General features: G+C 42.9%; 5 protein-coding genes and 3 long non-coding RNA genes across 26 annotated transcripts; 5 read left to right on the plus strand and 3 right to left on the minus strand.

Annotated features, from left to right (window-relative positions):
* Positions 1-9,569: 9,569 nt before the first annotated feature.
* On the plus strand, positions 9,570-13,796 carry LOC135984006 (apoptosis-associated speck-like protein containing a CARD). Its single transcript, XM_065598191.1, has 3 exons — positions 9,570-9,696; positions 9,891-10,212; positions 12,711-13,796. The coding sequence occupies exons 2-3, from the start codon at positions 10,198-10,200 to the stop codon at positions 13,026-13,028; spliced, it is 333 nt and encodes a 110-aa protein (XP_065454263.1). The 5' UTR covers positions 9,570-9,696; positions 9,891-10,197; the 3' UTR covers positions 13,029-13,796.
* Positions 13,797-20,496: 6,700 nt separating this feature from the next.
* On the plus strand, positions 20,497-33,741 carry LOC135984007 (uncharacterized). The gene is made up of 5 exons (XR_010601918.1): positions 20,497-20,567; positions 23,204-23,277; positions 27,628-27,750; positions 30,867-31,052; positions 33,498-33,741. It is a non-coding gene; the product is annotated as an uncharacterized LOC135984007 (long non-coding RNA).
* Positions 33,742-109,663: 75,922 nt separating this feature from the next.
* On the minus strand, positions 109,664-112,218 carry LOC135984008 (uncharacterized). Its single transcript, XR_010601920.1, has 3 exons — positions 112,080-112,218; positions 111,502-111,603; positions 109,664-111,373 (listed from the first exon to the last, which is right to left on the minus strand). It is a non-coding gene; the product is annotated as an uncharacterized LOC135984008 (long non-coding RNA).
* Positions 112,219-162,606: 50,388 nt separating this feature from the next.
* On the plus strand, positions 162,607-415,853 carry LRCH1 (leucine rich repeats and calponin homology domain containing 1). Of its 16 annotated transcripts, none has more exons than XR_006172725.2 (22): positions 162,620-163,161; positions 287,801-287,945; positions 305,092-305,218; positions 315,251-315,356; positions 318,442-318,578; positions 323,196-323,323; positions 325,945-326,029; positions 332,885-332,990; positions 335,203-335,318; positions 344,037-344,104; positions 345,377-345,463; positions 348,265-348,354; positions 348,463-348,499; positions 350,270-350,386; positions 355,817-355,864; positions 356,842-356,914; positions 361,885-361,989; positions 379,058-379,167; positions 381,608-381,745; positions 385,869-385,946; positions 397,533-397,790; positions 413,223-413,361. XR_006172725.2 is itself a non-coding variant. In XM_042842717.2 (21 exons), the coding sequence occupies exons 1-21, from the start codon at positions 162,891-162,893 to the stop codon at positions 413,334-413,336; spliced, it is 2,286 nt and encodes a 761-aa protein (XP_042698651.1). In that variant the 5' UTR covers positions 162,645-162,890; the 3' UTR covers positions 413,337-415,853. The 16 variants fall into 16 exon arrangements, 8 of the variants coding, with proteins under 8 accessions (XP_042698654.1, XP_042698656.1, XP_042698651.1 ...); XR_006172726.2 differs by having other exon boundaries at positions 162,643-163,161; positions 335,206-335,318; XR_508800.4 differs by having other exon boundaries at positions 162,644-163,134.
* On the plus strand, positions 213,945-235,654 carry LOC135983203 (uncharacterized). The gene is made up of 2 exons (XM_065593651.1): positions 213,945-231,071; positions 231,772-235,654. The coding sequence occupies exon 2, from the start codon at positions 232,976-232,978 to the stop codon at positions 234,056-234,058; it is 1,083 nt and encodes a 360-aa protein (XP_065449723.1). The 5' UTR covers positions 213,945-231,071; positions 231,772-232,975; the 3' UTR covers positions 234,059-235,654.
* Positions 415,854-422,112: 6,259 nt separating the features above from the next.
* On the minus strand, positions 422,113-451,734 carry ESD (esterase D). Of its 4 annotated transcripts, XM_065593659.1 has the most exons (11): positions 451,557-451,734; positions 449,042-449,102; positions 445,563-445,602; positions 444,106-444,181; positions 441,794-441,882; positions 438,403-438,501; positions 429,628-429,752; positions 428,798-428,917; positions 424,796-424,894; positions 423,262-423,429; positions 422,113-422,352 (listed from the first exon to the last, which is right to left on the minus strand). In XM_065593659.1, the coding sequence occupies exons 4-11, from the start codon at positions 444,171-444,173 to the stop codon at positions 422,272-422,274; spliced, it is 849 nt and encodes a 282-aa protein (XP_065449731.1). In that variant the 5' UTR covers positions 444,174-444,181; positions 445,563-445,602; positions 449,042-449,102; positions 451,557-451,734; the 3' UTR covers positions 422,113-422,271. The 4 variants fall into 4 exon arrangements, with proteins under 4 accessions (XP_065449731.1, XP_065449727.1, XP_065449736.1 ...); XM_065593655.1 differs by lacking the exon at positions 449,042-449,102 and having other exon boundaries at positions 451,557-451,676; XM_065593664.1 differs by lacking the exons at positions 449,042-449,102; positions 451,557-451,734 and adding an exon at positions 451,032-451,136.
* A 2-nt stretch (positions 451,735-451,736) lies between these two features.
* Positions 451,737-480,623, plus strand: LOC135983209 (uncharacterized). Its single transcript, XR_010600772.1, has 4 exons — positions 451,737-453,823; positions 460,979-461,071; positions 470,315-470,524; positions 479,276-480,623. It is a non-coding gene; the product is annotated as an uncharacterized LOC135983209 (long non-coding RNA).
* Positions 480,624-483,958: 3,335 nt separating this feature from the next.
* Positions 483,959-531,092, minus strand: HTR2A (5-hydroxytryptamine receptor 2A). Its single transcript, XM_065593643.1, has 3 exons — positions 529,512-531,092; positions 524,983-525,183; positions 483,959-485,448 (listed from the first exon to the last, which is right to left on the minus strand). Exons 1-3 carry the CDS (start codon positions 529,981-529,983, stop codon positions 484,649-484,651), a joined length of 1,473 nt encoding a protein of 490 aa, XP_065449715.1. The 5' UTR covers positions 529,984-531,092; the 3' UTR covers positions 483,959-484,648.
* Between the last annotated feature and the right edge of the window lie 45,624 nt (positions 531,093-576,716).

Consider the following 576,716-nt stretch of genomic DNA (forward strand, 5'->3'; position numbering starts at 1 on the left):
AATTGTAATAGTGACATTTCCTAAGTTTTGGGTTTAACTTTTTACATTCTTCTAACATAGTTATTTTGTGATGTGATATACAGGTGCGCCCTCTCATAAATTAGCACTTTTTAGGGAACTGGATGTTTCACCACATTGCTAATGGGCTGCAGAGCCTTTCACTGCGAGGTGACGGGGTGAATACAGCCCAGCCTAGTAGGGACTGAACGTTGATCCCTGCTAATGGATGTTTAGTGGCATCCAGGAGTTTGGTGCATCTCAGTTCCAGCTCCCACATTCCAAACTCACCACCACGCTGTGCACTCATGGAAAGCTTGGCAGAGAGTCCAAGACCTGCCTGGGCCATGGCTACTGAACTGCCTCCTGTTGCCCCAGAGAGTGAGAAGCCAGATCACACGCTCAAAGAGCCTAGGTGCACACCTGCTTGTGCACACCAAGTGATGAGCACTGTATAAATAGCACAGATTAAGTGATGTGCTAAAGCTAGAACCTCAATGTACTTCAGTGGGAGCTTTGTGCATGGAGCAGCTGCAGAATTAGAGCCACAGAATTCGCTCCAGGACTAAGAGGGGTTGTTGTCTGCAGATCTGAAATGAAGATGTGCAGCAAACCTGTCGAGTAAGAAGGGTCATTTGTACACAGTCACTTCACTGAGGACTCTACCGCTTTTACCTTACCAGCTTTCAGAAGTTCCAGTTCACTTTTCTGGGATGAAGCAGCTACTGCAACTCTGCTTTGGTTCCTACGAAGGCAGTTGCTGAAGTGAAGAGAGAAGGATGCTGCATGAGCTGAACCCTGGCTAGAAGAGACTGGGGCAAGGCGTGAAACTAAAAGTTGTGAGAAATCACATGACTGGGGAAATGGAAAGGAAAATTCCACTGCAAGCAAGGCCCTCTCCTTCCTGAGTGGAACAGGAGCACTGACTCTCCCAACACCCCTCCAGGAAACTCGGGTGATGAGCTCCAACACATCTTGGAGGTGGTGAACCCAGCTTGGAAGGGGAGATACCACCAGGGGAAGAAACAAACATCCACACGCTAATGCAGGGGTGTCAAACTCAATTGCACAGGGGGCCAAAACTCAAAACTCGCGGGCCGAACAGTATAACCATTTATTTAACAGACTAAATATTTATGTTTTTTAACCATTAATATGAACCAAAATACAGGATATCATTCCAAAATAAATACATTTCAACTTAAAATATTTTGCTCTTCATAAAAAAATATCCTGTCAATACAATACATTCAAAATCTGTACATGCTGGAATATTAAAAAATCTGAAAATATAAATAAAAAATTGAATTTAAAGCAAAAGTATAATCATAACAAATCATAACATTCCATTTTCTTGTCCTATTTAGTCAGAGCCTGATACTTGGAGTCTTTTCTTTGCAACAAGTTCGTTTATGTTTGGGGTTAGGTTCTGTGTTGTGAAGATTCTCAGGATCGATTGCAGGTGTTCATCAGTGAGGCGACTCCTGTGTGACGTTTTGTTAATTTTCATCACAGAGAACAGCTGCTCGCACAGATATGTGCTGCCAAACATGGACAGGATTCGAGCCGCATGTTGGCGGAGCTGCGGCATCGCTTCAGGAATGAAGCGAGTGAACTGTGCTGGCCCCGCAGTGTCGTACTTTGCCTTCAGTGTCCCGTTACATTGCAGTTCTATCAGCTCCATCTGCATTTCTACAGGTGCGGTTTCCACATCGACTGCAAATGGGTTGCGAAGCAGCTCGAAGTTACTTTTCTGTGCCTCAAAGTCACTGAAGCGCCGTGCGAACTCAGTGCGCAGCGCGCTGAGTTTTTCAGCAAAGGTGGCATTTGGGAAAACTGTGGCACTTTCTTGGTTCCGTATTACTTGGCAACAGGGAAAGTGAGACAAGTTGCATTGGTGCATTTGTGTCTCCCATAAGCGCAGCTTCACTTGAAATGCCTTCACTGCATCATGCATATCGGTTATTATGTGCTCCCGTCCCTGGAGTTGAAGGTTTAAAGCGCTAAGATGCGACGTTATGTCAGCCAGGAACGCCAACTCACATTTCCACTTTTCATCCCGCAGAACTGTGCAGTCTTTCCCCTTACTGTCCATGAACTGGCAGATTTCCTCTCGCAGCTCAAAGTGTCTTTTGAGAACTTTTCCCCGACTTAGCCACCGGACCTCCGTATGATATGGCATATCGCCAAACTCGCTATCTATTTCCCGCAGAAAAGACTGGAATTGGCGGTGATTTAAACCGTGGGCTCTGATAAAGTTGACGGTTTGTGTTACAGTGTTCATCACATGATCCATTTTTAGGACTTTAGCACTCAGCGATTCCTGGTGTATGATGCAGTGATACACTGTCAACTCACCGGCACAGTTCTCCTCCCGCATCTTTGAGCGCATCCTTCCCACCAGTCCATTTTTTTCACCACACATAGCAGGTGCGCCATCTGTTGTAAGTCCAACGAGTTTTTCCCACGGCAGTTTCATGTCGGTTACACTTTGAAATACATTTCCAAAGATGTCTTCTCCTTTCGTTGTCCCGTGCATCGATTTAATGTCCAGTATTTCCTCTGTTACGCACAAATTGGAATCCACACCACGGATAAATATCGCCAGCTGTGCAGTGTCAGTCGCGTCAGTAGTTTCATCCACGGCAAGGGAGTATGCAACAAAATCTTTTGCTCTTTCAATCAACTGTGTTTTCAAATCAGTCGCCATCTCACAAACCCGATTAGCAACAGTGTTTCTGCTGAGGCTTACATTTGCAAACGCTCGCGTTTTATCTGGACAAAGGACGTCGCACACTTTCATCATACAATTCTTTACGAATTCCCCCTCGGTAAACGGCCGTCCTGATTTGGCGATCTCTTCGGCCACAATGAAACTTGCTTTCACAGCAGCTTCACTTTGTGATTTTGCTTTGGTGAAAAACGTCTGCTGGGATGTCAAATTCTTCTTCAACTCCTCTACCTTTTGTAGCTTCTGTCCTGCGCTCAGGTTTTTGAATTTGTTCTCATGTTTCGTCTCGTAGTGCCGTCTTAGGTTATACTCCTTCATTACAGCGATATTACTCCCGCAAAGGAGACACACTGGTTTACCTGCAATTTCAGTAAACATATACTCATTCTCCCACCGGCTTTGAAAGCCTCGGTTTTCAGAATCAATTTTTCTCTTGGCCATTGTTGGGGTCTAGCTTTGATTTGATATTAGCGTTGTATACATCAACAGACCGCGAACTTGAACCACGGCTTGCCGTTGGCGGCAATTGCACTGCATCATGGGATTTGTAGTGTGTGTTATTGGGGCGTCATATCACAGGGCCATTAAAAACAGATATATAAAACGATTTCGCGGGCCGGATATAATTGTATGGCGGGCCGGATGTGGCCCGCGGGCCTTGAGTTTGACACATGTGCGCTAATGCTACACCAACATCCCTTTACGTGGGAACCAATCCCAATGGCCCTTAGTTGGGACAGGGAGAGGAAAGCACCTGACATTGACCTTATCTACAGCTACCCCACAGTGCAGTACACTGCCACCAGTTCCCTCCAGGCTTAGCACCACCAGTCTGAGCAGCACCCATGCATGGAGCATGAGGCACCTTACCCCAAAAAGCCTGTGAGGCAGGCAGGAGCAAAACCTACCCCACAACGAGCTTCCCCAGAGCAGAGGCAATCCGGTTTGCCTGTGCCTGGGAGGTTCTGCAGGGAATTGGACAATCAAAACAGGTCAACACATGACAGGCCCAAAGGCAGTTGGGGAAGGGAATGTTCTTTGGGGGGGGCTGCTCCCAAGCCTATGGGTGGTGGATGGTGATCAAAGCTAGTGCCCCTCTGCCAGGCATGGCCAGAGTGGGTCCACAAAAGGAGGTGGCGAAGTGAGAGAAGTTAAACCTGCACCATTCAGCCTGGAGGCTCCGTCTTAGACTTCCCTCTCTTGGTGAAGTTGTGGGTGCTTCACACATCAGATCAAGAGCTGTAACTAAGCATTTTAGTGCCCAGGGTAAGGAAACATATTTGCATCCCCTAGATGTGACATGTTTCAAATCCTCCCTTTCTGGGATGTGGAGAAGGGATTTGAACTTGGGTCTTCCTACACCAATGCTCTAACCAGCAGGCTACAGAGTCATTCTGAAACTCTCTTCTGGCTCGACAATTAGCCCTTGTCATTCATATTGGCTCAGACAGGAAGAATGACTCCACAGAGCAGTGATTACTGCTCTCTCGGAGGAGGTCAGAGACCCAATTTGACGAAATTCATTCATCTCCCAGGCATAGCAGCTGACCGGAGTTGGGCATCTGAGTGTTAAAGGCAGAAACAATTCTTAAGCTCTCTTCATGTGTCATTATATAATGCCCGCATCTGTAATTTTCACTCCATGCATCTGAAGAAGTGGCTTTTTTTTACCCATGAAAGCTTATGCCCAAATAAATCTGTTAGTCTTTAAGGTGCTACCAGACTCCTTCTCGTTTTTGAGGATGGGGTTCTGTATCCTGGGAAGCAGTGTCTTTGAAAATGATTTGGTGGTCATGGTGGATAATCAGCTGAACTTGAGCTCCCAATGTGATGTTGTGGTCAAAAAGGGCTAAAGTGATCCTGGGATGCGTAAACAGGCGAATATTGAGTAGGAGTACAGAGATTATTTTACCTCTGTATTTGGCCCTGGTGCAACTGCTACTGAAATCCTGTGTCCAGTCTGGTGCCCACAATTCAAGAATGATGTTGATAAATTGGAGAGGTTTCAGAGAAGAATGAGAAGAATGATTAAAGGATTAGAAAACCTGCCTTATAGTGAGACATTCAAGGAGCTCAGTCTATTTAGCATAACAAAGAGAAGGTTAAGGGGTGGCTGGATTACAGTTTTAAGTACCTAAATGGGGAACAAATATTTAATAATGGGAACTTCACTTTATCAGAGAAAAGTATAAACATGATCCAATGGCTGGAAGTTGAAGCTAGACAAATTCTGACTGGAAATAAAGTGTAATTTTTTTAACAGTGAGAGTAATTAACCATTGGAACAATTTACCAAGTTTCATGGTGGATTCTCCATTGCTGACAGTTTTTAAATCAAGTTTGGATGCTTAATTCTGGGGACATTCTCTGGCATGTGTTACACAGAAGAACGGATTAGATGATCGCAATGGTCCCTTCAGGCCTTGGAATCTATGAATCTATGAGTTAAAACTCCTTGTGGCAAAGCTCTTGGGTTCAGTGGAACACACAATCCTTCACATCCTGACAAGGTGCAGTTCCAGGAAAGGCACATTTGTACTGGAGATTAATAAAAATGTTTATCTGACTGAGCAACTTAGTATGGTAGAGATAAAGAAAAATTATGTATTCATTCCCACTTTTTCAGGATAAAATTTCTGAGTGAAGCTTGAGTTTTCTTTGGATTTTTAAGTAAATCTATTAAGTAGTTTGCAAGATCTAATCAGATAAAAACTGGCTTAAAAAAAAAAAACAACCAAGGAGCTGATGAAAAAGATTATCTCTAAAAAGAGACTCATGGATTTGCATACTCCTATGTCTAAAAAATGCAGTGTGTTTAAAATCAGAAATGTATACATAGTGAGCATTTTGGGGGTCTCACTGGTGCTATGTAATTATTTTGTTAAAATATTGGCATTATTTATCCTAAATTAATCCACATAAACTGATGTAATCCAACAGGGAAAGTGGTTTACATGACTACTTCCATTGGGTCCAGTAGGCAGATGCCTTTCTGAACAGTTCAGGAGTGGAATACTATATTGCCTTTTGTCATATGCCCCCCCTAATGTTCTCCACATCTGAACCTTGTGGCTTATATGAGGCATGGGGCTAATATGATGCATGGGGAATGGGTTTTGCTAGTCATGGTGCTTTTGTATTGAATTGAAGAAAATCTTCAAACCTAAGCATGAGTGAATTCACAAAACTGTGCAGAAGAGATGGAGGTCAAGGACAGGGGAGGGAGTTTAGTCTGATATGGTAATGGTAGTGGCATCGAATAGGTAGAAGGAGGTGCTGAAAGGTTGGGATCCCTACTGGGGACAGAGTTAAATTTGCAGTTTTCTGAGGTGTATGGGGATTGTGGAAGGGTTAAGATGTGTGTCTCCGGTTGGAGGAAAAGCGGTTGTACAGTGTTCATCTTAACTTTTCAGTTCTTTGCTTTTCAAGTTTTGTGTTAGCTGTGTTTTCTGTAGATCATCCAGTGAGCATGCTCTGATCTCAGCCCCTGCCTCCTCAGGTCGCAGATCCACGCACTCCACATGTGCTGCCCTGAAAGGGCTAGATGCCATCAGGCCTTCCTCCCCAACTCCTGCTGCTGTCTTCATGGTGCTTCTGGAGAGAAGGGGGCAAGAAATTAATGTGAAACAAAAAGTATTTGTCTAAAAAAAATAAAGGAGCCGGATCTAATGGGTGGGTTTAGCCACATATGCCTTTCCTTGCCAGTTACCATTGTATTTTCTCCTGTAAGTTATTATTCAGAATTTACAACATGACCTCCAAAATAACAAAAGTTTTTGTTTGGGAATCCCTGTCTTCAGAAAGCTGCTCAGATCATATGTTCATTTTGTGTTCCAGGGAAGGGGAAAGCTTTTCACAAGCTCCTTTGTAAGCCAAAGCTGAGTGATGTCCAGGAAATCAGCCAAGAAAGTCTAAAGAATGGAACTCCTGAGACATTTGGAGATTTACTCTGGTATTTCCCAAGGAAACTGATGGCTCAGCTTCCCGGGACATACTGGAGACAGCAAAGCCTGTGGAGGTCACCACCGAGCTGATCAACTACTACAGGAAAGCCTATGATCAGAAGATAGTCATGGCGGTGCTGAGAGCCATCAACTTGAGGGATCTGTTGGAAAGACTCATCAGTGCAGCAAAGGCTAGTGAGAATCTGCCAATGGAGAGGACAGTGGGCAGTAGCTGGCTAAAAATAATGTATCCACGGTGGGTGTCCTGAGTGTTGGTCGAACTATTGTGTGTTTGAAGGAGGAAGGGAAGGGAAGGTTACTTCACTGAATGAGGTGTTGGCTCTTTCAGTCCTGGCCAAGCTGATCATGACTCTCTTTCATAAGCCAGGAAAATCATGGGTCAGATTCACAAGTCTGGAGTCAAGAATTCTTTCGGGTGCCCAGAACCTCTTGATGAGTGAATGTAGTGAACTCCTGGAATGCAGGCAGGGTGTTGATTGGTGGGTGCTGGTGGAGTGGCTATTTGAGAAAGTTTCCCAAGTGTGTATGGTCTTTTCAGCACAGTAGGATGACAGCATTTTGCAGTGCTTACTGCTGGATTCTGTTGCAGGTTGTAGGCCCCTTAGGCCTGATGAAGCAGTTTACCACCCTGGATAGCTTGTTGGGGCAGGATTTGGAAACCTGTCTTGTTACCCGGGGTTCTGTCAACCCAAAGCTCTTGGTAACTTTGACTCTGTGTAAGGTGGTGTCAGGAAATAAACCAGGGGAGACACGGCCGTCCGACCGATAGATGGCTGGCACAAACAGGACAACACAAGAGTGCTTTCACTTAAAGCTAAACTTAGTCTCAAGCACTTACACACGTCCACAACAGGTTTAGTAAAACATCCCCAACCCTTGATAATTACCAAAGCTGAGTGTGGCTCTCCAGTGACATAGCGGCAGGCGTCCGGTGGCCAAATCTTCCGTCTGCCAGTGGGGACTGCAAGAAGTATCCAGAGGGAGAGTCCAAAACGAGTTCAAAAGAGTCCCCAAACAAGTCCAACTACCTCAAACTTTCCCCCCTTTTATACATTAGTAATAGAATGACATGTCCCTTAAGGAAAATTTGCTAAGTAAGCAGTTTCAATGGTCAAGCAAGAGACTCCTTCGGATTATTGATTAACCAGGTGTGGGTTTTTCCAGAGTTTGCAGCCTTGAGACCCCAATAGACATTCCTGGGACACATCCTGCTCTTTTAAAATGCAGGTATCAGCAACTTCAACACAATTCTTATCAGGAAGGATGTGGGGTCAAGCTGCCCTTTCTGTGGCACCCCAAACCCTCTCCCCTCCTGCCATGGTCAAGCTGAGACTGCTGAATAGGCCGCTTTTAACAATAAGCCATAGTGGTTTCAGGCACTTTACTGAATTGGCAAAATCTCCCTGTACAGTCTGGAGACTGACAGGAAGTTTCTCTTGATCTGTAACTTGGAGGAATTCTTTAATTTCATCCTGTCTGATGAAGCCTTTTTTCTCCCACTGGTGCTGAATTTCTGTCCCTCTCTCTTCATCTGCAACAGGCGGTTAGAAAACCAAGGAAACCTGTGTGGGTGACGGGGAGGAAGGCGCTTTTACTGGTATAGCTTGTTTTCTTCAGGGACGGGCTATAGTAGTAACAGCCCAGCTTCATCAGTATAGCTGCATCTGCAATAGGAGCACTTTGTGAGTATACTGTAGCAGTATCGCTGCATACCGGTAAAGCACTCCTCGGGTAGACATGGCTTCAGAACTGCTAATGGAGACAACAGTCCCTACCATTGAGCTTGACCTCACTATAGATTAGTGCTGAACATGGCTTCTGAAATGGTTCCTCCCACGTCCAACAGAACAAATTCCCTCTTGTTATTCCCTCAACCCCTTATTGTGAAGGTCTGTTAATTGCTTTCTGTGTAATAACCACTCCCACCTCATCTAAACACTCGGAGCGTGGTTTGTATGCTGGCAGGCTGTTTCTGAGTGGCCCAGGTGGGAGCTACAGCAGCAAAGGATTGTGAGGCGCCCAAAGTTACAGGGCAGGAGTGACATGACCCCACACTCTGGATTGCATTCTGGAAGTCACATGGAATAGCTTTAAAAAGAGCTCCTTGTGCTGTGTGAATTAGATTCATGTTTGTTGTTACTTTATTTTCCTGTTGAGATTCTGATCCAGTTAACACCATTGTAGTTAAATTAAACAGCATGGTAGGCTGATTAGGAGACACAATGATCTGATTTCACAAATTGTAATGGAGGTTACATATGCAGTGATGTTCTTTCCCTCTTGATCTGGATGCATACAACCAGCAGAGTGATTCACTCCTTTAACAGGAGAAGAGAGGGCATGTTGAGATCCATCACTCAAAATGTACAGTAATACCCATTGGAAGGAATCATTTGAATTATTCCTACACTGGGTTCTAAATTAACAGGAGCTATTCAAGCAAATTTTATGATACAACAGGAGATTTCCAAGTAATGAAATCTTTATTATTGAATCCAGCTCTCTTTACAGCTCTCCAAGGCCAGACAAACAGCCAACTTCACCCCGATTGACCAGTTTCTTACAGGGATTGCAGGAGATGTGGGTTTTGGGGAGGGATCTGAATGAGAAAAGAGGGTAATGGCTTTGCAGACCAGCACAGGAGAAGCATGTCATAAGTAGGGGGTTGAGTGGGGAAAACAGACAATTATAGAGACAAGGCTGGCAATTAAGCTGCAGGTGATAAGCACAGCAGTTGAAACAGTTTCACTTTTCACTTCTCCCAGGCAGTCATTTCTCCTTCCAAAACAACTTGAAGATAAGCAAGATTAACCCGAGTGCACAGTTCAAAGTCTGGACTACAGCACAATGTGCAATGCAGCTTCTTTAACCAATTCCCAGTGGCATTCTCACTCCCCCCTCCCTTCTCTTCTGCTAGATTTTACTCTCATAGATCTGCATCAGTATCATCGCTGTGTTTTGCAATTTCCATTCTCTCTCTCCAGTCACACAAGCACAGGTCAGGTAAATTCCAGCAGAACAGAGATGGAATTGGATAAGTACTTGGTGTGGGGGGGTTGCTTTGAGATTTAAGCGATCTGCTCAGGTTTGTGGATATGATAGTGGAGGATGGAGGGAGAGAATTGCTTTGAGTTGTGAGCGCATTAGAGAGAGGTGCTAGTTCCGAAGAGAAAACATTTTGGGTTGTTTGTTTGCAGATGCAGATTCCTGATTTTTTCTGCTCCAGGAGTCAGCTCAGGTAATGTCTGAGGAGGAAGTGGACTATCCTCTGCTGGAAACCCTGGAAGATCTGAGGCAGAAGGGGTCTGGGAGTTCAAGTTCACACTGAATACAATCAAGGTAGAAGGTGATTATAACCAGCTTTCTGGGACATATTGGAAACAGCAAAGCCTATGGATGTCATCAATGGGATGATCAACTACTATAGGAAAGACTATGATCAGAAGATAGGCATGGAGGTGCTGAGAGCCATCAAGCTGTGGGATCTGTCGGAGAGACACATCGATGCAGCGAAGGCTGGTAAGAATCTACCAATGGAGAGGATAGTGGGTGTCTTCAGTGTTGGTTGAACTATTCTGTGTTTGAAGGAGGAAGGGAAGGTTAATTCTCTGAACGAGGTGTTGGCTATTTCAGACCTGACCAAGCTGATCATGACTCTCTTTCACAAGCCAGCAAGGGCATGGGTCAAATTCACAAGTCTTGAGTCAAGATTTCTTTATGGTGTCCAGAACGTCTTGATGAGTGAATGTAAGGAACTCCAGGAATGCAGTTAGGCTGTTGATTGGTGGGTGCCGGTGAAGTGGCTATTTGAGAAAGCTTCCCAAGTGTGCATGACCTTTTCAGTGCATTAGGATGATAACTTTTTGTGGTGCTTGGTGCTGGATTCTGTTGCAGGTTGTAGGTCATCAGGCCCGATAGCTCCTTGCGGCAGGATTTGGCAACTTCAGTGGAGGCTAAGAAGTTTCACTTGGCCTGTAATACAGCCTCAGCAAAGGCTTGGAGGAATTCGTTGTGTTTCATCCTTTCTGACTCAACCTTTGTTTTCTGCCATCGCTGCTTGAATTTCTGCCCCTCTCCCTTCATCTGACACAGCCTGTCAGAAAACCAAGCAGATCTGTGTGTGCGATGAGGAGGAAGGCATTTTTACTGGTATAGCTTTTTTTTTTTCGGGGATGGTGGTGGAATAAGCTATAGTAACAGCCCACATTTGTCAATATGGTGGTATCTCTAATAGGAGCACTTTGTGGGCATATTATACTAGTAAAGCATTTCTAGTGTGCACGTGGCTTCAGAACGGCTAACGGAGACAACAATCCCTAGATCTTGACCTCACTATAGATTAGTGCTGAGCATGAGAGGCAGAAATGGTTCCTCCCACTTCTAACAGAAAAAATGTCCCCTTGTTATTCCCCCAGCACCTTACTGTGAAGATCTGTTAATTCTTTCAGTGTAATAACCACTCCCACCTGATCTGCAATAAATCACTTTCCTGCCTCTAGACTTTCGTGTATGTTCAACTCAACAATTGAACCATAAACCACCCGTTCTTTCCTGTATCATGGCTCAACCCCCTCTCCCAGCACATACATTTTGTGGCTTTGGATTTAAACACTAACTTCCTCGTCCTGTAGCCTGACCCGAAGTTGGGTATATATAAATGTAACTTGACGATAAACAAGTTCTTGTCCCAAGATCAGGCCCAGTAATTATCATATAATTTGGGAACCCCAAGGTGCACAGGTGCAACACTCACACTATAGGAACTCTTTATATATATATTTACAAATATATACTTTATTCATAATTTTGCAAAGTTATACACATACAAACTCAACAAAGCAGATAGAGATAATACAGAAAGTACATTTGGAAAGCCATACTTACCCCCTGGAATGTTAACCATTATCTTTCTCATCAAAGTCATCATCCTCATCTTGCCCTCCCAAGGTCTACATCTCTCCAGCCTCTCTGCTGCCCGTGCTATGTTACTTTTATAGTAGGTTACGCTGACACTGCCATTTCCATTGCATATTCAATAGAGGTCCTTATTTGTATTTCCTCCCCTTAAGGGGTTCGTTTTCTATAGGTTAGTATATGTATGATGTTACCCTATTAGCATACACGTCAATTTACTGTCATAGCAGCTTTGCGGTCAGAGGTTCTGTCTGAAACTTTCTGGATGCTGATGTCAGCTATGTTCTGTGCTGGGGTCAGCTGTGTTCTGTGGGTGGCTAATGTCAGTATTCTGGACAAAATTCCCCCTCTTGCATGCTACTTTCAGCTCCCTATAACTTATGAGTTACTTAAGTTTATCTGTACCAAAGGTATAGGCCTCAAGCGTCACACTATCTACGAAAGCCAAATCTTACAGGATAAAAGTCTATAGGTTCCTTGCAATACTACTAAATATAATAAAGCAGAATAACAATGAACATAATACAGGTAAGCTGGCCCCTCTGGGCTACAGGCCCACGCTCTGCCCCAGCACACACACTGCAGTGATGGTTAATGCTCCTTTGCCCCTTCTGTGAGACCACATACAAAATGTTGGGGGAGTTAAACATGGTGTGGTGCTCTTCCCACTCTGGATGCTATTTATACACCCAGCAGAGTGATGTGCCATTAATGGAAGGGGCAAACTAGGGGAAATTGGAGAGCAGGATGTACAAATTTTACTATCACAATCATTCCCTTTTCTATTAGAAAGAAAAGCTGGATGGCGCCACTATTGTTCCTGTTCTTTTCTTCTGTGTTCTTCTCACCTGATAGATTTTGTTCCAATGGCCTGACCTAGTTTTGTCTTGGTTTCAGGAAGTGACCAGTGTAGTGTTTTGTGGGCGGCTTTCCATTTGGGATTGAAAGCGAATGTGCAGCAACTCTTGTTTGCATGACTGGAGGGAGCGCTAGGCAAGAAGGGAGGGGGTTGATGTGAGGTGAGTGCTTTAGTTTCAGTTTTGCTCTGACTATTCCTCTTTTTTTCTGTGAACCATTTCCTGGTTTTGTCTCTCCTCTCGCAGGCTGCTCAGAGAGCTGAGGAAGGAGCCGCCATGGAGAAAGCAGTGAGCGATTGCTTACATGACATTCTTGAAGAGCTGACAAAGGATGAGCTCAAAAAATTCAAGTTCAAACTGAACAAATTTAAGCTGAAGAGGGACTATGACAATATCCCCATGGGTAAATTAGAGGACGCATCACCTGTGGACATGACTCAATCCCTACTGAGCTACTATGGAGAGGACTATGGGACGGAAGTGACAGTGAATGTGCTGAAATCTATAAACAGGAGAGATCTGGCTGAGAAACTCTCTGAGACACTGAGACCTGCTAAGAAATAACCTAGGGAGAGCTCTGCCCTGCACAGTGTGTGCATGTGGAGGGAGGGAGGGGGAATTGTATCTCCTTCTCTGTAACTTTGATTTTCAACATTTGCTCTTTTTTTCTAATATTTATGTACATAAATAACTATTTGCTTTGTGCTGAGGTGATGGCCGCCATCTTGGCTAACATACTGGGGACCAACCCGTGGACCTCTAGTGCTAAAAGCACAAACTGCCAAAGCTTCATAAAATGGAGCTGTAACAGTCTGAGAGAGCAGGCAGAGAGGTGAGACGTGTAACACACATTCACTAGTGAGTTACACTGACACTGTGCTCCACCCTCTACATTGCACAGAGAGGCAGGGATGGTCCTACCCGAAAAAGTGTGAGAGAGAACATTTCCCAGCCAAAGCAGGAGCATTATTAGAAATGACAGAAGAGAACAGAAATTGCCCAGATTTTAACCTGTCAATCTTTAATTCAGAGCCAGGTTTCACTTACCATTTTCTGAGTCCATTTCCTGGCTCCAGTTATGCCCCTAAAGATTTGCAGGTGCTTAACTTTACACACAATGATCCCTGCTCAGAACTGAACTAGTGCTGCAAACTCTTGCAATTGTACCATTAGTCGTACAATATTTTGTGTTTTTTGGTAAAGCCTCTGCTTCTTGAGTCATGTGATTATATGAGAATCTCAGCTTTTGTTTAAAATAAAAAGTACAGTTCTTGGTCTCATGACTGCAAAGAAAAAGTATAAAGTATAAACAATAAATGTTCAAAAAAGGCCAATGAAAACAACTCAAAATGCTTTTTTTAATCTCATGTTTTTAAGACAATCATGATTTTTGAGGGGACTGACTCGATTTGTGAATGCGTTGGCAACATTGCAGTGCTTAAGCACATGCTTAACTTTAAGGACATATTAACATCCCATTTACTTCAGCACCATTACTTACATGTATAAAGTTAAATGAATGCATTGTCGCATTTGAGCCCTTTAAACCTTGGGAAAGGGCTCATTTTCTCAAATCAGTCTTTTAAGTTTATTTTATTATTAAGTGTTTAAAGTATCAATCATGTGGATATGCTGCTTCTTGCTAAGAGAAACAGACATTGACACGAATGCCTTATTTTCCAGGCTACGGTACCTGTGATAGTTAGTGACTTATTTGCTTTCAAGTTCAGTAAATAATTGCTAATAGATAAGCCCGCAAAGGAAAATTATACCATCCTCTTTAAGGGTTGAAGTACACTTTTTAAAAGAATGAATTTAATTGCATGACATAACTTCATTACTCTGAATTCTTGATTATGAGAGAGGCACACCCTCTGTGTTGTAACTGACTGTTTAAGTAGATGCAAACACCCTTCATTTTAGTTTCCCCCATTTTCCAGCTTTAAGTGTGTGCATTTATGAAGAGCCTTTACTGTAATGTAAGGTTGTGTTTTGTAAACAATTTCCTGTTTTTTATGGTGTGCCATCACACTGGACCTCCCCGTTGAGAAAGGAGAAGCTGCTGTGCCCATAATTCTGATTTTCGTTGCATTGGGGCTCCTGGAGCAAGATTTACCCTTGATCCTGGGGAATTCCATTGTGGGGACAGTGTTGAGGGTTGTATTGTAGGGGCAGTACCTGGGACAATAATAATTAAATTTCTTTATTTGGATTGGGCCCCGTGAGATTAGGAGTTGAGAATTCTGCTCCCAGCAACCCCATAGCACTTGTTAGAGGAGTATTTTAAAGGAGAACCAGGCTGACCTTTCCTCATTCCCGCCTTGTTCCTATTCACTTGCATTGGAAGGTAAATCAATAGGTCTCTATCAACTAAGAAAGTAAATAGAATTAACTGCATTGCAATAATCTCTTTCATTTGCTTCTCTGGTTTATGATTGGAAAATTATGGGAAATTATGGACAAATTATTGAAAATTTTTAGGAGCCTGTGGTGGCTGAAGTCGTCCATAATGGCTTGGCCTTGGGGTACCGGGTTGCATAATCTACTACTACAAGGCTATATCGGCACCCAACCCACTTTTCTTTACCAGGTCCTTGCCAATCCTCTCAAAGGGCAGCCCGCTATGGGAAGAAGTATCAAGGGTGCCCGAGGCACCCCCTTTGAGCCAGCTCACTGGCACTTGGGGCAGGAGGTGCAGAAATCTCAAACTTTGTGGTCGATATCTGGCCAGAAAAACCTCCGTGCCACTCGTTATAGGGCCTTCTCCCTCTCCAGTGCCCCACCTGGGGCACTAAGTGTGCTAGGTTTAGTAACCTGCATGAGAATCTTCACGAGACTAGCAATTGTTGGAATTTTTCCTGGGTTTAGGGCACAGGCGCCAACTTTTCTCAGCACTGGTGGGTGCTTGCACCCCTCCCACCCCCGCCCCTACTCCACCCCTGCCCCAGAGTCCCCACCCAAACTCTGCCCCTCCCTGCCCCTATTGGACCCCTCCCCAAATCCCCACCCCGGCCCTGCCTCCTCCCCGGAGCATGCTGTGTTCCCCCTCTTCCCCCCTCCCTCCCAGTGTGAAACAACTGTTTCATGGCGCAAGTGCTGGGAGGGAGGGGGGAGAAGCAGGATGCGGCGGCACGCTCAGGGGAGGAGGCAGAGCAGAGGTGAGCTGGGCAGGGAACTGCTGGTGGGTGCAGAGAACCCACCAATTTTACCCAATGGGTTCTCCAGCCCTGGAGCACCCACAAAGTCAGCGCCTATGGTTTAGGGTTCTTTAGCTGGCTGGTAGAGGCGGTCATCATGCTTCTTGAATCAGGGCCCATGGGCGGGGGGAGGAGGGGTCGTTGGCTGGCACCTTCCTCCTGCTTGGGATCTGCCACCTTCCCCAGCTCGGCTCAGTGTCAGGTCCTCCCTTTGCTCACTCAGGAAGTCTACATCTATGTCCAGCTAGTCTTAGCTGGTCTCCTCTGGTGCCTCAGCTTCGTAAGGGGTGAGGGGGTACCGGCATCTCTGGCCAGGCAGAAGGCTTTCTCCCTAGTTATCTGGGACCTCGTAGCCCAATAGTTCCATATTCACTAGCTTTGCTCTGTCTTCCGCAAGTGAGCGATTTTGCAGAACCACCAGCAGTCGTGCCCCAAGATCACTGGGTAGACCAGTGGTGGGACCAGGCTGACTCGGCACATCTCCTCCCAGCAGCCGGCCACCAGCCTCACCCAGGCGACTGAGTACAGTCTTACATCCTCATGGATTCATTGTGTAATGTATGTGTATGGGGGCTAACACCAGGTTGGGAGACTCTACCAGAATGGCCCGGACAAGCATTTGGTTATACCTCCAAGTTGACTATGGCCATCACCGGAGTGCCATTCACCTTCAGGGATACCAGGAGCTTGGCTGGGCCCTTCTTGCTTGCCTGGAGGCTGGACACCCACACTTTGCCCTAGCTACAATCCATGCATGAGCAGTTGCAGTGGAAATGCCCCTCCTTCACACTTGTAACATTGTAACACCGACTCCAGGTTCCCCTTGGAAGACCCTCTTCCCTCTGAGGGAGGGTGGGCGTTACTATAGTCATGAATGGCCTGGGTTGGTGCCAGGGACTCCCTATCTCAGGCCTGTGCCCCCCCAATCTGTTGACTGACCCAGCTCCCTGGGCTCCCCAGTTTACAGGACTGAGGCTCAGATCCTTCGGCAGACAGTTAGTCTTCTATTGAGGAGATGGCCTCCATGAGGGTGGCTGGGCACTGTCACTGTACCAACTCCTTCCCCACAACAAGGAGGATCTGGGTGAACTGCTCCAGCTGCACCATCTCAGTCACTTGAGCCCTGGTCAGCTTCTTTGGTTCCAGCCAGCACCAACAGTAGTCCTGGATCCTCTGGGCTACTACTTTAGGCCTGGTTCTGGGTGGATACTGTTACCAGTGCAATCACTGATGATAAGTCTCAGGGCCAGGCTGGTCAAAATCACACCCAATCCTGAACACTGAACTCTTTATTAAGGTTCCAAACTGCTTGTCCACCACGTCAGCGTCAGCCCTTGATGATCTTGAACAATTTCCAATTCAAGACCAACTCTCAATTCTGCTGACCATAACTGAAGTATGGAAAGCAGTCAAGCAAATGGCAAATGGAAAATCAGTGAATCCAGATGGCATTCCTGCAGAGATTTTCAAATTTGGGGACTATGAGCTGATCAGGGCATTCATTGGCCTCTATTTAAGATTTTGGGAACAGAGGATGTGCCACAAGAACTTAAAGATGACAATTTTTTTCACCTTTACAAAAAGAAAGACTATCACACTTCTTGCTATAACCATTGTGCACCTCCCTCCTTGACACTGCTTGTCATGCTAACTTGAAGAGACGTTACTGCCTGAAAGCCAATGTGGCTTCCATCCTGGGAGTGGTACTTCCAACAAGATCTTTGCACTCCAGCAAATACAGGAGAGCAGAGTCAAGACCTGTATATCGTTTTTATCAATTTTACTAAGGCCTTTAACTCTGTAAATCGAGATGGTCTGTAGACGATCCTCCACAAGTTTGGTTGCCCAGATAAGTTTGTCAACAACATTAAATCTTATCATGCAGGAAAGTTGGTTCATGTCCTTGACCAAGGCTGCTTCTCAGTTCCCTTTGTTGTCATCAATGGAGTAAAACGAAACTGTGTTCTTGCTCCAACACTATTTAGTATAATGTTTCTGAGTTCATTTATTAGAACAGCTACAAACATTGATTGTGGCATTTATATGCAGTAATGTATAGACAGAGGTGTTTTGAATCTGCATCGCCTGCATGCGAAGACAAAAGTTATGATGATTTTTAGTGAATTACTGTTTGCTGATGACTGTGTTCTATTGGTCTATAACCTCAGGGACATTCTGTTGCTCACTGATGGCTTTTCATGTGCACCAAAATGTTTTGGCTTAACGATCAGCCGAAAGAAGAGAGAAGTCACAGTCCAGCCTTGATCAGGAAGTACAGCAACTACCTCAGTTATGTCCATCAATGATTCAAGGACATTGACGAATTTTGCTACCCAGGCAGTGTCATTTCACAGAATGCAGTGACTGATGAAAACATTACAAAGCACATTGGGGCCTTTGGAAAACTTCAGACAGGCCTCTAGAATGAACGTGGTGTCAGACTGCAAATTAAATTGATGTTTAGTTCACTCTCATCGTCATCACACTCCTCTACGGCTGTGATACGTGGACTACTTTTCAATGCTACATTAAACTCTTGAACCTATTTCACCTATGATATCTGGAGTGGATAATGGGAATTAAATGGCAAGATTTGGTTCCAAACACTGAGGTCCTTGAGTACTGCAACATCACAGACATTCAAGGTTTATATTGGGTGTGTAGTTGGTTGAGATGGTGTGTGGTCACATGGCCCGTATGTCTGACAGAATACCAAAAGCCACCTTCTATGGAGAGTTTCAGGCTGGAACTTGTTTTAGGGATAGACCAAGAAAACATTACAAAGACACTCTCAAGGCCAACCTCCAGTCTTGCAATGTTTGACTTCAACATCTGGAAGCTCTTAGCCCATGAAAAGACCCACTAGTGGTAGCTCTGTCACCTCGGACTGAAAGGCTTTGAGAGCTCAGAGAATGCTGCAGTGAAGGAGAGACATGCGAGGCGTAAAGCTAAAAGTAGCTCCCATTCATTTACAATTGTTTTTCCTCTTGTAGACAGGGCCACAGGTCCAAAATGGCCTTTGGTCTCATCTCAGGACCCACAATATGTGACTGTAGCTCATCTGTCAAACTCAATGAGAGACTCCACCAACATCATCATCAGTTCAACAAAGGTGGCATATGAGGTCTCTTCTGAGAGCTAGTGACCCCCGGTCATCATAATCATTGTGAAATATATATATATATATATATATATATATATACAGACACACATGGGTAACACTTAAGGAGTTATGGTTCTGTACTGAAAATTATATTCTTAAAGTCTGTGAATTAGGACTGGTCACCAGGAGGTGATAAACTGGTTTCTTTCGAGCAGAGAGTAGCAGACACTTCTCTCTCTATCTCATACTGCTTTGCAATAGTGGCCTATTTACAGACTGAACCAAGTGTTAATCAAGAGTAGTGAAATTGACAAGAAAGAATCACACAAGCTAAAGCATCCAGCATCTTGTTTGTCAGTGGAGACAGTGGGTTTATGGGATATAACTGTGGAGGTATAGGCGTACCCTGTGTCTTTCACTTAGGGGACAAGCTGCCACCATGCATCTTATGAACTGAGGATCACAGCCAACCAGGGCTGTTAAGCACTGTGACAAAGACTTTGGGTGAGCTAAACGTTATTGACAGGAGAGTATCTTGTTAAGTAGGCCTAAGTTCTAGAATGTGCGTTATGATTTTGTTTTATATGTAACTATCTGTTTCCAATATTTCTACTTGCTATCCCTGGAATCTCTGCTTTGTTAAATAAACTTTTTCTAGTTTTCACTATAAACATATCTAAGTGCAGTGTGTTGAGCGGAGCCGTGATCAGAGGTGAAGCTGGTAAACTGGGCTGTACTGTTGCTTTGGAAGCAGTTGATCTGTGAATTCTGAGAATGTCCAGTGGACCAGGGACTGGATACTCCAAGGAGAGGCTCGAGGGGCTGCAGATTTGGAGTGTGTCTATCACTTACCTGCAGATGGACAGCTGGGCCGGTGAGGCCCCAATGGGAATGCATGTGTCGTCCATGGTCAGTGGATCTGGGGAGCTTATCCATCTGGCAGGCACAGACATGGCTTCCTGATGCTAAGGGCAGTTGGTAGCGAGGTTCTTCACAATGCTGGGTACTCCCAGGAAGCATCACGAAGCCTTTGTTTCCTGTCCCCAGTAGGGTCCCTCTTGGTTACATTGTTATTTTTGGGTGGGGCATTTCATTTGCTTGGGTTTGTCTTACTGCATTTTATATCTTGTGTACAGGGTTATTTTCCTGGTTAAGAGAAGTCATAGTTATTTTCCCAAGGGGCAGCACCCCTTGTGTCCCAGGCACTGAGAGGAGACACCTCGGGTGGAGGCACCCGGCCTTGCAATAAGAACCCATGCAAGGAAGGAGGAGAATCCACTCCGATTAGCAAGCACCATAGCTCAGGGGAAGGGCTACATGTGGTTAAGCTGCGCCTCGTGCTCGGGTTCCGGGATGTTCTTTTCTGCAAAGAATTCAGAACATCCAGGATGTTTACATCATCATCATTTATGTAAACAATTTAATTTGTGAAATATGTACCCATTTCAGTTTTCCATCTTTTTCACACCACGGTTGAGATCTGCTAGCATATATCCTAGTTTATCTTAAATAGAGGTTTAATGTAGACAAGCCCTGGGCTTCCATGTTAGAGGCTGTACGATTCAGATTATTCCCTAAAAAATAAAGAACTAATCCTCCCTAGTACTTAGATTCTTGCTATGCATCCCAAAGGAGAAGATGAAATTAAATACACTTGAGTCAACTCAGAAGGTAAATGGAGAAGATTATCAGTTAGGTAACCATGATGTATTTTTCCTCTTGTTTTCTTGCAGTATTTCAGTTGGAAAAGGACAGCCAACATGCAGTGAACCCCAAAGCTGGAGAACTCAGAGCTTCTCAAAGGTATCACATGTTTTAAAACACTGATCAATTTGCCAAGATAAATCAACTATTGACAAAATGAAATTAAAAAATGGTACTTGCATTCAGTGGTGTAGCCAGGTTCTAAGAGCAGGGGGAGCAAACACATAAAAAAAGGCATCACCCGCTGCGAAGCAGCGAAGAATTTTTTTTTTTAAAATGCACTTCCATCCTTTAAAAAAAAGTAATATATGGAGACATACCTATCTCATAGAGCTAGAAGGGACCTGTTAGGTCATCAAGTCCAGCCCCCTGCCTTCACTAGCAGGACCAAGTACTGATTTTGTCCCAGATCTCTAAGAGGCCCCCTCAAGAATTGAACTCACAACGCTGGGTTTAGTAGGCCAATGCTCAAACCACTGAGCTATCCCTCCACTTAAAACAGACTTCCAATTCCACTGCTAAGTGATACTGGCAGTACCCAAATGTCATTCCAGCTCCTCAAAAAGGTGCTAGAATGGTGTTTCGGAGTGTTCCGGCACAATTCAAGCCCTGGTGCTGAGTGACCTCTCTTGCTGGAGACCCGTTACCTAGCTTCTGTAACCTTGCTCTTTCTTGCCCAGTGCTTTCTCTTCCTGTATGATTCCTATTTGTTCTCGTCCTGGTACAGTTTTCCAATGCTCCTACCTTCCCTCCCTCCTAGAAGCAGCTAAACTGGTTTTCTAAGGATGCAGCTCACTCATTATCCCAGATGTTTACACCTGAATATGGTCGTTAAGTCCTAATCACCGTCTTAATGCATCTGTTGGGTGCATATGTGCTCCAGGGCCTGTCAGCAGTACTGGCTCCACTTGTAGAGAGACATTCATAACACAGCAGGTTTGTATAATCAGCTTCACAATATCAAGCAGAATTCATAAATTGTACAGATCTAGCCCTGATCCATCACAGGAGGATACTATGGGACCTAGTTGATGCACAAAGGATAGCTCGCCTATGGCCACAGAGGAATAAGAAGCAAGCACAGCCATATAAAAAGGTACACTAAGTACTAAAGAGCACCCAGGGAGTCGGCGCCTAAGTCATCACTTTTGACAATGTGCTCAGTGGGGGAGCGGCCACTCCCCCTGCTCCCCCACTAGCTACCCTACTGCTTGCACTCTTCTAGTGCCTTCCCTCTGAGGTTTTCGGATGCTTCCTAAACATTAACTGATTAAACCTAACCAACCACCAGTGAAATAAGAATGTACTGGTGTCACCATTTTAATGATGGGGAAACTGAAGCACTGAGGTTAAATCCCAAATTTTGAAAAAGAAACTCTAATGTTGAGTGCCTTGATATTGAAGTGCCCAATATTAAGGTCTGATTTTCAGAGATGCCAAGAATCCACAACTCCAGATTAGGTATGTCTTCCTTGAAGTTATGTTATTTATTAAGTATATTATGGTAGTGCCTGGTAGCCCTAGTCATGGCCAAGGTTCCCACTAGCCAAGGCATTGTACAGTATTTATTAGGTGTATTACAGATGTGCCTAGGAGCCTCAGAGATGGACCAGGACCCCATTGTGCTAGGCGCGGTATATTATTCATTAGGTGTATTAGGGTAGTGCCCTGGAGCCAAGTCATGCACCATGACCCCCCATTGTGCCAGGTGCTGTACAAACAGAAGAAAAAGATCAGCACCTGGGTCTGAGCCACCCAAGTTAGCTTAGCCCGGGGATGAGTGGTCACACTATGAAGCCCTCCTTGAATTCCTGTGGCCTTATTGGTGCCGTGCCCTTCTGTGTACATCACAATGACTTCTGGGGGCATATCCCATGGTGTATTGCACAGCAGTAAACTGAGCTGCTCTGTGTCTATTTCCCAATGTTTTGTAGGACAATTTGCCTGTCCTTCAGGGCACAGCAGGATGTGGGGTTGAATTGTGGGAAGGCGTTGGAGGACTATCAGTAGACAGCACTTGAGTGATTTAGCCTGTGACCTCACTGCAATACCAACCCAAGTGAAAGTGCAGCCGGTGCACTATCCCACACCCCCAGCCATGTCGGTAGAAAGGACCAATAAACTCTAGTGAGTGGGACTTGTGTGTGCATGGGAGTGGGGCTGGGACACCACCCGAGTAAAACTCCAGGCTAGATCTGCAGTGAAGACATACCTTGAAAGTCAGTGGGAGCTGCAAGTGCTTGGGCGCTTCTGAAAATCAGATCTAAGGTCTAATGTTAGACACCCAAACAATTAGAACCCATTTTTGAAAGTTTTGCCCTACCCGACTTACTGCCAAGATTATATGGGAAATATGCAATAGCAACAGGAATAGTTCAGGACCATGTCTAGCCATAATCCCAGTAGGTGTAGTTCCAAGTCAAAAAGCAGAATGTTAGTCCAGTTATTTCAATGATATACATCTAGTCGATTCTCTAAAAATACAGTCTTTGTTGATTGATTAGTCTACTGTTAATTTTGTTACCCTGTCTTTCCATCCCTGACCCACTAGTTTGTCTCATCTACCTCCTATATCTTGTCTGTTTAAATTGCAATGTCTTTGGGGGAGGGATTGTCATTTACTGACTATCTGCAGCCCCCAGCACAATGGGGTCCCTGAGCTGGTTGGCCTCTAAGTGCTACTGCAACATAATTCTAAACAACAATAATAATACCAAGCATGTCCTCTTTTTTAGCAGCCTTTTGAATGGGATATCCAGTTTTCTATTAAATGGAGTTTGGCTAGTAGCGACAACATGGAGTTTATCCGGTGGGTTCATATTGAATTCTTTCTTGCATCTATTCCACTTGATACCGATGGCTTTCTGGTGTCTTCACCCTTTGCACCATAACACACACGTGCACACAATTCTATTTTCTAAGACTTTGCACAGCATGTTCCAATGTTTAGTTTTGTTAAGTGTCTCCATCAGTTTTGACTACAATTTAGACAGAAAACCTTTTAATACTTGTGAATTATATAAAATTAATGGATTATGATACTAGGACAAAGGGGATATTAGAAATATACTTATCTTATGTGTGCCACAAACATACTGTCTTTTCTGCCTTTACTCTTTTCTCCTACTTTCTCTGCCATCCAATCATTTCCTGACCCTGAATCTCAGCCACTTTTACAAAGTGAAAATGTATGCAATCTGGAAGAAACCCTTTCTTCTTCTTCCCTTTCATTCACCATTCTTTCCTCCTTCAACCGTGTCACTGCCTGATTTGTCTTTTCTACTGTCTTCCTCTAAACCATCGGTGTGTCCCAATGACCCTAACCCTATTTGTACAACTTCACATTTCTGTTCATCCATTTATTATACCCTGCCTCTTTCTGGCTCATTTTCCTTTGCCTTCAGGAATATTACTGTATCCCCTATCGTAAAACAAAGTAAACAATGTCCCCTCCGCTTTACATCCATGCTCCTTGTACTGTCTGCTTCAGCGGTTAAAAATAGGGAGCTAGTCACAGATACCATTTTCCCTTATAGATTTGTCACTAAAGGACTCCCACCCACTAACCGTCTGCAAAGCATCCCTCAGTTTTTGAGAGTCCTATCACTCATGGTGAGCATGGGGATAGTGCAGTCCATAGCTTTGTCTCATGACACCTTTTCTATGGCCAGCTATTTGATCAAATCACCAGTCCAGTAAAAAGCTGTGTTATCCGGCATGTTGGTGGAATGGGGGGTGGGTGCTGGTTAGTCAAAAAATCCTGTTAACTAAGAGTTATACTTAGCAATGGAGGGAGGGAGTTTGGGTGCAGGAGGGGGCTCAGGGCTGGGGGTTGGAGTGTGGGAGGGGATGCGGGGCATGGGGTCTGGGAGGGAGTTTGAGTGCAGGAGGTTTGGGGCTCAGGAGGTGTTTCAGGGTCCTGGATACGGCTGGTGCAGCTCCCCGCAAGCGATGACATGTCTCTGCTGCTCCTAGGTGGAGGCATGGCCAGGCAGCTCTGCACGCTGGCTCCGCCCACAGGCGCCACTTCCACAGCTCCCATTGGCATCAGTTCCCAGCCAATAGGAGCTGTGGATCCAGTGCTCTGGGCAGGGCAGGGACAGCACACAGAGCCCCTTTGGCTGTTCCTCTGCCTAGGAGCAGCAGGGACATGTCGCCACCTCCAGGGAGCCACGCGGTAGTGAGCCAACCCGACTTTTAATGGATATCAGAAATGCCGGTTTCTCGAGCTTTCCGGTTAGTAAAGTGCCGGATAGCACAGCTTTTATTGTCATTTGAACCTTCTTTTTCCTTGTCTGTTGTATTTGTGGGTCCTATTTTACAGGGGTTCTTTGCACCAGAAGAAAAGCTGAAACCGTTTTTAAAAAAGTCCTGAATAAAAAGGGTCTTGATCTAATTTCTGTGTACCAGTAAATTTCTGGGGATATCTGAACTTTTTCTCCATTGCTTCACACCACAAGAAATTACACAGTCACCACTCTTTAAAGCACATCAGTCCCAATAGACACTCTAGCTTGATTTGCTCTATCAGCCTCTTCTTTGTTGCCCCTTACCCCTATATTCCTTTATTTATTTACTTACTTACTTGTTTAGGCATTTTGTTAAATTTTAAAATGGCTTTCTAGTGCTCAGGTACACTTTATAAAACGTAACCGACATCACTATAGGACAATATTCTCAATATAAAGGCATGCTCAGAATGTCATCCTACTTTGTAATATTTTAAAATATCACAAATTGTTTGCATAGTTACTGAGCTGCCCCTTTTCCTAACAGTATACCACAAATCCATTATATGAGCACCAAAATCAAGTCCATATATCCATGTCCCATGAGCTGTCCTACACATGCTTAAGAAAAAAGTGGGCTCAAAAACCTCACTCTGGAACTCCCTCCCTCTATTTTTATATAAGGCGCTTAACACTTTGATATACAAGGACCAAACAAAATTCCCCCTGGAAGGAGATTGAGAACACACGGCAATTCTCCCATTACTAAATGCACTTTGTAACTAAATACTTTTCAGTCCCTATTACTAGTCATGGCTCCATAGATAAGATTGATTTGAATTTTTATTTGAATTTTGCACTTTGAATTTTCCACTTAGATCTGCATGGAGAATACAGCAAATCCTCCACAACATTACAACACTACCTTTCTGGACAGGAATGATTTTTTTGAGAGTAGAAAAGTTATTCCATTAATTACTTTGAGTTAAACAAGGAAAAAACAAACAAACAGGTCTATTAAGAAATTTAGGACCCCGTATCAGATCATTTTTTTGGTCCCAATTGAGCCCAGTAATAGAACGACAGATTCTTCAAACTTCCTGTATACTGAAATCTCATGTATTGGTTGCATTTGAAGAATGTTTGAAGGTTAATGGTGGGTTTTTTTCCATTGTTTGTCATAAGTGAAAGGTGTTTTTCAGCATGTGCTGACAAGATTGTGTTCTACAGAGAATGCCTCATAGAATTGCCCTCTTTCAAAATGTCTGCCATTTCCTATTGTTCTCAGTATGGGTGAAGATTCTGGCTACTTTTAGATGTCCAGGTGCACATAAGAAATGTCTATCAGGGATGGTCTAGACAGTATTTGGTCCTGCCATGCGGGCAGGGGACTGGACTCGATGACCTCTCGAGGTCCCTTCCAGTCCTATAATCTATGAAAAAAAAGAACATAGGGGGAGACCATCTTCCCTGATGGCACCTTAGTTTCACACTCATTGCTTCCATTGACCATGATGGAAAAGAGACAGCTAAGGGGAGATATGATTCAGGTCTATAACATTATGACTGGTGTAGAGAAAGTAAATAAGGAAGTGTTATTTACTCCTTCTCATAACACAAGAACTAGGGGACCACCAAGTGAAATTAATAGGCAGCAGGTTTAAAACAAATAAAAGGAAGTACTTTATCACACAATACACAGTCAACCTGCGGAACTCCTTGCCAGAGGATGTTGTGAAGGCCAAGACCATAAAAAGGTTCAAAAAAGAACTAGATAAATTCATGGAGGATAGGTCCATCAATGTCTATTAACCAGGATGAGCAGGGATGTTGTCCTTAGCCTTCTGTTGTTTTGCCAGAAGCTGGGAATGAGCAACAGGGGATGGATCACTTGATGATTCCCTGTTCTGTTCATTCCCTCTGGGGCACCTGGCACTGGCTCCTGTCGGAAGACAGGATACTGGGCTAGGTGGACCTTTGGTCTGACCCAGTATGGCCATTCTTATGTTCTTATGATGCATCTTAACTGAGGTCACCTGTTGCCTCATTCTCATTGAAAATAATGGGAGATGGCAGCCATTTTGGAAGATGGTACTGCTGCATGGAATTCTGTGCAGAATAACATTCTTCAGCCTCTGCTAAAAAACAATCTTTCAGTTTTAATGAACAATAGACCAATAGAAAAAAAAGGATAATTAATCCTAAAAAACACCCCAACACCCTGATCTACTCAGCAAAGAAGACAACAGAGGGCAACTCAGTGGTTGATGTGCAGGGAAATGTAGGACAGAAAGAGGTAAACTGGCCAGGATCCTCTGGCTGTTTTGTACTTCTCCGGAGTGGGGTAAAGCAGCTGTCATGTACTGGTGACTCTGACCCTAAAAACAAATACAAAATCAGGTTAATATTACATATCTTCAAATGATTAGAAATATCACATGGTAACAGTCCATTTGGGTTTCTTGTTTATGTTTCATGAATTAAATCTTTAATTTAAATAAACCCACAGAACTCAAGGAAATTCCTAGGTAAAAAAGTATGTTAAGATGATTCTTAGGTTAGTTGACAAAACATTATAGAAAGTGTGTGATTATCCCTCCTATCCCCACTAAGCATGACAAATCCAGGACATTCAGAGTTAAAGGTTAAACTTAAAAGAAATCCAAACATGTTAATTTCTAGAAATGCAGTTGGGCACTTGAATCATCTTAACTCTACTCTGTAGTGACATGATGAGGAAAATAATGAAACAATCTAATGTGTCTTTAAAAATCAGTGTAATCTAGTGTGGGACCACAGATACTTATACACTTAATCATAATTGTAAAGCATAGCATCACTACAGGGCAGAGTTTAGGTTGTTTGTTGGGAAATTAATAAACTTGAAGTGTAAGTGTGCTAATAAATGCTTCATATCTGTTTATATATAGATTCTGCTCTGGGTGTTACTGGGATACACACAGCTGGAACTACAAGAATATTGCACAAAAGGAAGAAACTCTTTGCTGTTCCCTGTTATGATGGAGAAAAGACATTAGCTTCTGCAAATGAAGGTATATTTTAGAGAACCGAATGTCAGATCTGAGTTCAAATTTGGGTAATTCCTCTAGTTGATGGCTCTTCTAGGATCTTTTCAGTGTTTCAATAATAAAGTCTGGTTGATCTCATAGGAATTTTTTTTTTTTTTTTTTTTTTTTTTTTTACTCTTTTGACTTCTTGAAGTCTGAGCTTTCTAGCAAATAAAAAAAGGAGTTTGGTTACTGTCTAGGCGATGCAGCTTGGCCCACAGGATTCTATATTGGTACTTGATTGGCCTTAACTTCTCTCTAGCAGTTCTCTGAAAATGTTTTATTCCCAAAGAATCCTCTCATTTTGAGGTGGCTCTCTATTGAGAAGGTTAACATTGTGCTTCAGTTCACTAGCTGAACTGCAAAAAACATATTTATTTTAATTTAATTGTATATTGAAACAAGATCAAGCAGAATGTCCTTTTCCTGAGATGGACCGAACCACGGGAGAAGTCAGTTCTGCATACAATTTGTCAAATTCTGCAGTCAGCTACACCAATCTAAGGGCTTGGCTACACTTGCGAGTTAGAGCGCATTAAAGCAGCCCCGGGCGCCCTAGCTCACTACCCATCCACGCTGGCAAGGCACGTAGAGCGCTCTGACTCCAGGGCTAGAGCGCGTCTGGTACTCCACCTCAGTGAGAAGATTAACGCTTGGTGCATGTCGGCTGGAACGCCGGGGCGTCAGTGTGAACGAGGTGTTGCATTACTGCACTCTAATCAGCCTCTGGAAACGTCCCATAATCCCCTTAAGTCGAGTGGCCACTCTTGTCATTGTTTTGGAATCACTGCAGGCATGCCGATATGCCCTTTGAAAGCTCCGTTTCTGACAGCCGGCTGCTTATCTGCTCCGAGACAAAGCAACCATTACTGTGGAATGCTGTGTGAGAGAGAGAGGCGCAAGGGGGAGAGGGGTCTGTTGCTGTCTGAACTTACAAGACAGCATGCTGACATGCTCTCGGCCCCCCAAAAACCCCACTCTCTCTCCCACAGATATACACAATACACTCCCTGTCACACTCCACCCCACCCCCCTCATTTGAAAAGCACATTGCAGCCATTTGCAGGCTGGGATAGCTACCACAATGCACTGCTCTCTGTGGCCATTGCAAGATCTGCCAATGTGGCCACGCCAGTGCGCTTGCAGCTGTCAGTGTGGACAGACTACAGCGCTTTCCCTATTGCGCTCTACGAAGGCTGGTTTAACTCACAGCGCTCTACATCTGCAAGTGTAGCCATGCCCTTACTCTAGAATAACTCCATAGACTTCAATGAGTGCCTGCAGGATCGGTTCCTAAAGCCAGAAATGTGGTCGATTCTATTATGATTTAAACTTTGAATAAGTAAATGATTAAACTCAGCAAAAGTATAGGCTGGACTGAGCAGGCAAAATTCTCATGGACTCTCTGGAGATGTAAATGATGTTGGAAGTTCAACTTCAAGTCTACATTGGTCACAAAATGGGTATAAGTGGCTTTGTGTTAGTCTCTGTGGGCCAAGCTCACTGCTCCCCCACAGGCTCCTCTCAGCCCTCTGTTCTCTCAACAAGCTCCCTGGGTGCCCCCACCCATCCCCCTCTAGTTCAAGGACTCCTTGCAACCCCTCACCACTGTGTCCCCCTGTCAGGGTGTGTGTGCACCCCATTACCCCTTTCCCACATGCTTGAGGTGTCCCATTCCTCCAACCCCTGTATACCAGGTGCTCTGTGTGCCTCCCCCATTCTCGCCCATCCATTCTTATTTGTCTTCTTGCTATCTGGGAGCGAACTCATTCAGGGTGTGAACATGTTAAACTCGATTGGGAGGATGGAGAGAGATGAACAGGGGTGTTCTGATGCTGGAAGGTGTTAATAGAATCAACCAGTTCTTTATCTATAGACAATTACAGAAGGGCTTGAAGCTGTGGCTCTGCTAGACGGATGACAGGGACTCCATGAGTATGTCTACACACCAAAAATGGCCTGTGCTAGCTGACTCAGGCTTGTGGGGCTGAGGCTGTGGGGCTATTTAACTGTAGTGTAGACTTCTGGGCTGGAGGTGGGAGGGTCCCAGAGCTCAAGACTGAGCCCAGAAGTCTACACAGCAGTGAAATAGCTCCACAGCCTGAACACGGTGAGACTGAGTCAGCTGGCATGGGCCAGCCACGGGTGCCTAGTTGTGCAGACATACCTCATGTATCGTTTTCTCATTGCCCTCAAAATCAATAGCTTTCTGTCCAACTGATGCCTAGAACATCCCTGAAATTTCAGACTTGATCAGCCGCAGTGTTCAAAAGTTATCCCATTAAAGACAGACAAACGGAGGTCATCAAGTTGAATGTAGGGCCTGGCAAGCCCAGCCACATACTGAATATAGAATATAGATATCTTGACAATACAGAGAGGCCCTAAACCAGACTTAGGGTATGTCTACACTTGAAATGCTACAGTGGCACAGTTGTGCTGCTGCAGTGTTTCAGAGTAGACACTCACTGCAGCAAAAGAACGGGTTCTCCCATCACTGTAGTTCATCCACCCCCACCCCCCAAGAGGTGATAGCTAGATTGATGGCAGAATTCTTGCCTTGACCTAGCACTGTCTACACCAGGGGTTAGGTCGGCATAGCTGTGTCTCTCAGATGATATGAATTTTTCACACCACTGAGAGATGTATCTGTACTGATGCAAGTTTTCATTGTAGAACAGCTCTTAACTCCCATGATACTCTGTCTTCCTCATCAAGATAGGAGGCATGGTGCATCCTGGGAGATGTAGTTAGCCCAGCCTATAGATGAGGATGGAAGTTAGAGACATTGAATCTACAATGAGGCACTACAGCAATATTTCCAAATTTTGGTTTCTGGGTTTTTTTCCCAAAAACTTGTCCTGGGACATATCTTGTCTGCACCTACTGGCTCCCACCAACATTTTTATACAATATTACCTATTACCGTGGTTATAAATCAAGAAGCCTTCTGTCTCCTCAATGCTGTGGGACTGTTGTATTGAAGCTCAAATATTTGACTGAGAAAATAAATAAATTAATGTCCAGCGAGAAAGAGAAGGAGGAGAATCGTATGTTAAGTACTTATATACATATAATTTATTTATTTATTTATTTGCTAGATATCTTAAATCTGCATCAGGAATCAGAGACTCCTCCAGATCCAGGGGAGGAAGATGGTTTAAATCAGAGGCTGGAATCAGAGATGCAGCAAGACCCAGAGCCCAGGCAGAAAGATGATTTAAACTGGAAGCAGGAATCAGCAACTCAGCGAGACCCTGAACTGGAGGAGACAGACCTTCCCAAAGGTATTACCTCTTATTTAGAGTCAGAGAGGTTAAGGCCAGAAGGGACGACCAGACGCAACACCAACACTATCAAGTCACCAACACCACCCAACACCTGCACACTCTTATTTCCCTCCCATCTGTACTTGATTTAACATTTATTCTGTTACAGTTCTGTTAAATTTAATCTTTTAAGATCAGCTGAAGAGGATGCAATACAAAATGTTCCTTTGTCTTTGCAGATTAAAAAAAATAAGTACAAAGGCAAAATCAATTACAAATTGTTCTGTGCAAAGTCAGAACATTCTGAAATTATGGCTCACACTGCAGTGTTAATTTGCTGATTTTGTAAAACTGAATAAATTGAAAATTATGAATGTTTAACATTTAGACTGTTTAAAAAGTTACACCATGTTCGATGTGGTTGAGATAAAATTACTAAGTGAATCTTATCATTGAATTTTCCTGTTTTGTTTGTTTTAAATTGTCAAAGGGTCTACTTACCACAGTTAGTTCCTCCTTCTGGCCACTCTGGGGATTAGGGGCAGGTCTTCACTACCTGCCAGATCGGCACGTAGGGATCAATCTATTGGGGATCAATTTATCACGTCTCATCTAGACGCTCCCCGTTGACTCCGGAACTCCAGCTCGTGAGAGGTGGAAGCGGAGTCGACGGGGGAGCGGCAGTGGTCGACTCGCTGCCGTCTAGGGTGACCAGATCACCCAAGTCAAATATCGGGACGCAGGGGCGGGGGGGGGGGGGGGGCGGGCGGAGGGTGACGCGCGGGGGGCGGGGCCAAAAAAAAAAAAAACCCTTCCTCCGCAAGTGCTGGAGGGAGGCCCGGGAGACTCAGGGGAAGCGCGGGGCCGGGGTGAGTAAGAGTCCGGCCTGGTCCCAAGCAGGCAGGACTCAGTTGGGTGGTAGGGCGAGGAGGGGGGGCAGCCCGCGGGGCCAGGCGGCGGCTGTTCTCACCCCCGGGCAGCGGGACTTGGGAGCAGCCGCTGCTGCAGCTCTCACTGCCGCGGGGGCAGGAAGCGGGCATGGCGCTTGGCGGCTGCGGCTCTGGCGCCCCCGAACCTCCCGAGCCGGGGCCTGCTGCGGGAACCCAGCAGCGCGCACGCTGCCCCCAGCCCCTGGCCAGTCGCGTCTGGGCTGCTGCCCAGCTGGTGCTATCCCGCGGCGGCCCCAGAGTGGGGGCAGCAGGCCCCAGCCCCCCCGTCCCGCTCGGGTCCCGCAGGGGAACGAACGGGGCTGGGCTGCTGATGCCTCCGCCCCGGGGCCGCCGCGGGATAGCACCAGCTGGGCAGCAGCCCAGACGCGACTGGCCAGGGGCTGGGCCCAGCGTACGCGCTACTGGGTCCCCGCAGCAGGCCCCGGCTCGGGGGGTTTGGGGGCGCCAGAACCACAGCCGCGGAGCGCCATGGCCGCTTCCTCTCCCCACGGCAGTGGGAGCTGCAGCAGCGGCTGCTCCCAAGTCCCGCTGCCCGGGGGTGAGAACAGCCGCCGCCTGGCCCCGCGGGCTCCCCCCCTCCTCGCCCTACCACCCAACTGAGTCCTGCCTGCTTGGGACCAGGCCGGACTGTTACTCACCCCGGCCCCGCGCTTCCCCTGAGTCTCCCGGGCCTCCCTCCAGCGCTTGCGGAGGGGGGAGGAATGGTGAGCCCGGGGAAGAGGCGGGGATTCGGGGAGGGAGCCAATTGGGGGAGGAGGGGGCGGAGTCGGGGCGGGGGGGGGCGCGAGCACTTCCGGGCTCCAGGCTCCGGCACATTTCCTTGTTTGTCCAGTGTCCCGACCGCACGTCGGTCGGGACGTGGGACAAACAAGGAAATATCAGGACAGTCCCGATAAAATCGGGACGTCTGGTCACCCTACTGCCGTCCTCACGGCGAGGTAAGTCGATCTAAGATATGCCGACTTCAGGCATAACCAGTCAATAGCATAGCTGAAGTCGATCCCCCCCGTAGTATAGACCAGGGCTAGCTCTCTCTCTCTCTTTTTCACTCTCTGCGAGTCGGTGTGCTTCCTCTTCATGACGTGGCCCTCCGGCCAGATCACTAGGCATATTTCCACCTTCCTCCTTCAAAGTCTTCCAGGGCAAACTGTCCCAGGCAGGCCACACTCCACTGCCTGATCTGTACCACTCCTCCAGTAGCTGGTAGGGGAACCCTGCCCTCTACTCTGGGTTCCAGTTCGTGGCCCTTTCATCAGCAGCCAAAGTACACACTATCCAATACCTTGCTGTCTTCCCCTCCTCTGGGTTACCCAAGCACGGACCCCTTTTTTCCCCAAGGAGTGATTGCAGACTACTTCCCTGTAGCCCCCAGGTGCTCCTGGCCTTTATACAGGCCTCCCCTGTTCCCATCCAGCTGAGCCTCCTGCAATTAACAGTCTCACACAGCAGGAGGAAGATAAATATGCCTGCATTGACTAAGAATGGATTATTTCCTCTCTGTTTTCCTTGCTAGATGGTGTAAATCAGGGGCAGGAATCACAGACTCCACAAGCCCCAAAGTTGGGGGTGAAAGTTGGTGTAAATCAGGAGCAGAAACGAGAGACTCAACAAGCCCCAGCACCAGGGGAGAAGGATGGTTTAACTCTGGAGCAGGAATCTGCAACTCAGCAAGATTCAGAGCCAAGGGAGAGAGAATTTCCTACAGGTAGTGCCTCTTATAATGTGCCATTAACTGTCTATAACTTAACTTTGATACTATTAACCAATAAAACATCCTATTATTTGATTTACAAGAACCTTCTCTCTGTTTCTCTCCTCATACCACTCAGTGCCAATCCATAATGAAGCAGCATTTGATTTTTCTCTTCATTTTTCTCTATTCCTCACTTACAAAATGGATTCCATGAAAGTAATGTAGTTGAGAGCACTGTGACATCGTGCTCCTTCCCATAGTGAAATTCCATAGCAATCCAGTTAAACCTTAGGGAACATATTCTTCAAACCTTATTCAAACTAAATATCACTTACAATGGCTCATGTAAGTGCTACACCAGAGCCATAATTAAGCATTGTAGCACCCGGGGCAAGCAAGCATATTTATCCCCCCCGGAGGCAGTGCATTGTGGGGGGGGGGCTCACTGGCTCATGTGCCCCCCAGAATTCTGCCCTCTATTTAGCACAGAGGTTTTCAAATTTTGGGGTGCACCTCCCTACGGGGACACACCCCACAGTTTAAAAATTGTCGCCTCCTTCCAGGAGCCAGCATGTAATGCAGCCATCCATCACAATTTGCTACCCCTAGACTAGAGAATGACAAAGGTGAGAAGTAGCAAATTGTGATGGATGGTTGTTACACACGCATGGTGCACCACACTCTGAACCAATACAAGTGCTCCTGGGGAGTACACTCACCACCGACAAAAGGCACCAAGCAGGCAGGCATAGAAGTGACATACTAACTACAGCACCTGTATGCTCATGTAACTTGAGTTAACATATGTTTGTCGTGTAGGAATGGCCTTAGGTATATGAATTCTTTGTGAGAGGTAACAGCAAAAGAATGAGACTGCTAGGGCCAGATTCACTCAGGGATTTAGGCTCCTACTTTTGTGGATCTGGGCCTACTGCACCATAAAGGCTCAGGAACAAAAAGGCACATAAAAAGAACCCCCAGATCATTTATTTCTTCTGGCAGCACCTCCCCCCTGGGTTGAACCCCAGCTCCTACCCTCCATCCCAGATTTTGCTCCTCAGCCCCTCTCCTGCCCCTGCCTCCAGCTGTTTGACCCCCCACACACACATACCACAGCGGGTGGGGTGGTTAGTTGTAGAAAGCATTTATCCACAGCTTTGAATACAATTCTTGTCAAGTCCAAAAGTTGTTGAGAATTAGAGCAGACTTTTTAGAAAAACATCCAAACTTGATGTAAAAATTGCCAGTAATGGAGAATCCATCACAGTCCATCACAACCCTTGGGAAGTTAAACATGTGTACCTTACCTCTAGTCTGAATTTATCTAGCTTTAACTTCCAGCCTTTGGATCATGTTATACCTTTGTCTGCTAGACCAAAAAACCCCTCTATCAAATTTCTGTAGGTTGTTCTTTTCTTGTTCCATATCAAGCCATGAAGTCCCATATCAGGTCACCTTTGATAATCATATTAAGCCAGGAAGTTCAAGAATGTATTCTGTGACTCTTACAGGGTCTTTTGTAAGGGCTTGATCCAAGAAGCCAATCCTGAGGATCATAGCTTTCCTTACAATGTTACATTCAAAAGTGTGGGCAGGTTTGAAAGCCTGGTCCTGGCACATCTTGCAGACTAGATATATCTTGGTCCCATCTATAGATTTGCCTTCCTGCAGGATGCCCTGTCTGCACTCTCGTGATTGTGGGGATGTTACTTTCTGAGATGCTTTGATATCAGAGAATCATTTATCTTTTGGATAAAAGGATCATTTATTTCAACTAATATTTACTTTGATAGGGTGTCAATATCCTCAACCATTGTCCTTGGCATCTGAATTTCCGATCTTCCAGTTTTTGCCAGTTATCAGCTATCTCACTCCCATATATGCCAACATGTGATGGAATACATTGCAAAGTCAATTTATTGCCTCTCAATCTGATCCTCCAAAACTCTTTATAAATTGCATTGATGATAGCATTCTGGTTTCTTCTAAAGGAACCGACAATTGACACCTGTCAACAAACATCACAACACTGGCTTCTACTTCTGCTGTGTTTATTTCTTGCAGTGCCATGAGTACTTTCTCAATAGGGTTACCATTCGTCCGGATTCCCCCGGACATGTCCGGCTTTTTCGGGTTAAAAATAGCGTCCAGGGGAAATTTGTCAATGTCCGGACTTCCCCTCCTTCCCCCTCCCATGCAGAGCGTGCGCGCGGCTTACAGAGCAGCCGGGGCTCCAAAAGCCAGAGCCAGAGCCAGAGCCAGAGCCCTGCTTGCACTTCCCCCTCCTCCCTCCTGAAACTTGACACCACTCCCCTCCTCTCCCTCCCTCCCTCCCTGCACTCACAGATCGCCGGCTGTTCGTCTGGAGCTCCGAGCCTGCTCCCCTCCCCCACTGCCGAGCGCGCTGCTCTGCAGCACAGTAAGGGGGCCGGGGGTCAGAGAAGCGGCAGGGAGGTTTGGGGGGGGGTAGTCAAGAGACAGGGAGCAGGGGGGAGGGTTGGATGGGTCAGGGAGTTCGGGGGGGGGCTGTCTGGGGGTTGGGGGTGTAAGGTTTTGGGTAGTCAGGGTACAGGTGGGGGGGTCTCAGGAGGGGGCAGTTAGGGGACAAGGAGCTGGGGGGGTGTTTGGGAGTTCTGGGGGGGCTGTCTGGGGGTTGGGGGTGTAAGGTTTTGAGCAGTCAGGGTACAGGTGGGGGGGGTCTCAGGAGGGGGCAGTTAGGGGACAAGGCACAGGGAGGCTTAGGTAGGGGGTGGGGTTCTGGAGGGCAGTTAGGAGCAGGGGTCCCAGGAGGAGGCAGTTAGGGGACAAAGAGCGGGGGGGGGTGGGGAGTTCGGGGCGGACTTTCTGGGAGAGGGTGGATAAGGTTTTGGGCAGTCAGGGTACAGGTAGGGGGTAGGGTCCTGGGGGGCAGTTAGGGAGAGGGGTCTTAGGAAGGGGCAGTTAGGGGATAAGGAACAGGGAGGCTTAGGTAGGGGGTGGGGTTCTGGAGGGCAGTTAGGAGCAGGGGTCCCAGGAGGGGGCAGTCAGGGGACAGGGAGCAGAGGGGTTTAGATGGGTCAGGAGTTCTGGGGGGGGCTGTCAGGGGGTGGGGGTGTGGATAAGGGTTGGGGCAGTCAGGGGACAGGTAGGGGGTAGGGTCCTAGGGGGCCAGTTAGGATGTGGGGAAGGTCTCAGGAGGAGGCAGTCAGGGGACAAGAGGCAGGGAGGCTTAGGGAGGGGATGGAGTCCTGGGGGGCAGTCAGGGGACAAGGAGTGGGGGGGAGGGTTGGGGGTTCTGAGGGGGCAGGAAGTGGGAGGGAGTGGAAGGGGCAGGGGCGGGGCTAGGACAGGACGGGGGCGGGGTTGGGGCGGGGCTAGGGCGGGGCTCCTCCCGTCCTCTTTTTTGATTGTTGAAATATGGTAACCCTAAATTAGGGCCCTGGATGAAGACCTTCTTTGTCCACAGCCACCATTCATAAAGGGTTTATCTGACGAACCACCAGTGTACGCATGAATGTGTTTGTCTTGTGACTGATACTGGAGGTAGAGGCATACCCTGTGTCTTTCACTAAGCGGACAAGCTGCCACCATGCATCACAGCCAACCAGGGCTGTTAAGCACTGTGACAAAGACTTTGGGTGAGCTAAACGTTATTGACAGGAGAGTATCTTGTTAAGTAAGCCTAAGTTCTAGAATGTGCGTTATGATTTTGTTTTATATGTAACTATCTGTTTCCAATATTTCTACTTGCTATCCCTGGAATCTCTGCTTTGTTAAATAAACTTTTTCTAGTTTTCACTATAAACATATCTAAGTGCAGTGTGTTGAGCGGAGCCGTGATCAGAGGTGAAGCTGGTAAACTGGGCTGTACTGTTGCTTTGGAAGCAGTTGATCTGTGAATTCTGAGAGTGTCCAGTGGACCAGGGACTGGGTACTCCAAGGAGAGGCTCGAGGGGCTGCAGATTTGGAGTGTGTCTATCACTTACCTGCAGATGGACAGCTGGGCCGGCGAGGCCCAAATGGGAATGCATGTGTCGTCCATGGTCAGTGGATCTGGGGAGCCTATCCCTCTGGCAGGCACAGACATGGCTTCCTGAGGCTAAGGGCAGTTGGTAGCGAGGTTCTTCACAATGCTGGGTACCCAAGGAAGCATTACAAAGCCTTTGTTTCCTGTCCCCAGTGGGGTCCCTCTTGGTTACATTGTTATTTTTGGGTGGGGCATTTCATTTGCTTGGGTTTGTCTTACTGCATTTTATATCTTGTGTACAGGGTTATACTCCTGGCTAAGAGTGGTCATAGTTATTTTCCCAAGGGACAGCACCCCTTGTGTCCCAGGCACTGAGAGGAGTCACCTCGGGTGGAGGTACCCGGCCTTGCAATAAGAACCCATGCAAGGAAGGAGGAGAATCCACTCTGATTAGCAAGCACCATAGCTCAGGGGAAGGGCTACATGTAGTTTTCAACCATCTCTTGTGGTTAGCAAATTTCCCAAAAAGGGGTAGCGAGTTGTGAAACCTCATTTTCCTCCACACTGACTGGCCGAAAAAGGGCCCATGTAGTGGTGGAGCAAGCTGTACCATGCTGATGAAAGGTGAAGAGTGCACACTAGACAGGTCCTGGAAGGATCGTGCCATCTGAGACACATTACCTCCTGGAGCTGCTCACAGGGCCAATGATTCAGCATTTGGGATTTTTAATTTTGATCAGTGAGGGGAACCAGGCTGGCAAAAAGGAAGGGGCAGAGGTGGAAGCAGCTGTGAGACAAGCACAGGAACTAATTGCTTATTTCATCTCTTTCTGTAAGAACAAATAATCTCCCTGAGATCTGTCTGCAGGCACAGAAGCTGTTTCTAACACCAACTGGATGGCCTAGCAATTTGCTCAGATGTCTGAGGGGGCAGCATGATGAAGCCAGTGAAAGATCATCTGAGAAATGCTTTGGAAGACATGATAGACAAAGATCTGAAGAGGTTCAAGATTAAGCTGAATGACCTCTTGGTGGAGGGACAAACAACATGCCCTGGGGCCGGCTGCAGGACACAGATCCCACAGACATAGCTAGCCTGCTGATCAACTACTATGGGAAGGATGATGCTGTAAAGTTAATTGTGACGGTGTTGAGAGCCATCGATCAGAGACACCTGGCAGAGACACTCAGCAAGACGACGGGAGCTAGTAATGATCATACTAATGAAAGGAGATCAGGCCCTGCCTACAATGGGCCCAACAGTATCTCCTTCTCTGTAACCTTACTGCTCAGTGTTTGTGTTTTTTTCTGATTTAGGATCATAGTTTCAAAGGGGACTTTTCCCCTAAACAGAACCATTACCAATGTTTCCAGTTTGCCGCAAGGTTCCAGGATGCTGCAGAAGCGCGACCTGCAGACCACAGATCTTAGCTGCAGTTTATCTGCTTTTAAAATGTTTTTTTTTTCTCTAGAGCAGCTGGAAAAACAGCATTTTACATGTCTCCTGCTGGCTGAACGGCCCCAGTGCATCATGGAGGTTCCATGACTGTGGTACATCACAGGAGATGTAGTCCAGCTACAGAACCCTACACATTGAAGAAATGTAGCTCCCATGCGGCACTGTGGCAGAAGCCGAGATTAATGTTGACCTGACCCAACACATTTTGTTTAGATTTTTTTTTCTATTTTCCCAGGTCAAATTTGGTTTTGTGGAAACCACTTTTTCTGTCAAATATTTTGATGGAAAATTCCCAAACAGCTCTAATGTTCCTTTTTATTGTCTGAAATGTCTTCTAAGTGAGGATAAACATTTCCTCTGATTTACATCATTGCCACTGTCTTGGCCTCTATCTGTTCCCTGCCCACATTTCTTTGCCTGCAATCACCTGAACAGTGCAGCATTGTTCACACCTTGAGATTGTTATGATAAATGTAGCACACTCAGTTCTCTTTCCCTCTTCTTGTGTCATGGCTCCCAGATGGACATGAAGAGCTGGATTGTGAAAGGCCTTGTGTGATGACCATTATCATGTTTCATCAATGGAGATCAAATCAAAGACCATCAGAACTTAAAGCATCAGCTTCTAAGAGCTATAGGAATAACTCTCTTGCTGGTAGCTGTAGTAGACTCATATCATCTGTGCATCAGACTGTGGGAGGAGAAACACAGCACACCCATTGGGTTACATGTTTCATGTGGCGTGGATGCTAAATGATCCACCTTCACTTCTTGTACAGATGCACAAAAGCCTGCCATAATAGCAGGCCCTGGGCTGTAAGGATTAAACTTGCTTCTCATTCCCTGCCCCTAGCCCCCAAAGCAGCAAATTACAAGAAAGGATGCAAGGAAGAAGTGAAGCCAAGCCCTTCCACCACCCCAAACCCTGGCCCTTGGAATGTGGCCAGCATATCAGGAGGAACAAGCTATACCTCTACCATGTATTCCTAGGTGCACCAAACAAGACTGTGTGACACAATCCGTCCTGGAGCTTGCCTTGGGGTTGGTCTGCTCCGCACTGGCCCCTGCAAATGGCCAGTGCTCAAGGCCTGGTGTACACTATAGACCAGGGGTTGCCAATATATGGACTGTGGGCCAAATCTGGACTGCCAGATGCTTTTGAACAAAATGAAGAATCTTTTTATTTACTTATTATTGTCATTATTGTTATTTTTGTATTTTCTCTGGAATCTGACTATACTTTGACCAAGAAATTTGGACCTTGACAAAAAATAATTGATTACCCCGATTTAGACATTTTGTGCTCACACCACGGTTGGGATCTGCTAGCATATATCCTAGTTTCTCTTAAATATAGGCTTAATGTAGACAAGCCCTGGGCTTCCATGTTAGAGGCTGTACAATTCAGATTATTCCCTAAAAAATAAAGAACTAATCCTCCCTAGTACTCAGATTCTTGCTATGCATCCCAAAGGAGAGGATGAAATTAAATACACTTGAGTCAACTCAGAAGGTAAATGGAGAAGATTGTCAGTTAGGTAACCATGTTGTATTTTTCCTCTTGTTTTCTTGCAGTATTTCAGTTGGAAAAGGACAGCCAACATGCAGTGGACCCCAAAACTGGAGAACTCAGAGCTTCTCAAAGGTATCAAATGTTTTAAAACACTGACCAATTTGCCAAGATAAATCAACTATTGACAAAATGAAATTAAAAAATACTTGCGCTCTTCTAATTCCCTCTGAGGTTTTCAGATGCTTCATAAACATTAATTGATTAAACCTAACCAACCACCAGTGCAATAAAATGTATTGTTGTCACAATTTTAATGATGGGGAAACTGAAGCACTGAGGTTAAAGCCCAAATTATGAAAAGGAAACTCTAATGTTGAGTGCCTTGATGTTTAAGTGCCCAACATTAAGGTCTGATTTTCAGAGGTGCCAAGAATCCACAACTCCAGATTAGGTATGTCTTCCTTGCAGTTATGCATGACCTGGTAGCCGCGGTCATGGCCCAGGTCCCCACTATCCAAGGCACAGTACAGTATTTATTAGGTGTGTTACAGACGTGCCTAGGAGCCTCAGAGATGGACCAGGACCCCACTGTGCTAGGCGCGGTATATTATTCATTAGGTGTATTAGGGTAGTGCCCAGGAGCCGAGTCATGCACCATGACCCCCCATTGTGCTTGGTTCTGTACAAACAGAAGAAAAAGATCAGCACCTCTGTCTGAGCCACCCAAGTTAGCTCAGCCCAGGGATGAGTGGTCACACTATGAAACCCTCCTTGAATTCCTGTGGCCTTATTGGTGCCGTGCCCTTCTGTGGAGGACTTCTGGGGGCATATCCCATGGTGCATTATGCAGCAGTAAACTGAGCTGCTCTGTGTCTATTTCCCAATGTTTTGTAGGACAATTTGCCTGTCCTTCAGGGCACAGCAGGATGTGGGGTTGAATTGTGGGAAGGCGTTGGAGGACTATCAGTAGACAGCACTTGAGTGATTTAGCCTGTGACCTCACTGCAATACCAACCCAAGTGAAAGTGCAGCCGGTGCACTATCCCACACCCCCAGCCATGTCGGTAGAAAGGACCAATAAACTCTAGTGAGTGGGACTTGTGTGTGCATGGGAGTGGGGTTGGGACACCACCCGAGTAAAACTCCAGGCTAGATCTGCAGTGAAGACATACCTTGAAAGTCAGTGGGAGGTGCAAGTGCTTGGGCGCTTCTGAAAATCAGACCTAAGGTCTAATGTTAGACACCCAAACAATTAGAACCCATTTTTGAAAAATTTGCCCTATCCGACTTACCGCCAAGATTATATGGGAAATATGCAATAGTGACAAGAATAGTTCAGGACCATGTCTAGCCATAATCCCAGTAGGTGTAGTTCCAAGTCAAAAGTCGGAATGTTAGTCCAGTTATTTCAATGATATACATCTAATCGATTCTCTAAAAGTGCAGTGTTTGTTGATTAATTAGTCTATTGTTGATTTTGTTACCCTGTCTCCCTATCCCCAACCAACTAGTTCAGGGGTGGCCAACTTGTGGCTCCGGAGCCACATGTGGCTCTTCAGAAGTTAATATGCGGCTCCTTGTACAGGCACCGACTCCGGGGCTGGAGCTACAGGGGCCAACTTTCCAATGTGCCCGGGGGGTGCTCACTGCTCAATCCCTGGCTCTGCCACAGGCCCTGCCCCCACCCCATTCCAGAGCCTGCAGTCACCTCACTCCTCCCCCTCTCCCCCCCCCCCCCCCCCCCGAGCCTCCTGCATGCCACAAAAGAGCTGATTGGGAGGGAGGGGGAGGCACTAATTGGCAGGACTGCCAGTGGGTGGGAGCCGCTGGGAGTGGGGGTGGGAGCTGATGGGAGGCTGCTGACATATTACTGTAGCTCTTTGGCAATGTACATTGGTAAATTCTGGCTCCTTCTCAGGCTCAGGTTGGCCACCCCTGCACTAGTTTATCTCATCTACCTGTTATATCTTGCCTATTTAAATTGTAATGTCTTTGGGGGAGGGATTGTCATTTACTGACTATGTGCAGCACCTAGCACAATGGAGTCCCTGACCTGGTTGGCCTCTATGTGCTACTGAAACATAAATACTAAACAACAACAACAATACCAAGTATGTCCTCTTTTTTAGCAGCCCTTCAAATGGGATATCTAGTCATCTATCAAATGCAGTTTGGCTAATAGTGACCACATGTAGTTCATACGGTGGGTTCATGTTGAATTCTTTGTTGCATGTATTGCACTTGATACAGATGGCTTTATGGCGTCTTCACCTTTTGCACCATAACACTCGTGTGCACACAATTCTTTTTTAATAAGTCTTTGCACAAGTATGTCATGTTCCCATGTTTAGATTTGTTAAGTGTGTCCATCAGTTTTGAATAGAATTTAGACAAAAAACCTTTTAATTCTTGTGAATTATATAAAATAAATGAATTATGATACTAGGACAAAGGTGATTTTAGAAATATACTTATCTTCTAAGTGCCAGAAATATACTGTCTTTTCTGCCTTTACTCTTTTTTCATACTTTTTCTGTCATCCAACACTTCCTGACCCTGAATCTCAGCCACTTTTACAAAGGGAAAATGTATGCAATCTGGACAGAAACCCTCTCTTCCCTTTCACCCACCAGTCTTCCCTCCTTCAACCCTGGCACTGACTGAGTTGTCTTTCCTACTGTCTCCATCTAAAACCACATTTCTTTGCACCGCAACCCCCTACTGACAACAAAATTTACTGCACCACCCTAGGAGGCAGGACTGAATCCTTAGCCCGCCTGAGCCCTGCCACCTTTGGCGGGGGGCCCAAAGCCTAAGGGCTTCAGCCCCAGGCGTGGGGCCTGTAACCTGAGCCTTGCCACCCAGGGCTGAAGACCTTGAGCTTCATCTTCGGCCCTTGGCGATGAGATTCGGGCTTCAGCCTCAGCCCCAGGTCCTAGCAAGTCCAATGCCAGCCCTGGCAACCCCATTAAAACAGGGTTGCAACCCACTTTGTGGTCCTGACCCAGTTTGAGAACAGCTGATCTATACCATGTGTGTCCTAATGACCCTAACCCTACTTGCACAATTCCAGATTTCTGTTCCTCCGTTTATTATCCCCTCCATCTCCATTATCCCTGGTTCATTTTCCTTTGCCTTCAAGAACATTACTGTATCCCTGTGGCAGGGCAGGAGTAAAACCCCCTTTAAAGCCCTGCCAAAATGCTGGCTGCAGTCTGCTCTCTGGCCAGGAGGCCAGGTGTAGAGATGCAGGTACTCAGCAGGGAGCCCAGCGGCAAGCCCTAACGAGGGCTGGCTCAGAGGAATATGCTGAGCTAAGTAGTGACCGCTGGGCTGGGGCAGGAGAGGGATATAAAAGCCCTAGACAAACCTCAGTGGGGAGGCTAGCCTGGGAGGAGACAGGAGGGTAGTATCTCTGTCTCCTCGCCAACAAGGAAGCCTCAAGGGCCAGGAGACCCTGGGGAGGGTCTGTGGGGCACTAACTGTTGGGGGATCTGGGAACTGCACAAGCACTGCAAATAAAGACACTGGGGTGATCCAACAAAAGGAGTGAACACTCTTTATTATACCAGCCTAAACACAGGGTGCAGGCACAAAAGTGGGAGCGCCTGCGCCGACCCTGTGACCATCCCCTATCATAAAACAAACTAAACAATGCCTCCTCCACTTCACATCCATGCTCCTTGAACCAGAAATGTTAAAAAGAGGGAGCTAGTTACATATCATATTTCCTTATAAACTTGTTGCTAAAGGACTCTGTCCCGCTAAGACTCTGCCAGGCAAACCTCAGTTTTGGACAGTCCTATCACTCCTGGTGAGCATGGGAATATTCCAGTCATAGCCTTGTCTCATGTCATCTTTCCTATGGCAACTTCTTTGATCAAATCATCTAGAATTTGATCCTCCTTTTTCTTTGTCTGTTGTATTCATGGGTCCTATTTTGCAGGGTTTATTTGCACTGGAACCAGGGCCGGCTCCAGGTTTTCTGGTGCCCCAAGCGGCCCCCCAAAAAAAAATAGCCGCGGGAGTGCGATCGCACCGCTCCACTCTTTGGCAATTTGGCGGCAGGTCGTTCACTCTGAGAGGGACTGAGGGACCTGCCGCCGAATTGCCGCTGAAGACGCGGATGTGACGCCCCAATAGCGGCCGGAGTGCCGCCCCTTGATATTGACCGCCCCAAGCATCTGCTTCTTTAGCTGGTGCCTGGAGCCGGCCCTGACTGGAACAAAAGCTATACCAGTTAAAAAAAAACAAAAAAAACCTCCTGCATAAAAAGGGTCATGACCTCATCTACTGTATACAAGTAAATTTCTGATTATATCTGAACTTTTTCCACTGCTTCAAACCACAGGAAATTACACTGTCACCACTCTGTAAAGCACGTCAGTCCCAATAGATACTTTAGCTTGATTGGTTCTATAAGCCTCTTCTTTGTTGCCCCTTACCCCTATTTCCCTTTATTTACTTACTTGTTTAGGCATTTTGTTAAATTTAAAAATGCCTTTCTAGTGCTCAAGTACTCGTCATAAAACTTAACATAGACATCACTATAGAACGATAAAAAGACATGCTCAGAATATCACCCTACTTTGTAATATTGTAAAGTATAAAATAAATTGCATACTTAAGGAGCTGCCTCTTTTCCCAACAGTATACCACTAATCAATCATATTAGCACCAAAATCAAGCCCTTATATCCATATCCCATCAGCTGTCCTACACATGCTTAAGAAAAAAAGTGGTCTCAAAGACTCACTCTGGGTCTCACTCCCTCTATTTTTATATAAGCTGCTTAACTCTTTGATATAGGAGCACCGAACAAAATTCCCACTGGGAGGAGATTTATAGCACACAGGAACTCTTCCATTACTAATACACTTTGTAAATAAATACTTTTCAGCCTCTATTACTAAATTGCTAGTTATGGATCCATATGGCTTCCTGTGTACTGAAATCTCATGTATTGGCTGCATTTGAAGAATTTTTGAAGATTAATGGTATTTTTGCCGTTCTTCATAAGTGAACTTTTTTTTTTTATTTTTTTTTCAGCAGGTGCTGATGAAGTTGTCTTCTACAGAGAATTCTTCATCAAATTGCCCTTTTTAAAAATGCCTGCCATTTCTTATTGTTCTGAGTATGAGTGAGGCTTCTGGCTGCTTTTAGATGCCCTCTTTCAAGATGCTTCCTTCCTTTTGGAAACAGTAGCAATGAAGCCAGGTGCTCATGAGAACATGGCACCTTAGTTTCACTCCCATTGCTTCCATTGACCATGATGCAAAAGAGCATCTTAAATGAGATCACGTGTTGCCTCATTCTTATTGAGAACAATGGGAGATGGCAGCCATTTTGGAAGATGGCAGTCCTGCATAGATTTCTGTGCAGAAGAACATTATTCTTTAGCCTCTGCTGAAGAACAAACTTTCAGTTTTAAAGAAGAATAGCATTATATATATGTGTGTGCATGTCTGTCTGTGTGTGTGTGTGTATGTATGTACAGGGCCACCAATGGGGAGTGGGAATGGGGGCAGCTGCCCTGGGGCCCATTGATTTAAAAGGGCCCAGAGCTCCAGGCCACCACTACCGCTGCTACCACGGCAGCAGCCCGAGTCCCAGGCACTTTAAATTGCTGGCGGTGCTGAAGGGCTGCCTGGGGGAGGCCAGCCCCCAGCCCCGCCCCTTCCACCCGAGGCCCTGCTCCTTCCGAGGGCCCAGAGCCGCCCCCACTCCTTGCTCAGGGACCTGGCAAGTCTGTTGGAAGCCCTGTATATGTAATGGACAATCATTAGTCCTAAAAAAATATTTTCAAAAACTATCCATTGTACCTGATCCACTCAACAGAGAGGACAATGGAGGGAAGGTAGATGGTTGATGTGCAGGGAAATGTAGGACAGAAATGGATAGATTGGCCAGGTTCCTCTGGCTGTTTTGCACTTCTCCAGAGTGGGGTAAAGCATCTGTCATGTACTAGCAACTCAAGTCCTAAAAACTTTAAAAAAAAATAACAAAAAAAAGGTTGATATCTTCAAATTATTAGAAATATCACATGGTAACACTCCATTTAGGTTTCTTGTTTCATGAATTAAATCTTTAATTTAACCCCCCCCCCCCAAAAAAAAAAACCTCAAGGAAATTCCCAGGTAAAAAGTACATTATGATGATTTTTAAGTTGGTTGAAAAAACATTAGCGATCATGCAATTATCCTCATACTAAGCATGACAAATCCAGGAAATTCAGAGTTAAAGGTTAAACTTAAAAGAAATCCAAACATGTTAAGGTCTGCAAATGCACAGTTAGGGTATTTGAACCATCTTAATTCAACCCTGTAGTGATACAGTGAGGCAAGAAATGAAACAATCTAATGTGTCTTTAAAAATCAGTAGTATGGGACCACAAATACTTATGCACTAATCATAATTGTGATGTCTAGCATCACTACAGGGCAGAGTTAAGGTTGTTTGTTGGGAAATTAATAAATTTGTGCTAAGAAATGCTTCCTATCCATTTATGTTTAGATTCTGCTCTAGGTGCTACTGGGGTACACACAGCTGGAACATTGAAGAAATCCTTTGCTGTTTCCTGTTCTGATAAAGAAAAGACATTCACTTCTTCAAATGAAAGGTATATTTTAGAGAGAACCAAATGTCAGATCTGAGTTCAAATTTGGGAAATTCCTCTGGTTGATGGCTCTTCTAGCATCTTTTCAGTGTTTCAATAATAAAGTCTGATTGATCTCATAGGAATTTTTTTTTTTACTCTTCTGACTTCTTGAAGTTTGAGTTTTCTAGCAAGTAAGAGAAGAGGGTTACTGTCTAGGTGATGCAGGTGGGCCCACAGGATTCTATATCAGTACTTAACTTCCTTCTAGCGGTTCTCTGAAAATGTTTTATTCCCAAAAAATCCTCTCATTTTGAGGTGACTCTCTATTGAGAAGGTTAACATTGTGCTTCAGTTCTCTAGCTGTCCTGCAAAAACCATCTCCTCTATGGATTTAATTTAATTATACATTGAAAAAAGATCAAGCAGAATGTCCTTTTCCTGAGATGAACTGCATGATGGGAGAAGTCAGTTCTGCATACAATTCATCAAATTATGCAGTCAGCTACACCAGTCTAAATCCAGAATAACTCCATAGACTTCTTCAATGAGTGCCTGCAGGATCAGGTCCTGAAGCCAGAAATGTGGTTGATTTTAGTATGATTTAAACTTTTAAAGAGTAAATGACTAAATCAGCCAAGTGTAGCTTGGATTAAGCAGGTAAAATTCCCAAAGAGTCTCTGGAGACAGATTATGTTGGAAGTTAAACTTCAGGTCTGCACTGGTCTGAAAATATGGGAATAAGTGGGTTACCAGTACTGGGGTGGCGGGTGGGGGTCGCACACTTCATAGCCTCTATTGATAAGCTCATTGCACCCTCACAGGCTCCTCTCCCCCCTCCAATATCCCCACCAGCTCCCCCTCCTATCCCCCTCTGGTTCCTCTGGTTCAAGGACTCCCTGTAATACTTCCCCACCATATCCTCCTGTTAGGGGGCTATGTGCATCCCATTACCCCCTTCCCACATGCCAGAGGCCTCTCCTCCCATACCAGCATCCACATCCTCCCTCCCCCACTCCAATGGCTCTGTGTGCACCCCTCTTGCCTCATATCAGGGTCCCCCAGTCTCCTACTCTACCAGGGCCTCTTTGTGCCCCCCATTCTCCCACCCCATGGCAGAGGTTCTATGTGTTCCCTATTCCCCCTTTTCCTCCCATGATTGCCATATTCCCTCCCTCTCCTCCCACCAGGCATTGTGTGTGGCCTCCCCTTTTTCCTCCCCCCACCAATGCCAGGAGCTGTATTCACACCCCCATTCTCGCCTCACCCCATCCATTTTTATTTGTCTTCTTTCTGTCTGGGAGAGGAATCATTCAGAGTGTGAACATGTTAAACTCGATTGGGAGGATGGGGAGAGATGAACAGGGGTGTTCTGATGCTGGAAGGTGCTAATGGAATCATCAGCCAGTTCTTTGATCTATAGACCATTACAGAAGTGCTTGAAGCTGTGGCTCTGCTAGATGGATGAGAGGGACTCTGTGGGCATGTCTACATAGCAAAGAAAAACCCATGGCTGGCCTGTGCCAGCTGACTCAGGGTAGTGGGGGTCGGGCTGTGGGGCTATTTAACTGTAGTGTAGACTTCTGGGCTGGAGCTGGAGCCCAGGCTCTAGGACACTGCGAGGTGGAAGGGACCCAGCGCTCAGGTTCCAGCCAGAGCCTGGAAGTCTACACAACAGTGAAATTTGCCCCGCAGCCCGAGCCCCACTAGCCTGAGTTGGCTGGCACAGGCCAGCTGCAGATATCTAGCTGTGTAGACATACCCCATGTGGTGTTTTCCAATTGCCCTCAAAATCAATAGCTTTCTGTCCAACTGATGCCTGGAACATCCCTGAAATTTTAGACCTGATCAGCTGCAGTGTTCAAAAGTTATCCCATTAGGGACAGACAAACAGATGTCATCAAGTTGAATGTAGGGCCTGACAAGCTCAGCCACATACTGAACATAGATATCAATGTCATGGCAATACAGAGAGGCCCTAAACCAGACTTAGGGTATGTCTACACCTGAAATGCTACAGTGGCACAGTTGCGCTGCTGCAGTGTTTCAGAGTAGACACTCACTGCAGCAAAAGAACGGGTTCTCCCATCGCTGTAGTTCATTCACCTCCCCAAGAGGTGGTAGCTAGATCAATGGAAGAATTCTTGCCTTGACCTAGCACTGTCTACACCAGGGGTTAGGGCGGCATAACTGTCTCAGGGGATATGAATTTTTCACACCGCTGAGAGATGTATCTGTACTGAGATATGTTTTCATTATTTAACAGCTCTTAACTGCCATGATGCACTGTTTTCCTCATCAAGATAGGAAGCATGGTGCATCCTGGAAGATGTAGTTAGCCCAGACTATAGAGGAGATGAAAGTTAGAGATACTGAATCTATAATGAGGCACTACAGCAATATTTCCAATTTTTGGTTTCTGGGTAGTTTGTTTTTTCAAAAACCTGTCCTGTGACACATCTTGTCTGCACCTACTGGCTCCCACCAATATTATTTAATACCATGGTTATAAATCAAGAAGACTTCTGTCTCCTCACTGCTGTGGGGCTGTTGTATTGAAGCTCAAATATTTGACTGAGAAAATAAATAAATTATATCCAATGAGAAAGGGAATGAAGAGAATTGTGTGTTAAGTATTTATATACATATAAGATATATATATATATATATATATTGCTAGAAGTCTTAAATCTGCAGCAGGAATCAGAGACTCCTCCAGATCCAGGGGAGGAAGATGGTTTAAATCAGAGGCTGGAATCAGGGATGCAGCAAGACCCAGAGTTCAGGCAGAAAGATGATTTAAACTGGGAGCAGGAATCAGCAACTCAGCAAGACCCAGAACTGGAGGAGACAGACCTTCCCAAAGGTATTACCTCTTATTTAGAATCAGAGATGTTAAGGCCAGAAGTACCACCAGATCATCTAGTCTGACCTCCTGTATATCAAGTCACCAACACCACCCAACACCTGCACACTCTTATTTCCCTCCCATCTGTACCCTATGTGTTGTTTTCCAATTGCCCTCAAAATCAATAGCTTTCTATTCAACTGATGTCTAGAACCATCAAATTTGGGACTTGATTGGCCGCAGTGTTCAAAAGTTATCACATTAAGGACAGACAGAGGTCATCAAGTTGAATGTAGGGCCTGGCAAGCCCAGCCACGTACTGAATATAGAATATAGATATCTTGACAATACAGAGAGGTCCTAAACAAGACTTAACTTTGTAGTGCAGACATAGCCTAAGTCAACTTAAGTTATGTCGAGGTACAGCCACCGCTGTAATTAAACAGCTGTTACAGCCCACACTCTGCTCCTTGTATCGGCAGAGCGCATCCACAATAGCAGCTCTTACATGGACACAGAGAGCAGTGCACCATGGGTAGCTACCCACTGTGCAAATGGCCAAAGTGTTTGTAATGTCTCATGGGGCAGGTGGAGCATCATATGATGCAGGGTTTCTCAATCCCATTGTTTTATGGACATCCTACTAGATTACCAGCTGCTTTTCAACTGCCCTGGTACGCCACAACCCAGCCATCTGTGTCAGAAAGCATGAGTATTGTGCTGTGCATTATGAACACGAGGCTATAAGAGGAACCCAACAGAGGGCTATTTGGCTAGGGGATTCCTTGAAGAAGCATTTTAACACTGAGCCACAGTAATGTGTGTTGCTGGAGTGTGCTGAGCCTGGCATTGTTTGCACTGTGCTCTGCACCTTGTAATGATTGCCGTGTGTGCCTGAAAACCCATTTTAAATCACTTTTGAAATAGTATTCGGTAATATGACCAAACTGACATTTCTGAACACTAACACAACAAGCCCACAGAAGTGTGTGTGTGAGGGGGGGAGCGTGTTCGGCATGCTGTTTCATTAAGCAGTGCGTTCACCAGCCCGAACACTTGTTCAGCCAGCAGCAACCAATACTGAGGCAGAAACTGGTGCACAGACAGGAGCCTCGCCCCGCTGTCCTCCCACTCCTGCTCAGCAGAGACTGGTACACCGACGGTGGGTGGGGGGCACCCCAAGATCAGCGCCCCGCCTCTCACCTCAGCTCTGCACAGAACAGCGGATCAGGAGTCTCTTCCCCTCCCCTGCAGTTTGAGTCGCTCAGTCATGCAGCCCGCCCTGCCTGCCACTGTGGTCCTAGTGCCAGGGAGAGCAGGATTCCATCTTAATGTTTTGATTCCGTGATTCCATCCAAGTTCTCTTTAATGCGGATTTCATAGGGCCCTATCTATGTGCAGCTGTCATTGTGTTTTATCTCCCACGGGGTGGAGTGCCTTGGGTACTGCTACAGCCCCAGAAGATACATGGGGGGAGAGTAGGGAGGTCCTTGTGATTCTCTCACCCTGCCTCCCTACAGTGATTCCTCTCACAACCCCACAGCCTCCTCTCCCCACAGACCCAGGAGATCCACCCCATCCCGTGTAGTCCAGGCAGGAGCACATTTGCTGCAGGGAACCAGCATGCTCATCTGGGCAATAGCTTAGGGTTGCCAACTGACTAATCACACAAACCCAAACACTCTTGCCCCACCCCCTGCCCTGCCCATTCCCCCAAGTCCCTGCCCTTGCCCTGCCCCTTCTCTGAGACCCCGCCCCACTCCCTCCATCCCCCTCCCTCCATTGCTCACTTTTCCCAACCCTCACTTACTTTCACTGGGCTGGGGCAGGGGGTTGGGGAGCAGAAGGAGGTGAGGGGTGTGGGCTTTGGCTGGGTGGCTCCAGGTCGGCAGTGCAGCGGGGCTAAGACAGGCTCCGTGCCTGCCCTGGCCCTGCACTGCTCCCAGAAGCGACCAGCAAGTCCCTGTGGGCAGAAATCTGTGTGCACTGCCTGTGCCTTGAGCACTGACTATGTAGCTCTCATTGGCCAGCAACTGTGGCCAATGGGAGCTGCAGGGGCAGAGCCTGCCTTATCCCCGCTGCACTGCCAACTGGGAGCCACCCAAGGTAAGCGGGGCCAGGGGGCTCTGCCTCCTCTGCGTGCCGCTCCCGGAAGCTGCCAGCACGTCCCTGCGGCCCCTTGGGTGGGCCAGGGGGCTCTGCACATTGCCCATGCATGCAGGCACCACCCCCACAGCTCCTACTGAATCATAGACTCATAGAATATCAGGGTTGGAAGGGACCTCAGCAGGTATCTAGTCCAACCCCCTGCTCAAAGCAGGACCAACACCCACTAAATCATCCCAGCCAAGGTTTTGTCAGGCTGGGTCTTGAAAACCTCTAAGGATGGAGATTCCACCACCTCCCTAGGTAACCAATTCCAATGCTTCACCACCCTTCTAATGAAACAGTTTTTCCTAATATCCAACCTAGACCTCCCCTATAGGTCGCAGTTCCAGCCAATGGAAGCTGTGGAGTCGGGGCGCATGAAGTGCGTGGAGACCTCTGCCCCCCTGCAGGGGCCTCAGGGACATGCCGGCCACTTCTGGGAGCGGCCCAGAGCCAAGGCTAGCAGGGAGCCTGCCTTAGCCCTCCTGTGCTGTCGGACTTTTAGCGGCCTAAAATCCCCTGGTAGCCTCCAGGAGATAGAGCCTGATTCCAAAAGTCTCCCGGTGAAACTGGGAGGGTAGGAAACCCTACAGTAGCTATTTGAGCTCTCCACACTGAGCAAACCAGAAGAGCAATTTCAAAACTTACTGGGGCTTTGAAAGGGGAGCATACCTGTGTGCTTTGCTGCAGAGCAGCAGAGTTCAAAACAGTGACCAGAGCGGTCATGGTGGGCATTGTGGGACACCTCCTGGAGGCCACTTACATCGATGTAAAGAATGCAGTGTTTACACTGATGCTGCATCTCTCTAACTACATCACAAAAAGCTCTATGCCTCTCGTTGAGATGGTTTTATTTTGTAGGAAGAGAGTTAAATTGACAGGAAGAGCATTGTAGTGTGTACACCTCCACTGTTTTGTCAACAAAAGCTTCCTTTTGCTGACCAAACTGTGTAGTGTAGACAAGACCTTATGGTATGTCTATACTTAAAATGCTATTGCAGCACAGTTGTGCTGCTGTAGTGCTTCATAGTCAACACTCACTACAGTGAGAGAACGGGTTTTCCCATCACTGTAGCTAATCCACCTCCCCAGGAGATGATAGCTAGATCGACGGAAGAATTTTTGTGCTGTCTACACCAGGGGGTAGGCTGGCATAGCAATGTTTCACAGTGGATGTGGATTTTTCTTACCCCTGAGAAGCATAGCTATATTGACTTAAGTTTTCATTGTAGACCAGCCCTTAATTCCCATGAAGCACTGTCTTCCTCATCAAGATAGGAGGTATTGTGCATCCTGAGAGAGAGAGATAGCCCAGCCTATAGAGGGGAATAGAAGTCTGAGGCACTGAAGTTACAGCTATAATGAGGCACCATAGTCATATTTCCAAATTGAGAAATTTTGGATTTCAATCAACATATTGCACACGAAGTTCAATGCGGATGAGATAACATTACTAAGTGAATCTTAACATTCAATTTTCTTAATTTGTTTGTTTTAAATTGTCACGGGGTCTACTCACCACAACTGGTGCCTCCTTGTGGCCACTCTGGGGATTAGCTCGCTCTGTCACCCTGCATTTCGGTGTGCTCCCTCTTCATGACTTTGCCCTCTGGCCAGGTCACTAGGCATGTTTCCCCCTTTCAGGGCATCAAAGTCTTTTAGGGCAAACTGCCCAGGCAGGCCACACTCCACTGCCTGACCTGTGCCACTTCCCCAGTAGCTGGTAGGGGACCCAGGCCTGCACTCTTCTCTGGGTTCCAGTTTGGGACCCTCTCATCAGAAGCCAAAGTACATGCTATCCAATACCATAGAACAGGGATCTCAAACTCCAATCACCAGGAGGGCCACATGAGGACTTGTACATTGGCCTGAGGGCCACATCACTGACAACTCCCCCCTGGCTGCACCCCCCTGGCTGCACCCCCCACTCCAACCCTTCCATGAGGGAGTGCGGGTGCAGCAGGGGGCTCAGGGCAGGGAGTTGGGGTGCAGGAGGGGTGCAGGGTGTGGCAGGGGACTCAGGGCAGGGGGTTGGGGTGCAGGAGGGGTGCAGGGTGTGGCGGGGGCTCAGGGCAGGGGGTTGGGGTGTAGGAGGGAGTGCGGTGTGTGGCAGGAGGTTGGGGTGCAGGCAGGGGGCTCAGGGCAGGGACTTGGGGTTCAGGGTGCAGGAGGGGTTCGGGTTCCGGCCCAGCGCCGCATACCTGGAGTGGTTCCGGGGTGGCAGGGGCATGCACCAGGGCCAGGGGAGACTTCCTGCCCGCCTGCCCTGGCCCCGACCCTGCGCTGCTCCCAGAAGCGGCCGGCACCACGTCCCTGTGGCCCCGGGGGGAGAGGGAGCAGAGAGCTCCGTGCGCTGTTCTTGCCTATGCGTACCTCCCCCAAACCTCCCATTGGCCGCGGTTCCCCATTCCTGGCCAATGGAAGCTTCAGGGGAGGTACCCACAGGCAACAACGGCTCATGGAGCTCTCTGTCCCCCATCCCCCCGGGGCCCCAGGGACGCTGTGCCAGCCGCTTCCTGGAGCGGTGCAGGGCCCACGGTGTCATGGGGTTGGCAATCCCATGGGCTGGATCCAAAGCACTGAGGGGCCGGATCCAGCCCGCGGGCTGTAGTTTGCCCACTCCTGGCCTGGAGGTAGGCAGAGGAGTGGGGACACAGCACACTGGGGGGGAAGAGGGAGGGGAAGCAGGGGGAGGGGAAGCATAACGGGTTGCAGGAAATAATCCCACAGGCTATGTGTTTGAGACCCCTGCCTTATAATCATAGGACTTTGAGAGGTCATCAAGTTCAGTCCCCTGCACTCATGGCAGGACGAAGCACCATGGTCTAGAAATACCATCCATGACAGGTGTTTGTCTAACCTGCTCTTAAAAATCTCCATTGATGGAGATTCCACAACCTCCCTAGGCAATTTATTCCAGTCGTTGACTACCCTGACAGTTAGAAAGTTTTTCCTAATGTCCAACCTAAACCTCCCTTGCTGCAATTTAAGCCCATTGCTTCTTGTCCTATCATCAGAGGTTAAGGAGACTAATTTTCTTCCCTCCTTCTTGTAACTGCCTTCTAGCTACTTGAAAACTGGTATAATGTCCCCTCTCAGTCTTCTCTTTTCCAGACTAAACAAATCCAATTATTTCAATCTTCCCTCATAAGTCATGTTTTCTAGAACTTTAATCATTTTTGTTGCTCTTCTCTGGACTTTCTCCAATTTGTCCACATCTTTCCTGAAATGTGGTGCCCAGAACTAGACACAATACTCCAATTGAGGTCTAATCAGCACAAAGTAGAGCTGAAGAATTACTTCTCGTGTCTTGTTTACAACACTCCTGCTAATACATCCCAGAATGATGTTTGCTTTTTTTGCAACAGTGTTACACTGTTGACTCATATTTAGCTTGTGGTCCACTATGACCCCTAGATCCCTTTTCGCAGTCTCCTTCCTAGGCAGTCATTTCCCATTTTTTAAGTGTGCAACTGATTGTTTCTTCCTAAGAGGAGTACTTTGCATTGTCCTTATTGAATTTCATTCTATTTATTTTAGATCATTTCTCCAGTTTGTCCAGATCATTTTGAATTTTCATCCTATCCTCCAAAGCACTTGTAAGCTCTCCCAGCTTGGTATCATCCACAAACTTTATAAGTGTACTCTCTGTGCCTCTATCTAAATACTGATGAAGATATTGAACAGAGCCAGACCCAGAACTGATCCCTGTGGAACCTCACTCATTATGCCCTTCCAGCATGACTTGAACTGTTAACAACTCTCTGGGAATGGTTATCCAACCAGTTATGCACCCACCTTATAGTAGCTCCATCTAAGTTGTATTGCCCTAGTTTGTTAATCAGAAGGTCATGTGAGACAGTATCAAAAGCCTTACTAAAGTCTAGAAACACCACATCTACCACTTTCCCCCCATCCACAAGGCTTGTTATCCTGTCAAAGAAAGCTATCAGGTTGGTTTGACATGATCTTTTCTTGACAAATCCATCCCACTATTACTTATCACTTTATCTTCTAGATGTTTGAAAATTGATTCCTTAATTATTTGCTCCATTATCTTTCCTGGTACAGAAGTTAAGCTGACTGGTCTGTAATTCCCTGGGTTGCCTTTATTTCCCTTTTTATAGATAGGCACTATATGTGCCCTTTTCCCGTCTTCCATGCTGCCTTCCCCACCTTTCTGGCTCTCCCTCGCCTCTGGGTTTGCCAGCCACAGAACTTCTTTCTCCTCAGGAGTGACAACAGACTACTTTCATGCAGCCCCCAGCTGATCTCAGCTCCTGGCCTTTACACAGACCTTTCTGTTCCAGTCCAGCTGAACCTACTCTAATTAATCCCTGCTCCCCAGCTCCTCCTCCAGGTGCAGCTGGGAAGTTAATTGGCCCACTTTAACATCTTCAAGCCTTTTGTGGGCTGGACACCCAACCACATAAATTCTAACTATTTACTTCACATAGATACTGCATTTAATTTCCAATATGGATCCTGCATTTGTAGGAAAAGGGATCAAAAAATAAAAAAGATGTGAAGGGAGTCCTTTCATTGTGGTGTGTGGATGGATTCAACAGCAACCAGAAACTTTTGCCTAACTATGGAGTTCACAAATGGGGTGCTGCCAGAGACCTTCCTTTTTCCTCCTACCCCACAGTAGGAGTGCTTTGATGTATGCATTCTACAGAATGCACCTTTCATTCAGACTCTGGTGAGGTTCTTGGAGTAATCGTAGTGGTGGCTCATGTAGGTGCATACACAACAATGATTCTTGTAAAAGTAGGTTTGGATGAAAAGGGCACTTAACTGTACAGCTCATACAAATAATATAGTTTCACTTGAAATTTTTCAATAAAAACAAAAAAGTTTCATTTTTTATCTAAATGTTTCACAGAAATTTTCAGTTTTTCATGCACACTTCAGTCTCTTTAGTCTGGCAGTTCATTCTGCTCTGATCTAGAGTTCTAAACTCTAAGGTTGTCATGGTTCCCTCTCCACTCTGAACTCTGGGGTACAGATGTGGGGACCTGCATGAAAGACCCCCTAATGTTATATTCCACCAACTTAGGTTAAAAACTTCCCCGAGGCACAGATTCCTTTCCTTGTCCTTGGACAGTATTGCTGCCACCACCAAGTGATTTAAACAAACATTCAGGGAGGGCCACTTGGAGCCCTATCTCCCCCCAAAATGTCCCCCCCAGCCCTTACACCTCCTGTCCTGGGGAGGCTTGAGAATAATATCCTAACCAATTGGTTACAAAGTGAGCACAGACTCAAACCCCTGGGTCTTTAGGACACTGAAAATCAATCAGGTTCTTAAAAGAAGAATTTAATTTGAAGAAAAGGTAAAAGAATCACCTCTGTAAAATCAGGATGGAAGATAACTTTACAGGGTAACCAAAAGATTCAAAAACACAGAGGAACTCCCTCTAGGCTTAGTTTCAAGGTTACAAAAAACAGGAATAAAACTCTCTAGAGCAAAGGGAAAATTCACAAGCTAAAACAAAAGATTACCTGTTATAACTGCACTCTGTTATAACTGAACCTCAGCCAGATTGCCCTCATCCATGTGCCAGTCTCATCAGGCTATGTCTTCAATGCAAAACATTTTACATATTGTTACACTGACAGAACTATCTTGCAGTAAAATCGCAGCAGAAACAAAGACCAGATAGTGTTTACTTCAGAATAGCTAATTGAGGTGAATCCTATGTAAGCACCTCACACAAGGCATGAAAGTGCTAAGGTAGCTAGGTGGGCCAATTAACTTCCCAGGCTGCACCTGGAGGAAGAGCAGGGAGCTGGGAGTTGTGATGGATCACAAACTCAACATGAGTCAGCAATGCAATGCTGTTGGAAAAAAGAAAATGCAATTTTAGGTTTCATTAACAGAGACATGGTCTGCAAGTCATGGGAGGTGATAGTATCGCTCTACTCAGCACTGGTTAGGCCTCAGCTGGAGTACTGTCTCTGGGACTGGAAATTTGCTGGTGTTACCTTATAGTGTAATTCATGATTGGGTGGCCAGAACACTCACACAGTTGAACTGGGAGTGATTTACATGCTAGGGGCTGTTTGTGAAGACACCAGGAGTAATAGCTTTCATGGGAAAGTAGTGTAAAAGGCACCCCCAGTTAGAGAATTGAAGGGACACAGCTGTTTATCAGTCCAGATTGTACCCTGGGAAATGTCACACTAGGTACATGTTGCTTCAGAATGGGATGCTGAAATAAAGTTTTTAGATATCATAAATGACAGTTTCTTGGAGCAGCTAGTCCTGGAACCCACAAGGAAAGAAGCAATACTTGATTTAGACCTAAGTGAAACATGAAGTCTGGTCCAAGAGGTGAATAAAACTGAACAGTTTGGTAATAGCAACCATAATATAATTACATTGGATATAGTGTAGTTGGACTTTCAGAAAGCCTTTGACAAGGTTGCCCACCAACAGCTCTAAAGCAAAGTAAGCAGTCATGGTATGAGAGGGAGGGTCCTCTCATGGTTCAGTAGCTGGTTAAAAGATAGGAAACAAAGTGTAGGAATCAATGGTCACTTTTCAGAATGGAGACAGGTAAATGGTGGTATCCCACAGGGATCTCTACTGGGACCAGTACTGTTCAACTCATTCATAACCTATCTGGAAAAAATGTAAACAGTGAGGTGGAAAAATTTGTAGACAGTACAATATTACTCAAGATAGTTAAGTCCAAAGAAGAATGTGACAATTACAAAGGGATCTCACAAAACTGGGTGACTAGGCAACAAACTAGCGGATGAAATTCAAATCTGATAAATGCAAAGTAATGAACATTGAAAAACATATTCCCAACTATACATCTAAAATGATGGGTCTAAAGTAGCTGTTACCACTCGAGAAAGAGATCTTGAAGTCACTGTGGATAGTTCTCTGAAATCATCTGTTCAATGGGCAATGGCAGTCAAAAAAGCTAGCAGCCAGATTTCACCACCTTGATCATGTTGAGTAGTTTCTCCCCCAATTTGATTAAAATCAGTGGCATCATGTGAGGAGAAAGGTACTACCTCTTGTGAGGAAAAGAATCAGAATCTGCCCCTAACTCTTCGATCATCCTAAATCACATCTTTTATCACCCACTTCTTTCATCCCGTCCCTGTGAAGTGTCAGATCCGTGGGTAGCCAGGACCATTGCACCTCCCCTCCCTTCTCAGAGACCAGGTCCAACTCTACCTACCTTGGTCAAGCCTCGTCTTTCCATTTAGGGTGGCGGTAATCTGAACATTGCTCAAGAGCCAGGTTCTTCAACAGCTCAGTACAGGGCCCTGCTACCTCAGAGCCTTGTAATAGAGGGTTGATGAAGTGACTCTGGATTTTCGTAGAATCACAGGATTAGAAGGGACTGAAAGGGTCATCTAGGCTAACCCCTGGCCAAGATGCAGGATTTGTTGTGTCTGAACCATCCAGGACAGATGGCTGTCCAACCTCCTTTGGAAAACCTCCAGTGAAAGAGCTTCCACAACCTTCCTAGGGAGTCTGTTCATCAGCATGGACACATGTCCTCTGGAGTGGTGGCTGAAGCATGAAGGGACATCTGAATCTTTAGTGCATCTGGCACGTAAATATCTTGTGAAGCCGACTGCAACCATGCCATGCGAACACCTGTTCTCACTTTCAGGTGATATTGTAAACAAGAAGTGGGCAGCATTATCTCCTAGAAATTTTAACCAAACTTGTTTGTCTGAGCAACTGGCTGAACAAGAAGTAAATGAGTGGAATTTAGGCTCAAAAGTTTTACATCGTTTTATTTTTGAATGCAGTTATTTTTGTACATAATTCTACATTTGTAAGTTCAACTTTCATCATAAAGAGTTTGCACTACAGTACTTGTATGAGGTGAATTGAAAAATACAATTTCTTTGTTTTTTTACAGTGCACATACTTGTAATCAAAAATAAATATAAAGTGAGTACTGTACATTTTGTATTCTGTGTTTTAATTGAAATAAATATATTTGAAAATGTAGAAAACATCTAAAAATATTTAAATAAATTACATTCTATTATTGTTTAACAACACGATTAATCTCACGAATAATCACGATTAATTGTTTTAATCACACAATTATAAATCGGGATTAATTTTTTAATCGCTTGCTAGCCCTAAAGAATATATAGGAATATTGACAAGTCTGTAGGTTCACTAAAGCTGTTACATTGTAAAAGTCTCTTGTCTGCTACTCTTAACAGGAAGAGAGAATGAGAACCCAGAAAGGGCAACAGCTCTGGCCTCAGAGACTCCTGAAAGGGAAGTGGAAGATGAAGCCACATGTCCAATTTGTCTGGATTATTTTAGCGACCCAGTGACTGTAGACTGTGGGCACAGCAGCTGCAAAACCTGCATAACTACATACTGTGACAAATGGGAAGAAGGAAATCATGGCCCTTTGTGCTGTCCCATCTGCAGAGAAAAGATTGAGAAAGTGAATTTCAGGCCTAACTGGGATCTGGCCGGTTTAGTGGAACACGTTAAACAATTGGGATTAAAACCAGGAAAAGAGGAAAAGGAGAATCTGTGTGAGAGACACAAGGAAAAACTCAGTCAGTTCTGTGAAGAGGATGGGGAATTCATATGTGTGGAATGTGACAAATCCCCAGTACACAAAACGCACACAGTGGTTCTCATTAAGGAGGCTGCCCAGAAATATAAGGTAAGAAACACTGATTAAAGGTCGAATTTTCGGCCTTCGCATTCAGTGCCTGGGGTCTTGGAGTACAGATCACACAAGCAGGGCAGGACAGCGGAATTCGGCTAGCAGGTGGACATGGTAAACTGACTTTTGGCTGCTGAAAGCTTAATTTATAGCAGTGCCCTCCTTTCACGTTCAAAGCAGTGCCCCTAGCGTTGGCCAGTTCCTGCTGCCGGCAATCCGGCCAGCATGAACTCTGCCCCTGTCCCACCCCCCTCGCGGCTGTCCCCGGGAAAGATCCCTGTATGCTGCCCCTGTCCTGCCTCCACCGAGTGGCTGTAAACCGCCGGTTACAGTTATGGAAAGGAAGAGGCAATCAGTCCCAATACTAACATTCCCCTAATTTAAAGCAGGTCACCATGAGTGATATCACTCTGATGAGGATCTCGGACACAGAGAAAGACCGCATGCTGCGTGAATGCCAGCAAAAACCGGGGCCATATGTGGCCATGCTGTGCGAGGCACTGATCCCGGAGTACTTGCTGCTAGCCTGGCGTGGAAAAGTTTCCTACCATGGAGGACGCAATAAGGCCGCTCTCCCCAGGAACCTAATGCAAAGGCTTTCAAATTACCTCCAGGAGAGCTTCGTGGAGAGGTCCCAGGAGGATTTCTGCTCTATCCCCGGACATATTGACACAATTTTCCAGTAGCTGCACTGGCAAGGACTAAAAAGTAGAGTGACTAGGGCAAAGTAATCATACAAAACCGGACATTTTGAGATACTTTTGCAGTAGTTGCACTGGCAAGGACTAAAAAGTAAAGTGCCTAGGGCAAAGTAATCATGAAAAACCCATTGTTAATATTCCATTCCTGTTCTGATCAAAATAAATGTTTACATGTTTAAAACACTTACCAACTGATCCTTCCCCTGATTCAGGGTGAGGGTTAACACCTTGGGAGGGTTGGTAAGGGATCTCCGTGAGGGTGATGAAGAGATCCTGGCTGTCGGGGAAATCAGCGTTGTATGCGCTGTCGACTGCCTCGTCCTCCTCATCTCCTTCCTCATCTTCCCCGTCCGCGAACATCTCCGAGGAAGCGGCCGTCGACAATACCCCATTGTCAGAGTCCATGGTCACTGGCAGGGTAGTGGTGGCGGCTGCACCTAGAATGGAATGCAGTGCCTCGTAGAAACGGCATGTCTGGGGCTGGAATCCAGAGCGTCCATTTGCCACTTTGGTCTTCTGGTGCGCTTGTCTCAGCTCCTTGATTTTCACGCGGCACTGCGTTGCATCCCGGCTGTATCCTCTCTCCATCATGGCTTTGGAGATCTTCTCGTAGATCTTCACATTCCGTTTTTTCGATCGCAGCTCCGAAAGCATGGACTCATCGCCCCACACAGCGATCAGATCCAAGACTTCCTGATCAGTCCATGCTAGGGCCCTCTTTCTATTCTGCGATTGCATGGCAATCTCTGCTGGAGAACTCTGCATCGTTGCCAGTGTTGCTGAGCTCACCACGATGTCCAAACAGGAAATGAGATTCAAACTGCCCAGGCAGGAAAAGGAATTCAAATTTTCCCGGGATTTTTCCTGTGTGGCTAGTCAGAGCATCCGAGCTCGGACTGCTGTCCAGAGCATCAACAGAGTGGTGCACTGTGGGATAGCTCCCGGAGCTATTAGCGTCAAATTCCATCCACACCTACCCTAATTCGACATGGCCATGTCGAATTTAGCACTACTCCCCTCGTCGGGGAGGAGTACAGAAATCGATTTAAAGAGACCTTTATGTCGAACTAAATAGCTTCGTTGGGTGGACGGGTGCAGGGTTAATTCGATTTAACGCTGCTAAATTCGACATAACCTCCTAGTGTAGACCAGGCCTAAGTGGGGTCTCCAGGAGTACTAAAGTGCTGAGGGCTTAGTGCAGGGGGTCTTGGTACATGCACACAGGTCACAAGAGTCAACGTAGTCTTGTACTTTGGCTTGCATAAAAGGCTAGCAGAAGAAATGGGAAGCCATGCAGAAAATCTTAAGATGGCCAAAATGGCCCACCAACAGTGTCATGGCAAAAATGAAGCACTTCTAGCCGGCAGCACCCTGGTGGAATATATATGCACCAACTGAGGTATGTAATTTCATCCTGTGTGCAGCATTACAGTTTAGTTCTGGCTCTCATTTGTTCAGGCTCTTCCACTACCTCCTGGGCTAATGGATTGCCGGCTGAAGCTGATTGGATTAGAGCAATCAGGTCTTAATGTATTGCGGAACTAAGGATGTTGAAAGGTTTTCGGAGACAATGGTCCTTGGTTAGGCTCCTCACCATCTTGGTAGTATTTCACCTTTCAGGTTAGGGCATTGGCTTTCCGATTCCTGGTTCCTGGGCAATAGGTAAGGAAATTGAACTGAAAGAAGAATAATGCCCACATGAGCTGTCTTTGGTTCAAGGCTTGAGTCTCATACAGATATTTGAGATTCTTATGGTCCGAAAAGACTTGCACAGGGTGTCGGAGTCCATCAACATGATGGCATCATTCCTCGAAGGCTGATCTAATAGTGAGCAGTCCTTTATCTAATATTTTATAACTCTGTTCAGCGGGGGTGAGTTTTCAGAGTAGTACATTCAGGAGTGCAACACTTTCTTTGGGCCATGCATCTGAGACAGTATAATCCCAATGACATCAGCTTCCACTGTGAATGCCTGGGCTGGGTTCAGATGTGCTAGAATGGGAGCAGTGCTGAGAGTGGCCTTCAGCTGTTTGAAGGCATGGTGAGCATCAGGCATCCAAACAAATTTGACCACCTTGTGGAGGAGGTTTGTCATGGGGGGCTTGAGAAGGTACAAGGGATACCATTTGACTGAGGTCAGAGGCCACCAGCTGGCTGGCTGACTGATTAGCCCCGCTCACTTGTACCTGGGGAAAAAACCTGCAGTTTAACTGGCTCATCCTCATAAAAGGAGGAGCAGGACATGGAGAGAGAATGCTGCAATACCTGCCAGAGGCTGAAATTATTGTGGGGAGAAACTGCTTCCAGAAACAAAAATGGACAGAAGGGACACTGTGGGAAGTCCTGTTATCAAAAGGTTCTGAGGTAAGAGCCAGGAACTTTGGGTTGAGGAACTTAAGGGCGGGTGAGGCACAGACTTGGGGAAGTGCTGACCTTGTTTGTTGAGGAAACTTGAAAAGAAACCACAACAACGAACCCTGCTGGAAACTACCATCCCAGGACTTGGTGAGAAGGTTCCAGGCAGAATTCCCTCAGGGAGGGCACTGGATCAGCAAAGGCAAGCCAGGGTCCAGCTGGAAGAGGGTGCTATAAGACAGACCCCAATCTCTTACAGGGCTATTTGTGCTGAGAAGCCTGGAAAGAACCATCAGTAAAAATTCACAAAGCCCAGGATATGAAGTACTCCTGGGGGGACCTGGGCACTGCCCAGCTGCAGATGGCCTTCACCTTCTGGGGGTCCATCTTAATGCCCTCTAGGGAAAGGATATTACTCAAAAATTCTGTGGAGGATTGGTCACAGGTACATTTTTCCAATTTCATGTATAGGCTGTGCTTCCATCGTCTTTCCAAATTAATGCAGTAACAATGCTGCTCAGGGTTATCTGAAAACACATGTCATTGTGATAGATGACTACATACTGCTCCAGGATGTCTCCAAATACATTGTTCATGAAGTGTTGAAAGGTCACGGAAATGTTGGTCAGACCAAATGGTATTACTAACTATTCAAAGTGCCCATAGTGGGTTTGAAAGGCAGTCTTCCATTCGTTTCCTGCCTTAACACCTCCTTAGAGGTTTTTAAGGTCTTAGAGGTTTTTAAGGTCAGGCTTGACAAAGCCCTGGCTGGGATGATTTAGTTGGGGATTGGTCCTGCTTTGAGCAGGGGGTTGGACTGGATGACCTCCTGAGGTCTCTTCCAACCCTGATATTCTATGATTCTCCTGATGACCCTGGAGTATGGCCTCTAGGGATACTGTTTCTTGTGTCACTGGCCCAGAGTACAGGAGTGACCATAGGCGACGCGTTGGGGGCGGGGGCATGATGGCTCAAGTGCCCCCCCCCACATTTCTGCTTGGCCTGCTGGGGAGGAGGGAGAGGGGCTCTGTCCTTCTCCCACCACGCCTGCCCCCCAGAATGCTTGGCCCCTGTCCCCGGCAGCTGAGACCAGGTGGGCAGCAGAAGAGGCAGGACCAGCCGCTTCTCACACCAGCTGCTCTGGGTCGCTCTGTGAAGTGCAGCAGCTGCCTGAGAGAGCCTGGCTAGAGAGGCGATGGTGGCAGCCCTCCCCCTGCCCAGGCCCACCTGCCAGGGACAGGAGCCAAGAGAACTGGAGTCCCCTCTTCTCCCAGCGCATTTCTGGCTCACTCGGCCTCTGTCCCCAGCAGCCGGGCTCAGGTGTGGAGCAGGCTGCTGCTGCCACCTCCCCAGCCAGGCTCTCTCAGGCAGCTGCTGTGCTGCGCAGAGCAGCGGCCAGGAGCAGCCAGCTTCAGCCATGTGAGAAGCGACTCCATCCTGCTCCCCGCCTGGGCACAGCTGCCAGGGAGAGCAGCTGAATGTGCTGGGGCAGAGGTGCAATGGGAGAAGGACAGAGCCCCACACCCCATAGGTGGGCGCAGGATGGGGAGGTTGCTGGTCAGAGGAGACATGTGGGGCAGTCGCATGTCCTCCCCTTTCGATTGTGCCCTCCAGTATGGTGAGGCACGAGGCACAGGTTGTCTATGGGAGTGACCATCTATCATCTTTACTAGAACTGATGCTCGAGTGGCTACAGTGTCTGTGAAATTATTGGCAGCCTTGGAATCGATCAGGACCCACTTAGGGGGAAATTGTCTTGGCCCCACCTGTGGTACTTAACTGTATCTGTACTTGGAAGTATGGGGAGGACCCTTAAGGTCTAGCGGGTAGTTCTGAAGCATGATGCTCTGATGGTGCCCAGGCAGGCCCCACAGGCTTGCTTATTTCCCAATTCCTTGTTGCTCGAGGTCCGCGATGGGCAAGAGGTGAGGGCATGTCCTGGTGCTCCGTATTAAAAGCATAAGTTATTTGCCCATCACCATTCCTTTTCTTCCAGGATAAAGCATCACTGGACCATATCAACTTGAACTGGTTCATGGTTGGGTCCTTGGGTTTTTCAACATGGGGAGTGGGCAAGCAGGCCGCATGGTTCCGCTTCTCTCCTCTTTCACTCATGCAGCTGGCTGTCGATATGGAGAGAGAGGTCAATAAAAGCATCCAAGTGGGTCAGGGTCTCAACGTGGGCTAGCTCATCCTTCACCTCCTCACTAAGTCCATACCAAAATTGGTTAAACTAGGCCGCCTCATTCCATACAGCAATAGCCGCAAGTCACTGGAGCTGGGCTGCGTGCAAAACTGCTGTCCCTCGTCCTTACTGGACCTTCTGTAGTGCGGCTTCCGCTGAGTAAGCATGATAAGGGTAATCAGAAATGGTGGAAAATGCTCGCAGGAAGGCATCCCAGTCCGTTAACATCAGGCTGTCCTGCTCCAACAGCGGGGAGGCCCAATCCAGCGCTTCTCTGATTAGCAAACTGATCACTAGTCCCACCCTGGTCTGGTCACTGGGGTACATTCAAGGGGAGAGCAGGAAAAGGAGGCAGCATTGGTTCATAAACAGTCTTTTTCGGAGAGCATCCTCTGTGTAGCTGTAGTGGCCATCAATACCCACTACACCCACTTTTTTTGTTCAGATTAAACATAAAAAATAATAGCATGTAACCCCAACAGTTTGATTGAAAATTTGTACTCACCAGAGGTGCCTTCCCCGGCATAACACTCCACTGCTAGCTGGTCCTGTGAGGGGATGGGCTCCAGGGTTAAAAACAGTTCTTGGCTGCTGGGGAGAATGGATCCTCCGCTTGCCTGCCGCGCATTCTCCTCCTCCTCTTCCTCATCAACAATGTCCTCCTCGTTGTTGCCCGAGGTCTTCTCGGGCTCCTGGGAGGTATCCATGGAACGTTTTTGGATAGTGGTGGGGGTCGCTGCCGAGAATCACATGCAGCTCCTCATAGAAGCAGCACGTCTGTGGGGCAGAACCAGAATGACTGTTCGCCTCCCTTGTCTTCTCGTACGCTTGCTGAAGCTCCTTTATTTTCACACAGCACTGCTGTGTGTCCTTGGTGTAGCCCTTCTCCCCCATGCCCCACACGATAGATGTCAGCGTTTCTTCTGCTGGTTCGGAGCTCTGCCTGCACTGACTCTTCTCCCCACCCAGCAATAAGATCCACCACCTCTTGTGTACACCATGCTGACGCGCGTTTGCGGCCTTGAGTCTCCATGATCAGCTGTGCTAACGAGCTCTCCATGCCAATCAAACAGGAAATGAACATTCAAAAGTTCCTGGGACTTTAACAGGGGAGCGGCTGTTTCCTGTGTACCTGGATGACATCCAGTGGAGTTGAAAGTGCTCTCCAGAGCAGTCACAGCGGAGCACTGTGGGACACCTCCTGGAGGCCAATTCACTCGAATTACGCAACACAGTGTCTACACTATCCCCATGTTGGCCCGTGGATGTTGAATCAAGCGCTATGCCTCTCGCAGAGGTGGAGTACAGAAGTCGACTTTACAGGCCACATACGTCGGTGGAAGGGACTCGATAGTGTAGACACATACATTATTAGATCGACTTAATGCAGCTTATGTCGACCTAAGTTTGTAGTGTAGACCAGGCCTAAGTGGTATAGGAGAAGGTGATAATTCTCTGGAATGCAGAAATAACACCTGAGAGTTGTCTAATTGCTGCATTCCATAGTCTGTGCATTATAGTGGGATGAAGCTTCATCTCCAGAGAACAAAAGCCCACAGACAGCACACTAAAATAATTGATTTTCACTTAGGACCTTCTCCTGTGTAGCAATGGAACAATGGAAGATAGAGATTCTCCAGACTTCATTGGATTGGGCCCCTTATTATTGCATGGATTTCTAAAGCACCCATCACCATAGCATCTGGTAGCACTTCAGAGAGTCACACACAATAATGCAATATGCCTCTCCCCCCATTTCTTTTACCCTCATGACTCCTTGAAAGGTTTTATTCCAAGATGAGTCATGGTGTTCCTTATGGTTTGTTATGAAAACACCTTTACAAAGCAATTATTCTTGAACCACGTTGTGAGCATCTCCAGCAGAAACATGAATAATCAAAGTTCCTGATGTGCAATAGCTGCCAATTGCTTCATTTTCAGTTGAATCAAGCCACTTGATTCTTGTCATTTCTCAATCAAACCTACTTTGCCTTTGACAGCATAAAACACTTGCACTAGTTTAACTAAACTTGTTTTTTGGGAGCCCCTTGTTTTCACTGCAAACTGTTATATGACTATGGTTGGGCTATTGTGCAGGTTGCAGTTGAGCAAAATGCAGATAGTCAGAGTTCAGCAGCTTTGAAACACACGTTTCACTCATTTGATTACTTCTGTATTTCATTATTAAACAGGAGTTCCTCTATTTAAATACCTACTGTTCCTTCAATAGCAATATGAACATTTGTTAAAGATATTTTATTAATCTTGTTTTAAAATATTTCCATCAGTAAATTAGTTAAGCTAAACCAATTTAACTGAGGACTAAAGTGATATAAGTGCACCTACATTAGGGGGTTGCACCTGTTTAGATTTTTTTTAAACTGGTGCAACTTGTTTATTACAGACAAGGCCAAAGGATCTATTACTGAAATAGGAGCCACAACATTTATTGACTGCTCAGGCACACAGGTCCATCTGTGCAGTTCCAGTTGCAGGATTGGAGCGTAAGGTTCCTGCTCCTGAAAAGCTATCTTTCCTTACTATGTGTACTATAAAAATAATGAGTTTGTCTTTAGTAAATTTAATAGATATAAACATACTCAGATATTACTGTGTTGATGGAGTCCATATAAATACTTAGAAAGACATGGTATCAGTCAGACAAACTTTTTAACTGTCAAGTGCTTTAGAAAGCGGTTCCGAGGACTATGAGATTGTTATATTTGTGTTGGGGTTGTATGTCTTACATGGTACATTGAGAAAGGGTTTCCTCTTTTTCTTTTTAATGTAAAGTGAAACTTTGTAATACGTCACACTTGGAAATTACCTATCTGCAAAAATGGACTGAAATAACCTGAAGCTAATTGGAAATTGAAGAACAACCTGTGACCTTACATGAAATTAAGGGGAAAGTCAATGGTTAGAAATGAAACAAAAGAGATGTTTGTTTCATGGAATTCAGGCTAGAAAGAGGCATTTGTGAACATGGGGAAATTTACTGGCATAATTATACTGCGGGAGTTTTACCAGTATAACTCCACATGTGGAAACTCTTAAACCTGCACTCAAGCTTTTGTTACTTGAGTTCCAATCTTGCTCCCACTGCCTGCAGTCAGTGGGAGCTCTGACAATAACTTTAGTGGAAAGAGGACTGAACTCTTGTGTCCATTTTAACCATTACTTTCTTTTCAGGTGTTTTCTTGTGTGTTAGGCTCCACTATTACCTGTCAGCATTGTGTTCTTGGAGAACCAGGGCACAGTATCCAGCCTGTCTGACTCATGAAAGACCCCTCTGCCCCCAGCCTCTGCTTGAACGAAATCTGCATCAGAAGAAAGACTTACAAAAAGCCATGAAAAGGCAGGGGGAGACACACCTAAACCTCTGGGATAAGGATGACAGGATTAAGGAAACTCCCCATGCCTCATTTGCATCGAAGATGGGACAAGGAGGCATCTCCATTAGCATACAGAATGGAGAACAGAGATTCCAAGGCAAGAACCGCACAGAACTCTGGGACCAGAAAAGCAGGGAAGCACTGCATGATGGGGGATCACTGCATGATGGGTTAATTAACCCACGCCTGAACACACCCAGCTCAGTAGTTATCAGACCAATTCTAGTAATAAATACTTTATTGGTATCCAAAATAGTGAAGCTTCCTAATTGCATTGTGAGCTCCCTCCAAGGAACACCGCCCAAAGCCAGGAATCATCAGCTCTCATGTCTGGTCTGAACAAAACAACTTTGGTATTCTCCCTTGTTTACACATAAACAAATCTAGTGTTCTCCCTTGAACCATTGTTGTTTCTCTGTTAAAAAAAAATAAAAAACCTACCTATGGTCAAGTAAATGTTCTGATGCCTGGATCCAAAATCTGAATCAGTTCCATTGGACTTCATCTTCTCCTGATAGAGCATGCTGGGGGCTCTGCCTGTCTCAGCATGCCGGACCCTCAGCTACCACCACCTCCTGGGACCCCTGATAGAGTCAAGCTTCACGGAGTGGTGAGAACCCAGCTCTCTCTCTCTCAGTATAGCCTTTTGACCCTGACTTGTGTGACCAGTTATAGTTTTCTAAACCTGACTTTTATAATCAAATTTAAGTTAGATTTAATATTATAACTGTTTTGTTTGTTTGGCTCCCTTATGGTTATTACCTGGCAATAAATAACTTTCATGATTAAGCTGGTTGCTTCTGTCTCTCTCTCCCCCTCGTGGGTGCTTTTTTTTTTTGGTTTCCTCATTTGCTCTGCAGCAACGCTCCTCATACCTAAGCTAAAAGATCCCTGCAGTGCCCACAAATCCTGTAGGGTTTGCTCATCAAGTGGGTTACTACCAGAACAATTGTAACATGAAAGTGGGGATAAAGACGTGCTGACCCAGGGGTATATGAGGTTGGCAGCTTGGAAGTGCTGCTCGACCCAGTCTGCTGAGTCCAGGGGCATATGAGGGTGGCAGATTGAAAGTGCTGCTCAACCCAGCTTGCTCAGGTGTGCTCTATTCTGGTGCGGTGCCCATGGCATATGAGGGTGACAGCTTGGAGGTGCTGTTTGACCCAGCCTGTTGAATCCAGGGACATAGAAGGGGTCAGCTTGGGAGTGCTGATTAATCCAGTCCTCTCAGACATGCTCTGTTAATGTATGTGTGTGTTCATCTGATTCTGGGGCTAAGAACCCAGCCCTGGGGAACCTAGGTCCTGCAGGATAGCTCCATTGGGAGGGAACTTGCAGCAGGGAGAAATAGAGCTCCATATGAGAACACAAGTGACACAAGCAGTACATTGATAGAAGTACAGAACTCCCCCTCCCCAAAGTAACCCTAATAAATGAGCATACCCCAAAGTAACGGGCAAAGCTGGTAACACTGCCCAAGAAAAGCAAAGCGATTGTCCTAACCCCATGTACCATATAGGGCTCTGATGCTGATCGGGGGTCTTTGAGTGCTACTGCAATACAAATAAGTGTGGTTCATAGACAGACAAGGGAGGGAGTGAAGAGGACAAGGGTGACAACAGAACATGCAGTTACTCATTAAGGCATGTACACACTTTGAAGGTTTTACTTCCCTCCCCCTCAATTCTCACAGGTTTTGTGGTCACAGTACGAAAGTCCAAATATTTTATTTGCCACCTTCATATGACAAGAATTTGCCACTGGGGGCAGAGCCCTGCTGATTCATGGATAATACACTTATGTGCAATTTATACATTTTCCTTTAACTGCTTTGATACTAATGGCTAGAGTTAAACACACTGCAGCCAACTGAGCCTAAGGAGCCACCATCCTTAAGTGATGTGTAAAAAGGCAACAACTGCCCCTTTCCTCACACACTACACATCCTAGTGAGCACGCCTATTTATAGTTATTGATGAATAATCTCAGAACAACTGCACTAGGTCTTTTTTCATTGATGTGAGATGCAGTATCTGCTAGTACACATACACATTTCAACAAACATGACTGCCTCCCAGCCTTCAGGGTGTGGATAATAATAATTAACACCTAGCCCTTCTATAATGGTTTTCATCAGTAGAGATCAAAGGATTATCCCTGTTTTACAGATGGGGAAACTCAGGCAAAGGGAGGTGCAGTGACTTGCCCAAAGTCATCCAGCAGGCCAGTGGCACAGCTGGGACTAGAAAACCAAGGCCTTGGCTACTTGCAGCTGTACAGCGCTGTGAGGTAAACCTGTCTTCGTGCAGCTGAGTAGGAAAAGCGCTGTAGTCTGTCCACACTGCCAGCTGCCAGCGCAGTGGTGTGGCCACACTTGCAACATTTGCAGCTGTGTTGGGAGCGGTGAATTATGGGCAGCTATCCCAGCATTCATGTGGCTGCAACGTGCTTTTCAAAACGGGGGGGGGGGGGGAAGGGGAGTGGGATGGATTGTGACAGGGAGTCTGGGGGGAGAGAGAGTGCTTTTTGGAGCATGTCAGCTCTCTATTTTGCAAGTTCCGAACTCCCGGCCCCCTGCTCATTCATTTACTCACTCAAAGCAAGCTGCAAACTGTTTGCTTTTCTCTGTGGTACGAGCTTTGAAACCGGCACTTCCACATTCCTGCAGCAGGTCACAACAATGGAGAGGATTGGCCACTTGACAAGGTGATTAGTACAGCGCTGCAAGTGTTTACACTCACACCCGTGAGTCGTAGCCACTCCTCTGCAGCTGTTATTCCTCTCGGAGATGTGGAGTACCTGCAGCGGTGTACCCAGGGAGATATAGCGCTGTAAGTGCCCTGCCAGTTGGACGGGGAATGAGTTACAGCACTGCGGGAGGCTTTACAGCACTGTAACTTGCAAGTGTAGCCAAGGCCCAAGTCTCCTGAGTGGGTCCCAGGGACCTCTTAGTGCTAGCTGGCAGAGAACACACGAGGTGCATAGTGTTTTACAGGAATCCCCTGGGTCAGATATATGCTTAGTAGTTCACCAAAGGGTGATATGTGAGGTCTCTACTGAGAGCCAGTAGCCTGCTGGTCATCATAATCATTGTGAAATGTATGTATGGATAATATTTAAGAAGATATGTATCTATACAGAAAGTTATGTTCTTAAGGTCTTGGACGTAAGATGGGTCACCATGAAATGACCAGCAGGTGTGAGGACTGTTGAACGCTGTTTGTCCAGAGAGACTTGGAAAGTATCATACCCTGGAAGGGGAAATCACTTAGTGACCTGGCCGGAGGGGCGAGTCATGGAGAGGAAGCAGCAGCTCCTAGAGTGAGAGAGGGGCTGCAGACTGAGAGAGAGACAGAGAGTGACAGAGTGCAACTACTGGAAATGAGAGTTTGCCAACACAGAGCTAATCCCCAGAACAGCCAGGAGGAGGTGCCGTCGAGTGGTGAATAGAGCACCCCGTGACAGGCTCCCATAGGCACAGGTCCTCTTGAAGCACAAAGACTTACTATAATGTTTTTTGCTGAAAGACATGAGGGCAAGTAGAAATCTGGCCAAACAGGCTGGGAGAAACATGAGTACTTCTAGCTATGGGGAGGTTGGGGCTGCAGGCATCATGCGACCCTTACAAAGATATGTTATCAGAACTTGTCTTCCAGGAGGGTTATAGATAGGAGACTATGTAGCTTCACCAAATGTATTTGTGTCTCCAATTTACTGCCTCCTTCTCTTGCAGGCTTAAGCTGTTCTAGAGCAAAGATATAGAGATGGTTTTGGGCTTGGCCATAAATACAGTTTCCTGCACTCAGCTGAATTTTTGCCAGTGAGTTGTACAAAAAGGCTTGGCCTCTTCCCACACCAGTGTGGTGTCCTCGTTTTGCCTGTAATACAGTCAGTGTCAGAACACAAAAGTCAACCTTAAACAAATGAAAGACAGGAAATATTAGTAGGGAAACTCCTGATTATATTTACCCTGCTTCTAAGCTCCAGTTATGCCTTGGAACTCACCCTGAGGTGCTTGCATGGAGTGGAATGGCCTTTCCGAACTTCCAAGCAGTTAGGGAAGACTGAAGTCCAGAAGTGGAAGCCTGACCCTGTAAGGTGCTGAGCGCCCTCAGGTCACACTGACATCAGTAAAGAAGAACTGCAATGGGAACTGAGGGTACATTGCATTTTGCAGTAGGCATATCCAAAAGTTTTGAAGCCACTGCTGGTCATCCGAGTTTTGCAGCACAGTATGGTCTCACCACTTGGTGCCCATTGTATGAGCCCAAAACCACTGCTCTGCCATGTACAAGTTTCTCAGTGAAATACAGAAATACAAAAGAATGTTCTAGAAAAGGTCAAGATAGTTGTGGTGATCTGTGCAGCCTCCAGGGGTTTGAAGGTGAGAATGAAAACTGGTGTGGAAAAAGAGTACATTATGGGATGGAACAGAGGGATTTGTGGGAATTTGACCCCAGACTCCTTCACTTTTCGGAGAGGAGTGATGGTATTCCACAATACAAGCCGGCAGCCCCACAATACATTGCAAAAAATTCTCACAAGTTAGTGTTAGTCAGCAGTTCAGGGGTCACTGGGATGCCTACCCACTGTGCCACATTTTTTGCTGATACCAGTTTGGAATTGGAAATCCCCAGTAGGTGCTGTTGTGATGGAAGCTTGTAGGATAGTGTGTTGGAGGGATGCGTGGGAGTTCTGACCACTATGCCAGGGGTGAGTTTAGTTCTATGAATAGGGTCTATAAAGCACACGTAAATTAGAATGGACGAGGAACAGTTGAGAACTGCTTGGAGAGAAATGGGAGCCTCAGGGCCTGATTCCCCACTTGATTACATCAGTTTTACACTGTTATAGCCTTATTGAAATCATTGGAGTTATACTCACGTAGAACTGCTGTAAGCGAGTGGAGGACTCAGTATCTGGCAGTGAGAGTGAGGCTTTATCACTGTTAGAGTATCTTTATTTATTTCAGATTTTGTTTGAATTATCTGTAATCGTTCTGCCCCTCTGAGTTGGCAGCAACAAGGGCCAGGTTCAGTATCTAGGGGTTCCGTTTCAATAACGCAATGCAAAACCGGCTCGAGCCCCCACCCAGTGACCTGGGACAATTACATACCACGCCCCCCCGGGCGCCTCTAGGAGGCAATACTTACCCTCTCGCAAACACGGAGTCTGAGTGTAGCAAAAGCCTTTTAATAAAGGAGGGAAACAATGTGGCATTATGTTGGGGAAACACCACAAACAGGATTCATAACACAAACCATGAGCAAAAGACCCACCTCCAAGTAAGTTTGGCAGTGACCTTTTCCCCTCAGGGTCTTAAGTCCAATCACCCCAAAGTCCAACAACCCCAAAGTCTCTGTCCCTGGTCAGTGCCACCCCAGAGTTCAAAAGTTTATCTGCAGAGGTTTACCCCCCCAACCTGGGCGGAAATGGGGGGGGCACACGGGATGTTAAGGGGCACCTTACGTGGTCCAAGGCCAACTGCCCCAACTCTCCGTGGAGTTCTGCTGCAGCCTTTACCACGAATGGCTCCACTCTACCAGCCGCGCCGCTCCGCTCCGCTCCTCCAGCCGTCCCCACAAACTGCTCCGCTCCGCTCTGCTCCCCGTTCCGTGGGCCACTCCAACTGTCCCACAAACTGCTCAGCTCTGCCAGCCGCTCCACTCCACCAGCCATCCCATGAACCGCTCCAACTGCCCCCACAAATGGCTCAACTCCGCACCGCTCGCCGTTCCATGGGTCGCTCCAACCATCCCACAAACTACTCAGCTCTGCCAGCTGCTTAGCAATATATCTTCAGGCTCCCCCACTGGTTAACACAGCACTTAGTGATCTTAGCTCAGCAATTTTAGCTCTTTTAGTGATTTCAGCTTGTAGTAGGGGAGCCCCAGTGCTGGTACACTATTAGCCCAAAGTGAATTCAGTTCAGCAACTTCTAGCTAGACTCCTAATAAAAGCAAACTTAGCTCTGCTATTCAACAGTGGAGAGAGGGGATAATGCAATTCATGTTCTGGCCCCCCAAAGGGAGTCCATGCTATCAGATACACATACCTATCCCCACCCTCTCTCAATTCACTGGGTTTTGTAACCCATGCCCCTTGTCTAGCAAGTGCTACTTAGTTACTGGTGAGTCCCTCTGTCATACAACAGTTCCACTGGCCTTGATTCACAGAATCAGGGTAACAACACTTTATTCTTCCTGCCCCAATAACAGAGAAACTAGGGATCCCACACCAGCCAAAGTAAACACTTTCAGTTGTTGTTGTCCCAGGCTAGGTGGGTGGGTGTGCCTATGCAAACAAGATCAGCCCCTGAAATTCTTTTCAACTCTCACCATAATTCACCGCCAGATGTCAGGGTAGAGCTTATCCTGACTCTGCTTATATATGGTTAAGTCTCTTGAACTATTAGTGGCATTTGTTTGCCAAAGAAAGGAAATACTGAGTAGCTCACACAGAATTTCACAAATCACTTCACATTTGAAGTAAATTATTGCACTAAATTAAAAAGGTTATTTATTGAGAGCCAATGCCGAGCTCATGGCTGCACAAAAAGAACAAGCCCTGCCACAAGGACCACAAGGATGTGACTATATTTTAAATCTAGTATTGTGCTCTTTAAAATGAGCTGCTCACAGCTACTAAAAAGTTGTGCCTCCTGGAACACCCTGCAATGTTAATTTAGTCAATTTATGCATTGCATAAGAAATAGTTTCCCATCTGTCAACAGCTGACACCTCAGAAGTAAAACATTTTTACAGCTTATTTACACAATCAAAGTGCTGTGCTGAGACTTTTCTCAAATATTTTAAATTGTCTTTATTTAAAGAATAGAATGTGTTACTTAAATATGCAAATTAAGCTGTTCTACTATCCCCCTAGAAAATGCATGAAGTACAAAAGCATGCACCAAATACTTAAAGATGCTTACCACAATATACGTATTGGGTTACATTTTTGCTATTTTACAATGGAATAAATGTAGAGTAACTTCATCTATATCTTTGGATTTATACAGAGAAGAATTTTGTTCAACAAGTTATTATACTCATGGAAAAAGAGGAATAAAAGCACCCTCACACTTTCCTTATTATTTAGTATTTGTATTGGCTAGCTTCTATCAGGGACTGGGGTCCCATTGTACTAGCTCAGGGGTGGGCAAACTATAGCCCGTGGGCCACATCCGGCCCGCGGGACCGTCCTGCCCGGCCCCCAAGCTCCTGGCCTGGGAGGCTACCCCCGGCCCCTCCCCACCGGTGCTCCAGGCAGCGCGGTAAGGGGGCAGGGAGCAGGGGGGGTTGGATAGAGGCCAGGGGAGTTCGAGGTGGTGGGCAGGGGGCAGGAATGTGGATGGTGGTCGGGGGGAAAACGGGGGGTTGAATGGGGGCAGAGGTACAGGGGGGCAGTCAGGAAGGGGGGGTTGGATGGGGCGGCCCTCCATACAATTTACAAAACCTGATGTGGCCCTTAGGCCACCCCTGTGCTAGGTACTGTACACATGTATAATGAAAAGCCAGTCCCTGCCCAAGAGCTTACAAGCTAAGTATACGATGAGGCAACAGCAGGGCGGGTGCAAGGATGTTTCACGCCCTAGGTGAAACTTCCACCTTGCGCCGCCCCCTCCCCGAGCCCTGTGGCAGCTCTCCGCCCCCCTCTGCCCTAAGGAACTCCCCCTCCACCCTGAGGTGCCCCCCCCCCACAGCAGCTGCTCCCCCCAGCCCGGGGAGCCGTGCGGCAGCTTCCCACCCCAGCTCACCTCTGCTCCGCCTCCTCCCCGAGCATGCCAAGCATGCTCCACTTCTCCCACCTCCCAGGCTTGCAGCGCCAAACAGCTGATTGGCATCGCAAGCCTGGGAGGGAGAGAAGCAGAGCGGGGGGCGTGCTCAGGGGAGGAGGCGGAGCAGAGGTGAGCTGGGGCGGGGAGTTCCCCTGCGTGCTGCCCCCCCTTACTTGCTGCAGGCGGTCCTCCCCGCGCCCCCCCGCCCCAGCTCCCTCCGCTTAAATGCCGACGACGACCGGGGCAGCCGAAGATCCGGCCGCCATGGTCGCCACTGAAGGACCTGAAATGCCACCCCCCAAATGCTAGCGCCCTGGGCGACTGCCTAGGTCACCTAATGGGTTGCACCGGCCCTGGGCAACAGGCAGATACAAGAGATGGGAAGCACAAGGTGATAGTGAGACAGTTCTGATCAATGGCTATACCTTCAGCAAAGATAACAGTGCACCTAACATTTGACTGCCAGTGAAGTGTTATGCTTAAGGCTGCATAAGAATTTAGTTTGTCCACCATTTATGGACTTTTCCCCGAATGCCACTTCCAAATCAGGCACTGGTCTATATGAGTAGGAGGATCGGAATCTGGCCCTTGATCTTGTTTTTTTATGTGAAGGGGAGAGGTTTACCCTATCTTTACCTTTATGTAAGGTATGTATGTATGGCCGCCTCAGGTGCCAGACTGTGGAGGGGAGGGAGGGGGGTGCCACTAGGACCCAGAGTGTAGAAAATTGTGTCTGCTGCTGGTGCACAGATTAATAGATTCATAGATTCATAGATTCTAGGACTGGAAGGGACCTCGAGAGGTCATCGAGTCCAGTCCCCTGCCCGCATGGCAGGACCAAATACTGACTAGACCATCCCTGATAGATATTTATCTAACCTACTCTTAAATATCTCCAGAGATGGAGATTCCACAACCTCCCTACGCAATTTATTCCAGTGTTTAACCACCCTGACAGTTAGGAACTTTTTCCTAATGTCCAACCTAGACCTCCCTTGCTGCAGTTTAAACCCATTGCTTCTGGTTCTATCCTTAGAGGCTAAGGTGAACAAGTTTTCTCCCTCCTCCTTATGACACCCTTTTAAATACCTGAAAACTGCTATCATGTCCCCTCTCAGTCTTCTCTTTTCCAAACTAAACAAACCCAATTCTTTCAGCCTTCCTTCATAGGTCATGTTCTCAAGACCTTTAATCATTCTTGTTGCTCTTCTCTGGACCCGCTCCAATTTCTCCACATCTTTTTTAAAATGCGGTGCCCAGAACTGGACACAATACTCCAGCTGAGGCCTAACCAGAGCAGAGTAGAGCGGAAGAATGACTTCTCGTGTCTTGCTCACAACACACCTGTTAATACATCCCAGAATCATGTTTGCTTTTTTTGCAACAGCATCACACTGTTGACTCATATTTAGCTTGTGGTCCACTATAACCCCTAGATCCCTTTCTGCCGTACTCCTTCCGAGACAGTCTCTTCCCATTCTGTATGTGTGAAACTGATTTTTTCTTCCTAGGTGGAGCACTTTGCATTTGTCTTTGTTAAACTTCATCCTGTTTACCTCAGCCCATTTCTCCAATTTGTCCAGATCATTTTGAATTATGACCCTGTCCTCCAAAGCAGTTGCAATCCCTCCCAGTTTGGTATCATCCGCAAACTTAATAAGCGTACTTTCTATGCCAATATCTAAGTCATTGATGAAGATATTGAACAGCGCCGGTCCCAAAACAAACCCTTGCGGTACCCCACTCGTTATGCCTTTCCAGCAGGATTGGGAACCATTAATAACAACTCTCTGAGTACGGTTATCCAGCCAGTTATGCACCCACCTTATAGTAGCCCCATCTAAATTGTATTTGCCTAGTTTATCGATAAGAATGTCATGCGAGACTGTATCAAATGCCTTAGTAAAGTCTAGGTATACCACATCCACAGCTTCACCCTTATCCACAAGGCTCGTTATCCTATCAAAGAAAGCTATCAGATTGGTTTGACATGATTTGTTCTTCACAAATCCATGCTGGCTGTTCCCTATCACCTTACCACCTTCCAAGTGTTTGCAGATGATTTCCTTAATTACTTGCTCCATTATCTTCCCTGGCACAGAAGTTAAACTAACTGGTCTGTAGTTTCCTGGGTTGTTTTTATTTCCCTTTTTATAGATGGGCACTATATTTGCCCTTTTCCAGTCTTCTGGAATCTCTCCCGTCTCCCATGATTTTCCAAAGATAATAGCTAGAGGCTCAGATACCTCCTCTATTAGCTCCTTGAGTATTCTAGGATGCATTTCATCAGGCCCTGGTGACTTGCAGGCATCTAACTTTTCTAAGTGATTTTTAACTTGTTCTTTTTTTATTTTATCTGCTAAACCTACCCCCTTCCCATTAGCATTCACTATGTTAGGCATTCCTTCAGACTTCTCGGTGAAGACCGAAACAAAGGAGTCATTAAGCATCTCTGCCATTTTCAAGTTTCCTGTTACTGTTTCTCCCTCTTCAATAAGCAGTGGGCCTACCCTGTCTTTGGTCTTCCTCTTGCTTCTAATGTATTGATAAAAAGTCTTCTTGTTTCCCTTTATTCCTGTAGCTAGTTTGAGCTTATTTTGTGCCTTTGCCTTTCTAATCTTGCCCCTGCATTCCTGTGTTGTTTGCCTATATTCATCCTTTGTAATCTGTCTTAGATGCACAGAGATGGTGGAGTGCTGTGCTGGAGGAAGGAAGGCACAAGAGACACAACAGGCAGGCAGGAGAAAAGGTGAGAGGGAATAACTGAAAGCAGCAGGAGCTGCAGGGAGAGAGAGGAGGAGGAGCCTGGACTGATTAACACCAGCTTCTCAGGGAGCTTCCTGTTTCCAGCTGCTTCCGTGAACCCACTTGAGGAGAACAGGCAGTCAACTGAAGTAGTAGGAACCAGTTAGGCCTTAAGATGCTGATAGCTTCTCTCACTCAGGCCCTGCTACTAGTCTGCTTATTTGTCCCCTTCAATTGAGTGTTGAGAGCCATTATAGCTGGCACAGAACAGCAGTCATGAGTGAAAGAAGAAAATGTCCCTCTGGGACAGCATTCAAAAAAAAGAAAGAAAGCAAAGGAAGCTTTTCTATCTAAGCAGGAAGGAGCTCTCCTGAGATACATAGACACAAATGTTCATGGTGAGCCTTCCAGCCCCAGTGAGGATGTGAGTGGTGAGGAGATGCCTGATCTTCCAGTTAGTCAGAGTGCAGGTAACCTGGCAGCTACTGCAGTATCCATATCTCCATCTCAAATGGATGTAATCTGCACATTCCTGAAGAAAAGTGTAGATCAGAAAAGAGTGTGGTGGAGGTGCAAGAAACAGCTGCTGCTGAGTTTAGTTCCTTAAGTCTAGATGATCCAGGACTGTGGACCCACTTGAGCAGTAGACTGAGGGACTTCCTTGTACTGCATGGGCCACAGCAAGTGAAAAACTTCATGTTCCCCAAAGACAATGAAAATAGAGGTTTCCATCCAACACATTACTGGCGTGAAATCCCCAATGGTGACAAAGTGGAGAGGCCATGGCTTATGTACTCAAAAACCCAGAATGCTGCATACTGTTTTTGTTACAAACTCTTCCAGTCTAATGTTCCAGCCACATTGGGTTCTACAGGAACAAAGGACTGGAAAAATCTGGCTAGAAAGCTGGCATGCCATAAGAAGGCAGCAAATCACCAGAGAGCATTCCAGAGGTGGAAAGAGCTTGAGATGAGACTAAGGTTAAAGGCTATCATAGATGATCAGCATCAAGAGAAGACTGCATCAGAGTCTCTTTACTGGCAAAATGTTTTGAAAAGGCTCATTGCCATCGTGAGACTGCTTGCTACCCAAAACCTAGCACTGCGTGGCACTTCAGATCAGCTGTATGTGCCAAACAATGGAAACTTCCTTAAAATTGTGGAGCTGATGGCTGAGTTTGATGCTGTATTCCAGGAACATCTAAGAAGAGTCACCACCCAAGAAATGTACAAACACCACTACCTTGGAAAAACAATTCAAAATGAGATCATACAGTTACTGGCAACAAAAGTCAAACAGAAGATTGTGGCAGATCTGAAGTCAGCAAGATATTACTCTGTTATTCTGGACTGCACACCTTACATCAGCCATACGGAACAAATGACTTTAATGGTGCGTTTTGTAACAACAGAACCTAGTGAAATTGTCCCTGCAACGGTGACTGTCAGAGAGCATTTTCTGGAATTTATTGACATTGATGATAGTACAGGAGCTGGTATGACAAATGTTCTTCTTCAAAAGCCGGAAGATACAGGAATTGCGATAGCTGACATGAGGGGTCAGGGCTATAATAATGGTGCCAACATGAGAGGAAAGAACAGAGGAGTGCACACACAGATCCGAGTTAAACCTTCGAGCTTTTTTGTCCCATGCAGTTCTCATTCATTGAACTTGGTGGTCAGTGATGCAGCATCAGCTTCTAGCGAGGCTGCTGAAATTTTTAATGTAATTCAAAACATCTATGTATTTTTCTCTGCATCAACTCATCGATGGCAAATTTTTAAGCAACATCTGGCAACATCCTCTTTGACACTGAACCCACTGAGTGCCACATGATGGGAAAATTGAGTGGAGCAATAAAACCTATCAAACACCAAATTGGGAAAATAGATGAAACCATAGTTGCCATTATGGAGGATAATGCTATGACAGGAACTGTTCGTGGGAGAACAGTGGCAGAGGGAAATGGAATCACCAGAAACATACATAACTTCAAATTTCTGTGTGGCTTAGTGTAGTGGCATGACATACTGTTTGAAATAAATGTTGTAAGCAAGAGACTCCAAGGTGTTGACCTGATATATCTGGAGCAATGGAGGAACTGGACAAAGCAAAGTCATACCTACAGTCTTATCGGTCAGATGAGGGATTTCAAAACGTTCTGAAGAGTGCACAGAAGTTGGCAGAGGAACTTCACACTGAAGCTATTTTCCCACCCATTCAAGAATACAAGAGTCACCGAAGAAGACATTTTGATTACGAGGCATGGAATAATCCCATAAGAGACCCCAAACAACAATTCAAAGTTGAATTCTTTAACCAGGTGCTAGATTATGCAATACAGTCAGTTGAAGAACGTTTCATGGAGGTCGAGGAACACAGCAGTATATTTGGGATACTGTATGATATTCCAAAACTCCTCACTATACCTGAAGAAGACCTACACCAACAATACAGGGCACTAGAGTCAGTGTTGATACATGATGACATGCGCGATGTTGATGCGAGTGATTTAGGTGATGAACTGCAGGGCCGCCCAGAAGGGGAGGCAAGTGGGGCAATTTGCCCCAGGCCCTGGGCCCCGCAGGGGCCCTGCGAGCCCTGTCCGAGAATCCCTTTCCTGGCTAGAGGAGCCTTTTTAATTTTTACTCACCCGGCGGCGGTCCGGGACTTCGGCAGCACTTCGGAGTCAGGTCCTTCTCCTGCTCTGGGACTTCAGCGGCACTTCGGCGGTGGGTCCTTCACTCCCTCCGGGACTTCGGCGGCACTTCGGCGGCGGGTCCTTCAGTGCTGACGATGACTCAGAGCGAGTGAAGGACCCGCCGCCGAAGACTTGGAGCGCCGCCCGGTGAGTACAAGCGCCGCAGCGGGTGGCGCCTTTTTTTATGTCCGCTCCCCCAAAATTGCTTTGCCCCAGGCCCCCTGAATCCTCTGGGTAGCCCTGGAACAGAGCAAGTAATCATCAAGTGATCCCCTGTCGCCCATTCCCAGCTTCTGCCAAACAGAAGCTCAGGACACCATCCCTGCCCATCCCGGCTAATAGCCATTGATGGACCTATCCTCCATGAATTTATCTAGTTCTTTTTTGAAACCTGTTATAGTCTTCGCCTTCACAACATCCTCTGGCAAAGAGTTCCACAGACTGACTGTGCTTTGTGTGAACAAATACTTCCTTTTGTTTGTTTTAAACCTGCTGCCTATTAATTTCATTTGGTGGCCCCTATTTCTTGTATTAGGAGAAGGAGTAAATAACATTTCCTTATTTACTTTCTCCACACCAGTCATGATTTTATAGACCTCTATCAAATCCCCCCTTAGTCATCTCTTTTCCAAGCTGAAAAGTCCCAGACTTATTAATCTCTCCTCATACGGAAGCCGTTCCATACCCCTAAGCATTTTTGTCGCCCTTTTCTGAACCTTTTCCAATTCCACTATATCTCTTTTGAGATGGGTCGACCACATCTTGATACAGTATTCAAGATATGGGTGTACCATGGATTTATATAGAGGGAATATGATATTTTCTGTCTTATTATCTATCCCTTTCTTAATGATTCCCAACATTCTGTTTGCTTTTCTGACTGCCACTGCACATTGAGTGGATGTTTTCAGAGAACTATCCACAATGACTCCCAGATCTCTTTCTTGAATGGTAACAGCTAATTTAGACCCCATCATTTTATATGTATAGTTGGGATTACATTTTCCAATGTGCATTACTTTGCCCCGCCCCTGGGGCTACAGGCTATTTGCATGCTCTGCCATGCCCTGAGGGTCTGAGACCCAACTGCTATTGTCTGCCCCAGCCAGGAGGTTCAGGAGCCAGAGACTGAATATTTGTTCTGCCCCATTTCCAGGGCTATGGACTGCTTGGTTGCTCAGCCCTGCCCAGGGTCCTGAGTTCCCCAATCGCAATCATTTGACTCAACAAGGAATCCAGACGGCCGTGTGATGGGGTATATCAACCCCATAGTGGGCCAACAGGGGTGGCCCTGCTTGACACACTGAGCCCTGTGACAGAGGATACACAGCACCTATCAGTACTGACATCATAGTGTTTGGTTACTGTGATACTGCACCCCATATTCTTCATGGTGATAGTATTATGATATGATTATGACATATTTATTATGTATTTTATGCAAGATAAGTCATGTGAGCTGTCATTGAAAAGGTTATGATTTGCTGAATATGTGTATCCTATTTGTATGCATGTATCATTTTTGTATCTGAAGTTATGAATACTGACTATGCATCTGTAGTTCAAAACTAGTTACACCTGGGTAACACCCACTAGACAAGATGTTTTGAGTATAGATAGTGGGTGGGGAAGGGCCTATTCAGTGCAATGGACCATTAGGAAAAAACAATAGGCCTTAGGAGAAGCTGATCTCCCACCTGGGGAGCCTTCCTGTGAACGCTCCAAACAGCCTGTGAGTGATGGCTGCTATGACTCTACAAGGATATGTGATGAAACCACATGTCTCTAGACTCCAGCTTGGGATGTCAGTATTTTTCCACCAACCGGTCTGGGAACCAAGCTTTGAAACAAAGGGTTCCCGCCATATGCAAAAGCTATATAAGGCAGGGAGTGACATCATCTGGGGTTCTTTGCTTCCCACCCAAGATGATTCCTGGAAACACCTGAGGAACAAAGACTGAACTGGGGGAAGTGCTGGACCCAGGCTAAAGGGATTTTTCGCCTGTGAATGGAACACCTGGGGATTCCAAGCTGTAAAGCAAGTGCAGCTTGCCCCTTAAGAATCTGCAGCCTACTTGTATCATCTCTTAAGGTGAGAATCTGCTTATTCATATCCAATATATTTAGTATATTAAGTTTAGTTTGCATTTTTTGTTTATTTGCTAGATAATCTGCTTTGATCTGTTTGCTATCCCTTATAATCACTTAAAATCTATCTTATGTAGTTAATAAATTTGTTTTTGCTTTATCTAAACCAGTGTGTGGGAATCTTAGCTCAGGGCTAAAAGGCTGTTGCATATTCCTCTCCACATTGAGAAAGTGGGCAAATTTTACGAGCTTATGCTGTACAGTTACCCATGCAGCACAAGACAGTATAATTTTGGGTTCATACTCCAGAGGAGATACGTGCCTGAGGAGCTGGCAGTAGCTTTCCCATGCAGGGGCTGGTCAGAGAGCCTGTTTGCAGCTGTGTGTGTCCCTACCTGTATGTATGCTGGTGAAAGTGCAGGATGGAGGGCTTTGTAGCTTGTCACTGCAGTACAGTGTGAGAGGGAGCCCAGGCTGGTGGGTCAGGGGGCTCAGTGGTAACCCAGTTCCACGTCACACCCCGGGGGGGAACCTGTTGCAGTTACCTGAAAAGGTAATATTATGACAGTTAAGGACACAATATGAAAAGAAATTTGCTTTAATCTAATGGCAGGGTCATGCTGCCTGCCCATTTTGCATCTATTTTTGACTTATTTTTAAGCATCACACTAAATGTTCCTTGTTACCAGTAACCCCCACTTTTCTTATCTCTCTCTCCATCACTTTCCTTATGTGACTTCCTCTGTATTTATTATTTCTGCAACATTGGTGCCACCCCCTAATTTGAACACAGCTAAGTTGACATGAAAAGAATGCACCCAGCAAATAAAGACATGAAGTAGCTGTGCAGGGTGAAGAGTGATGCTATTGGGGATGGGGACTGTTTGTTTTGATTTTAATTTGTCGAAGAATTCTCTGAAAATCCTGAGAGGCCTGGACATGGCTACAGCCTGCAAGAAGTAGCCCTGCTTGAAGACAGACAGATGTGTCACCATGGTAACAGAAGCAGCTCCATGGAAGTGTTCTGTGCATCACTCAACCATCCACGAACAGTCGTTCAAAAACCACTGAGCTTCCTGAAATGCAACAGAGAGGGGATGGAAACAGTCAATAGGTGTAAGGTAAAGATATTTACCCAACTTCCATATTTTTCACCTGGGAGCTCATGGTTTTTTTCAGACTCAAAATAGGCTTTCTTTTTGTAATCTCACAAACCCAGAGTGCAATCCTGCTCTCAGTGAAGCCCGTGGGAGAGTTCTTTATATGAACAGCAAGAGCAAAGGCCAAATTTGTTCTTTTGCTTCAGAAGTTTGCTCTGTATTGCATCCTCTTTTGCCCTTTCGTCTTCGCACTTTCTGTTCTATGTGCAGATTGTTGATATTTGTTTTCTTCCCTTGAAGACATTTTGTTTCTCTTTTGAAAACTAATAAAATAGGTGAACATATAAAATGTCTGCTCTGACTTTATGGAATCAGAGCCATGGGTTATGAATCAAAAATTATTAAAGGAAATAGACCTGTTGATTGGGAAGCCAATGCTGAAAAACGATCTGGCAGTGCCAGATGTGGCCACAATATTGAGCTGCTCAAATACATCTGTATTGGTGAACTGGTCACAGAAGTCCCGATTTCAGGGATAAAACTGAGATACTTTGTCTATAAACTAGTCTAAAATAGAATATTCAATATAAATATCCAATCTGTGGGATCTTGTTAAGCATATGGGATATGGGGTGTATATATAGGATAGTAAAACCTGACCTAATGATTCCACTGTATTTTTCACAGAAGTTGGGGTGTTAAGCTTTTAGGGATAAATTCTAGTTTGAGTAATTAGTCTATATGCCCTTCTAAATTCCTTCCCCCCTTCCCCTGCTCATTATTGTAGTGTGGATATGATAGTCTTTATTTCCTGCCCTGCCCTGTTGTATAGTAGTGCTGTGTGCTGTTAAATGGCTAGCTCATTCCACCACAGAGATGGAAGTATGTCACTGGATGGGGAAGTGATCCACTTGTATAAAATATATCTTATAAAGATATAAAAGCATTATGTATACTGTGATAGACCCAGGCCAGTTGGGTATAGCAGAAGGCAGATATACTGGCCACTGGATTAACAGTTTTCTGTTCCCTGACTGACCAGAGCAGGGGCTGCTCCAGGCTAATGAGAACACTTGACTCCAATTAACCTGCAAAGGGTCAGTTGAGGCCATTAAGCTAATGTAACCACCTGACTCTAATTAAGGCCCCGCTGATACTATAAAAAGGGCTCACTCCAGTCAGGCAGAGGAGAGGAACTGCAGCTGAAGGGCTGGTTAATGAAGACACCCTCAAGTTATTGATAAGGGAGCCCTAAGGTAAGGGAGAAGCAGGAGAGCTGTGGGGAAGTGGCCCAGGGAAATGTAGCAACTCTGTCAGTGAAAGGTTGGCTGCCAACAGCTGCTACCATTAAGGTCCCTGGGCCGGAACCCGGAGTAGAGGGCAGGCCCGGGTTCCCCCCAACCCACCACTACCAGAACACCTCCTGGGAGGGTAAATCAGGCCCCTGTCAGGACAGGAGGCTAAACTGTTCTAAAACAAGCCCTAGGGACAACAGAGACTGTGGGAGTTCTCTCACCAACCTCCTTGCTGGCCTATGATGAAAAGGGCTCAGTAGACTGTAACCCTGGCCCTAGAGAGAGAAGGGCTACATGGAGGGTCACAGTGAGCCACTGAGGCTAGCATATACCGCCTAGAAGCACAGGACCCACGGGGGCAAGGTCAGAGCTCTGCCACAATACCCATAAATCACTTTCATTATAAAGGCTGAACACCAGAGAAAGATAGTCACTGGGAATAAATATTCATGGAGCTGCTCCTTCTAAGAGGAGACGTAACAGTTTTCAAGTACATAAAAGGTTATTACAAGGAGGAGGGAGGAAAAATTGTTCTTCTTAACCTCTGAGGATAGGACAAGAAGCAATGGGTTTAAATTACAACAAGAGAGATTTATGTTGGACATTAGGAAAATCTTAACTGTCAGAGTGGTTAAGCACTGGAATACATTGCCTAGACAGGTTGTGGAATCTCTATCGTTGGAGATTTTAAGAGCAGGTTAGACAAACACTTGGTCAGGGATGGTCTAGCTAGATAATACTTAGTCCTGCCATGAGTGCAGGGGGACTGGACTAGATGAGCTCTCGAGGTCCCTTCCAGTTCTATGACTCTATGGTTAAGGAGGTATATGGGGGTAGGAAAAAACCTTTATTTCACATTGGTAGTAGCAGTGAGATGCTTGATGATAACAGACTGGAGGGTTTAGTGAGCTGATAACTAAAGGTTACAGAAGGTCATAGGAATGGAGAAGTTGACTTTTGAACAAACAGACAGACAATTTTTTTAAGGCATGACTTCCTTTTATTGTATCTAAACACAAATAAAGACTAGGCCTCCAAGGACTCAGTCAGTTAGTATGGCTTCCTTTTCTGTTTTTGACAAGACCCCAATTATACTGGGCAGCTGACTCCATGTGATCTATTGAACCCATGAAACAAAACATGTGGATGTCCTGAGATTAGAAAGGGAATTGGGTTCATAGTTTTACTTAAGAGATTTACTGGCTTAACTAGAAGGCGGGTAGAGGAAAGAAGAGGGTCCGATAGTATATATCACCTGGTATTAGGAGATACCAGACAAAACTGTCTGACCCACATGTGACTAGCTGACAATGTTGTGTACATAAAATCCTAAAAATAAAATTCACAAAACTAATTTGAAAAACACCCTGGAGCTTTTCCTTCAGATGTGGATGAAATATTGAGTCTTTCTTTGGAAGGCCAATCTAAAGGGTTATGGTCAGCAATAGCTCTGGTTGCAATCTAGCCTGTCTCAACATTAGAAGGGGGGGGAAAATCTCATAGTGGTACTGAGAAATCAGAGGTAATTTACCTGATTATTCAGAACAACTCTCTGTGGTATAAGGAGAAGCTGCCTCCTTATGCTGCATTTCTCTAGCACCTTCTGAATAGGTTTTCTGAGGTAACCATGACCAGTCAGTGGTACATGAGTGGTAAAATACCCACTGTACCCTCTCTGAGGGACCAATTGTGATAGCTCTACTCATTCCACAAGCAATCCCCTTGATTTATTCAATGTGAGTTGGAAGAGGAATCTGGTCCCGGGCTGGTTTTGGCTATTGTCCCTTCTACACATTTCCTGAAGTTTGAAGGAAGTATGTCAAATTTAAACTAGGGAAGCTGCAGCATCCTTATTTGAAAATCTTTATATGTTAGTTAGCTTCTGTGTCTAGTAAAAATGTTCATGATTTCACTAGATTACTTTGTAATCTGTACAGAATAGAATTTTGTTTTATTTACTCCACCATATTTCATACCAAGGTCTATCGGGTTGCTTTAAAAAGAACCAGTTTTACTGAGAGTGGGAAGTTTCCCCCACCCTCCCCCCACACACACTTTGAAAAACTGCCATTGGACATTACTTTCCACTTGAACAGGTATCAACCTCGGGTATCCTCCTACATTCTCTAAGGTAGGACACTGTTAATGGCTATTGTGGCAAATTGCCGGCACTACTATGATGGGTCTCATGCTTTCTCTTCTTGGTAGGGGGGGTTCAGGGCACCATTTCTTGCACTTGAACTGGGATATTAACTGCCCCACTAGTGTCCTAGAGGAGGGGAGTAAAGAGGGAGGGACCCGGGCCCGCCCTCTCCTCCAGGTCCCAGCCCAGGGGCCCTAGGGATAGCAGTAAACCACTTGAACTAGAGGTTCCTTCCCCTGAGCTACTTCCCTCTCCTGCCCTTTAGCTTGTGGGGGCTTCCTACCCTCCCTCTGCACAAGCCAGGTGTCCCTTTACCTAGGGTCTTGGTGGTCTTAGCCCACCACAGCACTTCTCCAAACTTTCTTCTGCTTCCCTCAACTGCTCTCTGCTCCAACACCAATCCACTCTGCTTCAACTCCTTCCCCAGTCTGATTAAAGCAGGGGTTTTTTATCAGGTGACTGGCTTCAGATGCTTTAATAGGCTTCAGGTGCTTTAATTAATCTATAGCAAACTTTCTTCTCTCTACAGGGAATAAGGCTCCCTTCTAACCCTCTCCTGCTGCCCTCTGGCCATGCTGTATCACACTATATAGTAATATAGTATATAGTAATGTGTAACTTGGGTGTAAGCACAAGTATTTGTGGAAGGCTGCTAGAACCCAGAGTTTGGCATAAATTTTATAGTAATTCAATGATTTCATGATCTATACAATTCTTCACTATTTATGGTAGCACCTGTGATGTTCTAGGAAGAATAGGGTAGTGCATCTTTAAAAGACATGTTAGTGATCGCTAAAATATGCATACCCAGAAAATGAACACTCTCTCCCTCAAATCTGATGTAGTGGAGAAGAAAAACTCAAAGCTCCAGAAGGCTGCTGAGGATATTATACTACTGGTGGATAAGGATGTACTAATATTAAGGAATATGTCATGGTTGTTTGTCACAGAGTGAGAGTTAACAAAGAGAATGTAATCATTTCAGCCCCAGCATCTTCTATCACAACGCTACGTTGATGTAACCTGTATGCTGAAAGGTTAAAATGTTAAGAGGACTCCCCCTACAGTGACGTTTTCAGTACATTAGAAGTCAACATACAACTTCCTGAGTTGTCTCTTTTTATTCCAGTTGTCCACCAGAGGGAGCCAAACTCCACTGATACTGCATGGTAACAATGTAAACTGTAATAGAGTTAAAACCCACTTCATCAGATGCATGCAGTGGAAAATACAGAGGCAGGTATAAATACACAGCACATGAAAAGATACCTGCCTCTGTATATTCCACTCCATACATTTGATGAAGTGTGTTTTAGCCAATGAAAGCTTATGCCCAAATAAATTTGTCAGTCTCTAAGGTGCCACAAGGACTCCTCCTTGTTTTTGCTGATACAGACTAACATGGCTACCACTCTGAAACCTATAATAGAATTGTGTCACTGGACTATCTGAGCTGGTTGAACATAGATCAAATTCATCCCCTCAAAAAGGAAGTGACCAAAGAATCAATGTCTCTAGCACACTTTAAAAGTATGATTCCTGTTTTTCTCCTGACACTTTGAAAATAACTAGTATAAAGTAAGTATGTGGAAATGAACAAAGTGTTCTGTGATGGGAAGAAAGCGTTGTGATACTCTATAAGGCACTGAAAACTTATCCCAAGCCAGGACTGAAAGATGTTTGCTTGCTGCTGCAAATCCAGTTGACCCTGTTCACACCAGCAGGGCTGCCATTTCAACCCTGGCTTGGAAAAGAGAGGGAGGCTAATGTGTTTCTCACATTGACATATTTCCCCCCCCCCCCCCCCCCCGCGCGCACACACACCAAACAATCCTGGTATCACACTTTCTGATGTCCCACATTAATTTTGCTGATTTCATTATGCACAAATGTTCATCTCAAGTCATCTGTCCTCAAAACTGGACAGAGTTCAAATCATGCCCTATGCACCATAACACAGGGCAAGGCTAAGGCCTCGCACATGACTAAAATACGAATAACAACACTTCTCCTACCTCAGAGGGGTATTGTGAGGAGCAAATCATTAATGTTTGTGAAGTGCTCAGACACTACAGTGGTGAGTGCTATAGAAAAGCCTGTAGGTAAATAGAAGGATAATGAACCATTGTGCAACAATTAATGGCAGGTATGAAAGCAATGAGTAAGCTATTTCTTTTATCTCCACCTGCCCTGGAGAAGCTGGTGGCATCGTGCCATGATCTCTGTTAAAGTTGCAGTGTACATTTAGTATTGGTTTGTTTAAAGAAATGCCACTCCACACAGATCAAATCCATGCATCTTATCCATCATCAGAGATTTGGATAAGGAGTGTTGATTCAATCCCTCTACTTCAAACTGCCTACCGATGTCAGGGTTAGCTACTGAATGTCTGAAAATCAAACTTCATTCAGATGGTGCTCAAACAGTTACCTACTCAAAGGTAAACTGTAACTAGATACTTAGCCACAAGCAGAGGTTTTTGTCTGTCGATATTCTGTAAGACAGGGATAATACTTCCCTACCTCACAGGGGAGTTAGGAGGATAAACTCCTCCTTATATGTGGGAGGCACTCTGCTGGGGTTTACAGACCCCACATTAAACCAGAGCAAGGCATGGGGCAGTACTGGGCCAGAAAGGCTCCACCCCTCAGCAGCTGCAGGGCATGTGCCAGGTGGAGGGACAGTTTAAATGGGCACAGGTAGCCCAGGGGTAAGGGGGAAGAAGTTACAGGCTGTGCTAGGAAATGAAGCTGATGCCCAGAGCTGTGGGAAGAGTGATTATAGCATTGGTAAGGCCACTCTGGAAGCAGTGATCCATTTTAACTCCACCCCCCATCCACACACACCCTTTTTTTTTTTTTTAATTTTTGCAATTGGAAACCCAAGAGAGGCCCTGAAGGAGGGGATGTTGTCCCCCTGGCAGTCTATACTGATACTGCTAAGTCTGTGACTGTGACCCAGATGGAGGAGCCACAGCCTGTGAGGAAGTGATTTGGGGTGGGGGTGTAACTTGGGGTGGACCAATGAGTGGTCTGGACATGGCAACACCCCTTTAGGGCCTGGGGCTGGGAACTGGTGAAGTGGGAGGGCCTGAGTCCCCCTCCCCTCTGTTGTGAGAGAACCCTGCAGGGGCGGGAACTGAGGCTCACTGTATATGACTTGACTATCAAAAATGTGACTTTCACCCACCCCACCTAACACTGCTGAAGATTCAACATCCCTTTTAACAAGTACTGTACAGTCAGTCCCCGTTAGAATGAAGGGTGGATGCCAATTTATTAAAATGAGTATTGAATTTAATTGATCCCGGCCAGGAGAGGAAGGCAGCAGAGTTCAACTGGCCAAAGGGAGGCAGAGGAAGTTTTGTTTGCCCTTATCAAGTGTATCTGAAAATGCTGGGGCTGCTGAATAGTTTTTGAACAGCTTTGTCAGTATAGAAACCACTGTGGTTAAGGAGGTAAAATCTCCTAATGTTAGAGATGCCAATCCTCCAGGATTGTCCTGGAATCTCCAGGAATTAAAGATTAATCTGTAATTAAAGACTGTCATGTGATGAAACCTCCAGGAATACATCCAACCAAAATTGGCAACTCTACCTAGTGTAGAATCAGTTATACTGGTATACCAACTTTTATAAGCGCCTGTAAGAGTCCCTCGCTCTCCCGCTCGGAGGGAGGCCACTCCGGCTGGCCCGGTCCAGACCAGAGTCTGCAGGGTAGCCGGGAGCCCACAATAGGGCTGGGCGATCAACTGTCGCTACCAGGCTTCGGCCTGGGCTGGGGTAGCTCAAGCGGTCAGCCCTTCCACACAGTCTATCGGGGTGGCTCCAGCCTGGGCAGGGCCCAAGCAGCCCACAAACAACCAGTCTTTAAGGGCGGGCCCTGGCCTGGGTGGAACCCAGGCAGCCAGCGAGCAAGCAGTCTTTACAGGGCTGGCTTTAGCCTGAGTAGGGCTCAGGCAGCCAGCAAACAAACAGTCTCTCCCAGGTGAGTGATAAAGGAGCTCCTGTCCTGGGCTAGAGACTCCTTGCACTGTGTAGGGGGTCAGTCACCCGGGGGAGGGTGGCATGGGGATGTGGGCCCACCCTACTCCACTGCATCCCAGCCTAGGGCCCTGGCAGGGGCAGGATTGGCTGTCCCTGCATCGGCGGGGATCCAGCTGCAACACGCCAACCGAGCCACGCCAGGCTCTGCAGCTGGCTGCTCCGTGGCTGCCCCTGGGCTACTTCCTGCCACCCCTGGGTTTGGTACCTGAAGCCTCCAGGCCTCTTCCGGCTCTTCGGGGTAAACCGCAGCAGGTACTCCGGACCAGTCGTCATCCACGTCTGGGGATCGGGAACAGCCAGGCGCTGGTTCCTCTCAGGGCCTTGGGAGAACAAACAGAGTGTCCTCCTCCTTTGCTGGCTCCCCCCCAACTGTGCTGCAGGGCTGGCTTTTTATACTTCCAGCCATGCCCTGGTACTTCCGGAGAGGGGGGCAGGGCGATCTAGACTCCACCCTCCAAGGTGCCTTTAAGAGTGCCTCGCTCTCCCACTCGGAGAGAGGCCACTCAGCCTTACTACAGTGCCTTTATACTACTTTGGGGTTGCACTGCTTTAGTTACATTGGTTTGACTATAAATTTGACTAAGCTTGGAATTGAGCTTGTAAACTATGTCTACACCAACATTATCAAATGTTTGATGGTAGGCATCAGCCAGGGCTTCTCTTGCCTTCCATCAGGCAGAGTTGGACTCGGTTGCCTGGCTCATTTGGACAGGTTCTACATGCATTTTAACAAACTCAGCTATGTTCTGACTGGCAAAAAGGACATAGTTCTACAAGTTCTGCAAAATCTAAAACCATTATGTGCTCCAGGGAATCATGTAAACTAGAGACTGCAAGAACCTAGTAGATCATCTAATTCATCCATCTGATAGTGACAGCTTATTCCATACAATGTATTTTCTAATATTTTGTTCAGTCTACTTTAAAATACTTCAAACAATGGGGATTCCACCATTATCCCTGGGAGATAATGCCACAATCCAATAAATTTTACCATTGATGTTCTTCCCTCTAAACTTGTTTCAGAGTGGTAGCCGTATTAGTCTGTATCAGCAAAAAGGACGAGGAGTACTTGTGGCACCTTAGAGACTAACAAATTTATTTGGGCATAAGCTTTCGTGGGCTAAAACCCACTTGCATCCAATGAATTGGGTTTTAGCCTACAAAAGCTTATGCCCAATTAAATTTGTTAATCTAAACTTGCCATTTCTTAATTTCATTTCATTACTTCTAGTTATATATTCTTCCACCAGTTCCTGGGGGAAGAACTGCAGTTCTACAGGACACTGGATAAATGTATCTTCATGTCTCCCTCTAGAGACTAGCCCTCAAAGCTCAGGCCAAAATTTTCATCAATGTCCTTTAATTTGGGGTGACTCACTTTTTGGGTGCCTAGCTTGAAACAGTAGGGGTTATTTTTCAGAGGTGTTGGGCTCCTGTAGCTCCCAATCACTTCAGGGGGCTGAACGCCCACAACTCCAACTGAACATCAGGCCCTAGCTGTCAAGCTGTGCACCCAGTTAGGTGACACTTTTGAACATGTGGGCAGTGGAACCTATATTGACTATGCCAGTCCCCATGATACTAACAGCCAGATCTCTCCTTTAGCTCAAGGGATAAGAACTAGTGCAGGGGTTCTCAAACTGGGGGTCGGAACCCATCAGGGAGTCACAAGGTTATTATATGGGGGGGTCACAAGCTTTCAGCCTCCACCCCAAACCCCACTTTGCCTCCTGCATTTATAATGGTGTTAAATATATTTAAAAGTGTTTTTAATTTATAAGTGGGGGGTCACACTCAAAGGCCTGCTATGTGAAAGGGGTCACCAGTACAAAAGTTTGAGAACCCCTGAACTAGTGCTTGTGGTGCCAAAGGTCCTGGCTTCTATCTCCTCTAGTGATTAGTCTGTTTCTGTAAATGTCCATCGATTTATTAAATCTAGACCTTCAAATAGCTGGACCAGGCGTTGTCAAACTTCATTGCCCTGCAACCCCCCTTCTGACAACAAAAATTATTACAGGACCCCAGGGGGGAACGAAGCCTGAGCCCACCCAAGTCCTGCTGCCCTGGGTGGGAGGGCCAAAGCCCAAGCCCCACTGGCCTGGGTGTGTGTGTGGGGGGTCAAAGCTGAAGCCCAATGGCTTCAGCCTATGGCAGGGGTTCTGTAACCTGAGCCTCGTTGCCCAAGGCTGAAGCCCTTGGACTTCGGCCCCAGGTGGTGAGGCTTGGGCTTTGGCCCCGGGCCCCAGCAGGTCTAAGCCAATCCTGGCAACCCCATTAAAACAGGATCACAACCCACTTTGAGGTCCCAACCCACAGTTTGAGAACTGCTGCTTTAGACACTTACAGTATATCTGCCTTTAGCTGTCACCTGATCATACTATTTAGTGCTTGTAATGCTTTCTTCTAAATCATTCCTTCCTCTCCTTTCACTGTATTTTCCAAAACTAGATAAATACTAGTGTAACTCTGACCCTAGGAGTACCCTAATGCCAGAAGGCAAAGGGCTCCCCGGTATGTAGCAGTGAGCTTCAATGACCAGTTCAGTGAACCCCAGCTCATTGACCTCACTTTCATGACAACTTTTAGATATAGCTTCCTCTTCTTCGGCTACCCCTCGATGCGAGGATGATGTCTGCCAAGCGATCATTGTGAGTTTTTTAAGTGGCTGAGGAGCCCAATTCATGCCCTGCAGATTTTCCCACAGAAGGGAGAGGTGTAATCTTGGAGGAGACATAGTTGTTGGCTGGACTGTTGTGCCTTTTCTTTCCTCCTTTGTCACTTCTTTGTCTCATGAGCACGTCTGTTCTCCTCAAAGTGAGTCGTGGCTTGATGTATGGAATGGTGCCACTGTGTTCTGTTCCACACTGAGTCCTCCCAGTTTGTTGGATTGACGCCTCCCTTTTTAAGTGTACTTCCAGCATGTCTTTGAAGCATTCCCACTCCCCTCCACAAGCCCTTCTTCCCTCGCTTAACTGGGAGACGAGTACTTGCTTCAGAAGGCAAGTGTCAGGCCTACATACACAGTGGCCAGCCCAGCAGAGCTGATGTTCCATGACCTGTGCTTCTATACTGTTGATGTTGGCTGCAGAGAGAACACTGATGCTAGTGCGTCAGTCTTTCCAGCTGATGCTGAGAACCGTCAGATACAGCTTGTCATATGTAAACTGGCAACATGGTGATCATTAATATTATTGCAAGGTATATGTATAGGTGATGTATTAAAAATTATGAATATGTGCTGGAAATATGTTCTTAAAAGGTGGTTGGCAGGCAGGGCTTAAGTCGCCCCATCCTAGGCAAAGGAATGTGGTTCTGCCTGCTTGCCTTGTTTCAATGAAATTACATCTGTGAGAAAGCCATCAGGCAAACCAGGGTGGGAGATGGCCACTTAACACTCTCAATGGGGGTGGAAGCTGCAGCCTCCGGAAACCTTCCTACCACCTGAAGCAAAATCACTTAACTTTGGAAGATATTAGAGGAGAGAGCCAGCCAGCCACTGTGGCATCCTTCACCTGAAGAAACAAAGAAACCCAGCCCTTTGGGCTCTGTATATTGGATCCTGGCCAAGGACTGGCCAGCCATGCTGGAAGAAGGACTGTGGGGGGAAAAAAAACTACTTTGAACAAAGGACTAGATTGATAAATTAGGTTTTAGTCTTAGAAGCATATTTTTGTTTTTGTTTGTTTGTAACCATTTCTATCCCAATTACTTCCACTTGGTGTCACTTAAATATTTGTTCTGTGTTAATAAACTCACTCTTGTTTTGTTACACATCTATCTCAGTGCAGTGTTTCATACTGATGAGTCAAGCTAACAGGCTGGGGTGCTGTATTGTCTCTTTAAAGGAGCATCAAACCTGATAAGTTTTCGGGAGTGTTCCAGAGAGAAGGACTGGACACTAGAGGGGAGACAGTTTTGGGGAATCTTGGGGCTGGAAGGGCTGTTGGTGTCACCCTGCACAGAGGAAACAGGCTGGTGGAAACCAGAGTGAAGCTATTTGTGCTGTGGTCACACTGCGGGTATCAGGTCTCTGAGTCAAAGCTGCACAGCACAGAGGCACCCAGGGTTATCCAGCATAGGCGCCGACTCCATGGGTGCTCCGGGGCTGGAGCACCCACGGGGAAAAATTGGTGGGTGCTCTGCACCCACCAGCAGCCAAGCTCCCCGCTCCACCCCAGCTCACCTCCACCTCCTCCCCTGAGCGCACTGCGTCTCCACTTCTCCTCCCAACGCTTGCCGCCGCAAAACAGCTGTTTCGCAGCGTAACAAGTTCCGGGAGGGAGGGGGAGGAGCGGGAATGCGGCGCACTCAGGGGACGAGGCGGGGCTGGGGCGGGGATTTGGGGAAAGAGTCCAATAGGGGCAGGGAGGGGGCAGAGTTGGAATGGGGGCAGGGGCAGGCGGGGGTCGAGCACCCACCGGCGCCAGGAGAAGTTGGCACTTATGTTACCCAGGGGAGGTAGTGACACAATTTCTTTCTGATCTGGGTTGAACCTCAAAGCGTGACAAACACTTATCAGCATGGTAATGCATTAAGGAGAACGATTGGTTTAGAGTAACTTCTCCTGCTGCCTCTTTCTGCTGCTGCGCCATCTCGATATGCTTGATCTAGGGCAGTCTGAAACTCTCATTAATGTCAGTGAGATGGATGGGCATAAATCTAGCACAGTAGGGCCTAAAGCCAACATGTGTCCTAAATCCATGTTGATGCACTTGACTAACAGCAGTCTGCTCTGAGCATCCACAAATTCTTTGAAAGTCAATGGGAGCTGCAGGTGCTTAGCACCTTTTGAAAGTCAGGCCACGTATTTAGGTGCTTAAGTATGGTTTGGGGCCTAACTTGACCCACTAGGTTTGAAAAATTGTGTTCAGCTTGAACATGAGCTGAAGCAGGGCCTCCTGTCAGGAAGGGAGAGAAGCTTCCTCCCAAGCTCTGCCACAGAACAGGCAGTTCTAGGTGTCTGGGGACAAATCTGAACCTGAACTTTCAGACAAATGGAGATGCGATGTCTGGAGTAACACTGTACTGTTAGCAGCACAGGAACACTCTTAGCAGTAAAGAGCACAGAGATGAGTTAGAAAAACAACTGCCTTTTGTTACGGGCAAAATTAAAACTACACAGACAAGAATTTATTCCTGCTCAGGCTGATTTGGGTGGAATTTTGTGACACAAAGCAATCACAAGATATTGACAGCCCCCTCAGCTAGTAAAACACAAATGCCAGCTCTACACCAAAATAAAATACTATTAATAGGTAGCAACTGAGAAATGATTGATCTCTTGTGGGCTTACACTACTGAGGGAATCAAGGTATTCAAACTTTCCACGTTACAGCAGGCTTGGATATTTTAACAAATGTTCGGGCCTTATCCTGGTTGGGGGGAGGGATAGCTCAGTGGTTTGAGCGTTAGCCTGCTAAACCCAGGGTTGTGAGTTCAATCCTTGAAGGGGCTACTTAGGGAGCTGGGGCAAAATCAGTACTTGGTCCTGCTAGTGAAGGCAGGAGGCTGGACTCAATGACCTTTCAAGGTCCCTTCCAGCTCTAGGAGATAGAATATCTCCATTTAAAAAAAAAAAAAAAAGTCTGCTATATGTACCTCTATTCTCCTCCTGTCTCATCTGTCATGAGTAATGACTGCTGAAAGACAGTGCCTAGTTCTCCCCTCACACTAGATTTACACTTCAGTGAATGAAGCAATGTCCTCTAAATCCTCAGTACTGACCCTAGACAACAATATATGTTGCCTCCGGGCACAGGCCTGTAGGTTAAATTAAAATATTCAGCGAAGTGCAGGATGTTACAGTAAATTTCTCAATGTTGGTCAGAGCAATGCTGTTAAAGATGCCCTGAAAAGTCACCCTTTAGAAATCAAGCCACATGCTTAGCCTTTAATTGAGAGAGAGGTTAAGCCATTAAGGTGTTCCCTTATTTTTACTAATAATTTGCATGTACACAGCAGATTACATCCTAAAGCACTACAAAATCTGTGGGTTCAAACTGACTTTCATTACAATGTGTCTAAACTCCCATTGGATAGCTCTGCACTGCAATAAAAGACCCCTGGCATGCCTGCGGGCTGACTTGGGCTCGCAGGGCTCTGGCTGCAGGGCTATAAAACTGGTGTGTAGATGGTCAGGCTCAGGCTGGAGCATGGGCTGTGGGACCCCATGAGGTGGGGGTGGAGTCTCAGTGCCTGGGCTCCAGTCCAAACTCTAATGTCCGCACTGCTTTTCTTAGTTCCACACCCTCAGACCAGCGAGCCCAAGTCAATCGACCTGGACTCAGACTCGGTGCTGTGGGTTTTTTATTGCGCTGTCGATGTACCCATTGACTTCAAAGGAAGCAGAAGCAGCCCGTGTCTGCGTTAACACTACTGAGACATTAAACTGCATAACAATGCGGAGGAGGGAAATTTTGGCCAACTACACCAAAGCTCACCTTTTCTATTCTAGAAAAATAATCTCCACATAGATTGAAACCATAACAGTTGTATTCTTTGTAAAGAGCTCCATGCAGTAAGGGCCTGATCCTAATCAAAGCGATAGCCTAGTCTACACTACAAAAGGTTTGCAGGGATAGATAAACTCACAGAACCTAATAGCATAGATACAGCTTTTGCCAGTATAGCTTATACCAGTTACCCAAACAAAATAAGCTCTACTGGGAAAAGTACTCTTTTTGCCAGTGTAACTGCATCTATCCTGAAGTTTTTGCCACTATAGAAATGTCATTGTAAATCACACCGCTAACCAACATTACTATTCTATTCCGGCATTTTTTGATGTTCTCCTGGCCTAAGTAATAGGAGTCTTTCCACTGACTTCAATGGCCACTGGATCAGTACCTAAATATACAGCACTCCATGTTTCTACTTGACTAGGATAAAGAACTGAGTTGATTGTCCTCAGATTTGAAGCTGTAGCTCCAAAGGATCTACTGAAGTTAATGGGAATTGTTAATGGATGGGTAGAGGCAAGCACTAAGAAGTCTAGATATTCCAAACCTTGGCTCTAACTCAGCAATTAAGCCTGTGCTTAAGTACTTCGCTTGTTAGTGACTGACTTAAGCACAGGCTTAATGTGTCTGTTGTATATCTATCTATCTATACACAGAGAGAGAAATAAGTACTAAAGATTCCAACGAGAGACTGCTGAGCTGGAATTGATATGCAAACTAGACACAATCAACTCAGGATTGAATAAGGACTGGGAATGGCTGAGCCATTACGAACATTGAATCTATCTCCCCTTGTAAGTATTCTCACACTTCTTATCAAACTGTCTGTAATGGGCTATCTTGATTATCACTTCAAAAGTTTTTTTTTCTCTTACTTAATTGGCCTCTCAGAGTTGGTAAGACAACTCCCACCTGTTTATGCTCTCTGTATGTGTGTATATATATCTCCTCAATATTTATTCCACTCTATATGCATCTGAAGAAGTGGGCTGTAGTCCACGAAAGCTTATGCTCTAATAAATTTGTTAGTCTCTAAAGTGCCACAAGTACTCCTGTTGTTTTTAAGTACTAAATAAGTACACCATGCGTACCAGAGTAGCAGCTCCTGTTCTGTGGGGCTGGCTGGGCTCCACTGCCCAGTCTGGGAGTTGTTACCTCTGGGACACAGTAGTGTTCACTTTTGGACCATCAGGAGGGATAGCTGGACCAAATTTGTGAGTGGCATTGCAACTGGTGCATGAAGTCTCAGAACCATTCACTTAAATTTGACCTAGCTAGACCCCCATTTTCATGACAGGGGAACAGCTGGGCCAAACCTGAGTGGTACTGCAGTGCCAGAAGTCATGATGCCTGGAGCAGGAAGCTGAGCTCAGCCAGCTCTGTGGGACTGGAGCCACAAGAGCAACTGCTGCAGGATGAGTGTGGGGTAACCTCTGCAGCCTGTGCCCCCAGGGGCAGGGCCCCCCATGGTGTCCCACCCTCCCCAGGGACAGGACTTGTCCCCCAGCCTCTCACCTGACTCTGACATATTTTGGTGACCATCATGACTCATGGGTTGGGAATCTCTGCTCTACTGAGCCCTCTAGTGTTTCCCAAGTTTTTATCTAGGGTCACATTGTCCTAGCCATTTTCGAACAGAATGGAATTCATGGGGAATAAGATGTTACCGCCTCTAATTAAGAGGGTGATATACTGTGGAAAAGAACCCAATAATTTATTAGGGCTCAAACAGTCTATAATTTGAAATCCAATTTATAATTCAAACTGAAAGGCTTCAATTCACCAGTTTTCTGTAGTTCATTTAATTCAAAAGACTTTGATAGGTCAGTGACATTAGTCTAGTGACACGACCCTAGTCATGACCAGACATATTATGAATGGAATTTAATAATGCAGAAGAAATAGGGTACTCTATTCTAATACTGAATTACTATTACTTATCCTTTGATGACAGTTTTATTAATTAGGAATCATGAAAAAGGGGATAGAGAATAAGATGGAGAATATATTATTGCCCTTATATAAATCGATGGTACGCCCACATCTTGAATACTGTGTACAGATGTGGTCTCCTCATCGCAAAAAAGATATACCGGCACTAGAAAAGGTTCAGAGAAGGGCAACTAAAATGATTAGGGGTTTGGAACGGGTCCCATATGAGGAGAGATTAAAGAGGCTAGGACTTTTCAGCTTGGAAAAGAGGAGACTAAGGGGGGATATGATAGAGGTATATAAAATCATGAGTGATGTGGAGAAAGTAGATAAGGAAAAGTTATTTACTTATTCCCATAATACAAGAACTAGGGGTCACCAAATGAAATTAATAGGCAGCAGGTTTAAAACAAATAAAAGGAAGTTCTTCTTCACACAGCGCACAGTCAACATGTGGAACTCCTTGCCTGAGGAGGTTGTGAAGGCTAGGACTATAACAGGGTTTAAAAGAGAACTAGATAAATTCATGGAGGTTAAGTCCATTAACGGCTATTAGCCAGGATGGGTAAGGAATGGTGTCCCTAGCCTCTGTTTGTCAGAGGATGGAGATGGATGGCAGGAGAGAGATCACTTGATCATTAGGTGTTAGGTTCACCCCCTCTGGGGCACCTCGCATTGGCCACTGTCGGTAGACACGATACTGGGCTAGATGGACCTTTGGTCTGACCCAGTACGGCCGTTCTTATGTTCTTAATTAACATTATCAACCAAAGATTTTTAAAGTCTTGCCAGGCACATGCGCCTATGCAGACATTGTAGCCTGCTCTGTCATTTTACTGAATTGCCATTCCTGTATCCTAGTCTTAAAATGTGGTTTGTCGACAGTTCTATTAATTTTTTTTAATTATGTCAAGATTACTTTGTTTTTCATAGCAAAACCACCACTGCTACATGTACAGTATGTGACATTTCCAAATTTAACCTCCATTTTAAGGCCAGATTTTGCCACCCTTACTTACGTTGAGTAGTACTTTATGCCACAAATAAACACATTCAATTCAGTAGAGCTGGGTTTTTTGTGTAAGGTGATGTTCAAGGTGATTAAGTGTGGCACAATCTGTCCTATAGATTACCTGTCTATTTCCAGAGTGTCTCCTACTACATGTTTGAACAGCACCTATCACAGTGGGTCTCCAGTCTCATTTGGACACCAATGTGATAGCTAATAATTTGTTTAATGTCCTTATTGTATTTTAATTGTGTTAATATAACCAAATTAAAGATCATGCATCTAGGATAAAGAATCAGGCCATTCCTACAGAATGGGACTGTATCCTGGAAAGCGGTGACTCTACAAAGGATTTAGGGGTCATAGAATACACACAACTAAATAGAACCTCTCAGTGCAGTGATGTAGCAAAAAGGACTAATGAGATCCTTGTATGTATGAAGAGGGAGTAAGGAGGAGATTTTTACCTCTATATACGGCATTGGTGAGACTGATGCTGCAATACTGTGTCCAGTTCTGGTGTACCTCTATATACGGCATTGGTGAGACTGATGCTGCAATACTGTGTCCAGTTCTGGTGTCACATTTTAAAAGGATATTGGAAAAGGTACAGAGAAGAGCCACAAAAATTATTCAAGCACTGGAAAAATACCTTCCAGTGACAGACTTAAGGAGCTCAATCTGTTTAGTTGATCAAAAAGAAGATCAAAAGGTGACTTGATTACAATGCATACGTATCTTTACTGGGAGAAAATATTGGGTACTAAAGGGCCCTTTAGCCTAGTGGAGAAATGCATACCAAGAACCAATGGCTGGAAGTTAAATCCAGAGAAACTCAAATTAGAAATAAAGGCACACATTTTTTTAATAGTGAGGGTGATTAATCATTGTAACAAACTGCCAAGGGAAGTGGTGGATTCTCTATCTCTTGACATCTTCATATCAAGACTGGATGCCTTTCTGGAAGATATGCTTCAGCCAAATACAAGTTATTGGGCTCAGTAAAGCAGTAATTGGATAAAATTCTATGGCCTATGTACAGGAGTTTAACATGTGTTGCAAGAAACCATTCACAATGAAGTGGGCAATTAACACCTCTGGAGCCATAGGACAAAGGAGAGTTAGACTATGTCTACACTGCACTTTCATCAGAAAACTTTTGTTGGTGAGACTGCAGGACTGGGTAGACTTCTGAAGTCGGTGGGCAAGGCTGTTATGGTACATATCAGCACTAACAAGATGGCTTCATTTGATACCTCACAGCTTATAGGTGACTCTAGAGAAAAATCTGAGGGGTATTGAAGGAAAGGAATGTCCAAGTGAACTTCTCAGAGATCCTTCCTGTGCCATGAGTGAAGGAAGACAGAAGGCAGAAAATTCTCAAGGTGAAGTGTTGGCTGGGTAAGTGGTGTGAGGGGGAAGAAGGTGTTTATGTGAAATATTGGGCCACATTCTGTGGGGGGAGAAAGTTGTACAATTTGGGTGGCCTCCACCTCAGCAGAAGGAAGATCAATATCCTAGGAGAAAAGGGGACTAGACTAGTCAGGAGGGTGTTCAACTAACAACAAAATGGGAGGGTGAAAAGGAGAATGAATGAGTAATCATTTAGCACAAAAATCACAATGTGAAGAACAAAATTAATCAAGAACCAAAAGGCATGAAGAGAAGATTCTTTAATTGTCTATACAAGAATGCTAGGAGCCTGGGTAACAAACAAGGAATTGGAATTGCTCACTTATAAGCATAAATTCAACCTAGTTGGTATTAGTAGGATCTGATTCACATGACTGGAATGTTAAAATCACTCATTACAATAATCTATTTAGGAAGGGCCAAGTGGGCAAAAGAGGACAAGGAGTGGCACTCTGTCAAAAATGCAATTAGCTGTTTCTGACTCACTGATAACTCAGAAGCAAATGATCTTGAGTGTCTAATGGATAAATGTTCTAATAGCTAATGCCAAAGATGGGGTATTAGCGGTTGTCTGCTGCACAATAATCACACTAGAGAACTGGATGACTCCTTAAGAATGTGTTACATGTCAGTACTAAAATGTACTTGGAATTTCTAAATATTACAGATGACAATTTCTTAACTCAAAAACTGTTGCATCCAACATGGAAAAATTCTATATTAGACCTCACCTTGAGAGATAAAGAGGAATTGGGCATAGAACTAAGTTAATGGTTGCTTATTTGAAAATTATCAAGACTTGATTACATTCATTATGTGCAACCAGGATAAAGTTCAAATCAGTTATAGATATATTTGGTGCTTTAAAAGAGCCAATTTTAATCACTTGGTAGAGAGAATATAAATAGAAAAATGTGAATGATAATTAGAAGCTGTTTAAGAAAATTTTACTAGATGCCCAAGAAATCACAATAGAGAAAGAAGGCTACACTGTTTTTTTAAGGGGGTGCGGGAAGTTAATAGCAATGAATATAAATTAGAAACTAGAAATAGTAGAAAATTGATAAGGGATGCCAAAGGACACAAGGCGAAATCTTTAGCCAGCAGAGTCAAGGACAATGAGAGAAAGTTTAAGAATGTTAGGAACTAAAGGAAGTCTAGCAATGGTTTGAGCCATTAATACATGGAAAGGGTAGAATTGTCAATAAAAATGCTGAAAAGGCAGAAGTGTTCAATGCATATTTCTGTTCTGCAGTTGAAGAAAAGTCAGAGGAGGTATTCATATCGTATGAAGATATATTTCTCATTTCAGCTGTAATTAAGGAGAATGTTAAACAGCAGCCACTAAAGTTAGACACTTTAAAACCAATAGCTCTAGACAACTTATATTCAAGAGTTTTTTTAAAAAGCTGCCTGAAGAGCTCTTTGGACAGTGACTGATTTTCAATAAGTTTTGGAGCACTGGGAAAATTCCAGAGGACATGAAGAAAGCTAATGTTGTGTTACTAGTTTAAAAAAGGTAAACAGAATGACCTAAGTAATTATAGGCCTGTCAGACTAATTTAAATCGTGGGCAAAATAATAAAATTGCTGATATGGAACTCAATTGAATAAAGAATTAAGAGGGTAATATAGTTAATCCTAGTCAACATGGGTTCACAGAAAAATAAATCTTGTCAAACTAACTTGATATCGTGTGTGTGTGTGTGTGTGTGTGTGTGTGTGTGTGTTTTGATGAGATTACAATTTTGGTTGATACAATACCTACTTAAATTTCTGTAAAGCATTGGATTGATACCGCACAACCTTTTTAACTAAAACTAGAATGATTCAAGATGGCACACATTAAATGGATTCAGAACTGGCTATCTGATAAATCTTATAATGTAATCAAGCCAGTGTATTTCTCATGGACTCTCGCATGGATCAGTTCTTGGCCTACAATCATTACTGATATAAATTACTGATATAAATTTCAGATGAAACAAAGACTCACTAATAAAGAACGATCTGGATCAGTTGGTAAACGGAGCATGAGCAAATGATGTGCATTTTAATACAGCCAAATGTAAGGCCATATACCTAGGATCAAAGAATGTAGGCCATATTTACACAATAGGGGACTCTATCCTAGGAAGTAGTGACTCTGAAAAAGTGGGTATTCACCCATGAAAACTTATGCTCCAATATGTCTGTTAGTCTATAAGGTGCCACAGGACTCTTTGAAAAAGTATTGGGGATCATGATGGATAATCAGCTGAACATAAGCTCCCAGTGCAACACTGTGGCCAAAAGGGCTAATGTGATCCTTGGGTACATAATCAGGGGAATACCAAGTAGGAGTAGGAAGTTTATATTACCTCTGTATCTGGCCCATGTGTAACCAATATTGTGTCAAGTTCTGATGTCCACAATTCAAGAAGAATATTGAAAAAATTGGAGAGGGTTCAGAAGACCCACGAGAATGATTAAAGGACTGGAAAGCATGCTTCGTAGTAGTGATAGACTCAAGGAGCTCAATCTAGTTAGCTTAACAGAGAGAAGTGTCAAAGAATGACAGTAGCTCTTTAGGAGGGAATAGGGCCTGTTTACCTGTGACTCTTCAGCTGCCTCCCAATTTGGTTTAAAAGCAAACAACTGGTCAATGAGGGTTGTGTTAGAGTACAGATTGAGTCAGTCAGGAAAAGGGTGGGTGAGAGCTTCCAAAGATCAGGGCAACTGTGGAAGCTCCCAGAAGGAAACTAGGTGGTTCCTGGGAGAAGGCTAAAGAGCAGCCAGAGGGATTTTGCTGGCTGGTGTCCCCCAGCCAGAGAGCCAGGCCTGGAGAGAGCTCAAGGCCAGAGCACAGCAGAGGGAGTTGCCTGCTGATGTCTAAGCTGGAGAGCTGAGTCTGAGGGCAAGAGAGGACTAGCAGTAGGGGGGACAGCAGAGAGGTTTACACAATGATGTCTCCAAGCTGGACCCATGGGAACGGTGAGAGGGCCAGGGGGAAGGAGGGATGGTCCCCTAGTGAGGATGATCTCCCAGCAGAGAAGTGGGAGGCTCCTGCTGGGAAGAGCAGGTCTGCACTCCAGCTGGAAGGGCTGGGATGGCTGTCCCAGCAGAAGGACAGAAGAGGAGGATGAGGAGTTTAGGTGTGGTGGAAATGTGGCTGGAGTGTGGCATGTGCTATGTCAATATACAAGAGGTTGTATGATTTTTAGGGACTGTTTGCAGCGCATGTGTTAAATGGACTATGTATGGGCCTTTTTGTTATGCACATATTTGCACTATGTTCTAGTAATGAAGCATCCTGAAGGAGGGGTATTGTTAGGCAAGAGAGCTATTGCAGAGTTACTGGGGACTCTGAAGAAGGGGAAGCTGAAGCAGACCCACCAGTTCTCCCCTATCAGCTGCAGGAGGGGCTGCTCTATGACAAGAAGGCTAAAGGGTGATTTGATCAATCTACAAGTGCCTACATGGGGAACAGAAGTTTGATAATAGAGGGCATTTCAGTCTGGCAGACAAAGCATCACAAGATCTAATGTCAGGAAGTTGAAGCTAGAGAAATTCATACTAGAAATAAGGTGCAGGTTTTTTTAACAATGTGGGTAACTAACCCTTGGAGCAACTTACCAAAGCTGTTGTGGATTCTCCATCACTGGAAAATTTCAAATTAAGAACAGATGTTTTTATAAAAGATAGGCTCTAGTTCAACCTGTAGTGAGGAGGCGTGGCCTCCCTCAGAGTGACAGGAGGGACCACAACATGCCCCCTGGTGGGCCAAACCAGGAGAGCCACATCCGCCTCGCCGGAAGGGCAGGACAGGAAGCAGACGTACAAAAGGTGGGCCCTGCAGCTCAGTTGGGCTGGAGCCGCCACAGGAGACAGATGCATCCCGCCTGCTGCTGGAGCCTGCAGAGGAGCTGCTGGGGCTGCCTCCTGAGGACTGGCCAGAGCTCCCAGGGCCACTGGCTGACCAAGTTACCAAGGAGTTGCTTGAATTCCCCCCAAGATGACAGATGACCCCAATGGTATAGAGGTACCAAACCCCAGGGATATAGGAAGTAGCCCAGGGGAACTAGAAGACCATCTGGTTGAGTGTTGGACTGCTACAAGGTCATCATGTTGCGGGCAGATTCCCCGCTGACCCAGTGGCAGACCACTCCACCACTGTTAGGGCCCCAGGCTGGGTCACAGAGAAGTCAGGCAGGCCCACATTCCTCCCCCCTGCCTAAGCACCCACATCTTTGGCCAGGAGGCCTGTGGTACCCTACTGCGCACCCTAGACTGTGCTGGTGCTCACCCCAGGGCCAGCTCCAGCTTTTTGCCGCCCCAAGTGAAGAAGAAACAAACAACAACAAAAAGCCGCGATTGGTGGCACTTCGGCGGCAGCTCTATTACGCCGCTTCATTCTTCGGCAGCAATTCGGCAGCCGGTCCTTCCCTCCGAGAGGGACTGAGGGACCCGCCGCCGAATTTCCACCGAAGACCCGGACATGCTGCCTCTTCCCATTGGCTGCCCTAAGCACCTGCTTCCTGCGCTGGTGCCGGCCCTGGCTCACCCTTACCTGGAGCTGATAGACTGCTTAGCCACTCTGCCCTGATTGCAGGACAGAGCCTACTAACTGTCTGCTGCCCCACCCTGACGGAGGGCCCAGGGCTCATAGACTGCCATACTGTTCTGCCCAGCTGGAGGACCGGAGCACTAGGTGCAGCTAATTCCCCTCCTTTGAGCTCACCTTTACAGGTATGTGACAGTGAGGAGGCATGGCCTACCTCAGAGTGACAGAGCAGGATGGCCATGCAGCCTACAAACCCAAGATATTGGATTTGAAACAGGAATTAATCCAGGGAAGTCCTATGGCCTGTGTTATGCTTAAAAGGTATACTAGAAGTAACTAGACGATCTCAGTAGTTCCTTCTGGCTTTAAAAATCTATGAACTTATCATTGTTGCATTCATAAGTCTGTAGGGATGACATGTACCATAACTTTGTATTTCTGGATTTTCTAGGTTTAAATGGGTGTTACCATAACTCCTGATTTTTTGGTTTTCAGAGGTTAAAGTTTAGCCACTCTTCACATTCTGGAAGGGTAGGAGGCAGCGCTGGGCATCCTTAATTCTACTTTCACAAAGCATTTGGGCAATTCATTACCGTCAGGCATAGTGACACAATGCCTAAAAGTCACTATGTAAATTTGGTTCTTTTATAGGTTTAATCCATCCCTCAGAGCCGGAAATTTGACTAGCAGCATTGTCTTGCCAGCCTACTTCTCTGAAGGGTGAAGGAACAAAACAGCCAAGGCTTTTGTACTCCTGTGCGTATAACAATACAACTAACAACAAATGTGGCAACTCTAAGGCCACAGAAAACAAAGGGGACTCATAATTTGTCTCTTAAATTGTTAAGTGTGAAAGTTCCCATGCAAACCACTTCAAGTCTAGAAAACAAGAATACAACAAAGTCCAAAGCACATCATGTCCTCCATTGCCTAAGGTTAGACAACATACAGCTAATAGTGGCCCGATGGATGTGACAGAAGCAATAAATCATTCTCTTTCTCTCTGCCCTGGTCTCCCATGTCATGCTTACTGCACAGCTGCCACTGAGATTGATGGTGTTTGCCTTCAAAGCAAAAATAACTTTTCACCCACCTCTCTCTCATTCTGTTAACAAAAGGATACCAAAAAAACCCATCCTGTTTACAAATATCTACATTAGGCATTTAGAAGATGACCATCACCTGGGTGTCAGATTGGATAAATGCCCATTATATCTATACGTACTTTGGTTCTTTCATTTATATTGAGCACATAACTTTGAAATTGCTGGGATTATAAGCATTGCTATTTATGTTAGAACTAATGTACATCCATCAGCAGGTGATAACGTGAGTGTAACAGTTCTGTATCTGTGACATAGCAGAGACCACTGAAAAGTAGCAGAAACATACTGGTAAGTTTAGGTCACTCACAGGAACAGTGAATTTCCCATGCATTTTTAATGGCTGTCACACTCTGGTCATCCTGTGGTGCATTTTTTAGCTGTTTGTTATGGTTGACATCATATTATCTCTTGTGATATGTTATATTTGCCTGGAAAAGCATTATCCACACCTAGCGGACGATGTAAATCAAAGTAATATGCAATTATAATACAGATACTCACACTTTAATATGACACGCTACAGTAAAAGGCATAACAATTATGGAATTATGAAAAATTATGGAAAGATATTGTCATCACCAGGATTATAAACAGAATGGGATGCAGATGAGTTTCTTTCATGAGTCAGTGTGATTTCAGCTTGTAATAAGTTTGGACTCTGGCCATCCAATCGGCATAAGGCAGACCTCATTCAAATAAAGAGCAAGTCATTGATCACAACTTGGAGGAATATTTTTCTGGTACAGCACCAGTATAAACCACTGGATGACAGATATATTTAGTGTTGTGATCACAAGGAAAAATAGTTCTTCAACTCTGCCTCTTCTTTGATGGGCTGATTTCAGCCCTCATTCACACATTTGAACTCTGGTGAGGGTAATAGGTTTGTATTCAAAGGCAGCATTTTGGCTCAGTGTCTTTAAACAAAAGATTGACAAAATCATCAGGCGTGTAGTGGTTCTGGGTCGTTTAAAATTGACATTAATTCCTCCTGAATTCATAAAGAAAGGACCAACAACTTCTAAAACACAGAACTCTAGGGCAAAGTAGATCTTCTGTGCTCCTGCCACCATCATCTCCCAACCTCCAGTATCACTTTTTTTGTGGCTTGTCTGTTATTGTGAGGTTAAACCTAATCTATCATTTGATCCATTGCTGCTGCCGCAATGAGAGGAGCATGAACCTAAACCAAAGCCCAAATGAAATCAAGTGAGAGGCTGCCATTTGACTTAAATAGACTTTGGATCAGGCCCTATATGAATAAGATCTCTGGGCCTGCGTTTTCTCTTGTTTATCCTCAGGCCTACCAAGTGTCATGCCTCTGGACACTCACACATTATACAGCCCTACCATGTTTCCCCATCTCCGCTGAGACATTGCACGTCTGGCTGAATTGTGGGAAGGTTGGAGGCATCTCCCTACACTTGCACCTGTGGCTGCTAGAGGTCACCATGATGTCTACTGAGCAGGCAGCCAGGCATATCCTCTTTTGCTGCTTCCTTTGCTGGATCTGGTCTTGAAGAAAGAAATAAAAACGTTGCCATCTCTGAGACACAGACAAACTGGCCACTGTCTCCCCACCCACCCACCAACAAAAAAATAGAATCATAGAAATGTGGGGCTGTGTAATGGGGTGCACTCACCTCTCACGAGTGCCCCGTTTGCCAAGTGTGTGGGCTTGCACTTTCTCTCTGCTTTGTGGTGAGTCTTCAGTGAGCCAACCCTCTGGCCGAGTAACACACAGTCTGTACGTGAGATAAATCAAACCCCTTCAGGAATATAAGTCCAACAGGGGACATATCTCAGTGCTCTCTGTAGGGTCCTTTATCTACAGCCCTATCCCTGGGCTCACTCCTCAATCAGTCTAGCAAGGCCTATTGCAGTACCATGGTCCAAACTGCCTCTCTGCCCCTTCTGGGCTCCCTTGAATTGTCCCTGCTCTTCAAGCAATCCTGGCCCTGGAGACTCTTTGCCTCTCTGGGCCTGACTGACCCCACATCCTCAGCTGGGCCACTAAAAGAGTTCAGTTCCCCTTCTAGGGTGTATCAAACACTGGGCCACTTTCCCAGGGGCTGGTGGAGGGGACCCAGGCCCACCCTCTATTCTGGGTCCCAGCCCAGGAACCAGCAGCCATCTACCACATCCCTTTAAAAAAAACTGTGTCGCTGCTACAATTCCCTGGACCACTTCCCTGTGGCCTCAGGACATTCTTCACCCTTACCTCAGGGCCTTCTCCTGGTTGAGTCCCAGCAGTCAGCCCAGAATGCCTTCACATTCCCTGTTCCCCTCCCCTGCCCTGCCAGCACTGCTCTGTCTGAGATGCTATAGTTCGCTCAGCCAGCCAGGCATATCATCCAGTCTAGCACAGAACTGATCTCACACTCGCCCTGCAACTCTACTAATACTAGCTTGTGGGCCCTGATTGGCTGCTCCCTGCAGCCCCTTTCTGATTGGCTGTGTCCAATATAGCCACTCTAGGCTGCTTGGAGGGCCTTCTCCACTGCCCTTTTCTGGGGCAGGGTGTATCAGGGCCATGAGGCCTCCAGCAGGGAGCCTCGGGGCCTAGTCCACGCAGCAAAGGCTAGAAGGGACTTTGAGAGATCAAGTCCAGCCCCCTGTACTGATGCAGGATCCTGTAAAACTAGGGAATCCCTGACAAGTGTTTATCCAACCTGTTCTTAAAACCCCCAATGATGGGGATTCCATGCCTCCCTGGGAAGCCTATTCCAGAGCTTAAATACCTTTAAAGTTAGAAAGGTTTTTCTAATATCTAGCCTAAATTTACGTTGCTGCCCATTGCTATTTGTACTGCCTTCAGTGGACATAGAGAACAATTGATCACTAACATATTGGAAGACTGTTCATAGATTCCAGGGCCAGAAGGGACCATTATGATCATCTAGTCTGACTTCCTGTGTAACACAGGCCATAGCACTTCCCCAAAATAATTCCTAGAGCATATTTTATAGAAAAACATCCCATCTTGATTTTAAAAATTGCCAGTGATGGAGAATCCACCACGAGCCTTTGTGAATAGTTCCAAAGGTTTATTACTCTCACTTAAAAATGTACACCTTCTTTCCAGTTTGAATTTGTCTATCTTCAACTTCCAGCCATTGGATTGTGCTATACCTTTCCGTGCTAATTAAAGTTGCTATTTTTAGGTCAGTCTTCTCTTCTCAAGATTAAACATGTCCAGTTTTTTTAATTTTTCCTCATAGGTCAGGTTTTCTAAACCTTTTATCATTTTTGTTGCTCTCCTTTGAATTCTCTCCAGTTTATCCACATCTTTACTGAAGTGTGGCACCAAGGACTGGACATAGTACTACAGCTGAGGCCTCACCGATGCTGACAAGAGTGTGACATTACAAAAAAATTACACTATTTTTTTTGTTATTTTACCATTTTTCTGACTTTAGCCTAACATGGTGCTGCAATTTGGACTATGGAGGGGGGAGGGGGATTGTAGACCATTCTCTTGTGTCCCAAGAGAACCCCCCTCCAGCATATTACATCTTTTAACCACAAGGCAATACAAAAATGGCCAGATGGGTTAAAAACTAGCCATGTGGTAACCCTACCCCAGAATGATTTTTTTATTTGATGGGCAAACTGAAAAATCAGAAAAAATACTTGATTTTGAACCAAAACTTTTTTTCTCACTGAAAAAAACCCCGAGCATTGTTTCAAATCGACATTTCATAATGAACATTTCTACTTAAAAAAAAATCCTCGTTTTTTGTTCACTCCAAACTATTAGCCAAATTTTACCCAAATTCATGAATAGGTGATCATGTTGAAACAGCATTCTTCAGCAAATTTAATATTCTAGTGAAAAATGTCACCAAGCTCTAGCCTAGAATAGACAAAGTAGAATCTGGAGGCTGTGTTGGATGAGATGGTGACATGTCAGGAATATTGTACTGTGTGCAAAAATGGGACCTCTTCATTTAGGATGGTCTACAGCAGTGGTTCTCAACCATTCCAGACTACTTTATCCCTTTCAAAAGTCTGATTTGTCTTGCGTGCCCCAAGTTTCACCTCACTTAAAAACTGCTTGCTTACAAAATCGGACATAAAAATACATAAGTGTCACAGCACACTATTACTGAAACATTGCTTACTTTCTCATTTTTACCAAATAAATATAAAATAAATCGATTGGAGTATAAATATTGTACTTACATTTCAGTGTGATACCTGAGACTGTTATTCACTTGTCAGCCTTGTCTGAATCCAGAGCCCCTGCCGCTTGGGGCTGAAGCATGTAACTTAGCTTCGTGGGGTCCTGGGCAATTGTCCTGCTTGCCACCCCCTAATGCCAGCCCTGCACTTGCAACCCCCCTGAAGCTGTCTTGTGACCCACTGGGTTCACAACTCTCAGGTTGAGAAACACTGATCTAGATGAGTTGAATACACCCTGGAAGATCTCTGCATACCCACAGGTAGGTGTTCCCCTGCTTGAGAACCACTGGTCTACAGGATGATCAAGTTTCCAATAGCTTACTTAACCTGATCTTAAAGAATTGCCCGGGAGCTTATTGCCCAGTGATGGAATTTAACTGGTTCATTTTAAAAAGGCTTGAACAAAATAGACAGAGGATAAATAAACTAAAGATATTGGGTTACCATTTATTCAATACTTGAAGTTCATTCATTTGGGGAAAAAAAGCACACCTCTCCAATTTTTTAATACTAACATTCGATAGATATCCGTGGTCTATTAAACAAGTGTAATCAGAGACTTCACTGAATAAACTCCCTAGAAAAGACATGTTATAGGTGTTGTACTGCTGCTCATTCTGTAATATGGTAATACCCTGTTAAACAGAGTATCAAAGGGGTAGCCATGTTAGTCTGGATCTGTAAAAGCAGCAAAGAGTCCTGTGGCACCTTATAGACTAATAGACGTATTGGAGCATGAGCTTTCATGGGTGAATACCCACTTCTTCGGATGCAATTCACCCACGAAAGCTCATGCTGTTAAACAGAGAGATCTGATGACTATATTCCTGTATGTCTCTTTTAAACAAAAGCTCACTGTTGTGATAATTATTGTTTTGCTTCTCATAGTTACATGGCAAGGATTCGTAAACCTGTTAATACTTCCTAAATACATAACTTGAGTGTATGCATAAGGTTTGTACATCCTACTTAAAGGGCGACTTAAAAAAAGAAAAAAGTCTGCCTGAACATTTACTCTTGTTACAGGCAACACTGACAATTACTGTAACTGAAAGATATTAGAGATACAGTGGCCTTGTTTATCAGTTAGTTCATTTGTGCATTTGACATCACTTTGTGTATAGTCAATGTCTTCACTGTGTAATCGGCTACTCCTGTTAATTGTGTCAGTCTTTTGCACAGAAACAGAGGCAAGAAAAACATTTTAAAAGACAGAAAAATGTTATTTTAAAACAAAAAATAACAGCAGGGGACTCAGGGGCAGGTGTGGTGCTACCCTCAACTTTGTTTGGGGGTTTTTCTTTGGTTGGTTGGGCATTTTGGGACAGGGGCATTTTTGTTTTGAATTAACTTGATTTTAAGTCAGTGATGCCCCTTAACCATGTTTATAACCCCCCACATCTGCAGCCAACCCACCTCAGAGATCCCTGTTTTTTATTTTTTGGCATGATTAAAGTTCAGATCCACAAAGGTACTTAGGCATAAGTCCCAGTTTTAGGCACTGCTGTGATCCACAAAAATGTGGCTCAGCTGCCACTTAACCCTGAAGGTGCCTAAACTCACTCAGTGCCTACATTTTCAGGGTAGAAGTTCCCTACATGCCTAAGTTTCCACCTCTGGACATATTCGCTGCTGCCGCACTCTAGGTGTCCGTATGCCTACCTCCCACCTGAGCCCCAGTACAATCCACAAACCAGGAGAAGATAGACAGAGGAGCATTAGACAGAGGGGGGCATTATTATGCCAGTAGGAGAGCTCTCTCCTCCCAGCAAAGCGTGGCTACCCGGGAGACCTGACAGTGGCACAGCTGTAGCAGTACAGCTGTGCTGCTGTAAGGTCCATAATGTAGACATAGCCTAAGAAAAGGAAAAAAGAGTTATTTACAAGGTTAAAGCAGGTAAACATGCACACCAATGAGTGACAGTCTTAGGTTCCAAAAAGTAATAGAAGCTGCTGTAATAGGCAAGCTCTATATGTCCTTTAGGGCTAGCCCAAGCTTAGCAGCTTGGGGATCCCTTGCTTAGTGTTAGAAATATTCCCCTCTCCAAATTCCAAGCAGCATAGTGATGATTTCTCCTTAAAAGGGATTTTTATTCCCTTCCCACAGCATTCAAGCCGTGATGGGACGAGGGCTTGTGCACATACCCTCTTCATGAGTGAGGGGGAAGCAGGGCCGGCTACAGGGTTTTGGCCGCCTCAAGCAGCCAAAACAAAAACAACAACAACAAAAAAGCCGCGATCTCGTTCTGCGTTGGCAATTCGGCGGGAGGTCCTTCACTCCCAGGCGGAGTGAGGGACCGTCCGCCGAATTGCCGCTGAATACCTGGACGTGCCGCCCCTCTCCGGAGGAGCCGCCCCAAGCATCTGCTTAAGAAGCTGGTGCCTGGAGCCGGCCCTGGGGGGAAGCAATCAATAAAGTTTTTTGTCAACTGATGTTCCGCAATGGTTTGTCTGGTACCTATAAGCCTTCTTTTGTTGGGGAAAAGAATACACCTCTTGTGGTAAACTAGTATATCACACTTGGTAATGCTTCCATCCTGACTGGGGGGAGGGGATCCAGTCTTAGCAAACATTTTATAGTTACAAAGCGAACACTTAAACATTACCGTATACCGTGGGATACAGATATAAGTGAGATTAATACATGCAGCATCCTACAAGTATTTCATAAGGTCTAAACACGAACCACATCCTTATAACGCTAATACAGATTTTAACAATACTAACACACAGGTGAGCCAGACTGGTTTCCAGCTATGCAGTGTTCAGTGAAGCCCAGGGGCCTTGGCATGAGCTGCCACCTGATCTGCCAATGTCACAAGTGGGGCGTAGGACACCACCCTCTCATTGGCATCTCCCATTGTCTAGCTTAGGCAACTCCCCACTTCGTGTGCTGCTTTTATAGATTGAGTTTTTGGTGCCTTTCTCTTCCCATTCATTGTATTGGGAGCCTAGGTGCCTGACTCAGGCTTTGTGGATCACTGCGTTGTTCCAGTGATTTTTCTAGGTGCTTACAAGTTAGGCATTGTGATGGTGAGTGTCACAACCTAAGTTCCCTGTAAATTCCATGGCTACGCGGTCATGCAGCAGCCTATTTAGTGCTGTGCAGGTGCTCAGGGAACCCGCTCGGATACCTGCCACGGCTGGGGGAAGGGTGCCCCTTCCCCAGCCCCCACCTAGCCCAGCCCCCAACCTGCCGCAGCCGAGGTCCCCCTCCCCCATCCTCAAGTCAGCCAGCGGCTTGGACCTGCCAGTGCCATGGCTAGGGTTCCCGGATCTGTCGGGGTGGCATGGCCAGTGAGGCAGCCCAGCCCGACCCCGGAGTGGCCTGGCCCCAGGCGCAGCCAGGGCGGTGTGGTGCAGCCCAGCCTGGCCCCAAGCACAGCCAGGCCTCAGACACGTGGCCCAGACCAGCGGGGGGAGAGATGCCTATCCTGCAGCCCCAGAGCTTCTGCGGCAGGGAGAGGTCCCTCTCCCCGCCCCAACCCAGGTGCTGCTGCAGGGATCCCCATCCCCACCCCAGAGCCTGCACCTCCAGCCGGAGCCCTCACCCCCCCATACTCCAACCCTCTGCCCCAGCCCTGAGCTGCCCATACTCCAAACCCCTCATCCCCAGCCCCACCCCAGAACCCGCACCTCCAGCCGGAGCCCTCACCCCCCCATACTCCAACCCTCTGCCCCAGCCCTGAGCTGCCCATACTCCAAACCCCTCATCCTCAGCCCCACCCCAGAGCCCGCACCCCCAGCCAGAGCCCTCACCCCCCCCCCTCCAACCCTCTGCCCTACCCCAGAGCCCACACCCCAAGCTGGAGCCCTCATCCCCCCCCACCCCAACCCTCTGCCCCACCCCAGAGCCCACACCCCAAGCTGGAGCCCTCATTCCCCCCCCACCCCAACTCTCTGCCCCAGCCCTGAGCCCCCGCCCACACTCCGAACCCCTCGGCCCCACCACATTAATTTTGTTATGTGTACGAATATAAAGGTGATGTGTCACACATCACCTCCATATTGGTGCACATAACAAAATTCATTCCGCACATGAGTGGGAAAAATTAGAGGCAACATTAGTCACAGCGCCTAAGTCCCTTTGTGGATCCACACATGGGTCTATACAGCCCAGCTTAACTCTTGGCTCCTGAAGGAGAATTATATGAGGCACTGAAAACCTTGATTAATAAAGATATTGGCAGGGCTTTGTTGACTGACATGTCTACTTAGGGCCTGAGAGGCAATGTGGCATTGCAACAACTCAAACTCCAGCAGAAGGTGTGGCCGCTGAGCTTTGTTTCAGGCGCTGGCGCTCTGAGTGAGGGCTGTGTTGTTTTGAATTTCCCTTTGCCCTAGTGCTGACACGTGAGGACCGACTGAGCCAAATGTGATAAGACTTACACCATGATCTGGCAGTTCAGGAAAAGAGAAAACAATGCTTGTTTCTAAAAGTGGCAAGAGAAAAAAAAACAAATGTGGAACTTTTAATTTTTTTTAAGCCCACATTACTCTGAAAAAGAGCTTGTTGGGTTAGTGGTTCCCTCCCCCATCCATTGTTTGGAGCTATTGGATTTCTGCCAAACTGTTCAGCACATCTCACTACCTCGGAGTGGAAGAAATGTGGCAGATAGGCGGGACTTACATAGCCTGTCTCATCAGCTGAAGTCAGACTGAGCCAGCTTTTAAACCATTTCTGGGATAATTTTTACTGTTCTACATTTGCTGGGATATATCTAAAAGCTTGGCCTCCAGTCTTAGCTTTTGACAGGGTGATTTTTTATTTGAAGCTATGAATGTTGAAGGATAGTTACTTACAGAACCCAACAAGCAATCAGAATAAAACATTGAGTTCTTTACATACTGATACATACTGTCATACCGTGACCTTGAAATCATTTTCTGGAATATTAGGAGAAAAGCTGATGTCACAAATAATAGTAAGAAACTATAATATATTCCACTGCAGATCAGTGACACACGGTTAGCATTTCTCTAGCCATGGGTATATCTAGACTTCGAGCTGGGGGGTGTTCTTCCCAGATAAGAGACTGTGACTAGAGTCATGCATGGATACAAAATGCCTAGGGTCTCAGATGGGTACGTATTTAGGACGGCTAGACCGTTCCACGGCTCACACTGCAGTGGCTACATTCTATTTTTAGTGCACTAGCTGGATGAGAGCTAGCACGAGTATGTCTTCTTAAGCTGCGAATCACACCCCCTGCTTAAAGTGCAGACATACTCCTTGAGAAACAGTTTGTCACAGAGTGGCTGGCCCTATAAGGGGAGTTGCCAACCCTTCCTGTGACTTATCAGGTGCCTGAGGCTGTGAGGCTAGCCTGAAGAGAGTACCCAGTCCTTATAAAGGCCAGCAAGAGCTCAGGGGGGAGAGCGAGGCTGCACCCAGAGAGCAGGAAGGCATCTCTGGGTTAGGGGAAAGAACTCTGTTTACATGTGACTCCCAGGCAGATGGCCTGAGACTAATCCGGCTAGGAGGAAGAAGGAAGCAGAAGAGCTCACTTTGACTCCCAGGCAGTCAGACGGGCCTGAATTCACAAAGGAACTTTTAAGTGCCTTGAAAATCATTGCAGAAACAAACCTTGTGTTAGGTACCTATGCGCCCTATACAACACATGGGGAGAAACCTAAGAATGGGATCTCCAAAAGCCAGCCTGCAGTGACCTTAGGTGACTACAGGGCTAGGAAGCAGCTGTGCAGTGGTTTTGTGGATCACAATGGCATCTAGAGCAGTGGTTCTCAACTTATTGCACATTGTGGGCCGTATATGTTACCTGAGCTGCAGGGGCTGGGTGGCAGGGCAGCGGCAGCCCGGACCCTGACCCTGGACCCCACACCGCACGGGGCCAGCCAGCTGCCCACCCCAGACCCCTGCCATGCGGCTGCCCTGGACCCGCGGGGCCAGCTGGCAGCCACAGACCCCGGACCCCCGCTACATGGGGTGGTCCAAGAGTGTTCGGTTTTGTGCGAGTAGAAAGTTTGCAACCCTGGGGGGTGGGGGGGGGGGCAGAGCCTGGCTAAGTTGTCTCTTAGTGCATACATAAATTCCAGTCTGAAAAATCTCCATTTTCCACCCCATCCCCCAAGAACTATCTGAATTGGCAGCAATACCTAAATGCAGTTGTGGAGCTGGGTGACGGCCTGTGGAGTGTAATCCTGCAGGGAGTAGATAGGCCTCCACAGAAGACCTAGGGTCTGGGAGAAAGGACATGATTGACAGGTTGAACTTGTGTTTAAATATTTTAATTTTTAAGAAATAAAACTAAAACTGAGTCCTTGAAGAAAAAGGGACTGAAATCACGGGGCTGGAGAGTGTTCTTTGGTGTATGGGCTAGTGAGAAAGCCCACTGGCTTCTGCTGTTAAATAACTATCCATCAAACAGATGTTTTTGCATAAAATATCTCATCCCCCTTTTCCCCTCCTCTCCCTTCCCCTCCCCACCCCACCCCACCCCACCCCACATAACTGGCTGCAGTAACACGCACACTTTATCCCTCTCTCCACTTCAGAGCTGAGGCTCCTCAAATGAGCTGCAATAGGATACTTTAGTATAATGTGGCTAGAATTTAATACAAATACATGGATCATGTGTGTTTGCATCCTATGCAGGCACAAAATAAACATCTTAATTACCATAAAGGCTTACAATAGTGTTCTATGTACATTACTTCATAATGCCACGTCAAAGCAAACATAATTCTAAATCTGAATTTGCCTAAAGCTTAGTGGATGAGCATAGATCCAGCGATACTAGTAGGGATCATCTCTGCTAAATGCAGGGTATTTATAATGACCCACATTTTCAAATTTGGATTTCTGTAGCAAGGTTTCTAAATCCAGGGCTTGGTTCCTAAATGACAATAGCTTGATCTTCAGAGGTACCAAACACACATAGCTCCCTCTGAAATCCATAGAAGCTGTGGGTGCTCAACATTTCTGAAAATCAGGCCATTTTAATTTCGGTACATAACTTTATGTAAATATGTTTAAAATATTTGGATAATGCAGAGGTCCCCAAACTGTAGGACCTACGGGGGCACAGAGGAATGGCGGGTGGGGGGGCAGCCCTTCCCTGCCCCCAGCTCTGCTCTGGTCTTGCCCCCAGGCATGTCCCCGGCTCCCAGCCCTGTGCCTGGCCCTGTCCCCAGCCTCAGCGCAGCTCCGCTCCCAGTCCCACCCCGCCCAGCCTCAGCTGCTGGCCACGGCTCCATTCCTGGTGCAAGGCTGGAAGCAGAGCTGCACCTGGCCACAAGCCTGGCTACCAGCCCCCACCGCAGCCCGGCTGTCGCTCCACTCCCACCTCCACTTCCAGCCGCAGCTCCTGGCCACAGCCCCACTCCCAGCTAGGGTTGCCAAGCCTCCAGGATTGGCCTGGAGTCTCCAGGAATTAAAGATTAATCTTTAATTAAAGATTATGTCATGTGATTAAATCTCTATGAATACATCCAAGCATAATTGGCAACCCTACTCCCAGCTCCAGACCCAATCCCCCAGCTGCAGCCCCAGTCTCGGCCCCCTTACCCTGTCTGTGTCCCTCCACCACGCCCCAAGCTGCGGCTCCACTCCCAGCCATGGCTCCAGGGAGTGTGTGCGGACGGGTAAGAGGGGATGTGACCTTCAAAAGTTTGCGGACTGCTGGTTTATATAATAAATTAGTCATTACATGGACTGGATTATATTACAAATTAGTCATTTTGAGCCCAGCAGTTAGCCAATTCAGGGTCTTGCAAATTACTTCGTTTAGGGGGAGAAACTAGGGTGACCTGACAGCAAGTGTGAAAAATCGGGATGGGGTGGGGGGTAATAGGAGTCTATATAAGAAAAAGCCCCAAATATCGGGATTGTCCCTATAAAATAGGGACATCTGGTCACCCTAGGAAAAACTGATGATGCAGTTTGGTATTTCTTTGGTGCAATCTTATTTATTTACAAAGAATGTAAAAAGTCCTGTTTCCCTGTACACAAACAGGAATCGAAGTGTGGGAGACAGTTTCCTTGCTTAATAGTCAAAGCCTCTTTTTCCAGCCCGCACTCTACCCCAAAATTCCTCCCTCTTAGCTTTCTCTCAGGTTACACTACAGGTGCTTCTCTGCCTATCCTTGGCTTTCTGTTGCCTTCTCTGTCTGCTTCTGTGGTTCCCCTCCCTCCCTTCCTTCCTCCATGCTCACACATAGTTCCACCAAAACAATACCCAGACCCCTACATTTGCAGTCAGCCCCCAGTGAAAGCCCTCTGCCCACACAGCTCAGCTCCTGACTATCCTTGTATGTGGCCTGCGTTTTGGGTGGCAGCTCCTACTGTTTCAGCTATTTTATTCCAAAAAGGAGCTTAACTGATTTTTACGTTTATCCTGAATGATGGGCACTTGTTACACCCACCAGCCTCAGCGGGTTCACCCAATACACACAGCATAAGAGTACTTATCAAATGACCGGTCTCATCAACCACCGCTACAGTAAAAAATATATTGAACACTCGAAGTCCCAGATTTTGATTTTCTGCTGCCATAAGAACAAATAAAAATGCGTGGTCCGTGCCTGGTCCATTGGAATCCTAGCCATGCATACGTAAGTGAGTGTGGCCACCAGATATGCCAACAAGTTAATGGGCCCCATGAAGAATCACATATAAGCCAGATCCAGTGAATCCTGTGGTTCTCAACATACAGCATGATAGAGATAGCAAACTCCTAAAGAAAAGGAATAACAGGCCTGTAAAGGACCATGTGTATGAGTCACAGTGCTCCAATACAGACAGGAACTTATTCCAGTACAGTACATTGTACAAATCTGTGTTGTTAACATTAACATACTATCACCAAATCTGACAGATAACCAGTTTCCTGTGCATAGTACACTGCATCCAATACTCTGCTCAGCTACACACCGCTGAGCTGTGTTTTAGATGCAACCATCTGTGGCATGTTGTCAGACCCCTGTAAGGTTTACATTACTTTATTAACTTGCCTCAAAATGTTATGATTGTGCTATGGATGGGAGGTTTTTGCCGCATTGCTCAGATATGGACACTATTCCTGCTAGGTTTGGAAGTAATTTATTTGGCTTTTTCACGGGTGTACTATGTGACTTTCTGACAGACTTATGTGCTTAAGATTGCCTCTCCACATTTGGCCTATACCTATATGTGTGTATTTATTCACTCCTATGAATAACCATGTGACAGAGTTCTGGGAACCAACAGCTGAGTCAGCACTGAGGTCACCTAAACACCAATTAATTGCTACCAGGTTGGAGACGATGAGGGTAATTAGTGGATTAGAATGGGCTGGCAGAGGAGTAATGAGCAAATTGACCCAATAACACAGAAGATATGACAAGGCACAGGAAGGAAGTCTAGAAGATATAGGGCATTCTGCTGATGCTAGGAAGGATTGCTGGGTTAAGAAATTCCTGCCTTCTTGTCTCTGGAATTCTGAGGAGAAACTGAAACTGGTAAAAATATGGTGTTTGGATCAGTAAAGTGGTGGGAAGAGCAGATGTAAATAAACTCCGTGGGGATGCTCAATACTTGAAGGTCCCTCTGACTCTGTGCAGACAGAGCAGAAGACAGGAGCAGGTTGTTGCCCTGTCACAAGTTGCTAAATTGCCTGAGTTATGTCAGCCTACAGAGCCCTGTTCCATGATTGATTTAATGCTAGATCTAGACATTTTAGTATCTGAGCAGAGTGTTATAAAAGACAGTGTGTCTAATTCATTTGGATAAATAATCTGCTGGTAGGTGGCTTTTATCTAATCTTTGTATCAGTTAGCTCTTTGTGAGGATATGTATTTTAAGATGTTATATCCTAGTAACACCAGAATTAAATGTCTACTGGAGCAAGACAGGCAAGCTCAGAGAATTCATAATAAGGTACTGAGCTGCTCTCATCTAAGTAATGGGTTCCAAGTCAGAGTAATCAAAAATTACTTTCTAATAGCTGCATAGCAGCACATATCAAATGAGGTGTTAGGCTAGTTCAGGGCCGGCTCTGGCTTTTTTGCTGCCCCAGGCAAAAAAGCCTCCCGCCGCCCCCCGCCCCCAGGCGGGGAGTGCGGCAGGGGAGGGCGCCGAGCCCGGCCACAGCCCCGCTCTCCCTGGCCGGCCAGAGCACCGGGAGGAGGGTGGCAAGCCCAGCCGCGGCTCCGCTCTCCCCGGCCGGCCGGAGCGCTGCGGGAGGGCGGCGAGCCCACCGCGGCTCCGCTCTCCCCAGCAGCCAGAGCGCTGGGGGAGGGCGGCGAGCCGGCCGGGGCCCCGCTCTCCCTGACCGGCCGGAGCGCCGGGAGGAGGGTGGTGAGCCCGGCCGCGGCCCCGCTCTCCCTGGGTGAATGCCGCCCCCCTCCAGGTGCCGCCCCAAGCACATGCTTGGAGGGCTGGTGCCTGGAGCCAGCCCTGGGCTAGATCTTGGCAGCAGGTGTCCATATCATTAAAAACACTCTCCTGACTGGCATTGGTTGGTAGAGAGACCAGGGATTTTATAGCTATAGAGAATAATCCATCTATTTACTAATGCAAGTAGCTCTTGAAGTCAGAGTGAAGATCTATAAATAGGGCAATATGGGGAAGATTGGAAAAACTTCTGTTTACCCGTGGACACTTAAGATGGGTAAATAACTCTGTATTCCATGCTCATGAGAGGATATAGCGTTCACTAGGTCTAGAAACTTCCAAGCAGGTAAGACAAACAGTGGTGCAAGTAGGGTGGTATGATCCGGTACGCCAGTAAGCTATTTATAGCTGGTACAGTGTACCAAAGACACAAGAGGAGCAGAACGTGGGCCACCCGACCTGGTGGCCCCACACCAGCAGTTCCTCCAGCGCAGCTGTACCGTCCCCAGCCCTTCCACACAGCTGCATGCCTGCATCTCCTATCTGAGGTCTGTACAGCAGCCCTGCCGGAGGACAGGTCTGGGGGGGGCGAGACTGGGGGCGGTACAGCCATGCCACAGGAGTTGCCAGCATGGGGCCGCCCAACGTTCTGCTCCTTTCGCCGCTGCAGTTCCCAGGAGAGACCTGCGGTTCTTCTGAGGCCATGAGAGGTGAGGTGAGTGATATGCTCTTGAATAGTGGGATGTAGCCCATGAAAGCTTATGCTCAAATAAATTTGTTAGTCTCTAAGGTGCCACAAGTACGCCTGTTCATTTTATGAGGACTTCTGCATCACACATACTATTCAGCTGGGTGGGATGGTCTAGCTTCAGGTGTGGAAGGAAAATATGAAACTTCTTGTGAGCAAGTGAATCATGAGCCCTACTAGAAATTATGTAGGAGGGGGACGAAATCTACTGACCCATCAGTCAGTGAATGCATTTTGAATCTCTAAACTGAATACAAGGAAAGCCTTTTATCACTTATGGATTAATGGAGGCAGCTTCTGGCTCGGAAACTGCTGGCTGTGGAATGCCTCCAGCTATGTCAAAGCAAACTCTTTTCGATGAGTGAGATTCAGACAGACTCCATGTTGATTTCATCAAAATGTAATGAAGAAAAGCATTCTAGTAGGCATGCAGAAGGGAGCAAGGGCTTAATTAAATAAAGATGGTGGCCTTCTGTATTGCCTGAATTGTAAAGAGCAGGGGGACACTGCTAATGCCCCCATGGGGTAGTGGGGAAAGGTGGGAAAGGAGGAATGATTCATATAACACAACTCCCCAGTTTGCTACTCTTAAACCCTGACCTTAGGCTACCGGTGAGGATGTCATGGGGGGGTGAGGGAAAAGCACAGCATGTGAGTACATTGCTCCCATGTTCTGAGGACTGGCTTTAGTTATCCCTCTTTGGAATCTCAGATGGGTATAAATGCCCACTTCAAGAACAGGAATAGTCTGGACTTCCCCCAAATAGAACAGTTGGGTTCAATCCAGATTAGGTAAAAGACTAAAATGTTTGTTCTGAAATTCAGCAGTCCTTATACAGGGAAAATCCCCATCAACTTCAGCAGGGGTTCTGCTTAGATAAATCTTGCAGGGTTTTGTCCAAAGAAAATACAGGAGGTGTGTGAATGCAGTGCATAGCTGCTATAGAAATGCAATGCCTGTCAGCTGAACTTACAGATGTTGTTGTGACAGGGCAGTCAGCCCAGGGGTCAGCCTGCCCTTGTCGCATGGGCTGGCCCACCTAAGATTTTAAAGATGTGATCATATAAAATTAAGGACCTAGGAGCTATTGGTAGAGAGGATGCATCCCAGGAATAAGTGGTGTTGGGAGGAAATTCCATCACTATTTCTTTAAGGACACAGGACTAGGAGCCTGGCAGAGTTGGTAGGGCAAGGCTCACCTCTCACCCAGCCAACTGGGATGAACTTTGGGAGTGGGGACAAATGTATATGCTGCCTTCTCCCACATAGTAGGAAAGACACCAGTGGAAGGTCTGTCTGCTGAACTCTCCTAGCTGGAGGGTGAAAGGACTAATTGAGGAAAAGGGCCAGCTGTCTCTATTTTGGATCCTGGGACAGAATTAAAGACCCACTCCCTCAATCAAGGGGGAGGAACCATTGAACCCTGGCCATAATGGAAGTATTGGGACAAGAAACAAAAAAATAGGGACAGGAGTTGAAAATCAGGGAAACAGACGTCGACACAACAAAGAACACTGGACAGGGCCCACTGCTCCGCAAAGGTGTATAAGGAGTCAGTGGACACTGCCCAGAGGAACTCTGCCTGGAGGCGTGATCAGACAAGGGACTGGCAATAGGCCCCACAGTGACAGTACCCCCTTGTCTTCGCGGAGAAAAGCCCTAAGAGTGTATGCATGTACATGTGCAAAATTTTAGATATTTTAATTTGATAGTAACAAGTACTGAAACTTGGGGGGCGGGGGGAAGCCCCCCTGAAAGCATTGTCATTAAAAGAGTTATTGACAATATTTACAGTTTCAAGGGTTATGAGTAAACTATTATGTATTCATAGTGAGAGAAAAAATGTTCTTATTTAGATATGTTGTCACTCTCCTATCAGAGATTTAATTGTGTGTGTGTGTGTGTGTGTGTGTATACACACGCGTGCACATCTGAAAAGACTATGGTAAATTTTGGTCTAATCTCTGGTTGCACACCTAAACGATAAGCTGAGGTACAGGAAGGGGAAAGAAATTCTATACCTGTGTTAGCATATTGCCTTCCCTAAGCCCATTATATTTGCATATCCCTAAGGGTGCCTGTTCTGGGACAAATGTGGCCCCCAGTGTAAGTTGGAGCAGCTGAGGTTAGTGCTGTATATTACAGCAGGCTCACACACCTGTGTATGGGCTGCTCTATGACCAGGAACTGCTAGAGTGCTCTGTATTGTGCCTAGGGTTACCATATCTCATAAATAAAAAAAGAGGACCCTCCACGGGCCATGGCCCCGCCCATTTCCCCACCCCCCAGCCCCGCCCCAACTCCGCCCCTTCCCCCACCCTAACTCCGCCCCCTCCTCCCTCCCACTCCCAGCCAGGGAGAAAGGGCTGCCCCAGTGCTACCAGCTTCACGGTTTGCCGGGCAGCCCCCAGACCCTGCGCCCCCAGCCGGCGCTTCCCCAGCGCAGCTGGAGCCTGGGAGGGGAAGCGCCCAGCCGGGGGCGCAGGGTCTGGAGGCTGCCCAGCAAACCGTGAAGCCGGTAGCGCTCGGGCTTTGGGCAGCCCCTATGCCTCCGGACCCTGCGCCCCCAGCCGGGCACTTCCCCTCCGGGGCTCCGGCGGCTCTGCGTAACTTACACTGTATAAGTTACACAGAGCCGAAGAGGAGCAGAGCCCCCGCAGCTGGAGGCTCTGCTCCTCTTAGGCTCTAAGAGCCGAGCTGCCCCAGCGCTACCAGCTTCGGGCAGCCCCCGTGCCTCCGGACCCTGCGCCGCCGGAGCCCGGGAGGCGAAGTGCCCGGCTGGGGGCGCAGGGTCTGGAGGCAGGGGGGCTGCCCGAAGCCGGTAGCTCTCGGGCAGCCCGGCTCTTAAACAGAGCCTCCAGCGGCTGCGGCTCTGTGTAACTGACACTGTGTCAGTTACACACAGCCCCGGGGGCTGGAGGCTTTGCTCCTCTTTGGCTCTGTGTAACTGACACTGGGTCAGTTATACAGAGCCCCGAGGGCTGGAGGCTCCAGCTGCCCCCGCTCTGTTTAAGAGCCGGGCTGCCCAAGCGCTACCGGCTTCGGGCAGCCCCCGTGCCTCCAGATCCTGCGCCCCCAGCCGGGCACTTCCCGTCCCGGGCTCCGGCGGCGCAGGGTCTCCAGGCACGGGGCTGCCCGAAGCCGGTAGCTCTGGGGCAGCCCGGCTCTTAAACAGAGCCTCCAGCGGCTGGGGCTCTGTGTAACTGACACTGTGTCAGTTACACACAGCCCCGGCGGCTGGAGGCTCCAGCCGCCCCCGCTCTATTTAAGAGCCGGGCTGCCCGAGCGCTACCAGCTTCGGGCAGCCCCGTGCCTCCAGACCCTGCGCCGCCGGAGCCCGGGAGGGGAAGTGCCCGGCTGGGGGCGCAGGATCTGGAGGCACGGGGCTGCCCGAAGCTGGTAGCGCTCGGGCAGCCCGGCTCTTAAACAGAGCGGGGGCGGCTGGAGCCTCCAGCCGCCGGGGCTGTGTGTAACTGACACAGTGTCAGTTACACAGAGCCGCAGCCGCTGGAGGCTCTGTTGAAGAACCAGGCTGCCCGAGCGCTACCGGCTTCGGGCAGCCCCCCTGCCTCCAGACCCTGCGCCCCCAGCCGGGCACTTCCCCTCCCGGGCTCCGGCGGCGCAGGGTCTGGAGGCACGGGGCTGCCCGAAGCCGGTAGCGTTCAGGCAGCCCGGCTCTTAAACAGAGCCGCCATTTTCCCGGACATGTTCGGCTTTTTGGCAATTCCCCCCGGACGAGGGTTTGACTGCCGAAAAGCCGGACATGTCCGGGAAAAAGAGGACGTATGGTAACCCTAATTGTGCCACTTCCCCTCCCAGTCCTGAATTCAACACATACTACAGCAGGTGATGTGAAGAGTGGCAGCGTAAGGCTGTGTACACTGGCTATACACTGCCATCATCCTAAGGGAACCTCTGGAGGGTGGTCCATGCATTTTTAGTCATCCAGAGTTACATAAAGGTGCTATAGTGTATAATCATTTCCATAGTAATCAGGGCCGCCCAGAGGCAGGGGCAAGTGGGGCAATTTGCCCCAGGCCCTACGGGGCCCCGCGAGCCCTGGCCCAGGGGCGGTCCGGGTCTTCGGCCGGCATTTCAGCAGCGGGGGGGGTCCTTCAGTGCTGCCGAAGACGCGGAGTGACTGAAGGGCCCCCCGCCGCTGAAATGCCGCCGAAGACTCAGACAGCTGCTGGGTGAGTACAAGCGCCGCAGCTCCCCCGCTTTGCCCCAGGCCCCCTGAATCCTCTGGGTGGCCCTGATAGTAGTTGTTTCTACCCACCCTAGAAAAGGCCAAAACTACTGGGTACCACCACCATACTTCTGTTCTCTAGTCCCTGCAGCCCAATTATAGCTACCCACTCCATGCATGTGTTTGGGATTATGCTGGGAAGGAACTTTGCACCTTCTTGTGTGCCTGTGGAAAAGCTGGCCTTGATTTGGCCCTAAATGTATTTTTATGACAGGGGTCACCGGGTGGCTCTGTTACATATAGCTGTACTTTATTTTTATTTTTTTTTCTTTTGTCATGAGTCCAAGTTTTTAGTCTTGGAAGAAAAACAGTGGTGGTGTTGGTTTCTGATGGAGGTCTTTGAAGATGCTGTGGGAAGTAACAAGTGTCTTTTCTCTCTCCCTTAATCTTTCAAACTAGAGTAAATTCTTGGGGCCAAGTAGCTCCTATAACTGGACATGAAATCTCTGAAAGAGGGGTTGCCTGCGTGATGTTTGATCTCCTCTGCTCAGAAGATGACAAATACCAGAGCTACTGATAAAGAGGAACAAACAGGAGAAAAACATCAGAGAGAAATAAGAAATTATTCATTTTAAATAAGAAGCAGTGGCAGCAATTTTAAATGGCATGTCTGCTTTCCGAGCAGATTTCAAGCTGCTGGAAGACTGTGATGTTGCTGAACAAGCCATGTGGTAGAAGTAGCTCCATGATGTTTCAGTGCTTCTAGAAGACTTCCATATAGAGTATCAAACACTGGTAACCTACCTCAGTAGGTACAGAAAGTAGCATAATTGTTCCATCTCGGGACTCTGATGTCAAAAATCCCCACAACCCACTCAGGCTTCATCCTCATAGTTTGAGATTACCAAAATCTCTTAGTACAACTATTGTTGAGTGGTTATTCAGAACCTTCAGTGTACATAGTGCTTTACATGTAAAGACATGGTCCTTGTTTGTCATTTAAATCCTGATAAATTAAGATGATCAATTCAAATATGAGGTGTGGAGGCATGATCAGTGAGGGGAGCAATGTAGGAAGCCTTCAAAAAAAATGGATGGGACGTGATACTGTTCAAAGCATAAGCAGATTGCATGAGGCCCAAGGGCATAGCAGAGACAAATCATAAAAGAAGATGCATCTTCTCACTCTTCACACTCCTCTGTAAGAGGGAAATAAGCAGAGATGTAGGACAGAGAGTTGAAGGATTTTGAATAAGTACTTACAGCTTTATTGTGTACCACTGAGGGTAGGTTACATTATTTCTTGTTTTTACAAGACCAGTGGAGGAAGTCTGACGGCTCACGCTATCCTGTTCCAGGAGTCCTCCTGCAGACGAGACCAAGAAAGGGGAACAGACAGCCACTGAGAGCGGAAGTGGTGCTGCAGTAACTGTTGTCATCTGGAAAACCCCCAGGCTACTGTTTAGTTTAGGACCTGGGACAGGAGTCTGTAGTGCAGTTTAGGGCAGGCCAGGGCTCTTCTCTCAACCAACTAGGACAAATCCTGGAAAAGAAGGCAATATATAGTCAGCCTCTTTCCTCAAAGTTTGGAAGATGCTGCTAGGAAAAAGGACTGGCTGTTCTTTTGAACCAGGAGAGTGAGACTGGGTAACTATCTCTAGACTACACAGGAAAGTTGTAAAATTCCTACCCCATGAGGGACTCCTGCTGGAGGAAGGAATCCAGCAAAGGGGCACTTCTGGTGTTTGCAGTTCATTTCAAAATTTGTTTAGCTTAGACTTTGCTGTCAGCCCAGCTCTTGTCTTCGGCTGGCAATAACCATACAAGTATGGTTAATACATTTAGTGAATTTTTGGGTCCAAGATTAGATCAAACTGATCTTTGAGATGCTGGATTACATTAGACTGTTCCATACTTTGAAAGAGTACAGCTAGTTCACTGCCAGGGCCTGACTTTTAGCAGACTTACATTAGTTGAATATTTATTTTTAAAATTGCTTGATTTCTGATGTTCATTGGGGCTGCTCCTTAACCACTAGTTGTCAACTCTTCTTTCATATACATTGTGAATATAGAAATAGCTGCCAGCTAATTGTAAACATCTATTGACACTAAAAATCAAAAGGATTCTTATTGCCCTTTCTTCCAACACCAGTGTCCCCGCTCTGGGGAGTGGTAGCGGATATTGGGGCCTTGCAGATCATCTTCCTAGTGGAGACATCAGTGATGCAGAGTCTGGCTATATTCTAAGTTTAACTTGCTTTATTTACAAGCATACACCAGTCCTGAAACACAGGTGGTATAGCAGCATGCAGGCAATCCTTGATTTCAGGCATTTCAACCCAATACCCATCCCCATGGAGCAACAATGCCTCAAGAACTGACTAATCCGAGATCAAGGCAGAGAGCAACCGCACTGCTGCTTGCACAGTTTCTTCTACTAAGAATCTTATATAATCAAAAAATTATAAGCATTTCTTCAGAGACTAAAAACTTGCTCATACACCAAGAAAGAACTCTGAAGACTGACTATATGTAACAGAGCCACCTGATGATGACTGCTATATGGCTGATGATGGCTGGATCTTTGTATGCCTTGGATTGCTATGTAGAAGCATCTGTTACAAAATCTTCAGCTAGTACTATTTGGTATGGGTCCAGGTTTAGATGATTAATGCTGAAGCTCTTTCCCATATCTGAGTCTCACAAGCTGAATGAATCCATACCTTCTATTCTATCTCAGGTAGATAGGGCCAGGGCCGACCCTAGGGGGGGCGCAAGGTCAGGGACATAGGCACTGAGTTTCTAATCTGCCAGCTTCCTGTTGAACCTGTGCCACTGATGCTGAATTAATGAAAGAATGGCTGAGCAGGGCAGCTGGCTCAGGTGGGTGGCCAAACTACTCAACTATAGTCTGTCTCTCTTCTCCTCCCCACCCAATGACTGTTCCACAGTGGATAAATAGTCAAACTCTTTCCGCCCCTCTGCCAAAGAGGGGAGAATTGAACCTGTGTCTCCCACAGCCCAGGTGAGTGCTCTAACCACTGGGCTAAAAGTTATAAGGTAGAGAATGGCACCACAGCCATCAGATTTTTTTAACAGAACCCTATCTAGTAGGTGGTCTAGATTGGGCCCCATATTTGACTTAAGTGGCCAAATGCCTGTCTTCCCTTGATTTGTGAATGGCTAGAGGAAACCAGCAGTGTGCATGCCCAGAGGCATAAACACAGGCACACAGGGAACTTTTACCCTGAAAAATTTAGATGTCTAGTGGGTTTAGGCCCCTAAAGGGTTTGCTGTGATTTTTGTGGATCACAGTGGAGCTAAAACTGGGACTTAGGTACCTGAGCCACATTTTAGGCCCCTAAGTACTTTTGTGAATCCCACCCAAACTGCCTTAGGTGTGACAGCAATTGCGACTGTAGCCCTAAAAACAAAAGTAATTTAAATGCATTTGGTCTCTTGGGGTATGTCTACACCACAATTGAACAACCACAGCTGGCCCGGGTCAGCTAACTCGGGCTGCAGGGCTGTAGAACTGCAGTGTAGGCATTCAGGGTCAGGCTAGAGCTTGAGTCCTGGGAACCCGCAAGGGGGAAGAGTCCTGCAGCTCAGAACCTATCCCAAGCTTGAATGTCTACACCGCAGTTTTACAGTCCACGCCCTGTGAGACTGAGCCAGATGACCCAGGCCATCCGGGAGTGTTTAATTGCTGTGTAGACATACCCTGGTGATTCTTCCTGTAACTAACACATTGGACCAAATTCTGCCATCCATTACTTATGCAATCTTGCTGTATTCAGGGGAGTTGCACAGGTCTACCTGAGGGCAAAACATATAGCACCTTATAGCTTCTCCTTTTATTGAATCATTGAAATGTAATATCAGGGTAGCTGAAGGAATGAGGCAAGACAGCATTATCTAAAACTCCAACCTTTACTGCTGTTGGAGCCCTTACACAGCAATACTAGCTGTTCCTAGGGCTGGCTACAGGCAGCACCACCTACCAGAAAAACACTTTATTTCAATTCCCACTTTTCCAGCCTCAAACTGTACCCACCTGCAACTATCACTGGGGTAGAGGATATCAATTTACAATATAAATTAAGATGTTTTTCAGACAAACTGTTGAAAACAGTATTGCATCTGATGTCCATCAGAAGTATTAAAGCAGGGACTGGCAACCTTTGGCAGGCAGCCCGTCAGGGAAATCCGCTAGCAGGCCAGGACTATTTGTTTACCTGCAGCATCCACAGTATCGGCCGATTGCAGCTCCCACTGGCCATGGTTTGCCGTTCCAGGCCAATGGCTGCGGGAAGCAGTGCATGCCAAGGGATGTGCTGGCCGCCGCTTCCCGCAGCCCTCATTGGCCTGGATCGGCAAACTGCAGCCAGTGGGAGCTGCAATCGGCCGAACCTGCGGACGCTGCAGGTAAACAAACCGTCCCAGCCTGCCAGCGGATTTCCCTGATAGGCTGCATGCCAAAAGTTGCCAACCCCTGTATTAAAGCAACAATCTTTCTAACAATACTGGGGAAATACTTAAATAGTATTTAAGATAAGTAAAGATATTATTTGTAAGGTAAAAAAATGAAGAACTCTGCACATACTTAAGTGATTTAACAGAGCGGAAGAATCAAAACTTCCCCACTCCTTTCTAGCAGTACTTGAGTCACATAGCATGTGGCAAGTTTTTCCATAGATTCATTTTATGCAATGGAATTTTACTAGAATTTCTACTCCACGGCTAAGTCCTTCAGTTCTTTAAAATTAATCACTTCCCTTACCGCTAGAGCTCCTCACTCCTTGCATCTGATCATAGTAGGGAAGAAAGTTAAACATTTTTATATAGTTTAATTATTTGCTACACTTACAATAGCTACAATACAATAGCTTTGAGAGTCCACTAATTGCTGAAAATGTTCTTCCTTGGGCTACTTTGTTGTTAAACTAGCATTTCCATAGGATATGGATCCTCACTTAACGTGACAACTTTGTGGAGGAAAGACTTCTGTGGGACAGAGTGACAACCCATTCAAGGTCATTGGTAGCATTCACAGAGCAGCTGGAGATAGGGTGACAATTCTTTTGGGCCTGAAAAATGAGCACTGACTCGTGGGATCTCATTGTAATACAGGTTTGCAATGACAAGCAGTGACTGCAGAATTTTCAGATACACCAAGGCCACATTCCTGGATCTATAGTACCAAGCTCATTCCAGCTCTCCAACAGAGGGGCACCAGAATGATAGCTGCATTGACAGTGGAGAAGGGAGTGGTGATTGCACTGTGGAAACTTGGGAAATCATTTTGGAGTTGGCCCCCACCATGGATTTTCCCATTTTCATGCAAGTGTGCAGGGTCATTAATCATCTCCTGCTACGCAGGACTGTGACTCTGGGCAATGTGCAAGACATAGTGCAGCAATGGGGTTCCCAAACTGTGGCACGCATATCCCTATTTTGGCACCAGCCCACCTTGCCACTTTTCTATGGTTATGTAACGGTCGGTGGATCACTGAGGACACTTCACTGACATCACTATTGGCTGGTCAAGGAAGGAACATGACACTCGTGTCTTTAGAGCACAGGACTGTTCAGAAAGCTACAAGCAGGGACTTTCTTTCCCAACTGGCATATTATGATTGGTGATGTTGAAATGACAATAGTTATCCTGGGGGACTCAGCCTTCCCCTGGCTCCTGGAGCTGCACACCGATCACCTCCACAGCACAAAGGAAAGATTGAGCTACTGGCTCCACAGGTGAATGACAGTTCACTGTGCTTTTGGTAGACTGAAGGGACGCTGGCGTTGTTGATTCACATAATTGGATCTCTGTGGAAAAAAAAATCCCAATGGTTCTAGCTGCCTGCTGTGTCCTGCATAATATCTGTGAAGCAGAAGGGGAAAAGTTGCCACTGGGCTAGAGGGTGGAGGTGGAGCTGCTGGCTGCTGAGTGTCAAAAGCCAGACAAGAGTTCACTGTGGAGCTATAGAGCTTAGGGAAGCTTTGAAGGAGCATTTTAATAGTGAGCCACAGTAATCTGGTCTGGTGGACTGTGCTCCACCTGGCCCTGCTGTTTTGGGGCCTGTTAGGAATTGTGTGGTGTTTGGTGTACATGTATGAATATAACACTGTTTGTCACTGATCCTGAGTTGTCACACTGTATCATAACAAGTGGGTGCTTTCAGTACCGCTAGGCTCTCTGCAGCATATGGTATGAACTAATAAAGAAATTATTTTCCAAATAGAATTTTATTGATTTTTTTAAGTGCAAAGAAAAATCATTTCAATTAAAAACAAATACAAAAAACTTAATAAATTAATAAAACAGAACTTAAGATGGGAAGAGAACATTCATATCCATTTTAGCTACACATACATCAACTGTGGTCTTCCTTACAGTCCCCTGGAGTGCAGTGGGAGGGATAGAGAGCCAGCCACTGATGCCACACTGAAAATAGAGAGCAGTTGCAGGGAGGTGCTGCAATGGAGTTCTCCATAGACTGCAAAGGGAGGTGAGCCCATGTTTGCTGAACCTGTAGGTCCACAAGAGTCTGCAGCATCTGTGTTTGCTGCCACAGAAGCTCCATGTCCTCTTGCATCTCCCTGTCCTTTTCCTGCTGGGCCTGTCTGCTCTTTCCTTCTCCAGACTATCTGCAATATTCACCCTCCAGGCATTCTGCTCTCAGTCTGATGTAGCACTGGCTTGCAGGATCTCAGGAGTCCTCTTCTTTCTTCCCCTTATCTGGCTCTGGCATTCTACAGGTGTGCTTCCATCAGACAGCAGCAGCTACAGATAAAACACAAAGAGGTACCATTGTCAGTATACTCACAGTGGAAAGTGAAAATGAAGATTCAGAACTCCCTTCTCTTGTTCCCGTCAAGTTTTAAACAAGACATGCTTATTGACACTTCTGCTTCAGAGTGCTTGTGCACAGCACCACTCACAGAACCAGCCATCATGAGTGTGGTCTGCCAGAAGTGAGAGAAATGAGGCAGGAATTGCTTGGGTGCATAAAACTATGAGTATAGGGCAATGGCACTGAACCCTAGCACCATTTTCCATAGGCGGTGGTGAACTCCTGAGGGTAATAAAGGCACGGAGAGCACAGCTGCTGCTTGGTTCCTGACGCTGCCGGTACCTGCATGCAGCTAGCCTGTTTACTGCAATGGTACCTGTTGAAGTTATCCCAAAGTGGTGTGGGAAAGTGTCCTACTGTGGAGGAAGAAATAAGGCTGCCATCTCTAGAAACCTTTGGGAGAGGATCACAGAATAGCTCCATGAAAGTTTCATTTAGATCTCTCAGGAAAATTCAGTGGACATCCCTGTGAAGTACATAAACAAACTACTCGGTGTGTCCCCCCCTTCCCTCTCCAGCCTAAATGTACAGAGGAATGAAAAGTAGACAACTCTGCCTCTTGTACTAGAAGTAGCAGTACAACAACAAGTAAATTAATGAAAAATTGATAGCTGGGTCCTGTTAAGTTGGAGATGCCATCAGTACATTATTGTAATGGGAAGTACATTTACATGCATACCTCAAGTTCCTTCCCCTGTATCAGTCTCACCCGTGCTTGACTTCAAGGACTGACTGACTACAGTGGAGTCTCAAACAGGAACTGGTTCATGGCATAGCTGGACCCCCTTCCCCAGTTGCAAGTCCCTCATCTTCTTCCTCTCCTCCTCGCTGTTCACAGCAGGAGTCTATGACTTGGGTGCTGCAGAGGTGTCCATGGTGGTCTGAGGGGTGGTGGTGGTGTCTCTCCCAAGTATTGCATGTGGCTCTTTATAAAAGCAGCGGGTCTGTGACTTGGCTTTGGGTCAACCGTTGGCCTTCCTGGCCTTGTGGTATGCCTGCCTAAGCACTGCTGCTGATCTCTGTTGCACCCTTTCTTCTGCATCCCATGAGCAATTTTCTCATAGATGTCAACATTTGTCGCTGATCCACAGCTGTGCTTGCACAGCCGCTTATCCCCACAGGCCCAGGTGATCTAGGATCTGCTGTTTACTCAAAGCCAGAATGCGTCTGGAGCATGCAGCCAGCACGGTCAGTTGCACACAACAAGGGAGAGCTACTAAGTGTGCTTACCAAGCTGGACAATCTGGAAAAGGCACTTCAGAAATTTGCAGGGCTTTAAACTGGTGGAGAGCTTTCTGGTCTCTGGGATACCTGGGCAGTGGAACTGACAATTCTGGCATAGCGGTCAGTGTCCGGCATTATGGGACAGCTGCTGGAGGACTATTAGGATAGACATAAGTAACACAGTGTCTACACTCATACTGAGTCGACCTTGGCACATCGATCATTGCTCAGTGCTGACCTGGGAGGTGGTGGTACTGTGTCGCTGTAACAGGGCGCTTACATTGGTGGGTCACCCATTTAAATGTAGACACACACACACACACAACTAGGTTGATGTAAGGCGGCTTATGTCGACCTAACTTGGTAGTGTAGACCAAGCCTCTGTGTTTCTGGGGTGTGCTTGCACCACCCCAACATGGTTTCAAAACTAGCTGGAGGCCACTTCCACAGAGGTTGACCAAAAACTTAACATCTTGTGTTTTGAGAAAATGCTACAAACATTTGAAAGTAGTAATTAACAATTGTAATGTTTAGTGTTTAGGCTGTCTTGTAGGCATCCTACAGCTGGACAATAACTAAGGGCTTATTTAGTCAGAAATCTATTAAGAAGTGATCAATAACTGATGGGAGATGATTGACAATTATAAAACAATCTTCTGCCATCATCCCCAGATTCTACAGCAGGGGTGGCCAACCTGTGGCTCCGGAGCCACATGTGGCTCTTCAAAAGTTAATATGCAGCTCCTTGTAATAGGCACCGACTCCAGGGCTGGAGCTATAGGTGCCAACTTTCCAATGTGGCAGGGGATGCTCACTGCTCAATCCCTGGCTCTGCTGCAGGCCCTGCCCGCTCTCCTGAGCTTACCATGCCCTTGCTTCTTCCCCTCCTGCACGCCACAAAACAGCTGATCAGGAGGTGTGGGGAGGTAGGGGGAGGTGCTGATCGGCGGGACTGCCAGTGGGCAGGAGGTGCTGAGAGTGATGGTGGGGCAGGGAGCTGATGGGGGTGTGGGGAGGCTGCTGAAGTATTATTGTGGCTCTTTGGCAATGTACATTGGTAAATTCTGGCTCCTTCTCAGGCTCAGGTTGGCCACCCCTGTTCTACAGCATTCATCTAGAACTAAACATGCCCATAACCAAGCTATTCCTAGATGTCCCAAGATGGAACTGTGTTTGCTATATCTTTAAGAATGCATCACTGGAAACAAATGGGTTCTGTGTCTCTCATTGAGGAGTTAAAACTATTTTGCTGTCTCTGTTAAAAATTAGCAAGAGATTAGCAATGACCAGACCTACATTTCCTGTTCTACCAGTAGTGTAGATTCTGAATTTGCATAAATGCAGATGTCCCAGACAAAAGAATTAGTATTATGAAAGTGCAAATATTAAACATGGTTTCCATGTGTTCTGACAAAAGACAATCAAAACTTGAGTAGTATGCCTAGATACCCTGTATGTGTGCTTTAAATTATAACTTTCAGGTCAGCTTTGCGAAGTGCTTTAATACCAAAGCTTTGACACTGAACTTTGCAAAACCTATGCAGATACAGCGTGTAAATAATATTCATAATATGATGGACATGGCAAATCTCTGGTGCTCTTGGGGGTGGAGGAGGAATTGTAATGGGAAGCAGTCCACGTTATACATAGTAGCAGTAATACAGAGATGTCACTGTAGCTATTGGAGCATTACGTTTGTGGAGAAGTGGAATGGAAGTAGGACACAGTCAGACCACCAAATCTCAGTCACAATGGCATTTATTGGAATTCTGGCAGGCAGTAATCCAGCAGAGAGGCTGTTCTTTTAGATACATTCTGCAGCATTAGACATGGCAGACTTGTGTCAGAAAATGTAAAGGATGATTTAAAAAAAATGTAATTAGCCCATAATGAAATACACTTATTAACACTTGCTTATGTATTACATGCAGATTGAATGGCTTCTTAATGTTGTTTTAAATAAAAATAATCACTCTAGTACTATATAATGCATTAATCCTTTTGAATTAGTACTTCATATGCTAGACACACAAGTTGGATGAGGTAATATCTTTCATTGGACCAACTTCTGTTGGTGAGAGAGAAGCTTTCGAGCTTAGAGAGGGCCCTGAAAGAGAGCTCTGTCTAAGTTCAAAAGCTTGTTTCTCTCACCAACAGAAGTTGATCCAATAAAAGATATTACCTCACTCACCTTATCTCTCTAATATCCTGGGAACAACATGGCTACTACAACACCGCACACTTCATACATTGCTATTTTACTTGTATTTAAATATATCTTTTCACTAATGCTTGATTAGTCTCATGTTAATGTGTGTTTTAATCTAAGTGCTTTGAGATTCCAAGTTTTAACAAATTAAATCACAAATATAACTATCCGATAGTTGCTATAGATACTACAAGGGCTAAATCCTATCTGGCCTGATTTTTCAGAGGTGCTAAGCACACTCAAATGCAACCAAAGTCAGTGGGGAAAACAAACACAGAAGTATACTGTAGGAACTACATATGCTTGAGGGAGGAAGGTTAGGGCATTAGCCTGGGATTTGAGAGTTGGGGTTAATTTCCCAATTCTGCCACAGACTTCCTGTGTGACCTTGGTCAAGTCCCTTATTCGTAGTCCCCCATCTGTAAAATGGGGAACATTACCCACTCTCACTGGGCTGTAGAATTGTTCAGATACTCTGATAAAGGAGAACCATGTAAATACCTAAGGGTATGTCTACATTACCCACCAAATCGGCAGGCAGCGATCGATCCAGCGGGGGTCAATTTATCATGTCTGGTCTAGATGCGATAAATCGACCGCCAAGCACTCTCCTGTCGACTCCTGTACTCCACCCCCACGAGAGGCACAGGCGGAGTCGACAGGGCAGTGGCAGCAGTTGACTCACCGTGGTGAAGATACCATGATAAGTCAATCTAAGTATGTCGACTTCAGCTACGTTATTCTAATTAAAGTCTAATTAAAAATCAAGCCAATAATCTTTAGTCAACACTCTGGCTGCTGTCTGGGCAAAGGCTATAGGATTAACCCTGAATTTTATGATATAATTTTACAGCAAATTAGCAAATTTTACAACAAAGTAGCAACATCCTGCACATTTGAATAGTCTGTATATGTATTCAGTGAAGGCTGTGAGAGGATGGATGTGAATACACCCTGTACAGAGCCACATTCTGATTGGCTAATGGGCTTTTTTTATGTCCAACTTGAATGCCAGCTCCCAACACTGCAGAGTTGGGACTTCAGAGTGTACACACACACACACACACACACACACATCCCTATGTCTGTTAGAATAAGTGTCTTGGGAGAGACAGCTAACTTGGGGGAACAAAGAAGAGCCATTTTGGGGGAAGGTACATATTTATGTCTGAGTAAAAATATCAAGGAAAGAGCTGGGGAACAAAACTAAGTAACACTACAAAATTAGGTTGATGTAAGTCACCTTGAGTCCACCTATGTCAAGTTTGTCTCTGGCCGACCTAAGAGCCCTGTTATAGGGACACAGTAAAATCACTTCCTCAATGGTGCAGAGCCATGGTTGACCTACTGATGTTGATGCAGAGCCAATGTAGACATTGCATGACCTGTGTGGACTATAAGAGTCCTCTAGCAGCTGTCCCGCAATGTCCTGTTTTCTGCGACAGTTACCGCTCTAGTCACAGTTGTGATCCCTGGGCAGTGGAGTTCAGAGATCGGAAGCCAACCCTCCCCCATGTTTTTGAAATGCCTTTTCCTGATTGCACACCTAGCAGCTCTCCCTCATTGTGTGCAACTGCCTAGCCAGCCATGCTGGCTGCACACACTGGATCCTGTGTGGAATGGACAGGAAGTATCAGATCTCCTGGGCCTGCAGGGAGAAGAGGCTGTGCAAGCACAGCTACAGACCAGTCATAGAAATGTGGATATCTGTGAGCAGATTGCACAGGGGATGCAGGTAAAGGGATATGGCAGGGATCAGCGGCAGCTTTAAACTGTTCTCCGCATATTTGCCGTTTCTGCAGCAGTTTCTAGTCTTCTCTCTCCTTTAAGCCATTTTTAATGTATACATTCAGTATTTCATATTCATGCTTCTATAATAAATTAGATGAAAATGGCAATTGGGCCACAAACGGCTGCTGCTGGAAGAGCAGCTGGGCTTCTGGAAGAGAGGAGAAAGAGTCCAAAACCTGACTGCACAAAACCTTGATAAATAAGATGGGGGTGGAAGACATTGCATGTACTTTTTTTAACTGCAACTTAAAGCCAGGCCGGGGGTGCTTTTGCCAGCTACTGGTGCACATCTTAGCATGCTGAAGGCATTCAGCAAAATGTACCCAAGCACATAAGAGAACTGGTAGTGCACATCCTGTTTTGGCTCATTGCTCTATTATTTGGTGATTATTAGAACACTGGAAATGAATTTCACATCTTTTTCCATGTCACTGGGTTTCTATCCAGCTATGTAATTACTATACTATAACTCAGTATGTAATGCTATCTTCCAAACTGGTCATTCCGACTTCCCTTCCCCCCCTCCCGATTCACTCTTTGGTTCATATTGTCACAATGTTCTCATTGTGATTCACTTCCCTATTGCCATTTTTAAAAATAGATGCTCAGGTGCCATGGTGATGGCATAAGAATCTGATTAGAACAGAAATACTGGTGTCTTCCCCCTCTTTTCTTCTAGCCTCAAATCTATGAAATACTCTACCCCTCTTCATTTTTGATTCTTTAGCCTTAAATGCCATCTCAACTTCTTTTTTAAAAGCTGCTTTTAATTATTTGATGTTTCTCGCTCTTCTTGTAAGTTCTCACTTGATTTGGGAGCCATGTGGGTGGAGGAAGATGGTGAGGGAGAGGGAAGGCAGATCTGACCAGGAGCCAGGATGCTGGTGGAGAACTGGGACTGGCTGGGCAAAAAGACTGGGACAAGGAGCCAAGTGATGTGACACTGAGATTGGATGAGGAGCCTGTGGAGGGACACTAGGACTGGAAACCGGTGGAGATGAGGAACATGGGTGAAATGGAAAAGGGGAGATTAGGACTGGCTGAGCAAGGAAACTCAGAATGGGAGCGGGAGGGAAAGTCAGTGTGTCTGAAGGTGTGAGAAGAGGACTTACTAGGACTGGGATGAGAAGCCAGAGGATTTGGGATGAGGATTAAAAATTTAGGAAATTACACACACACAAACATTCAAAGCACATTATGTAGGGTGCAAAACCAAGCACTCAGAAGTTAGGAAGTGCTAGAATTAAGGTTGCTCATACAACCTTAATTCAGTTCCCTTGTGTGTATGTGTTATGAGTGTGTTTGAATCAAGCACAGGAATAAGTTAGTGGTTGTCTAGGGACCAGTGATCACAACCTGATTACATTCAAAATACAGGTAAACAGAGGACAGTCCTGTATAGTGTGACAAAGTTCCTTCTCTATCTTGCTGGGTCCTGCGCTTATTGGCAGATTTTCTTGCCTTAGAGATTCACCATGTGGGTTGGGGAACAGCCCAGAGATCTTCCCCTCCAGAAGAACCCACAGTCCAGGTCAATTGGGAGGTTTGGGGGGGAACCCAGGCCCACCCTCTACTCCTGCTTCCAGCCCAGGGCCCTGTGGACTACAGCTGTCTCTAGTGCCTCCTGTAACAGTTGCATGACAGCTACAACTCCCTGGGCTACTTCCCCATAGCCTCCTCCAAACACCTTCCTTATTCTCACCACAGTACCTTCCTCCTGGTGTCTGATAACACTTGTGCTCCTCAGTCCTCCAGCAACACACCCTCTCAGCTCCTTGCACCTCTTGCTCCCAGCTCCTCACATTCACACCACAAACTGAAGTGAGCTCCTTTTTAAAACCCAGGTGCCCTGATTAGCCTGCCTTAATTGATTCTAGCAGCTGCTTCTTAATTGGCCCCAGGTGTTCTAATTAGCCTGCCTGCCTTAACTGGTTCTAGCAGGTTCCTGATTACTCTAGTGCAGCCCCTTCTCTGGTCACTTAGGGAACAGAAAACTACTCATCCAGTGACCAGTATATTTGCCCTCTACCAGACTCCTGTACCCCACTGGTCTGGGTCTGTCACAACAGTTATATAAATTGGGTCTTTTGAAGCACCAAATATATGTGTGTGTGTGTGTGTGTGTGTGTGTATATCTATATCTATATATATAGTTGGTGCTTCAAAAGACCTAATTTCCCCAAGCTGAGTAAAATTGATTGGGAGGAAAAAATTAGATAAAAAAACATGAAGAAAATGTAGGAGCTCGTTAAGAAGAATTTATTAGATTGTAGAATTGTGGCTTTTTGGCAAACAAGAAACAGAAAAACTTTGGCTAAAAGCTTATCCCTGGTTCAATGGAGAAGTAAAGGCAGCAATTAGAAATAAAGAAGCAATATATAACAAATGGGAAAAAAGGGAAGAAATCAATATAAATTAGAAGTTACAAAGTGTAGAAAATTGATAATGAAAACTAAAGACACCAAGGAAAAATTCATAGCTGGCAGGGCTAAGGACAATATGTTTTTAGAGGTATATATTAAGAACAAAAGAAAACCTATGGCATAGGCCCATTGCTAGCTGGAGATGTTAAAATTGTTGTGCAGGCAACCCTAATTATGGCATTTCCTAACTTTTGAGTGCTTGACTCTGTAGCCTTAATGTTACTCTAGTGTGTGTGTGTGTGTGTGTGTGTGTGTAAGCAAAACCAAATTCTTGGATTGTGTAAACTGGCATAGATATAACTGACTTAATCAGAGCTATGCTGAAGTACATTAGCCGAGAATTTGGCCCATGTAATTTTTCACTTATTAAACAGGGTGCTTGATGCTGTACTTTGTGCACCAGTGTGCTCAGTGCTACTGGGTCACTCATATGCATTTTAAAAACACAAGGCCCTGATTTTCAGGGTCCTGTTGAAGTGAATGGAAGTTGCGTGTGCTCAGCACTCCTGGAAATTGGACCCTAAATGTGCACGTGCCTTGGAACAAATCTGATCTATCGGTTAGAAATCCTGGGCCAAATCCTGGGCAAGTGTGTGCCTTTGCGGCTCTGGATGATTTGGAAATGTCACGCAGGAGATGTAGTTTCAATCTTCTGGTGAATAAATATTTCAAATGTTTAAATAGATAACACACACAACCTAAAATAAGAATCATGCATTTCATTACTCTTTATTAATAATTTTGTCTGTATTTTTTAAGTAAACTAAGCTCTTGGGGAAACTGATGGACTAACTGCACTGGCTAAAATCAGGCAGACTCTGTAGAAGAGCAGTACGTACTTCTCTCACATAGAGCTCTGTCTAGCCAAACATATTCAGCAAGCCCTGGAAGGCTATAGAAGGCCAACTTATTCAGTAGGCAGGAACAAAAGTGCAAAAAAAGCCATCCCGGCACAAAATTGTATTGCTCGCTGATAGTTGTACTGTGGCTGAAAGGAAGAGAGTTCATGTAAAATAAGATATTTTCATCACATGAACCATGACTGCTTGTTCTTGCTCTGTTCTTGCCTCCCTTTCCTCACTGGAACTATGCAACACAGGTACAGGAACATCCCTCCATATATGGCCCTGGTTGGTAACAAGACAGAATCATGGGTTTAAAAGAGAAAATTCCAACAACCTGGTGTTGGGTTGAGAAGGGGTGGAGAGGACCATACCCACCATATCTCTAACGAATCAGAGAGCCCTTGCTTCCCTCCTTATTGTTGGGGCAGAGGCTGAAACAAAACCCAGGGGCTTCCAGTCACCTGCTCTAAACAGTAGACACACTGCTATTCTGTGAAGTGCTGAATGCTTTCTGCAACGTGCTGAGCATCCTCCACTCCCATGGAAGGCAAAGAGTTAAGGATGCTCTGCAACTGGCCGGACTAAGCTCGTCCTCTGTCCATATTCGAGAATTCACTGCTTAAAATAATGTGTGTTTAAGAGCGAGAATAAAAAGAAGCTATTCAACCTGCTACAGAAGTGGGCAGCACTCATAACTCATTCAAATGCCACTCTTTGGTTAAAAAGAACAGGAGTACTTGTGGCACCTTAGAGACTAACAAATGTATTTGAGCATTTGAGCTACAGCCCACTTTGTCGGATGCATAGAATGGTAAGGTGAACATGAATATGGCTTGTGCTAGAGCTAACGGGCTGTAGGTCAAACACCTGAATGATAAAGACCAATTGGAATGTTGTGACTCTGCGTTTGTTTGGCCTGTATTTGATGTAAACCAAGAAAACTTAGTAAGATATTTAACACAGGACGAAAGGTGACTTCAGAACAGAAAGTCTGAAATATCATGTAACACAGTTGTTGTAGTGGAAATCCAAATTCTCATTGATTAGTATGGCTGCTAAATCAATATGGTGGGAGAGAGGGAATCTTTTAAGAATAAAAATCGGTCTGCATTTCAGTTGCAAGCCAGACTTAGGCTACATCTACACTACAGGGGGGGTCGATTTAAGATACGCAAATTCAGCTACGCGAATAGCGTAGCTGAATTCGACGTATCGCAGCCGACTTACCCCGCTGTAGGGACGGCGGCAAAATCGACCTCTGCGGCTTCCTGTCGACGGTGCTTACTCCCACCTCCGCTGGTGGAGTAAGAGCGTCGATTCGGGGATCGATTGTCGCGTCCCGACGGGACGCGATAAATCGATCCCCGAGAGGTCGATTTCTACCCGCCGATTCAGGCGTGTAGTGTAGACCTAGCCTGACACAATTTGTTAATTAAATAAGATAAGAAAATCAATGATTGTTTTGCATGCCTGGTGTGAGTTGGAAAGGGTTTTCGGTAACTGTTGAGGAGGCACACGTAGAGCACCAGTTTGCATACTGACTCAACTCCTCTTATCTCTAAATTTTTCTATTTAAGTCATCTCTAGCTCCAGCCTGCTTGTGATGCACAATATTTAATACCTTGTCTGCATGGGTGAATAGTGAGTTTGATATTATGCTGCTTCAGTGTATTAGGAGCATTTGTTTCATTTGTTTTGCTAGCTGTTCCTCACCTCTTCTAGACCTCTTTATATGAGGGCCCACTGAAACAGGGAAGGCGTATAACCTCCTTCATCCCATGAACATGTGGGAATGTGCACAAATATGTTTAGGGGAACTTGAGAAACTTAACATCTGTTTATCTAACTCAGTTGCATGAAAATGTTCATGAATGACAAGTGAGAGAACCCCTTCATTGAAAGCCTTATGCCAGTATAGCCAACCAAACCCTTACCCTGCTGCTATTTCCTTTACTAGGAATCCCTGAATAGGAGTAGTCTGGATTACTTCTTGTGTGTCCTAACAATAGCAATGTTTTCAAGGCTGTACACAACACACTGGAAAGCAGTCCCTGCCCCAGCTGCTAAATATAGTACAGACAATACAGACTGCTCAATGTTTTATATACAAGTATTGAACACAGATTAGGCATAGGTGGAATAACAAGTTTTTGTGCTCTTTTCCCCCCACTTAGTTTAGCTATACCTTTTAAATGCTCCATTATTGTCATTAAAAGATCTTGTGGAAAAACTGGTTTTAAGGAAAGTATGGAAATGTAGCAGGAGATATCGCTTGATGAGCAGGGAGAGAGAAGAAATTCCAGACACAGGCAGTAGCATGAAAAAAGGCACAGATGAAATTAGAAGACAAAAGGGGAAGTCAGGTGGAGGCTTTGGAGGAGGGTCGTGGAGAGTAGTCCTAAGATGTCAGTAAGGCCCGGATCCAGAAAGAGACTTAGGTGTTGTGACACTTAACATTGCAGAACCTAACTTTTAGGTGCCTAGAAAATCACAGTAACAACGCTGCCATCCACAAAGCCTCCGTTAGACACCTAGCTCCCTATACGATGAGTGGAGAGAGAAAAGTTCCTTAGATTGTGTTCCACGAAGCCAGCATGCTAGGCGGGGGCTGCCCAAGCTAGCAATGGGAGAGGCCAGTGAGGATTGTGCATGCTAAGCCCTGCCCTTCTCCCAGAGTACCATACCCAAGTCTGTGCTGCAGGGAGGTGCCTGTCTCTCCCACTAACCCCCAATGTAGGCAGATGAGCATCTATCTTCCCCTAACCTGTGTGCAGGGCTCGATCTGGTAGATGTGCTCAGAGGCTGCCTAACTCCTTGCAAATCAGCCAGGGGATAACCTTTAGCCTGGTGGTTCTGGCACTCCTCTGGGATGTGGGAGAGCCCCCTATTCATTCCCCCCCCCCCTCGCCTGATGAGGAGAAGCGCTTTTAAGAGGGATCTGCCACTTCTAACCACTAAGCGATAGAGTGATTCTCACTTGTTCTCTGGCCCAATTCATATTTAATTATTCGATTATTTATTAAAATAGAACAACTTCAATAGGAGAGATGGAGGGGTACCACATGAGAATATCCCATGTCCCAGCAGCTACAGCACTCACATGAAAGGTTGCAGATCCCTGTTCAGATCTCTTCTCCTCATCAGGCCAAGGGGGGACTTGAAAGAAGGTCCCCCACCTCCCACATGACTTCTCTAACTAAAGGTTATAAGAACGGCCATACTGGGTCAGACCAATGGTCCATCTAGACCATTATTCTGTCTTCCGACAGTGGCCAATGCCAGATGCTGCAGAGGGAACGAACAGAACAGGTAATCATCAAGTGATCCCTCTCCTGTCACCCATTCCCAGCTTCTGGCAAACAGAGGCTCAGCAACTCGTAGGGTCAGACCCTCAGGGTATGTCTACACTTCAATAAAAAATGGCACCAAGTCTCAGAGTCCAGGTCAATTGACATGGGATTGCGGGGCTCATGCTACAGGGCTAAAAATAACAGTGTAGAGGTTTGGGCTTGGGCAGGAGCCTGAGCTCTGACCCACATGAAGGGGGAGGGTCTCAGGGTATGTTTGAGCATTGGCCTGCTAAACCAAGGGTTGTGAGTTCAATCCTTGAGGGGGCCACTTAGGGATCTGGGGCAAAAATTAGTACTTGGTCCTGCTAGTGAAGGCAGGGGGCTGGACTTGGTGACCTTTAAAGGTCCCTTCCAGTTCTAGGAGATAGGATATCTCCATTTATAAAAAAAATTGTAATTGTAATTATAAATACTGATCCTCCCCATTTTTTCCTGAGCGGCCTGCCTAAAACTGCTCCTCAGCATAGCTAATAATCCCTATCTAGTCATCAGTGTTGGCCAATTTCTTGCGGGTGTTGACATCAATGGGAGGAATGTGCTTAAAGTTAAATAGGTATATAAGTGTGTGCAGGATCAGGGCCTTTGCACATATTGGTGTTAGATACAAAACACTGTTTAAAATGTCTATCATATTGCCCCTTAGTTATTTCTTTTCCAAGCTGAACAGTCCCTGACATTGTCTATATGCTTCATTGGTGCAAGACTATTATAGTTACTTTAGATATTAACGGCTTATGTTGAAACAAGCTGAGTCTTTGTCTTTCTCTAACTTAAAACAGGCAGGGCTGTGTTTCTTGGTAGTTATGCCATGTTAAGGTCACTGGAACATTTCATGTGACTATTCCATTTCTGGATGTTTGGGTTATATAGACTGCAGCTGTACTAGAGTGTTTGGGCTTCATTCTGTGCTGATTTTCTCAGGAGGAGCAGTACAGAAGATGCAGTCCAGGAGAGTGATAAAGGGAGGGGTTGTATGCAACTTTGTGCTTGCCAGAATAGTGGATTAATTTAAAACAAGGCGATTTAAATCATGGTTTAATTCACCAAGTGGAAAGCCCTGATTTTAAATCATCAATTTTAATAAACCTCTCCATTTATATTTGTTAGTCTAAATTCTATATTCTTATTGGTTGATATAAACTTTAAAATATGTTGATTTACAACTAAATAGAGCCTTTACACTAGATTTGGTACATCTTTTTGCTATCTAGGAGGGTATACTATAACTATATACATTTAGGTAAGAGATTATAGAGATTAATATTTTCAGATTATTAATAATTAACAGTACATTTTTAGTGTGCTAGAAAATGGTGAATTAATATTGCTTATTTACTAGATAATTAACTTTTTGCTTATGATTTGTGTCAAGCAGCATTAGAATGGAAATGGGAATTTTAAACAAACACACAACAGCATATAAAATTTATTTTTACTATACAAAACAAGCCCCAAATACGGTACATATAATTATAGAAATGAAGGACCGGAAGGGAACTCAATAGTCCTGCCTCAGTGCAGAGGACTGGACTAGATGACCTATTATCTAAACAGTGTCTGACAGGTGTTTGTCTAACCTGCCCTTAAAAACCTCCAATGACTGAAATTCCACAATTACCCTAGGTATTTGTTCCAGTGTTTAATTACCCTTATAGTTAAAAAGTTTTTCCTAATGTCTAACCTAAATCTCCCTTGCTGTAATTTAAGTCCATTACTTCTTGACAAGACCTCATTGGATAAAGAGAACAATTGATCACCCTCTTTATAACAACAACTTTTTACTTACTTGAAGACTATTATCATGTCCCCCCTCAGTCTACTCATCTCCAGACTAAACAAACTCAGTTGTTTCAAGTGACAAAGAGTCCCGTGGCACCTTATAGACTAACAGACGTATTGGAGCATAAGCTTTCGCGGGTGAATACCCACTTTGTCAGACGCAGTTTATGCTCCAATACATCTGTTAGTCTATAAAATGCCACAGGACTCTTTGTCGCTTTTTACAGATCCAGACTAACCCGGCTACCCCACTGATACTTGACACCATTTGTTTCAGTCTTTCATAATATATCATATTTTCTAGACTTTAATCACTTTTGTTGTTCCCCTGTAGATTCTCCAATTTGTCCATGTCTTTTCTGAAGTCTGGTGCCCAGATTTGGACAACGTACTCCAGTTGAGGCCTGAGTAGAGTGGAAGAATTACTTCTCGTGTCTTGCTTACAACACTCCTGCTAATACATCTCAGAATGATGTTTGCTTTTTTTGCAACAGTATTACATTGTTGACTCGTATTCAGTTTGTGATCCACACTGTAACCCCCAGATCCTCTTCTGCCGTACTTCATAGGAAGTCATTTCCCATTTTGTATTTGTGCAATTGTAATACCCATCTATAAAAAGGGGAATAAGGACAAACCAGGAAATTATAGACCAGTCAGCTTAATGTCGGTACCCAGAAAGATAATGGAGTAAATAATCCAACAATCAATTTGTAAGCACCTAGAAGATAATAAGGTGATAAGTAACAGTCAACATGGATTTGTCAAGAACAAATCATGACACACCTACCTAATATGCTTCTGTGATAGGGTGACAAGCCTTGTGAACAGGGAGAAGCAGCAGATATGATATATTCCTTTGTATGTGTATTGCTTTGCATTTGTCCTTATTGAATTTCATCCTATTTATTTTAGACCATTTCTTCAGTTTGCCTCTACCATTTTGTATTCTAATCCTTTTCTCCAAAAGTGCTTGCTTGATATCATCTGCAAACTTTATAAATGTACTCAGTATGCCCTTATCCATATCCTATATGAAGATATTGTATAGAACTGGACACATCCCAGAGGGATCTCACTTGATATGCCTTTCCAGTTTTTGACTGTGAACCATTGATAACTACTCTGTGAGTACACTTTTCCAACCAGTTGTGCATCCACCTTATAGGTAGGTTTGTCTAGGCCATAATTCCCTAGTTTGCTGATGAGAAAGTCATAGAATATCAAGGTTGGATGGGACCTCAGGAGGTCATCTAGTCTAACCCCCTGCTCAAAGCAGGGCCAATCCCCAACAATTTTTTTTTTGCCCCAGATCCCTAAATGGCCCCCTCAAGGATTGAACTCACAACCCTAGGTTTAGCAGGCTCATGCTTAAACCACTGAGCTATCCCTCCCCCCTTTTATGTGAGGCAGTATCAAAAGCCTTGCTAAAGTCAAAATATATCAATTAATATACAGTGAAATCCCACTATAACACTTTTTCTTTTTCTTTTCTTTTTTTTGGTGTGCCTCGGCAGCGCTCCGGCTGCTTTTTCTTTTTCTTTTTCTTTTTCTTTTTCTTTTTCTTTTCTTTTCTTTTCTGTGTGTGTGTGTGTGTGTGTGTGTGTGTGTGTGTGTGTGTGTGTGTGGGGCGCACTTCGGCGGTGCTCCGGCCGCTTTTTCTTTTTTTGTGTGTGTGTGTGCTTCAGCGGCACTCCAGCTGGTTTTTTTTTTTTTTTTTTTGGTGCTTGGGGTGGCGGGAGCCACCTTATGATCACGTTATAGCCGTATTCGCGTTATCGCGGGGCGCATTATAGCGGGGTTTCCCTGTATTGATTAAACTGCATTAAACCCATGTAGACACTCTCAGTCAGAATTAAAGTGGCTGCAATTTGTTTTATCTTAATTATTAAGGTCACTTTAATTCTAAATGAGAGCGTCCACACAGGGGATTCACCTGCGGCCCAAGAGGTGAATCTGGGTCTCTTCAATATCTTCATCAATGATTTAGATAATGGCATACAGAGTACACTTATAAAGTTTGCGGATGATACCAATCTGGGAGGGGTTGCAAGTGCTTTGGAGGATAGGATTATAATTCAAAATGATCTGGACAAACTGAGGATTTGGCCTGAAGTAAACAGGATGAAATTCAATAAAGACAAATGCAAAGTACTCCACTTGGGGAGGGACAATCAGTTGCACACATACAAAATGGGAAATGACTGCCTAGGAAGGAGTAATGCAGAAAGGGATCTAGGGGTTATAGTGGATCACAGGCTAAATATAAGTCAACAGTGTAACACTGTTGCAAAAACAGCAAGCAACATTCTGGGATGTATTAGTAGGAGTGTTGCAAGCAAAACACAAGCCGTAATCCTTCCATTCTACTCCACACTGATAAGGCCTCATCTGGAGTATTGTGTCCAGTTCTGGGTGCCACATTTCAGAAAAGATGTAGACAAATTGGAGAAAATCCAGAGAAAACATGACCTATGAGGAAAGATTGAAAAAATTGGGTTTGTTTAGTCTGGAGAAGGGAAGACTGAGGGAGGACATGATAACAGTTGTTACAAGGAGGAGGGAGAAAAAATGTTCTTGTTAACCTCTGTGGATAGGACAAGAAGCAGTGGGCTTAAACTGCAGCAAGGGAGGTTTAGGCTAGATGTTAGGAAAAACTTTCTGTCAGGGTAATTAAGCATTCAAACAAATTGCCTATGGAAGTTGTGGAATCTCTGTCATTAGAGGTTTTTTAAAAACAGGTTAGACAAACATCTGTTGGGGTGGTCTAGATAATACTTAGTCCTGCCTTGAGTGAAGGGGATTAGATTAGAAGACGTCTTGAGATTCCTTCAGGTCCTATGATTCTATGAACAGAGCTGAACCGCTTGGTAATAGTGACCATAATATAATTAAATTTAACATCCTTGTGGGAGGGAAAATACCAAAAAAGCCCACCACAGTAGCATTTAACTTCAGAAAGGGGAACTACACAAAAATGAGGCGGCTAGTTAAGTGGAAATTAAGAGATACAGTCAGAAGACTGAAATGTCTGCAAGCTGCATGGCAACTTTTAAAAAACACCATAATAGAGTCTGAATTTAAATGTATATCCCAAATTAAAAAACAGAGTAAAAGGTTCAATAAAGTGCCACCACAACTAAACAGAGTAAAAGAAATGGTTAGTGGCAAAAAGGCATCCTTTAAAAATTGGAAGTCAAATCCAAATGAGAAAAATAGAAAGGCTCATAAACTCTGGCAAGTGAAGCGTAAAAGTAGAATTAAGCAAGCGAAAAAAGAATTTGAAGAGGATCCTGCAAAAGACTCAAAAGTGAACAGCAAAAAATTTAAGTATATCAGAGGCAAGAAGCCTGCCAAATACTCAGTAGGGCCACTGGTGCTATAAAGGAGCCTTCAAGGAAGACAAGGCCATTACAGAGAAGCTAAATTAATTCTTTGCATTGGTCTTCACTGCACAGGATGTGAAGGAGATTGCCACACCTGAGCCGGTCTTTTTAGGTGACAGATCTGAGGAACTATTCCAAACTGAGGTAGCAATAGAGGAGATTTTGGAACAAATTGATAAACAGTAATAAGTCACTCGGACCAGATGGTATTCACCCAAGAGTTCTGAAGGGATTGAAATATGAAATTGAAGAACTACTAATAGTGCTATGTAACCCATCACTTAAATCAACTTCTGTACCAGATGACTTGAGGATAGCTAATGTGACAACACTTTTTTAAAAAAGGCTCCAGAGGCCATCCTAGCAATTACAGACCCGTAAGCCTAACTTCAGTGCCAGACAAATTGGCTGAAACAGTAGTAAAGAACAGAATTATTAGACACATAGATAAACACGATATGTTGGGGAAGAGTCAGCAGGTCTTTTGTAAAGGGAAGTCATGCTTCACCAATCTATTAGAATTCTTCAAGAGGATCAATAACCATGTGGACAAGGTGATCCAGTGGATACAGTATACTTTGAGAGAGACTTTGAGAACATCCTTCACCAAAGGCTCTTAAAGCAAAGTAAGCACCCATGCAGATAAGAGGGAAGATCCTCTCATGAATCAGTAACTGCTTAAAAGACAGGAAATTAAAGGAAGGAATAAATGGTCAGTTTTCACAGTGGAGAGAGGTAAATAGTGTCTCCCAGGGATCTGTATTGGGACTAGTGCTGTTCAACATATTCATAAATGGTCTGGACAAAGCCGTAAATAGTGAGGTGGCAAAATTTACAGACAATACAAAATGACTCAAAAGAGGTAAGTCCAAAGCAGACCGAGAAGAGTTACAAAGGGATCTCACAAAACTGGGTGACTGGGCAACAAAATGATTGATAAAATTCAATGTTGATAAATGAAAAACGTAATCTCAGTTATGGATAGAAAATGACAGGATATAAATTAGCTGCTAACACTTGAGAAAGAGATCTTGGAGTCACTGTGGATTGTTCTTTGAAAACATCTGCTCAATGTACAGAGGCAGTCATAAAACCTAACAATGTTAGGAACCATTAGAAAAGGGATAGATAATTGGATAGAAACTGTGATAATACCACTATATAAATCCACCCACACATTGAATACTGCATGCAGTTCTGGTCACCCATCTCAAAAAAGAGATATTGGAATTGGAAACGGTATAGAGAAGGTCAACAAAAATTATTAGGGGAATGAAACAGTTTCCATATGAGGAGAGATTAAAAAGTCTGGGACTGTTCAGCTTGGAAAAAAAATAACTAAGGGGCAATATGATAGAGGGCTACAAAATCATGAATGATGTGGAGACAGTTAATAAGGAAGTTGTGATGCTGTATGGTATATGGATGACCATTTATAATATTATTGATACCAATATTACAAAATTGCAATGAATCTTATACAAGATATGCCATGTAAGGTTTCAGTGGAGAAGTTATAATTTGCTAAACACAATAAGCTTCTTTATATGTATGTATCATCTTTGTATCATGGGTTATAAATATGTGTGGTATATTGATATCTCAAACTTGTGCTGTGCATCTGGGTGACACTCCCCAGACAGATTGGCATCAGCATTGTCCAACCTGCTTGATGGCCCATCAAGAGCAATCATCTGTACCATGAACTTATTGAGAGAAGCCAGGGGCTACATCTGAATCAGCAGGACATGTAGGGACAGGGGACTCCAAGTACCTTTCTATGCCCATGTGCTGTGAGTTTGTTTTTGGGACAGAGGATGTACAAGCCACATGGCAAAGGATATAAAAAGGCAGCTGCATCGTCTCCATTTTGTCTTTAATCCTGCTTTTTACCTCTGAGTAACTTTTCTCTATAAACTGAAGCTTTGAACAAAGGACTTATAGACACCCCCCTCCAAGCTTTGGATGTGTTCCAGAGGGACTTTAGAAGCCAGCAAAGTCACCAATGATCCTAAAAACCTGATATATGGACTCTGAAGTCATATGTATGTATCTGATTGCTTTGACCATTTAACAACTCTCTTCCTGTTCTTTTTCTTTTATAATAAAACTTTAGTTTTAGATACTAAAGGACTGGCTGGCAGCATGGTGTTTTGGGTAAGATCCAAACTAGTATTAATTTGGGGATCAGAAGAACATTTTGTATAGTGAATAGAGTTTTAAATAACTTCTCACTTTACTGGACCTATTTACTGATTGGCAGCCAGAGACTGGAATGCAATAGAGGGGACTGTGTGATTTCTTTTCACCCCCAGCTTCTTGATATTCAGTGTGGGGGATCAGGAGCACAGCTTGTGACTGGTTGGTGAATCCAACTACAGTGTTAACCATCAGTTTTGGGTTTTGGAAGAATCTGCTCTCCTTTTTGCAATCTGCCCTGACCTTGGCATTTTCAGTGTGGGCTATCCTAGGCACCTTGGGTCACACTGGCATAGTTGGCAGGATCCACACAACCAGATCATTTGGGTTTTGGATCAGAACCCCACACTATTCCAAATTTAAAATGTGATACTGAGTGTTAAAGGTTAAAGTTAGTCACAATGAGTGATCCATGATCATATGAGGCAAGGAACACAAAAATGCTGAAACAACTATGCAAAGATAGAGAAACAACACTTAAAGGGGACACCTTAGATCAGAAAATGAGAGATTTGCTCATGGAAAGTGACCAGAGTTCAGGGTCTCGATCTGCCCCTCTCACAGAAGCAATCAAACCTCAAGCCCTGAGAGAGAGCCAGCATCTTCAGCATGAGAGAGAAATGGCAGAACTTTGAATGCAAGAGAAGGAAGCCTTGGTCCAGCTGGAAAAAGAAGCTGAAGAGAGAGAGAGAGAATCTCACAGGAGACTAATGGAACTGCTGCAAGCTAAGATGGAAACTGTTAGACTCTAACTCTGAGTCCTGGAAGGAAAAATGGTCTGTCACTGCCTGGAAGTTCTTCTCCTCTCAACGTCAAGGATTTGTCCAACTTATAAAGATAATGACGATGTTTCTGTATTTGAAAGACTGTGATATTCATCAAATTCCAGATGAGAAAAAAATGCCTGTTCTCCTCACCAGATTGACTGAAAAGGCAAGAAATGTATTTAATGAAATGGAGTTAAATGATGCTTTGAATTATGTAAAAGTTAAAGAAACTGTATTGCAAAGATTTAAAGCTACTTCTGAGTCTGATAGCTTAACATTTCTAAATCTCAGCCTATCTGAACATGTTATCTATGTTGAGACTGTTCATAAATGGCTTGGGTATATAAAAAGGTGGATTAAGGGGGCAAAGGCTTATGATAGTTTTGTTAAAGTGATAGATTTATTTGCTATGAAACAGCTTCTTGAAATAGCACCTGATCGTATCAGAGCTGAAGTTTGTGATTAAAAATCCGATACCATTTTGAAAGCTGCAGAAATTTTAGGTGCTTTTCGCAGAGAATAGAAAGCATGGAAGGCATAAGCCTCAAGGAAAAACAATTCCTATTCATCAGTTTAAGAGGGAGGATGCGTTCAAGAATGAGATTAGCCCCAATTTTGTTAGAAAATCTTATACAAACACAGAATTTAAAACTACTCACCCCAGAGGAAAACCACTTACATGCCATCTGTGTGGAATTGTTGACCATATAAAGCCAAATTGTCCAAACCGTAGGGAAAAAACATCCCCAAACCAGCAACGCCCCAACCAAAATCAATTTGAATATGGAAATACAGATTAGCCATATAAATGCTAACACTTCTAGCTTGAGTCCAAACACGAACACTGCAGGTGTTAATGCTACCACGTTAGTAATCCCCGATGGGAGGGAGGAGTGTAGCTTCACTAATTATGTTAGGTTGAGACATGGAGGGGTAATGAGGAGTTGTTAAAGAGTGCTTGGGTCAATGGGATTGTGGTTACTGGATGGAGAGATTCTGCCTCAGACATTACCTTGATTAAAAAGGAATTAGTCTGGGAAGAGAATCATTTGCCAGATCAAAGTGTGAGCCTGGTGGCACTTTCTGAGCGTATGGCAAAGGTGCCATTAACAAAAATCCACTTAGAGTGGGAAGATTTTAGGGGTGATATGATAGTTGGAGTTAGGGAAGTGTTTTGATTGGAAGTGATATTGTAGTTGTGACTAGCAATGTCAATGTTATAACCAGGTCACAAAGGAAATATGGCTATGATATGGATACTATAACTTGTCCAATAATGAGGGAATCTGCGAGCAAAGAAAGGATATCTCTCAGCTTGTGCCAGTTGAGACTGTGCCTGAAGTGGCTCTGAATTTAGGTGAAGAAGTTTATTAGGGCCCAACAATAGGGTGTTTCATTAGAAAGGGCCAGAATTGATGCCCAGAACTTCACCTCAGTGGGGGAAGGAATAGGCAGATTTGTCATGCAAGATGGCTTGCTGTACAGAGAACCTCCTACAGGAGGTTCATGGTAAGCAGCCTCATGGTAAGATCTGCAAGTAGCTTGTGGTGCCTGAGGAATATAGAAGTGTTTTGTTAAAGTTGGCTCACGACGGTCCCTTTGCAGGACATCTGAGCATAGAACAAACTTGTGAAAGGTTGAAACAAATTTTCTATTGGCCTTACCCTGTTTGAAACAGTGAGGGAGTGTCAGGACTGAGAAAAAAAATCTCACTGGCTTTTGGGTTTAAAATGATCCCACCGCTGCCACCATGTCAGGACTGAGATCCCCACTTTGAACTTTAGGGTACAAATGTAGGGGCCTGCATAAAAACTTCTAAGCTTAATTACCAGCTTAGCTCTGGTTCGGCTGCCACCATTTTCAATGGATTCCCTCCCTGGGAAGCCTTGAAAAACCCTCACCAAATCCCTGGTGAAAACAAATCCAAAACCCCTTGGATCTTAAAACAAGGAGAAATTAACCATTCCCCTCCTTCCTCCCACCAACTCCTGGTGAATCAAGATCCAAAACCCCTTTGGATCTAAAACAAGGAAAAATCAATCAGGTTCTTAAAAAGAAGGTTTTTAATTAAAGAAAAAGGTAAAAATCATCTCTGTAAAATCAGTATGGAAATTAACCTTACAGGGTAATCAAACTTAAAGAGCTCAGAGGACTCCCCTCTAGTCTCAGGTTCAAAGTACAGCAAACAAAGATAAACACTCTAGTAAAAGGTACATTCACAAGTTGAGAAAAACAAAGGAAAACTAACACGCCTTGCCTGGCTATTTACTTACAAGTTTGAAATAGGAGAGACTTGTTTAGAAAGATGTGGAGAACCTGGATTGATGTCTGGTCCCTCTCATTCCCGGAGAACGAACACACTCCCAAACAAAGAACACAAACAAAAGCCTTCCCCCCCCAAGATTTGAAAGTATCTTGTCCCCTTATTGGTCCTTTAGGTCAGATGCCAGCCAGGTTACCTGAGCTTCTTAACCCTTTACAGGGAAAAGGATTTTGGAGTCTCTGGCCAGGAGGGATTTATAGTACTGTACACAGGACAGCTATTACCCTTCCCTTTATAGTTATGACAGGGAGTATTGCAGAATCTGTGATTTGTGTCAGAAGCACAAGGGCTTTAAGGGTCCTAAGAAGGTACCTCTATAGCCATTACTCATTACTGGGAGGCATTTGCCAGAATGTCTGTGGCTATTGTGGGACCATTCCCTAAGTCTTCCAGGAATGGAAAGAAGTATATTCTGGTGTTGATGAATTTTTGCCATCAGATACCTTGAAGCTGTAGCTTTGCCTAAGGTTGAGCCAGAGACAGTGGCTACAGTACTTACTATTTTTAGCAGAGTGGGTTTTCCCAAGGAAATTTGTCAGACTGTGGTGCCAATTTTATGTCGATTGTATTTAAGCAGCTGTGGGAAATGTGTGGAGTGAAGTGCCTAAAAGCTGTCCCTTACCATCCAGAGACCCATGGTTTGATAAAAAGGTTTAATGGAACATTGAAAGCTATGCTAAAAATGTATGTGGACAGGTGCCAGAATGACTGAGATGTCTTGTATACGTATAGAAGTGTACCCCCAAAATCTATAGGATTTGCTCCCTTAGAGCTACTTTATGAGATGCATGTCAGCAGACCCCTAGATCTGATTCATGATTGAGGTGACAGAAGAGCCAGTGATTTGTATCACAATTTAAAGAAAGCTTGCAAGACATGATGGATCTGGTTCAGCAGAATCTTGAGAGAAGTCAGGAAGCTCAGAAAGCTTGGTATGTTAGGCATACTGAGGAAAGAGCATTTGAATTTGGAGATGTGGTGCTGACACTAGGTCCTGTGAGGAAACCATAAGATTCAAGATATTTGGAATGGACCTTATGAGGTAGTGGAGAGAATTAATGAAGTTACCTGTAATGTGAAGAGGATATGCAAATAGTGCATATTAATAGGTTGAAGGCTTACCGGAAGAGGGAGGTAGCTGTAAACATGATTTGCAGTGCTGAGGAAGAGACTTAGTCTATGCCTTTGGTCGATATGGTTACAGAGAGCAGAGAGGAATCGCAGCTGGAAATCATTGAAATGGGAGAGGGTTTAACTTCAGCCCAAAAGAATGAGATATCAGCTTCATGGAGGCACCACAGGCAGACATTCTCAAACCATTCAAACCACAGGTCCCCGCCCAGCTCCTAGAAGGGCATACAGAGCCAAGGGAGAAATGCAAAAGCAGATTCAAGAGGAGGAGGAGGAAGAAAGCACGTTATCCATGGGAACAGTTACTGGATCTAAAAGCCCATGGACGTCCCCTATTGTTATGGTACTCAAAAAGGACAAAAGCTTGAGGTTTTGCATGGATTATAGGAAGCTGAATGCTATCACACAACCTGACCCTTACCCCATGCCCAGAATAGAAGATTTGCTAGATACACTGGGGGGTGGGGGGTAGCAAAGTTCATAAGCACACTGGATTTAACTTGAGGGTACTGGGAAATTCCCTTAGATACTGACTGCCAAAAAAAATCTGTTTTCATAGTGGAGTCCTGTATGAATTCAAAGTCTTACTGTTTGGATAGCAAAATTCAGGAGCCACATTCATGAGGCTTATAAATGAAGTCCTATGGGGTTTGAATCTTTTCCCAGGGTGTACATAGATGATTTAGGCATCTTCAGCGGACAGCGGTTCTTGGCAAGACCACATAAACCATGTGGGAAATATGTTGCAAAGGCTTTGAGAGACTAACTTAACTGTTAAGGTTTCTAAATGTAAGATGGAAGCCTCAGAGGTGTCATACTTGGGTCACAGGGTGGGCAACGTGTTGGTTAGCCCTGAACCCTCAAAAGTAGAAACCATAAAAAGCTGGCCTGTCTCTAAAACAAAAAAAACAGGTCCAATCCTTTATTGGCCTAGCCAACTACTATAGATTTGTAAAGAGGTTTAGCGACATTGTTGCTCCAATAACAGACTTTACCAAGAAGGGAAAGTTGGAAAAGGTGATAGGGACAGAGGCCTGTGAAAATGGCTTCCAGAGCATTAAAGAGGCCTTATCTAAACAACTTGTCCTAACCAGTCCTGATTTTGAGGAACCATTTCTGCTGTACACAGATGCCAGTTCAACTTTTAGGCTTTATTCCTTCCTCCACATACACAATCCTCTCTCATCAAGCACTTCCTAAAAGTAGTGTTTTCAAAGTTCCTTAATGCTCCCTTTTCAGAAACTATCTAGCATACATAACATCTCTCTCCATGCTGCTGCTGCTGCCTTTTTAAACAACTGCTGCTGTTGCCCCAGTCATAAAAATGGATACATTTTTAAAAGATTAAGTGTAGTCACTTTAATGAAAAGTGTTATCAACGAGAACCAAATTGATTATCACTGCCATGCTTTTGCATACTTAGGTTTTATTAACTAACAAACTTGGTATTTATGTTTTTGTAACTATTACTTACTAAAGCAAACCTCTCTCTAAATGAACGAAGTTGGATGTCTTGGTTATTTTAGTGTTGTAAGTCTTCCTTATTTTGGAGGAGTGGACAGCTATTCCTTCCTTGTGGAGTCATTCTCTACCTATGGTACATAACAGTGTAGTCTCCTGTGGGCTGTAATATTTTGGTCTAATTTCGGTTGTTGGGATTAGTGTGCAGATCCTGGGTGGTGCTGGTCTGACCTGTCTGGTCTTAAACTGCCAGGAGGCCAGACTAGATGATCTGGTGGTCTCAGCTTCTGGCCTTAAACTGTTTTGATTCTGGGCATGTCCACACTACAGCACCTACAATGGTGTACCTACAGTGCTGCAGTGGTGCCGCTGTAGCGTAGATATTTCTTACATTTCCAGAAGCGTTTCCCCCCCCCAATTGAAGTAGGTAATCTGCCTCTGTGAGAGGTGATGGACAATTCTGCCAGCCATCTAGATGCATTTGCAGGGGTTAATTTAGCTATGTTGCATAGAGCGTGAAATTTTTCACACCCTTGAGTGATGTAGCTAGGTTGATCTAATTTTTAGGTACACACCGGGCCTCTATTACTCCACTTCCATGACAGGTGTAGCACTTAGGGCAATGTAGTTGCTTACATTGACTTGCTACCTTTCCCACAATGTCCTACATTGACAGTTAAATCATTGCAAGTGCTGGCACAAGGAGCATTGTGTGGACATGCAAAAGCGATTCAATTACTGTACATTGACATAACTTAGATAAACGTACTTGTGTAGTGTGGATTTGCCCTTAGGGATGTTCAAGTTTCTTCCCCAGCTGCAAGAGCGGCGCCAGGGTTTTTGCCGCCCTAGGCGGCTGCGCTCCTCCTCTGAGCATTTGGCGGTGTGGGTCCTTACGCTCCACGTCTTCGGGACACTTCGGCGGCGGGTCCCAGAGTGAGTGCTGCCACCGAATTTCCACTGAGGGCAGCAAAAGGCCGCCCCCCAAATCCTGCCGCCCTAGGCGCCTGCCCAGGGTCGCCTAGTGGAAGTGCTGGCCCTGCTCAGCTGAGCAGGACTTTTGCTGCGCTTCAGTGAAATACACCAAATCTGGGGCTGTCAATAGGCAGCTCGTAGACCAAATCTGGACCATCAGATGCTTTCTAATGGAGGGTGAACTCTTTTTATTTACTTATAATTATTATTATTTTTGTATTATTTTCTCTGGAGTCCAGACCTTGACAATATCTTGATCAAGAAATTTGGACCTTGACAAACAAATAATTGATTATCCCTGCCCACAACTCTCCTTTGTTCAGAGTGACCCTCCCAGTGCTACACCTCCTGTACTGCCCCCAAGGCACAGGTCAGAGGGGTGGCAGTTGGCCTGACGTTTTCAGCGGGTGTGGGGTTGGCCATAGGGCTGAACACTTGCACGGGGTGCAGAGAAGCCGCTTTGGAGGCAGCGCCTTGCCTGGGCTGCGCGGAACTCCGGCGCTCACATTAGTCACACAGGGGTTAAGGAGGGGGGTGCCCTGGGGCGGGCAGGACGGCAGGGGGAGGTAGGCCGCGCTGCGGGCTCTCGGGGCAGGCTCGCCGGGCTGCTGCCGGCAGGTGGCGCTGGGCCGCCGCGGCGCTGCCAGAGCCGGGCCCCGAGGCGGGGGCAGCCGGCGGGACATGCGCGCTGGGCCCGGCGTCGCCTGGCAGGCGGAGAAGGAGCGCTCGTCCCGGCCGCCGCCTCTGCGCCGTGCTGCGCCCTGCCCGCCCCCTGCCTCCCCGGCAGCACCGCGGGCCGGCCCCGGTTCCTAGCGGCCCCCGCGCACCCAGCGAGCCGCAGCCCGGCCGGGAAGATGGCGACGCTGGGAGGCGAGTCCCAGCCTTTCCCCGCTGGCCTGGCGGCGGCCGGGGCGCTGCACCCCCAGCACCTCGGCGGGGGCGCCGGCTCGCTCGGCTACAACCTGCCGCTCAGCCGCGCGCTGGAGCGGGCGCTGGAGGAGGCGGCGCACTCCGGGGGGCTCAGCCTGAGCGCCAGGAAGCTGAAGGAGTTTCCGCGGGGCGCGCCCGGGCACGACCTCTCCGACACCGTGCGGGCAGGTGAGCCGGGGGCGGGCATCTCCCCAGGTACCGCCACGTGCGCCCCCCCTCCGCCCGGGGACGGGCACCCCCCGCCCCCCACGTGCGCCCCCCCTCCGCCCGGGGACGGGCACCCCCCGCCCCCCCTCCGCCCGGGAACGGGCACCCCCGCCCCCTCACGTGCGCCCCCCTTCCTCCCGGGAACAGGCACCCCACGACCCCCACGTGCGCCCCTCCTGCGCCCGGGGACAAGCCTCCCCCGACCCCTCTCCGCCCGGGGACAGGCACCCCTCTTGTGTATCCTTTCCCCCGGGGACAGGTACCCCTCAGCCCCACCTGTACCCACCACATTGGGGACAGGCATCCCCCTTCTCCACATGTAACCACTCCCCACATGTACCTCCACCCCAGAGAAAGCCATATCCTGGGCAGCTGCCCCCCACATGTGTCCCCTTTGGGTTGGGTTCAGCCACCTCTTTCATACCCACGATCCCCCAGGGAGCAACCCCTCCCCAATGTGCCACCTGCACTCCCCATACCTACTGAGGCCCCCCCACGTGCACCTTTCCAGGACAAGTACCTTCTGCAGACACCCCCTTGGGACAGCTGCAACCCACTTTCTGCATGTACCCACCCCCACAGCCATCCACCCAGGGGGCAGCCTCTCCCTCCCCCCCCCCCACATGCACTATCCCAGAGGGTAGTAATACACCCACACAGGGGCTTATACTGACCCCCTCCACGTAGCCTCTATGTGGACCAGTATGTCCCATGAACCCTTGATATTCTCCCCCTCCCCTGCATACATTTGGGGCTACCTATGCACTCTCTTGCATATGCCCAATGAAGTTGGTGTAGTGGTGCTGTAGCTGGTGGGGAGTGGTGACTACCCACCCACATGGACTCCTGCTGCTGGGGGACGTAAGTACAGGTTGAACCTTTCTAGTCCGGCCCCCTTGGGACCTGACTGTGCCGAACTAGAGAATTTTCCGAACCATGGGAGGTCAATGCAGGGGGCCAGCGGGTCTCCATAGGCGCAGGAAGTAGATTGCCAGCGGTTCTCCATAGGCGCGGGTCTCCATAGGCAGCACCCCCAGGCTTTGCTCCCAGCATGGCCCCCCACCTGGGGGTTTCGATGCTGGCCCCAGGTCCCAGCCACTGGGCCCTAGCCCTGGGTCCCAGCCACAAGCCCCAGGTCTTTCCCCTCCATCCCGGAGCTTGAATGCTGCAAATCAGCTGTTCACAGTGCTCCAGAAGCGCTGGGAGGGAAGAGGAGAAGTTGGTAACCACAGGGCTGCCGGCATGCAAGAGGTATGGGGGTGGGGGGAGCTTGGCACCAGTGGATGCTCTGCACCCAGTAATTTTTCCCCGTGGATGCTCCAGCCCCGGAGCACCCACGGAGTCGGTACCTATGCCAGACCACGAATGTTGCCAGACCAGGGAGTGCCGGATTACAGAGGTTTAACCTGTACCTACACACGCTTGGGGTTACATACATCACCTGCATACTCACCCGCACATACACCTGTACCTATTGAGTCCCACATAACCACCCAGTATTGCATCCACACATTGGGATCACATACACTCCTACCTCTCCTGCAGAGAATATAATCTTTTTCTTGGAGGAATATGTACCTGTTTTATACCCAGAGCAGGTTTCACCTTTAATAGTTCCTTAGCTTTGTCTGTGTTGGCTGCTGCTGGTGACTGGTTCTTACTTAGAATGGTTAGTTTCAGTGCTTCAAGCGAGTTGTACCTATGGAATAGGTGAAATACATAAAAGGAAATATATACATATATTAATTATCATGCTTGGTCAGACCAATGGTCTAGCCACTCTAGTATTTTGTCACTGACAGTAGAAGATGCAAGAAACCCTGTAGCGTATAACCTGTTTGTAGAGGAGTTAGTGTTTGGGCTGTCCTTTGAAGCATTGGGGTTTACCTCCTTCCTGTTCACAACACAAAACCAAACCCAACCCTCATTTTTTTCAAATATGTCTATCTTTGTAAATTTCTAATCTTTATTTAAATCCTATTAAGCTATTGATCTTTGTATAGCAATGAGTTAATTAGGTATTGTGAAATCACTTGTGTATTGACCACAAATACCTGTAATATTCATATATGTATAATGTGTGTACATGAATGCACAAATGTTTACATGCAACGTATACAGCATTTAATGTACACTGTTATGGGTATTACATGCATATGTACACATTTGCCAAAGGCTCACTCTTCCTAAAAAAATTGTTTAGTTGAAGTTTATAAAGAAAAAAACCTTCATTTGAACATACTGGTTTGAAGCATTTATGTGCCGCAGTGTGGGTACCTACTCTTTTAACATTTTAACTAGGTAATGTGTTTGCAGAAAACAAAACATAGAAGGGGATTTTCGTACTGGTTTTGCTTGATCCACATGGAGTTTGCAGAAGCAGTGTGTATCTTGATTTTAAAAGAGCAGAGTTTGCCCTTTATGATAAGTCTCTGTAACCTGATCCTTTTTAGGGGAGTTACTTTAATTTTTTTAAATATATATCCGCATATCAACTTAACAGCATGTTGTAACCTGTTAAAGTGAACAGCCTGTTTCGTGAGTTATGTCATGGGTTGATATTTCTGGAGGACGCAGTCAGTCGTTTCACTAGTTGCTTTACAAAAACGGAACATATGAACATTTGGAGGTTATGTATGGCCAGGTCCTCTAACTCTTACAGGACATTTTTGTGACAGTAATATTTGTTTCACCCCTCCTTAAATTTACATTATGTAAATACGATGCTATCTTGTGGCAGTTAGGTCGTACTTATTACGTTTTACTTTTACTTTTTGGCAGATAATCTCTTTGACTTTCTTTTTGGAGTACTTCAACTTTGGTGCTTGTAAACTTCATAGCCTAGAGAGACAGGAGCTTTTAGCTCAGAGATGTAAGTAATAGGGGACTTGCAAAGAAGTAAAACCTTGTCTGCACCTTATCAGCATCTTCCTGGGATCACAGATTTCTCAGTTGCTCATTTCTTAACATAAGTTGTTTTCAGCAAAATCTGAAACTATAGGTGCTTTAAAAGATTCTCAAGGGTGCTTCCTGAACATGCTCCCAGTGTTTTAGCCAGGTATAATGAAAAATAATCTGCAAAGTGTGGCTAATGTAAATAGCCTAAGCAAAATATTTCTTAAGTTCAAATTTGGTCATGTATGTTTGTTTTTCTTAAGCAAAATGTGGGACTGTATAAGGAACTCAAATTGCTTACTATATTTTTGGAAGCTTATGACCAAGATAGAAAGTACAAAATACAGAACATTTTTCATAATATCCTTTAGATGCAATTTGGGCACACAGAATATAGTAATATTTATTCAAATGTTTTGCCTGAAAATGGTGATGAAAAATGTCTTTGCAGAATGGAAGTATGTAAACCATCTGTGTCACGTGTGTGTATCTTTACAAAGTTTTTTTTAATAAAGAACTTATGCAAAGATTGAGGTTGCTTGTGGTCAACTTTATAGTACCAGGTGTCCTTAAGTAAATAAGGTTACTAGATGAAATATCATACGTAAAGAGTAAAATACGTTCACGTTTTCTTAAAGGTGCATATTTTGGTTAAAAATCATATTTAAAGAAACATATCCTTATTTATGTAGTTAAACAACCCAGACTACTAGAACTGGAAAATTTGGGGTTTTTTTCCTTTTGTGTTTTGCTTTTGTTTACTACTTGCTTGTCACTCAAATTGGATAATGAAAATAGACTTTTCACTCATTTCACTTTCCAGTCATTTTCACTTCCTAACTATCCGGAACCAGCACAATCTTTGGGTTATAAGCGTTTGGGGTAATGCTCAAATCAAAAACCCATTTCTCATTTTAAATCAAACATGAAAATGTAACTGTAAAGAAGTCTTGCTTAAAAAAAAAAGTCCACTAGATAAAATGAACTTCTGAGGGCTAACTAGTGGGCAGTATTCCTTTAACACTCCTTTTTTTAAAATGCTTGTAAATGCATGGATTTAATTTACAGGGTTTCTGACACCTGAGGCATCTAACAAAAAATCATAACCAGTATGAAATATTCTAATTAAGTAACATTTTTATATGAAGATTGGTCCTGATGTTTATATATCTTTAAAAATGACTCAAAGTTGTTTTTTTACCACTGTAAACTTGTTTTAGTAGATAAAGTTCTATTGCAGAGAGCTCTTTAAAGCAATATTTCAAAGCTACCTTTACTCACTATGGGCCTTACCTGCTCCTACGAAAGTCAATGTCAAAACTCCCATTAAAGTCAACTCTCACTGAAGTAGGACTAGACTCCAGGTATGAATGAGAATCTGGTATAAATGTGCAATATGAATATGAAGGACAATAGAACTAAGCAGACTAATAGGATGTATTTTTGAAATATCTGAAAGTGTTTTTCATTTGAAAACTATTAAAAAGGTCTAACCTATTTAAAATTATTTAATACACCATGTTATTCATTTGGGAGTTTTTCCTGATTAAGAACAGAATGAGGCAGTAAACTGAATTTTCAGGTTCTTTATTGCATGTGAAGTATTAAGGGATGTATATTACCAAAAGCCTTTTTGGGCATAGCAGAGCCTCTTTATATAAAGTTTCTGGTCAGATTTTCTAAACCACATCAGTGTGGCTGCATTGCACAAGCAGTTTCAAAAATAATAAATGCTATTCTTATCACTTGTATTACAGACTGGATTATGCAAAAGACAGTGACACACTAATTATATACTTCTAGAGTGAGTATGTAATTATATTCCACACAACCACTGGGAAAGCTAGAGGCATATTAGTTTATAAAAAGAAAAGTTACTTTAGATGTGCAACCATGGCTGTGTCTGTCAGTTACTATAACCTCTTTTTGTGAGTCTTGGCTATATTTCTGGAGACAGATCCTGCAAACCTTTTCCCGTGTAACTGATACCGATATGATCCCATTGATTTCAGTGTAAGGATTGTGCACCTGAATAGGATTACTTGTGTGAGTAAAGAATGCATGAAGTAGGACTTGCATTTTTAAATTGGTTAACAAAACCATTTAAAAAAGGCACAAAACTATTTAAACATAGTTACTTGGCTAGTTTGGAACAGGTGGAAACATGATTTTTTTTTTTAAGTGGCTTAAAATTCTCTGTAAATCAGCGGGATTCTATACCATGTTTTTAAAATGGTTATTCCTGTGCCGTGCTGCCCAGGCAAAACCATCTTCAAATAACTAAGTTACAAGTGGGAATGTGACTTTGCTTTCCATATTCTCTTATATGATGATGACTGGGGCTGCTCACACTCACCCTCCGCTTCCTAGGAGATAGATTTCAAGTGTTTTTTTATTTAGCTTTTAATGGGCACTTTTGATTGAAATCTGACATACAAGAGTTTGGCTCTGAGGATTCTTTTCTACAGAATCTCAAAAATGTATTTTGGATGTTTTTTATTATAAATTTTAAATAGGTTAAGCCGTAACAAGTTCTACACTGCTTTTCATTTCAGTTTAGTCCAAGATGGTGCTTGTTAAGCCACAATAATTTGTAGTACTTTTTGTAACTCTTCTGAGAAGTTAGCTCCACTCCTTAGATGAACTGACCATTTAATTTTTTTATTATGTTGAAACTGGTTTCAGTTTTTATCCATTATTTCAAGTCTTCATCATTATTAAAAATGTTTCCCCACAAAATCAGATTTCTCACAGCTTCTTTTTATAAAAACTATACACATTTAATTACTTTAATTTATTCTCATTAATTTCCTCAAGCCCTATTGCTATCCTAGTTGTTCTTCACAATGCTCTGTTTCTGGTAATTTTGCTAATTAGATCAGTAGATGTTCAGTCAACACCATTTAAGTTGGATGTAAGTTGTTCGGAGAAGGAGTAAACAATCAGACAATCCAAATAAAAACCCATTTTCCCAAACCAGCTTTCTCTAAGATTTTTGTTGAATAAGTTATAGGGGGAAAAAAAAAGTGTGGATATTTGAAAGGTCCTATTCACTTCCTCTCTGGCTTCCTTCCCTTTCCCAATGCCCACTCTTCTCCAGTCTTCCAGGGAGAACATAATTATTGCCTTAAATGGACACCGAATAAAATTAATAAATTGGGCTTTGCACAAAAAACTTAATTCAACAAAATTACTGTAATTTAACCAAATTATAAGAGTATATGACAAATTACAATCTACCACAAGATAATATAAAAACAATCAAACTCTGTATAAAACCAAAATAAGAATGATTTGAGCCCACAAAAGCAAGAACATTCACATTTCAGGAATTAATCATAAGACTGATAGCGCATCTTTGATTTTCTCTTGTGCCTAGATGTTTGACATTTAATCCTTTACTGCAGGTTTCTTATGTTTATTTAAGGCCTTTTAACCTTGCTCAGTGTAGCTTTTATATAAATATTACTCTAAACTTATTGGAACAATGAGGGGAGGGAAGTTAATTTGAGAGAAATAAATTGATTAGTACAGAGCCATCAAAACCAAAGCTTAAGGGAAATACAGAAATGTATAAAAAATTGGAAAAAATCACATCAAGCAAATAAATGGAACTTCAGCATTGTTTACCCAACTGTCAAAACAATATTGCTCTTTTAGACTGAAACGTCTTTAAAATTATTTTTAGTCTAGACGGCCCTGTATCAATATATATCTCTATCCTGATATAACGCAGTCCTCTGGAGCCAAAAAATCTCACCGCGTTATAGGTGAAACCGCATTACATCCAGAGGTTAAAGTAAGCTGGTATGGTCAGGCTTCCCCAGCGGTGATTTTAAAGGGCCTGGTGCTCCAGCCACTGCGGGGAGCCCCAGGCCCTTTAAATCACCACCAGAGCTCTGGCAGTGGGGCTCAGGCGGCGCTTTATAGGGTCCGGGACTCCCTGCTGCTTTACCGCATTATATCCGAATTTGTGTTATATCGGGTCACATTATATCGGGGTAGAGGTGTATTAAAGTGTCTTTTTTCTGAAGGGCTATCCTTCATAGAAGATCTTTCAGTATAGAGGAGCCATTTGGAAGTACAAAGGCTACTAGTGATTTGTAATCACAGCCTAGTCCTTTTGAAGTCATTTTCCTTTTCGTTTGGGGCTCATGAAGCTTTGGAGCCCAGGGTAGATGTCCCCCCTTCAGGGTTGGGACCCCATAAATGTCAAGGCTAAACAAATCCTTTTTAAAAAGTAGCTATTAGACCTGTTTGTTACTGAGCCTTGAATATTTTGTGGTACAAGCTGATGGCTAACGTTGAAAGCTTGTCACTGATGTGTTTTTTTTTTTGCTGTAACACCTGTGCAAGTCCTTTTTAAATTCTCCTACAGTTAGCCTTTGTGACCATGTTACTTCCTCTTTTGGGAAAGACTCCAGATCAGTTTGTGGTTGTGGAATGGCAACTGAAGGTAGAAGACTTGCCACAAATTATCTTCCAGCTGCTAAAAGCTGAGTTGCTCCTCTGCTGAGCATTCAGTGTGACCTCTGACTATGTGAAAAACAGTGTGTGGAAATGGGAGCCAGGTACTCCTGTATTCTAATCCCAGCTTTGTCACTAATTCCCTTCGTGGTGGCGTTGGTCAATTTTTTCCGCATTCTGTAAAATGAGGACGATAATAGTTAATATCCTCACAGTGATGATGTGACTATTAATCAATGCTTATAGAGTGCTGTTAAGTGCTAAATATTAGAATTAGAGGAAGATGAGACAGTAGTGTACAGGAAGGGCCAACTGTGAGGAAGTGAAATGAAAATTTGTGGAAGTGCAAGGTATAGAATAAGAGGAAGAAAGGCAACGAGGCAACATAATGTGGGCCTAAACGGAGAGAATGGATACGAGTATGAATGAAAACCAGCTTTTCAAAGAAAACAGCGTTATAGAGTCATGACAGAAAATTCATGAAGATGGATAGACTGGAAGAAGAGAGGGAGAATAAAGAATTGCAAGAAGTAAATAAGCAAGAGGAGACCTACACAAGTTTGACTAGTTGAATTTTATATTCTGAGAGAAATCTTACATCTCTAAATTTGAAGGATTTTGAACAGTTAAGTTATGTTAATATTGTTGGTTATTTAGGATTAGGTAGTCCAACAACTGGAGAAAATTTTATTTTCTCTAACAAGTGAATAATACATTTATGTGCAGGCGTGTCCACTTAATTCTAATTTTAAAATGTTGACAAGTATACATTAAAGCCAGCACAAGAAGCTGGATTTCTCTTTCCACGCAGGAAAAAGCTAATGGTATTACTGATATTTGTAAAAATGCAAAGTATCTTCTTCCTAAAACTCTAAGGCTGGTCTTGTATGTAGTAGCATGAGCACGTGGAAGGATGCAATGGCACAAAATGCGGATGCCACCCCTGTTCCTAACTATTCTCTCACTGACCACAGCCTAGTGACATTTACAAGTGCCTAAATAAATTAGGCACCTAACTCCCATTGAAAGTCAATAGGATTTAAGCTCCTAAGTATCTATGGTACTTTTGAAAATCCCACTAGCTGCCTATCTGCATCATTAGGCACCTAAATACCCTTCTGAATCTGGCCCCATGTATCTTTGTGTGCTTCCCCATATGCTGAAAGGAGATAGAGAGAAAGGAGAAGTGACTTGCCCAAATTCACAGAATAGGTCAGTGGCAGAGACAGAAATAAATCCAAGTCTCTTGGTTCCAGCTGCAGTCCACTGGATCACAGTGCCTCCCAATTAGACTTTGGGGTGTAACAAACATAGCAAAGTTTATTCACTCATATCAAAGAGTTGAATATGTTTTAAGGAATTCCTCATAGTCTTACACAGTATCATCTCAAAGAATAGTTCCTCCCTGCTATGGTTGTGAGTAAACATACCCTTTTGGGAAGTCTTGTGCATTGACTGTGTTTCTACCCTCTGTGGTGGTCTTGTTTTTTCTCAGGCTGACTTGCTGGCCAGCCTGCCTTTTTCTTTCTTTCCTTGTATGGTTCTGATCACCATAGTGTCTGAACACCTCAACATATTTAAAAATAGAATAACAATAACAATCTTTGTTTCTTCCATCCCAGGCTGTAGGAGAAATAGTAAGATTATTTTTATACTTATGTGTTTGAAGACTTTACTGAGAGAGAGCCAAATAAGATGAGATTTGCATATAGTTGTGAATGCGATGAGGTTTATAGTCATTCCTGGATCTGGAGAAAGTGAGTTTCCTACTTAGCAATGCCTGTGAAAATTCTGACTTTCATGATCACAAGTCTGCTGACAGTTTCAGTGGAACACAGCTGTTGTGGGAGGTCCTGAGCCTGAGGGAACAGTGATCTGAGGTAGCTACCACAATCCCATGCTGGGCTACGAATGTCAGGACAGAGAACTTGAACTCCTCGCAGTGGGGAGGTAGAGCAGACAGCAGAATACCAGGATGATATGCTCACAGTAATTTGTCTTACTAAGTGGACAAGCTGCTGTCTTTTGTATCAGTTGTAGTTTTCTCAGGGCATATGTTTTCATTTCTAGATATAAGTTGCAGTAATCAAGCCTGGAGGTTACTGACTTATTGATCTCTTGGTCTGAAAGTATGTTCTTTACAATGCTGAGCTTGTTGTCAGTGTTGAAAAAATAAGAGTAATACTTGAAGTAATATTATGTTAACTAATTGCAAATTAACTTTGCTTTTTTTCACTTTTCAGTAGATGAAGGCATTGAAATATATGAATCCACTTGCTTGTGGCAGAGTTTGTGTAACTTATGTTGTGGAGGTATCTTTGAGATAAATGACATTTATCAGATAGCACCTGCATTCTGTTCACTAATCCATCCCTCTCAAAATACCTAATAATATTTCAGACTTTTAAGCAATTTTTATACAGTTGGCTTTAAAACTCTCCAAGCCTCAGAATTACATGGTTTGAAGTGCAGGGCTGGTGATATTCATTCTGGACTGGTAACAAGTTTAATTTCTAGTTGTTTCTTTTGTTAACCATAAAGACTAGAATCAGAGGCATTGTACTAATGCAGTGCTGGGACTACAACACTTTTGAGATGGCTGATGTTAGAATAGTGACCTTATTTTAGGTAGTAAAGCTATTTCAGACAATTTTTTTTGCAGTGTTGTAGCCATGTTGGTCTTATGCTTAACAGTCTGCTTCACCGTGAATTTAACTGACACTCTAAGTACCTTTCCCAGACTTAAAGAGCAGCTCTGGTGTAGCTCAAAAGCTTGTCCTTTTCACCAACAGAAGTTGGTCCAATAAAAGATAATTTTTGGAAATGTCTAAAACTTGGCTAGTTTTTTTTTTCTCCTTCTAATGCAAGTACAATTTAACTTGTGGTATCACACTACTGACTTCATGTTACAAAATTATACATTATAAAGCATTTACTAATACATTATAAAGTACCATTTAAACACCAACTTGTTAAAATGGAACTGATGTGTTTTGACAAGGTAAGATATTGTAAGGATGGGTAACTGAAAAATCAACCAAAATTACAAGATGTAGAAATCATGGAAATAGTTGCTAGGTAGAAAAATAGAAAGAGAATAAGTATAAGGAAAATAAAGTGCCTCATGTTGTCAATGATTATTAGTAGTGCTTTGTGGTGCCTTTGTTTTAAATTCAGCATGTATTTCTGAGAATGCAGTTAGGTCCAATTGAACTTCTGTAAATCTGGTTCCCTTACACCAAAACAATACAGTAAGTAAAAAAGCTGACCTTCATATTTAAAGTAAAAGAAAAGAGCAACAGCATAATAAAAATTCATAGATTTAAAGGCCGGAAGACACCAATTGTGATCTAGTATAACTTCCTGCTTACCACAAACTGTAGGACTTTCCTGATTTAATTCCTGCTTCAAGTCCAATAACTGTGGTTTAACTAGAGTGTATCTCTTACTAAAATATCCAGTCTTGATTAAAAAAATTTCCAGTGATGGAAAATCCACAACCACGCTGGGTAAATTCTTCCAATGGTTAGTTACCCACACTATTCAAAATGTATGCCTTATTTCTAGTCTGAATTTGTCTAGCTTCATTTTACAGCAATTGGATATTGTTATGCCTTTGTCTGTTTGACTGAGGAGCCCTCCATTATCAAATTTCCACTTCCCATATAGGAACTTGTAGACTGATCGAATACCCTTAACCGCAACCTTCTCTTTGATAAACTAAATAATCAAGTTTCTTGAATCTCACTACTATACGGTATTTTTTCCAATCCTTTAATCATTCTCACGGTGCTTTTCTGAACCCTCTCCTAATTTTTCAACATCGTTCTTTAATTGTGGACACCAGAACTGGATATATTATTCCTGTAGAAGTTGCACTTTTGCCAAATATAGAGGTCATAACCACCTCTCCTCCTGCTAATATTCCCCTGGCTATACGTCCAAGAATTGTATTATCACTTTTAGCTTCAGTGTCACACTGGGAGCTCATCTTCAACTGATTATCCACCACGACCCCCTCTGAGGTTTTTTTAGAGTTCTGCTTCTGAGGATAGTCCCCCATCCTTTAAGTATTGCTTATATTCTTCGTTCATAGATGTATAACTTTTCATTTGGTCATATTGAAATGCATATTGTTTGCTTGTTCCCAGCATAACCAGCTGATCCAGATGACTCTGAATTGGTGACCAAAGCTCTTCATTATTTACCACTCACTCAGTCTTTGTGTCATCTGCACATTTTGTCAGTAATGATTTTGTTTTCTAAAAATATTAACTAGCATAGGGCCAGGAACTGTTACATATAGGAGTGTTGGAAATAATTTTCCTAATAAGCTCATTAAGGATTACCCTGACTCAGTTTTCAGACAAGCATTCCTTTATTACTCTGAAGGTCACTTGGTGTTGGTTACATCTAGAATATCAATATAAGCATATATACCCTTATATTCTGTATTTTAGCAACAATACAATTCTAAGCATTGGCTGAATACTTACAACCAGTTTAGGCCTGGAAGACATCCTATTATGGTGAGAAGGGTAAGGAAAAGCTCCAGAGGGATAAGGAAAAGTTCTGACAGAGAACTCCCAGAAAACCTTGCCTTTTATACACTATAACAAACAAGTGATATCAGTGCTGGTTATTGGACCTTAGCTAAAATCATCTGAAGCAGTTTAGGGCTGCAATTTGCTCTCATCACGGTTTTCCTCCTTATCTTATATTTTTCCCCCAACTACTGAACTAAGCATTTTCTAACCATATATTTAATGCACCTAGTGCCCAATTAACCTGTTTTCTTAATAGATATGCAACAATTCTGAAAATTCTGAAAAAGGGACATATTTTAAGAATTTACTGTACCCACCCTACACACACCCAGATCATCTATCATTTGAAAGATTATTTTATGTATGTTTAGATGAGGTATGATGTGGACGTGTCAAGAGGTGCTGTATGCCTGTAGTTGTGAAACAATAGTACCCAAAATGAATGTCACTTTTTGCATAGTTCCAGAAACACTGCAATATGACTGACTTCAGTTTTTATTGTTTAGTTAATTTCAGCACTTTAATGTTGTGTTTATTGGTCAGGGCTACCAAATGACAATGTATGAAGATTTTTATTGGTTTTGCATGGGCAAGCTTTTTTAGAAATGAAACTGTTTAGCATATAATCTAAATGGCAAATATCAATATTTTGCAGTATACTAACAATAAATGTTTTCAAATAATATATTCTTAATTGTCAAAGACTCTCACAAGTGACTATTATAGTTTTCTATATTTTTTCAGTTGAAACTTGCTGACCAGACCCATCTCTCACTGAAGGTTGTGGACTAGTAGAGGTAGATTGTGTGCCCATAGTTTGTACTGCATAGTGGGTAGACATAAATGTGTATATATAAATTCTTAATGTAATGCTTCTCTATTTGTAAGCTTTTGTACATATGATGTTGCATTGCAATTGCCTATTCATGCAGTACAAGCCTTTGAAATATTCTAGAAATTAGTTTTTTAATTTAGTGATACAGTACTTATACATAGGTCAGTACAAAAATGTCAGTTTTGATGCTAACATAGATCTAATTTAGATCTTATGTAGTACAAATTTGTGTACTTGTACAAAATGAAAAAAGGTGAATGGTGGTAATGCTAACAATATACCTTGGGAATTTTACCTCTACAGAGAAGTTACAGTGTATGAAGACTTTGAGGATACAAGCCCCCTTAAAGCTTACTTGAAAGAACAGGACTCGCCACAAACTTTGAAAAATGTGTTATTTGTCAAGAAAATCAAAAGAATGCCAAACTACCAAAAGCCACCAGTGCTGAACAGAATTCAGTGATTCTGGCAGCAGAAGCCAGGAGAGCTTAATTGTATGGATGACTACTGGCTGAGTTTTTTAGGTTAGATGATGTGTCACCAGTTATCACAGGAGCTGCTTTCAGAAAATTCACAAGCTGGCTGAATTTGGCACGTCAGAGTTTAATTGAACCCAGGAAAGAAAACAGACTAAATCTGATCAGACAGTGTCATGTTCACCTGCTTCTATAACCACCAGAGCAAGTATATCCTTTGGCGATTGGATCTGTTGCATTGTTTGCTTGAGAATAACACACAAGAAACATCATAAAAGAGAAACTTTTGAGAGAGCAACCTATCTAAGGGAGGCAGCACTTCAAAAAGGAGATGACATTTTGTGCAGAATATCTGTCGAATACTTGATTGATAAAGATGCAGTTTATCACTCAACATGCCTTTCTTTGTACTTGAATAAAACTAATCTTAAAGCAAAACCATCTGGTTACGCTGCAGCAATAGTCACCTCATGACATTGCATTTTATCAGCTGATTGAAGAGATAGACAATGATTTTAACTATAACAAGAAGGCTCTTCTCCAGTCCAAACTGCTGAGAGAAGATGGGCTTTATATCTTTTTAGATATAGAAACTGCAAGCTGCTTCAGTAGCAAATTACAGGCAAGATTAGAAAAATACTATGGTTCTGCAATTCCATTCCATCCAAAGTCAGGTGATAGTAATTTGCAGAGGTCATCTATTTTTGTGCCCCCGTTTGTGCAGGAATTTGTCCTTTGTTGATAGAGGCATATAATTCAGCCAGCAATGAATATCATACTTCAGAAGACAGTCCTATAAGGTGCTTGAGAATTGTGGAGTGCATACTGTTGAACAGTTCCAAAATTCTGACACCACTGCACATAAGCCTGGCTGCACAGTTACACCTTGAGTTTGGGTCTCACAATTTAATCGACATACTACACCTTCATGGATTCTGCATCAATTGCGATGAGCAGAGGTGGTTCATCACTAGTGCTGCAAAAACTGAAGTAGAAAGACTCCAGGGACGTATGTTCATTCCAAATGGAATTGTACCACTTCATGCTGGTGGAAATCTCATCCAAGAAGGAGATAACATAGACATCACCATAGAGACCTTCCATTCAGTGGCTAGAGAAGTATTTTAGGAACAGTCTGCAGATAGTCCAGCATCACAAGAAATATCACTGAAGTGCAGGAAAGAAAAGTCACTTATTTTCAAGGGGCAATCAGAATCTTTTATGCAGTGTGCAGCATTTGAAAAACCTAGAACACATCCAGAACAGAGTTTCTGTGAAAAAGAACTTGAAAATATAAACTCTTGTTGCTTACAAATGGACCCTGTCTGAGATCTCTCCAGGTGTCTCTTAAGACTACTGCCTCATGATGTCTTACGAATACCAAATTACATTGATGATGTTCAGACTAAAGTGATTCCATTTTGGACTGGTTTCAACTGCAAGCTTGCAAAAGAGAAGAGCACCTAGACAGCAGTTACATATGCACCTATTGTGGATGCCAAACAGCTGACATGGCCACAGTTTATACTACAATGCTGAAATAAGGAAATGGGAATAGCTCTAGGACAGCAGCATGCAGTTCAGACCTTGGGTCAGCAGCTGTATGCTGTTGCTCAGCAGGTGAAATGGATTCTCCTAAACGAAATTTATACCAATGTGATTTGCCTGGGTGGTTTTCACAGCCTGTGCTGTTTTATTACATGTTTTGGGAAATTTGGGGGAGATGCAGGATTGCTTGACCTTTTTGTTGATTCTGATGTATATGCAGCTTGTATTGCAGATCAAGTTGGGAGAGTGTGCTGAGCAAGCTGCAATTTCTGCAGCCAGGAAGTTGGTAGCAGTACTGTATGACAAGAGTGAGGGAAGAAAAAGGAGACCCACAGAGACCTGAATTGCTTGCACCTCAATCTGTCCGTCAAAAAAGACAAGTCACTGGCCAAACTCCCACCACGTGAGGACAGTTTTGAAGAACATGTCAAAAGAGTATCTTGGCAAACAAAGATTTGGATGTCTTCACATATAGGTAAACCAGATATTGGGTCACCATTGCCACACGGATGGAAAAATGTGGATGATGAACTACTTTCTTATTGTTCAAGGGCCTAATGGCATCTGAGCTTCCACAACACCTCATTTGTGACTGTGCCAGTCGGAGTCACTGCACAATCAACTGTCTGTAGTCAGAATAATCTTCCCTGCACAGAACTTTGTACATGCCAAGGCAATGAAGACTGTGGTAACCCACATGTTCTTGACAGAGATCATAATGATGAACAAGATGACTGTTTACTAGAAATGTTACCAGCGCTATTACATTTCAGTTATACCTGTACACCTGTATTAATAGATTTTTGTTTTCCTTTTATATTATTATGCTTTGAGGTCAACAAGAAATCCAATTTTGCTTTGAAATAATTGTAGTCATTAAACTAACAGAAACGAATGCAAATGTTTCAAAGTGGTCATTTTAATATATTGAAGGTTCCATTGTTTCCCTCTGTTAAGAACATAAGAATGGCAATACTGGATTAGCCCAGTATCCTGTCTTCCTACAGTGGCCAATGTCAGGTGTCCCAGAGGGAATGAACAGAACAGGTAATCAAGTGTGTTCTTTCTCCTAAGTTTATTCTTTTTTGTTCTGTGCATTGGACCTATTGCTCATGCTAATATCCAAACTCAATTAAAAACTATAGTTCACTTAGGCCTAATATGGGCTATATTCCTAGAAGAAGCCCACTAGAAACACATCTGCCTGATATTGATTCCCTGTTTACAATTAAATTTTGAGACCCAGTGGCCAGTTTTGAGTCCATTTAGAGTTTTCCATGTTGATGTTACGTTGTATTCTAGTTTCTTGGGGTGTGTCTACACTGCAAAAAAAAAGGTGTGCTAGCTAACTCAGGTTAAAATATCAGTGATGATATGGCAATTTTTTAAAAATTTGGTTAGTAGGTGGAGTTAAGGCCTATTCAGGATTCTGGGATTGAACTCCAGCTATAATCCTGAGAACAAGCTGCGTTGTTGCCATGTGTTTGCTGCCTTTAAGGCCAACCGGCTTATAATTATTTCGGTCATCCCATTTACCTTTTTTCAGTATTGGCACAACATCAGCTTGCTTCCAGTCCTTTATAATTTCACCACTTTCACCAGACTTATTAAAAATGAACATGAGCAGTCCAGACAGCTCCTTAGCCACCTCTTTTAAAACTCTTGGTTATAAGTTATTCCGACGTTGATTTGAGAAGGAAATTGAGTTAATATTGTGTTAGATTAATAAGGTTCTGACTTAAACTGATGTTAAAATAAGTGAATATGGAGGTAAGGCAGCCACTCTATTCTTAATGTACTGTTTTATGTCTTGATATTGCAAATTTTACTGGTATGTAACAGCACATACACATGAGACTCTCAAAAATTCCTAGTCTCGGTTGTATGACTTAAATGCAGAGAGAAGACTTACCTTTGAATTTCTTGGCTTTTGCTCCAAGTCAAAACCTTCACATAACTATTTTATATTAACATAACTATCTATTTTAAGAAGCTAATCCTTAGCTTTAGTAGGTAAGACAGATCTTGTTCTGTACATATGAATAATACTAATATCTTGCAAATATAGCATCTTTCAGGTGAAGATTTCTGTTTTACAAAAGTACAAAGTATTACTATACCTGTTTTTACAGATAAGAAATGGAGGCACAAAGAGGTTGAGTAACTTGATCTAGATCCCAGAGCGAATAAATGGCAAAAGTTGAGAACAGCACCACCTCTGACTCCCAGTTTTCTATTTTAACAATTAGATCAAGACATCGTGTTCAAAGCGTCATATGTGCATGCATGTGTGCATGTGGTACTTATAAAGATATAATCTCTGAAGGTTTCATTGCTGTTTTAGGGCATGGGTGCCACTCTATGTAAATATTTTTGCACTAATGCTGCACAGAGACAAAAACCTGAAACACTGGAAACAGCTGGAACATTTCATTAAAATGCAGAGAGAACTCATGAAGGTAGGATTCAGAAATGTGTAGTTTGTGAAAGGGTCTAGATTGGTGACTGATTAAAAAGCAGATATTCTCTAAATGAGAATGTGAACTTTAAAGAAGCAGTGTTTTGGCAAAAAGTGCTCTACCCCTTCTCTCCCTTTCCAGCTCTTTTGTATATTTAGCTTCCTAGTGAACTGAAAAGGTTATTTTTGGCTTGGTGCCCAAGAACTAAAACTAGCTTCTGGAATCCTTTAGCTCTGTCTGATGTTGAGCAGCTCTGGGTGGTAGTAAAATAACTGCCATAATTGGCATTTTACTGAAGCATTTTAGTTGTGTATTCTAATATTAAGTTGTGAGAGAGAGAGCCATATGACATGGCCTGCATCCAGCTTATCAGAAATATGTAACCCACATTTATCTAGGAAGCACTGGAAACCTGAATAATATGAAGTGGTTCCTACAAATAACTGACAATGCCCTTTCTTTGGGAAGGGGAGGAGGAACTAATTTAAACTTGTCTTCTGTATGGATGTTAAAAATGAGAAGTGATGCACGGATTTACTGTGAGAATTTTAAAAACGTTCCCCATGTCTTTGAGACCATGCACACTGAATATCAAACAAACTTGTGAAGTTTCTAGTGCTGTTGTTGAGAACAGGGCTTTTTTTCTCTTGTGACAGTGGATTAAAAAAATCAGGAACTGATACTGTAGAACCTCAGTGTCATGAACCCTAGAGTTACAAACTGACCAGTCAACCACACACTTCATTTGGAACCGGAAGTACACAATCAGGCAGCAGAGACTTAAAAAAAAAAGCAAACACTGTACAGCACAGTACTGTTTTAAACATAAATAAAAAAATAAAGGGCAAGTTTTTATAAAAAAAAAAGATTTGACAAGTTAAGGAAACTGTTTCTGTGCTTGTTTCATTTACATTAAGAGTTTAAAAGCAGCATTTTTCTTCTGCGTAGTAAAGTTTCAAAGTTGTATTAAGTCAATGTTCATTTGTGAACTTTTCAAAGAACAACTATAACATTTTGTTCAGAGTTAAACATTTCAGAATTATGAACAACCTCCATTCCTAAGGTGTTCGTAACTCTGAGGTTCTACTGTATATCATGGATTCCAAGACCAGAAGTAGTGATCTAGTCTGACTGATCATCTCATCGAACCTCCTTTATAATATAGGCCACAGAATTTCCCCAAAATAATTTCTAAGAGCAGATCTTTTAGAAAAACATCCAATCTTGATTTAAAAATTGCTAGTGATGGAGAATCTACCATGACCCTTGATAAATTGTTCCTGCACCAGTATTTATTTTGTATACAGTATTACAATTGTGTACGTTTGTGATTATGGAATTGGAGAAATCAGTTATGATTTATTTCACAATGTTTTTACGGAGGATTGCTTTAAATCATGGTTATTACATTCAGGGATTTATGAGAGAGGTTAATTATTTTAACATGAAAAATCATTATTCATTAATGAAAAGTCCTAAGGGCTTCTCTATACAGCACAGTAATGTCTACTAGAAAAGTGTGAATTTTAAAGTGCCCCAATGTGCTGTGCACTGACTGGCCTATGTAGACCCTGCTGGCACACCCCAAGAGTTAATGCTCATGAGAGAACCTTTAGTTCATGCCAGCAGTCTCTACATGGGCCATTTAGTGCACAGTATGTTGATGCACTTTAGAATTCATGCTTTTCTAGTGTGCATTGCTGTGCTATGTAGACAAGCCCTAAAAATAAGGAAGACTTTACTTACTGAAGCTCTGAAGTATGAATTACTACGTGGAATACTAAAACCAGGGGTAAAGGGCTTTTTAAAAAATTCCATTTGTGACTTTCAAAATATCTAATTTGGAACATGTGGAAAGAATAATGTTAAGTTGGTTCTTGGGATTAAAACATTTAAGAATACTCTGGCTAGGAGATGTGATCATTTGTAGGTTTTAGTAAATGAAATGGGCATGGAGTAGCCTGATTACATGATGATAGTTATTACGCTAACAGCAAACAGTAAGAGCCCCAAAGACCCTTAAAATACACACACAATTTCATGTGTCCTAAAAGCCTTCTAGAAATCAGTGATTTAGCGATCTTTGTTCCTGATGTAAGACTTTGTTAACTCGGTACTCTGGAAATACAGCTGAAAGGTATTGTTTACCAACTGGAAATCTGAAATGGTCAAAAAACAGTGGACTCTAAGAACACAGCTGATATAATGTCAATCTTGATATTGGAAAAGTAGCTGCACTTTTATAAGCTACTTCTCTCATTTCTCAAAATTGTCTTTGGGAAAGTGATTGAATCTAGAACAAGTTTCCATGAGATGAGTAAATAAAGCTTTTGGAGAGGTTTGGCATTAATTTTATCCCCTGTATTTCTAACTGAACTCCTCTTACTAAGGCTCATCAAAAAATTTGACAGTTACCCTAAATTTGGCTTTCTATCTTAAAACACAATCCTTGTTTGTTTTTTGGTAGCTCAAACTTTTGGCCAGAGCTTTTGGATAGTATGTACTGAAGAATTAGCGGACGAAGTTGCTTACATTTTTTTGTTTTTAACCACTAGCCGAAACAATTTTCTGATGTAAGGTTGCTGAATGCATTTTAAAATTACCTGCATAATTGTTTAATAGTCTCAGTTGTGTAGCCAGGACTTGACTGTCTTGCTAACAAGATCATTTGTATGGATAAAAATTCATATTTGGAAGAGCTGTAGGTCTGTGTTTTTGCCATGCAGAAGATTTTTCAGTAATCTGTTGCTGAATCACAGCAAATAAAATGGCTTTGCTACATGTTTTCATTGTAGAGAAACAGTTGCAATTCATTGATATTCCTCTGGCTGTAATTGAACCAGGGTGGAAAAGATTAAGTATCTTGGCACGCAGCCTTAATTGGAGTTTCTGGAGTGCAATGACGTGTGCGTGCCTGAGGGGGTGGTGAGAGAGAATGAGAAGGCCTGTTTTATTACCATCTAAAAGTTCTCTTCTTATCTGCTATATTGTATACATGACCTAGGTCCTGCTCTTTCCATTAACGGTAAATTGTTCATTTTTTGTTACATGAAATGTAAATGGTTCCATTGAGGCTAGGCCAGTTTGTGCATATAAACAGTTCTTAAAACAAACATAACATTGTATTATAGAAATCAGCAACTAAGTAATGTGATTCCTTACGTTTACACCGAGGATATGGGAACACAGCTATACTCTGCCTTGCTCCTTGTTTGGTATTAGGACTCATGGGGAAACTATCAGTGTTACAAAAAAAAAAAATCTGATAAGGAATAAGCCATTATGATTCATTTTATTTACAGAAACTGATTTCTCTTGGCGAGATTGATTTACTGAGTTTCCTTCAGATGTTATCCCTTTTTGTCATTCTGTGTAAAATGTTACCATTGCTCATTTATGCAGTTTTTGTTCCTATCATACTGGAATAGATTATCTGAATCATGGGACCTGATAATTATAAAGCCAGAAAAGATGGTTAAGATGATTTAGTCTGACCTCCTGCATAACATAAATTTCACCTGGTAAATTCTTGTATCTAGCCCAACAATTTATAGTGCATCTTTATCCATTCTTGATTTCAAGTCTTTAAGTGCCGGTAATCTTTTCCACTGGTTAAATCTTGAAAATTTGCATGCTATTTCCATTTTGAAGTTTAGCTTTCAACTTCCCGCCATTGGATCTTGTTCTGCCTTTATGCAGTATTTAGTGGACTCTTTAATGTATCAGATGTCGTCTCCCTGAGCAATTCATTATAAACTGCCTCTTAACCTTCCCTTTCATAAACTAAATAGATTGAGTTCCTTTAGTCTCTCATTTTCCAGGTTTCATATTCATTCTGGTAGTTCCTCTGTAAACCCCGTTCAATTTTTTAACAGCTTAACATTTTAACAACATCTTTTACTTAAAAATGTGGACACAAGAGCTGGACACAGCATTCCAGTAATGGTCTCACAAATGCCATATATGGAGGTAATATCACTTCCCCACTCTTCAATATTCCTCTCTTTATACGTCCAAGTATCGTGTTAGTCGTTTTTGTCACAACATCACATTGGAACTCATGGTCAGTTTGCCATGATGACAGTCCTTTTCAGAATTACTGCTTTCCAGAAAATGGTCCCTCATCCTGTATGTCCTATATTCTTTTATGACCTTGCATTGCCTGTATTAAAATGCATGTTGTCTGATTGTTACTATGTACCGAGTGATCCACATCCCTCTGTATCAGTGACTGATTCTTTTCATTATTTATCTCACCTCCAATCTTTGTGTTGTCTGCATATTTTATCCACAATAGCTTTATAGTCTATTACAGAAAAAAAATTGAATAAGTTGATCTGAGAACCAGGCCCTGTGAGGCCCATCATAATGTATGCTTGAGGGATTAATGTCTTGCTATGTTGAGAGCAGACTGCTCACTTTCTCTGGGAGTAGACGTTGGCTTAATGCTTGCTGCAACCAAGCCAAAATTAATAAGATTTCTAATGTTTGCAGTGTTGTAGCTGTGTTGGTCCCAGGATATTAGAGAGACCAGGTGGCTGAGATAATATCTTTTATTGGACCAACTTCTGTTGGCAAAGGTGACAAGCTTTTGAGCTTACACAGAGCTCTTCTTCAGGTTTGGGCTGAAGAAGAGCTCTGTGTAAGCTTGAAAGGTCTCTCTCACCAACAGAAGTTGGTCCAACAAAAGATAATACCCCACCCACCTGGTCTCTCTAAGGTTTCTATGATGAACAAAACAAAATACTTCATGATCTGCTAGTAATTTTTTACTACTAATAAAATATTTGATTTCATTGCAGGATTACTGAAGTGAAACCATTCATCGTTTTTTGTTTAAAGATTTCCATTGCAATTTTTTCTAATGTTTATTGTTAGACAATATTTTAAGTATATATTCCTTAATACTTTAGTGTGTTGTAGAATTCTTTAGAGGGCTAGGATGCAGTCAGATTTTAATTAAATTAATTAGATCTAAAACAGATGAGTTCTTGAATTCCATTTCTGCTTCATTCTTTTTGACTCTTTTGGTAAGTAAAGGAACTGTCAGTGCTCATAAAAAGTTATTTAAATTATTTAAAGGTAAAAAATTGATAGGTCAACTGATTCGGCAAAACATTTGTATTACAATAGGGAAATATATTACATTGCTTTAAAAGCAGTTGATTATAAGTGCTGTAGGCTCCAATTTAGCAAAGTACTTAAGCATATGCTTTGCCAGATGAAATGAGGACATAATGGTAAAGGTTATTTCTAACTGGGAGAAAGGTTTATAAAGCAAATAACTTAAATACAGGAAAGCCAGCTCTTTTAATAAAATTAAAAATCTTTTCTGGAGTATCTATTGCACAAAACTGTTTGATAGTTCTGTTTATAGAAACAGGATGTTTTGGTTCTATGAAATGTGGATTTCTTGGGAGTGAGTTTTTGAGAAACCGTGTTTGTTCTGGTGGAATGCAAATGACATAAAATTGTTTAAAACATGCTGTGACCAATGCATAAACAACAGCTTTGAAAGTATCAGTAACAGTGGGATACTGAGAGGGATTCCATGCTAAGCCTTCTCACAGTTTGCACTGAATTGGTGGTATTGGAGTTCAGATGATCCCCTCTTGGACACTTAAAAACTAGAATTTGGAGTTAATTCAGGAAAATTTGGGGACAGGTGGAAGAGGACAAAAGCATCTATGGCATGAAACGCTGCAAAGGGCAAGTTGGGGTGAATAACTGAGGAAAGGAAAATGGAATTGGAGGAACAGAGGAACGAGGACCCATGCTTCCTTCTTTTGAATTGTTTCCCTTTCCTTTTAACTACTTCAATCTCACTTCTTCACTTCCAGTATTAAGTATATTTGTATTGAGGTAACACACAAAGACCCCAGTCAGAATAAGGGCACCATTGTGCTGGACATTGCAGAAATTAAAAATGATGCTCCCATCTAGAGGAGTTTACAATCTCATCTCTCCTTGTTCTTCCCTTCTGTCCTCCTTCCTGCCCACCCATATGTTGCATCCTCTCCCATTCTTCTATAATCTTTAGTTGTCCCATATCTTTCTTGCTTCTCCCTGCTACATTCTCTCTCTGTTTTGCTACAGATACCTTGTGCAGTTGGCACTCTTTCTTCTACTCTGAATTTTCTATCTAGCCGATGTGTCTAATAGCCAGTTTTTCTAACAGCACAGTAGACCTTTCAGCAGATAGCATTTCCTGTCAGTTTATTTTATTTGGGATTCTGCTTCAGTCATTGCTGATTTAGCAGTGGATTAATGACAACTGCACTAAGAAAATGTTAGAGGACTGATGAAGATGGAGGGGAAAAAAGGGAAGTAACAGCCATATAAATGGCACTAAGGGGGTGGGGTTGTGGTCCTGGGTGATTTTTTGGTATCAAGTCTTAAGAATGGTTCTGGAAAATGTATTTAAATTTGCTTAAAAAGGGGGGTCGGGGTGCTAAAGCCTTCATAATTGCATATTAACTTTTAATACTAGGACATGATTAGGTGAGATTTTTTGTTTTTGGTTTTAGGCTTTCCAACTTGCTAGAGAAGGACTTTAACCTTCCCATGCACTAATGAAGAACAACCACTGAATAAATCAGAGCAATTTGTATTGTACTGATTTAGTTTTTCAGATATACACGGATTGTTTCCCTGCTGTAACGATTACAGAGTGAGCTGTGCTTTAGATCCTTTTGCAGTCCCTGTTGAGTACTTCCCTTCAAGTGATAAGCATGCACCTTTCTTTTTAGTGGAATTCTGCACTTCACCTTACTCTTCGACGGGATCTCTGGCTGTAGCCCCCTTGTTTATGGCTGTGTTAATTTGGTATCCACAGTAATCTTTGCTTTGGAACTTTGTGACCAATGTCTGGTTAAAGTATCAGAGGGGTAGCCGTGTTAGTCTGAATCTGTAAAAAGCAACAGAGGTCCTGTGGCACCTTTAAGACTAACAGAAGTATTGGGAGCATAAGCTTTCGTGGGTAAGAACCTCACTTCTTCAGATGCAAGTAATGGAAATCTCCAGAGGCAGGTATAAATCAGTATGGAGATAACTAGGTTAGTTCAGTCAGGGAGGGTGAGGTGCTCTGCTAGCAGTTGAGGTGTGAACACCAAGGGAGGAGAAACTGCTTCTGTAGTTGGCTGGCCATTCACCGTCTTTGTTTAATCCTGATCTGATGGTGTCAAATTTGCAAATGAACTGGAGCTCAGCAGTTTCTCTTTGGAGTCTGGTCCTGAAGTTTTTTTGCTGTAAGATGGCTACCTTTACATCTGCTATTGTGTGGCCAGGGAGGTTGAAGTGTTCTCCTACAGGTTTTTGTATATTGCCATTCCTGATATCTGACTTGTGTCCATTTATCCTCTTGCGTAGTAACTGTCCAGTTTGGCCAATGTACATAGCAGAGGGGCATTGCTGGCATATGATGGCATATATAACATTGGTGGACGTGCAGGTGAATGAGCCGGTGACGTTGTAGCTGATTTGGTTAGGTCCTGTGGTGGTGTTGCTGGTGTAGATATGTGGGCAGAGTTAGCATCGAGGTTTGTTGCATGGGTTGGTTCCTGAGTTAGAGTTGTTATGGTGCGGTGCGTGGTTGCTGGTCAGAATATGCTTAAGGTTGGCAGGTTGTCTGTGGGCAAGGACTGGCCTGCCTCCCAAGGTCTGTGAAAGTGAGGGATCATTGTCCAGGATGGGTTGTAGATCACTGATGATGCGTTGGAGAGGTTTAAGCTGAGGACTGTAGGTGATGGCCAGTGGAGTTCTGTTGGTTTCTTTTTGGGGCCTGTCTTGTAGCAGGAGGCTTCTGGGTACACGTCTGGCTCTGTTGATTTGTTTCTTTATTTCCTTGTGTGGGTATCGTAGTTTTGAGAATGCTTGGTGAAGATCTTGTAGGTGTTGGTCTCTGTCTGAGGGGTTGAAGCAGATGCAATTGTACCTCAGTGCTTGGCTGTAGACGATGGATCGTGTGGTGTGACCGGGGTGGAAGCTGGAGGCATGAAGGTAGGCTTAGCGGTCGGTGGGTTTTCGGTATAGGGTGGTGTTAATGTGGCCATCGCTTATTTGTACGGTGGTGTCTAGGAAGTGGACCTCCCGTATAGATTGGTCCAGGCTGAGGTTGATGGTGGGGTGGAAGCTGTTGAAATCATGGTGGAATTCTTCCAGGGTCTCCTTCCCATGGGTCCAGATGATGAAGATGTCATCAATATAGCGTAGGTAGAGAAGGGGCATGAGTGGACGAGAGCTGAGGAAGTGTTGTTCCAGGTCAGCCATAAAAATGTTGGCATATTGTGGGGCCATGCGGGTGCCCATAGCGGTGCCACTGGTCTGGAAGTATATATTGTCACCAAATTTGAAATAGTTGTGTGTGAGGATAAAGTCACAGAGCTCAGCAATAAGTTGTGCTGTGTCATCATCAGGGATACTGTTTCTGACAGCTTGTATTCCATCTGTGTGTGGGATGTTTGTGTAGAGAGCCTCTACATCCATGGTGGCTAGGATGGTGTTTTCTGGGAGGTCACCAATGCATTATAGTTTTCTCAGGAAATCTGTGGTGTCACGGAGATAGCTGGGAGTGCTGGTGGCGTAGGGTCTGAGTAGGGAGTCCACATATCCAGACAGTCCTTCAGTGAGAGTGCCAATGCCTGAGATGATGGGGCGTCCAGGATTTCCAGGTTTGTGGATCTTAGGTAGTAGATAGAATAACCCTGGTCGGGGCTCTAAGGGTATGTTGATTTGTTCCTGTGTTAGTGTAGAGAGTGTCCTGAGTAGATGGTGCAGTTTCTTAGTGTATTCCTCAGTGGGATCTGAGGAAAGTGGCCTGTAGAATTTGGTATTGGAGAGTTGTCTGGCAGCCTCCTTCTGGTAGTCAGACCTGTTCATGATGAAAAAAAAAGCCTAAGTGCATATTGTCTTACATATAAGTGTATATAATCTTTCCTTGCCATCTTAAGCGGACTTCACTTAACCCAGGTACACCAAAACATTATGTTGGGGTGAGATAGATTGCTACCTCCAACTACTTCTTTGTGACACCCAAGCTTTATCTGTCCTCCTTTAGGTCATTGGTTTTTTTTTATCCATTCCGACACTCCTTTGTTCAGAGTTCCCAATCAAAGATTTCTTGAGACATTGAGGAGGTCATCTGAACCTGACCACACTGGTTTCTCTGTTTCTCATGAGGGTGCTGGAGGTACTCTTTCCCTCAGTGGATTCTTGCCCCTTTGAGCACCAGGCAATTGAATTCTGTCTACAGACACTGTTTGTGTGTCCCTTTAGGATTTAACTCTTAGACAGCTTTTACCAGCAATACAGTAATTAATAAAACCCCTATCTATATCTGGATGTTTAACATTCATAGAACTATGCAGATAATTCCCACATTCTTCACACCTAGCAACTATTATGCTTTCATTATTAGAATATCTGGGAAATTATGGATAATCAAATGGTTTAGTCCAAATTAGTGATTTAACGTCTGTCTGTCGAGAGGGGAAAGAAATTATTTTAAAATATAACTTGTGGAGGTTGGTTGCACAAAATTTTGAAAAATGTGTTCCAAGTTCTTGAACAAGTCTGAACTGATGAGACACTGAATAATTGCAAAGAGCTTTTTTTTTTTAAAGGTGTAACTTCAGTTCGAATACATTATGTTTAGTATTTGTTCTTGCATGCGGGAGGGCAGCAGAAGAAAGCATGTTATTAGAATGACTTATCAAAGTTGTCACTTGTAAGACTAAATTTCACACTGTAGAAACTTCTAATCTAAAAATAGAAATTCCCAAAAGACAGTTAAATTTTCCTTATTCATTCTGTGCCAGTAGCAAATAATTCCTCAATGTGTAACTTTTTCTAACAACATAAAAATTGTTATTAGTAATCTACTGATTTAATGGGCATCTTGGGGCTTACTGTTCTGCTAAAATAGAATGAGGTCAATACTAGCCATGTTAAACTGTAAAACAAATATGAACTTACCTCCAATAAAAATGGGAGCTTATAAGGGTAGATACAGTGATTAATCCTTTTATTATGAATTTTTTTCATTTTGTTTATATTTGTGTACATGGTGTAATATTGTGCACCTTTTGAAGTACATGTTTTAAAAGATCAAGGTATACCCTCTTCCTTATATTGCTGCTATATGAACTTGGGAAGTTTTAGATTGAGTGTTAGGATATGATACTGAAAGAGACTCTTGGATGTTCTTTGGGTGTACTGCATTTCAGTTTGTGTCTTGTGCAATATCAGATTGTCTAGAGGCATATAAACAGCACGGGAACAGTGATTTGGATTGCGTCCTACAGATACAAAAGGCATGTGTTTTCTTGTAAAAGAAAACGTGTCTGTGAAAGAAACTGTTACAGCATTTTTGTTCATGTAAGCATAACAAATACATTAAGAATCATTCTCTTTTTGGTTTTTGTGCTCTGATTCTGCTGTATGGCTTTAGCAAGGTCTCCTTCACCACCCATATCAGGCCTCTGGAACTATAGTATGACTTAACCTGCTTTGCTGAGTCATCTTGCGTAATTTTAAATAAATCTGGTTTTAAAATATAAACTTAATTTTATCATTAGCTTTCGCAATCCTTGTTTATTTGTAGAAGTCATATTTTTAACAAAAGAATTGGAGTTCTTCAATTGTGTTTCCAGAGTGTAAAATATTGCCTTTTAAACCCATCGTTCTGTGACATTAGGAATTTTCATGACTACCTTACTATATTTTCATTCTAAGGCTCTTCACACCAAGTAAAGAGATTTATCACTTAAACTTAGTTTAGACTTAATCTTCATCAAACAAATATTTTAAATAACACAATTATCCAGTTAATTGAAATGCTGCAAAACAATTATTACTGCTGATCTTGTATCAGAGTTGTTTCCATTAAGTAAGTAATTTGGTTTTACTGCTTTTGAGGATTGACACAAAAAAACCTTCATCAGTAGTTGCTGGTATCTGGTTGTGAGCTTTCCCAGGCTGTGCTGATTTAAAAAGATATAATAGAGAGCACAGGATTTCTAAATTAGCTTAACTACTATGTGTACCTCAATGAAAAATACATATTTCCAGAAGCCTGAAAGTGTAAATGTTCCTAGCTGGTAACAATATGTAAGTCTTAAGGAAACATTGTGTCAATATGAAAATGCTATCATATTTCCCCCTTCCTGTTTTAAATTAAAGGAGTGGCATGCCTTCTCTAGGGTGATTTTTAAATCTTAGATTTTTTTGTGGTGTAAAACATGTTGACAGCTAGTACTTTCAAAAAATATTTTAACAACTTTACAAATTGGTGATGCTTTCATAGAGATGCAGTACATTAGCTGACATTCCTAATATTGCGAAGGTTTGGGATTAATATAAAATGTACAGTCATATTAATTCAGTTTTTTGTTTCTGTGGGACACGCTGTCATTAAGCAGGTAGTAGTGTAAAAAATGATGTAATATCTTCCTGTTGTGTAGCTAAAGGTTTGAGTTTTAGTTCACCTTCTCTAAGAATAAAAGGTGATTTAATAGTACTTGGCATTTATAGCCCTTTGCACTTTAAAAATGCTATACAAATGTAAGCCAAAAGCAGTGCCACAATTAGAACTCAATAAATCCTCACTACCAGTCCAGTGCTCATCTCCAGTTTAACGTTTATGTTGATTAGTGATATATAAGGTTATGTTTTAGTCATGGGTATTTTTAGTAAAAGTCATGAACAGGTCATGGGCTGTAAACATTCACAGCCCGTGAACTGTCCATGACTTGTACTATATAACCCTAACTAAAACTTGGGCCAGGGATGCTCTGGGGTGGCGGTCCAGGGGCACTGTGAGTGCTGGGAGTGGTGGCCCGGGACCCCCGCTAGTGCTGGGAGAGGGGGCTGGGCGGCTGCTGCGGCCCAGCACCCGTGTTGAGGTGGAGGGTTGGCGGGGCTGGCAGGCTCCCTACCCGGTTCGGCGTGTCCCTGCAGCTCCTAGAGGGAGGGAAGGCTGGGGGGCTCCCTGCACTGCCCCCGCCACGAGCTCTGGTTCCACAGTTCCCATTGGCCGGGAACTGCAGCCCGTGGGACCTGCTGGGATGGTGCCTGTGAGTGCGGGCAGCATGCAGAGCCCCCTGGCCCCTCCACCTAGGAGCTGCAGGGACATGCTGGCCGCTTCTGGGGAGCCCCCCCCCCCGGTAAGGGCTGCCCTGCACCCCAACTCCCTGACCCAGTCCTGAGCCCCCTCCCACAACCAAACTGCCCCAGCAGCAGCCGGTGCTGCTGGCCCAGGGGCTGCCTGATCTGAAGAAGGCAAGGAGAAGGTAGAGTAGCAGTCACACCACCTCACCCGCTCTCATAAAAGTCAGGACTTAGGGGAGTGGGTAGAGTGAGATGACCTTCACCTGCTTCACATTAATCAGGAGGCAGAGTGTGGATGTAGTATTGGAGACAATACTGGTAAAATTTTCATAAGTGCCCAAATGCCTTGGGCTCTTAAGTCACATCTTCAAAATGGAAAGTCAGTGAGACTTAGAAGCCATTTTCAAGTGAGTTAGGCTCTTACAAATTTGTAGGCTCTTACAAATTTTTTGAAAATTTTATCCAATACCTTCAACACTTACCTCTGATGTGAGAGAGACAGAGATTATAGCTACCAAGGCAGTACTGAACGTTGTATTACAATATTAGAGGAAGCAATAAAATTGTGGATTATTTACTTAATATTTACTTATAAAGCAAGTAAATTATTTATGATTTGCTATTCTATTTCAGTAAATATGTTGTACTATGTTAAATGCTGGAATTCTTACTGATCTTGGTTTTCTTCAAAGAAATACTTCCCTTAATGATGTATCTGTAATTCCAACACTAGACCAGTGTAGTTTGGCCTGTGTCCTCCCCTTGGATCCAGGGGATTGGTATGCCACCTTCGACTTGAAGGTTGCATACTTTCATATAGCGATTATGCTACCCCACAGAAGGACCTCAGGTTTGTGGTGAGCATCAACCACTACCAGTTCACAGTCCTCCTGTTCGGCCTGTCAGCGTCGCCTCATGTATTTACCAAGTGCCTGGCAGTCGTGGCTATTTCCTTCGCAGGCGGCAGGTACAGGTGTTCCCATACCTCGACGACTGGCTGATCAAGAGCCGCTCCAGGGCTCAAGTGGAGACACAAGTTGACTTCATTAAGCATGACATTTGACAAACCAGGCCTTCTCCTGAATGTGGGGAAATCGACTCTGACCCTTGTTCAGTGGATAGAGTTCATAGGGGTAGTACTGGACTCGACCCAGGCCAGGGCATACCTCCCGGAAGTGAGGTTTCGGGCCCTGGGTGACGACATTCAGAGTCTTAGGCAGTTCCCCACCACCGCAGCAAGGAATTGCCTGAAACTGCTAGGACACGTGGCCGCTTGTTCCCGTGTGGTGCAACAAGCCAGGCTCAGACTCCAGCCTCTCCAATCGTGGTTAGCCTCGGTGTATCAGCCAGCTTGGGACAGTTTGGACAGGGTCATGACTCTGCGTCGCCTGGTCCTTGACTTCCTCCAGCGGTGGCTTGACCTGCAGGTAGTGTGTGCAGGGCTCGCCTTCACTGGTCCTCAGCCATCCATCTTGCTGGTGACTGACACGTCAGGCTTGGGCTGGGGAGCACATCTGGGAGACCTCAGGACTCAAGGACTCTGGTCTCAGGCGGAACTTGCTCTCCACATCAATGTCAGAGAACTGAGAGCAGTGCGCCTTGCATGTCAGACTATCCAAGCCAACTTGACAGGGAAATGTGTATCAGTTATGACAGATAACACCCCGGTGATGTTCTTTATCAGGGAAGGCAACCTATGGCATGCGTGCCAAAAGCGGCACACGAGCTGATTTTCAGTGGCACTCACACTGCCCGGGTCCTGGCCACTGGTCCGGGGGCTCTGCATTTTAATTTAATTTTAAATGAAGCTTCTTAAACGTTTTAAAAACCTTATTTACTTTACATACAGCACTAGTTTAGTTATATATTATAGACTTATAGAAAGAGACCTTCTAAAAACGTTAAAATGTATTACTGGCACGTGAAACCTTAAATCAGAGTGAATAAATGAAGACTCGGCACACCACTTCTGAAAGGTTGCCGACCCCTGTTCTATATCAACAAACGGGAGGGCGGGAGTGCATGCTCCTCTCCCCTGTGCCAGGAAGCCCTCAGGCTGTGGGACTTTTGTGTAGAACACTTGATACCTATGCCTGGATGTCGTGAACTACATCTTCCAACGATGGAGCTTTCCCCAAATAGATGTTTGCCACAGGACGCAACAGGAAGTGCCAGTAGTTTTGCTCCTTCTTGAATCACAGCCCGGGCTCCATCACAGATGTGTTCCTCCTCCCGTGGGAGGGCCATCTCCTGTATGTGTTTCCGCCTATGCCTCTCGTTCACAAGGTGCTCCTCAAGATATGGAGGGAACAAGCTTCGGTGTTATTGGTAGCTCCAGCCTGGCCCCACCAATTCTGGTGCACATCGATCCTGGAAATGTCTGTGGAAGCTCCAGTCCTCTTGCCACTCCTCCTGGACTTAATAACTCAGGATCACGGTCGTCTCCAGCACCTGAACTTTGAGTTGTTGCACCTCATCGCGTGGAAGCTCCATGGCTAACCTGATGGAGCTCTCCTGCTGTCACCCATTTAGACAAGTCCTCCTTGGCTCCAAGGAAACCTTCCACCAGGGCTTGCCACCTACCTTGCCAAGTGGAAGAGGTTTTCAGTTTGGTCAGCACAGCATCGCTCGTCGCCGATGCTCACCTTATAGCACTTATACTGGACTATCTTCTCCATCTCAAGCAGCAGGGACTGTCTGTGTCATCAATAAGGGTTCACTTGGCAGCCATTTCTGCCTTCCACCGGGCGTAGAGGGCCGGTCGGTCTTTGCCAACCCTTTGGTCACCCATTTCCTGAAAGATCTTGACAGGCTATATCCACACGTCCAGCAACTGACCCTCATCTGGGACCTCAATCTGGTCCTTTCCAAATTGATGAGTCCTCCCTTCGAACCGCTGGCGACTTGTTCCCTGATCTCCCTGTCATACAAGGTGGCATTTCTGATAGCGATAACCTCAGCCAGGAGGGTGTCCGAGCTCAAGGCCCTAACATCAGAACCTCCTTACACTGTGTTCTATAAGGACAAGGTTCAGCTCAGGCCTCCTCCAGCTTTCCTGCCGAAGGTTGTCTCCCAGTTTCGTATCAACCAGGACATCTTCCTCCCGGCATTCTATCCTAAGTCGCACTACAGTGGAAGGGAGCAGAGGCTTCGCTCATTGGATGGCCGCAGAGCGCTAGCCTTTTACATTGAAAGAACGAAACTGTTCTGGAAGTCCATTCAACTGTTTGTGGCTGTGACAGACAGGATTGAAGGGTCTTCCAGTCTCCTCCCAATGAATTTCATCATGGGTCACATCCTGCATCCGAGAGTGCTACAACCTGGCAGAGGTGTCTGCCCCTCCATTCACAGCGTGCACCACCAGGGCGCAGGCTTCTTCAGCAGCGTTCCTGGCGCCAGTTCTGACCCAGGAAATATGCAGAGCAGGGACATGGTCCTCCATACATACTTTCACCGTGTATTATGCGATTACCAAGCAGGCCAGAGACGGTGTCCGTTGGTAGAGCAGTGCTCCAGTTAGTGGATATCTGAACTCCGACACCACCTCCAAAACTTAGGCTTGGGAGCCACCTGATTTGGAATTGACATGAACAATCACTCGAAGGAGAAAAAACAGTTACTCACCTTCTCGTAACTGTTCTTCGAGATGTGTTCATGTCCACTCCAAAACCCACCCACCTACCACTCTTGGAATAGCCGGCAAGAAGGAACTGAAGGGGTGGCGTTCAGGCCGACCCGACGGATGCTGCTAGTGGAAAAAATCTTCCGGCTGCCATGCACATGCACACACCTGATTGGAATGGACGTGAACAACACATCTCGAGGAACAGTTACGAGAGGGTAACCGTTTTTTCTGTTATACCTAATCATGTACCACAGGAGAGTACAGATCATACAAACCAATAACCATTACATGCATGGGAATCTTTAGGGACCATTGGTGTCCAGGAAGTCAGGCAGGCAAGGTGTCACATAATAGGTGGTCTCTGCCTCATGGAGCCCCTTATCCAGCTTCTGTGACGTTTCTCTCTCCTCTCCCGTGCTTCCTCTTACTATCTGACTCCCTCTGTTCTTTTGTCTTACTCTTTAACCCCCCCGCTCCACTCTCACACTACTTTTGGTTCTGTCTTTTAGATAGTTTTCCACCCATCCTTCCTTTCCCCTCCTTTCTGAAGAGTCAGCTAAACTGGTTTTCCAAGGATTTAGTTTACCCCTAGTTTAGTTTGCGTGTTTGCACTTGAACAGCTAAGTTGGGTCCTAATGGGGTGGTATGCTTGTATTTTTGTCTGGTGTGTAACTGCTTCAGGACTTGTCATCATTGAGGGATTCACATACATATAGGCACTCATAATACAGCAGTTTTTCATAACACAACTTTAATAGCAACCAGAATTCATAAGTTGTACAGACATAGCCCCAATTCATCACAACATCATGGAGGAGCGGCCACTATTTGAGTAAATGCAGAGGGTCTATGTTCCAGGCTGCATGGATTATGAATTCTCTCTCTCCAGTCTCCTATGAATATTTTTTGCATGGGTACAGCTGAATTTCGCTAGCTGTTGACCTTTTCAAAAAAATATAGTGACATATAACAATAAATGAAGAGGAATAAATAGAGGACACTAATTTCAATATTTACATATAATACATTTACAGTAAAAGCTGTTTTTTCTGGCATATTGTGAGACTGGGGGGTGCCAGTAAGTGAAAAATGCCAGTTAACTAAGAGGGAGGAGCTTGGGGTCAGAAAGGGGTGCAGGGTGTGGGCTGCGGGAGGGGGCTTGGGGCAGTGGGTTGGGGCCTGGGAGGAGGTGCGGGGTGCTGGATCCGGAGGGTGCTCACCTCAGGCGGCTCCCTGCAAGTGGTGACCTGTCTCAGCTACTCCTAGGCGGAGGAACCTTTGCAGGCACTGTCCCCACAGTTCCCAGCCAATGGGAGTTGCAGAGCTAGCGCTCGGGGTGGGGCAGGAGCAGTGTGCGGAGCTGCCTGCTGTCCTTACGCCTAGGAGCAGCCGAGACAAGTCGCCACGTGTGGGGAGCTGCCCGAGGTGAGCGCCTCCTGGATCCGGCACCTGCATCGCCTCCCGCGCCCCAACCTGCTGTCCCGAGCCCCCTTGTGCACCCAAACTCCCTCCCAGAGCCCATGCCCCGCACCCTTTCCTGAGTTTCAACCCCCTGCAGGCTCCGCGCCAACCGGACTATAAACCAGAATTTCAATGAAGATCAGAAATGCCAGTTTATAGAGCTTTCTGTTTGTTGAAGTGCTGGATAAAACAGCTTTTACTGTACAATGCCGTGCTGAACTTCTTCCCTTCAGAAGTACATCATTACTATTTATTGATTTGGAGAACTTTCTCTAGTGTGTCTCAATATCTCATTTAAAATGCTTATCATAAACCAGTTTCTGTCTGTCAGTGAACTAACAGGTGGGACAAATAAAAAGATCTGCATTTTAATTAAATTTGAGATGATGTGGCAAAATCTTTCTTGGGAAATCCAGTGGAAAGTCCCTTTGTGTGAATCTGTAGCTTTTTGGTTGTTGTATCAACCATTACTCTATATTAAAAACCTATCGTGCAAACCTCATAGCACAGGTACACCAGTAATTACCCTCACAGATATGCAACAGTAATAGCTCTACTCAATGTAGAGAACAACTTTTTTACAGCATAAATCTGTTGCTTTGCACTGTGCGCTTATATTTAATTGGAATGGCACAGTGGCTGAATTGATCTGCTTTGAAAGAGTCAGGGAAAGAAAATGAAGATATACATAATAAGGCCATGTCTACGCTTACAAGCTTACAGTGGCACAGCTGTGCCACTGTAAGAACGCTTGTGTGGTTGCGTTATGCTGACAGGGGAGATCTCTCCTGTCAACATATAAACCAGTTCAAACAGCCGCGGTTGCTACGTTGGCGGGAGAGCATCTCCCATTGACATAGCGCTGTGCATGCCAATGCGTATGCCGGCAAAAGTTTTGCCAACATAAGTGCTAGTGTAGACATGGCCTTAATAACAAGGCTCTTGATGGAGATTTATTATTTTTTGCTCCCTTTTCTGAGGTCTCCACTTTCCCCTGGATACTAATATGTGACACTTGAAGGATTTGAGTCCTGATTTTGGCTCTTACTAGTGTCCTGATACTGGTGAAAATGGGAGAGGAGAAGGTAGCAACTCCTTAGCTGTCCTTTTAGTTGAAGACTTTGAGGATGTGTGTAATACATTGAAAGGTGAATCCTTTCAGCAAATTGAGATACAGTTCATAAAAGAGCTACTGGAGAAGCACACAGCCATTCAATCCATTTCTCCTAGTGCTTCCAATTTTTGTTCCTAGTGAAGTGTCATAGGTACTATACAAAGAAAGTTAATCTGTAATCCAGAATGTTTTACTAAATGAAACAGTTTTTTAAGAAAATCAGTGCAAGACTAATTAGTTTTTTCCATCTCTGGTTTTTAAATTGTTTACGTAACTTGCAAAATGGAACCTGAAAAGCCAACTTAATACTAAGTTGTAGCTTCCAGCTCCTAATAGAAAATGTTTTGCACATTGGCTATAAGGGGGCCTCACAAAACTGGGTGACTGGGCAACAAAATGTCAGATGAAATTCAGTGTTGATAAGTGCAAAGTAATGCACATTGGAAAACATAATCCCAATTATACATACAAAATGGTGGGGGTCTAAATTAGCTGTTACCACTCAAGAAAGAGATCTTGCAATCATTGTGGATAGTTCTCTGAAAACATCTTATTATGCAGCGGCAGTCAAAAAGGTAATAAAGTTTGGAATCATTAGGAAAGTTTTAGATAATAAGATGGAAAATATCATAATTCTGCATCTGGATTTCTGTCTGCAGTTCTGGTTGCCCCATCTCAAAAAAGAGATATTAGAATTGGGAAAAGTACAGAGAAGGGCAACCAAAACGATTAAGGGTATGGAATAGCTTCCATGTGAAGAGAGATTAAAAAGACAGAGTGTTCAGCCTAGAAAAGCGACAACTGAGGGGCGATATGATAGAGTTCTATAAAATCATGAATGGTGTGGCGAAAGTGAATCAGGAAGTGTTATTTACCCCTTCTCATAATGCAAGAACCAGGCACCACTCAATGAAATGAAGAGGTGGCAGGTTTAAAACAAAAACATGAGGAAGTGCTTCTTCAGACAGCGCACTGTCATCCCGTGGAACTCATTGCCAGGGGATGTTGTCAAAGCCAAAAGTATAACTGGGTTCAAAAAAACAATTAGACAAATTCATGGACCCATAAGAGGATAGGTCCATCAGTGGCTATTAGCCAAGATTGTCAGGGATGCAACCTTATGCTCTGGGTGACCCTAAACCTTTTGCTGCCAGAAGCTGATTGTGGATGACAGTGGATGATGGATCACTTGATGAATTGCCACATTCTGTTCCTTCCCTTTGAAGAATCTGGCACCGATCACTGTTAGAAGACAGGATGCTGTGCTAGATGGACCATTGTTCTGACCCAGTATAGGCATTCTTCTGATCTTATGTAACTTTCTTTGTTAGAGCACTGTTCCCTGTGGGCAACTAGCTACATCATAATAAAACATTTTTCTTAGGTATCTGATTTGCTAATCATGTGTCGATAAAATATTTTGAAACCACATTGGCTATTGGAATTACTGTTTATCAGAGATGCTTTGAAAATGTCTTTCAGCTAGTAAAGAGGATTTAAAGGGCGGGGTTCTAATTCATGAAGTTAATACTTTATATTACTGACCCTCTGAGCTGCATACAGCAATCTTCAGAAGTTTGAGAGCTGGGGTGGGCATGCTGGGGCTTGGGGTTTCAGCCCCATAGGAGGCACCTGATGGGGCTCTAGGCTTCAACCCTGCGGGGAGAGGGGTCTCGGGACTTCAGCTTTGGAGGAAGCGCCTACTGAGACTTGGGGCTTCAGCCTGCGGGGATGGGGTCTTGGGAGTTCAGCCTTGTAGGAGGCACCTGATGGCTCTTGGGGTTTCAGCCCTGTGGGAAGTGCCTGCTCGGGCTCGGGGCTTCAGCCCCGCTCCTGCTGAAGCATAGAGCAACAGAAGGCATGCCCTGTAGCCCTGCTGGGCAGGCAGAGGGAATGCATTGGGGGGGGGGTCACGTGCCCCCCCGAGAGTTTTGGCAGGGTTTGATGGCCCTGCTTTGTCACATGGTGCCGTTGGGCCCCCTTCCTGCACGGTCGCTACTGGAGCCAACAAGCCGGGAGCTGCAGCTGTGAGGAGAGGCAGCCGCAAACAGCTGGGAGCTGCAGGGAGAGCCGCTGCTTTTGCTCCTGTCTCTCCCTATGGAGCTAAAGCAGTGGCTCCTCCCTGCAGCTCCCAGCTGTTTGCCACTGCCTCTCCACGTGGAGCTGCAAGGAGGGGTCACTGAGGGTAAGTTGGGGGCATGTGCCTGTGAGGACATGATTCAAGTTGTTGAGGGTGGTGGTGAACCTTTACATTGTGTCTCCCCCACTCTCAATAGGTACCAATTGTCTCTGGCAGAAGCCCCTAGCGCCACCACCCCACCGCAGGGCAGAAACCCTGAGCTCCCTGTCCCCCCAGTCTGGTAGGCAGAGAATGAGGGGCTTTGAAGGGGGTTCCGCGAGCCGCACTTTAAAAGTAAAAGAGCTGCATGTGGCTCACAAGTCACAGTTTGGCCACCCCTGCTTTATATGTGTAACCCTTCTGCCCATCTAAGTTGGCAGCAACAAGGGCCGGGTTCTGTATCTAGGGGTTCCGTTTCAATAACGCAATGCAAAACCGTCTCGAGCCCCCACCCAGTGACCTGGGACAATTATATACCACCCCCTGGGTGCCTCTAAGAGGCAATACTTCCCCTCTTGCAAGCACGGAGTCTGAGTGTAGCAGAAAATGTTTAATAACATGAGGTAAATGGCATCAGCATTAAATTGGAAAAACACCACAAACAGGATTCATAACACAAACCAGGAGCAAAAGACCCACCCCAGAAAATTAGGCTGTGTCCTTTTCCTTTGGTTCTTGAATCCAGCAACCCAAAAATCACCCAGAGTCCCCAAAGTCCAACACCCCCAAAGTCTCTTGGGTCCAGTAACCACCCAAAGTCCCAAAAGTTCAACAACCCCCAAAGTCTCTGTCCCTGGTCAGTGCAGCCCCAGAGTAAAGGGGGGCCACGCAGGGTGTTAAGGGGCACCTTACATGATCCGAGGCCGGCTGGCCGTCTCTCCGTGGGGTTCCGCCGCAGCCTTCACCACGAGCTAGTCCACTTCCTGCCGTCCCACGAACTGCTCTGCTCTACGAGCTGCTCCGCTCCGCTCACCGACCTGTGAGCCACTCCAGCCGTCTCCGTAAGTGGCTCCGCTCACTGTCCTGTGAGCTGCTACAGCCGTCCCGCAAACAGCTCTGCTCGCTGTTCCTTCCGTCCCCGCAAGGCTCCGTACCGCTTGCTGCTCCCGCAAACTTGCTCCGCCAGCCGCTTAGCAATATAGCTTCAGGCTCCCCCACTATTTAACACAGCACTCAGTGATCTCAGCTCTTAATAACTTTAGTTCTTTTGTGATTTCAGCTCTTAGTGATTCCAGCTTGTAGTAGGGGAGCCCCAGTGCTGGTGCACCATTGGCCCAAAGTGAATTCAGCTCAGCAGCCTGTAACTAGACTCCTGATGGAATCAAAGTTAGCTCTGACATTCAACAGTGGAGAGAGGAGATGGTGCAATTGGTGTTTCAAGCCCTCAAAGGGGGCCCATACCATCAGGTACAAATACCTGTCCCCATCCTCTCTCCATTCACTGGGTTTTGTAACCCATGTTCCTTGTCTAGCAAGTGCTACTTAATTACTGGTGAGTCTCTCTGTCATACAACAGTTCCACTGGCCTTGATTCACCGAATCAGGGTAACAACACTTTATTCTTCCTGCCCCAATAACAGAGAAACTGGGGATCCCACACCAGCCAAAGTAACCACTTTCAGTTGTTGTTGTCCCAGGCTAGGCGGGTAGGTGTGCCTATGCAAACAAGGTCAGCCCCTGAAATTCTTTTCAACCCTCACCATAATTCACCACCAGATGTCAGGGTAGAGCTTATCCTGACTCTGCTTACATCTGTATGTACATAAATTCGTTTGTTTGTGGAATTCACATTTTTTTTAATGTAGACCGAAAAAAAGGGAAAAGGAACGTTTCATGTACAAAACTTGAAAATTGGAGACCTTATTACTTTTAATATGAGAGCTTATAGCAGGGGTTCTCAAACTGGGGGTCGGGACCCCTCAGGGGGTTGCGAGGTTATTACATGGGGTGTCGTGAGCTGTCAGCCTCCACCCCAAACCCCGCTTTACATCCAGCATTTATAATGGTGTTAAATATATAAAAAAGTGTTTTTAATTTATAAGAGGGGGAAGCACTTAGAGGCTTGCTATGTGAAAGGGGTCACCAGAACAAAAGTTTGAGAACCACTGGCTTATTGGATCTAAGGGCAGGATTGTTCCTTTTATAGAGAGGAGCAGTTTGTAGATTTCCTTCTGGAGCTCTTAATTAATGACACTTTATATGGCCCTCACTATAGTAACTGGGCCTCAAAGTGCTAACGTAATGTATTTATTATTGTTCTTCTTGTGTTTTACTATAAATACTGGGTTATTTAAAATATGTAACTAAATATAGTTTTGCATTTTAGTTAATTAAATGTTTGTTTTCTGTTACATGATGGGATTGTGACTTTAAGATTTCAATAGGTATTTCTTCATGCCTTCAAGAATAATTTATACACACAACAATACAAGATTGATGGGAAGGAAACCAGGGCTTTGGAGCGGAGCCCGGAGCTGGAGCGCGGAGCAGCTCCGGAGCAGTGGAGCTGCAGGTTTTTGCCTGGAGCTGGAGCAGAGCCGGAGCACAGCTCCAAAGCCCTGAAACTAATATCTTTTGTAGTTAGCCATGCCTCAAACGTATGTCAACATATTTGACTGGTGATTTGTCTTAGCAGTTTTCTGAAGAATTTATTGGGGATGCTTTGTTTTGCTTACTTTCTAAATTAAAAACATCTTTCCAACTCATGTACTTGGAGACAATGAACAGAGTGTTAACCTGTGATGTAAAGGGCAGATATTCTGATCAGGTTTAATACAAACACACACGTTTCTATATACAGAATAGTTGGTGAAAATTTCTGTTTCCCTTTTTGTGGTCTGTTTTCATACCATAATTGCATTCCAGAAAAATTATCCTGTCCAACCTCTAAATCTTCACTTCCATACAAGCCAAATGCTTTACTGTTGAATGCCAGAAGACTTTGTCACTTCATTAATACAAGATTTATTCCACTACTCAAGACTTAAGTCTACATGTTCTTGTGCTACAGAATGGGTTAGAATCTCTCAAAAGCTGAGGTGACTTCAGAAGGCTGTTTTTCTAAATTGACAGTTCTGTTCCACCTTGTATTTAGCTGTGACGTTCTGAGTTAGTTTCCCAGATTAGGTGAAGTGCTGGGTACAAGCACGAAAGCTTTTTTCTCTCACCAGAAGTTTTCCAATAAAATATATTAACTCACCCACCTTGTTTCCTAACACTTGTAAAATCAGTTTTGTTCACTCTTTATTCAAGCCTCTAATGCTGTGAGATAAGTGTAATGACAGAAGAAAGTTGTAGCTTAGTTATATAGTTTCATTGGTTACTGTCATAAATATAGAGGAAAGAGTAGCATAAAATCCCTCCTGCAAGGGGTTAAACAGTTTACTAACCTAGTTGGCACCTGACTAGAAGGACCAATGAGGAAAGAAGATACTTTCAAATGGGGGGGGGGGGGGTGGAGGAGAAGGATTTGTTTGTTGTTCTCTTTGTCTCCTGAAAATATACATGGAATAATCACAGAAATTGTAAGTAAGGCAAGGAAATGCGTTAGGTTATCTTTTGTTTTAGCCTGTGAATTTTCCTATGCTACAGAGGTAGTTTTATTCCTGTTTTTGTGACTGTGAAGTTGAGCCTAGAGGGGAATCCTCTGTGTTTTTAATCTTTTTATTACCCTGTAAAGTTACCTTCCATCCTGATTTTGCAGGTGTGATTCTTTTACTTTTTCTTTTAGTAAAGTTCTTTTAAGAACCTGATTGATTTTCAGTGTCTTGAAGACAAAGGGTCTGGTCTGTGCTCACATTGCTAACCAATTGGTTGGTATATTATTCTCAAGCCTCCCCAGGAAAGGAGGTAAAGGGGTTTGGAGGGGGGATATTTTCGGGGGATAGGGATTCCAGGTGACCCTTCCCTGAGTTTTTGTGTAAATCACTTGGTGGTGGCAGCAATACCATCCAAGGACAAGGAAAGGAATTTGTGCCTTGGGGAGGTTTTTAACCTAAGCTGATAGAATATAAGATTAGGGGGTCTTTCATGTGGGTCCCCACATCTGTACCCCAGAGTTCAGAGTGGGGGGGAACCCTGACAGTTACTCATCTGAGTGGACCTCACCAGTTAAAGAAACAGGTGATATCTGCATAAAAGAGAGAGGCAGTATATTTGCAGTTGACTTGAGGTTTGACTACAGTTAGTAAAATAAGAGGAGAGTGTGTATATGAATCATACAGTTTTCAAAGTATCGTGTGAATTATAAAAGAAAAATAACATGACTTCCTGTTGGGACAGGAAATTAATATTATTGTCGCTGGTAAGAGGAAAATGTCTAGAGCTACTTTAATTATTGTCCATTGCATTTTGCATAACTACCATTGAATGTAGTTTTTCTGGACTTTCAATTAAAGGGCTTATATTTGGAAATGATCCAAGTATTGTTTTACTAATTCATTAATATTTAAGCCATTCTTGCCATGTGGTATTGTTCTGAATTTTAAAGCGTGTATTAAAAACTGACTTGTCAGGGTTACAAGAGTTTAATAAGACTTTGTGCATTATGTTTTTTTAAATTGCTGGGAGTAGATTAATTAACATACACTTAATTTATGAAGACACCAGAAATACTGAAGAAAGTACCTAAAGTCAGGTATGTGTTCCTTGATTCCACAGCTGCAGAATTTGTCAAGGAATTAATGCTTTGCCACAGAATTGTGCTTCAGAATCTGAGCTTTGTGGAGGAGGAGAAGCTGGTTGCCATAAATGTCCTAAGGGTCTGCAGGAGAAGAGTTCTGATAATGTGCTTTATAGGAAGTGTGCAGGAGGGGAGGTAGAAGTACACCTCTACCCCAATATAACGCGACCCGATATAACATGAATTCGGATATAACGTGGTAAAGCAGCGCTACCGGGGGGCGGGGCTGCGCACTCCGGTGGATCAAAGCAAGTTCGATATAACGCAGTTTCACCTATAACGCGGTAAGATTTTTTTGCTCCCGAGGACAGCGTTATATCAAGGTAGAGGTGTATTGATGATCCTCTCTATTTTAGAGGGTGGGCAGGAAGGCGAAAAGTCTTGCAGTATAGACAATTATGCACTGCTAGCAAAAAGTTTATCATGAGAACATTTAAGAGTGTTGTGCTCTAGGAAACTATATTGTAGCTAGCCCAACTAGCTTCCTGTACCAATCTAGTTTAAATTTTTGGGATCCTTACTTTTTCTTTAATAAAAGTAAAACATTCCCGGACAAAAATTGTTAATTTAGAGTTATGCACGCTTAAACTGTTAATATAACCATAATGCAAAATAAAAAACTACAGCATTACCACTTTTGGGGGGGGGGGGGGGGGGAAGAGCGCAAAATCTGAAACATAGAAGTTGCCTTGCCTTGCAGACCGGTTGTCTGTCCCATAAGAATTAAGGTTTGAACACAGGTCAGTACCAGAAAAGCTTCAAGGAGCCCTTATAGTGAATGATTAAGAAGTTTTTTATTCCTAGCCAGACTCTCAATATAACGGTTATGCCTTGAAGTGCGACAGTTTAGATCCCTTAAACACACACACACACACACACACACACACACACACACACACACACACACACACACACACACACACACACACAAGCTTGTTTATGCTTTTATCCTATGTTCACACTCGTATATCTAATTATTTTGCGACATCAGGTAAACTCTTGGTCTCATACTTTGTGGCAGTGAGTTCCATAGGTTTCATCACACATTGTGGTTAAAAAACAAATAATTGTTTCCTTTCAATTTAACTGTCTTCTTTTTCTTATATAACGAGGGGGTAAATAGGAACACGCTATTTACCTTTTTGACCTCTCTTTTCATCTCTATCAAGTCTCCTCTTATTCATCTCATTAAACTGTCCCAGGCTTTTCGATCTTTCTTCATATGGAAGTCTCGATGTAATTGTATTAGCTGTACAGTAATACACTGAAATATATAAGGTGAAGCTTGTTAATATTGTGGTAAACCAAATGTATGAACTTTAAAGGATACAAAAGATTTATATAAAATTACTGTAAATTGTGTTCTGCGCCTAATGCTTAGGTGTTAATCGTCATATATTTTGCATAAAAGAAGTGTTGTAATAATTACCGTAGTGATCCTGGCACCAGTTCTTTTGTGCACTAGGGCTGGTTTGTGCCACTCTGGCAATGCAAAACAGCTCTAAAGCAGACTGATCTAGCCCTGGGAATTCCTCCTGTGCAGCTCATATAACACTCTGCTTCACAGCTGCTAGAGTAGGGGACATGGCTGGACATGGACAATGGTGCCCTTGCATTTGGCTGGTAAACTGGTCCCTCAGAGCTAGTATAGATTAAAACAATCCTCAGGCTGATATACATTTATCCTGGGGACCTGCTCAGTATGCAGGATGGTGAAGGTGGCCCACATCTGACCTAAAGAATCTTGCCCCTTAGCTCTTAAGTTCTTTGTGTATGGTTGTTATATTATATTATTGTTATGACTAGTATGCTAGTGTCTAGAGGCCCCAATCAGGGCCCCCAGTTGTGATAGGCATTGTACAAGTGTGTAGCTAGTCCGTGTCCTAAAGAACTTACACAGCAAAAGGATGGGAGGAGAAACAAGTGAAGTGACTTGACCGAGGTTACACAGCAGGTCAGTAGCAATGATATAGCTTTTGAAGTTATAAGTAATAGACAGTTGGTTTTTTCTATTGTAATACACTGATTTTTTTTTTTTTTTTTTTTTTGGAGGTTCACTATATTTGCTGTTTTAAGGCACATTAAGTTGAAACTTGGTGTGACATTGTCAACACAGATATAAATTGTTTATAAATTGATAATTTTCCTGTGTAAGTACTTAAACTTTTTTAAAAGGTAATTATTTTTAAGCTTTTTCCCTTAAAACTTGCCAGAAGCATCTTAAAACAATATTTTGGGTAGATTTAGAAGAGGCCAAATCCATTTGCTGTATATTTTTAAAAGTTGGAATTACTAAAGTACTTAAGTTTAGAAATTAGCCAGTGAGCATGTACAGTTGCTAATTTTGGTCATTTGCTTTTGTAAGACCGTTACATACCCTGAAGTGAATGGTTAACTTTCTCACAAATTTCTTATGAAAATGTCACTATGACTCTACTACAATGCTCTCTTTTTAGTAAGCAAGAAGTGTCATTGTGAATTTACAGTTATGATATGAGGAAGGGCAAAACAGTGCCAGTGCAAATCTGTGACACCATCATCACTTTCACTTGAATGATTTAAAATTGGACTGTACAAATACTGAAGAGTATACTGGAGGAAAAATGTGCATGGGCAAGGAAATAGCCTACTTCATTTCTGACAACTTTTCTTCATCTAGTTTTCACCTGTTTTTCTGTTATATTTTATGATTTTTAGATCACTTTAACAATGATGCAAAACCAGAGTAACCTGATGATGATACTGTGAGGGTTTGGGGAAAAAATACATCATGCAGAACTCGGCAGCTTGATTTGCTTCAGATCTTTCCCTAGCCAGTTTTGATGCTTTGTAGGCAGAGCCATGGGGACCTGGCAATAGGCAGGAAAGCTTCATAGGATTAAGGCATATATGCTAGCTGCATAATTTATGGCATATTTCAAATATTTGAGTAGAAAACAATTAATAGATTTTGACACCAGAAGGGACCTCTTATGATTATCTCATCAGACCTCCAGTATAACACAAGCCATAGAATTTCACTTAGTAATTCCTGGAGCAAGTCCATAACTTCTGGTTGAAATATTGCAAAAATTCCATCTAATCTTTGAAATTTTATTAGGGTGATTGATTGAAATCACCAATTTTAATAATAATTTAAATACAAAAGCAGGTAACATGAATTTAAATAATTGATTTTAATAATGTTTAGCATTTATACTTTTTAGTTATTTTCTTAAAGAGAAGTTGATTTTCATTTGTTGGTAACCATTAATGCAAGTTGATTTGCAACTAAATATAGCCTTTACACAAAATTTGGGGCTTCTTTTTTCTAATCAGAAGGGTACACAATATGTTTTTTTTAAGCAATTATTTAGCTCAACATACCTTTATTCAGATTCTTAATTTTTATATTTTTATGGTAAAAATGGTGAATGATGCATTTCTTATTTATTAAGCGATTAATTTTTTACTTGTGACTTGTCAAGCTGTTTGTATAGAAATTCAAAAGCAATTGAAAATGAACAAAAACGTTGTTTAATAAATCTGATTTAAATAAAATATTTTTTTCATTAAAATCATTTTTTAATTTACCCTAATTTTCATTCTAGGACCTTTTATGTTAGTCTTCACAATGGGGATTCCATTTTTTCCATGGCAACTAGAGGCAAATCAGATCTTTGCTCTGAGCCCCAGGCTTAGGACTGTCCTATTACACCCTTAATCTTTTGATGCTACAAAGGGTCTTGTTGATAGTGTTTGGTTTATTTTAATTTACTTTGGTGGCAAGGATAAACTTGTCCCTGGGACAATGAGTGAGTTCTATTTTATATCCTTCTCTGACTATCTCAAGCACCCATTTTCTGAGATAGTTTAATCCAAGATGACCGATGAAAATGCACCCTGAAGTGCCTGTCATTGAAGGAGATTCTGCCAAGACTTGGGAAGCCCAAAAAAAGAGAAGCTTTTGGGGTTGGATGGTTTTCCAGCCCTCAAGAAAGATAGCAATGGCTGCCTCCTAATGCAGAGGTGCCCACACTTCTGTCACACCCCACCTTTACCTTTATCAGTACTGGAATCTGTCTGCACCCCCCTCTATTACTACACAGTTGGCTCAGCAAAGGAGCTTGGGCTGAAGGCAGAGCTGGGGGCTGAACTGGGAATGGGGGAGGAGCAGGGGCTAGAGGCGGAGCTGGCCTGGTGGCAGAGAGGGAATGAGGACAGAGTTGGGCTGGGGATGGAGTTCGGTTGGGGGCAGAGTGGAGTTGTGGCTGGTGCCGGAGCTGGGTTGGAGGCAGAGCAGGGCTGGGTAGTGCTCCTTCCCTACCCTCCGTGGGGGCTGGCCCCCTCTTTACCTTCCTCCCCCCGAATGTTCCTCCATGTCCACCTAGGGGGGCTTGCCCCACAGTTTGGGAACCACTGTCCTAGTGTGTAGTCACTACACAAATACTTGAGGAAGCAGTGGCTTCAAAGGGAAAACTTGCTGAGCTAAGGTAGTTGGAAGAGTTACTCACTGGATGGAGGTAGCGATGTATCCCCTTAGCTAAAGTCTCAGAGTCTGCTTTATCTCTATGCTCCCCAAAGATCTTACCATAAAAATATTTGGAAGGCTATTGGGGGTTTAGCATACAATTTGCAATTTCTTCAAGTGGAGCCATAGTTGTCTCCAAGATGCATCTTTTTAATTTTTGAACGTATAGTAAATTGGAGTTGGGTAGTTGAAAGTAGATGTTACATATTGGTGTTGTTTTATGCATTGCCTTCCAGTTGAGCCCAAGTGAATGCAGCCAGTATTCTTAGGGCTATAGCTGCTATATGGTCTCTTTCTCCCGTCTATAGCTTGACAGAAGTACTCTGTTAGCTGGTATAACTTTGACCTTTCCTAAAGAGGCCACAGAAGGCTTAGTCTTAGGCAGAGAAATGAAGACCTTTTAGTGCTTAGGTAGAAATAGGTCTCTGTTTTACCCGCTTTCTACCATATATTTCATATTATAGCAGTCTCGGATGATGACCCAGCATATGTTCGCTTTAAGAACACTTTCACAGCAGATTTGACAAAACGCAAAGAAGGTACCAATGTGAGATTGCTAAAAAAAATAGCTACAGCGCTCGACCCCAGGTTTAAGAATCGGAAGTGCCTTTCCAGAGACATACAATTCTACCCTGAGAAGTTCAGTTACAAATTTTAATTCACGCATTATTTTAACGAGCATCATCAAAGCACGTCCTCTGGAATGGTGGCCGAAGCATGAAGGGGGATATAAATGTTTAGCATATCTGGCACATAAATACCTTGCAACGCTGGTTAAAAAAGTGCCATTCAAACACCCGTTCACACTTTCAGGTGACATTGTAAATAATAAGCAGGCAGCATTATGTTCCGTAAATGTAAACAAACTTGTTTGTCTTAGCGATTGGCTGAACAAGAAGTAGGACTGAGTGGACTTGTATTTGAGTGCAGTTATGTAACAACAAAAAAATCTACATTTATAAATTACACTTTCACGACAAAGATTGCACTACAGTACTTGTATGAGGTGAACTGAAAAATACGATTTCTTTGGTTTGTCAGTTTTACGGTGCAAATATTTGTAATAAAAATAATATAAAGTGAGCACAGTACAATTTGTATTCTGCGTTGTAATAGAAATTAATATATTTGAAAATGTAGAAAAACATCCAAAAATATTTAATAAATTTCAATTGGTATTCTATTGTTTAACAGAGCAATAAACTTTTAAAATTGCCATTGTTTGAGTTAATCATGTGAGCTTAGTTTGATTAATCGACAGCTCTATTAAAAATCTTTTTAAAATCCCGTGGAAGCTTTACTACAAAGGGAGACCTGGAGTCTGCTGAGTGTACAGTGTGCAGGTGGAGAATTCTGGAAAGCTTTTCCTGAGGGCTGGTCCTGAGTCCAGGCTATAGACCAAGTTGCTTCGTCAGTTGCTATGGAGATGAGGAACACCCATTATGAAGACTGTCTGATGGGGAGAGTACTTAGAACATACCTTTTTAAATCAAAGTTAGATACCTTTTTAAGACTTCAAGAGTTGGAGAATACAGCATATCCCTAGGTAAATTGTTCCAATGGTTAATTACCTTCACTGGTAAAAATTTGCACCTTACTCCTAGTCTGAATTTATCTAGCTTCAGTTTGTAGCCATTAGATCTGGTAATGCCTATGTCTGCTAGATTAAAGAGCACTGTGCAAGCAGAAATCTTTACAGAGCCACTGGACAAACCAGTGTTCAAAGTTGAGGAAAAAAAGAAAATTGCATCATTATGAAATTTGAGCATGGTGCATAAACCTGGCTGCAGAAGCAGGACACTATTTGCGGGAGTATCTCCACCTGATGTATCAGAAGAGTGACAACTCTTAAGTGGGGACAACGGAATACATTCAGAGGAGATGGAGGTAGGAGAAATTAAGCCAGTGGATCCTTCTTTAAAGCCTAATGCACAATTTGCCTAGTCTTTTTGTCCAGGGACTTGGATCCCATAGGAAGAAGATTAATTTGCAACAACCGTAGATTATTTTGTGCCAGAGCTAATATGGAATGGCTACTCAGTATATCTAACTAGCTTTCAAAAGGATTGAGTCACCCACTCTCCTCATTCCAAGACCCAACAGACTAGGGCAGGGGTTCTCAAACTTCATTGCACCGCGACCTCCTTTTGACAACAAAAATTACTACAGAACCCCAGGAGGTGGGAATGAAGCCTGAGCCCACCCAAGCCTTGCCACCCCAGTGGGGTGGGGGCCAAAGCCCAAGGACTTCAGCCCCAGGAAGGCGGCCTGTAACCTTAGCCCCACTGCCCAGGGCTGAAGCTCTCGGGCTTGGGCTTTGGCCCTGGGCCCCAGCAAGTCTAAGCCAGCCTTGGTGACTGTAGATTGGATCTGTAGAGAAGAAGCTATTGAGAATCTAGGAAATTTAACATACTGATCTGTTAGAATAAGTTATGGTGACAGCTCTTCATACAATAAGGGAAATTCTAAACTATGCTCCTGTAAAGGAGGGAGCAGGAGTTCCAGGGGTGCTTTGTGACTGTAATTTGATATAGGTAGGGCAACATGTTACCACAAAGTCAGATGGACCAGTTGAAGGAGTGGTTCCTCAACTTTTTAGTAAGGTGAGCCACCAACTTTATTTTGTCTTTCTTGGGGCCCCCACCGTTATCACTGTTCCTCCCTCCCTTTCCAAGGTTCCTGTTTGGCTCTTTCCAGCACCCTTGCTCTCGCTTTCATGGCCTTGCCTCTGCCTGCAGCCCCAACCAGCCCTTCTCTCCTTGTAGCTGTGATCCCTACCAGGCTGTTGACTGCTTGTTGGCTTTGGCTGCTTCCGCCATCCTGCTGCTCGCATCCTGCTCCCCATTCCACTGCCTGTTGCCCTGGGGACGTGAGAGCAGGATCCATGCAGCAGCGTTGAGGAAGCAGCTAGAGAGCGGACAGTCACCAGCCTGTCCCTCCTTGCATTTGCCCAGGTGGCGCTCCCTGATATCTGGATCCCGCTCCCCATGTTGCTGCCTGCTACAGAGGTTAAGTGAGAGTGGGGAGGTAAAAGGGGGAGTGCCTCTGCAGTATGTGTGACCCACTGTTGGGTCTGGACCCACCATTTGGGAAACACTGAGGTAAACTATAAGCCTGCCCAATGTATTCACAGAAATCTGATTTCCCTTATTTTAATTTTCTCTGTTCTAAGTTCCCACATCTCAGACAGAGTCATGAGTGTCATCAATATAATTCAATATGCGGAACAGAAAACTGTCACAGTTCAGGACAATTGCAACTGTATTTCTCCTCAGTGATCCAGCAAGGGCACTCGTTCTCAGGCTTCCAGCTCCCCAGATGTTGCCTTTCTTGGATGGAGACCTGCATCTCACTTCCTTCTTACTGGGGTATTTCCAGGATGCAGTTTCCTGCCTTACCTATGTAATTCCCAGCAGAGACAGGCTGTCCAAACACACCTGCCTGCTTTCTTTTCTGAAATGGTTAACAGTGTGACTGCCCACAGTTAGTTATCACACAGCTCTTTTATGCAAACCTATTTTATTCTTAAGATAAAAGCACTTCAGAGAAAACATTTAAACCAATAAGAACCTACACACATGCTCATAAGCTTGCCAGAGATCACCATAACCCTAACATGGACTCTAACAGGAGTAGTCCTTCAGTATACAACCCAAGGGGATTCCTTGTGATCACAAGTTTATAACAGCCTCAGATCAGAACAATCACCTAGTCTTACAGGGCTTCAGTAGGCCCAATCCTTGCAACTCTTCCCTAAGGATTGGGACCTTCCATGGACCTTGGGGTCCTGTCTGTTGGATTAGGAAGAAGGCCCTGAGCCTGTTTAAAACCAGGCTATTTATTTGTCTGTTGGTCCCTGAAGAATCCAATTTGACCTAGCATATGTGTCCCTCTTGGGTGGCGGGTGTGTGTGTGTGTGGGGGGGGGGGGGGGCTGGGGGGGGGGCTTCAGAGGTCTGATAACAGAGCAATTACATTAGCATCCCCCACCTCCTAGAGGAGTTACTGTATATACAATTGCACAATAATACATACACCATTTAAGTTTAATACAATGGAGTTCCAGAGGTATTAAACCTAATTCAGTAAGGTTTAATTTAACTCAATAAACTTTAATCTTAATTCCATAAGGTTTGTCCAGTATATGGTGGGATGTTGTCAGTCTGTCACACAAACTATTTTGTACTTCAATTTTGAAGAAGTAAACTAAATTATGTGGAAAAACAAGATAATGAGTTCATTATCTGGGCTACAAATAAAGCACTTTTGGTTTAGGGTGGCTAACTTTTTACTCAGTAGCATGGGTAGGTTGTTAGCAATGCAAGTGAGCTAATTTCACTGGACAGAGAAGCAATGAAAGTAATATTTTGGTGTCAGAGTATTAGTTTGCCTTCTCGTCTATGGATCTTTAATGTTTTTTAATTAAAAAACAAACAGTTTTCCTTATATAAACCCAGAGAATATCTAGTTAAAGTGACCCCTCAAATGTTTGGATGTGATTTTAGATATTTCTTCAGTATTTCCTTTTATTCAAATAAAGTAGGAATACTAGTTCAAAAATTACTTTCACTTTTATACAGTTTTTCTGCATTTTGGTGCATGAGACATAAAATTCAGTTTCCAGGGTAGTTGGATTTGAAGGGAGAAAAGAAAGAGGAGTCTGATATCTCTGGCTGGCAATAGGCAGAGCTTTGATTCAGCGATATGTGCAGTGTCCAGACAGTGGCACTATTTGTTGTTTCCTTCCAGAATTATCAGTGATATGGAAGTGAATGAAGATGGAGAAATGTGGAGAAGAGAATTATAAAATTGGTTATAACACCCCACTGTTCCCGCCCGCCACAAGAAAACCACAGCAAAACCTTAAAACAATATAACAAGCCTGTGTTTTGTGGCTTGCCATAGTGAATAACTACAGTGTAGAGAAAATTTCTGGATGATGATTGATAGTTAAGCTTAAAACAACTAACAGTTTTTAACACATAATTCAGTGTCATATCTAAATTGTCCGCAGTGCATACATTTTATTTAGGGAGAATGAATCTTACTTAAGATCAGTCCAGAAAAGCAGAGGAAAAAGATAGAAATTGGCCAGATAAACAATTGCTAAAGTGTTTGTTATAAATAAAGCAATGAGAAGTACTATTTTTCTTTAAGTGCTGACACAAATTGCTAACAAAAAAAGTAACTTGCCCCTTAGCTTAAATTTTCTCACCTTGTCTACATTAAGAAAAATTGGCTGCATAATTTTCTATCAACAGTAACAGTCAGCGCTGTAGTGTGAGTATTTCTACCACCATATCTTACCCAGCCTTGAGTATGACCGGCGCTGTTCAATATCTTCATCAACGACTTAGATATTGGCATAGAAAGTACGCTTATTAAGTTTGTGGATGATACCAAACTGAGAGGGATTGCAACTGCTTTGGAGGACAGGGTCACAATGCAAAATGATCTGGACAAATTGGAGAAATGGGCTGAGGTAAACAGGATGAAGTTTAACAAAGACAAATGCAAAGTGCTCCACCTAGGAAGGAGAAATCAGTTTCACACATACAGAATGGGAAGAGACTGTCTAGGAAGGAGTACGGCAGAAAGGGATCTAGGAGTTATAGTGGACCACAAGCTAAATATGAGTCAACAGTGTGATGCTGTTGCAAAAAAAGCAAACATGATTCTGGGATGTATTAACAGGTGTGTTGTGAGCAAGACACAAGAAGTCATTCTTCCGCTCTACTCTGCTCTGGTTAGGCCTCAGCTGGAGTATTGTGTCCAGTTCTGGGCACCGCATTTTAAAAAAGATGTGGAGAAATTGGAGCGGGTCCAGAGAAGAGCAACAAGAATGATTAAAGGTCTTGAGAACATGACCTATGAAGGAAGGCTGAAAAAATTGGGTTTGTTTAGTTTGGAAAAGAGAAGACTGAGAGGGGACATGATAGCAGTTTTCAGGTATTTAAAAGGGTAGAAAACTTGTTCACCTTAGCCTCTAAGGATAGAACCAGAAGCAATGGGTTTAAACTGCAGCAAGGGAGGTCTAGGTTGGACATTAGGAAAAAGTTCCTAACTGTCAGGGTGGTTAAACACTGGAATAAATTGCCTAGGGAGGTTGTGGAATCTCCATCTCTGGAGATATTTAAGAGTAGGTTAGATAAATGTCTATCAGGGATGGTCTAGACAGTATTTGGTCCTGCCATGCAGGCAGGGGACTGGACTCGATGACCTCTCGAGGTCCCTTCCAGTCCTAGAATCTATGAATCTATGATTAGATAACATGGTAAAAACATCTGCACTGGGACCACAGTACAGCTGTTTGTAGTGTTGGAGGAGCTGCACCAATGAAAAAATCAGGAGTCTGAGTTTTGCCAATATAGAGACACCCTCTGAATCTTTTAATCTTTTATATGAAAAACAAGTAACTACTTAGCATGGTCAATGTAACTCTCTAATCAGCAGCAAAATAAAAATGAAGAACTCTGTTTAAATTGGGTGTGGATCAGATTGTCCAGACAAAAACTGGTTTCCCGATCTGTCCTGTAGTACAGTTTTATACTCTCGCTAAAGACATGGGGATTCTCTCCCCACATCTCCTCAGTGCTGTTTGTATGCTTTTCCTCTGACTCCTTTCACAGCCATTCTCCCTGACAGTTCTCCTTTAGGAAAATAAGATGTCATCTTAGATTTACAGACACCTGGTATGACAGTCAAATTAGGCTTTGCCCAATTAGGGTTTGTCTACATTACCCGCTGGATCGACAGGCAGCGATTGATCCAGCGGGGGTTGATTAGACGCGATAAATTGACTGCCGAGTGCTTTCCTGTCCACTCCGGTACTCCACCAAGCGGAATTGACGGGGGAGCATCAGCCGTCGACTTACCTTAGTGAAGACACCGTAGTAAGTAGATCTAAGTACGTCAACTTCAGCTACGTTATTCACGTAGCTGAAGTTGCGTAACTTAGATCGATTCCCTTCTCCCCCTCCGCCCCCCCAGTGTAGACCAGGCCTTAATCTGGCTTTGCTGGCTTGAACTATGTTTTAAAGTTGTGTAACAGCTCTGCCTGTGCAGAAAGGAACAAAATGTTTGCATCTCTGAAAGAATAATTCCAAGTGCTTTGTGGAATGAAAACTAAAAATTCCACTTTAAAGTCAGTGGTTTTGTTTTGTTTTGTTATTTTACCAATAGGTGCTAAGGAAAGTATATTTGACCTGGACTCCACAAATATTAGAGGATTTTTTATAAAGGATAAACAGTGCCAGTTGAACCTTGGCCTGACAAAACTCTTAACTTACTCCTTTGCAAAGCTGCTTTTTCATTAACTAGAGAATAGTAACACCAACTAGATATGTGGAAAATCCATAAAAAATGAGGGAAGACTACAGTTCTTCTTAAAGTCTTTAATAGAGAATTTTACTTCATTTTAGATAGCATAATTCAAGTACTAATATAACTGAGGCTTAATTTGATATAAAAATCAATATCACTTGTCTTTACTACTATGTAAGAGCACATGGTGAGATGTGAGGTGAAATTTCAGAAGTATTATTTTCCATTTGGGAAAGGGTGCGTGTAAAAAATCAGGCTTATCCTGGAAAGCTAGCTTCTGCCTTAACTATTGAGCAACTATGGTCACTCCATAATATGCAGGGCATTCATTGATAGTAAAGACTAATATCTTATTTCATCCTAAGACAATTCTTTTTTAAAAAGTTTATAAGGGAGTAAAATAAGAATTGAGAATAGAATGACTGTCTCGTTCGCATTGTAACTGGAGCTATAATAAATTCTACTGTAGATTTACACCCCAACTCATCATACACTAACTCTTCATATAGACAAGCCCTAAATGACTTGCTCAAGGTTACAAAGAAATCTGTGGCAGAACCTGCATTTCCTGAGACCCAGGCTAGTGCCACAACCACAGCATCGTCCTGCCTCACTTGACAAAGAGACACAACTACTGAACCCCTCTTGAATATGTGGGGAAGACTTAGAATACCTCTTGTGTGTAAAGTAGCTGCATTTTTTCATAAATTAAATTTTCTGTGAAGAATCCAAATTAGCCACAGTGGCTTCAGAGTTTAACAGACATGCACTTCAGTAGAAGTAAATGTTGAGCACTTTTTAAAATTTCACCTGTTGTGCATGTGGGGCTTTCTTTTGCCCATACAAATGTGACTTTCATTTTGTGATTGATCCTACTCTCATTGCCGTTATTTGGTATCAGGATCCTTCTGTTAGGACATAGACGTTCACACCAGAATTTAACGTCAGTGAGAGTTGAGGGTGCTCAGTTCCTCTGAAAACCAGGCCTCTTAATTGTCCAGCTATAGGCATCCATTTCTGGATTTTGGTGCTTAACTTTAGACACCTACGTTTTGAAAATTTTGGCCTCATTACATAGAACAGTCTTGCTGAGCTAGCCCTTTATACACTACAGGTGTACAGGTAAAAACAGATACAGTGTTTTAGTATCTGCCCTCGTTTAGAACTGCTGCTTATATACTCTGCAACAGAGGTTCTCAAACTGGGGGTCGGGACCCCTCGGGGTTGCGAGGTTATTACATGGGGGGTCATGAGCTGTCAGCCTCCAACCCAAACCCCGCTTTGCCTCCAGCATTTATAATGGTGTTAAATATATTAAAAAATATTTTTCATTTGTATAGGGATCGCACTCAAAGGCTTGCTTTGTGAAAGGGGTCACCAGTACAAAAGTTTGAGAACCACTGCTCTACAAAAACTAATATAGAGAACAATTAGAAATTGATTTGGACCCATTGCTAAGAGTTCTAACACAGAACTAGGTAAAATTACAAATGAGTGCAGATAAGAAATGCATTGGGTGTGCCAAAAGAAGAGGTAAATGAAGATTCTTTGCTATTCCATATCCACAGCCATTTTCAGAAATACCATGATATGAAAACATGTTCTCTGTTCAAAGCACTAGGAGACAAGTTTCCTGTTACTTGTGTATATCCTTCTTGTGACCCAGCTGTTCACTATAAAAATGGCAAATTCAGGAACTCAGCTGTCCAGAGGGACCAAGCTACCGTATAGCTGATTTATGAAGCAGTGTGCACCTGAGTGGAAGGAAAGGTCACAAGATAAAAATCGTAATTGGATGTTTTTGTGCTTAATTAGAAATATGTTTATTCTTTAAAGGTGGACTTGAAAAAAATGATTTTTTCTGTGAGGAGGTACTGGAGATTGTCATGGTTTCACATTTCTTCAGTTAATTTTTTTTGCACAAATTAAAATTCTATCTTAAAGAAGCCAGTATTGCCTTTTTTATAATTAAGTAGCTGTCCCAAAACAACAGAATGTGATTAAAGGAAATGTATGTAGATATCCAAGGGAGGAAAAAGCCCCCTTAAGCTATAGCTCTTTAAAAGCTTGCATTGTGGATTGAGGAAATTATTGTTTTGTTTGGAAAGATAATGAACTAAGGAGAGAGAACTTCTGTAAAATGAATTGTTATAGAAAGTCCTGAAGGTTTGCTTTACAACAGTTTCATAAAACACAATATTCTTCTTTGAGCATCATAGATATTTAGGGACAGAAGGGACCTCAGGAGGTCATCTAGTTTTTTCTTTTTGTCCGTCCACCCGTGCTGAGGAAGAATTAAGTATATCTAGACCATCCGTGACATGTTTGTCTAACCTGTTCTTTAAAAACCTTCAATGATGGGTGCCCCTATTCAAGGTATCTGCACCTGTATTCTCCCTCGTGGTTCAGCAAGGGCACCTACTTATAGACTTCCAGCTCTCCAGCTGTTGCCTCTCTTGGGTGGACACAAGAGGGTCTGTCCCTCCTGACCAGGGTATTTCCAGACTCCACCATCCCCTGCCTACACTGTGAATTCTCCAGCAGGTCAGACTGCCTAAGCAGGCCTCCTTTGTTTTTTCTTCAGAAGTAGGCCAGTTGATTAACTGCAGTTAACTCATGCGATTAACTAAAAAAAATTAATCATGATTAAAAAAATTAACCACCGTTTTAATCGCACTGTTAAGCAATAGAATACCAAGTATAACATAATAAATATAATAAATATTTTTGGATGTTTTTCTATATTTTCAACACAGAATACAAAGTGTACAGTGCTCACTTTATATTATTTTTGTTTACAAATATTTGCACTCTAAAAATGATAAAAGAAATACTATTTTTCAGTTCACCTCATACAAGTACTGTAGTAAGCAACAGAGAGTCCTGTGGCATTAGTCTTAAAGGTGCCACAGGATTCTCTGTTGCTTTTTACAGATCCAGACTAACATGGCTACCCCTCAAGTACTGTAGTGACATCTTTATTGCGAAAGTGCAACTTACAGATGTAGATTTTTTGTTACATAACTGCACTCAAAAACAAAACTGTCTAAACCTTTAGAGACTACAAGTCCACTCAATCAGGAAGGCAAACGCATCTCTTTACATTTACGGGACATAATGCTGCCTGCTTATTATTTACAGTGTCATCTGAAAGTGAGAACGGGCATTCGAATGGCACTTTTGTAGACCGCATTACAAGGCATTTATATGCCAGATATGCTAAACATTCATATGCCCCTTCATGCTTCGGCCACCATTCCAGAGGACATGCTTCCATGCGGATGACACTCGTTAAAAAAATAATGCGCTAATTAAATTTGTGACTGAACTCCCTGGGGGAGAATTGTATGTCCCCTGCTCTGTTTTACCCGCATTCGGCCATATATTTCATGTTATAGCAGTCTCGAATGATGACCCTGCACATGTTCATTTTAAGAACACTTTCACAGCTGATTTCACAAAATGCAAAGAAGGTACCAATGTGAGATTTCTAAAAATAGCCACTTTAGAACTCAGATTCTTGTTTCTTCCTCCCAAGATAGCTGCATGTAGCAGTCTTCCTTCAGATTTTAGGTAATGTTGTTTTTCAATATTGTTGCATGAAAAGCAGCCCAAACAAACAAAACCACAAAATAATATAGGTACATCAGAAACTGCATGCGCTGTATCATTTCAAAGGAAGATATTGTTTGTTTTATGAATTTTGCTCTTGTATTGCTTGTGTACTAAGGGATGGATATTTTCCAAAATCAATTTTTCCCCAGCAACTCCCCTGAGAGAAAATGGGCACAGAAATATTTGCATTTGAAATGAATAATTTATTAATAAGATTTAATTGTAAATGGCAGGGGTCAGTGAGGGCAGACTTTTGAATTTTTGAGAAGTGGGTGTAACTTTATTGATTCTATATTGGAAGCAGGGCAAAGGAGGAAGGCGACAGATGCTCCATCTGTCACCTGCCTCCCCATTTTGAATTCTGAAATACAGGGCATCACAGTCCCAGGATTTACAACTGCTTAAAGGCCCTATCGGAGCCTGCATTGCTCCCAAGACCTAGTCTGGCCTGCAAACCAGAAAAATCTACTGCCTGGGAAACCACATGAATCATAGAATCATAGATTATAGGACTGGAAGGGACCTCGAGAGGTCATCGAGTCCAGTCCCCTGCCCGCATGGCAGGACCAAATACTGTCTAGACCATCCCTGATAGACATTTATCTAACCTACTCTTAAATATCTCCAGAGACGGAGATTCCACAACCTCCCTAGGCAATTTATTCCAGTGTTTAACCACCCTGACAGTTAGGAACTTTTTCCTAATGTCCAACCTTAGGCTTTGTTTTAGGGTGGATCAGGCTTGCTTGTGGATCCAACTCCCTTTTCTAAGTCAGGTATGCTGATTCCTAATTTGCAGAAAGAGCTGTTGTTTTTTGGCCCCAGACCCTACTGACTTTTTTGGTTTGGGAGAACAAAACAGTAACCATAGACTCATAGACTCTAAGGTCAGAAGGGACCATTATGATCATCTAGTCTGACCTCCCGCATGATTATTTCAGCTCAGTACTAATGTGGACATGAGAACCTCCCACAAAAGCTGACCCACCCACTCCCGGAAGAATTCTCTCCCTTGACTCAGCTGTTGAAGTGCCCAAATCATGATTTAAAGACTTCAAATCGCTGAGAATCCTCCAGCAATCGATCCCTGCCCCATGCTGCGGAGGAAGGCGAAAAACCTCCAGGGCCTCTGCCAATCTACCCTGGAGGAAAATTCCTTCCCGACCCCAAATATGGTGATCAGCTGAACCCCGAGCATGCAGGCAAGATTCTCTAGCCAGACCCTCTGGAAAAAGTTCTCTGTAGTAACTTTTAATATCCCATCATTGACCATTGTTACTAATTACCAGCGATGGCACGTTATTCACCTATTGACTAAAATCACTTTATCCCATCAAACCATCCCCTCCATAAACTTATCAAGCTTAATCTTAAAGCCAGAGAGGTCTTTCACCCCCACTGTTTCCCTCGGAAGGCTGTTCCAAAACTTCACCCCTCTGATGGTTAGAAACCTTCGTCTAATTTCAAGCCTAAACTTCCCGACGGCCAGTTTATATCCATTCGTTCTCATGTCCACATTAGTACTGAGCTGAAATAATTCCTCTCCCTCCCTGGTATTTATTCCTCTGATATATTTAAATAGAGCAATCATATCCGCCCTCAGCCTTCTTTTGGTTAAGGTAAATAAACCAAGCTCCTCGAGTCTCCTTTCATACGATAGATTTTCCATTCCTCGGATCATCCTAGTGGCCCTTCTCTGTACCTGTTCCAGTTTGATTTCATCCTTTTTAAACACGGGAGACCAGAACTGCACACAGTACTCCAAATGAGGTCTCACCAGTGCCTTGTATAACGGAACCAGCACCTCCTTATCCCTACTAGAAATACCTCACCTAATGCATCCCAAGACTGCATTAGCTTTTTTCACGGCCACGTCACATTGCCGACTCATAGTCATCCTGCGATCAACCAGGACTCTGAGGTCCTTCTCCTCGTCCGTTACTTCCAACCGATGCGTCCCCAGTTTATAACTAAAATTCCCCATAACTACCTTGCTGAAAAGGAGGATCTGACACCCTTGCTGCTAGAATCTATAACCCAAAGCTACAATCCTGTAAAATTTATTGGTAATCTACTCCATGCCTATTCAACAAACAGTACAACACAAACCAGTTGCTCAAGTACTCAAAGTACCTGCCCCAGCGCATTGTATACATCTGCAAAGTCCAAAGGCGCATGTGCAATTCCATGGTGGAATGCAAAGCAGGAAGAGGGAAGCTCTCCTCTTCCAGGCTTGATCATTTTATCAATTGGTCTGTATCCCAGACAGCCAATCCAAGAGCCTAATGCAGGGAGCCTAATGCAGGGAACAAAATTACCAGTGAACCCCATAGCTAGAGGAGCTCCCCACTGACTGATGTCACAAGGAAGCCAGAGGTGTGCCTGTCTGAAAAGGCTAACGTGCATTCTTGGAATACAGCTTTCTTACTGGCAATATTTTAACTATCTCAATCACTTCGTGGAGATGTTTAGGAAACCTCAGCATTTTGTCAAATAGATAAAATGTCTTGCTAAATTTTGTCCTCTATTTTCTGACCAGCTCTTTGATAGTTATCCATGGTGGTATAGGAACCTACAGAAAGGCCGCGAAAACAAAAAAGTGTTTCTCTTCGGCTTGAATTTGTTGCTTTTATTAAGTATTGTGACATCAACGCATAGCTGTGGGAAATGGAGTTCTAGTAAAAACTTGCAGCTTAATTTAATTATAAATGTGGTAATTATGAGCTAATATAAAGAGGCAGGTTTATTTAGTAACTATAGGGAATGTGATTGCATAATGTTTTAAATTGGTACATATATAGATATTACTACATCTGCACTAATTCAGTGTTAAGATTGTGGTTAATTGCAACATATCAGGAAATGCAAAACTTAAGGTTTCCATAGGAACACTAAGTCTATTGCATATGTTGTATCTTTCTGTGTTACACATATAGTAGCATAAAATGTAACCGTACTGAACAACTTTACTAAGAAAAATAATAGAAAGTGCTACAAGTGAGCAGCATAGCTCAGTCCATATCCATGTGAGAACTGTAACTAGTATTTCATGATTTCTTCGTGACTTTTCAATGTGACATTCCCTTAACTGTTTCTGGAATTTCATTTCCCACAATTTGATTTTAAGATTCTTTTTTTCCAATTTAGCAAAGTATGTACAGTTCACAAAGGGCTATTGATATGCTACATTTGAATTATCAGCATTCAGCTTTTAAAAAATTATTTGTCCAGGTACACCTCTACCCCGATATGATGTGATCCGATATAACACGAATTTGGATATAACACGGTAAAGCAGTGCTCCCGGGGGGCGGGGCTGCGCACTCCGGCGGATCAAAGCAAGTTCAAAATAATGTGGTTTCACCTATAAGACAGTAAGATTTTTTGGCTTCTGAGGACAGCGTTATATCAGGGTAGAGGTGTATAAAGAAGATTGTTAGTATGAGAATCTATCCTCTTTTTATGCTATCAAAACTCAAACAATTTACTCAGACTTAAAAAAAAAATCACTTTTAGGTTTGACACATGAAAAATGACATTCCAGTAACAAAGCTATAAGTGTAATCTAAAGAAGTCTGTATTGGCAACCACTGTATTCTAGTTATGATATGATGCAAATATGTATATAGGACACTTTAAAGGTGTGTTTAGATTCATTTCTCAAGTCTCTAATGTTGAGTTAAAAAAAATCTGAGAAGTTACTGAGTGTTCTAGAGATGGTTAATATTTCCTGAAGGTTTATAAATCATCTCAAGTTTAAAAGGTTTTTGTGTTAAAGAAGCTTGATTAGTTCAGAACTGTAAATGAGGCATTTATCTTCCAGATAGGAAGCTGATACCAGTGTTCCTCTATGCATTGGCCCTCAAGAGGTGCTCATGCTCTTTTCTGTGATTCCAAATGTATCACCTTTGTGACTTGCTTATAGCCAAGTGCATGCCTGGCTTCAGCTCTCTAGCTTCTTTCTCCAGGGGAGCTGGAGACCTGAAACTACTCATGAGCTGATTCTTCCAAGTCACTGGGTGGTCCACTCTGTAATTTAAATAATGTAGAAGTATGAAAGGTCAAAATAATTCACAAAACTATTTTTAAATGTCTGCAGAAATGGCTGTTCATGAATCACTTGGTACAATACTACAAAGAGTTTTTAACTTTGTTTCTGCAGTTTTGTTTATACTTTGTCAACTCAGAGTCATTGTGTTATGGTGCAAGAATTCCATGATTGTTAATTGCATTCCCCAACAAAAGACAATTTTACATTTGTCCTCATTGTCCTCATTGCGACAACTTTCTTCAGTCTCTCTTATTTTTTCTCGCCCTAAATCCTAAAACACAAAGTCCTTAAATATGTCTGTGGGAAGATCGTTAGTGGATAAAGAAGTTAGTTTAAAGTAGTCAGTGAAGCTGAATGTTAAGCTTATTCATTCACAAAAAATCCAAAACATTGAAATGTTATATGGCATGCATATATTTTATATATAATACACACCAAAATACGGATTTGATATCCATGTGCCTAACGTTCTCCAGGTGAAGAAGTGACTACTTGACCCTTGGAGTGAGTTATTGTCTGCTAGTTTGTTTTTGTTATTGTGTGCTTGCTGTGTGCCTGCTTTACTGAAGTTTATAGTGTGGTCTGCATGAGTGTGTGTGGGCTGAGCCTGCTGGCCTGCTAGACAAGGCTGAGAACTTCCTAATGAGACTCTAGCCTGTCAGCCTTTCATCCCTACTCCATTTAGAATCCCTGGAGTAGGAGGCAGGGCTAACTCAGGGAGAACGGGGTTTAAAAAGCCAGCGTGTAACGGACTAGAGCAGCTAGCAAGCGGGAGTTTTGTGAGGGAATTTAGAGCGGGAGCCTGACAGTGAGACATACTTAATAAACCTTCTCTAAAATTAGGTCTATAACTTCCCCCTCCCCAAAACATACACACAAAGAGCAAACAAACAAAACAGCCCTGCAAGAGTAAAATAATAATACAGGCAGAAGTCCAGCAGCAGAGTGGGGGCTATTCAGTTTATTGCAGTGAATGCAGCCTGTATGATTACCTGCCTTGAGAGCAGATAACATATATGTACATTTGGTGCAAGCAATTCATGGCCCTCAGAGATGGGGTATGGGCTCTTGAGATACAGCTGGCTGAACTGGAGGAACTAAAGGGGCGGGTACATAGCTGAGACTTTCTGGGACACAGTAGAGCAGCCCACTCCGTCTGACAACCTTTGCTGTTGATGATGATGAAAGTCTTGGAGAAGGAGCACATCAAGCTGGAGTGGAAGAAAATGATCCCATAGTTGGGACTCTCCTGCCAGATGATGTCATGGTATCCTCTCGCATTGAGGATATGCCTCTCAGAGAGGAACCCCAGTTATTAGGAAGACATAGGTAGTAACGGGGGATTCGATTGTTGGAAAGATAGATAGTTGGTTTTGTGACGACTGGGAGAATTGCATGGTGAATTTGCCTGCCAGGTGTGAAGGTTGCAGACCTCTTGAGACATCTAGACAGACTTATGTACAGTCCTGGGGAGGAGCCAATTGTTGTGGTACATGTAGGTACCAGTGATGTAGGGAAAGGTAGGAGAGAGGTCCAGAAGGCCACATTTAGGCTGTTCATTAAGAGACTAAAGGCCAGGTAGCATGGTAGCATTCCCTGAAATGCTTCCAGTTCCACACACAGGGCCAGTTAGACAAGTAGAACTACGGGGTGTCAATGTGTGGATAAGATGCTGGTGTTGGGAGGGAGGATTTGGGTTTATTAGGGCTGGGCAACCTTTTGGGAAACGAGGGGCCTATAAAGGGAGGATGGGCTCCACCTAAACCAAAACGGAATCAGATTGCTGGCATGTAAAATTAAAAAGGTAATAGAGGAACTTTTAAACTAAGGGGTGGGGGAAAGCCAAAAGGTGTGGCTATGCACATAGTTCAGACAGACACAACCCTTGGGGAGGATTTATTAAAGGGGATACTCTCTATCCTAATAAAAAGGAAACGATAGAAGTTGATAAAGTACTGGTAGGAACTGAAGAAAAACAGTCAAACGAAAGAGTCCCATTCATTGCATCGCATGAAGGCAGACAACTAAATATTGACAAATTTTATAAGTGCTTTTATATAAATGAAAGAAGTCTAATACTAAGATAGGTGAACTTGAGTGCCTGATATTTAACGAGGATATTGATATAATAGGCCTCACAAGACACTTGGTGGAATGATGCTAATCAATGGGACACAATAATACCAGATACCTATAAATTATATAGGACTCACAGGATGTGCTAGTGGAGGAGCAAGCACTATATGTGAAAGAAAGCATAGAATGAAATCTAGTAAAAATCTTAACTGAATCAAACAGTACCATAGACTCTCCCTGGCTAGAAATTCCATGCTTGAATAAAAAGAGTATAGCAGTAGGAATATATTTCCGACCCCCTGACCCAAGATGGTGATGTGAAATGCTCAGTGGGATTAGAGAGGCTACAAAAACAGAAAATCAGATAATGGGATTTTAGCTATCCCCATATTGACTGGGAACATGTTACCTCAGGACAGGATTCAGAGATGAAGTGTCTAGACACCACGCGTGATTATTCTTGGAGCAGCTAATCCTTGAAGCCCACAAGGGAGAAGCAATTCTTGATTTAGTCCTAAGGGGCACACAGGATCTAGTCCAAGAGGTGAATATAGGTGAACCACTTGGTAATAGCGACCACAATGAAATTAAATTTAACACCTGTGTATGGGGAAAAATACCAAAGAAATACAGCACAGTAGCGTTTAACTTCATAAAGGGAAATGAAACAAAAATGAGGCGTCTAGTTAAATGGAAGTTAAAAGAAACAGTCACAGAAGTGAAATGCCTGCAAGCTGCATAGAAGCTTAAAAAAAAAAACCCATAACACAGGCTCAAATTATATGCATACTCTACTCTAAACAGGAAGAGGACCAAAAATGCCAGTATGGCTAAACAGAGTAAAAGAGACAGAAGACATTCCTTAAAAATTAGAAGTGAAATGCTACTGAGGAGAATAGAAAGGAGCATAAACTCTGGAAAGTCAGCTGTAAAAGCATAATTACGCAGGCCAAAAATGAATTTGAAGAGCAACTAGCAAAAGACGCAAAAACTAACAGCAATTTTTTTTTCAGTACATCAGAACTAGGAAGTCTGCTAAACAATAAGTGAGGCCACTGGATGATCGAGGTGCTAAAGGAGCACCCAAGGAAGACAAAGCCCTTACAGAGAACGTAAATGAATTATTTTTATGGGTCTACACTCCAGAGTGTGTGAGGGAGATTCCCATACCCTATGCCGTTCTTTTTAGGTGACAAATCTGAGGAATAGTCCTAGATTGAGGTTCCAGTAGAGGAGGTTTTGGAACAAATTGATAAATTAAACAGTAATGAGTCTCCAAGACCAGATAGTATTCACCCAAGACTTCTGAAGGAAATCAAATATGAAATAGTGGGATTACTAACTGTGGCATGTATCCTGTTGCTTAAATCGGCCTCTATAGCAGATGGCTGGTAGGTATCTAATGTAACACCGTTTTTTTAAAAAGGGCTCCAGAGGTGCTCCTGGCAATTACAGACTGGTAAGCCTAACTTCAGTACTAGGCAAATTGATTGAGATTGTAATAAAGAACAGAAATATCAGACACAGTGTTGAACAAAATATGTTAGGGAAGAGTCCACTTGGCTTTTGTAAAGGGAAATCATGCTTAATATACGAGATAGATTGGATATAAATTAGCAGATTCTCACCCTAAGAGATGATACGAGCAGGCTGCAGATTCTTAAGAGGCAAGCTGCACTTGCTTTACAGTTGGAATCCCCAGGTGTTTCATACATAGGCTAGAAATCCCTTTAGCCTGGGTCCAGTCTTTGTTCCTCAAGTGTTTCCAAGAGTCCTCTTGTGTGAGGAGTGAAGAACCAGAGATGATGTCACTTCCTCCCTTATATAGCTTGCGCATATGGTGGGAACTCTTTGTTCCAAAGCTTGGTTCCTAGACCAGTCTGTGGAAAAATACTGACACCCCAAGATGGAGTCCAGCATCATGTGGCCTGGTCACATGACTTTGTAGAGTCATAGCAGCCATTACTTACAGGCTGTTCAGCGTGTTCTCAGGAAGGCTCCCCAGGTGGGAGATCAGCTTCTCCTAAGGCCTATTGTTCTTTCTAATGGCTCATTGCCCTGAATAGACCCTTACGAACCAGCTATCTAGACTGAAAGCATCTTGTCTAGTGGGCGTTACCCAGGAGTAACTACATTTGAAATACAGATACATAGTCAATATTCATAACTTCAGATAAAAAAAGATACATGCATACAAATAGGATAATTATATTCAGCAAATCCTAACTCTCCAATGACCCCTCACATGACTTATCTTGCATTAAATACATCATAATTCTGCTATAATCATGTAATATCACTATGAAGAATATGGGGTGCAGTGTCATAGATCTGTTTCTTTATCTGGTGGTGGCGGGTACCACTGGGACGGGATCATTTTCTTAACAGCCTGACATTACATTGTTTTAATATAATTTAGATGGAATGAGCGGCTGTGACTTTCTGCTTCTTGGCTCATGGCTGCTGCTCTCCTAATATGGCTACAGAAAAAGGCGTCAGACCTTACAGTTAAAAGATAGGAAAGAAAGAGTAGTGATACATGGCCACTATGGGGAGAGAGATAAATAGTGGAGTCCCCCAAGGATCTGTACTGGGTCCAGCACTATTCAACATATTCATAAATGATCTGGAAAAAGGGGTAAACAGTGAAGTGGCAAAATTTGCAGATGATGCAAAATGACTCAAGATAGTTAAGGCCAAAGCAGATTGCGAAGGGACCTTACAAAACTGGGTGACAAAATGTCAGATGAAATTCAATGTTGATAAATGCAAAGTAATGCACAATGGAAAACATAAGCCCAACTATACAATCAAAATGATGGGGTCTAAATTAGCTGGTACCACGCAAGAAAGAGATCTTGGAATTATTGTGAATAGTGTTCTGAAAACATCCACTCAATGTGCAGCATCAGTCAAAAAAAACCTAACAATGTTTGGAATCATTAGGAAAGGGATAGACCGAAACTATCACAATTGTGTACTGCGTGCAGTTCTGGTCCACATCTCAAAAAAGAAATATTAGAATTGGAGAAACTACAGATAAGGGCAACAAAAATTATTAAGGGTACAGAACAGTACCCATATGATGAGAGATTTAAAAGACTGGGACTGTTCAGCTTTGAAAGGAGACAGCTGAGGAGGGATATGATAGAGGTCTATACAATTTTGAATGTTGTGGAGAAATTGATAGAGAAGTGTTATTTGCCCTTTCACATGAACGGGACCTCAGAGTTATGGACACCTTGGGAATGGAGGTTGTTCGTAACTCTGAACAAGAGATGGGAAGCTCCTCAGGGCGGACAGCTTGGAGCGGGAGCTCACAGCTGTGCCTGCAAACTTCAGTGTCTTCACCTCCTACCTGTAAGAGGCTGCCCGGTGACGGGGGGTGGGGACAGGCAGCTGATTCTAGTTCCCTAGCTGCAAGGGTGATGAGTGAGACACCCTGGGGCACTACAGCAGGAGCTTGGAAAATTTCTTTCCCAGGCTTGGACTGAGCATAATTGTCTCCCTCCCAGCCAGGGGGTGGGGTGGAGTGGAACTGCGCCTGCCGCTTCCGGGAAAGCAGCGCAGACTCCACTGCTATTCCTGCTCTGCCTGCTCAGAGTCTAAGAGCTGTACCTGTGAAAACCAGCGTCTTCACCTCCTACCTGTAAGTGACTGCCCCCTGTGTGGGGAGTACGGGATGGGGTGGGGACAGGGAGCCCAGATGTGCCTATCTTTAAGATGCAATACAGGCACAATACAATATTTGCTGGGGTTTTTTGGTCTCCACTGTTGCCTGATTTCTTACTTCCGGTTCCATATGGTGTCCGGTTGACCGATCAGTCTGTAACTCTGATGTTTGTCTCTTAGAGGTTCTACTGTAATAGGCAGCAAGTTTAAAATAAACATAAGGAAGAGCTTCTCCACACAACACTCAGTCAACCTGTGGAACTTGTTGCCAGGGCATGTTGTGAAGGTCAAAAGTATAACTAGGTTCAAAGAAGAATTAGGTAGGGTTACCATACGTCCGGATTTTCCCGGACATGTCCGGCTTTTGGGGGTTCAAATCCCCGTCCGGGGGGAAATCCCCAAAAGCCGGGCATGTCTGGGAAAATCGGGAGGGAGGGATGGAGGGCTCGGCCGGGGCCTCTTTGGCCGGGGTCGCGGGGACGGGGGCATGGTGCCGGGCGGGGAGCCGGGGGCGCGGTGCCGGGCCGGGAGCCGGGCGGTGCGCCGGGCCGCGGGCCGGGGTAGCGGGGGGGGTGCGCCGGGCGGGGAGCCGGTCCGGGGTAGCGGGGAGGGGGGGGGGGCCGGGCGGGGAGCCGGTCCGGGGTAGCAGGGCCGGGCCGCCGGGGGGTGCGCTGGGCCGCGGGGCCGGGAGCCGGTCCGGGATAGCGGGGGGGGGGGGTGCGCTGGGCCGCCGGGGGCCGGCAGTGCTGGGCGGGCCGGGGGTGGTCGGCCGGGGCCGGCACCCCAGGGCCCGAGCCGACCCAGGCTGGAGCCGCCGGGGGGCCAGCCTGGGCCGCGCCTCCTCCCCCCACACGCCCCCTTACCTGGTTCAGGCTTCCCGTGAACTAAATGTTCGCGGGAAGCAGGGGAGGGGGCGGAGACTTTGGGGAGGGGGCGGAGTTGGGGCGGGACTGGGGCGGGGCCGGGGCCCCGTGGAGTGTCCTCCATTTGGAGGCACAAAATATGGTAACCCTAAATTAGGTAAGTTCATGGAGGATAGGTCCATTTGAGACTAATAGCCAAAAAGGCCAGGGGTGGAACCCCATGTTCTGGGTGTCCCTAAACCTCTGACTGCTATAAGATGTAATTAGATGACAGGGAATGGATCACTCCATAGTTCCCCTGTTCTGATCATTCTCTCTGAAATTTGTTGCTGACCACTTTTGGAAGATAGGATATTGGGCTAGTTGGACCATTGGTCTGACCCAGAATGGCCATTCTGATGTTCTTATGTTGTGATAAATTGACCACTTTAACCTGCTTTTTGCCCACTAATCTCTTGCCCCAGGAATTATTCTAATGTCTCAACCTATGTCGGCAGGAGAGCTTCTTCCACTGACATGGCTTCTGCCACTTGCAGAGATGGTTTTATTATGCCGAGTGGAGAGCTCTCTCCTGTCCGCATAGAGTGTCTTCACCAGACACGCTGAAGTGCTGTACATGTAGACATGCCCTTAGTCGGAAGATGTTAAAATGAAGAGCAGTTGGGACAGCTCAGGGATATACTTGTATATCACTGAAACGGAATAGAAACATGGAGTCAGTTGGATAAACATACAGTCAGCAAGAATGGCAATTCTCAGTATCGTCCGTAATAGATTGGGAACTTCATTTACAGTTGTGAAGTGGTTTAGCTGTTCCTTAGTAATATTAGTTTTGTTGTTGTAAACACTTCTGTTCTTCTGGGATGGCAGTGATGCTGGTTCTGATGGAAAACATGATACGGTTAAATCTACATTCATTTCTTAAAGTACAATGCTCTGATTTATGAATAAGTTAATATTAAATGCAAATGAATAGTATTCTGTTGTCTTTTCCTCTTTCTTAGGCCTTGGCTACACTTGCAGATGTACAGTGCTGTGAGTTAACCCTGACTTCGTGCAGTTGAGTAGGGAAAGCGCTGCAGTCTGTCCACACTGACAGGTGCCCAGTGCACTGTTGTGGCCACATTTGCGGCAATTGCAGCGCTATTGGGAGCGGTGCATTATGGGCAGCTATCGCACAGAGCACCTCTTCCCATTCTGGCGCCGTGGGTTGTGGGAAGGGGGCATGGGTGCGGGGCATTCTGGGTCCTGTCCCAACGCCCCGTGATGCATCGCTTCGCATCCCAGAAATCCCTTTGTTTCCGTCCACCTTTGGCGCCATCTTTCAACGGTTTCTGTGCAGCGCGATCTGTCTGCGGGAAATGGAGCCCGAACTGCTGAGGCGTATGCTGACTTATCTCGCCAGCACGTCACGTTTGGCTGTCGAACTATTCCTTAAGATCCAAAGTGACAGTGAGAGTGAGGAGTCCGACGATGCAATCGAGCCGTATAACGCGTACGACACAAAATTGCTTGTGGCATTCACGGACATGCTCAGCACCGTGGAACGCCGCTTTTGGGCTCGGGAAACAAGCACCGAGTGGTGGGATCATATCGTCATGGAAGTCTGGGATGACGAGCAGTGGCTGCAGAACTTTCGGATGAGAAAAGCCACTTTCATGGGACTGTGTGAGGAGCTTGCCCCCACCCTGCGGCGCAAGGACACGAGATTGAGAGCTGCCCTGCCAGTGGAGAAGCGGGTGACTATTGCAATCTGGAAGCTGGCAACTCCCGACAGCTACCGATCGGTCGCAAACCAGTTTGAAGTGGGAAGGTCGACCGTTGGAATCGTGTTGATGCAAGTTTGCAAGGCCATTAATCGCATCCTACTCAGAAGAACCATGACTCTGGGTAACGTGCAGGAAATAGTGGATGGCTTTGCACAAATGGGGTTCCCTAACTGTGGAGGGGCGATAGATGGGACACACATTCCTATTCTGGCACCACCCCACCTAGGATCCGAGTACATTAATCGGAAGGGGTATTTCTTTATGGTTCTCCAGGCGCTTGTGGATCACCATGGGCATTTCATTGACATTAACACAGGGTGGCCCGGAAAGGTGCATGACGCACGCATCTTTCGGAACACTTGGCTGTTCAGGAAGATGCAGGCTGGGACTTTTTTCCCAGAGCAGAAGATCATGATAGGGGAAGTCGAAATGCCCGTTGTGATCCTTGGAGATCCTGCTTACCCGTTAATGCTGTGGCTCATGAAACCCTACACAGGGAGCCTTGACAGCAGCAAGGAACGGTGCAACTACAGGCTGAGCCGGTGCCGAATGACTGGAGTGTGCCTTTGGCCGTTTAAAGGGCCGCTGGCGATCTCTGTATGGGAAGCTGGACTTGGCCGAAAACCGCATCCCCGCGGTTATATCCGCGTGCTGTGCCCTCCTTTATATTTGTGAAGGGAAGGGTGAAAACTTCACTCAGGCATGGACCTCCGAGGTTCAACACCTGGAGGCTGAATTTGCACACCCAGAGAGCAGGGCTATTACAGGGGCCCAGCGTGGGGCTGCAAGGATTAGGGATGCCTTGAGGGAGCAATTTGAGGGTGAAAACCAGCAGTGATATCTGGTGCCCTCCACGGGAGTGAAGTGCAGTAGTTCCAATCTTTAGGAATTGGTGTTTGTTAAGCAGACAAGCAGACTTGCAGTGCCTGTTTATTTCCTGGGCTAAGGAGTCTTTTACTTCATGCAATAATAAAGAATGTTTTCAAAGCCAAAATATCCATTTATAGAAAAGAAAAAAAAATTATTTATTGAAAAGAAACAAGGGTGTGGAGTGGGGAACAGTACAATCACAGATTCGCGTATGTCCTGTCTGGTGTGCTGTGCAGTGAGTGCTGCACTTCAGGATAGCTATACTGCATGGTGATGGGGGTTGAGTGCAGAGGGTAAGGGTCGTGGTTTTCAGGGCTGGGTGGTGAAGATACTGGTGTTGGAGGCAGCGGGTGGCGTGAAGAACATGGAAGGTGGGGAAAGTGGGTTGGAGGTGACAGTGGGGCACAACGGAAAGAGTTTTGGGACAAGCACGGGGGGGGGGGGCATTTGCGGTACTGCTCCTCTTTCTGCATGGGTACGAGCTCCTGGATAGCGTCTGCTTGGCACTCCAGGATGCTTATGAGCCGATCCGTGCTTTGCTGCCGGTGCGCCGTGCTTTGCTGCCGGTGCGCTGCGTATTCCTGGCGGATCCTGCTTTCTCTCTCCCTCCAGTTCTGTGCTTTCTCATTCTCTTTAATAGATTGCCGCATCACTTCTTGCAGCATGTCTTCTTTGCTTTTTCGTAGTCTCTTCCTGAGTCTTTGCAGTCTCTGAGCAGGCGATAAGAGGGACGGCTGAGGTCTCAAGGTTGATGCTGCTGTATAGGCAAGATGCAACATTTAACCAGAGGCAGCATTCTTTATACCAGACAGAGTAATGATTTCCCCCGCACTTAAGGAGTAGAAAACACACAGGGTCTACACAATTGCCTAATTTTCCCATCCAAAACAGAGCACACATATCCCACGGGAGCCTCAAAATGGTGATTAAGGGGGACTGATTGTTTCACTGCTGCACTGTCCTCTGGGTTTCTGTGCCTTGGGGAGAGCCAACAGCTTCCGGGGGCAGCTACACTGAACACTGTCACAACATTTTCCACAGGAGTTCGTCCTGGACGATATCTCGCTGCTGAGGGTGACCTGGGAAGCAAGGGAGGGTCTTCTACTGCAATGCGGCTTCCGTCCTGGCCCATGTGCAGCTTGCCTGTGTGCAGCAATGGTCCCCCCCGCCCCTCGTGGCACAGTGGCATGGACACGTTAGCCTGGCTGGGACAAGGACCACGGTGGCTCTCCCGATAAACTTGCGCAAGCGCATTGCACACATTCTGGATGAGACATTCGAGAAGATTACCGAGGCCGATTACCGCGATGTGATAAACCACATCAGTGCACTATTGCACATCTAGGCATGCATGCCTAACCCTCCTCTCCCAAAGAGCACGCACCGAAAAAATTCCTTCCCCCCCCCAAAAAAACCGCTTACCGGGAACCTGCTCTTCTCTTTGTTCTCCACCAAGTACCAGCCGCTGTGACTGGCTACCTTCCTCCTGGCTCGAGAAGAGCTCCTGGCTGCATGGCTCCAGGGATTCTGGGGTGTCTCCATCTGGCCCACCACCCTCACTCCCATTTTCCTCTTCCTCCTCCTCCCTCCCCGCCCCCCCCCCCCCCCCCCACCGGCTCTGAAGTGTCCATGGTGGTGCTCGGAGTGGAAGTGGGGTTAACCCCAAGTATCGCATCCAGCTCTTTGTAGAATCGGCAGGTCGCGGGGGGAGCATCCGAGCGGCCATTTGCATCACGGGCTTTGCGGTAGGCACTCCGCAGCTCCTTCACTTTAATCCTGCACTGCAGGGCGTCCCGGTCATGGCCCCTTTCCATCATGTCCTTTGATATCTTCCCGAAGGCTGGAGCGCAGCTGGGACTGTACAGCTTCCTCCCCCCAAACACTGATGAGGTCCAGCAACTCGCCATTGCTCCATGCTGGGGCTCGCTTGGCGTGCAGAGGCATGGTCAGCTGGAAAGATTCACTGATAGCATTCCATACCACGCCGGGCTGAGCAAACAGGAAGGGGATTTTTTAAATTCCCAGGGAATGTAAAGGGTGGGTCACATGGTCGGTTACCTGAGGCCAGGGCAGTAGAGTTGGAACTGATGACCAGAGTGGCTAGAACAGGCATTGTGGGATACTGCCGAATAATTCTGGAGGCCATTCACAGCGCATTGGGCGGCCACACTCACTATTCCTCTCGGAGACGTGGAGTACATGCAGCGCTGCAACCATGGAGATACAGCGCAGCAAATGCCTTGCCAGAGTGGACGCGGAGTGAGTTACAGCGCTGGGGGCGGCTTTACAGCACTGTAACTCGCAAGTGTAGCCAAGGCCTTAGAGACAAGTTGTTGGAGTGTCCTCAAATGTCACTGCTTATGAAGCCTTTACTTGAAAGGCTAGATCTATTGTTTGTTTTAGTTGTTGTCAGTTAGGATCAACTGCTTAAATGGTTGAGCTGTCAGACTGTATCTTAAAGGTGATCTGCAATGAGAAAAATATTAGATTTGCACCTTTCCTACTTATGATAAATAAAGAGGTAGAAAAACGTGTTTTTATTAAAACCGCTCTCAATTTTTCATCCTCTCGTGTTTAACATTAGAAATTCAGGTTTTGTCTATTTTGTTTTTTCCCGAAAGACTCTGGGGACAGGAGAGCTAGAAGGATTATAACATCATAAGTACCAAGAAAGTGAATCCTGAGCAATTGAAAGGGGAAAGAAACTTAAGTCAGAGCTTTTAATAAAATGTTATGCCTATTTAATTCAGACATCTGACAAGCAGTTGGGAAAATAAAATCTTTTTTTGAAAGGGTCAGTATCTACATACTGAGATATATCTACATTCTGAGATCCTAGGATGAGAGTTGAGAAAACTACCCCTCTAGCTGTTTGGTTTTCCAAGGAGAACTCCAGCAAAACAGAGTTTATAACCTGATATTGCCAAAGTGTAAAAGAAGAGCGAAAAAAAGTAAAATCTCAGTTCTTTGGGTTGCTTTTATACATCATAAAGAAGTCAAAAGGAACACGCCCCATTTTCTCCCTTTGCAAGACATCTGTAAGTAATGTTGAATACTTGGAAAGTGTAGAGAGCAGCGGGAGCCTGAATAGGTGCTGTAGTAATAGCAATATATCATCTGCCAGCACTCCCAGGCTATGACAGTTTGTTCCCGTTTGTGTAGGTCGCGTGTGATGATTGTTGTGTTCAGATTTATACTTTTGTTATACTTCTGTGCTTTTATGTCTCTCTCGGCGAAACAGCTCCCAAAGAGGTAAGTGTGAGAAACAAGGCTGTGTTTGAGTTGGTAAACGTGGATTGTGTATAATCTTATTGTTCCTTAGAGGTTCGGGAGAGAGTTGAGTCATTCATGAAAAAGGTTTGATTAAGACTGAGAATGGCCTCAAATGCTAACTGTAAAGTGAACATCTTCTGTCTCCTCCTTTCTTCCTCCTCCTCTTCCTCCTTTGTTTTATGTTATGATAGTGTCAAGAGGCTGCAGTCAGATTTGGAACTCTTCTGGCCTAAGTATTTTATAATATAGAGGTAGACTTGGTACCTGCCCTAAAACAGCTTTCTGTCTTAACAATATGAAAAGCTTAGATAGGTTGGAGGAAAGGAGAGAGAGAGAGAGAGAGTGTGTGTGTATAGAGAGAGATATGGGGTAAGGGAGAAGAGAGAGGGGGGCAGTGTGGAAGAGGTTGGGGGTAGCTATTTTAGTTCTGTAATTACATCAATAAGTATTTGACTACCCCCATCTTGGCCACAAAACTCCACATGGCCAGAATGACAAAGAACCTATATGGATCACTGAAAAGACATGCAGCTTTTTCCAAGTTAAGGGGCAAAGATAGATCTCTGCTGCCATGCCATAGGTAGTGTTTCGTACTTGTAATTTAAAGTTTATAGCCTATTGAATAACATATTTACTAAAAATACATAGATCTTTCTTACCTTTTAATTTGATAGTCTTTCCCCCCCCTGAAATAAACCTTTTAATCAAGAAAAACTGAATTGGGTTGTGATGATGAGTTGGGATTTAACTACTGTTTGGTATCTCTGAGCCTTGTTACAAAGTCAAGGGAAAGCAGGGATCCCCACCCCAAAAGATACTGCAGTGGAAGTAGCATAGGCTGCTGTGACAATGTAAGGGGCAGCAGCCTGGAAAAGGTTAAAGGATCCCTGCATATGACATGGCTGGACCGGGTACATGAGAAAGAAGCTGGGTCACAGGGGGAAGGAGTCCTCTTTGGCATGGCTGATGAGACATAGAAAAGTCTCTGGAAATTGTGACCAGCATTTTGCAGTTATTTTATTTACTGTTATTCGTATCCTTTATAATAAAACAATAAACAGTTCCCAGAGGAACGGGCCTTAAAAAGGACTTTTTTTGGGTGGAGTTTGTTTCCCTTCCCTGGTTAGGGAAAGAGCAAGCTGTCAGCATAGTTCCAGGTATACCATAAAGATAAGTTACAACCTGTACGCGAGAAGAACTCTTATTTTGTTGTCACAAGAGATTTTTGTTCTGAACTTAAAAGCTAAACTCTTTACTGAGCATCAGAATAACTTTTGGAATGAACTAGCAAACTTCGATGGGCTCACTTAGTCCACCAAATGAAAAGGAAGTTGTAAATGCTAATTATATAAGGGTATTATAATTAGAAAATGACATGCTGCTCACATGCAAATGATGGATTTTCACACCTAAACACAGTACCCTAGTGTGACTATAAGAAAGAGATTCTGCAGTTACAAGAGAGGGTTTGACAGAGGAAGCCATGAATTATGGGCCTTGAACTCTGTGATGTTGACTGAAGCTTTGTTGTCACTACTAAAGAGTGTATTTTTTTATCATAAGCAACTAATGTATGTAAGCTATCTTGAGGTAAAAGCACAGTCAAGACTAGGCACTTTAGTTTTACCATAAGGTAAACCAGGCACGGATATAGTGCTAACTTTGGTGAATTTACCTTGTGGTAAAACTGAAGTGCCTTGTATATCGGGATAGCTCACATGCATTAGTTACCTTGACGTAAAAAATGCACCTTTTTTTTTTTTAGCAATGAAGACAAGACCAGACTGAGACTGAAAGTTTACTGCCATGTGGTCAGAAGCAAACTAATTCTCTAGGATGCAAGATTTTCTAATGTTGTTAATTTACTAGGTTGTATCTAATAAGTAGGGCTGTCAAGGGATTAAAAAAATTAATTGTGATTAATCGCACTGTTAATAATAGAATACCATTTATTTAAATATTTATGGATGTTTTCTACATTTTCAAATATGTTGATTTCAATTACAACACAGAATACAAAGTGTACAGTGCTCACTTTATATTTATTTTTGATTACAAATATTTGCACTGTAAAAAACAAAATAAATAGTATTTTTCAATACACCTAATACAAGTACTGTAGTGCAATCTCTGAATCATGAAAGTTGAACTTATAAATGTAGAATTATGTACAAAGAAAAATGCATTCAAAAATAAAACAAAGTAAAATTTTAGAGACAGCAACTCCACTCAGTCCTACTTCTTGTTCAGCCAATCGCTCAGACAAACAAGTTTGTTTACATTCACAGGAGATAATCCTGCCTGCTTCTTGTTTACAATGTCACCTGAAAGTAAGAACAGGCATTGTCATGGCATTGTTGTAGCCGGCATCTCAAGATATTTACGTGCCAGATGCGCTAAATATTCATATGTCCCTTCATGTTTCAGCCACCATTCCAGGGGACATGCATCCATGCTAATGACAAGTTCTGCTCGATAACAGTTCAAAGCAGTGGGGACCGACACGTGTTCATTTTCATCATCGGAGTCAGATGCCACCAGTAAAAAGTTGATTTTCTTTTTTGGTGGTTCGGGTTCTGTAGTTTCTGCATCAGAGTGTTGCTCTTTTAAGACTTTTGAAAGCATGCTTCTCACCTCGACCCTCTCGGATTTTGGAAGGCACTTCAGATTCTTAAACCTTGGATCGAGTGCTGTGGCTATTTTTAGAAATCTCACATTGCTACTGTGACAGTGTACCTCATAAGGCTTCATGGGAATATGCTTATGAATGTATATATGATATAACTGAAATATGTTTTATGCTACATATGCCATGTAGCATATCTATGTAAAGGTTATGCTCTACTGAATACATTCCTCCTATTGGTATGCATGTATCATTTTTGTACTTGAAGTTAGGAATATTGGCTGTATACTTGCTTGGTAGCCTTAGTAAAGCATTTGGTCAGCTTCTTGAGAAAGTGCAAATTAAGTGCCCAATCAAGAACCACTTAAGCCAACAATGAACTTGAAGACATCAATCCACATCGGAGCTTTCCCAGGAATGTGGGTTGGCTGGTAAGAAACTCAGTCATGCATGGACATGTGACTTGCCCATGTGACTCCAAAACTCCATCTTGGAGCTGGCTTTGCATAGGAGAGAGGAGGGGGTCTCCACTCACAAGAGAGAGTCTACTTAAACCCCTGGGAGACCCCTCCATTTTGTCTTCAGCTGGCTAAAGGGATAGCCTCTTCACCCCCACTTTTTACTTATTAATTAGCCCAGAGTATGTATTAATACCTGGGAAGAGGCGGGGGGCAAACAGCTGTGCATATCTCTCTATCAGTGTTATAGACGGCGAACAATTTGAGTTTACCCTGTATAAGCTTTATACAGGGTAAAATGGATTTATTTGGGGTTTGGACCCCATTGGAAGTTGGGCATCTGAGTGTTATAGATAGGAACACTTCTATAAGCTGTTTCAGTTAAGTCTGCAGCTTTGGGGCCCGTGGTTCAGACCCTGGGTCTGTGTTGGAGCAGACCGGTGTGTCTGGCTCAACAAAATAGGGTGCTGGAGTCCTAAGCTGCCAGGGCATGAAAGCAGGAGCAGAAGTAGTCTTGGCATATCAGTTGGCAGTTCCCAAGGGGTTTCTGTGATCCAACCCATGACAGTGGCGTAGTCAAGCAGGATCTGTGCACAGCTGATTGAGATACTGGTAGTGATTTTAAGTGAGTTTTAAGTGTGGTGGCTGGAGAACAGACAAAGTGGTTACTGGTTTGTTATTTTCTGTTTGCTTATTTTGGGTAAGGGAAGCAAAATAAGTAAGAGTGAAGATCAGAAGAAGCTAGTACTGCACAGGTTGCAAATTACCCAGAAAGTCTGAACACTGGGCGCTGGGAAAGTTTCTGCTAACTAAGAAGCCCCTGAGCTGAGTGCATCCCAGTTTCAGTGAACTGCAGAGGGAGTGTGGCCAAGCACAAGAAAGCAGGAAAATGACTACCAGTGAAGCAGCAACTAAACTAGAGCTGGCTAGACTGGAAGGAAAAGAGAAGGAAAACGAACATAAAAGACTGATGGAGAGGGAGGAGGCTGCCCACAAGACAGCTATGGAGGCCCAGAAGCATGAACTGGCTGTTAAGAAGTTGAAGAGACAAAACCCTTCAGCTGCTGGCTCCACTTCCCCAAAAATCCACAAATGGGAGCGACTATGTCCAGAGTATGATGAATCCAGCGATATTGACGAATATTTCATCACCTTTGAGAGACTGCACTCTCCATGCGATCCCTGAAGATCAAAAGATGACCACATTGATAGCAAAATTGACTGGCAGAGCTCTGGATTTAGTATTCAATAAAATGCCTATTGATGATGCTTCAAACTATGGCAAATTTAAGGAAATGGGTTTTAAACAGTTTCAGGTTACACCTGAAACCTACAGGGTTAAATTCAGGAGTCTTAAGAGGGAATCTGGATTGAGTAATGTGGTTTATGTAAATTAAATGAGAAATTTGATAGATATGTAGGTGAGGGGGAAAGGCATTACAAGCTTTGAAGGGATGTGTGATTTGGTTACTCAGGAACAATTCCTGAATATGTGCAGTGATGATGTAAAACAGTATTTGTGGGACAAAAAGGTGAATGCAGTGGGTGAATTAGCTGGGTTTGCAGACTCTTATGAGCAAGCACAAGCTGCAGTTAAACATAAACCACTGTCAGAGGGGTACAGGTAGAGGGAAAGCAGAATCACCGTTTTACCCCTGGGGAAAAAAGAGGCTGGGCGTTCACCTCCCCATTCCCCTTTTACTCCTCCCAAATTTCCTGTACAAGCAGAGGAGCCCAAGAGGTGCTATCATTGTAAGTCCACTGAGCACCTTAGGAATAAGTGTCCCTTGCTGAGTGGAAACAGGCAGCAAATAACACATGAAACTGCTGCTTCTCAGCCCCCGGCGGCTGCCTCTTTCCACACAGGATTTGTAAAGCTCGCTTCTACACAACCAAGCAGGGATCATATGCATGGTATTAAATTGAATGGGAAAGTGCTTCTTGATTTGAGGGACACAGGTGCCGAGATTTCTGTGGTCAGGAGGGACCTGATCCAGGAGAAGGATTTATTACCAGGGAAACTGGCAGAATTGGAGTTGGTAGGGGGTTACAAAGTCCTTGCACCTTTAGCTAAAGTACACATGCAGAAGCAGCAGTAGTCTTGGCACATCAGTTGGCAGTTCCCAAGGGGATTCTGTGATCTACCCCGTCACAGGTACCTTCTTTGCGTCTTGTGAAATCAGCTGTAAAAGTGTTCTTAAAATGAACATGTGCTGGGTCATGCTTCGAGACTGCTATAACATGAAATATATGGCAGAATATGGTTAAAACAGAGCTGGGGACAGAATTCTCCCCCAAGTAGTTCAGTCACAAATTTAATTAATGCATTATTTTTTTAACGAGCGTCATCCGCATGGAAGCATGTCCTCTAGAATGGTGGCCAAAGCATGAAAGGGCATACAAATGTTTAGGATATCTGGCACATAAATACCTTGCAATGCCGGTTACAAAAGTGCCATGCGAACCCCTGTTCTCACTTTCTCGTGACATTGTAAATAAGAAGAGGGCAGCATTATGTCCTGTAAATGTAAACAAACTTGTTTGTGGTAGCAATTGGCTGAACAGGAAGTAGGACTGAGTGGACTTCTAGGTGCTGAAGTTTTGTTTTTGAATGCAGTTATGTAACAAAAATCTACAGTTGTAAGTTGGACTTTCACAACAAAGAGATTGCACTACAGTACTTGTATGAGGTAATTTGAAAAATACTATTTCTTTTATCATTTTTACGGGGCAAATATTTGTAATAAAAATAATATACACTTTGATTTCAATTACAACACAGAATACAATATATATGAAAATGTAGAAAAACATCCAAAATATTTAATATATTTCAATTGGTATTCTATTGTTTAACAGTCCAATTAAAACTGCAATTAATATTTTTAATCGTGATTAATTTTTTTGAGTTAATCGCATGAGTTAACCTGTGATTAATCGACAGCCCTACTAACAAGTTATACCTCCATAGTATTGGACAAGTTACGTGGATATAATCTACTTAATTTTAATGTTATGATTTTTTCTTTTTGTTAAACCTGCATTTAATTAAGAACTGCAGATTATTTTGAGCAGGGGTTCTTAAACTGGGGGTCTGGAACCCTCAGGGGGTTGTGAGGTTATTACATGGGGGGTCGCGAGCTGTCCGCCTCCACCCCAAAACCTGCTTTGCATCCAGCGTTTATAATGGCGTTAAACATATAAAAAAGTGTTTTTAATTTATAAGGGGGGGGGTTGCACTCAGAGGCTTGCTATGTGAAAGAGGTCATCGGTACAAAAGTTTCAGAATCACTGATTTTGAGGAATCTGTATGCTCCTTATGGAAGCAGACTAACATAAGATATTAAAAAAGGCCAGCAAAAGTGAGGGGACCTAGCTTGAACACTTAATTCAAAGGCAAGGAAGTTTGGGAGGCTTCAAAAGGTGCTGTATGCACTTTGAGTGGTCAGTGTGAGTACAGTTCAAAGACCTTGAGTGTGTACGTTTGGGTTAGCTAGATGCATCTGTGCACTGAGACTTCTCCAAATTACAGGAAGTTTTTTAAAAACACAAAGTGGAAGCAGCATAATAAAATCTTAATACACATCTTTAGTCTACAGTGCCTTTGTATGTCACTATTGCAGTTTAGCAATTCATTTAACCACACATAGATGTGATGTGGCCAGGGACTTATTTTCCATTACTGGTGTTAGTCTTGAAAAATTCCGATATAGTGCAATGTGAAAGACTTACTATGTTATCAACTTTCCTGTTACACTATTGATGTTATCATTTTATTTTCATTAAACTGCATTAACATTTTTTTCTTACAAGTATGCCAAAGCGGTAGATTTGCATCTTAGTATTTCAGTGCCAAATACTATGTTGGACAATGGAAATCTGGAGATTTCCATTACTTGCATCTGAAGAAGTGAGGTTCTTACCCACGAAAGCTTATGCTCCCAATACTTCTGTTAGTCTTAAAGGTGCCACAGTTAGTCTGAATCTGTAAAAATCTGTTGCTTTTTACAGATTCAGACTAACACGGCTACCCCTCTGATATGTTGGACAGTGTATTTTAGTCACGACTATTGTATTGTTATTGTATACATTATTTCTTGGAGTCAGAAGATAGATATTGCAAAATTTATCACAGATTGAACTTTTCCACAGTTTTCCCAACTGTAAAATGAAGATGTTTCCTAACTTCATAGATGTGTTGTGAGGATTTAGTCATTAAAGTTTGTAAAGCATTTTTATATCTAAAGTATTATGCTATTCAAAATGTCAGCAAATCTTACAGGTCTATCATACTGTAGCTATTCCTGTATTACAGTTTTGCAATGATTTTGACATGTGAGAACTTCTTGTGGGTTCAGGCTAAATTGAAGAAGTGGTTCAGTCTAATCAGATTGCCACTTCTTTCAGGCACGCTTGTGTGTTTAACTGTTGTGAGGAATCTTGATTGAGTAGAAAATTATTGTTTTGATCCCCGTCCCTAACCTGAGAGTATTAGTTTACCTTAATATTTTGATCCCAGTCTTCCCCTGTACCTAATATATACAGAGTAGGTATAGTTTGAGTTTGCCACATTCTGTTTTCACTGCACACTGAGTCCCTTTCTGATTACAGTGCAAAGTATAGTTGATCATGCATTCTGGCACTTAGGGTCCTAAATCTCATTAACTTTCTATGACACTTAGGCTCCTAAGTGCCTAAGTTACTTTGCCAGAAACTTGAGTGTTAAACAAAAAAGAACAATATTAATGTTAAGACAATCATAGAATAATAGGACTGGAAGGGACTGTGACAATGCGGTTCTGGCGGAACCCAACTGAGAGTGCCAACTCAGGACAAATTGCTCAAATAGGGCAGTTACAGCCCAAGGCTGGGGTTTTTTCCACCTCTAAGGCAAACCAAACCAGCCAGACTAGGAGAACTTCGGTCTCATCCCCTGGCTAACCGCAAGTCTCACAAGCAATCTCCTTAGACACTCCAGTTTCCCAATATTACCACCAGTGCCACTCGTTATGGGGACAAATGGTTATGAAAACCAATACCCCAGTAAAAGAAAAAGGTTCTCCTGATCCCAAAGGACCAAGCCCCAGACCCAGGTCAATATACAAATCGGATCTTCCCCACAAATCACGCTGTTGCCAATCCTTCAGAATCTAAAATCTAAAGGTTTATTCATAAAAGGAAAAAGATAGAGATGAGAGTTAGAATTGGTTAAATGGAATCAATTACATACAGTAATGGCACAGTTTTTGGTTCAGGCTTGCAGCAGCGATGGAATAAACTGCAGGTTCAAATCAAGTCTCTGGAATACATCCCCCGCTGGGATGGGTCCTCAGTCCTTTGTTCAAAGCTTCAGCTTGTAGCAAAGTTCCTCCAGAGGTAAGAAGCAGGATTGAAGACCAGATGGAGATCAGGCATCAGCCTTATATAGTCTTTTCCAGGTGTAAGAACACCTCTTTGTTCTTAAATTACAGCAACATGGAGTCTGGAGTCACATGGGCCAGTCCCTGCATACTTTGCTGAGGTACAAGGCGTATCTGCCTTCTCTCAATGGGTCCATTGTATAGCTGATGGTCCTTAATGGGCCATCAAGCAGGCTAGGCAGAGCTAATCTCAGCTTGTCTGGGATGTCACCCAGAAGCATAGCATAAGTTTGCCATACAGACAGTATAGAGCCAATATTCATAACTTCGACTACAAAACTGATACATACATATAGACAGCATAATCATAACCAGTAAACCATAACCTTGTCCTAGACACCCCATTTGACCCCCTTTACACAAGATTTGGGTGCCACTACAGGACTTTGGTTGCAACAATGATCTATATGGTCCCAGTTTATGTCAATAACGTCACACCCCCAACGCAAAATTGATGCAGGAAGGGATGACACAAACATCACTGACTGCATCCCAAGAGCTCCCCATCCTGGGTTCTGTCTTACTACAGCTAGTATTGGGTTAGAAGCCATACCAGTGTATAACAGAAATGGTTTATCAAAATCATGTTTAACCACATGATTGAACCTCTTTACAACCTCAAGGTAAAACTTAGTTAGAACAATAGTGGATTGGATCTGCTCTGGCAGCATGGTTCCTGTATGTGTTATGTGATCTTGCCAAGAGCTAAAGAAAACAGCTACTTTATCCATACCAGCTCGGGCAAATGTTTGGAACCCCATTAACATCGAATAAATGCAGATATTAATGTTCTTCATAGTACAGGAATCTTGGCATTTAGCCATGAAAGCAATATGGTAGTGTGCCTCAGTCTTCCTTTTCATACAGCACATTAGGTTTGGAATGTCTTTTCCCCTGTGAAAAGTTCCCATATTGTTTATAGGCATTACCTGTGAAACCCCAGTGTAACAAGGCCTTTCAACATAACGTGTGTTTTCATGTATTCCTTTTAACATGTCCAAGGGATTCTCCAAAAGATTAGACACATTGTACATTTTTACAGTTTGTGGCAATAGCAACACATTCATTACAAAATTAAGCAATAACAACAAGTTCATTGCAAGTGTCCATTTACAATCATGGTTGTCATGCCACCCCTTTGGTTCAATACCATTGGAGTTTGGGCATTTTAGGGTTAACCTGTGGCTTCCCTTTGCCAAATTCAGTTTTCTCTTTCCTCCTTGTTCTGCAGAATCAAACCCTGATTTCTCTTGCTTAACAGACTTTACTGGCTGATGGGGTGGGCCCTCTGTGCTAACAGCTATTAGCAAGTCCTCCCTTTCCCAGCCAGGCAAGTAATTTGCACTACCCCAGACCAGAGCCAGTCCACCAGTTTTCCTATCCTTAACTGCTATAATTTCCAAGGCTGGACTCTGCCTTAAAGAGATACCACACAAATCCAAAGAGTCTGCGGGTGAGAGTTTGCTTGCTCTCCCCCGCATCCTCAAGCATTCAGCCATAAAACTGCTCTGCTCTGACACATCAGTAACCAAATCTGTCCTCAAACCCTGAAGCGCAAACTGCTCGTTTAAAGAATTAGAAAGGAGACATTTCTGTTCCAACACCATTGTCTCCCCAACAAGTTGGCCCCACACAGCCACTTGGTTATAGGGCTGCCTCAATTCCTTAACAACTTTTACTTCCTCTGAGACCTTCTCAAAGCTACCCACACTGGATCTTTTAAAAGGAAAGTCAGTGGATCCATTCACAACAGACAATTTCTGGCTGCTAGGAACTGAAATTTCCTTGATTAAATCACTCTCACACCCTTCAGTTGCAGGGAACTGCTTGCACCGAGTACCATGAGGATTCCTTTCTCCAGGAGCTTTTCTAAGCAGCAAATCACCCCTCACAGAAATTCTGCCCTTACCCTCTTCACCTAGGGCCTGCTCTAAAGGAACACTTTCCTGAGCAACAACAGACTCTGTCTGGGTTTTACTTGCATTCAGGATCACCTTTGGCCCATCAGGCAGATCTCTACACAATCCCCTTTCAGGCACACCCATAGACTTTTTAGATAAAAGGTTAGAAATACTTCCCTTCTCTTTGCCACACACAAGCTTAGGAATTTTTTCCTTTTTGCTACAAGTTGTTAAACTGTCCGTAGGTAACACAACCAAATTACCTTTCTGCTCTCCTTGTGCCCTGGCTAGGGTATCACCCTGATCAGACAGAGTTGTTACACCCTTCTCCAACCACACATGAGCAACAGGCAAAATACAAGCACCAGAATTTTCTGGTCTCTGGGACTTTGCTAAGACACTAACTGGATGCAACCTAGTTATGGTGCCATTCTCCCCAGCAGATGCAAACTTAGGACCATTCCCTTCCTGGGCTTTAGTTGAATCCAGAACCAACTTTGAGACAGCTACATTACTCTCAACCATCACAGGCCGAAAGGCCCCTTCTGTCTGCTCCACAGACAAAAAAGAGTTGGAGACGCATTTTTCTTTACCAGACATACCGTTTGGGATTTCATTTCCCTTGTCCCAGCAAACCGGGCTGTTCACAGACAACTGCTTGGAGACTGGGGTAGCTTCCTCCATAGGCAAGTCAATACCCCTGACAGACACTCATAGACTCATAGACTCATAGACTTTAAGGTCAGAAGGGACCATTATGATCATCTGGTCTGACCCCCTGCACGCTGCAGGCCATAAAACCATCCCCGCCCCTTCCCTGGACTCTGCTGCTGAAGTCCCCAATCCTGTTATTAGTGACCTCAATCGGCAGAGACCCTCCTGCTAGAGATCCCTGCCCCATGCTGCGGAGGAAGGCGAAAAACCTCCAGAGGCTCAGCCAATCTGCCCTGGAGGAAAATTCCTTCCCGACCCCAAATATGGCGATCAGTAAGACCCCGAGCATATAGGCAAGAGTCTCCATCCTGACCCCTTTTAGCCATTATGCTATTTACCTACCATTGCTTGGTTTTCCTTGACAACTATGTTTTACCATTAAACCATTCCCTCCATAAACTTATCTAACTTAATCTTAAAGCCAGACAAGTCCCTCGCCCCCACCGTTTCCCTCGGAAGGCCGTTCCAATATTTCACCCCTCTAACGGTCAGAAACCTTCGTCTAATTTCAAGCCTGAACTTCCCCACGGCCAGTTTATATCCATTCGTTCTCGTATCCACGTTAGTACTAAGCTGGAATAATTCATCTCCCTCCCTTGTATTAATCCCTCTAATATATTTAAAGATAGCAATCATATCCCCCCTCAGCCTTCGCTTGGTCAGACTAAACAACCCAAGCTCCTCTAGTCTCCTTTCATACGACAGGTTTTCCATTCCTCTGATCATCCTAGTGGCCCTTCTCTGCACCCGTTCCAGTTTGAGTTCATCTTTTTTAAACATGGGAGACCAGAACTGCACACAGTACTCCAAATGAGGTCTCACCAGCGCCTTGTACAACGGAAGCAGGACCTCCTTATCCCTACTAGATATACCTCGCCTAATGCATCCCAAGACAGCATTGGCTTTTTTCACCGCCACGTCACACTGTCGACTCATAGTCATCCTGCGGTCTACAAGGACCCCTAGGTCCTTCTCCTCTTCCGTTACTTCTAACCAATGCGTCCCCATCTTGTAACTAAAATTGTTATTGGTCATCCCCAAATGCATCACCTTACACTTTTCACTATTAAATTTCATCCTATTTCTGACACTCCAATTCACAAGCTCATTCAAGTCTCCCTGCAGGATATCCCTATCCTCTTCCGAATTTACAACGCCTCCCACCTTCGTATCATCCGCAAACTTTACCAGCCTACTCCTGCAATCGGTTCCGAGGTCAGTTATAAATAGATTAAATAAAATGGGTCCCAAAACCGAACCTTGGGGAACTCCACTGGTAACCTCCCTCCAACCCGACAGTTCACCCTTCAATACGACCCGCTGCATTCTCCCCATTAACCAATTCCTTATCCATCTCTGGATTTTCAAATCGATCCCCATGTTTTTCAGTTTAACCAATAATTCCTCATGGGGTACAGTATCAAACGCTTTACTGAAATCCAGGTATATTAGGTCCACCGCATTTCCCTTATCTAATAAATCCGTTACCTTCTCAAAGAAGGAGATCAGATTCGTTTGGCACGATCTGCCCTTCGTAAAACCATGTTGTAAATTATCGCAATTGCCACTACCCTCCAGGTCCTCAACTAATTTCTCCTTCAAAATTTTCTCTAACACCTTGCACACTACAGATGTTAAACTAACAGGCCTGTAGTTACCCGGATCACTTTTTTTCCCTTTTTTGAAAATAGGAACCACATTAGCTATTCTCCAGTCTAACGGGACCACCCCCGAGTTTACAGATTCATTAAATATTATCGCTAACGGGCCCGCTATTTCCCGCGCCAATTCCTTCAATATTCTCGGATGAAGATCGTCCGGTCCTCCCGACTTAGCCCCATTAAGGCGTTCAAGTTTTGTTTCTACCTCGGATACGGTAATCCCCCATCCCGAACGCCCCTCTGTAATGGTGCTAGTATCCCTAATCCCTTCATTGGCCTCATTAAACACCGACGCAAAATATTCATTGAGATATTGCGCCATGCCTAGATTGTCTTTGATCTCCTCTCCGGCAATAGTCTTCAGCGGTCCCACTTCTTCTTTCTTTGCTTTCTTCCTGTTTATGTGGCTGTAAAACCTCTTACTATTGCTTTTAATTCCCCTCGCTAGGTCCAATTCTACACGGCCTTTGGCCTTTCTCACTCTATCTCTACATTCTCTGACTTCGCTTTGGTACATTTCCTTACTGATCCCTCCCCTCTTCCACTCTTTGTACGCTTTCTGTTTTTTCCTAATCGCCCCTTTGAGTCGGTCGCTCATCCAGGCACATTTCCTTCACTGTCGCTATTCTTCGCACAGGAAACAGATAAGGTATAGGGACACTCATCTTCCACTCTCCTTGCCTTCCCAAACTGCTGACTAGATAAAGCCATCAGCTCACAAGAACGCCTAGACTCATCCAAAATCTCCTTGTTCTCCTCTCCCTTCGCTTGATCTAATTCCAGATTTACTTCTGAGACATTAGATAGACATTCAGAAACTTCATTTACAGCCAAACAGCTACTTTCCAAGGACAAACTTTTGGAGAAACCCTCCATAGGCACAACCTTAGGATCAATCCTCTCTTGTGCCTGGTTTGTATTAACTTGACTGACCATAGCTTTAATATCATTTCCAATCATAATATCCTTAGGGATTATGTCTTTTACTCCCACAACCATGGTGCCCTCCAATCCCTTCCATTTCAGGTGGACTTTAGCCAAAGGCACCCTGACAAAATACTTAGATAAGGCTACAACAGTTACATCTTCACCTGGCAAATAATCTTCCTTCCTGACAAGACTTGCTTTAACCAGAGTAATATCTGCTGCGGTGTCCCTCCATGCCATACACCTTTCTCCATTCACTTCTGCACTGCTAATAAACTCTGCGTTATTTCCCCCATATTTAGCTTTAATGTGAGTTTTAAGGTCAAATTCTTCAGAGACCACAGAAACAGCATTTGCACACAGGGCACCAATGCTGGGCTCTGTGTGGCTTGCCTGTGAGTTTACAACAACAGGGTTAGCATTTGCCGTGGCATTTGGGGTTGCTGGTTTTGGGCTGCCCTTCAGTGTCGGGCAGTCTGATCTCATGTGGCCCAGGATACCACAGTGATAGCATGTAACCTGTTCCGTCCTGGGATGTGAGTTCCTACCCTCCAGGCCCCCTTGAACTCCTTTAGAAGAGTCAGGTTTATTTTTAAATCCTTCCCTCCTCTTGAACTGGGGGGAATGGTGATTACTTTTCCCCGGGGTTTTACACCCTTCTCGAGCCCTGTTTTGGGTATGGGCATCCGCAATCTCTGCTGCCCGTAGGACTGACTCAGGGTCCCTGTCACACACAGCTGCTCTCACATTGTCAGGCACAATGTCTAAGAACTGTTCCAAAGTTATCAAATCCAGCAGTTTTTCAAAACTCCCATGCGCCTTAGCTCCCACAACCCACTTTTTAACAAAACCCATCAGCTTATGAGCACATTCTACAAAAGTACAATCCTTAGACATTTTAAACTCTCTAAACTTAACTCTGTAAGATTCAGGAGTAACCTTGAACCGCCTTAACACAGAATCCTTAAACAGCTCATAATCTAAGGCTTCTTGTTCCCCCAAGTCATTGAATACCTCCCTGGCCTTTCCAGTCAGTCTGGTCAGCAGGACAGGCATTCGCTGACCCTCGGGGATCTGGTACAGATTGCAGAGGCGTTCAAAGGTAGACAAAAACTCCTCTATATCCTCAGTATCGTTGTAAATGGGACACATCCTTTCCCAGTTTTTCTCATGGCGGGGGGGAAGTGGAGCACCAGGTGGGGATGACTTTCTCCGCTCTTCCAGTACTTGGAGCTGAAGTCTGGCCGTCTCCTGTTCCATCCTGTGAGTCTCCTGTTCCATCCTGTGAGTCTCCTGCTCAGCAGCGAGCAGCTCTAGACGTCCCTTACGAGCTCTCTCATCAGCCTCCTTCTCTAATTCTGCTATTTTTTGCTTCTCCAGCAACCGAAGATCCGCTAGCTTCTGTTCATGCTCAAATTGCAGTTTACTTGTCACCCTTTGCATCCTAATTTTTTCTGCATCTTCTGCAGCCTCAGGTAAGGGCTGTGCTCTTGCCCCCTGATCACTGGCTATTAACAGATTTCTCAGTTCTTCCTTTGTAGCTTTCTTTCTAAAGCTTATCCTCTTTTCTGAACACAAATTTTCCAGGGCTTTTTTGCCAAGTCCCTCATATGCTCTTTGCTCAGCCATTGCAGCAGCTCTTTAACCAACAAAACTCTCAATCCCAAAATTCAAATTTGGATAGCGTGGGGTTCTGACCCAAAGCTTAATTGACCTGGTTCTGTGGATCCTGCCGACTACGCCACTGTGACAATGCGGTTCTGGCGGAACCCAACTGAGAGTGCCAACTCAGGACAAATTGCTCAAATAGGGCAGTTACAGCCCAAGGCTGGGGTTTTTTCCACCTCTAAGGCAAACCAAACCAGCCAGACTAGGAGAACTTCGGTCTCATCCCCTGGCTAACCGCAAGTCTCACAAGCAATCTCCTTAGACACTCCAGTTTCCCAATATTACCACCAGTGCCACTCGTTATGGGGACAAATGGTTATGAAAACCAATACCCCAGTAAAAGAAAAAGGTTCTCCTGATCCCAAAGGACCAAGCCCCAGACCCAGGTCAATATACAAATCGGATCTTCCCCACAAATCACGCTGTTGCCAATCCTTCAGAATCTAAAATCTAAAGGTTTATTCATAAAAGGAAAAAGATAGAGATGAGAGTTAGAATTGGTTAAATGGAATCAATTACATACAGTAATGGCACAGTTCTTGGTTCAGGCTTGCAGCAGCGATGGAATAAACTGCAGGTTCAAATCAAGTCTCTGGAATACATCCCCCGCTGGGATGGGTCCTCAGTCCTTTGTTCAAAGCTTCAGCTTGTAGCAAAGTTCCTCCAGAGGTAAGAAGCAGGATTGAAGACCAGATGGAGATCAGGCATCAGCCTTATATAGTCTTTTCCAGGTGTAAGAACACCTCTTTGTTCTTAAATTACAGCAACATGGAGTCTGGAGTCACATGGGCCAGTCCCTGCATACTTTGCTGAGGTACAAGGCGTATCTGCCTTCTCTCAATGGGTCCATTGTATAGCTGATGGTCCTTAATGGGCCATCAAGCAGGCTAGGCAGAGCTAATCTCAGCTTGTCTGGGATGTCACCCAGAAGCATAGCATAAGTTTGCCATACAGACAGTATAGAGCCAATATTCATAACTTCGACTACAAAACTGATACATACATATAGACAGCATAATCATAACCAGTAAACCATAACCTTGTCCTAGACACCCCATTTGACCCCCTTTACACAAGATTTGGGTGCCACTACAGGACTTTGGTTGCAACAATGATCTATATGGTCCCAGTTTATGTCAATAACGTCACAGGGACTTCGAGAGGTGATCTAGTTCAGTCCCCTGTACTCATGGCAGGACTAAATATTAGCTAGACCATCCCTGACAGGTGTTTGTCTAATCTGCTCTTTAAAACCTCCAATGATGGAGATTCCACAACCTCCCGAGGCAATTTATTGTAGTGCTTAACCACCCTGACAGGAAGTTTTTCCTAATGTCCAACCTAAACCTCCCTTGCTGCAATTTAAGCCCATTGCTTCTTGTCCTATCCGCAGAGGTTAGGAAAAAAAAATTTCTCCCTCCTCCTTGTAACAGCCTTTTACGTACTTGAAAACTGTTAGGTCACTCCTCAGTCTTCTCTTTTCCAGACTAAACAAATCCAGTTTTTTTCAATCTTCCCTCATAGGTCATGTTTTCTAGACCTTTAATCATTTTTGTCACTCTTCTCTGGATTCGCTCCAATTTGTCCACATTCTTCCTGAAATGTGGTGCCCAGAACCGGACACGATACTCCAGTTGAGGCCTAGTCAGCGCGGAGTAGCTGAATTCATTTTGAATTTTAATCCTATCCTCCAGCGCATTTGCAACCCCTCTCAGCTTCGTATCGTCCACAAACTTTATAAGTGTAATCTCTATGCCATTATCTACATCACTGAGGAAGATATTGAACAGAACTGGACCCAGAACTGATCCCACTCGTTATGTCCTTCCAGCATGACTGTGAACTACTGATAACTACTCTCTGGGAACGGTTTTCCAACCAGTTTTGCACCCACCTTATAGTAGCTCCATCTAGGTTGCATTTCTTTTGTTCATGAGACAGTCATGCGAGACCGTATCAAAAGCTTTACTAAAGTCAAGATATACCACATCTACCGCTTTCCCCTGGTCCACAAGGTTTGTTACCCTGTCAAAGAAACATATCAGTTTGTTTTGAGATTATTTGTTTTTGACAAATCCATGCTGACTGTCACTTATCACCTTATTATCTTCTAGATGTTTGCAAATTGATTGCTTAATGATTTGCTCCATTATCTTTCCGGGTACAGAAGTTAAGCTGACTGGTCTGTAATTCCCTGGATTGTCCTTATTTCCCTTTTTATAGATTGGCACCATATTTTCCCTTTTCCAGTCTTCTGGAATCTCTCCAGTCTTTTATGGCTTTTCAAAGATAATCGCTAATGGCTCAGATATGTCCTCACTCAGCTCCGTGAGTATTCTAGGATGCATTTCATCAGGCCCTGGTGACTTGAAGACATCTAATTTGTCTAAGTAATTTTAAACTTTTTCTTTTCCTATTTTAGCCTCTTTTGATCCTACCTCATTTTCACTCGTATTCACTATGTTAGACGTCCAATCACCACCAACTTCAAAACAAAGTAGTCATTAAGCACTTCTTCCATTTCCACATTTTCTGTTGTTATTCCACCCCCCTGGAGTAATGGGCCTACCCTGTCCTTGGTCTTCCTCTTGCTTCTAATGTATTTGTAGAATGTTTTCTTGTTACCCGCTATGTCTCTTGTTAGTTTGATCTTGTTTTGTGCCTGGGCCTTTATAATTTTGTCCTTACATACTTGTGTTAGTTGTTCATATTCATCCTTTGTAATTTGTTTCCACTTTTTGTAGGATCCATGTTGACCTGCCAGTTGGTGTTCTGGGCTCCCCATCTTTTAATAGGGCTGCCAACCCTCCTGGATTGGCTTGGAGTCTCCCGGAATTGGGTGCAATCTCCTGGAGGCTACTGAAGCCAATCCGGGAGATTTTAGGCTGCTAAAAGTCTGGTGGCGCAGCGGGGGTAAGGCTAGCTTCCTACCTGCCCTCGCTCCACTCAGCTCCCGAAAGCGGTTGGCATGTCCGGCTCCTAGGCGCAGGGCTGGACAGGGGGTCTCTGCGCGCTACCCACCCCCGAGTTCCAGGGGCAGTGTTTGCAGGCAGGGGCAGTGCGTGGAGCTGCCTGGCCGCCCCTGAGCTTAGGAGCTGGACATGCTGGTCGCTTCGAGGAACCTCCAGAGGTAAGCGTCGCCCGGCTGGAGCCTACACCCCTCATCCCCTCCTGCATCCCAACCCCCTACCCCAGCTCTGAGCCTCCTCCCGCACCTTCTCTTGCACCGCAACCCCCTGCCCCAGCCATGAGCCTCTTCCCGCACCCGAACTTGCTCCCAGAACCTGCACCCCTGCCCCAGGCTCAGCCCAGAGCCCCCTCCCACACTGCGAATCCTTGGCCCCACCCCCCAGCCCAGAGCCTGCACCCCCTCCTGCACCCCAACCCCTTGCCCAGTCTAGTGAAAGTGAGTGAGGGTGGGGGAGAATGAGCGATGGAGAGAGGGGGGATGGACTGAGTGGGGCCTTGGGGAAGGGGCAGTGCGGGGGGTGGGGCAAGGGTGTTCGGGTTTGTGCAATTAGACAGTTGACAACCCTACTTCTGAAGCACCTTAGGACCCAATCACTATGTTTTGTAACTGTTTGAAATTATCAAAGTTTTAGCACAATTTGCACTCAGACTGACTTCTGTAACTAAGTTCTAACTAAGGCTCCACCTACTCTTCAGTGAGCTAGACCTAAATTCTGTGGGAAGAACTTTGCAATCTGTAGCACTTCGGTGTGGAAAATTGGAAAGTCTGTGACAGCTTCGCTGTACATGTATAAGTCATTGACAAAAGCCTCATGTTGCACGTGTGACTTATTTGTTACATTTCTGTACACATTTTTTATGCATGGTGGTTTTGGAGCTATTGAAATCCTGATTAGTGGGGAGTGCAGTGCATTTCTGTTTGCCTCTAATACAATACCATTCCTTATCTGTGAATGAAAAGTCATTGGACAGAGTTTTGAATTACCGTACTCCCCCAGAGTAATTCAACTCTAGGTCTGTCGTCTTATTTTAGAATGTTGAGGTAAAATATAATTAACTTTCAAATGACGACTGGTAACTTAAATCATGCTATATTAAAAGCATTATTTATACCAATTACCATTACAGTGAAGAAACTAATCCAGTGCCCCATTGGCAACATTAAACCCAATACTGAATTCAGCAGCAACATAATTTAAAATTAAATCACTGTTTATCTGCCTGCCACATTACCATAAATACTGCCTCTTATAATATAATACTTTACACTTCTACACAGCCTTTCATCTAAAGATCTCAAAATGTTTTACAAACATTCATAAATCCTTACAGTAGCCGTGTGAGTAAAGTATTTTCTCCATTTATTGATGAGGAAACTAGCACAGAGAAGTGACTTACCTAAGGTTATGCAGAAAGTCAATGGCAGATTTGGGAATAGAACCTGTATCTTCCAAGTCCTAGTCCTTTGTTGTAACTAGTAGGTCATGATTCCTTTTAGACAGTAGAATGTCACATGTCTAAATTAACATGGTATTCTAACCAAAGGTTCTGATTGGGGTGGAAATAAGTAGTAATACTGTACTCCAGCTCTGCTCACAATCCCAGAGTATCTGAATATTCCTACTAAAATAACAGTGGAACAGTTAGCAGTGTTGACCAGTGAAGTCAATTGGAGTTTTGCCTTTGACTTAAATGGGGCTAAAATTGCACCTGTTGACTTTACATTGTCAGCATTATGCTTCAAAGTTAACACTCCATTCAGATGCAAGAGGCCAGTTCAGTCTTATTAGGACCAAATACTGAACTTGCCAGTCATATATGAAGTAAGTTGATTTTACACCGAAAACTTATGAGGAATTGTGGAGAAAGGAATCTCAGCCCCAGCCAGGTGGTTTGATGTGTAGCCGTTACTACAACCTGTAGGTTTTAATAGAAGCTGGGACCCTGGTGAACCTTGTACGTAGAGAAAGAAATTCTAGACATAGAAGTCACATAATGTCAGATCTACTGACTGCTCAAAACTTCCTCATGTAGAGTTCCCTTCTGTGTCTGCCTTACTTTTTCTAGTAGAACAGCAGCAGTTCTGCTTGAGAACCTGCCACACCAGTGGAGGGGTTGGGTGGCATTTGGCCATTAGTCATTGTTCCATTTTGTCTGTGTGTAGATTCAGTCCTACATCAGTTCATGTAGAGAATGAAGGGCTAGAAACTTTTTTAAAATTGAAAGCTTAAATTTTTGTGGACTCTGATGGGGCTACCAAAGCAACGCACTAGTGGATTTCTCAATATGACTCTTTCATGTCTCTCTTTAGATTATAAACTCTTCAGGGCAGACTTTTGCTTTTGTGGATTATACAACATGAGCAGGTTGTCAGCACCATATAAATAAATAAATTTATTGTTATGCACAAAACTCTAATTTATCTGAAACCCTATTATCCAAACCTCCGCGTTATCGGAATCCCCTCTTTGTACCCCAGCAGGAGATACATCAGGGACCAAGAAGGGATTTGGATAATGAGGTTTGGATAATAGAGCAGAGATCCCCTGCCAGGAGAGGGAGGAGGACAAGCCCCCGCCTGCAGGGTAGGCCTTTCGGCTGCTGAATGACTCCTGCAGCAGTGTAGGGAGCCCTCTGCAGCTTGGCTCTCAGGGCTGCCAATGAGTGGGGTTGTGACTGCGGAGCTGAAGAGGGCTCCCTGAGCTGCTGCAGGGCTGGTTCTGGGGGAGGCTGTAGTCCTGGCAAGGCAGAGCAGAGTCTTGCTGAAGGTATCTGCTCTGCGCCGCCTGGACTGCAGCTTCCCCCACACACCTTGTGCCTGCAGGGATTGGCTGTTACTGTCCCTGCGGCAGCGCAAGGAACCCTCGGCAGCCCTGCTGTCATGGGAGTGAGTGAGCAGGGCAGAACAGAGACCCCTGACCAGGACTTCAAGGAGGTCCAGGAGGACGACAAGCCCCCAGCCGCAGGAGAGGACACCCGGCTGCTGAATGGCTCCTGCCCTCTTGATTATCCGAACTCCTGATTATCCAAATAAAATCCATGCTGCCTCCTGCTATTTGGATAATCGGGAATATACTGTATATGTGAACATAATATATTTTGTAGTAATACAAAAAGAATGTCATTTAGAACCTAATTGGGTGGGAGTGGTTGTACTTGGAAATGCGGGGGGGAAGCTTTGCTTTCATATCTTGTAGAGGACTGCATATTCCAATAAAGCTGCAGCCAGCCGTTTTCCATTAGAAATCACATTTCTGTTCAGCTTTCTGTCATTTTGAACTATTAGGCTGCCACACACAAAAAGGTCATTGTGTTAACAAAAAAAATCTTACATCTAGTAAGTTTTACATCATGATATTTTAACATTTGTTTTGTCTCTAAAACCATTTTCATTGAAATTCAATAAAAATAATGCCAGGTGCAAAACCTTCTTAATGAGTACAATACTTACAGTAAGGGCTTGTGCACATTACCACTTAAAAGCCACCCCTCTGAGCAACGTAAGTTACATCGAGCTAAGTGCCGGTGTGGACAGCGCTATGATGGTGGTAGACCTTCTCCCGCTGACAAAGCTACTGCCTCTCACGGAGGTGGTTTATTATGCCAACAGGAGAGCTCTCTCCCGTTGGCATAGAACATCTTCACCAGATGCATTACAGCCACTGTAGCACTTCTAGTGTAGACTAGCCCTAAATTAGTAAAAATGCTACTTTGTACAGTGAAATTTCAAAAAGACTTCTCTCCACCTATGCGGCAGTGAGGTTGAGGTTAATACATGGACGCTAGCATCTGTAATCACAGTATATTCTATATACTTCTGTATCAGTGAAAACATAGCTCTTATATATAAGACTAATGTTTTGGGAGATAAAGCATGCAGAAATACAAGGGGTTTCTGGGAGTCCTGGAAGGTATGTTGTTGTATTTCTTAATCAACCAGGCTCTGATCCAGCAGAGCACTTAAGCATGTGCTTAACTTTAAGCACATGCATAATACCATGGGTGCTTAAGTTCTCTGGTGGACTGGGCCCCCAATATCTAAAGATCTCAAGATAAACACTGAAGCAGAGCCGGTTTTGGCAAGAGAGAATCTCTAAAGACTTCCAAGGAGAGCTTCAGTAGGCCATAGATGAAATTATCATATTCAGTATCGGTCTTTCCTGAAGAATTTGCTGAAAAAAAGAAATGAGAAGAAAATATATATCTTGACTTTAGCAAAGCTTTTGATACTGTTTCTCACAGTATTCTTGCCAGCAGATTAAAAAAGTATGGATTGGATGAATGGACTATAAGGTGGATAGAAAGCTGGCTAGATCATCAGGCTCAGCGGGTAGTGATCAACAGCTCAGTGGCTAAGTGGCAGTTCTGCAGAAAAAGACCTGGGGATTACAGTGGACAAGAAGTTGGATATGAGTCAACAGTGTGCCCTTGTTGCCAAGAAGGCTAATGTCATATTGGGCTGCATTTTTAGGAGCATTGCCAGCAGATCGAGGGAAGTGATTATTCCCCTCTATTTGGCACTGGTGAGGCCACATCTGGAGGATTGCGTCCAGTTTTGGGCCCCCCACTACAGGAAGGATGTAGACAAATTGGAGAGAGTCCAGCGGAGGGCAACGAAAATTATTAGGGGGCTGGGGCACATGGCTTACAAGGGAAGGTTGAGGGAACTGGGCTTATTTAGTCTGCAGAAGAGAAGAGTGAGGGGGAATTTGATAGCAGCTTTCGATTACCTGAAGGGAGTTTCCAAAAAGGATGGAGCTCAGCTGTTCTCAGTGGTGGCAGATGACAGAACAAGAAGCAGCGGTCTCAAGTTGCAGTGGGGGAGTTCTAGGTTGGATATTAGGAAAAACTATTTCACTAGGAGGGTGGTGAAGCACTGGAATGGGTTACCTAGGGAGGTGGTAGAATCTCCATCCTTAGAGGTTTTTAAGGCCTGGCTTGACAAAGCCCTGGCTGGGATGATTTAGTTGGGGTTGGTCCTGCTTTGAGCGGGGGGTTGCATTAGATGACCTCCTGAGGTCTCTTCCAACCCTAATCTTCTATGATTCTAAGTATAGAAAGGTTCAGATCTGTTTCTTTCTAGATTTAGGACCAATTATCTAGGAAAAAAGCAGGGGCCTCTTACCAGTTTGAAAAAACTTGTCATGAGCTGAATGTTGAGACAATCATATTACACTTGGGTTGGCTAAATTATAAATCAAAATACAAAGACGAAATCTATTCAACTGTGTCCCTGATATAGTATGTTGAAGTGGGAAAGCACAAAAGAAGGCTGAATAATCTGTGTATACCGTTTTTTAGTTTTGTCTGTTGATAAATTACTTTTAGTTGTTTTGTGGTTTAAATTCTTAATACTGTAATGTAACAGAAAAAGTAAGTGGCTGAAATAAGTTAAATATAAAAGCTATGAGTGAAAGATTGTAGCATCCTGTATTGTTTGATATCGGGTTGTAGGATCATTTTGAATTTTACTAATGCATATATAAACCTCATTCCTCCATGCAGATATGCTAGCGCAGGCCCTCATAGCTACTGTGGAGTCCCGTTTAGATGGGGGCTCTATATATACCTAGATAAATATATTTCATTGAAGCAATGTTGATAACATTGCTAGAATAATATAAAGTTTTAAAAAGGTCTTATCTGATTTGTGGTGTATGAGATGCTGCTAAATTCCTTTTTTCCTTTTTTGTTCATGACTATTTCTTAAATCCAGGGGAGGCTGTAAAGCACAATGAGTGATGGATGATTTTCTCTTTTCCTGTTACTGGTAGTTTCATTTAAATGTTTGTTGTAATTGTATGCTCAGACATTCCAAGCAACAGCTGAGATATTTCATGCTAGTCTTTTTATATACACGCTTAACAGTATTACTAATAATAGCATGGTTGATGTTTTTCCCTAATAAATTCGTTACTCTTATTATAGTTGGAGAATCCTGTCTTCAGAAGTTTTATAGTTTATAACTATATATTTTAATATCTTTTATTGGACCAATCTCTGTTGGTGGAAAGGACACTCTTTCCAACTTCACAGAGCTCTTCCTCAGGTGTGGGGAAGGTAACCAAGTATTCCCTCTTGAGACCTGAGGAAGAACTCTGTGAAGCTCAAAAGCATATCATGACAACATGACAAGCAACTATATATTTTCCTTCTTGCACACTAACTACTGGGCAGTAGCCTCTCAAGTAGACACATTCAGACTTTCATTTATGATTTTTTTTTTAAACTGAAGACAGGGCAAAAGAGAAACATAATTTTACAATCCTCATGTTCGTCTTCAGACATGGAAAGAAGTCTCTGGTTAGTTCATGTTTGTAAAGTTCTTGGAATATGAATGGACTATGTACTAATGCTGTAAGTGTTTAATTTATTGATGAATTAGAATACAAAAAAAATCACCTTGCAAAAATACTCATCACGAGAGGGTACCAGAGCTGAAGACCACACTGTAAAACAAAATTATGAAATAAAAAAAAAAAAATTCTACCAACTGGTGCTTAAGGATGATGCATTTGCATATTTTCTTTATAAGATAGGGTTTTCCAAATATCTCTGGCCACTTCCGCTTTTTGTTCTGGTTATTGCACATGCTTAAAACTTCCTTTGGAAACTTTTAAAATACGTGAGTTTCAGGTGCAATAAAGCAAAATTAATTCATTAATTAAAATAGTTATTTTCCCAGAGCTAATAAGAGGGGAAATTACTTCTTATTTGAGGCTGGAGTGGGGACTGAGTTGTCTATTGTCTTTTTAATTTTTTTTTTTTTTGCCATACTCATTATATTAAGGCTGAATTTATTGGGCTGAGTATAATCTCTTTAGGAAAAAATCTTAAGGAACAATAGTGTCACCTTGGCCCTCTGAGGGAGGGGGTTGATATCTTAGGAAGGTGTGTTGGGCTTGTAGTATTTTGAAACCTACCATGCAGTGGTGACCCAGGAGCACTTCAACTACGTGCAGGGTCCACAGATCAAATCTAGCCAAGGCAAACTTGTTAGAAATCCGTCCATGGATTTGACCAGTGCATCAGAAGAAGAGAGGTTTGCATTGGTTTATTTTTTATTTATCCCCTAGGAGAAATAAAGGTACAACCTGTTGATCCATATTCGTAACTTATTTCTCCTATGTTTAGGATTTTTAGGGACTAGGTATGCATATATCTTTAAGGAGTGTTGCACTGTCAATATAAACTTCAGTAGGCAAGGGTTAACAGTAAAAATAATAAGTTAAATTTCCAAATCTAATTATTTTAACTTGGGATGTAATCGTTGAGCAACATTGTAAAGGATTGATAGTTTGTCTTCAATTTATTTTGAGTTTGTTTATAACCCAAATTTCTCTGTTTAATTTCTTTAAAGTGTCAAAAGGACTCGTAGCATTTTTTTTTAAAGCCACATTCACAATATTACTAAAGTAGTACAGGTTGTCTTAAAAAGGAGCACTGTTGCACACAGACTAAAAACTGGTGGAAGGACCATGAACAAGAGCTAATGAGGAATGGCAACAGACTCTCTGGTTATCAAACCTTTCCAGATGTAAAAGATTTGTGGCCTGTTTCTATTTTCACACAATTATGTAACTATATTAGTATAATTGAGGACAATACTGCAGCTCTTGGGATAGTATATATCTGTTTCAGCAGAGCTAGAATGGGAAATTCAGGTGCTTCTTTCCCTGCCGTGTTGATCCTACAGAAATATAAGTAGTTTTAAAAATTGCTTGATGTTTGAGAGATTTATTTTGTATAATAGAGGTCTAGATTTGGAAGATATTATCCCCAGATTATAGCAATTTCATTGAACTGTACTGATGGTATTTCTGAGTTGCTGCAAAAAGTGAAGACTAAAGAACAGCTGGAAATGAAATGAGTACACCACGAACAAATACCTCAGTCATTCACATATGAGAATGTAGAAAAGATTTTAAAAATGTAGACTGCTCCTGCTGGCAATAAATTCTCCTGTCTTCTGACTGGAAGTTGCGTGAGGTGACTCATTGATATGCACTGTGTTAACTTTAATTCATCCCCCACCCCCAAAGGAAGAGAAAAGTGATTGTTGCCTTATTTTCTGGCTTGCCAGAGACAAGCAGCCACTTCAAATGTCCATTCCTCTTTATTCATGTTTATCACACAGTGACAGCTTTGTCATATACATTTAATCTTCCATGTATAATTGATGTTCCCTTGGAGCTATACCAAGAAGTGTTAGTGAAGCTGATACAACCTTGTGAGATATTCTTTCAAACTTGCCTACTAGTAGCACTGAATTTGTAAGGAAAGTACAAATGGCTTTTGGCTCTCTTCCAAAGCTATAACAAGAACAACTGTTACAACACTTATCTATGTAGCAAAGGAATTACAGTATTTAATATTTTATACAGCTGCAGCACCAAACAGTCAGTAGGCTGAAACTTGGCATACTAGAGAAATTATTGTCTTTTAAAGAAAATGAAAAACATTTCAGGTGCTATAAAAATGGCCAAAAAATGTTTAGTGATTTCAGACTTTTGTGAATTCTTAGATCAGTCTCCTGTGACTGGTTTCCTGCTGATAAGCTGTTAGTTAGCTGCTGAACTATATGTGAGGCTCATCACAAAATATAGATGACTTAAATTGTTTAAAGCTATACACTATATACCATCTATGTGGAGAAGGGAGATTACCTCAACTACTTTAGCTAAAATCTATTGAAACTTCTACTGATAAAACTAATTTTGTCAAGTCCTCCTGATATACAGATTCGCCTTACATTGTGCCTCAAAAGCCACCAAAGTAGCAAACCATCAGAGAAAAATACTCTGCTTCCAGCTGTAGAGAATTGTTTCCCGGCAACCAAACACAGAATGAGAGGGAAAGGTGATTTTCTGTAATAACTAGTTCCAGATTATTCACACAGCTTTAGAGATCATAGCCAGTACCGTGAAATACTCCTGGAACCAAAGTGGTCAGTGTGCATTCTACAGCCAGAATGGCATGGGGATAGGGTCTGATGGAAGAACTTGCATTTCAGGAGCAATTGTGAAACCATGCTCTCCCCTCCACCCCCTATCCTCAGAATATCTTATTACTTTTACAAAATCCACTCCAAAATGTGTACTAGTCTGTGTCCTAGATCTATCTGAATACCTTCTCTTGGCCAATCACCAGATTGCTCTTAGAGGGCCCACCATACTAGGCCCTGTGTGCTTAAGCCTCTGGAGTCTGAAGCAGGTGCATACGCTGGCCCTAGTTAGGGGTCTCTAGGCATATTCTGTCTAACACCCGTCCTGAGAACTGAAACCTCAGAGTTGAACTGCCTAGCCCCTGTTACCAGTGTTGACCCCCTAAGGGCTAGTCTACACTATTGTGCTACACTGGTGCAGCTGTACCACCGTAGCGCATCTGGTGAAGATGTGCTATGCCGACGGGAGAGTGCTCTCTCAGCGGCATAACTTCTCCACCTCAACGAGAGGTGGAAGCTATGTTTGGCGGGAGAGCATCTCCCGCTGATATAGTGTGGTGTGGACGCCGCTTTAAGTTCCTTAGGGGGTTGGCTTTTTCACACCCCTGAGCAACGTAAGTTACATCGACTTAAGCGGTAGTGTAGACAAGCCCTAGGAGTCCCTTGTAGCGTAACATACTATTTCCCAGAACTCCAGCCATGTGGGTGTTCTGGGTCCATAGGTTAACTCTTTAAGAACATATGATAGATATAACCTGTACATGCAGACAGATTTTGCACAGGATTCTAAGGGATTCTAGTCTAGACGCGATAAATCGACTGCCGAGCGCTCTTCCGTCGACTGCGGTACTCCACCAGAACGAGAGGCGCAGGCGGAGTCGACGGGGGAGCATCAGTCGTCGACATACCACAGTGAAGACACGTGGTAAGTAGATCTAAGTATGCTGACTTCAGCTACGTTAGTCACGTAGCTGAAGTTGTGCAACTTAGATCGATTGCTCCCCTCTTCCCCAGTGTAGACCAGGCCTGGAATCATCATTGCTCTTTACTTAATCACACAAGAAGTACACAGATCTATACAAAAATAATAACCCTATGCACATTTCCCTGCCTCAGTTTTCTCAGCACTCTGATTCCTTGGGATGGAGTCAGAGTACTCTGCGCCACCTAGGGTCTTTCTGCTGCAGCGCATAGCTGGTCTTAATCATGAAGTCTCTCCAGGTCAGCTTTCTTTGACCTTTGCTTGGTCCCCCAGTTATACCAGAACTCCCTGCTACATATTATGTCCCTCTATTCCCCAATCCTCCTGTCTTTCTCTGAGAGTGCCTTAAGTTTATATGTCCCATTACCACCATGTTCCTTTTTCCAGTTGCTGGTAATTTTCCACTCTCCAAACCCAAGCTTCCTATAGACAAGCTGGAAGAAAGTGGCTTCTCCCAGCGCCAGCCAATCTCCTTGGCATACCCGTTGACTGTGTAGAGTATAGTGATTAAGATTAACTACTTTCAAATATATCTAGTCTGGAAGAGAGGTGCTTAATGTCTTGTCAGCAGTGGCGGATACACATAGATATAGAGCATGCGATGATACAGCAGTTTCCATAAGAAACAATTTCACACTATCAATTAGAATTCCTAAGTTGTACAGACAGATTCCTGAAATCATAACACAGTCAACCCTCCCCTTTTCTCTCAATTTCTCAACAAAAATTCAACAGCAGAGTGCTGAAGTGAGCTCACATCTTATGTAGATTTTATTACTCTTGCAAAATGTATAATATGAGCTACTTGCCATAAATTCATAAATAAAACTGAAGAAATGTTACATAATGTATAGTTACCTCATCATCTCTTCTTTAATTACATTTCTTTGCTTGCTTTCATCTTATATATATTGTGTGTGTGTGTGTGTGTGTGTGTATATATGCATGTACGAATATCCAGTATTCGTAAAGTAACACAATTTTACTTCCTCTGTTATACTTAATTGTTTTCTTGGTTATACTTATACTTCATACTTCATGCACTTTCTAGGTAATATAAAAGACCATTGGATTTGTAGTTTGAGAACACGATACTCGCACAATGTTTCCCAAAACATATCTGGAGTTGCCGAAGTTACATGGAGAGTTTGTTATGGCCCTTTAGTATACAGCATAAAATAGAAATATCTAGCACTTGCCAGTGTAAACCACTGACATTCCAGGCACTTGAGTATACGGTTTGTGTTGGCAGACTGCCATATAACTACACTACCCACATACTTGTTTAAAGTAAATTTAGTGTGCCTTTAACTATAGTTTAACATAGTAGTTTTGCTGTGTAGGAGACTGGCAATGGGCTAAGTCAAAAGCAATAATAAAATAAATAAAAATAAAATAATTGCGCTGTCCTTCCTTCTAGTAGGCTAAGAGAAGAGTTGACCGTGTTTTTCTGGTTGTTATACCTGACTTGTTAATTATTGGGAAAGAGTGGAAGAGGCTAGTTGCCCTTCTAACACTTTTGACAGAAACAGATCTAGGAAAATTCAGTAACAAAGGAAGATAAGCATACCTTTCCAAATAAACTTAAGACCACGATGGACTTGCAAACTATTTTGTTTATTTTATTACCAACTGAAACCCCTTACCTTTAGAGTTTTATAGGCGGAGCCAGTAGCTCGGTTAAGGTCGCCTAATGTTTTACATTATAAGCTACGCTTTTCAGTTGCTTATGATTTTGCCAGACATTAACTATTTGGGGTGATATTTTCCATGCTTGCTGTCTGCCTCAGGCTGAATTTTTTTTGGAAATTTCAGCAAAAACAGTTAATCTGTTCCCCAAAATCTGAGGTTAGGGACAATAGTATTTGCCAATATTAATTTCCTTCCCCCAAAGCCATTTATTTGAAGAGTTCTAATGCCTTCATGATGTGGACGTTACATAACCTTGTGGAGAACTGAAATTTGTCAGGGGGGAGTCCAAGGGTCAGAGAGGTGCCTTTTCCTTCCCCTGTGAGAATACACCCAGATTTGTCTGACTTACAAGCCTCTGAAAATTGCCATTTGCACATGCTCAGTATAAATTTTTAGAGACTTGCTGCTAACATCTCTGAACCTTTCATCTGCACTGTGCATGTTCCTCGTACTCACAGAGCTTGAGCTTCAGACAGGCTACAAAAGCAACCCCATAAATGGGCTGGATTGTTAGACCATAAATTCTGGTGTCAGTTTTCCACTTGCTGATACTAATAAATTTGTGCACTCTCAATAATTACTGAGTAAGGCCTCATCGCTTTATTACCATTCCACCCCCCACACTTTTGAAGAAGAGGTAACTCGGGTATTGAACAAGGTCGCTTCTGGCAGAGCCAGGAGTAGAATCCAGATCTCTAAAATGATGGAGCCAAGCCTCATCGACAGCAATGCTGCCTTTCAGAGTGAATCTAGCAAATGTGTGTGCTTGACTTTGCTGCCTGTAACAACTAGCCCCTGTGCTAAAACAATATTAGTGGATGACTTTGCCTGCCCATATGCTAACTGGTCAAATGTCACATTAGGATACAGTTTGAAAAAGCAATTTTTTGATACATGTCCAACTGAGTTTTGAATCAGCTTGTCTGCAGCATGTAAGAATGATTACTGCTGATTTAGGGTCAAAATACTTAGTGATCTCAACTACCATTGCAATAGTGACCATAATATAACTGGGTTCAATACCCTCATTTGTAACTTTTGGCAAGAATACTTAATATAAATATGTATTGAGGCACATTTTATATTGATTAAAATATTGAAGGGAAGGATAATCCTATGTTAAAATAGTTGGAGCTAGATAGCATTTCTGGCTCTGTTAATTGGCTTGAATTGTGGCACTGGGCAGTTTCTTAGGGTTGCCAACTTTCTAATCATACAAAACCAAACACCCTTGCCCCGCCCCTGCCCCGCCCCTTCTGAGACCCCACCCCCACTCACGCCATCCTCCCCTCTCTCCATGGTTCGTGCTGCCCCACCCTCATTCGCTTTTACCAGGCTGGGGCAGGGGGTTGGGTGAGGAATCCAGCTAGGAGTGTGGGCTCTGGAGTGGGGCTGGGGATGAGGAGTTTGGGTGCAGGAGAGGGTTCTGACCTGGGGCAGAGGGTTGGGGTGCGGGAGGAGGTTTGGGGTGCAGGCTCTGGCCAGGCGGCGCTTACCTCAGGCGGCTCCCGGAAGTGGCCGGCATGTCTGGCTCCTAGGCAGAGGGGCCACGGGGCTCTGTGCACTGCCCTCACCTGCAAGCATTGCCCCTGCAGCTCCCATTGGCTGCGGTTCCCGGAGCCAGCACTCGGGGCTGGGGCAGTGCATGAAGCTCCTGTGGCCACCCCTGCGCCTAGCGGCTGGCATGTCCAGCTCCGACGACTGGACCTTCAGTGGCAGGGTCAGCAGTGCTGACCGGAGCCACCAGGGTCCTTTTTTCATTGGGCATTCTGGTTGAAAACCAGATACTTGGCAACCCTACAGTTTCTCCATCCATAAAAAATGCTCTTATCTTATGAGAGTATTGGGATGATCACTTGTTAAAGTTGAAATGTCCCTGGTTGATTATCCATCCATTTCCATTTGTCTCCTTCTCATATTAATCCCAGCAGTCAGCGGTGTAGGAAATATAGCATAAAAAGCTTGTTCATTTATGGATAACTGATGCTTTAGTAGTGGTGTAGTTACCTCACTATTGTGCTAGAAATACCCAGGTTTTCACATGCCTTACAGGTATTGTAGTTAAGGGCAATTGCTTTATATTTCTTGTTTAATGCTTGGACACATCTTTCAGTACTGTAATCTAATTTGTGACATGAGATTAGAAACTGAGAAATTCCTTGTGAATCTTAATTTATAAATAAAAAATAAACACTGCATTTAAAAAATGAAGCAAATATAAGTTAACATAGGGTTCTTGAATCTTGAATCCTGACATTGTTTTTCACCTTTAAAGCTCTCAGTGGGTTGGGACTTGCTGTTTTTGAATATGCTACAGTCAGTCCTGGCATGCAAACAGATCATCAGGGATATTGAAGTTGACAGTTCCCTAGGAGAAGCTTTTTGGGGCTGGAGCAAGGTATTCCGAATGCAAGTCTTTGGAATTCCCTATCACTGGAGATTAGAATAAACCTAGGTGTTGCTAGCTTTAGTGAGGAATGTAACACATTTCTTGCCTATGATTTTCTTACCGCAGCAGTGACCACAAGATGATCTAGTGAGGTTTTTCTTGAGGAAAACAAACCACAAAAATAATCCCATTTGTGAAATAATTTTAAAATGAGGATTAAGTGGAAGATCATGTCTCTTTTTGTCAGACAGCTGCTTATATAGTATATGGCGCATGTATGTGTATGTGTGTATGTAATATATATATATATATATATATATGTTGCACCGATTGGTGCAATAGAAATGAGAAGAGAAATGTTGTTTATCCATAGGATAAGCTTCTATCAAATCAGTTGTAATTGTAAATTTGTTCTGGTGAGAGGTGGTTTTCTTTATTAGCCTTCTTTCCCCTCTCTTCCAGTTTCCGACTAGAACATCCCTTTTCTGCATTGGAGGCTAAAATCTGCTCCTGAGTTCTGGAAACTTCCTTGCCTGACAGTCTCAGACAACTCCTATTTTGACTGTTATTCCAGCAGCAATAGCCACTTCAGGGATGGCAATCACAGTAGTCAGCAAATTTCAGACTGATTTTTCTCATACACAAGGCTCAATGCTAATATTAGTTGCATGTCTTTTTCTTGGTAAAATCCAGTAATGTGGTTGAGCACCCAAACATTCTAGCAGATTTTGTAAGTAGTGTATGTGGTAAATGTGTAAGATAGTGTTGTAGCTGTGCTGTTCCTAGGATAATAGAGAGAGAAGGTAGATGAGGTAATATCTTTTATTGGACAACTTTTATTGGACCAAAAAGTTGGTCCAATAAAATATTTTATCTTACCCACCTTGTCTCTTGTGAATATGTAAGACAGTGAAGCAAATTCATTGTTCCAGACAACCCGAGTGAAAATTAAGATTCCATAAAGTCTGATTCTGAAAAAGGATATAAAATACTTTTTACGTGTTAATACAAAAATAAGCCTTTTCAACAATTTACACTATAAATCAATTCTGTGTTAATAGGCTTCTTGAATGTGGTAAAATTGTTTGATTTAGTTGTATACCTGTGTACAGCTTGGTCCTATTTAGACCGTGGAAAACAATCCACTACATCTCTAAACTGTATGCATTGATATGACTTTCTGTGACAGGGTCCATCTCACACAAGGCCTAAAGAGGTAAATTAGGCCAATTAACCTATAGGTGCACCTGGAAGAAAGCCAGGGAGTACTAAGGTAGGGTTGCCACCCGTCTGAGTTTTACCCGGACATCCTGTTTTTTGGCTTCAGTGTCTGGGTGCCATTTATGATTGCTAGGTACCTGGTTTTCAGGCACCTGAACCAAAAGCCCGGTTACTGGGGGTGGGGGAAATTGCCATTTCATTAACCTGTGGCAGACCCTGCTTATCTGGGGCTGCCTCCTACTACAGGCAGGCTCCTTGAGACGATCCAGCGAGTGACGGGGAGGGAGAGCTACGGGATGGGGCGTTGGAGAAAGAGGTGGCCCCGGGACCTTGAGGAAGAGGAAGAGGTAGAGAAGGGAGTGGGGCCTCGAGCGAAGAGGTGGAGAAGGGGCAGGGCTTTGGGGGAACAGGCAGGGAAGGGGGTGGGGCCTCAAGGGGTCCAGCTACCAGCAATTAGAAAGGTGACAATCCTATGCTAAGGCCTAATTGCTGATGAAGTCCAGCTGAGGGGGAGCTGGGCTGGATTTATAAAGACAGGAAATTGGCCCCAGAAACAGGGAAATAGTCGGCGGTCACTCCCTGGGAGAAGGGAGGTATGTTTGGGGTCTCCAATGCCAAGTAGCCTGCGGTTACTCCCTGGAGGAAGGAGTTTGGGCTGGTAAACCTAGAAAGGGGAGGAGCCAGAAGGTAGAACTGAGAAATAGGAAGGAGTTCAAGAGAAGTGCAACCTGGTCTGGGGAAAGCCGGCCACCATTGCTAGAGAGAGGTCCCCGGACTAGAACCTGGAGTAGAGAGCGGGCCTGGGTTCTCTTACCAATCACAGGAGTAGTGGCATAGCCTGGGTTGTGAAGGGAAGACTGCTGTTTTTCTATGGAGGGACTTTGATACCCTGGAAGGGGAGTACTATTGTGACCTGACTGGAGGGCTGAGTCACAAGAAGGAGCACCCTGAGTCCCAGCGAAAGAGAGAGACCACAGGACGAGGAACTGACAGATGGGGGCATCAAACCTGGAGTCAACTAATCTCCAGAGCAACCCGGAGAAGGCACTCCAGCAGCGAGTGGACCCTGTGACACCTTTTTAGGATTTTTTTTTTTTTTACTGACCCCTGAATGCTACCATTTCATAATATAAAGCATTTATGGTAGAATTTAAATAGAGCTGTCTGTCTTAAGGTTTTATTCTGGTACCCATCACTGTAATATCTGAGCATTCTTATGTTGAAATAAATAGCAGTAACATAGTCCATCAAGGTTTTGGATCTACTCCCTTTCCAAGGTAAAAATGCCATTTGGGCTATTGATTTATTTATTAGTTGATTTTTTTGTTACAGGCTTTTATTTTTAATTTTTGGGAGGGTGAGGAGTATACCTTTCTCCTTTTCAGAGCTTTCATCTATTATGTATGCATGATGGCTAAAACATCAGGAATAATTTGAAAAAATATATGGCCTGTAACAAAAGAAACACAGTGCTTGTTAAAAACTTGCACCACAGATAATATAGTTTTCATCTGAGTAATTTGACATTCCACAGATTTGCTTTCTTTATTGTAAAATAGCTCATTTTATATCAATTTTTAACTTTTTTCCCTCTGGCTAATATAAGATGGAGGAAAATTCCCAGGACTTCTGATAATCAATTTTCTATGATTTAAGGCCTTTGTAAACTCTTAATGTACCTTGTAAATAAATTCAAAACTCATTTGTGTTTTAAAAAAAACTGTTTGCAATGTACAAGTCACTGTTCCCACAATGTGACTTACTATATATATCGCTATCACCAGAATGTCTTTATCAGTCCCATCTTGGCTGAATGCAAATTTTGAGACTCCAAACATAAGTAGATTCATAGACAATTTGCTCTTTGTTCCTACTATGTTGAACAGAAAGAGGAAAATTGAGCAAGGTTTTCTTTTTTTTTCCGGAAAATTTGTCTGCAGAATTATATATGGTTTCATACACTGTATTGCAAAGTGCCAATCTCTGCCTGTTTGAGTATTTTGTTATGTTGTCACTTGTAACTGTAGCAGCTGAACAACTTGTGAAAATTAATTTTAAAAAATTTCCTTTGCTTCAGGTGGGAGCAAATTCTTGACTAGAACCATTTCATAGTCCTTGACAGCTCCTATGAAAATCCTATCTTGTGCTAAGTAGTCTCAGCAGTCTCCCCTTTAGTCAACAGTTTAATTGCTCCCATGGATGTAATTTGTGGGATATCAGTGTCATGGAGGAAGTGTGTCTCTCATGTATCTAAAGCCAGTCCTATTGAGGACTTTGAATATCAGGACGAGAGACCTGGAATTGGACCATGTATTCACTAAGGAGCTAGTGCAGGTCTTAGTCTTTCTTGTGGTCAGCTTCAGCCAGCTCTCCTTCCGGGGCTGGTTTCAGTGTGCATTCAAAGCTTGGAGATGGAGCTCTGGTCAAGTGAAAAATTCTCTAAGAGATGTAAAGCTGAGTATTGTTTACATATATTGTGGGCACTTCAGCCTGTGTTCTCATTACCTGCCTCAACATCTTAATAATGACCCACTAGGTTCAGTCTGAGAGGATGCTCTCAGTGCTTTAACTTGCTACAACAGCTAACTAACCCAACACTGGAGCAGTACATCTGTTTCTCCTGGGGGAATTCTGCACTAAAAAATTCTGCAACAAAAAATTAAAAATTCTGCACACAATATTTTCAAATTCTGCAAAATTCTATATATTTTATTTGTCAATAACACACTATAATCACACCAGTTTTAATTATTTTTGGTCATTATTTTAAAATACCTATCAGTAAGTATGTCTGTAAAAAAACAGACAACAAAAAATATTTAGGAAATGTTTTTTGACAAATAGATTCCTTACTAGGCATATTAATACAGAACGCAGAAGCAGTGCAAAGGCTTGGGGGAATCAGGGGTAACGGAGGATCTGAGGGAGAGGGAAGTAAATTGCTGGGAAGGAGCCTGGGTGTAAACTTGGAGGGTTGTTGGGTATGGGTGGGAAAAGTAAGGAACAGGTTTTTTGGGAGGGCAGGGAGTTATTGTTAGGGAACTTCCCCCATGCAAACCCTGGCTGACCCCATGCCTCTCCCATTCAGTCAGGCACATCTGTCCCCATCCCCATGTGTCCTTGCACCCCCTCTCCACATGTGTCTCTACACCCCCACTCAGCCACCCCCTGTCACTATGTGGCCCTGCAGCCCCTCTCCCTGTCCCCATGTGTCTCTATGCCCCCACTCAGCCACCCCCTGTCACTATGTGGCCCTGCAGCCCCTCTCCTTGTCCCCATTTGTCTCTCTGCCCCCACTCAGCCACCTCCCTGTCCCCATGTGACCCTGTACCTCCCTCCCCCCCCCGTGGCCTGTCCTCCCCCACTAGCCCTTATGAGCCCCTGTCTGACCCCCAGCAGCTCCACGCTGTCTGTCTCCCCATATCCCTATCTCCTTACTTGACCCGACAGGCACTGTGAAGAAGGCAGGTTCTTTCTCTTCCTTAGCTGGCTGGGAGCTGCTGCTCTGTTCTATCGCCATAGCACCCTCTGATAGGCAAAGGCAGAACTTCAGCAACTTTCCAGCCAAAGTTATTTCCTGCTGAGGCTGCCCTGTTCTAACGCCATAGCGCTCTCAGGTGGGCAAAAGGAAGAACTGCAGTAACTTTCCGGCAGAACCTTTTTTCTGCACAAAAATTAAAAATATGCATGGGTCATTAATTATGCACATGCACAGTGGTGCAGCATTCCCCCAGGAGTAATCTGTTAATCCCCTTATCAAAATTAATTGCTTACTAAGGAATATGAAAGTTAAGAGGTCCTCTCATGCTTTCCTTGTGGGAAAAACGTCTGACAGTCAGTAAACTCGGTGAGTTTCATATGACAAATTTCTAAAGATCATCAAATGGCAGGGTGCATGGATCTACTAGTCTACTGATTCCTGGATATCTAAAGGAGGAAATCACATGGTTCTAAAGGGCATTTCTATGAAGGCCCTGTGCTTCCACAACAGTTCCTACCCACATTCTTTATGTCAACACAGTTCCCTCAGGAACCATGCTTCCATCGGTTCTCTACCACCACTTGCTCCAAACCATCTTACACTCATTCCTCTTGAGGGGGGAAGATAATGTGTAACATGCTAATATCTATGCTGCAGATTTCTTGCAGGCGTATTTCTTTCCACCCAGCCAACCCAGACTTGTGTAGTAGTTCTTTTGGGCAGTGGGGCTTCCATGGGCTACCAGGGAATGGGAGCATGCCATATACCCATTCCCTCAGTACCGTCAGTGGCATCAGGGGCTTTTATGGACCCCCCCACCCCAAATCTTTTTTTTGTTACCCTTCACTTCACAGAAGAAGGGAGCAATAAGACCTTAGTGATTTATGTTCAAACCAAATGCTTCCACTTGCTTAAATATTTGGCCTTTATCCAGGTGTTATAGGCCACCATGTTATCCGTAATATTACTATTGCTGCATGCTTTGATTTTTGGGTATAGTGTACTGCCTGAGAGGACGTGTAGAATATACATCTGTTGTACTTGCTTTGGCAGTTCTTGGTGGGGGTTACAGGGCAGTATGCAGTAGAAAAGCAGCATATTTAACAGTTTTTAAAGTTTGATGAAATGAGTATGGCACATGAGGTGGGTTTTAAGGTCATGAAATGGGAGTGTGTAAAACAGTATATCAGGGTGTTGGTAAAACACAAAGCTTTAGAATGTGCCAGTTGTCTTAAATAGCTAGATTTTGATGGCTCAGTATTTGCAAATACGTAGGGAATACCTCAATAGTGAATTAAAGTTCTCTAGTTATATTATCAAAGGCAATATTGGAAAACTTTTCAGCATGGCCACTGTACAGGAAAACTTTCTATAAGATTGTTATCTTAACAAAATTCAGTATATTAATTTGCTGCTATAATAGTTATAAATGGAGGTGATTTGCATCAGATTTTGAAAATCATTGTATGAAATAATAGATTCACAGTTCTGTGTAGTTGAGTTTGACTTTGCATATGTTTTCCCTTCTTCTGCCCTATCCCTCACTTCTTTAAAAACAAGTTGCATTGTTATATATTAGTGAATGCTGGTGTAACATACTAGTCTAGTGTGTGAGATCAGGACTCCCTCTAGCGGCTGGCTCCAGGGACTGATTATGCAGTCTGCACTTTTCAGGGCTCACTTTTCTTTTTTCTGAAGTGGAAGAGAGGCCTGTGGTTTTGGTGTTGAGGGTTCTGAGTTAGATCCCTGCTCGTTACTGTTGTGGTTTGTTATATTGGTGAGTGGTAAATTAGGTTCATCAATATAAAGCTGAGCTTCACTGGGAAATTAGAATTAAGCTGTCCGAATATCACTGGTTAACTTAATCACTCACCCTGGCCATCCACATGACAGGATGTTGGATGGCGGCAGATGGAACAAGGAGGAGTGAAAGAGCTCATTTTCTGTTTCCAGGGCCAGGGAGAGGGAGTACTGAGTTGTTAACATGCTAGTTCACAACATTATTGAGGGAGGGATGCAAAAATAAGGGCTGTCAAATGATTAAAAAACAAATCGTGATTAATTGTGAATTTAAGTCACGATTTATTGCAGTTTTAATTGCACTGTTAATAATAGAATACAATTTATTTAAATATTTTGGGATGTTTTCTTCATTTTCAAATATTGATTTCAATTAAAACACAGGATGCAAAGAGTACAGTGATCACTTTATATTATTATTTTTTATTACAAATATTTGCATTTGTGTGTGTGTCGGGGAGAAGTGTGTGTGTTGGGGGGGTGGGTATGTGTATTCATTGCGGGATCACTGTCTCTTTAAGCAGAGCACTCGGGAACGGAACATTTTTCAGCCAGCGGCAGCTGCTGTCTGCAGCACTCATTCCTGAGCCAGCAGCAGACAGGGTCTCACTGTTCCCTAACCCCAGCTCAGTAGCGACCGGGTACACAAGATGGGGACACCCCAACAGCAGTCCCTCTGCCCCGCTATGCGCAGCAGACAGGAGGCAGGCTTCTGGTCCGGAGCAGCTTGCCCAGGGGTAGCTCCATGGGGGAGGAGGCGGGAGCAGCAGTGGAGCAGCTCGGCGGGAGGAGGCACATCCCTGCCCTGGAGGCACCTCTAAGACTGGCCCTGTCCAGTGGGGAGGGGAGGGTGCAGGCAGTGGGGGGTTCCTCTCTCCCCCCAGAAGGTGTTTAACCAGCTCTCCCAAATCTCCTGCAGTCTCTTGTCCTTGGCTGTCTCCTGCTCATTGCCACAGCCAATGCCTCCTTCCTCACCCGGCCGCCGCCCCGTCCCATCTCCAGAGGTGTGTGATTAATGCTTGTTTTAAAAAAAAAAAAAAAAAGCATTAATTTGTTTTGAGTTAATCACATACGTTAACTGTGATTAATTGACAGCCCCCGCAAAAATACTATATTCTTTCTTCTGAAATTTGCTCCATCAATGGTATGGTTTACATTAACTGTGACAGTGAGGCTAATATTTTCAAAGTTAATTCTTATATTAACTGTAATATAGGGAGTGACCACAATACAAAACAGTAATCTTCAAGAACTGTGCATGAACTAGCAGAGTTACTACATAGTCTTATTTATGTGACCCTGTCCAAACTCGTTATGACATGTCTAAAATTTACATAGCTAGCTCTCTGGGATGTTCACCCTGTCTAATTATTCTGCAAGCCACCTTCATGTATTTGAGCACAGTACAAACAATACATTACAGTGGTATCAGTCGGTATCTGTACCTTGGTTGGCATACGGGATTACACCAGTGATGGTCACCTGCCAGAAATTAATCCTGGGGCATATAATCATATAGCAGCACTTTGATAATCATAAAGCAGAAATTTAATGTTAGAATTCTTAATGCAAGATTAGCTCTTTTGACATACAGTTTTGTTTTGGCTCACTGTAATGGGAATAAACTTTACATTGGATATAAGTTCTTTAGCAGCTATCTTGAATGAGGTTTTATCTAGTGATGATTTATTTGTATTGCAGTCACACCCAAAAACTCGAAGCAGCATTAGTATTCCATTGCAAAATTGTGCAAACAAAAGTAGAAACAGTCCCTGTCCATAAGACCATTATTAATAATAATACATCATAATAAATTATGATGTATTATTATTCATTTATTAATTCGTGTTACAGTAATAATACATGGGCCAAGAACACATTGTGCTAGACACTAAACAATTATATCATAAAAAGGCCTCCAAGAATTTACCTTATTTTCTAATCTACACTAGCTATTTTCTTTTTATTGTTGCTTACACATAGCCAAGGAAGTATGTTTTCGGTACTATATTAGATTCTTGTCCAGTTTCCAGCTTAGTATGATACTGTTTCTCATTCAAGAACAGTATAATTGCTACAAAATTATGCTGACTGTTTCAAAATAAAGATTCCACCTAGTGTTTTTCTAGTGTGACTTGCTTATTTTTTTGCATTTTGTTACTTCATTTTGGAGATTTAGCAAACTGGCTTTTGGCAGGCGAAAGACTTTTTGAAGCCAGAAGCCATTTGAAAATCTCTTGGTATCAGCTATAGTGAATTAATCATGTACATCAATTAAAAAGCTTAAAAAGCTACTTCATGATTATTATTTTTCTATTTTAAACCATTTTATATTTATGGACATATAGAAGTGGTCCACTCAGGTGAAGACTACATGCATGGATACTAGGGGTGCTGTCGTGCCCCCTGGCTTGACGTGGTTTCCATTATATATAAGGTTTACAGCAGGGATAGGCAACCTATGGCACGCATGCCGAAGGCGGCACGTGAGCTGATTTTCAGTGGCACTCAGACTGCCCGGGTCCTGGCCACCGGTCCAGGGGGCCCTGCATTTTAATTTAATTTTGAATTAAGTTTCTTAAACTTTTAAAAACCTTATTTACTTTACATACAACAATAGTTTAGTTATATATTATAGACTTATAGAAAGAGACCTTCTAAAAATGTTAAAATGTATTACTGGCACGCAAAACCTTAAATTAGAGTGAATAAATGAAGACTTGGCACACCACTTCTGAAAGGTTGCTGACCCCTGTTTTATAGTTTGGTTCAATGGCTCTCAGCACCCCCCACTATAAAAATTGTTCCAGCAACCCTGACTACATGTATGGTCTTGGTAATTATTAAATACACTTCTTTACTTTGGCAGCTATTGAATGAACCACAAATCATGGAACAATTTGTGTTTATTTTTCACCTTTTGACATCCTGTGCCCTGTAATCCTTGTAATATTCCAGTTTATTGCACACAGCTGCCTCTCGCTCCCCCTCCCTTTAGTGAAAGCTTGGATCCAGTAACTTTCTTTTTATTTTCATCCACCTGGAGACTCATTTGTCTAGCTGCTTTCTGGACTTCCACCAGCTAAGGAGTGGGTCTTCAGATCACTGAGTGAGGGTGTTCTGTAGATAGTGATATTTAGAAGCAAGTGGGGTTGGGGAGTTGTTAGAGAAGTGGTTTGTGAACTGGTTCCTTATTTCATTTCTTATACAGAAAAGCTATTTTTGGAAATGGAGTGTTTAAAATTTTAAGGTGTACATTTAAAATCCTTTTTTGCAAAAGTTTTCTGAAAAGTTTGTCAACTGTGGCATGAACAAAAAGACAACTGTGCTATAACATTTTTATTGACATTTATTTGAGGTGCCATGTAAATTCACTTGAGGCTGAGCCACTCATGGGTACTGGAATCCTCTGTTTAAGCCAGAATATTTTATTCCTCTCCAAGAAAAACTCTATTAACAGACCACATCATCATGGAATCTACATTTATAGATTACCCAAAGGATATAATACTTAATAAAAACTGGTAGCACAGTACCACTAAATATAAAAGTAATTAAGCACTTTGCAAGAGTTTCTACACAGCCACAGATATTAAAACCTGTGTATTTGTTTACTGAGATAGTGTTTAACTTGTGCCTATTATTCCTGTGTTCTTCCCACCATCAGTTTTTAAGAGACGGGATTTTTTAATTTTCACATGGAAAATTTCCAAGGACAGGGAATGGAGGACTTGGTTTATTATTGTATCAGACTGATACATATATAACAGAGCAGCACTCCTTAAATATTGCATTGCGGTGTCACAGCGACCAGACACAACTCTAAATTAGTGGACCCCTTCATCTAGTGACAAGACTCTGCATCCTATACACAATTGGGGACTTGTATTCAGTAGGTAGGAGCTGTGCCTGATGAATCAATGGACGTCTTTTTTGTCCACATACATAAATTTGCTAAACTACTTTCATGTGACAGTTGCTTTTGCTTGTCTGTCTTGGGACTTGAACCTGGGTTCCAAGTCAAGAGTGCTGGTAGCTGGGCCTGCTGACAGCAGTAACATTTCCATCGTTATTTCCTGTCAGTGTATGCACCTTAACAATTAAGCAAATGTACAATTACATGATGATGACCACTCAGCAGCATGATGTGTGGATATGAAACTTATTAGCTAATAAGTTCAAGTAATTAAAAAGTTCCTTTCACCCTTGTAGAAACACATCGTCAACCTTCCCCAAAACCCTGCCTAGTTTGTTCGTAGGCATGCAACCCAAGAAGACAGAATTTAGTAATTAAATACAACTGTCAGCTGAGCAGCACACTTCATCTCAAGAGAAGGACTTTCAGAATTTGTGCTGACAAGTTGAATTGCAATTGCAACTGTCAACAGATATTTCCTGAAGAAGGCCTGTAGGTTTAATACACTTATTCTGTGCTTTCTCCTTTTTACTGTGTGCGTGTATACACTCGCATATGTGATTTAGTCCTTTCTTTTGTTTTGTGTTGTGGCCATGGTTCAATAAAAGACATAAAAACACCAAAATGTTGAATGACCTTATACTTCAGTTGTGATAACAGAAGGGTATAACGAATGATTTCACTTCCTCTGTTATATACATAATTCACCATATACCTAATTATCCCAAGTACAACAGGAAGGCTTTTGTTTAATTCTGTTGTCATCTGTGTTAGTATGAAGAGCGTTTCTTAGATTAATCCTTGTTCTCGGGAACTTTAACATAGTTAAATCCATATAGAAAATAACATTAATCAAGAGACAAGTCTGAAATGTGTGGTAAGAATTTATTAGCATTTACTAGAGTTACGTTTAGCTTATGGACTAATGAAAATATATTAAAAGAAGACAGTTAACCGCTCCATACTAGCAAGTTAGTTTCATAACCACCTTAGTGAAATCTAGGTTAATTTTCTTTATTGACTGTCATGATTTCCCCCCCCCCCCCCCCCAAAAAAAAAATTAGTTACAATTGAGCAGCATACATGATTAAATAGCCTCAAATCATCTGTTATCTTGTCAACATCCAGGTCTTATACGGCTAAAACTGATATAAATTGTGTATAAATTAGAATGAATTCTTAATGCGTTGATGCTCAGAGCTCAGTGGTTCAGAAGCCAAATTAGGGATCAACATTACCCAAAAGAGCCACAGTAGTGTGAATTAATTGTTTCATTTATGATAGTACTATTCATATTTAAACAGTATGACAGGGGAAATATTTAGTTCATATATCTATATCAGGGGTCAGCAACCTCTGGCACGCGGCTTGCCAGGGTAAGCACCCTGGCAGACCGGGCCAGTTTGTTTACCTGTCATATCGGCAGGTTCGGCCAATCATGGCTCCCACTGGCCGCGGTTCGCCCTTCCAGGCCAATGGGGGCGGTGGGAAGCCGTGACCAGCACATCCTGCGCCGCTTCCCGCAGCCCCCATTGGCCTGGGATGGCGAACTGTGGTCAGCGGGAGCCACGATCGGCCGAACCTGCCGACGCGGCAGGTAAACAAACTGGCCCGGCTCACCAGGGTGCTTACCCTGGCAAGCTGCGTGCCAGAGGTTGTTGACCACTGATCTATATAATTCTCACAGCAGATAAATTAAAAACTTGGTAACTTAATTGGTTAATAACACAGTAAAAGCATCCTGTTTGGTTAATAATTAAATCACACAGTGTTTTAATATTGTGTGTTGCAAAGAGCTGCAAGAGACACGTTAAAGAGCCACTTGCAGCTCATGAGCGACAGTCTGATTATCACTGTCTTAACGTATAATTAAACAGACAGGGCACAATGGTTGAGTTTAAAATGTTGATCTACTTAGGTTGTTATAACTTCCTGTGGACTATCCTCCAAATTTGAAATGTTTGGTTTTCCTACCTGTTGTCATGAAAGATGCTGATGAACAGATAAGGAAACAAGCAAAAGAGGGCTCTTTTGTTACATCTGTTTCACATGCAAATCTGTGATAAAGAGAATAGCAGATGGAGGGGGAGAATTTTTATTCGTACTTCTCTAATGGTTCTTTGCCACTCTTAAAGTAGTTGTATTTTGTTGTCTTATAATGCACAAAAGTCTTTTAAAAATAAAAACCAGTATTTCTTGCCTGTCAGATGGTTTTTTTCTTTTATTGGTACAAGGTATGGATAATCACATTTCTAAATAGTGACAGAGCCTCAGATGACTTACACAGGCCATCCCAAGCCAGTACAAGTTGCCGTTTTATATCACATCACCACTTACTTTGTGTTTGCTACATTTTCTTTAGAAAGATTATTGTACAAATTTTGTTTTTCTTATTTTATACTTCCTTCGTTCCACTTTATCACTGTAAATTTGGTTTGCTCTAATAACCATGAGTTACATGCTCTGGTTCTGCTACATGATATTTGAAGAGTAGCTTATTATGCAAGTAATCCCTTTGATTTTCATGGTTGCAGAAATAAAGAAGTTATGTAATGGTTGTCATGACTACATAATGTAGGTAATCTAAATACATTTTAACCAAAGCATTATTTGGTGGGTCTAAATTGTGGCAGGAAATTTCATTTTAAAATATACTTTCTTGGATAGTTTCCTCATCAATAAGAGAGGTTCTTCTGGCTAAATTATGTCCTCAATGATGCTTGTTGTGCTGATACATTCCATGTATTAAAATGTTAATCGTCTAATGTTATGCATATCAATGATTTAAGGCCTGAATTTAAGCCGGGTCAAGCTGCAAATTGTGTGAGCCTTTCACAAAGGAGTTTTAGGTCTTGTACCAGCTAGGTAGACAAGCTGACCATGAACGGCTGCTGAGTTTTGACAACTAACTTTTCTATTACATGATATGCTCAGTAATTCATATTTTTTATATATTTTTTTTCTTGTTCTCCGGCATTCCATGATTCTGCGGTCACATAATTAGCCATGAGGGGGGAGGGATAGCTCAGTGGTTTGAGCATTGGCCTGCTACACGCAGGGTTGTGAGTTCAATCCTTGAGGTGGCCACTTGGGGATCTGGGGCAAAATCAGTACTTGGTCCTGCTAGTGAAGGCAGGGGGCTGGACTCGATGACCTTTCAAGGTCCCTTCCAGTTCTAGGAGATGGGATATCTCCATTAATTTATTTATAATTTATTTAAATTTACTCCTTACTGCAGAATTGTTCATTAGAATGTCAGCTTTAATTAAAATAAAATTTCTAGCCCTTATGGTTATGCAGATCACCTTGAACATGTGGAGAGAGTGTAAACTGATGCTGTTACATCTCTTTGAAAGTGCAGTGGCTGAACTGCTACATTCATCTTACACAGAGGCTTGAAGACTCCACAATTCTGTGGCTGCAGGACTTGTCTATTTTCTAAGATCCACAATTCTGTTATTTGGAGCTGGAGTTAGTACTTGGTTTCAGCCAGTCACCTAGCATTCTGCTTGCTGTCTCCCTGCCTGGCTAGTACATGCTTTCAGCTGCCTCTCACTCTCCAGCTTTTCTTACAAGAGTTAATTAGATTGCAATGCATGTTCCCTACACTGTTCACTGAGCTGGAGAGCACAGGGTCAGGGAGTCAGACCTAGAGTCCATATTGGAGGCAAGAAGCCTAGGCTGACCCGGTAGGCTGGCTGGAGAAGAATGGAGCAATTGAGGCCTAGGGACAAGCTGATACAGGATGCAAGCTCCACTGTCCCTGGCACGTGGAGGGAAGATTTTGTGCTGGGCCACTTGGACAACATTGTTCATGCAATTGTTTAGCACTTAGACCTATAAGTGGTGAAAAAATTAAAAACAGAAAATGAAGTGTTACTCCTGGGGGAATTCTGCGCTTTGCAGAAATTAACATTGTGCGCACAGAATTTCCTTTCACCACACAGAAATGGGCTGCAGTGCTGCTACACGCCACCTTCTGGACCTGGAAGAGCCCAGATCGCACATAGAAGACACTGTTGGGGGAAGGGGGTGGGAGCTAGAAGGTTCCTGGCAGCTGCAGTTCCCAGCATACCCTGAGGGAAGGGGAGAGTGGTGCAGAGGAAACTCTGTGCAAGCCTGGGACTGAACATCAGGCTGTTTCTCCCTCTGGATCCCTGGACCCTGAGGGAGAGGGGGATGGGTGTCTGGGCTGGGGGGGCCTGCAGCTGGGCTCTGGGGGAGAGGGGGTGCAGGTATCTGGGCAAAGGGGGGGGGCCCCATGGCTGGGCTTTGGGAGGGGGGAGGAGGAAGGGGGCAAAAAAACAAGAACTGGGTTGTCGTAGGTTGTTGTTGTTTTTTTTTTTAACTCCGGGAATCATTAAGAAAGGGATGGATAATAAAACAGAAAATATCATATTGCCTCTATATGAATCCATGGTACGCCCACATCTGGAATACTGCGTGCAGATGTAGTCACCCCATCTCAAAAAAAGATATATTGGAATTGGAAAAGATTCAGAAACGGGCAAAAAAATGATTAGGGGTATGAAATGGCTTCTGTATGAGGAGAGATTAATAAGACTGGGACTTTTCAGCCTGGAAAACAGACTAAGGGGGATATGATTGAAGTCTATGAAATCATGACTGGTGTGGAGAAAGTAAATAAGGAAGTGTTATTTACTCCTTCTCATAACACAAGAACTAGGGGTCAGCAAATTAATAGGCAGCAGGTTTAAAACAAATGAAAGGAAGTATTTTTCACACAATGCACAGTTAGACTGTGGAACTCTTTGCCAGAGAATATTGTGAGGCCAAGACTATAACAGGGTTTAAAAAAAAAACTAGATAAGTTCATGGAGGATAGGCCCATCAATGGCTATTAGCTAGGATGGGCAGGGATAGTGTCCCAAGCCTCTGTTTGGCAGAAGCTGGGAATGGGCGACAGGTGATGGATCACTTGATGATTACCTGTTCTGTTCATTCACTCTGGGGCACCTGGCATTGGCCACTGTCGGAAGACAGGATACTGGGCTAGATGGACCTTTGTTTGGCCGCTCTTATGTTCTACTCCTGGGGGGAATTTTTGTGTGTGTCTGTATTGTTACAGACTTACTTGCTGACGGGTGTTTTGAAATAAATTAGCAAAATAATTGAAACTGGTGTGATTATGTAGTGTTATTTTGACAAAATTTGTAGAATTTTGCAGAATTTTTACTTTTTTGCCTCAGAATGCACCCAGGAATAAAGTGTGCTGAAATTAAACCTAGGAACTGAACTTTCAGGAACCAGAAGACTGGGTTAATGGGTTGGATAATCAAATTTTCATCTTCTTTAATTGTGAAGAAATAGGCTTACACAAAAGAGGATCAGTATGTACCCTAAAAACGTGTTAACAAAATAATAAACTCAGAGTCAGAAGTAAAATCTGGTACTTGGAAGACCTTTGTGGCAACTCGCTTCAGAAATAAGAACTACTTTTCTTGAGGGGTTAAGCACAGTAGGTATTCAGCTGTGTCGGAGGGAGCATATTTGTCATACTATTAGTAGTGAAGCATGAATGCTCTGAAATATGAGCAGCTGCAGTCTTGCTGCTGTTACATTTGTGTATCTCATTTTCTGTGAGGTACCAGAATTTGAAACATATGCTGTTAGTAACATGTAGGGGAAAAAGTCTATTTGTTCTAGAGTAGGATGGTGAAGGTTGTTAGTTTTATTGCACTGTTCAGTGAAGAGGGATGATATATGAAGTGCTGCTCCTTTTTGTTTAACTAATGTTGCTGCACACATGCATGCATGACTCAGTACTTTATGAACTGGGCACATATCAAACTTTGACATCATTTTGTGTATTTTAAAGAGACTGTCAGGTTTGATAGGAATTAAGCTACCTTTATTATAAATGTCACCTGTGTGTTCTTTGTGTGTTCTTAAAACAAGAAACAAACAAAAAAACTGCTAACCTAATCTATTTTGTTCAAGTTAACAACAAAGGAGTTATATAGATAATTGGCAATCCAGTTGGACTTCAAATAAATTAACTATAACATTATTTTTATTAATAATTAGAATTGCAGTAATACTATACGTTTCAGAGTGGTAGCCATGTTAGTCTGTATCAGCAAAAACAACGAGGAGTACTTGTGGCACCTTAGAGACTAACAAATGTATTTGGGCATAAGCTTTCGTGGGCTAAAACTCATCCGCTTCATCAGGTGCATGGAGTGGAAAATACAGTAGGAAGATATATATACACAGAACATGAAAAGATAGGAGTTGCCTTACCAAGTGGGGGAAGTCAGTTCTAACAAGACAATTCAAATGCGCGCGCGCACACACTCTCTCTCTCTCTCTTCCCAGAAGAGTTGTAACATCTTTCCCTGTTGTACTATGCTACAGTCATTGCCTAAAAGTTAGGAAACAAGATTTCGTTTGGAAGGTTATGTAAGAGAATGAACTCAAATAGATGACCTGCTTTGTAATGGACATATTTTCGCATCCAAAATTTGCAAGAAAAATAGAACATTCCTAGTTATTAGCTTCTCAGAAAACTACAATTCTGAGAAAATATCTAGTGTAAGATCAGTATTCTTAATATTGCCCTAGACTCATCTCATCTATTTCAACTTCACATTTGACATGTAATGATTGGCACACTCGTAGTCTGTCATTTACAAACATAGGGCCTAATCTTGCAATCAGATCCATACGGGCAGACCTCTGCAGCTGGGCCCTGGCTCCAGTGGAGCCATCCGGGGCACAAAGTTCCACCCCTGGGCATGTGCTTGCAGGTTTGGGGCTATATAAGGTAGTGAACAACTTGGGGAAATGCTTAGTTTTTCCAGAAAGTGAAAAATGGGATGTAAATCTTTGATCTGTATCTTCACAATATGCCTGTCATTTAGCCATCTTAGTACTTCATAAAACTATGTGGTTAAAGTGAAATTGGTTAAAGTAAGTCTGTCAGATATGGACTTTTGCTTGATGGATTAGACAGTCCTTCTGTATACTTACTGTATTGCCTCTTCATTTGTTGTTCTTGAAAAAGTTATACATCAGCCCCAGAAAACAAACATTAATTGTGCCTTTAAGTAATATTCATATTGGTTACTATTAAGTAACACATTTATATAGGTATTAGAAAGTGGCTAGATTGGTTGATAGCTGCTAATCAGAATCTACACAGCTGGTATTAATCTTTGGCTATATTCTGTTGCTATGCAAATTTCAGAAGTTATGTTTTCAAACCTAATAGATGTTTTTTCTTAACATCTTGAGTCCAGTGAATAATTATTTTAATTAAATTGAATAATAGGCAATTTAATATTTCACATTCAGTATGTAACAGACTTCAATTTCAAGCTTCCAGGGGTTATTAATAATTTTGTTCTGAATAATCAAAAATATTGATAGTTACCTCTTTTATGCCCATGATGGCAATATTTATTTTAATAATGAAAAATAGCTGTCTAAAGTATATATTCTTGATGTTTCAGAAATGTGCTTTTTCTTTTTCTCTCCTCAGATCTGTCCAAGAATAGATTAACTGAAGTTCCTATGGAGCTGTGCCATTTTGTGTCACTGGAAACACTAAATCTATACCACAATTGTATTAAAATTATTCCAGATGCCATAGTGAATTTACAAATGCTGACTTACTTAAATTTGAGGTAAGTTAACATTATTGCTTTTTCTGTATGTTGTCAATTATGATGTCTCTTTTTCTCTCTACATTTTCCATGCATCTCTTCGGAAACATCACCGGCTGTGTTGCTCATTTTATTGGCTTCTATAAGGCAGAAGCCAATTGCCAGTAGGATTTTTCTGTCCTCTGTTAATTTTGTATATGACTACATCATAGGCTAAAATAAAAATAAGCTCTTACAGAAGACATGAAGAAGCATTGATTCTTCTTTGGATGATGGTCCCTACACATATTCCACATGTGGGTGTGCAGGTATGCCGTGTGACTGAGTCCGTAAGCGTTTCTTAGCAGTGTCTGTTGACCCGCACATATGTAGTGCATCTACTCGTGCTCCCAGCCAAGGATAGAATAAGTAGTGCAGGTTGATGCCTCTCCAATTCCCTCTTATCGCCACATGGCCTGAGTCAGAACCCCTGTTCCTTCATGCTCTTAGTTTTCTATGGGAGGGTGTACCTTTCATTCAGTGCATATAATTGTAAATAGGGGTATCTGCATCAACGAGGAGAAGTCAGTGTTGATGCCTACACAGGAGATCAACTTTATTGGAGTGTGGCTTGACTCTGTCATGCGAAAGCCTCTCTCCTTGGAAGACCATCTTCACAATGCTGACAACCCTCATCGAAGACGTGCGTCACAGACCACGCACCACGGTCCGCCGCTGTCTCTCCCTCCTTGGACGTATGGCAGCGTGCACCTACGTGACACTGCACGCACATCTCCATATGCATTGTTTTCAAACTTGGCTCCTTTCCAACCAAGACCCTATGGATGCCAGGGTCATCATTCCTCGGACTATGCTGGCCTTCCTCAGACGGTGGTCCAATCTTTCCCAGATTATGATTGATATTCCCTTCGTCCTTCTCACACTACAGGCCACCATCACAGTGGATTCCTCCCTCATGGGGTGGGGAGCCCACTTACACCAGCACACACCTCAGGGCGTGCGGTCACCACAGAAGCCAGGATGTACATAAATGTGCTGGAACTGTGGGCAGACTGGCTAGCGTGCCAGGCGTTCCTCCCACTCATTCAGGCCCTCCATGTCCAAATGTTCTCAGACAACATTGTGGCAGTGGTATACATCAACAAGCAGGGCGGTGCCAGATCCCCTTCCTTCTGCTACGAGTTGGTCCAGCTTTGGAACTGGGGCATCAAGAATGATGTGATGCTTCAAGCCATACATCTACCGGGCACCTAGAATTTCCTAGCCAACATGTTCAGCAGGACACTCTCTGTCACAAGTGGGAGCTACATGACGCCATGTTCAGTACTTCTTCGCAAAGTGGGGCATTCCCCGATGGGACCTCTTTGCCAATCACAAGAATTGAAAGCTGCCCCATTATTGTTCCAGGGGAGCAACAGAAAACAGCTCTCGGAGCGACACTCTCCCCCTCCATGCCTTTCCCTTCCTATGACAGGTGCTACGCAAGGTGCTACAGAGCCATCCTCAGACTTGTAGCCCCATTCTGGCCCCATCAGTTCTGGTTCACAGACCTCCTCACTCTCCACCTGCACACCACTTTGCCTCCACACACTCCCTGATTTACTCATACAAGATTGTGGGAATATTCGTCATCCCAGTCCGGGCTCTCCATCTCACAACCTGATTTTTGGATGGGCATCAAAGATAGACTGCCCATGCGACAAATCCTTACCCAAAGCAGGAGACTCCACCAGAGCCTGCTACTGACCTAAATGGAAACGCTTCACAACATGGGCCCGCTACCCCCATCATTCACTAAACATTGTGTCTAGTCCAGTCGTCCTCGACTACAGCCTAGCCCTCAGTTCTATATGAGTGCACCTGGCAGCACTTAGTGCCTTTCTCGCTCCTGTGGATAGCACCTTGGTCTTTACGCACCCCACCACTATTTGCTTCATGAAGGGTTTACTTAATACCTTTCCACCAGTACTCAAGCCCCCACCCCCGCTGGACCTTAATCTCGTACTCTCCATCCTCACGAAGCCACGCTTTGAATCGCTGGCAATATGCTCCCTCTCCCACCTCTCAATGAAAGTGACCTTCTTGGTAGATATTACCTCAGCCAGATAGGTCCGTAAACTAGCGGCCATGATGGCGGATCCCACCTACCTGATATTCCACAGGGACAAAGTGTCCTTACGGTTCCAACCTAAATTCCTCCCAAAAGTGGTGTCAGAATTTCACTTAAATCAGAACATCCACCTGCTGGTTTTCCGCTTCAAACCACATGCTTTCCCCGCTAACAGAGCCTTTCACTCTTTTGACATCTGCCATACATTGGCATTCTACCTACTCAGGAATCAACCCTTTTGTGCATCACCAAAACTATTTGTGGCCATTGCTGAGCAGTCCAAGGGTCAAGCCCTTTCACACCAACGCATCTCCAAATGAGTGTCGGGGTGCATCTGCGAAAGCTACAACCAGTCCAACCCCCCCTCCCCCCATCTGATAGCATACTCTACACGAGCACAAGCTGCCATGTCTGCCTCATGAGTGGAGGTGTCCTGGCTAGATATCTGCTATGCTGCAATGTGGTGCACTGTCCACACTTTCACTTTCATGCAAGCAGAAGCTACAGATGCCACCACAGGTGAAGCCGTACTGCAGACCCCACTTCCACTGGCATCCTTGCACCTACGTCCATGCTCATCACTGCTTGTGAGCCACCCATATGTGGAATACACCTAGGGACCATCACTCAAAGAAGAGGAGGAGGTTGCTTACCTGGAACTGGAGGTTCTTCGAGATGTGTGGTCCTTATCTTTATTCCACTACCTGCCTTCCATCACCTCTGCTACGGACTGGATTCCACTACAGTAAGAATGAGACTGGAGAGATGTCGACCCACACTACCTATTAGCCCCTCGGCTAGGAGCATGAGGGAATGCACTATGTACATGTGGGTCAACGGACACTGCTAAGAAACATACTTTTCTCTAATACCTTATTTGGCCCTATTTTACCACTCAGGAGTATTGTGAGGATTTATATCTCTAACTCACTCTGAATACATAAAGTGATAAGTATTAATACATTATTTATTTAGCATTATTTCAGAATGCTTTCTGTTTTTAATATTGTAGAACTAGAATAAATTTGGTATCAATTATTCTGATTAAAGACTTTTCAAAAGCTAAATATTTTGGTATATCCACAAAGCATTTGCATAAATGCAGGATAATTACACAAGTATTATAGGTACTTTTTCCAAACTGTAGTGTTTTAGACATGAATGTATAGAACTTATTGTTATTTAATGACCCAACAAGCAGAGTGGCAGTGAATTATGTAACTATAAACAAAAATAAAATGCATCAAAGTTCTTATTAGGCCACGTAAAATTCCCCTCAGTTTAATTGCCCTTTGAAGCCAGTTCCTCTACCATTTGGGTATAGTCTGCCTCCTTAGTAGCCAGACTCAGTAAAATTCTGTAGGAGAGAGAGAAAATTTTTTTTTTGACTGTCACAAACATATCGATCCTGGCAAGAAAAGCAATATGATTTTCAGACCCATATTTCTCTTTCTAGCTTTAATAGTTATAAGTGTCTTCTGGTGCCAATGGAGAAGAGGACTGTACTCTGCATAGAATGTCCAGGAGGCTAGACTTAGATTTTGGATATTAGTTGTCAAATTTTGTTTCATTTCAAGATTTTCACATTGCACAAATACTCCACATTTTTATTCATATACTGTTCTTGGGATGCAACATCCCACATCTCTCTGCATGGGTGACCTCTGAATTTTGTAGGCGTTAAAAAATATCCACTGCTATAGGTTTACTTCCTGATTTCATTTTTTTCTGTAGCAGATCCACTGAACAGTGTGATTTTACTGTAAAAGCTAGATTTTCTTTACTCTCAAGTGTTAAAATTCGTATCTTAAAATGTTGGATCCATCTATTAAGAATGAAAGTAAGTTAGTATGCTGTTTTTTTTTTTTTTGCTCCAACAGCTCTATTTGCTCTATTTTACTGGTTGAAAAAACTATTGGGCTGAAAGAAAGCATATTATTGTGTTCTCTGAGAAACTGATCAAAAGGCATATCTGTAGGGTTTTACATATAATACATATATCGGACAATGTCTGCTTCCTTATTCATTGTGGTCATGTGTTGTAAGCACTCGGGGCCAAAAAAAAACTGAGATGAAGATGAGTGTTTGTGTCACATAAATAGTTAGTGCAACACTGTGGCAGAAGGAAGGGAAGTTCTTGTTAGGTTACCAGCATTGCCAACCTCAAGAGATCAAAAATAAGGAGTTAGAGCCTCCAAAATCATGAGATTTGCCCCCCACCCCCAAGAGATTTTTTTAAAAAGAAAGATTATACTGTTTTTGGGTCTCTTGATTTTTAACTTTCCCTAAAGTTAGAGAGAGATGATGCACTGCCCACTCTCGCAAATTTATTGAATATGGTGACTTTGGCTTCTGCTGCAGGAGCTCTCAACCCCATAACTGTCTGTCCTTTGCCCTCCAATTAATTCTGCCCCCCCAGCCTCCAAATCAATCCTTTCCCCTCAATTTCCACATCTGCCTGTCACACCAATTCTGTCTGTCCCCCAACCTACATATCAGTTTTTCCCCTCTGCTGCTATAGCTCTTGGGGTGTGCTTCAGTCCCCTTTCAGGCAGGGGGTGGGTGTTGCAGCCAGGGAAAAAAAGGAAAGGGGTGAGGAGCTGTCTGCATTGTGAAGGGAGAAGGAGTGAGGGGCACTCTGCTCCCTCCTCACCTGTGAGAACAGCGAGCATGGATGGAAGAGACACTTCTGATTCCTTCAGGGCTGAAATTTGCAAGGGGGCCGGAGAATTTTGTGTCATCATGAGACAAGCTCAGCTCCCTCTGAAATTCTGTCACTCGGAAAACAATCGTGAGAGTTGGCAATACTGAGTTACAGTATCAGAATCGAAACTTTAAAAGGAATGTTTTAAAAATTATATCTTGATTTTTATTTTGGATTCAGAAGAAATTCCTGAAAATGTTACCTTTCAGGTTGGAAAGTCAGGAGTAGACTGACTCAATCTCAGACCAGGGTACTATTCTATAAACATAAGATCTCAGCTGCTGGTTCCACATATTCAGGCCTGATGGCTGGAGCAGAGGTTGAAGCTAGGTGTAGGGTTGAGATTGGGACAAGGGAAGCGCTGAAACTGGTGTCGAGGTGCAGGCTGTGAGTCAGAACCGAGGTCAGAGTCCATAGGCAAGCCAACCCAGTATTGTATCCGGAATCCAGATGTAGGCCAAAGCCGGTTGGGAGTGAGTCCAAGTGTCGGGAACAGGAGGTGGGTGCAGGACTGGAGCGGCTCAATAATTGGGCTGCAGCAAGGTCAGAATAGGCCATGACCAAGGCTGGAACAGTTAACTTGCAGTTCTTTGTTGGTGAAATACCAGAGCCTGGGGGGGGGGGTGTCACCTGACCCGGGTTCTGCTTATGGATAGGCTGCTTTCACATGCCTGAGGGCTGAATCCCTGCAGGCTCTGTTGGAGGAATAAGTCAGTGCAGCTGAGTTGCTGCTGCATGCCTGAGTGATGACTCAGTGAGTCTCTGTTGAAGGAGTGAGTCATGGCAGCTGAGTGGGCAGCCCTGGTCTGGCTGCGGGTTTGCCTCATATAAGATACCACAGATATGCGTATATAATTTAAATAATGTGGGTTACAAGATCATATTATTTTGGGAATCACTAACGCTAGAAAAAATGACTATAAATCATTGGAAGTCTTGAATTCTCAATTTTTCAGTAGAGTAGAGCCCTTGTTAGTTTACAAAGTATCATACTTTGAATTGCTACTGGTTTCTCAAATGTGGTCTGTAATGGCTTGTATTTTTGCCTAATACCCTGAGCCAATTTGCTGTTGTAACTCATTGATTCGGGTAGTTAATCTTGGGGAATTCTGTGCTACTAATCTGTAGGACACTTTCCAGCACATCCCAGTATGGCCCATAAACAAGATGTACCTGACATTCTTTCTTGTCTACAAGGTCCATAGATCCATCAATGGCCTCTCATTCTGCATATAGCTACATAGGCAGAACTAGATCTTTAGCCAGTGATTGGGGAAGTCATGACATGACTGAAGAGCCCACCAGGTTTCTGTTCTGCCTCCATAGCTGCAGGAAGATTTATTGGAATTCCTGATGGAGAGCAAAAGTGTTATTAAAAAAAGATTTTGGCCATACATTTGTTTCTGTAGCTGTGTTTCTGGTCCTCCCCGCGTAGGGATTTAAGGGTCCAGTTCCTCTTTACGGTTGAAACACCATTACAAGGGCCCCTTCCAGTGTGCCGGGAACAAGTCAGAAAGAAGGGTGAAGCATGAATATATGCTGTTGGCGGCATCCCACTTGTGGAATGCCTGCATTGGAGATCTCTGTGTGTTCTGCAACCAAGAGTCCTGTGTACCTCAGCAGATCCAGGTCAGGCAGGGACCTTCATGGAGTTGGACTCCTGAGCTAGGATCAGCAAATCCAGAGCATCAGGAAATTGGGTCAATAGAACCACTCCTACTTCCTAAAAGGTGGGTGGGGAGGAAGGGGAAAGGTTTATACTCCATTTTCCCCTCTGATTAAGAAGAAATCATGAGGTGGCAGTATTGTGCTGGACCTGAAGCATCTCCAGTTCCTGAGAGAGCCCAGATTCAACATGGAAACACTGAAGTTCAGCCTGGTGGCAATCAGCAAGGGGAAATTAAGTTATTAATTACTTGAAAGATGTGTACCTTCACATCCCTAGAATTTCATTGCAAATTTCTCTATTTTACCTTTTAGATCCCAGCACTTCGGGTGCATTTTGTTGTCATTTAGCCTTGCCACCTCCCCTTCCCCAAGATATTTACAAAGTTACCCGTTGTCCTAGTAGCTGCCCTCAGACAGGAAGCGGGGATGGGGGAGGAGAGGGTTTAACTCTGTCCATTCCTTGATGTCTTGAAAAGGGCTCTGTCCAAAGACAAATTGGTACAAAGCACTTCAAGGCTAAATCGGGAACCTAGAGGACCATGGTTTCATTCTAAATTGGGAAAAGAGCAAACTAGACCCCACACTCAGATAGCTCACCTAGGGTTGGAAATTGGCATGCTCCCACAGATTGTGTGTTTCTCGAGAGACAGAAAAAATGGCAGATGGTCAGCAGCTTCTGGGATATTTCAGTCCACTCCCTGATGTAATTAGTGGGGATGGTCTTGCCATATGTAGACACAACAATGAGCCCGAGTGCACATGAGACCTCTCCAGTCATTTCTGCTGTCCCTATCTCCTCACACCAGTTCATCCTACCAGGAGAGTCCAATTTCCTCAGAGTCTAATAACCTCTTTGAGGTGATGGTTCAACACTCATAATTTCAAGAAGGGATTTCCCTTACCTGAGTTGGACAAGAATAGTGCTTACCACTGATACCCACCTCAGAGGATGGGGGGAGCTCGTGTGAAGATGAATTTAGTACCAGGCACTTGACAGAGCAAGAGGAGAAGCAGTCTATTATTGTTTTATTGTAGTGCTTAGAAGCCCCAGCCATAGACCAGAAGAACCCCACTGTGCTAGGCACTGTACAAACTAAACTATGGTTAGATCTCAGAGCAATTCACTATAGACTCAGGATCCTCTCTTCATGGATAAACAATGCCCACGTCCTAATCATGATTGACAACACCAATGCAGTGTTCTAAATCATCAAAAAGGGTGGAATAAGGTCACCGACCCTACAAAAGGTAGCCCACCTTCTGATTTTCTGGGCAGGGGGAAACTCTAATCTCTTTTTGCGCTACATATTCAAGGCAGAAAAAAACATTATGGTAAACTGGCTGGGCAGGGAACAGCTAGATCACGTGGAGTGGAGTCTTCATCTAGAAGTCCTGCCATGCGGGCAGGGGCCTGGACTCGATGACCTCTCGAGGTCCCTTCCAGTCCTAGAATCTATGAATCTATGAATAAGTGTTTTAGTTCATAATGACGAAAGTTGGGGTCCTGCTGGTAGACCTGTCTGCATCACATTTGAAGTGTAACATCCCTCCTCCTTTTTCTCCTGAAAGGGTGAGCCAAGAGTAGTAGGCACATGCTTTCTTCCATTTGACCCAAGAAAGAAGCTCTGGCATATATTGGATGTTTGGAGAGCCCACTTGATCTTTGTCTGTTTGTAAGCGCGTGAGACTCACCCCTACGGCACCTCCTGCTTGTCTCTTCCGGGAATTAGCTCATCCAGCCTCCGGAGCGCCCTCTGCAGGCTGGTGTCTCGCTGCCGCTTGGCCCCCGTGTCCCTCCCGGACCCAGTGCCCTGTTATCTGGGGTGCTACCCCCTGGCTGTACACCCCTCAGTCTCAGGGTCTCCCCTCCCCAAGGAACTCCCACCCACTATCTTCACCTCACCTCTGCATAAGGCTACTGCTAGTCATTGTCTAGCCCCCACACCCTGGGGCAGACTGCAGTATCAGCCTACTCATCACCGGCAAGGTTGGGTTTGGACGTGCCGCCTTTGCCTACCCCTGGGCTGCCCTCTGCAACCCCCAGTACCCATTGGCCTGCTAGGCCGCAGCCTGGGGCTTTCCAAGCTGGAGCTCCCCAGCTCCTCTGCCTTTCCCCAGCCCTGCTCCACTCAGGTACTCTGCTCAGGTCCCTGCAGCCAGGTCTCTCCCTCTCAGAAGCTCGAGGGAGTCTGCTTGAGCCTCAGCCTAGCAGCCCCTTTATAGAGCGAGCTGTGGCCTGATTGGGGCGTGGCCCAGCTGCGGCTGCTTTCCCAATCAGCCTAGGGTTTTCTATCTCAGCCCCCGCCCTCTCCAAGGGCTGGCTTTTAACCCCTTCTTAGCTGGAGCGCGGTGACCGCCCCGTTACACTGTCACATACAGGTTTTTCAAAAGTCTAATGCTCTATTCTTTTTCTAACATCAAGCATTTAAAGGAAAGAACCTCAAAATCTTCCATTTCAGGGTGGTTGAGATGGTGCACCCATGAAGCATGCAAGTCAAAGAGCTTCTCCGTCAACCGGCCTCAAAGCCCACTTACTAAGAGCAGCAGGAGCCTCCGGATCTGCAGGGCAGACACCTGGTTATTCATATCTTCTCAACATTTTACTAGGAGGAAGCTGCCTTTGATAGCAGGTTGCTTGCAGAATTAGAGAAGGAACTTAAAACATTGTATATAGTTCTGTTAGGTGAATCTTCCTTGAGACAAACTGCTATAAAAATCCCATTGATTAATGGGTTTGTGGACCTTGTATATGAAAGAAAATAGGAACATTTATTTATTCCTTTCTCTGAGTTAAAGTCCACAGATCTGACCCTCCCTTTATATGAAGCATTTATTTGACCAGTAGGATAAAAAATCCTGCTAGGTTCGTTCAAATTTTGGTCAATAAAGTTATGCCGTGCAATAGGAATTCATTGTTTATTGCTATTGAGTGTATAAACTTATTAACAAGTTTTAATCCACATGGGGGATTATCCTTTTCTAAGGAAGCTGTGTTAGCCCTCCCTTATCAGTGAGTGACAGGTCTGATTCTGCCTATGTAGATGCAAGCAGGCTGAAGGCAGTTGGACCTTATAACTCAGAGAAAGGAAATATTTGTTTAATCAAAATAAATTTTCCTGTTCCATATACTGGCGCCACTGATGAAACAGAGACTCTTCTGTTTGGTGTGTCTATGCGCCCTTCTCTGTTTCTGCACTTTCAGCAATAATGAGAGTATATTTTACCATCCATAATTTAATGGCGCTGTGATGAAAGTAAACTCTGCTTCCCATTCGGACTTTCCTATTATATATCCTATTCTACCAATCTCTTGCTCTACTCACTGTTATTAAAATAATTGAGGGCAAATTCTCTATGGTCATTTTGTAGTCACAGTAACCTGGCAAATTAAGTTTTAAATTTAATTACAAAATGTGACCCTTATACTTCCCCCACCCGTTGCTGAGTAGTTTTCTTTTCCTTGAGCTGTACGAATACTGGAACTGAAATTTGGCTCTGTCGTCCCAATTCCAGATATATTTTCTCATATATATTTTCTATTTGTTTTTTGATTTATTTTAATTAATCACTCTCACCATTAATTATTGCTCTGAAATATTAAATTTTAGACAGCCCTTACTGGACATGAATGTCATATCTTTAACTCCAGTTTGAAGAGGGAACTAAGGATATTTTATATCAAGAAATTAATTATGGTTCTCAAGTATCATTTCAAAGTGCTGATAAAAAGAGTGAGGAGATGGAGAACTGACAGAAATAAGATTGTTGTTGCCATTGTTGCCATGGTGATGTTCTACGTGTACTCTAAATTTATTATTAGGTATTTGTGCTTGCAGCCTCTCAATGAATTTGTTTATTTGTATTCTGGATAGCTGCATAGTATTTGTTTGTATTCCCATTTGGATTATGGGAAAATAGTTGTTGGTTGGAACAGCCCAAATATAGTACAGATGTACGTAGTCAAAACTGCATTATACTCTCCTCCCAATAAACTTAAATCTGACTTTCTTCAGGGCAGTGGTATGCCTTTGCTATTTTCTTCTTGTCTTTATTCTTAGCCTTTCCAAAACAGAGAAATGGTCAGCTTTTTATTGTATGTTGCTGGTGTTTGGTAATTTTGTTGGATCTGTGTTCAGTTGAAATCAAGTTTAGAAATCTCAGCCAAAGTTGCTTTCTGTATAACTTTCAGTTTAAGATGTGGATCTGAGCTCTGGTCAAGTGAAAAAATTCTTTCAGAACACTGACACTCTGGAAACAGTTGGATTTAGGCATCATAATTTCATGAGAATGATTGTCTTCTGCTTTAAAGCATAGGATTAGATTCTGATTATGGCTACTACAGACTTTCTGTGTGATCTTGGGCATCCCACTTAACATTTATGTCTGTTTCCTGACCTGTACAAAGGGGATAAAAGTATTTACCTACCTTCACAGGGTTTTTTGAAGCTAAAATATTTGTAAAGCATCTTGAAATTTTTGGATAGAAGACTATGTAGATATATAAATAATGATTTTAATATATAGCTTTTGGAGCAGATGTCAAGATTCAGAACTGGATAAAAGAAGCTGTGGAGATGAATGTGAGAGATCCATGTGGGAATTTGGGACATTTAATGCAATTATAAATGAAATCTGTCTTGGGTTCCAAAATACAGTCATGCATAAATTGTTCATTCTTTAGAGGCTTGAACAGTGACATATATTTTAAAATAGCTTTTAAGAGGGTGTGAATGTAAATTAAAGTTAATGGTAGTTGGTACAGGATTTTAACCTGTAAGGAAAAGAAAGCCAGGTGTTTTGAGTCAGAAAAATCTTCAGCTTGTTGGGAAAACCAAGAGTTGAGAAGCAAACCGCTCTGTTGATTTTTGTGACATATCTTGTAGGAACTTTACCCAAGAAAAAAACTGCAAACCACAATGTAAATTAACATTTTTACTTAGTGCCAACTGAGAGTCATGTCTCCTCCTCTTGTCATTCCCAACTTCCAAACCTCCCCCAATATCTCTAAAATAGCTGAGGAGGGACAGGGAATTGAATCTGCCCAGGTGTCCCTTTCTAAATATGATTCCTTTTATTCTGTGTGCCAATCCCCTCCCCCCTCACACTCTATCCACCAGGAGGACAATCATTTTACTACGAAGAAGGAAATATGTTTCCTCTAAGGGCTTTATTATTTCCTAAATTAATTTTTTGTAAATGTATTTCTAATGATCTTTCTCAGTGAATTTCTCAAGTTTCCGTGTGATATAGAAATCAGTGAAATGGGGAACAGTGAGCAGCCTTACTCCAGTCTAGTCTCAACTTGTTTTCCAGCACTGGATTCATTATATTGTGTCCCCTTCCCTAGCCTCTTTTCATAAGCCATTTGTTAGCTGAACACCTGCAGACCTGTTGGGCAGATGTGGTTAGAACAGATGGGGTATGGCTCCTGAATGCTAGATGATTTGTGCCAATGTTCAGACATAACATATCCCTTTTAAGAAAAAGTGAATGATGATTGACCACAGGTTGAAATAAAATCATTGTGTTCACCACAAAAGAGTGCTTGCTGCTTTTACTCTGGGAAAGCATGTTTTGTCATCTTTTTTCCAACAGCAGCCTTCGTTGACTCTTGATTTATCCTTTTATAGTATTTAAAAATCTATAAAGTCATATCTAAATTTAAACAATACCCCACTGCAGGTGCACATGTGCATTCTGGGTGAATAAATTTATGTAAGAGAATTAATGAGCATTTGTGGGAGAGAATTTAACTCGTGACATACAGGACCAGACCCAGGGCTTTAATTCCATATGCCATCAGTCACTAGATAGATCAGTAGCCAGAGCTTGGAAATCATGTGGTAGAAATAATGGGCACAATTATTAAGGGCTTCATAACAAAATCTCTCCCCCCTCCCCCCCTTCCTCTGCGCTCTTTTTAAAATGGATGGTGGGTCAAGTTGAGAGCAAGCAACTACTTAACATGAAAACTGAACATGCATTGGTGAATGTGCTGGCCCACCACAAAATTTGTTAAAAAACGTATTTTTTGAAATGGTGTTGATTCACTGGGTTAATGCACTAACCTTGTTCTTAAGCGTTACTGGGTTTAAATCCTTGTTTATAATTTTAATTGAAATGATTTCAGTGGTTTCTCTTGATCAATAATGCAAAATTGTTCAATTTGAAGTACTACACAATATAGACTCATAGACTTTAAGGTCAGAAGGGACCATTATGATCATCTGGTCTGACCCCCTGCATGCTGCAGGCCATAAAACCGTCCCTACCCCTTCCCTGGACTCTGCTGTTGAAGCATACAATACAGTATGATGCCAATCCTTACTCCTTATGCTGGAAGGACACTGGATACTAATTTGAAAATGAGATGTACCAAGGGATGCTGTAAAGTTGGGGGGGGGGGGGGGGAGTCCCTTAACCATTTTGTAGTTGTTGTTAGTAAGATATTTTGAGTGTACAAGCCTCTTAACAATTTATTATTTTCCAGTTTAACAAACTTAAAATTTATGTCTATGGCTTGGGCTGGCTCAGCACAGACCAAAGAGTATTTTCCCTCTGACTGGCAAAATTACAAGCAGTATGGGAACAAAACAAGAATAGCTTTTCTCTCTCTCTGGCTCTTCCTTCACTATAACCCAGCTCTCTGTTGGAATACCCCCTGCTGCTGCAGAGATGCAGGAGAATGACCATGTGGCCCATTTGCACGTCATCTTCTTTGCAGCACTTGAGCATGCAATAAATAAATAAATAAAACGTTCCAGAGAACCCTAACATTAAAAAGAGAGCTTCCAAAAATGTGTTTCCTGTAGCAACTTTCCCCCCCTGCTGCTATGGTACATTGTATTCATATTGTGAGAGCTCCTGCTATTGGGACAGCCCTGGCTTCCTCCAGAGCATTGGTTCTCAACCTATTTACCATTGCGGGCCGCATCCAGTACTACCTGTATGGCCTTGAGGATGTCACATGGGCTGCAGCTCTGTGCCGATTGGGCCGCAGGTTGAGAACCCCTGCTCCAGAGGTAGCACCTGACAGGCCCTCTTCAGAACTCAGTCAGAAGAAGGGGAAAAAGCAGCTTACCTGATAGAACAGTCCCTCCAGCTAAAGCAGTAGTGGGAGGATGAACCTTAGTTGGAAGCAGAGGTCAGATTGTATGTGGGGAAAAATGTAGTGAGCTCCATCCACAACAGGAGTTCTCCCCGGATGAGATGCTGCTCACAGTAGACTGCAGAGGTTCAAAATATGATCATGCATTCTCTGGTCTCCTTGAACTCAGCTCTTTTTCAGTGGATTCTGAATATACCATGGGCTCTGCTAGACCCCTTATGCTTGGCTTACCTGCAGTGAGACTTCTATGTCTGTGAGGATTTGGCTCTTTCTTGATTATGGGAGGAAGTGGCAGTACTCTCCCCATTTGTGGTGACAAAATGGGCTGTCGTAATATGATCCTCCCTCACCACCTTATGTGTTTTGAAGATCAGTGAAATGTTAAAAATATTGACATTTAAAATATTATCATTGGGCACCTTAGTTAGCATCCTTGGAAATGAATAAGGTAGGTCACACTTTGAGAGCTATTGTTCCAAATTTTGCATACATTTGCAAAAGTGACTGTTTCAGTTCATGTCTTTGAGGCTGTCCCAGCAAGGTAGCAGCTAGAGTCGTAGTTTTATTTATTCAAAATGAAAGCCTAGATTCTGGAGAACAAAAAAGCATAAAAGAGGTGCTGATGCACTTCACCGCTGATCAGCTCAATCTGAGCCCCAGGTGGAAGGGAGTGAAGGTTCCCAACCCTCTGCCTTTTTCTCTGCTCTGCTTACCTGAGTATATGAATATTGTTTAGTATTCCAATCTAAACAAGGTTCCTTTTGTTCTCCATCAAGAAAAAGTCCCAAAGAAGCCAGTCTTGTTACCCCAACTGTTTTTCTTTTTATGCTTTTTCCAGAGTCTTAAATTTATTCCTTTGATAAACCATTCAGCTACAGACAACTATATAATGCTGCAGCCCCTACTCATCTCTCCTTATCTAGATTGCTAAGTTGCTCCTTCGCAGGAATAAAAAGCCTCCATTGGGTCTGAAACTGATATTTAAACCTCAAACTCAGAATTCATGAGAACTGGGTTTACCTGCTGAGAAATGTTTGTTCTGCAGTGTGGTTTGGAAGCTTAGTGGAGAAGATAGATTCAAAAGGTCTTCCAGAATTTCTGGTTAAAGGACAAGAAAAAGGGTTCTCATTATTCACTCTTTAGCTCCCAGTGCTATGGAAACAGCCTGTCCCACCTTGGATCCTAAATCGGCATTCTAGTTCTACAGACCCCCAGAATAATTTTCTGATAAATGGCTTTCTTCCATAAGGTGAACTTAACTCTTTTCTGTTTGACCTCCCTAAAAAACCTAATGCTTCTTTGAGGGGCCCTCGGTAGACATAAGTTTGCAAGGAACTATCAAGAAAAGATTTAATTTGTAGCCTTCTGCTGTTAGGTTTTCAGATCAGCTGTATCAGCTCAAATAGTCTGAAATTCATTAGGATCCAGAATTCTCTGCTTTTTCACGTTAAGAAAGTTTGAAGGAATTTCTGAAACGTGGTCAGAACTAACAGTTGTAATGATATGATTTGGGTGTTTTCTGTGTGTTGCTGCTAATTTAGCACTTTTCTGGTAGCTTGCATAGCATTGTGGATCAGGCTGTTAGGTGGGAACCTTCCCTCCTCGCTTGGTGTGTTACTCCGGTTGTGCCTATGTTTTTTTTGGAGAATTTTTAGGCATTACTTTTAACAGTTCAGATATCCAGGTAACTCTGCTTCTTCCATCATCTCATGCCAAGAACCCTGAACTTTTCACTTCAGGATTGCATTGTGATTGCTCACTCCTTAACTGAAGGAGTTGGCCTGTTGAATTCTTAACGAAGATGTCCAATTATTTTTAAAGCAAAAAAAGAAAGAAAAAAACCACAAACCCTTTCAGCTCATATTTATATGCAGAAAGAAACTAAGATGAGCACAAGACCTTTTAAAAAAAAATTGGGGGGTTAGTTTTAAAATTTCTCTGCGGGAACAGAGCCTTTACAAAGGTTGATTTACTGTTTATCCATTTTGAAGGATTCAGATGGCCTTGAGGCTTCCTGATATGCCATTGTGCTTAAAGAATTGTGTATAAGAATCACAGCAGCAGTGTCCTTCCTGATCAGGATCAGAGCATGCACCAACTGGGCTGTAGTTTCTTCCTTGACAGCTAGAGGTGAAGCCTTGTTAGATAAACTGTGCTGGGCACCTTGATCAGGCATTGGTGACTGCTGCATTTGGCTGAGAGAGGTTTGGAGACAGCCCTCCTTTGAGGTTTCTCTTTTAATGGAAGAAATGATTGGGATCATACTTGGTGTCTTCCCATTCAGATTAGCCTCTGCATTCTGAGAGTCCTGTCAGATACTGTTGTTTAGAACACTGTTGTCTATTCTGATCAAAGTCACAGAAAAACAAACTAACAGTTAACTCTTTGTGTAACTGAGTTGATTAATACACCAACCCAGCCTGATGGACATTATCCTATGAGGTTTAGAAAAAGGAAGTTCCTGTTAGGGATGAGAAGTGAAGGCTAACCTTCATTCTTTCACATAAAGATTGTCTCAAACTGGGAAGCAAAGAATGCACAAAGGAGGAACAATGAAGGAGAAACTTTTCAAGAATGGGAGAATGATAGATTTGTGGTTTAATCACAGTATTAGGAATCAGAAGCCTTGAAGTATACTCTCCAGCTGTGCCACAGACTTCCTATGTGGCCTTGGGCAAGTAATTTAATTTCCTGTCCCTTAGTTTTCCCATCTGCAAAATAAGCATGATAACACATCCCTAACTCAAAGGGAACTTTAATATACGTGAGGTGTTCATATAATGTGGTGATGTGTTATAGTAAAGTTCATTAATAAATGTTGGATTTGGTTGGTTGCCATCTTTTCTATTGTTGCTACCAAAGAGGGAGAAAACACTATAGTCTATTTTGCAAGATCAAGTCACAGAAAACGAATGATCAGGTAAGAGAAAAAACAATTTGGCTTTTCCAATCTGAAATATGTGAAGAGTTTCAGGCTGTAAAGAATTTTTGGTGCTTCAGATACCTGGGGGGAAAACGGGTTGCAACAGACACAGAGAGAAGTCTTCGCATGTAGCTGTGTTTTTGAGAACCGGAGGCATGCCAGTGTTTTTCCTATGATCAGTTGTTGGCCTGTCTTTCAGTTAGCTGGGAAAAAAAAGTGTCATATTTATGCTTACTTCAGTAAAATCATAGATTTTTTAAAATGCTTGCAGCTACTGCCCTCATTAAGTTTCCTGCATTTGTTGTGAAGGAAAACAGCTGTTGTAAGTTGATGTCACTTTGTTCATGCAGTATATTCATGAATAAACTGATAAAATTAATTCTTTTGTTTCAGGACAGTGATATTCCATAAAGCAGTTTTGTTCACTAAATGGAGATTTTTTTTCTAATTTTGCTTATGTTTGATGTTTTAATGCAGTTTTTTATTCCAAAACTTTCATTTACTTTTTTTTAATGTGCATGCAACTTGATATATCAAGATATCTCAATAACTGGACTTTTTAAATAGCACATTGTAATCTCAGATTTTCTATGTGAGGATACAATAGAATGTAACTTATATTTTTAATGTTTGTTTTTGTTTCTTTTGTTGCAGTCGAAATCAGCTTTCTTCTTTGCCAGCTTGCCTGTGTGGTCTTCCTCTAAAAGTCTTAATTGCAAGTAACAATAAGCTAGGTTCCCTTCCAGAAGAGATAGGTCAGCTAAAACAGTTAATGGAACTGGTATGTTACTGATTTGAATGTTTGTTTTTTGTTTGTTTTATTATTAGTTACAGTATAATCAACTTTGTAAAGAACGTCCTGCAAAAGCCTAATGATACAGTAATCACTGTTACACAGTCAGTGCCCCTTAATATGTGGTGAACTTCTTAATTGCATCAAATAGGAAAAATGTTACACTGTAACTGTCTCCTTTCCAGGCTCCCTGTCATCCACATCACACTCCTTGGTTTCATATAAAACACATCAGTGAAGATCATCTTGCCTACCTGTTGTTCTCACTGCATGACCAAATCATTCCTCTGTTCAAATCCCTCTATTGGCTCCCTGTTTTGCTGCAATAAGTTCAAGTTTCTTGTTCTGGCCTCCAAGTCCCTTCCTAGCTCTGCCCCTCTCAACTCGTCTTTTTTTCCTTTCCTTACCTCATTGTGTTTTACAAATTATGCTTGTCTTTTCAGTCCCTTTTAGTTTCTCTCACAAATGTTTCCATGCTGTCCATTATGCATGGAATGTCTTCTCTGAAGTGATCCATACGACCACTGTCCTCTTTCTGCAAAACCTCCCCCTTCTGTAATGGCTATAAGAAATCAGCCAGTTATTGAGGGCAGGAACTAAATGGCACTTGAGATTTTTTTTTTAAATTGCAAATGTATATGAAAAGGTTATCTGTAAAAGACTGTATATATTTTAATGTTTTCTCCTCCCTCACTTTCTTCCCTTTATATGACGTCTGGTTTTCTTAAAGTGTAAACTGTTTTGGACTGTCTTCTGTTTATTTCTGATCACCTAACCCTTTTGAGAATAGCCATTAGTAAATGAACCAGTTACTCTGGCATTGCTCCTGAATTCCCAGTAGAAATTATATTGCAACATTTTTCTGATTGGTATAGTCTCTACCTACTGCTTCTATCTTGGGTATTTCTAAAGTGTTGTCACCGTGGTGTCAGAAAGTGTCTGCTCACCCATCGTATTTTTTAAATAATATTTCCTATCCTTAAAGCCTGAACCTGCTACATGGTGTTGAGTTAACTTCGGCCCCAGTCCTGCTGGCTGTCCCTCCGTGGAGCTAGTTGCAAGATTGGGGTGTTTAAGTAGTAGCTGAGAGTATTCAGCAGGTCTCAGGATTCAGCCCTTACAACTATAGTTGGGCTAACTGTAGTTGGATACTTTTTTTTACCTTTCTCTCCCTTGGGATGTATGGGGTCTTTATAATGGCTTATAGGATGTTTAATGTTTTTCTTTTTTGTGAAATATGTACTTTATTGGTTTATCTTTTTTCATACTTTGTCATGTTTATAATGACTTCTTAATGAAAATTAAAAAGTTATCAAATTAAAACACAAACAAAAACAATGTCACTACTTTAAAATGAAACTGCTAGTTATAGTGATGGTTTACTTTATGCTTAATCTATTAGTGAATTTATTTTATTAAGTTTTTATTTGCAAGGACAATTCAGGAATATTAAACATCTCCCTTTTTAGGGGACAGAATGACTAGGTGAATTATTAATGGGATTTGAATCCTGTCAACTCTTGGTCACTGCTGGTTTGAATGTGACATTACTTAGCAATGAATAAACAGCCTTGTCATCTGATGGCTGTTTGGGGGTCTCTCTGAAACAAGTTAGTGGTGCCAGTCTATTTCTCGTTGGACTGCATTTCATATTTTAGTTGACACTAAGTGGCATCCATGATAGCAGTTTCAGTGAAGAACTACTGAAATACCTTCCCATCCTACTAGTCCATCAAGAACAGGTTGAAACACACTGACAAGGTAGTTTAGCACTATCCATGCAGTTACTGTTTCATGGAGGGTTACCAGGTGTCTGGTTTTTGACTGGAATGCCCAGTCGAAAAGGGACCCTGGAGGCTCCGGTCAGCATTGCTGACCAGGCTGTTAAAAGTCCAGTGCTCCGTGCGGCTCCTGGGAAGCAGCCGGCATGTCCCTCCGGCTCGGAACCGCGGCCAATGGGAGCTGTGGGGGTGGCGCCTGGGGGCAGGGACAGCACGCAGAGCTGCCTGACCATTCCTCCACGTAGAGCCGGAGGGACGTGATGTCAGTTCCTGGGAGCACCTGAGGTAAGCGCCTCCCAGAGCCCGCCCCCCTCACTCCCTCTTGCAGAAAAATTGCCCAGAGCCCATTCCTGCACCCCAAACCCCTCATCCCTGGTCACACCGCAGAGCCTACACCCCCAGCTGAAGCCCTCACCCCCTCCTGCACCCCAATCTCCTGCCCCAGCCTGAAGCCCCCTCTCGCACCCTGAATTCCTCGGCCTCAGCCTGGAGCCCCCTCCTGCACCCCAAACCCCTCATCCCCGGCCCCACACCGGAGCCCGCACCCCCAGCCAGAGCCCTCTCCCTCTCCCTCTCCCTCACCCCCTCCCACTCCCACTCCTGCACCCGAACCCCTAGCCTGGAGCCCCCGCCCACACTCCAAACCCCTTGGCTCCACTCCACAGCCCAGAGCCCCCTCCTGCACCCCATACACCTCTTTCCCAGCCCCACCCCAGAGCCTGCCCTCTCCCCCCCCCCCCAGCTTGAGCCCTCACCCCCTCCTACTACCCAACCCCCAGCCCAGTGAAAATAAGCGAGCGAGCGATGGAGGGAGGGAGGATGGAGTGAGTGGGGGCAGGATCTTGGAGAAGGGGTGGGGCGGGGTGTTCAGTTTTCTGCCATTAGAAAGTTGGCAACCCTAGTTCCATGAGTAAACAGAGAATTTGCATTAAGTAAAAATAAAAGCCCTGCTTCTGATTTAGCTTTTAAAAATTAAAAGCAAAATTATTTAAGAGGTTCAAAAGAAGTACAAATTGTGCTCAGGAGGAGGCAGGACTCTTTGGATTTTTGTTTTGTTTTGGGTTCCTACTGTCTTTTGTACTACCACTGTTTCAAAAGACAACAGACTTGACTGATTCTGCTACTTCCCAGTCCCAGCATCAGTGTCACTCTTTGGAGGCAGCAAGAAAATGTAAAAATTACTTTTCTAAAAATAATTGCAAAACAACATTGTAGCACATATCACTTTGGTTAGAATCTGACTGGAACAAGAGGGTAGAAAAACTTGTGTTAACGCTGAAAGTATGACTAATCTTTTTTCCTGTGTTCTGTCTGGTTACAAAATAGCATGTTAACATAACAAGGTTTGTTAAATATGTGAATAATTCAGTTCTGATGACATAATCTCCTTACGTTGATGACCACTGTGATTATTTATGTCACTATTCAAATTGGATTGTTTGCTTGGAAATTGCTAACCTATGACGTATTGGATGGGGTAAAGTGGAATATAAATTAAAGCATATTGATAAATAGTGCTACAGTATATGATGCAGACACGTTTATATGGATAGGTTGTCACAGATTAAGCTAGGTCTCATAACCCAAATAAAAGCATTTACCAGTAAAATGTTTCTGTTGATATTGTACAATACTGTTTTATAGAAATTTAACATTTTCACCATTTAACTGCACCCAGATTTTAGTAAATGCATTCCATAGAGCAAATTGTATTTGTTGTGTAAATCTGTTTTTAGTCTCTGAAATGAAACATTGAAATGTCTTTTAATGTCTATTTAGATGCTACCACTTTAGTAAACATTCAGATTATTTTCAAGTATTGGTTAGGAAAATAACTTTCCTCTGGTTGTTGCAATTAATTACAATTCAGTAGTTCAGTTATTTTCCTTGCATTCAGTATGGTCTCAGATGGCATAAGCTCTAAGAGAACTGGCTTGGTTATTAAAATGTTAACTTATGACTGAATCATGATTTTTTAGATGGATGTGCAGGATGAAATTCACATAATGTTGGGGGCTTGCATAAACTCATATGTGCCTATTACACCAGTTCAGACCTAGTTTAAGGATTTATTTGGTCTTTGGCAGTATGGTGAATTTCACCCTTTGAAAACACACAGCAATCAATATTTTAAGCAAATTTAAAATGTTTTAATAGGTAGTGAACAAAAGATTTAATCAGATGAAAGGCCTATTAATATTTAGTGGCATACTACTGACTGTTTGAATAATCTGGAAGACACCTGAAATCTTATTCAATGGATGTCAGTTTCTGTGTAAACCTTCCAATAATAAGTATTAAAGTAAAACTGGATATCTTTACCACCACCATTTGTTTAATTATGCTTAACCTACTAACTGATTGTTATCCTTGCTTGCTTGGACCATCTATTGGAATAGACTTGTATTAACATTTATAAGAATAATTTCAGAAAGAAATCCAAAATGGATGGAACCACATTGTAGTTGTCTTTTCTACTAATTTGTAACCATTAAAATTTAAAGATATTGAGTGAAATTAATCTTGTTCCTGTATACCAACAGGATTTCATAATTCTTTGAGTTCTTTTAAAATAAAGTTGAATCTGTTTCAATCAGCTGACTGTGGTTCTACTCTGAAAAGTGACTTAGTAAAACAACATTGTGGAGTTCCATGATATTTTGTTTGTCTCAGTTATTTCATATTCAATGTCCTGTTTATAAGCAAATATGTTTTCCTGTTGGCAATGTTGCATACTCAACTGTGAGATCTAAAAGTCAGTCTGGGTTCTTTTCTTTTTATATATAATCACCAGTAATAAATTCTGCAGACTAAATTCTGTCCTCATTTATAATTGGAGAAACTAATTGTCTTCAGAAGGGATAATGAAGGTGTAACTGCAACTGTTGTGTGCTGCAACTGAAATATAGTTGAATAAGGCTGATTGAGCCAGAATTGAATCCAGCTCCCCCTTCCTTGTCTGAGTTGGTTCTAATAATGAGTAAAAAGCAAAAGCAAATGTTTTTAATGGCAAGGTAACTAGGTATGCACCAGACTGTAAATTCTGTAAGTGCCTTAGGTACATTAAATACAAAGTTTTAAAATTTAAATATGAAAATGAATAATAAAATCAACACTGTGTTTTTCTTTCATTTCAATAAAATAATTGACTTTGTAGATGATGGGAAAATATGTAACTCTTGACAAATCATCCAGTGGGTCAACTGCCAGATGATTTTTACTTGCTATCAGTGCTCAAAGTGCACACAGAATTTTTTGCGGAAGATGGGACTGAGATGGTGGAAACCCTTCAGCAGGTCCAAATGTATGTAGTAGTTTTGAAAAGTGAGATGGACACAGAGTGAAACAGAAGCTTTAGAGTTAACACTGGATTGAAATTATTATAGATACACCTCTAACCCGATATAACGTGGTCCTCGGGAGCCAAAAAATCTTACCGCGTTATAGGTGAAACCATGTTATATGGAACTTGCTTTGGCCTCGAGCAGCTACGTTAATAGTCAGCAAATAGCCCTGCCCCCATCCAATCCCCAGCTACTTCCTGCCCCCCTGACTGACCCCTCAGAATCCCCGACCCGTCCAACCCCCCACATCTCTAATCACCACCAGGACTCCACACTGAGCCATGCGCCGCACTGGGATGGGCACTAGGACCCGGGGAGCCGGCGCACGGAAGCGTTCAGACCTGCTTGACCACATCAGCTGGGGCGAGCCCCGCGGGGGCGGGGCAGGGGGAACTGACCCGGCAGCCGCTGCCTTGTCCGCGGAGCATGCCCAGCCGAGCGCAACAGCTGAGCCCACGACGGGGAGCAGGGCAGGCAGCCTCACCCGAGGTGCCCATGTGTGCCTGGTCCCCGCCTCGTGCCCACGCAGTGCCGGGGGAGGGTGAGCTATCAGCGGGTGGCTCCTGCCGTGCGTGCCCGCGCTCAGTCCGTCTCTCCTCCTCCGCAGAGCCCCACACAGCCCGTCTCTGGTGAGGACGCTGTGGCCAGCTGCCCGCCAGGGCACATGGAGCCCCTGACTGTGGGCAGGTAGTGCGGTGCACTGTGGACCAGGAGAACCCGCCTGGCGCTGCTGCAAGCGGGGCGCAGCCTGCCAGCCAGGCCCGCTGTGTGCCAAGCCCTCCAGTATCGGGACGGGGCACCTGCACGGCACCGTCTAGGATAGGCACCTCTCCCTGCCCTGGATCTGCAACTTCCCCGCATGGACCAGTCTTCCCCAATTTCTCGGCCCCGGATGGAGCCCGTGTGACGTTCCCCTGCACTGCAGCTCCCCTCCTCGGGTTGTGGCTCTCCCATGCTCCCTGTCCCCTGACCACCCCCCCAAGACCCTCTGCCCCTTATCCAACCCCTCGGCCCCGGCCCGGCACCCTTAACATGCTACTCAGAGCAGCGTGTCGGAGCTAGACCCGCTGACGCGCTGCTCTGCCAGAGTGCGCAGCCCCGCCCCCCAGAGCGCTGCTTTACTGCGTTATATCCGAATTCGTGTTATGTCGGGTCGCATTATATCGGGGTAGAGGTGTAGTTTACACCTGTCCTAAGGGGTGAATCCTCTCCATGACCATGAAGAGATGCCTGTTAACGGCATTACTGTGGTTCTGCTGCTGAGGAGTTGTGCCCCATGTATGGAAATGTGCATCCTTTCAGTCAGGGCCGGCTCCAGGCACCAGCCGACCAAGCAGGTGCTTGGGGTGGTACCTGGAGGGGGGCGGTGCTCCGGCCGGTCAGGGAGAGCGGGGCTGCGGCCGGGCTCACCGCCCTCTCGCCGGCGCTCCGGCCGGTCGGGGAGAGCGGGGCCCCAGCCGGGCTCGCCGCTCCCCCCGGCGCTCCAGCCGGTCGGAGAGAACGGGGCTGCCCTCCCCCTAGCGCTCCAGCCGGCCGGGGAGAGCGGGGCCACGGCCAGGCTCGCTGCCCTTCCCCAGCGCTCTGGACGGTTGGGGAGAGCGGAGCCGCAGCGGGCTCGCTGCCCTCCCCTGGCTCCAGCCGGTCGGGGAGAGCGGGGCCGCCCTCCCCCTAGCGCTCCAGCCGGGCTTGCCGCCCTCCCCCCGGCGCTGCGGCCGGGCTTGCCGCCCTTCCCCGGCGCTCCAGCCAGCCGGGGAGAGTGGGGCCGCGGCCGGGCTTGGCGCCCTCCCCTGCCGCGCTCCCCGGGGGCGGCGGGAGGCTTTTTTGCCTGGGGCGGCAAAAAAGCCAGAGCCGGCCCTGCTTTCAGTGCCAAGGAGCTTAGTTGCATGAAGGCAACCTGCATGCTGCTGTAGAACAGGACTTTGGAGGTAGCTCTAGTGTACAACTATACGCTACTGTAAAAAACTGAGTATTTAGAACCCTTAACTTCAAACTTTTGATAGTGCTAACAGTACTAACTTGTTTGCCCACTATTTGACCTCCAAATTCCCCTGGCCATAGAAATTTACTTAAATTGACTATTGTTCTCCAGTCTTATTTGAGAGAGCTTGTCCATGTTATCAAACAGGGAGACAACTGATATGAATAAAATGGAATTATTAGAAGTCTGACCTTCACCAAATATTAACCTTTGGAATTTGAAAAGGCATTTGGAGTACATTATTTTAATTGTCTGCAGATGTCCTTGAAGCCAAGATGCAAAACAAAAGCAGGGTAATGTATTACATACTGGAATTAGGAGGAGTACATTGCTCTTGATTTGTCATACGTACCCAACCAGAAAGTAAAAAATGTTGTATGCAGTGTTGAGTCGGATAAAATATACTATTATCTCTGGATACCTTGTGACTATGAACTAAAGAGATGAGTTTTATTCTTGGATTTCTTAAAAGGTCACCAGCAGACTTTGTCCTTGCAGTTAGTAACAACCATAAAATTATTATACTTCCTTGAAAAATTCTCTTACACCCTGAAACCAAGGTCAGTTTTATTGAAGATTCATACATACACACAGAAATATGCTTCTAGACACATCCTTACCATACAATTTTTCTGCAAGAGGGGTACTTTACCTTTTAAACTGTATGTTCTAAAAAGTAAATGCTTGATTATGAACTTGTTTCAAGTCTTTAGATAAAAATTAGGGCAGTAAATCCCTAAAAATATTTGGACTAAGAACTGTGCAATTAACCATACTTTACAGTAATTTAGACAAGAGACAGTTTCCAGTGCACTCATTAACAAGGATTTTTTAATTTCCTTGTCTAAAACCTAAAACAATTCCCTGGCTCTGTTTTGAGAAGGGAAGGAAGTTTTGGCTGCAGTGGGATCCTGATAAGGAGACTTTTATCTCTCTGATACCCAATCCAATATTGTCAAATAGAGCTCCCTCCCCCTTCAGTTTTCTCACTAATTATTCTTTGAAGAAATTCTTGATTTGGAAATGGCATTGACAGAATATGTTTGAATAGTATTAGAGAAACTCCTTCAAAGGACTAAATTTGAAACCTGATTTGGGGAACTGCAGAATCTTTGAGCTTATGGGTATTGTTCAACTCTGCCAGTTGAAACAATAACCGTAAAAGTAGGCGTTAATGTCCTTAAGAAATTCCCTTGTCTCTTTAGGGGAAAATATTATCACTATGTAAAATCATACTCTTGGAGATACAGTGTCTCCTTCCTTTTGTTGATCTCCATATTATACAGCACATGAAATCTTGCAAGACCATTCTAGTCAAATGACAATGCATCACAGGTTTAGGCAAAAGGTTCAGTGTTCTTTTCAGAGTCATGTTGACTACATACTGGTGTGTTTGGTAGTATAAGCTAAAGCCTGTAAGTTAATTTGATCTTGTTTTTAAATGCCCTGATTACAGGAGTTGATCTTGATTACTGATTTTAGGCTTTTCAGAATCTTGATTAATGCATCAGTAGTATTAATGCATTTATTTTATATATGTATTACTAGTATTAATGCATTTCCTACTTTCCATTACACCTTGTGTTGGATCAACTCCATCTTATACTGCATCTTAACTTTACAAATCTAACTTTCTAGCAGTTGTTCTTTTAGAGATTGTGAGATGAACAGAAGCTTCATCTTGGTCCAGGTTGTTAAAACCTGAGATGAGGGGCCTAATTCAGCCCTCTATAAATTATCCATTGGGGCGTTGAAATGTACAGGAATTGTTCTTTCTGTACCTTTTGTAAATTTCAATAATCTCCCAGATCACAGGAATAAAGCACACAGCACTCAGTATAGTGGGGCCCGCACACCTGTCATTGCGAATTAACCAGGGGAGTGCTCTCTGTTCTAAGTCTTTGAAGCCTGTGCTTTGGAGAACTTACAGACATTCTGAGTTCACAGAGTAATCTGATTAAAACTATATATTATAATTTTTAGGTGTGGTAAACTTGGGACCACTTAACCAGGAAAATAGGGTAAAGCACCTATATGATTTAGGAGTCTAAATTCCTTTACCTTTCAATGAGACTTATGCTTTTAAGTCACTTACGTGCTTTTGAAACTTTTTACCTAATGCTCTTTTAACAACCTCTGTATTTCCCATCAAATAAATGATGTTTTTTATAAAAGAGGAGAGTTATTTCCCACCATTTTAAATTGATACTGTCGCATTGAATTGCCAGTTCTCTTTCTATCTCTTTCAAATAGGTGACTTTTGTAAGAGGAGACTGTTTCTCCTTCTGTAGAGTTTAAAGTATGAATTTCATACCTACCGGTAATTGTGAGCCCCTTCCTATATCCAGTTCTTAAACTAGTGTGTAAAAATAACTGCAATTGTGTTATGTTTTTGTGTTGCTAGCATTTTGGTTTTAAAAAAGGAAAAATCCCTAAATCTAATTTTTTTTTTAAATTGAAACCCAACTTCTAATTTATCTCCACCAAATCTCCCCGCAAGTAATCTAATTTAGAGTCCCATCAAAAGAGAGTCGCTTGATTTTAGACAATTGTTAATTTCCTATCAGTGTTCTGCCTCCCCCACCCCCTGCCGACAGATTGCAAAGTCCTTCAGCAATTTACTGGAAAATCAAAAACAAATGTAGAAAAATGAACAAGGAGCCCAAATGGCCCTCTGCGTAACTTCATTAAGCAAACCTAAGTAAATGCTGTATTTTGGTTTTATGTAATGTGACACTTATCACATGGCTAGTTTTTCAGTGCAAAGATAAGACATGGCAGGTTATATGAATTTACGTTTCATTAACATGGAAAACATGTTTTAATGGATCAACAAAGTACTTCGAATTTCACACCCATAATAGTCAACTGTCTTGAGGGAAGACAGTTCATCATCTCCTTATTGCTTTTAATATAGGATGTCAGCTGCAATGAAATCACAGCTTTGCCACAGCAGATAGGCCAGTTGAAATCTCTAAGAGAACTGAATATCAGAAGAAATTACCTCAAGGTTTTACCACAAGGTAAAAAGAAAAAGAAAAAAAAGACCTTTAAAATTACTTTTTAATTACAACTTAGAAAATATGCATGTTTAATTATGTAAATAAGTAAGATTAAAAACCTTGCATTTCCTTGTGCTAAAATTTGTTGAATTTGGTGAATTTACCGTGCATCAGCAACATACTGCAATACTTACTGCCAAACAGAAGCAATATGTGGGTCTTTTAAAAATGAATTATCTTTGTGATTCATGGTGGCGTGATACTTGTCTTCAAATCATTGGTTTGAAGAGTATTTATTTGTGAATGACCTATGCAGGCAGACCCTCCGCTGATATAAAATGTTTTAGCCCTGTTGTGGAGTTATGACAACTTACACCAGCTGAGGATCAGCCCTGTGGAGTCCTAGAATATTTTAGGAATCTTGGAGAAAAGTATATGATGTACTTAAAAGTACTGTGGATTTTTTCCTGAGGTCATTGTACTTGCATTAGAAGCCTAATCAAATCGGTACTGCTTCAGTGTGAGTAGAAGTTGCATATTATTAGGGCTGTCAAATGATTAATAAAATTAATTGCAATTAATTGCGCTGTTAATCTATAATAGAATACAGTACCATTTAAATCTTTCTGGATGTTTTCTACATTTTCAAATATATTGATTTCAGTTACAACACAGAATACAAAGTGTACAGTGATCACTTCATATTTATTTTTGATTACAAATATTTATACTGCTATAACATGTAATATACGGCAGAATGTGGGTAAAACAGAGCAGGAGACATAAAATTCTCCCCCAAGGAGTTCAGTCAGAAATTTAATTAATGTCATCAGCATGGACGCATGTCCTCTGGAACAATGGCCGAAACATGAAGAGGCATATGAATCTTTAGCCCACCTGGCACGTAAATATCTTGCAACGACAGCTTCAATAGTGCCATGCAAACACCTGTTCTCACTTTCAGGTGATGTAATTAAGAAGTGGGCAGCATTATCTCCCATAAATGTAAACAAGCTTGTTTCTCTTAGCAATTGGCTGAACAAGAAGTAGGACTGAGTGGACTTGTAGGCTCTAACATTTTACATTGTTTTGTTTTTGAGTTATGTAACAAAAAAAATAACATTTGTAAGTTGCATTTTCACGATAAAGACTGGTGGCATTTGACTCAGATGATGAAAATGAACATGCATTGGTCTGCACTGTTTTGGATCATTATTGAGCAGAACCCATAATCTGCATGGACGCATGTCGTCTGGTATGGTTGTTGAAGCATGAAGGAACATATGAATCTTTAGCGCATCTGGTACATAAATATCTTGCAGCGCTACAACAGTGCCATGCAAACGCGTGTTTTTACTTTACTGTAGCATTGTGTCCTGCACATGTAAACAAACTTGTTTGTCTGAGCGATTGGCTGAACAAGAAGTAAGTCTGAGTGGACCTGTATGCTCTAAAATTTGACATTTTTAAATTTTTGAATGCAGTTATTTTTGTGTGCATAATTCTACATTTGTAAGTTCAGCTTTCATAATAAAGAGATTGCACTACAGTACTTGTATGAGGTGAATTGAAAAATACTATTTTTTGTTTCATTTTTACAGTGCAAATATATGTAATAAATAATATAAAGTGAGCACTATACACTTTATATTCTGTGTTGTAATCAAAATTGATATATTTGAAAACGTAGAAAAACATCCAAAATATTTAATAAATTTCAATTGGTATTCTATTGTTTAACAGTGCTATTAATCACGATTATTTTTTTTTGAGTTAATCGCATGAGCTAACTGTGATTAATCAACAGCCCTAAATATTATGTTATTGTCCAAGTGATGATACCTTAGGAAATGCACCAGAAGAAATTCTATATCGTCCTCTTGGTCTCTGGTATTTGATTACCCACACCATTAAAATGTTGTGGTCAGTTTTTACACACTGATACACAGTATTGGCATAAAACTGTGTATATATTTGGTGGATATTAAAGCAATAAGAAATTAAACGGGGAAGTGGTGCTTATTAACATACACCTTAGGTATGTACATATCATAAAAAATGAGGTGAGTCTAGATATGGTGTTTATAAATTTACAGGACTTGTGGGGATAAGATGCAGTTATGAAAGCCAGCTATTTTTCAGGGCTAAATCTTGAAGTTCTTACTCAAACAATTTTTTCTTTGAAGACAAGAAAGGACTAAATGTTTGATTCAATATTAGTAATGAAAAGCATCAGAAAAAGTTGAGTACACTAGTAATGTTGTCCTGCCCACAAAAGGGAACAGTTACTATATTTGGCTTTGCTTTGATTCTTTATAGTCACCTAAATTAATATCCACATTGATAATGTCGTGGGGGGAAAGTGACTATATTTAGCTATTTTTCTTACTTAATCCCATTTCCATCCCTTATTGTGGCAACATTGTTTATTCTGACAATGCCTTTGGAGAGATCCCATCAGGATTTCCAGAGTTTATGCCATCAATACTGACCATCCTTTAGTAATCTGAGATGCTGTGACCTATGTTAGAGACCCAGCTTTCTTGCCTGGTTCTGCCCGATCAGCAATCCCAAAGAAGGTATCTTTGACAGAGCGACTTTAGGAAACTGTCTATACTCATTTGAAAGAATAGTACAATACATTGTACCCAAACTGAGAAACAATAGTTTATATTACTAGAAACAGAAGTTAGAGATTATTCTTTCTACTTAATATGGTTTTATTTTCAAAACCACTTGTTTTTTTGGAATTTATAGATTTAAATAGCTATGCCTCCCTTTGCAGCATGAAAGGTATTTGATTTGATTTTAAGCAGCTGCCAGCAGCCAACTTGGCCTAGATACTTGAGAATGCCAAGTGCTGTGATTATAGCACTGGGTGGACATTATAAACAGAATGTAATTTATCAAGTCTTCAGAGTACATAAGTAAAGTAACAGGATCGTCCATAACTTGTTTTTAGAAGAAAAATAAATTTAATTTATTATACTGTGGAATCCTTATTTTCTCCAATTACAAATAGAATCTTATTCAAAAATACTTAATTCATATATTTTGTGACAAAAATAAATATCATAATAACTATGATCCTTTCTGTTACTTTTAGAACTAATAGAGCTTCCCTTGGTAAAGTTTGACTTTTCCTGCAATAAAGTGCTCGTGATTCCAATTTGTTTTAGAAAGATGGTGCAGTTACAAGTATTATTGCTTGAGAACAATCCTCTGCAGTCACCACCAGCACAAGTAAGTAATGTGTGTCACTTAAATTGTGATTTTAGAATAAGAGTAGGCTAGATGATATCAAGAACAGCCTGTGTTTAATTATTATTATTATAATATTATTAATTATTATAGTATAAAACTTCATTATCTTGTTTTTTTCTAAGACTGCAAACCCAGCAATGCTATCCGTTGGGTCTTAATGATCATAGTCAATTGATTTTAGCTAGAATTTTTTCTGATATATAAATAAATGGGAGATGGTAGGTCTCCTCAAGCTCTTAACTTATGCTCTTGAGCATACATAGCACCTAAACAGAGTCATTCTAGAATATTCCCCCCACTAAATTGCAGCTACTTTATAAATACGTTGGTAATCTTTATTTCATTCACCTGTTTGGTTACTGCTAATAAACAGGTTACTGCTAATAAACAGGATATTTTTATGATGATGATGGGAAAAATTGTAAGAGAAATGTTGTGGATAAACCCATGTTCCATAACTACTATGAATGAACAGACATTTCAGGAAGCTTTGGTGTGATTTTACCAATTAACAAGCCACTAATATGTTCAGGACAGGGAATAATCTAGTTAAAACGTCTTTCTGTAAGCCTACTGTATGTGATGCACATAGAAACTAATAAGTTCCATATTTGGATATAGCCTGCCTTGAAGTGTAATGTATTGTGATGATGAATGTAGACAACACTTCCACCAGTAGACAGTGCTATATTTTACTGTTAAGTTGTTGCCTTGTATGTTACATTGTTGATATGACCTGAGGGATTAGCAGGAAGATCTGTCCTGCCTGTGTGTACTAAGTTGGTTCTTGCTGTGTCCCAGTAAATCTCTGATTCTGTAAGCAAATATTACAACTGGTGGCTTCAAGATGGCAGAAGAACTTTTGCCTGAGAAGAAATTTACTGGTCATGCAGATGAGACTGGAATCTTTGAGTCTTCACAGACTTTGAGTGGACTGATGAGGAAGTAGCACAGTACCAAGCTGTATTTTTGAATAGTGATGCCAAAGTATGTTACCAGCAGCTTCCCAATGCGGATCATGGTTCTTATAGACAGTCACACAAACACTTATATAACCTCTGTGAAAGGCCATTGGTCTTTTTGAAATACTGGAAGGAGTGGCAAGCCAGAAGGCATCTGGAAGAGGAACCCCTGCAGAGTTATAGCATGCATTAAGGAGATTGTTCAGTAGGCCTTTACGTCATACCCCTGTCTAGGAGATGACTCTAGTGAAGCAGAATCTGCTGTTCCACATCTGGAACTGGCAAGCCATGAGAGTATTCTGTGTGAAAAGTCAGTCTGTAAACAGTTTAAGAGGAGAACTTCATAACCTGCTGGTGAAGGATAACATACTGGACATATCTATGGACCTGATTATATGCAGAGTTCAAAAATGTGGAGGAAGAAATTCATGTTTCTCTTAAAGGTATTAGCTGCTAATTCGCAGCATTAGGATATTCCCTTATGTTGCACTTCAAGAAATTATTGCTAGTGAAGTGGCTAAATAAGTGGTAGAGGCCCATGTGCAACCTATTCACAGGCATCCCATAGACTGTTTCCCAAGTGCGTCCCATGACAGATGACATTTGCAGGTGATATAGAAGCAAAGGCCACTGGAGACCGAATTGCCCAAACAGATGTAAGCCACACCAAGGGAAACGAGAAGTTGCTGATGCAGTAGGGCCACCATCAGCAACTCTTAGAATGGGCCATTCAGGAGCTACACAGACACCTGTTACTATGTGTCTGGAGACATTGATGCCTGGAAAACTACAATGCTGTTGAACTCAGGATCTGAAATAAGTCTGATCTATGGTGAACACCTAGTGCTGAAAGAGAAGAGAATTTGTACTGCAGGAGTTTGCACTGGGGGAGAGAGAGCTCAGTGGTTTGAGCATCGGCCTGCTAAACCCAGGATTGTGAGTTCAGTCCTTGAGGGGGCCACTTAGGGATCTGGGGCAAAATCAGTACTTGGTCTTGCTAGTGAAGGCAGGGGGCTGGACTCGATGACCTATATATATATATAATATATAAATAATCATAATTAAACTGGTGAGTGTTAATCAACAGTGCTGCCCCTGAACTTGGGGTCTTTGCATACTAGGTGGACTTTTGTTGTGGTGACCAGTATTTCTAGTGCTGTTATGTCAGGAGAGGATTTCATCCGAGGGCATCACAAGAACTCTTGGGGTATTAATAGAAGAGTTTTGTCCCTGGATAACATTCAGATACCCATGCTGGATGTTGGCAGGAGGAAGTGTGGACCTGGGGTTTTTAGAGGTGCCTCTACCTTGCCTACAGGATGACAGAGAGGAACCTCGTCCTTCCTGTAAAGGCTCAGGTAAAGTTGTGGTGAAGCCAGCTAATCATGCAATAATACCCCTGATGATAAAGGACATCTGCAGTGAATTTGTAGGAGTATTTGAAGCCACCAATATCTGGTCAGGATTGCTGTTTAGCAAAACTCTTTTTTTCGAGCTGGACCAAAGGGTGTGATATGGATAAGTGCAATTAACGTGACTGACCAGGAAATGTAGCTAGAGAAAAATCAGGCCATGGGGACAGTGTCCAAGATAACTAGTGTCTCAAAGCCTCCCAAAGGGGCAGAGATCAAGAGCTGTGTTGCAGTCCAGTCAGTAAAAGAGCTAGGGGTTGACTTAACAAAAGCAGCTGTAGAAAGCAACAAAGGGAAGTGATTAGAACAGTTGCTCGTACAACATGCCACTGTATTCTCCAGGAATAATGAAGAGCTTGGGAAATATGATTGGATGCAACATTGGGTTGTGCTTAAGCCAGGTAATATTCCTGTGAGGCAGCCCCCACATCAGATTTCCCTGGTGTAACAGTCACAGGTTATTTTTGGGTTCCGCAAACCCATGCTTCCCTGTGACTTGATGTTCAAGAATTGGTAAGGCACTCTGCACCTACGCAGTGGGGTCACATGGTGGAATCTACCATCAGTGACCTGATGAAAGCATTCCAGAAAGTGGAGGAACAGATGAGCTGGAAATGATGGATACAAGATGCCAGGAAAAAAGGAAAATGATGTGCCCATCCAGGAAGGAGAGAGCTGTAGGTATGCAACTGGAAAAATCCCCAAATTACTCCTTTTTGGAGGGGACATTACACAATAATTAAGAAACTAAACAACTTATCATTCCTGATTTTTTTTTTTTAAAGTGAGAGCCCACCCTTTTGTATTGCATTGAGAATTGGTGCCCAGATTCACTGAAAGAAAGGGGAGGGCAAACATTGAGGATGCTCAACAACTATTCCAGAGGGCTTCAGTAGAGGATTTGGAAGTACTCAGCAGGTTCCTATGGCTCATAAAAGGAGACTGATTGTGGACAAAGAATTGCTGGGGTGTTCTAGGAACCTCAACACTGTGCCATCTTCATCAGGCAGTCTGACCACAACAGATAGGCCTGATCTAGAGGACATGAATCCTTCACTCGCTGATCATCTAGATCCAACTATGAGTGATGCGTACATGACTGAATACAGGACTTGAGGGGGCAGATTAACATGGAAATCTGCATGGATGGCAGACTACTTGGATTCCTAGGCATTACTGTTTAAATTGATATTTAACTAGAGAGGGGAACATTGTAATGATTAGTGTAGATAGTACCTCCACCAGTAGATGATGCTATATTTTTCTCAGTGTGAAGTTGCTGTATGCAGGTACTTGCGGGTACTATAAGTGAATACTACAGTAAAACTGAAGGAAATGCCTGTGTTCTCTGTAGGCTTCTGTGGTCCAAAGTTTTCCATTGTCATTGTTTGACTCATTAAACTATTACAGCTCTGTATGGGAGCCAAAAATGATTGTTGATTGATGGGCATCACTTGCATGGAATAAGAGTAAGACGTGATTTGCTTAAAGAAATCAAAACGTTTTCCATTTTTCCATTAATCATAAAGCTGATTTTAAAAGATAAGTGAAGCAGACACCACCAAGTGGTGAGATTAGAAATCTGAGTTCAGTTTTTTTCTCAAATGGAATAAATGCATCATACAAATGCGTAGAAACTTGTAAAGACAATTTAACTAAATAGAAAGAGACAGAACATTTGATTTAAGTGCCCCGTTAACTACTTTCTTAAAATAAAAAAATATTTATTACTTATAAACTGAAAAATATCATTTATTTTGTCTTTCTCCATTGGGGAGGGGGAAGGTACAGTATTTTTCTCCCGGATTTATAATGTAGCATATGTTGATATGGTTGCTTCTTGTTTCTACTTTCTCTACACACTTATGTTGTTCTTAATGTTAAGGGAGATGTGCATTATTCTTGGAATGTATTTATACTAGAAGACATAAAGTTGTGCACATCTTGCCCAAACCCACATGGGTCACAGTGGGCATGCTCCAATTGAAGTCATTGGTAAAATTCCCATGATCTCCATTGCTACTTCTTAACGTCTTCTCCAAAGCAGCAAAATGAGATTGCACACTGTTTTTGTTGTAATTTTTTTAAACGATATAATCTGATGGAAAACATCCTGTCTGCTATTTTTCTAGGAAGTTAATATTAGTAAGGTCAAATTTGGAGCAAATATATATTTTTAAATCTTTATGGTTATAAATGTTTTTTTTTCCTCATCCTAATAGATTTGTATAAAGGGTAAAGTGCACATATTCAAATATCTGAGCATACAGGCGTGCCAGATTAAAACAACAGACTCACTTTATCTTAATGCCATAGAACGACCACACTTGCAGCAACCTGTGGAAGAGAGGTAAGTACAAAAGATTAACACTGCATTCTTTGTTCACATAAATCAGTTCTAGCAGTCTGGAAACAAAGTGGAATATATTTTTTATTCTTTTACTTCAAGAGTTTTCAAAGTAGGTTTATGTCAGCTGTACCTTTTTGAATAAAACTCTCATCTGAATTAATAATCTTTATTCCAGAGAAACCCCTGTATTACTTCAGAATGATTATAACATAACTGAAATGTAATCTTGGTGATTATTAAATATTACCCTCCACCATAACCATGTAATTTGATTAAGATGTTTTAGTTTTGATGGACTCAGATTAGATTAGATTGATTTTTAAATACACATTGGTGTTTTTCATGTTTTCCCCCCTCATGTTATCACTACTGGGCAGAGTTAAGGTTTTTGAGATGACTTAACTGTGCATTTCCAAAACTTAACATGTTTGGATTTCTTTTAAGTGTAATTTTAACTCTGAATTTCTTGGATTGGTAATGCTGAGTTTTGGGATAATGTGATCTAATTACTGTTTTGTCTTCTCAACCTTAACTCAACGTTAATAAGTTTGTCTAGGGATATCCTTGTTTTTTAAAAAACATTTCAGATACAAACAGTAAAAAAAAATGCTACCATATGATATTTCTAATGACCTGAGATAAGTAGTATCAACTTTAATATTTTTTAAAATTGTAATCGTAAACAGCAAATTCACTGGTACACCAGAGCAGCACAAAGCAGCCAGAACCGGGATTACATCTGCTTTGCATCACCAGAGCAGTGTAAGGCAGCCAAAGTGTATTGGTGGATTGTGCCTTTAATTTTCAGTTGGTTTATTGGTTTAGAGAGCTATGTTACAGGCACTAGTGCTATATGAAGGAAAAGATGGACAGGGAGAACCCTGTTGATAACCTGTATAATGATATTAAATACAATAATTATTTATCTTATTTGCAACCTAATTTCTTCAAACATGGTGTATGCACAAGACTTCAATGAATTTTAATTATCAAGATAGTTTAAAAAGTCTTTGTTGTTCCTTATTAAGATCATTTGGGACAAAGAAAAGACTGACAGGTGCTATATTTCTTAAAGAACCAATTCTCAAATTAATTTGAACTCATAAACTAATTGATAGATTTTTCAGGTAAATTCTCAAAAATTCATCCTGTATTCAGAGAGTAACTCCTGTAAATTTGGGGTGGATATGCTATATTTATCCTATATAAAATAGTTTAATGCTTGGTTTTAGTCTAAAATGAAATTCAGCTTTAGCTATGGAGTTGTGACCAGTGATATAATGGTATAAAATGAGCATATAGTTTATTATGAGAGAGATCTACTTCGTCAAAGTTGAAAAGGCTTTCATTTAATTTACTCATGGGACATACAGTGGCGTCTTTTTGTTGTATGTTCATACAAGTGACTAGAACAGTGGGTTCCTGGTCCATAACTGGGACTTCTATATGCTACCACATTAATAATGATATGTAATAAATACAATGCTTGAGGACCTATCAGGAATAGCAGACTTTTTCTACATTCCTGTGTTATACTTTATTAATTTATCACATATACTTTAGCACAAATATATCCTTTGTATTCATTAGCTTTTCCACTAGCCAATGAAAAACCAAAAATTATGGAAAATACTGTTTTCATGTTTCTGAGAATAAGAAACAAAGAAACCAAAGAAACACAAAACCTCTGGGATTACCACAGATTATTTCACAGGAAGTCCCAGTATTTACTGATAATAGATGGTAAAAACTGAGCCTTAATCAGAGACCTGGCTTTTACAAAGACGCTTAAAATTGCGTTTTTCATTTTTATTGGTAAATATGTCTAGTTGCTGAGAAAGTGACAATGTGCAAAAAAAATAAGGTGGAATTGGGCAGGATTACCATTTAATGTTTTAGATCACAAATAGACAGAAATGTGTGATGTGGAAAAAATGTGATGGTCAATGTATTATCATAGGAACATGAGCATATGACCAATATTGTACTGTACAATGAGTAAAGGTCATATATTAGGCAATGAAACCAGAGCAGAAGGTACCTGGCATTATTATGGTTTACCAATTTAAATAAGTAAACCTCAAGGAGTTTTTAAACTAATGCATGTCACAAAGGTACCTATGTTATTAATTACTTCATGCTCTAGGGAGCTCCAATGCCCTTTCCTCCAACACTAATTAATTTTTAGCATATTAATGCTCAGGTACAATTCAGTTGACTACAGTCTGAGTTCAACTATTTTAGTTGATTTGAAAGTCAGTTTGGGGATATGCTAAGCAATCAGAATGCTGCTAAACTACTGGCAGTTTTTATCTTTGTGAACAAAAAAGGATGATTTAACAATAGATTATAATTATTTTTTCCTATTTTTAACCAGTAAGTTTACTATCTTCTTAGAGGAACTTGTCGAGTTGTTCGTTTAATTCATTTTACTTGACATTGAACATTTGCACAATAATGTTACCAGTCTTACTTCACATGTATTTTATTATTAATTTGTTAAGGGATTGATCTTGGACCATAGAGGCTAATGGAAGTTTTGGCACTGACTTCACTGAGATCAGGATCAGGCTCTTAGTGCACACTAAAATAACTTTCTGTTCACTTTTGTTTACATTTAGCATTGACGAAATATATCCAAGTAAGAAGGATTCTGATTCAGGTGTTGGCAGTGATAACGGAGATAAACGTTTGTCAGCTACAGAGGTAACTTACCTGAATTTTTGCTTTTTCAGCCATTTTGGTTTGCGCTTCCAGTTGGATAGTTTTGTGGAGATGCTTTCTATGTATCAAAAATATGCAGCCAAACCCTGGACAGAAATTTCTACAAAAGTAAAGAGTGAAGTGATGAGGATAGAAGAGAAACTTAATTCTATATACCCTGTGGAGGGGGCTGTCAAAACACTTATTTCAAAAGGTTTTAAGAATATATTACTGAAGAACAAAGGTTCATCATGAGTAGATTGATGCCTTTGTGATTTTATTGCCTACGAGAATTATTTATTTATCTGGCTCTGATTGAAAGTCAATGGGGATTGGGCACCAAACTCCTTTAGGCACCTTTGAAAATCTGACCCTAAATTTATTATTATTTTGCTTCCACCACTCAGATCTTCTTTTCAAGTCCATGCTGTCTAAAGGCCACTGGAAGACACAGACTCAATGTTACAGCTGCTTTGTAATGTTCTTGCACTTGGCTGTTTTGTTCTCTAAATACACCTCTACCTCGATATAACGCTGTCCTTGGGAGCCAAAAAATCTTATTGCGTTATAGGTGAAACCGCGTTATATCGAACTTGGTTTGATCCGCCAGAGTGCACAGCCCTGCCCCCCCCCCCCCCGAGCGCTGCTTTACCGCGTTATATCCGAATTCATGTTATATTGGGTCGCGTTATATCGGGGTAGAGGTGTATTCATTAAAGCAGATGCCAGGCTGGCACTCTACTTTGCCGCTGAACTGGCATTTTTTTTGGAAGCACAAAATTGAAAATAGAGTCTTTTGAGGTGGGTCTCCCGAAAGGACTAATTTGGACTTGGTGCAGTTTCTAAAATATTGTACATTTAAAAGAAGAAAGAGAGAGAAGAGTGAACAGGACAGTGGGAGGCTGCTGAGAGAAAGGGGTACTGCAAAAAGAGAAAAGGATAGGTAAATTGAATCTTCGGGGGGAGTTGAGAAGAGCAAGTGAAAATGGATGAATGGAAAAGAGCATGGGAGGGAAATAGGAATAAGAAGGGTGGGAGATAATGTGGAGAATGTCTCCCGAATCTGGAGATCACTCCTTCCTCTGTACCCCATTTTGGATATTGGACTATGCCCAGGACTCCAGGGTTCAAAATTTGTGCTTCTTGCCTGTGATCCTTCTCAGTCAGTGATGACCATCAATGCTGCATGTACTGCCTTGGGAAAATCTGTGTCGTGGCAAGGTGCAATATCTGCTGTTTGTTCCCCAGTCATACCCAGGAAGGGTGGGAATTTTGTCCAAGGAAACACCTAATGGAAAAGGCCATGAGGCCACAATCGGAACTAGGCTGGGAGCCCCTCTCAGGCACCCCCTCCCACCCACTCACCCCTCCGTTCATCCATGAGCCTGACTCAGCAAGGAGTGCACCTTCTCTCATGAGACCTTGCTCAGGACTTCAGCAGGGTTTTGTCAGGAGAACAGAGAGCATTCTCATAAGCATGAAACTAAATCTTCCTCCAAATCCACTTTGAAGAAGTTGGATTCAACCCTGCCTAAACCAAGCATGTCTCTAAGCTCAGCCCAAAAGAAGTTAGTACATCCTAAATTTGAGCAGCATGACAAAAAAGCCCACAAGTTTAGGGCTTCATTGGCACTGAATCTACAAACCCTGGGATCCGCCAGTACTGATAAAGACCGATCACTGAGAGCATTGGTTACCCATGGTACAGTCTTTGTCTTCCATGACTGTGTCTCAGACTATCTGTACTGTGGCTCCAGCAGTTCGAATGGGCAGGACCCCTCTCCCTCTAGGAAGAGCTGAGACCTGTGCTGCTCCTGAGGACATCTTTGCTCTTCCAGATCTGGAGTCTCCTACTCCATCAGGTCCCTCCCTCTCAAGAGAGGTTCTGACTCCACCAGAAGAGCCAACATTTGGGAGGAGTCTGTCTCCCATTCCATCTTTGGGCTGTGACTTTCCTCCAGCGGCACCATCTGTATTGCTGTTGGGCCCAGAATTGGCTTTCTCCTCATCGGTAGATTCTGAACTGCCTGATGAATCATTATTATTGGGGGGAGGGATAGCTCAGTGGTTTGAGCATTGGCCTGCTAAACCCAGGGTTCTGAGTTCAATCCTTGAGGGGGCCACTTAGATATCTGGGGCAAAAACAGTACTTGGTCCTGCTAGTGAAGGCAGGGGGCTGGACTCAATGACCCTTCAGGGTCCCTTCCAGTTCTATGAGATAGGTATATCTCCATCTCCATATTATTATTCCCTCCTCCAAAACACACCTTCCTGATCAGAAGACCTGGAGCAGCTTGGGACCAACATTAGTCTCATCACCTCCTCAGAACCATTGGTACCCCATGCAATGGGGACCTCTGAAATCCCCATTTGATCTATCTTATTGGCCATACTGGGTGCCATGGGACCAATACCATCCTGCAGAATTGGCCAGTGTGCTAGGGAGTTGTCCCTTCTCTCCCTTCAGAGAGGGCAATCAGAACTGCCACCTGAGGAGAAAGAGTATGTGCCAAATCTGTCAGTTCCATTGGAACTGAGAAGATTGCCATCTTCATCTCCAGATGAGGCTGTGTTTCCAATGTCTCCACCCCCACCCCTCATTACTATAAGCAATTCCAAGAACTTCCTCACAGAATTGCAGGGGAGCTTGCAGATTCCTCTTTAGGAGATTCAGGATCCTCAACACAAGCTCCTAGACAGCCTCCAGTCCTCTGGCTTTACTCAAATAGCATTCCCTGTTAATGAAGCCATCCTGGAGCCATCTAGAACAGTCTGGCATCCCCTGGCTACCTATCCCCCAACACCTCCAGTTCAGGATAACCAACTACCAGGCACTGATGGCTAAGTATGAATTCTGTGAATTTTGAATAGTTCGGGACTTTGCTGACAGACTTCCGCAGTAGAACAGAGCTCAATTCCAGGCTCTCATAGAGGAAGGCAAATTGGTTGCCAGAACCGCTCTCTAATCAGTGATAGAGACAGCTGATGCATCTTCCAATGCAAGGGCTACTGCCATTGTAATGTACAGGAAGTTGCGGCTCCAGGCTTTGGGGTTTTCCAGGGAGGTCCAGAACACTGTTGAAGATCCACCCTTTGATCAGACTGTTTAATCAGAAGACAGAGGAGTCCTTACACACTCTAAAAGACTCCAGGGCCACCCTCCGCTCCCTGGGAATATATACACTTGCCCCAAAGAGAAAATTCCACCAGCAGCCATGCAAGCCTAGACTGATGGCACAACAGTTCTACCACCAGAGACCTTACAAGCCATCCTGTAAGAGGCAGAGGGTTCCAAAGACCTGCTTTGCCCCACACCTTTCACAGCAGGTTTCTCAGCCCAGTGCTAACCCTCAGCAAAACGTTATTTGTGATGGGAGCTTGAGAGCTGCAGACTACTAAGACATACACCTCCTGACCCTCACATACTCTTTAGGGGTTGTCTAGCCCTCTTTTTCAACACCTGGAGTTCAATGACAATGGACAAGTGGATGCGTAATGTCATCCATTCTGGCTATATGATACAGTTTGTCCCTACCCCATCCAAAACCCCTGCTCTGCCCTCTTTTGGGGGCCACTCTCACAAGAAGATTCTCAAACAAGAAGTGGAATCCCTCTTACAGTGAGAAGTGATAGAGCAGGTTCCTCATTAGTACCAAGGAAGTGGTTTTTACTTGACATACTTCCTAGCATCCAAAAAGAAGGGTGGTTGGAGACTTATTCTCAACCTCTGCCATCTTTATTTTCAAATTCAAGTTTGGCATGGTCACATTGGCATCTATAATTCCGTCCCTGGAAAAGGACATGCGGTTTACACCTCCCAACATGAAGGACACCTACAGTCATGTGGACATGACCCTCTCACATGGTGACTCTCTATTTCTTCCATGATCAGACCCCTTGAACTATGCCTTCCCTCCACTACTACTCCTGCCTTGGGCTTTACACAAGATTCAGCAGGACAGGAGTCATCCTCATTGCCCTCAAGTGGCCCAGAAAGTTTTGATTCCCAGACCATCTATACATGCCATCTCAGGCACCAATCATTATTCCAACATTTCCTGATCTCCTGACCCAGGGGAATGGCAAGATCAAATGTCCCAACCCCCATCTGCTTCATCTCAGGGCTCGTTTTTTGGAAGGGCATCATCCTTAGAGCTCTCATGTTTTGAAGCTGTACAGAACATCTTTTCTAATATTAGGAAGGATTCCACTAGAAAATGTTACCTACTTAAATGGAAGCGTTTTTTTTTTTTTTTTTAATCTGTGGGCATCAGATGTGTACCCCTGAAAGCTGCAGCTAATCTTCTTATTCTGGACTTTATTTTTTTCCTTAAAGACATCAGGTTTGTCCATCAGCTCCTTACAGTCCACTTGGCAACAATCAGTGCATACCATCCACCTTCGCAGGGCCACTCCGTCTTCGTGCACCCATTGACTAGCAGATTCTGGAAAGGCCTAATCAGAATCTTTCTGCCCATAAAAAGGCCCACTCCTCAATGGAACCTGAATCTTGTTCTCTCCATATTAACTAAGCTCCCTTTGAATCATTAACTTGTAGCTCAGTGTCTCTCCTGTCCTTGACAGTCCCATACCTCGTAGCTGTCACCTCAGCCAGAAGGATTGGTGAGCTTGGAGCACTGATGGTGGATTCTCCTTACAGAATCACAGAATATCAGGGTTGGAAGGGACCTCAGGAGGTCATCTAGTCCAACCTCCCTGCTCAAAGCAGGACCAATCCCCAGACAGATTTTTGCCCCCGATCCCTAAATGGCCCCTTCAAGGATTGAACTCACAATCCTGGGTTTAGCAGGCCAATGCTCAAACCACTGAGCTATCCCTCCCCCCTGCTATATTCCATAAGGACAAATTTTCATTATGTTTATACCCTAAATTCACTCCAAAGTATTTTCAGAGTTTCACCTGAATCAGTCAGTTCACTTAGCTGTGTTCTTCCCAAACCCACCCTTACCCTCAGAAGAAAGGGGTATCCATGTCCTCGATGTTTGGTGAACTTTAGCCTTTTACCTGCAGAGAACAAAACCAATCAGAGAGTCTCCCAGACTATTTCTCGCCAGACACTGGGCCTTGGTACAGGTCTCCTCCACTGATGCATCTTTTAGAATGGTGGGCTTTTGTCATCTACAACCTCGCACCCTCCTCTTATTTGGGTACTGCTGGTCAATCACCTAGCACTCGAAGAAGAGAAAGCTACCTACCTTATAATAACTAGAGGTTCTTCAAGATATGTGTGGTCCCAGACTGTACTACACTATGCTCCCTCCTTTCCCTCTGCTTCGGATCTTTTTATTCTCAGTAGAGAAAGAACTGGAGAGGCGGTCGATCTGCCCCGCCCTTTATCTCCTTGGTTGGAGGCACAAAGTGAGCCAGGGCACGTGTGCAGTCCTACAGACTCTGCTTTCAAAATTCTCCAGCTCCTGATTCATGGAGGACATACATATCCACAGTGCAATACAGATAGGGGTCACACATCTCAAGAAACTTCCAGTTACTATGAAGTAAGTAAGTTTCTCTTGTGATGTGTAGTTGTCCCAGGTAAAGAGAGAAGGTGTGTGAGGTAATATCTTTTATTGGACCAACTTCTTTCTGTTGGTGAGAGAGACAAGCTTTCAAGCCACAGTACCTTTCCCAGACTTGAAGAGACCTGTGTGGCTTGAAAGCTTCTCTCACCAACAGAAATTGGGCCAGTAAAAGATATTACCTTACCCACCTTGTCTTTCTCATAGGAAGGCAGAAGCTTTCAAAATGGCTGCATCAGGCACTAAAATTGTTTGAAGTTAATGCTACAGTAGCCTTAGATTTTTAAGATGAAAATTAGACTCTTCATCTTCTGCAGCTTTGATCCTAGAAAGTCTGTCCACTTCCATTGCTAACTGAATAAAAATAAAAGTACAAATGAAGGAAATGAGATACAGTATTTCACCTGTGATAGAGCTATGATGACTTTGTATAATTACAAAGTTGCTTTGGATAGTTCCTATTTGGCCCTATGCTGTCAGGAAACACCTGGGAAAATCAGTTATATAGTTTAAAAAAACCAACCACCCTGAATAGCCTGTGAAGGGAATGATTGCAAATGAGCAAGGCTGCATTTACCTTTTAACACTCTTTCTAAATTGTTTGCATAACTCCACTGATCAAAAAACCCTGCCCAAACTTTAATTCTTAGAATTTGTGATCATGCCAATAGAAGATGCCACTGTACTGCACTATTTTCAGCTGATAGTTTCTAAATTAATAGGACCTGAATAGGTCCAAAATAATCTTTCTGGATATGCTGCAAAAGCCATCTGCTTGACAGAATTTGTGGAAGTGTTGAAGAATGTCTTTGCAAAAGTGGAAAGGGACATTACTGCTGCTCTGATTTAATGACTGTCTGAATTTATTTATTTCCTATATATGATTATTTTAAGCTGCTAGATGGTCATCATTATGTGATTATAATTGTAATTATTAGGGTGCCTAGAGCTTTTTGTACAGTGACCTTTTTTTGTTTTAAATCTAAATAAATAAATGTTTGCGTATATGTATGTATAATTGACAAATAGAAGCATTTGTGCAATACTAAGTTACTTCACTGTTGAGCTTTATCACACATGGCAAAGGTTTTTCAGATTCCTGAATATATATGTTTGTGTGCACAGCATGATATCATTTTACTAAAAGCACTGAATTGTGAATGTAGAATTCATGAGTCAAAAGTATAGGATACATCGCTTTCCTTCTATAAGCTACTATTTAATCTTTTACATATTTGAATGCTAATAAAATAATTAACACCAATTGAGATTTTAGTCTTGGTTTAATTTTTAAATTAATGTTTTTCTTGTTTCTTCTCAGCCCTCTGATGAAGATACTGTCAGCCTTAATGTACCAATGTCAAATATTATGGAAGAAGATCAGATTATAAAGGAAGATTCAGGTCACCACATCAACCTAGTCCAAGGTCTGAACGTAAAGAAGAGACAGTTAACAATAACAGGAATTCTGCCGACTATTCTATATGTAATGCTGTATGAGTGCAATTCACAAAAAACTTCCCAACCCAGGTTTCTACTAACAACATGCTTAAAACCTACTCCTTCAGTTTACCACTATTTTTCCTGGAAAATTTATGAAGCATGTTTAGTTTTGTACTTCTGAGAATAATCACTTAGGCCTGAAACTACAGAGGCACCTAGGCACTTAAGCCCCAGACTTAGATGCCTGCTATCTCACTCGAGGTGCCTGGATGTCTATCTCCTGCCTAAGCCTCAGAGTGATCCATGAACCAGAGGAAGTTAAGCGTTTGTCTACCTACCTCGCATGCATATCCTGGTCCTATAGGCGTGCTCCGAGGCTGCCTATTGGATCGAGTACCATTCAAAATCTGGGCACCGGAGGAGGAGGACATGGAAGGTGGAGGTGGCAGTCTACCTTAAAATTTTTAGCCTAATGGTTAGAGCACTCATCTGGGATATGGGGCAACCAGGTTCAGTTCAGTTCCCTCCTCAGGCAGAGGTGGGGAAAAAGGAATTAAGCACGGGTCTCCCACACCTCTCAGGAGAGTGCTATAACCACTGAGCTGTGGCATACAGTAACTCCCCATTTAACGTACTCTTGCTTAACGTTGTTTCAATCTTACGTTCCTGCTCAATTACAGAACATCCTCCATTTAAAGTTGTGCAATGCTTCGCTATAATGTCGTTTGGCTTCCTGCTTTGTCCACAGCTGGCAGCCCCCCATCAGCTCCCCATGCCATCCTCCACACAGCGCCTCCTGCCTGCCAGCAGACCCCGCGGATCAGTGCCTTTCCCCTCATCCCCCCGCCTCCTGCCCGCAGCAATCAGCTGGCTTGCGGCATTCAGGGGGGAGTGGGGAGGAACGAGGACTCAGCGCACAGGCTCCCCCCTCCCTCACAGGAGGCGGGGGAGAGGGGGGACCCTGCGCGCCAAGTCCTTGCTCCTCCTCCCTCCCTCCTGCCCCCTGAACGTCGCAAGCCAGCTGACTGCCACGGGGAGGAACGACGACATGGCGCTCCTCCCTCCCCTGCCCGTGGCAATCAGCTGGCTTGTGGTGTTCGGGAGATGGAGGGCGGGGAAGCCTGTGTGCCATGTCCTTGCTCCTCCCCCGTCTCTCCTGAATGCTGCAAGCCAGCTGATTGCCGCGGGCAGGAGGGAGGGGGAGGGAAGAAGAGGCATGTTAAGGGTGGAGGCTTGGGGGAAGGGGTAGCATGGCCGGGCCGAGGGTTGAGCCCCTTGCCCCTGGTGCTTGCAGAGTAGGGGAAGTTGCCGCTGCTGCAGCGCAACGTGCTTCTCTTAGCCTACAGCACCTTCAGCCTCCTTGCCTGCCTCTCTGTCTCCAGTGCCAGTGGGCTGTGCCTGTGTGGTGTAAGGCGGGGTACCTCCCAACTATAGTACTGTACTGTATGGCCGAAAAAAATTCCCTGGAACCTAACCCCCCATTTACATTCATTCTTACGGGGAAATTGGATTAGCTGAACATCGTTTCACTTAAAGTCGCATTTTTCAGGAACATAATTACAACGTTAAGTGAGGAGTTACTGTATTCTGATGTGGGGCTCCCTCAGTTTCTCCTATTGAAGGTTTCTACTGTGTATACTTAGTCATTGGGCCAGTGAGAGAAAGTGACTCTGTAGCCTGATGGTTAGAGCACCCACCTGGGAAGTGGGAGTACAAGAAATAGATGAGGTATCTGCTTCCTAGACTGACCTAAAATGTACTCTAGTCTGTGTATCTTAATTTTCGTATTGTTAGTGACATTTGTTGCATTTACAATTGATTGATTGTTTTCCATGAGTCATATTCTTCTCTCTCTCACTGGTGTAATTTAGGAGTAACTCCATTGACATGAGTAGAATTGTTCCTGAATTTTACTTGTGAGAGATCAGAATCCGGTCATGTGTCACAACATAAAATAAATTCGCATTAAAAGTAAAACGTCTACACTTTATTAATAGTGGTCCAGTGTAGTCCAAAGTCTTATTCTCTGTTTTTATCATTCTTGTACCTTTTGGGTTTCATTTTTGGCTGTGCTGCTGTGCCCTACTAAATTTAAAAGGTTCGTTAGGTGACTCTGATTTAAATGCAAAGTTGAAAAAGCTGACTCCGAAATAATTTTTATATCTTTTTGGGTCTTTTGGTCTCATTTCTCATTAGTAGAATTTCATCAGGGACCTTCTCTTATGATTCACAATGATAAGTCAAGAGAAGCAGGAAACCAGTTTGCTGAAGGATCACATCCCCTCACGACTGAATTTATGAGCTACATCAAGGCAAGTTTGTGATCGATTTTAAATTTAAAAAATCTCATGACTACCTTCCTAGCAAGCAGAAATGATAAAGTGTTGGCACCTTGCTATTAATAAGAGAAGTGCAATTGATATTCATCCTCATCAGTTCAGTGCCATAGAGTGCAAACATGAGCAGGCAGATTAATTATAACAGTAATTTTAAAGCTGTAAGGTCAGGTTACCCATAAGTCTTATTCTAACCTAACCCTCACCCTAATCCTTGAAATCTGTCCTGTGTTTTGGTTTTGTTTGTTTTGTCATTTTTAATGAGCAGATGTGTTCACCAGTAAAAGTTTACATTTTTCTTCATGTTCTGGTCCCTATGCATATTGCACATGTGGTACACATTTGCTTCATGTGCCTGAGACTGGAGAATTGGGTAGTAGTGCCTGTTGGTCCATGCCAGCACCCTGGCATTCCTCATGTCCAGTACTGAGGTTATAAGGAGAGGCGTGGACTGCCTGCCTCTCTTGTTCCTTCTTACCGCCACATGATCTGAGTTGAATCCTCTGTGTCCGAAGCATCTTTATCGTCTTTTTATCTGTAAATGTGTTGTAAATTCTTAGAGTTTACAGTTTTTGGTATTTTTCTAGTAGCTTTTCATAGTTAGTATAAAGAGGACTATGCCCAAAGTTCTGGGGTTTAAGAACTTGGTATCCTGCCTCCATTTCCTTTTGGTCGGTGATGACCATCACTGCTGCCTTCACTGCCTAGGGGAGGCTCACATCTCCACCAAGTGTAGCATCTGCAACTCCTTTCTTCCCTGAATCTGAGAGGGAGGAGAGCTTCAACTGAGAATGTACCTCATGGAGAAAACCATGAGGCCCCAGTGGGATTCAGGCTGGGAGGATCCCTCTGTAATTGGCCTCAGTCTGCGAGCAACATCCTTCTGAGCATGAGCTCTGGAGCAGAGGACAGATCTAGTAAGCCCAAGGACACGTTGTCTTGGGTCTCTCATGAGAGTAACGGACACAAGACCAGATCTCTTTCCAGATCCCCTCACAAAAGGAGGGATCCTTCCATGACTACTTCCAAATCAGGTGTGTCTTAGACTTAGGCCAGCCTAAACCTCCTGACCATAAGGGTAAGGCACGCAGAATCAGGGATACATCGGTACTGACTCCATACCAATTAGCAAGCTGAGAGAATTGGCATCTGCCGGCACCAACCATCAGCTCCAGACAAGGAGAATCTTCTTAGATGGTAGTGGCCCACCCCCATAAGGATCCACCAACCCTAAGCACATGGATACGCCAAATCTGTCTGTACCAACTACCAGGACATCTCACATTCCCAATCGGACTGAGATTTATACCTCCCCAGAGGATATCTTATCCTCATTCTTCTCTTCTCTCAGGTCTAGCCAGTGTAAGGGATATTTTGACGCCAGAGGAGGAACCTACTTCGAGGAGAAGAAGCTATTCCCCTACTCCATCCATTCATTGAGTCTCCCTTTACTGTTACCAATGGCATTGCCAGTGGAGACATATCCAACCTTTTCATTGGCTCGTCTTGGATGTCTGATTCAGTCTTCACCTCCATGTGGGGATGTTAACCCAGACAGAGCCGCTATACTATCTTGGACCCATCTTCCACCCAGACATGATTACCAGCAGTCCCTTGAGTACTCTATACATTGGAGTCCCCCTCAACCAGCATTTGGGGCCCTACTGGGGCCCCTGGGATCCCTAAGCATGGCACCTTGGATCCATGCACGAGTCTGACTGACCCTCTTCCCCTAGACAACAGCAACCAGCTCTGCCAGAGCATGCGGAAGAGAAAGATGTTGAGCAGGATCCACTGATACTGGCAGTATCAACAAGCATAGGCTATTGTGCCATCCTCACCATCCCTGCCTGATGACCACAGGCAATGCCAATAACTTTTGCAGAGGGTGGCGACTGAACTTCATATCCCACTTGAGGAGACCCATGATACACAGCATAAGCTCCTGGACATCCTGCAGTAAACACGTTCCTCATGGAGCCAGCCAGGGTGGTATGCACACAGACGCATCTTGCAGCCATATCCCTAAAACAGCTGAGATATTTTGTAGCGGTGAAAGAGGCAGAATTTTTGTTCACCCACCTTAATCCCCAACTCCTTAGTAGTTCAAGCAGCAACACGCTAAGACTACCCAGGCAGAGGAGGATACTGAACACCTCGACCTTCTAGGGAGGAAGATATTCTCATCTACCAGCCTCCAGTTTAGAATTGCTAAGTGTAATTTTACAAACTACTCCAAATTTCTGTAATTTAAAGGCACACTCCAATTCTAAGCCCTTATTGATGAGGGTAAACTGGTAGGAAGGACCTCACTTCAAGACACAGTTGATACCATACCTAGAGCCATAACAATGGCACTATTTATGCGGCACAAATCGTGGCTTCCGTCTTTGGGGCTCCCCATTGAGCTTCAGAATACTACTGATGATCTTCCCTTTGATGGCTCTTACTTCTTTAACAAGAAGACGCATGAGTCTTTACACTCATTAAAAGGTTCCAAGACTACCCTCAACTCCCTGTGCATGTATACTCTTTCCCCGAAGAGTAGACACCATAAACGGGTGTACAAATCAAGGCTTGTTCCACAGCCTTTCTACCAACAGATCTCATATGAACCACCATGCAAATGCCAGAAGGTGCGAAGACCAAGGTATCCAACCCCATCCACTTTGACATGAGCCACCCAACCCCATCTGCCAACTAAAGGTTACTTTTGAAGGGATGCTTGAGAACTGAGAACCATCATTGATGCCATCCCCAACTACTCTCCAAAGCTTTGGTGGCATACTTCCTCCACAACTGGAGGGCTATAAGAACAGACAAGGGGGTTCTAGATGTCATCCACTTTGGCTACATCATCGAGTAGAGAGACGTCTCTCTTGTCCCCACCACAGCCCCAGAGCTGGGGCCGGGGAAGAGGTATCTCTCCCATCCCCGCCGCAGCCCCGGAGCTGGGGCTGGGGGAAAGGTGTTTCTCCCGGCCCCACTGCAGCCCCGCAGCTGGGGGAAAGGCATCCCTCCCATCCCCGCCGCAGCTGAGGGAGAGGCGTCTCTCCCTGCCGCAGCCCTGGGGATGGGGGAAAGGCGTCTGTTCCCCCACCCCCCCATAACTCTGCATGCCCCAAGCTCTCCCAAAGCCCTATCACTGTCCCCCACCTCACCACACTGCCCCCACCCACCCTACACATCCTCCACACCCACCTGTGTGTGTGGCTGGTGCGCAGCCCTTGATGGTCTGCTGTGCGCACCTTACAGGGAACACAGATGAGAGCTTCACTATTCGGTCCTAAACGAAATCATCTCTGAATGGGGCATGCCATCCTGGGACTTGCTCACCTCCCAAATGAACAAGAACATCTTCTACTATCCTGGACAGACCACCTGAAGTATGCCTTTCCTCCCATTCCACTGGTCCCGCATGTTCTGTGGAAAATGTGCCATGACAAAACGTGCATCATTCTCATTGCATCCAACTGGCCCAGGCAGTTTTGGTTTCTGGACCTCCTGCAAATATCAGCCCGTCCTCCTCAGCATCCGCCCCCTCCCAGATCTGCTAACTCAGGAGAATGGTAGAATCAGACATCCCAACCCAAACCCTCTTCACCTCGTAGCCTGGTATTTGGATGGGCAGCAGACTTGGAGTCTTGGCGTGTACACATTTAAAGGGTGTTCAAACTGTTCGTAACCAAGACAGAGAAGACTCCATGCGAAAATGCTGTTTAGCTAAATGAAGGCGTTTCTGTACCTGGATGCAACAAAACTAGTTAGCTCCAGAGGCGACAAGTATCTAGGCTACCTCACTCTCAGATATCAGGCCTTTCTTTTAGCTTGCTGTAGGTACACCTAGCAGCAATCAGTGCCCTCCACCTTTGGATAAAGGGCTATTCTATTTTTACTTACCCGATAGCAGCCAGATTCCTGAAGGGTCTCACTAAGACTTTCCCACCAGTAGTAAAGCCAGCACCGCAATTAGGCCTCAGTCTTTTTCTCTCAATACTTACCAGACCACCCTTTAAATCATTGGCTACATGCTCAGTGTTCCACCTGTCAATGAAGGTCACCACCTTCATCGCTGTCACTTCAGTCAGGAGCGTGAGTGAACTGGCGGCACTCATGGCCGACCCTCCATATTCCATAAGGAAAAAGTTTCCCTTCGCCTCCATCCAAAATTCACCCCAAAGGTAGTCTCCTACTTTCACATAAATTAAGCAATTCACTTACTGGCATTCCTTCCAAAACCTCATGCTTCCAGTGAAGAGAGGAGACTATGAATTATGTAGAAAGCGATGGGTTTTTCCTCAACAGAAACTTTGGAATTGTATTGATCAGTATTTCTCTTATATACTGTAGTGATCTACATCATTACTAGTGAAAACTAAGGTGGCTTTACAGTGCATGTGAGAATGCACATTGTCAGCCATTGTTTCTGCTTTGCCCCTTCACTGCCTTCATGGGTAGTTGGTTAATCTTTGTGAAAATTATCAGGGGGTAGCCGTGTTAGTCTGTATCTACAAAAACAACAAGGAGTCTGGTGGCACCTTAAAGACTAACAGATTTATTTGGGCATAAGCTTTCGTGAGTAAAAACCTCACTTCTTCGGATGAAAATATTACTCTTGTATTGCTGGAATGGTTAGCGAACACTTTGGCTGTCGGCTGTGTCGTGTCCAGCTGTGTAAATCGCATCTGCCAAGGGAATGCTGTAGCTTACACTTCTGACTGTTTTCAGAATTGGTCTGTGACTTCTCTTAGGTTGCTCCATTGTACCTCTCTGTAGTTTTCTGAATTGCGTGTTCTCCATTTTCATTATCCTCTGCCCCCTTTCTTATTGTGGAATTGGATCTTTTGCACCATTCCTGAATAATATCTCTCTGAGAAAGTTGCAGTAAAATCCTTATAAACGATCCATAAATCATTCATGAATACAGCCACTTTGTAATTCATGAATTTCAGCTGGTTCATTATGTAATGTAACATAACACGATTTTTGGACCAATTTCATCACATATCCCATAATAGTAGGATTTATATGAATTTTTTTATGCCAAGGTTTGAACAATGTTTATTTTCATATGAGAATTTATTTGCTGGCCAGCTTTGCCAGATTTTTTTTTAAGGACAAAACGATCTGAAGAGGTCCTGTGTACTTGCCATCAAATTCCTTTCTGAGAGAAAAGTGCTAGATAGCCACGGTGGAGAGAACGGATGTGGTTTCCCGACCTCTTGGAAGTGGAGGGAAAGGAACTTCTAGGTGTGCAAAAGGACTTGCCTTTTTGTAATCCTTCACCCTATTTCCTTTAGCAGCACCACTTTTGTCATTCTACCAATGGCAGGGCCTCCCTAGTAGTTTTTCTGTAGCAGCCATAGAGGGCATATACATTAAGAACAGTGTAAAAAAAAAATCCCCAAACACTCAGCCCTCAGTGGCCTCTGCAAAAGAAAATATAAACTGCTTAATTTAAAAATGTTTTTGTAAAATAGCTCATTTCAAATATAGTTACTTGTATCAGATACCTACACTTATAGGGTGAGTGAAGCTATCTCAAGAGTGCAGTTATCCAATACATCCATGTTGCTTGTTGTTATTGCTTACTGGATAGATAAACACATTCTACAGTATCGTTAAATGTGGCAAGTGTTTATTGCTGGGATAGTCTCTGATGACTATTAGGAAGAGTTTTTTATGGATGTTGGCTAAGTGGGATGTAATATGTCAGCTCTTGGAAAAAGGGTGGGGATTAAAAAAAGAGGGTCATTGAAACTAAAAATTTTATTTTGTTTTGGTTTGCATTTTTCATTTAAAAATCCTGCAATTTTTTAGAAGAAATGACTTTCTTTTCATTTTGTTCAAAAATTTTCATGCAAAATTTTTTTTCATCCACCCAGCTCTAATATACACCTATATAATGCTTTACATCTTCAAAGCACTTTACAAACATTACCTATTTAATTTTCACATCTCTTTTGTGAGGTAGGTAAGTAATGTTATCCCTGCCTGACATATGGACATGTAGGCATAGAGAGATTAAGGGAGACAGTTTTCTCTTGAGAATCAACATGGCGGTGTAGAAGGAAATGGAAGACTTCTATCTACTCTCTCCTCCCCCAACTAGATCCTCCATCAGAAGCTGCCATTAAATGCCTGTTGTGCATTAACACTTTCTCCCCTCTAAGGTGTGCTATAGAACTATTGGCTAGTCCCTCAACAATGCCCTCAGCCTGGCTATAATCTAGCATTTTCGGCACCTCATTGTAGAGTGTGTTGCAGAGCTTAGTTCAGGGATGCAGAGGTGCTGTTAAAGAATTTCAGAGTGGGAAAAATATTGCCTCAGATGTGGATTTTTATACCCTCTTGATGCTAATGACAGGTGAGATTAGCAAAAGTGCTTGAGCTAACAGTCCACAGGTTTTATGAGGGGGAGGGTTGAGGCAAGGCATTTTTCTTGTTGATCTGCAAGAGTGCGAATTTGTTGGGCTCTTTAGTTCACACTACAGATCTCATATATCTTTTTCCCAAGATGTATTTTGGGAAGGTAGGAGACTTTAAGGCTGATATAAATTATTGAATCATATCCACACGAGAGTTTGAACTAGTTTAACTAAATTGATTTAAAACATAACTTGCTAAAATGGTTCAACTTGCAATACAGACAAGACCTTAGTTTTAGTGGGTTTGGGAGGATTTTATATGAGATTGGTCCTAATTTGTGTACTTTATTATTGAATTTGTGTATATAAGCCCAAAGATCAAATGCTTCATTATTTACTTAATGAAAAATAACAGATGAAAAGAATGGCTTTATTTGTGGTATTGGGGACTGACTTTGGGAATAAAGCCGTATTTTGTGATGAAGAATGTTAGAGATGCCAGTGCACAATTCAGTGATACATCTGGCAGAATCAGACGGCATTTATTGGTACAGGGTTCCTGAGATGGATGTGCCAAACACATGGCATTGAAAATAGTTAGTCCTTTTGTCTGTTATTCATTCCCTGCCAGTGCAAGTGCACATCCATTCAGACAGCTTCCGTCCTTACTGGCAGCTGAATTATTTCAGTGTTTCTGCATGTTGGAGATGAAAATGAAAGCAAATGTATCAAGTTCCAAATGGAAATATAAGTATCGGATGCACCTTTACGAATATTAACCAGCAGTTCATAATTATGGATGCACCTGGTAGCAACTCCACAGTTGGAGATCTGTTATAAAATGGGGTTTGCATGAGGCACAAATTCTTGTTTTTCCCCCTAAAACTAGGTGACAAAATTGGTGTGCAGTTTCCCACAATTAGTTTTTAAGATGTGAATTTTCTATGAGGTTTATGTTTTGTTTCTTTTAATAATTTCTAACAGGAAGCCTTTGAATTAGGGCTCTGGCTAAAATGAATCATTAGCAGATCTACTTTCATCATTAACTGATATTGCTTTAAAGCAGTGGTTCCCAAACTTGTTCTGCCGTTTGTGCGGGGAAAGCCCCTGGCGGGCCGGGCCGGTTTGTTTACCTGCTGTGTCCGCAGGTTCGGACAATTGCGGCTCCCAGGAGCCGCGGTTTGCTGCTCCAGGCCAATGGGAGCTGTTGGAAGCAGCGGCTAGTATGTCCCTCGGCCCGCACCGCTTTCAGCAGCTCCATTTGGCCTGGAGCCGCGATCGGCCAAATCTGCAGATGCAGCAGGTAAACAAACTGGCCCGGCCCACTAAGGGCTTTCCCTGCTCAAGCGGTGGAACAAGTTTGGGAACCACTGCTTTAAAGTATTATCTAAATGCACAAAACTTAGTAGAAAGGTAGACCTTGAGAAGATCTGGTTCTTTTTTTTAAAAAAAAAATGAATTTAATGTGATTTGTAGCCATTATTCACATTATAACTACACTTGTCTGTAAGAGTGTATCTTTCATCATATAAATGTACCTGCTGACTGACAAATATTTTCCTACTGCACTTCAAACGCCAACCCCTGTGGTCCACCCCTTCCTTCCTCATATATTGCCAATCCCCAAGTACACATTTAAAAAAATACTAGAAAATTAATGCAGAAAAACTTTGTTATGAAGCACTCAGGCTTGCTGTACACATGTCTGACACAAACCCATCGAAACAAGGAAATGAGAAGTGACCTAACAGTTATTCTCTCTTTCTCCACCCGCAAGCACACATCTTTACATTATCACAACTACAGTACAAAATAGATCATGCACCACTTAGCAACAGAGCTCTTTGTGTACTAATCTATCTTTAAATAGTGATGGAATGGTCTTGATTCTCTTCCCACATATGGGAGTTTAACACCAATGTAAGTCCATTGATTTCAGTGGAGTTACTCCTGATTTACTGGTGTAAATGAGAGGAGAATTAGGCTCATGCTTAATTGATGGGTTATTTGCATACATCAGAAGGATATGAGAGAAAATGGGGGCATTCAGTACATAATTCTCATGTTGGTTGACTTATTTTTGTATTTAAATGAGGTTAGGCTTTGCCCTCAATATAATGTGACAGTTTAATGAAAGTTGGTGCAATCAGTATCTTAGTTGGGGGAGGAGAAATCACAATGAAGTACAGACCTTAGATTGCTTCAATTAACCACTCTAAACTGATAAATGAACTAGGTCAGTGCTTAGTCAGAAGAGGAAACTTCTTATCTGTCTACTTTAATGGCAAATTTCTGTCCTAATGTTCAGTATAATGTCTGTTCACAGGGCAGAGCAGCAGAATGTGATGAATTATTGCGAATAGAAGAGGACACACATTGGCAAACAGAAGGAATGTAAGTATTCATTTATGTACATCAGGGGTAGGCAACCTGTGGCACGCGTGCCAAAGGCGGCACGTGAGCTGACTTTCAGTGGCACTCACACTGCCCGGGTCCTGGCCACCAGTCCGGGGGGCTCTGCATTTTAATTTAATTTAAGTCAAGCTTCTTAAACATTTTTAAAAACCTTATTTACTTTACATACAACAATAGTTTAGTTATATATAATAGACTTAGAGAAAGAGACCATCTAAAAACGTTAAAATGTATTACTGGCACGCGAAACCTTTAAATTAGAGTGACTAAATGAGGACTCGGCACACCACTTCTGAAAGGTTGCCGATCCCTGATGTACATAATGAACTAATATCGGCTATACATTTTAGGTGACCAAAATTTAATTTGTCTTTTGAGTATTTCCTTATCAGCTTATTATTTTGTATACAAGGAAGCATGACATTTATATAACAATACAATTTGTCTGCATTTTGCTATTTATAGTGTATTGATTAACACAGTGAAAATTTTATTAAAATCAATATATTTGTATGTACCTAGAGAATGCAAGTGTTGTTCAACTAGATACTGACATTACATCTGCTAATAGTATTTGTAAAAGGGCTGAAACTTAGGGTGTGTGTGTGTGTGTGTGTGTGTGTGTGTATGTGTGTTTTAACACACTTTCCTGGCCCTGTAATAATAGTTAATTCAAAACACTATTTCAAGACTGGTGCTGACAAACATCAGTCGATGAACATACGTGAAATAGATGATTTACAATGAAACTGAACTGTTAATTGAAGTTTTTGTTAAGCAAAACAACAGTGTTCATTTCTGCTTTGCTAAAAGTCCAGATGAAAAAAATCAATAGTTGCCAAAAGAATTAAGAAAAATTAGGTTCTTTTAAAGCTTTTAAAAGTATTACAAACATTTCAAACTAAAAGATAAAATACTATTTTAAAAATTGCCAGTGTCCTTATACTAGAACAATAAACTTCATTAATCAAGTAAAAAAATTGTTGGTAATTAAATTATTTCAGCAACAGAAGTCAGGCTGTTTAGATTGATTGAAATGATAGATGGGGGAATAACTATTTAGTTCATTGTCTTCTAAACTGACTTCCTAATTTCCACATGAAAATTTCCAAATCCTACATCTGCATATTAATATGCACAAATACAGGATTTTTACTATACAATTTAAACAGCTAATTTGAAAATATTTCCCATTGATTTAAATTCTAACTCCTTTGATACTCACGGTAGTGTCTTTGTTTCCTACTGTAGAACAAATACATCAAACAAGCAAAATATTGATATAGCCATGATAGATCATTTAAAAGAAGCAGTAGATTTGCTACAAGATCCCAACAGGTATGCTCATATCAGAGGGTCTCCTGATGTAAGTAATATGTTGTATAGGAAATTCCGGAAGGGTCAAAGTCAAAAAATGTTCTCTCTCTCTCTCGCTCGCTTTTTTTAAATTTTCTTTTTCATGACTAAATGCTTTCTGCCCTGCATCAATGGGATGTGGGATGTTAACTAGACAGCAGAGGATATGGCATGGTGCCTGGAAGGGCATGGGGGATGTGAGACTGCACAGTTGGCAAGATGGGTCTGGCTTCTCCCCCTCTTCGGATCCTTCACCTTTCCGTTGCCTGAGGCTGAGGGGACTGGGCTGGCTGATTGGCTCTGGCATACCCATTCCACTATTTAAACTTTTCCAAGCTTTTCAATAGCTTCTTATACTTGTGAGCTGCTCTGCCCTCCTTCCCTTTAGTTGTAACATAGGAGTTGTATTTTCAGCATACTGCTGGACTGGCTAATTGTCTGTTTTGGGAGGAGGGAGAATTTTTCCCATTGGGTCAAATTGACTGAGTGATGGGTTTTTTTTGTTTTTTTATCTTTGGCAGTGTGTTATGGAGGCTCAATTAGGTTGAAAGCAATAGAAATTGAAAGTTTAACATTAGGAAAGGTACGGTTGTCTAGTTTGCCGTAACTTGTAGGTAAATTCTAAAAGGGTCAGTTCCCAGAGATAAATGAGACATGGGGTTTTGCTAGTTGACCTCATGCCTATATGAGACGGGGCCAACGGGTCTTCAGGAAGCAGTAGAGAGGATTCCAAAGTGAGGAGAATCCTAGGGGTAGTTTGAGGAGGGTCTAACCTGACTTATTGGTTATAAGGTGGGAGTTTTGTAACCCCACAATAGAACCAGTCAAATGTCTGGTATGTGAAAGCAGGGGGTGGTGCATAGCACCCCTATTCCACGTTAAATTAATTAAGTCGTGGCCTGACATTTAAATTCATCCCTGCATCTGTCGTTCAGTCACCTGAATGTTCTTATTAAAGTATGTTTGGCTGTTCAAGTTATTTGTTAGTATACAAGGTGTTCTTCAGGAATGGGTTATCAGATGTTCTTAACTTGACAAGTTCATAAAAAAAGAAAATTAATTGTTATGTGACCTTTTGACTAAGAGTATCTTAGATATAATCTCCCCTGGATAGTATGCACAGGATTCCCAGTGGTGCCCAAACTTTTCCTGTCGCCATCCCCCGACCCTCACCAGAAATGGAATCTGTCCATGCTTCCCTTCCCCCTTCATTACTGCACAGTTGGCTCAACAGAGGAGCTTGGGGGAGCAGCTGGGGCTAGAGGCGGAGCTGGCTTGGGGGCAGAGCCTGGGGGGGGGGGGAGCAGAGTGGAGCTGGGGCTAGGGTTGGAGCTGGCCTGGGGTTGGAGCAGGAAGTAGAGTGGAGTTGCGGCTGGGGGGAGAGCTGGGCTGGGAACGAAGTGCAGCTGGGGGGAGAGCTGGGCTGGGGCAGAGCGGGGCTGTGTGGCATCCCTAGTGAGGTGCACCCCACAGTTTGGGGACCATTGTATTAACAGAAGCTGTAAATATAATAGAAGCATAGGAATTATAGATGAAGAAAACCTATTTAATCCAGCCATCTAGTTGCACAGAACTGTTCCCCACAATGCTTTTTCTGATGCTTTGTCTAGCCTAATTTAAACTTTTTCTTGGGATGCATCAGAAAAAGATATAAGCCCCACTCTATACTTACAATTGCCCAGTGGGAGTAGGATCAGGCCCTTTGTGAATGAACAAAGGATCCGTTTTTTCAGTTGTTCTAGTAAATGTATTGCCTGCTCACTTTGCAAATACTTCCCCTTTTAGTTCAGCAGATGAATTTACTTTAGCTTGTGCTGGACAGTTGTCTCTAGAAATGTTTGTTGGTTTGAATTAGGTAAGGCAGGTGCTTTTGATTCATAAAAGAGAAATAACCTCGCCAGTTAGAAAAGTTTGTTCAAATTAGTTCTGAATTCAGTAATGCAACATTCCAGGTGGCATTGCTTCTGCACCTCGCCTGAGGCATTCTCTTTTAATTGGAACAAATGTTGCTATTTAAAAAAACAACAACTTTAGTTTAAAAAATGTATTAATTAAACATAACAATGAAAAGGTTTCAGTTCTCACTCTTGTAAATGATTCTGTTTGTCACTTAATAACTCAGTGCTGTAACTCATAACGCTACACATCTTTCCCCTACCAAACAGAGAAGAGACATTTAAAAATGTAAGGAATTGTTGTTTTAATATTTCAGTTTAACTAGGTTTCTTATTCCGAATATATATTATGAAGCAAATACATTTGCAATACTCACTTGTCCGTGAATATTCAGATGGGCCGTTTATTTCAAATACTGCTGTTAAGGATAGCCAATCATGCTGTACGTATATACAAAACCAGTAAAGAGAAATGTAGAAAATAAAATATGTAGGAGGGCTTATTCTTTTTCTTTGTGATTTTAAGATGTGCTTAACTATATGGCTATAGTCCGAACAGTAAAGAGCAAGTTGCACTAATTTCCCAGTTGGTATTTTGCTATTTGTGGCAATTCCAATCAACTTCTAAGAATAATGGGAACTAGTATTCTGTTGGATTTGCGTATGTACAGTTGAATAAGAATTTGCATAACCTACTGATCAAGGTTTAATATTGTAGTCTTGCATTTGGGTATTGAAGTGAGTGGTGTGTAGATGGGGAATTGTAAGTAGCTGAACAAGTTAAAAGAAAAACATGATTTAATATATCCATTTTTAAAAATTAAATATTTAATAGAATGTTCATCAAAGATGTACCCCAGTGCATTGTTTTTATTTCAAACCTTACAGATTAAGCATGGATATTACAGAGAGCAGTGGTGTGAATCTGTATCCCATGGAATCAGCAACAGATTTAGAATTACAGGAGTCTACAGTAAAGTGTGTTTATATTCCTTTTTCAGAAAAATAATGGATTTGCTAAAGTTTCATATTCAAGATTCTACACTTTAAAATTTAATGTGTTGTGTTTTGTATATCCACATACAGTGGCCAAATGCAGATGGAGGAGGCTCCTATCTATCAGGTAGGCTGTCACTATATTACAAAATATCCAAGAGAGACAGAAAATGGATCACCAATTACATTAGCTATTGGACCAGTAAATGAACAAAATTTAGTGTTCTGCAAGAGAAAAATATAGCTGTAGTTCTTTTGGAAGTTTTGCATATCATTTTGTAAAATTAATTTTTGCTTTTACAATTTTTTTAATAGCTCATAAGGACTTTTTTAATGTACAGAGATTGTTATTTTTAATCTCTGTAGTCCTTTGCCTTCATTGTGGGGACTACACTTGTTGCTGCAATCATAGTTCTACCTGCAATTGTCCTATTGAGCCAAATACTTCAAGTATTGTAATGGCCATAAAAATACATGAATTGTCTGTAGCCCTTTGCTAAATGCATTCTTATTTGTTTTTCTTCCTACCCCTATTCTTTCTAGTGCTGGAAAACTATAATGTAGCCTGGGAGCCTCAAACCCCATCTCCGGGGCAGGAGAAAGAGCTATGTAATAATCTGTCCCCTTGACACTGTTGTTTTGTCTACACCATGAAAAAGTCTGCACTGGGAAACCATTTTAACCAGCACAACTTTTGCCCCCAATATGGGTATGGCACAAATGTATGTAAACTAATCAGAAGACTAGAAGAGAAAAGTCTCCAGAAACTGTTTTATCCAAATTATCTCTGTCCACACTGAGGGCAAAACCATGCTAGCTAAAACCAGTCTCCTGATATGGTCTCTTTTCACTGTGCCCGAGGGTTCAATGGACTACCATCACCATGACAGTGCACTAAAACGTGGGTTGTAGAGCTGGCACCTAGATAAGATCACTTTGTACATGAGGCTACTGAATAAGAATTTGTAATTCTCGCTGTTTATTGCTATTGCAGAAGAGTAATAACTCCCTATATGTGTCCTAAGTTTTTGTATATGCTACTGTCGGGGCAGGAGCACCAGAGAACATCCAATCAATAAGTTCTTACACCATTATGTTCCTCATTTGATATGCATGCACACATTAATAATTATAACAGAGTTAGTACTTATTTTATAGATCATGTACTTAAAAATATGAATCTCTTTGGTGACTCCGTGCTATATATCTTCAAACTCACCAATGTTTCTCAACTGGTCTGAGCTGAAACTGAAGTCAATATTCAAAATTTGCTACTGTATATCTAGTGTCATATTTTGTGCCAGGATAGTACCAGTCTTTTGCAGACCTTTTAATGTACTGCTTTACACATAATCACACCAACCTGGCAACATGAAGATGATGTGTTGTACTACATTTAACCTCCAGTAATAGCATTTGAAACATTATATACATTAATGTTTTTTAATATATTACACAATATTTAACATTTATAAAGTACCATTCATCATTAACCATCTCAAAGAACCATACAGCCTATTAAACCAAAGAATTATTTCTACAAACCATTATCACTATAGTTATACAAAATTTTAACGTGACTTTGATTTGGAACTTAGTTTAATATTTGCTGCTTGCTATTTGATTCATATCCAATCCAGTGAACTCTAAGGTTCATATCCAATCCAGTGAGCTCAGTATTATTTGTTAAATTATTTGTTCAAGCATTCAGAATCATCTGTTGGTATGCACTGGCATTGTCTATCTTCTTATTTTTATATGGTTCACTTCCACTCTTGGATTGGTCTTCACAGTATTTGTACAGGACTACTTGTAAGAGTGTGTTAAGAAAAAGTTGGGTATTTGTTTCTGATCCCCAGCGCTGTGCATAAAGTCTCAACAGATGTGTACCTTGCAGAATGAAAATGCTGAGGAGGAACTAGAATTTCAGAAGAGGAGAGAATTGATTATAGAGAAAACCAAGACTGAAGCCAAAATAGCATGTAAGCAGGATGAGACGCAACTACTGAGTCAGGTATGGAGGAGCCTGGGTACAACATATTTTTCTAGTCATAGGACCTCTTGAAAAGGGATTCCAAATAATTTTATCCTATTCATTGGTGTGCAGAGAGAAGTATTCTTTTATAGGCTAAAACGTGACTACTTTGGGGGTTTATGCCTTAGCATGAACATAAGAACGGCCATACTGGGTCTGGCCAGTGGTCGATCTAGCGCAGTATCCTGTCTCTGACAGTAGCCAGTGCCAGTTGCTTGAGGGAATGAAAGAGCAGGATAATTTCAAGTAACCCCTCCCCGGTCTTCCAGTCCCAACTTCTGTCAGTTGGTGGTTTAGGGAAACCCATAGCATGGGGTTGCATCTCTGCCTTCTTGACTAATAGCATTGATGGACCTATCCTCCATGAACTTATCTAATTCATTTTTGAACCCAGTTATAGTTTTGGCCTTCACAGCATCCCCTGGCAATGAATTCCATGGATTGACTGTGCGTTGTGTGAAGAAATACTTCCTTTGTTTTGTTTTAAACTTGCTGCGTATTAATTTCATTTGGTGAAACCCTAGTTCTTATGTTATGTTACGGGGTTGTTAACACTTCCCTATTCACTTTCTCCATTACCATTCATGAATTTATAGAACTCTACCATATCCCCCCTTAGTTATCTCTTTTTTAAGATGAACAGTCCCAGACATTTTTATCTCTCCTCGTGAAAAAGCTGTTCCATACCCTTAATCATTTTTGTTGCCTTTCTCTGCACCTCTTCAATTCTAATATATCTCTTTTGAGATGGGGCTATCAAAACTGTACTCAATATTCCAGGTGTGGGTGTATGGTGGATTTATATAGTGGCATTATCATAGTTTGTTTTATCATCTCTATGTCTTTCCTAATGGTTCCTAGCCCCCTTTCGCTTTTTTGACTGCCTCTGCACATTGAGCAGTTTTCAGAGAACTATCCACGATGATTTCAAGATCTCTTTTTTGAGTGGTAACAGCTAATTTAGACCCCATGATTTTGTATGTATAGTTGGGATTATATATTCCAATGTGCATTACTTTGCATTTATCAACACTCAGTTTTATCTGCCATTTTATCACCCAGTGACGTAGTTCAATGAGATCCCTTTGTAACTCTTCAGTCAGCTTTGGACTTAACTATTTTGAGTAATTTTGTATCATGGGAGTGGTGGCAGCGGACCAGATCTAAACTGGTAGTTAAGCTTAGAAGTTTTCATGCAGGCCCCCACGTCTGTACCCTAAAGTTCAGAGTGGGGAAGCAGCCTTGACAGCATGTTTCCACCAGGGCTGTCGATTAATCGCAGTTAACTCACATGATTAACTCAAAACAAGTAATCACACTTAAAAAAATTAATCGCGATTACTCGCAGTTTTAATCGCACTGTTAAACAATAGAATTTTATTAAATTGAAATTTATTAAATATTTTGGATGTTTTTCTACATTTTCAAATATATTGATTTCAGTTACAACACAGAATAAAAGTGTACAATGTTCACTTTATATTATTTTTATTACAAATATTTGCACTGTAAAAATGATAAAATATTATTTTTCAGTTCCCCTCATACAAGTACTGTAGTGTGAACTCTTTATTGTGGAAGTACAACTTACAAATGTAGATTTTTTTGGTTACATAACTACACTCCAAAACAAAACAATATAAAACTTCAGAGCCTGCAAGTCCACTCAGTCCTACTTCTCGTTCAGCCAATCGCTAAGACAAACAAGTTTGTTTACATTTATGGGAGATAATGCTGCTTGCTTCTTATTTACAGTGTCACCTAAAAGTGAGAACAGGCGTTCACATGGCCCTCTTGTAGCCAGCATTGCAAGGTATTTACCTGCTAAACATTTGTATGCCCCTTCAGGCTTTGGCCACCATTCCGGAGGACATGCTTCCATGCGGATGACGCTCGTTAAAAAAATAATGCATTAATAAAATTTGTGACTGAACTACTTGGAGGAGAATTCTATGTCTCTTGCTCTGTGTTTTACCTGCATTCTGCCATATATTTCAAGTTATAGCAGTCTCGGATGATGACCCAGTATGTTGTTTGTTTTAAGAACAAACTGCAGATTTGACAAAATGCAAAGAAGGTACTAATGTGAGATTTCTAAACATAGCTACAGCACTTGACCCAACGTTTAAGAGTCTAAAGTGCCTTCCAAAATCTGAGAGGAACAGGCTGTGGAGCATGTTTTCGGAAGTGTTAAAAGAGCTACACCCCCATGCAGAAACTACAGAACTCAAACCACCAAAAAAGAAAATCAACCTTTTTGCTGGTGGCATTTGACTCAGATGATGAAAATGAACATGCATTGGTCTGCACTGTTTTGGATCATTATTGAGCAGAACCCATAATCTGCATGGACGCATGTCGTCTGGTATGGTTGTTGAAGCATGAAGGAACATATGAATCTTTAGCGCATCTGGTACATAAATATCTTGCAGTGCTACAACAGTGCCATGCAAACGCGTGTTTTACTTTACTGCAGCATTGTGTCCTGCACATGTAAACAAACTTGTTTGTCTGAGCGATTGGCTGAACAAGAAGTAAGTCTGAATGGACCTGTATGCTCTAAAATTTGACATTTTTAAATTTTTGAATGCAGTTATTTTTGTGTGCATAATTCTACATTTGTAAGTTCAGCTTTCATAATAAAGAGATTGCACTACAGTACTTGTATTAAGCGAATTGAAAAATACTATTTTTTATTTTTACAGTGCAAATACTTATAATAAAAATAAAGTGAGCACTGTATACTTTGTATTCTGTATTGAAATTGAAATCAATATATTTGAAAATGTGGAAAACATCCAAAATATTTAAATAAATGGCATTCTATTATTGTTTAACAACACGATTGATCACGATTAATTTTTTTAATCGCTTGACTTAGTGTATTCTTAGTCCTTGGGGTCACTAAGCTCTATCTCACATATAATACCATTTTGAAACCTATTCTGAGTGCGTTATTAAGAGTGCACATAATGCTAGCTTAGAATCTAAATATATTTTGGTTTTCTACTTTACTAAACAATGAAAATTTCAATGGATTTTTAAGGATCTTGACTTCCTCTGAATACTTATATAGAGCTGATTCTGGAAGTTGCTATTCACTTCTTGGAAGGTCCTGAGTTCCCTCAAATATCAGTTAAGTCAAATAGGAGTTGGAGGCACTTGGGCCCAGATATGCAAAGGTATTTAGTCATCTAAACCCCAGTCCATAGGTGCATAAGTCCCAATTTTAGACTTCACTGTGATCTTCAAAACCACTGCTTGGCTGGCACCTGACTCTGTAGTGAGCTAAACTCATTCAAAAACTCCTACATTTTCACTGTAAAAGTTCCATAGCTGCTGGTGTTTCTGCCTCTTGGCATATGCACTGCCACTTCACTCTGGGCATTGGGATGCCTTTCTCATGCTTAAGCCCCGGTGTGATCCATGAACTGGGGGATGAAAGGCAGAGGAGTACCTGTCTCACTGTGGGGCTTGATCCAGTAGATGTGCTCAGAGACCACCTACTGGGTCAGGCCCCATTCAAAATCAGACCACTGGAGAAGGTGGTGCTCCTGCCCATCTTCTAACTTTTAGCCCAGTGCTGTCAGCACTTGCGTGGGATGTGGGAGACCTGGGTTCAGTTCCCCCCTCAGGTAGAGGGGGAGAGAGGATTTGAACAGGGGTCTCCCACATTTCTCAGGAGAGTGTTCTCTCCACTGGTCTATGGGATATTTTGCTGTGGGGCTCCCTCAATCTCTCCTGTTGAAGCTGTTCTGCTTTGGATTAATAATTAAATACTGATTGGAGCAGGATATTGGACCCTGGGTCTCCCACATGCCAAGTGAGTGCTGGATCCACTGAGCTAGAAGTTAGGTGAGCACCACCAGCTCCTCCTCTGCCTTCTCTAGCTGCTTTGTGTGAAGTAAACAAGACATCTAACTCATTTGCAGAGGAAATGACTTAGGCACCGAAGCTCCATGACTCCAAGAGACGGGTTCCTGTCTATGGATTGCTAGCAGAGAGACCTGCCTCCCTATAGCCTGGACTTAGGTGCCAAACTCCTGAGGGGAACGGAGCTTAGGATGCACCTCTTGTCAGCATTTCCTGTTGGCTAGTTTATGGAGCTTCCCACCTAGCATGCTGGTTTTGTGTATCCTAGTCTTAGCCGCCTATCAGCAGTGTTGTGTACAGATTCAAACTTCTGACGGTGTTAGTGATATTAACAGAGCATGTGTCACAACATATCCATATTATGAAAGTGACTTTTTTGATATCGCATGATTATTCTATACTGTAACAGATCTGATCTGTTGAGCAGGTAGTGCCAGGATGTCTGTTACAAGGACATAGACCTCTTTAGCTGGGGGGTTGTTGAAAGCTGTTATCTCCAGGCAGGACACATGAAGAGGGGTCTACTGACTTAGAATGCTCTTATTCAGTCTAGAGAAGATAAGGGTTGATTAAAACCCTGAGGGGAGTCCTTTCATGAAGACTTGACAAGAGGACTCGGAGGTACACAGGAAAGGCTATGCAGGGAGGAAGGATGTCTCTTCTCCCATCCCAGCTTGCTGAAAGGTGGAAGCAGTCTTAGTGGTTGGGACCAAGTGTTCTGCATTGCTTTATGTTTGTTCCAAAACTTTTTTGCAATACTAAAGCTGGCCCTGAGAAAAAGGTGTTGCATTGAACTGTGGTTTGGCCTTTATTTTGCCTTCCATAGCTGGTGTATCTGCCCACTGGCTTACATATAAATGATAAAGTCATGTTGTGAAATATGCAACATACATTGTCAGTCTGATTACGTTTAAAGAAGTGGCAAAAGATCAGTTGTACCATTATTATAGAACTGACTCCTGGTAAATCTTTAAATCTATATTAAAATAGTTTTGTTTGATGCTTGTTTAAATTATGAACTCCATAGAACACCCATAAATATTGACCATGAACCATGAACTCTGTATTAAAATGGTATAACTTATGAATCAAATATAACCACCAACTTACATAGTGCTAGATTATTTTTAAAAGTCTACAAATTACTTTTATTTCTGTTCTAAATGAGGAAAATTTAATAAACTCAAAGTTTCCTCTGTTTTAATGAGACTGTCACTAGCTCGTTTAAGAATAGAAATGTGTACGCGTGTTCTTCAAGAAAAAGAATTGTTTCACTGAAAGGTTAACTAGTCTTTGAAGAAGAAAAGTATTATATAAATGCTAAATATTATTCCTATTCGTTTAGGATTGTACTGTAGTTTTTACTTTAAGTACCTATTCACTCTAATTCTCCTTGATGAAAGTGTGGGTAGGATGGCATAGGTTCCCTAAATCTCTCTGTGTGGCAATGTAAACCTACTTGTGAACAAAATGCTTTTTAATGTATGATACATTTACTTACTGAACCACCCACTTTATTTCTATTCAAACATGCAGAATGATCTGATTGTCTGGAATATAGGAGGATGCAGTTCGCACAATGAGGTGAGATACCACTGGTATTTGTGTGTGCCTATACTGTACTATCTTTCCAGTCTTAGCTCTCCATGGTACAGAAGGGTACAGTGTTTATCCCCCATATTCTTCCACCCATTGCTGTACTTCTTCCTTTCCTCCTGCATAGGTCTGCAGACCCAGTTCAAGGTCCAGGGGGAGGTAGAAAGATGCTCTGAAGTGTCTAAGTAACATCCCCTTTTCTGGTTTTTGTTGCTTGGATTTGTGCTGGTTTTCCCTCCGCAGAATTTCACAAAACAGTAGACAAAGCAGTTAGGCAAGGAAGGGTGTTGATGCAATGAAAGAACAGAATGTATGTAAGGAAGGAGCGTTTTTTCTTATTCATTCTAAAATCCTGCACTATAGTGATGAATTATTGTTCATGTGAAATATTAAAGTGATGATGTGAAAGAAAACTGAAAAATAATCAGATGAAATTAGAACAGTGGGACAAACCCTCAGTTCTTACTTAGGCTGGGTCTACACTACCCGCCTGAATTGGCGGGTAGAAATCGACCTCTCGGGGATCGATTTATCGCGTCCCATCGGGATGAGACAATCGATCCCCGAATCGACGCTCTTACTCCAGCAGCGGAGGTGGGAGTAAGCGCCGTCGACGGGAAGCCGCAGAGGTCGATTTTGCCGCCGTCCCTACAGCGGGGTAAGTCGGCTGCGATACGTCGAATTCAGCTACGCTATTCGTGTAGCTGAATTTGCGTATCTTAAATCGACACCCCCCCCCCCCACCCCCCCCGTAGTGTAGATGTAGCCTTGGTCAGAATCCCCTTTGTAGTCACCAGGAGATTTGATGGAATAAAGAATGAATTAGGATTGCAGGATTTGAGCCTATAATGTTAACAATTTGGGGGAAATAATTGTAATGCTGCATGATTAAACCTCTATATTTTGTGTAAACAATTATGCTGAGATGTACAGTTTCTTACTCATATCTATCTTGAAACACACAGAGTAAGGAAAAAACTCCCACACAATCTCCTACTACAAACAACACAGCTCCTTTTGGCCTGAAGCCACGATCAGGTAAGATTGTGAGAGAGAATAAATTACAATAGGGCTTCTTCTCCAGCAAACTCAAGGACATTTGTTTTCTTATATCTTATCCCCATCCAACAGGAATCAGCAAGTCTCTTTTTAGTTTCTTAATCCTGTGCTTACTGGTGGTGACTCTTCACTTACAATAGATACATATTTAGTAAGAAAGGAGGTGAAAACACTGTCCCAAAAACACTGAAAAAAAGTACAGTAAAAGTACTAACTTTTCAGCACATTTTATATGGATCAGTTTTCATCCCTCATTTTTTTCCATATATAAAAACGCCATATATCTGCCTGATGCACCAATTTAAATCCTATGTTCACCTGGTTGACATATAGAGATACATTTTAAAGCTGTGAATAAATAAATGTATATGATAACAAGGTTTATTTGGGTAATTATTGTGCATTGCTCTGAAAATATATTCATGAGTTTTTCCATAGGAGTATGTATAAATATCAAATTAGGTGTTAACATAGCTGCAGTCTGTAGTAGAATGAATTTGTGATGTGCTAAATGCATAATCATTGACATTTTAATTAGTGTGTTCATATAAACCAATTTTAATTGCTAGGGTATTAAGAATTAATAATCTCTTTTTAAAATGGGATCAGATGTAGGATGACATTGTTTTTATCTTTTGTTTGCTGAAATATGCAATATTAGAAGTCATCTCACGTTGTCTTTGAAGTATATCATGGCTTAGATTTTTTTTTAATATATTTCAGCTTCCTAAAAATGTAATTGTGGTTTTTCTTTCACCACTAATACCTTTAATCGAATGCCGGTAAACCACTACGAGCTTGTAGCTTTCGTAATGAAATATCTCAGCAACAGCAGCACATTTTCATATTTGAATGAATTATAAGAAATTGTACCCTTAGAATTTATTAAAACAAAAAAAAAGTGATAATGAAACAAAGAAAATGTTGAACCAAAATGGTGTCATTATTGAGAGCATTTAAATTCACCGTTCAGTTGAGATTATGGGAACTTAACCAGGATACCCAAAAGATTTAGATTTGTTCAGAACCAAGGCTTAAAGGCTTTACAAATTGAAAAGTACAAGCATTCCTGTGTATCCTTACTGCTTCAATTAATTTTAAATATATGCCAACATATCAATGCCCTCCACTCCTGACTACTCAGTATGTAAAAAAAAAAAAAAAGGACCTCTTATTTTGTATATATGTTAAGTAATTTAGCCCTTATGTCTCTGTTGTTTTTCATATAATATTGAACAGACAACCTGAAAGTCATTATTGCATAGTGCTTTACTTAATAGGTCTGAGCTTGCGCACGCCGGTTTTGCAAGTGTCATTTCATGGGTTTCAACTGAATTACTCCTGATTTACAACAGAGTAAAAGAATGGAATTATGCTGGTGTGAAATCAGAATCAGGCCCAATGTCTTTTCCCATGATATAACATTAGTGTGAGAGGCCTGGTTTATGCTAATGAGGTAAGCTGACCTCAGTTACACTTGTTATTTAGGTAAAGATACAGAACTTAAGTCAACGTAGCTTAGATTGATTTACAGTGGTGTCTACATCTAAACTCTTCCAGACAGTGTTTGCTTCTTAATTACCTACATCCTTATTGCTGTAGAGCTGGTCTTGGAAGCCAAACATGCTGTGTGCACCATTAAAGTTGGTATTATAGATTTCAGTTCAGTTTAGAGTTGAGGTTTAATAGCTTTTTTTTTTAATAACAGTGCAAGATTTGTTTTAAATGATTCTAACGAAAATTTATAAATCCTGCTCTGGAAAACAAAAACAGAAATAAGAAAGATATGTGATAGAAAAGAAAATACCAGAGGGGGAAAAGCAAAATATATTTAAACATGCCCTTCAGAGTTTTTATTTTATTTTTCCTATTTGATTCTACTTAAAATTAATGTTTTGCTTTCTATTTGATATTATTTCACTGTGTCACAATGATTTATGTCTCTAGGAAAGGTAAAAATAAACAGAGTACTAGACTTCTGGTAATGATTCCAGCTTTTTGAAGTACATACACAAAGCCTGCTTCCAGAGGATAAACCACAGTTACTTAGATTTCTCCATCAGCACATACTAGATCTGTGTTCATGGGTAAAAGTTATTTTTATACCCACATTTTAAGGCTCGCCAAAACATGAGGAAAAATCCATACATGATGCCTAATTAGGTATTCAAAGAAAATGTTTTTTGAAAGTAATGAATATGCTATCTTGACCTTTTGGTGTATATCCTTTTTTTAAAAAGGGTCAAACTGCTATACAGAAGTTAAAAGGAGAAACTCAATGCATTTTGAATTAGTCTGTCTTATGTATATACTTTTGAAGAGTAGATCTTTCTAATTCACACTAGTGATTGGAAAAACATTTGAACATGACTGAATATTGTAAAGAACTAAGTAATATGAATTTCCTTTTAACAATAATTCTGCTGCTTGGAAACGCTTTCATACTCTGAGCAAGAATATCTCAGAACAGTTCATGATTTACTCTTGATTTTCAAATAATTCAAAGCACTGTTAGTAATAGTGGTGCTATTGTAGATAAATTTGAGAATTTCGTAAACTTTTTGCCATCTGATTCACTATAAAACCTTAGTTTTACTCAGAACTTGGTTGGATGTACCCACACCATCTAATACTCTTTGTAGTATTCAAAAGTATTCATTTCTACTTTTGTGCCATTTTTACTTAGTTTTTCTTTCATGACTTTTACTGAACAGAGTGGCTTGCAAGCCTAACTGAGGAGCAATGCTTGTGTCCTCAAAAGCTACACTAAGTACTGAAAAAAAAATCAAGATACAAGGCCTTTTGCAGTAGAAATTCCACAGGAAATGAAGACTCGACTGTTAATTATTTAATTGAAACATAACTCTGAAATACACATCTGTTATCAAGTCCCTTCATTTTGGTAGTCCTAGCGCATTAAAGCAGATTTAGTTTGCATGAACATGTGCTGGAAACTCATTTTTTTTATGTCCGTTGCAAAGAGTAACTGAGAATCAATTAGTAATTATTTTTCTCTTACTCATTAGTTAGAAAAATAGTAACTCTACATCCTCTTATTTATTGTTACGTTTAATTTCTTCCCAGGAAGTGAATTGGCTGATATATGTGTACTTTGGAAACTCATGAGAATCATTTTTAACAAATGAGACTGACAGTGCTGGCAATATTGCTTCAGACACATACTGTTTTAGCAGGTGTTGATCCTGCTGGAAGTGTGTTAGGTAGGTTTTGCTGACTCATTGATGCAGCTGGCTCCTTATCCCACAGGATATAAGTGAGCTTGGAATAGCTAGAGGCAGAGTGAACTGAGGTTTGTAACAGACAAGTTCTAAGGAAAAGAACACTAAGAGCAGCCAAACCTAATGATTTAAAGAGGGTGGTGGTTGCAGTATTATTTTTAACTACTCTAGTTAATCTGTCAGATTCCAGAAAGGGCGAATTCTTTTTCTTTCAGTACCTGTAGCTTTATTTGGAGCCGGGTGAGGCTTTTTACTGAGGCTTTATTTATTTTTGCTTTTTTTTCCATTTTAATATTTAAAAAATAACTTTTCATTGAACTGGTATAGATCATTGCCTTTTTAAAATCTAAATGCTAATTTTCATGTTTATAATGTATCCAGATTTCTATGAGGTACTGTCAACTCCTCTAATTAAATTGAATTAGGATTACAATTTGGCATTCAAAAAGGCAACATGGCAGTGATTGTAATAGCATCCAAAGACCTCATTCAGGATCAGGGCCCCCGGCTTAAATTGTACATGGTGGAAAACAGGGAGCCAATAAAAAGTTTAAAGAGGGGGATGAGGTGGTGAGAGTGGTGGACAAAGAAGATGATCATTAGCAGCTATGATTTGTAAGGACCATAAAATGGGGGCGGGCAGTGTGGGTTTGGGGGAAGCTAGAGAGGAGGAACATCTAGTAATCAAGATGGGAGAGAATGGGACAATGTAGGTTGGAGGTGGAAAGGGAAGAGATTGCTGAGGTTAGTGGAGGGATTTGAAGCACAGGTGAGAAGCCTTGTTATAGATAACTGGAGGAGGAGAAACAGGGAGGAAGAAAAGTAGTAGCAGGAAAGACCGTGTTGAGGAGAGAGGATACATTGCCAGTCTTCTCTTTGAAAGAGTCTGCAAGATCTTGTGCAAAGAGAAAAAGAGTGCAGAAGAGGGGAGGACTTTAGTAGCGTTATAAAAGGAAGGCAAATAGGTGGCTAGGATTGTGGATGAGGAAGTTAATGAGAGGGAAGAAATAGTGCTGCTTGAGCTGGAAGATGACAGCTGAAGAAGGAAAGAATAAAGTCAGGAGGATCATGGGATTTTCTCCATGATGGAAGGAAAACCAAAGGATCAATGAACTACTAGTAGTATATCCAAGACAGAAATGAGTATTCTTGAAATAAAAACTTTCCCAGGAAAATCTTAACAATTTTGTTAAACTGTGTTTATTCCACTCTGTGGAAAAAGTGCTCTTCTAACACTGAAAACCTGAAATATTTAACATGTTTATTTCCTAATGTTTTTCTACTTGGTTTATGTTTTTACTTCTGCAACTGCACTTATGATAAATTTACCCATCAATTCACAGAGTCAGGGTTTCCTTTCTTTAGCCTACAGTATGAAATCTATGGGTACTTTTTCTTCATAGGAGTTGGTTGTAAACATAATTATGTAAAGTGCTATGTTGTAGTAATCTTGTTAAGATTAACAGCATTAACTGCACGTATAATGTATGATTTACAAATACTAACATTTAATTTTTCATTCTTTTTATTCTGTACACCGTCTTTCATTCTTTTCTTCCAAAATTATACATTTTATATTAATCTCATTTGAATGGCATTCTCTTCATTGCCATGCACTCTTCATACCATATATGAAATGCTGCTACCCCCGTGGTTTTTCCTGGTCTGTATGCTACTGTATCTGGACTGGCTCTCACTCCCCTGCAACAGACCCACCCCTCACTCTTCCTCCTATCTCCTTCAACAAACTTACACAGGCTCAAACATGGGACAACTATAGCTACAGTATCCCATCTGAAGGGGACAGTGACAATGGTAGGTGATCTGTACATATTTAATTTGTATGTTTTCAGATAATTTGTACGTTTGGCTATGTTCCCTACACAGCTAAAGATGTAGGACATTCAGCCATATGCTTGTTGTAATGGGTAATAAAACTTATGGATTAGAAACCAAAAGACTCAGATGGTACATGTTAATTAGTGAATAAGAATGCTGAGTACGCAGTCTAAGAAGTCCATGAGCAGAAAATGCAGGAAAACCAAATCTGATCATTATGTCACTGCTAGGACACCGAAAAGACATTTAACTGAACAGCGTTCTTATCAGCATCCCCTTCTCCGAAGAAGGGATTCAAACAGAGGTGAAGAAATATTTTAGTGAATAAAGCGGTGTTTTCACTGAGTGAAATCAAAGTAAAAAAGATAGATAGGTAGGTCACTCGGTCTTCCTTTAGTTTTAGTTTGTTTCCAACCAAAATCTTTGGACTGTTTGAAAACAATAGCTGCTGTGCAAGTATTTTTCCAGTGTCATTTGAGAATAAGAGAATTACATACATTTTTTGTGCTGGACTTGGTGCTGTATTTTTCAGATACTGAAAGTTGAGAGTTTTTTTCAGTCAGCATCACATTGTGCTAAGAAGACGACAGTATCTCTCCACATATCTGAGTACCTAAGATTTATGAAATATTCAAGAGCATATATGATAAATTTGTCACAATGCATAACAAACAAACCATGACCAAAAATGAACAATTCTTAATTTTTATCTCTTTAACCAAAGAGCAGACTAAATGTGATTTCCTAAGAAGTTTCCAGATTTCTGACCACAAAGTAAATACTCTCCTCTCTCATCCCCCACCCGAGAATACTTCCCACATTTCAGTCTGAACCTGGTGTGTGCTGGAACAGAATTTGGGGAATACACAGTGGATCCACTGCAGTGCAGACATCAGTAAAGTTCACAGCTATGTAGATAGCTGTTGAGTCTGAGTGCTTTTGATTGAAGCAGCTCCCATAGTCTGGGACACAGCATGAAAATGTTAATTTGGCTTTTCTCCTGAGGACATTATAATACTGTATGTCATATCTGATAATGGATCCAATGCACTGAATGCTCTACATAATGGTAGCATGAAGTATTTTTTGTTTTGTCTGCTGTTTAATTAAATCTAATATTACATGGCTTCCTTGAAAATGAAAAATTAGAAAAATCATCACTGGCATTATTTAAAAAAAAAAGGCCATTCAGAAAGCTGTCACATTCTGAGACATTCAAAAGCGTGATGGTCATTCAAAACTGTATCTTATGCAAGATGTGCCCATATGTTACAATTCAAAAATTTTTTTTATGAAAATGCTGTCACACCAAAAAAAAAAGTTGAACATGATGTAGCAAGTGTTCTTCTGATTGCTAAACAAGGGACATATATGAATAATTTGTTGTGCATGCTGAGCCCTTTGAAACTGGCTATAAGAAATCTGTTCTGACCATTCATCCATCAGCCAAGAACTCCCACTTGTCTGACTTATAAAACTGAAACTTAAGAAATGAGGCTAAAGAATAAGACTTGTTTTTTGTGTTTTGAAAGAACACATTTGGTGGCACCATTTATGCACATTGTTGAAAAACTATCTTTAAGTGCAATCTGTAAGCAAATATTCTTTACAGTTTGAAATCCTACACTTCTGACTTAAATGGAGATGGAGCACTAAAAGGTGATCTGATAGCTTTTTAAACTAAAGTATTGGCATTTTTAGCACCATGCTAGCATTTTTTTTTTCACTCTCTAAGAGTTGCAAGCTCAGTTAGTATGAATCATGAAGATAATGTCAGACAAGTCTTCCTGGTCCTTTCCAATATTGGGAAATCTATTCCATCATTACAAGTCCTCATCCATAGTTCACATGGTAGAGTTTGGGAAATGAAAAAAAAGAGCTGGCCACCTTGACAGATGTGGAATACTTAAAAACACCTGAATTATCTACCAACATCTTTCTTTGCATGAGAAGGATGGATAGTTGGTATATTATTGAAGAAAATCAGACTTGCTGGTTCTTAGGAATAAAAGGAATTCTAGTAACAAGCAAAAGCCTATAAAGATTTTTCTCATTGGAAAAGAAATTTGCTAACTGTCTTAACCATTCTTCATAACTGTGATGTGGTGGAGTTAGGCCCTGAGGCTGCCTGCTGGAGGCCTTGTGGCCCTGTCACACCCTGCCCCAGAAAAGGGCAGTAGAGAGGTCTTCCGAGCTGCCTAGAGCGGCAGTGTGGGAAGTAGCCAATCAAGGCCCACCAGATCAGTATAAGAAGAACTGCAGGGTAAGAGCAAGTTCAGTTCCTTGCTAGAACTGGAGGAGCATGGATGATGTGTGGCTGGCTGAGGGAGCTGCAGGACCTCAGATGAAGTAGTGCTGCCTGCCAGAAGCAGGGAGAGTGAAAAGGAACCCTGAGTTGGTTGCGGGGACTCTCATCAGGACATGGTCCTGAGGTAAGGGTGAAGATGGTGCAGGGCTGTGGGGAAGTGGCCCCGGGGAGTTAGAGCAGCAGAGTAGTGGGCGTGCCCGGGTCCAGGGCTGGGGGAAATGGCCTGGACATTGAGTTGCCCCCGGAGGTGGGAATTGAACTGCAATGGCCCAGCTGGAGAGTTGTGGCCAGAAAGTCCCTAAGAAAGCAAAGACTTTGTCACTAGGGAAGGAGCCCTGGGGGACTGCTCTATCCCTGAGCAGGGACAACTTGTGGGAGACATTACAGAGGGAACTGAGAGAGACGCCTGTTGGACTTGTGCCCCGGGAGGGATTTTGCTTTGCTTTCATCACACAGACAGACTGTGTGCGACTCGGCCGGAGGGCTGATTCACCAAAGATGCACCAGATAGAGAGAGAGGCGCGCACACACTTGTCCGGGAGCACTCACAAGAGGTGAATGCGACCCTGTTACAATAACTTAGATTCTTGAGGCCTGTTGCCATGTTTTGCCTATGTTGCACCCTTCCAGTCATACAGTGACCTGTACAGCCAACAGTATTCATGGATGATTGCTCTATTTAGCACATAAACTCTAGATTGTTTCCTTTTTCCCAGACTGATTTATTGTGTATTTTTAAAAAATGAACAGCATTTGCTCTCTCCTAGCCTGATCTCCTAAACTATCCAAATCCTTTGAATTGTCTTGCATTGTTCATTATGTTCAGTGCCTCCAATGTTCATGTCATTTACAGAATTCTGTGGTTTGAAGTCAAATTCTTAAAACTCTTAAGCTGCTGAACAGTATTACAATTCTAGTCTCCACATGCTTAATTAAAGTATAGAACATAATACCTCTCCATTTAACACAGTATTTCCTAAGTTAAAAATTACTTATTCAACTCTACTAGTCTTTCAATAAAGTACTAGAGATAATGAAAGATCTATAATTGCTTATAGACTCTGAGGTAGAAATCAGCCTGAAGTTGGCTTTTTTGTGTGTGTGCGCTTTTTTTTTTTTTTAGCAAGAGAACTTAGTTTCTTCCTGTTAATGATTCTGGACATAGGCGCCGACTCCATGGGTGCTCCGGGGCTGGAGCACCCACGGAAAAAAATTGGTGGGTGCTCAGCACCCACCGGCAGCTCCCTGCCCTCGCCCTGCTCCTGCTCACCTCCACCTCCTCCGCAATCGCACTGCTGCATCCTGCTTCTCCCCCTCCCTCCCAGCGCTTGCGCCTGGAAACAGCTGATTCGCGGGCGGGGAGGAGGGGGAACGTGGCGCACTGGGGGAAGAGGCAGGGCCGGGGCAAAGATTTGGGGAAGGGATCCAGTAGGGGAAGGGAGGGGGCAGAGTTAGGGTGGGGACTTTGGGGTTGGGGTTGGAATAGCAGCGGGGCCAGTGGCAGGGTGGAGGTGGGGCAGGGGCGGGGGAGCGTGGGCACCCACCGACGCCGGAGAAAGTTGGCGCCTATGATTCTGGAATTAAGTTCTGCACTTGGTTTCATGTGTGTGTCACCCATTGAAATGAATGGGAGCCGAGGATACAAAAGATAGAATTTGCACCTTGAAGCTGAACTAGAATCATCTTAAAAATTGTCAATTTTTAACATTTTAGTGTATCTAAACATTAACCTTTGTAAAACCTTTCTACAATAATTTTATTACAATACTTACAACGTATGAAATAATGTTATTTACATACTCAGCCCTCTCTCCTTCCCACTAAGATAATTCAATCGCTGAACATCTAAGAGACAATGATCAAACATTAAAAATATTGGCAATTACATAATATAAAACCTGATTAACAGATTGTAGTGAATGGCTCCATTGAAGAACATATGGATCATTGAAGAAATCTCTGGATATTGGGGGAGAAATATACATCAAAGTTCTTTCATAAAATGGGGGCAAAATGCTGCCATTTTTATTTGGTGCTGTCATCAAAATGCTATTCTGATTTGTGTGTACAAATTACACCCAACTGCACTTGCTTTCCTCAGGTGTAAAGGACCACAAAGACACAGGACAGTGGAGAATCCAGCCTGCTGACTTGTATATTAAAAACTGGATAGGTCACATATTCAGACATTTGTAAATTGGCGTAACTCAGTTGAGTTTAGTGGACAACACCGATTGGGGATCCAGCTCTAGATGTGTTTTTTATCCTTGTTGATAGAAATTCATTAAGTAATGTGATCTGTGCTAACCTAGGGCTACCAGTATAATTATACTGTCATAATAAAATGAGAACAGTGTAGACAAGCTTAAGCATAATCATTTGAAACCATTTCAAATCTGATAGCTTTTAAGCCAACTGCAAATATTAGTATTAATGCTTAAAACTGTTAGAACAATATGTTTTTATTAGATGTTTTTATCTCCTATGTTGATGTGTTAGATAGACCGTACAGCAAACTTTCAATCTTAGGTACTTATGCAGTTTCCTTCTCCTCTCCCCTGCCCAAATCTCTGTAGTATCTTGAGTGCTTCACAAAACGTGTTTATCCTCACAACATCCATGTGAGGCACGGAAGTGCTATTATCCCCATTTTACAGGTGGGGAACTAAGGCACAGAGAGACTAAGTGACACGCCCAGAATCACACAGGAAGTCTGGAGAGGAGCAGGGACTCGAACTCAGGTCTAATAAATTCTATGTTAATTCCCTACCCGCTGAATCACCTCTCAATGGTTTTCAGATGTGTCTTAAGGTACATAAAAAGCACATATTCCATATCCACTTGAAGCATATATAGTTAAAGAAATCTGAATAGAATTGATCATGAGAAATAGAATCTTATTTTCAAATTTTCAGCCTTCCTTTATCTAGGCCTCTTACAAGCCCTGGCGTTTTTGCAACCACAAGTATTTGCAGGTGCCCTTTTTGCTCATTTAGACATCTCTGTAATTGATTGGGCTGGCAAGTTAAGTACTTGCAGTATTAAATGTCCTAAACTTTGCCTGCAAATAATTGCATGTACAAAGCTTTTCCTGCAATGTAATGAAGGTACGAAAATGGAAATCCTCAATTGGAAGTCTGACCTTTAACAAAGAGACTAAATACAAGTCACTTATTGTGGATTAGGCTAAGTATTATTGCTAATTTAATTTGTTTTCACTTACATTTTAAAAAATTGCCAACAAAGGCTTATTGAAACTAACATAAAATAAATAAGCTGTGCTGACCAGCCAGCGGCAGCTCCAGGCACCAGTGCTCCAAGCGCATGCCTGGGGCAGCAAGCCACAGGGGGCGCCCTGCCAGTTCCTGCGAGGGCGACAGTCAGGCAGCCTTCGGCAGCTTGCCTGCGGGAGGTCTACCGGTCCCGCGGGTTCGGCGGCGGGTACACCAAATCCACGGGACCAGCAGACCTCCCACAGGCATGCCGCCGAATCCACGGGACCGGGGACCTCCTGCAGGCATGCCGCCGAAGGCAGCCTGCCTGCGGTGCTTGGGGCAGCAAAAAAGCTAGAGCTGCCACTGTGACCAGCAATGAAGAGAACTACTGTACTTTGATCTGAAGAAATACTCTCTTCTGAGGCACACATTTGTGTGGTGTGGGCTCCCCTTGGTGGAACAAATGTATAATGCAGAATAACTAGCATATTCCATATTGTTGAAACATCCTGAATTAGAACACTTTACTTCCAATACTTCTACTCTATAGTGAATATCTTATTCACTTGCTAATTTATCTTGCTTATGTATGTTTTCCAAATTGACTAATCTGTTTATTTATTACACCTTGAAGGAATTTCCTGTATGTTTTTGTCTGTTTCCCATAGGTAGAACGTATGTCTTATGAATAAGTCAAACGGAATGAATAATTTTGACATTTACTTTCCATAAGTAGATGTTTGCTATTCATGGACATTTATTTACAAAACTGCATAAATTTGAGGTACCTCACTGTGTTTAGGGTTTGTAATTTATAGCAAACTAGACAGTGATCATATTCAGAAATAGTACCTAGAGCGGATGAGTTGTTCCACAAAGACCAAACATGAGTATCCTCTCTCACAAGACTTACAGTCTACATCAGAATAACAGTACACAGACAATAAACCGAGTCTTACCCATAACAGTATTTCCTTTCAGAACTTCTCCTGTTCTTGTCTAATACATCCTCATTACAATACGGGACTGGAGAAAGTTCAGTTTCTCTCTCATGCGGGAGCACGCCAGTTCAGCACAGCACATAAGCAAGATAAACAAGGCTAGAATGATTGAAGACCATGATAAAAATTTCCAAGATAGATGCAGACTCAAACACAAAACATACAACAGTGGCCGTTGGCATGATTCCTTTTGTACAGAGCATTTTGAAGTGTTGCTGCTGTTGAAACTGGAATGGAGATGACAACAGTTTTCAAGTCTGCTGTTTCAGTGTGGATGGGGGGTGCATGTTTATTTGGTTGTGTGTGTGTGTTTACCTATCTTCCTTCGTATTATAGTGAACATACAACACATCTAAATAGTTTCCAGAATTTTAAGTATTGTTTATTCTAAGTTGTACAATAAGTTTACTAATTTGAAATGTAAATAATTACTTAACACTTTTAAGTGATATTCTTAATAAATGTAAGGTATTTTCATTTTTTTATTATAACATTAGGAACAATTAAAAAAATTGGCCTGATACAGGAATACCATATTTCATTTTAACTTACTGTTAAAAACACAATCTTCCTTTTCTTCATATGTCTTGTTCTGTTGTGGATATCTGATAGGGAGCACTTGATAACTAGCTTGTGATCTGTTATCCTTGGATTTTAAATAAGATTCACATGAATTTATCCACAGAATAACCATGGAGTTTAGTGAAAGCCATGTGGCTAAATCCCCCTGGTATATTTTGAAAATGTGGGAGCTTTGCTTTGCTATGCTGCTCTTTACATTTTTTTTTTTTTTTTTTTACAGATCTTTGGATGGGCTGGTTTTTATTGCTTATCTAGTAGGCTCTGACACCATCTAGTTGGTGGCTTTTCCTGAAATAATTATTTTTAATAAATCATTTTACTATGCAGTCACTGCAATCATCATCTCATCTAGAACAGTGCAAGCTATTCCTTCAGCCATTGGGTCCAAACAGAGATTTCATTTGGTCACTTTAATATCATCAGGACATATGTGAACACAACTCATGAGCCCTTTCTGGGATTTCAAAGAAAGTATCTCATGCTGGAACCTTTTTTTTCTTCTTAATCTTAATGCAAATACATAAGCAAACCTGTCAAAGACCCAGAATATCCCAGGATACAGTTTAGTTTGTTGATCATTCAGATTTATTGAGCCTCATGTAAGCATGCATTCATCCTGTGTTGAACTTATCTTAACTTTCCTTACACTCCATTTTTTCCTAGTGTGTTGCATAATTTGAAAATCGATATAAAAGTTAAAACATTTATCCAAAACAAACCTAAATAAAAATGAGATACACCTCTACCCTGATATAACGCTGTCTTTGGGAGCCAAAAAATCTTACCGCGTTATAGGTGAAGCTGCGTTATATTGAACTTGCCTTGATCCACCAGAGTGTGCAGTCCCGGCCTCCCTGGAGTGCTCCTTTACCGCATTATATCCGAATTCGCGTTCTATCGGGGTAGAGGTGTAGTGTTTGCATGAAATAATTAATTTGAGTAATAAAGCAATGACTACTATTTTTATTCCATATTGTACCTTTCTTTTGTATTATGCAATTAGAAAGAATAATTTAATTCTTTATTCTTACCAGTAGGTGTCATTGGCAGTTGCTGTATTTGGTTTAGAAGAGCTCACATGTAGTTTTCATTTCCCACTGGGATTGAAAGTAGTTTTAAATTGTTGGACTTCAAACAATTTTATTTTTAAAAATTATTTTTTTAAATATATTTAGTTTAGAGCAGTGGTTTTCAGCCTGTGGTCCTTGGACCCCTGGGGGTCCACAGACTATGTGTAAGATTTCCAAAGAGGTCCGCACCTCTATTTGAAATATGTTAGGGGTTCACAAATGGAAAAAGTTTGAAAACCAGCAGTGGGTCTCAAACTTTTGTATCTGTGACCTCTTTCATACAACAAGCCTCTGAGTGCAAACCCCCTGCCCCTTATAAATTAAAAACAATTTTTTTATATTTAACACCATTATAAATGCTGGAGGCGAAGCAGGGTGGAGGCTGACAGCTCATGACCCCCGTATAATAACCTCACAACTCCCTGAGCGGTCACGACCCCGAGTGTGAGAACCCTTGGTTTAGAGAAACATGAAATGGTAGACCAGCTCTTACTAATTGTTTCTCTTCCTGCTGGCTCAAGGGTGTGGCTCTTGTTCTTTAACATACCTTAGAGGATACCATTATCAAGAGAAGAACATACAACATAATCACAATTATTAACCACAGCTATTTTGTTATTAAAGAAAGGAAAAGAAAACATTAAACTGAACATCAAATGACTGAACACAAATTAAACTGGTTACTACTATTACAATCTCTTGTGTATGTCTCTCTGTGGAGAGAGTTTAACAGAGATTACATCCTTGAGAGTGAACCGCCTCTGAGGAGGCGCCTTTCTCTTGGTAAGTTAAGACCAAAGTTTATTATTTCCCAAAATTATTGTGAATTCAGTTTTAGTATCTTATTAGATACTTAAAACTGTTTATGTATGAGCAAAATAGTTCAAGAGCAAATGAAGCCTGTCTACTACTTAATAACCTTAACAGTTTATAGTTGGGCAAAGTAAGCAACCTTAACTAAATCCTATGAAAATTGAAAAAAATACTTAAATGAGTTCCTTAAAAGAAGCCATTTAAGGAGCTGTCCTTAAGACAGTCCAGTTATGATTATTTATTATCTTAAATCCAGTTAGATTCCACTATTTCTCTGTTTGCCAATGTTTAGCCCCTGTTTCCTCTCCAGAAATACATATCAACTACTTGGTGAATAACAGAAGAAACTGTTTGTCGTGGTCATATCATGGGCAGCCAGACCTAATAGTGGGAGCGAGTCTGCAGTCATGAGACAGGAGTCAAGAGTCAGCTGGGTCAGGAGATCAGAAGCAGGAGACAAACTAGAGATGAGAACCATGAGTCAGGAACCAGACTCAGGCCAGGTTAGGCTACCAGGGGGTCAGAGACAGGAAACAAAATGGAGGTCAGGAACCACAAGGCAGATGCCAAGAGTCAAGCTGGGTAAGGAGGCCAGGAAATCAAACGGCAGAAAGCACACAGTCCAGAGCATGGTGGAGCCCAATAGCTTGGGACAGCTTCTTGTTGCTGCCACTGGCTTAAGTAGAGCCATTGGGCCAATCAAACTTCAGGGGCAGAGCCTCATTCTGGGGCTGGACTTCATGGGTCCCAGGTAAGCCACTGTCACCAGGCTGCCAGGTTGAGGGTTGAAGTATTGTTGCTCCCATGAAACCTGCAGACCTGGGTTTGAGATCCATGGGTCATGACACCACCCACACCTCTAGGAGTGCCCTCTTGACAACGTGGGTCCAGGTTTCTCAGGGTGGCTCCTATGGAAGGCCCAAACCAGGGCAGGAGTGTAAACATTTTCTGCTTGCTCCCAAGTGCATTCCTCTGGGCTGTAACCTTCCCAGTCTATCAGGTACCATAATTTGCCCCACTTGATCTTAAAATTGAGGACTTTGTGAACAATGTATTCCTCCTGACCTTGTACTAGCACTGGTCGGGGTGGTGATTGGGGTCTTTGGGGAAATGTGTTATCAGCGTAGGGCTTTAGAAGTGAGCCATGGAATATAGGGTAAACTCCAAGGGAGCTGGAGCTCGAAGGTGACCAAGTTGATTTGTTGCCAAATCCAGTACAGGCCAAAGAACAAAGTCCGGTTTCCAAGAGGGTTTGTCCATGTAGAGGTGTTCTGTAAAAAGCCATACCTTTTGTCCTACAGCGTACCCTTTTGTCTGTGCTTGTCTGCATGTAGTCTTCCTTCACTTTTTCAAGATGTCCCTACATCTTCTCTTGGATATGATGGATGTGTTGTACTAGATCTGATGCTGATGGGTTGGGGGAGCATGGGGGTAGCTGTGGGTGAAATAAGGGATGGTACCCATAGTTGATAAAGGGGCTGTGGCCTGTGGATGCATGGTCTGCATTATTATAGGAAAACTCAGCATATCGTAACAGTGAAGGCCAGTCATCATGGTGATGATTGATGTAGCATTGGGAGTACTGGTCTAGGATCTGGTTGATTCTTTCCATTTTGCCATTTGACTGAAGATGGTAGGCAGAGGACAGGTGCGTGTAGACTTCTAATAGACGTATGGCCTTGTGCCAGTAACAGGCAGTAAAGTGTGGCCCTGGTCAGAGGTGATGTGACCCAGGAGCCCATGAAGACAAACTATTTCCTTTATCTAGAGCCCAGCAGTTTCCCCTGCAGAGGGTAAACCCCAGGCAGGGAATGAAGTGAGCCGTTTTAGTAAAGCAGTCTGCCACTGTCAGGATAGTTGTGAAACTACTTGATTCTGGTAGTTCCACCCCAAAGTCTAAGGAAGTGGTCTTCCAGGACCAAGATAGGGTGTCCAGAGGTTGGAACAGACTGCAGAGTTTCTGGTCTGGGATCGTGGTGCAGGCACACACCTCTCAAGAAGCAACAAAGGTCTCTTTCGTGCGGCACATACGGTGCCCTCAGAAGAACCAGGATATTAATTGTCAGGTTTTAAATCACCCTAAATGTCCTGCCAGGGTGGAGTCATGGCATAGTTGAAGAGCAACTCTCACAGGTCCTGGGGGAACATAGATGCAGTCCCTTACAAACATCATCCCTTCCCAGGTATTGTGTGGTTTTGGGTTGATAATGGCCAGCACACTGAGTGGAATTCCAGAGACAGAGGCAGAGTGGATGAGCGTGAACAGGTCCTGGTGGTGAGTCGCATTGAGGAAATTATGGGACTTGATAACGTGGGCTGGTTCCAGACTGTGGCCTTGTGTTGTGTCGGAGCCATATCTTTGGGACAAGGCATCAGCCTTGCCATTTCTAGTTCCAGGCTGGTGGGTCAAGGTAAATTTGACCAGGAGAAAACTAAAGCCCACCAGAGCTGTTGTTGGTTTACGGCCTTGGCCCTGCACAGGTGCTCTAAGTTCTTATGATCAGTAAATACTTGAACCGGGTGATGGGCCCCTTCCAAGTAATGTCACCACTCTTTGAAGGTGGTCTTAATTTCCAAGAGCTCCTTGTCCACAATCTCATAGTTTCGCTCAGCAGAGGTAAGCTTGCTTGATTAGTAGGAGATGGGGTGCAGTATTTGCTAGGGGCCATGCCTCTGGGAGAGGACTGCACTGATCGTTGTGCTAGAGGCGTCGAAAACTTGTCATGTCTGGGTGGGCCAATACTGGAGTAGTGATGAAGGCAAGCTTTAGCTGTTCAAATATGTGCTGGGCCTCAGGCAACCAGTGGAACTGGGTGATTTTTGGTAGTAGGGCAGTGAGGAGCTTGGCTTGTTTTGAAAAATTTTGAAATAAACTTCTGGTAAAAAGTTTGTGAAGCCTAAAAAACATTGTAGGTCATGCGCCTTGTGGGGGACTGCACAACTGCGGACAATCTGTACCTTGTGCAGATCCATCTCGAATCTTTCCAGGCACAGGATGACACCCAGGAACTCGGCTGAGGTCTGATCAAATGCCCACTTCTCAAGTTTAGCATAGAGACTGGGTCATCATAGTCTCTCCTGGACTGTGTGGATGTGAGTGGTGTTCAGATCATCTGAGAAGATCTACATATTATTGAAGTATACCTCCATGAACTGGTCCAGTAGGTCTCGTAGCACATCGTTAACAAAGTGCTGGAATGTTGCTGGGGCGGTAGTCCAAATGGCATAACTACATATTCAAAGTGGCCATAGTGGGTCCAAAAGTCAGACTTCCATTTGTCCTCCTCTCAAATACGAATGAGACTGTAAACTCCATGGAGATCCAGTTTAGTGACTATGTGGGCAACCCCCACTCGGTCCAACAACTCAGGAATTAGGGGTAGTGGGTAACAGTTCTGGATTGTTATTTGATTTAGGACTCAGTAATCAACACAGCAGCGGAAGGTGCTGTTTTTTTTTTTTAACTGAAAGGACTGGGGCACTGGCTGATGAAGCTGATTTGAAGATGACCACTGCCTCGGGCCGAGTTCTTTTGGAGATATTCTCGCAACCCAGCCAGTTCAGGCTCTGACATTGTGAATATCTGCCCAAACAGTATCTTTGTCCCTGACTGGAGTTCTGTGAGACAATCATAGTTCCAGTGTCAGGGCAGGCTTTCTGCATTCTTCTCAAAGATGTTGGTGTAGTCACAGTACTTGGAGGGGGAGTGAGGGGGGGGTTCCATAGTTGCCCCTAAGAGGTGTACCAATGCAGGTAACCACACCTACTTGAACCTTCTTGGGTATGAGTGCAACACTTACTGGACCCTGGCCGTGCCATCGGCAGAATTCTGATGGAAAAGTGGCCTTTTGTTCTCTCCAGTGCATGATGGGATCATGAGGGGTTAGCTAGGAGATGCCAAGGATCATGGGAAAATATGGGGAATGGATCATGCCAAACTGTGTTATTTCTCTGTGTCCCTGAATAACAGGTTCCAGGGAAATAGTCTCCGCCACAACTGGACCTGAAGACAGCAGGGAGCTGTCAATTGTTTCAGTCATGTCAGGCACAGCCTTGTGTAGCTGGTGAATCTGTAGGGTCTGAGTTGTAGCTGCATCCATAAAATTGTCCTCTGCTCCCGAATTGTCCTCTGCTCCCAAATCTATTAAGGCCCATTGAATAGGAATCTATCAGGGGTCCCCCGGGATGCGCAACTGGATAGGCATCTGCAAATGCAAAGCCCCTGGATGGGGCTCAGAGTGCGTCTCAGTGAGGACTTAGGGTACAGGGAAATGCTATTCTGTCAAGGCCCAGGCTGGTCCGCCCCCCCCCCCCCCATCATGCCTGGACTGGCTTGTTTCCGCATGCTTCTCAGCATTTGTAATGGGGAGGCCAAGACAGCGTGGCCAACTTCACTGCAGTAGAAGCACAGGTGGTGCTGTCTGCATTTTTTTCTTCAAGTTTGAGCCGCTCACGAGCCAAATTGTCTTGCATAGGTTTGGCGGGTGATACAGAAGATGTCAGTATACGCGGGTAGGGGAACTGCAGGGAACCTCCCTTCTTCTCTCTTCATTCTCACAGTCAATCATCTTTGCGGTTGGTAAGGTCAATAAAGGCGTCTAGGTTCATAGGCATCTCTACATGAGCCAGTTCACCTCTGATTTCTTCCTACAAGCACCAGCAGAACTGGTTCAGATTTGCTGCTTCATTCCATGCTGTCTCTACTCTGAGATGGCAGAAGTGTGCTCAGAGGAGGCCACTGTGCCTTGCCCCTGACAGAGTCTCCTCAGGCCAGCCTTGGCCATTCAAGCTTGGTGTAGGTCATCAAAGATGATTGGTATCAACTGGAGAAAGGCATCCTGGTTTGACAGTACCCATGTACCCTGCAGACAGGTTTGAGACATATGGGTCATGATACCATTAGGCTTTTAAGGTACTACAGCTTTTAAACATTCCAACAAAGTCATTACAAGAGTTTTAAACCTATTCCTTTGGAGCGTCCTTGTTAACTTTCTCTCATCAATCCATGTTAAAGTCTTGTGGAGGTTTTCCTTGGTTTGGTTTCTTTTTGAGTCTTCCCTGCTTTTCTTATATGTCTGTGCCAGTTTGCTTGTGAAGAGCTGTCTTCGAGCAGGGTAGCAGACGAGGTGTGTGACAGGTGCTCACTTAGAGTTTTTATACCTTTCTTCTTCCTGTTTTCATTAAAGTACAGGAAAACACACCTCTTTCAGACCTGTTCAGATTGAAAGTCGGTTGCTGCCACCTTTATGTTGGCTGACATGACACTTTATGCAGTCTGTTTAATGAATATATGCAGCATTTCTTTAATTGCCTTTGTTCTTCTTGTGGCAACAAAGCATCAGATAACTTTCAAAGCTAGTCTTTATTCAGTCCAGTCTCTGAGAGTCTTTCAGTTTTATTAGAGCTTGTCAGGAAATTAAATTCTGCTTTCAGAAAGTCCAAACACTCCTGGTCTTTATATAAAAAGAAGAACAAGGCTGTAGTTCACGAAAGCTTATGCTCTAATAAATTTGTTAGTCTCTAAGGTGCCACAAGTACTCCTGTTCTTCTTTTTGCGGATACAGACTAACACGGCTGCTACTCTGAAACCGATCTTTATATAGACGTTTTTAGTTCTCAAAAGAGTCTCTTAAAATTAAATAACTTTTAGAAAGTCTTTAGCTCAAGTTGTTGATTCCATGTGACAGTTTTTGGAATGATGATTTTCTTATCTTCCTGATTTGGGTGAGAGTTTGCTTGCACACTGCCAGTAATTAATTAATTCTCCAGTAATATAAATTTTCTATACTTAAATGGCTTCTTATGTTAGTAACTGGTTATAGCATCAAATGACCTTGCTATATTTCTACATAAAACATCTTATTATTCCTGTAATAATATCAGGCAGTTATATAAAGGCTTGCATTTTGATACAAAATATTTGCAAATACACATCTCAAAAGGTGTTTGCCGTTTCAATATTTAAGAAATAAACGTTTAAAACATTTCCAACTACACATGTTTATCCTGGAGTTTCAAAAACACAAGCAGAGATTTTTCCTTTGAAAAGAAATGGGGTTCGTGTTGCCACTTTCCAACCTAGATTTATTGCTCGCATAACATACCTACATTCCTTTTTACAGTTAGGCCTCCATGTAAAACATTAATGTTTTAAGTATTTTGTCTTTTTGATGTTTGCTTGATCTTGGAAGATAGAAGCAGAAATCTTCTGGAACTTCTTGGATTAACTTTAACATTTTGTAACATGCTTAGCTAAACATATGTACTGTTATATATCCAAGCATCCTGGCTGTAACATATTTGTAGCTATTTCTTGACGTTTAGTAGAGGCATAAACAAGTTTGTAACAATTTAATGAAAAGTTATAATAATTTTATTAATATTTTATATAAATACTGAGGTCTCTCCCCTACATCACTAATGGCTATTAGCAATCTGTCCATTTGGGACATTTGCATTTACAGATATACCTGACTTCTTCCTTCTCTATGTATCTTAATGACCAAAACATCATCCCCCACTTTTCTTCCTGCATTTTGAACAAGCCGTGGCTCACCAAAACTCCCCCACCCACTGCAGGAGATGAGGGAGATGGAGAGTAACTAACTGAGTCTTATGGAGGAGTCTGTGGATATATTCCTCTTCCTGCACCAGGACCAGACCACTCCCATCTCAGTATCCAGAGGGAGACCAAAAAAAGGAAAGCATTAGTTCAGGGGGGCAGGAAATAATCCTAACAAAAGAAACAAAGCAAAACAGCAATGCAACAAAATCTAAAAATCTGGAAATAACCATATCCTTTGCTTACTCAGTGTGGCGCTGTTACACCCCCCCTACACACCACCAGCAGCCCTTTAGTGGCTGTACAATGCATAGAGGTGGTTGAGCCTGCTGATGACTTCAACCTAACAGGTCTGGGTTGCATCCTGCAGCCAATGGCTAACCCAGTGGTGTCAAATGACAAGTGGTGGCTGAACCACATAGAGGTTTGAGTCTGCTACAACCTTGAGCTAACAAAGCTGCATCTTTTAGCTCAGGCAGTTGAGTTTTATGCTTTTTAGAACCAGAGGACCTGGGTTTAACTCCCCATGTTGATGACCCACGTAAGGGTGTCATATTACATAAAAAGAAAAGTAATAAATACAAGTTACATCCCTTCTTGAGCACTTGTCACTTTTCGTGATGCATGAGCAAGCCTAGAGTCAGTCCAGCCACAAGAACTGGTGATCCTCTGCCATGGTATCTACAGTGTGGGAGGGCATCGGTGGGCATAACCCTCATGATACATGTACAAGAAAGAACCATTAAAAGTTGTCATTGGAACACAACGAAAACGTTTAAAAGTGCAAATATACATTAGGTACTGTTGAGTTTATGTCCCTGCTGTGCCCGAAGTTACAGGATGGATGAAATAATCCATAGCACCAGGAATGGTTGTAGGAAAACTCTGTATGGACCTACTTCAATACTGCACATGAAATGGGAATCTCTAGTGTAGGCAAGCCTTCAGAGGTGCTGTAATAGGCATTCAGTTTTTAGGAGTCAAACACACAATTTTGTTTGATGAAGGGCAAGATGAAAGATAGTCATGAATAATTGGAGAGTGCTATGAATCTGATCCGGCAAGGTGCTGAATACTCTCCGTTCCAGTGGAGTCCTGCACCTTGTAGGATTGGGATCTAACTAAAAGACTGAGAGAGGAGTCCTATGATAGAAGTAGCAAGACTTCTAACAACAGATCAAAAACTCTAAGGGACAAATGCTATGCGAATTTGGTAAAATTCCCAGTCAAGACCATAGGATATGGCCCTGAATGATGTCTATATATTCCACTTATATCAATAATACATTAATTCTGTTATGAGCACCCCCCAAGCAAATACACTTTTATGATTGTAGTTCTATATCAGATTTTCTTTCTATATGCTCTCCGGGAAATCGTCCAACAGACATAATTGGGACCGTGAATAAGGATTTTGTTTAATCTGAAAATTAATAAAGCAAAAGTTTTTGATGGCTTGTTTTTACTAAATATCTCTCTCTTTAAAATCACAGTATTTTTAAGACCACAGAGAAATTTGGAATCCATAGACCCTCAATTTACAATTCGGAGGAAAATGGAACAGATGAGAGAAGAGAAAGAGCTTGTGGAGCAATTGCGTGAGGTATGTGAAAAACAATGTGAAGGGCTGCAGATTTGCGGCTAAAGCATGTATTTCCTGTTTGCCCTCGGGAAAGCTACCTAATCTTAGGGGAAAAGCAGTGCTTGGATGTATGAGCAGGGGAATATCAGAGAGTGGGGAGGTGGCATTATTTCTGTATACAGCATTAGTGAGACCATGACTGGAATACTGTATGCAGTTTTGATGTCTATACTTCAAAAAGAACATTGACAAATTTGGAAAAGATTCAGGAAAGAGCCACAAGAATTATTTGAGGTCTGGACAAGAGATCTTACATTGAGAGACTTAAGAAGCTCTATCTATTTAGTTCATCCAAAAGAAGGTTAAGAGGTGACTTAATCACAGTGTACAAGTACCTGCATGGGGAAGAGGTTTCTGATGGTGGGCGTGGCTCTTTAATCTTTCAGATAAAGGCATAATGAGATCCAGTGGTTGGAAGTTGAAGCTAGACAAATTCAGACCAAAATTAGTGCTTTATTTCTAAAGTATAGATAATTAAGCATTGCAACAATTTACCTAGCAATATGGTGGATTCTCCATCACTTGAGATTTTTAAATCAAAACTGGGTATCTTTCTAAAAGATACACTATAGCTTAAACAGAAGTTATGGACTTGATGCAGAATTACTGGGTGAGGTTCTGTGGCCTGTGTATTGCAGTTCAGTTTAGATGGTCGCTTGTGGCCTTAAAATTTATAAACCTCTCTGTGCCTCAGTTTCACCATCTATAAAACAGTGATGAGATAATTACTGCAAAGAGTGTTGAGTGTTAAGATCTTCAGTTGCAAGCGGTCCCAAATACAAAGTGTTCTTATATGTATCTGTAACGTTCATTGCATTACAACTGCTGAAGTTATATGAGATAATTTTACATCACTATTGCTTTAAAATACATTTGGTGTTACAAGTGAATAGTAGCATCATCTGGCATTATTATGATCAACTTGAATTTTGTCCATTGACTAATTTAAAACATATATATTTTCTTGATAGAGCAACTTTTAAATATGTACTGAATTTTAAAAAAAACCCTCTTTTCTAAAATAAGTAAGGGCGTTTCTGCTCCCCAGCTAATGTTTAGAAGGGTTATTTAGTTAAGCACACCACCACCTCTTCTGCCTCCCTTACACTTTGCACATATGCCTATCTGGTGCCTGCATGGTTCGTTTTAGCTTCGCTGCTGCTGCTGTTTATAAAACAGTGGCACCTAGAGGCCTCAGAGGGGTGTGTGATAGGCTGAATACCACATATTGTAAATGACTGTTCCTGCCCCAAAGAGTTTACAGTCTAAAAGACAAGATAGAAGAGTTGGGTGACATGGACAAACAGACGGAGGAAGGAGGACAGAGGTAACTATTTTAGCATAGACTGGCAGTGTGCACAAATTTGTAGTTGTTACTGATTGGCTCATTACAGCAATCAGAGCTTGTTACCTATTACTGGTAAACACCTCTTGCAACTAATGAATTTTAGCAAACGGACAGAAATGGGGAGGGAATGCAAGGGACAGGGATGATATATTTTTATCTGTTCTCTAAAGGACATAACATAGTTTGGGGTACTATATAAATAATAATAATAATGTGCTCTACTGGGAAGGAGTATGAAAACTCCAGGCTAAGATAATGTGACTACTCATATCCATAAGATTACACACATGCCAAAGCGTTTGCAAGATTGGAGCCTAAATCAATAAAAGTTACACATTTGTAACAAAATGCAATTTTTTTTTTCCAGAAAATTTGTAAACATTTTCAAAGTGCCCTACTTTGCTGAGTGTTTTGCAACTTGACATTTATTTAATTAAAGTGCCCCTTTTGTCTGAGTAGGGAATTTTCATATTTTTACCCAGTAGTGCACATTACAGATCCAACCTTGTCCTCCCTTCTGCATTCTTTCCAATTTTTGTTACTCCCACTTGTTTCTTTTCAGCTGTTTGAGGAGTGGCCATCTTTTACTCTGTGTTTGTACGAGGCTTAATGCAATGGGGCTCTGATCCTGACTCGGGATTCTGGGTGCTACTATAATAAAAAGAATAATTTTAGATATGAGGCAACAAGCAAGAGTAGCAAAGTATGGTGCTAGCAGGGTGATGTAATGAGGAAGGACAAGCATTACAGTAATAAGATGACACATGTGGTTACTCATTTCTGGCACCGTTAAAGTGATTGTTTTTTCATAAGTTACATTTCCAGTGGGTGACCTGGAATGAGGCAGTGTGGTGTTTTGGGTTTTTTTTAGGAGCAATTTAAATGGAGATGTGGGGCTTGACAAACTGGACTTGGGTGAGGATTCACTGCAATAGTGGGTAGCATGGGGAAAGGCATGGCGATGTGATAGAGAATATGGATATTTGCTTTTGGGGGAGGTGGTTCTTTCTAATTCTGTGTAAAAGTGGTGACATGTTTGTTCTTCTTTTATAGAACATTGAAATGAGACTAAAGATTTGTTTGCCTGAAGATTTGGGGTCTGCTCTTATGGATGGGGTCGTTCTCTGTCATTTAGTCAATCACATTCGTCCTCGATCTGTGGGAAGTATCCATGTACCCTCACCAGCAGTAGTAAGTCAAATATTTTTTAAAAAAAGAAAAACTAAAGCTTTAATATCAAATTAAATCTACTTCTGAAAAACAGTCATTGGGTGGTGAGTAGTGTTCATGCCTACAAACGTGTACTTCCCCCCCCCCCTCCCCCCCCCCCCCGTTCAGATTGGCAGTAACTCAAATCTTCATAAAAATGAAGTACTGGAGCTATTTAAAAAAACCACATACACTTCTCTCTCTTTTATTATGAATAAACTGGTCTGTGACTGGCTGAAGCTCATGATAGGTTTGTTGTCTATACCATCTAGATTGCAGGAGGTCAGATTTTTCCATAAATGCCTTGCTGTTTATGTTGTAGCAGGTGATCATTATCCTCTGACAAGATTTTGTTCCAGTGGATACTTTCCTCAAAATCAGTTCTCCACTTCCTGGTGCATTGTTAATATGTTCTGTCATAGCATACGGTATGATTTATAATGTACTCTAATACGCATGTGTAGAGCCTGGGGTGGATACAAAATTTGTATCCGCCTCCATTCCGGAATCCACGAAAATGGTCCACGGGTATCCGCATCCACATCTGCAGATGCCTATATCCGCAGATATAAAGTGGGTATCTGCAGATTTGCAGCACTCTAAACATGTGGGAAACATTATGCTACAATGAGTTTAGCAATTTATTGAGTTAACAACAATCCTACATAGCAAGGGGTTGTTTTTTTTTTTTTTTTTTTTTTTTTTTTGTTAAATATGGAAACAACTCATTTTTTGTCACAGACAGGACAGAAGAGAAACGTATGACCTAGTCATGCAATCTTTGACTCCCCAAAGGCACTAGGGCATATGGATCTGATTGCAGGACCAGGGCCATCAAGGATTTTTTTGTACCAAATCTACTTGCGTACACTTTTTTCAAACCTAATTTCCTTTTCTTTTCAACTTTCTTCAGGATTTTTCCTGTATTTATGGAAGACTTGGTTTCTCTTAGTGGGGACATTTCTGTTCTAGATTTCTGATGTCACTTTGATTCTAAAGAGGTTTCCTGTATTTTCAAAATACGATGCATAAAGTTGTGCAGTTTTTCTGAGTGTACCTCTGGTTAAATGTTTGTTAAATAAAGCCTTATCTTTAATTCTGAGAGAGGCATGCTGATTGTAAAGTGATCTGCTAAGGCTTTTAAGAATATAGATTTTAACAGAAAACAAGGAGTTTTCAATCGTGGCTAAAAAAATGTTTCCCTTTCATAAGAACGGCCATACTGAGTCAGACCAATGGTCTGTCTTCCGACAGTGGCCAATGCCAGATGCCCCAGAGGGAATGAACAGAACAGATAATCATCAAGTGATCCATCCCCTGTCGCCCATTCCCAGCTTCTGGCAAACAGAGGCTAGGGACACTTCAGAGCTAATAGCCATTGATGAACCTATCTTCCATGAATTTATCTAATTCTTTTTTGATCCTGTTATAGTCTTGGTCTTCACAACGTCCTCTGGCAAAGAGTTCCACAGGTTGACTGTACGTTGTGTGAAAAAATACTTCCTTTTGTTTGTTTTAAACCTGCTGCCTGTTAATTTCATTTGGTGATCCCAAATGTTCTTGTGTTATGAGAAGGGGTAAATAACACTTCCTTATTTACTTTCTCCACACCAGGTATGATTTGATAGACCTCTATCGTATCTCCCCTTAGTTGTCTCTTTTCCAAGCTGAAAAGTCCCAGTCTTATTAATCTCTCCTCATATGGATGCTGTTCCATACCCCTAATCATTTTTGTTGCCCTTTGCTGTACCTTTTCCAATTCCACTATATCTTTTTTGAGATGGGGCAACCAGATCTGCATGCAGTATTTAAGATGTGGGCATACCATGGATTTATATAGAGGCAATATGATATTTTCTGTCTTCTTATTGATCCCTTTCCTAATGATTCCTAACATTGTTAACTTTTTTGACTGCCACTGCACATTGAGTGGGTGTTTTCAGAGAACTATCCACAATGACTCCAAGATCTCTTTCTTGAGTGGTAACAGCTAATTTTGACCCCATCATTTTATATTTTCAGTTGTTGGTTTTAAACCACTTGATTCTTGTCATGTCACATTTCACTGCAGAGACTCGCAGAGTAGACAAGACCTGAATTTCCAAGGCTAAAAGGTTGTTCTTAGTGTTTTACAAAACACTTTCAGGCCTTACTGACACATAGTTAACCTTGAAAAGAAAAGTTCTGGAGAATGCTAGGCAGCTAATGTCTCTCTTGGTGCTGTTAAGTTTTCACTTTAAAGGTCAGGAATATCATTATCACTTTTTTCTGTTAAAGTAGGGAAATAATGGATTGGCTTTGGTGACACAGAATGCCACTGTAAGAGGTTTGATAGTCTTGAGTCAGACAAATAGGACAAAGAACACATCATATTATAGGAATCTTTGAAATTCTAAAAGACTAAGGAAGTAATTGTAAAAATGAATTGGAAGGTTTTTAATTAAAAATCGATATGATAAAAGAACCAATGTGAAAAATATAGAAACGACATTATAGAGTTTATACAACTCTTCTTAATGTATGTTGAAATCATATATCAAGTTCTCCTCATAATATCCAAAAATTAAATGTGAAAGAACTATGATTCCCTTTATACACATCCTAAAACAGCCTGAGATGTTTGGGTTGTAAAATTCCCATTTGAGAAGTATTACCACTTCTTGCAGGTAAGCCAGTCTTCCACTGCACATGATTATTAGAGGGGACAGATTTTCAGAACTTTGCAAGCCAGACTTTCATGTGCACAAACTGAGCCTAGTAGTGAGTTGGATGCACTCCTGATTTCAGAACTAGAGACTGGACATGTACAAAAGCAAGTGCACCCAAAAGCTGCACGTTTGTAAAGTGGCCTCCTGAAAAATTAAACAGCAACGAACTAAGGCCACTTTAATTCTGAATGAGAGCATCCACATGAGGGTTTAATATGTTTTTTTTATGCATATTATCTTCATCACTTTAATTCATTTTCACTTTCCTGAATGTCCTTGCATAATTGAGGCCTGATTTGAGAGTGTATAGGTTGAGTGGGCCAGTCACTACACGGTCATCCAATGGAAATTAAAAGATAGTGATTGACATGGGAGACTCTCAGTGCAGCTGAGCCGGATGAGAGTGACACAGAGAGAGACAGGCTGATATTGAGAGGAAGAAGAGAGAGCATAGAAGGGAAATTTTATGGTATGTAGTACATTTTAGAAGAACATGGAAGCAAATTCCACTTCAGAGTCTGTAATGCAATGTGAACATCATTACTAAAAATTCCTACTACTAATAACGTGCATTAGTAAGGAGAACATATACCCAACTCAAAGACCTGCATTAACAACAGAATTGCAAAACACGGAGAAATAGAAATGAATGAAAACCAGGACAATGATTATGAATTTTAAAAAGCAGAAAAAAAACCTCAACTACAAAAACACAATGGGAAAGGAAAGGTTTCCACGCTCTTATTTCTTAGCATCTTTCTGGAGGTTTATAGATCATCTGAAAGTGTCCTCTGACCAGCTGCTGAGATAGGTCGCAGCATGAGTTGGGGTATATCTACACTGCAATTAAATAGCTTTGGCTGGCCCATGTTAGCTGACTCGGATAGTGGGGCTGTAAAATTGTGGTGCAGATGCTCGGGCTGGAACTCGGGCTTTGGAACCCTCCCCCTTTGTAGGGTCCCAGAGGTCAGGCTCCAGCCCAAGCATCTAGACTGCAGTTTTACAGTCCCGTAGCCCGAGCCCTATGAGTCCGAGTCAGTTGACACAGGCCAGCCGTGGATGTTTAATTGCAGTATAATCATACGCTTGGACGCTTATAAAGTGCACTGGCCTCCTCCACTGTTGTGCCCTTGCTAGTGTCATAGAGGTCACTGCCGTGGTGGATGGGTGGTGGCAGGGAGACATCGTGGCACTAGGAGACGTTGGCAGTTCAGTATGTCAGTTATTAGATGTTGGTCAATCTGCTGTTTACCATTTCCTAATTTATTTTTTCAGGAACAGCCTAACCTAAATATTGCATCAGCAGTAGAAACGTCATTTAATAGGCAGAATTTTATGATGACTACTGTACATTATTAGCTTCTGTCACATTAATCTATGGTCTCTTGTTCTTGCAGCCTAAACTTAGCATGGCCAAATGCAGGAGAAATGTGGAAAACTTTCTGGATGCATGTAGGAAACTGGGTATACCAGAGGTAATTTTTAATTATGTCCATCAATATCATGTGACCGAAAACATACCAAAAAGCATAAATTATGTATTATTTTACAGTTGAAGGCTCTTTATTTTATACATCGCTAAAATTATTCATGTCTTATTTTATGAAATATTACAGTAGAACATTTACACCCTCATTCAACAATGCACTTATATATGCCCTTAGCTTTAAGCACATGAATTGTCCTATTAAGGTGTTCATGTGAGATATTCACGAGTTTATAGTCCTACTGTCTTTAGTGAGATTTATTGTGATTAAAGGCATTGCTGGATTGGGGTCTAATTCCCCTCATGATTAGAAGACCCATTAAGAAACGACTGAATTTTGTGAATTAGAAAACTCAACAATAAAACAAGTATAATGTATAACAAAATGGATAATAGTCATTTTTGAAAACATGCCTGTTTTGCCATAGATAGGTAGATAAGAGTATTTTCAGTAATCTCAATACCTCCTTATATTTCCTATAGAAAATAACTAGTAAATACAGCAAGTAGATAATTAGTTTTATATAAGGAAAAATTAGCAAGTTTTTAAAGAGTGATAACTGTGTTTTACTTGGTGCTTTTATTTTACAAGCTTAGTTTAGTTTTAAGTATTTATACTTTATACTATATTACATATTTTGTAATATGCTCTAATAAATTTGTTAGTCTCTAAGGTGCCACAAGTACTCCTGTTCTTCTTTTTACATATTTTGTAGTACATTTTGTCAAAGAAATTGGTAATATGAGATCTCATCTCAGCACTCTCACATTTTTGCTGAGATGTAAGGAGAGGAATGTGCAGATTAGAAAAAAGGCAAATGAGTGAGGTTCTACTGTGATGTTAAAATATCATTGTAGAAATGACTAAATGGAGTAAACTCAAGAAAGTTTAAGATTTTACATGTTCAGGTTTCTGTAGAGAATGCCAGTAGTCCATATTCTGATAAAAATTACACTGGAGTAGCTCATTATGATACAGTTTAGTTACTCTGGATTTACACTGATACAGGTTAGATCAGAATCTGTTCCAGTATCTAAAAATATGTCTGATGTAATTAAAGACAATTTCATTTCAAGCAATTGGCCTTCAGTTTGAGGAATTAGTTTGTGTACAAACTAGTTTTTAATGCAGTAAAATAGAAAACTACAAACATAAAACTGTACATTACTTAATGTTGTCATTGTATTTTTGCCAACAGTATAACTAAGGCTCTGAGAGCACTTTTATTTTAAGGTTTACTTTCAGGAGTCTAAAAACATGTTTAGTTTTGTTTTTACTTTGGGATGAGACTTGAATACAGTGTTTTTAAATTACGAAAGGATTCCTTTTTCAGAATGTGAAGAAATCCATTAGTCTGACCTCTATTTGAAGGACAGGAAAACAAAGTGTTTTTTCCCTTTCTGCAATTTGAAGAGGGATTGGGAGGGAGGATTGTTCTTATAACTACAATGAATTTCTGTTAAAATTAAATTTTGTAATCCATAGTGTTATGAATTAGGTCTCTATTTTAAAAATGATTATATTGGCCAGCTGTTAGAGTTTATTAATGCACAGTAACTGCTTTCATAAAGTTATGTAATGTAAAATATTCATGATAATATTAGAATGGCTGCATATTGTGGGCTAAAAGTTTAGTTTCAGAAATCAGACGGCATGTCTCCCTGTCATGAGAATATTGTGTCAAAATGTATGCAGCCTGTGTGTGGAATGTTTAATGAGATGTGAGCCACCCTTTGATGCACTCATAATCAGAGTTGCTGGGAAGTGGCCTTTTGGGGGAAGGGAGAGGAGGAAGGTGGCTGTTTTTAATTGGGTCTTTTAAAAAAAGAAAATCAATTGTCATAAAAATATCCAAGGAGCAGTATATTAACATGAGATCCCTTGAATGCCACAGCATAGTGTGACAAGCTCAGATGAGGCAATAATCTTACATCTGAATTTTCTTGTTAAATTGCAGTAAATCAGCTTACTGGGTAACAACAATTATTGTTGTTTTAATGTTCGTGAGTAAGCAGAGACGACACTAACTGTTGATAGTGTTGGGGCACAATTTAAAGGTTCTGGTGGGATGCAGTGGGGTTCGTGGCAAGGCATATAAACCCTGGGAGAAATCTGGGGGGTGGGAGGCACGTGACCCCACCTGCCCCCACCTTCCACACGTCGCCTCTGTGAGTAAGGGTTTACATTTGTTTTTCTCTTTGCAGCTTTCAATGAAATATAAACTTTCTCTGCTAATATTGCAGACTTGTTATAGATTTTTGGCGCCATTTGACTGTTTGTATATTGCATGTTTTCATAGAAGGTTAAACAAAGGGTCAGATCTCATAAATCTAAATAAACAAACATTAGTTTCTACCCATATGAAATTTCATTCACTTAAATATCAAGTACATTTGTTTGAGGTTTTAATTTATAAGAGATCTTGTGGAATTCTGTAAGAGAATTCAGGCTTACTAAGCATGGATGGTAATTGACAAATTTACTGCTATACTTTGTGGAAAATGCATTGTGTTTCAGAACTTAGATGAGTGAAAGTGTTTGGAGTTTGCTGTGTTTTACTGAGTGAGCGTGAGAGAGAAAATGTTGGAAACGAAGATCAGTGGTAGGTAGATATGATTGTGTGAGTAGCTAGCAGGACGCCAAAGCCCAGATTGATCTGTCTAGGAACAATATGCTGTAAAAGTGCCGAGAAAGACATTCCCCACTTTCTAACATTTGCATGTATGTTGATTGTTCTTATATAGCCTAACAGTCTCAGGAGAATCCAGCAATAGGAATACAACATTTGCAATGAATTGTTTTCTTTTCTGAACAGATTACCGTTAAGCTCCAGCCCTTTCTTGGCAGCTCCTATGTCTACTAACCTACACCACAGAGTAGCATTTCTCATGTTATTCCAATCACATTAAGAGATGTCTCTGGAGGAAAAGTGGATGATTTGGGATGGGCTGAATGCTGTTTCAGTACAAGAGGGTGATCAAAATGGAAGATTTTACACATGTTTAAGCAGAAGGGGGCTTTCAGTGGAATAAGGCGGCGTGCTGTTTAGTGGTAGTGCTGAAGGGAACTCCAGAACCATATGCTCACTGAGCTTCATGACTGACCTTGAGACAAGTGTAGCATGAAGGTGCAAACATGCAATGTGATTTGGAGAATGATAATTTTACAGGAGGTTGAGTCCTGGGTTGCAGCTTTTCCAGCCCCCAGTTTATGGTGAGAGAATGTTGAGTGTCAGAAGAGGATTCTCCAAAGATCTTGCCAAGGTCCCTGAGCAAAACAAAGGAATTCAGGGCGTACATATTTTAAATCAGTGGCTCTCAACCTTTCCAGACTACTTTGCCCCTTGAACGAGTCTGATTTGTTTTGCATACCCGAACTTTTACCTCACTTAAAAACTACTTGCTTACAAAATCCAACATAAAAATACAGGTGTCACAGCACACTATTATGGAAAAATTGCTGACTTTCTCATTTTTACCATATAATTATAAAATAAATCACTTGTAATATAAATATTGTACTTACATTTCAGTGCATAGTGGTATATAGAGCAGTATAACCAAGTTATTGTCTGTATGAAATTTTAGTTTGTACGGACTTCGCTAGTGCATTTTATGTAGCCTGTTGTAAATCTAGGCAAATATCTAGATGAGTTGATGTACCCCCTGGAAGACCTCTGTGCACCCCTAGGGGTACATGTACCCCTTGTTGAGAACCAGTGTTTTAAATGAATAAACAGGCAGGGGATAAAAAACAGAGTCCATCTTTGTACATAAAAGCTCACTTTTTTGCTTTGAAATTCACCTTTAATACTAATATATGTATGAACATACTGTTGAGGTACTCAGTCATCTGCCCACAGCATTTAGCCTCTCAGGAGTGCTCAGAGTTATAAGGACAATTACAGGTCAACGAATTTCAAAGTTTTGTCTTGACACAAAGTAAAATATGTCCAGGATTCTATGTATAATGTGATTATAGTATAATCATATCAGGGACAAAAGAGAGATACAGAGGGAATACAAGAGGGAATACAGAGGGGAAATCTAATGAATATCTTAGATGTCTGTATACTAATGCAGGAAATATGGGGAACATACAGGAAGAATTAGAAATACTAGTGAATAATCACAATTACAACAAAATTGGCATCGCAGAGACTTGGTGGGATAATTCATATGACTGGAATATTGGTATAGAAGGGTAGAGCTTATTCAGGAAGGACAGGCTGAGAAAAAAGGGAGGCGGTGTGGCCATTTATATCAAAGATATATATGCTTGCACTGAGATTGAGATAGAAGTTGGAGGCAGACCTTTTGAAACTCTCTGGGTAAGGATAAAAGGGGTAAAAAAAACTAGGGTGATGTCCTGGTAGGGGTCTCCTACAAACCACCTAACCAGGAAGAAGAGATGGATGAGGCTTTTTGGAACAACTAACAAACTCATCCAAAGCACAGGACTGGGTAGTGATGGGCGACTTCAACTATCCAGACATCTGTTGGGAAAATAACACAGCAGGGCACAGATTATCCAACAAGTTCATGCAGTGCATTGAAGACAACTTTTTATGGCAGGAGGTGTGGAGAAAGCAAGTAGGGGAGAACCTGTTCTAGATTTGATTCTGACAAATAGGGAGGAACTGGTTGAGATTTGAAGGTGAAAGGTAGCTTGGGTGAAAGTGAACATGAAATGAGAGATTTCATAATTCTAAGGAATGGTAGGAGGGAAAACAGCAGAATAAAGACAATGGATTTCAAGAAGGCAAACTTTAGCAAAAGGGAGTTGCAAGCCTATTGTAGGAGGTTCCTAGTATTGCTATCCTTAATTCTGCACTGCCTTCAGAGCTGGGCGCCCGGCCAGCAGCTGCTGCTCTCTGGCTGCCCAGGTCTGAAGGCAGCGCTGTCAGCAGCAGCAGCGCAGAAGTAAGGGTAGCAGTACTGCAACCTCCCTACAGTAACCTTGCAACCCCCGCCCCATACACACACACACACACACACAACTCCTTACATATACAACACCATGAAATTTCAGATTTAAATAGCTGAAATCATGAAATTTATGATTTTTAAAATCTTCTGACTGTGAAATTGGTAGCACCCTACCTATAGTATAAGGTAAAAGTACACAAAATACCAGATTTCACAAGGGAGACTCCTATCAATGGTTCACAGTCAAGCTGGAAAGACATATTGAGTGGGATCCTGCAGGGATCTGTCCTGGGTCCAGTTCTATTCTATATCTTCATAAATTATTTGGATAATGGCATAGAGAGTACACTTATACGGTTTGTGGAAGATACCAAACTGGGAGGCGTTGCAAGAACTTTGGAGGACAGTATTAGAATTCAAAATGATCTTGAGAAACTATAGAAATGATCTGAAATAGGATGAAATTCAATAAGGACATGTGCAAAGTACTACACTTAGGAAGAACAATCATTTGCACACGTACAAAATGGGAAATGACTGCCTAAGGAGGAGTACTACAGAAAAGCATCTGGGAGTTCCAGTGCATCGCAAATGAAGTATGAGTTTACAATGTAATACTGTTGCAAAAAAAGCGAACATCATTCTGGGATGTGTTATCAGGAGTGTTGTCAGCAAGACACAAGAAATAATTCTTCCACTTTACTCTGCACTGACGAGGCCTGAGCACCACATTTCGGGAAAGATGTGGACAACGTGAAGAAAGTCCAAAGGAGAGCAACCAAAATGGTGAAAAGGTTTAGAAAACATGATATACGAGGAAAGATTGAAAAAATTAGGTTTGTTTAGTCTGGAAAAGAGAAGACTGAGGGGGAACATAAGTCTTCAAATATATAAAAGGTTGTTATAAAGAGAAGGATGATAAATTGTTCTCCTTAACCACTGAGGGCAGGACAGGAAATGTTGGGCTTAAATTCCAGTGAGAGAGATTTAAGTTAGACATTAAGAAAACCTTCCTAACTATAAGGGTGTTAAAGCCCTGGAACAGATTACCTAGGGCGCTTTTAGAATCTCCATCATTGGAGGTTTTTAAGGAAAAGACAAACAGCTGTCAGGTGATAACTGGACTAGATGATCTGTCTAGGTTCCATCCAGTTGTACATTTCTATGGTTCTATTATGCAGATTTAAATGTTCTTTTGGAATTGGTTGCATAAATATGCCCCAGAATGTAAGATGTCTTTAATACAAACAAATCAACATTAAGCCTAGCGTCTTTACGACTGCAAAATAATCTTCAAAATATGAAGTGACTGTTAACCCATGCAGTAGTGGCTGTCAGTCTTCGGACAGTTTGAAACAGTAGCTTTGAGACAAGTATAAACTGTCCTCATTAGTCTCAATGGGATGTTAACTCTGATACCTAATGAAGGTAAATTGTTTACCATTTCACAGCTGATCATTTTAGCAGAATCAAGCCATTGTACTTTGCCATCACTGATGGATGTAGGTAATGGAACAGGTGTCACGCAGCAGTTCGTTGCTGTTAAAACTTGATCTTATAACCAACCTGTTAGTTGTTTTCACTGCTACAGCTATATTCACACTCGTATTCTGACCAATTGCCTCATCAGTTTGTTCCAGAGACTTTCATGGAGTTGCAATGCAATTATATCAGGTATGGATTTTTCCCACTGTGCTAGGCAATATATGCTATTTGGACTACAGTATGGTTGCAAGTGGTATAGTATGCTGTTAAAATCTTAACCCTGAGTTTCCTAGGTAGGTATTTATCATATAGTACATACACATAAGTATGCATTCTTTCATGCAATTCTGAGTACGTACCATTGAGATTTTATTTTTAGGAATTAAAATATTATGGGCTTGTTTTTCAAAACTGTACACCTGATTTGTTTGCGCAATTTACTGCAGATGCATGAATAATCAGAGGAGCTTGTGCATGCAAACAGCCAGTTATGTGATTAACCTTCCATATCGATCTACTCTATCTAAATATTTATTCTGTATGCACAGTTTTGGTAACTGCATGATCCATTTAGGCATGCAGCTGCACATACGTTTAAAAAATCACTAGTAACTGGGACAATACCTGTGCTTAGATTTTTAGTTGTGACTAATAATTGTGCTTTTAATGAGGAGAGCAGAATGTTTGAAATTGTTGATTATCCAGGCATAATTGTTGTTGTTCGGTAATGTTATACCCTTTAGCTATATGATTGTTTTATTTTAGTATTTTAGTTTCACATCAAATTCACATCAGAGTCACTAAAATTGTGATAACTTAGGTGGAAATACTATATTTACTTATTGAAAAGATAGAGAATATTGTATCCTGAGCTCCTGTTCAGAAGCACTAGATGGCATCTATAATATGAAAGATTTTACCTAGTACCAGCAGGGGGAAATGGTCTCTCATGCTTGAAATGTTTACTAATTTGAGAAGTATTTACTTTGCATATTCAAACACTTACAGAGCAAATAAATTTGCAGAATAGTCAGGCTTTTCTCAAGCTTGGTCTGATTTCACCAGTTTAAACACTAAACAGCAGTTCTTGTAGTAAATTCCCTTTGCAAGCTTTGGCAACTTCTGCATGGTTTCTTTTCTTGAATGCTCTTCCATTGGCAAGTCTCTGGTCAGCAAATTCCTCACTGACTGTAAAATTAGACCTATTACCAGCAGCTGTCATTCTTCAGTAACTCTGAAATTACTTCTTTCCAGTCTGCTCCAAAGGTGTCTATTTCCATTCAGGGAAAAAAAAAAAAAAAGCAACATCCTTGTTTAAAATGATATGAAATTACCTTAATTTAGCTTCAAAATATTTTGGGTTTTGTTTAATTGGGTATGTTTTTGACAGATATGAAATTAGTCTGTTGTACTCGATTAGAAAGCTAATGCAATGTTCATTAGTTTTATTAGTGTCTTCGGTAAAACATAATATTTCATATCTGCGTCAATGAGATTTTGGTTTTAACAGGTTCTGTGCTCAAAAATGAGCATTTCAAGTTCACAAGTTGGGGATTTTATCTTTTTTTAAAATCTTATATTTCAATTCAGATTTACAAACAAAACTTAGTATTGTTTTTAAACTCTGTGTGTGTCCCTCTTTTTTATTTTATTTTTTTCTACATTCAAGTACTATTCCTTTGAGATTTATATAACATTTGAATTTGGAGTAAGAAGCATACTTCTACTCTGAAAAGTAACTGTGTAAAAATGACCCCATCATCACTAATCAGATCTTTTCTTTGTGTATATTCAGTGTTGCATTGATCGCTTGAGTAACAAAATTAAGTTTTTACAGCTTTCTACTCCTGTGAAGTCTACACACAAAATTTAGGTTGACATAGCAACATCTTTTAGGGTGTGTGAAAAATCCACACCCCTGAGCAACATAGCTTTGTGTACCTAGCCCCCAGGGTAGATGCAGTGAGGTCAACAGAAGAATGCTTTTGTCGACGTAGCTACCATTGTTTAGCGAGGTAGTGTTTCTGCTCTGTCAAAAATAAGCTTTCCATCAGTGTAGGCTGCATCTATACTATGAACTTACGTAGGCATAAACCTATAGCACTATAGCTATGCCAGTATTGTCCCTGTAGTGCAGACATGGCCTAGGTTTCAATCAGTCACATCAGTGCAAACCCACTGATATTTACTGAGATGGCATAGGTGTAACTGAAGGCCTTATTGATACACAATAACCATGGATTCTGTGGGGCAAATTCTGTAGACAAGTTTCCCTACAGAAATTCTGCAGAGTCATTTCTCAGAGTAGAAGAGCTCTTTAATGCTTTTGAAAATTTGATAATTAATTAGGACTACATTGTGAAGCTTGATAGCCGGTTTTTGTAGGTGACAAATCTGAGGAACTGTCACAGATTGAAGTGTCACTAGAAGAGGTTTTGGAATTAATTGATAAACTTAACAGTAACAAATCACGGGGACCAGATGGCATTCACCCAAGAGTTCTGAAAGAACTCAAATGTGAAGTTGCGGAACTATTAACTAAGGTTTGTAACCTGTCCTTTAAATCAGCTTCTGTACCCAATGACTGGAAGTTAGCTAATGTAACACCAATATTTAAAAAGGGCTCTAGAGGTGATCCCGGAAATTACAGACCGGTAAGTCTAATGTCGGTACCAGGCAAATTAGTCGAAACAATAGTTAAGAATAAAATTGTCAGGCACATAGAAAAACATAAATTGTTGAGCAATAGTCAACATGGTTTCTGTAAAGGGAAATCGTGTCTTACTAATCTATTAGAGTTCTTTGAAGGGGTCAACAAACATGTGGACAAGGGGGATCCAGTGGACATAGTGTACTTAGATTTCCAGAAAGCCTTTGACAAGGTCCCTCACCAAAGGCTCCTACGTAAATTAAGCTGTCATGGGGTAAAAGGGAAGGTCCTTTCATGGATTGAGAACTGGCTAAAATACCGGGAACAAAGGGTAGGAATTAATGGTAAATTCTCAGAATGGAGAGGGGTAACTAGTGGTGTTCCACAAGGGTCAGTCCTCAGACCAATCCTATTCAACTTATTTATAAATGATCTGGAGAAAAGGGTAAACAGTGAGTTGGCAAAGTTTGCAGATGATACTAAACTGCTCAAGATAGTTAAGACCAAAGCAGACTGTGACGAACTTCAAAAAGATCTCACAAAACTAAGTGATTGGGCAACAAAATGGCAAATGAAATGTAATGTGGATAAATGTAAAGTAATGCACATTGGAAAAATAACCCCAACTATACATACAATATGATGGGGGGCTAATTTAGCTACAACAAGTCAGGAAAAAGATCTTGGAGTCATCGTGGATAGTTCTCTGAAGATGTCCACGCAGGGTGCAGAGGCAGTCAAAAAAGCAAACAGGATGTTAGGGATCATTAAAAAGGGGATAGAGAATAAGACTGAGAATATATTATTGCCCTTATTATAAATCAATGGTACACCCACATCTCGAATACTGCGTACAGGTTCGGAAAAGGGCAACTAAAATGATTAGGGGTTTGGAACGGGTGCCATATGAGGAGAGATTAAAGAGGCTAGGACCCTTCAGCTTGGAAAAGAGGAGACTAAGGGGGTATATGATAGAGGTATATAAAATCATGAGTGATGTGGAGAAAGTGGATAAGGAAAAGTTATTTACTTATTCCCATAATACAAGAACTAGGGGTCACCAAATGAAATTAATAGGTAGCAGGTTTAAAACAAATACAAGGAAGTTCTTTTTCATGCAGCACACAGTGAACTTGTGGAACTCCTTACCTGAGGAGGTTGTGAAGGCTAGGACTATAACAGCGTTTAAAAGAGAATTGGATAAATTCATGGTGGTTAAGTCCATTAATGGCTATTAGCCAGGATGGGTAAGGAAGGGTGTCCCTAGCCTCTGTTTGTCAGAGGATGGAGATGATGGCAGGAGAGAGATCACTTGATCATTGCCTATTAGGTCCACTCTCTCTGGGGCACTTGGCATTGGCCACTGTCGGTAGACAGGATACTGGGCTAGATGGACCTTTGGTCTGACCCGGTACGGACGTTCTTATGTTCTTAAAGTATTTTAGACTGCTAAGCCTGCAGATTTTTCATGTTTTTGATTATATACTAGGATTTATTTTCCTTTAATACCTGAATATAGTTGGCCCAGAAGAAGTTAGAACTTACTGCTGAAATGGGGCTCTGTCTTTCCTACATCTTACACAACTTAAAAAAAAAATTGAAGATACTCTAACTTACATATATACATTGAGTTGAGCATTGATAGTGAGGTTATGTGTGCAAAGGAGATTGGAGTAAAAATACACATCATATTGTTTTCATTTTCCAAAATTTAAAGTGATCAGTGTGCACCTTGGGTTTGATTTTGTGTAATGATAACCAAATATGTCTGCTTATCGTGAATATCATTGCTCAGTACAATTTTCATAATGCAGCAATGCTTAGATGTTTGTATTCCAATTTAAATAGTTACATATGGGCATTTATATCTTCCAAAAATGTATGAATAGCCTAGGTTCACGTATTTTTAATTGTAAAATTTTAAATAAGAAGTTTGAGCCTTAAACTCCGCAGCTTGGAAATTTTCTTAAACTAATCAGTATCATTTCTGTCTCTTTCAATTTTCATCCCAGAGTACCAGCCAAAGTAAACAATTTCATCACCAGATTTTAAGGTGCATGTGACGTTAGGTGAACAATTGTATGTATATTCATAACAATTTATTTTTTTAGTGTGTTTTCCTGAGATTTCAGTATCGTGGTTTGTCTCAACTGCTAAGAGAACTTTCTTGCTTTTATAGGGGCCTGTTCTTGCAAAATCTTAATCATGCAATTAGTCCTATTTAAGTGATTGAATGGGACTACGTCTATAAAGATTTGCAGGATTGAGCTCTTAGCTTGCACCGTATATTTGTGCTAGTGTTTTGATATTGTTTGATAGCTTAATTATTTAGAGGAAACAAAAGAAAGATGGTGCATGTAGTAAATTAAGGGAATAATTGAAAGAAACAATATATTCCTACATATTTATACTAGTAATAGAATACTGTAATACTTTATCAAACGCTATCTTTTTGTATTTTTAATTTTATGCACTGTTTTTTTTTGTTCTAATGGCTGCCCTTCGGGATAGGCTGACCTCTGCTCTCCGTATGACATCCTGCAGTCGGATATTCGTCACATTCGAAAGACTGTTGACACTCTGCTGGCCCTCGGGGAGAAAGCCCCACAATCAACTTCTACCTTTCGCTCCTGGGATCTAATAGGCTTTTGTCTTTTCCACATACTTTTTATAGTCTTGATGTACATAACTTATCACTGGAATGCGCTAACAGCATAACCTGTTTGCATGTGCACACAAACTTTCTGCTTTATCTCTGACATATTACAGGTACTTTAATTTCCTTCCTTTCTCTCACAAACTTCCATCCCCTGTAACCTCTCTATTAACCTCTTGACTAGAGGTAGCAGAATCTTGAATTGATTGTAGCGGGAAACCCGCCCCTCACTTCCCCAACCCTAGCTTAAATGCGTACATGTATCTTGATTTTGCAGCTTGTTTCCTTCCACACTGCCTGGTTTGCTCACAGATTGTGGAGATGCAGTAAACTGCATCTATACCATTTTGGGCTGTGTTCTCATCAGATCTTATAAACTAAGCAGCATTGAGCCTGGTCAGTGTTTGGAGGTGAGAACCCAAGGAACCCCGAGGTGCTGAAGGAAGTGATACTGGCATTTCAGAAGATGGCGGTATTCTCTTTGAGTATGTGTTATGTTTGTTAGAGGCACCATCTTCCAAATGAAGAATAGAAACCACGGTCCTTAAGATCAGTAAAGATCCCATAGCACTTGTTGTAAGAGTGAGTGTTTACTCTGGTGTTTTGGTCAAAGTCCAGTTTGTGATCATTACAATTTCCCCCCCTAAATTTTTTCTCCAGTTTCTTTTGGAAACAGTAACCTTCTCTTTCCCTGTCAAACTGTGTAATGTTGCTGTCCGTTTTTAAATACATGCCAAATTACAAAAAACTCAGAATTTGTAATGGAACTTAGGGTCTTTCAGGATGAAGGTGATGGAGGCAACATGGTGCAGGGAGTAGGGCATCAGAGTGGGTATTGGCAGACTTAGGCTTTGTCACTGTCTCTGCCACTGATTCTTTCTGTGACATTGGGCAAGTTACATAATATTCTTGTCTGTTTCCTCATTTATAAAAACAGGGATGATAATATTCTGTAACACATCTGAGAAGACTTCTTTAACAATATGTAGAGATGTTTATTTAGTTTTCCCTTCACTTTGAGATCTACAGATGAAAAGCTTTATATAAATGCTAATGATTTCATATTATGAAATGTAAACATAAATTGTCACTAAAATATCAGTTTAGCTAACCCAAGAATACCAATCCCCTGAATACATAAATATACCGTACTCATTCCCCTATTCCCCTAGGAATTGAGGGGTCTGTTAAATCGATCTCTTTGCCAGTGCTTTCTGCATTGCTATGTTTGTTACACAATCCCTATTCCCATGTTATTTACATGAATATTTTTTTATGTATTTAGAGTATTAGAAAATCAGGTGGAGAAACTTGTTGCTACCAGCCCACGATATTAATCCTAATGTTATCTCTGCCTGTGCCAGTGACATGTTTTTGCTGGTTTAATTACCCAGAGTATCCAAAATCTCCCATCCATTAGAAAGGTAATGGAGCAGTTGTTTCAAGGTTGCTGATGTGCAAAGAAACAGAGGCTTGTGTCTCCCATGTTATGAATGATTTCTCAGTCTGAACACTGCATATGAGAGCTGAATTGCTGTTCAAGAGGTGTACTGGATTAAACCTGTTGCACAATTACAAATATTTTACCAAATCCCAATCATAGTGATAAGCAAACTCACAAACTTGTCCAAAAAAGCTGAATTCTCATACACTAGGAACTAGCCCATTCTATATCTAGTACAGGATAGATACAAAAATATTCTAAATTGCAAAAGTGATTTAGCACAGCATGAAAATAATAATTAATGGAGATATCCTATCTCCTAGAACTGGAAGGGACCTTGACAGGTCATCGACTCCAGCCCCCTGCCTTCACTAGCAAGGCCAAGTACTTATTTTGCCCCAGATCCCCAAGTGGCCCCCTCAAGGATTGAACTCACAACCCTGGGTTTAGCAGACCAATGCTCAAACCACTGAGTTATCCCTCCCCCCATACAAATTATGAATTGAATATTATTTAATCCTTAAACTGCCTACAGGTTTTATCCATAAATTCTAATCTACACATGCAGACATGTCAGTCTCCTTCTCAATTAATTTACCTTTGTGATTCCCAGATCTGCTTCTTCACCTGACTTTTAGAAAATGAGTGAACTTAATTGCTCTTCAGTTTCTTTCAGCTTTTGAACAGAATGACCATCACTAATTATTGCTAATGTTCCTGTCTGATACTGCATTAACTTTTTGTCCCAAAACTTTCCATATAAAATAAACACATTAATCATGTAGGGTGCTGAGAATAAAAGTAAATTCTCATATTCCTATAAACAGTAGGAAAGTTATAACACAAGATTCAAAGAGGAACATTACAAGTGCTTCCCTATTGCTATAGACTTGAAGTTAACCCAGACCATACTGTGAAGGAAGGCCTTAGGCTTTGTAACTGTAACTAAGGTCAGCTCTACACTAGAAAGGTAGGTCAACCCAGCGACGTCGCTCAGGTGTATGAAAAATTCACACCCCTGAGCGACATAGCTAAGCTCTGAACCCTGCTGTAGACTACGTGAAGTCGACAGAAGAATATTAAAGTGAAATTATCAAGTATTTAGGCAAAATATTTGATCTATTTGAAGATTTGAAGATCCTGATTTGTAAAAGGCCCCCAGCCTGCCTTCTGAGTTGGAGATGTAAAATTTTGTTTCTGAAAATATTTGTGCCTACAATTAATTACAGGTGCAGTTCATAACATTGAGGCTACTTATTGACAGCAACTGCAAACGCTGTTAATAATGAATGTAATATTGCACATGCATATGTGAAATCTGCTTCTTAAAATCAGGCCGTATGTATGTGAAAGAACACTAATCTGTCACGGTGAGGTTTTTAAAAGCCACTTATACACACACACCAAACCAATGATTTTAATTCCTGTGCTCCATCTGTTGCAACACAAACAGTGTTCCCAGAGATGGGCAGATATCGTCAGTGATGCTGAGATACGAACAAGGAAAGGTATAAAAATGAAAAGTAAAATCTAGAGCAGGGGTTCTCAATCTTTTTCTTTCTGAGCTCCCCCCTCCCTCCCAATGCCCTAGAAAAACTTCACAGCCAACCTGTGTCACAATAACGGGTTTTCTGCATATAAAAGCCAGGGCCGGCATTGAGGAGGTAGCAAGCAGGCCAATTGCATGCGGGGGCTCATGCCACAGGGCTCTCCGCAAAGCTAAGTTGTTCAGGCTTCGGCTTCAGCCTCGGCTGGCAGAGCTCAGGCCCCAGGCTTCAACCCCATGTGGCAGGGCTTCGGCTTTCTGCTCTGGGCCCCAGTGAGTCTAATGCTGGCCCTGCTTGGGGGCCCCCCTGAAACCTGCTCACGCCCCACCCCACCCCCAGGGCCTCGGACCCCTGGTTTGAGAACCACTGATCTATAGTATATAAAACTGTAAAAAGTATTTGAGAGGTTTTTGTTTAAAACTATTTTAGTCCTCTTTGTTGTAATGATTATTTAAATTTCAAAATACTTGACTCCAATTATTTACGTGGAAAACATGAGATTCATTTTCTTATTTGGAATCTCTAAGAAGCTACATGTTGCAACATTTTCAGAATATTTCAGTTTTTCTGAAATCTTATGTCTACAAATGCGGGGAAGAAACAGAAGGAGCAGAGAATAGCACTTGCCACATTGCAAAATTTCATTCACTCTCCATTTTTTGCTGGTAAATATAGCTGGGTCCTGAACGTTAACATCTGCAAATTAAATCACTTTATGATGTGCATACCTGATTCAGTGGCCACAGTCACTCCCTTAGTAACAGACACTTGTATTTTAATTGCCTTGAAGTTGTTGATTAGCCTAGATTAGTCCAATTCACGCAATAGCCTTGACTTTAAGGCAACTAATGTCAAAGAAAATAGAGATAGGTTTAAGTGCCAAGTTCATACTGAATCCTCCTGTTGTTGCTTCCTGTCATTTTCCTGTTTTTCTTTCACCCCAGCTAAATCACCCATCTTGTTCCATGGCTAGAAGATTACTCTGAGTATAGCTTTTGCAATTGTGGCTACAACTTTGTCTTATCATCTTCACTGCTGGTAGCTATGTGGCGCAGCCTACTGGCTCGGACTCTCTCCTCTCTATATTGTTACATTTTGCCTCATTTTTGATTGAAAGAAGTTTGTTCCTTCCTTTGACATAAATTTGAAAATAACAGTCAAAATTATATCCGTCTTTTAAAATTAAGATTAATTTAAATTTAAAATGTGGTTAGCCTAGTTGCAATGATTAGGTGTCTCACTCATTCCACTGAGTTTATTAGAAGCAGAAGCAGACCTTAGATCCTGGGTAATTCATCAGGGCGTATGTGTTGTTGTGGGAAGACCCATCTATGACCAAAGCAGAAATCGGTGTTCCTTCCTCTGTATTGACTGACAGTTTCTGCAGAGACCGTCACTGGTGTTGGAAATGTAGTGCCCAACTCCATCTCTCTCACACTGTTTTTGCATTGACATAACTTCATTGACTTCAAAGGAGATACTACTGAGAGATGAATCATACCCTGTGTTGAAGTTAGTGAAGTTACACTGGTATTATGCCAGTTTAAGATGGAGAGAACTCGCTTCCAAAAGTGGGAAAGATGTTTGAAGAATCTGTCAGTTGCCTAAAGTCTTACTGTAGTCATGGGCGAGTTCCTCCATAGCTGAAGTCTAGTGCCTAGAATTGCTGAATTCTATAAAAGTTTTGCAATAGTGTTATATAATATAGCGAGTTTCTCTCATCTGATTGTTTGACAGCTGTAAGATAAGTGCATTCCTTGTGTCTTAGAGGTAGCACTTGTAAGTGTGGTGGGACAGAGGAGAAGAGAAGAGGAGGAGGAGGAAGTGGTCAAGTTTCAGGGAGAATGATTGAATGTGGGTAATTGGGAGGGTTGGGATCTGATCTAAAGCCCATTGAAGTCTTTGGAAAGGCTCCTACTGAGTTCCTTGGAGTTTGGATAATGGTCTTAGTAAGATTTGATTCTTCTCTTAAAAAAAAAGTTATAGAATGTTGTTGAGGTGTGATTTGAAAAGAACAGGGATTCAGAAAAGGATTTGGTTGTGCAGCGGTAGGAAAGTTGTGCTAGATAGTGGGAGCAATGTAAAAACCTGGACTGTAAAGCTCAGCACTTAGACTCTTTATTGAGGTGAACAAGAGAACGATGAGGTGAAAGGAGAGTGTTCTTTGTGTAGGATGCTACAGGATCCAATAACTGTTCTGGGATATTTGTCAAAACACATAACCCTTGTGTTCGTTTATTGGTTTGTTCTTTATAACTTTGCATTGTCCATTGTTTTCTTGTTGGTAATGTAGAAGCCTTCAAGCATGTGAAAGAGATAAGGGAACTAAGCTAGAGCTTAGGGACAGGGAGATGTATTATGGGGAAAGTGAACATGCTGGTTACAAAGTACTGTCTTCCTTTGTATGACCTATTTATGCTTTAAAAACTAGAAATTAAACCTAGAGTCTGCTTTTTTATGGGCCCTTAAAAAACTTCCTTTATTTGAGAATAGAGCTCATAGGTACTGGTTTTATACTCAACTAGAATATTATATTAGATTTTGGACTGTTTAATTCATTTTCTTTAAAGAGAAAGCAAAGTGATATTGGGGAGGTTTTTATGGTTTAAAATGGATGACTGAACTCATTTACTCATTGTAATTACTCTTTGTGATTAATTGTAAGACAATCAACACTGTAGCCATGAAAAATCAATAGGTAAAACAAAAGCTCTGACTGATATAGGTGGCTAGAGATGAACAGTGAGTAAGTTTTGCAATAAAAATCTTTTAAGTGTGAGGCATAAATCTCTTTAAACTGAACTGTGTTTGATACAGATTTGGCTTCAATAGAAGCGATTTGGGACAAACATATCATTTTACGAATGCATTCAAACTTACAAATACCAGCAGTGAATTTTTTTTAGTGATGTCCCTTAGTCTCTTATCAAAGGCTTGTAACTGTTTTTCTTTGGTTTTTGAATATTCACTTCAGTGTCCAATAATTTAATATACAGTAATTTCATATCTGAAAATGTAAGGATAATGAAATGATCAATATTCAGACAGGAAACTCAAACATACCACCTTTTCGTTGGGTTTTCTTAGCCCAATCCCTATCTGGTGAGGGGAGGGCCGTATCCAATGGGAGCAGAAAAAACTTTTAAAACAATTTCATCTGACTTTAAAACATATTCAGTATAGAATGTAAAGACTTCTTTATCTGAAAATAACAGATCAGAATATTTTATTCTAAAACCAATGACATTATGAGCAGGTGTGTCTTGAGACATTAGATTGACCACAGTTCCTTAACTATTAGACATGTTTGAATAAACCTTATATTACCAGAAGTGAAGAAAACCTTTGTTTTTGTCTTGTATTTGAAACTGAAAACATTTTTATCATTTAGTTAGTCCACTACCAATCATACATCAGGTTACATGACAGTTTGCATCTAAAGGAAGAACTTTAAGCCTTACAAGATCTCTGTACATCTCTCCAGAAAGAAATGTCCTTTAATGAGGAAGCAGAAGTTAATGACAGTCTTGCCTGACCCTTTGAGAGTCTGCAGTACCTCACAGTCACACAAGATTGGCCCCACTGAGATTGTTTGTATGATTTCAGTTAAGTCCCTTTCACTCTAGTCAGAGATACTCACAACATTAATACGCGCCAGGACTGTTGACTAGATATACTGTGCTTCATTACAGCAGTGAATTCAGTGATGAATTATAGTGTCAAAAGCTAACACATTGAAGAGAAGACAGTAGCCAAAGTGGTGGAAAGCCACAGACTCCATATGTAATATAAACCAGCTTGAGCAGACTGCCAGAACCTTGCAGCACCTTCGCTGTAGGACATGGGGCATATCTGTACCACAGACACACTCAACCCCACAATCTTGAAGCCTACATTTCTCAAATAATTTCAAGTGAATTTGATAAGAGAAACCAAAATATGGTATGCTCATAGATACAGAGGTATAACCACATGCCACAAGTAAGATACAAGTTACAAGTCAAAAATACTTGCACTTTTACATTTAAAGATCAATTATAGTGCTGGTGGCAGATGTAATAATTGTGAACAAATTCTGGATCTCCCTTTTTGTCCTATATTTGACACGTAAAATGCAGAGTTTGATTTTTATCTTGTTTTAAACTAGGCTACTAAATGTATTTATATTGGAGTATTTATGGCCTGTAGCTGCACAGCCTTGTGCCATGATTAATCAACCTCAAGCTAAGCCTAGTCTGGTTGAGACACAACTTGGACAGAAGGCCTCTAAGGAAAAACCTCTGTGTTACCTGAAGTTGTGTTGTGATACTTTTTTCCTCTGAGACAGTATAGAACCAAGGCCTAAAGTATTTTATTACTTTTGGAGATGCTATTTTGATTATATAATTGAGGTCCTGACCTCTTGTGTTCATTAACAATCTGGTGGCATTTTCTATAAGAGTTCAGGCCAAATTCCACACATGAGCTTATTAAGGAAAGTAAGTAGTCTTAGAGTGAGAGGGCGTACTGTCATAGATTGGAAGCAGGCTATGACAGAAAAGGAAGGGTAAGAATAAATGGTCAGTGTTCATCGTGTCCAGAAGTTAACAGTGGGGTGCCACACAGACCCATACTAGGACCTGTGTGGTTTAATATATTTATCAGTTATCTGGGAATGAACAGTGAGGTGGCAAAATTTGCAAATGATACAGAATTATTTAGAGTAGTCAAGGCTAGTGATGACCATGAGGAACTTCAGAGGGACCTATCCAAGCTAGGTAAAGCACAATGGCAGATGAAGTTCTCATGGTTAACAAGATCAGGGCCATGTGCATTAGAAGAAATATTTTCAGCCATTTAGACAGATTATTGGGTTCTAACTGAACTGTGACTTGGGAAAAAATCCAATTATCACTGGGGAAAAAATTTTAAATAAAGGAAACAAAATTTAGACTGCATAAGTAATGGGATAGAAAATATTACATCATTATTATATAAGGTATGCCATATTCTATTCAGGATTAGAGAAGGGGAAAGACTACCATAAAAAGAGAGATTGAAAAGATTGGGACTGTTTAATTTAAAGAGGTGATGAATATGGCGAGAAACGGCAGAGGTAGACACAATAATGCATGGTATAGAGAAGATAAATCAGATGCTCCTTCTTACCTTATCTCACGTTCTAAAAGAAAGAGACATTCAAAAGAATTGAACATTTAAAGCTAATAAATCATTTTTTGCATAATTAACCTATAGAACTCATTGCCATTAGCTATCAGAGTTTAGCAGGATGATAAACAGAATTAGATGTTTCTATGAATGGGAATATCCACAATTGTATTAGCCAAAACATTCTTCTTCTTCAAGTGATTGTTAACGTCCATTACACATTAGGTGTGCGCGCGTTGCGTGCACGGACGTCGGAAACTTTTTCCCTCAGCGGCTCCCGTCAGGCCAGCAGGGTCCCCCCTCCTGCCAGAGCGGCGCCCCGCTCTAGCGTATATATATCCCTGCGGGCCCGACCCTCCCTCAGTTCCTTCTTACCGTCCATGACGGCGTTGGAACAACTCTGTCTCTCACTTGAGAGTGTCCCTTAGCATTAATAGTTAGTGTTCTTCTTAGCAGTTATCAGTTCTTTAGTACCTAGTGTTAATCTTAGCAGTTAACAGTTCTTTAGTAGTAGTTAAGCTCCTTTGTTTTAGGTGTTGGTCAATCCCGACACCGGCCCTGGGCTGCGGGGCATGCCGCACGCCCAAGGCTTCAAGGCTTGTGCCATGTGCCGCAAGCCTATGCCGATAAGCGATCCCCACGACTCGTGCCTCCGTTGCCTGGGGGAAGCACACCAAAAAGAGCGCTGCAAGATCTGTAAGGCCTTCAAGCCCAGGACTAAGAAAGAGAGGGACTTTCGCCGTAAGCAGCTGCTCATGGAGGCTGCATTACAGCCCTCCACTTCAACGCATGAGGCCGCGGCACCGTCAACTTCGATGCGGAGTGCCCCGGCATTGGTTCGTGATCCGGCACCGGCAGGGCATCATAAGCCAACGGCACCGACACAGCAAGACCACCCCCGGCACCGGTCATCTTCGCCGGCAAAATCGAAGGGCCAACCTAAGGCCCGAGGACGCTCCCCGCATAAGAGGGCAGCGCCCGTGAAGACCTCGAATGTGCCTAAGGGAGTGGCGACCCCAGGACAGATCCCGGTGCCAGTGGTTCCAGCGCCGAGAGGCCCGTCGAGCCCTGGGATAGGCGCATCGAGTGAGGAGGAAGGGCTGGAGGAGCTTTTAGAACAGCCCTCCACCCCAGACACGTTTGAGGCAGCAAAGGACCTTATCGAATTGTCCGCTGAGGGCCCCCTCCAAGCCAAAGATAATCCTCCAAGACTGCCATCCAGAGGCAAGCCAGCAATGGTGCGCCCATCACGGTCACCATCTTGGCACCGTTCACGGTCGAGCTCCGCCTCGGTGGACTCCCGGCTACCCTCGGCGCAGAGGGCCGCACAGCTGTCGGGCCCCAACAAGCGCCCGGCACCGACCCAGCAGGCCTACTCGAGAAGGCACCGGGACGTGTCAGCCACGCGATCCCCAAGACCGACCACTCGCAGTCGTTCCCTGTCCCGAGGTCACCGGTCCAGGTCCTGGTCGGCAAGACGTTACTCCCGGTCCTGGTCACGGAGGTACTACTCTCCGACCCCGGACTGGCACTGTCCCACGGCACCACCGTGGCCATCCAGGTCACCGTCTGTGGTTTCGGAGGCAGACTCGGGCCAGTCCAGCAGATTTGCCCACAGGACACTGGCCGGTAGGGAACACGAAGCCCCTTGGCACCCACAGTGGGGTCAGCTAGGACAATGGCCATTCTGGACCCCTTGGGCTTACCACCAGCAAGGCCCCCCATCCAGGACCTCGAGATCTGGCCCCTCGAGACACCAGTCCCGCTCCCCGCAGGGTCGCCCCTTCTTGCGCAAGGAGGCCACGGTCTCCAGACCACCGGAACAAGAAAGAGCCGACTCGGCACTGAGCCCGGCACCATCTCAGGCCCACACTATGGGACAGACCCCAGAGGAGCGCCCAGTAGGCGAGGAGTTGCAGGAAGAGGAGGACGGGCACGACAGTGTCCGGCCCTCCCCCGATTGACCATCGGGCACACCAGGATCTGCTCCGCCGAGTAGCCCTCAATCTGGGGTTGCAGGCGGAGGAGACTGTAAAGCAGGAGGACCCCATGGTTGACATCCTAAGCCCAGAAGGCCCCTCCAGGATTGCACTCCCGCTCATAAAGACAGTACAATCGAACTATAAGACAGTGTGGCAAACACCGGCCTCCAGCGCACCAACTGCGAAAGGCGTAGAGAGGAAGTACTTCGCCACCTCCAAGGGGTTCGACTTCCTTTTTTCTCACCCAGCACCCTGTTCGCTGGTCGTCTCTGTGGTCAACGAACGAGAGCGGCATGGCCAGCAAGCCCCGGCCCCCAAGGCCAAGGAGGCAAAGCGCTTGGACTTATTTGGTAGGAAGGTCTACTCGTCCGGGGTCCTCCAGTTGAGGATCGCTAACCAACAAGCGATTCTGAACAGACACAATTTCAATTCTTGGGCATCAGTCTCCAAGTTTAAGGACTCCCTGCCCCAGGGTTCACAACCAGAGTTCGCTGCCCTGGTGGACGAGGGGAAGGCAGTAGCCAAAACCTCTTTGCAGGCCTCCCTTGACTCCGCGGACACAGCGGCCAGGACAGTCGTGTCAGGAGTGGTGATGAGGCGCTCGGCATGGCTACAGGCTTCCGGCCTTCCCCCAGAGGTACAAAACACCTTGCAAGACCTCCCATTCGAAGGGTCAGGCTTGTTCTCAGACCAGACGGATGCCAGATTGCATAGCCTCAAAGACTTTCGAGCAACCCCCAAGTCGATGGGAATGCAGACTCCAGTGACACAGAGGAAACCCTTTAAGCCCCAACCACTGCAGAGGCAATGCCACCCTCGTCCTAGACAGGAACCGTACTGCAGAAGGGGCAGGAATAACTGGCGTAGACGTAACAACACGCCTAACCAGGGCCAAAGCCACAGCCAAGGCAAGCCGCAGCCGGGAATAAGCAAGGGTTTTGAAGTTGCGATCGAGGACAGCGTACTGACCCTTATACCGGAGCCTCTTCTATGTTTCAGGGACTGCCTGTCCCATTTTTACCGTGCTTGGTCCCGTATAACATTGGACCACTGGGTCCTTCACACGGTGGAGGCGGGATACACCCTTCAGTTCTCCTTGCCCCCTCCCTCCCATCCCCGTCCCTCTTCAGGGACCCCTCTCACGAGCAACTCCTTATGCAGGAGGTGCGGGCCCTCCTCAAAGTAGGAGCAGTGGAAGAGGTCCCTCCGGACCTAAGAGGGAAAGGGTTTTACTCCAGATATTTCCTCATTCCCAAAGCAAAAGGGGGCCTCCATCCCATTTTGGACCTACGCAAACTAAACAAATTTTTGGTCAAGACATGTTTTCGTATGGTCTCCCTTGGCGCTATTATCCCATCCCTGGATCCGGGGGATTGGTACGCTGCTCTCGATATGAAAGATGCATACTTTCACATCGCCATTTGCCCGGCCCACCAGCGTTTCCTGCTCTTCACCATCAACCAACACCATTTCCAATTTACGGTCTTGCCCTTCGGCCTAGCAACGGCCCCGTGAGTGTTCACGAAATGCATGTCCGTGGTGGCAGCCTTTCTTCGGAAAAGAAAGATGCGGGTATACCTGTACTTGGACGACTGGCTCCTCGCGGGCAGGTCAGAGGACGAGGTCCGCTCCCATGTGGCACTGGCGTTACAGCTGTTCCGCAAGCTCGGTCTACTAGTCAATGTACCCAAGTCCTCACTGAGCCCCATGCAGAGACTGGATTTCATAGGAGCGGTCCTGGACTCGGTGGAGGCACGGGCAAGTCTTCCAGTGTCACGGTTCCTGGCCATTCAAAGGGTTGTAAGCTCCATCCAACAATTCCCCACGACCACGGCCAGATGCTGTATGCAACTCTTGGAGCACATGGCGGCTTGCACACATGTAGTCAGACATGCCCGCCTAAGACTCAGACCATTACACTTGTGGCTGGCCCAAACGTATCGCCCCAACAGAGACCCCTTAGACCTACTAGTGACAATCCCAGCTCGGATGTCGAACTCCCTCCACTGGTGGCTCGATCAGCAGCAGGTTTGCGAAGGGTCCCTTTCGCCACCCCGCAACCCACTCTGACATTAGTAACAGATGCGGCGGACCTGGGCTGGGGGGCGCACCTTGGGGACCTGTGGACCCTGGGCTTATGGTCCAGGGAAGAAAAGTTGCTTCACATCAATCTGAAGGAGTTAAGAGCAGTTCGCCTCACCTGCCAGACCTTTCACGCTACCATAGAAGGCCACAGCATGTCAGTTCTGACGGACAACACTACTGCCATGTTCTACATAAACAAGCAGGGCGGGTCCCAATCCTCTCCCCTCTGTCATGAGGCGCTCCTCCTATGGGACTTCTGTATAGCCCATTCAGTCCACCTACTGGCAGCATATCTCCCAGGGGTCCAAAACAGGTTAGCAGTCCGCCTCAACAGGTCCTACCACATGCACGAATGGACTCTACAAGAGGACGTCCTGCATTCAAATTCCAGAGGTGGGGGTTTCCCCAGGTGGATCTCTTCGCCACCAAGGACAACAGCCAATGCCCTCAGTTTTGTTCATTCCAGAACCTCAGCCCGGGCTCATTGGCAGATGCCTTCGCGATTCCGTGGGGGGGAGACTGAGGTATGCCTTCCCACCATTCCTGCTCATCCACAGGGTCCTGCTCAAGACCCGCAGGGACAAGGTGACAGTCATCCTCATCGCACCGGCGTGGCCATGCCAGCATTGGTTCATGACCCTGCTGGAACTATCCTTGACCACCCCGATCGCCCTCCCCCTCCATCGCGACCTCATCACGCAGGACCGGGGTCTCCTACTCCACCCGAACCTACAGTCACTACATCTCACGGCGTGGTATCTCTCTGGCTAAACGATACGGAGCACAAGTGCTCCCACCAGGTCCAGCAAATTCTTCTTGGTAGTAGGAAGCCCTCCACAAGAGCGACCTACCTTGCCAAATGGAAGAGGTTCTCCCACTGGTGTGAGCCTCATCACATACGGCCTCTGCAGGCCTCCATCCCATCAATACTGGACTACTTGCTGCACCTCAAGCATCAAGGGCTCGCCCCCGCCTCAATTAAAATGCATCTGGCCACCGTATCGGCGTTCCACCCCAGAGAGTTGGGGGTTTCGGTGTTCTCCAACCTCACAGTAGTCCGATTCCTCAAGGGGCTGGAGAGGGTGTTTCCCTACTCGCGCCCACCAGTCCCTGCATGGAATCTTAACCTGGTCCTAACTAAACTCATGGGGCCGCCCTTTGAACCCCTAGCCTCTTGCTCCCTCATGCACCTCTCATGGAAGGTAGCGTTTCTAGTGGCCATCACATCAGCGAGGAGGGTATCGAAATTGAGAGCCCTCACTTCGGAACCCCCTTATACAGTTTTTTATAAGGATAAGGTGCAACTGAGGCCGCACCCCAAATTCCTTCCTAAGGTGGTCACGCAATTTCATATGGGGCAGGATGTTTGTTTACCGGTGTTCTTCCCTAAGCCCCATATGGACCCAAGCCACTGCAGCCTACATTCCCTCGATGTCCGTAGAGCCTTGGCATTCTATCTGGAACGGACCAGGCCATTCCGCAAGTCGACGCAACGGTTCATTGCCATTGCGGAGAGAATGAAAGGCCAGCCTATCTCGGCGCAACGCTTGTCAGCATGGATTGTGCTTTGCATACGCACATGCTATGAGCTCGCCAACGTACTAGCCCCGGAGATCAGGGCTCACTCGACTAGGGCCTAAGTGTCCTTGGCGGCTTTCTTGGCGCAGGTTCCACTCCAGGAAATCTGTAAAGCGGCGACCTGGTCGTCGGTGCATACGTTCACAGTCCACTACGCAATCCATCATTAGACCTGAGAGGACGCGGTGGTCGGCAGGGCTGTGCTTCAATCAATTGTTCCTTGACTCGTACCCTCCTCCAATGGTAAGCTTGTGAGTCACCTAATGTGTAATGGACGTGAACAATCACTCGAAGAAGAAAAAACGGTTACCTACCTTCTGTAACTGTTGTTCTTCGAGATGTGTTGTTCACGTCCATTACACTTCCCACCCTCCTTCCCCTCTGTCGGAGTCACCGGCAAGAAGGAACTGAGGGAGGGTCGGGCCCGCAGGGATATATATACACTAGAGCGGGGCGCCGCTCTGGCGGGAGGGGGGACCCTGCTGGTCCGACGGGAGCCGCTGAGGGAAAAAGTTTCCGACGTCCGTGAACGCGACGCGCGCACACCTAATGTGTAATGGACGTGAACAACACATCTCGAAGAACAACAGTTACAGAAGGTAGGTAACCGGTTTTTTTAGAAAATATAAACCAGCCACTAACAGATGGAGATTAGGAATAAACTTCCCCTTTGGCAGACTATTCCATAATGGTTCAATCTGAGACTAGGTCTACACTACCTGCCTGAATCGGCGGGAAGAAATCGACCTCTCGGGGATCGATTTATCGCGTCCCGTTGGGACGCGACAATCGATCCCCGAATCGACGCTCTTACTCCACCAGCGGAGGTGGGAGTAAGAGCCGTCGACAGGAAGCCCAGAGGTCGATTTTGCCGCCGTCCCTACAGCGGGGTAAGTCGGCTGTGATACGTCGAATTCAGCTACGCTATTCACGTAGCTGAATTTGCGTATCTTAAATCGACCCCCCCCCCCCCCCCCCCCCCCGTAGTGTAGATGTAGCCACAGGTTTCTTGCACCTCCTTCTGAAAGATCTGGTATTAGCTACCATTAGAGTCAAAATAATAGACTCAAAGTTTGTTCGTTCTGATGGTAGCACTGGTAGGTTTCACCTCTGACAGTTGCTGCTCCATTCCATTGATGGATGAAGTGATCCCTTTGTACATCAAAGTAAATTTGTAAAGAACTTTGCAATCATTTGGAAAATCATTCCATTAAATGTAAAATGTTGTTCATGTTTCAATCTGTTGATTGTAATCACTGCTGTTCAAGGTTTATATTCCAGGGTGAAAACCTGACACTATTGAATTCAGTGGACAAACTCCCTTTGATTTCAGTAGGGTTGGGATTTCACCCCAGGAATTTTTTTTAAAAGTAATGGGCGTATGTCACAGTATCTCACTATTGCCTGTAATGTTGTTTTTTTTACAGTGATTACATGCTAAATGAATGTACCATCAGACTTATTGCTGAAAACTAACTGCGAATCTTAATGGTGTTAAAATGTTTTGAGTTTTTTTAAATGTAAGAATAAGATGGTTTCCTGTTGGCCCTATAGTCACCCAGAACCCTTAAAAATCTCAAACTAGGCCAAGTATGCCATCAGCAAAACAAGATAATTATTTCTGTAAGAGGCATAGAAAGTTTTTTAATTAAATGATTCCTGATTGTTGTGATAACTGCTTTCTAGCTGTAGTTGCATAAAGCAAGATTTTGCAATAAGAGCTAGGTGGTCTAATCTTTACTCTTTTGTTTTTTCTTCTAGGAGAAGCTCTGCCTACCACATCACATCCTAGAAGAAAAGGGCTTGGTAAAAGTGAGCATAACAGTTCAAGCATTACTAGATGTAACCACAATGAAGCAAGCTTTATTCACATGAAACTACTATTTCTGCTGTAATCAGCTCCAATGTGCCATAAAAGTATCAAAACACTGCTCGTCTTTTCAAACTGCATTGAAAAATATCCTTCTGCTCCAAAAGAGTGTTCCTACATTTCTGAACTGAAATCATCTTTCAGACTATCTGTATATATTGAACTGCAAACTAATAATCATTTTATAAAGCAAACTGGCATTTCACTGCTTTTATAGCTCAAATTGTACAGCACCCATTAAAACAGCCACCTCTCTGCCACTTACATAAGTGTGGAGTACAGCTGCCTTGCAGCAAAATATGTTCATCTTATTAAAGCAAGAGCATCTTCTTTTTATCTGAATTTTAACATGTTTTGGTTTTTTGCAGTTGCTTCAGGCCATTGCCCTTTAAAAATATTCAGACAAAATATTTATATAAATATTATTTATTAGTGAGTTGTTATTCATCCTTTGGATGCAAAATATAAATTAGGAAACTGTATTTTATTACTGCTTTTTTGTGGTTAAACACTTTATTTTAATATAAATATTTAGTTATTTTTTATTCTACTTGGTGTGCAGTAATTCTAGATCTCCATAATCGTATTTTCTAATATGTATGATAAACAGTAAACAAAAATAGGTGCTTTAATGAAAAGAACTGTTAGCTGGGACGGCATTCTTTATTTTGGGGTTTGTGGAAGATTAATATAGTTTCTCTGCATTCCAGTTAGTTTCCAACATTCCAGCAGCACTTCCTTCCACCCCCATTAGATGAAATTGGTTGAACTAAAGAGAAGCACACCTTTTTATTTGTATATAGCTGTTATTAAAAAAAAAGGAAAGATTAAACTTGAAAACATAAATGTGAACAAATATTTTTGATTGATACTTATTTTACTATGCACAAGACATTAAACTTTTATTACAACAAAATAACTGATGTGCATTAGCATCACGTGTCTTGAAATATAATTTTGCACTGTACTTGGGTAATCTTAAAAGGATACAGCACTACGGAACAAATAAAAAATAGCACAAGAAAGGTGAACATAGAAAGTTTTCTAGATAGTCAAATATATGTTTGGTTTTTTTAAAAAAGAGAAAATATAATTTCATTACAGTTGTTTTAGGCAGTTGTAAAGACATGATCCTTCAAATATGGACTGCAGGTTGTAGGGCTTACTACTGTGAGCGGTCTCATTGTAGTTAATGTACTTCCGTGGGATTTCTCATCTTACTACGCACACTGCCCTGTAGTGAGTGTTTGCAGGATCAGACCCCTTGTCCCAATTCAGCAGTAGGAAATAAAGTTTTTTTCGTTACTTTTAATCTCAAAAGGAGGTTTTAAAGCTTAATTTATTGTTCAGTCATTTTCAGACAAGTATTTTAGGTAGAAAAGTTCTAGCACAGTGATTTTCACAATCTTTTGAACATCCATTTTTTGGTATGGAAATCTAGTGATGTAAGTAATTTAGGCAAACAAGACAGGGAAGTAGCATGTGGTAAAAAGGATGGCTGTTAGGGGTCCATGTTACATTTAAGGAAGGAGAGTTTGAAATGCATTACAGCAAAAGTGAGACAATGTAGAGGGCAAATTAAATAGAGAAAGAGGCTATGGAGAGAGAAAAAACAACCTGTTTGAAAGAATGTTGACACTTGTAACAATATTGCATAATCTAGGCAGAGTGATATGCGTGTTCACACAGAAAGACACTGCATTTAAAAAACCACCAGTATTCCAATGAATTAATTTTTAATCCTGAATATATACAGTGTTTTAATGCAGACCTTGTATTTTTGACATCACAGATTATGGTACACATTGACAACAATCTGTTGGGGGTGGGGAAATGTGAACTCAAAGACAATATAATGACACATACAGTATGCATGGAATATTCAGTTATTCCAACCAAAGCAAAAGCTTTTGTTCTATAGAGGGAACATTGACTTACATTGCAATTTTGACTGGCAGCTAGCATATGGTTTCCTATAAAATGTATTGTGCACTTTAACACTAAATTAAAATGTATTTTAATATTTTACAGAGCTGCACAAATACTGGTTTTGTGAAATAGCATGAACAATGTAAAGAAAATAGGTTTTCAACTCAGAGTATATCAAACTTTAAAAGCATTCAAAAATTGACTATATAAATAGGAATATTGATTGCTGCATCGAGGGGTAAAATGCAGGTTCCTGAGTATTTTTTTTACAATGTATATATGGCAACATGAAGCTTTGTAATTATTATTTTGACAAATCCTATTTTTTTCAACATTAAAATTTGTTTTTCTCCTAGTAGTGACTTTCAGTATTTGCTTAAAGTTGGCTGTAAATAGTGCTAAATATTTTGTAATATGGCTTTTTTTATGCAATCTTAACCTGTATGGCTAAAAAGAGAATTTCATGAATCTTTGTACACTTTATATGTGCAATAAAAAATGCATGGCCTCCTAACAATACCATAAACAGTGAACATTGTGTATATAGTGCAAACTTTACTGTAGCTGCAATTAAATCATTTTATTTGTATTCATTTACTATCCTGTGAGTGAGAATTTGTACAATAAATCTATAGTTGTTGGAGGAAATCAGAAGCAAGTAAAAGAAGCAAAATGCCTTTTTTTTTTTTTTTAGAAACCAAAGTTCAAGCCAGACCTAACTAAAGGCCCTTTGCTGTTCCAGAATCTGTTTCTCCAGACAAGCTGCTAGAACCGCCCCCAATACACACATGCAAATAGACAGTTGTAATGTTTGGGTTGTTCTGGGTGTGTTCTTATAGCATAGCTGTATTTCACTGTAAAAACTTTCTTTGATGCATTCTGTGCTGAGAGAACAGCAAAATCTATGTAGCTATCTTACTTCTCTGCTTAAATCAGTCAACACCTTAACTGGATTATTTTATGATCCTCCTCCAGTTTCTAGTTTATTTGCCCACAGTTTGGGGCAGTAGAGCTGTGGGGAAAAAAAATACAGGAATCTATCTCTGTGGGATTAAAGGCAGAAACGTATTTGATTGTGATTACAGACCTGCAACTACCCACTAAAAAGAAAGTGTATGATAAGGAAAATAATTTTACCTTTTGTCCTCCAAATTCAAATAGCCGCTACAGCTGCATATGTTTTATTGTAGCATGTGTGTTGCTCTGTACAGCAGGGTAAAACAGGTCTCTTTCCTGAAGCCTTTACAATCCACGGCCTGAGGCCCTAAAACTACCCTGAGTAGTGCCCTTGATTTTGGTGGTAAGCACTGAGCTCTAAATTGGACAGACAAGACCGTGAATATTGACACCACAGTCAGTGGCTAGAGAAAGGAGATGAGGAGGTAAACAATAGGAAGGCGGGACTCCTGGAAAGCAGAATGTCTCCATTGTTCTACAAACAGGGACAAAGGTACGGAGTAATGTGTTACAGCAGCTGCATTAAGGAGACATGGGCAGTGTATAAGCCTGCAGGCCTGCAGCGGTGAATTTCTATGGGATCGGTTAAAGATAAACAACCTTTTTGCTGAACTAGCTTTGTTGCTGAATCAAGGATTCCGTATTTCTGCTGCAGGAGTTGATGGCATCACAAATGGTAGAGCCACAGTGCTATTTGTAAAAAAACAGGAGTACTTGTGGCACCTTAGAGACTAACAAATTTATTAGAGCATAAGCTTTCGTGGACTACAGCCCACTTCTTCGGATGCATATAGAATGGAACATATATTGAGGATATATATATACACACATACAGAGAGCATGAACAGGTGGGAGTTGTCTTACCAACTCTGAGAGGCCAATTAAGTAAGAGGAAAAAAAACTTTTGAAGTGATAATCAAGCTAGCCCAGTACAGACAGGTTGATAAGAAGTGTGAGAATACTATTTGTGCTAGTGCTATTTGTCACGTCAGTTATTGCAAGCTAACCAAATCTTGGCAGGAAGAAGCGAGGTCAGCGTGAAGAAATGGACAGTGTTTCAGTGGTATGAGAACGAGAGGTATCCAATTCCCCAAAACCTGCCTTCCCAATGACTTCAACTGGTAGCCAAAGGAGCAAGGCATTTTATTGCTGTCATGGAGCTGGGACTTGTGTACGAATCCAGCTTCTTTCAGAGTTAATTTTATAAAACCTCCTCCACTGTGCAGTGCTCTAAAACAATACCTCATAGGAACGAGCCCCTTTAAAACGTCGTCATTCACTTGCACTGCCTCTGAAAATCAGCTCTAAAAGAAAGTATCAGACTCATCCCTGCTGCTAAGTTTTGTCAGCAAAGCAAACTTGCTCTAGGATAGTAAGTGATTCCGCATTCTTAATAGAAAAGGCAACAGGTATTTTCTGTATCCAAACTTGTATATGGGCTGGTGTTTCAACATGGAAGCTGATATTGTAATAGATCTCTTGCTGGAAAGTAAATTAAGACTCAGGCAGGAGCTGCATTTCCTTATCACCCACAGAACTATGAGATTTTAAAAATAGACCTTGTAAATGTAACAAATACGAGCCTGCTTTTCTCAGAGGCTGGTGGTGATCTGCATTTGCTACCACTAACCCTACCATTGTTAAATGATCCTGTTTAATATTTTATTATATTTAGGATACATTAATGATGTCATCTTCTTTAAAAAAGCATACAGGGAGTAAAATCTTAAATTTTACTTCAAAGGAAATGCCACAACTTTTCACACCTGCTTTTAATACCTTATAGCACCCAAATGCCTGGCACTTGTTACTGTAGAAAGATAAATGGCTGTTGAGATACTAGTAGGAATTCTATACCTGTTGTTAAAATGGTTTCTGCTTAGTTGCATGCATAGAGAGGTATAATGGAAATCCCCTCTAGATGGCACATTCTGATTTGAAGCTCTCTAGCTTTCACTGAAAAATTAACTTCATGCTCACTGAGATGAACGTGGTACAAATTTCAAGCGAGGTTAAATTAACTGTTTGCAAAGTCCCATGGCAGTGCTATCATTCCTTTTGTACAGATATGGAAACTGCAACAAAGAGACTGAGGCTAGGTCTACACTACCCCCCTGAATCGGCGGTTAGAAATCGATCTCTCGGGGATCGAATTATCGCGTCTCATCGGGACGCGACAATCGATCCCGAATCGACGCTCTTACTCCACCAGCGGAGGTGGGAGTAAGCGCCGTCGACGGGGAGCCGCGGAGGTTGATTTTGCCACCGTCCTCACAGCGGGGTAAGTCGGCTCCGATAGGTCGAATTCAGCTATGCTGTTCGCATAGCTGAATTTGCGTATCTTAAATCGACCTCCCCCTGTAGTGAAGACCTGCCCTGTGTGATTTACCCCTGCAATACCATCAGTGGCGTAAAGAGTCCTGGCTCCCAGTGCCACAAGGGTACAGATAAAATACAGGCAGTCCTCAGACTTACGACACAATGGGTTCCTGAAAATCGTATCTTAAGTTGAAAACATAACATGAATTTCCCATAGGAACGTCAGATCAAGTGTTGTAAAGTCAAAACGTGACAATTAATAAACGTGTTGTTTGTCATAAGTCAACGGCTGCCTGTAATGCCCAAAAGATAATCTTCCAGCCTTTAAGATACTTCAAACTCCATGCTCTAGGCACTAATCACAGCACCAAATGCTGCTGTTTTAAGTTAACTGGCTATTTCAGAATGAATTAGGAAAGAGACTTTTTACATACTTTGCTACATATAGTAAAATCGAAGTGTTTATCACAACATAGCAGCCGTTTCATTCAGCATGGGTAAGAGGAGTTACCACGCCATCTCAGGTGTCCTATACCATGACACACAACAGCAATACAAGGTTGAGATCTTGTTAGAACATTTGAGCTGGCCAAATACCGTGTTTGCCAAGGGTGCCAGTGTGCTGGAGATCAGACCTTTGTCTTAATGTAATTTTTTTTTTTAAACAGTGCAGCTTTTCTAATATCCATTTGTAGCAGTCACTTAAACTTTGTACCGGGGTAGGCAACCTTTCAGAAGTGGTGTGCCGAGTCTTCATTTATTCACTTTAATTTAAGGTTTCGTGTGCCGGTAATACATGTTAAAGTTTTTTAGAAGGTCTCTCTCTATAAGTCTTGGGGGGGGGGGAGGGATGGAGGTGCAGGGCAGAGGGCTGGGTGTTGGGGGGTGTTCAGGGTAGAGGGCTGGGGATGTGTGGAGGTGCAGGGCAGAAGGCTGGGGGAGGTGTGGGGGATGCAGGGCAGAAGGCTGTGTTGTGGGGGAGGTCAGGGCAGAGGGCTGGGGATGTGTGGAGGTGCAGGGCAGAAGGCTGGGTGTTGGGGGCGACTCGAGGTCAGGGCAGAGGGCTGGGGGCGGTGGGGGTGCAGGGCATAGGGCTGGGGTGCTCGACTCATGGGGGTGCTCCCAGCCTCCTGCCCTGAGCGGCTCATGGCAGGGGGCTGGAAGGGATATGCCCTGTTCCACCCCCTTCCCCAAGGCCCATCTCTACCTCTCTGTCTGCTCTACGGATCAGCGAGCACGCTGGGCTCGGCTCTGCTCCCCCTCCCCCTCGCAAAGGCCATCACCGGCAGGGAGAGGGAGGGGCTGGAATGCACCACGCTGGGGGAAGAAGCGGGGGAGGAGGGAAGCTTGCCGGCCACAGGACCAAGCAGGGGAGAGCGGTGGACGGGGGGGCTGAGTGGGGCAGGGGACCAGGACCTCCCACACACTGCTCTCCCCTGCGGGGGTAGAAGGCAGAAGCTTGGTCCTGTGGCAGCCAAGCTTCCCTCCTCCCCCGCTTCTTCCCCCAGTGTGGCGCTTTACAGCCCTCCGCCCCCCCTCCTCTCACCGGGCAGGCAGCGTGCCACTCAAAATTGGCTTGTGTGCCGTGTTTGGCACGCGTGACATAGGTTGCCAACCCCTGCTTTGTACTGTCATGTACCCGCACAGGACTTGCTGTGAGTGTCCATTAGGTGAAAGGAAAGGAACTATTTTTTTTCCCAGTTGCTTGAAATCTTACTGACTTACAACTGTCTGAAATACTAAGCTGTCCCCATACAGAGAGCGGGGGGAGCAGAGGCTAGCTTGCCATTAAATAAGAGCAGAATTGTTTCCGAGTCTTTAAGGAAAATCACATCTATGTGTTTCCCAAAATCATGGCTTTGAATTTTGGTTGCAGGCTACAAACTGGTATTTGATATCCTCTCTCAGGCTAGCAGTTCTACCACTACGTTTTCAACACAGAAAATAGCCTGCTTGGTGGTGAGTGGTTGTTTGTTTTACGTGTTGTAGAGAATTAGAGCACTACAGTCACTGCTTTAGTGGTGGGAAAGTGACCACATAGTCAACATCGTGCCCTCCCCTGCCTTACCTATTGCTGGACTATCAACATGTGTAACTGAAGAGTTCATTAAGCTCTCTGGGCAGTTTTTAAGCCAGCAATCATTAAATATAAAGGTATTATGTAGCATCAGTCTCCCTAACACTGCAGTCAGTGGGGTCTGTCAAAGTAGAACAGAGGTCAAGTGATGTGTTGGTTCTGGAAACAAACATTTTCTGCACAAGCCCAACTACTAACCTTTCTGTCCAGAAGAGGGGGGGAGGGGGGGAAATCAAGATTTGAGCAGGAGATTCTGGAGTATGGATGGTTGGATGAAAGCTTGTTCCTAAGTCCTCTATTTGATGACATGAAATTACATTACTGACCTACTACTTGTTCATGTAAGCAACCGCAATGTGTTACATGAGGATGTTATCTGATCACGAACAGGAGGAGATTGTCCATACGCTCGATTAAGATGCGGTTCTCAAACCTAACTGTGGACCACAAGTATTTTCAGGGACTTGCTGTAGGTAAAAAATTCTCCCCCCAAAGCTGTCGTATAGCAGTCGAGCTATTACTCCAGCTCCAGGCTGAAATAGCCGGTACCAGTATTGGAGGAGGGAGAGGAAGGACTGGCTGTTGGATCCAAATAGGGCATGGTGAACAGCTACAGTAGGTTGGCTAAATCCTGTCCCATCATAAAAGCCTTTTTAAGTAGAGACACACGTGTTCACTAGGATTTTAGAGCGTTACCCCAAGTTAAGACTAGGCTGACTGTATTTCCCCCCCCCCCCCAAATTAGCAGGCAGAGTTACACACCATGGGGAATCATTTTAAATCTGGTACAAGAGTCAGATTCTGCTACCCTTTACTCATGTAAAATAGCCCCCCTTTTCTCCTCAGACAGTAAGGTACTAAAAGGTGGCAGAATCTGCTCCCCAATGCTCTCCTTGTTAGTTTCTTTATGTCTATCCCCCTGCGTATCCATCCCTCAAACTAATTAGGCCACAGACCTTTATTCCTCTCTTAGAAGAATCTCTAGCCTTTGCCACTGAGTAAGTTTCTGGGGAACCATAAGTCATAAAAAGGATGAACTGCTCTCTTTAAGACCTGATTTCAGCTAGCTGCCTTCAGAGTCCCTTTACACTCCCACTTACAGGTTAAATGTTAACAAGGGGGAATGGTTGATAACAATACAGTGTAAGTTTGTTTGCATCTTCCATCAAGAGCTGCAGATTTTAACCTGGAAATACATTTCAATAGGCAGGAGACAAACACTTGAGTGCAAATCCATTTAATTTGCTATTGTTTTCAGCCATGTATTCAAAATTGTCCAGTTATTCTGTTCAGTGCTGAATGAGAGACAAATTGAAAGTTAGTGTGGTACTAGTTCTCCACATACCCTCCTGCTGCAGTCTGCACTGTCTTGAGACCACAGACATTCTACGTCAATATGCTGTTTAAAAACAAGAACACTTAAATGATCATTTCTATTCTGAGCCATACCCTTAGGATGTTTTTCCCAATATGGTTAAACAAGTTTCAAAGCAGATGAACACATTCAAAATATTTATTCTGAAGTACACAAAGAGAATTAAGGATTTTTAGCACTACTATCAGCATGGCTCCATTTTATAGGCACTAATTCAGCAACTGATTTGTGTTAACATTTGTGTATATATTGACTTGTACTGGACAAAAGAGACTCCTACGCTTCAAGCACTGAGGTATTTTGCATGGTGTCTGATGTGATCATTAACAAACGTCGCAATGAAGAAGTAGCTGTGATCGTAGCCCTAGTAAGAGAAAAACAGATTCAGCAATTCAAGGTACTTAATGGTAAGGCGTTGGAACTGGATTTTCAAGCATTGTTAGTGACGGCTCATTCGCTGTGTGCTCGTTGTAAGAAGGCAGTAAGGAGGCTATTTCAGGTTTATGCAGGGCCTGTCCTAGCCCTAGGAGGCTACATAAACTGGCTGTGCACTAGGCTCTCCCATCCCGATGAAGATGGGCACACTCCATAAATACACCTGCTGTGCAGGCACCAGCTATCTTGGAAGGACATGGCAGATAGGATGGAGTCATTTCAAAAACCCTGAAGAATTTCAGGCTATTGCGACTCTACACCATAATGCTGCAGGAAAGGGAGGGTTCTTTCTTTGCCTCCTGACTTATCCTGTCAGCCAAAACCAACAATGTACCACTCTATAAACGCCACTATGTGGTTTAAATGTATACAGATGATCAATCAGATAAGAGCACACTTTCTTCATAATGCTTTTGTGATGGGTTACTGCAATATTATATTAAAAACAGAGCAAGATACTTATCTCCAACAAAATGCATGTATTTTCTTCCTCATCAGCATGTCGCCAGTAGATTGGATTGCACTCTAAACACCCTATAATGTTTAAACTAAAAATCAGCTCCCCCTATAGTGGTCAAAGTAATTAAGTCAGTGGGGTCTAGTGGATACACCACTGCACTGAGTCAAGAGAGCTGCTCTCTGTTCTCCCCCTGCCATTGACCTGCTGTGTGACCTTGGACAAATCACTTTGCCTGTCTTGTCTATTTCAGGACTGGGACTGTCTCTGGCTAGCTGCTTCACCTTTTTAGGCACACAGAGTCAACCCAGTAATTATGGAATGGATGCATTAGACACCCCCACCCTGCTTCCCCCCAAAAAGGTACTTTTTGGTACTTGCCTGTTGCAATCTAAAGACTACAGGGATTTTCCGCTCTGTGCAGGCAGCAATAAAGTTGTCGGGCAGTAACTGCCCTGCTGAAAGGAACTGGTCATCTTTGCCTTGATCAATTAAGATGTCAAGATGAGAATCTGGATAAGACTTCACAAGATGGGTAGCATCATATGCCTGTAGAAATAAAATTAAACTAATTAAAAGTAACAACATTTTTGAGAATTTTCTTCACCTAGTAACTATACTACCAAATTGGGTTAGAATTATTGTTTAGGATAGGATAGGGATATGGACTGCAACAAACTGGGGTCTAAGACAATGTTTACACTAAAAGTCTGTCCAAACTATCGAGTAAGTTCAAAGTTGGGGCTCTCAGGCCAAAACCTTAAATCTATCTCACTGACTCAAATCCCGTTCTACCGGTATCAATGCCCATAGTATTTAATCACGACTAAAGAACCGAACGTTTTGCCAGCCTGCTCCTACAGAACTCACTTACCGATCTCTGACCAACACGTTTTTCCTCTTTTGCCTGCCACTATAAGAAGCAAATCCTTTGTGCACAGAGAACACAGGAATATACATTTTGGGTCCGTCGACTCTGCAAGTGAATGTAGCTCAGGCATACCGTGCTAACTTAATCTAAATGTACAGGAAACAATAGCAGTGTAGATGAGGTGGCATGGCCTTCAGCATGGGCGAGCAGCCAGTGTACAAGCCCTCCAGGTAGTCTAACTACATATTCTGGTTGCTAGCCTGTCCTGAAGCCCATGCCACCACATCTACACTGCTATTGTTACCTGTGCTAGCTCAATTAAAGCTAGCCTACCCATGTTATGATCACACTTCACTTGTAGCGTAGACATAACTTAAGGGGAGCCTTCAGAGCAGGGGTCCCCAATGCGGTGCCCGCCGTGGCATCTATGTGCACCCACTTACTGGCCGCCGGAAAAGCAGCAATGTCCAAGCGCTGCCACTGAAATGCCGCTGGTTTTCGGCGGCACCTCTTGACGCTACTTCTCGGCAGCATTTCGGCAGCGACGCTTGTTGGCGTTGCTGCTTTTCGGTGGCATTTCAGCGGCTGCTTGTCCAGCAGCCATGCTCCTCGGCGGCTAGTCGTCAGGCGCCCGCCACACTGAAAAGGTTGGGGACCACTGCTTCAGAGCATTTCATCACCCTAAAAAGGGGAGCAGATTTTCATCTGTTCAATGTTTCCAGGAAACAGATGAAGAGCCAGAGCTTGCTCATATTTCTACTTCTCTCACAATTTAAAATCTTCAGAAGTGAGGAGAGAATTTACTGTCTCTATGTGGTAAGAACAGCCTCCTGTCAATGTATGTTTTTTGTAAAGTGCGAGCCAGCCATATGATGGTGATCAGTATCCACACACGTACTGTTCAGTCAGATTCAATGTTTGGTGATGGGATAACATGGTGTTATTCAAACAGAAGTCATCACTTCATGTTTTGCTTCCCTACTACATAGTGCAGTCACAAGCTCTTTTACAGTTCATTAAATGACTGGACTCTCCCACACATACCTCCCATTTAGTTAGATCTGATCCCAGATATCCACCAAAAGCTTTCTTCCCCCAGGGACACTGGACTGGGTTGCAGACAGGAGCAAATGCTGATACAGACTGTTTAGAAACACAAACATAGGGGTTAAGAAAAGTCATTTTGATAAGCAAGATGTGAGCGAAAAGTGTGTTCAAAAGCTGTTCTGCCTAGTTACAATTGTAGCACATTGGAGAGCAAGTGCTCTATTCTCACCTTATACAGCAGTCAATCTCAGTCTTGTGACATAATTAGAATTTTTTTTTAAATGTATAAAGGAACACAACCCACAAATAAGTGCTTAAAGAGACCACAAAAGGGACAAGGTACAATTAGGTCCCCTCCACACACACCAGACACTAATGGCTCTCATCTAACAATAGAGAGCTAAGATTTGCTAACCAAAAATGCAAGGGATTACTTTGGATTTTGAAATCTCTGAAGCCGTAAAATGCGGGCATTTATTGAAGATGCCAAGGAAGACAGAACAGCTTAAAAATTCTATGAATTGTAATGTGTATGTATTGGGAATTAACTCAATACAAACTTTCAGCCATTTTATAACAATCTTACGAACATAGAAATATAAGATCTACTATACCAAGTCAGACAATGGTCCATCTAGCCCAGTATCGTGTCTTCGACAGTGGCCAATGCCAGATGCTTCATAGGGAATGAACAGAATCATCAAGTGATGCATTTCCAGCTTCTGGCAAACAGAGGCTAGGGCCACTTCAGAGCATGGTTTTGCATCCCTGCCTATCCTGGCTTATAGCCATTGATGGACCTATCCATCCATCCATTAATTTATCTAGTTCTTTTTTGAACCCTTTTTTGAATCTTAAAATTCTAAGGCTTTAAATTCCTCTGGAATTTCTCCTTATTCAGCTGTTGCAAAGAAATCTTTCTTCCCAAGATCATACACTTTGTGAAAATTTATTTTTTGTTGACAGAAGACAGAAATAATTTAGTATTATGAAAGATTAAAGTTATTTTTCTGAGAGATTCCATATCTTTCTTAAATTGGCCCTTTGCCGTGCTTTCAAAAAATTTGTTTAAGGGAGACTTTCTAGATCAGAGATGTGACATAACGATTCTCTTCCTCATTATTTGAATTTTTTAAAATTAAATGTAATTAAGATTTTGATTATCCTATCTCCTAGAACAGACCTTGAAAGGTCATTGAGTCCAGCCCCCTGCCTTCACTAGCAGGACCAAGTACTGATTTTGCCCCAGATCCCTAAATGGCCCCCTCCAGGATTGAACTCACAACCCTGGGTTTAGCAGGCCAATGCTCAAACCACTGAGCTATCCCTCCCCCCCACTCTTGTTTCAGTTAAGACTAAGAGGATGAACTGAGATGTATCATTTTGGTGATAGCTACAGCCAATCTGTTCAACTGTGAATTTTATACTAATTTATTCTCTTGATGTATGAACTAACCACTGTGACCTTCTTTGCACACATGAATTATGGTCTCCTGCATGTGGTTCCGAATGTGGTCTTGTAGGGACAAGCTACTGAAGCTCTAACTGAGCAGACATGTTATGACTTTGCATAGTAACATGAAAAAGGTCACATGGGGAAAAAAATCCTTTAAAGATGAATTTTTAAATTTCACATCTTGTATTTACGCCTCCCAGCAGCTTTGTCATCACATAGTCCAGGGGTGGGCAAACTACAGCCTGCGGGACAGTCCTGCCTGGCCCCCGAGCTCCTGGCCCGGGAGGCTCGCCCTCGTGCCCTCCCCCACTGTTCCCCCTCACCCACAGCCTCAGCTCGCTCTGGGCAGCAGGGCTGTGAGCTCCTGGGGCAGCACAGCTGCAGAGCCCAGCCTGACCCAGTGCTCTGTGCTGCGTGGTGGCAGCGGCAGCAGCGTGGCCCAGCTCCAGCCACCGGTGCTCCAGGCAGCATGGTAAGGAGGCAGGGAGCAGGGGGGTTGAATAGAGGGCAGGGGAGTTCGGGGTGGTGGTCAGGGGTGGGAGTGTGGATAGAGGTCAGGGGGAAACAGGCAGTTCAATGGGGGCAGGAGTCCCGGGGGGGCAGTCAGGAAGGAACGGGGGGTTGGATGGGACAGTCAGGGACAGGGAGAAGGGGTAGTTGGATGGGACAGGGGTCCTGGGGGGGGCCGTCAGGAATAAGAGGAGGGGTTGGACGGGGCGGCAGGGATCTGGGGGCAGTCAGGGGACGGGGAGCGGGGGGGGGCGGGGTGTGGATGGGGCAGGGGTCCTGGAGGGGGGAGCCATCAGGGAATGGGGGGGGGGTTGGATGGGGCAGGAGTCCCGGGGGGAATGGGGGCAGATAGGAGGTGGGGGCCGGGCCACGACCCACTCTCCTAACCGGCCCTCCATACAACTTACAAAACCCGATGCGGCCCTCAGGTAAAAAAGTTTGCCCACCCCTGACATAGTCTATTAGAAATACCAGAGAGAATGCAGCCCTGGGATACTCCTGATTCTCAGTCCACTACTACCATCGACCCGCATACAATTATATGTACCACTAGGCACACTAAATGCTCAAAAAAAAATTCAGAATCTCTGGGACTTAAGATCAATGGTGACAAAAGTTATATGTGCCTTCTATAAAATGGAAATGAATGATCTGTCAATGCTACATGTAGATGGTAAAGATTGAATAGTTTTATCTATCTTGGTAGTCAGTTGACAGCAGGAGATTGTAACCAAAAATACAGGGCTGACGCAAAGAAGTTTTGCGCCTTAGGCGAAAATTCCACCTTGCACCCCTCCCCATCCCCAGCCCTGCAGCAGCTCCCTGCCCCCCCTCGCAGCAGCTCCCCCCCGCCCCAGGAGAGCTGTGAGGCAGCTCCCCACCCCAGCTCACCTTCTCCACCTCCTCCCCGAGCACACCGCCCCCAGTCTAATTCTCCTCCCCTCCCAGGCTTGCGGCGCCAAACAGCTGATTGGCAACGCAAGCCTGGGAGGCGGGAGAAGTGAAACGGCCGCTGCGCTGGGAGAGGGAGTCGGAGCCCCACGTGTCAGCGCGCCGCCGACAGCCCAGCCCAGGAATACTGTAAAAAAAAAAAAAAAAATTGGCACCGCTTTTTGGCGCCCCCAAATCTTGGCGCTCTAGGCAACCGCCTAGTTTGCCTTAATGGTAGCACCAGCCCTGCGAAGATATCATGTCCGATCGCTCTTGCATCAACTGCATTTCAGCATCCTCAAAAGACTCTGGGTGGATGGTGGGATGTATGTGTGACAACTAAGATATGAGTGTTCAACGTGGTGATGAGGACTACCCTGTTATATAGAGCAGAAACAAGGCCATTAAACAGCTGAGGACAGAAAACTAAACAGTTTTCCATGTCAAAAGTAATGGTGTATTCTTAACATCTGTTGGTTTGATTTTGTCACAAATGAGGAGATACTTGGATGATTCTGGCAAGCTGAAGTCCTGCTCAGATGAAAACAAGATGACTGCAATGATGGGGTCTGTCCAATGGGCAGAAAATGGTACATTTCTATAGAAGATTTACAAGCTGAGGTAAAAGGAAAGAATATGAGATCGGCCACAAATGAGATTGGAAGATGTGATTTTTGAGGGATTAAGAAGCCCAAATCCTCCCATACTGACTCATGATGAAGGAAGACGACCTGCAAGAGACTGTTCAAGATGGAAGTCCATTCTAGGTGATGCCACAGCTATACTACAGCCATGTAAATGTGCTGCTGCTGCTTAACTACAATAGTCTGGATAAAATAGCAATAACTTTAATATTCTCCACTGGAGACTATATTTAACTCAGTTTTTAACTTTTTGAATCCTGTAGTTGGTATTTCACCAATGCCAAATGCTAATGCATTTTACAGTTGCATTCAGTACTAGGCAGTGCTAGTACCTGTAGGCTATTAGTATTAAAATTAAAGTTATTCATAATCTTAAAGGTTGCAACAACAGAGTTTAACTTGAATTTGATTTTTAAAACGGTTTTTCTCTAGAAGATTGTATAAAACTTAATATCTTACTTTGTATTTTCCAGGATTCTTCAAAGCAAGGATAAGAGCTCCATGGCCACCCATTGAGTGCCCAAAAACAGACATCCTGTCTGAGTCAGCTGGGAAATTGGCTTTTATTAATTTAGGCAGCTGAAAAAAATCAAGTGTGACAGAAAAAAAAAGGAAGACTTTAATATATTTAGACTTTGAGAATCAAGCAACTTAATGTGATCTATTACTGTATTTTAATCCAGATAAAATAATTGTGAGATTAAATGTACAAATTAGTTTTCAGACTGTGACCTCAACTGTTAAATTAACCACAAGTATAAAACAATCTCAACTACTGAATATTGCTAAACACAAAAGGAAACATTTCAAATATCTGTAGACATTTCATGGTCTACAAGATGTTAATCAACTAGACATATTACAATACATTTATGTAAATGTACATGTATAACAAGATTGAGGTTTCATTATAACCCTGTTCTCATTTTAACTAAATCCCTAAATATGTTCTCACAAAATGAGCAGAATGACAACTTGTTCTGGAGAGGCCTTTTATATTTCATATCCCTGTCAACATTACTTTTTAATATGGACCACTCATGCTGCAAATTAACAGACTTCTATGTATTGTTATTCATCATCTTAATAGATTTGCTCAAGCATTCTATTTTGAAAATGATGACATTTGACTGCTAATGAAAATGGTCCAACTTTAATATGCATGATTAGCGGCCATCTCACTACAATAGTCCAATTAAGAGGAGATCAGTCCCTCTAGTCAAGGCAAAACAATGAGATTGAGTTTAACACATTTAGCAACATTAATTTCAGTTGGGAAAAAAAGTCACCTCATCCTTTATGTACGAGTACATTCTATAGTTGGTTTTCCATGGTTCCTCAGTGGCGTCTACATAAAAACCAGCACCTGTGCCGAAATCCCAGCTCTCATCTTCTCCTTCAATATTGCAGCCACCTATCATGGAAAAGTGATTCTCTGTTTATTGTCCCATCTGTATCAGATGTTTGATGTTAGGGTATTCTTTTCCATTATATAAGCCACACCCTTCTAGATGGACCTGGATAAATTTAACCTCTGTGCCTCAGTTTCCCAAAAACTGTAGCATGAGGATGATGTTTAAGCAGTAATACAGTGTTCTGAGAGTTAATTCATTGTTTCCAAAATGCTTTGAGATTCACAAGTAAAAAGTACAACGTTTTCTTAGTTTTCACTTTCCTTCATCCCTTCAATCCCAAAATTTGTCTCTGATGTACGATCAGAAATTAATTTAACTGAATCTTACTACACTATGAATTTCTTATCAAATAAATCAGGGACACGTTAGAAACAGAAAATCCAGTCTATTCTCCTGCCAATACAAGATACCCTATACTACCGTAGATCTTTGATTGAATAATTCAAAACTAGACTGGACAAAGCAAATTATATGTTCCACTTCCTACCCTGGGAGTTTCCAGTCTAGTTAATCTCACCATCAGGAACATCTTCTGTATATTAATTCTCAATTCACCTTTTCTCTGTTTCATGTCAATAATAAATTAGAACCCCGTATAAAACCTAAGTCATTCCTCTTTTGAATAACTGTAGACATATCCTCCTTCACCAAGGCTATACTGTCGGTACTTAATTTTTATGTTTCCCTTCAATTCAATCCATCCAGCCATCTCTTATCCCTCTTCAGTTTGCCCATAATTTGACAATAGAATCAAATGACGTAAAAGTCTTAAACAAACCAAACATACCATAGAAACTTTATGGATAGTAATTCCATGCTCTAAAAAGAATATAGCGGTAGGGATATATTACCAACCACCTGATGAGGATGGTAAAAGTGACTGTGAAGTGCTCAGGGAGATTAAAGAGGCTATTAAAATAAAAACTCAATAATAATGCGGGATTTCAACTATCCCCATATTAACTGGGTACATGTCACCTCAGGACTTGATGCAGAGATAAAGTTTCTTGACACCTTAAATGACTGCTTCTTGGAGCAGCTAGTCCTGGAACCCACAAGAGAAGAGGCAATTCTTCATTTAGTCCTAAGTGGAGCACAGGATCTGGTCCAAGAGGTGAATATAGCTGGACCACTTGGTAATAGTGACCATAATATAATTAAATTTAACTTCCCTGTGGCAGGGAAAACACCACAGCAGCCCAACACTCTAGCATTTAGTTTCAGAAAGGGGAGCTACACAAAATGAGGAGATTAATCAGAAATTAAAAGGTACAGCGCCAAAAGACACCAATTTTTAAAAAGGCTCCAGAGGTGATCCCGGCAATTACAGGACAGTAAGCCTGACTTCAGTACTGGGCAAACTGGTTGAAACTATAGTAAAGAACAAAATTGTCAGACACACAGATGAACATAATTTACTGGGGAAGAGTCAACATGGTTTTGTAAAGGGAAATCATGCCTCACCAATCTACTAGAATTCTTTGAAAGGGTCAACAAGCATGTGGACAAAGGGGATCCAGTGGATATAGTATACTTAGATTTTCAGAGCTTTTGACAAGGTCCCTTACCAAAGGCTCTTAAGCAAAGTAAGCTGTCATGGTGTAAGAGAGAAGGTCCTCTCATGGACTGGTAACTGGTTAAAAGATAGGAAACAAAGGGTAGGAATAAATGGTCAGTTTTCAGAATGGAGAGAGGTAAATAGTGGTATCCCCCAGGGGTCTGTACTGGGCTCAGTCCTATTCAACATTCATAAATGATCTGAAAGAAGGGGTAAACAGTGAGGTGGCAAAATTTGCAGATGATACAAAATTGCTCAAGATAGTTAAGTCCCAGGCAGATTGTGAAGAGCTAAAAAAAGGATCTCTCAAAACTGGGTGATGGGGCAACAAAATGGCAGGTGAAATTCAATGTGGATAAATGCAAAGTAATGCACATTGGAAAACATAATCCCAACTAGACATATAAAATAATGGGGTCTAAATTAGCTGTTACCACTCAAGAAAGAGATCTTGCAGTCATTCTGGATAGTTCTCTGAAAACATCCACTCCATGTGCAGCGGCAGTCAAAAAAGCGAACAGTATGTTGGGAATCATTAAGAAAGGGCTAGATAATAAGACAGAAAATATCATATTTCCTCTACATAAATCCATGGTATGCTCACATCTTGAATACTGCGTGTAGATGTGGTCACCCCATCTCAAAAAAAGATATATTGGAATTGGAAAAGGTTCAGAAAAGGGCAACAAAAATGATTAGGGGTATGGAACAGCTGCCATATGAGGAGAGATTAATATGACCGGGAAAAGAGACGACTAAGGGGACATATAACACTGCTCTACAGCCGAAATGCTTCGGAAATAAATGTAGTCAAACTTTACTAATTCTGGGTCACTGAGAACGAAAATGATGCTTAAAATTGATGATTGGCTCTAGTTTTCAAGATATGCTATTGGGTCAGTATATACCACCCTTTACTTGGGAATGGCGGAGGATAAGTGAGTTATAAAGGGAAGGGATCTCAATTTAAACCAGAAATGACTACAATACATCTTTGACTGAATCTATGAATAAATCTATGACTGGGTTTGGACAGTACTTGCTTTTTAGGCAAAACAATGAATGATGCAATCTGAAGCTGGTATTGTGCCATACATGATATTAATTGCATCATGTTATTCCTAGAAGTCATGGATGATGCAACCATAACGAAGCTTACATCACTCTGCTGAACAAATTGCCCTATATCAGATCTAGAAATCATACAGTGTCGTGCTCTCTTATTTGTCAGTGTTTGATTTTACAAAAGGACACATTTCTGTTTAGCCAAAGTGAGCAGAGATGCCTCGTACTTGTGTGAACAGTGCAGATAACTTCTGCTATGTTTGTGGTGAAGTGACTTTTGCATCACAAAAGCGCAGTATAACCACTATGGTTAAGAAAGCCTATCACCTTTATTTTGGCTGCAAAATTGGAGATCAGGACAAGAGGTGGGCCCCACACATATGCTGCAACACTTGTGCAACAAATCTTCGCCAGTGGTTGAACAGGAAAAGGAAATCTATGCCTTTTGCAGTGCCAATGATTTGGAGAGAGCCAACAGATCATACCAGCAATTGTTACTTCTGCATGGTGCCTCCAGTTGGGAAAGGTGTGTCAAAGAAGAAAAAGTGGACTGTGCACTATCCAAACATTCCATCAGCTATACGCCCAGTACTCCACGGAGAAGGACTGCCGGTTCCTGATGCACCAGAATCATTCTCACTTGAGTCAGACGAGGAAGAGGAAGAGGATGAAACTTCTGGTCCTGAACCATCAATGTCACAGGACCCACATTTTCTCCCATCCTCATCCTCTGAACCACACCTCAGAACACAAGGTGAACTGAATGACCTTGTCAGGGATTTGGAACTACCCAAGAGTAAGGCAGAGCTGTTGGGCTCCAGACTACAGCAGTGGAATCTCCTGGCAGGTGATGTTAGGGTTTCCATGTTCCGTAACCGTCAAAAGGATCTTGTCCCATTCTTCTTCATGGAAGGTGATCTTGTAGCCTGCAACAACATCGATGGTGTGATGGCAGCCCTCAATAGCGTTCACGATCCAGATGAGTGGAGACTGTTCATTGATTCATCGAAGACGAGTCTTAAAGCTGGTTTACTGCATAATGGCAATGTTTTGCCATCAATTCCAGTTGGTCATGCAGTCCATATGAAGGAAACCTATGACAACATGAAACAACTTTTGAGGTGCATAAACTATGACCAACATCAGTGGCAGCTTTGTGGCGATTTGAAGGTTGTTGCTCTCTTGCTTGGTCTGCAAACTGGATACACAAAGTACTGCTGTTTTCTCTGTGAATGGGATAGTCGTGCAAGAGATTCCCACTACATCAAGAAAGATTGGCCACTCCGACAGTCATTGGAGCCTGGGAGGAAAAGTGTTCAGCATCCACCACTTGTTGAATCAAGGAAGATTTTGTTACCACCCTTACACATCAAGCTGGGTCTGATGAAGAACTTTGTCAAGGCCATTGACAAAACACAAGCAGCTTTCAAGTACCTCCGTGGAAAATTTCCAAGGTTAAGTGAAGCTAAGATAAAGGAAGGTGTCTTTGTTGGTCCTCACACTCGTGAACTTCTTCGAAATGATGCATTTGACCATGCACTGCGTGGCAAGGAAAAGATGGCATGGAAAGCCTTCCAGTTAGTGGCAATAAATTTTCTCGGAAACAACAAGGCAGACAACTACAGGTTGTTGGTGGAAAACCTCCTCAAGGCATACAAAAGCCTTGGTTGCAACATGTCACTAAAGATAATTTTTTGCACTCTCATCTAGATTTTTTTCCACCGAACTGCGGAGCAGTGAGCGACAAGCACCAGTAGTGAGTGATGAACGAGCGATTTCACCAGGACATTGCAACAATGGAGAAACGCTATCAGGGCAAATGGAGCCCATCAATGCTTGCAGACTATTGCTGGACAGTGACAAGAGATGCTCCATTTAATGAATACAAGAGACAAGCCAAGAAGCGCCGAGTAGACACTGAATAGGACTAAACTACGTACATAATAGTTTTTTGCCTTTTGTTTCATAATAAATTTTATTTATATAACCCTTTTGCTGATTTTTAAAGTGTTACATAAACAGGACAGGTGAAATATCATGTAAAGCAACCATCAACACATGAAAAGTCCTAGGTTTACAATTTATGATTAAAACTCTACTATCTACACAATATACATAGGCATAAAATGTAAAAACTTAAATATCTTAGAAACAGTAGCCAATCAGTTGTTTTAATTGTCATATTAGAATTCAGCACATCAAAATACATAATAAATAGCACATTTTATCTCTGAAGCAGACGACTTCTCAAAAATTGTAGACCAGTGTAATAGGTCTATCAAATCATGACTGGTGTGGAGAAAGTAAATAAGGAAGTGTTATTTACTCCTTTTCATAACACAAGAACTAGGGGTCACCCAATGAAATTAATAGGCAACAGGTTTAAAACAAACAAAAGGAAGTATTTTTTCACACAATGCACAGCCAACCTTTGGAACTCCTTGCCAGAGGATGTTGTGAAGGCCAAAACTAAAACAGTGTTCAAGAAAGAACTAGATAAGTTCATGGAGGATAGGTCCATCAATGGCTATTAGCCAGGATGGACAGGGATGGTGTCCCTAGCCTCTGTTTGCCAGAAGCTGGGAGTGGGTGACAAGGGATGGATCACTTGGTGATTACCTGCTCTGTTCATTCCCTCTGGGACACCTGATATTGGACACTGTCGGATGACAGGCTACTGGGCTAGATGGACCTTTGGTCCGACCCAGTATGGCCGTTCTTACTTTCTTAATAGCGGGTCCCAGAACTCTTCTTCTTAGCATATGCACAACGTGCCTCCAGGTGGCATGTGACCAAGATTCATCATCAAATTTGGGCCGCTGAGAACTGAACGTAGTATTTAAGGTGCCACTAGCACAAGGACCATTACTTTCTTCCTTGCTAACATGCCCCTGTTTACTAATACCAGAATTACAAGGGATTTTTTTGCTGCCATATTAAATCGCAAACTTTTACCTAATTTGACACAACTGTTAGAACAATTTAGGAGTACACACCTTACTGCTTATCACAGGCTGAGCCTGGGGCTTTTAAGAGGATCAAAGTTTAGCTCACTCCTGTGACACAGACTCTGCCAAAAACTGAGGGATTCTGGAACTTGTAGCACAGGAATCACGGGAACTGTAGGCTGAAATCAAGTATGTTGGGTATAAAAGGGTTGGTTGCCTCTGTCTGAGACAGATGGTAGGACTTACTGTGAATCTTTCTGTTAAGGAAGAAATTAGGGAAGGACAAGCATGATAATCTTGCTAAAGGAAAGGGGGTTAAGGAAAAAAGGTGGAAAAGCAGCCTGGGAAGAAGCCTCAATGGAGATGAACAAATGTTTGGGACATTCCATGGAGAGGGGCAAATGCCTGCAGTAAAGGGAAGAAATGTTCACTTATATCCTCATGAAGAGGCTTTAAAACCGTTTTATGTTTTCCTGTTTATTTCTGTTTACCATGAAAGAGTTTTTCATTCAGCTGGAGGGCTAAACCACCAAGAGGGGAAATTGAGGGACTGGACAAATCTGATGACAAAAAGGTAAGCTGCACCATCACACTGCTATAACTTGATTCTCCCTCTCTTCTTGGCTTCTAAGTTTATTCAGCTGTTGGATTTTGTCCAAATCTTAGATAATGAGCTCTCTAGGGCAGAGACTGTCTTGATTATGTTTGTTTGTATAGTGCTTGGAAGAACAGGGCCCTGACTCCTAACTCCATTTCTTAGACATTACCACAGTAGAAGTGATAAGTGTCTAATACTGCTAAGTCTCTTTGCTTCCCACATGTTGTGTTTCCAGGAGAGTTTCTACTGGGCATGCACTTACAGACACCTGCACATGCAAACACCGCTCTAAATATTTTCTCCACGCTATGTTCGGAACACTTACTTTAATATGTGATTACATTTAATCTGCTGCAAACTCAATGTTCCAGATAACTCAAAGATGTTAGAGATTTGGGCCCTGTGAACAGAGAACTGAGGCTGTCTGGAACACAATGGACATCAGAGATGCACTAGAAAATCCATTAACACAGCGGAGTTTGCAGTCATCTGCTTTGATTTATTCCAGTTATGGCAAGTTACAAAGGCAGGAGACAGGCTAAGAGTGCAAAAGAGAACGTATGATCCTATCAATGAACAGGCATGCAAAGAGCAAATGGCCAGAGGTAGCACAAAAGCAAGTCTAAGCACCCAAGGGCAGTTACAGCCCAAAACCCTTAATCTGATGTTATTTGAATGACATAATGAAGATTTGACCATCCCTACTCTGCAGTACATAATAGCTATGAATGCATGTTACAATAATGCTTGTTTCAATATACTTTCTGCATATTAATTAAAAATGCACTAAACACAGGAAGACATCAGGTCCCAGGACAAAATATGGAAGACTATATGTTGCTCCCCTAGCAGTTCAATAAAATATTTTGCAGTAATTTTTCTTAGTACAAAAAAGAGATTAAAGCATAGAACTTTCAGAAAGTTGAAATTCTGTCCTTAAATCACTGTTGTGATCAAGGGCTCTCAAATATTCAATGATCTTACATTCTATGTCCAGGGAACTGGAATACCTAGCCATGACGAATAATTTGTGGAAGGAACTTGTTAGGAAGTTGTTTTGAGGGAATTAAATCAAGCATTTTTGTTGAGATTCGATGCCATCAAATGCTGGAAAATATCAGAAAGGCTCCTCCAATATGTATAGCATAAGTACCACTGAAGCAGAAAATACCAAGAGCATTCAGAAAGCTGTAGTGTAATTTACAGAACTCTCCAGGGAACTGTGACAAAGGTGGGTACAGAATTTCCTCTTTTCAGGTTCCCCAATTTCTATACTAATCAATGCCTTATACAGGGAACATTATACCAGCCAAGGAACCCTACCGGAGCCAGACTTCTTCTGCACTGGGGAAGAGATGTGTGTGCTTTTTTTAAACTGTTGTTTTAGCTTTATAAGTACTGAGTACAGTAAATAGTAAAAGGCTCTGAAAAATCATGCAACACAGTAAAAACAAAACACTAGCTCCATGTTCCAACGGGGTTCCATGGATGATGTAAGGTACCAGCATAGTATATCCCAGTGATACTCAGATCTCTGTGATTCAGGAGCCAAATTAGCAATCAGCACTACCCAAAAGAGCCACAGTACTGTGAATTCATTGTTTCATTTACTATTTATATTATATATAAATTCTCACAGCAAAATGCCTATTATTTTATCAACTACAATTGGTTAATACAGGGGTCGGAAACGTTTCAGAAGTGGAGTGCCGAGTCTTCATTTATTCACTCTAATTTAAGGTTTCGCGTGACAGTAATACATTTTAACATTTTTAGAAGGTCTCTTTCTATAAGTCTATAATATATAACTAAACTATTGTTGTATGTAAAGTAAATAACATTTTTAAAATGTTTAAGAAGCTTCATTTAAAATTAAATTAAAATGCACAGCTCCCCGGATCGGTGGCCAGGACCCGGGCAGTGTGAGTGCCACTGAAAATCAGCTCACGTGGTTAATATCATAGTAAAAACATCCTGCTTGGTTAAATAACTTAGATTAGTTAATAATTAAATCACCCAGTGTTTTAATATCATGTGCTGCAAAGAGACACAGGAGACACATTAAAGAGCCACTTGCAGCTCTCGAGCCTCTGTCTGAGTATCAGCGATATACACCAAGGTGTGTCATGGAGTGTAAGCCAGGGACTTTGGAGAACCAAAAAAAAAAAAAAAAATGGAGGGAACGAGAGTCTTACATTGCCCGTGTGTGACCTGAACTGCCCCCTTATCTTAATTTTAGGGCATTTGTATTAAAATGGCTTTAATAGTGGAGTTCTAAAATTGCAATTCATGTAATATATATTAAACACATAATTCAGCAAATTGGTATAATCTATAGAACCTACAGATGGAACATTCCAAATTCAGATACAATTACACCAATACATTCAGTAGTAACATGAATCCTTCTATTCTTTGGGGATAAGCAGCAGCAAACATTTATATGCTGAAGGCTCATCATGAAACCTGAAGACACTTACGTGGACTGGTATCTGGTGCAACTACAATGAGGCCATGTTCAGCTGCAGCCTGATGAAAACCAGATTTGGTAATAAAGTTCTGTTCTGTACAAGTTAATCCTAGAGATAAAAATATGACTGGTTATATACTACTCACAGCATTCCAGCTTCCAACATATACTAGAGAAGTTTAAAAATAAATGGGATTCATGCCTTAAGAATGAGTGTAATTGCTAACAGTCCATAGAAACAGACTCCGTTAGATTTTCACATTTCCACAGAAAAAAAGATTTGATCGTACTAACTTTTCCATTTCCCACTTGTATCAACCACCATTCCTTTTAAAGATCTTTGGGATTTTGTCCATGGTTAGGTATTGACCATAATTAGGTCACTGAATGTTTCATCCAGAGAGCCACACAAGTGCTTGTTCATTTACTATAAGCAGAGTTCTCAAATACTGCGTAAGATGTAATTCGAGAAGATATTATGTGACAAAAAAAGTCATTTCATTAGTTAGCAATTATAATAAGCATGGTGGATCCCTATACCTCAGGATCCATAGCAATCTGTGCTTATGACAGAGCAGGTTTGAGACTGAAGTCGAATTACAAGTCTATAATAACGTAGACCAGTATTTTAAGGATTCTTCATAGTGCCATGTAGGAAGAGTTACACATTGTAGTTTTAACCTTCACCTGTGGTGAGTTTTAGATAGTTTCAACTGATCGACTTATTAGCAAAGGCGGCTTGCTTGTAATTAGTTATTTTACTGTAAGTGCTGTATAAGAGTTGTGGTACCTCCTCAGACAATTTCTTCTAACCTACAAACAGCTCCAATATTAGATGTTAACACTCTTATGCAATCTGTCATCATTCTACACGCACAACACTCCATTATAATGGAAGTCAAGTACAGGTTAGGGCTTAGAATCACACCTCTACTGGCCTATTCTACCCTTGTACTTCCACTAGCTTTAATGGAATTGTAACTGCCTCTAATTTTAGTGACTTATGCTTGTACACTGAATTGAGACATTTACTAATTTTGCCAACCATCAATAATAGAAATTTGCTATTTTTTGATAATTTATACAAAATATTAACAGTTAAAGAAGGTAATGGGGAAAAATATCAAAAGTAACACAAGTAAACTTTACCATAGCTACATATATCAGACTACTGGTAAAATTACAATAGGCTGCAAAACATTGCTTTCAGCAACTACTGCTTAAATTGGTAAGCATATATTAGGACAAGATTTTCTGTTTTCAGTTTTGTTTTTTTAACTAAATTCTTCTATATCTTATATATACACAATGTACCTCTGGCAAAATCCATATTTCAAACTTGGTCTGATTTGTTAATACAATCAAACTGGTAGTTCCTGTTAAAATTTGTTTTAGAACTAGGATGTCATTCTTCCACTGTTACACCATGCATTAAGATTAACATTTTACAGTATATCCAGTCCCTGAGATCTAAATAGCACCATATCCTAAAGCATGGATACAGGATGAAACAATTTTCATATAGCACATTTACTTAAATAGGACAGTTTTCCCCGTTGTGGATTCCACCCTGATCATTTTTTCTTCCAGAAACAGGTCCAGAGAGGAAAATATCTATAGAGTGTGCAAACACCAGCTTATCACAAGCTGTATAGGCACAGCTTTTTATTAGTTACACAGAATATCCTAAATCTATTTGAAGATTTAGTCAACGTGAGCTAAAGGCCCACCAACAATATATAGGTTCTAGATTTTTTTGCATGTGCAGGGCCAGATCCTTCAAGTTTCTCTGCACTGCTCCAGCAGCACAGGAAAAAAAAAAAAAAAAAAGGCCATAAATATGGCAGCCTGCCCCCCGCTAAGGCTGGCTGATTCATATGCTAGCACAATACCACATTGCAGGGGAGTGTTTAAACCCAAACAAAAGCAGTCTTCAATGTAGGGTTGCCAGGCATCCGGTTTTCGACCGGAATGCCCCGTTGAAAAGGGACCCTGGCAGCTCCGGTCAGCACCACTGACCGGGACATTAGAAGTGTGGTCAGCAACGCAATGGAGCTGAGGCAGGCTCCCTGCCTGCCCTGACTCTGCACAGCTCCCGGGAGCTGCCGGCATTTCCCTGCGGCCCCTAGGTGCAGGGGCGATCAGGGAAACTCTGCACGCTGTCCCCACTCCCAGAGCCGACTCCACAGTTCCCATTGGCTGGGAACCATGGCCAATGAGAGCTGCAGGGGCAACGCCTGCAGGCATGGGAAGCGCGCACCACGCAGAACTGCCTGTCCGTGCCTCCACCCAGGGGCCAGACATGCCAGCTGCTTCTGGGAGCAGCACGGAGCCAGGGCACCTGCCTTAGCCAGGGCCGGTGCAAGGAAGTTTCACGCCTTAGGCGAAACTTCCACCTTGAACCCCCCCTCCCCAGCCCTGCGGCAGCTCCCTGCCGCCCACTCCGCCCTGAGCCCCCCTCCCCCCCCCCCGTGGCAGCTCCCCACCCCCGCCCTGAGGCGCCCCTCCCCCCCCCACGGCAGCTCCCCACCCCAGCTCAACTCTGCTCCGCCTCCTCCCTGAGCATGCAACCCCCGCCCTAATTCTCCTCCCCTCCCAGGCTGGTGGCGCCAAACAGCTGATTGGCGCCGCAAGCCTGGGAGGTGGGAGAAGTGGAGCAGCAACGGCGTGCTCGGGGAGGAACACAGTAAAAAAAAAAAATTGGGGGCACCACTTTTTGGCGCCCCCAAATCTTGGTGCCCTAGGCAACCGCCTAGTTCACCTTAATGGTAGCACCGGCCCTGGCCTTAGCCCTGCTGCACCGGTGACTGGGAGCTGCCTGAGGTAAGCGCCGCCCAGCCAGAGCCCATACCCCAAATCACCTCCTCCACCCCAACCCCTGCCCCAGGTCGGAACCCCCTCCCGCACCTTAACTCCATCTCAGAGCGCATACCCAGCACCCCCAGCCCTGAGTCCTGTCCTGGAGACCGAACCCCACTCCCTCTCGGAGTCTGCACCCTTCACCCTTTCCCACACTCTAAACCCCTCAGCCCCAGCTGGAGCCCCCTCCTGTACCCCAAACCCCTCAACCCCGGCCCCACCCCAGAGCCCACACCCCCAGCTGGAGCCCGAACCCCGTCCCGCACTCTAACCTCCTGCTCCAACCCAGTGAAAGCGAGTGATGGTGGGGGAGAGGGAAGGGGGCTGGAGTGAGGGGGGCGCGTTGCCTCAAAGAAGGGCCAGGGCAGGGGGCACGGCCTCAGGGATGGGGCAGGGCAAGGGTGTTCGGTTTTGTGCAATTAGAAAGTTGGCAACCATACTTTAATGGAATCAATTTATCTCCTTTTTTACATACTGTAAATTTTGGGTCTTAAATTAACCTAACAGTATCTTTTAAAAATACCGAAGTTCACATTACTCACCTGAGAGCCAGTACAGCACAGGACACTTTCCAATTTCTGCTTTTGGTGGTAAATAGATTCCAAACCTCATTTTGCATTTTAACTCTATACTGTAGCAACAAAATACATTTGATTAACAGTATCTAACAGACAAGCCCAGGACAATCATTTAAAAAAAAAAAACACGCACTATCTAGAGCAGGGTTTACCTGCGCGGGCCGAGGGATGTTCTGGCCGCTGCTTCCCGCTGCCCCCATTGGCCTGGAACGGTGACAGGTAAACAAACCGGCCTGGCACCCTGGCAGACCGCGTGCCAAAGGTTGCCGATCCCTGATCTAGAGTTTATCTATGCATTTCTAGAATACTAATCAGAATATCTAAACCAGGCCATTACTGATTCAATGGATAATAGTATTTTAAGAGTGCAAGTGAAACTAACAACATTAGCCTATTGAGTAACACTGATTGCATTTCTACTATGTTTTAAATACATTTTAAAAAGAAAGAAAAATAAACCAAATCCTTACAGTCTGGCTGGTAGGGAATATTTTGAAAATTGCATTGGAATTCAAGACCTAACAATGTTCAACCTAACTCCTGCCTGTTAAATTGGAGAGACATATTTTAAGAACATTTACAAATAGCTCACATAATTTACAGTGCAGTACATATAGAAGCAAAAGTCAAGTTGTTTCAGTCTCCCAGACTGATACACTAATCAATTGCCCAATTTTTATTCAACGTTAAAACTGCCAATAGAAAGCATTTTTTCTTCAGAAGCTACTTTCTTTAGATGCAAGATCTTCCAGCAGCAGTACTATACAAAGGAATATACACCTCTACCCCGATAGTATGCGGTCCTCGGGAGGCAAAAAATCTTACTGCGTTATAGGTGAAACCGCATTATATTGAATGTGCTTTGGCCTCGAGCATCTCCGTTATTAATAGTCAGCAAATAGCCCTGCCCCCTATCCGACCCCCACCGCGAGGGGGAGCAGGGCGGGCAGCCTCGCCCGAGGTGCCCACGTGTGCCTGGTCCCCGCCCCGTGCCCATGCGGTGCCGGGGGAGGTGAGCCATTGGCGGGCAGCTCCTGCCATGCGTGCCCGCGCTCAGCCCATCTCTCCTCCTCCGCAGAGCCCTGCACAACCCGTCTCTGGTGAGGACGCTGCAGCCAGCTGCCTGCCGGGGCATATGGAGCCCCTGACTGCGGGCAGGTAGTGCGGCGCTATGGCCCCGGAGAGCCCGCTCGGCGCTGCTGCGAGCGGGGCGCAGCCTGTCAGCCGAGCCTGCTGTGTGCCGAGCCCTCCAGCGCCGGGACAGGGGCACCTGCACAGCGCCATCTAGGATGGGCAGCTCTCCCTGCCCTGGATCCGCAACTTCCCCACGTGGACCAGTCTTCCCCAACTTCTCGGCACTAGCTGGAGCCCGTGTGACCTTCCACTGCACTGCAGCTCCCATCCTCGGGGTGTGGCTCCCCCCTGTCCCCTGACCGCCCCCCAAGACCCTGCGCCTGTTATCCAACCCTCGACCCTGGCCCGGCACCCTTAACACACCGCTCAGAGCAGCGTGTCGGAGCCAGACATGCTGATGCGCCAGAGCACGCAGCCCCGCCCCCCAGAGCACTGCTTTACCGCGTTATATCCGAATTTGTGTTATATCAGGTCGCATTATATCGGGGTAGAGGTGTATATATTCTAATTCAAAAGATGGACAAGCACCTAATTAATATTGTAATACATTTGAATTATACTCTATTTCATGCCACAAGCAAACAGGCTGAAAAGACTTACATAAGCAACTGGAGTTTGACCTTTATCTAAAAGAGTCTCTCCCCTTCACAGCAAAGAATTGCTGATTCATGGGTAATGGGTGTCTTTTAGAGACCAGAAATGAAAACTACATGCTTATATATAGTTGTATAGGTAATTCCTCCTCATTGAAAGATTGTTTCTACTTCTATTTTAGTTTGTTTGATGCTTCTGGTCATGTGAATAAAACACTTACTGCTTCATTCACATGGAGTTAATATATATTCATATCTCCACATTGCAAATACAGCAGCCCAAGGTGATTAGACCAATTCTCAGGACATAGTAAATTTACTAATAATGTTTTCCCTCTGCCGAACTTAGTAATAAGTGTTTAAAAATGTAGAATAAAGCAACTTGTAAGCTAAAGACATAATATAAAAATGAAGCTACTAAAACACTAATATTACTATCAGGGAAACGCATATTTTGTCTTTCTTTTGACTATGGAAATATTAGAAGTAATATGATACTGCCATTGCTCTCCCGGTGCTAAAATTTTAGGTTGCCTTTGTAATGCTTACCTGTCATGTTCAAACACCTTCTGGAAACCCTCAAAGCATTTGTTGCTGGAAATCTGTTTCAGTGCCATAATCTCAGCTGTTAAAAACAAAACAAAAACAACAACAAAAACCACTATCAATTTGTATCTCCAGCCAACAGGTTTTTAAAAATCAGAAAACAAAAAACAACTTTGAATGGCCATTTTTTGCAGGTTTCAGAGTAGTAGCCATGTTAGTCTGTATCAGCAAAAAGAACGAGGAGTACTTGTGGCACCTTAGAGACTAACAAATTTATTTGAGCATAAGCTTTCGTGGGCTAAAACACCACTTCATCGGATGCATGCAGTGGAAAATACAGTAGGAAGAGATATATACACAGAGAACATGAGAAAATGGGTGTTGCCATACCAACTATAACGAGAGTAATCAATTAAGGTGGGCTATTATCAGGAGAAAAAAAAACTTTTATAGTGATAATCAGGATGGCCCATTTTTTTCAGGTGACTACAGTACAGCTGACTTTTACAAAGAAGTTACCTTCCAGTTACACAAATTCTTTCCATGTTTCAGAAACAAAATTTCAGTTGCCTTATATGAACATTTCAGGTTTAATAACTGTGGTCTATAATAGGGTACCAAATTTGTGGCTGTTTGCCAACATTTTTTGTGTGTGTGGTAACTTTTAATAAAAGGAGAGAACAGTAATGGTGTGAAGGGAATGGGATCAAGTAACCAAGACACCTCCTCATATGTTCTTTTGTGGTACACTGGTTTGAACATCTTTTTGTCTTATGAAATCATTCCACCTCTGGCAAGCTATAGTCTTTTATTCTCCAGTTTCTACTCCTACATTCCACATTTAAAATTAATTTACATTTAAATCCTACAGTTTGGGGATCATTGTGTTATTCTGCCTTTGTGAACACTACTTTCCAAGCCTGGCAAGGAACAGAACAGTACAGAACAGAAATTATCCTATCCTTTGCCTTCATTTTGTTCATAAATTAACTCTAGAAGTATATGGTTTCTCACCACATTCTCTGTGCTTGGGAATTTTAACTCCTTAATAAACACTTACTACCCAAATACCTTCACTTTTGCTAATAAATAGAACCTTTTAAACTATCGACATCTGCATCTTGAAGAAACTGGTGCCAACACTTATATCTTTACATTAAGACAATAAGAGCATGACTATACATTTGGGCCCTAATTCAATTACTACAATTTTACTGTTACCGGTGTAACTTCCCTGGACTATGATGGTATTACACTAGCATAAAACTGGAGTAACACAGCAGTGAACTAGAATCTTAGCATCTTTGAAAGGCAAAGTCTTTAGAAGGCTCCAAATCTTTTTATGTTTATTCTCAAAACTACTTATTATACCATTATTTTTGCTACTCCTAGGCTGTCAACATTAACGTTAGTTTGTATTTTAGGGCTTTACTGTACAATATCAGAGGATTCCATCTTACCAGGTTGACTTCTCTCAATCTTTATACAAAAATAAGGAACCTGAAAAATATAAAAACATACTTTTGCAATCTTCTCTGGAAAAGTAGGTACCATTCAAACATATTAAAATATTTCTGCTGAAACCCACCCAGAACACTTGCAATAAGCAACACACCTGCAGTGAACAGGGAGATGACCTAGAAGAACTAAGAGGTTCACTCTCTACATTCTAGGACTCCAAAACCAACATTTCTCTAATAAAGAATCCCACTGCTACTAAGCTGATGTCATCCTGAGAAGCCCAATGCATTTGTAGCTTCTTCCAACTTCACACTGTGGCCTTCATGCATTTCCTCTGCCTCTTAACTTTCTCTCTTCCTGCCAATTTTTTCTACACAAAAAATATCCTTAATATTTTTTTTATTCTCCTCTTTAAAACGTTTTTGAGAAGACAAAACAGTTAGATCACATGGATTTCTGCTTGAGACTCTACACCAGCTTTATATGGTTTAATCAAATGTTGTGAAGTGATTGGAAGGCATTAGATGAGCAGTGCTGTACAACATAACCACATGGTTTTGGTTTATACCAGTTAAAAGTTAACGGATACCTCAGGTTGAACTGAGGGCCTCTTACAAAGCCCTAAGAATACATAGCTCCATCATGCTCATTTTACCCTACCCTTTTAAAAAAACCCTCATTGACTGGTACACAGCATCTTAAATACACATGGTACTACTGAATAATAAGTCAGTGTCAAAAAGATAACAGGGTCCCACCTCTAAGGGTTTACAATCTAAAGGTACAAGCAAAGAATGCCAGACAAAACCAAACAGAGAATGTAGCATGGCCATTTCATGTTAAACACTTAACTGAACAGTTGGGTTTTCAGTACACCTCTACCCTGATGTAACGCGACCCGATATAACATGAATTTGGATATAATGCGGAAAAGCAGCGCTCCGGGAGGGTGGAGGGGGGCTGCACGCTCCGGCGGATCAAAGCAAGTTCAATATAACGCGGTTTCTCCTATAATGCGGTAAGATTTTTTGGCTCCTGAGAACAGCGTTATATCGGGGTAGAGGTGTAACTACTTGAAGATGTTTTTTCCAGTAATTCCTTGGCATATAGTGAGAGACTATTCCAGGCACTCACTGAGGAATGGCTGAGCCAGGAACAAGCAGAGACAAATGGGCAGAACACAAGGGAATATGTGAGCAGAGGACAGAGACTGAGAGGGGACAGAATTATGAGAACTAATGTTCCATTCCAGTACTTCTACTGTACTTCATACTCCACTTTTCCTAAATAAGTCAAGATGGTGTATCTACTAATCTCACTATCAGCCCTCAGCTACCATAGGGAATATCCTCTATAACAGTGGTTCCCAAAGTTTTTAGTAAGGTACCCACCAACTGCATGTTCTCTTTTTGGGGAGCAAGGGGAGAAGGGTAGGAGGAGCAGAAAAGGTGGAACACTGCTCTGGAAGAGTGGGGAAGGGAAATGGGATTTTATTATTCAGGATGCTACCATAGCCAAATATCATGCAACAGTAACAGTTCACTAGGGATGTGTTTAAACTGTCATCTTTTTTTTTTTTTTTTAAATGGGAGATAGCATTGTATGTTTAAACACAGTATGAGGAGCCAGGAAATTTAGTTCTAATCCAAGTTCTGTCACTGGTTTGCTTGTGTTCTATATTTCCTGTATTCATCTACTCTCTCTTGCCTTATAGGAAGACTGTAAGTTTCTGAAGGAAAAGATTGTCTTTTTTATATGTTTGTACAGCAACTAGCACAGTGGGGATGTAAAAAGAATGGGAGTACTTGTGGCACCTTAGAGACTAACAAATTTATTTGAACATAAGCTTTCGTGGGCTACAGCCCACTTCATCGGATGCATAGAATGGAACATATAGTGAGGAGATATATATACACATACAGAGAACATGAAAAGTTGGGAGTTGTCCTACCAACTCTAAGAGGGTAATTAATTAAGAGAAAAAACTTTTGTAGTGATAATTAAGATAGCCCATTACAGACAGTTTGACAAGAGGTGTGAGAATACTTAACATGGGGAAATAGATTCAATGTGTGTAATGGCTCAGTCATTCTCAGTCTCTATTCAAGCCTAAATTGATATGTCTAATTTGCATATTAATTCAAGTTCAGCAGTTGCTCGTTGGAATCTGTTTTTGAAGCTTTTCTGTTGCAAAATTGCCACCTTTAGGTCTGTTACTGAGTGGCCAGGGAGATTGAAGTGTTCTCCTACTGGTTTTTGAATGTTATGATTCCTGATGTCAGATTTGTGTCCATTTATTCTTTTGCTTAGAGACTGTCCGGTTTGGCCAATGTACATGGCAGAGGAGCACTGCTGGCACATGATGGCATCTATCACATTGGTAGATGTGCAGGTGAACGAGCCCCTGATGGCGTGGCTGATGTGACTAGGTCCTATGATGATGTCACTTTAATAGATATGTGGACAGAGTTGGCATCGGGCTTTGTTGCAAGGATAGGTTCGTGGGTTAGTGTTTTTGTTCAGTGGTGTGTGGTTGCTGGTGAGTATTTGCTTCAGGTAGGGGGGCTGTCTGTAAGCGAGGACAGGTCTTTCTCCCAAGATCTGTGAGAGTGAGGGATCATCTTTTAGGATAGGTTGTAGACCTTTAATGAGGCGCTGGAGAGGTTTTAGTTGGGGGCTGAAGGTGACGGCCAGTCTATGACTAGGGCCCGTAAGCACTACCACAATACAAATAATAAATATATCTACCAGCCATACGTTTACCGTGCAATTTTTTTAAAAAGCTGCAGAAAGTTAAAAAGGACTATTCTACTGTTATAAAATATTAGCCTGATGTAGTTTTCTATCTTACTGTGAAACCTCATCATAACAGAAATTTGTCCACCCATCCCTGACTTGCTAAGAAAGTAACATCACCAATTAATTTTGATGCCTAGTACCTTCCTTTTCTGCTCATTCTGAAACTGTAAGTTTAAATTCTAACCAAATGTTTTGCATTTAGCCAGGAAAACGCCAATACAAATGCAGCTGTCTTCTTTAGGAACTTTTTAAAACTATAAATACCAGGAGAAAATTATTACATTTAACTTAAGTGAGAGCTTCTAAATAAAGCCAAGGTCTGTCTCATCTTACGTGGGGGTTCCGTTCCACGGTTAGCGCGTAAAGCGAAAACCGCGTGTAACCAAAACCCCACTGAGTTCAATGGCGGGCGAAATCACCCGCACTACAGGTATAGTATTAAAATTGTTGTTTTTCTCTTTGTTTTGTTTTGTTTTTGCCGACCGCGTAAAGTTGAAATCGCGCATGTTAAATGCGCGTAAGATGCGACAGACCTGTATGGTATACTGTAAATTAAAAGAGCTTCAGTTAAATATTCTTTTATCAGCAAAGAGACAATGGATGTTTCTTGTTGCCTTGGGGTTGTTAGATTTTTAATCCAATTTCAGTGTTAAATGTAAATGGTAGTATTTGTGTTTACCTGTTCTACTGACTGTACTTTTGTTCAAGCCCAAAATGTGATGAATTAAAAGGATATAATCCTGCAGAAGAATTAATTTTCGTAACAGAACAATTCCACAGCTATGCAAATCTTTACACTATATTCATTTTATATATACAAAGTTAATATTTCCCTGTGGTCATGTCTAGTTCTTTTCTCTATAATCACATTCGAATTTGACTATATCAATGCCGATTCACGTAACAAAAATCAAGGCCTAAAACTAAGCTCCTAAATTCATATTCCGACACCCAGCTTTGAAAACTTTGGTCAAAAAGAACTATATGCAGTAAACCAAATTCATTTTTGTTGTATCTTCAGTGACATCAATGTGTTTTCAATATGTTGAAAAAGGCAACTAAAAGGAAAGGGAATATAACAGATTACGTTTTTGCAGAAGCAGGATCACCAATGGCATGCAATGAGGCAAATGCAATTTTAGTCTGGTAGGCAATTCTCCCTGATCCTCTGAGCTCTATATATCTACTGAGTAATCTCATTGCATAAAAGTTAATCAAAAGTGAAGCAAATCAAAGCAGAAAATATATTGTAGGAAACAATTCAACAGCTGCAGGGGAATTTACCGGTTAGTACAATGCTGGCTTGTCTACAACTAACTTCTGATAGTTTTAATAGTAATGCCCCATTCTTGTAGTCATGTAGGTCCCAAAGTATTAGAGAGAAAAGGTGGGTGAGGTAATAACTTTTATTGGACCAACTTCGGTTGGTGAGAAACACAAGCTTTCAAGCTACGCAGGTCAGACCTGAAGAAGAGCGCTGTCTAGCTCAAAAGATTGTCTCTCTCACCAACAGAAGTTGATCCAATAAAAGATATTACCTCGCCTACCTTCTCTAAGTTTTAACAGTGGGAGATACAACTATTTTTGGATGGTATTTGATTCTGAAATGGGGGGAGGGTCCTGAAGTGTTTTCAGAGGACCTTGACAAATGTTAAATCAGAGACATTATAGGGTACAATTAAAGAAGGCACAAAAACTAGAGGGGAAGGAAACAAAGCTTAGATTGTGGACAAACCATAAGGAGTATAGGAGAAGAAAGACAGCGCTGGAGTAATAGAGAATTTTAAAGGGATAAAAACTTGATACATGAGGGAAACCAGTGTAAAGATTCAAGTAGCTGGGGGGTGGGGCGGGGGGGGGGGGCATTGTCAGTGCTGAAGGAGAGTAACTTGGCAACTGGAAGGAGAGATGGAAGGGAAGGCAAGCCAGGAACCTTCAGTGGTGCATATTAGGCCCTGGCAGTTTCTTCTGTAACATTACTTGCTGTCAGATAAGAGGAAGAAATGAATTTTCTAAGTGTTGAAGCAAAGAAGCTCAAAGTGCATGGGTGATTATTCCCTATACTTGAGAGGAATTGTATTTGTCTCTACCATGAGAACTATTGCACAGAAGATTTCCTTGACGCTCTGTTAATTTCCTTTATCATCAGACTGGAACTTTTTGTAAATACAGGCGTCAAACAAGGTAATTCCAAGGAGTTCCCCATTTATCTTTTCTTTATTGTTAATTAATTAATATGTTTTATCACATCTTCTTTCTCAAATAAACTATCCAATCTTCAAAGTTTCTCTTCACATAGGATATTCCATGCCCTTGATCCAGGCTTCTCTGAATGCCCTCTAGTTCTGCAGTAGCCTTTTGAGACTGGGTGACCAATACTGTACACAGTACAGACCACACCAGGGGTTGATATATGGACATTATCATATTCTTTGTATTATTCTCCATCACATCAGAACATCTTGTTTGCTATCTGACTGCAGATGTCCATTGAGCAGAGGTATGGATATATATGGCGCTGTCTATAATGATGCCCAGGTCCCCTCTGAGGAGGTCCTTGTGGGAACAGGGAGACTTGCGTGAAGTCACTGCCTCGCTCCCCCACCCAGCACAGAGCAATAGGCTGGTATCTCATTACACCCCCCAGCCCCCTAATTTGCAAACTTTATCTGCGCAATTTGATTTCTTTCTCCAGGACTCGTACAACCGAGAACACAGGACCCCGCTGCTCGAGCCAAGCTGGGTGACTATGAACAAGCGTCAACTCGGGGGCGACGTGACACCCGTTTGGCTGAAGCGATGCGAGGCTGGACGCGGACAACCTGGCGCTGGTTTGGCGGCGCTTCTGGCGCGGCCAGGGCGAAGCTCAGCCCATGCGCAGAGCCCGGCTCAGTCTCGCCTTACAGGCGCCCCAGGCAGGGCCTGCAGGGTTAGGAGGAGCCGCGCTACCTCCCGCGCTGACGGCCGGGCCCGCAGCGAGCCCAGCCACCCCCGAGCCCCGGCTGCGCTCAGCGCGGCGGGGCCTGGCCACGGCTGTGCCCGCCGGGACGGTGTGCGCTACCGGGGCCTGTCGGCAGAGCCCGCCGCTGCCGCGTTCCCGAGCCCCAGGGCCTCCCCCGGGGCACCGGCAGAGCGAGCGCGGCCCTGCACCCACCCCCGCGGGAGCAGTGACAGCCCGCGCCGCCGCCGCTTACCTCGGGCGCAGGCGGGGGGCTCGCAGGCGCTGGCGGGCCGCGGTGCCGGAGCAGCCGAAAGCGGGGGGGGCGGAGGAGGGCGGCTCTTAACATGGCGCCGCCCCGACTGCCGCCCACAGCGCCGCCCCGGGGCCACCGCCGGAGACCTGCCTCCTCCGCCTGCCCCTTCTCCCCCCACTGCCACCGCTCCGGCCCCCCGCCCCTTCCAGGGCTGCCCCCCCCCAGTCTCCACATCCCGGGGACACCGTCCCGCCCCTTCCAGTGCTGCCCCCCACAGTGTCCCCTCAAGGGCTGCCCTCCCCCCAGTACCAACATCCCCCTTCCAGGACTGCCTCCCCACACAGTGTCCACAGCCCAGGGACCCCCCACTGCCTATTCCAAGGCTGCCTCCTCCCTCCCCACAATGTCACTGTCCTGTTCCCCCAGAGCGCCAGTAGTGCCTCCTCCCCCCCCCCGTCACTGCCCCCTCCACGGCTTCCCTGCCCACTCCACACACTCCATGTCACCACTCCCTTAGGGGTCCCCCTCCCCCGCACATCTACATAGTGTCACCACCCCCTCTAGGGCTCACATCATGAGAAAGACCACCCAAATACCCCAAAAGGTAAGGGAGGAAATGTGAAAAGTGATAACTTGTCAATATCACTTTTCACAGCAGACTTGGCGGCCCATTGCCACCCTTACTTCTGCGCTGCTGCTGCCATCCCAGGGCTGAGAGACGGAGCCTTACCACCTCCAGTGATGGATTGGGGGAGAAGGAGATCCTGAGCCCAGGCTTCCTCCCAGTGAGGGATAGGTTGGGGGAGGAGAGCCCAGGCCTGGGTGGTGGGACTTCAGCTGTCCTTTTTAATCCCGCCTCTCGTGTGCACGTCTCTTGTGCACGAGCCCCAGCCACTGGGGCTGATGCCAGAACTCTGCAAAAAAAGAGAAAAAAGCATGCAGTTCTCGCCTTCCTTGAAATATTCCCACTCCTCCCTTGGGAGACCCGCCCATAGTTTGAGAAGCACTGATTTAGATGGAAAATAGGGACCAAAGGGTGTTAACATAACCCAGTCACTGTCCAACGTTAAACAGTGTGAAACAAGGTTCGGGATTTGGACAGAGACCTCAGTCTGCTTAGTACCATGGCAAACAAAATTAAACATCCTTTTAACCTTTTACTAAAGATAAAGAAAGGAAGGAAAAACACTTAGAACATTTGAAATGTAAAGTATTAAATAAGGCTTTCATTTTAACAACATTCCTTATTCCTTTTCCCTTTATTGGGGGAGAGTTTTTAGAAGGAAAATCCCCTAGTTTGACAGTGTCTTAGATGGTGTCAAAGATGGTAATAACTGTCCTTTTGGATTAAAGAGAAGTTAGTTGAGATGAGCTGTTATTGTTAAAGTCCATTCCTATTTCATCTTAGATGGTGTTTGGGATTCAACTGGAGCTGGTGGGGTGGTGATGTCATCTGGGTCCTTCTCTCTGGCCTGGTCTGGTCAGGACATTTCTCAGGATCTGGATGACAAAAGCCTGGGGTCCCAGGAAATGGTAGGCGTGGAACCCAGGATGGTGAAGTTCTCTAGTAGCCTCTGACTGGTCTTCCACAAGATTTCCTTAAGGACCCCAAAAAGGGAGAGAGAGTTTGAATAGCCATTCCCCTCATTAGTTAGCCCATCAATTAGGTCTAGTTTCTGATACACCAAATATGGTTTACTGATTTCCAGACCCACAATTTCTTGTTTACCAAGCAAGCCTGATCTCAATACAGTTCTTGAGTTATATCACTAGGCCCCTTTTTTGGGGCTAATTCAGTTTGTCTGGTTTCTTGCATCTGTTTATAACATTATTAAAAATAACTTGACCTACTTTTCATGGTTAATTCCCAAGCAGGCAAAAAGTTATAGGCCCAGTTGTCACTCCTATAGGCACATTAGACACATTTGCAGTATCGTTTATTATAGAATTTTCAAAAAAAAGCTAAAAGTAATTTTTTTGTCTCTGTGATGGGGTGGACTAGGCCCAGAGGCCCCCTACTGGAGGCTTCAGGGTCCTGCCACACCCATCCCAGGAAAGGAGAAGTAGAGAGGTCCTCCTAGCGGGTAGAGTGACTGCAAGGGAAGCAGCCAATGAGAGGGGCTGCAGGGAACAGCCAATCAGGGCCCAGCAGGACCGTATAAAAGGAGCTAAAAGGCTGGACAGAGTGAGCTGTGTCTGGTAGCAGAGATTGGAAGAAAGAAGAGGTGCTCCTGGCTGGCTGTAAGGGCTAAAGCAGGCAGTTACTGGTAGGAACCATGGGAGCAAGGACTGAGCTGGCTGCTGGGCCTCAACTAAGGTGTGCTGTGGGGAAGTGGCCCAAGGAAACATAAAGCAGCAACTATTAAAGGGGTGCAGCATGAGGCTGCTATACTTAAAGGATCCCTGGGTTGGGACCCGGGGAGGTGGGTGGGACCAGGTCGGCCCACCAGCCACTGTCGGGAAGTGGCTAGGCCCTAGGGAAGGGAATTAGAATTGTGGTACCCCAGGGAAGGGGGCTGCACTGGAACTGACTCAGCAGGGAGCTGTGGTCAGTGAACTGAGTCCAAGAGAGGTGGAAGGCTGGGGTCTCTGAGGACTCAAGTAGAGGCAAAGAGTCCCTAGGAAGGAAGCCCTTGGGATGCTGCTCAATTCCAGAATAGGAGCCTTGCAACCTGGCTTAACCAAGCGAGGGTACCGTGATGGGCCCTGTTGGACTGTTTTAGAAGACTGACCCCAGGGATGGCTGCTGGACACTGAGGACATTTTGGATTGTGTACCGTGGAACGGGTTTGTTTGTTTTGTACATGAACTGAGTGTGACACGGCTGAAGGGCTGTCACCAAAGACCCGCCTGACAAGTGCAATGGCCGATGGGGCACCATGAGTGAAAGAAATTGAGGAAAAACTGCAGGCACCCACAAACTTAACAAGTGCATCCCATTACAGTCTCTAAAACAGTTTTTCTGATTCACCTCCAATTTGGCAAGAGAAACAATTCTCCTATGAGAAGAGACTGCAATGAGAAACTTCTAAAAAAAATTATTTTTTTTTAAGAAAATACAAAAATAAAGTACACAATACAAATGTTTTTTATAAGAACGGCCATACTGGGTCAGACCAGAGGTCCATCTAGCCTAGTATCCTGTCTTCTAACAGTGGCCAATGCTAGGTGCTTCAGAGGGAATGAACAGAACAGGTAATCATCAAGTGATCTGTCCCCTGTTGCCCATTCCCAGCTTCTGGCAAACAGAGGCTAGGGACACTATCTTTGCCCATCCTGGCTAATAGCCATTGATGGACCTATCCTCCATGAATTTATCTAGTTCTTTTTTGAACCCTGCTATAATCTTGGCCTTCATAATGTCCTCTGGCAAAGAGTTCCATAGGTTGACTGTCGGTTGTGTGAAGAAATACTTCATTTTGTTGGTTTTAAACCTGCTGCCTATTAATTTCATTTGATGACCCCTAGTTCTTGTGTTATGAGAAGGAGTAAATAACACTTCCTTATTTACTTTCTCTACACCAGTTACAATTTTATAGAACTTCATCATATCCCCTTAGTTGTCTCTTTTCCAAGTTTGTAGATACATCTTTCACTTACTCTACACTGTGTTTTAATCAGTGAAACAGAAAACATCTTGTTGTTTTGATCTTTTTTCAATCTACATTGATTGTGCAATATGTCTTTGGGGTTCCACTGTCTTGTCTTCTGGTTTCTATTTCTTATCACCTTGATCGATCACTCCTTCAACCCTCATACAGATTGCGCCAATCACAACATGTCTTCCATTCTTCTCTTATCCTGATCTTCCTTCTCCATGTGCGTCCATGGCTTTTCACAATAAAATCTTCCCATCTCTTTGGAGGTCAGCCAAGTGGTCGTTTCAGTTCCTGTGGGTACCACTTGGCTACAGCTGCAGTCCATCGATTGTCAGTGAGTCTAACTATATGCCTGGCCCATCGCATTTTACTGAACCTGCTTTCAACAACGACATTCTGCACTCCACTCCGCTGTCTGACCACTTCTTTGGGGACTCAGTCACAGATTGAAATCCCTAAAATTCTTCTTTCCATCACCCTCTCTGTGACAGACAGTTGTTGCTCCTCAGTGCCCATGTTTTGCTGCCATACAGCATTGCCAACAGTACTGTTGAGATGAAGAGGTTGGCACATGTTGCCTTGTTGATTTTTTTTCCTTGGAAACAATCCTTGATAGAATTGAATACATGCCAACCAGCTTTCTTTCTTCACGAGAGTTCACCTTCACAAGAGCATGTTTATTTCTTGGCTCAAATAAACGCATTGCTCAACTTCTTCTATTTGTTCTCCCTTGACTATTTTTTGGGCTTTTGGCAAGGCATCAGACCGCATACATTTTGTTTTAGAGCGGTTAGTTTTCAGTCCAACTTGGCTGCTTTTTGTGTTTGAGTTCTTGCAGCATTTTGTGTAGTTTGATAGTGTTTTCAGCAATCAACATGATATCGTCCACAAATCTGAGGTGGTTTAACTGCTGTCCATTGACGAGAGTTTCGGTGAAACCGTGTCTCCTTGCGTCACACCTTTTTTGACTGGGATGCGAAGGAGTATTGAACAGCTATATCTGTAGTACAATCAGTTTGCTTCCTTTAGTAGTTTGATGTAGTTTGTGTCGATGCCCTGTTCTGCAAGAACTTTCAGCACTGCATTGATCTCTATGCTGTCAAATGCTTTTTCTTGGGGCTGGTCCACACTAACCCCCCACTTCAAACTAAGATACGCAACTTCAGCTACGTGAATAACGTAGCTGAAGTCGAAGTATCTTAGTTTGAACTTACCACGGGTCCACACGCGGCAGGCAGGTTCCCCCATTGACTCCGTGTACTCCTCTCGTGGAGCAGGAGTACCGCCGTCGACGGCGAGCACTTCCGGGATCGATTTATCGTGTCTAGACAAGACGCGATAAATCGATCCCAGAAGATCGATTGCTTACCACCGGACCCGGAGGTAAGTATAGACGTACCCATAGTTAATGAAGGCAATGCATAAAGGGAATTTGTATTCCCTTGTGCTCTCCAATAGCTGCTTTATAGTGAAGATATGGTCTATTGTGCTGAAATACAGTCGAAAACCTGCCTGCTCTCTTGACTGCTGCTCGTCCAGACTCTGTGAGACTTGGTTTGTTACTATTTTGGTGAACAGCTTGTAGACATGTGAAAGCAGGCATATTGGACAATAGTTCTTTAGAACTTCACGATTGCCCTTCTTGTACAGCAAAATGGTGTTGGACTCCTTCCAGCTAGATGGTATGTTCTGCATTTCCAAGTAACGACTAAACCTCTGAGCAAAGGTTTCACAGAGGTCTTGGCCTCCAGCTCTTATTTTGGTTGTCAGTCAATCTTTTCCTGAAGCTTTTCCTTCATTCATTTGATAAACTGCATGTTGAACTTTGTTCTACAGCGGTGGTGGAGAGCTCAATCAACGAAAGGCTGCTAAGAATCTCAGGAGCCAGAAAAAGGGCTCTCAGTGTGTACCTACAACTACAGGACACTGACGAGAGATGACTCAACTATTTTTTTTATAGCACAAATTAACTCTCAATTTGGGAAGAATCAACCTTGTTTTTAGACCATTTCACACACCCCATTTTAACCCTTTCAGGTTGGATTTACCGAGTCTTCCAAGCAAGTATGTCAAGTTTCTGAACATATAAAAAAATTTTGAGCCACAACCTGTTGACAGAAATGTAAGAGTTAAGACCCTGATTCAGCAGAGCACTTCATCTGCTTAAGTCCCAGTTTAACCAATAAATAATTTATGCATTATCAAAATAATTGTTTATTAAGTACCAGTCAGAGAAATCGGTGCAAATCCATCGGAGATAATGAGCTTTCACAGATGTCAGTCAGTCTAACTTGGCTTGCAAAATCTGTATAACAGTGATGGTGTATAAGATGGAATCAAAGAGTTTTTATTCTCATAGTTCAGGCTGAGTTTGCAAGGCTGACAGTCAGAAAAAAATATTGTAAACTGAGCGGATTTGAAAGATACTAAACATGGAACCCCACAATAGCATTTTAAAAATTCACTTTAAAGAGTACAACTGCACTTTAATAGCAATTATTTGTTATGGAATAGCAAAGGAAAGGCAAAGAATAATGCAAAATTACAAGATATGATGCTTCCATTTCACATTTTAAAATAGAGTAAATATTTTTTGAAGAGTAGGGTTTCTAACAATGTAGAAAACTGAGGAAATCCATCAACTTCATGAAAGTTGTTTTTGTTTGATTTATTCATTAACTGAATCTGTCACAGATGTTTGTCTGTGCTGTAAGAAAATACTTTAAATGATTCAAACTAGACATATGAAAACAGCATTCCTTTTGTTGTTGTCAAAGATCGAGTATGGTAACATGTCTAGATGGCTTTTGAAACATCTGATACCCTGAAGGAATAACATTTATTTCTGTGATTCATGTAGGTCCTGAGGGGAGTATAGATAATACAAGAATTGAAATATTTCTGAATAAATTAAAGGTTCCAAACATAATTTAAAATGGGAAGGTGAGACCAGATGCTGATACTGCCTCCAGGGAAACTGAGAAGCCTTGAATGATTTGAATGTAAGAAAAGCTGCTGTTGTAGATGGCCTCCTACATGAAGAAAAGGAACCAAATTACAGGAAGAAATATAGCTTTTCAATGTAAAGATACCCCTACAAAGAATTGTTTACTCACTGAGTTGAGATTAATTCAGATTATTCCCATGAGATTTATAGTAGGTTAATGTAATAATAGTTTACTTGAAAGTGAATAGTAATGCTATGTCTCAAAAACAATGATTCAGAGGTTTTTAAAGTTAGAAGGGACCATTATCATATCTGCCCTGATGCATAATGCAGGTCAATGAATCTGACCCAATAATTTCTGCATCAAGCCCATAACTTCTGGCAGACCTACAATATATCTTTTTGGAAGACATCCAGTCTTGATTTACAGGTAAATTGTTCCAATGGTTAATACATTTTCTAGAGAAAATTTCAAATCCCTTTTTTCTCATCTGAATGTAGTTAGCTTCAACCTCCAACCATTGGATCCTGTTATCTCTTTTTCTGCTAGATTGAAGAGTTTTCTGCTATCAGAAATCTTCTGCATGTTGGTATTTCTATTACATTATTTTCTAGATAGGTCCTTACAGTACCCTCATCTGAATGCCTTTATAGATTCCTAGAGATTAAGACAGACGGGGCCATATAGTTCACCCAGTTATCTCTGTTGAACCAATAACTTGTGTTTGATTTAAGCATATATTCCAGAAAGGCATCTTATCTTGATATCAAGACTTGGAGATGGTAGTTTGTTCCAATAGTTAATTCCCTTCATTATTAAAAAACTGTGCCTTATTTCCAATTTATCTGGCTTTAAATTCCAGCCATTGGTTCTTGTTGTGCCTTTCTTTGCTAGGTTAAAGAGCCCTTTAATTCCTGCCATTTTCTCCCTGTGCCGGTACTTTGAGCAGTGATTTCACTATGGTCTATCTTCTTTTTGAGAAACTAAACAGATTGAGCTTCTTAAGCCTTTTATCATAGGCCATTTTCTCTAGGCCATGAATAATTTGTGACTTTTCATTGCACCCTCTCCAGTTTTTTAACTCTGCCTTTTAAAAATGTAGACACCAGAGCTGAATGCAGTAATCAAGTATCTGTCACACCAATGCTATGTACAAAGGTAAAATCACCTCCCCACTCCCCTGTTTAGAAATCTAAGGATCCCATTAGTCCTTTTTGTCACATCACCACACTGGGAGCCCATGTTCATTTATTTGTCCACTATTACCCCTAAATCCTTTTCAGAGTTGCTGCTTTCCAGGATACAGGACCCCATTCTGTAGGTATGATCAACATGCTTTGTCCTAGATGTCTGACCTTGCATTTGGCTATATTAAAACACATTCTGGTTGGCTGAGCCCAGTTTACCAGGCGATCCAGATTGTTCTGTATGACTGCTCTGCCCTCATCATTATTTACCACTCTGCCAATCTTTGGTCATCCGCGAATTTTATCAACATTGATTTTATGTTTTACTTCTGGATCATTGATAAAAATGTTTAAGAGCTTCAGGCCTAGAGCTGATTTCTGTGTAATTCAACCAGGAATATCACATTCAGTAATGATTCCACATTGACAACTGCTTTCTGGGACAAGGCCAGTTCTGAATCTGTTTAATGTGTGCTTTATTGATATTGTATAGTGCTAATTTTTTAATCATATGTTTGACAAGACCTATTTTCCATAAAGTCATGTTGACTGGCTTTTAATTCTTATTAATTCTTTATTGTTTGAATCCTGTGTCAGTTGTTGAATTGGTTTGCCCAGGATTGTTGTCAGGCTAACAGTGGCCCAGATTCTCTGTGGCATGGAATGGAGATTGGATGCAGAGTGGATGAATGGGGCATAATAGGCAGCCAGTTGCAGATCCCTGATTCTTAGGAAAGATCTATGCATGTCTTGGCGGGGTGCTGTAAACCAAGGATTCTGTAAACTCTGCCATTTGGTATTTAGAACTTTCTAAATATTTATAACTATGGGTCAGATTCTGATCTGTTATAACTGTCTAAATGAAGAGTAATTTCATTACTGCAATGAAACATTTTTATATAATCATACCCTACAAAGAGAATTTTTATTTCCTGAAATATACAATTAATTTAGATTTTCACATGAATTTCAATCGTATTAACCTAGTAATTGTTTGTTTAAAATGAACGACTAATATCTGTATTTCATTAATTAGCCCACGACTGGGTTCTGAAATCCGAATGCAGCCCTCTGTTTTTCTCCATCTTGGGCTCTCTGAATTAAATGTATATGAAGAAAATAATTTTAGAATAAATGTAAAAGTTTATCCTCTTTCCCCTAACTAAACTTCATTAACCCTCTCTTTAAAAAGTTTATTTTATCAATGAAGGTATTTTCCTTTATCTTTAATTTAAAGCAAGAGTATTATACTCAGTATAGAACTACATAATAGTTTTGGGGGTTTTTTTGTTTGTTTTTGTTTGAAATTACATCCCACCTACAAAAAATGCTGATACAAGTTTTTCAGCATAGAATGCTACCCTGAGTGGAAAGGATATTTCAGATACTAACGGTAAACTTTTATGCTCAGGTTATGCATTAATAGTTCATTTAAAGACTGGTCAAAGTTTTTTGAAGAACAGAGAGACCCCAGCGTGGGTACCTATGAAGGGAGAGTTTGCTCAGCCAAGCACAGGTTATTATCTAGGCCTCAGCCTCCTCCCAAATGAGGTATTGGAAATCCTGCTTTATAAACTACATTAGATACTGCGGGAAAAAGTTCAAGTGTCCAATGTTATAAAATTTTGTTAACAACAGAAAAGAATCAAAAAGGCTTTTGTTTTTAAATTATATTTTTAATTTTTCAGGGAGAAGGGATGAAATATTTTGATCAATGACTACCAGACTTTCTCTCCAGCATTTTCATGTTAAGAATTGAGGAGCTCTTGAAATATTGAGATGTAAGTATCAAACTTGAACTACACAGCTTTACTCATAGTATTCTGAAGGCATTGTTCCGGTTAAAGTCAATGGAAAATTCCAAGGCATTGAGGAAAGATGAAAGCATGATGATCTCTGCTTGCTTGGTTATTTATTTATTTATTTGGTTGTGAGATATTTAAATGTTTTCAAGCATTAGGTATTCTCACTTCAGACCATATTTCTCAAACTTCTTAATCTCACCCTAAAAGAAGATTGTTTTCACTCACTGTCAACAGTAGAGCAGCTATGCTTCGGAACAGATACAATAAATTAGCTGTCAAGAAATCTACCAGTATTACCTTTGGAAGTATAGACCTTGAGCTGTTCTTTATATTGTGCTTCAAACAACAAACTCTTCTTGGGCAATGTTTATTGATAATGATGAGAATATAAGAAAAACATGTTGAGACCCAGATGACATTTAACTGTCAACAAGAACAATAAGTCTGTTACTTCAAGCTTACTGTGAAGTTTACATATGATGTTTCAGTGGAAACAATAGAACTGTCTTTTGTAGTTTCTCAATTTATGCTGAAATCCCTGCTTTTTCTTTTGTATTTTATCACTATGCTTTTGCCGATCTGTAAAACTGTGTACTTGACTTGGTTTTTCTATAGCCATTTCCTTGAATTAACTAATCTTCAGAATTAAATTAAAAACCTTCTTGGGAAATATGTCTGAAGAACCAGAGGAATAAAATTAAAATATGAATTGAGAAATTTCAGTTTTAGTGCTGTGGATGGCCCTCGACCAAATGGCGCCCTAGGCGAGGAGAGTCTTCAGCATCCCCTCTCTTTGTTAAACTTTTGAATACCTTATTTTTTATTGCATTTGTAGCCCATTTCACAACTTTGATGCATGATTTGCATGCATGGTTTATCCCTGTCTCATAAGATGATAAATTTGCATGCTAGGATCTGTAAATCTAGATTTATTCATGCAATATAAAATTAATAAAAAAAAATCTGTTTCTTCTAAGCTTAAAAGAAACTTTTTTTAATTTTAAGAATAACTGAAATGTAGTAACATCAAGAAATTGAACTGTGCACCAACATTGGTTGGACCAGTATTAAGTAGTGTTAGAGTAGGTGACAGTGTCACACCGTAACAGCCCCCTACCTCCCACAGATCCCCTGGGGAGGCACATTAGCATTGTATATTGCTAATGCTGTTGCAAGCATCGCAAGGCATTTTGGGGAAGGGTTAAAGGTGTGAGTGTGGAATGAAAGAGTCCTTTGCAGGCTGCAGAGGCTAGAGGGGGAAGCGAAAGCCAGCACAGAGGAAAAACAAAGAGGACAACAAAATCTAGTCCAGGGGTCGGCAACCTTTCAGAAGTGGTGTGCCGAGTCTTCATTTATTCACTCTAATTTAAGGTTTCGTGTGCCAGTAATACATTTTAACGTTTTTAGAAGTCTCTTTCTATAAGTCTATAATATATAACTAAACTATTGTATGTAAAGTAAATAAGGTTTTTAAAATGTTTAAGAAGCTTCATTTAAAATTAAATTAAAATGCAGAGCCCCCGGACCGGTGGCCAGGACCCAGGCAGTGTGAGTGCCACTGAAAATCAGCTCGCATGCCATAGGTTGCCTACTCCTGGTCTAGTCAGTGTGTTTTGGAAAAGTTGAGAAGATCACAAAAAGCCGGTTTTGACTGGTACAAAAAGCATCAGGAGGTCCCTGAATGAAACACCCCCCAAAAAAACCCAAAACTTAAAACCCTCCTGAAAGCTAAAGCACCTCAAAAATCACAGCAAACCCCGAACATCCTGGGCCCAGAACAAAAACTCCCATCCACTCCTCCGACTCTTCTTCTTATGTTACATCCAGGCTTGGCCAGCCTCAGGTAGTGCGGGTGTAAGTATAAAAGTGGGTTAGGGCTTGGGGCACTAATGCTTTCTTCCTTCCTCTAAGTAACATAACCCGCCCCCCCACCCCCCGGCACTCTCCGCTGTTATTGTATTTTATTAATGAAGCTTTAAAAGCTAAACCCTTGGTGTGCTCCTTTATCCCCTTCCCGAACAATCCTGCAGCCTCAGCCTAATCACCTGATGCCTCAGGCAGATTGGTAACAAATCTGTCACAACAGCCTTAGAATACTAATCCTAGTCCTTTAGTTCAAAAAGTCGCTTTTCTCACCTTTGCCTTTCTGAACTGAAGTACAGAGTCAGAGCTCCAAAGACTGGCCAATGGCATTTTCAAACAATAAAATCGAATGCGATGTCAGTCTCTCATCAGCCATCGTCGATATGTTTTAATGAGCTTGAGCTTCAAAATGCTGCACTCACGACTGTGGCCAGCAGCGTGAACAGAATCCTCAAAGCTATGCACACATTAGGAAAAGTGTCCTTCAGCGCTGTATCATGAATGAATTGTAGAATTTGGAGTTGAGTGCTTTCTATCTTACAAAATGTGATGTGTCCAATTCGACATAGAGGTCTTTATCATTGACATCCAAACATTCCCCATGTGTCAGTATCTGGTGAAGGTTCGTACAATTGTTCAAGAGTTTTCCTCTCCACCAGCAGCTTACTAAGGTCATACAAAACCTAGCAGGTCTTTTTGTGTTGCTTCATTTGTCCAAACCTTTCTTTGATCGACACTAGAGCAGCGTCAAGTGAGAGAGCAAAAAAAAGCTCCTCCTTGAATTTTTATTCCGAGCTTGCCATGACCTCATCTAAACCTTCGTAACCAAACTGTCTCTTCTTGCAATGAATAAGTTTCCTTGAAGACAGGCTCCACCCCTACATTTTTCACCATTTCTTTGACAGCAGTGATGGCATCTTCAAATCCGTTGTCTCTGTAGGCCGCAACAAAATCAGGCAGCTTCTCATCAAAGTAGTAGCAGTCGCAATGTTAATCGACTGAATTTATAATTCCTTGCTTACAATGTTTACTTGGAACAGGATATCATGCCAAACCACAATTGAGACCAGAAATTTGAAGTCAATGATCTGGTTTGCCAGGCCTTGTGCCTGATTCCAGCCTCAGCTTTACTTGACTGTGCCAGTTCCATCAGGGCGTCTTAAACCTCAATCACTTGGTACCTTACTAGCCTTATGCTGTCAATGCAGCTCTCCTAGTGAGTGTCAGCGGCTTCATGGTCAGATTTGTAACAGTGTCCGTGAGGATCTTCCACCTGATAGTTGATGCTGAAAAATAGAACATATGTCCTTTGCGATACTCAGATACTGAATCCAAAGTAGATGAAGCTGCATCTGACACAACCAGGTTAAAGGAATGGCAGCCACAAGGCATAAAGAAAGCTCTTGCATTCAACACAAGGATTCTTTCCTGGATGCCACTGTTTCTTACCCTCATGTTTGCAGTCCTGAAGCTTTATTTTATTATCATTCAAAATGTTCATAACAGTTTTGTAGACCTTTTCCAGTAGAGTCCTCCACAGAGCAGAAACAGTGTTCCTTTACTTGGATACAGCCATCCGTGTCATTTACAGTAGGATTCGTTGACATCTTTTCACTCTGACTAATGTCAGGAGTGCAGTCCATTATTATGGTATAGTACTTCACTTTGCTGAGCCACATCAATATATTAAGTACTTTCCTTGCCATAAGGTCAATCAATTTGTTTTGAATTATTGTGGTGCAGTAATTGTCCACAGCTTCTTTACGAACTACTTGACATAGTTGTTCATGCATGACATCCTCGTATATCCCAAGGAACTCTGCCAAAACAAGGAAATTACTATTAGTTGTTCACTGAACAACTTATCCAATGAGCCCTGGAAAGCCAAAGTATTCTTTGCAAGGAAGCGGGTAATTAAGATACAGCTGCTCGAGCATGTTCCCCCAGTGCTGGGTTTCTACATTAATAACATGCTGGTTTTCTGCATCTATGCATTTATTAGCATGATCCTGGATTTGACCTCCATCCATTTGGAGAAGGTTGTAAAATGGCTGGGTGACTTTTCATATGGCTTCAGAGCATCAGCTAATTTATACCAGTAATTGTACCCAGAAAGTGCAACAAAACAGAACACTTTATCAGTTGATCTTGAGTAAACTACCCAAGGTAGTGCAAGGGCCATGCAAGGGCATGGCTGACAATACTCTAGGAGGTTCAAGGAAAATCTAGTTCTCAAAGTCTGGAACGTTCCATGAGATTCTACAAAGGTTCAGAACATTCTAGGAGGTTAATGAAAATGAGTCCACATACAGAATACCTGAAACATTTTACTTCAAACATTCTATTTTCCCCTTTTGTTGCTAACAACAAAAACAGCACCCTGAGCCCAGCGCCCTCCAAGCCTGGCACCCCAGGCAGTCACCTGGGTCGCCTGCTCCTAAATCCAGCCCTGAGTAGTGCCCTGGGCTGCAGGGGGCACTTAAGGACTCTCAGAAGCTTTCTTAAAATTCTGCTATATTCTGTAAAATGAAGAGGATTAGGAGGATTTTCTTGCCTCTTATTCAGCTAGATCTCTTTATGAATACTGCTAAAATATCCCTGCCTAAGAAAACTTATCCCTTGGGCTCATAAATAATTCTGAAGAGCAAATGCCGTTGGAATGGACCAGATTGCACCAAATGCCAGGTATTTAAAAAAAAAATTCCCAGGGCAGAGCATATTCGCAGACCTCCCTAATCAAGTTTTCGTATTCAACATCACTTCCCAATATCTAACTGAATAATGTTGTCCATCAGTATTATAACAGTTGCTGTGATTGCTGGTGTTAAGATTGTACTTGGCCTTTCTACCCTGCTCCTAATGTGCCCATTCTAAGGTCAGACACAATGTAACCCTGATTATGTGGTCCATCTAGCTCTCAAGGGCAATCTCTTAATTTTATTATCAGTATGTAATGTTCTTAGCATGCACAGCTACTATACAATCAGTAAATAAATACTGAGAGGAAAAAGCCCTAAATCCCACTTTAAGCCTGAGAACCAAAATGGCGCATATGTGGGAGTTGCTACTTTGTAGTAAACACAGGAAAATTGGCTGCTAATGCCTGTGAACTCAGAAATTTAAATGTTATGTTGTAGGTCAGAGTTGCTGGTTTTGGATTTTGTTTTCTCTATCTGTATCTGTCTACCATAGGCTTTTGTAAGGGTTTTTGTCTGCTTTTTTAGCAAGAAATAAAGGTGAACGCAAGCTTGATATTAGATGATCAAAAATTGGGTGGGGGAGGAGGGAAAATTTGCTTATTCAGATACCCTTTTCTGAAAACATTTTACAATGGCCAGAAGCAGGGGCAGCAATTACAAAAAAATTTAAAAGTTCTTCTTGTGGATCAGTTTTCATTTTCAGTTATATTTTGTTCCCTGAATTTTCTCCAGTTTCCGTTTACTTTTTTATTACTTGATGCAAATAAAATTGTTGAAATTCAGGCCTGTCATTTATGTAATAAGATTCCAAGAGTGTCACTCTGAAGCCTAGAATGTCAGTGTGAAACAAAGGAAACAACTGCAAGCATGGTTGAGAGCTCTTTTTCTTTAGAATATCACCAGCATACTGAAGCTACGGGGATTCAGTCTGTTACTGTTCAATTTTTAAGAGCTTTGCCATTTTGACTTTATGAATAACATCTGTAAAACACAAGCTTTCAGCTACTAGTTCACTTAGAAGTTCAAAGCTGGCTAAGTGCTTCTGGGGTTATGTTGTAATATAAATTACATGTGAGTATGCCTAGAACCTCATATACTCATCTTATTATTTAATTTGAAAAAGTGGGGCCTTATTCCTAACCCTGCCCTGTGAATCTTTTTGTACTTAGGACTCGGGTAGAGCCAATTTGTGCTGGGCTGGCCCCTTCTCTGAGTGCTTCCTTCTCCTTTAGAATCTCAGATTTCATCTTTTAAAAAGTTAGTCTCTAGCCTTCAGGGTTGCAAAGAAAACCCTCAAAATGTGAAACAAGTGTAACTGATGCAGCAACACCTCCCTTAGTTTGCAGAGAGAATGAAACAATAGATCTGAGACCTGTGAGCGGATTCATTCATCTAAATGGGCACTAACTTACATGCCCAGTGGTGATAAATGTCAGCATTGTTAACTATTTTGTTCTTCCTCAAAGCATGTTGGAAATAAGAGGAACATCCTATTATGAAGGATGAACACAATCTGCTTTGAGTGGCATCTCATTTTGGAGTTTGGGGGAGTCTCAGAACTTATTTTTCCTCAACCTGACCTATGGCATCGAAAGACCAGAGGGTAGGTGTGGAGTTCAGTGGAACTTCTAAGCCCTACCAATCCTTGGAGTCCTGCAGGCCTTAGATTGCAAGGTGGAATCTACATGCAGCAAAGTTCATAATGTAGAGGTTCAAGTAACAATCATTGAACGCAAGTCTTCTGGGTCATGATTCACTTTCTATGGCACTAAGCAAACTGCTAGTAAATAACACTGAAGAGTTTACAAATAAGTCTTATATCAACAATGTTCATTAGAAAAATTAAACAGGCTATTTGGCCTGCGGACCTCTAAAAACATGTTATTTGTAAAATATATGGCTCATTAGATTCTATCCCAACTTAAACTTCATTCTTCCCTCCATCTGTAGGAGTTATTATCCTTGGTCTTTCCACTGTTTCTTCACACTCCCTTTTAGCTTTGTTTCTCCTTCCTTTTTCCTCCTTTTAAACCCTCTCCTTCACTTTATTCCCCACCCATGATTTTTGGCAGATGGCTCTTGTCTTGTTTTAAAGTGCTAACATGGCTACACCTGCATTCAGCTCTGAACACCATTTATGTATGTCACAGAAGGCCAGATACCCGTGCTATCTGGTACCTTGTATAGTCCCTTATACATGGGCAAAATGGATTTAAAATAGTACTGGATCAGAAAGGTAGTGTTTGACACCCAATTTGTACATGTGTAAATGACTATACAATTGGAGAAGCAGGCCTGCAGATCGCACCATTGTGATTCATCACTTTAAAACAAACTCTGCACAGGAAATCTCAGAATGAGGGTGTAACAAGGGGTTTGGAGGGCCTGGTGGCCTAGTGGTTGGCATGCCTGACCTCAGGCCCCTTGCTTCCCTGGTTGAGGTGCCTCAATCTTTTAGGTGATAGGTTGGGGTACCAAAGCCCTCCATCTCCTCCAGGCCCCAGTCCAGGGCCCTGTGGTGAGTCCAACGCCAGATTAACTCTCCTTTGGGCCCAGGGCTATTAGATTTTGTGGGGCCCCTGTAAACAAGTCTTTTTCCTAATTTAAAATAAAATTATCACAATTATGGCATTGAGGCTATTAACACTATACTACACTTGCCTTTTAATTAACATAAAACCATTCTGTGGTTACATTTCAGTCTTAAAACATATAGAATATAGTTAAGTTAATTGAAAATAGCCTACTTCTTACCTTAAAACAGCTGTTATATTAGTTTCTTTCTGGGAGGGAGTTTGGGTGCAGGAGGGGGCTCCAGGCTGGGGCAGGGTGTTGGGGTGCAGGAGGGGGTGAAGGGTGTGGGCTCTGGGAGGGAGTTTGCAGGAGGGGATTCTGACCTGAGGAAGGGGGTTGGGGTGCAGGAGGGGGCGTGGTGTCTGTTAGGGAGTTTGGGTACAGGAGGGGATTCTGACCTGGGGCAGGGGGTTGGGGTGCAGGAGGGGGTGCAAGGTACAGGCTCCAGCCTGGAGGCGCTTACCACAGGTGGCTCCCAGCAGGCAGTGCAGCAGGGCTCAGGCATGCTGCCTGCCTGCCATAGCCCCATGCTGCTCCCAGAACCAGCTGGCTCCTAGCATGTCTCTGTGGCCCCTGGGGGATAGCGTGTCTGCATGCGCTCTCCGTGCCTGCAGGTGCCGCCCCTGCAGCTTCCATTGGCTAAATCCACTGCCCTGGGCTACTTCCTACCACTGTCCCTTTGGTTTGGGGTGTGGACCCTATAATCCAATTCACTGGGGTGCCTTGCCCCCAGTAGCGCCCCCTTGTGGAGCTTGGGCGGAGTCCTGCCAGTCCCAGGTTTTTTCAGGAAGGACAGCCATACATTTGGTGAAGTCAAACCCCACAATGTCTCTGTGCTTCAGTCACCCAGTTACCAGAGGTTTCTAGGTCTCCTCCCCAGTCTCCCTTGGTGGGGAGTGTGAGAGTTCACGCCCCTCCTTACAGGGTAGCGTGGCCTAGTGGCCATAGTCCATACAAGCACCCCTGGTTGCAGGGCAGCGCGGCCTAGTGGCCAGAGTCCATACAAGCGCCCCTGGTTGCAGGGCTGTAGGACCTTACTACTGGCTCAGCAAGGGGGTCCTACCAAAACATGCTGAAGCTTACCGGGGTCAAGGTACCAGTCCATCATCTCCCCTGGGTCGCTCCCTACCGGCTAGGGAGTTGGGGTCTCCCACGGATCCGTCGCCTCCTCTGGTTCCTCCCACAGTAGGGGTTTGTGCCGGCCTATAGAAGCCTCTGTTCCTGGCGGCTTCAAGAGTGTCAACTGGTCCTCTGCAGGAGCTTCCCAGTTAGGTCCTTCCCCTGCGGCCGCCACCCCGACTGAGCTGAGTTCCCTCCTTTTATACTCAGTGAGCATCTGGACATGCCCAGTACAAACGGGGCAGGACTTCCTCTGTCAGAGCTACTGGTCTGACGTCGCTGGGGCTAGTGCGGGGCAGGGTTGTCCCATCACAGGGAGATAGTGCTTATTCCCTGGTGGCTACCTTGGCTGCCAGGTTAGTGGCCCGTCCTCTCAGGTAGGAAAACGGCTAGCTCCTGCCTTTTCACCAGTCAGACTTTCTCCTTTTCCCCCCTCCAGGCCTGGCATTGGCTACAGATATAACAGGGCGGGGCTAGCTGGGTCCAAAAGCTCTATAACACCTGCTGCGCTGGTGGGCAGTTTCTCCACTTCATCACAGAGGGGTTTCCTTGAAGCCAGAAATGATGTGATGGAGGGTTTGTCTACACTATGGAGCTTGTGCCAGCATAGCCATGTTGGCATAGCTATATCAGCATAGCCCCCTAGAGTAGAGGCAGCCTACACCAACAGCAGTTTTTCTGTTGGTGTAGAAGCACCATCTCCTTGAACAACATTAGCTACATTGACAGAATACCTCTTCCTTTGACATAGCTGCATCTATATTGAGGGTTTTGTTAGCATAGGTATGTCAGTCAGAGGTGTTTTTTTTTTTTTTTTTTTTTTCACCCCTGACCAATGTAGCTATGTTGACATAACTGTTAAATGTAGCAAGCCAAAATAGTTAATTTTTTTGTCCTATATTGATTTGTTTTTGTCTGTTGGATACAGCAATTAACTCTTTTTTCTTTCCTTCTTCTTCTCTAGAACAAGTATAAATGATTTCAGACAGAGTAATTAATACCAAATACGGAGTAAATAAAACCCTTCAGTTACTGGGCCAGAGCATGAGCAAGTTGAAGTAGGAATTTCCAGCTGGAATTTACCTCAGTAACTCTCGGAAGAGATCCTTAGATCATCCATCACAGTGGCTCTATAACAGTTGTAATTCCAATCAAAGACATCATCCAGGGCATGGTAAGTGATCTTGATTTTGTCTATCTAAAAATGTGCTATAACTTTTTAACCCACAGAACTGATGTGGTGATCTACCCACTTGCTTCTAGGTCTACTCAGGGTCCATCTTGTGTAGTAGAGGGTTCGGATTCACAGTTAATTGAATAGGGCTGGCAAACCTCTAGATCACTAACTCTTGGAATTGTTACAGGTGTTGAGCTCTCATTTGGACTTCTTGTAGCTTCCCAGAGCTTCCTGCTGTTCCTTTATGAAATGGGACGACTCACATGAATAAACACTGCAAGCCTGGGTACTAAATATATACACCACAACAGAAATGCTTCTGTCTTTGGGATAGAAGGAAGGATGGAACAACAGTATGTAGAATAACAATAAGTAGAGAAAATTCTGGAAATGGGCAAACTCCTACTCTTATGGAAAATGCTATTGGATTTTTTTAATGTCCTCGTAAAGCAGAGAGAACGTGAATTTTAAAGGTCTTCTATGAAAGAATCTTCACACAGAGAATTGCATGGAACTAAGGGCTGGCCCACACTAACCCCCCAGTTCAAACTAAGATACTCAACTTCAGCTACGTGAATAACATAGCTGAAGTCGAAGTACCTTAGTTCGAACTACAAAGTACTTACCGCGGGTCCACACGCGGCAGGCAGGCTCCCCCGTCGACTCCGCGTACTCCTCTCGTGGAGCAGGAGTACCGGCGTCGACGGCGAGCACTTCCGGGATCGATTTATCGCGTCTAGACAAGACGCGATCAATCGATCCCAGAAGATCGATTGCTTACCGCCGAACCCGGAGATAAGTATAGACGTACCCTAAAAATATCCAATTTAGAAAGACTAAAGAAGGCATCAACCCCACTGGAATTTTAATAATGAGTCAGGTGTTAAGAGTGTGATACTGTGTCCTTGAAATCAATGGCAGAATTGACTTCCCATTGACTTCTGAAGTGCAGGGCTGGGCACTAAACCACTACTCCCTTTTAAGTGTGATTGTTGGGAAATAAATTGTTGTGGTGGGGGGGGGAAGTATTAGTATTATCCATTACCTGAGCTAGGGTGACCAGATAGCAAGTGTGAAAAATCGGGACGGGGGTGAGGGGTAATAGGTGCCTATATAAGAAAAAGCTCCAAATATCGGGACTGTCCCTATAAAATCAGGACATCTAGTCACCCTAACTTGAGCTGGCAAGAAGGAAAACAATCCCTTTTAGGAAGGAATGAATGAATGGGTGGCTACCTCCTGTCATGGGAGGTTATACCAATTACTGCTGTTACGGCTGCAATATTGCAAACTGGAGGGAAGATAATTAGGAGAACAGCAGATTAAGGCCCTAATCTTTATTCGTTTACAAGCAAGCAAGATGAAGTCAGATTTGAAATGATATATTGAACTACAGTGAGAATGTTCTTCCTCAGTGATTAAAACTGCCACATCACCATTTTAATAGAAGGCTTGTTATACAAGTAGAATTGCAAATGACTGTAAACAAAAAAGGTCTAAGTGTCTGAACTTAGGTATTTCACTACAAAGTTATATATCATTTATGTCTGACTCTATAAATTGATTACACATTAGTTATATTTTTCTTCAGAGTGTATTTTTGAAGCCTCATTTAAGAATATTTAAGTATAATGGATGAAATTCTTCCTCTTCCTCTATTAGGGAAGCTTTGCATCACTCTGCTGGTATAAAGCTGCCACAAAGCTGGTTTAGCCAGCCACAGAAGCACTGCTCCATTGTAGAAATGATGGCCAGCACAGTGAATTTGGCCAGGGAATGGCAGCATGGGTAGAGTGTCCCTACACTCGGGTGATCGCTGGCTGCCATAATTGGGTTTTTGGGGCCATTGGTGGCTGGCACTAGTTGAAGCAGCCACATGTTGTTAAGCAATCAGTTTGTGATCACCTAGAGGATAATAGGGTTTTAATCACCATTGCCAACTTTCATGTGGTAAATAAGCACCCCGACTTTCACATTAAGCCAAAAATCAAGCTAATCCCATTTCAAAACAAGGCCCAAACAAGCCAATCCCTAAGAACCCCAACACTCTATGTGACCAAATTCCCCCGTCGTGTAGTCTGGGACTATGGTGGGGCCCGCTGTGCATCCCTGACTCTCTCTCCCCCCCCCCCCTTGCTTCTGCTTGTCCCCCTTGCCTCTGCTTGCCGGGAGCCGATTTAAAAAAAAGAAGCAATAAGCTACTAGCCAAACAAGCAACAAGCTACAAGCCAAAAACTAGCCAACGAGCAACTCACAAGCCAATTAAGCAAAAACAAGCCCAATTTCTGCTTTTTTCCCCCATGGGTTTGGCATGTCTGGTTTTAAGCAATAGCCAGCATGCATTCATCAAGAACAAATCATGCCAGACCAGCTTGATTTCCTTCTTTGACAGGGTTACTGGCCTAGTGGATGGGGGAAGCAGTAGATGAGCTGTATTGTGATTTTAATAAGGCTTTTGACACAGTCCCACATGACGTTCTCATAACGAAACTAGGGTAATGTGGTCTAGATGAAATTACTATAAGGTGGGCACAGCTGGCTGCAAGATTGTACTCAGAGTAGTTATCAATGGTTCGCTGTCAAATTCGGAAGACGTAGCTAGTAGGGTCCCGCAGGGGTCCATTCCGGGCCCAGTACTAGTCAAAATTAATGACTTGGAGAGTATGCTTATAAAATTTGCAGATGACATCAAGCTGGGAGGTGTGCAAGTATTTTGGAAGGCAGGATTAGAATTCAAAATGACCTGGAGAAATTGGAGAATTAGTCTCAAATCAGCAAGATTAAATTCAATAAAAACACATGCAAATTCCTTAGTAAGGAAGGAGAAATGAAATGCACAGCTACAAAATGGGGAATAAATGGCTAGGTGGTGATCTTACTGAAAAGGATCTGGGGGTTATAGTATATCACAATTGAATATGAGTCAACAATGTGGTGGTTGCAAAAGAGGCTAATATCATCCTGGGGTGTATTAACAGGACTGTAATATGTAAGACACGGGAGGTAATTGTAGTGCTCTACTCTGCACTGGTGAGGCCTCAGCTGGAGTATTGGGTCCTATTCTGGCTACCACACTTTAAGAACAATGTGGACAAATTAAAGATAGTCCAGAGGAGAGCAACGAAAATGATAGAGAGTTTAGAAAATCTGACCTATGAGGAAAGATTAAAAAACCTGGCCATTTATTGTCTTGAGAAAGGAAGTCCTGAGGAAGGGACCTGATAAGTCTTCAAATACATTAAGGGCTGTTTGTGACATACCAGGGTGAAATCCAGACCAAGGAGTAGCTGTCACCCCTGTACTGTGACCTGGAGTGCCCTTTAAAATCCCTTGCTGCTGTGCAATCAACCTGGACTGCTCAAAAACAGCATGTAAGTCACTCCTAACTATGTGTGTGTTGCACCCAGCTCGTCACATCTTGGCTCTTACCAGCCTTAAAGATTATCATAGGGTGACCCCAACACACTCCCAGTCCCAGATTTCCCCCCAAAACGTGGTAGGTCTTTGTTAGAATCAGGAATTATCTTCTGAGTCCAATTCCCAATGCCTTGATGTGGTTATATCCATGCGGAAGTATTATTAATGAGACTACACATGGTTCTGTGTAGCACGTTTTAAATAATTTGGTGCCATATCTACCTGACCACACTGCTTCCAGCATCTCCACCCATGAAATTCCATCTCACTGTCAGACTGATTCTCTTAGCTGATATCTGTGCTAGCTTCTCCCTTATCTTCAGCCTCAGTTCCTAATATGTTTTTTCCTGGCTAGTTGGGAATTATCTGGGGAGGTAGCAGAAGAGGAGCTTTAGGGTGGGTTTTGCCTGCCCTGTTTTGAGTCTGTAGAAATATTACCATTGCTATGGATCGAATCAGCTTAGCCTTTATGTTGAGTTTGAAGAGCTAGGTTCTATTCCAAGACCTGGCTTTGCCACAGACTTCTCTTAGGACAGTCATTTAATGTCTCTGTGCCTCAGTTACCCCTATGTGAAAATTAGGACAATAATACTTCCTTACTTCACCAGAGTGCTGTGAGTATAAATACATTAATGGCATCTCACAAAGATCACTTATAATACATTTATTAAATATTAGGGCTGTCAAGTGATTAAAAATATTAGTCATGATTAACCGTGTGATTAATCGCGCTGTTAATAATAGCATTTATTTACATATTTTTGGATGTTTTCTACATTTTCAAATATATTGATTTCAATTACACCACAGAATACAAAGTGTACAGTGCTCACTTTATATTTTTTATTATAAATATTTGCACTGTAAAAAAGGAAACAAAAGAAGTAGTATTTTTAAATTCAGCTCATACAAGTACTGTAGTGCAATCTCTATCATGAAAGTTGAACATACAAATGTAGAATTATGTACAAAAAATAACTGCATTCAAAAATAAAACAATGTAAGACTTTGGAGCCTACAAATCCACTCAGTCCTACTTCTTGTTCAGCCAATTGCTCAGACAGTGAGAACAGGCATTCAATTGGCACTATTGTAGCCAGCGTTGCAAGATATTTACATGCCAGATGCGCTAAAGATTCATATGTCCCTTCATGCTTCAACCACCATTCCAGAGGACATGCGTCCATGCTGATAACTATGCAAAGCAGAGCGGACCAACGCATGTTCATTTTCATCAGCAGAAGGTTGATTTTCTTTTTTGGTGGTTCAGGTTCTGTAGTTTCCGTATCGGAGTGTTGCTCTTTTAAGACTTGAAAGCATGCTCCCTACCTCATCCCTCTTAGATTTTGGAAGGCACTTCAGATTCTTAAACCTTGGGTCAAGTGCTATAGCTATCTTTAGAAATCTCACATTGGAACCTCCTTTGCGTTCTGTTAAATCTGAAGTGAAAGTGTTCTTAAAATGAACAATGTGGCTGGGTTATCATCCGAGACTGCTATAACATGAAATATACGGCAGAATGGGGTAAAACAGAGCAGGGGACATACAATTCTCCCCCAAGGAGTTCAGTCACAAATTTAATGAGTGTCATCAGCATGGAAGCATGTCCTCTGGAATGGTGTCCGAAGCATGAAGGGGCATGTGAATGTTTAGCATGTCTGGCACATGAGCCAGTGGGTGAACCACTGGCTCGGCGAGGCTAGCCCCTGGCCCAGCCCACCCCTTCTGCCTGCGCGCCCCCCCCACTTCCCCAAGCCCAGATCCCTCCCTCCCCCCCCTGCAGTCACCAGCCCCCCAACCCCGGAGCACCAGGCTGGTGGGCAGCACCCTGGAGCACTGGGTGGGCGGGCAGCATGGACCCCAGCCCCAGAGTACTGGGCGGGCGGGTGGCATGTGGCCCCCCCAGAGCACTGGGCAGGCAGGCAGCCCCCCCACACACTCTAGAGCACTGGTCAGGTGCGCACCCCCCCAGAGCACTGGGTGGGTGGGCGGCACATGGCCTAGCCCCCAGAATACCGGGCAGGTGTGTGGCATCCCCCCCACACACACAGCCCCAGAGCACTGGGCGGTGCGTGGCCCCCCCAGAGCAGCACTGGGCAGGCAGGCAGCCCCCCCACACACACACCCTAGAGTACCGGGCGGGTGCACAGGCCCTGGAGCATTGGGTGGGTGGACGGGCAGCTCCAGCCCTGGAGCACCAGGTGGCAGGCGGCCCCCCCAGAGCACTTGATCAGCAGACGGCCCAGCCCCCCAGAGCACCGGGCAGGTGCAAGGGCAACCCTCCCCAGCCTCGGAGCACCAGACCATGTGCGGCCCCCAGCTCCGAAGCACCGGGCGGGTTGCGGGCAGCCCCCTTCACTCTCCAGTCATGGAGTGCTGGCCGGTACGACCCCAGTGCCGGGGTCCCCCTCAGCACTGGGCAGCCCCAGCTCAGTGGCGTAGCGAGGTTCTAAGAGCAGGGGGAGCAGCCTGCCTGGGCTGGGTCCAACTAGCAGCAAGAGAGGAGGGAGCCTCTGGAAGGAGCGTGGGCAGGGCCACGAGGGGCTCTTTGGGGAGGCATAGCCTTCCCCTGCCTATTAGACACGCTGCCCATGCTGGCATGCAAATACCTTGCAATGCCGGCTACAAAAGTGCCGTGTGAACTCCTTTTCTAACTTTCAGGTGACATTGTAAATAAGAAGCAGACAGCATTATCTCCCATCTACATATAAATGTAATAAACTTGTTTGTCTTAGCGATTGGTTGAACAAGAAGTAGGATTGATTGGACCTTGTAGGCGCTAACGTTTTACATTGTTTTGTTTTTGAGTGCAATTATGTAACAAAAAAATCTACATTTCTAAGTTACACTTTCACGATAAAGAGATTGTACTACAGTACTTGTATGAGGTGAATTGAAAAATACTATTTCTTTTGTTATCATTTTTCAGTGCAAATATTTGTAATAAAAAATAATATAAAGTGAGCACTGTACACTTTGTATTCTCTGTTGTAATTGAAATCAATATATTTGAAAATGTAGAAAAATATCCAAAAATATTTAATACATTTTAATTGGTATTCTATTATTGTTTAACAGTGCGATTAAAACTGTGATTAATCAAGATTAATTCTTTTAATCGCGACTGATTTTTTTGAGTTAATCATGTGAGTTAACTGCGATTAATCGACAGCCCTAATAAATATTAATAGACTCATAGACTTTAAGGTCAGAAGGGACCATTATGATCATCTAGTCTGACCTCCCACATGATGCAGGCCACAAAGCCGTCCCAACCCCTTTCCCTTGACTCTACTGTTGAAGTCCCCAAATCCTGTGGTTTAGAGACTTCAAGTAGCAGAGAATCCTCCAGCTAGCGACCCCTGCCCCATGCTGCGGAGGAAGGCGAAAAACCTCCAGAGCCTCTGCCAATCTACCCCAGAGGAAAATTCCTTCCCGACCCCAAATATGGCGATCAGTAGAACCCCAAGCATGTAGGCAAGATTCTCCAGCCAGACCCTCATTGGCCATTGATACTATTTACCAGCGATGGCACGCTGTTCCTTTGACTAAAATCATGTTATCCCATTAAACCATTCCCTCCATAAACTTTTCTAGCTTAATCTTAAAGCCAGACAGGTCCTTCGCCCCCACCGTTTCCCTCGGAAGGCTGTTCCAATATTTCACCCCTCTGACGGTTAGAAACCTTCATCTAATTTCAAGTCTAAACTTCCCCACGGCCAGTTTATATCCATTCGTTCTCGTGTCCACATTAGTACTGACCTGAAATAATTCCTCTCCCTCCCTGGTATTTATTCCTCTGATATATTTAAAGAGAGCAATCATATCCCCCCTCAGCCTCCTTTTGGTTAGGCTAAACAACCCGAGCTCCTCGAGTCTCCTTTCATACGACAGGTTTTCCATTCCTCTGATCATCCTAGTGGCCCTTCTCTGTACCCGTTCCAGTTTGAGTTCATCTTTTTTAAACATGGGAGACCAGAACTGCACACAGTACTCCAAATGAGGTCTCACCAGTGCCTTGTACAACAGAAGCAGCACCTCCTTATCCCTACTAGATATACCTCGCCTAATGCATCCCAAGACCGCATTGGCTTTTTTCACTGCAATGTCACATTGTCGACTCATAGTCATCCTGCGGTCTACCAGGACTCCGAGGTCTTTCTCCCTTTGCCCCACTTCCACCCCAGAGCCTAAACATATATGCTGAACCATCCTGTAGAATGGTGCAGTTTACTCCTCTCTCGACTGCCACAAGTTCTGTCACCTGGTGTGGAGGGGAGACAGGGCCATGTCCTACTTCCTCTTCATCTCTCCTTGTCTCCTTTGGGTGATTATTGCCCCAATGGGCACATGCAGAGTAGTTCCCATACTCACCTGAGTGCCTCTACTAGTATTACAAAATTGCTAGTTAAAAAGTTGTTTGTAGTGTTGTTGGAGGCTTGTTGGTTCCAGGATGTGAGAGAGACAAGGTGGCTGAGGTAATATCTTTTACTGGACCAACTTCTGTTGGTGAAAGAGACAAGCTTTCGAGCTTACCCAGGTCTCAGAAGAAGAGCTCTGTGTAAGCTCGAAAGCTTGCCTCTTTCACAACCAGCAGTTGGTCAGCTAAAAGATAATATCTCACTCACCTTGTCTAATTAAAACATGTTAATTAACACATTTTTAAACATGATGCAGTTTCCTAGTCTAGAAATAGTTTTACACTGATGGAACCCCAATGACTTAAATGGAGTTACTCCTGATTTTCACAAGTGAAAGGCTCCCACCCTGCAAATACTTAAGCATGTGAATAACTTTACATGCAAGTGGTCCCATTGAGTTGAAATGAAAGAATCTGGCCCCTCAACTTTTCATTATATTTGGTCCTTTCTGGCCTTAGAATCTATGAATTTAAGATTCCTGGTCATACTGAAGTATGTAAAGATTTTATTGAATTAATAAATTTTTGGACATAATTTATCACGCTGTGTTAGAATCATTGTTATAACAGTTTACAGTCTCAGGTGAAATAAAGGCCTCTCTGGTAAAATGGCTGTGACTAAAGTAGCAATATTATTGTCAAATAGAATAAGGTTGAAGCACACCTTAAAGTAGTTGTTCCTGGAATCTTGTTCTGTTTGGAAGATCCATAATGCCAATACTAAAGTCATCTACAGTTAGGTGTCATGTGGTAAGCACTGTAACAAATTGGTTATACACCCCAAAGAACGTCACCGCAGCACAGAAACCTGCCAAATATATGCCATATTTTCAGCAGTTCAAAAATTCAATTGTCCCCTCAAATCATGCAGTGATAAACTTGCAGATCAGACATCTTCTCTTGTTTTACAGCTGGAACTGCCAGATGGATGAACCAGATGAAATCTCTTTTAACAATTAGGGCAAACTACATAATAAGTGTTAACTCAATGAAGGCGCTTTCAGAAAAACACAGAGGAATTCTGGTACCATGACTACTTCTTACAGTAAAGCAGTCTTTATCTCCCCCTTCCCACACCCCCACAGAACTACGGAACTGTATGTAAACATTCACTGATACTGGAGTTGCAATATGCACTTTGCATAAAATTGAAACAGTCTGGGACTTTTACTTAATTCTAAATGGAATTTAACTACACCCGTGTTCATTATAATGAACCCATGCTGCTGGACTGTAAACGCTGATTTTTATTAGTGACTGAAAAAGCCAAATACCTGTATTCTTGTCCATTTGTTGCATTATAGAATATTGTGCATATGAATTTTTCAGTGATGAATTAGTTGCAAAATAATACCTGGTGATTGTATGTATTGAAGAGTAAACTCCTTATCCATGCAGAAAGCAACAATTCAAGACTGCAGTCTTCATTCAGATTTTGGATTCTATTATTTTGAACTACAACTGCTTACTGAATTGTCTACTTTAGTTTCCTTCTGTTCAGAGGTGGTGCTACCCCATTGGGGGTCCTAAGCAGGAATATTTTGCCCCCAACACATAATAAAAAGTGAATGGGCGGCTCCCTTGAGCTGCTCACAGGGCCCTACGCAATTGCTTAGTCTGGTTGTGCCTAGTGCTGGCTCTGTTTCTGTTAAACCAGAACCCTTTTGTTTCACAGAACTGCAGACTGTTTATAGTGTGAACAAGCAGGATTTGTTTAAGATCTTGGTCCCAACTGGCATTTCTAGGCAGAATTGTAACCTAAATAATGATGATGATACGGCTGGCTTGAAAGACTTTGAAATTGAGCTGCAGCAATGGAAATCAGAATGGATATGTGAACATATAGGTACTGGGTCTCATTCTTGAGTCGCTTACAGCAGTGTAAATCAGGAGTAATACCACTGAGGTCAATGGAATTACATTGGTGTGAAACTGGAGTAAGTGAAAGTAGAATCTGTCCAACATAGAGATGGTATAATAGCTTAGTACGAACAAGTAGGATTGTATGGGATGATTTTTGGAACCGGGGTTTTCATCAGATACAGTTAGCCCAGTGGTGCCTCACTGGTCAATGAGTAAAGGAGCCTTTGTTCCTTAATTTGATAATTTGTGAACAATATGAGGCTATATATATTTTAGCTGCACATTACAAAGCCTGATGAAGCTCATGCGATTATCACTGGGTTTTGAGAGGGGACTTTATTAACAACCACCCTACTTTAACACACATTACAGTTGTTAATAAAATCATATGTACTGTACAGAACAATTAACAGTTTGATGTTTTAGGAAGTTGCTTATTTTATGCAAATGGCAGGAAAAAAAGCATTAAATGACACAACACATTTTGATTTCTTCTTATGATAATATTCACTTTAAAAAACTACCAAGAGATGGCGCTGTGGTCATGCAGTTTAAGTAAAATGTATGTATATGTGAACTGCCCTTATATTGTAGTTTATTATGGCACTTAGTAATCTTACTAACACTCCCCTGAGTCAAATGAGTTTGATAGGCTGATTAATATTGTAAGTAGCCTGTTGCTGGAACTGAAATATTTACGGTCAGATATATATCGCCTATCCAAAGAAAATACATTTTTGTTGTAGAGAAATACATTCAGTGGAAAGGTAGAATGATCATAATTTCCATGTGTTTATTAAGTCATAACGTTCCTTAAGGTGCTATTCTGCTTTGTCTGACTCTAACAAGACACTTTAATATTTTTTTTAGCCTTCAGCTAATATAGTTCTCCTAATATTTACCAAAACAAACAAACCCCCCCAATAACTAAAGACAAACTTCCAATTTATAAAAGAACTGATGGCATTTGAGTGCTTTAATCTGCTTGGCTAGCCATGGGATTTAAGAAAACAATTAAACATTAGAGCACAATTTCACATTTAAAGTTTTCAAAATACAACAAACATTTTTCTCTTTTGTGTATTTACATAAACATATTTGTTATGTATTCAAAATAGAATGCATCTTACCGTTAGGCACCGATTACATACATACAGTACATGATTGCATGAATGGGATAGAAATGGAGGATTTTTTTGCCCTACTGTATATAAAAATGTGCACAGTAGCCACAAACTAAGGAAATATTCTATGACAGAAGCTTGAAGTCACTGAACATTTTTCAGATGCTGTTGAAAAGTTATTAAACAGCAGAGGCTGGTTGAAAGATTTTAGATGAAAGTTTTTTTCCATCAAAAATGCTGTTAGATTGTAAATGTTTCTCAGATCCAGGGTGGAAGAGAGAGAGAGAGAGAGAGACCCCACCCAAGAATAGCCAACAGCCTGCTGATTCAGAGCACAGAGGCTGGAAATTGGGTCTCCCACATCCCAGGTGCGAGCCCTAACAGTTGAGTTAACCTGGGGTGGTAGCTCTCATTTTTTTTCAAGAAAAATGTCACAAGGTCTGATGTCACAAGGTCTCGTTTTTCTCTGATGTGGAACCAAAACAAATGTCAAAATCTCAATTTTTTTCATGAAGTGGAATAACTTTTCCCCACCAGCCTTAGTAAGCAGTATGGTATTTCAGTTCAAACAGTGCCTAGATATCAGCACGGCGCTATAAATTGTGGTCTTGAAATTGCTAAACCCTGATGTCTACCAACAATAACATTTATCTCTTAGTTGATATCTATTTATTAACTGTCTCGCAAATCTATTACTAAAAAGTAGGGGACTGTTGTCCTTATTCAGGCAAAGCTCATTGAAGTCTATGGGAATGTTGCCAGAGTAAGGCTGCAGGATCAGGTACTGTAGCAATCAAATTGTCAAAGATATTTATGAAGAGCCAGAGACATTCATCTTTGTCTGTTATGCATTCCATCATCTTTGTTTGAAGAGGCTTCTTGGACTAAAGCTGTTGTTCTCCCTGCATAAACAACTATCTGAGAGCTAATGACATTAAAAATCATGTGAGTGTGTGTATATAAATCTCCATGTCTTGTACATTGCTTTCCAATGGAAAAGTAAATTCTCTATTACCTATATTAATTAATAAAAAGGACACTGTCAGGTAGCATAGGTCTAAAATATAGGTTTTATTTTAATACGTTTTAAAGAATCGTATATTAATAGGCATCCTTTAATGAAATGTAAAACAATTAATTAAAATCACTTGTTTAGACTGCAACATTTCCCTTCAGTTTGCAACCTGAGCAATGCAACATTGTACTAGTGTTGTTAGAGACAGAAAATGAAATTTTCTAGAAATTGGGAGTCTGCTTTTGTTGGCCAAGCTGAATAAAATGCAGAAAATAAATAAACAGTATAATCAGTGGAAATTAAATGCTCAGTTATGTCTGTAAAGCACAGCCCAGTGGTGGAGATTGTATGCAGAAGCACTCGCCCACTCAGGAGCTTCAGAAAATATTGTGGTTCAGTAAACACCATGGCTCTCAGATCTCCTAGGTATGCACTAGTGGTGAGTAATGATTGCACTGAAGTCAGTGCAGACTGAAACGTGACTTGTTCTTTGCACCAGGGAAGGCTCCTATGACTCATCCATTGTGCAGGTGGTGCAAGGCCGCAATAGGCACTAAATTCGATTTTTAACATTGTTTCATTTGTCATCATCTAAGGGAATTTGGTTTGGGGCCAAATGCTAAATTCCTCACTCAGTATTTACTCACTCCTTATACTGGTGAAACTCAGTGACTTAATGAAGACAGTAGGGTTTGGCTCATAACTTTTGACCAAATAGTGACCCTTTATTTTCAGTTGATAGGCTCTAAAACTGGACTTTACCTTGCTTTTCTTATACCTGTTTGTAAAGTCCATGTAAGTGTCTAATATTTGGATGCAATCTTCCAGATAGTAGCAACAGCTATAATTTTACTCCCACACAGAATCCTCCTGGGTTCAATGGAAATATATGCTATACCTAGTAGTAAATGTTTGCGTGATTAGGCCTTTTTATCAAAGTAAAATATTTGATGCTTTTTTAAATAATCTAACTATCCTGCCATTAATCTGTGCAGGTAGAACCCTACACCATTTGCACAATCTCATTATTTTCAGTGGGCCTCCACAAAATGTAAGGATCTGCCCAGGCATCCCTCATTAAGATTGTAGCCAAATAATGCAATCAGCCCAGCATTCCTGAGCAACCCGCTAACAGCAGCAAACTATATGTATATGTGATGGAGGAAAACCAAATTCTAGTAAGAAAAAACAACACTTCTTTTTCAGTCTTCTAATTATTCTCAGTATAGAAACATTAAAACAAAACAAGGAAAATACCATAATAATGTCCTTTCTAATCAAGCAAAAATGTGGAAAGATATTCTATTAAAGCCCACTCCTTACTCATGCAGAACTCCCATTGAAATTAATTCTATTTGAAACCTATGGGAGCTGTAAAGAGAAATGTCAACAGGATTAAGCCTGAAATTATTTAGCAGTATTGGGCCTGATTTTCCACCCTGTTACCTCACTTACACTGTTGTAAAATCAGTATAATGTAGTAGAGAACCAAGCTCAATAGAGGTTTTTTGTAACAGTATATTTTAAAGTCTAAACCAGTGCACGTGAAACATTCAGAATAGGGGTAAAATGAAATAGAAAATAGAGCTCAATAATGTTTGTAGTGACAAAGGAACATTCAAATTTAATTTACTTTTGAAGAGAACTAACTTGAAGTACAGAACAAATGTCAGAAAACCCAACAACATTCCGGAATTGTAATTGGAAAGGAAAAATATCCATAAAAACACCAAAATTTTCACATAGTTGATCTATACAGGTTTTCATAGCATTTTCTTTAATTTTTATTTTAAATATATATCCATAAATTAACTGATGTTTTCTTTTCCTGTAAACTCCTGTAAAGTGCTCATTCAGTTAATGATAATAAAATTACATTGTAGCAAGACAAATTAATTCAAACGTAACCAGCAAGTAAACCAAACAATAGCTTTGTTTTCATTTGCAGAAGGAAAAGAAACACATTAATTTCTTCACAGCCCATGGTGTAATAATACAATAAATTGCATTTTTCTTTAAGAAATATATTATTTAGGATACTAAAAAAATAAGTTTAATAAAGCCTGTGCTTAAAACAGCTGAAATACTGTATGAAAAAAATGCACATTTGATAGCATTTTAACCCTGTTCGTCATCAACTGGATAACATGAGTATGTAATGCTATTGAAGTTCTCTTAGACAGGGCTAATTTTCCTAAGCTATCAAAGCTTCTCAGAGTTAGATGAAGTTTTCTGAGTACATACCATTGGTTGCCATGGCAGCTGTTGACAGGCTAGCAGAGTCACACACAACTAACCTTTTCACTGACTGGGCTAATACTGCCCTTTGAGGTACTATCTAAAGGATGTATTCCGATTGTAACCATAGAATAATCCTTGGCCATCATTTTAGCCTCTTTTTTTAAACTCTTCATTTGTGCTAGCTGGAGTTGGCTGGAGTTATATGCTAAAGCAGGTATGGTGTTCACTAAAATCAGCTGTAAAGGCTTCTTCTCCTCCTTGTATCGACACTGAATATAACGTGAGAAAGCAGAACGGTAGGTTTTATTGAACAGTGTGTATACTAATGGGTTGACAGCCGAAGAAAGGTAGCCAATCCAGACAAATACATTAAGCAGTCCTCCAATTACTTCTTCATTGCAGGATTTCTTGCAAATGACTGCCATCACATTGGTGATGAAAAACGGGCACCACATCACAACAAACAGAAAGAAGACGATACCAAGAACCTTGGAAGCTTTTTGTTCATTACTGATTGACTGCATAGTCCTCCTTCCTGAATTCCCCAGCTCTCTGTTCAAAGAGCGTTGAAAGAGTTTCTCCGATGACAGAGAACTTTGAGGGAGAAAACTAAATGAAGCAAACTTGGTCTTTGTGCCAAGGTCATTAATGCATAAGGTAGCTTCTTTCTGAAGTGATTTTATAGTTAAAAAATAGGTGACCACCATGATGGTTAAAGGAATGAAGAATGCCACAAAAGAGCCTATCAAGACAAAGCTCTCATCAGCCAGCAGGCAGCTACCTTTCTTGAACACTTTGGAATCATCTTGTAGTCCAAGCACAGGTACTGGCATTGAGATACCTGAAGATTGGTTAGAAAAAAGAAATAGAGAATTTCATGCACATTAATGATAAATAAATACCAAAAAATATGCATCATTTGACGAAACATGAAGTGTGGTTTACAGTTACTGGGCATAACCTACAACTGATACAAAGTGATTAGATTAAAAGACATTCCAAAACTAATTCCAAGTACCTAGAAACCACTCCTCAGTGCCTCCAACTCATGTGCAATAGTCTGCTGATTCCATTCCTGTCTCACCCTTTGAGCTAGGACTACAGGGGAACCACAGGGAAAGAATGCTGTTTGTACGTTTTGTCTTGGAGCATCAGCATTTAGTTTTTGGGAAAGAAGCTTCTGTTTGGAGTGTTACTATTGTCACAGCCCTAGTAGAGCTCCCCCGAGCTGGACACTCACCAGATTGCTGGGTTTGGGTCCCACCACACAGTGTACTCTTAAGCTTCCCATGGTCTAAGCAGGCTGCAGCACTGTCTCTTTCTCTGGCCTCCCTGACACAATTTGTAGGCACAGGCTCTCTGTCTGGTACCCTTTTGTGGAAGTAGGGCCTCACAGCCCAGCTGGCTTAGGCCACCAGGGCCTGTGCTGATCCGCTAATCTCCCCAGTAGTTTAAGTACACGCTTTCCCAGAATGCCAGGCTTGTGGGCACTCTGAGTTTACAGTTCACCTCTTCAGGGGCATGGGACAGTGTGGACACAAACAGACCCACAGGCTTTGTAAGGGTTCCAAAAAACAATCAACTTTTTTACTTTAGCTAGCATGAGAAATATACAGATCTAGACAAACAATAAAATGCCTATATACTGTTCCCTGCCTAGTTTCCTCACCACTCTAGAGCATACTTTGGGCTTAGGCCAAGTCCTCTAAGGAGTCCAGGATACCCCTCCAGCATGTGGCTTCTCTGACACTTGCTCACTCATTCACTCTCTCCCCTCGCTGCAGTCAGGTTTCTTCTTCTGTGGCTGGTTTTGCAGTTAAAAGGACCCCTCTGCTACAAAAGCATACCCCTCTGTTCCTCTCTCCAGCCCCCCCGCTTCTTTTGTCTCTGAGAGTCCCTCTGGATTCCTTCCAAGTCTCTCAGGCTGTGTCTACACAGGGCTAAAAGTCCTGTGGCTGGCCTGGGTCAGCTGACTTGGACTCACAGGGGTTTGAGGTGCAGGGCTAAAAATTGTGTAGGTATCTGGGCGTGGCCTGGAGCTTGAATTTTGGGACCCTCACCGGGTCCCAGAGCTCAGTCTGGATCCTGAACCCCAGCGTCTTCACAGCACTTTTTCAGCCATAAGCCTGAGCCCCTAGACATACCCTCAGGTTCTGTGATAAAGACCCAATGCTAACAACTGATCTCTTAGTTCTTTTGTTTGAGGATTTTCCACTCTCCAAATTCCAGTGCCCTGCAGAGAAATTGGAGAAAACTGGCTTAATATAGGCAGGAGTTACTCTCTGGGTAAGATCTATTTGGGTCCTGATAGACTATAACAATTGGCCTATTCATGAATAGACATGTCAGCACCACTCCCCTGGCTCCTTAGCACAAGTAGTGCTAGGCAGTACACAGTAAAAGACAGTCAGAAAACATAAAGGTGCAGGCAGTTCATAAAATCAAACTGGAATTCATAGGTTGTACATAGATTCCCCAAATTGTCACAACTATCCTAGAAAGGGGTTGCAGTTACCCTTGCAGAGGCCTGGTTGACAGGGGTGGGAGAGAGAACAGGACCCTAAGGGGATTTTTGCTGTGCTTGCTGTGACTGGGTGGAGCTGATCTTTGGCCAGGTAGGGCCACATCCTCTCTTCCTGGCTGACAGATCCAGTTTGGTTGTCTTTGTACAACACAACCCCCTTTACAAAACCTGTCCTTGGTGCAGGACTGAATATTGTTTCTCCTATAGAGCTGTGGTCTAATGGGCTTGATGGAGGTGAAATGGTCCAAGGTGAATGGAGTTTACCACTTGGCCCTGCAATTTATTACATGAGTGTAACTCAACATATATTTCAAGGAAAGACAGCTAACGTTTGCACTGCTGTCCTTTCTCCTCAGGGGTTCTGCTGGGAGAGAGCAACTTTAAGTTGCTTGTAGTGCTCCAAAGGAGCCCCATTGACCCAGGGGCCTGGGGGATACACGAATCCAAGGCTGCCTTATTGCTGGTGAACCAGCGGAGCCCAGTGCTCAGTGTTACCCATATAGTTAACCCCTTCTCTGATTACTACTGTCATCCCTGCCAAGGTTGACTTGTCTTGAACTTGAACTGTATCAAAAACAGCAGGCATTTCAATAAAAAGACCATGGGAGGTTACCCTCAAGCCTCCTACAAAAGATTTATCCTCCCCCCTGCACATCACTCAGTATTTTTAGCCTAGTTAGAAGCTCTTAGCCAGAGCGCTTTAAATCTCCAACTGAAAAAGGCCCAGCTGCAGCCTTAACTCTCCACAGCAGCCCCAGAAAGAAGGGAGGAGGCAATGTGGATTACAACTGAGAAAAGCATTTAAGAGAGCAGCAGGAGGTGGAGGGCAATTTTGAAAATAATGACAAGAGGGCCCAGATTTCAGAGGCATGATCACTACTATCCTTGTTGATGTAAAAACTTTTATGACACAATTTCACACATGCAAACTTACCCTACTGGGCAAGAAAACCTGGTTTTCTGAAGGAGTCTAGGGATTGTCTACACTACTCGCCGAATCAGCGGGCGGCGATCGATCCAGCGGGGGTCGATTTATCACGTCTATAAATCGACTGCTGAGCGCTCTCCCGTTGACTCTGGTACTCCACCAGAACGAGAAGCGCAAGTGGAGTTGACAGCGGAGCGTCAGCTGTCGACTTACCATAGTTAAGACACTGCGGTAAGTAGATCTAAGTACATCGACTTCAGCTATGCTATTCACATAGCTGAAGTTGCGTATCTTAGATTGACCCTGCGCGGTAGTGTAGACAAGCCCTAAGAGGGTGAAGCACCCAATTGCTATTGGGTTTCAATTTGATAGCAGGCTTGTGGTGTTGCCCTATTTCTGTTGTATTGTTGTAGAAACCTAATAACTCAAATGTAACCTACACTGAGTTATTGTAAGAAGCGACAACCTCATGGAGAATTTTACAGCAAGGGACCAATATGACTAGAACCCCATGCAACCCAACTGAAGTTACAGGGTATGTAACTCAGAACATATTTCTGGCCCACAGCCTAGTCAATTCTACATGAATAGGCATCTACCAGAAATATATTTGTATGTGATGTTTGAGTAATTAGAGGCCCAACTGTGTGAGGTGCTGAGTACCTATTGTGAGATGCTGAGCTTTCGCAATTCCAAATGACTTCATTGGCAAATTGAATGAGAGTTGAGGGCACTCAACAGCTCACTATTAGGCTTTAGGCACGTACAAAAATACACCAATCAGAGCAATACCATAAGTTCCCCCATCCAGTTCTGCCTTGTATAGATAACAGCAGTTCTCTTTTTCTCATTTGATTCAAGGAACTACTGTGAGCTGTGTAGATAAAATACAAAACGGTATCAACAGAATAGAGTCCTTGCATTGCTGCAGAGCATAATGATTCAAAAGAGCAGGAGTGCTATTAAGATGGTTAATAGTCCTAGAAAGTTGAAAATTCTCAGCATAACTGCAGGCTTTTTCAAGTACAAAGCCAGAGACAAACCTGTGAAAAGGTAAAACATCATGAACAAATAATCCAGTCATTCTAGGCTACCTTAAATGGGCATCATAAAATGTCAAAGATTCATTCATGAGAACTGGGATAAAGGCATTGGCAGATTTCCAGTGTCACAGTTTACTGCTTCAATGGTTGGTAAGGAGCTTTATTATCCATCTGTTTTGTTTGCTCTTGGCGATTTCTGGAGAATTTACGTCTTCTTAAATTCAGATTTCTTACTTTCAAATAACCTCATCACTGTGACTGAGCAGACACTATCTTCAGTTTTTAACTGCAGTTTTCCCATTCCATTGCAGTTCCCTTACCAAATGTAATAAATAAGGTTCACAATATAGATTTGGCATTGCCAGATGTAGCTGTTATATCTGTATTGTGCAAAATTGATCTTCAATTTAAATGATGTTCTAGCCATGTGGCTAATGACTGTGCTATGTTCTATTGTATGGGAGACCCCAAGTTTGATTCCCAGTCCTGTTCTTTCTTTTCCTGCATTGGCAGAGGCTGGAAATGCTGCCAGATATTAAGAGGCAGGAAATCTTACATTGCTCAACAGCAAGCTTTCTGGTTAATTAAAGTGTGCAAATGACAGAATCTAATTAGGCAAAGGGAGTAAATTCAAAAGCAACAAATTTAAAATGATTAATAAAAGGAAATGCTTTTTTAACACAATACATAATTAACCTGTGAAACTCACAGCTAAGGCTATTATTTTAGTAGGTGTTTTAAACACGATCACATGTTTATACGATTGAGAATGTCATCCACATTTACACTAGCTGGGATACAACTATAAAGGACAGCCAAACTCATGCTTCAGGAGTGCATAAAGGAACAGCTCTGGTCTAAATTTTAATCATTCGTTTATTGATTGATTTATAAAATATGCATGTGTTTATAGAAGTTAACAATCATAAATTAAAAATAGAATTGACAAAAGTTAACTCAAAAATAATTCCCTCTCCCGCCAATCTACTCTGCAGGATGCATACTATGGAAAAGCCTGAGCAAATAGATAAGCAATGCAGCATTTCCTAAAGGACAACAAATTGAAGCTTTTTGGAAACAACGGGGAAGCAAATTCCAGTCTTTAGGCTCCCCCTCTGAGAATGTCTTGCTCCTTGCCCTCTGGGGGACTTTTAGCAAGGGTATTCCAGGCAGGGCTGCCCAGAGGGGGGGGCAAGTGGGGCAATTTGCCCCAGGCCCCACAGGGGCCCCCAAGAGTTTTTCGGGGCCCCTGGTGCGGGGTCCTTCACTCGCTCCGGGGCCCCCGGAAAACTGTCGCGGGGCCCGGGCCCCCTGAGCTTCTTCCACTCCAGGTCTTCGGCGGCAGTTCGGCGGTGGGGGGTCCTTCTGCTCCGGGACCCGCCGCCGAAGTGCCCTGAAGACCCGCGGCGGGAGGTCCTTCCGTCCCGGGACCCGCCGCCGATGTACCAGGTCTTCGGCAGCAATTCAGCGGCGGGGACCCCCTGCCGCCGAAGACCCCAGGCCCCCTGAATCCTCTGGGCGGCCCTGATTCCAGTGCATGTTTGGACAGGTGGTCTCTAGGGATGCATCTTACTCACTGAAACTAATGGCAATACTCCCATTGACTTAAGTGGTGGAAAGGGAGAAGGAATACCTCAATGGTTTGAGCATTGGCCTGCTAAACCTAGGGTTGTGACTTCAATCCTTGAGGGGGCCATTTAGGGATCTGGGGCAAAAATCTGTCAGGGACAGTACTTGGTCCTGCTGTGAAGGCAGGGGACTGGACTCAATGACTTTTCAAGGTCCTTCCAGCTCTATGAGATATTAAAAAAAAAAAAAGTCAAGCTCTAAGGAAGCCAAACTACATAGGACTTTGTAAAACTGGACTTTACACAGAGCTTTTTAGGATTCTGCCCTCAGAGCAAATGGGCAACCAGTGCCGTATACAAAGCACAGGTGTGTTATGCTCCATAAGAAGAACACCATTAAGTAAGGGCCTGATCCAAAGCCAGTGGAAAGACTCCTATTGATGAATTTTGAATCAGGCCTTAACTGGGTGACCACATTCCATATAAGCCCTGGGTTTTCCAAGGATAACTCCCTGGAGTATACATTACAGTAATCCAGACTTAGCACTGACCAAACACTTCACACAGGATCTGTATTTGATAACAAAGACTCAACTTTTATCATGGATTACAGGAACTCACTGAGTTTATCCTGTAGAATGCAGACCAATTCGTTTATTTCTGCTTGATGATCCGGACATGAAGTGTCTCACTCCTTACAATATTCTTGCTCCCATATCCTTGCTCTTGGTGACTGTAGATTTATGTTAAGAAGGCATAGGGAATGTCCGGAATCTTCACATCTCAAGATCAGAGAAATCAGTTTCAAAGCTCAATATATAATCACTGATGCAGAAGCTCACTCAATACTACCAGCTGATGAAGAGCAGGGAGGGCAATATTTTGAAAATGGAGTATGTATTATAAATAAGAGACTCTAAATATTATACTTCCTGTGGCTTAAGGGGATTTATTTATTATTTAAACACAAATAAAAAGCGATTGTCCAAAACTCTTGGTGCTTTTAACCAACCATAGAACATAATGCATACAAAAGCAGTAAGGGATAATCCTCAACCTCATGGCACAACTAGACCAACAAAAAGGCTATCTCAATATATCAAAGCTCAACTACTCCAAATCAAAACAATACTAACCGTCATGCATTTCTCCCCAAAAGCCTGAAAAAATTGATAAAGGGCATGGTTTACTGGTATTCTTTGGTTGCTTTGCAGACACACAGCAATCATAAACTGAGTTTAACTGGACGAGTAAACTTGAGTTTACAGCGGCTTTGCAAAACCAGCATAGCACAAAACAGCTGGAGTGTACTAGTAAATCTGAGCTGGAATTTGCCACATGTTCTGAAGATCAACAGATTTGAGCTATAAAGGGGTGGAGAATGGAGTGAATTCTAAAGTCAAGTCCCCTCAACACCCTGCCATCAGTTCCCTCTCTTTTAAATCTGGGAGCTCCAACTCAAGGTCCATCACGGCAGCAGTGTTAATTTAAATTGGCTTTTATACTGTGTGAGTACTGTTACATATGTTTAAGAACTGTCTGAAGTACTATAAACACATTTTTAAATTTTGTTAAATTTTATCTGTAACAAAATTCTGCCCCTTTGCTCACACCTAAATTAAAAAAAAAAATTATCACCTGCCTAAATCTTGGCCATCACCATATTTCAGACATATTCAAGCAATGGGCCAAATTGTGGCCAGCATTGGGGACCCTGCAGAGTTGCACTGCCTGGAGGGAGCTCAGGGAGGGATTGTTACTCAGGGAAATGCAATCTGTCCTTCAAGCAGCTCAGTGTGCCCAGGTACTGCCCAGGTTGCCCCACTTTTTGGATTGATGTAATTTGCACCCTGCAAAACGCTTGGCCTTCTCTGCCAGCTGGTTCCTCTTTTGGAGTGATGTGTACCCACAGGATGCCCTCAGGAAGTATCCTCTGTCCTCCTTTGAGTGCAGTGTCTGCAACTGTGATTGGGCCTTGCATTGGGAGCACATGGGTTGGGAAAGCTGCTTGTGCACTTTCCTTTACACATCCACACAAGGGCCACTCACAGTCTGGCTTTGGCTCTCTACTGGACACGTGCAAGTTACACAACACAAGTGACACCATTATATGAGCATTTTTTTTATATGTTTATCTGACTTTTGTATGAATCCAAATGTATTCTCTGAAATCCTGCCCAGCTCTAGTAATGACAAACCTCTCTCTTTAATGTTATAATTTCATCTCTGCCCAAATGCTGCCAGCCTTATATTAACTCTAGTTCCAGCAATGCATTTCTCTTTCTTTGACAAAAGCATCCAGTCTAGCCTGAGACAGCAGGGCTGTGCTTCCACTCTGCTCCTCTGTCACACTGCACCAAATCCCATTCTGCACCCACTAATTACAGCTTAATGCTGGTAATCAGAGAGGGGCAGTTTGGCATCCCTTTGCTCTTGGTTGGCAATATCTTGGGATCACAGATTCTAATCCTATCCAGGCCACTTCATCCCTCCCTTGTAAAGGATGAGTTCTATGAAGTTCATGTTTGGTCTTTAGACCATGAAAACTGAGGTGAAGGTTTTCAAAGCTGCCTAGGGGATTCCCATGGGAATTGGGTGTCCAAAATCTCTAGGTGGTTTGAAAATCTCCACCAAAGGTTCTGTCTGCTCTGTGTGAGCCTTAAACATCTCATGGCTCTTTTAGTAAGTGTAGTGTAAATTTCCTCTCACTCACTCTTGGACAGTGCATAATATGCCAGCTAGCTGCCACCCCGTACCCTAGGAAGTGGCTGCATTTCAATGTGTGTGTGTTTATTATTATTTCTTCCACAAATCCACAGAAAATGTCATCTTACAGATGGATTTCATATAGAGCTAGTAGGACACAATGCCTGATACTATTTCCTTTTAATATTTCAATATTCCCTACACTAGGGTTACCATACGTCCGGTTTTTCCCGGACATGTCCGGCTTTTCGGTAATCAAACCCCCGTCCGGGGGGAATTGCCAAAAAGCCGAACATGTCCGGGAAAATGCCGGCCGGGCACTTCCCCTCCCGCGGCGGCTCTGCTCCTCCCCTGACTCTTTGGCTCTGTTTAAGAGCCGAGCGCTACGGGCTTTGGGCAGCCCCCATGCCTCCGGACCCTGCGCCGCTGGAACCCAGGAGGGGAAGTGCCCGGCCGGGGGTGCAGGGTCCAGAGGCATAGGAGCTGCCCAAAGCCCAAGCGCTACCGGCTTCTCGGTTTGCCGGGAAGCCTCCAGACCCTGCGCCCCCGGCTGGGTGCTTCCCCTGCCGGGCTCCAGCTGCGCTGGGGAAGCGCCGGCCGGGGGTGCAGGGTCTGGGGGCTGCCCGGCAAACCGTGAAGCCGGTAGCGCTCGGGCAGCCCTTTTCGTGTGGCTGGGAGTGGGAGAGAGGAGGGGGCGGGAATGGGGCGAGGTTGGGGCGGGGAAGGGGCGGAGTTGGGGCGGGGCTGGGTGTGTGAAATGGGTGGGGCCAGGGCCCCATGGAGGGTCCTCTTTTTTTATTTGTCAAGTATGGTAACCCTACCCTACAGAGACACAGGACAGTATTCCCTGACATCTTCCCCTAAGGCGCCATCTACACAGGAAAGTGTACAATAAATAAAACGTTGCTCCTAAATTTTTCATATTACTCCTGTGAAAGTAGAATGAATTATATTGTAAAAATAGAATGGATTAAAGAAATGCTGTATGTACCTTTAAGCAGAAATAAGGAATGCTGAAATACAGGTGTCAGGAAAAGGAACATTGAGACATCAACAATGAGTCTGCTTAAGCTAATGGTGAAACATCAGCCGGAGATCTGTAAAAGTTAGTAAGAAAATTGAATATGTATGTCTAGCCTCCGGTAAACTTGTCAGTTCTGCTTTCTTTGTTCTCTTGTTAAGTTCGCGCCCTTTTTATCTGTATAAAATAAGGTAGTGTGGGTCTTGGAGGGTGCTCACATTATCTGGATATTATTAGCAGAGTGCTGTGCTAATAAAACAGAGTGGTCTGACAAACTGTGAATCCTGAGTCTAACTTTGACAATTTGGAGGTCCCACTGAGATGGCAACCGTCTTCACTGGGGCTGTGTGATTCCTGACCGTTTTTGTAGGACGACAGTGGCAGCCGGCACCTGGGCATTTGGCCCGAGCGGTCCTCCTCCTGAACGGAAGGGCGCACGACCACAGTGAAGTCTACGCCATCAAACCTGTTGGTTCCCACTCTGTTCTGGTAGGGATCCCGGGATCTGACATCAGGAATCTGGTCAGGTAATTATTTCTGTGTTTTGTCCGGACTGAGGACTCTCCTGTCTCTGTGTCTATCCGTCCTCCTGTGGAGTGTTTGAGTCTGCGTGCCATCTCCGTCCGGGATCGGCTGACCAAGGGGTTCCTGTCCCCGCAGTCTGAGTGAGTGAAATCTGCACACCGGACCTTGGGTAAAACCCTTGGTGTGAAAGCAAGGGCGATTGAGGCAGTAGCCTGTGGGCTCCTTTTGTGTGTTGCACCGGGCATCGTTCTGATGAACCCAAATTTCCTTCTTGTGTGATTGGTATGTGTAAAGTCCTCCTGTATTGGTAACCAGATGTCTATGTCGGGACAGTTCCCTAGAGGAACGCCGGCTCATTTTATGTATTTTAGGAAGGGTCCGGACTCCTGTAAATTTCTGGAAAAATGGTCTAGCCTAACTCAGGGGAATCCCAAAACTCAGTGGCCACTGTTAAAATCTTGGAACAAAGACCGAGTGGACGTCTTAAAAAACAAACTCGGCCAACCTAAAACTAAATTGGCTAAAGGAGAGGTTAATTGTTTCATGCAGTGGAGGGAAGAGGCAAATCGTAGGTGGACAAAATCAAAACTCGCCTCTCAAATATTCAAATATTAAGTTAAAAGCTTTATTAAAAGCCTCCTCTCTCACCACCAGACCGAGCGCTCCCCTTTACCCCGTTCTCCGAAAAAACAACAACCCCGGATCGATCCCAACCCCCTTCATACTCCCATCTCATTGTAAAAAGGATAAAAAGCCCCTTGTTCTGTTCCCCTTCATTGTCTGCCTGTAGTGAGTCGGTGTGGCTCCCCTCCTGCCCGGAAGAGGGAGCCCACGTGCAGGCACCAGAGTGGGCGGGACCACCACCGCCTGTCCCCGCCCCCCGGAAGTCAAGGGGCGGGACAGGAAGTATAAAGGCCGGCCGCCAGAGCTCAGTCTGCGGCCAGCCACCACAGGGAGCAGACGTGCGGCCGGGAGCTCCCGGCCAGGAGACCGTGGAAGACCGAGGCCTGGACCCTAGCTGGCCCGAGCTACCCCGGGCCCGCTACGAGGAGGAGCCGCCGGAGCCCGTTCACGCCCGCTACTGGGAGAATCCCTGGGAACTGCACCCCACTAACCCTGAGGGTGAGACTGGACCCGAACCCCTTCGCCCCTGCTGCTATCCAGAGGAGCCGCCTGAGGACCACTGGCCGGACTTCCCAGCAGAGCTACCAGACTTGCCGCCGAGCCCGGGCAGAGAGGAGCCCATGCAGGTGGACTGGCCCGAGCCCGGCGCTACGAACGAGGTAGGCTTTGAGGGGGATCGTGGAAGTAGCCCGGGGGTAGCCGACCCTGGTCCGGCTGCAACTGAGTGTGAGCCTATGTCAGTGTGTTGCGGTCTGGATACCCCACTGACCAGCAGCGGCAGCAACCGCTGTTAGGGCCCCGGGCTGGAACGCAGTGGAGTGGGTGGGCCTGCGTTCCCCCCTGCCACCCTCCGCTCACGGGTGGCAGGCTTCCCCCTCACCCAACGCTCGGCTACAGAAGGCCTAGGCGTACCTTATCTGAGCCTACTGTGTTTGCCCCGCCCTGATCCAGGGCCTGGGCTTTGAACTAGTTGCTCGCTCAGCCCTGCAACAAGGGCCTGAGCTAACTGTGTTTGCCCCGCCCTGATCCAGGGCCTGGGCTCTGAACTATTTGCTCGCTCAGCCCTGCAACAAGGGCCTGAGCTAACTGTGTTTGCCCCGCCCTGATCCAGGGCCTGGGCTCTGAACTGTCTGCTTGCTCAGCCCCTGCAACCAAGGGCCTGAGCTAACTGTGTTTGCCCCGCCCTGACCCAGGGCCTGGGTTCTGAACTGCTTGCTCGCTCAGCCCCTGCAGTCAAGGGCCTGAGCTTTAACTGTGGTTACTCCGACTCTGCACAAAAGAGCCGGAGATTCGGGACTAACTGACTGTTTGTTCCCATAGTAGGGAGTCGGTGTGGCTCCCCTCCTGCCCGGAAGGGTCGAGCCCCGGCTAGGACCTACTACACTGCCTCAGAAACTGATTCTTTAGTGTTCCACTACCAATTCAGCAAGGAGGGTGGGCTCCTCAACTAGCCCCCACCCTTCCTGGTCCCTTTCCTTAAACATTTCTTTCAAAATTGTGAAATGACCACAATATCACTCACAAAAACGGTTCATTGGAAAAAGCAGGATCGGGGCCCAGACAAGCAGGCAAGCAACAGATAAATAAACTGAAAAACAGGTTGGAAGCCCTAAGGGTATAGTGTCAGGAGTAAGTGCAAGCATGAACCCCTGGAACAATACTTAAAATGGTGAAATCTGAGTTGATAAAGGATAATTTTGGGAGATAAACAAGTGATTTAAGGAAAGAGAGTGAAAAGTTAACTCTACAGAGATTGGAGAGAATTAAGCAGTTAAACTTTGTGAAAATGTTAAAAAGGACCATGTTAAAGAGAAAAAGAATTCTTGGTTTCTTTGCAGCCATTCTAAAGGAAAAATGGGCCCTTTTCCAGAGGAATGTCTGTAAGTAATCCAGGTAAAGAAACTATCTAATTAAAATCATTTGACTATGAACAATTTAGTCAAATTTGCTAAAAGAACATGGAGCGGGGGTTTCTATTGGAACTTAACTGCCCCAAATGTATAAAGGTAATGTAATCTATGTACAGCTATATAAAAACAAAGCAGTGTAAAAGGGATATTAAGGAAAAGAAAATGTGTATGTATCTGTCTGTCTGTGGGAATATGTGAGGTTTGTAGAACTCCTGTTTTGTAGGTTTAAGATAAATTGGTTTTTGTTTTGTTTATAATGTCACTAAAAATCCATTTGACTCTTTAATTCAAAGTTGCAAAACTGACAGACCTTTTTGCCAGACACAGGTACTCAGTGTTGGTTGGCTTTGAGATTTGGTATTTAACCCTTAAGGGGAAACTTGATTCTTTACAAAATTTAAATTGTTTTTAAATAAAGACCAAGTCATGGCTGCAGCAGAGCAGTCAAAATCAGGAGACTAGGAAGAGATTCTGAATGCTTTTTGTTTGTTTTTTTTTGTAACAAAATTGCAGATGAGAGCTGTAGTAAAAAAAAAAAAAAAAAGACAGTGCCCCTCTGAAGCAACAGAAGGGTTGAGGTGCCCAAAACAAAAAGAAGCAATGTTAGAAACACTGAGCCTTAAAATGGCTCTGTGTAATCAGACTGTCACTTTCATAAGGGTATATAAAAACTCTGTAAGAACAAAAGAAACAGTTACACCTTATGTAAAAATTAATATGGCTAATGTTTTAAAAGTTAAAGTATAGAAGGAATGTGGAGACATGTGCAGTGTATATTATAGAGGGGGGGTAAAAGAAATGCAAACGAAACATGCTACTTAATTAAAATCCTATTAGGGCTCCAAAGGAGCCACAATAGATTGTGTTTTCTTTTTCAGATCTCTGTGTGTTTTGGAAGCAAGAGTTAAAAGCAATCAAAACTCTGGTAAAAGTTAATTGTGTTTCTTTTAAGACAGAGTCTCTGAGCTCTGCTGATGGCTTTGAATCCAAAAGCCAAGCCTGTGTTGATGCAAATTACCTAACTGATAAAGGAAGGAGAGAACTGCCAGCACAAAGAAACTGCAAATAAAGGACATACCTCGTGAGCAAACAAATTGTCTAAATAAAAGGCATGGTATAACAAGATACCTTTAATTGAAATAAATTTAAGGTTAATAGTACCCCTGTAACAATGGGTAGTGTGTATGATTTTTGGAAAAATCCTTTATGGTAATGATGCTTTTCAGCTATTACCTGTGAACAAACTTAAAGCTTAACACAGCAGGGAAGACATTGTAAACTTGGTCTGCTGTAGAAGAAAAACTGAGGTACACCACCTCATGGATTTAATCATTAAACAGTGGGTATGCTTATCCATGCCTGTTGCTCCACAGCCTTGTAGTAAAGACATCTCACTAGGATCCTGTATGTGGGATAAAATGAATAATGGGACCAAAGTACTGTATAATGGGCTATGTGTCTGTGATAATTCTTGGGAAAAAGTGTTTTAAAAGAATGGAAGTGTTAGCAACCTTCCAATAGACAAATGTAAATGTAATGTAAGTACTGTGTTTAAAAAAGGTAAAAAGGTAACATAGTTCCTAAAACAAACAAAAAGGCAATGTGGGAAACTGAACCATTCATATTATACATGCAAATGGCAACATGTTAAGAATTGCCACTGCAGAAAGACATAACAGCTTACCATTGGTATAACATATTTTCTGAATGGTCTCCCACAACTACTGGCATACTAATGTTACTAACCCTAATTGTTTTTGGTTTTAAATTGTATGTGTTTAATTGGAATGTTTGAAATGTGCTGTTGGATAAAACAAATGTATGCAAAGCCAGAGCCACAGGCCCAAATCACCTCCCAGTATTTTCTATTACGCGAACTAAATAAGAAGTGACACTGGCGATTAATAATCTTAGTGTCAAAAGGGGGATGTGTAGGAGCAGGATTTTATAATGTACTATGAGAAAAGGGGGATCTGTAGGGGCTGGATTTTATAATGTACTATGAGAATTAATGTATGATTTGATTTCATCCTCTCAGCCACCCTTTTTGAATAGCAGAAAGGAATGACAGACCAGAACAATCCTTATGACTGATTATGGTCACCCTTTTGTTTTAGGATAAGTTATAATGTCTACTATGGTTTCCTATATGTATTACAAAGTAGGCACTCTAGTTAAATATACATTTCTTTGTTTTAAGGTTTAGTAAGTAAGAAACAGGATTCTCTATTGTGTCTATGTTAAGTAGATTAGAGGAACATTAAAGGCCTGGGTCTCAATGTAAATTGTCTTAGTTATTAATTGCAAAACTTAGCAAGGTTTGATTTGCAATGCCTTTTTGCTCGATATAAAATACTACTGTTTGTATTCTCAATCTGTGTGAATGAGGAATGTATGCATCAGGAAAAGATAAGGTGTGAAGGCCATTGTTATAGCCAGAGTCAAGGAAGAAGAAGTAAAGAGACTTAAAGGACATCAAAGAATCATCAGGTACTGCTTACTACCCAGACGGCTGTTAAACTGTCTGGCATCACAGCATGGATACATGCTTCGCAGTGTAAGAAAGCGCCACCCCCAGGGAACCAATCATCACCGCAGGACCGCGCAGAGTCAATTTTGACTCCAGAAGAAGACGTATAGGAACAACCTGCAATACCTTACAATCTACGCTCTCGTAAGGGTTGCCAGAAGCAGACAAGGACCTAAAGCAAGGCCCAAAAAGAAGCAGTAGTGAGCCTAGCGCTGCTGCCTGGTGGATGTAAAACCGTGACTGCGGTTCCCTCAGTTGAGGTTGTCAGAACCAGAAGGGCCTTGCCTCCAATATGCGCCTCTGGTGGCGCCTGTTCCTCGGCTGCTGGTGTCTTAAGGTCTGGGGAGTCCACGATGACAATTCTTTTATCCAGCAGCAAGTGTGGACAGCTCAGACCCTTAATATTTCTAAATGCTGGGTCTGCAGCCACATCCCAGCCACTCTCAAACTGGTGTTCCTGTCCTGGCAATCCCACTTAATTCCCCAGACCTCACTGGAGGACCTCGTCCGTTTAACAAAACATGGAACAGCAATGACACTTGGGAAGAGGTGGAAATAAATGTATCTAAATGGATAAGTGTGGTGGAAGGAAAAGGTAATTGATGTTGGGTGTGTAATGGGACAGGGCTGGATCTAGGAAAAAGCCGTTGCCTTCAGCATATTGTGGCCAATGGTGTATGAGATTATTCGAACAAAACTAAAGAGTGGCGGGCCGGGTATGGGGATATGAATTTTTTTCTCGACCTGGGATCAAACAGAAAAATCAATCTCATGTTTCCCCTACAGTAATCTTAGTGAAAACAATACAAGTTTTCAATGCCATGCAAATAACACCACTCCTCATAAGGAGAATTACCCTGTGCCCTTTGGAGGATATCACTCCTCCTTTGCAGGCACCTATGTGACAAATGGGTGCAACCAACCCTTCCTGGCCTTAATAGGCCATCATTGGGTTTGTGGGACCAAAGCTTATACTGCATTATCAGCTAACTGATCAGGTATCTGTTATCCCGCCCGACTCTTCCCACAATTCCGAGTGCTAGGGTCCTTCCCATGAGAACGCCTCAGTAATTTCAGGCGAAGAAGAAGGGACTTACCAGATGCCCAATGGTATGTAAATAACATAAGCCCCTTAACCTGGGAAGAGGCCATTGGCGGTTCCCTTATCCCACTTGGGGAAGTAATATACCATGCAAAAAGGCTCCTGAGGTTACAAGCAGTAGTTGAAATAATGGCAAATGAAACCGGAGAGAGTTTAAAAGCCCTGGCCAAAGAAACAGGGGTGATCCGACAGATGGCCCTCCAAAACCGTCAGACATTAGACATAGTGCTGGCGGCCAAAGGAGGGACCTGTGCTCTTATTGGAAAAGAATGTTGTGTGTTTATACCTGACGACACCAATGAGGTAATAGATCACGCTAGCCACTTAAAACAAATCGCATATCATCCCCACGAAGAGCCGAGTTCTTTATGGAAGTGGTTAAGTAACCTGTTCAATTTCTCTGGCATAGGAAACTGGTTGTTTCAGGGAGCCCTGACTATCCTGTTTGGAATCCTAATAATTTTTGTATGTTTTCAGTTAATCTCCTGTTGTATCCAGAATTGTGTAAGGTATGCCACCCAGGTGACTGCCCCAAAACAGAGTGCTAATATGATGATTTTGAATATCGCTGATGAACAAAGAGATAAAGAATGGTTAATATGTGGAACCCAGTAATTGTTGGTCATAGCGTAGCTTGACCAAAAGGAGGGATTGTGAAAGTAGAATGAATTATATTGTAAAAATAGAATGGATTAAAGAGATGCTGTATGTACCTTTAAGCAGAAATAAGGAATGCTGAAATACAGGTGTCAGGAAAAGGAACATTCAGACATAAACAATGAGTCTGCTTAAGCTAATGGTGAAACATCAGCCGGAGATTTGTAAAAGTTAGTAAGAAAATTGAATATGTATGTCTAGCCTCCGGTAAACTTGTCAGTTCTGCTTACTTTGTTCTCTTGTTAAGTTCGCGCCCTTTTTATCTGTATAAAATAAGGTAGTGTGGGTCTTGGAGGGTGCTCACATTATCTGGGTGTTATTAACAGAGCGCTGTGCTAATAAACCAGAGTGGTCTGACAAACTGTGAGTCCTGAGTCTAACTGTGACACTCCCTGTAGTCATAACTTACTTTTCTGTACAAGTACATATGACTGGTTTTATATAACTCTGACCTGGAACTTTTTATGAATTCATATGAATCATTTAATGCCACTGGCAGAGCAAATTACTTAAGACTTTTCTCACCCCTTTAACTTTCACTTAGGGTAACCTGATTCCAGCTGGAATATTATAACATATAACTACTGAAGTGACTGTTTTCTGCTGTCCATGAGAACTTTCAGAAAGCATATTGTTTAGCCCAACAAGAGATATATACATTTACTTTTTTGTGGGGCTTGAAGAAATTATTGCAAAATAATGCTAGATATTGCGCATTATGGAACAAGTAAAGACTGAGGGTGTGTCTACACGGCAATCAGGAAGCGTGATTGGTGCACATGGGTGAAACTAGCCCATTCCACAGCCGATGCTGCCAGCTTCCCTGCTATTGTTACCCAATCTAGCTTTGATCTAGTTAGATCAAGTATGTCTACATGTGTTACAGTTACACTTTCTGATTGTACTGTAGACATAGCCTGAGTCTCTGCCCCCAAATGTTTACAGTCTATGTCCTTAGATCTGCAGTCTGTTTCATGCAGGTACAGAAGCACTTGCATAGAGTAGTTTGTAGGACTGGGACATGTGTTAAACAAGAACAAACCAGGAGAAGATGAACGCTATAGTGAGGGATTAGATAAGAATGAAGGCAATATGATTACCCAGTCACTGGGATGACTAATGCATGCATCTTGAGGTTTACATTTTTTAAATATCCACAAATAGACTAAAGTTTATAAATCTCTTAAAGAAGGTTTGAGAAAGGATTTAAAGGAGGAGGGTTCTCTGTGAATTGGAAATAAGAGCATGGCATAAACAGGTTTGGTTACCCAGTGAAGTAACTGAAAAGACTCCTGTAGCCTTAGGGAGTTGAAATATAGAGCACAAATATCTTCTGATATGGACACATTAGGATTTGAGTTGATTACATCTCATAAACTTAGCAGGATTTGCCTAAGTCAGTGTCCAGAAGGGAAGCCTTCAAGGGAATAAGAGAGTTGCAGGAAGTTATGCTGTCTAGTCATTAAAGTGCAGGAGGGAAGTAGGAGTTCGGAAGTGCTGATTGGCTGGTGCTGTGGCACAATTCCTAGAAGTGCTACTTTTTGGAGCAGTATTGCTAATGTCATGTCTACACTGGAGCTGGAAGGCGAAATTTCCAGCTTGAGTACACATAGAACCATAGAAATGTAGGGCTGGAAGGGACCTTGAGAAGTCATCTACTCCATCTCCCTGCACTGAGGCAGGACCAAATATACCTAAACTATCCCAGAATTGGACACAATACTCTAGCTGAGGCCTTACCAGTGCTGAGAAAAGTGGAACAATTACTTAAATATGACACTCCTGTTAATACACTCCATAATGATATTCACTTTTTTTGCAACTGCATCACATTGTTGACTCATATTCAGTTTGTGATCCACTGTAACCCCCAGATCCTTTTTAGCAGTACTCCCACCTTGCCAGTTATTCCCCATGTTGTAGTTGTGTATTGACTTTTTCCTTTCTAAGTAAAGCACTTTGCACTTCTCTTTATTGAATTTAATATTGTTGATTTCAAACAAATTCTCCAATTTGTCAAGGTCAGTTTTAATTCTAATCCTGTGTTCCCAAGTGCTTGCAACCCCTCCTAGCTTGGTGTCATTAGCTAGGACTTTCAGCTTGGAAAAGAGGAGACTAAGGGGGGGATATGATAGAGGTATATAAAATCATGAGTGGTGTGGAGAAAGTGAATAAGGAAAAGTTATTTACTTGTTCCCATAATATAAGACCTAGGGCCACCAAATGAAATTAATGGGCAGCAGGTTTAAAACAAATAAAAGGAAGTTCTTCACACAGTGCACAGTCAACCTGTGGAACTCCGTGCCTGAGGAGGTTGTGAAGGCTAGGACTCTAACAGCGTTTAAAAGAGAACTAGATAAATTCATGGAGGTTAAGTCCATTAATGGCTATTAGCCAGGATGGGTAAGGAATGGTGTCCCTAGCCTCTGTTTGTCAGAGGGTGGAGATGGATGGCAGGAGAGAGATCACTTGATCATTACCTGTTAGGTTCACTCCCTCTGGGACACCTGGCATTGGTCACTGTTGGTAGACAAGATACTTGGCTGGATGGACCTTTGGTCTGACCCAGTATGGCCGTTCTTATGTAATCTTATAAGCATACTCTCCACTCCATTATCCAAGTCATTCATTTTGAATAGTACTGGACTCAGGACTGACCCCACTAGATACAGCCTCCCAGTTTGACAGTGAAGCATTGATAACTACTCTTTAAGCATGGTTTTTCTCTTATGCCGCCTACTTATAGTAATTTCATCTAGACTACATTTCTCTTGTTTTCTTGTGATAATGTCCTGTAGCATGGTGTCTGATCGAGCTAGCATGCTAAGATTGAAGAGTAGCCGCTGCAGCGGGAGCAGCTGGATAGGCTAACTGCCCTGTGGATGATACCACGTGAGACCCTAGGTATGTAGTCAGGTGGCTTGTCTCTCCCACTACTTGTGCTGCCGCAGATACACTTCTGTTTTAGCACACTAGTTTAATCAGGGCTAGTGAGGTACATCTGCTCAAGCAGGAGATTACTCCTTCAGCTCAAAGTGTAGACAAACCCTAAGAAGGGAATAGCTACAACATCTTTTTTGTAAAAAAATATAGAATGGGATAACTTAATACCTGGTGTAACGCCACTGAACTCAATGTAGTTACCTCACGGTTGAATTTAGTCCAAAGTGTGTACTCATAGGCTCTCACTAATGGTGTATTGTTATGAATTTCCCAGGTAACGCTTGGTGAACCCCTTATTAGTCTTTATTTTGATGTAATACTTCTAGTTATGCTCAGATATGTTTCAAGATATTCACAGATACTAGCAATTTGCTGTATAGCCTTTGCTTCCTGGCAGCATCCTTTTGAAAACTGAAGCCCTAAAGCACTTCAGTCTCTGAAGGTAAAAAAAAACTCATACTGCTTGGAATTAGCAATATGGTGACTTGAACACCTGTGGTCATGGTTTACCAGTTGCATATCCCAAGCCAGAGAAATAGAAACAACAGTTTCCCCTTGATAAACTGCAGCTGCTGAAAAAGTAGAAGATTCCATCAAGGAGAAGGACTGGCGTTACAATTTGCATTCTAAGTGACATGCATCCTTGATATCCTGCTGCTTGTTTACTACAGCACTTATATCTGCTGACACATAGTACTTCTTCTGCATAGATATGAAGTAATGACCTATCTAGCAGATAAAATTCATCCATGGTTCCTTTAAAGAATAAAATCATGTATATTATATTTAAGGATTCATACCTCCCTTTTATAGTAGGAGGTACATGGATAGTTTAAATTCTGTCTCCTCTAAATCCAACTCATTTGGGTCAGTGAGCATATGCGTAAAATTTCCTGTATGAAAAATTTCCTTTAATAAATATTTCCTTTATATTCCACTCTCTGAACGTGTCTATAAAAATTTGGAGATTTCTATGTAACAGCTTTTACTAGCTGGTTCAAGTGGATTAATACTCTAGAGACTGTGAGAACTTCTTGCTCTAAGACATTAAACTTAATGAAACTCCTACATTTTTCTCAGGATATACTTATCTAATCTGTATCAAGACAGTATTATATGGTCCCCCAGACAGAGAGACTAATCTCTGCTAATGGAAGCTTATAATGCAGTGCAATTAAATTCTTTATCATAAATATAATTTTTTGCAATGTTTCATAGAATCATAGAAGTGTAGGACTGGAAGGGACCTCAGAAGGTCATCTAGTCCAGTACCCTGCACTCAAGGCAGGACTAAGTAACAACTAATGAGGCAGCTTTTATGATTTAAGTAATTTACAATAACAACAGCAGGGCAAGACGTAGTATGTGTGTGGCTGAGGTACATTTGGGCCTAGAATAAGAGAGAGTTGAGAGTATAGATAAGAAAACCAGGCACCTGGCCAACCTAGTCTGAACATATTTTATCACAGCGGTCACTGCAAGAAACCAGTGAGAAGAAAAGTGTTTCTTTACAGACTGCTGTTAAAGAAAGGCCCTGCAAGGTATATTCAAGATTGAATGGTATGAAATAAGTTTTGATAAATACTATATCACAAAGGTCTACAGGCCTCAGGCCTGTAAGGTATTTAGCTTAACCAAACAATGCCTGAGCCTAAAAGTAGGCTGACATGAATAACTAACCAATGAGTGACCCTAGGTCATAAGATGAAACAGTTACAGTAATAGATGTGTTAACTGCAGATATTCAAGGAATATATATTGCAATGTATCAGTTAAAGCTGGTTAAAATATTGTGGGGATTTTTGGAGATATAGGGTGTCAGCAGTGTGCTAACTACAAGTTCCTATGGTGACTGAGTGATGTAAATGTTAATGAGTATAAGGGGAATAACAAGTTAGCATATTTAAAACAAGGCACCCCAAATTTAGTGGGGTGTGAAAGTATAGATAAGGAAAAGGAGTTGAAACCTTCATAAATATGTATGAACCTCAGTGTATGTCAGCATAAAAGATTGTAAAAGTTGTATCTTGGCTTGTGTGCCTTAGAAGATGCCAGGATGACAACCACTGGTGATAATGGGCATGATAAAGTTGATGATGAGGAGGAAGATAATGACTGACACTCTGGGGTTCCCCAGCAGCAGATGTGAGTGATGCAAGTAATAGGGCTAAACACTTTGCACTATCTCTCTATCTGCTATTGTATTTCAGTGTTTGTGGGATTGTGTATCTATTTAGTGGATTTGTTAATAAGGGATTTGTGATAAATTGCAATTGTTTCTCATGTGCTCTTTGGGTCTCACATTCTAAAGATACTGGAAATAATTTTCCTGATGTTGTAGCACTCAGGAGACTGAACCCTTATTGATCACTGCAGTCTAAGAGATTAATCAATACACCAATCCACTGCTATGATTATCAATACCCCCACAACACACCTTTCAAGACCCAGGGGTCCTACACCTTATCCAGTGCATCGAATGCCTCAACAAGAACTATGTGGGTGAAACCAGATAATCACTACCATCTCAAATGAAAACTCACACCAAAAAATGATAAAGGACAAAAACACCACATCACCCATAGGCAAACACTTTCCACAAAACAATCACTCCACGTTTGACCTCTCAGTCCTCATTCTCAAAGGAAACCTGTGCAACATCTTTGAAAGACGAGCCTAGCAGCTTAATTTCAGAACTCTGCTAGACACCCAAAATCAATAGAGTCACTGGTTTTCTGTCTCATTTTTACATTCTGTAACCCACCAGCTCTCCTTTGTCGTACGACTGCTGAGATGTTAATTGACCACTTCATTTTGAATGGTTTCTTGTACCATGTGTTAACTGTTTATGCTTCACAATCTGTTAGAACATAAGAACACCCATACAGGATCAGACCAAAGGTCCATCTAGCCCAGTATCCTGTCTTCCAACAGTGGCCAATGCCAGGTGCTTCAGAGGGAATGAACAGAACAGGTAATCATCAAGTGATACATCCCCTGTTGCTCATTCCCAGCTTCTGGCAAATAGAGGCTAGGGACACCATCTCTGCTCATCCTGGCTAATAGCCATTGATAAACCTATTCTGCATGAATTTATCTAGTTCTTTTTTGAACCCTGCTATAGTCTTGGCCTTTACAACATCCTCTGGCAAGTTCCACAGGTTGACTGTGCGTTTTATGAAGAAATACTTCCTTTTGCTTGTTTTAAACCTGCTGCCTATTAATTTCATTTGGTGACCCCTAGTTCTTGTGTTATGAGAAGGAGTAAATAACACTTCCTTATTTACTTTCTCCACACCAGTCATGACTTGATAGACCTCTATCATTTTCCCCCTTAGTCGTCTCTTTTCCAAGCTGAAAAGTTCCAGTCTTATTAATCTCTCCTCATATGGAAGCTGTTCCATAACCCTAAACATTTTTGTTGCCCTTTTCTGAACCTTTTCCAATTCAAATATATATCTTCTTTTTTCAGACGGGGTGACCACATCTGCATGCAGTATTCCAGATGTGGGTGTACCATGGATTTATATAGAGGCAATATGATACTTTCGGTCTTATTATCTATCCCTTTCTTAATGATTCCCAACAGTCTGTTCACTTTTCTGACTGCTGCTGCACATTGAGTGGATGTTTTCAGAGAACTATCCACAATGACTCCAAGATTTCTTTCTTAAATGGGAACAGCTAATTTAGACCCCATCATTTTATGTGGATAGTTGGGATTACATTTTCCAATGTGCATTACTTTGCATTTATCAACATCGAATTTTATATGCCATTTTGTTGCCCAGTCACCTTGTGTTTAGCTGTGACACTCTGATTACCTTTCCCAGACGTGAAGAAGAGCTCTGCGGAGCTTGTAGAGTTGTCTCTTTCACCAACAGAAGCTATTACCTCACCCACCTTGTCTCGTACACTAACATAGACAGCCTTGCATGCAGTAAGACTTAGGCCATGTCTATACATACAGCACTGCAGCAGCACAGCTCTACTGTTACAGCTGCGCCACTGCAGCATGGCTGGTGAAGACAGGAGAGAGCTCTCCCATTGGCATAAAAAACCCACACTTGCAAGCAGTATAAGCTATGTCGGCGGGAGAAGCTTGTGCTTATGTTGGTGTAACTTACATCATTCAGGCAGGTGGAATGTTCATACCCCTGAGTAACATTAATAGGGCCCTACCAAATTCACAGTCCATTATGGTCAATTTCATGGCCATAGGATTTGAAAATTGGTAAATTTCATGTTTTCACGTTTAAATCTGAAATTTCATGGTGTTGTAACTGTGGAGATCCTGTAGGGGGGCTCATGGGATTGCCACCCTCACTTCTGTGCTGCCTTCAGAGCTGGAGAGAGGGGATGAGGCGATGCGGAGCTATCTGCAGCCAGGAGACATACCCAAGAGCAGCCCTACAGGCAAAGAGCAAGTCCTGTCCTGCCCCAGCCCTGCCCGGACTAGCAGCTAGGAGCCCCCTTTGCTGGGGTGCTCCTACGAACAAGGGAAGATTGGACCCACGTCTACAAGCCTCCTCCAGCTGCAGGAACCTCTGGGGCTGCTGTACAGTACCAGAGCATCCTGCAGCAGGAGGAGGCACTCGGACGTGGGTCTGGTCTCTCCCAGCCGAGCAGGAGCTAGGAGCCCCCTTTGCTCAGGCACTCGTAGGAACAAGGGGAGATCGGATTTCATAGGGAAGGACTTGTTTCATGGTCTGTGTTGCGTTTTTCACGGCTGTGAAATTGGTAGGTCCCTAGACATAAGTTTTGCTGACATAGGTGGTAATGTAGACATAGCCTTAATGGTCCAAATTCAGAGGTAATGTGGGTGTATGCGTTACACATTGGTATTTAGATGTGAGTCTAAGAAGTCTATATTGATGTACGCAAATGTACAGTAACCAACTTAGAACTCCTTTAGACTCACCTCTAGATAGGGACCTCTTGCTGTGTAACAGATGCAACAGCAGCAGAAACAATGCAAATTTCCCTACACTCTTCCACTATGGTGCTGCAGCCGTATCCTGGAAATACCACCATCACTGATGAGCTAGAGTCGACTCTCATGAACCTCTTAGCAGAGTCTCAGCTTTCATTTTAGAAAAAAATAAATCTCTAGCACTTTGCCTTGTGAAGTTAGCCAGGAAAACAGAAACCAAAGTAAACCCATCAGTAGGGTGGAAAGCAATCAGCCATCTGGGCTCTCCTGTTGTAGCAGAAGGCTGGGTAGAGACATGCCTCCCGGCCTGTCTAGTCCCAGTCTGGAGACTGAAGAGCCAGTATTGGGAGGGAGGCTGGAAGTCTGTTTCTCTCCCTTCTCTTTTCATCAGTCAGGGGTGACTCACTCCCCCACCAAAAACCTGCCTGATAAAAGCTTCCCTACCTGACCTCTCATACCAACTAGGGGATGCTGGCAGCAGTCAGAGGAACCTGCCTGAGAAAAGCTGTCTTCATTTTGACATCAGATACATTTAAAAATCTGACAGGATAAAATACAACACAAAGAGGATCTGTACAGACATGCTACAGGCTAGTTAGCTCGGAAGAACATGGGTTCAAATAGCATTGTCACTCCCTGTAGTGAACTACTCTGAAAGATACAAGGGGCTGAAAATAAACAGAAGTTTTAAATACACACACACACACACACAATAAACAAAAGTTACAGATACACTCGGATTCTTTTTAATAATTGAGCTACAGATACTGTATTCTTGATTAGTAGTCATCTTTAGGCTCTTTCACTACTTAAATCAGACTTTTTCCAACAACGGCCCTTGAGATAATTAAAAATATTGGCTTTCCCTTATGGTCCACCTAAGTCAGGGTTTGGCAAACTTTAGCCTTCAGTTAATGGTCCAAGATACTTCTGCCCAACCAATACTTTTAGCCAGCAGGAAATTTTCTGTTAGCATGTGGGATTTGTTGCTGGTAGATGGAAATTAGAGGTGAAGGTTGGTGTAGTTTAGTAACCTGATGGTTTATCTACTGGTATTTAATTTTCATTTGAGTGCAACAATGGGCCTGCTACTAGCACTTTCCACTGTGATGGTAGCACTGCATCTGCTAGCAATTGCTCCTGACCCTCTCCATGCTCCAGCCCTCTTACCTGCAACCTCCCATGCATGTGTGTTCCTGCACCCTGCTTTCTACCCTGTAAGGTCTGTGTGGCAGGTCAAGGGCAGCCTGTAGTGAAGATCAAGATCATAGGTTCAAAATCTACACGTGGAAACATTTCAAACTTTAATTTTTATAATAATTAAAACAAACTTTAATCATTTTGTATAAAGAGTTTGTTATCAGATTGGAAGTAGCCACCTAGGGTGACCAGACAGCAAGTGTAAAAAATTGGGACAGGGGGTGGGGGGCAATAGGAGCCTATATAAGAAAAAGCCCCCAAAATTGGGACTGTCCCTATAAAATCAGGACATCTGGTCACCCTATAGCCACGTCCCTTGAACCTTGGGAAAATAAGGGGTAGTAGGATTCCCTTTGAAGCCTGAAATGAAGCCCAGAAGCTTGCTTTTATGTGGTGGAGCGGGACAGAAGTTTCAGGGCAGTCAGAAAGCAACTACAGTTCTGGTCTCCTTGCAGAGATTTGACCAGAGCTGGGCTGCTATCAAAAATCTACCACACAGATAGACACATGCTTTTAATTTTTGCTCTCCAGGCCAGATATTGTGTAATGATGGCCACATAATCAATCAATTAGTAAATCAATGGTTCTTTATCTGGTTCCTTTAAACTTAAATGTTAACCTTAAAATTGAGAGATTGTTGATTACTTTGAAATCCTTCAAGAAATACATATATTTTATAGCTGTTAATTAATGGTGACAAATCCAGTAACATTTATTGCTAAGCCAAAGCTTAGATAGAAGGCCTTTTGCAGCTTCAACAACAGCAACAAAAACTGTGCATTCAGCTAATGCTATTTAACTTGCTTAGGTTTTTTCATGTTCCTTGCAGCAATGGTTTAATTTCTGCTTAGAAGTAGTTATAGTTTTTCAGGTGTCATTGGTTTATGTAAAACAGCTGTTTGCAATAGTCCTACTACTCTAGCAATTTATTTTAATTGAGTTTTAAATTTTACTAGGATTTTTCTATCTTCCTTGCATGCCGGCTGCTTTCTGGCAGCACGCGCGCGCACACACACACACACACACACACACACACACACACACACACACACAGCGAGCAAAATGGGATCTAAAAAATTTAATAGTGACAGTGTCTTCCACTGGGTTTCCCCGTACGTCCTACTTTATGTGTCTGCCTTTTAGCCTTTAGACTCCTTAGGGCTGGGACAGTCTTTATATGTGCATTGTAAATGCTGAATACACCGTCAATGTTTTATAAATAATAACAACCTAACTAATTACTAAAAGTCCCTAGATATTCCGGTAGCATTAGCAATTAATGATTTGACTCCCACAGGCAGTCTAAACCACAAGCTCCCCTGCTATGTCAGTTTTCCCTCTTTTGGGCTTATAATTATTATAATTTATTATGAGTTAAATGCTGGCAGTGTACTTAGCTCAGGTTTAATGCTCCATTGAAGTGAATAGTGGTTTCCAAGGGGCTAGATTTTTCTGAATTTCTCCAACAGTATATCTGGGTTCCTTGTGCGATACTCCAGTTTAATAGTTATTCTCAATCTACTATTAGACTACATTGATACACATTGAAATCAGTATTGCACTACTGCAGAAATTTCCAGCGATGCATTTAATAGCCTTATTGGTATACTCATCCTCAGTAAATTGCATGACTTACAAATTGAGATACCGAGTAGAACTGTTCTAGCCTTGGGCACATGGCCCTCCCATGCTCCCAACCACTGGTCAGTGGTAGAGAATAGACAGAACTTGGTTTTCATGATTATAAAAGGGGTTTTGTATTGAGACTGTAGGACACAGACAGACCCTGTAATTCTTTCAGACTTCTAGACCAATGGCTAACACACACAGCTTGTGCTGCTCAGTGTCTCTCTAGGTCCTGAAGTGGACTAGGAAGTCATGGAATGGAATCTGATCGCACTATTGGGTTCATAGTTCATATTCCATTCTGTTATAGTACCTTCCCCGCCATTTCCTTACATTCTTCTAATCCCCATTGTGGCTGTTTGAAGAAGCATGTACTTAAGCTAGTGGCTAGCTTATTATGACGAGATTGAAAATGGTCTAAGCCTGTGGATGGCTAGTTATTGCGGCAGAAGTCTCACCACAATATATTGTTTTGAAGAGAAAATATGATGAGAAGCAGGATGCTGAGTTTTGCTGCTGCACACCTGATGGTCCATGGTACCTACCTTGTTCACCACCATTTACATAAGGGATAATGCTTTTAATACAGATTAAACTGCCTTTGTATCCAGGCTGCCTTTACCACAGTGACATGTCAAACATGAAAGAGTTAAGAGCAGCGGGAAAAAAACAATAGACTATCTCTACCTAAAGTTCACATCAATGTGTTGTTGTTTAGGTTCTGCATCATAATCTCTAGGCTCATCTATTTTGCTAAACTGCACAAACCAGTAGGGAACTGAAAAACTTAATGATCCTTGGAGAAAACAAATGGGTACAATGTTTGCTGAAAGGACCTCCCCCATGACACACTAGTTCTACAAATGCATGTATGGCAAGGCTAAGTGTTCAAGAAAGATGGCAGGTTCGGCACAAGTTTGGACACACTGAATGAAACGTAATCTCCTTTGGTGAGAGTTGTAATATTTAACCAATGCACCTGCAGTAGAAAGCTGCACAAAAACTTTGGGAGGTGTTTCCCCCCCCAACATAAAGTAAATCAGCCCTTGATCACAGGAGTGATTCCCAACTTGAAAGAACATTACGAGGCTCAGGTTAGATACAAATTCATAAGAAGAGGCATTTTGCTGCTGCAAAAAAACAAAAAAAAAAAACAAAAAAAACCCTGCTAATAACCATAGTGGATGTGATTTAATTGCTCTTTAAAACTCTGCGTACTGTGAAAGTTACAGCTGTAGAGGGGCTGTTACAGAAAAGTTCCTTGTGTTAGTGTAGAATCCAATTCTGAGCCAAGAAGAACTTTTTATGGAGGCAGAAGAGTTTGTTGGTCTTGTTTCCACAGATGGTGCCAAAGAACTTTGTAAGGAGCAGCTGACAAGTATTTCTTAATTTGTCATAGGTAACTGGGAAGATGTTGCAATAACTTTGAAAAAATAATGACTTTTATTAGCTGGTTTGTCTTGGAAATGTCTCATCCACTAGACTAAAATCTTATCACAGATATCTCCCCTCGCCACAAGAGTGTGCAGTATAAAATGGAAATGGTATCAGCTACGCAGACCAGCAAATGAATGGGGGAAGTTTAGATGAAGTATGAGTGTTTGACAGCTTGCAGTATTCATGCTAAATAGAGTAAAATCACTGATTTAATTCTATAACATAAATGTTAAGATTAATTTCCCAATTTTTAATGACTTAAAATTTAAAATGTGGGTGTAACGAAGTATAATTCTTTAAAGTGCATAAGAGAAGCTATGAAATTGCTCTATGCAATTTTAAATTTACTTTAAAAATTCTGTGTTCTTGAAATTGTTACTTCATACAGAAGAGTTACTTCATACAGCTTTAATGACACTATTTTTAATGTCTAGGGCAATTAAAGTGCAATTACAAAGTACAGATGACAGAATTTATAAACCTCAAGATGGTTTCTTGTGATTTTCTTTTTGTTCATTTATATTTCATGAGGCTTCTGCTCTGTAAAAATCCCAACTTCTCCTATTGTAGGCATTCACGTAATTGGTACATTTCTTTGTCCATAGAGGAGTCCCACTTCACCATATACTATTGTATAGATCTACTGGTACAGTTTCAGGGTAGACTGTTCACCCGTTCTGCATTTCATACACTATATATAAAAAACTTTCTGCACTGGGGCCCCCACTCACTATTCCAACTCCAGTGAAGTCCGTTTTGGACTCCCCTATGTAACACACATCTTGCTATATCACACAGTATCGCCTTTCAGAGCGAGGAATAATTACTAGTACATGGCACTATACTATGACTGGATTTTGCCTTAAAACATGTTTATCTTAATTGATTACTGTGAATTATTGCACAAAGAGAATCTGGATGATTCTGGGGCTTACTGCAAACCAAAAGCAGTTATCAATTTTTGTCCAGACAATGGTGGTTTGTTTGCTCTCCCTTTGTGCGTGGCTTTGAAGATTTGGCCTTAAGGATTTTTTATGATGAGTAGTATAGATGGCACCTTTCTCAATAGGTGATGTTGTATTTGTCTTAGTGCTAAGTTGTATATATATTTTTGATGTTACACTGTTGTATATGATCAGGAGTTTTAGTCCCTCCTGTGGTGCTGGAGTTGTTACTTACAATGTCCCAATAAATCCTTTGATTTTTTTTATACATGAATATTACAGTTTCTTTACCTCCATGTTGTCAAATTTAAAGACTCTGGAAAGAGTTTCAATCAATATAATTTCTTTGAGCAGTTTTTTAAAGGGACAATATATAGGATGGGATTTATTTTAAGTAAATAACTACCTCTTAGTATAACTGAAAATTACTTACAATATTAAAATGAAAAATGTTTTATACTGCACACCCTTGTGGAGGGGGGAGATATTTGTGATAGGATTTTAGTCTAGTGGATGGAAGAAATCAACCAAATCTAAGCAAAGAAATCTCTTAAGTGGAAAATAATAGGAAATAATCTATCTTCAAAAGCAGATTTAGGTGTGATCTTGATGTGCCTGTTTTACAGCCCTCTCTCTCAAATTGGGCACCCCGTATTAGTGGATACTTTTGACCTTAAACTCTCTGTCTCTTAATCAGTATATATGCTTACTATATAAAGAAACAGACACTATTGCAGTTAATAATTTTGACTTTCCCCAGGCCCATTTATGAATTAAGTGGGCATTAATTCATCAGTAGCCAATTTTGGTGAGGTCTACTATTACAATAATGAATTCTATATTGGTATAATTATTATTGATTAATGGGCCCTACACATTAGGGGGCTGGGGCACATGACTTACGAGGAGAGGCTGAGGGAACTGGGGTTATTTAGTCTGCAGAAGAGAAGAGTGAGAGGGGATTTGATAGCAGCCTTCAACTACCTGAAGGAGGGTTCCAAAGAGGCTGGAGCTAGGCTGTTCTCAGTGGTGGCAGATGACAGAACAAGAAGCAATGGTTTCAAGTTGCAGTGGGGGAGGTCTAGTTTGGATATCAGGAAACACTATTTCACTAGGAGGGTGGTGAAGCACTGGAATGGGTTACCTAGGGAGGTCATGGAATCTCCATCCTTAGAGGTTTTTAAGGCCTGGCTTGACAAAGCTCTGGCTGGGGTGATTTAGTTGGAGTTGGTCCTACTTTGAGCAGCGGGGTGGACTAGATGACCTCCTGAGGTCTCTTCCAACCCTAATATTCTATGATTCAGCATTATAGGGAAGGGGCAGGGCTGGGGAGGTGCCCCAGCCAGGGGGTCCTACCATGCGCCAGGCTCCAGCTGCTGGTCCTGACTGGCTGAGGAGGGACGGGACTTCCTCTTCCCCTGCAAGGGCCTGGGGCCGGGTCAGACCCACCTCCAGGAGCCTCCCCGGGCTGCAGGAAGCTCCGCGGCAGTGCTGCCTTCAGAGCCCAGCTGGATGGAGCTTCCTGCAGCCGGGGGATGTTCCCAGAGGTGGGTCTGACCCATCCCTGGAGTGGCCTGTGCAGGGGAAGAGGAAGTCCCATCCCTTCTCAGCCCTACCGGGACTAGAAGCGGGAGCCTGGTGCATAGTAGAAGTCCCCGGCTGGGGCACCCCCCAGCCCTGCCCCTCCCTGGCTCTGGGCCCAGCGCTTAGGGGCTAAAAGAGCCTTGGGCTGGCTGGGGGTGGCAAACCATGACACCCCCTGACCCTGGGGCTTTGGACAGTCGTCCACCTGTAAAGTCCAGCACTGTCATCCCCCCACCCAAGTGACAACCCTCCCCATGCCCTCTTATCCTCACATCTGCACTGCTGCTGGCAGCGGCACTAGCTTTAGAGCTGGGCACAGAAGTAAGGGTGGCAGTCCTGCGACTCCCCCCACCCCCCACCTATAATAGCTTCACGACCACCCACAGCCATCTTTTGGGTCGGAACCCCCATGGTTACAACACTGTGAAATTTCAGATGTAAACATCTTAAACTATGAGACTGACTATTTTAAAATCTTATGACTGTGAAATTGACTAAAATGGACCATGAATTTGGTAGGGCCCTAATCATAATGCATATACACATAGGGGGTTGAGTTTAGGTTGAATGGGCAGCTTTAATTCTGGCTAACCTAACTCTTGAGTGTTTACTTTGCAACCTTAATAATGGTCTTTTAACATAGCTTGTTTATGTAATTATATACAAATCTAGGAACTTTTAACAATATACTAAATTAATCAATGCTCTTATATTATGCCCAGCTGCCCTTTAATGTACCTTTAATAAATTGGCTGAGTACTTGTAGGCATCATGGAAGAAGTAGTATTGAGAAGGGATCTGAAAAATAAGAGGGTCGATAATGCCCTGCTTGTATCTGCCAATTCTTCAGGTTGGCTCTCTACTATGGGGTGGAGGATCTTGGGGGAAAGCCCCTGATCCAGATGCTTGTGTCAGCTCCATGGTGGAATGAGGTGACAATGCTTCCCTGTCTGCTTCCACACACCTGATCCAGTGTGTATAATACATCACTGACGTGTGTACAGCTGTTTAGCATTCCTCTGTTCCTCAAAAAGAGCTGCTATGGTACTTGGCACAAAAATTTCAAAAGAGGAGTGGATTATGTAGCGAGGTCCAAGAAAAATTGTGAGCCTCTACCTCAGCACTTCCCTAGCTTTTGAGAGCTGAGTCTCCCCCCTACAGGAAAATAAAACCAATCACACTTCCCTTCAGCCCTGCCATATTGGTTAGGCAGTATAGAGGAAAGTTACTTTACTGCCATTCCATGCCCCCTAGGCTGTTCCTTCCTGTAGCCATCTCCCCTCTTGGTGTTGGGGCCGACCTCTCTTGGTGAGGTGAATGGCCATAGGTCTGGGCTTCGGCCCCTTGCTGGGGCAATCAATAATCATTTGGGCTCTGGCCACCTGGGTGAGGCAGAGTAGGGAAACAGACTAAGGCTCGCAGCTCCTTGCTGGAGCAATCAATAACAGTTTGGGCTCTGGCCCCGTGGGTGGGGCAGAGCCAGGAAAAAGTCTCTCACTCCCTGGTGTAGGCCTTCTGGCTTAGGGTGAGTTGGCGGACACCACAGGTGTGGGGTGGCAGCAGGGGGTAGGGATACCCAAGCCCACCCTACTCCACCAGGTCCCAGCTCATGCCCCTAAAAGTGGCAGATGGTCTGCAGGAGCATAACAAAACAGCTGGAGCATGCTGCCTCACTTCCCAGCAGCACAACTGGAACAAGATCTGTTTTCCCTGGACTACTTCCCACCACTCTTGGCGAGAGAATGCTCCATCACTGTGGGGGTCGGCTTTTCAATCTAGTGGCCAGGCAACACTTCCTCTGGTTGCTCCCCAGGCTCCTCCATCTCCAGTGGCTGAGGTGTGCCTTCGCTTCCAGCAGCCAGGTGATGGTTCTGCAGAGGGCTTGGAGAGATGTCTGCCTCTTTCCCTGGTCCAGCCACAACTGAACTCCAGGACACTGCTCTTCTACTTCTGGCCCTGCCCTTGCACTTCCTGTAAGGGGGGAGGGCAGGGTGGGTTTGGCTGTGCCCACCAGGGGCGTTAACCCCTTCAGTACTGGAGGGAGGTCCTTTGGCCTTACTAGACTTCCGCTTTGGGAAATGCTCATCTACATTTTGCAGTAATCAAAAATTTGAAGTCTCCAAAACTATGGAAAAGGAATTGGCAAAAGTTTTGAGATAAATGTTGCAAATGTTTTTTTCATCAGTTTTCCCCAGTGCTATTTGGGATCCTTCTGGAGGAAAATTACTGTATAACTCTACGTGGCTACTGACTAGGGAGAGCTGAGAGTGCCTGAAGGCAGTGAACAGATGTGTAGGCTGAGGAAGGAAGGATAAGAGAAGAGAGAAACTCAGCTAAGAGGATGTGGCCTTCATCAAACTTCACATGACTTAGATCACAATAGGAAGGTGAATCCTATAACAAAGAGGGCTAAGAACTGAGGAATGATATGAGTGAAACCTTAACATTTATTACTCTAACTTTTATTTTATGTACTGTTTTCAAAGGTCTGCTAAAATGAGAGAAGGCTGGTTTTTAGCCCTTTTACAGGGGATTGTGTTTCTTAGGTTTAGATTTCAAAATTTTGTTCAAAAGAAGTGAACTAGATTAATTTTATTGAGCTTCTATGGAGTTTTTCAGTGCAGGCTTTATTTATAGTACCACATATGCTAGCTGAATGTTATCGAACTGGGTTTCACATAGACCACTGTAATACATTTCGAGAAGTGATAATGTCTAGTTTTTGACACCTATTTTCAGATATCACCTCTATGCTCTAAAATAAATTGAATCATTTTCAGTGTTTAGACATTTAAGGTTTCTAGAATAACAGGCTTGCCCCTGCAATAGCCACACATAACCTAATTATCCAGCCACTTTGGGTACCGTTTGAATTAAGAATTAAAGACAGAATTAGAATCTGTTACAGTAATTAGATTCTATCTTAAACCAATTGCCCTTGGCACTTCATGGTCTAGAGAAATAAAGGCTGCTGGCTTAATGTTATTCTGCTGTTAAATATAAAAACTCATTTTAATACAAAATTTAGGCTGAGAACATCAAGATTTTCAGAAGTCAGGTAAGTCACATTTCCTGTCCCAAATTGTTATGTAATACATTATGAGCTCAGTCCAAAGCTCACTGAAGTCAATGTCATTAATGTCAGTGTTGTTTGGATTAGACCCTAATAAAACTAGAGTTCACTAAAGTTCAGATTTAAACAGGAAATCAGGAACAAAAATATTATACAATGGTGATAAAAACTTTCAGAATTTTATGACTTTGAAATGCTTGATTTCTCAACCTCATTGTTGAATTAGTTTTAATATTTAATTTCCTTGGCCAAGATTTTCATAAGTATCTAGTGATTTTGACTGCATTCATTTTTTGGGTGCCCAATTTGAGACACCTTAAAGGAATCTGGTTGTCACAGGGCAGGTGATCATCACTTTCTGAAAATCTGCCCACATCCCCTGCCCCTACACTCAGACTTCTTTTTAAAACAGAAAAGAAAAAGGAACAAAAATCCAGAGTAATTCATCTCGCAGAGCTGATCAGAAAATGGCAGGAAGCTCCTGGCATCTTGTCTTCCTTGGCTCGTACTATAGTGACCACTCTATTGAGCTCTCCAGGGAAAGAGGAGAGTTTGTGCCTCATTACACAACTGTGTTATAATTTCACATACTACAGTTCAATTCACAAATAGCTCAGATTTTGTTTTATTCATTAAAAAACATCATTATACCACTCATCAACCAACACTGTAGCTTCCTAGCTGTCCCTCTTCAACAACCCCTCATCCTGCCCTCCAATCTAGCCTGCATCTTCCTCTACCAAGGTAAAACAGTGTCCAAGCTATTAAAAGAGGCAGAACTACAGAACTGACATAAAGCAACTAACAATACTACTCCTGATTTCAGGTTACAGCAAGTGGAAGAGAGACACATTGGCCCTGATTCTTTTCTGTTACTTCTACCACTCTGTACCATTCAGGTGATGCAAAGATGTTGGAATCTGGCCTTAGCTGGCCTGCTGAGAATTTCCTTGGCATGATTGAGGTCTATGTTGGCATATAACCAGCACAGCCAACTCCTACACCAGCTGCACCCCCAGCATAGAGGGCATGGCACCTGAGCTTCGTCAATTCTTACCTGATGTATGGTGCCTTGGGGAGCATAGTCAACTGGCATAAATAAGAACAGCCACTAATTTATGCCAGAGCTGTTGGTCTAATTTACATTGGGGCAGGGGCCAGGGGCCAGAGTAACTTGACAATCAGGAAGCTGTAACTGGCTCTCTGATTGGCATGACCCCCATCTAACCTGTGCTGAGCAAAGGTCAGTGAAGGAGAGTATCAAGGCCTTAATCTCTTTCCTTTACCCATATACCCTACAGCTCATCCATAACAGAGATAACAAAAACTCCCCAAAGCAACAGAGGTCAACATGACCTAACTGCAAGCCACAGGAATAGAGGTACAACAGAATGACAAACAAAATGGGACCCAGAAGGCAGAGTCTCAGGGGACATGATAAATCTATTCTCTCCTGACAGAATCCTTTAATGAAGTTACATTATACTGCATTTTTAGGTCTGCCTGTGCTAATTGTACCTGTGTGGAACTGCAAAGAGTTAAATAATGTATAGACTAAGTCCTATAAGTAGCACGGGGAGCCTGAAGGTTGGTAAATGATAGATAAAACATCTCTTTGGTCATAAGCCATTTCCTAACTTTGCTGCGCAGATTTTTGCAGGCAAGGGAGTGCTGGAGGAGGACAGGGTTACATTACACTGACAATTGATTGACAGTTAGTTGCACCGAAGGGCTGAGACCATTCGGATTCTTTATGGGGCTAGCATTTTTCTTTGTCCCTTTTATGTGGCAATCTGCCATGATGCACACTCACTCTACTTTGGAGATGAGGGATAACCAGATGCCACGCTGCCGCTCCACTGGTTATTATGCAGCTTCCTCCTTCCCTCTTTCCCAGAGCACATCACATTCAAGACATATTCACCGTCTCGGGGGGCTCGAATCTTCTTCCTTCAGCTTGTCTCTCCATGCATCATGATACCACAGTACTAACAAGGCAACCAAGCACCATTCCATTCCTCGCACTGCTCAGTCTGTTAACTGGATTTTCGTATACATATATTTAATTTAACAGCTGTTATGATTAGGTACGATATGTAAATGAGATAGACAGGTTGCACCATATCATCCCAGTTGACTTCCAGGATTACATCACAGGTTTTGTTATCAAAACATAACAAAGCCAGATTCTAGAGAGACAAGGTGGGTAAGGTAGTATCTTTTGTTGGACCAATTTGTGTTGGTGAGAGAGACAAGCTTTTGAGCTACACAGAGCTCTTCTTCAAGTCTGGGAAAAGTACTTGGAGCATCATAGCTAAATACAAGGTGGAACAGATTGCTTTGCAAAGGAAGTTAGCACATATTCTAAGGGACCGTTCAAGGTGGAGTGGCCTGTTAAAACCTCTGCAGTCATAGGACCAAAAAAAAGGGGGGGGGATTAATGGGTTACAGATTGTTGTAATAAGCCATAAATCCCATGTCTCTGTTCAGTCCGTGATTTTTAGTGTCTAGTGGAGTTATGAATTTAAGCTCCCGGGCTCATCTTTTGAAAGTGTTGTGCAGGTTTCCTTTGAGGATGAGGATTGATAGGTTAGATATATAGTGATTGCTTTGTGAAAAGTGATCACCCACAGGTGATGTGATGTTTTTGTCTTTTTCGTTTTCCTGTGTGAGTTCATCCAAGAGCATAGTGATAGCCTGGTTTCACCCATATAATTGTTATTGGGGCATTTAGTGCACTGGATGAGGTACACCACAAGTTATGATAGGCATTTGTAGGACCCATGGATCTTGAAAGGTGTGCTGCGGGGGTGTTGATCATTGTAGCATTTGAGATAGGTCTGCAGGTTTTGCATCTGTTGTTCTGGCAAGGTCTGGTGCTGCTTTGAGTAGGTGTGTCCCGGTCTGTGTGGAGCTTACTTCTGATGTTGAGTTTGGAGAGGTTGGGGTGTTGTTTGAAGGCCAGAAGAGGGGGTTCAAAGATTTCTTTCAGGATGGTGTCCTCATCGAGTATGGGTTGTAGTTTTTTGATGATACCCATATGGGTTCCAGTATGGGGTGGTAGATGACAACTAGGGGCGTGGGATAGGAGAGGATTTTATTTCTATATTGAAGCAGGTTCTCTCAGGGTATTTGGGTGGCCCGTTCCATGATGTGATCTACTTCTCTGGTGCAGTGTCTTTGTTTGGTGAAGACATTTTTGAGTGTGTTACGGTGTATATCCCAGACTTCCTCCTCAAAGCATATTCTGTGGTATCTGAGTGCCTGGCTGTAGATAACAGATTTTTTAGTCTGTTTGGGGTCGTTACTGGATCTATGAAGGTAGGTATCATGATCTTGTATATTGTTATCTGTAGGGTTCCATTGATGAAGCTGATCATGGTATCCAGGAAGTTGATGCTAGTGTGGGAGTGTTCCAGAGAGAGTTTAATGGATGGTAGATGTTTGTTGAAGTTATGGTGGAAATCTATAAGGGAGTTTAAGTCACCTGTCCAGAGAATGAAAATATAATTGATATATCCCTGGCATGTCATTGGCCTCATGGTGCATTTGTCCAGAAATTCTTCTTCAAGGTGAAGAAGTTAGCATATTGGGGAACCATCCAAGTACCGATGGCTGTTCCCATGGTTTGGACAAAGTGTTTGTTATTGAATGTACAATTGTTATGGGTGAGGATGAAATGGGATGACAATGTATTTGGGGTGGATATCTGAGGGTTGTCCAGTGTCTTGAAAATATTTGTAAATATTGGATCCTACATAGGCCTATCACAACATGTGGTGTACCTCATCCAGTGCACTAAATGCTTCAATAACAACTATGTGGGTGAAACCAGACAATCACTATACTTTTGAATGAAGTCACACAGGAAAATGATTAAAGACAAAAATGCCCTATCACCCCTCACAAAGCAATCACTCTATATCTGACTTATTAGGCCTCATCCTCAAAGGAAACCTGCACAACATTTTCAAAGGACAAGCCTGGGAGCTTAAATTCATAACTCCGCTAGACACTAAAAATCATGGACTGAACAGAAACACTGGATTTATGGCTTATTACAACAATCTGTAACACATTAATTTCCCCCCTTTTTGGTCTTATGACTGCAGAGGTTTTAACAGGCCACTCCGTCTTGAAAGGTCCCTTAGAATATGTGCTACCTACCTATGAAAAACAATCTGTTCCACCTTATATTTAGCTGTGATGCTCCAAGTACCTTTCCCAGACTTGAAGAAGAGCTCTGTGTAGCTCAAAAGCTTGTCTCTCTCTTCAACAGAAGTTGGTCCAATAAAGATATTACCTTACTCATCTTGTCTTTCTAATATCCTGGGACCAACACAGCTACAACACTGCATAAAGCAAGATTCTGTAATTTTCAGTCATGCCACACTTCATTGCTTTCTAATAAACATAGGCATCATGCTATACAGAGAATAAGGGCCATGTTATTATCAGTTATTATTAGTACACTATCATAACACAGAAAATGTGTGGATCAAATGATCATTGGTGGGAGAAAAAACTCTAGATGGTTAAATGCTACTGAATTTTTTATTTGTATAGTGCTTTCTATTACCACGATGGGTGTTTATAATTCTTGAAACAGCATGATAGAAAGGAAACAAACAAACAAAAAACCCTCCTAGAGTTTTGAAAGGGAACATAATCACTTGTGTTTCAGGGCATAAACCAACCTTTAACTAATGGGGATTGAGAAGAAGCTTTCCATGTGAGCAGTTTATTCCATAATTGCTTTCTCTGTGAAGCAACTAGTATTGGCCACCGTCAGTCAGGGTACTGGACTAGATGGATCACTGGCCTGACCCAGTCTGGCAATTCCTATGTTCCTATGAATTTGTGATTAACATAGTTTAAAATATAAACTTTTCTGTTCATTCTGTATACAGGTGTAGGTGTATAGGTGACATCCGGGATCCATGAGGAAATCCCTCACACTTGCTAGGCACAAAGGCCCACTCAGCATGCAGTGGCACAGCACTGGATCCATGTGTCTCGGGCCCTTGGTGACCATGGAGGAGCAGATAGGCTTTGCCTCAAAAACAAACAAACAAAACAAAAAACAAACCAAAAAAGCAACCCTGCTGTAAACAAGTCATAGCGATAAAGTGTCAGGAACAACTGAATTACAGCAAAATCAGAGAGCTCTTTTTTCAGTCCTGATCATTTGCTCTTTCATGGTGTCAAGGTAGTAGGGGATATCAGTACTGAAAACAAGCACATCTATAGAAGAAACTTGAATACAAGAGTTTTGACTTTGTTGTGTGTTCTTTCACTGCAGAGTGCTGCTCAATATTTCTCCACTTGCCATTGTCACTGGTGATTTTTATCATATAATTACAAGATTACACCATATCTAATATTATGGCAAACAAAATCTTGCAGCCTGGGATACAATTTTAATCTGTAATATATTTGTCAAGTCTCTCAAAAACCAGGAATCTATAATTATGTGTTGAAATATTGCCTCACTTACCAACAGATATGGTCCAAACAGCAATTATTTTTGTGAAAGCCTTAGTTCTGGAGTTAAAGCGGCTGTGATGGATGGGATTTCGTATGGCAATATAGCGATCCAGAGAGATGGCACAGAGGTGCATGATGGAGGCAGTGGAGAAAAGCACATCCAAATAGATCCAGACAGCACAGAGTTTTGTAGGCAGAGGCCATGTATATCCTGCAAAGGAGAAAGTTAGCATCAGCTAAGCAGAGTATAAATGGATGGATGAATTTTACTATTGCTTATAACTTTACCAAACTTAACCATTGGGGCTGAGATGTTGTTGGCCTGCTTTCTGGCTCAGGCTGATTCTATATACATAGGCAGTTCTGAGAAAGATGTTAGGGAAAAATAGGCAGTTTTGTCAACGTAAACCCATTTCTCCAGTTTTCTTTGAAGAGCTCTAGCACCTGCAGGGTTTGGAGCAAATTTAGCAGGGGGACGGTCCTGCGAGCAGAGAAGTGCATTTTGTTTTTCCTGTGAAAATACATACCGATTAGACCAAGTTATAAGAAAATTGGCATTTGCTCATGCTCAGTAGATCTTATGAGAGGCCTGCTGCTAAAATCTCTGAAAGTTCCATTTGCACTAAGCATGCTCCAGTCCCACAGTGCTAACCACACTGAAGGTCCCAGGCAGAGAACTAGAGCTCCAGATGGGGATGATGTGGAAGCTATAGCAGCAGCTACTGCTACCCCTTTGGCACAGGGCAGAGTTTCCTAAAGTGTGTGTGGCATTTGAAGGACTAGCTGGGGGTGCGTGGAACAGGGGCAGTGCAAGTTTCCCCATGTTGTCCTGATAACATGGCAGGGTGGAAGGGGAATGCAATTGGCTTAATTTTTCTGAAGTGTGTCTCAGTTTTCAGTCTGAGAAATACTGGCCAAAGAGCATAAAATGAGTGGAAGCTGAAGGGAGTATAGCTCTCCCTTCCACTAAAACCATAGGAAGAACTCCTTTGCTCTCCCTCTTTCTTGGCTGGAGCAGTGAGAGCTCCCCTTCCTGTTTCAATGTGCTCTGCCCACCAGGGAAGGTGTGCTGAGTGCTCGGGGGAGACAGTGAGTTCTAGTCTCAGCTCTTCCACTGTACACTTCATGGTCCTTATTATTAAGCAAGGCCTTCCCCAACCTGAGGAGGCAGGCAAGTATCATTCCTCCATATTACAGATGGGATAACTGAGAAGTATCACGAGGTCTGTTGTGACAGAGTTGGGAATAGAACCAAGACACCGGATTCTGTGCTGTGCTTCTCAGAAAGTGTCGTATAGAAAAATGGGGAGGAAAGTTGGTTTTAAATCACCTTTGTACCTCCCAGAGTCTGGGCTACTCTAAGAGCTGGGTCCATCCCCAACATAAATTAGAGGTCCCAGAGACTGCTCTAATTTACAGCCTTACACAGATGCCCATGGGATTCCTCACAGCTCAGAACTGCTGCAGCACAGAGCTTTGCCTCCTTCCCCTGGCATGCCCCTATGCTGAGGGCTGCAAGAATGTGAAGAGTAGGGCCAGAGGCCCAGCCCTGGAGGAATTCCCCAAGTGGCCACTCTGCATCCTTTACAGCCCCTATATACCATTCTGGGGATCAGAATTTGTCCGTAGATTTAATATGGTAGACTCAAGTTTCAGCCACTTAGCCACAATGCTTTTCTGAAGGGATGTGCCAAATTTATGTGTTTGGCTGTGCATATTCCCCTCCAGAGCCAGGAATATAACCCCAGGTTCTGGATTCCCAGTATTCCCCCGCTGTCCAGCAAACAGTTATCTAACATTGGCGAAACGTGTCACATTCTTCTCTAGTGGCTGGTCCCCATAAAGAGTAACGTCCTCTTCCTCCTACTACCAGTTACTTCTTCAGCAGAAGCAGTAAAAATCTGTGCAGTGGATTGAAAGGTCCTGGGCTCCAACTCTACTAATGATACGTGTAGAGGAACAAGTTTCCACATGAAGAAATATCCTTTGTCTTGTGTTCAAGGCACTGGACTGCTATGTAGGAGAGCTGCGTTCCGCTCCTGCTTCTGCTACAGACTTCCCAAGGGATGTTGGACAAAATGTTGTTGTAATGACTACGCACAAGGAGGTTGAGTTAAAGCTGCCTGGGCAGAATTTATTTTTGTCATTTCTTATCTTTTTAATCCTTGACTTTGCAACCTTAACATTCTTTTAATGGATTTTTTTTGTATGTATCTATAGAAAATCAGAGAAGGGCCATTTTTTTTATGAAGGTAGTTGTATAGCACAAGTACAAAAGGAACCCAATCCCTGTTTGAGTCCTGGCCGATATTGAAATACAAATAATATTGTATGTATGTTAATACACACCCACACCCACATTTCAAATTGAGGCCCAAGCCACATTCAAATCTGCATTTCGACCATTTCTCCAACACTCTAAAGTTTAGAGCGTTCATATCCAGGCTTTTGATCTGGGGTGCTAGTAATTTATATGTAGAGGGGGCATTCAGACCTAAGGGATAATTTCTGTTCCCACTTAAACCAATGGCCAAACTCTTACTGACTTAATCTGGAATTAGATGAGACTCTAAAAGTCTGAAATAGTGCTGAGCAACTCTCCAGGTGCTGAGTGCCCTGATGATGGGAGTTTAAGGTGCTGGCTCCTTATAGGATTGAGCTCTTAAAGCCAGATTATCAACGGTATTTAGGTGCCCAACTCCCATTGATTTTGAGGATCTGGGCCATAATGACTTCTGGTTTGAGTTCAGTGCAAATAGCACCAGAAGTGCTTTGGTGCCTGGGATAATATGATCACAGGTTAATGGGAGTCTGGAAACTGGCTGATTCCTGGCCTTTTGCTTCCGATAGTTGGGGTGAAGTTCTTAGTTCTGGTGGGGGAGGGGGGTTCTCTAGAATAAACGGTTTGCTGGTCATTGTGATGCTGATAATGTAGCATGCTGATGCTGCATTTCTAGGAAAGCTCATGCCAGAATGACTGAGTGATTTTTCAAAGGCATGTATCCTGGAAAAGGATCTTTCCTCTGGCAAAAGACATCACACTGCGAAGGAGAAAAAAAGAGAGGAAAAAATAGAGAAGAAGCAAAGTGAGTGTTCTTCCTCTGTCAAATGGAGGGGATGGAGTTTTTCTCCTTTGCAGTGATCATGCAGCTGCCCTCCTATTGCTGTGTGTGTATTAAGGGTGCATTTGACCATGTAAATATTGCAATTAAAATAAATGAATGGTCACAATTTAATATGGATTTCTGAGCAGAGGCAGGGATTAGCTTCCTCAGTGGCAGGGACTGGCCAGCAGGAGTCTCTGTTGCATGTGTCAGTGAACCATCCAGGGCTTGAGTCTTTCACTTATCTCACAAATCAAGCAATTACTGCGTCTCTGGCACTATTTTTCATTAGCTTCCCCACTAGCAAAGGTAATGATACTACTGATACAATCAGTCACAGACCCATGCCAATTCCAAACCTAATTTGATAATACTATTTAGGGTAGTTTGTCTAGATCACAGGGAAAGTGAAAGAGGGAGATTTGGAAATAAACTCTTATATTGCTGTTTCCTAATAAAATCTTCCTAAAGTTACAGTTTAGTGGCTGATGATTTAGCTTATTGAAACAAGCCTAGAAGCTATTTCATCTCATGTCTCTTCTCTTCTTGTATTGGGTATTTTTCTAAGTTTCGAAGGAAAATTACACAAAAATAGGAACATATTTTCATTTAACACTTAGGCTGCTGCTTTTCAACCTTCTCTGCTGTGTAACAGAGGCTGCTGAGGATTTTGGTCAAAATAACAAACTTCCGTTACCAATCTCAATAAACTGTGTCACAATTCAATTTACACTTTCAAATTACTCATTAGAATAGATAGATAAAGATCTTGATATTTGATTATTAATTTGTAAATGTTACTAACAATTGGGCACAATTAAGTCTATCTACTTTTCAGCCTCCTTCAAAACACTTATTCCAACATTTCATGGTAGCTAATGAAATTTAAAGGTAGACATGTAAATAAGGATCTCAGTGGAAAGATAATTATTTAGAATTGCAATGCTTGATTAAAAAAAATGAAATAAAATAAAAAATAGAGGCAGGCTATTTTAACTCTGAGGGCACCAAGTCATTAATGCTTCTGTGCCTATTTGCAGAGCAAAGTAATTGACAGGACATTACTTACTTATTAGTAACACTGAAAACTATGCGTCAAAGATAAAACTGATACAACAGAAAGGACACAATATCTGATAGAAATTATAAGACAATTCCATCAGAATCAAAGTGGCAAATTGACATTTTGGACTGTGTTTAAAATGTCCATACTTAAAAATTAAAACTAAATAAACATGTAAATATTGCATCTGTTCTTTACATACATTTACCCCTTATAGTTATTTTTCACCTTGCACAGGGAAGTGGCAAGAATATACCTTAAAACTAGCCTGTATTTACATTTTCCTTATCAAGCTGAAATAATAACAGCGTGTGCATGCAATTTTTAAAAAGCTACTCAATGTATGCAATAGGTTAGACAGGTGATACTCACCATACAGTATGGTTAACATTGACACAGGCATGACAAGGAAACCCAACAGCATATCAGCTATTGCAAGTGACATTAGAAAATAATTAGTGGCATTCTGTAGCTTTTTCTCCAGTGACACAGCCATGATAACAAGAATATTTCCAGCAATGGTTAGAACAATCACTATAACTGTCAGCAGAGCTGGCCAGTTTTTCTCTGGAAGATGAAATAGTGATGAATAACACGGCGGAGTCAGGCTACCTTCACATGAAAGATTAGTTAGGTTTTCGGAGTCCACAGTCAAGTTAAACAGATGAGATGCGTTAACCTCTCCAGGCACAAAAACATTTTTGTAGAGTCTTCGCTCATGATTTAATTGGATTAAGGAGTTTGCAGTTGGGTTCTCCTCGTCACAAAGAATATCCATTGCTAAATCTGAAACCGGGGAGGATGTACAGTGAAAAAACAGAAAGTTATAACCCTTTGTCACCATCAGGCTTTATATTCCTCTGTTCAAAGCTGATGCTGGTGGAAAGAAGGGACTCTTTTTTTGTTGATTGTTTTTTCATCATTAATATGACTGAGAAAACTGATGGAGTTATTCTGGTCGCTCAAATACTTTTGTTTTTAGTTTCATGTAGTCCAATATCAGCATCTGTTAAAAATCCAGTAGAAAAGCAAAACTAACTTACAGGCTAGAAAATGTGGACTTGAGGCTTCAGAGAGCAAAAACATTGGCCAAAAAACTTTTGCAACCACCAGGACTCCCTTCTGTAGCTACATCCTATTGCTATTGGTAACTGTAATCACACAGTTTTAAACACAGCAGTATGAAAATAGCTTGCCATACAAAACAGCAAAGCTCTCTGTGCTCTGCATTAAGAAAGTTGATTAAAGATTCCATTCAGCATCTTACTCTCACAATAATTAGATATGCTTTTATTTATAGTTCATCTTCAATGTTATGGCTGATAGTCTCTGTCTTCTGTCATATTACAATATCATTTTAAGTCTCATACCAAAATTACAAGTAATGTTCCATATTGATTTTAATATGTAATGTAATGATTACTTTTTAGCCCAGCATGGCTTCAAAATAGAAATAAAATGACTAAGTACTACAAGTATAAAAAAAAATACAAGATAAGGTAAGACTTACATTGTACTTCAGAGCCCACACTCAAAGTGCATTAGAGTCACTTTGTACCCTGCTTTATTGTATCCTTCACTGTGTTATCCACTTTTGTGTCCTTTCTCTTCAGTCTCTACAAAAATGATTGTATTTTGATTACAGTTTTGTTGACTTCTACACTGTACATTAGAGTGAAGCCAGTTCCTGTGCTGCGCGTCTTGTTCCTTTCTTCTGAGAGATGGGCAGCTTGCTGTCTCTTTCCTTGTGCTTTCCCCCCCTCCCTCCCCAAAGGCAAACTACATTTAAAATAATAATAATATTAGAGCCCTTCTCAAAGTGACACAAAAGAAATCACACCAATAGAAGGAGCAGTCTCCACAAAGGGATTACTGATTTCAACAGGAATGTAATTTCTTGCTCACTGCCTTGTTCAGTTTGTCAGACCTCCCACTAGCTAGATGTCATAAACTGCAAGGTAGCAACAGCAAAGGAGGGCAGACCAAATAGGGTCTTTTTTTAATAAATACCAGCTTTTTCATTTTATCATTTGGAGGGCTTAGTTTAAAAAAAATACATTTTTCATTTGTATAGGATGCTGGGTAAAGCAGCTGCATGTGTTGATAATATTTTATAGGGTGAAGTTTTTAGGAAGGCAATAAATAAGTCTTGTAATGGTACATGCTGGTAAAATTGTAAACATACAGCTTTTTCAATCCTAAAGGTTGCAGCTTTTATGCTAACCCTAAACTGAATTAGTAACATTTAGATTTTTATAATTTTATTTCTGGGTCTTCACTGATGTCATAACCAACTTGCCAACAGATATTTATTATATATATGTAATATATATATCTTGATCATAAATATAATACACATAACATATATATCCTGATGACAACACTGCATATATACCCTGATGTCATTTTTATTTGTCAAGAGCTGGAAGCTACAATTAACCTCAATAATCTGTTTGAAAGAAAAGCATCCCAAGTGAAGTAATCCAATCAGGTAAACACTGTCCAGATTAAATAGTGAAAATAAATGCTCTTCCAGGATTACGGCCTATTCCTTTGTACCGTTTGTACCAGGATGCCTGTGGGGAAACTAGCTAACTGATAATGAGACGTTTGAGGGTAACTGAGAATAATTTATGTGTTATGTTGAAAATAAAACAAGCTACCTATTTGATGTGGCCAATTACCACCTTACTAATGTATAGCATCCCTTCCCCCCTACTCATAGACTATCAGGGTTGGAAGGGACCTCAGGAGGTCATCTAGTCCAACCCCCTGCTCAAAGCAGGACCAATCCCCAGACAGATTTTTGCCCCAGATCCCTAAATGGCCCCCTCAAGGATTAAACTCACAGCTCTGGGTGTAGCAAGCCAATGCTCAAACCAGTGTGTGTGTGTGTGTGTGTGTGTGTTTTGAGCTCTTCCAGCCTTCTTCTATCTAGGTTCTTATATGGCCCTCATCACCATAGTATGTGAGTACCTTACAATCACTGGTCAATTTTATCCTCACAGCACTCCATTTTCCAGAAGGGAGACTGAGGCACAGAGTAGATTAAGTGTTTTGTTCAAGGTTGCACAAGAAGCCTGTAGCTGAGTCCAGCTTTGCACTCAGTTCTTCTAAGTCATATCCCAGTACTCTAGCCCCAAGACAATCCCTCATTCCCCCTTCCCTGTTTGGAAGTGCCACTGGAAACAGATTATGCATCATTATTTTGTGTTTATCTAAAGATAACTTAGATTATTTATCTAAAGACCTCTGACTTCCTTTGCATGTGTTAAAATCATGGGAACTGATCCAATGAGGCAATAGGGAGCCTTTAAGCCATGTGGTGCAGCGGCAGCACCCTCAGTTCTAGCACCTATGCCTCCACTCAGCTAAAAGTAGAGCACTTCCTGCTTTAAATCTGTGTAACAAACTTACAGTATTGACTACAGCTGCAAAGCCCATCTGTTTTCTTTGATATTTAGGTCTGGTGTGGGTGGCATTTGGAGGATTTTTTTTTACCTTGATCTGGGTTGTTACTAGTTGGCATTTATTATTATTTTTATTAGTGATTGTTGGAGCAGTTTATTCCAACTGTTGTGGAGGCCTGATAGCTGTGAATGGTTGTTTAAGAGATGGGGGAAAGACGACTGCTGCAGAGGAGCACGTGGATCGGACAGAGACTTCTCTTAGAGGAGAGTCTATTGATAGAGATTCTCTAGGTTTTAGTCAGGAGGAGAGGATGAAAGAGGATAATCTAGGGGTCAGATCAGACAAGAAACATTCACATAAAAAAGAATCGGACACATCAGAAAAGGGCAGACAACTAAACAGTGACAATTTTTTAAAGTGCTTGTATATAAATGCTAGAAGTCTAAATAATAAGATGGGTGAACTATAGTGATTCGTGATAAAGGAGGATATTAATATAATAGGCATCACAGAAACCTGGTGGACTGAGGACAATCAATGGGACACAATCATTCCAGGGTACAAAATATATTGGAAGGACAGAACAGGTCGTGGGGGGGGGGGGTGGCAATATATGTGAAAGAAAATGTAGAATCAACTGAAGTAAAAATCTTAAGTGAATCCACATGTTCCATTGAATCTCTATGGATAGTAATTTCATGCTCTAACAAGAATATAACATTAGGGATCTATTATCAACCACCTGATCAAGACAGTGATAGTGATGATGAAATGCTAAGGGAAATTAGAGAGGCTATCAAAATTAAGAATTCAATAATAGTGGGGGATTTCAATTATCCCCATATTGACTGGGAACATGTCACCTCAGGATGAAATGCAGAGACAAAAATTCTCGATACTTTAAATGACTGCTTCTTGGAGCAGCTGGTACAGAAACCCACAAGGGAAGAGACAACTCTCGATTTAGTCCTGAGTGGAGTGCAGGATCTGGTCCAAGAGGTAACTAGAACAGGACCGCTTGGAAATAGTGACCATAATCTAAAAACATTTAACATCCCTGTGGTGGGAAGAACACCTCAACAGCCCAAGACTGTGGCATTTAATTTCAGAAAGGGGAACTATGCAAAAATGTGGGAGTTAGTTAAACAGAAATTAAAAGGTACAGTGACTAAAGTGAAATCCCTGCAAGCTGCATGGATGCTTTTTAAAGACACCATAATAGAGGTCCAACTTAAATGTATACCCCAAATTAAAAAACACAGTAAAAGAACTAAAAAAGAGCCACAGTGGCTTAACAACCATGTAAAAGAAGCAGTGAGAGATAAAAAGACTTCCTTTAAAAAGCGGAAGTCAAATCCTAGTGAGGTAAATAGACAGGAACACAAATACTGCCTAATTAAGTGTAAAAATGTAATAAGAAAAGCCAAAGAGGAATTTGAAGAACGGCTAGCCAAAAACTCCAAAGGTAATAACAAAATGTTTTTTAAGTACATCAGAAGCAGGAAGCCTGCTAAACAACCAGTGGGGCCCCTGGATGATCGAGATACAAAAGGAGCGCTTAAAGACGATAAAGTCATTGCGGAGAAACTAAATGGATTCTTTGCTTCAGTCTTCACGGCTGAGGATGTTAGGGAGATTCCCAAACCTGAGCCGGCTTTTGTAGGTGACAAATCGGAGGAATTGTCACAGATTGAAGTGTCACTAGAGGAGATTTTGGAATTAATTGATAAACTTAACAGTAACAAGTCACCGGGACCAGATGGCATTCACCTAAGAGTTCTGAAAGAACTCAAATGTGAAGTTGCTGAACTATTAACTAAGGTTTGTAACCTGTCCTTTAAATCGGCTTCTGTACCCAATGACTGGAAGATAGCTAGTGTAATGCCAATATTTAAAAAAGGCTCCAGAGGTGATCCCAGCAATTACAGACCGGTAAGTCTAACGTCAGTACCGGGCAAATTAGTTGAAACAATAGTAAAGAATAAAATTGTCAGACACATAGAAGAACATAAATTGTTGGGCAAAAGTCAACATAGTTTCTGTAAAGGGAAATCGTGTCTTACTAATTTATTAGAGTTCTTTGAAGGGGTCAACAAACATGTGGACAAAGGGGATCCAGTGGACATAGTGTACTTAGATTTCCAGAAAGCCTTTGACAAGGTCCCTCACCAAGGCTCTTACATTGTCATGGGATAAGAGGGAAGGTCCTTTCATGGATTGAGAACTGGTTAAAAGACAGGGAACAAAGGATAGGAATAAATGCTAAATTCTCAGACTGGAGATGGGTAACAAGTGGTGTCCCCCGAGGGTCAGTCCTAGGACCAATCCTATTCAACTTATTCATAAATGATCTGGAGAAAGGGGTAAAAAGTGAGGTGGCAAAGTTTGCAGATGATACTAAACTGCTCAAGATAGTTAAGACCAAAGCAGATTGTGAAGAACTTCAAAAAGATCCCACAAAACTAAGTAATTGGGCAACAAAATGGCAAATGAAATTTAATGTGGATAAATGTAAAGTAATGCACACTGGAAAAAATAACCCCAACTATACATACAATATGATGGGGGCTAATTTAGCTACAACGAATCAGGAAAAAGATCTTGGAGTCATCGTGGATAGTTCTCTGAAGACATCCACGCAGTGTGCAGCAGCAGTCAAAAATGCAAACAGGATGTTAGGAATCATTAAAAAGGGGATAGAAAATAAGATGGAAAGTATCTTATTGCCCTTGTATAAATCCATGGTACGCCCACATCTTGAATACTGCGTACAGATGTGGTGGTCTCATCTCAAAAAAGATATACTGGCATTAGAAAAGGTTCTGAGAAGGGCAACTAAAATGATTAGGGGTTTGGAATGGGTCCCATATGAGGAGAGATTAAAGAGACTAGGACTTTTTAGTTTGGAAAAGAGGAGATGAAGGGGGGATATGATAGAGGTATATAAAATCATGAGTGATATAGAGAAATTAAATAAGGAAAAGTTATTTACTTGTTCCCATAATACAAGAACTAGGGGGCACCAAATGAAATTAATGGGCAGCAGGTTTAAAACAAATAAAAGGAAGTTCTCCTTCACACAGCGCACAGTCAACTTGTGGAACTCCTTGCCTGAGGAGGTTGTGAAGGCTAGGACTATAACAGCGTTTAAAAGAGAACTGGATAAATTCATGGAGGTTAAGTCCGTTAATGGATGTTAGCCAGGATGGGTAAGGAAGGGTGTCCCTAGCCTCTGTTTGTCAGAGGGTGGAGATGGGTGGCAGGAGAGAGATCACTTGATCATTGCCTGTTGGGTTCACTCCCTCTGGGGCACCTGGCATTGGTCACTGTCAGTAGATACTGGGCTGGATGGACCTTTGGTCTGACCCAGTATGGCCATTCTTATGTTCTTATGTTATGTTCTTATGTCTTGTAATTATAAATCAAAACAGATAATTAAATAGTATTGATCTGTTTTCACCATAATCTCCAGGGAGTTTCTGTACCCCTAAACTCCTTAATCCTTCTTTATTTTGTACTGAGGGGAGACCATCTAAGGTTTGATGTTTCAGTTCAGATAAGCACTCTTAAAGTTTGGTTGCCTTTTCTTCATAGAACTGGATTCCAGTTCATATGAGAACATTTTTATGAGATTTTTGGCCTGTCACACTTCCAGCAGGGCCAAAAATACCCCAAGAACACCCTTTCTAATAGGATATCGACTCCTCCTTTTCCCATTTTGTCTGAAACCAGGAAATGCAGCAGAAAATACATATATAAAATAAGTTAAATTTCAACCCCAAACGTTTGGTTCCGTTTCTATTTAATTATGGATGAAATTTCGGCTCAGATCTTCCTTTATCCCCAGTGATTCACTACTCCCTGCATTTTGGACTGATGTACACTATTTGTGATGTTTGATAGATTGTTCCACATTCTATTATTATTCATATACTCCCAAAAGTGTGCTGGGTGTACTACTATTAAAAAAACCACAAACCAGGTCCTGCAGTGAACAGATTACAATTTAAGAGGAGACAAGACACAAGTAATGTAAACTAAAAACAAAGTTGAGAAAGAAGAGGGAGTACAAGGAAACAATACCATATCCTTACTTAGGTAGTTATACACACATCTTGATGGGCTTGTATTGTTGAGCTTTCATTTTTATTACTGTTGTTGGGAATTCATTTTTAAAGGGCATTTGCAAAAGAAGTGAATCTAGTTTTATGTATGTACTTTCTATAATTATTTGCTTGACATGTTTATATGTTAGCTTCACATTCAGTTCTCAGTTATGGTTTATGGCCTCTTGGGTTTTGTCTATGCGAGGAAATTGACCAGCACAGTTGTAGAACAATACAAATAGAGTAATTAGTCCAGAATAAAGTCACTTTTATTCCAAAATAGAATGTCAACACAAGTGAGTAATATCAGAATAGCAATAGCATAATAGTTATGCTTTAGCTTTGTTGGTCAATTTCCCCTTGCAGGTAAGTTCTTGTATCTGAAAATGCTCTACTTGCTAGCCAAAGTACTACTTTGAATGGGCCAGGAGCAGTGAAGAAGGGAAGAGATCTTAACCAGGAGCAGTGAGGGAAGTGCTCCATGTGGTCTGAGGATGGGCAGACCTGAGAATGTAAGGGGACATGAACTTCCCATCCATCCTCAGTTTTATAGAACCTGGGGCCATTGGTGCCAGGTGAGGTCTGCATTGGAAAAACCCTGCCAGATAGGTTGGGGTGGTTACCCCTCTTTGGTAATACTCTGCATTTAACCATACGACAGTGTATGTGTCTCATTGTTACCTTGTCCTCATCAATGTCTCATTCCCATCAATGTGTTAATTCCTTTCCAGTTTGTCATACACACTGTTATTTCTTCATAACATTACTTATGTATCTGGGTAAAAGACCCCTGTATCTGACATCCCCAAAGCCACCAATTATAAAGTGTAAAGCTACAAAATGATAGAAAGTCATGTAAGTATAATGGGTCTAATTCTGCATTCGGCTATATTGGTTTCATGCCAGGTTACCTCCATTGACTTCATCAGTAAGGCAGGAGAACATTCAGTGCATCAGCCACTGTGGCAGGGTGCTGCTGGGGAAGCCTCAATCAGCTCCTGCCACTCCAGACCCAATCAGAGGAAATGGATTGGGGCTGGGTAAATAGCTGGGGTTTGCCCAGAGCTGGCCCACAACATTTTGGCTCCTGAGGCAGGGAGCTCAAATGACGCCCCCATGCCCCCTCACTTGGCCAAAACTTTGAAAGGTCTCAATTCTGCCTTCTTCCTGTTCTACTCCTCTCATGGTACTGCTCTGCTACCTACCCCAATAAAGGAGAACTAACAACTTAAAATGCCTTGTTCAAAAATGTTAAGTAACACTTAACTTTCAAACGCCTGAACAGCAAATGTAACTTTTCTTGTCTGCATAGTAAACACTGGCATTTTTATCTGTTTGAATTATCAAAGTGGTGCTTTCCGTGCCTTCTCGGTTGCAAAGATTTGAACTGCTTCCTGAAGGTCCACAGTCTGGGCCAGCTCATGCTCTGTTGAGATGGTTGCAAGGCCGACCAGCCTCTCCTGTGTCATTCTGGAGTGTAGATGTGTTTTTATTAACTTCTGCTTGGAGAAGCTGCGTTCTCCACTGGTAACTGTTACAGGAAGTGTTAGAAGTAGGCGCAGAGCAACAAAAGCATTTGGAAAGAGGGTGGTCATCTTATTTGTGCACATATATTCCAGAATAGCCTTTGGAGTTGATCCTGCTGAAATGTATCTTGAAAGGGCTTTCAGTTCATCACCTAAATCACTTGCATCAATATCGCGCATGTCATCACGTGTCAACTCTAGTGCCCTGCATTGCTGGTGTAGGTCTTCTTCAGGTATAGTGAGGAGTTTTGGAATATCATACGACGTCCCATATATACTGTTGTGTTCCCTGAGCTGCATGAAACGTTCTTCAACTGGCTGTATTGCACAATCTAGCACCTGGTTAAAGAATTCAACTTTGAATTGTTGTTTGGGGTCTCTCATGGGATTATCCTGTGCCTCGTAATCAAAATGTCTTCTTCTTTGATGACTCTTGTATTCTTGAATGGGTGGGAAAATAGCTTCAGTGTGAAGTTCCTCTGCCAACTTCTGTGCACTCTTCAGAACGTTTTGAAATCCCTCATCTGACTGGTAAGACTGTAGGTATGACTTTGCTTTGTCCAGTTGTTCCATTGCTCCAGATATATCAAGGTCAACACCTTGGAGTCTCTTGCTTACAACTTTTATTTCAAACAGTATGTCATGCCACAACACTAAGGCACACAGAAATGTGAAGTTATGTATGTTTCTGGTGATTCCATTTCCTTCTACCACTGTTCTCCCACAAACAGTTCCTGTCGTAGCATTATCCTCCATAATGGCAACTATGGCATCATCTATCTTCCCAATTTGGTGTTTGATAGGCTTTATTGCCTCCACTCGACTTTCCCATTGTGTGGCACTCAGTGGTTTCAGTGTCAAAGAGGATGTTCCCAGATGTTGCTTCAAAATTTGCCATCGATGAGTTGATGCAGAGAAAAATACATAGATGCTTTGAATTAAATTTAAAAATTCAGCAGCCTCACTAGAAGCTGATGCTGCATCACTGACCACCAAGTTCAATGAATGAGAACTACATGGGACAAAAAAAGCTCAAGGGCTTAACTCTCGGATCCATGTCTGCACTCTTCTGTTCTTTCCTCTCACGTTGGCACCATTATCGTAGCCCTGACCTCTCATGTCAGCTATCGCAATTCCTGTATCTTCCAGCTTTTGAAGAATCACATTTGTCATACCAGCTCCTGTTCTATCATCAATGTCAATAAATTCTAGAAAATGCTCTCTGACAGTCACCATTGCAGGGACATTTTCACTAGGTTCTGTTGTTGTTACAAAACGCACCATTAAAGTCATTTGTTCCGTATGGCTGATGTCAGGTGTGCAGTCCAGAATAACAGAGTAATATCTTGCTGACTTCAGATCTGCCACAATCTTCTGTTTGACTTTTGTTGCCAGTAACTGTATGATCTCATTTTGAATTGTTTTTCCAAGGTAGTGGTGTTTGTACATTTCTTGGGTGGTGACTCTTCTTAGATGCTCCTGGAATACAGCATAAAACTCAGCCATCAGATCCACAATTTTAAGGAAGTTTCCATTGTTTGGCACATACAGCTGATCTGAAGTACCACGCAGTGCTAGGTTTTGGGTAGCAAGCAGTCTCTCAATGGCAATGAGCCTGTTCAAAATGTTTTGCCAGTAAAGAGACTCTGATGCAGTCTTCTCTTGATGCTGATCGTCTATGGTAGCCTTTAACCTTAGTCTCATCTCAAGCTCTTTCCACCTATGGAATGCTCTTTGGTGATTTGCTGCCTTCTCATGGCATGCCAGATTTCTAGCCAGATTTTCCTTTATTCCTGTTGAACCCAATATGGCTGGAACATTAGAGTGGAAGAGTTTGCAACAAAAACAGTATGCAGCATTCTGGGTTTTTGAGTACATAAGCCATAGCCTCTCCACTTTGTCACCATTGGGGATTTCATGCCAGTAATGTGTTGGATGGAAACGTCTATTTTCATTGTCTTTGGGGAACACGAAGTTTTTCACTTGCTGTGGCCCATGCAGTACAAGGAAGTCCCTCAGGCTACTGCTCAAGTGGGTCCATAGTCCCGGATCATCTAGACTTAAGGAACTTAACTCAGCAGCAGCTGTTTTTTGCGCCTCCACCACACTCTTCTCTGATCTACACTTTTCTTCAGGAATGTGCATGGTTACATCCATTTGAGATGGAGATATGGATGCTGCAGTAGCTGCTAGGTCACCTGCACGCTGACTAACTGGAAGATCAGGCATCTCACATCCTCATTGGGGCGGGAAGGCTCACTGTGAACATTTGTGTCTATGTATCTCAGGAGAGCTCCTTCCGCTTAGATAGAAAAGCTTCCTTTGCTTTCTTTCTTTTTCTGAATGCTGCCCCAGAGGGGTGTTTTCTTCTTTCACTGACGACTGCTGTTCTGTACCAGCTATAGTGGCTCTCAACACTCAATTGAAGGGGACAAATAAGCAGGCTGGTAACAGGGCCTGAGTGAGGGAAGATATCAGCGTCTTAAGGGCCTAACTAGCTCCTACTACTTCAGTTGACTGCCTGTTCTCCTCAAGTGGGTTCAGGGAAGCAGCAGGAAACAGGAAGTTCCCTGAGAAGCTGGTGTTAATCAGTCCAGGCTCCTGGGGGTGGTAGAGAGGTACATAAGAGGCTCCTCCTCCTCTCTCTTCCTGCAGGTCCTGCTGCTTTCTGTTATTCCCTCTCACTTTTTCTCCTGCCGGCCTGTTATGTCTCTTGTGCCCTCCTTCCTCCAGCACAGCACTTGACCATCTCTGTGCAGCTAGAGCAGAGAGAATACGTATGCACCAGCAGCAGACACAATTTTCTACACTCTGGGCCTAGTGGCACCCCCCGCCCACAGTCTGGCACCTGAGGCAACTGCCTCAGTTCACCTCATGGTAAGGACAACCCTGGGTTTGCCTAATCACTGACTGCACCTGCCAGCCTCATTAGGCAGGAGCTATAAGGCTGGGAGGAAGTGGAAGAAGAGTAGGCAGGTAGAGACCAGGAAGCTTAGGGAGAGGCAGGAGCCTGCTACTCTGTTGTTGATCAGCCCTGTGTTAGGTCAAGTCATTGTAAATAGCCTATATATAGTAGGAAACTGGTGCTGGGAAACAGATACAAATAAAGAGCATGGGAGTTGCACCAGCTCAGGGTGTCCCTGAGTCTGTGAGGAGCAGAGCAAAGGGGCTGGATATGCAGGGGTGCGATGGAGACTCTGTTACAGCCATTAAGACCCAACTGGGTCTCAAAACTTTGCTAACAGGAATAAATGTGAGTGATATGATATAACATTGTAATATGCATATCTTGTTTAGAATTGTATGTATGTGCTGGGACAAGTTCTCCTCTGTTATATCAGTTTTAATCTGCAGTAACTGTTGACTTCAGTGGAGTTGCATTGGCATAAAACTGGGATAAATATCTTTGGGGCAGAGTACAGCTGAACAAAAATTGGGATTTCTCTCCTGCAGGAAATTCTAGTACCTCAAAATTTGGTTTTGTCCCAAATTGAGATGAAAAGTTAAAATACCAAATTTTTTCACAGGATGAAAAATTCTGATTGGAAAATGTCTTGTTTTGCCTTTTAAAAAAATGTAAATTCAATATTTTAATATTCCTCAACTGAAATGTTTCATCTGGAGTTAATTCACTATTCAACTGCACCTGCCTATAATGCTGCAGTACCTCATGGGAATTGTCGTTCCCACGCCTCTTGCCCCCATTCTACTCTGTGCCCTGGACTCCATAGATGGATTACATCTCCTCTGATGCACCATGGCAAGATATAGTTTAATGTTGAACTGACTTAAAATAAAATGTTTGAGATCAGGTGAATAAACCAAATATTTTGATTCTGGTGAAACAAAATACTTTAGATTTTCCCAGTCAAGAAATTGAATTTCAGCAAAATCAAAATTTTCCACAGAAAATTTGATTTTGCAGAAACTACATTTTCTGTCAAACATCATTTTTTATGGAAATTTTCTGACCAGCTCAGGGCTGAGGCATTGTATGCTCTCTCACTTACTGCTGTAGGGACTAATCCTGCATCCTTTATTTAGAGGAAAACACGCTTAAAAATCAACATTAGTTTTGCCATAGTGAAGACTGAAGGATCAGTCTCTTTGCCATGTCTTTCTCTCAGGCTCTGAATATTAAATATCTATCTAAAGATAGTTTTCATATGACCAGGGGCCTCTGCACACATTTGATTTACTAAAACACATTTTGCTGTAGCCAGTCTCATTTTAATTTAGGAAGAAATGGGTTGGCAGCTTGGCTGATTCATAGAAAATGCAGTGATATATTCTTGTAATCTGAGTTACAAATCTGTCAGTTTGCCTGAAGGAAACATTTTATTTCATCCAGACATATATCTCTGTCAGTACTATGACATAAAGTCCCATGCTTCAGTATTGGTATCCGAATGTGTTGTGCTAATGTCTCTTTTGTTTCTTAATTTAAACAACCTTTAGTAGCCTCAAACAGAATTAATCATTTTCTTTTTGATTTGCTCCAGTCTATTGTCTAAAGATGTAGCAGCTCCTTTACCTGCCCCAAATTAACACTAGTTCTTCTCCCACCCCTGAATCATCTGGGCTGTGCTCCAATAAACAATGTTCTTTTAGTGTCATGATCAGAATTATATGTATTATTGCAAATGTAGCAGCATTAGAATTTTCTACTGTCAAAATAATTTGTGGGGATTCATACTTTACATACACACCTCAGAAATGCTGTTTGTTTTTCCCTAGCTGCTGTCTATTATAGAGAAAAATTAGTACACATCCACAATCACCCCTCATCTTTTACTGATCAGTGAAAGCTACCTAAATGGTTTTGAATTTTTCTTCAACTCCTTTTAATTTTCTGACGCTCCTTTGCAATTTGTCTCACTAATACATTTCGCCAGTATTAAAATGATGCCCTTTTCAAGGTTGATGGAATACTTACCATAGTCAAACAAAAGTAGTTCTAATATTTCTACTCACTGTTACCAATCTCTATAGTTCTCTGATTTTTCTGGTAGTGCATACATATCCTTGGTTAATCAAAACACATCCCACAAGGAATGTTGCACCTGGAACTCGAATGCCTGCAAAAGAGCACAAAGTAAAAATCACTTTAGAGTTCTGGGGTTTGATTAACCCCTGCTGATTTAGGGAGGCTGCAAAATGGCGGGTAGAAACACAGGTGGTGTTTGCACTTCTGCTGGGGGAAGTCAGCCTAAGAGCTATATTTCCCAAGCCAGTGCCAATGACTTTTACGGCTGTGCTGGCCAGCTGTGGGCCCATCAGCAGAGCAGGTGTTGAAGTTGCTTCAATCATTTGTAATTAAACTTCTCTTACAACTTTGTTTCATTTATTTGCGAGGAAATATGTAAATACCAAGGATGGAGAGGAATTATTTAGCAAGGTGAAAAGGGGGTATATGTAACAGTCAGGGGCGGCTCTATGTATTTTGCCGCCCCAAGCATGGCAGTCAGGCGGCCGTCGGCGGAACGCCTGCGGGCGGGCCGCTGATCAGGCGGATTCAGCGGCATTTCTGTGGGTGATTTGCCGGTTCTGTGCCTTCGGTGTACCCGTCGCCGAATTGCCGCCGAAGCCGCGGGACCGGTGGACCACCCGCAGGCATGCCGCCGAAGGCTGCCTGACTGCCGCCCTCACGGCGACCGGCACGCCACCCCCCGCGGCTTGCCGCCCTAGGCACACGCTTGCTGCGCTGGTGCCTGGAGCCACCCCTGGTAACAGTAATGTGATAAAATTAAGAAGGGGGATGCTTAAACTGAATATGGGGGGAGCGGGAAGAATTCCTGACAATGAGCCCTACATAGCTTTAAAATAATTTCCTAAGGAAACTGTTGAAACATATATTGCTTAGAAAAACTAAAACTAGATTTGACCAAACACTAGCTGAGATACTGCAAGAAACAATCCTGTACTGATAAGCAGATGAATTAGATCAGAGGTTCTCAACCTTTTTCTTTCTGAGGCCCACCCAACCTGCTATAAAATCTCCACGGCCCACCTGTGCCACAATAACTGGTTTTCTGCATGTAAAAGCCGGGCTGGCATTGGGGACAGGGGGGTTAGCAAGCAGGGCAATTGCGTGGGGGCCCTGCAAAGCTGCATTGCTCAGGCTTTGGCTTCAGCTTGGGTTGTGGGGCTCAGAGCCTTGGGCTTCAGCACCATGGGTTGGGGCTTTGGCTTTCTGCCTTGGGCACAAGTGAGTCTAATGCTGGCCCTGCTTGGTGGATCCCTTGAAACCTGCTTGCGGCCCTATAGTGGGCCCCAGACCTCTGGTTGAGAACCACTGAATTAGATAGCTTAAAAGCCCTTTTCTATGGCAAATTTTTATGAAAGAATGATGCTGAAATTTGACTTTCTTCTCGTGATGCAGGTGTGGTATGCAACACATAGAAACAGTCCTTCCAGGATGCTTTTTTAGCTTCCAGGTTCCTATTCTAACTCTCCTCTGTCGGGTTACCCTTTTGTAGGAATTTTTATCCTAGCGTGCTTTTCAGGCCCCCTTTAAATATGGCAACGGCAAATGGCTGCAGCCCTGAAATGGTATCTTAAAAATGTCTGTTACATATATCTCACTCGCTCCAACCTGGTAGGTAATACAGTTATATTTTCCCTTTCTTATTGCGGAGGCATTTCCCCCATATATTAAATACTGTGTTCTTTATATCTATTGAGATTGAAAATATTATACACTGTATATCAATATAAATGTCCGTTACTGGATGTTATATTTCCAGAGACTTGGTGTTATAGTCTCTGCTAGTTGGTGAAGGTAGGATTCGTGCTATCAGTTTTCATTTAATTAAATTTATTCAAGATTACTGTAGCAGCCTATCCACAATGGGCCTGATCCTGTGGGGAACTAAATAAGATTGTGGATTTCTTCTTGCAAATCACTTCCAATGATTTGCAGACTAACATGGGAACTGTGTATTGGGAGGAAGGCACAAATCTGTAATAAATGGGGACTTAACCAATGTTATGCCTGAATTATGCTGAATTTACTTATGTGAATGAGATTTTGTACCATGCCACATAATCTGTAATGTGGTGCTTGACATAACATGATGCTGTTTGGCACTTACGTTAAACTGTACCCGTTTCTTAAAATAACCCAAATGAGGGTTGTTGGAACTGCAAAAGATATTAAAACATTGTGCTACCAACATGTAGTCTGTGACAGTGTGAACTGTCACCTGGGAGGAGGAAAAAAACCACTTAAGCAGCTGACTACAATTGACCACGCCTCTCAGAGGCTGCTGGGAGTAGGAGGAGTCTGGGCATTATATAAAGGTAACCCAGCTCACTTGAAATGAGGTGTGTGTGTGTCCAAGAAGATTGGGGGTGGGGGGGGGTAAGAATGTACTGACTTTGGGGAGAGCTGGGCATTGATTGGAGCCTGCTCTCTGTGGTAACTTTGGCCTTCTTTGAGGGATAAGAGAGACTATGGGGAAATGGGACTAAGACTTTAGGTGTAGATGATAAGCTGAATATTGGTATATGCCTTTTATAAAAGCATCTATGTTCTCTCTGGTGTCTTTTCTCCCCTGGCCTTTATGTGGTGGTCAGGTAATCCTGTCCTGATAGGCATTGGCTTGGTGATTTTTGGAGCTATGGGATTTGAAGCTTAGCCCGGGGAACAGATCAGTTTAGTGCTCATCTGCTGAGCTCCCTAGAGCTGACAAGACTCCACCAGTTGATACTAGGGTTGCCAGGCGTGCAGTTTTTGACTGGAACACCCGGTCAAAAAGGGACCCTGGTGGCTTTGGTGACACCGCTGACTGGGCTGTTAAAAGTGCGGTCGGCGGCGCTAAGGCAGGCTCCCTGTCTGCCCTGGCTCTGTGCAGCTCCCTAGAAGTGGCCAACATGTCAGGCCCCTAGGCGCCGGGGCGATCAGGGAAGCGCTGCGTGCTGTCCCCACCCCCAGTGCTGGCTCCGTAGCTCCTGTTGGCCTGGAACCGCGGCCCATGGGAGCTGTGGGGGCAGTGTCTGTGGGCACCGTGTAGAGCTGCCTGGCCATGTGCCTGTGCCTAGCGGCCAGACATGCTGGCTGCTCCAGGAGCAGCGTGGAGTCAGGGCAGGCAGGGAGCCTGCCTTAGCCCTGCTGGGCCGCTGACCTCAGGCGGCTCCCTGTAAGTGCTGCCCAGCTGGAGCCTGAATCTCGTGTCCCAGATCGGAACCCCCTCCTGCACCCTAACTCCCTCCCAGACTTTGCACCCAACCCCATGCCCCAGATCGGAACCCCCTCCTGCATCCAAACTCCCTCCCAGAGCCCACACCCCAATCCCCTACCTCAGCCCCGAGCCCCTCTCCCCCCACACTCCAAATCCCTTGCCTCTAGCCTGGAGCTCCCTCCTGCACCCCAATCCCCTCATCTCCAGCCCAACCCTAGAGCCCTCACCACTTCTCGCACCTCAACCTCCTGCCCTAAACCTGCTCCCACACCCCAAACACCTCATCCCTGGCCCCACCCTGAGCCCACACCCCCAGCTGGAGCCCTCACCCCCTCCTGCACCCCAACTCCCTGCCCCAGTCCAGTGAAAGGGAATGAGGGTGGGGAGAGAGTGAGAAGGGGCGGGGCCTCAGAAGGGTCAGGCAGGGGGTGGGGCAAGGGTATTCGGTTTTGTGCAATTAGAAAATTGGCAACTGTAGTTGATACAGGCAAATACAAGAGTATGTGATGTAGCTGTAGCAGTCTCTGAATTACCAGCACTTGTTGAACTCCTCTCTATTCATTACCAATATTCTAATAGAATATTAATGTTCTACTTCAAGAACAATAGTTACACTTCAAAGTATCTAAGGATAATACATTTATTCTTCTGTTTAACAGTGAAATCCCTTAATAGTCCTATCTTCTTTTAGTTTGGAAATAGGTTTTCTTTATAGTGCAAATGAAAGCCCTTAAAGACTGCTACTATGATTTTTTTTCCTCCTGGGAAGGCTATAATAGCTAACAACTTCAGTCATGAAATAATTATTTATTATGTAGTTTCAAATATAGTGCTTTCTCTGTATTTTAGTTCTTGGATACAGTTTGAATCCAAATGTTTTCTTTGGAATACCTGAAGCAATCAGTCTAGCTATTTAAAACCCTGAATGACTGTAGGAAAAAGTAGAGAACCACTAAAATATTGTTCATTGACTTTTATGATATCCATGAAAACATTTTGACTTTATTGTATCATTCATCCCTGCCTCTCCCAACCTCCTTTCTCTCCAGCAGGCGACATGGTTCTCCCCTACACAGCATCTTCTCTCCATCTTCCTCAACCCCTTTTTGACTACCCTTTATGAGAAGAGGTGGTGACCTATCATCCTCGTGTGTTAGAAAAAGCAAGTGAGAGGCTTTATTTGTATCGTCATGAGTTATATCCCCCTTCCTCCTCTTGTGATGTTCTCCATTCTCCATGGCTTCCTAGTTCTGGTGCACCAACCACCCAAAAACATCAACATTTTGTTGGCTTCCACTCTGCATGCTGAGACTGTGTATGGAGGTCAAAATGAAGAGGTCAGTAGCTCTAACAGCCTTCCAAAATTCTACTGATCTAGGGTGCGCTTCCCCTCTGTGCAGAGGGCCCATACAAGGCCTATCCACCATTTAAATCCCACTCAAACCATAATTTAGTGGTCTGAGTAGTGAATGGACCTTGTGTAGGTTCCTTGAACTGGAATGAATTTGACTCATAAGCTGAGTAACCCTTTTTTATGGGCAAGTTAAATTGTCATTAGATTTCCCATTTTCATTAAAAATCCTGGTAAAAGGCAAATAGTCTTTCCACTCGGGATGGTAAAGTAATAATGACATTTTCAATGCACTGTGGGGGAAACATTAAACCAGGCTTGTGCAGTATCTCCATTAAAGTGAACTGAGCCTGCGATCTCTTTCAGTTGTGGTGGCTCAAAAATTTACAGTTGCTTGGTGTAAAGTGGGATTAATAGAATTGGCTTTCCTGTTTAAAAGTACCAGAAGTCTGAGAGTTAAGTCTTCTGATTTCTTTTAAACATAGCTTTTGATATCTCCTATCAATGCATTACCATGTACAGCATATCTTATTTTGTATAGTCTTTCTTTCATACCGTATCCGTTATCGCTTCTTACAGAATTAAATAAGAAATTAACAGGGAGAGAGGGAACAAAGGAGAAGGTGTTTTCAAGTGGGATTTGAAATAGTTGAACAGGGTTCTCTCTGCCCCATCAACCAAGCTAAGGGGGCTGATCCAAATGGCAGGAACTGCAGAATAGAAGGCTCTTGCAAGCAAAAATGTGTGGCAGGATGGAGAAGTGGCTGAGGCTGGATGAGTGAAGGGAGAAAAAGAATGAAGCAAAGTCTGTCAAGTTAGGATTGGCTGGGCAAATACTTGGTGTAGTCAGTGATTACACTGTCACTTGTTTTTACATGGAAACATAGGGTGGTCCTCATGTCCCCCAGGGGTTTTTCACACTTCCACTAGCTCTGTAACCTATTGGCTACAGAGAACCTATTGGCTACAGAGAGAGCTCCTTCATAAATCTAACCACCCTCTAGCACTTATTGTTGTCTCTGCTCTCTCCGAGCAGTCCCCTGGGTTATTTAATTCTCCTGGAGATGTTGTGTGATGGGGGAAAGACCACCTCTGGTCCTCCAGGGGTCTTAGGGCTATGCTCCAGTTTGAGGCAAAAGTCCCAGAGTTTGGCAGGGGACTACAATATCCCTCAAACTATATAAATTTAAAATCTACTTCTCCCCTACCCCCCGAGAGGATATCGCTGGGTATGGAACTAAAATGCAATTTTGGAGCAGGTTCTGCTCTGCTTAACCTTGATGTGACTGAGGGCAGAATCTGGCCCTGAGAGGAACGGCCGAGGTTTCGTGCTGTTTCTACTGCTGCCATGTAGTGAGTGCTCTGAGTGATTCTCAGTACCTCTGATAATGGAAAACTAATAGAGAGACCAGAGCTGAAACTGCAGAGTGAAGGAAGAGTTACTAATGTGTAAAAGAAGGCTTGGAACAAACGGGAGAAGTCTCTGGAGGAACTATGGGTGGGATAGAATCATAATGACTGGTAACTATAGATTAAAATGAGTGTGGTGATAGCAGAAATTTGCTATCTACTGCCTGCAGAGCCAGCCTTCTGGCACCCCAAGTAGGGCTGGATTAGAGTGCTCCATATGGGTTAGGGGCTAGTGTTTTAAGTGGATGTCTTACTAATTTTCTATTTCATTCCTTGTCTCCGAGTGGGTAAGTGTGCAGCCTCTCCTTGTTGCCTTGGTAGGCAGAGTTATTATTAGTATAACTGACTCACAAGCCTCCTGTAAGATATCTAAGGCCCAGAGCTGAGATTAATGGCAGGTTTAAATTTAAAGGGACTGCAGTAAGTAAAGACTTTTTGAAAGAGACGGTGGTGCCTGTAGCACGTGCACCTGTGAGAGCTACTTCCAGTCTAATGCCTTCTACAACCATTTGTCTGCTTCCTGTCAAAAGAAACAATGCACTGTGTGCAGAACAGAAATCAAACATTTCTGTGAAAACTAAACCTCTAGTGCTGGAAGATTTCAACTGTCTGGGCCATAACTGGTGCACACTAAGTGGAATCAATACATCAAATAGGAAGTTTGTGAGCATTACACTGGCCTGCTTCTCTGATGCTACTTCAAGTTATGTGGCATATTAAACACTGCACCTACATTCATTTGGTATTAGAAAACAAAATCCAAGTAAAAAATCCTCTCTAAAATTTAGTGAAACATCCGGGCAAAAATCTGACAGGAGATGAGCCTTGCACCTTACCTTGAATAGGAACGAAGTTGGACTCTGCTAGTCCTGTGGAAGCTAATTCCAGTGTCAAGGGCTATTCACTGGGAATGCTCTCTGTCCGCCTCCAGGTATTAAAATAGCAGGAAGTGTAGGTGGAGTACTCAAGCTGATCTCCATTGCCATGGTGGTATATGAATAGAGAGACTGTTCTTGAGGTTGATGTAATCTTGAACCAAATAAAAGCACGTGGTTGTTGACTAGTAACACAGGTCACACCTTTCTTCCATTTCCATCAGTGCAATACAAGGAGTAAATCCATAGAAACTAATGGAGTTTTACCAGTTTAAACCCATGTGCTTGAGTGGAAAATTATGTCCACAGAATGTGAGCGGTGTTGGGGGGTGGGGTATGCTTTTTCAAAGTGTATTAAATATACTTGTGAGGTGAACACAGAAAGTAAGTATGAGGGACTCCATTCTATGACTTGGGCTTCTGGGTGCCACCACAAAACACATAAATGCTAATAATTCCGATATCCAGCTAGAGGGAAATGAGTGAGACAGGCGTTAAACGACTTGCTCAAAGCCATAAAGGGAGTCACTGCCTGAGGTGGGACTAGAACTCAGTTGTTCCTGGATCTTAATTCTGTGCTCAGACCACTAGATCTCAAAGCTCACTTGTCAGCATCCCTGAAAAATGCAAATGGCCTGGTGGGCTCCTGCAGACTTCAGGCTTGGGAATGGACAAAGGGGCTAGCTGAGGCTCGGATATGCTGGGAAGAGAGGTAGGGATGTGAGTGTGCAAACCAGGAGGAGGGGATTGTTAAAGAAGGAAAAACATCTGTTTAAGCAGTTGGTGTTACACTTTGAAAACAAGCCTTAGATGGCTCTAAATTCCAAGGAAGAGATGTATATGCTGCAATTTGGGGTATTCTTCCATCCCACTCCATTATCCAGGCAGTGGTTTGAGTCTCTGATTTCCAAATCCTGCTGTTACTGAATGAGTGAGAGTGAAGACAAACAGCCCTGTGCCCCTTACTGAATTGTGTGAGGGGAAGGTTTGTTACCAGCTCCTCTGGAAATGTCTCACTAAAGACATGTCATGTTAAGGGAGGTCCTGTTGGGGTGGGAAGGGAAAGGAAATGGTCATCAAGTTTGAGGCAGGATTGCTTGAAAGCTTCACCTCATCTTTTGACTGATAATAGTAGTTAGCCCAGATGTTTAAATATGGCATGCCAAGTTCCTGCAATGCCTCTGACTTCAGTGGGACTGCATACTAGTAACAAAGAGTAGTTTGTCTTCGAACATCCAAACAAATTTATAAATTATGGCCTGATTGCTGCCTTCACGACAGGGATGTGTATCACCCAGTGTCTTGTAGTATGAACTGCTGTTCTGGGGCCTTGTGAAACCAGCTGCTGCCCATACGTGTACAAGATAAGCAGCTTTGTGTTCTCACAGGCACATGTTGTCTGTTGGAGAACAGCACTGAGCTATTAAATTTGAAAATCAGAAGCACTCCAGTCTATACATCAGCCAGAGAAAATATCGTCATTAAACTGATTCCACAGAATGCACCTTATTTGTGCTTCCAACTAGATCATGTTCAACTTATACCCAGTAGTACAACTCCAGTATTGATTTGCCACACAGGATTGGCAACAGCTTTATAAAACAGTCTTTCATTAATAATTGAAATTGGTGCTTGTAAAGAAAATAAAGCAATGCCACCTTGCAGAAAACAGTACCACCAAGCAGTCTGAACTGTTTTAATAAACACACACATATCCTCCATTCTTGGTTAGCTAACCCAGAATCTGGAAGCTACAGTTAGAAAAACCCCAATATTTCATCTACCCCATCCCTCAAGAAGTGCAAGACTGCCATTTCATCAATGATGTATTGTAAGCAATCTAGTTTTAAGTATTCCACTCTGTGGAATACCTACATCTTAATAGCCTTCACTGTGAAAAGTTGTTTTCCCCAATAGTCTACCTAAGTTTACCTCTTTATAATTTCATCCTATTATTCCTAGTTGTAGCCCCTTCACTCTACCTCTACAAGTAGGGGAGCTGGAACAATTTTTATAGTGGGGGTGTTGAGAGCCATTGAACCAAACTGTAAACCTTGAATATAATGGAAATCACTTCAAGCCAGGGGGTATGGCAGCACCCTTAGTTCCAGCTCCTATGTCCACAATTCCTTTCCCATGTGCTATTCACATCCTTCCAATACTGAGAAAACAATTACATCCCTCCCTTGCAGTCATGGGTTAAGCCTAGCTATGTATATATTCAGCTTTTATAATCTTTCTTCATAAATCACTCCCTCCAGCCCACTCATTACTCTTCATAGATTCCAAGTCTAGGAGGGACCAGTCTTGATTTAAAAATTGTCAGTGATGGAGACTGCACGACAGCCCTCTTGGTAAATTAGTCCATGGTCAAAAATGTACACCACCTTTCCAGTTTGAATTTGTCTACCAGCAGCTTCCAGCCATTGGCTTGTGTTATACCTTTCCCTGCTAGATTAAAGAGCACATCATTAAATATTTGTCCCCCATTTTTTATTATGAATCCACTCATTCCTGAAATTATTTTGGAAAATTCAGCTATGGAGGGAACTAGAGATTGAAATGAGTGGAGCTGTGGAGTTTGGGCAGGTAATGATTGGGAGAAAGGGTATTGTTGAGCAGGATGCGGGTGGGAGTAGTGGGGAGTTAGCGGATAGGAAGGGAAGTGTAGCAAGAAGCTGGGTGGGCAAAGTACAGATGGGGCAGAACGAAGAGGCTAGGGAATGGGTATTGGAAGAGAGAGAAGTAGATGGCAACTGATGGGAAGAGGGGACGCTATTGGAACTGTAGATGCAGCCAGCAGGAAAGGAAGAAACTGTGCAGTCTACTGCCATCCGTTGGTAAGCTCCAGGCCAGGCCAGTACTGTAGGAATCCTTGGTACAGTGGCAGATGATATAGAGGAGCTGCTGCTCCCCAGATGGATTTGTAATCTCAGAAGGGAACAATGCTCAAGGAACACAGCAAACCCTTTGAAATGAGAACAGGTCACTAACACGCCCCTTCTAATGTACCACGTGAAAGAATGAGCGATTGCGTACCTCTATACATTTGCACTGAGCTGCCTGCACCCAGATTGTCCCACATGGAATCCTCTCACTCCACACCTGGATCCCTCCACACCTGGATCCTACCTGGTTGAGCCTGCCTGCCCCACACCGGGTGCACCTGGTGCAGAGGGGCAGGGCCTCAGGGTGTTTTTGGGGCAGGCCTAGGCCTTGTGCTGTGTCAGGGTTGGGTGCAGCCTCACCACTGAGTCCATGTCCTGGGGCTGGTGAGGCTGCAGGGTGATCTCCCACCTTTATACAGCCAATGGCCTGTGCTCCTCACTGCCATGCTGGAGCCTCTGCATTTATTTATCAACAAATAAAACTTGCAGAATTTTGCAGAATTTTAAAATATTGTGTACAGATTTTAAATGTTTTGATGCAGAATGCCCTCAGGAATACACAATGCAGAGCCTCAGGGAAAGTTTTGGAGGTTTGAACTTAATGTGAGGCAGGCACCCAAGGAACCATGCTGTTTCTAGACCTGGTTTGTTGTGTTAAGGTTGTTTTCACAAACATGAGCTGCATTTTAATTGATCCTGCTTGTTACTCCTGATGTTACAAGCATTCTGCAAATATTTAGAGTGTTGCATTAGCTCAAGTTTATGACAAGTGTTAACTGTTTGCATTAGCTCAAGTTTATGACAAGTGTTAACTGTTTTATTTTTTATTTTACTGTAGGGAAAGCACAGAATTTTTTAAAACTGATATTGCCCATAAGACAACAGCAGCCAGAAACAACCCACTAGGTTTTCAAGGCCAGGTTACCACAGAAAAATGTGTATTCGTTTTTCTGAGCATTTTAGCATTTCACCAGCAGCTCTTATCATTCTTAGTACTTTGGCCAAGAGTCTGTGTGTTTTCTTTGTAATGCATAATTCAGATTTTCCTGATGGAAATGTTCCATAATAAATACAACTTAGTTGTGCAGGAAGCAAGACCATTCTTGGTTGAGTATTCTGGCTCTACCATGCTCACTAACATTCAGAAGCCTCTTAAAAATTTTCAGAACATTAAGGGCATTTGAAAGTGAGCTAGAATATTGCCAATGAAGTAACCAAGAGAAAAGGCTTTCTAGCATCAAGTCTATACAAATAACAAACCCTTTCCCCAATTGGACGTGCTGGGCCAAATGTTCAAACTGCCTCCATGTTAATTTGTTAGCAAAGAACCTGATTCTGCATGGTGTTCGGTGTCAAAACCTGCTGATGGGTTTATTTGTATATACACTTGTATTTTGCATACTTGGTAGCTGCACATCTACTTGGTTTAATGCTTAAGAGGTGCGCGTGTGGGCTTGCACACAGATCCTCAGCTTGTGTAAATCAGCATAACTCCATTGAAGTTAATGGGTATGTCTAAATTAGAAATGTAAGTCGACCTACGGTAATTACTGCGGTGGTGCATATCCACACTACTCTCCTTGTGTCGGTGGTGCGCGTCCTCACCAGGAGCGCTTCCACCGACCTAAGAAAGGTGGTGTAGGGAGCTGAGAGCCTGGTCTCCTGGGCTCCCGGTGAGCTGGCTCCCCCCGGCTCCCCGTTCTCCACCAGGAACGGGGAAAGCCAGCTGGGGGTTGTCCCCTCACTGTTCCCCAGGACTGGGGGGAAGCTGCCCGGGGCGTCTTGCCACTGGGGAGTGGGGTTCAGCTGCCCTGGCTTCTCAGCCCCTCTGCCTGCTGTGCACCGGGAGATGGGCAGCCTTGTCAATTTCATGACTAACCCAGCTGTGAAATTGACAAGGCTGCCCAGCTCCCTGGGGCTTCTTGTCCCAGTTCGCGGGCGGGGGACAAGGTGCTGGGGCTTCTCGCCCTGACTGCCAGCTGGGAGCAGGATTCCAGGTTCCCAGCCAGGAGTGGGGTCCCGCTGCCCAGCTCTTCAGGGATGTGAGGGGCAGCTGGGCTCTAGGGGGCTGTCTTTCTTGTCAGTTTCATGGCTCCTGAGAGGAAATAGCACAGGGGAAAGGTCAGGAGAGGTACTGATGCTGCTGTGGGTGAAGGGCATAAAAACATTAGCCTCAAGCTTCCTGGTAGCACAGCTGCAGCTGCCTTAAGGGAAAGCTCAGTGGCCTAACCCGATCCCCTCTCTAGAGCAGGGCTGAACAAGGGCAGCAGCTGGCTTTCACATGCACTGGCTGGCCGGTTAACCCCACAGTTGCTGCGGCTGTGGGCTAACTTAAGCTTGTGGGAAAATTGGAGCAGAGAAGTAGAGAGATTCTCTTCCCTACACCAGTCTCCCTGCAGGGCAAGTGAGATCATGTCACCCACAGCCCGACATGCCTGGTTCCATTTTTGGCCCATGTTATGGCTAGGCTAGGCCCCTCCCACGCCCTTCTCTCGATCTGGAAGTGAGAGCAAGGTGCCATCAATGCAGTTGGTAAGGGGTGGGTTGGTGTGTTTTTACTCCTGTTTGAGTGAAGTAGCCCTGAGTAATGGGGCTGGTTTCTCTTCACCCCTGCTCAAGTGATATCGTAAGGAGATTCATCTTTCCCCACTCGTTCAGAGATATAGTGCCGGAGTGGGAGGGGGGAGACTTTCTGGCAGATGTAGATATGCTGGAAGAAATTCAGAGAAGGGCAACAAAAATAATTAGGACATGGAGGGATTGACTTAAAAGGAAAGATTAAACTAGCTAAATAGTTTTTCTTAGCCAAAATAGCGAAGTGGGGACAAAACAGATTAGAAATATGTATAGAACGCTAATACCAAGGAGGAAGAGGAAGTATTGGGTCTGATGGGTGGAGGTGGGGAGGGAATTAACTAGGAGAACTGTGATGAAACAAAAAATAAATAAATATAGGGGAATACTTCCTGATAGGAATGGAGAGAGTAGGCTGTGGAATAGACATTCGGGGAAAGCTGGAAGCCTCATCATTTGGGACTCTCCAAACTAGATGGACGCTGGAAAATATAGTTAATAGAATTAGAGCAGATGATCTGTGAGGTATTTTCCATCATTATAGAATCACAGACGATAGTAATGAAAACATAGAGGGCTAAATCCTGCTTCCAGTTATATCTCTGCAACCACAGTGAAGCCTACGTGGGCCGGATTTGGCTCAGCAAGCACACACATCAGACTGAGTTCTGGTATTTCTGGTGTTGTCATAGTTAGAATTTGAAATGCTGAATTCAAGATAAAATGCACCAATTATAATATTACACTGTGCATTGTAAACTTGCAATTCTCAGAATACTGTCATGTTGGTTTGAGAAAGTACCAAAATGTGCAATCTGTGTCTGTATTTCACACAACTCATTGGCCTCTTTTTATCCAGCAATTAAAAAAAAAAAAAAAAAAAAAAAGCTTTCTGTAGTTTGGGGCATTTCCAAGTAAATGTATTGTCTTTTGTTTATCATATGAAGTTCAATCTTCATCTCATGGCAATAGCCTCACATTGTATCTTACTGCTGCTGTTGCCAAACGATTTCACAATGTTCCATTTTCAGTTTAAACTAAACTAGTGGGAGAAGCCAAGAAGCCACTCACTGAAGTTAAAATAGGATTCATCATGATGTAGTAGAAAATTAATACATTGAAACAACTTCCTGTCTAGCCAGCATGGCTACATCTACTCTGTGAGCTAGGGGTGTGATTCCCTGGCTCGTGTACACACACTTGTGCTAGTGCTCATCAAGCTAGTGTGAGTATAAATAGCAGCCGAGCCATGGTAGCCCAGGTAGGGGGGCATGGCTTTGCCATGCCAAGTAGATAGCTGCCTGAAACCAGGGGGGTGCATATTTGGCATGGCTAAACTGTCCTCTGTTGCTGCTACAATGGCTACAATGCTATTTACAGACATGCTAGCTCGTTGAGCTAGCACAAGCAGGGGAATCACACCCCTAGCTCCTAGTATAGACAGTCTATGGATAGTTCCTTAGCTGCCTACAGCTTCGCAGAAGGGAACAGAACCAACATAGGAACAAAATCCGGGCCAGAGCCTCAGCTGGTGTATATTGCTGTAACTCCATTGAAGTCAATAGAACTAACCTGATTTTACACCACTTGAGGATCTGGCCTTCAGTGTTGCACTCAAATACACAAATGTACGAGGCATGATTTTAAACTGCCTATGAGATGCTGGGTAGGAGAAGAAGACATCATTGACTTTGACTTTTTCTTGGAGAGGTAAAAAATGTTTTTTGTAACCAAAATCATTTTTTTGGCCAAACCCAATTTATTTGCCCTGATTTTTTCAACCAAAAATGCCCCACACAAATTTTTGAGGAGGGCTGATACTTCCCCCAGGAACTTTTGTTTAGTCAAAAATCCAATTTAAGTGTATATGGAAAAGTTGTGATAAGCCTGCAGAGTAAGGGGGTGGATGAACCCAACAAATACTGTTTCATGTGCATCACAAGAACCAGACCTAGGGAGGTAATGGACAAACCCCAGCAGAGGAATTTAGATTCTGCAGAACACAAGCATCCTAGAGGAACTCCCTCCAACCACTTAGGACAATCTTTGCACTCCAATTTACCATGAATGTGCCTTTGTTTATATGGCTTAAAATTGGCTTGGCTCTTTTGTTCTTTTTGCAACCATACAGTAATACAAACACTGTGGCTAATTTTCTTTTTCTTTTAGGGATGAGGACATATTATATTCCACAGGGGGTAAACCTGGAGAGTATAAAATGGGCAGAGTGTGTCAGAGGGGTAGCTGTGTTAGTCTGGACAAAGTGGGTATTCACCCACGAAAGCTTATGCTCCAATACATCTATTAGTCTTAAAGGTGCCCCAGGACTCTCTGTTGCTTTTTAAAATGGGCAGCAATGTCTATGCTGTAGAAAGGGGTTGTGTCCTCCTGTATTTATGTGCTTAAGAGTACATACAATAATGCATATATAAATGTTACAAAACAAAACAGAATACTCCTACTTTTCCCCATATATAACCCCAGCTGACATTTTGTGTAACTTATACATATTTTTGTCAACAATACAATGCTTACTGTTTGCAGGCAGATTCACAATGAAGAAAGGATACCAATTAGCTATTCCATTTGGTATATCTTCATTACAAGTCTCAACTTAAAAAGAAAAAAATTCACAATTGAAATTAAATATTTTTAACCACTTTTTAATATTACTCACTTTTCTCAACAAATACTAGAAAGCAATTAAGTGCCACATGTATACCTCTATGTATTGGTTGTATAATTTTCCCCAGAAATATAAAATATGAGGAAAATTAGATTTCAACAGCCACACTGCTCTTTACACATGACGTTTAATAATGTGAATACAGCTTTCTGTTCTGAATTTCAACTGTGTGTTTCTTTTGCCTTTAGCCTGGGAATTTTTTAAGGAGCTCAAATCTCATTCAAACGCAATAGGGTTCAGGTGCCCAGTTCCCTTTAGCCCCATTGACTGTCCAAGTCTTACTTCAATACTGTTCAAAGCAGACATAATAGAAACAGGGGTAGAGAGCAGTTTATATGTCTTTAAGAACAGCATGGCCCAGGTGATAGGATACTGGATTCTGACTTGGGATCTGGGTTTTATTCCCAGTTCTGCCACTGATTTGCTGTGTGATTGAGCAAGTCACTTCACCTCTCTCTGCAGTGTAGACATACCCCCAGTTAGACATCTGTGACTGGCCCATGCCAGCTGACTCTGGTTGAGGGACTGTTTAATTGCAGTGTAGATGTTTGGGCTTGGGCTGGAGCCCAGACGCTAGGTCCCTGTGAGTTGGCAGTGTCCCAGAGCTCTGGTTGCAGCCCAAGCATCTACACCACAGTTAAACAGCCCCTTAGTCCAAGCCCGTGAGCCTGAGTCAGTTGGCACAGCCAGCTGTGGGTATCTAATTGCAGTGTAGACATACCCTGACTGTCTCCTGTCCCAGCCCTTTCTCTGTCATCTCTATTTAGACTGTAAGCTCTGCAGGGCAGGAACTGTATCCTACTCTGTTTTTGCACAGTGCTTAGCACCTGGGGCCTGATCTCATTCCTGGTCTCAGTTGGTGCAACCTTAATATAAATTTACACCTCTCCTTCCCATCTCCATGTCTCTTCCCATGCTGCTTCCTATGCATGGAGTAGTTTTCCAGTTCCAGTTTATGCAGCCATCAGCAATCTCCTAAAGACTCCTTTCGTGAGTTGTGAGTTCAGAAAACAGAACACGTGGATATCATTCCCCATGCTGGATTCGCATCCTAAGTTATGGATCTTGTTGGTGTAAAGTCTGTTGAATCTCAGGCCATGGTATTTCTCAGATTAAACAAGATATCCTACATGGTCTTGGATTTGGCTTTTGCCTAGCCATATGACAACCTCTCAGCTGGGAGAGGATGAAACGTTCTCTGGTCACGTTCAGGCTCTTACACTGCACTCCTCACTGTTGTAGCTAAGCACCTTCCAGGAGTGCAGTGGTTTTCAAACTTTTTGTATTGGTGACCCCTTTTACACAGCAAGCCTCTGACTGTGACCCCCATTATAAATTAAAACTAGGGGTGTAATTTAATGGGGGCTCAGGGCTGTCAGCCCCATGGAGCTGACAGCTCATGACCTCCATGTAACCACCCTTTGACCCCTTGAGGGGTCACAACCCCCAGTTTGAGAGCCCCTGAAGTAGTGCATTAAGCCATGTGACTAACATCTATCTTCTGGACCTTGCTTCTGATCCATCCTTCCAACCTGACCTTACATGAGACAACTCCAGTTTGAAGCTGACAAAAATCATCCCGCACTTACTCTGGGATCATATAAAGGAGCATATTTGGGTTCCCCGTGCCCTTCTCCTGGCTTCTCTTTTACCTGCTTAGTTGAGGAAAAAACAACTTTGTGAGTAACTTGAGAATGCTTTGGTGGCAACCCAATTAACATTTTCATCGCTTTAAAAATGTTAAAGGAAAAGCAGGTTTTGTAACGTATAATTTTCCTGCATTCCTAAGTTAATAGAATAGGAGGATTGCATTATGTGTGTGATTTGTCTAAAGCTTTAAATCCTTAATAATGAAAGAGAACCCTGCATTTAGCACTAGCCATGGGGCCTACAAAGTAATAGCATCTAAGTAATAATCCAGAAATCATGACAGAGCCCTCTTCCCCTGAGCTTTGGGAAAGGCTTATTCAAACTGTGCAGCTTGGTCCCATATCTAGTTAAAGGCGTACATTTGTGAACAGAATAAGATTTGAAATTTTCCATGTATTAAAGTTTGGGGTTGAAAAGGTTGCCACAGTTTAGTAGAAAAGTCAAACGTCATTTTCTGTGTTTAAAAAAAAAAGGGGGGGGGGGGGTAATGCTGCCACGACACTCTTCCTATGGGCTTAGGGCCTGATCCTGCGAAGCCCTTTTCAAGATCTGGCTTATTATTTGATACTGTCAGATTTTTGCCACTCTACTTGCTAGTCTGGCAGAATAGTTGTGTGTGTCTCATCAGTAGGTTCGTAAGTATTTTCTCTAGTGGACTGATCGTTTTACTCATTACTCACAGCAAACCCCACGGCACTAGCTGAAATTTGAGCAGCTGAGTCTTTACATCAACTTTGTGCACTTATTTTGTTATTGTGATTTCTGAGAGGGAAAAAGTCTCTTGGCAGAGGGTTTTCTAATGGCCAGATTATCAGCTGGCACAAATCTGCGTAGCTCCACTGAGTTCAACTGAATGATGCTCATGTATATCAGTTGACAATCTAGTTCTAAAAGGGTAACAGTTAAGAGACTGTTTATGAGAATAGGGAGAGTATGTTAAAAAAAAATCCTAGTTATATAGTTGGTTTGAACAGCCAATAGGAAGCAAAATTATTTACTTGTTGTAGGATAAGTATAAAATTGAAGAATTAGCTTAAGGTTGGTTAAGGAAATATTTGTGTTGTAAAGAGAGGTCCTGACAGCAAATAGAAGGAAGACCTTGAAAGTAAGTGATAAGGCTAGATGGAATAAAGTAGGGAGGAAGTCTGGTTTAAAGAATATCTAATGAGATAAGGGGAAATTTCTAAAAAGAAGGATTCTGACCGATGAGGGTGATTGCATATGGTTTTAAATAAAAAAAGAGAATCTGTCATAAAATGGATCAACATGGCCCTTTCCCTACCTACCCATCAGTGTTAAAGTCTATGTGAACCCAGGTGCAAAGGGAAAACTGTTGGCCAACACGAAGGAAGGGAGGAAAGACCTTGGGAAGAAAGGCTGTAAATCTTTTCTGGATTAAGACTGGAAATAAGGATGAACTGTCTCAAATTGATTTTAGCTGAATTCAGTAATTGGCAGTGACATCACTTGTTTGTTAAAGGGTATACAAATGAACTCTTAAAGGGTTCATCGCTAATATCTGCCTGACCATCTTGGAGCTGACCAATCTGGGTCTAAGCACCCCTGGGTTTACCCTGTTTGTAAGTACAGTAAAAGCTGTTTTATCCGGCACTTCACCAACCGGAGAGCTCTATAAACTGGCATTTCTGATCTTCATTGAAAGTTCGGTTTATAGTCCAGTTGGCACAGACCAGCAGAGGGTTGGGGCACAGGAGGGGGAGTAGGAGGGAGGTGTGGGGTGCAGGAGGGAGTGTGGGTTGTCGGATCCAGGGAGCGCTCACCCCGGGTGACTCCCTGCAAGTGGCGACTTGTCCCTGCTGCTCCTAGGCAGAGGCGTGGCAGGTGGCTCTGTGCGCAGCCTCTGCTCACAGGCACCGCCCCTGCAGCTCCCATTGGCTGCGGTTCCTGGCCAATGGGAGCTGTGGAGCCATCGCTCGGTGCGGGGCTGGGGCAGCACTCAGAACTGCATGCCGCGCCTCTGCCTAGGAGCAGCCGGTACAAGTTGCCACTTGCAGGGAGCTGCCTGAGGTGAGTGCCCTCCGGATCTGGCACCCCGAGCCCCCTCCCACACCCCATCCCCACACTCCCTCCTGCACCCAAACTCTCTCCCTCTTAGTTAATTGGCATTTTTCACTTACCAGCACCCCCCATATCCCCAACATGCCAGATAAAACAGCTTTTACTGTATCTTGATCAAATACTGATAAATATTTTGTTACTATTTGGATGTAGTAAATTGCTTATGTGTTAAAGCTTTTTATGCATGTTTAGAGCAATTGTATAAGTACCATTTGGCCTTTGGATTTAATAAAGGAATTTGTGGTTAAATTAGTATTTGGTGGTTTCCTGTATTAATATTCATAATTTCAAATATTAATAATTCCAACACTTCTTGCAAAATTAGGGCTCTGATACTGCAAACACTGATGTGCTTAACTTTAAGCATGTTAGTTGTCCCACCCAGCTTGCAGAGTCAAGGCCTTGGTCTTGCCTCAGCAATGCTGTTCAGAGGTATGCAATCACATTCATAGTCTGTGACAATGTCTCTGTTATGTAACACAAAACTGCATTTGCTTTTGCTACCGTATCACTCTGCAAACACATGCCTAATTTGACACCCATAACACTCCACTGAACTGACTGCTTTCCAAGTATCCCCTTCCCATGGGATATTTGTTGTAGGGGGCTATTCACCCTATATTAGTTTAATATTATAGATTTCCTAATGATACAGTTCTCTAGACACCTATCAAAATTGACTTGAAAAAAAAAAATGAAAAAATCAACATGGCTTCAAAAGTTCCCATCTAGTGTAAATCCCTCAATGCTATCAGCAATATACAGTAACCGAAACCATCAACAAAACATAAAACTGAAGAAAAGGCAAAAAATATCTTGGCTCTTAATTGGCAGACTCATTGCTCTGTTGGCTAAATTAACCATCCCTAAAGAGAGGTAACATAAGAGTTCCAATCCTGCTGATCTCAACAGGACATAAAGCAGCAGATGGTCCCTCAGGTAGACTGGTCCTGCATAATTAAAGCCTTTAGCTACTAACAGTAAGATGCTATATGATGCTATTTCATCATATCTTCAGAAGTAGCATTCGATGGGAATTTCCTATTGGGATAAAGGAGACACCCTCTTCTAGCTTTAATATTCTTCTATTAGATGCTACTGAACATTATATAAACAGGCTTTTGAAGCCTCTGTCAAGAACTGATGATTTAATAGAAACACGCCTGTGTGCCAATATGTCGTTCTCTGTTCAAAGAACTATACTATAATTAACTGTATCCACCACAATTTAGAGCTTCACTGTTGCTGAAAACAAAAAATAGTTATGGTTTTATGCTGGTTTACATTTTTGCATAATAGCTACTGCAACTGCAATGCCTCTTATGCTAAAAGCCAAAGGTGCTTCGTATTTAGTTTTTCTCTCTGATTACAAATTAATTTCTAATGGTGGTTAATGTGCTAACCAGGGCTGCTGTGGAGCAGGTGCTGATTCAGGTAAAAGTTGATAAACCGACGGTATTAGTCACTTATTAGCTAAACAAAATTATTATTTTTAAAATATGAATGCTGAATTATCTGTTGTAAATCAATATGCACATTTGTATGGAGTCTGACAAAGCACAGCGCGTTGGTGCAGAGGACTTTGTTAAAACATAGACATTGCAGAGACAGCAAATTAAATGTTTCCTCACATAATCACTAAGCAGCAAATCCGGTTTGGAGAATGAAGCGCAGAAAAGATGACTGAAACACAGCAAAAGCCCAGCATAGAATTCAATGTACAATGAAATGAGGGAGTCAAATCTCTTTTTAAATTTCCTGTCATACTGCAAATTTCCTCTATGCATAAAGCTTTGGGTTGTAAATTTCCTAATTGCACGTCAAGTCAGGGCTCTCATTTTTCTCAGTACTCACCTTTGGAGTGTGTAGTGTTGGAGTTAGTCACTCTAAATCTTCTCTCTATTATCGTAGCACCTAGGAACCCTAGTCATGATCCAGTACCCCACTGTGTTAGGTGCTGTAAAAACATTGAATACGAAGATGATACCTGCCCCCAAAGGCTTGCAATCTGCATAATATAAGGGGGCTCCTCCCACTCCTGTTTCAGGAATTAAAGTGGGTTAATAGGCTCACACCAGTAATATGGGATCTCAAAGCACATTATGAACATTAACAAAGTAACCTCATTTAGAAATTTAAGTAGGCAGGGTGTAATTACTGGAGATAGAGTTTGGCCAGAACTGGAGGGATAATGCCCACACTCCTATCAGAATGCCATAGGATCTTTAATGATCACAAGTGAGCAAGACTGTTTATTTTAGAGCAGTAATGTGACCCCTAACACTTTGCTGGGGCATTGGCTCACCTGTTGACTATGAGGGAAAACTCACCTAGTGAATCACAATGCAGGTGACCAGTTCTTGGAACTGTCCAAAGAGTGAATGAACACAGCTTATAACTGCTGAATAAGAATGAAAGGGGAATTTTTAAAAATATATGATGAAGCTATTTGGAGTTAAAAACAGAAGCGTACCAAAGAGCACATAGCAACTGTGGCTTGGTGGGGAGACTATTAGCAGATGTGTAGCTAAAGAGTAGATGCTCCAGATATACAATGCCTCTGGCTGTTGGAAGCTTCGGCCATCTAAATTAGAGAGGTGGGAGTCATGGGGTCAAATCGCTTCTCTTCGCAGTGTTTGAGAAGTGCCACCAGCAGCTGATAATGGGAGATAAGGAAATGTGTTGCTGTTTTTTCCCATCAACAAAGAGACCTGGCAAAGATCTCTGTATTCAGGAGGTCAGAGTCTGGTAATAGAAGTGGAAATTATGGACAACTCAACTCTGCATTGTATAGCATCAAGTGATATCTCTAGGTTCTTGGAATCTTGGCGTTTTATCAGATGAGTTACTGTCCTTAATAATATGTTTGGTAATAAATCACTCTACTATCATGCTGGGATATCACAGAGAGCCTCATAGCTGAGAACATTAACTGTATTATGTGCATATATTGCTATTTGATAGGTTCGCTGTTACCTATGAGATACCAGGAAATCATGCACGAGTCTGACTCAGATGGCATTTTCCACTAAATTAGATATACAGTAGAACCTCAGAGTTACAAACACCTCAGGAATGGAGGTCGTTCATAACTCTGAAATGTTCAGAACTCTGAACAAAACGTTATGGATGTTCTTGCAAAAGTTTATAATGGAACATTGACTCATAGACTCATAGACTTTAAGGTCAGAAGGGACCATTATGATCATCTAGTCTGAGCCCCTGCATGATGCAGGCCACAAAAGCTGACCCAACCCCTTCCCCTTGACTCAAGTCGCAGAGAATCCTCCAGCTAGTGACCCCCGCCCCATGCTGCGGAGGAAGGCGAAAAACCTCCAGGGCCTCAGCCAATCTACCCTGGAGGAAAATTCCTTCCCGACCCCAAATATGGCGATCAGTAAAACCCCGAGCATGTAGGCAAGATTCTCCAGCCAGACCCTCATTGGCCATTGATACTATTGACCAGCGATGGCACGCTGTTGATTTGGCTAAAATCATGTTATCCCGTTAAACCATTCCCTCCATAAACTTATCTAGCTTAATTTTAAAGCCAGACAGGTCCTTCGCCCCCACCGTTTCCCTCGGAAGGCTGTTCCAATATTTCACCCCTCTGACGGTTAGAAACCTTTGTCTAATTTCAAGCCTAAACTTCCCCACTGCCAGTTTATATCCGTTCGTTCTCGTGTCCACATTAGTACTGAGCTGAAATAATTCCTCTTCCTCCCTGGTATTTATCCCTCTGATATATTTAAAGAGAGCAATCATATCCCCCCTCAGCCTTCTTTTGGTTAGGCTAAACAAACCGAGCTCCTCGAGTCTCCTTTCATACGACAGGTTTTCCATTCCTCTGATCATCCTAGTGGCCCTTCTCTGTACCCGTTCCAGTTTGAGTTCATCTTTTTAAACATGGGAGACCAGAACTGCACACAGTACTCCAAATGTGGTCTCACCAGTGCCTTGTACAATGGAAGCAGCACCTCCTTATCCCTACTAGATATACCTCGCCTAATGCATCCCAAGACCGCATTGGCTTTTTTCACCGCCACGTCACATTGCCGACTCATAGTCATCCTGCGGTCTACCAGGACTCCGAGGTCTTTCTCCTCCTCCGTTACTTCCAACCGATGCGTCCCCAGCTTGTAACTAAAATTCTTGTTGGTCATCCCTAAATGCATCACCTTACACTTTTCACTATTAAATTTCATCCTATTTCTGTTACTCCAATTTACAAGGTCATTCAAGTCTCCCTGCAGAATATCCCAATCCTCCTCCGAATTGGCAATACCTCCCAACTTTGTGTCATCTGCAAACTTTATCAGCCCACTCCTACATTTGGTTCCGAGGTCAGTAATAAATAGATTAAATAAAATCGGACCCAAAACCGAACCTTGAGGAACTCCACTGGTGACCTCCCTCCAATCTGACAGTTCACCTTTCAGTATGACCCGCTGCAGTCTCCCCATTAACCAGTTCCTTATCCATCTCTGGATTTTCATATCGATCCCCATCTTTTCCAATTTAACCAATAATTCCTCGTGCGGTACCGTATCAAACGCCTTACTGAAATCGAGGTATATTAGGTCCACCGCATTTCCCTTATCTAATAAGTCTGTTACTTTCTCAAAGAAGGAGATCAGATTGGTTTGGCACGATCTGCCTTTGGTAAAACCATGTTGTAATTTGTCGCAATTGCCATTGACCTCAAGGTCCTTAACTACTTTCTCCTTCAAAATTTTCTCCAGGACCTTGCACACTACAGATGTTAAACTGACAGGCCTGTAGTTACCCGGGTCACTTTTTTTCCCTTTCTTGAAAATAGGAACCACATTAGCTATTCTCCAGTCCAACGGTACCACCCCCGAGTTTAAAGATTCATTAAAAATTGTCGCTAAGGGGCCTGCTATTTCTCGCGCCAGTTCCTTCAATATTCTAGGATGAAGATCATCCGGTCCGCCTGACTTAGTCCCGTTAAGGTGTGCAAGTTTGGCTTCTATCTCGGATATGGTAATCTTCCCTCCTTTATTCCCCTCTGTCACGCTGCCACTATTCCTAAGCCCTTCATTTGCCTCATTAAAGACCGATGCAAAATATTCGTTTAGATATTGTGCCATGCCTAGATTATCCTTAATCTCCACTCCAGATACAGTCTTCAGCGGTCCCACTTCTTCTTTCTTTGTTTTCTTCCTATTTATATGGCTATAAAACCTCTTACTATTGGTTTTGATTCCCCTCGCAAGGTCCAACTCTACACGGCTTTTGGCCTTTCTCACTCCATCTCTACATGCTCTGACCTCCATAAGGTAAGTTTCCTTACTGATCCCTCCCCTCTTCCATTCTTTGTACGCTTTCTGTTTTTTCTTAATCGCCCCTTTGAGACGCTCGCTCATCCAGCTCGGTCTAAATCTCTTGCCTACTAACCGTTTTCCCTTTGACTTAATACAGCTTTGAAACTTTACTATGCAGAAGAAAAACACTGCTTTTAATCCTCTTAATTTAAATGAAATACGCACAGAAACAGTTTCCTTACCTTGTCAAATCTTTTTTGGCTTTCTCTTTATTTTTGAGTAGTTTACATTTAACACAGTAATGTACTTTACAGTATTTGCTTTTTTTTTGTTTTTTTGTCTCTGCTGCCTGATTGCATACTTCTGGTTCCAAATGAGGTGTGTGGTTGACCAGTCAGTTCGTAACTCTGGTGATCATAACTGTGAGGTTCTACAGTAGGTGGTTTTTGTTATGGACTTGAAGGAAAATAGCACAATGATATTACACAGCATGGATCTAAATCTTTATCTGCTTGTTTTGAACAACATTCATCAGAAGAAAATCAAGATGTGACCATTGTTTTTAATCTTGTCATTTTCATGGGAAAGTAATGGGAAGATGTGACTTCTCTTATAGTGAATGCTGCCACTCTAAAGGTGTGACACATGTGTTGGTTCCATGAGATGGTACTTTGTGGAGTTTGTGACATCTGATTGACTGATCTTCATTTAAGATCTTTGCCATTTAGGATTCACTTCTGAGAAGAACCGGGTCCATACAGTCAACTTAAACCTTTAAGAACAATGTCTTCATTTGAAAATGAAAACTCGTATTAAAAAATGAAAGACAAAGGCTTGAAAGGTTAAACTTAAATACGTAATTGAATCCAAAATGACAGGTGCTATTTAGTGCTGTTCCACAAAAAGGCTAGGTAAAATTGGCTTTTAAAAAATCATTACAATTTGCAAAAAAGTGGCTATTAACTTTTTTGTTCTCCATGGAGTAGCAAGGACCCAATAATTTCCTTCAAAAATATCACAGATTGGCTTATGAAATTCACTTTGAGTTCAAAATTAAACAAATTCTCAATTACGTGGATTGAGCATTTTGCACAGTAGTTTTACGGCAGCTGACGTTGGCAATTTTGGATAAAGCAGTGAGGACAGGAAAGGATAGTGTAATGTCTAGGCAATACATGTATTAGAGATGCACACTAGGTCAAGCTGGGTTGGAAGTGGTCAGTTATGAAGGCATTCTTGTTTGACGTACTGGAAGTGGCACAGAGATCTGAAACAACCCAGATCAAATGTGAAAGGAAGAGGAGGGAAAAAATAAAAAGAATATGAAACTTGACTCTTTTTTAAACATCTTTAGTAACATTTTAAAATTCAATTTTCATTGAAAATTTATGAAGTTGTGCTTCCCCTACACAAAAACACCGACAACCTCCAAAAAGAGCAAATTTTTATAACTATTTTACTCAGCTCAATTGTCCTCCTGTGTTTTGTCTCAACTGAAGAAAAATCACTTAATTTTTTTTTTTCTCAAGGAAATGCTATAGAAGTTCAAACTTGGAGAGAATTTTTCAGGCAGATAGAACTGAAATCTCAGATTTTACTTTAGCACCTCAGTAACTTATTCTGGCAAACTCCTGTATTCATGTAGGAAAAATCTAATAAGCATCATTCTGTCTGCTGACACTTGCTAAAAGGACCATATGCTTCTGTTTAGACTGAGTGTTGTCAGATGTCAGCCTGCTGGAGGTAGAGTGGGGGAGAAATGGAGTCAGTCTGACCTCAAGCAGCAACATTTCTTTCTTCACTGAGCCTGGAAGTGTAAACTTGTTCATGTATTTTATTGTACCTAATCTCTGTATTAATCTTAGAGGGAATATATGGGGCAAAGATATTAACATAACCCAGGCACTATCCAACATTAAATAGTGTTAAACAAGATCCAGGGTTTGGTATACAGAGACCTCAGCCAACTTAGTACCATGACAAATACGCCATTAAAAATCCTTTAAACCTCTTCTTAAAGAGAAATAAAAACAGTTAAAGCATTTGAAATGTAAAGTATTGGATAAAACTTTCATTTTAGGAACATCCCTGGTTCCCTTTTCCCTTAGTTGGAGAGAGTTTTTAGAACACAGTCCTTGAGTTATATCAGGAGGCCTTTTTGTTTGGACTACAGACCTATGTCAGTATACCTATGTTGCTTGGGCTGTGAAAAATCCACATCCTGAGTGACGTAGTTATACTGACCTAACCCCGTGTAGACTGTGCTATGTTGACGGGAAGATGCTATTTTCTCCCATTGACATAGCTACTGCATCTTGGGAAGGTGAATTAACTATGTCGACAGGAGAATAGCCAGCATAGTAGCGTCTTCACTAAAGTGCTACTGCGGCATGGCTGCAGCGCTGTATGTGAAGACAAGCCCTCAGTCTGCCTTTGCATCTTTCCCCATCAACATTGCTGATAGGTTATTGTGATATCTTATGAATTCACACTCCAATCTTTACAGCTGAACTCACAATTATGATAAACTTGTAGGCCCAATTATCATGTTATCTCTGCCTGGGATTACATGGAATACAGGAGGGTTAACATGGAATGTGAAAATCCAGGGGCTGATTTTTTCAGAGGTGCTGAGCACTCACAACTCCCCGTTGGGATTGTGGGTACTCGGCACCTCTGAAATTAGGTGCTTGCATTTTAAATCACGTTCGCTGTACATTCAAAACTCAATGGCTTTAGAAGTTTTGGATGTGCCACTAATGATTACAGAATCAGCCCCCTTAAGGCCAAAGTCAGTCCCCTTCCACAGGGGCAGAGTCCACCCATGCAGCAGAAGGGGTACAGTTTCCATGACAGAAATGGGGGCAGCATTTAAGGAAGCTTTATATACTTCTGCAGTACAAAGATCTGTTCTGCGGGGGTAGAGGGCAGTCATGCTGTGAAGGACTGAGAGCAGGTTAATATCAGGAAGGGAGTCAGGGCAGAGATCAAGGACCCATGAATATGTGAATAGGAGGCATTTGAGCCGCAGAAGCTACTGCAGCCTCAGGGAAGTAGCAGTTCTGGACCAGCTCCACAGCAGCCTTTAGTTTTGTTGGGGTGAAAGATTCTTTCCCCACCAGACAACCTAGATGCTGACCCTGGGGCATGGGATCTGGAAACTCAAACTGTGCACTGCTTTCCAGTATTTCACCCTGGGTGGAAGCAGTTTCCTGAAGTGGTCATCTCATGGACTCCTAATGTCAGAGCTGATATGTTTGGTGTTTTAAAATGTTTTTTGAATTTTTGAAAAATTATCTTTGAAACTGTGGAAAGACACGACTTCTTCTGTGTTTCTTTCTATACCTCTCTTCCCTTGGAAAGGGAGGAGGGAAGGTAAAGTGAGAGTTGGGTTTTTCCTCCTCTTTTTTCACACTCTTAACTTTCCACTTAAAGTGTGTGATGTTTTTTTTCAGAGTGAGAGTCTGAGGGAAGGAGTTGTGATTTTCCCCACTTGCTCCTCTATTTTCAATGTCTTCTCCATTCCTTTTGAGTATGTGTGGGGGCTGGAAGGGGAAGTAAATGAGAGAGGGGGAAGCAGAGACTTCAAAAATTCCTTTTGTTTTTAAAAAGGAAAACAAGCATTTGTTTGAATTTTTTATGATTTTTTTTGGAGGGGGGGGGAAGAGGTGACTGACTTTTTTTTACCAGCTCTATTTATTACCCATAGGCTACTGTTCATGTATATGGTGCTTTTCAGACATGAGAGAAGTCAAAATAACTGTTCTGAGGTATTCATGATCCAAAATAGACAGATACGACAAGATGTCCAGCTTTAGGATGCTGTGCATATAGGTCCAGAGCTATTCTGCTGACTCTCCCTGACTATTAGATGAGCCTGCCTCTGATATAAGGAGAGAGTTAGAGAGAGGTTATTCCCAAATAATCTGGGAGCAAGATGGAGCTAAAGTGAATATTTCTCAGGGTAGGTTTCCAAGACTGCAGAATAAAAACAATCTCAAGGATGGGTGTGTGCGTGTGTGTGAGCATGTGCTGTATAGAGAATAGGGCGTGAGACCTTAACTATTTATGCTAGATAATTCAGCAACACATTGATTACAGAGCTGACGTCTGCAAAGTTGGAGCACGAGCACCCCATGATGAACCTGCCAGTTTGCTAAGAAGATTGTTGCACGTCTTAACTTTATCTGCTATCTTCTTCAGGTGGGGATGGTAACTCAGTGTGCGGTCTAAGGTCACACCTACATAGACCGGTTCTACTTTATGCTTCACCTTCTGACCATTCAGATAAACATTCAGTTCTCAGGTTACGATGGCGTGATGAAGATGGAACAAAATGGAGACTGTTTTTATGACACTTGGCTGGAGGTGCTAAGTCTTACAGTAGTCAGCTAACTTTATCATGTCCCAGTTTAAGGTGGCATCAAGCTCGTGAAACATCCAGGAGTGGGTACCGCAACAGATGTTGTCTGCGTAAATGAACTTTCATGACTCCGTTGTTGGCAAGTCACTGATGTAAAGGTTGAACAGGATTGGAGAAAACACAGAGCCCTGGGGTAACCCATTGCTCTGTCGTCTGCAAGCACTCGTCTTCTCCCCCATATGGACTCTGAACTGCCTATCACAGAGGAACAGTTCAACGATGCCTGTGACCCAAGGTAGCAGGACACGTGATACCTTCATGAGCAGGCCAGTGTGCCATGCTGTATTGTATGCCGCTGTGAGATCGATGAAAACAGCGCCTGTTTTCAAGTTTCTCTGGAAGCCAACAATCTTCTTAGCAAACTGGGGTGCTTGTGTTCCAACTTTGCAGATGTCAGCTCTTGCCACCTCATATTTGGTGGTAGAGAACTGCGCACCAGTTTGGAGTCGATCGTCACACACCAAACAGGTGGCTACACAGATACATGTCGCCATGCGTATCATCTCTGGCACCTTGCGTCCAACTCCACCCATGGCTTCCAGTTCTGAGCAATATTGCTCCTCCTCGTATCAGATGAGAGGTTGCCACTGGCAAGTTACTGGAGAAAGTACATGCCAACCCAAGCCTGTCGCTGCACAATGATCTTTTTAAACCACCAACTTCATGTTTGCCATCACATCGCCCATTAAGGTATCATCCGCCACACCAGGATGTTAGGGTGGAAACACTCTGGCGAGAGAAATGGATATCTGTTATAATCCCCAACCAGACCTTGTCGCCGACCCTGCCTGGTTTTGACCTGCCCCGGCACCAATGGTCCCTGTTGAACAGGTTTCAGACCGGGCAAGATCTCTGTGCAGCCAACCAGTATCGCTGGGGCCTTCATGACAGCCCTTTGTGCAGCTGCAGCACATTGTCGATGAATGCCTGCTGACTAGGTTCAGCGGTGGCCTAGAATAACTGCATCATGCCACTGAAGATGCTATCGCTTGGCTAGACAACTATGCATACTCTAAATAAAATAATATTGATTAGAGATAAGGATTAGGGATGTGAAAGGGACAGACCTAGAAAAAAGGTAAAGAGAATACAGATTCTGGGGGACATTATCTTTCAAAGGCAGAAATTCAGATTCGGTAGGGAGGTGTGGCCCTCTGAGTCTTTTTAATGCAAGCTCAGCTGCTGGAACACAAGAAGGCAGCCTCCAGAAAAAAGTACTGGCTCATTGAGCTGCTATGCGCCCTCAGTGGTGGGCTAAGGACTATTTAGAAAAGCTGGACATGCACAAGTCCATGGGGGCGGATGCAATGCATCCGAGAGTGCTGAGGGAGTTGGCTGATGTGATTGCAGAGCCATTGGCCATTGTCTTTGAAAACTCGTGGTGATCAGGGCGCTCCTAGATGATTGGATAAAAGGCAAGTATTGTGCCCATCTTTTAAAAAGGGAAGAAGGAGAATCCAGGTAACTACAGACCCTCAGCCTCACCTCAGTCCCCAGAAAAATCATGGAGCAGGTCCTCAAGGAATCCATTTTGAAGCACTTGGAAGAGAGAAAGGTGATCAGGAACGGTCAACATGGATTCACCAAGGGCAAGTCATGCCTGACCAACCTGTGATGAGATAACTGGCTCTGTGGATATGGGGAAAGCGGTGGACGTGACTTTAGCAAAGCTTTTGTTACTGTCTCCCACAGTATTCTTGCCAGCAAGTTAAAAAAGTATAGATTGGATGAATGGAATTTAAGGTGGATAGAAAGCTGGCTAAATCATTGGGCTCAACAGATAGTGATCAACGACTTGATGTCTAATTGGCCCCCGGTATCAAGCAGAGTGCCCCAGGGGTCAGTCCTGGAGCCAGTTTTGTTCAACATCTTCATTAATGATTTGGATGATGGAATGGATTGCACCCTCAGCAAGTTCGCGGATGACACTAAACTGGGGGGAGAGGTAGATACGCTGAAGGGTAGGGATAGGGTCCAGAGTGACCTAGACAAATTGGAGGATTTAGCAAGGTGGTGGCTTGATGAAGTTCAACAAGGACAAGTGCAGAGTCCTGCACTTAGGATGGAAGAATCCCATGCACTGCTGCAGGCTGGGGACTGACTGGCTAAGCGGCAGTTCTGCAGAAAAGGACCTGGGGATTACAGTGAATGAGAAGCTGGATATGAGTCAACAGTGTGCCCTCGTTGCCAAGAAGACTAACGGCATATTGGGCTGCATTTGTAGGAGCATTGCCAGCAGATCGAGGGAAATGATTATTCCTCTTTATTTGGCACTGGTGAGGCCACATCTAGAGAATTGCATCCAGTTTTGGTCCCCCCACTACAGAAGGTATGTGGACAAACTGAAGAGAGTCCAGCAGAGGGCAACGAAAATGATTAGGGTGCTGGGGCACGTGACTTATGAGGAGAGGCTGAGGGAACTGGGCTTATTTAGTCTGCAGAAGAAAAGAGTGAGGGGGGATTTGATAGCTGCTTTCAACTACCTGAAGGGGGTTCCAAAGAGGATGGAGCTCGGCTGTTCTCAGTGGTGGCAGATGACAGAACAAGGAGCAATGATCTCAAGTTGCATTGGGGGAGGTCTAGATTGGATATTAGGAAAAATTGTTTCACTAGGAGGGTGGTGAAGTACTGGAATGGGTTACCTAGGGAGGTGGTGGAATCTACATCCTTAGAGGTTTTTAAGGCCCGGCTTGACAAAGCCCTGGCTGGGGTGATTTAATTGGGGTTGGTCCTGCTTTAAGTAGGGGGTTGGACTAAATGACCTCCTGAGGTCTCTTCCAACCCTAATCTTCTATGATTCTATGAGCAATTTGATGCCTGGTTGTCAGTAATGTAGCTCCTCAACAGCCTTTCCATAACAAACCAATAAGATCTATAACCTATCCTGAAAGATGATCCCTCACTCTCACAGATCTTGGGAGACAGACCTGCCCTCACTAACAGACAACCCCCCAACCTGAAGCAAATTCTCACCAGCAACCACACACCACAGAACAAAAACACTAACCCAGGAACCTATCCTTGCAACAAAGCCCGATGCCAACTTTGTCCACATATCTATTCAAGTGACATCATCATAGGACCTAATCACATCAGCTATGCCATCAGGGGCTCATTCACCTGCACATCTACCAATGTATATATGCCATCATGTGCCAGCAATGCCCCTCTACCATGTACATTGGCCAAACTGGACAAGCTCTACACAAAAGAATAAATGGACACAAATCTGACATCAGGAATCATAACATTCAAAAACCAGTAGGAGAACACTTCAACCTCTCTGGTCACTCAGTAACAGAGTTAAAGGTGGCAATTTTGCAACAGAAAAACTTCAAAAACAGACTCCAACGAGAAACTGCTGAACTTGAATTAATATGCAAACTAGATACCATCAATTTAGGCTTGAATAGAGACTGGGAATGGCTGAGTCATTATACACATTGAATCTATTTCCCCACGTTAAGTATCCTCACACCTTCTTGTCAAACTGTCTGAAATGGGCTATCTTGATTATCACTACAAAAGTTTTTTCTCTTAATTAATTAGCCTCTTAGACTTGGTAGGGCAACTCCCACCTTTTCATGTTCTCTGTATGTGTATATATATCTCCTCACTATATGTTCCATTCTATGCATCCGATGAAGTGGGCTGTAGCCCACGAAAGCTTATGCTCAAATAAATTTGTTAGTCTCTAAGGCTTGGTCTACACTAACCCCCCAAATCGAACTAAGGTACGCAACTTCAGCTACGTGAATAATGTAGCTGAAGTTCGAAGTACCTTAGTTCGATCTTACCTCGGTCCACACGCGGCAGGCAGGCTCCCCCGTCGACTCCGCGGTACTCCTCTCGCCGAGCTGGAGTACCGCAGTCGACGGCGAGCACTTCCGGGTTCGACTTATCGCATCCAGACAAGACGCGATAAGTCGAACCCAGAAGTTCGATTGCCAGCCGCCGAACTAGCGGCTGGGTATAGACGTACCCTAAGGTGCCACAAGGACTCCTGTTCTTTTTGCGGATACAGACTAACATGACTGCTACTCTGAAATCTGTCAATATGGTATGGATACTTTTAAAAATAAAGAAACAATTCGGATTCAAGCTTCCAAGGGATATTACTATAATTGGCAGTGGGATAAAATTCTAACATTTATAGAACCCATGGATATTTTATAACTGAGGTTAATGAGAATTACATTGCTAAATTCCCATGCTCCGCTTTGTAAATGTTTCCTTTTATCTCTATTTCTAATTCCAAAACTGAAGAGGAACACTGGCAATTTTTGGATCTGTGTTTCTGATGAAAGGTGTCAGGTTATTAACCTTGTATCAAACTATTCTTCAAATGCTATGCTTTGCTTCTTCAGAGATCCTGCTGCACCAGATACTGTGATCCTCTTCACCAGAACCTCTAAAGCTTCAGAGTTAAAGCTCATTAGGATTTATAAGGTTTGGGAAGGACTATAATTTATATCAGAATCCTAGAGGTGATAAGGCTTTTTAGATGGTAGCTACAGATCCCAGCTGAGCTCTGGTACCACAGTTTGATAGTATAAATAATAAGGAATATATGTACACATCATTCTTCCATTTCATCTTCTTTCCATGAACAGGGCTCAGGACAGGGAACCTATTATGTATGTGACAGAACTTTGTGACCGTTATCTATTAAAATCAGGGTTTGGGTTTGAATTGGCTATTGGACAGCTTTTGTGTAATTCACACTTCCTAGGCAGAGTCATGGTTACTAAGCGTCACCTCACAGCTTTGATGTCAGTGCTGCTGTTCTCTTAACAGCTAGATCATCTGGCATCATGGCTTGACATGCGCTTTGCTGACTATTCACTGGGAACTTTTGTTAGATGAGCTATAAAACTGCTTTAATAAGTGCACTTGAGAGATGTGCCTATGTTACACCCCTAGATCTAAGACAACAGTTCCATTGCAAAAGTCTGTTTATAGTGGGGTTTATAATGTTTGTGACATTATTTGCAAACCAGTGTGAAAGGCATTTTGAAGACTATGAAATCACAAAGTAATAATGGGCAGAAATAGGAGACAGAAGATGGATTACACTTGGGATACGAGCAGCAGGGGATATTATGGGGGATGGATGAAGAGATGAAATAG

The sequence above is a fragment of the Chrysemys picta genome, chromosome 1 (genome assembly GCF_011386835.1).
Source record: "Chrysemys picta bellii isolate R12L10 chromosome 1, ASM1138683v2, whole genome shotgun sequence".
Lineage (NCBI taxonomy): Eukaryota > Metazoa > Chordata > Testudines > Emydidae > Chrysemys > Chrysemys picta.

Bases quoted from the DNA above. Each gene is read 5' to 3' on its own strand.
- LRCH1 (XM_042842717.2), top strand. From the start codon at position 162,891: ATGGCGACGCTGGGAGGCGAGTCCCAGCCTTTCCCCGCTGGCCTGGCG. The intron at 315,357-318,441 runs GTAAAAAGAAAA...TGTTACTTTTAG, and splicing joins CCTCAAGGTTTTACCACAAG to AACTAATAGAGCTTCCCTTG. The intron at 379,168-381,607 runs GTATGTGAAAAA...CTTCTTTTATAG, and splicing joins TTGTGGAGCAATTGCGTGAG to AACATTGAAATGAGACTAAA.
- LOC135983203 (XM_065593651.1), top strand. From the start codon at position 232,976: ATGGAGCCCGAACTGCTGAGGCGTATGCTGACTTATCTCGCCAGCACG.
- ESD (XM_065593655.1), bottom strand. From the start codon at position 451,649: ATGTTAAGAGCCGCCCTCCTCCGCCCCCCCCGCTTTCGGCTGCTCCGG. The intron at 429,753-438,402 runs GTAAGTGTCTTC...TTTCCATGATAG, and splicing joins TGCACCAGATACCAGTCCAC to GTGGCTGCAATATTGAAGGA. The intron at 424,895-428,797 runs GTAAGATATTAA...GTTTCTAAACAG, and splicing joins AGAATCCTGGAAAATACAAA to TCTGTATCAGCATTTGCTCC.
- HTR2A (XM_065593643.1), bottom strand. From the start codon at position 529,983: ATGGTGACAAAGGGTTATAACTTTCTGTTTTTTCACTGTACATCCTCC. The intron at 525,184-529,511 runs GTGAGTATCACC...TCTCCTTTGCAG, and splicing joins AATGTTAACCATACTGTATG to GATATACATGGCCTCTGCCT. The intron at 485,449-524,982 runs GTAAGTGAGGCA...ACCAATCTTCAG, and splicing joins TGTTTGGACCATATCTGTTG to GTATCTCAATGCCAGTACCT.